The following is a 576,716-nucleotide window of genomic DNA, read 5'->3' on the forward strand; positions in this document are numbered from 1 at the left end:
TATTGTTGTCCACCATCAGAGTAAAATATTTTTGGTATTCCATGACGAGCAAATATCGATTTTAAATGTGTAATTATAGTTGAACTGGTTGTATCGTTCAACAGACAAATTTCTGGATATTTACTGTAATAATCTACCACCATTAAATAACTTTTTTGACCTATGTAAAATATATCAGAGCCAACTTCCTCCCAGGGGAGTTCTGGGATATTGTGTGGAGTCAAAGGTTCTCTCTTTGCATTTTCAAATTGTGGGCAAATTGGACAACCTTTAACTTCATTCTCAATGTCAACTGTCATGGAAGGCCAATATAATGATTGTCTAGCTAACATTTTACATTTATTTATTCCTTGATGGCCATAGTGAATTCTTTTTAACATTTCTTTTCTCATTACATGAGGAATTATAATTTGACTATTCCTCATCAACAAACTATCAAAGAAGGTTATTTCATCTTTAATCTTAAAAAATGCTTTTAAATCTTTATGTACATTATTTAATTCTTTTGGCCAACCTTTTTTTATGAAAGTCTTTAGATCAATTAAAGTTTTGTCTTTGCTAGTCTCTTCTTTGATTTTTTGCAGTTGATTGTTTGAAACATTAATGTTTAATCTTACTAAACAAATTTGTGATTCTAGTTCAATATCTAAATCATTCTTTATTACAGGCAATTCCGAACAACATCTCGATAGCGTATCAGCTATATATAGTTCTTTACCTTTTTTATACATCAGATTATAGTCATACCTCTGCAATTTAAATAACATTCTTTGAAGTCGTGGTGGCGCATTCATTAAGGGTTTCTTTACTATGGATATCAATGGTTTGTGATCAGTTTCTATATCAAACTTGGAAGCATATATATAATTATGAAATTTCTCACATGCCACCAGAACTCCAAGAAGTTCTTTTTCAATTTGTGCATAATTTTGTTGTGTTAAAGTTAAAGCCTTTGATATGTAAGCTACTGGTTGACCTTTTTGTAAGAGTACAGCTCCTATTGAGTCTTTTGAACAGTCAACCGATATTAAACACTTTTCATTTATATCAAAATGTCTTAATTATTTCCTTAATTTTACTAAAACATTCATCATGTTTATGTGACCAATGCCATTCTACATTTTCTTTAATTAATTCCCTAAGAGGTGCGGTTAAGTCTGACAAATTTTTTATGTGTTTAGACAAATACGTTATCATTCCTAATAATCTCTGTATGTCTTTTTTATTTTCTGGCTTTTTCATATCTTGAATGGCTTTAATTTTATCACTATCAACACTTTGACCATCTTTATTGTAATTAAATCCTAAAAATTTTACATTTTTTACACCAAAACTACATTTTTCATAATTAAATTTGACATTATTTATCCTAGCTCTTTCTAAAACTTGATATAAACATTTATCATGTTGTTGTTTTGATGAGCCATAAACAATTAAATCATCAATATATGTTTCTACACCCTCCATATTAAATATTTTACTGAATCTTTTGTGAAACACCTCACTTGCTGAACTAATGCCATAAGGCAGTCTTAAAAATTTATATCTACCATAGCAAGTGTTAAAAGTACATAATTTACTACTTTCATCATCAAGCTTTATGCTCCAAAATGCTTTTGAGGCATCAAGCTTGCTGAAATAAACGTTACCTTTTAAATTTGCAGCTATTTCATCAATCGTAGGGAGTTGACAGTGCTCTCTTTTGATAGCTTTATTCAAGTCTCTAGGATCTATTTAAACTCTTATGGAATTACTTTTTGGTTTTCTTACCAAGACTATCGAGTTGACCCAATCTGTAGGTTCATCAACCTTCTCAATTATTCCATTTTTCTCCATTTCAGCTAATTCAAGTTTTAGTTTCTCCTTTAATTGTAGTGGAATCTTTCTTGGAGGATGTATAACTGGTTGTGCAGTTTCATTTAGCATGATTTTATATGGCTCATCCAAGCAGCCTATACCTGAAAAAACTTCTTTAAATATTTTTTTCACATCAGAGTAATCATTTTAAAATGTAACTTCTCTAGAATTCAAATTATTTTCAATTTTTTCTATAGTATTGATTCTTTTTAAAATATTTAAAGCTTTACATGTAGGAAGACCTAATACCGTTGGTGAATTAATTTCTACCACATAAAACATTATGTTGTACATGTTATCTTTATACTTGCATTCTAAACTACATTTTCCAATGACCCTAAGTGTTTCATCCGAAAATGTCGTTAACCTGCAGTTTGTTTTCTGTAGTTCAACATTAACTTCTAGAGAATTTAACTTATTTATTGATATTACGTTTGCCATTGCCCCTGTATCTAATCTACAGCTTAATTTACGCTTGTTAACTTCAAAATTTATCATGAAATCATCATCAAAACTGCTATTTTTAGTATTTACCAAGCCTATAAACAAATCATCTGATTCTGAATCATCTACATCTACATACTTAATTTGTTTTTGAAAACATTTTTTTTGCATAATGCCCTATTTTATTACATAAATTACACTTAGCTTTATATGCTTTGCATGGTTGGCCTCTGTGCTCCATTCCGCACCTACTGCACCCTGAACTGCTTCCAGATTTACCATTGAACTGGCCGTCTTGGGACTTTGAATGAGTTGGATTCACTCTTCTGTCTTCCCACTGTTCTCTATTTACATATTTCTTATTGAAGTTTCTTTTCTTTATGTAGTGCACCTCCTCTGACTTCATTTTTTCAGACTGGATTTTCGAACTTTCTATACTTTTACACAGATTGATTGCTTTTTCCAAGCTCATCTCATCTTCTTCTAATAGTCTCTGTCTCATCGTTTCATCTGCTACCCCACAAGTTATGCAAGTCTTAATCAGACTGTCCTCCAAATTCTCTAGCTCACAATTTTTTGCCTTGTTTATAATATCTGTTATAAATTTGTCTACTGACTCACCTTCTTCTTGTTTTCTGGTGAACAGGCAATACCTTGCATTTGACACGTTGCTTTTTGGCTTGAAATGTGCTTCAAATTTTTTTATTAACAGTTCTAACTTGTCTTTTTCTTCTGTTGAGAACTTAAACGTGTTATATATTTTGAACCCTTCGTCCCCTATTAACTGTAATAGCTGTGCACACTGGGTTATTTCAGGTTTCTTTGTTAATTCTGTAGCTTGTAAATAGTTTTTGAATCTTTGTATGAAGAATTTCCAATTTTCATACAAGTTACCTGACATTTGCATCGAGTTTATAGCTGCCTTGAATTCCATTGCACTTATATCTTTTCTTAACGTATTCGATCTTGTTCGGCACCATGTAATGTTATAATGTAACACGTGGTAGGGTTCCTAGGTTAACTTTGGAGGATAGGTTATAATGAAACAACTTGTATCTATCGTGTCTAGATTCAGAATGGTTTTATTTCCGTTTCACTGTCCTTGTCACTGTCACGTCACTCTTACAATATTACCAACTTGAGTGCATTCCGAATACTACCTATTTACATACATCACAAGGTCTTATGTCACAAAATTACCACAATAAAACGTTAAATATAAAATTGCTCAATTTAATGTCATTCAAGTTCGATGTGATGTATAGGGTTTTTCATCAACAGTCATTTGTTTCGAGCTTCTGTCAGATTTCATATAATCCGTGTATAATATTAATATACACAGATTATACGAAATGTGACAGAAGCCCGAAACAAGTACAATCGATGAAAAGCCCAATAGGGCTTTTCATTCACAGTCATTTGTTTCGAGCTTCTGTCATGTGTCACATAATATTAATATATCTACGACATGTTATTGGTATATACAATAATACAAACCAAAGACGTATGACGTAGATATATTAATATTATGTGACACATGACAGAAGCTCGAAACAAATGACAATCGATGAAAAGCCCTATTGATGGCAAATTGGTTATTAAACCTGACATTTCGGTCATGTTTATGTCACCGATCAATTAAGACTAAAAAAACACCTCATTTAGACGTTACTCTGTTTGCTGGTCAGTTAGATGATTTGAAATACATGGATTACTGAATTTTAAAAAAGTTAATAAAAGGTAAACTATGGAAGCACTGGGTAAAGAAGAAAGATGCATTAAATATAATAAAAAAAGACAACCTATGACAATAAAACATTAACATCAAAATTGTTAGCCTTTATTCTGCTCATACTTAACATAATCTTCCTAGTTGAAGTCCACATACTGTGTAATAAAACTTAAAGCCACTTTGTGGGCGTTTTTGGCATATTTTAATAATTGTCTTTAATAGTAAAATGTATTAACAAAATAGATATAAAATTATTATTATTAACACATTCATGAACACGCTTCACCTGTAGCCACGTCTTCTTATACTGCTACCTATATCTTCTTATTCTTACTTGCTTTGGCTTTCAATATAAACCACAATAATACCACCATTAATTTTTAAGTATATTATATATGTACCTATATTATGTAAGAAAATAGAATTTACCTAATAACTCACCTCGTCCCCAGGTAAAGTAAAGGTGCTACACCACTTAAATGTTTTTTCATTTTTATTTATTTTGTAACTTTAGCCAGAAGATATATGATGGGAATTATTCATACAATACATATTAATACTATTAAAACTAATACCTATTAATATTCTAAATAATTATTTAATACTAAAATAAAGAAAAATGTCTATCTATACTACATTAATTGAGAAAACATTTTCACTTTTCTTTTCGCAGGATCCTTGGGATTTTAAAGCTCTTCTCTAATCTTGTTTTGTACAATAATTGTTTGAGAATGGCATACATACATAATAAGATGTTTCATGTTCTTGTACTCCTGTGACTGAATATTATTTTGTTTCTCTTCCTGTGACATCCACACAGTAAAATCTACAAAAACATAACAGGTGATTACATGGGAAGTTATACCAGTCTATATTCATTGGTTATACTACTTATAGCTTACATTTATCTAGTATCTACCTACATAAAACTACCTTTGATAAATAATAATGTGGAAGTTGTTCCATACCTACCTAAAGAGTTTTTGAATTGAAATTTTACCAACTGGGTAGGTTGCCCATGTTTTTCCTGCAAATTAAATCGTAAATCCCTATTATTGCCATTAATTTGCACTGTAAACAAGTATATCTCTTTTGAGTTTAATTTTTTTCAAAAGACTAACATAACGAGTTTTAAATTATAACATAGCATATTTTAGTACATTACTTGGTTCAATTTATTTACATTGTACATTTTTTGTACATAATCAAATCATCTGTAAAGTAAGGTTAAGATTCGGAATCAAAAAAATACAACTGTCAAATTTTAAACCAACTGACATTAGATATTTTAAAATTCCCGCTAAAAGAAAAGAAGTAAATCTGGCAACAGTGCGGTTGCGTGCTGGATATTTAAGGTTCGTTCCAAGACGACACATTTGTACGATCCCTTGAACCGCCACGAAATCGATTGGACTGTTTTAATGCGCAGAATCGCCCTTGAACGGTTTTCTTTCGATCTCGATCCGATTACCGGTACATAACCCTCTTGGAACGAATTCGTGTACCATTTCAAGTTCGAGTTGCGCCTGAGCCATTTTCAGTGCGAGTACCACTGTACCACTATTCGCGGTGTGCAAGTACTTGGAAGGGGAAACGAGAAACGACCCTGCGCGAGTCGCGGAGAAATATTGCAACCACAAACCATACATACTCATAGACGTTTCACGTAAATTGTCAAGGTCAAGACAGCAAATTAGTTACCATTCCAATCCAGAGATGTCGCTGTCAGTCAATTCTCTTGTCATATTTTTAACAACTGACAGTTGACAATTAAATTAATTTGTTATTTACTTTTTATTTTACAGTTTGTGGCGGCTTAATTATTCTATTTTAGTGGTGTTACCAGTGGCGTAGCTAACATGGGTGACACCCGGGGCGGTAATCGATGGTGTCACCCCAAATGCAAAAAATAAGGATTAGTAAAATCAACGAAAATCCGATAAACATAGATATATTTTGAATAATGAAAAAATTAATGTTGTTCTGAAGCTATTTTCTTGTTGCATTTTTATAATTGACTATTTAGATGGGAAATAAGCCACAATTAAATTGAAAAAATAATATTTTGAATGAACTATCTTTCAGTAAAGTCGTTCCAGGAACGCAATTCATAAATATTGGCAATATCATTTTAAAGTCTTCTACTTTAAAATATATAACATATGTCTGAATTGCCGATATAAATGAGTCAGATTAAATACATTATTAGAAGAATTTTTTACTAAGCAACAACATTTTTGTTTAATTTAGTAGTATTTTGTATTTTTACAACGACACCCGATTTGGGCCTCGAAACGTTAATAAAATTATTTTTTCAATTTAATTGTGGCTTATTTCCCATCTAAATAGTCAATTATGAAAAAATTAAGAATCATAGTTAGTAAGCTGACGTTATTTAGCCTTGTTGGCGCCATTACTACCCGCAAGTAATTATTATTGTTTAATTTTAGCCTACTAAAACTTCTCTCACATGAAGCAACCGATATAAAAATGGTCATATACAATTTTAATGCGACATGCGACCATTAAGTTTGGGAGGGATTCCATGAAATCCCATTCCACAATGAATTTTTTTAAAATCTACAGCTAACCATTTATATTTAGAGGCTGTAATATTGGCCGCTTGTAAATGTCTTTTGAGCGTTGGTATTTCTAGCAGAAGGTCTGCTTCTGATACCTCTTCATGGTAAAAGTTACAATATGTTGAAACAGCTAATTTCAACTGTTCACTGTTCGTGAAAAGCAAAGTGTGTGTCTGCACAACCTCAAACAATGAAGCCAGATCATGAATTGGCTTTGAACCGGTTTCAAGTTCAAAATTGAATAGGTCAAAATATTCCATCATATCCTTTTGAAGTTCGGCTCGAAATGCGAGTCCTGAATTCGTTTTTCGGTAGGAAGGCCGTCGTCCTCATATTTTCGTGGAGATATCTATTGTTTCAGCTATACTATGACCACGTTTTTCTTCAATATAAAGTGCACCTATTTAGGTCGCTGATTGATCAACAGTTATGCCTTTACTTTGCAATTTAATCTGACAAAAATTTATATCTCTTAGTACATCATTCCAAAAGAAAATATAACAAATAAATGTAGAATTACACACATCGGGCATATGGTTATGTGCAGCACCTCTGGTGTCTAAATTTTCTAATTGATGATATAATTCTTCAATTGCAACAACAAAACTATCAAAATGTTCTGCCCATACTTTAACTGCAGCATAGTGAGCTCTTCAACGCATTGTAGAAAGTCGTTTAACATATGCTTTGCTGTGTTTAATAAGCACTTTCCATCAGCTAGTGGTAGCAGAAAAAAAATTGCATCTACAGTTCCAAAAAATGTTACACAAAATGTATTTTGTGCAAAATTTGTGCATTATATCCCCCGCTCATACCAGCTGCATTATCGTATCCCTGTGAACGGCACTTCATAATTATCTAAACTCTAAACCATGAATTTCAAGCTTCTTGAGAATTTGGTTACTAAGGGCTTGTTCAGATAGGGCGGTTGGCCAACGTAAACGCCGCAATTTACCAGTTTAAACGCTGGTAAACTCGCGGTTGCATGTGTACGATGATGAACGGTTGCATTTGTTTCTAAGTTAACTTGAATCGCGGCGGTTAGGTTTTTCACGTAATCGCGGCGTCGACGTTGGCAAACCGCCTGCATATGAACAAGCGGTTAGATCAGCTGCTTTTTCCTTTTTAATGGGAAAAATCCAAGAAATGCCTCTTTGACCTTGACTTTTCTCGGTTTCGTGTGTTCACAAATTAATATCGAATCTTATTTTGAGTGTAAAGATACAAATTAACGATTCATTCTCTTGTGATCGGGTCTCTCGGGTGTCACCCCAGAACGGGTGACACCCGGGGCGGACCGCCCCCTCCGCCCCACCCTAGCTACGCCACTGGGTGTTACGTTTTTAATTAGATTTAATCACAATTTTAATCAAGTGTATTAACCTCCTCTCCATTTTTATGAGTAGAATTTTTAGTTTACATTGATCATCCCGTGTTGTGTTTCTCCACATTAAAAAAAACAATATATGAAACAGTTTATTCCAATAGACAAGTGTGTCATCAACATTTCGGACCTATGTATTTTTGGAAGTTTGTAAAAGATTATAAGGTAATATTTATCTAAACAATCATCCTACAAGATTCTTTCAAAAATTTTCATTCAACTCGATACACATCAGTGCTTTCACGTGACACATAGTAGTAGTGTTTAGCATTTTGAAAACAAATTGGAATATTTGAAGTTTTCAGTAAAATATGGAATAAAACATTGAATTGTCTTTCTGTTGTTTTAATTTCCTGGGAAATTTCATCAAAAATCCCGCAAAATTTATAATTTGAAATTCTCACCTAACTAAAATTTGTCAATTTAGTTCCCATTCCAATCAAGAGATGGCGTTAATTCGATCCGAAAGATTAACATGGTCGTGAAACGTCTATGAGTATGTATGGTTTGTGATTGCAACTATCTTAAATAATTCATATTGTCATTGTCAATTGAAATTGTCAAATTGACGTATATTTCATACCTTCTGTCAATGAAGCAGAAAAATTATATATTGCTCCACAATATTGATATGATATGCAATTATTATATAAAGGTAAATTTAATTAAATGTATTTTGCTTGCAGTACTGCATTTTAATAACTAATTTTATTTACTACATACAATTGTTGATGTTTTCATAACATAACCTGAATCTTATTTTTTCTTCTTATGATTTTTTTGGACTATGGCCTTGACAATTATCCAGTAACCAGGACTAATATAATTGGCCAATATAATTAAAAGTGCGAATAATAGTACAGAGCGTAGAAATAGGGGTCGCTTTGCCGAACTTGCACGGTCCCAATAATAGTAGTTTGCTAGATGGTTAGAAATTAATATTTCTAATGTCCACTTTACATCAACAATAAATTGAATAAGAAATTGACAAAGTTATTCAATACCAAATTTGACGAGTACAAAATGTATGGTTTGTAAAAGAAAGTGAAATAATTTTATGAAATAGAACAATTGGATATGTTTTATTTTGTCAATTTTCTTTTTATTCACGGCAAAATTGGATGTAGAATTGTGTTTTGTATAAGCCAAATTTGACCTTAAATAACTTTGTCAATTTCTTGTTCAATTTATTGTTGATGTAAAGTGGACTTAACATGTTCATTAAACATCACTTCAGCTTCAAAACCTTCCCCAGAATCGATATCTGACATTAAATCGTTGTCTTCTATGAAAAAAGAAAATAATAAATTATCCATTTTTATAAGATTAATTTGAAAAAAAAAAGAATTAATAATTATTTAAACGGAAATCAAGATTCACAGGTACTAATAGCGTAAATTGTGGATTATTCTATTATTGAATCATCAGCTGATCTCATAGCAGTGACCAGTAAAAATGAAAACAATCCTAACTGCGCAAGTCAGTACAAATAGTTTCTGCTTGAAGGCATGTATCAAAAGGGCCGTTCAGTTACCGATTTCGAAGCGGTACATGGATCGCTTGGAACAACACGGTGTACGATACCAATCATCGTTCATGTTCGCTTGGAACGCATTTTTTATAATGCGCATGACGAGGGCAGTACGAAGGACGGTTTTCATGTCACTTGGAACGCGCCTTTAATCTCTCCCTGCTAGATGGGGTTCAAGGTCCCTATACGCTGTGAGCTCGTACGTAGAAGGGATATTTACAAATTCGCGAGCGCCAGTAGTGGCAAGTCTGTAAACGATTACTGGAAATTTGACATAAATGTCAAAGTGATTAATTTAAAATTAAAATTAAAAACATTAATTATAAAAAGTATTAGTTTGTCAAAGCTGTGTTATATATTTTTACCTTAAATATACAATACGTTTTAAATACTGAATTTAAGTTTTTTTAATGTTCCGTAATATCTAATTATAAATTAATATATTAATCTTACCGCCATCTACACGATAATTGTGAAAGTATCCGAAGTACGAAATTCATATTTTATCAATAGAAAGTCAAAATGATTAGCAAAATCTTAAAAAAATCGATTATAATTTAATTACTTTTTTGCGTTGTAAATATTAAGCGATAATAATTAAATAATAAATTTAAAAATTACCAGTGAAAGTTGATTAGTAATCCGCCAGGAGCGACACCAGCGAAGCTCACAGCGTATACGCTCCGAGCTTCGCTGGTGGCGCTCCTAGCGGATTACTAATTCAACTTTCACTGGTAATTTTTAAATTTATTATTTAATTGTTATCAGTTAATATTTACAACGCAAAAAAGTAATTAAATTGTAATCGATTTTTTTAAGATTTTGCTAATCATTTTGACGTTCTATTGATAAAATATGAATTTCTTACTTCGGATACTTTCACAGTCATCGTGTAGATGGCGCCAAGATTAATATATTAATTTATAAATACATATTACGGAACATTAAAAAAACTTAAATTCAGTATTTAAAACGTAAGTATATTTAAGGTAAAAATATATACCACAGCTTTGACCAACTAATATTTTTTATAATTAATGTTTTTAATTTTAATTTTAAATTAATCACTTTGACATTTATGTCAAATTTCCGGTAAACGTTTACAGACTTGCCACTACTGGCGCTCGCGAATTTGTAAATATCCCCTCTACGTACGAGCTCACAGCGTATACCATAGGTTGTATGGTAACTTTGACATTGACAAATGAAATATTGTCATCGTGACGTCACCCAGACGATCAATTTTACGAACTGTTTGTAAACATAATAGGATACGTGGTTTGGAGGCTATATTTTGTTATTAAATATCGTTAGTGTTTTAATTTGTGTTTATATCTTAAGATATAATGTATCTATAGATATTATTAAGTGTTTTTAGTATAATAACTTTAACCGAAAACTCTTTTACAAGTGTTAAGATACATTTTTAATGAATGTGGTTGTATTAAGTACCTACTTACTTTACTGGATTTTCTTTCTGCTGTATAGGCCATTTCAAGACTTTGACGTTTATGACACTAAATTGAAAGCTGGAGGGCAAACATTGAAATTCTTATATTTGTACCGCATTGAATTTCATGCCCCGCTAACTCTAATAAAAAACATGTAATCGTATTTATTTTCCTTCCGTTTAGTAAGAGGCGCTGATGTCGGCATTGTGATTGGTGGAACATGACTTTTGACAAATCCTGCTCTATCTGTGAATCTGTAATCTGTGTTCGTGTTCGTTCGTTCGTTGTCGTTCACTTATTTTATATGATTATATGATCGGTTATGTGATGTGTTTGGTGTTTGTGTTTAGTTTGTGTCACCATAAAAAGCTGATATTCAGTCGTGTTTTTTGATATTTTTGTTATTTCATAATCGAGTACCTTTTTAAAGGTAAGTTTTTCTGATTGTAGGTACTGTTTATCCAACAGTTTTAAAATACACATTTTATTTCGCGTTTTGTTGTTGGGTCTAATGGCCGATCAGCTGTTGTGTGCAGCCGATAAATTCAACAAGTAAACATATATTTAATCGAAATTAAATACTCATATTTCTATGTAAAATGTCACATTATTGTATAAATAAATAATTAAGAAACAAAAGTTGTTTGTGTTTTACCTTTATTGTCCACTTGAATAAAATAATATTAAATATTGGAAGTACCGTATGGAGGCTATGGTGTACCTAGCGTGGAGGCTAGATAACGCTACCCTTCCTATCCAATCAACAGCAAGAACGTTTAAAATTTCACACCTATCATGTCGAAGCTACAGACCACTTATGTGGAGGCCAGCATAGGGATTACGTACACTCGATACGCATCGTATCCGCCATGTTTTCCCGTAAGGCGCTATGGGAAAACATGGCGGATACGATGCGTATCGAGTGTACGTAATCCGGGCCCAGATTTGTAGTATCCTTCCACTTTTCCAGGTGCTGAAATACGTGACATATTTTTTGAAGGGTAAGATCGCATTCTACCAAATCACACAACACTTTTTTCTATGTTGAATTTTTTGAGTTTTTTACGTTAAATAGTTTTTTTATAAAATAGTTATCGTTGTTATAAAATAGTGGTTTATATAATTGTTTTTATATAATAGTTTAATCGTTGTATAATAGTTTTTTATAGTTGTATTTTCCGAACATTTTGCTGTTGACTTCCTATAGCTTCTAGCTGTAGAAGTACTTTAACGACTGTATTTAGTTGTAAGCAGTGAATAAATAAACATAAGTAAATATTTTCAAAAGCTGTTGGTATATAGATCCATTTTCCCTCAAGGAGTATGAGTTAACCTACAGTAGAAAAAGTTTTTCAAGGGTAACAACTTGGACATAGTTACTTACATGGACATACCTAGTTTTTTTTTGTATTTAGAGCTTAGTAATAGTTTTTACACAGGTCAACAAATGAAGGCATTCAAGAATTTAAATTCTTACAAATATTTTGAGGTAGGATTTGTATATAATTGTGGAGCTATAAAAATAAATAATTTCATCATAGTGGTTCACCCCAGATATCTTAAAAAATTGACCTTTTAAAGAATTTGTACAGTCGGAAAAATGAAAGAATACCCATGAACGGTCACGTCAATCTTTTTCCGACTGTACCTGCAGTGAAAAAATTTCAAGAGAAGAAACTGAGAATCTGCCGGAAGAGGTGAAATGTTTTTTGATTAGACAACACTCCTGCTCATCCCTCTGAAAATATTCTATGATCAAAACATGGCAACTTTAGTTGTATGTTTTTGCCAAAAAATACAACATCGCTTATTCAACCCATGGATCAGGAAATAATTTTAGCAACAAAACGAATATATCACAGAAAGTTTTTAGATGAAGATAACGCAGAAGATACAAGAGGGCAGCATACTTAGCAAAACTTAACTGTTACAATTTGAAATCAACAATTTGTTAAGTTTGCTACAGCATGGAAAGGCAATTATTAAGGGGTTACATAGGTCTTGCGGGTAAAAAAGTGACTTTTTAAAAAAATTATATCTTGGAAACTAAAAATTATTTTTATTTATAATTGGAACATGTAAAAGTATAGTACTCTCAAAAAAATTTCAGCCAAAAATATTCATTTTTGTAGAGTTGACTGCAATTTTTCGACAACAGCCCTTTTTTGTGGTGAGCAGCATAACAAGTCCAGTCTCATCTGAAATCATAGATTCTTGTAGTTTATACCACTGGCTAGTGAATGAACGAAGGATTTTTTATTAGATGAGGTCATTTTTGTTTTATAAAAAAGAACTACTTTAAAAATGAGAAAAATTGGGGTCGAAAATGTGTTTAAACTTATGTAAAATCTTCAAATTTCATTTTTTTAATTCCTTCGTTCATTTACTAGCCAGAGGTATAAACTACAAGAAACTTTTTGATTTCAGATGAGACTGGACTTAGTTATGCTGCCCACCGCAAAAAAACTTATCTACAAAAATGAATATTTTTGGATGAAACTTTTTTTGAGACTACCTTAAGTACTATACTTTTACATGTTCCAATTATAAATAAAAATAAATTTTAGTTTTCGAGATATAATTTTTTTAAAAAGTCACTTTTTTACCCACAAGACCTATGTAACCCCTTAAAAAAATGTTTGGAAGAATTTGTTTGATGGCCAAGATGCATACATATATTTAGAAGGAAAGTTCCTGATTTCTGTAGTATAATACATAATCGAAGAGGAAGTAGCCCTAAGCGCCGGACTCCACTTGCGATTTGTAGTCGTGAAGATTGAACACATTCTTTCAAATAGAAGTCAATCCATGATTATTTAGTCACAAATGGATTGACTTGTATTTGAAACAATGTGTTCAATCTTCCTGATTACAAATCGCAAGTGGAGTGCGGCGCTAATAACACCAAAATATTCCATATATGTCCATAGAAGGTACACAGACATTGAAAAATTCCTGGAATATCCCCAAAAACACGTTCCCTGAACATCCCAGGAAAATCCTGTGTCAGCATTTTAAACATTACCTGAATGTCTTATTAGAACATTCCATGAATGTCCATGAATGTTCTTTGGACATTCAAAATATATTTTTAGACATTCCCTGGATATACCAGAAATACAGTGATGAGCGCTCTAATAACCCGCAAAATAGCACAAAAGATGTATTAAGTAGTGAGATAAAAAGACATGAAAATAGTCGAGCTGGGAAATTTAGCGATATTAACTTATACATTTAGATTATATTGATTGTGTCCCACCTTCAGACGTATCAGATGAGTTTGGAAACTACCACTGTCACAGTGACAATTTTAGTTGACTTACTCCTCTGATATGTGTAAAGGTGGGAAACAATCAATATAACGTAAATTTAAAGGTTAATTTCGCTAAATTTCCCAGCTCGACTAGTTTCATTTCTTTTTATCTCACAATTAAATATGTTGCCCATCTTTTGCGCTATTTTGCCGGTTATTATGGCGCTCATCACTGTATATCCTTGCTGATGTGACAATACCTCCTATCTGTTTTTTCATGAGTTTTGTAGGAGAGATGGAAAAACATGTTTTAAGGTCACCTCCTGTGTTCATATGTAAGTTTTGACTTGTTTTGTAGTTCATAGATAGTTTAATTTACTACAAAACAAGTCAAAAAATATCATATGAAAACAGGAGGTGACCCTAAGACAAGTTTTTAGTCTCTCTTACAAAACTCATGAAAAAACAGTTAGGATGTATTATTACATCACTGACGATATGTGACCATACCAAATAATACATCCGTGATAAATATAAACATTTTTATTGCACAAAATCTTTTCATACATTTTTAATGTAGTTTACTGATATTCCTACATATTTTTAAAAAAATGTGTCACATTTGCTTTGTATTCATTTCTTTTGCCTTTCGTAGCCACATATTCCATTCCCTTCCTAGTTTTTTTGTACACCACTTCTCTCAGCTGATTCTAAAAAAAAATTAAAATGGTAATTTTTCTATCCTTTACAATTAACAATCAGAAGAAATATTAGTTACAGATAATGATATGCATAATAATAATAGGTTTGTTCTAGCATCAGTTTCAAACAGTTTAAAACCATCAGCAAATAGTGGACCAGCGTGAGTAGAGGGGATAGCACTGGTGAGTGTATTATGTTCTCTCACTGACCAACTGTTTGCTGACGGTTTTTGACTAGTTTGACTGTTTGCTAGAACAAACCTAATAATAATGAATATTTTGTATTTTGACAATGACATCTGATGTGGAAGTCAAAACATTAATAAAATTATTTTTTCAAGTTAACTTTCACATGCGTGTCTTAAAATTGTACTTTTAATACTTATATCATAAATAACTATTAAAACTATCTTAAGAGGAAACAGTATCGATCAACAGGTAGCAAAAACGTGTTCCAAGATTGCGGCTGTAATTTTGAATATTTTTTCGAGATATTTGGCACACGTATTCGTAATACTAAAAATTTTTATTTCATTAGTAGTTCCAAAATGACACAAAATCTAGGCATCGGATAACAAAGTTTATTTGAAGAAAGTGTATTTTTTTGTTCTTCTTAATGGCGGTATAGGCTCGTTTTTTAAATATTGTATAATTACAGAGTAATTTCCACATATTAATATATTTTTCAAATTGGGCTCTGTACCGCCATTCTTTATTATATTACGAATACATGTGCCAAATATCTCGAAAAAATATTCAAAATTACAGCGGCAATCTTGGAACGCATTTTGGCTACCTTTTGATCGCTACTGTATCACCTTAAAACATTGTAATTTGCTAAACCAGTATATTTTACTCTACTACTACTCTACTAGCTACCTCATTTTCCACTGTTTCTACAGACTTGTTTACATGGGTAGAGTTTTGAGGAGAGTAGAATAGCAGTAGTACTCTACCAAAAATGGCTTGATACCATTCACATGAGGAGAGTACAAGTATAGTACTGATGCTAGTATAGTGAAACCGATTTTTGTATTTTTAAACACTCTTGATTATAAGTGCACCTTAAATTCTTAATTTTTTGCTTGAGCTCGTTTACTCCAAAGCCCCCTTTGCCATTCTTTCGATGATTTCATCCTCCGCAGCTTGCTGCATACTTTTATTTCTGTAGTATACACTACCTAAATTCCATAAACACTGGTATTCGCCGTATTATAGCTCTACAAGTTTTAAAGTTTCATCTTCGGTGAACTTCATTTTCACTATTTACACAAAACACAATTCCAGCCAGAATGACAGCGGCCCCATGTACTCTCCTACCTACTCTACTCTGCCATAATTGAGCGTGTTCCATGGGTAGAGTGCGCAGCCGAGTAGACATTTTGGCAGTGGTGGTGGCCATAGAGTAGTTACTTTGCCATATGTTGCTAGTCACTCTACTTTAACTCCTACTATACACTCTACTAGCTATTCTACTGTGCTGAGCATTTTTACAGGTAGAGTTACTCTACTCTATCAAGTACTTGCATCATTACTCTACCCCTGTAAACAAATCTACTGAAGTAACAGTAACCTACAACAATTAATGAAAAATGTCTAAAATCATTTACCCACCTAGTATTTGTAGAATTTAAGACAGTCCAGTGCCTTATAAATAATTTCGATATGAATATTTTTTCTTTTAATTCTCCTTTGATACCACTTCATTTTAGATTTTGGGGAACTTATTTCATTGTGTTTATAGCCCATATTTATTGAAGGAACCCAATCTGGATTGTTATTATCGATTAAGTCGGCTGGTTTTCCTATAAGATTAAAATGTTAACATCTTCAAAAATCGTTACTGTTGTAATTGTAACTTACCAGATATAAAATGATTACAGCAGACAGGACAGGAGAATTTTCATTTCGCTAGTAAAACCTTACATTGTATTGCATTTAACCATTGTTGTCTCTCAGCTGATACCGTATTTAGTTCAGTTTAAAAGTGAACTTTATCTTGACTTTATCAGGATTACTTTGTATTTCACACTTCAAAACACAACACCAATGAAGCATATTATCTTTCTAAATTAATACTTCCAGAGAAAATGTTAAATTAATCTTTGTACAACACAAAATTACAAAGAAACACAACAAAAATGATCTAAAACCATCTAAAACACATTAAGAACCTATAGAATAACATTTATGTTTTACTTCCAGCAGCCATATCAGTGTTGCCAGGTCAAATTTATAAAAGTTACTAGATTTCACTGAAAAAAATCACTAGAATTTCACTAGATTATGCGCATGCGCAATAACGTATAATTATGCGCAGTAACACATTTTTCGTTACTGCGCATACTCGTAACCATAGGGCTTTCATAAAATTTTCAGGGGATTTCCCTATTTTTGACTTATCCAGGTTCGTTAAAACGCAAAAAGACCTTACAATTTTATGCTGAAGTAATTATTCCGAACAACCATAATTTAAAATTAATTTATAAATAAAGAGCTAAGTGATTTTTACAAAGGTAGTCATTATGATGAAACATTTTATTTTAGGGAATAGCGGGAATCGGTAACTAGGACATGGATGGAGATCATAATACTTATTAAAAGTTTATTTATTCATCTCCTTGAAATAGATAAGACAAACGTGATTTTCTTATTAGTTGGGCTAATGGATTGTCAAAGAAAACCGCACAACTATTATCTTTTATTTATGTCCTTCTCTTGACACTTGAAACTCTTGAGTTGAGGAGAGTGTGGTCATCCTGAATTGACTCATCACAGTCATCACTTTTTAAGGATTGCCATGTTTATGTTAATTGTTATGGTATGTTATGACTAGGTATTAAATTGCCATCACAAATTTCTGGGGATTTTTCTTTCTTTGCAAAGAAATTTTTAAACAATACAGGGAAGTATTAAATGAATTTTAATACAAACGTATTAAAAATACTACTGAAAATATTTTTTTGGTATAATGTAGTAAAAATATTCAATATAATGGAAATTTCCAAAAATCACTAGAATTGTGCCTATTTTGAAAAGTTATCACTATTTCACTAGATTCTTAAAAAATCACTAGATCTAGTGAAATTTCACTAGACCTGGTAACACTGAGCCATATTGATTAAATTTTGACAGCATGTTGGAACGGCCTATTGCCTATTGTATTGGCTCCGTGCGTCTCCCCTCTACGTACAGTCACGTGATACGCTGTCAGATTTTGTAAGGACGTTTTAACATTGAGTCTTATGGGATTATTTTGTTAAACTTGAATATTTTATTTTGTAGTGATAATAACCGAATACAATTGTTAGAATTCATTAGTTATTAATTTATACTGTAATTTATAGTGCAACAAAATATTTTCTTTTTCGTTAATAAATATTTATTGACATAAACTGCGATAGTGAGGTTATGCATACAAAATCAAACTGATAATCAATATTGGAAAGTGAAGAATTTATAGTGCGTTTTTATTTTCTGTTTATATTAATACATAATATCACTAGCGTGACACGACATTTTTTAAATGTCATTTAAACATATACAAAGCGTCCTTATAAAATTTCAAAAAACCGCCACCATGAGCAGGTCGGTCGATTTTGCTTTGACACTTTGTTAACGCTCGGAGCGAATAGTAAAGGACATTCGTGTATAGAGACATTGGCTGCGTTCACCAGAAATAATCGGTTTAAGTTTCAACTAAACAGCTATGTTGCAGCGCTGTAAAACTACGTTTAGTCTGGTGAATGGTATTTTTCCGTTTGACACTTTCATAGTTGGTTTTTTTGTGTTCCCACCTGTTCTATGTATGAACCTAACCTAAAACGAGATTCGTTGCTTTTGTTGATTTATTATACTTATCGTTCAACGATAAATTGGACGTATCTTAAACAAATTTAATTCAAAAATGGATAATATACTACCTTTATTGATGTTTGAGAATGAAATGAACAAGAAATAATTTTTGGTGCTGCTGGCTGTGCTGGACTTGGCAGAGCAGAACCATTGGATGAACCACCATAAATAAATAATAATTATCACGTAAATATGAATTATGTTGAAAATATTGTTCATTAATACACAAATTTACAATTTCGTGAGCATATACAATTATGTATCTCCTAAGTTTCAATTACTTTATAATTAAAACCATTGTAAAATAAATATTTTCAAATAATCGCGCCATTACAATATATTTCTTAAACACGTTCAATATTGAAGCGATACAAATACTACGTTCAATAAAATGGCGACCGCTTCGTCAATACGTTGAAGTTTAGCCTAAATTGACGTGACGTTCACCCGAAAAATCTTAAACAGTTTCAGAGCGCTGACGTAGCGCACTGGGCCCTGATTCTAAATCAAATTTCGACCAAAAATAAGTCGCTTTCAATATGGCGACTGTCGAAATTATTTGACACGGAGATGAATGAATGGCCAAAAGCGAGGTTAGGTTTAGTTTAGATGTGTTTTGTTTATTTCTTGCAAGGAAAACTAAATCAAAAGGTATTATAATATAGCTGGGTTTAATTGAAATTTGCTTGTTTTGAGGAATTAGATAGAATAGTATTAAATTAGAAATATAATAATTGAGAATGTCCACAACATGAATCATCAACTCAATGAAAGATGTGAGGTAATAATCTGGGAAAATTAGTAAAAAACAAGGAAAATTAATTACCAGCTATTTTATTGCTGGACATGCTGAAATCAAATCTTAAGATTTCCTATATTAGTAATATAGCTGTGCAAAGTCCACAGCAAGTGTGCTATTTTGTTTATAAACAAATTAGCGCTCTGAAATCTTTTTTTTTTATTATTGCTCTATAACTCCGAAAATTTTAACTTTAAACCAAAACACTCACATAAAAATTGACAGTAATTTAATTCTGCACATTGATAATTTATTCCAATTTCCTTCGACGGAAATTTTCTTCGGAAAATTCGGGTTTTCCAAACAAAATCTTTAATTTTCAACTAAAATTTGAGGGAAGTAATTATTTATCAATAATTAAATAATTTGGTGACAGTGACATAAATCTTTTTTGTTATGAGTGTCTTGAAGATATGAAAATTTGTATGTACAGAGAGGACCGGAATTAAAAGGTATCTAATGGTTCAAAGATTAAAATCCTGTTGTTTATAACTCTGTCGCAAATGCCGGTCAAATTTGACCGGTTATACCTGGAATCACTCCTCGCAATTCAATTTGTTTTTCTTCGAAAAGGACACAGAAGCCGTGCTCTTTTGAACAGCGTTAACTTAATTTAATTTAATCTAATATTTTCTGAGGGGTTCTATTTGTTTATAAGCCAAAAAATTGTTTCTTTATAACATTCCTGAGACCGCTCAAATGGTCCAATTTCAATCCTGTATAGGTATAGTGCTTTTTTATATGAAAATCATAGTTATTCTGGTGTATCATAATCTTTCTGGTTATTATTTCGACCGAAATTTTTTAATTAACATTTTAATTATTGCTAAACTATTGGTTAGATTGTCGCCGGTCTCCTGATATACAGAGAGGGGCTAAATTATGGAATAAATTCATTTTCTCTAAAATGGACGATTTTAGAGAAAAATCCCGAAACAGGTCGATTTTTATTTTTAAATTAAATTTCTTGGCATATATTTCAAACTAGTAACGTCATCCATCCGAGCGTGATGACGTAATTATTTTTTTAAATAGGAATATGGGTTCGTGTTGTAGCTCATTTACAAAGGCGTTCAATTCTCTATTCAGTATTATAAACATTAATATCAATATTTATACAGGGAGGCCAAAAAAATTTTTGAATTAAATTAATTGACGCAAGAAGAAGAATGCATGTAATTTATTTAACTCAAAATACATTCTATTGCTGTCAGAAAATAGAAAAAAATGTTTATTTTGCAAATAAACATTGCTTTTAGCTTAAATTAAAAGTTCAAACTGCCAATAGGTAGGAGGGAGGCTGTTTGTGATTTAATTTAAGCGAAAAGAAATGTTTATTTGTGAAATAAACCTTTTTTTCTATTTTCTGACAGCAGTACAATGTATTTTGAGTTAAATAAATTACATACATTCTTCTTTTTGCGCCAATTAATTTAATTCAAAATTTTTTTTTGGCAACCCTGTATAAATACCTAATGATATTAATGTTTATATTACTGAATAGAGAATTAAACGCCCTTTCAAATGACCTACCACACGACCCCTATTCCCATTAACAAAATTATCGATTACGTCATCACGCTCAGATGGATGACGTCACTAGTATGAAATATATGCCAAAAAATTGTAATTTAAAAATAAAAATCGACCTCTTTCGGGATTTTGCTCCAAAATCGTCCGTTTTAAAGAAATGAATTTATTCCATAATTTAGCCCCTCTGTATAATCTACTATAATAAATCTTTCATGTCTTCAATTATTTAATTATTGATAAATAATTAGGTACTTCCCTAAAATTTTAATTGAAAATGGCAGATTTTTTGGGAAAACTCGGATTTTCTGAGTAAATTTTTTGTTGAAGGAAATCGGAAAAAAAATAACTTTGTGCAGAACTAAATTACGGTGAATTTTTATTTGAGTGTTTTTGGCTCAAAGGAAAAATTATAGGAGTTACAGACCACTAATTGAAAAAAAAAAGAAGATTTAGGAGTGCTAATTTGTTTATAAATAAAATAACACACTTTCTGCGGACTTGTCATACCCCATATTACTAATATATGCAATCTTAAGATTCGATTTTAGCAATAAAATAGCTGGTAAATAATTTTTCCCAAAAATGGTATTATTTCGATAATTTTCCCAGACTATCAACAAAATCCAAGAAACCGAAGCGCCAACCCAAATTCTGAGCAGTCTCAACATGATAAGGTTAATATCCCCAGTTGCTGTCATGGCGGTGTCGAAATGAAATTGCGACTGTCGAAATGAATTAGAATCAGGCCCCTGGTCTGGTGAACGCACCCACAAACCATACATACTTATAGACGTTTCACGACCATGTTAATCTTTCGGATCGAATTAACGCCATCTCTTGATTGGAATGGGAACTAAATTGACCAATTTTAGTTACGTGAGAATTTCAAATTATAAATTTTGCGGGATTTTTGATGAAATTTCGCAGGAAATTAAAACAACAGAAAGACAATTCAATGTTTTATTCCATATTTTACTGAAAACTTCAAATATTCCAATTTGTTTTCAAAATGCTAAACACTACTGCTATGTGTCACGTGAAAGCACTGATGTGTATCGAGTTGAATGAAAATTTTTGAAAGAATCTTGTACATAGGATGATTGTTTAGATAAATATTACCTTATAATCTTTTACAAACTTCCAAAAATATATAGGTCCGAAATGTTGATGACACACTTGCCTATTGGAATAAACTGTTTCAGGATCTATTATATTGTTTTTTTTAATGTGGAGAAACACAACACGGGATGATCAATGTAAACTAAAAATTCTACTCATAAAAATGGAGAGGAGGTTAATACACTTATTAAAATTGTGATTAAATCTAATTAAAAACGTAACACCACTATAATAAAATAAGCCACAAACTGTAAAATAAAAAGTAAATAACAAATTAATTTAATTCTCAACTGTCAGTTGTTAAATATGACAAGAGAATTGACTGACAGCGACATCTCTGGATTGGAATGGTAACTAATTTGCTGTCTTGACCTTGACAATTTACGTGAAACGTCTATGAGTATGTATGGTTTGTGAACGCACCCATTACAGTTCTGTAATGTCTCTTGCGGTTCTTCACATCAAGTTTACAACAGGTTTGTTCCAACACGACCGAGAACCGTCACGAAACGGTAACGCTTCTGCGCAATAAACAAAATCCGTTCCAACAAAAATATGATCGTCATCGGATCGTCCTTCCCACTGTTCCAACAAGAATTGTGATCTTTCGGTGACGGTTTCGTGATGATCATTTCAGTAATCGGGCAAATGCATAATGTGCTGGTTGGACTGACTTGCGCACTAGGATTTAATTCTTTAAAGTTTTTGAGCCTTTGATCGACTAAAAGCACACAAGCTGGCACCAACAAAAATGACAAATATATGATTACCGTCATGGGACGATAACTGGGCGATACAATTACGAACATGCGCACAACAAACGGTACAAGTAGTTTCGTGACGGTTTCTGGACCGTCCAAAAGTTCATGTTGGAACAAACCTATCATCTGTGTGGGTTACAATCTGCTTAGACTTATTGAACAATATATCTAATTAAGGCCCGGTCTTTTCACCTCCGAATAAATATTTATTAGGAAGTTTATCCGGAAGATTACATGTAAATCTGTCAAATAAACCTCAGAATAACTTTTATTCGAAGGTGAAAAGACCGGACCTCAGTCTATTCGCTCCGAGCGTTAACAAAGTGTCAAAGCATAATCGACCGACCTGCTCATGGTGGCGGTTTTTTGAAATTTTATAAGGACGCTTTGTGTATGTTTAAATGAGATATTTAAAAAAAATGCCGTGTCACGCTAGTGATACTATAGGTTTGTTCCAACATGAACTTTTGGACGGTCCAGAAACCGTCACGAAACTACTTGTACCGTTTGTTGTGCGCATGTTCGTAATTGTATCGCCCAGTTATCGTCCCATGACGGTAATCATAGGTTTGTTCCAACACGAACTTTTGGACGGCCCAAAAACCGTCACGAAACTACTTGTACCGTTTGTTGTGCGCATGTTCGTAATTGTATCGCCCAGTTATCGTCCCATGACGGTAATCATAGGTTTGTTCCAACATGAACTTTTGGACGGTCCAGAAACCGTCACGAAACTACTTGTACCGTTTGTTGTGCGCATGTTCGTAATTGTATCGCCCAGTTATCGTCCCATGACGGTAATCATAAGGTTTGTTCCAACATGAACTTTTGGACGGCCCAGAAACCGTCACGAAACTACTTGTACCGTTTGTTGTGCGCATGTTCGTAATTGTATCGCCCAGTTATCGTCCCATGACGGTAATCATATATTTGTCATTTTTGTTGGTGACAGCTTGTGTGCTTTTAGTCGATCAAAGGCTCAAAAAATTTAAAGAATTAAATCCTAGTGCTCAAGTCAGTCCAACCAGCACATTATGCATTTGCCCGATTACTGAAATGATCATCACGAAACCGTCACCGAAAGATCACAATTCTTGTTGGAACAGTGGGAAGGACGATCCGATGACGATCATATTTTTGTTGGAACGGATTTTCTTTACTGCGCAGGAGCGTTACCGTTTCCTGACGGTTCTCGGTCGTGTTGGAACAAACCTATTTATTTGTCATTTTTGTTGGTGACAGCTTGTGTGCTTTTAGTCGATCAAAGGCTCAAAAACTTTAAAGAATTAAATCCTAGTGCGCAAGTCAGTCCAACCAGCACATTATGCATTTGCCCGATTACTGAAATCATCATCACGAAACCGTCACCGAAAGATCACAATTCTTGTTGGAACAGTGGGAAGGACGATCCGATGACGATTATATTTTTGTTGGAACGGATTTTGTTTACTGCGCAGAAGCGTTACCGTTTCGTGACGGTTCTCGGTCGTGTTGGAACAAACCCCATATATTTGTCATTTTTGTTGGTGACAGCTTGTGTGCTTTTAGTCGATCAAAGGCTCAAAAAATTTAAAGAATTAAATCCTAGTGCTCAAGTCAGTCCAACCAGCACATTATGCATTTGCCCGATTACTGAAATGATCATCACGAAACCGTCACCGAAAGATCACAATTCTTGTTGGAACAGTGGGAAGGACGATCCGATGACGATCATATTTGTGTTGGAACGGATTTTCTTTACTGCGCAGGAGCGTTACCGTTTCCTGACGGTTCTCGGTCGTGTTGGAACAAACCTCATATATTTGTCATTTTTGTTGGTGACAGCTTGTGTGCTTTTAGTCGATCAAAAGCTCAAAAACTTTAAAGAATTAAATCCTAGTGCGCAAGTCAGTCCAACCAGCACATTATGCATTTGCCCGATTACTGAAATGATCATCACGAAACGGTCACCGAAAGATCACAATTCTTGTTGGAACAGTGGGAAGGACGATCCGATGACGATCATATTTTTGTTGGAACGGATTTTGTTTACTGCGCAGAAGCGTTACCGTTTCGTGACGGTTCTCGGTCGTGTTGGAACAAACCTTATGTATTAATATTGGCTCCGTGCGTCTCCCCTCTACTTACAGTCACGTGACACGCTGTCAGATTTTGTAAGGACGTTTTAACATTGAGTCTTATGGGATTATTTTGTTAAACTTGAATATTTTATTTTGTAGTGATAATAACCGAATACAATTGTTAGAATTCATTAGTTATTAATTTATACTGTAATTTATAGTGCAACAAAAATATTTTCTTTTTCGTTAATAAAAATTTATTGACATAAACTGCGATAGTGAGGTTATGTATACAAAATCAAACTGATAATCAATATTGGAAAGTGAAGAATTTATATCAGATTAAGTGCGTTTTTATTTTCTGTTTATATTAATACATAGTATCACTAGCGTGACACGGCATTTTTTTTAAACATCTCATTTAAACATACACAAAGCGTCCTTATAAAATTTCAAAAAACCGCCACCATGAGCAGGTCGGTCGATTTTGCTTTGACACTTTGTTAACGCTCGGAGCGAATAAACAGAAAATAAAAACGCACTTAATCTGATATAAATTCTTCACTTTCCAATATTGATTATCAGTTTGATTTTGTATACATAACCTCACTATCGCAGTTTATGTCAATAAATCTTTATTAACGAAAAAGAAAATATTTTTGTTGCACTATAAATTACAGTATAAATTAATAACTAATGAATTCTAACAATTGTATTCGGTTATTATCACTACAAAATAAAATATTCAAGTTTAACAAAATAATCCCATAAGACTCAATGTTAAAACGTCCTTACAAAATCTGACAGCGTGTCATGTGACTGTAAGTAGAGGGGAGACACACGGAGCCAATAGATAATAGATCTATTATATGTAATTGTTTCATATAAAATTATAACCAATATTGCAGCCATCTGAAGATCGTTTGAATAAACAATTATAAACTAAATGAATATATAAAATGGGCAAAATTCCCTTTATTGCGCTGAAATTGTATTTTTTTTATAATTTACTGTTAATGTAAAATTTCACAGGTACCTATTGAATGGAATCATAATGTTTTAATAGTTTTAGATATTATAATCCAGTACCTAACGTTGCTCTTATGTTAAACTTAAGGGAAAAACTACTAATTTTGATACATAAATCTTTAGTTGAATCTCTTTTTCACCATGGTTTACATGTTAGGAGGAATTTACAATAATGTACTACATGCAGTATCCCCAATTCAAAATTATTATATACCTACTCAAAATCATTTAAAAAAGTAAATTGTATTCAACCCATTATTAATATACCTAGGATATTTGAATGATTTAGTCCCATATATACACAAGAAAGAATCTCCTTCTGCTTTAATTAAGTAGTAATGCTATTCTACTGCATATATTTAATTGCAATTATATTCTATGATTTTTGTAACTCTACAGGTATCTACCACATTTTTTAACGAATATATGAAATAAATAGTTATTAAAAATCCAAACGTATTTTTTTTAAATATACACATTTTCAATACATTCCTACTTTCCGAGTTCATTTCAATGAGTGAAGTGAATGAATTTGAATGCAGCATTCTGGGTGACGTCACTCCCGCCATTAGATTCTCGACGCTGATTGGTGGAAAGTTACCATGCAACCTGTCTATTTATGAACCTTGGATGGGGTTGCCTGCTAGACGGGGTTGCCAGGTCAGTTTTTACTCTTTCAGTAGTTTTGCTTTCACAAAATCAGTAGATTCTTTTTAGGCCATGTAAATACAGTATACTTATACAGTAATCTGCATATCCGTCTTAACTGTCCAAGAGGAATTCCAAAAAATTGGAAACCTAATTATTCCAAAACAACAACTGGTAATTACCATTTTTTAGCTAAAATCTACTAAATCAAAAACTAAAATATACTTAAGGATTTTTGGGATATATTTGGGATTTTTGATAATAAAAACAACAGCTAACTTAAGGGGATAGGCGCAAAATGTCGCCCGTTAAAATGTTCAATGTATTTTAAATGTTTTCATATTTTGCGAATCCTGAGAAAACTAATAAGTATTTTGAAAAATTTAAACGCAGAAAGAAAGATTACGTTATTATTGAGGACCGAAAGTCCCTGAAAACTTCTATAATGTTTATTTTAATAAGTTACAGGGGTGAAAAAAAGACAAAATGTAGTGTCATTTTAATTCCAAATATCTCATTTAAAAGAAACGTTTTGGTTTTTCTAAATAATGCAGTCTTTCATTCTGCGTTTAAATTTTTCAAAAATACTTATTATAGTTTCCTCATGATTCGAAAAAAATGAATAGATACATTTAACAACTAGAATATTTTGTCATCCACTAATTTTAACAGCTGCATGTCTGGATCAAATTCTTCAAACAATTGTTTCGCATTTAACATTAGAAACACGTGAACACAACATTTTGTGTTTTGCAAAGTTACATATGTTTAGATATTTTAGTTTTCCATCGTTACCTTCTAATAGGCTCACCGAATGCCAGAACTCTTCAATAACACCTGAAATACTGCTTGCACTGTTACTTGAAATCTGCAAGTTTGTTACACAAGAATCCAGTTTCCAGTTTCATTTCTCTGTAATATTCATCATCTACGTCCTGAATCTTATTTTCGGTAATGACCTAATTATTCTGAATCTTATTTTCGGTCTTATTTTCGGATTGGGAAATTGTAACCAAATGTGTGAAAATTAATTTAGAAATGGGGTAAATACTATTAAAAAGCAAATTTTATTTTAGTCATAACAAAATGTTGAAATATAACAAAAATCTACTAAACAATATTACCTACTAGAATATTTTAAAAAATATCAAAAATCTACCAAAAAAGTAGAAATCTCCAAAATGTGGCAACGCTGTTAAGGAGAATGCTACACTTTTGACACTGGTCACATGACCTCTTTGTCACCCAATAAGAGGGTGCGTTCTAAAATGGTTGGGATAGTCAGCGCGGCCGGGCTTGGTTGGCGATTGGACTTCTAAGTTGTCTTATCGGTCTAGGGTTGGTAATAAGGTATTTTTTTAGTAATAAGGTAATATTGTTTAATGCACCATTTTGGTTTTACTTGAGATTTTTGGGATGTAAAGAGAATGAAAATACAGAATATAAAAAATGATACCTTTTTCTGATACTTTTAAAAGCACCATCAATACATTAAATTTATACAGAACATCTTTAACATAAATTTTAACTTTTATATTAAAATTTGATTTTTTTAAATTTGCATATTTTTTGTCAAAAATGTCGTAAAAAAGTAGCGCGTGTGTTTTTTAAAGGTGAAATATCCATATTTGACGGTAATCTGAGATGCGTTTATAAATTTTCAGATCAGGTAATTTTGTTTAAGTCCTTTATGTATTTATATAAATTTAAATACCTAATACGATGTCAAAATAGTTACCATTTTGGTTTTCGCATTCACCATACAGGTGTTAAAAATATAGGTAAAAAAACATAACTAGTCTGACTCCTTGAGCAACCATTGCACGCGCAGGTTCTTTTTATAGTCGCTTCAGTTGTCTTATGCAACGCTTACGAAACGATGTTGCTTCATAGGAGGTTGCCTAGGCAACGTCAAGACAACTCAAAAATCGTCCACCAAATTAGTGCAGAATAGGGTCGTCTTCTAGGCAATAACAACGTTGTAACAAAACGTTGCCACGCGGTAGACAACGTTGTCGCGTCGACAAATTGCTACTTGGGTGGGGGCCATGGCCCCCTCCGAGAATGTAAAAAATAGAAATTTAAATATTTGCCGTTCAAATGTTTTTAGTTTCAAACACATATTATATAATATTATGTAAAAAAACAGGGGATAAATATGTCTTCTGAACTAGAATTGAACAAAAGCACTAACGGAAGCTTCAAGAATGACATAGGATTGTACAAGAATTCATCTGTACTTATTAGATATCTTTTAAAACACCCTTTAATTATCTACGTTAATTTCTTTCAATTATTTAAATGTTATCATAAACAAATATCTTTCGTTACATAAATATTATTGACCTAGATTGTGAGGAGTAGTTATACATACAGTCACGGTCGGTGTTTACTATAAACACCTTTCAGGGTCGCCGCTGACTCGGCACTTTCAAATATACTTATACAATCAAAACATAGTAAGGGATTCCACATTCCACATTCGTCATTATACTTTCTTAGACGTAAGATTATTCATATTAAAATAGTATCATCTCCACTCCGCGAGACGACGTCGCGTAGCTTGCTACCAGCTTATACTCATGCAAGTATAATAAAACAACTTAAGCAGTGATACGACTACAGTCGAACCCGCTTATTAGAATATCTGTTAAAAGAATATCCCGCTTTAAGGAATAGAAATTTGAGGTACCGAGAAGTTTCTGCTAGCCACTAATGATCGTTTATTAGAATATCCCTCTTATAGGAATACTTTTGCTTGGCATGAAAGCTATTCCAATAAGCGGGTTCGACTGTAATAATCATTCCACCCCTCGGATAAGGGTTAACCACCCTTACCGGGAGAAGATGGTCCTAGTAACCCTGGACTATTATATGGCGATCTAGACCAGACGAGAGCTGATGGATCAAGGATGGGAGGAAAGTCATCCAAAGACGAAGTCCAAGAGAATGGAGTGGTGAACAGCAACTTCATCGTCAAAAACAAGGACATTAAGCTAGACACAGAGGTAAAGGTACTTCTTTATATCATCACGACGGTTCTGATCATGAGACTGGCATGGTCACTATGGAAGACACATCGCAGGAACCTCAAGAGGAACATTCATCGAGGATTGGCGAGATCTACAGCGAACATTGACGTTTAAAAGTGGTGAGTCTATATTTTGTTCTTATGGTATTTCCACGATATTTCATAACAAATGAATAGTATAGCAGTAATGTAAGGTATATTTCTAGTATTTTTATCTATTTATTTTTAATTATCTTTATGGGTATTATTGGAATTTTTTTTATCACAAATATTAAAGTTATTCACATGGCATATTACCATTATTATTTGAGGTATATATTATTTATATTATTCATTACGAGGGTACATTTTTGCAATTTTTTTTATGATTTTAATATTTGCTATCGTAAATATACACTATAAATATAAATATACGATATAAATATATAACAAATATACGCTATATGCATAATACATTTACATTATTATTCCAACTAATTATTTACAAGGGTTAATATAACGTTATTTATTATTGAACTTTTATTTATTATTATTGCAATTTTTTTACATATTTTTTACCATATATTGACGTATTATTTTATTTCGTTATTTTTTTTACTATATATCTATATACTACATATCTATATACACCGTAAGACTATCGAATTTATATTTTCGCTAAGAAGTGCAGGAACTGAGGATAGAAAAATTATGTATAAATGAGTAGCAACAAAGTTACTTGGGAAGATTTTGTCAAAATAGTTGAGGAAATTGCGCAAGAAGTAGGAAGACAAAGCAGAAGGGTCTTAAAGAAAAAAGTACCGAAATCTAAGGACATACAGGAAGAAGTAACGACACAGCTAATTAAATCTTATAACAAGTTCACGCACTTACCTAAGAAAAACTGGGAAGCACTTTCGGACAAACAGAGGGAAGCGTGCAACAAATATTTTGGAAAAATCAGAGACAAAGTTATACGCTCATTTCAAGCAGTAAATGTAAGAACAGTGGTTCCAAATTCAATACATCAACCAATCGACAAGGAAGTTGAAGAGGAACAAAGCGACGAGGAAGTAGAAGAAGGAAAAAGCGACGAGGAAGTAGAAGAAGAAATAATTAACGACGAAATAGAAAAGGAAAAAGGTGACATAAAACAAGATATAACAATATTAAACATGGCTCTGACAATCAATGAATTTTTGAATATCGCAAGCAAGATATTGCCCAACGAGTTCGATGGAAGCGCAGGGAAATTACAACCATTTTTGGACGCATTAGAACTACTTGGAAAATTGGCAGAAGGTCATGAAGACACAGCTGTAACGCTAATAAAAACACGACTTACCAATAAGGCTAGGAACCTAATAACCACGGAAGATACGATTCCACGGATAGCTGAAGCACTGAAGAAAGAACTAAGAGGTGATAATCCGAAGAATTTAATAGCCAAATTAGCCAAGAAAAGGCAAGGGCATAGAGATGCAGCAGTGTACGCATCTGAAGTGGAAGAGTTAGCAGAACAATTAAAAGTAGCATACACAGCGGAAGGAATGCCACTGGAGTTAGCGAAGAAATATACGACAGAAACAGTAGTAACAACAATGAAACGAAACGTTAATGCAGAGAAAGCTAAGCTAATACTGGAAGCAGGTAACTTTACATCACCGCAGGAAGTAGTATCTAAATTTTTATCGATCGATACGACTGAAGAAAATGCACAAGGAAGAGTCTTAAATTATAGGACAAACTACGAGAATAGGAGAGGACAGCAGCAATACACAAGAGGATACCATAACAAATATGACAGAGGAAGAAGAAATAACTTCGGACAACGGAACGAAGGAGAAGCAACGGACAATCAACGAAATTATTCGAACAGAGGATACAGACAATTTAACAATCAAACATACAGAGGGAATCGGAGAGGAGGATGTAACAGGAACTTAAGGTTACTAGAGATAGAGGACAGTCAAGAAGAACAAGAAAACCAGCAGTTGGGGTTTTGAATGAACAAGAAGTTGGAAGTACACAGTCAGAAATAAAATATAACATTTACAACTTCGACCTAAACCTAACGAACTTTGTACGAATGAAAACAGGAATCCTTGAAAACACAAGCACCTTTATCATAGACACAGGAGCTGATATTTCAATACTAAAATGTTCACAAGATTTTATGAAGGAACAGGTGAAACCAAACACAAAGGCGAAAATAAAAGGAGTCACTAAAGGAGAGTTGCAAACAATGGGAGAAGTTGAGACAACACTAGAAGTAAAAGGAACTCGATTCGAACACATCTTTCAATTGGTAGAACCTAACTTTCCAATTCCAACAGACGGAATCATTGGGAGAGACTTTATTTCTAACTTTCAATGTATACTGGACTACGCAAACCTTAAAATGCACATTAAAGAGGACAACGATTGTTACATTAGTACGAAAATTCTGGATAATATAGATAATGACACCATAATAATACCACCCCGATGTGAAATTTACAGAATAGTCAAAATTTTTCAAACGCTAAAGAACGACAAGATAGTGGAGCAACAAGAAATACAACCAGGAAAATTCATAGCAAGAGCAATTATTTCAAGTAATAATCCATACATCAAAATTTTGAATACAACGTACGAAACAGTAAATGTAGAGGCAAGCACAATCAGGACGTTGGACATTAAACTATTCAACATATATAAACTAGTCAACGACAGCAAGGATAGAAAAAAAGAATTACGAGAATCACTGAAATTAGACATACCAGAATACATACGAGATAACTTAGTATCGTTATGCGAAGAATATTCAGACATATTCGCCCTAAGGCATGATATGTTAACCTGTAACAATTTCTACGAACAGAAACTAAGAGTTAAAGACCAAACTCCGGTATATATCAAGAATTATAGGACACCTCATGCGCAAACAGAGGAATTAAATCGACAAGTACAAAAACTAAGAGACCAAGGAATCATAGAACCATCTACATCCGAGTACAACAGCCCAGTAGTACTGGTACCGAAAAAAGCTATAGATGGAGGAAAAGCATGGAGATTATGCATAGATTTTAGACAATTGAACAAGAAGATAGTTACAGACAAATTCCCATTACCAAGAATAGATTCGATATTAGATCAACTAGGAAGAGCAAAATGGTTTTCAGTTATAGACTTAATGTCAGGTTTTCATCAAATACCATTAGAAAAGTCATCGAGAAAATACACATCGTTTAGCACGGAAAACGGAGCATTTCAATTTACCAGATTACCTTTTGGATTAAATGTAAGCCCGAATAGCTTTTCAAGAATGATGTCAATAGCATTTTCAGGATTAACACCAGACAAAGCATTTCTTTACATGGATGACATAGTAGTGATAGGAATATCTGAAAAACATCACCTAGACAACCTGAAAAAGACATTTGAGACATGTCGAAAATTCAATTTGAAACTTAACCCAGGAAAATGTCAATTTTTTAGAAGGGAAGTAACATATTTAGGACATGATCTTTCTCAAGAGGGAGTATCACCCGACAAAGCGAAGTATGCAGCAATTGAACAATACCCGACACCTAAGACAGCGGAAGAAACAAAGAGATTTGTAGCATTTTGCAACTATTATAGACGTTGTATTAAAAATTTTGCGGAAATATGCAGACCACTCAACAGATTATCGAGGAAAGGAGTAGAATTTTTTTGGTCTGAGGAGTGTGAAAAAGCATTCAAAAAGCTTAAAGCATCTCTGACGAAACCACCAATCTTAAAATATCCTGATTTCAACAAACAGTTTATCCTAACAACAGACGCATCCAATGAGAGTTGTTCAGCAATCCTAAGTCAAGATTACAACGGAATAGACCTACCTATAGCATATGCATCAAGAAGTTTTAGTAAAGGAGAAGGCAATAAACCTATAATCGTTAAGGAATTATTAGCGATCCATTGGGGAATTAATTATTTTAAATGTTATCTATATGGAGCACCAACATTCAAAGTAAAAACAGACCATAAACCTTTGACACACCTATTTGCAATGAAAGAACCAACCTCAAAACTCACGAGGATCAGATTAGACCTAGAAGAATATGACTTCGAGATAGAATATATAACAGGGAAAAGTAACTACGCAGACAGCCTTTCAAGAATAACATTGCATCAACTAAAGAACCTATACATAGACAACACCCATATACTAGCTATAACAAGAGCTCAAGCAAGAGAAAAGGAGAAAGAAGCAAGACAAACAAAGGCTGAAAGTGAACTCGCACTACAGCCAGAAGCCACCAAACAGACAGTAAGGAAGGTACTAAATAATTTAGAGGCGCATAGACTACCAATTTTGTCCTTTGGAGCAGAACTAATCTCACCAAGACTGAGCATTAGGGCCAAAAACAAAATAAAATGCAGCAAAAGCATAGCCACAGGATTGGATCATTTCGATTTAAAACAAGCGTTGGCACTGCTTGATAAGCTGGCGGTAGAGAATGCAGTACGTAAAGTAAAGATATACGTAAATGATATTATTTTTAAATTGTGCACAATTGATGAATTTATTAAAGAAGGAAATAAAAAATTGAAGAATATAGAAATATACATATGTGAAGTACCAGAAACAATAAAAGATGACAAAGAAAAACACAGATTAATAGAATAATACCATAATCACCCGATGTTCGGAGGACACGTAGGGAATAATAGACTAATAAAGAAGCTAAAGGCAAGATTCCGATGGAAAAATTTGGAAAAAGACGTAAGAAAATACGTTAAACAATGCCACAAATGTCAAATTAACAAACCGAAAAGAACACATGTCGAAGAGTTCGTGATATCGGCCACATCTTCCAAACCATGGGACATAGTATACATAGATACAATAGGTCCATTCACTAGAAGTAATGAAGGTAATAGATACTGTATCACAATGTTGTGTGAACTGACAAAATACGCGGTCAGCATACCAGTGTGCAATAAAGAAGCAGAGACAATAGCACAAGGAATCTTTGATCATTTCATACCAACATACGGACTCATGAAGCAAATAAGAACAGACCAAGGCACAGAGTATAAGAACGAAGTAATGCAGGAATTAACAAAGCTATTAAAAATAGAGCACAACTTTTCAACGGCATACCACCCACAGTCCATTGGAAGTTGCGAAAAACTACACAGAACGTTGAACGAGTATGTAAGAGCATTCATAGACGAAGACAGAGAAAATTAGGATGTGTGTTGCAGAATGTTCACATACTGCTACAATACAACCCCTAACGCGTATCATGGATACACACCGTTCGAACTGTTATATGGCAGGAAGGTTAACCTACCGGAAGACCTTACACAGGAGATTCAACCATGTTACAATATAGATGCCTACTACAATGAGTTATGATACAAACTACAAAGCGCACACGAGAGAGCTAGAACCTTCTTATTAAAAAACAAAAAAGAGCGGCAAGAAAAGAATAAGCTCAAAGCAACACCTCAACACTTTAAAGTAGGAGACCTGGTCCTGGTAAAAAGGGAAGATAATGGTAAGTTTGATAGTCTTTATGTAGGCCCCTTCACAATAACAGAAGTAAATAACGTTAATTGTAAAATCAGAATAGAAAACAATAAAATCAAGGAAATACATAAGAATAGATTATATCCCAGGCAACCAACTGACGTCATATAACGTCGAGGAAACGTCAGTTTTGGTTGAATATATACACGTGTTTGAAAATTACGTCATATAGACGTCTTTTGTAGGTGATTTTAAATACGTAAGATTAATGACGTTAAAATAACGTTTAAAAAACGTTTTGATTTCAGACAGTTTAAGTCTGACGTCACAAAATTGGGAGGAGCTTGTTTGTATTACTCCAAACAATTTCGTTAAATAATTTTCATAAGAAGTTTCTCATTTATTGTTAACGTGGTTTGTGTCTTGTGTGATAAAATAAGACTTTTCATTTGGATATTTAGTTGAAGAAACGTGTTAATTAAGAGATTTGTATTCGTTTTTGCTCAGTGAGTTAGTTTAATGCAGTATTCTTCTTGACAACTGTTTGAGGTTATGTTTATTTTCTGTTAATGAACTAATTATGTGTTATCGAGTTTTATCGAGTAATTTGTTAATAAATTATTTATTAGTTTGTATGTTTTTTCAGTTTTGACACAGTAAGTAGGTATACTTATATAAATAGTGAAAATTCTATAATGCGAGGGCTGGTCAATGTAATGTAATGTTTTCTGCTTCTAATGCACAAGCGATTTTAAACAAATGGTAGTATATCTTCATCGACACATGGGACGTAGACCTATAAGTTTCATATTACCTATTTTTTATACTACCTATTTTGAAACATCTGAAAGAGGTCACTTTTTGAAAGTATTAAAGACGTGATTTTACCGACGTATAAAAGTCGTCACAATTATGACGTCGAATCGATGAGACAAATACACGTGATTTTCAACGTCGGTACTACGTCATAGAAAAACGTCAATTGGTCATTTTTATGACGTGTTATCTACGTTATAAAAACGTCGTTTGGTTGCCTGGGATGCTTACAATCCGAAAACACAGTGAGTGACAAGTGTAATGAAACAATGTTGTTAAACGAACATTTTTATTTTTATTTATGTATTTACGTAGTTTTAGGAAAGTTTTTATATAAAATAAAATGTTTTGTATTGATTACAACACAGTATTGGTTGGTAGCACTACTTGCAAAATTTTCTTCCCCGTAGTCAGAAAATTCTTAGGAGGGAAAGGTGTACAAGAATTCATCTGTACTTATTAGATATCTTTTAAAACACCCTTTAATTATCTACGTTAATTTCTTTCAATTATTTAAATGTTATCATAAACAAATATCTTTCGTTACATAAATATTATTGACCTAGATTGTGAGGAGTAGTTATACATACAGTCACGGTCGGTGTTTACTATAAACACCTTTCAGGGTCGCCGCTGACTCGGCACTTTCAAATATACTTATACAATCAAAACATAGTAAGGGATTCCACATTCCACATTCGTCATTATACTTTCTTAGACGTAAGATTATTCATATTAAAATAGTATCATCTCCACTCCGCGAGACGACGTCGCGTAGCTTGCTACCAGCTTATACTCATGCAAGTATAATAAAACAACTTAAGCAGTGATACGACTATTAATCATTCCACCCCTCGGATAAGGGTTAACCACCCTTACCGGTAGAAGATGGTCCTAGTAACCCTGGACTATTATAGGATGTTTTGTAAATCAAAATGTTGATAATTTTACAAAGTGCCAATTGTTAGAGCGACCTTGGCAGCCATCAAAATCGTATGAATTTGCATATTCTGTACACAAAAATAATAAAAAAGAAATAAAGAGTTACACTTGGGTCACCAGCACTTAGAATAAAGTTGGTTAGTACTTTCGCACATTCAAATGGGATTGTTTTGCAAGTATTGCGTTTTATTTTTCTAATGAAAAATATGGTCACAATAAAGGGATGACAGGCCACAGCCTTGTCACAAAACCTTTAACATTTTTCGCCAAACTCATGGGCAAAGACGGAGCCATACAAACCCATGAAAAAACATCATACCACAAGGAGTGCGTTCAGGTTGGGCTGGATTTTCTACAAAGTTATCTCAACTCGCAAAAGTCAGTCATTAACCGGATAGACTCTCACAAGTCTACACAGATACTAGAAAATAGAGAAAGACTACGACCAATAGTAGAGTCTATAGTATAGTGTTCTTAGGTCGACAAAATATTCCTCTAAAGGCCATCGTGATGATGGCCTTCTACTTCTGGACGAAGATGCTGGACCTAGCAATGAGGGGAGGTTGAGGGGAGATTTAAAATCGTATCAGGAGATAAGACTGCTAAACAACACCTATTCACAGCATCTTCATATATATCCACAGCAACATAATATATTAATAGTACCAGTCAAAATCAATTGATAACATGTTGTGGGGAAGAAATAATTGAATGAATGAATGAAATAGAGTCAAAGTGCAAATTATCACTCTGCCATATTTGATGAAACGACCGACGTATCCCACGTGGAATAGCTTTTTCTAAATTTGAGATACATACACAATAACAACATTCATGAAGAGTTTGTCAAGTTCATTGACGCTTATGAGAATAAAAAAATAATTAGTGAAAATCAATAAAGAGGGAAACCATGGCTGACAGGAGAAGCATTGGGAAAAATAGTATTAAATGTGTTGAAAGAACTGCACTTGGATCCGAAGGAATGTGTAGGAATCGGTACTGACTTTAATAGCGATAAGTTTTAAATGTCTTTATGGCATTCAAAAGTATGTGAAAAGTACCTTAAAACTCACTATTGTAACCCTAATTTTTAAAAATTACCCCCAGACCCCCTGGTACCCCTCCCCAAAAAAAGTTCATGGCCCCTCCCGAAAATCGGTCCTGGATCCGCCCTTGGCTGAACGGAGCCATTAGACCTAACAAAACGTGAAATAAAATGTGTATTTTAAAACTGTTGGATAAACAGTACCTACAATCAGAAAAACTTACCTTTAAAAAGGTACTCGATTATGAAATAACAAAATTATCAAAAAACACGACTGAATATCAGCTTTTTATGGTGACACAAACACATCACATAACCGACCATATAAAATAAGTGAACGACAACGAACGAATGAACACGAACACTGAACACAGATTCACAGATAGCGCAGGATTTGTCAAAAGTCATGTTCCACCAATCACAAGGCCGACATCAGCGCCTCTGACTAAATGGAAGGAAAATAAATACGATTACATGTTTTTTATTAGAGTGAGCGGGACATGGTCAACACTGATGGAATCGCCATAAAACGAAGTTAATGGCGTCAGGATGAGATAGAAGATAATCAGGTAAAGGAGGGAAGATAATCGGACAGTGCTAGTCAGGTACGTTGTAGCAAATTTTACCTGAAAATTCTCTGTCTCTCTCATGTCCCTCTAGAAGTGCTAGAACCTCTCTCTTGTATGTTGGCGCCTATCTCGCTTCACTGTTGGAATGGGACGGGGCCATTCTATCAGTGTTGACAGTTCATTGGACGTGACTCGTGCGTGAGGAAATTTTATAGAATTTCTAGAAGTAGTTCAAATTGAAAAAAAAATTAAAATTTATTAGAAAAATCATCGCGTTAAAATTGTTATAAATTAAGTAATTATACTGTAGATATAGTTAGTTAGTGTTTGAACATTAATTTAGTAGTTAAGTTAAAAGTTAAAACGGGATAATACGTTAGTAGTGAATAAGAAATACTAAGGACTTTTCTGTAAGTTTTGCCTTTATATAATCATAGTAGCAGTAGTATAGTAGAGTAGAGGCTGGCTTAGGAGATGGACACAAACTCTCCCGGTCCCCCTGACAAAGGGGGCGGGATCTATGCTTTGCTTTCATTGAACTCGCAAATTTTTTTAAATTCCATACACATGCTAGCCCCGAGACATAAAAATAACATTAATTTAATAGAAAAAGAACTCTGTGCTTTAAAAAATAAATTTCAAAACGATCAGATCATGCTAACAGAAGTTAATAACTTATCATCTAGGATTGAAAATATTAGTAGAAGAAAAGTTGAATACAAGGACACTGACTTCGGCCCATTCCTTATTATGATAGAGAGTGACAAGGGAAAAGCAGGTAATATCCATCCTATGGATATTGGGAAAGTATTTCATACAATGGGTACGACTGGAATTAAAGAAATTAGTAGAAAAGGCATGAATAGAATTGGAGTAATTTTTAACACCTCCAAACAGGCAAATATGTTACTAAATAGCACAGAAATTCTTGAGAAAGGATTTCTCGCTTATATACCTCAAAAAATGCTAACATCAAGGGGTATTATTAGAGATGTAAGTATAAATATTTCAATGGAAAACATAGTTAACGACAGTAAATTACAAAAAAACGCGAAAATTATATCGGCCAGAAGACTTAACAGAAGAGTTTTAGATAGCAATGGGACCGTTACATACATTCCAACAGGAACTGTACAACTACTCTTTGACGTAAGAACTCCCCCTAAAGAAATAATTATCTATTCAAACTTGGTAGCAGTAGATCCATACATCCCTCCTGTACAGCAATGTTTCAAATGCCTAAGATTTGGGCACTCACAAAGACAGTGCAGGGGAAAAGCAAGATGCCCGAAATGTTCCGATGAACATACATTTCAAAACTGCACAGTTTCTGTACCAAAATGCCTATACTGCGATCTCGAACACCTTGCCACAAATAAAATGTGCAAAGAATTCGAAAGACAAAAAAAGATAAATGAAGTAATGGTCTTCCAAGATCTCACCTTTTTTGAAGCTGCCAAGCTGTTTCCCCCAATTAAGGAAAAGCCAGAAAATTCGAGAATGTTTCAGAGGAGAAGTAGGGATTTTCCTTCTTTACTATCCAGTTCACCTAGAGCATTTACTCAAGCACTTCAAAAATCCCCATCCTCCACTTCCCATTTCCAGAGTCAAAGTCATGTGGTCCCAGTTAAAAGGAAAAATAAAGTAATTCTTAAAGACATTAGTTATGACAAAGAGGCGCATAAAGCTTTATTAAATGAGGATCTAAGCAGAAATTTACCTAGATTACCTATTTTAAACAAATTCAATGATTCACAAAAGTATATGGGATCACAAGGCCCAAGTTTTGCACTCTCATTAACGAGCAATCCTGTACATTCTTAGGATAGTGTATTTTCAAAAAACGTTGATTTAACCTCTGATAATAATATGGATTTTGCAGGTTTTGATGAGTCACATAATACATCTAATTTTAGTAAAAGTAGTGTTGACTGAATTGTCATTTATTTCTTACAGATAATATAATATATTATTTTTTATATTAAAAAGAAAAAATAATAATAATAGTAACAAATTGTATATATAATTATGATATTTAATATTTTGCATTTGAATATTAATGGTTTCTTTAACAATAAGCAAGATCTAATGGTGTTTCTTAACGAATATGATGTTAATATCATTCTTCTAAATGAAACACATCTGAAATTTTCACAGCACTTGCATATTCCCAATTTTTACTGCTATAGGGATGATAGGATTGATGGATGGGGTGGAATAGCGGTACTTATTCATCAGTCTCTGGCAGCTGATAGGATAGACATTTCACATATTCACTTGCCTGAAAAATGGCAGGCTATCATTGTCAAATTTGAAACATTTTTTATTATAGGATCGTATAAGACACCAGATGTTCGTTTTCGTAAGGAGATCTTTAGAGAATTGGTTCAAATGTGTGGTAAACCGTTTTTCTTCATAGGTGACTTGAATTGCCAACATTCTTTATGGGGTTCATCATCTAATAATCCGAACGGCAATCGTCTTGCAGATCTTTTGGAGGAGGATAACTTGTATTTTCTCAATACAGGTGAAGCGACAAGAATTTCACCGCCTGACTCAAACAGTGTCCCTGACGTAGGTAGCTATATCATCTCCAGGTTTGGCTGTGGACTGCCTTTGGGAAGTTTTTCCAGAGATAGGAGCAAGTGATCACTTTCCTTTTGTAGTGTGTTACGGGCAGGATAGAAATAGTCCCCAAAGAAATGACCCTCTTCAAGATCGCAGTATCTTTAATGTGAAAAAAGCCAATTGGGAACAATTCAACCAATATATTGAGTCTAACATTAACAACATTCCTAATGAGTCTTACACAGATTTTCAAAACCTAATATTAGACGCAGCAAACAGATTCATCCCTAAGAAAAAGCGTGTTAGATTCCATAAACCACAATTACCTTGGTGGGATGAAGAGTGTTCAGTTTTAATTAAATCAAAGAGGGAGGCAGTCAAGAAGTTCAAACAGGTACCTTCTTTAGAAAACTTCATTAATTTTAAAAAAAATAGGGCACATTGTAAAAAAGAACTTAAATCCAAAAAGAAAAAATCATTTGTTGTGTTTTGTTCCACAATTTCCCCTGATACTCCAATATCAGTAATGTGGAGAAAAGTGAGAAGTTTCCATAAGGCTTTCACTAAAGTCTCAGTTAGAACTCCTAGTAATTCATCGTTAGGGGAGGAAATGCTTTGTTCATTTTACTCCACCTGTATTTGAGGACATTGCGTCTCACCCAGTGAAATCTAATACTATCGAGTGTGAACTCTTCACTTTAAACGAACTTTCATTGGTTTTGGTTGAACGAAAGGATACTGTGCCGGGCCAGGATGGTATAACATTTTCTATGTTGCAACATCTTCCAGAGTCAGCAATCAAGTTCCTGTTAAAATTTTTCAATTTATGTTTAAAGGAGGGAATGCATATTCCCACTCAATGGAAATCACAAACAGTGTGTTTAATTCCCAAACCCAATAAAAATATAAATTGTCTTTCGGGCTGGAGACCAATCGTTTTATCATCGTGTGTTAGTAAACTTTTAGAGAACACCCAGGCAACCAAGTGACGTCAATAACATCGAGGAAACGTCAGTTTTTGGTTGAATATATACACGTGTTTGAATATTACGTCATATAGACGTCTTTTGTAGGTGATTTTAAATACGTAAGATTAATGACGTTTAAACAAACGTTTTCTTCAGACAGCCTAAGTCTGACGTCACAAAATTGGGAGGAGCTTATTGACTGACTCCAAACGATTTCGTTTATAACATAAAGTGGCATATAAGTGGCCATAAGAAATTTTTCATTTATTGTTTACGTGCTTTGTTTGGTAAAATAAGACGTTTCATTTAGATATTTAGTTGAAGAAACGTCTTGATTAAGAGATTTTTATTCGTTTTGCTCAGGTGAGTTTGTTTAATGCATTAATTCTTCTTGCAAACTTTTGAGGTTATATTTTTAGTGCTTATTTTCTGTTACGCCCGGTTTCATAATCAGTTAAAGTGGACATTAAGTTTTAGGTTGGTACCCTTGTCAATGCAATTCATATGGGTAAATGTCAACGTTAAAGTGGACTTTAGTTAATGTTCACTTTAAGTTGATTATGAAACCGGGCGTTAATGAACTAATTATGTGTTACCGAGACTAATTAAATTAATTTTTAGCTCTCTAAGATTGCTTTGAAGTGAAGTGAAGAAAAATTATGCTCATGTACTACTGTATACAGGTATTCCCAACAATGAGTTGTTCATGATTCTTTTTGATTTAATGTATAACGTTAAATTAAGATATTATGCTGGATAATTTGTTAATAAATTATTTATTTATGGTGTTTCAGTTTTGATACAGTAAGTAGGTATATAAAAAAAGTAAAACTTCTATATAGGTATGTTGCATTGAGGTTACTGTAATTCTATGTATTTTAAAGAGTCTTCCATTTGGTTTTACTTTTAGCCTGTGAACTAAATTTAAAACAGTTCAATGGAAAAATTGCAATACCAACCGTGCCTATACGAATAATTATTGTGTATTTTTAAAACTATAAAATGAAAAATAAATCTAAAAAACGACCTAAAAACTACGTTTTTGATATCACGTATTTAAAACGTGATAAAAATGACGTCAATTGTGGTGGGACAAATTCACGTGACTTTCGACGTCGAAAAAACGTGATAAACTGACGTGGTTTGGTGATAATTACGACGTCTTTTCAACGTTTTGTAAACGTTATTTGGTTGCCTGGGCATGACAAAAATAATGTTAGATTGGTATGTAGAACATTTTATGATACTATCGCCTTTCCAGACTGGCTTTCGTAAAGGTAGAGGGGTGTCTGAAAACTTAATTCATCTGGTCAATGAAATCTCAATGAATATCTCAAAAAGGAAACCAGCAGCTGCTGTTATGTTAGACATTTCTTCTGCATATGATAAAGTGTCAATCATCCAATTATTGGACGCTTTGGGAGATCTCAATTTGCCATGGTTACTTATTGAATTGGTTAAACATTTATTGACTAATCGTTTGGTGTCTGTTCGTGATCCTATTTCCTTAAATCTGCTAGGACCAAGAACTACCAATGTGGGCCTTCCTCAGGGTTCCCCTTTGAGTCCAGTACTATTTAATATTGTCATCAATATAATCTCATTTTGTGTGCCAGAGGATGTTCTAATTACTCAGTATGCAGACGATGTTGCCCTCTACTGCTCCGGCAACAGCTGGGTGGGTGTTGTGGAAAAATTAAATGGTACAGTAGAAAGTATTTCTAATAAACTTCATGATATGGGAATGTGTCTGTCATCTAGCAAAAGTCAAGCAACTTTTTTTGATAGAAATAGGAATAATATTCCGAGTTCACTAATATCAGTGAATAACACACGTTTAGATTGGAAACAAGAAGTTTCTCATTTGGGAGTTATTCTAGATAGTTCCCTTTCTTGGAGAAGTCAAATTGAAAAGATGGCATTGAGGGCTTCCAGTGGAGTCAATATTATTCGTTGTTTGTGTCGAACTTGGTGGGGAGCACATCCTGCAACTTTACTGACTCTATATAAGGCATACATTAGATCACATCTTGACTATGGATCCATTTTTCTGGGAGGTTGTGCACGTTCTCTACTTGCAAAATTGGATAAGGTTCAGTATAGAGCTCTTAGAGTGGTGGGGGGATTTATGAGGTCTTCTCCAGTTCATATAATTTTGTCAGAGTGTGGAGAAACACCGTTAGATCTCAGAAGAATATGGCTAGCATCTAAATTCATTTTAAAAGTAGTAGCCTATGACAACCCAATATATGCCTCAATTGAGCAATTTCACAATGTCTTTCTGGGTTACTTTAGTTTTTGGAGAAGAAAATATTTCCCACCAATACTGGCTGCTTTCCAGAATACTTTACATGAAATTCATGAGGTAGCACATAGCTCCTTATTTCCTTGTCACTCCTTTCCATTTAATATTCAGATTTCTCCTATGGCTTATGAAACTATCAATATGGGCAAAGAGGCAAATAACCAAACCAAGTTTATGGAATGGTAACTCAATAACTGGTCGGAATATAAACTTATTTTCACAGATGGATCCAAAGATAAACAAGGTAATGTAGGTATTGGGATATACCTTAACGAGAGAACACAGTTAACAGCAAGATTACCATCCGCTAATTCAATTTGCTCAGCAGAAGTATTTGCCATTAAAAAAGCATTGGAGTTAATCCAACAGAATAATTTTACAAAGTGCCTCACCTGTAGTGATTCTAAGAGTGCTCTAGAAAAAATCACAAGACCAAGCTACAAGGCGGCAATAGACTCACAAACTCTCCAACTAAAACAAAAACTATGTGAATTTGATGAACAACATAGAGAAATTAAATGTGCATGGATTCCAAGTCACACTGGAATTATTGGGAATGATAGAGCTGACCATCTTGCGAATCTGGGAAGAAAGCTGCCTATTAGTGAAGAACAAAAGGCCCCCTGTAAAGATTTTCAAATTAAATATAAAGAAAACTTATGGATTGGTTGGGAAAATCGATTCCAACAAATAGGACAGGCAAACGGCTCACAAGTTACAGTTCCATATAAAAAGGCATGGTTTACAAAATTTCCCAACCTGGGGAGAGGTATAATCACACAAATGTGTCGTACGAGAACTGGACATTGTAGTGTTCCTGCACATTTATTTAGATTGAAGGTAGTGAATTCAAACCAGTGTTTATGTGGCAGTGAAGGAACTTTACATCATGTTTTATTGGAATGTACTAGGTTCCAAAGAGAGTCCCAGTTGCTTAGAAGGGAACTAGAAGGTGATCCGACATTAACTGATGTGTTGTTTAAAAATTTAAACTCAAGACATTAATCGCAGTGCAAAAGTTTTTAACATCAACAATGACTCGTGTGTAGCTTGCTTAAAAACTTTATGACTTTATGCTTGCTTGCAATGCATGTGCTTAGTGCGGTTTTGCGTGGTAGTACTAGAACTAGACCATTAATAGTAGAACTTTAGTTATGGATAAACAATTACAAAGTTTTTTTTATCTCTTAATTATTTCAGATTCAGGAGCTATGAGCTTAAGCCCAGATGTACTTCAGGTACGGCTCTTGAATATGTAAGTCTATATTCACGGATCCTGGCCGGATAGCCCTAGCAGCTAAGGCCATTTAAATGAAGAGAAGAAGACTCGTGCGTGACGTGACGTTCTTTTATATTCTAGATCACAGCATAATAAACGAAACCAGCAAGGACACTCCCTGATGCCGCCTTTGAAGTTGAAAAGTACAGGGTCGCCATTTTTCGCGTAGTACATCTCAGTGGTGATGTGATGTGTTGGTTCATCAGTGTTGCCGATGTCACCAACTTTATTACCCGTAAGAGATTCTTTTTGAATAATTTCTGGAATTTATGCAAAAGATTAACAATACAATCGCCATTCATCGTCAATATTTTTGTTATGTCCCAATTATTGACATAATTCCCACAGGCATACGTATAAAATTATGTTAAAAAATATGAATGTCATAAAAGTTAAGTAAATCTGATAATTATGTACAAATCGGCAACACTGTCGATTTTCTACATTGTCTGTACTACGCATAAAATGGCCGACGATCTGCGCAGTAATAAGGCGCGAACTTTTCCCGCCTACTAGTGTGTCACTGCTGTTGCGTTTTCTATGCACTAGAGTCTGTAGCACCCAACAAAAAGAAATTTCGCAAGGCTATGATTGGCTACAAAATCCCGGCTTGCGATTGGTTAGAAAGCTCAGTGTGATCATAACATAATATAACCTAAAATTTAAATTTTAGTTGACAGTTGTTTGTTGTTTTAATGTCTGTGCAATATCCACTAAAAATAAACAAAATATAGAACAATAATAATAATAATTATAATGATTTTCTAAAGAAATATATGCTTTAGAAAGATGTGTTATAACCACAGCACACAAACAGTAATTACTAACACAGAATGAAATGATGTCTGAACCTAGCATGGATAATTGAAAAGCACAAATAATCCGAACATAGATTATTAAGGAAGCCGACCCGCATAGGGATAAGGCAAAGAGAATGATGAATGGTGAATTTGATAAATTTTTTAACTGCAGATCATACAGGTCTCTATGCAGATGATTCAACAATTATTGTTCAACTGAAGTCAGAACTCATATCCAAAATTAACTTGGTAGCACAGGAATTTACAACCTGGTGTAAAATGAACTCTTTAATGGTATATGTATATGCAAAGAAAACTATTTGTATGCAGTGCTACTCGTGCAGTAAGCCATCCCATGATTATAAGATCACAGTTAGTTCTGAGGAAATACCTTTTAGTGATACAACAGTATTTCTTGGTAGCATTCTAGAAAGTAATATGACATGGGATGAAAACATTACTAAAGTCTGCAAAAAAATGAATAAGGGTTAGTATGCGATCCTTCAGTTGAAAACTCTATTTAATACCAATCAATTGATAAGTGTGTACTATGCATTGGTTTACTCATATAATATATGAGTCATATTATAGCCTATAATGTTGTCTTGTAGGGAAACTCTTCTAGAGTTTTTGTAACTAAAAAGAGAATTCTTAGATTGATATTTAATATCTATCGATAATAGACAATCATGTCGTAAATATTTTATTGAACAAAGACTGACTTTCCATGCTTTATACATTTATAAGTGCATTATTCATGTTAAAACTAAATTTCAAAATTTTACTCTCAACTCTGTCTATCATAATTACACGACAAGGCACGGGAGGTTGATAAGCGTGTGTGTAAACATTTCACAACTCTTTTTGATACTAGTCCTGATTTTACAGGATCTAAATTTTACAATTGTTTGCCACTTGATATGAGAAATGAAAATAATATTCAAAAATAAATTAAAATCATGCTTGATCAAATTATGTGTTTACAACCTAAATGATTACTTTGACTTAATAAAAGACTACAAGGAATGAGGACCGACGGGTTCAGAGACGCTCTATATTGCATAATATCTTTTTTTATTAATTTATAGTTTGTTGATTATGTTTTATATAATTGTCCTGTATGACTTGTTGATTATGTTCTATGTAACTACATATATGGCTTGTCCTATACTACTGTGCTTAGAGAAAACACTGTATCTGCAAAAATTAAATTTTTACTTCTTTCTAACCCAAATGTGCATATATATCTTATTTGCTTACTAAAAATGACGTAAGTTAAACCAAAACACATTAAACACACTGCATCTTATGCTGTATCTTGTGTAAATGTATACAAATACTTAAACAAAAATCGATTTTACTCAAATGTGATGTCTATGCAGATATGGTGTTTTCGCTAATTATGGCAGTAGGTATATCACACTGTCATCTAAATGAATTAATAAAGATATTCTATTCTATAAACAGTATTACATTTGCTTTTGTTCATTGTACACAAATTTATTTTGTAGGAACCAATCTTTAGTTTTCGTAAACAAATATTTAAAATTTTCTATTGCTTTCTAGTTACGTTTCTTTATGAGTGTTTCCATGTTTTCTGTATGTATCTGGTCTTATAGCATCTTCAAAGTATTTTAATTGTTGGACCTGGTGGTTTGTTAAATTTGAGTTTGATCACCAGTCTGACTTAATTTTCAAGTATATCAGGTTGTTTTCTGTTTTGTTAGGGGTTTAGTGAATGAGTTCCTAGAGTTGATCATCTTTATATAGATCCCTGCTTCTCTATTTGTTCTCAGTATTCCTGTGTATTCTCCAATATATATGCTCTTTCATTCTCTACTCATTCTATGTAATATTTCAAAATATACTTGAGATGTACTTTTTGTAAATTTTGTAAAATAAAATAAATTTCTTTTAGATAAGTATGTGCTTTTATTTCATAAAACTTTACATAAAATAATATTTTTAACTATGGAAAATAGTGCTTTAATACCTACACATATTATTATAATCTACAAGCTACAGAAAACCCCTGGTGATATTATATTATTTTAATATGTTATTAGTTGGAAATTATAATATTTATTCAAAACATGAGAACAGCTAGTACTGCCACGATTATTGCAATTCTGTATGTATGAAATACATTAATAGCTGCCAAATATACAAAATGAAGTATGTACTGCGACAAATCTACATGAAGCTTTTAATTTAATAAAGTTTATGTAGTGGAAGATAGCTGTCAACCCTGACAAACCTCAATTCGTTTGGTTCAAGAAAAGAATAAACAAATTGGAAGAACAACCTGTCCTTAATCTTTAACTCATAAATAGAGTGGAAAAATAGCTACGGGTCACTCTAGATCTAGACAAAGTGTGTGTATGTGTGTGCAGAACACTAAGAATTTGACTAAATATTACATTTGGCATTTTTCAAATTAAAAGAGATACATCAGATAGTAGTCATGTCTTGAAAAAATTGTGTCTTCTATGAAAATAATTGAATCCCATGCTGGAACAATGTTTGCGTAACCACAATAGTTGTATGTTGGTTTTCCAGGAACAAAGTTCTACATGTGCAAAATAATGTACTGCCGAGCATTGGGAATATTAAAAGACTTTACTTGATGCATCCTATAGTCTATCATGTTATCCTCATAAAGATCCTTTTTTCAAATCATTACTACTTGCATATTTTTCTCAAGTTGTCGACAAAATCTGATTTGGCATTTACAACATTGTTCCTGCATAGGATTCAATAATAAAATAAAAATTTGAAATTGAACTATTTTGGTAACACTTGTTATATTCAATGTTTTGTCTTACTATATTATACAAGAGGAAATATCTGCATCTAATAATAACAATAAAGGTCTGCATTTTTTGTTCAAATTCAAACAATACACAAAATATAACATGATAAAATATATTCATATATCGTCGGCCTCAGTGCCAAATCTTGTACATATGTGCATGTTGTGAGATTTTTCAGGAAATGAAAAAACTCATATATTTTTTATCTTTATCAGAATTAATATCATTTTGCTGAAATGTGTTAAAAAGTACTATACTCTTTAAATTTAGAAATAATATTAAGAAGATTATATCAGTACAGTAGAACCTCGATTATCCGTCAGGGCACCGGACCAATGGTATGACGGATAATCGAAAAGACGGTTAACAGAATATTAAAAAAAATTAAAAATTCACAGTACAACTCTCAAATTTCATTTGTATGGTTTGTTTGACAATATAAGACGGATTTGTGTTCGTACAATCGAATCGATTTAAGATATTCTGAAATTTTTGTTTGTTTTACTGTTGCTTCACATTTTGCGACGGCTGAATTTCTTAATCGGCATAAGATCATGGAATCTACTTTATTGGCTTCTTGTTGAGAATACCACTTGATGAATTATTGCATATTCGATGCAGCTTCTCTAGATTATTTATGCAAATCTTTGTCAGTTACAATAAGTTCATCAACATAGCTACAGTCAAATTCCAAGTCTGTGTCAGCTTCTGAATCTGTTTGGTCCGCCTTTGTTGCCATTTCAACGATTTCTTTATCTGTCAGCAATGGATAGCCGTTTGTGTCCTCATCACAAATCAAATTAATTTTTTTTTGTTTTTTTCCATTAAAAGTTTTGCTTATGTAGTCGATACAACTTCTGTATGTACCCTGACGGTTAACAGAGGTGACGGTTAATGGAGAGACAGATAATCGAGGTTCGACTGTATTATGTTTTAATTATAAATAAAAAAAATAGTGGATTTTGTCAATAATGTACATATGAGGTTTGGCTCTGACGATGACGATATACCTCTATGCACAAAATACTAAGAAAAAAATGCTGAAGATCAGTTGGTACCGATTTCAAGAAATCAGAACCTAGACTTTTCATCTTAAGCAAGAGAAAAAAAGCACAAATTGAGCATTTTTAGATTAATACATCAATAAAAGTAGCAACATTAACGCCCGGTTTCATAATCAGTTAAAGTGGACTTTAAGTTTTAAGTTGGTACCCCTGTCAATGCAATTCATATGGGTAAATGTCAACGTTAAAGTGAACTTTAGTTAATGTTCACTTTAAGTTGATTATGAAACCGGGCGTAAATCTTCAGATTAACAAGGGCCTACACAACCTACCTGTATATTTGGATAAATATCGTTACATAATTTGTAGCATCATCCCATAAGCACAATGTAAATATGAATGAAAAGATTGCATTTATCTCAAAACTTCGTTTTTTTGGTGTTAGGCCACTGTTGCTCTGTGCCTCTTATGTCAGTTCTATAAACAGTGATGAGTGTAATAAATTAAGTTGTGAGATAAAAAGAAATAAAACTAGTGTAGGTGGAGAACTTAGCGATACAAACCTATACATTTATATTATATTTATTGTTTTCCACCTTTAGATGTATCGGACGAGTTTGGCAACTGCCACTGTGACAGTTTTAGTTGAAATACTCATCTGATACGTCTGAAGGTGGGAAACAATAAGTAAAATGTAAACTTATAAGTTTTTATCGCTAAATCTCCCACCTCCACTAGTTTCATTTCTGTTATCTCACAACTTAATGTTTCCTAACTTTGCGTTATTTTGCCGGTTATTAGGGCGCTCATCACTGTATAACTTTTTTAAAAAGATATGTTGGTAGTGAGTTTTTGATAATTTTGTGGAACAGACAAGCAGCAAGTAGAAATCTTCTCTTTTCCATGCTCAACCATTTTACATGTTTTAAATTTGTGACAAATAGGCTGGTGTCTTTTGAACCCCCCGAATTCTTCCTCTGTCATCTGATCGAATACAATGTCCATTCCACGAATATACGTCTGTTCCAGACCATCGCGACAACGAATGTTAGTGTGCAACATAAGAAGTACGAAACTAAATTTCAAATTACATTCTTGTTTATTGTAATAATTTTTAGAGCCATTTACTTTCGTACTTCTTATGTTGCACACTAAAATATTTGTTGTCGCGATGGTCTGGAACACGTATATTTGTGGAATGGCCCATACACAACATCACCATAGTTAAATTTTGATAGGACTAAACTTTCGCAGTTTACTTTTTACTTTGTATGACTGACAGCAGCGATTATGATTGTTCGATGCAGCAAAATTCTTCTTAAACATCCCCAACTTTTGATGAACTATCTTCTCATATTCAGTGATATTTTATTCATTGTCTTTCTAAAAATAGTATATCTGATTAGAAAATTAACATTTCTGTAGCAATTTCTGTATTTCAAGCAATTATTTTTTAATGTGACAGGCTTTATAAATTCTTTATACCTCTAAAATATTTCATTACTTACCAGTAAAATGTTATCTATCTATGCCCTCAGTTTCATTTATTTTGCTTTCAGACATATGCAGCTCTTGGGTTCTCAAGATTTTACATCTCATTTTCTATTTAAATATGTTACATCTTTCTAAAGCATATATTTCTTTAGGAAATCATAAATCATTATAATTATTATTATTATTCTATATTTTGTTTATTTTGTTGAATATTGCACAGACATTAAAACAACAAACAACTGTCAAATAAAATTTAAATTCTAGGTTATATTATCTTATGATCACAGTCAGCTTTCTAACCAATCGCAAGCCGGGATTTTGTGGCCAATCATAGCCTTGCGAAATTTCTTTTTGTTTGGTGCTACAGACTCTAGTTTTTCTATGCTGTGTCTAGATTCTAAAGACGTGACACGTGACAGTCGTGGTAGTGAGTGGAGAGTCGTGGCTATTTATGTGACGGGACGGTGACGAATTGACGAATGTAAAATCAATAACAGAAACAAACAATTTTCGTTTCATAGTTATTGAATATAGGAGTTTACAAAAACTTAGAAATATAAGGAGGTAAATATGAAAATTCATTCTGTTAAGGTTCCTCGTTTGTATAAAGTAGCTGCTGAGGTAGCTAAAGAAGTGGGCGAAGGAATAGGAAGTATAAAAACACTTGTATATGAGAAGAAAAAAAAGCATCCTGTGAGTATTGAGATTATCGCACCCCGACTTCACTAGTGCCATAACCCTTACCCTGAAATTACAAACTTTTCAGGAAAGCAAAAACAAGGTGTTATGTAAACTCTTTATTTTTTTCTCTGTAACTTCCTTTTCTTAAGTTAACCAAATTCTTCACTCATGTTGATTATGTTTATGCGTAGCTATCTAAGGCTAGTATTTATTTTTAGTTATTGACAGTCCTTTACCTTGAAATTCTCCCTTAAATGTGATTATTATTAGGCGTTATTGCTAAGGCACCCATATTCAAAATTCGAGGATTAGGTAGTATCACCTGCCTCATCACAGATTATGGCACTAACACAGGTTTTACTTGAGTAATTTTTCTTGGCTAACAAGTACATTATCACATGTTTATTATGGGCAAATTTAAAAATGAACTGTACCTATCATACATCCACTTTCAACCACAGTGTAACGCAACCTGACTTGTGGTGTTCTTGCGAATGTTGAGAGAGCCAAAATCGGAAATGGTAATAACAACACAGGCACACTATGCAGATTCTAAGGGCAGATCGACATCAATAAAAATTTGTTTGTGTGTTGTATTTTAAAATACAGAAAAATTGTTTGCAGCACAAATTTAAATCTGGTCAAGTATTTTTATGACGTAAATATTTATTTTGTGTGTTGTACCGCCGAATCCACTTAGAGACAAGTGGATAATCAAGTCCACATTAACAGTGCTGTGTGGCGAAAATTTCTTTGAAGTCAAAAACTGATAGCACGACAAAATACGTGGGTTGTTCGTCATGAAAATTTTTTACATTAATCCATGTGGCACACAGTCCACATCAACAAAAAGTTCAACGCACACGAGCAAATTTGTCTCAAATACAATGCACAACATAAATTTTTATTGATGTGGATCTGCCTCAAGATAACTAAATTATATTATTTATTTATTTATTAAACAGCAAAACCTTTTTTTACAATCATACATAAAATATTGAAATAGAACACACAAAAATAGTTAAATTAGATTGTATAGAAATATTTGATATTTACAAATAATGTCAAAAGTAATAAAAATTACACAAATAGAAGTTATAAATTATATCGCATTATTCCATAATGAAGGCAATACCTAAAGGAACATGTGTAAAGGAAGCCAAAAAACAGATTTTCCATTTTTTTAGGGTTATGGCACTATAGAAGTGGGGGTGCGTTGTGTACTTCACTTCATTTTACAAATTATAATATCCAACCTTTTTAGAATATCAAAGCTATATATGCACTTGTATCAACACTTTTTCAAAAACTTAGGGAAATTGAAACTCTATTAAAGAGGTCACAGCTTTTAATTAAAGAAACTAAGTTTAACCCATGGCTGGCAAAAGTTTTAATAGTGGAATTATTATGGGGTAAAACTTACCTTCCAGGACAGAGCAAGCCCGAAAATACAATTCGTGCATATGAGCAAATATTTAAAGCACATTTAAGTGACTCTACAGTTACAGAAATTGAACACAAAGGTAATATATTTTGCTTTCTTTTTCAGAAATATGGCTGATCAGAGTGAACTAAGATCAAATGAACTCCTTTTGCCCCTACAAACAAAACAAGCAGCAATAGCGCTAGGAAAACTTATGTTTTTCAGTGTTTTGATGTTTACATTGCCTTTTGTGGCATTTTTTGGAACTAAGTACATACTGCAAGAGCATTTTGATGTTATAGGTTTTACTAATACTGTTTGGTCAGTTCTCTTCAGCGTTGTAACTGTAAACTTGATTATTGTAGCCTATGCATATATTGCTTACTTAGAGCCAGATTATGATGAAAAAGGAAATGTAAAAGAAGAAAGTCGAAATAAAAAACAAATGTAATCTTATTTAGTAGAAACAGCATCATACCTTTTGAAATAATGTGGCAAATATTGTTAGGTGGTAATTATATCATTATGAATAAATGTTATCAAATGTAGTTCTTTACGGAATTACAACAGCATTACAATCATTGGTTTAAATAAATCAAAATGTGATGTAGTTTATATTAACAGTTAATTTACCATATATGTTTACGTCACATTTATCTGACTATCAGATTTAATATTAATGTATTAATTTTCACCACTTCTAAGAGTTAAACAAAAAATTTGTAACTTTTCTTTTTTGTAAATTAAAAAACAAGTTTACAAACAAACAAACTTTTCCTTAGACTCTTTTATTTAATTCCTTATTAATTTATGTCTTCTCTGTATTTATCTGGGTTTTTGTTTCTATATTTTCTTCTTTTTCCATGATTTTCAGTATTTCTTGAGTCATCCAAGGCTTTCTTCTTTCTTTTTTAGAGTTTCTTTATGTGTCTTTATAACATAATCTTTGATTTTGCTCCATATAATGTTCACATTCTGTGTTTTTCATTTCTAATGGTAATTTTTTGATTTATACAAGTTGAAGCCTGTGCATATTTCGCTTATTTAGAACTTGTGGATTTTCTTATCTTTTTTACCATCAGTTTCATTTTGGAGACAAGGACATCTGATGTGATGGGACATCTGCTCCAGAAAGTCTTAATACTTACAATGGAATTTCTGAATCTTAGATTGGTTAGTATAAAGTCGGATCTGATTTCTAATGCAATTTTGTTCATTATCTTGTGGTGACTTCCAGGTATACATACAATCTACGGGGTGGTAATCGAAACTAAGTGTTCATAATCGCCAGGTTTTTTTCTTTACAAAATTGTCAAGAATGTCTGAGATAATAGTCTAATTTAATGAATTAAACTTAAACCAATACATAAAATGAACAAGACTGATAAGATAATTCTACTGATCTTTATGGCATTCATTATTTTACATTACATTGCCATTTTTGGGAAATATGGTAATTGCAATACATTTTATTTTACTAGAATGATGTCTGATTGAAAAAATTTTAGTGAATACGTTAAAGTGAACAAGAGTCAGTAGTAACGAAATTGTAAGGTGAAAAGGTACAATTAATGTTGAGAGAAATTAGAAAGGACCAGTCGTATGTTAAATTGATCTTTAAAATTTAATTTTTAATGTAGTTAATATAACATACCTACTTCTAAAAATATCAAAATCCCAGTCAAAAACTAGGTTGAAGAAAATAGAATTTCAAAGTTCAAAATTGGTATACAGTAGAACCCCGCAAATCCGAACCCCGCTAATCCGAACCAACGGAAAGTGAAAAAAATTAAAAAATTCAAGACAAAAACTTAAACAGTTATTTTCCTAACTAGTGTGGAAAGTGATACTTTCACGCAGGAGACTGCCGTTGACCTGAACGACGCGATAGCGGAGTTCGGGCAAGCAGTTGAGTGCAGGGAAGACACTTTCCACATGAGTTAGGAACAATATTTTTTCTAGGACAGCACGTTTGGAAAAAAGCCACAAAAAATAGAGTTATATCATTTTTTATTTAGAAGTGAAAATACACAAATTAATTCTTTGACAAGGTTGTCAAAACCAAACTTTCAATATAATGGGTTACCACGATGACGATATTGGTTTCCATGATGACGATTCAAAACCAATGTAACTGACTTTTAACTGTGTCTGACTTTTAAATACATATTATGTCAAAATAATTTTATTTCATCGAATTATCAGTAGTAATTGCACAAGAGCTCTGAAATTATTGAATTTTTCCCGAGTGACACTTTGACAGTTTTCACGAGAAAACGAGAGCAAAAATTCTATATTAATTTCAGAGGTCGAGTGCAATTTGTTGCGATTATTTCATGAATAAAACTGTTCAAAACCAAAATTTTATTGTAATTTATTTATATATATATATATATATATATATATATATATATATATATATATATATATATATATAGTCTTTTAAGTCCCTTTTACTTTTCAGTGTCGGGACTAATGTCTATTCACGTGTGCACAAACTTTGACCATTGTTTTCTATCCTGCGCCAGTCTGCTTGCTTCTGCTACGGTTTTCCCTTTCTTTTGGATAATCTTCGCAATGGTTGTATCCCAGTTTTCTGATGGTCTTCCTCTGTTTCTTTTTTTCTGAATTCTTGCTTCCCATACTTTCCTTACTGGTATGTTTCTTCTCATTCTTTTCATGTGGCCCCACCAACTCAGCTGTTTTTCTTCGATGTATTCTAGGAGTGGTTTAGTTTTGAGCTCCGCTCGTATATCTATATTTCTTAGTCTGTCTCTTTTTGATACTCCTTTTACTCGTCTTAGGTATTTCATTTCCAGTGCCTGGATCTTACTCTTCATACTTCTTGTTAATACCCAAGACTCGCACCCGTATGTAAGTACTGGTCTGTATATCGTGTTGAAGACAGTTATTTTGGTTTTTCTGGATATTTCTTTTTTGTTTAAAAATTTGTTGTTAATTGCGTGGAATATTTTAGACGTTTTGTTAATCCTTTCTTCTATATCTTTGTGTTGTTTTCCGTTGTTTTCCACTGTTACTCCCAGGTATTGAAAGTAGTTTACCTGTTCTATTGTTTCTCCATTGATTTGTATGCTTAATACGGGTTGTTCTTGTGCTACTACCATAATCTTTGTTTTGCATGTGTTTATTTTCATCCCATGCCTATTTAATACCTCATTCCATGTTTGTAGATTATTTCTTAGATCTTCCTCTTTATCTGCCATGACAATTACATCATCAGCAAATGCACATTCTGATATTCCTATTCTTTCTAGGTTTCGGTAACCTACATGTAGCTTTTTTAATTGTGGTATACATTCTTTGATTATTTCGTCCATGAAGATGTTAAAGAGTGTAGGGCTCATGACTCCTCCTTGTCTTAAGCCTTCAGATGTTTTAAATTGTTGCGATTTCATATTTTTATGCATTATGTAATTCGTGTTTCTTTTATATAGACTTTTGATGACTTCTATTAGTTTTCTATCAACTCCTCTTCTAATTAGACTGTTCCATATTGTTTCTCTTTTAGCTCTGTCGAATGCTTTTTCTAGGTCGATGAAGGCCATGTACGCTTTGGTTTTAGTCAGTAGTGTTTTTTCTGTTATTTGCTTCACTGTGAATATGTGATCTTGCACCCCTCGTCCTTTCCGGAAACCACTCTGGGCTTCTTCTAGTGTCGTTTCTATTATATTCTTCAGCTTTTGTTCTAATACTGTTTCATATACTTTCAGTGCCGTACATAATAGTGTAATTCCTCTATAATTGTTACATTCTTTGATATCTCCTTTCTTATGTATGGGCAGTATTACTCCCATCTCCCAGTCCGACGGTATTTCTTCTTTCTTCCATGCCTCATTGCATATTTCTCTGAGCAATTTCCTACCTTCCAGTCCCATATACTTCAGCATTTCTGGTGTTATTCTATCATGTCCAGGAGATTTCCCATTTTTAAGTTTCTTTATTGCTGTTTCTATTTCTTCGTTTGTTATTTCATCTGTGTTTTCTTCCTGTTCTGTTCTTTCTTCATTTTCTTCGTTGTTATCTTCTCTGTTTACTTCATTACTAGTTAGTAGTTCTTGAAAGTGTTGCTTCCATCGTTCCATTATTTCTTGATCGTCTGTTATTATTGTTCCATCTGTGTTTTTTATTCTTGTATCTCTTGTTGGTTTGTCTATTCTTATATTTTTCATTGTTCGATAGAAAAGTTTCTGATTTTCTTTACTGTTGTATTCCATCTGTTGTCCGAATTGTATCCAGGTCTTTTCTTTTTCTATTTTTATCATGTCTCTTACTTTCTTTCTTTCTTCTTTGTATCTATCGTAATTTTCCTCGGTTTTGTTCCCTAAGTACTTTTCCCACATTTTCTTCTTCATTTTTACATGGTTTTTGATTTCATCATTCCACCAGCTCGTTTGTTTAGTTTTGTTGTTTTTCCTGTACACCCCACACTCTTCTTTTGCCGTTTCAATTAATATATCTTTTGCCATTTTTGTTCCAAATTGCTTACCTGTATTGATCTCATCAAGTTTGTTATTTTTAAGTTTGTCAGTTCTTCGTATTTTTGAGCTATTTGTTTGTCTCTAAGCTTATAGTTTTTAATTGTTTCGAACTCAATCTTTTTCCTATTTTCTGCTGCTCTAGTTTGGGGTTCTATCCTATGTTTTATTTTAGCTTCTAATAAGTAGTGGTCACTGCTTATTTCCGGTCCTCTTCTAACTCTTATGTCTTGGAGTGCCCTTCTATTATTGCGTTCTATCAGTATGTAGTCGATTATTGATTTTTCCGTTTCTCTTGGTCCTTGTCTTGTAAATTTATGAATATTTTTATGCTCATAATGTGTGTTTGTTACTATTAGGCTATTTAATTCACAAAATTCTATTAATCTTCTTCCATTGTTATTTCTCACCTCCTCACCATATTTTCCAATTACATCAGATGTCGACATATCTTTGGTTCCTACTCTACCATTAAAATCTCCAATAATAAATATATTTCCTTTACTGTTTTCTACGGCTATGTTGAGGTCTTCCCAGAATTTGTCCTTTATTTCCTTTTTCTCATTTTCATCTGGGCCATACACCGTGATTATGGTTAGGTTTTCTTCCCCTTCATCCTTCATCTCTACTGTAAGTATTCTTTCTGTCCAACTTTCCCATGTTTGTATGTGCTTTATTCTGTCTTTATGTATTACACATCCCACTCCCGCTGCTGCTCTTTTTTCGTTTGGCACACCGCTGTATATGAGAATATGTCCACCTTCCAAATACATTTCTCCATTGCCTTTCTTTTTGGTTTCTGTTATTCCTAGTATTTCTATTCTGTTTCTATCAAACTCATAGCTTAATTCTGCCTCTTTTCCATTTAATCCTCTCACATTCCACGTTGCTAGTCTCCAAATTGTTTGTTTATTACTATTACCATTTTCATTTCCTGTTCTTTGCCTCGTCGTTTCCGTTGATGTCTTGCCATCTCTTTTCCATGTAGTTATTGTAGCCAGTTTTTTGTTTGCGTGTTATTGCTTCTTTGTTCTTGTATCAATTCATTATTTTTTGTACTCCATATCCATTTTTCTCCATTGATTATTAATTTTTGATATCCTATTTTTACTTTCTTGTTTTCTTCTCTCTTTTTTTCTGCAATTATTTTGAGTTTATTTTGGATTGCTCTTTCTTTTACAGTCAGATCATTATTTATATAAACCTGTTTGTGTTCTCCTCTCATTAGTAGTGTTTTATTTTTCATTATTTCCAATTTTTTTGGGAAGTTATCTACTTTGACCAAGTATGTTTTGTTCTGGATTTTTCTTACTTTTGCATTATTTATTGCAACTTTTAATTCCTTATCGACGAAGTTTTTGACATGGTCTTCTATTTCTTTTTCGTTAATATTTGGTATATCCAATCCGTTTATGATTATATTGTTTTTCCTGTTTTCCCTATCATTCGTTTCTATTCTATTTTCTACTTCCTCTATGTAGTTCATTTTAGCTCGTATTTCCTTTATTTCGTTTTTCATCTGCAAATTTTCTTCTATTAGTCTTTTTATTTCATCCTTATACATCTGATTCATTTCTTTCATTTCTCTGATTAGATCTCTTGTTTCTTTCATCATTTCCTCTCCATTTTCGGCCATCAGTTCCTTTATGAATTCTTTAATTTCTATTATTTGTTCTTTTTGAAAACTCATATTTAATTGATAATGTTTTATTCAATAATTTACTATTGCTGAGTTTGTGTTGCATACGCTATCGGCGTACTTCACTCTTGTTTTGTAAGTATTATGTGTTGCCTACTCTATCGGCGTAATATATGTAACTATGTAATAATGTGTTCTGTGGTTACCGTTCAGTTTGTTTGCTCTATGCACACCAGGCGTAAGACATTTGACACACCTCAAAAGTGCGGATGTCAAAATATCTATTCCGTGCAAAAAAAATACAAAACGTCAGACCGCGTATTTTAAATTTAAGAAATATTTTCCAAAAATTTAATATTTCTAAACTAGACATTACGCTTGCGAGGTGTGAACAGTTTCTGTTTTGCAACAGTTAAAGTTTGCCACTAGTTTAGGGTCTTAACCTAGCTAACAACCGCCGGTGTTGTTGCTTAAGTGTTTGCATATAGGTAAGTTGAGCATTTTTGCTTATATTTTTTTTTTCAAGCGGCTTTCTTTTATGCTATTTTGCTTGCTCTTTTTATTTCTTTTTGCTTTCTAGTTATTAATACTTCATTGACTGGTTTTTTCTTACAATGAGTGAGGAAAAGGGGGGCTCAGTCCCCCCTTATCCTGATACTTCTTCTCCGGCTAAAATTGCAATGACTAATAATTCCGAAAAAAATCAAAATCAGACTTCCGACAATAATTCTCAGGAAGAAAAAAAGGTTAATACATACTCCGAAAAAGATCATGGACCTTTTGTAGTATATCTTGAATCTACAAATATACCGAATATAAAAATTGGCACATTCAATACAATTAAAATAGCTCGAGATATATTCAACCTCAAACTTAATGACGTTAAAAAAATAGATAGTAAAGGGCTCAATAGAGTTTCAGTTGAATTTGCCAATTTTCACTCGGCTAACATGCTACTTAAGAACACTCAACTTCTAAATCAGGGATACAAGATATATATACCTTTTAACTTCGTAACCTGCAAAGGTATCGTCAGACAGATTGATACAGATATTGATGAAAAAGAACTTCTTCGGTGTTGCGATACAGGAAATGACATTGAAATTTTACATATAAAAAGATTAAATAGAAGAGTAATTAAAGATGGAGTAACTTCTTATGAACCCACAGGTACGACACTATTTACATTTCGAGGCGTTCTTATGCCCAAAACTGTGTTTTTTTATGGCATACCAAGACTAGTGGACACATATATTGCCCCAGTGACACAGTGCTATAACTGTCTTAGATTTGGCCACACAAAAACAAACTGTAAAGGGAAAGAAAGATGTTTTAATTGCGGGGAAAACAAACATGAAGACGTATGCATGACAAAATGTTTTTACTGCAAGGACTCTCACAAATCTATTGACAAAAGCTGCCCAGAATATACAAGACAAAAGAATATTAAAGAACTGATGGCGTATGAAAATTTGACATTTTTTGAGGCAAGTGAAGCTATTCCAAAATCATACATCTCAAATAATAAATTTATTTATAACCCGAGAGATTTTCCAAATTTTAAAAATAACAGCAGGCCATTAGAAAATACTCCAAGTACCAGTACAAATAATTCTAACACCATAGAACCATCGCAACGAAGAACAAACAATTTTAGATCATCTACAGTAAAACGTTCCTTTCAACAGGTGGTTCTGAATTCCGACAACAAACGGAGAGTCGTGCAAAAACGTCAAGATAAGCAACCAAATGGAAAGAGTATATATACACAGCAATTAAGACCAGAAAAGCCAACCTCTTCCCCCACTAGCTCATTTTCTCGTTCAGAACCTTTCAAATCAAGAACCTCAGCTAATTTATCACAAAACTCCAATCAAGCCTGGCAATCCAGTGCATCGCAAAACTTTCAAAATATTGATACCTTTTCTTCAAATGACTTTTTAAACTCATGCCTAAATTTTATTAGTAATACATCATCAGAAAACTTAAATTTACTTAAAAACCATTTATTTTCCCGATTAAACGTAGAGTCCTATATGGACCAAGAGGATAAATCTGATTCTGATTTTAATTAATTAAACATATATCAAATCACATAATCATGAATTCAAAAAAGAAATTAAAAATTATTCAGTGGAATATTAGAAGTATTAAATCAAACAGGGAAAACATAACGAACTTAATTTTCAAAGAAGACCCTGACATAATTGCTATTAATGAAACTTGGCTTAAACAAGATTTTAATTTTTCTTTGAAGTATTATAATGTTGTCAGACAGGACAGAGATGACGGATATGGTGGAGTAGCTACTTGTATCAAGAAATCTATTATTTTTTCTACAATTCAGAAATACAACTCAGACCAAATCCAATACATAACAACAAAAATTGGTAACTTATACATAATAAACATTTACTCCAATACAAATAATGCCATAACTCTTCCTTTCTTGAGCTCAACAATAGAAAACATACCTACAGAAAACTTAATTATACTAGGTGATCTAAACTCTCACCATCCCCTATGGGATAAATGTCCTACCAATAAGGGAGGAAAAAATATTTATGATTTTATTTTTGATAAAGAATTAATTATCCTAAATGATGGGTCAGCAACATTGTTTCAACCTCCTAATAATAATCGTAGCGCTGTAGATCTAGCCATAGCAAGTAATAATATGGCTCTATGTTCTACTTGGGGTGTCATACAAGATTGTGGAAATAGCAACCATTTCCCCACCTTTGTCATAATAAACAACTGTGAGTTTAACAAAAATGATAGCATCTATACACAAACATACAAAATGAGAAATATTAAAAGAGCAGACTGGTATACATTCCACACTGGGATGATAACAGGAATGCTTGATTTACCGGTAAACTCTAATTACAATGAGTTTTTGGAGGTAGTTAATCAAGTAGCAGATAACTCAATTCCCTATAAAAACTGTAGAACACAGGGTAAACCTTCAAATCCGTGGTGGGATGAAGAATGTTCACTTTGGATTAAAAGCCGCAAACAGGCAATTCAAAACTTTAAACAATCTGTTTCCTTAGAGAACTATATAAACGCCAAACGTATAATCGCCCAAACTAAACGAAACCTCAGAATTAAAAAAAGAAATAAATTCATAAACTTCTGTGAATCATTAAATAAGGAATCTAACACTACCTATGTCTGGAATAAAGTTAAAAAATTCTCAAATAACAAAAATTACGGCCAGACATTTCATAACCCAGCAGATAACATTAAAACAGAAATTCTACAGAACATGTCTACAGTTTTTATTGATCCAAATTTTGAGCTTGACGATATAAACGAGCAAGTTTCCCCTTTTACAATCTGGGAACTTAACAATGCTGTAAATAATAAAAAAAATTCGGCACCAGGTATGGACGACATTCCTTACCTTATGATAAAACATCTACCACTACAAGCTAAACATTTTCTGTTGAATATCTACAATAATTGTCTAAATGGTGACAACCTTCCTGAAGATTGGAAAAACCATAATGTTATAAATATCTTAAAGCCACACAAAAATCCACTCTTGGCCAGTAGTTTCAGACCAATAGTTTTATCCTCTTGTGTGCTTAAAACATTAGAAATATTAATCAAGAATCGCCTAGATTGGTCCTTAGAACATAACTGTTCATTCACCAACCATCAGACAGGTTTTAGAAAAGGAAGAGGCACTGCTGACAACTTGACCCTCCTTCATTCCACAATTGTGGAAGCCTTTGAATCCTCCCAATCGGTTTTGGCCATCTTTCTTGATATCAAAGCAGCATATGATAATGTCAATATATACAAACTTTCTAGTAAACTAAAACTTCGAAATATTCCATCTGCAATAAATAATATTGTGTTCAAAATTTTACAGAACAGACTTTTATATTCAAGATCTAATGATGGTGACTTTTTGGGACCTTTCATGGCAACTAAGGGGCTACCTCAAGGTTCTCCCTTAAGTACCATTTTGTTTAATATTTATATAGCAGAATTGTTTTGTATTAGCAATAATGAAGTTAAAATATGTGGATATGCAGACGACTTGGTTTTGTATATTAAGGGATATGATATCCAAAGCATGGTAAGTAAAATAAACAAAGAATTGGAAAACACATTACACTGGCTTGCAGAACATGACTTGTCCTTATCCAAAGACAAATGTGAAGCTGTATGGTTCACAAAGGGTAGGCGAAGAGATAATCTAACAGAAATCAAAATCAACAACACAGCCATTCCTCTAAAAAATGAAGTGAAATTTCTAGGCATAATTTTTCATAAGCATCTATCATGGGACTTACATGTTGACAATATTATACTCAAGGCAAAGAAAAATATTAACATCCTACGTGCAATATGTAGAGTCTGGTGGGGAGCTGACCCACGAACACTCCTAATGGTTTTTAATGCCTTGATCAGATCTCATCTCGATTATGGTTCCTTCCTATTCAACCCAATATCACAAAAATGCAACAACAAACTCAATGCAGTATTTTTTGAGGGACTTAAGATATGTTTGGGGTGCATGAAGTCTACACCAAATTTGGCAATCTTGGCAGAGTCTGCCCAAATGGACCTAGAACATAGAAGATTATTGTTAGCCTCTAAATTTTTAAGTAAAATCATCATTATTGAGAATCATCCCATAATATTACTCCTAATTGAAATACGTAAAAGACTTATAAACAAACCTAATTTTTATACAAGGCATAATGTACCATACTTGGTTTCGGCATTAGAATATTTTTTTCCATATTTTAAAAAAATATACAAAAGCCCAAATTTTCCATGCTATGAATTAGACTATGATACACTAATGAATCCACTTCCAATTCTAAATTGTAATATCAAAAAATATGACCCGATGATTAAAGAAAAATTCCTTATGACTACTGAACAATATGGAAAAGACCATACCTTTATATATACTGATGCCTCAAAAAACAAAGAAAGGGTAGGTTTTGGGATATGCATCCCGAGTATTGAATATAATTTCTCCTCAAGACTTCCTGGAGCTCTAAGCATAAGCAAAGCAGAGAGTATAGCAATACATCAAGCGGTGGAAGTCGCAACTACAAAACATCTAAAGAAAGCTATAATATTTTCTGATTCGCTCAATGCAATAACCAATATTAAAACATGTAATATATCTGCTTCAGCAGATATAAGGGCCCTAAAAACAAAGAAACTTATATCTTCAGCCAATGAGAATGGTACCAAAATTCTCCTTTCCTGGATACCTGGACACTCTAATATATTTGGTAACACCCAGGCTGATATACTGGCAAAAATAGGAAGAGACCTGAATGTACCCATGGAAGTACAACTGAATTCCCAGGATGCCCTATCAGTCATCAGAGGAAAAATTACAAAAGAGTACCAAGAAAAATGGAAATCTTTAGTCCAGAAGAAGACTTCGCAATACAAAACAATTCAAGACTTCTTTCCTACAAAACCTTGGTATTCAAATTTTCCATATAGAAATAGAAGACACACTACCACCATCATTAGAATGCGCACAGGCCATTGTTTAACAAAACAACATCTGTATAAAATGAATATAAAAGATAATCCTTTTTGTGAATGTGGTCGTCTCGAGGATCTAAACCACATCTTTTTTGAATGCCCGATTAATGTGATTCCTAATTTTGATATATACACAAAATTTATTTCCATGAACTTCAAAACACCGCTCTCTATATACAATATTCTAAGTTCCTTAACGGAAGAATCAGTCAATGTAATTATGCGTTTTCTTGCAATTAACCAAATAAGCTTATAAACTGCAATGCGTTTTCTAGCAATTAACAAAATAAGCTTACAAATTGCAAGGCTCAACTGTTTATATGTATCCGTGTTATATTATGTTGCTATTTGTCATTTAATTTATGTTTTAATTTTTAATCATACTTAACATGACCCAATTAATCTCATTTAATTATAATCATCACACCTCATCAAAAGCTTCCTTACAAGAACATAGTCAGCGATTTTGGTATGGCTTAGAACCAGACTACGTCAAGATCGCTAATAAATCGTGCTGGTAATCGCCTTGCAGCGAAACCAAAAACAAAAAAGAAGAAGAAGATCTATTCCGTGTGCAAGTTTCAAGGTTATTTCTATTTTTATTATAAACGATTTTGACTTACTAAATCTTGTTTTTGGCTTCGTATTTCACTCACATTCACTGCTAAGTGTTCCAATTTTCCAATGGTCACAATTTCGCAATTTTCTACTTGTAAGTTTCCGTTATTTCGAAGTTTTCTTAAGGCGCAGTCTCTCTTATGCGATTGTCGCATGCGTTTGACGCAAGCAGCAGTCGCAAGCAATTAACGCAGTGGTTGGGGTGGTCTCTCTTGTGCGTTTAGACTCATCCGACGCATCAGATATAACAGCTGATGAAAAGCGGGAATTTTAAAAATAATATGTTATATCTAACGTGCTATGTACTAAGAGTATAAGTCATAAAAAAGATTTTTCGGGATGCTTCTATATTTTGAATTATATAATTAATAAGGTATTACCAAAGTAGAAAGTAAAATCGTTAATTACTAATTTATTAATCATATTTCGTCACCATTTTCATATTCAGTTGTAATAGTTATTTCATCAGTGGTAAAAAAGACTTTGAAAAGTCCTAATAAAATATTTTCATTTTTGACTTATACTCTTAATACATAGCACTCTAGATATATTATCTAATAGCACCAATAACAGTAACATTGCTTCAGAGTAATTTATAATAATATTGATATTGCTTCATAGTAATTTATAATAATATTGATATTTAGTAATTTATAATTATAGTAATACTTATTAATTAATAATAATAGGAATATTTAGTAATTTATAATAATGGTAATAACTTAGTAATTAATAATATTCATTAGTCATTTATAATAATATGTAGTAATATTTAGTAATTTATAATTAGTAGGTAGTAGTAATAGTAGTAAGTAGTAATTAATTTAGTGATAATAATAATATAATTGGTGCATCTACAGAGACAGGTTTATCTTCACATATTAAAAGAGCAAGAATTGGAGGAGAACATTTTAAAAATGATGCTCTCAGATGAAGGTAAACCAAAAAAGAGTAAAACTGATGAAATGTATGTGAATAGGGTTGAAGAAGGATACCAAACCAATTTAATAAGTAAATATATGGTTGATAATGAGACCAAGTTTCATAGTTTCTTTCGCGTGACGAAGAACCAGCTCCATTTCTTGTTATGTGCTATTAAGGAAGACATAACGAAATCTCCTACAAGAATGGTAAAGAGAATGATAACACTATATATAACACCAGAAGAAAAACTTGGTGTCACATTAAGGTTAGTACAAAATGTTTATTTCCTGTGCAATTATGAAAACAACAGAATTGCTTATTTATATCTGGAAATTACGTATTATTAAAATATTAATTAATAAAGCTTTTTAACCTCGAACCTCGTTATCATAATTTGATAAACAATAAACAACAAACTTTTAAATTCTATGTCAAATTTTTTGTTGTTTTATGAAATGGACGCATGCAGTCACTGCAAAGCACTGCTATTGGCTGTGAGTTTCGACGGTAGCGCTATCTCGCGGTTTGAAACTTATACTTTTCTGATAAAATTTATGTATGTGAAATATACAAAACGAGAAAAATAGATACTTATCTAGAAAGACACAAATTATGAACTGAAATATTATTGTTACCTGATTACTAAACGAATACACAGAATTAATAGTAAAATTAATTATGTTTTTTTATTTTATTCATTATAATTTTAATATTTAATATATAAGTTCGTGAGACTGGATGACTGCTTACGCAAGAGACCATTGAGAAAAAGAATAAGTTTATATGAATTATTTAACATTTTAAAGGTTACCTCTGTTTATTTTTGTGTGCTTACTGCTTTGATTATTAAAATTTGCAATTTGTATGAATTGTAATTTGTTTGAATTCTATCAAAATGGATATTAAACATTATACTGGATTCAGTCTTATTTCCCATGATATCCAATTTCAATCAGCAACACCAAAAAAGGAAAGGATTTAGTTGATACAGGACATGTACGCAATGTTTCCGAATATAATAACTGCATCCAGTACTGTTATATTCAATATTTTTACATGAATCAATACAACAGCTGCAATATCTTGTTTTCTTTTTTGAAAAATCCATATTACCCGCCATTTCAGTTTGTGAAGTTTATCTATCAAATGCACAAAACAAAACTGCCAACTGCCACTAACACAGCGTTGCCACATTTTATTTAGAAAATCTACTGTAAGGTCCGCTTGCCACTATGCTAAATTTAGTACTGAAATTAGTACTAAAAATATTGTATCTACAAATTAGATGCGCGCGCCGATTTAGTACTAAAAATTAAAACATGTTCTAATTTCTTGTACTGAAATTGACACAATATTAAAAAGTGAGGTTGTATTGTATATTAGGTACATAATAATAATAGTGATTTCAACTTTCAACATGTGGAGAAAAAGGCAGATTGAAACATTAATAGAGTTTTACAAATCGAATCAATGATCAATGTTTGTATGTGCCAAAGCACCCTCTCTATAGAATAGGAACGCACGAATTAAAGTTTTGGAAGAAATAAAGGCAGAATTAGCCAAACTAGGTGTGGATATATCTCTAATAGCAGAAATAAAAGCCAAGTTTGCCAGTTTTGCAAAAATACTTCTTCCCATCTTTTATTGTTAATAAGTTAATGGCTTGCAACTTGCAATCTCAATTAGTAAAGCTCCTATCTATGAACCTTGAGTAAAGCTCATGTAAATTTAGTAGGTAGAGCGCATGCCTATATGCTGATTACAATTCGGATAGTTGCAAACACAAACTTGGCACAAACTGACTTTTTCATACTAAATCGACTCGCGCAACTAACCAATATTTTTAGTACTGAAATCAGTACTGAAATTAGTATAATGGCAAACGGGTCTAAGTTTAGCTTACTAAAATCTACTTATCAAAAACTAAAATATACTATAAAACTTTATTAATATATTTGTATATAATTTATGACTTTTTATAATAAAAATAACAGCTGACTAACTAGAAATTTTTTTTATTTAGCTAATGCCTCGACAACTAATGGGCATTTGCATGGTGATGGTACAGTGGATTTTACCAATTAGGTAGCTAGTGTTAAGTCGACTTTACATTACATGATTTATCATGTGATTTGTCATATGATTTGGTCATGGAGTAAAATTTACATGTTTACACTGTGTGATTTGTCATATGATTTTGCCATAAGCATTGTGTTTTATCATAAGCATTGTCATGCGGCTCGTCATGGGCAAAATCATATGATAAATCACGTGATAAATCATGTAGTGTAAAGTAGACTTTATGTGTAGTGTGTGTGTTGAGTAAGTGTCTTGTTACTTTGGAAAGTCGATGTCATTGTCTTTGCAGAGACGCTAATTGTATCCGAACGTCTGCGGTCCCTCGTCTGCGGTACCGATCCCCCAAGGATAGAAACTATTTTCATTTATTAATTTATAATAAACGAAAAATTCTCTACCCTGGTGAAATTCAAACTCACGACCATTCGGACCTTTCGATCCAAAAGTAGGCGCTCTTACTACTGAGCCACAGAGGGAGTTTAACGAGAAATTAATATGACTGTTTGTAAACAAAAACCAAACTTTTTTATATTTTAACTGGGGAACAAAATGACCAACTATAATTAATTTTTATCAGTTTCATATTTAATATTTATACAGTATGTCCCTGTAAGTTGTATCCACATGGAAAACTTTTTTATTATTAATTTTACGAAAAAAAGTTATTCTTCATAAAAAGCTCTGCATGGTCCAAAACCTAAAATTCAACCATCAGATATAACATTTTATGAATGTTATACGAGGTATGTCAAAAAATTTGAATTTCACTCAAGAGTAAAGTAGCTTTATTTTTCACAATATTGAAAATTGCTATTATGAAAAGTTGTTTGGAATTAAAAACTATATTCTAATATGAATTTACATCCTTCTAATTGAAAAAAACAATTTTTTTGAAAAATTACGTTATTTTCAGTTACTCAATTCTGATAACTCTTTTATTATTAATTTTACGAAAAAAAGTGATTCTTAATAAAAAGTTCTGGATAGTCTAAAACCTAAAATACAACCATCTTATATCAAATTTTATCAATTTTATACGAGGTATGTCAAAAAAGATAAATTTAGATCAAAAGTGAAGTACCTTTATAGTTCAGAATATTTCAATTAGAAGGATGTAATTACATACTGAAACATAGTTTTTAATTCTAAATAACTTTTCATAATAACAATTTTCGGTATTGTGAAAAATAAACGTATTTTACTCTTGAGCGAAATTCATATTTTTTGACATACCTCGTATAAAATTGATAAAATTTGACATATAATGGTTGTATTTTAGGGTTTAGACCATGCAGAACTTTTCATTAAGAATAACTTTTTTTCGTAAAATTAATAATAAAAGAGTTATCTGAATTGAAATAACTGAAAATAATGTTAGTTATCCATAATTTTTCAAAAAAATAATTTTTCAATTAGAAGGATGTAATTGCATACTAGAACATATTTTTTAATTACAAACAACTTTTCATAATAGCAAATTTCAATATTGTGAGAAATAAAGCTACTTTACTCTTGAGTGAAATTCAAACTTTTTGACATACCTCGTATAATATTCAAAAAAATTTGATATTTGATAGTTAAATCTTAGGTTTTGGACCATGCAGAGCTTTTTATGAAGAATAACTTTTTTTCGTAAAACTAATAATAAAAAAGTTTTCCATATGGATACAACTTACAGGGACATACTGTATATAATATTTTGTCATCCACTGATTTTAACATCTGCATATCTGGATCACATTCTTCAAACAATTATTTCGCATTTTACATTAGAAACACGCAAACACAACATTTGTTAGTTACATATATTATAATTAGGCCCGGTCTTTTCACCTCCAAATAAATATTTATCAGGAAGTTTATCCGGCAGATTACATGTAAATCTGTCAAATAACCTCCGAATAACTTTTATTCGGAGGTGAAAAGACCGGGCCTTAGATATTTTAGTTTTCCATCGTTAGCTTCTAACAGGCTCACCGACCACCGAATACCAGAACTCTTCAATAACACCTGAAATAGGTACTGATTGCACTGCTACTTGAAATCTGCAAGTTTGTTACACCAGAATCCAGTTTCATTTCTGTTTAATATTCATCATCTACGTCCTGGGGCTAGATTCCGTGCACTGTAGATATCTACACTTCGCTTTCTATCGATGTCAATTGTCGTGAAAATATTTGAATTTTTAGTTTTAATTGAATTATTTTCTAGTTTTGCTAGTTGATGCTGAAGTGACACTTGTAAAACAAGAAAATATTTGAATTAAAACTAAAAATTCAAATATATTGACATTGATAGAAAGCGGTCGGCGAGCGATTGTACACAGAATCCCACCCCTGAATCTTATTTTCGGTAATGACATTGGGAAATTGTAACAAAATGTCTAAAAATTAATTTAGAAATGGGGTAAATACTATTAAAAAGCAAATTTTATTTTAGTCATAAGAAAATGTTGAAATATACCAAAAATCTACTAAAAAATATTGCCTACTAGAATTTTTTAAAAAATATCAAAAATCTACCAAAAAAGTAGAAATCTACTAAATGTGGCAACGTTGCACTAACAGCTGTGGCGAAAACTGTCAAATCCCCTCTCCTCTACCCATGGCGCGCCATTTAAATTTATCAGATAAATGCACAAAACTGCCACTAACAGCGCTGGAGAAAGCTGTCAAATCCCCTCTACCCATCGGCTCATGGCCAATCATTACCAGTCGATGCAGCAGGCGCATGCGATTCCTCGCGTCGGACGCACAAGACAGACCGGCCGTATAAAGTTTACATTTGAGGAGTGCACTGAACATCGCTTGCGACTGCTGCTTGCGTCAAACGCATGCGACAATCGCATAAGAGAGACTGCGGATTTATCACGTGTTTACTATCACCAGTGGCGTAACTATCCTCTTATTTATTTATGTAAGTACCATTAAACACACAGTTTTTATAAATATTTGACGATTGAAAGTCATCACTTTTATAATTTTTACAACATTAATTGTCATTAATGTCACTGAATGTATTTTTTCATAGCAACGAAGGGCATCTGACGTAATATACTTAACGACGGGAGATTATCAAAAATTATCGATTTAATTCAGATTTCTGTAGCTTTCTATTGGTCAGAATCTCCTATGAATGAAATAATCCCGCTAATTTCATTAAAACATGAACACAATAAGATAAATTTGAAATAAATTAGTAAATAATATCTAAATATTAGTTTATTGCATGTATTATAATATATTATAATGCCATATTACAAGGTATTTTACTTTCCCGCACGCCGTGCAGGAAAATTTACTTTCACGCACGTCGTGCGAGAAAGTGCAACTTTCGGAAACGAAATGCTCTTGCTCTTTCAGCACGGCCGTAGAAAAAACATGTTTATTATACAGAGTAAAACCAGAAAATTGAACAATGTAGGATTAATAGGACTTTGACATTTAAAATTTCTTAAAAATAAACACGTACTTTAATATGTAGTGCTTATACAGATTAAACATAAACTTACTTTTGTTCTCTCGTAGTCAACTTGAGTCCAAAATTATTGTCCACTTTCTTGCGAGAACGTTTTGCAGCTCAAAATCAATGACAATGAAAGCTTTGCATTACTACACACACCGGCAAAATTAGCCGAACATCTTAAAAATGGGACATGTTTGATGTCTTGAATTTCCTAAACCACTGGTCCGATTTGAGTGATTCTTTTAGTATGTTATAGCCTTATTATTTAAGAATATAATTGTAATAATATACCGGGTGTACCAATCATACTGTTTTTTTCTTAAAGTTTGGAACACCCTGTGGAATATTCTAGCATATGTAAAATATTAAAATTAATACTCTATTGTTAATACTCTATTGCAGTGGTTTTCAATGTTTTTGAGCCATGTACCACCAAAATTCTTATAATTATTTTTGGTACCATCTAACTGAAGATCTATGAAGGTAGATAATCTAATTAACTACAAATATGCTGAATTTTGGCAGTGGTTTTGCGTTTTGTGTACCACCGCACCTAATGAAATGTACCACCAGTGGTACATGTACCACAGATTGAGAACCCCTGCTCTATTGTATACTTAGGCTTTCTTAACATTTTGTTTTTTGATTCATTTACTTATGTGAGATAATAAAAAAGTTATGTGCGTTAACAACTTTCCATGTTTTTCATCAATAAATCCTCATAGTAGGGGAGGAAAGTATACTAAATTTGCAGTTACTCGAGCGTTATGGGAACCTATTGGATTGTGAAGAGTAATCAGAAAAAGGTTAAGTTTCCCATAAAGTGGGGGACTTTTCGTTTTTTAATTTAGTTTTCCATTTGAAATAATCATTTTTCTCCGATTATAGCGCTATCTATCCATAATTCGAAAAAATTTGTCGAATAAAAGTTGCTTATTTTAACGTACAGAATCCAAATCTGCAATAAAAATTGGGGGCTCCTATTTAAGATTTTAAATTAAATCCCCCACCCCACCTCCGTGGGGGCTCGTGACACCCCACGGAGAGGGGTGGGGGTAAATTAAAAATTTTAAATACGAACCCTGCGATATTTCGCGAAATGAACATCAGATCGTAAAACTGCAAAATACACCTATTCAATATTTTTAAAAAATCTACCGAATGGCACCAAACACGACCCCCCACGGAGGTGGGGTGGGGAGTTACTTTAAAATCTTAAATAGGAGCCCCCAATTTTTATTGCAGATTTGGATCCTTGACGTAAAAAAGCAACTTTTATTCGCAACATTTTTTCCAATTATGGATATATGGCGCTATAATCGGAAAAAACGATTGGTGGAAATGGAAAATTAAATTAAAAAATGGAAAGTCCATACCAAAATGGAAAATTTTACTTAACTTGTTTTTTTATTTAGGACCTAATACTCACAACCCAATAGGTCCCCATAAAGCTCGAGTAACTGCAAATTTAGCATACTTAGCTCCCCTACCATTATCTAAAACTTAACTTAACTTTTTTTGGTTTTAGCACCCACTCTTCACAATCCAATAGGTCCCCATAACGCTCGAGTAACTGCAAATTTAGCATACTTTCCTCCCCTACTATGAGGATTTATTGATAAAAAGCATGGCTAGTTGTTAAAGCACATAACTTTTTTATTTTCCAACATAAGTAAACGAACTAAAAAAGAAAATGTTAAGAAAGCCTAAGTCTACAATCGAGTTTTAATTTTAATATTTTTATATATGCTAGAATATTCCACAGGGTGTTCCGAACTTTAAGAAAAAAACACAGTACGATTGTAACACCCGGTATAAAATGACATTTACCTGTCTAGCAACAATATTATTACACCGATATTCTTAACTAATAAGGCTATAACATACTAAAAGAATCACTCAAATCGGACAACAGGTTTAGGAAATTCAAGACATCAAACATGTCCCATTTTTAAGGTGTTCGGCTAATTTTGCCGGTGTGTGTAGTTACGCTAACTGTCGGATAATCCGAAGTTTTCAGAATCCGAACAGGCTGTCCCCCCAATTAGTTCGGATTTTCGGGGTTCTACTGTACTTTTAAAAAATGTATTTTCTCGGCTTTCCATGGAGCAATTTTCTTCTTTTTTTTTTAAATCCGAAGTACCTCGAGTAGAGCCGTCTATCTAATGCATTACTTAATGCCAAATATGCTTTAGTGATGATAATAAATAAATTTATTTATAAGAAAATAAAACTACACATGTACTTTTTCCTATGGTGTAGACTTTTTTTTAGAAAAATTTACCACATGTATACCTTCAAACGTTCAAAATACAAAGAATCTTTGTTTAAACAAATTTAAAAAATTTTATCGCTCGGCGGACTGAACGGTTTCAGACCCTATGATTTCGCTCCAGAACAATATGGCATTTGTGTTTGTTTTCTTGATGAAATAAAGACTATTTAATTAAAGAAAGATTGTTCTGGAGCGAAATTTGAGCCGCCGAAACCGTTCAGTCCGCCGTCCGGAAAAAAAAATAGTAAGCAATTTTAATTTGTTTAAACAAAGATTGTTTAAATAATTATACAGCTAATAATGAGAATATTTGTATTTTGAACGTTAAAGGGTACACGTGTGGTAAGTTTTTCTAAAAAAGTCTACAACATAGGAAAAAGTATGTAGTTTTATTTTGTTATAAATAAATTAATTTATTGTAACAAAACTAAAGCATATTTGGCACTTAGTAATGCGTTAATGAGGTGGCTCTTCTCGAGTTACTTCAAATGAAGAAAATTGCTCTATGGGAAGCCGAGAAAATACATTTTTTAACGTATACTGATTTTGAACTTTAAAATTCTATTGTCTTCAACCTAGTTTTAGATTGGCATTTTTGCTATTTTTCACACGTAATACCGATAGTTTTTATTATTATAATTTATGTTAGGAGTCTCTTGACGATATGAAAATTTGTATTGAGAAAGAGGACCGAAATAAAAAGGTAATGGTGCTAAGACTACCACCCTATTGTTGATAACTTCGTCGGAGATGCCGCTGAATTTTGAACGGCTGTATCTCAGAAACCACTCCTGGAATTCAACTTTTTTTTCTTTTCAAAGAAGCGTCCTGCCGTGACCTTTTTAATACAATTTTCTTTACTTAATTTAAATCTAATAGTTGCCGAGATATTCTATTTGTTTATAAACCAAAAAATTGTTTGTAACTTTAAAACATTCCTGAGGCTGCTATATATTATAGGTATAGTGAAGCAGTACATTAGATAGTACTCGAAAACTATCGATTTTTGGGAAAAATGAATGGACACCTTTTTTGTTTAAAATAACCCAAAAACATATTTTCCGGGAAAAAGGTGATCTTTCGAAATTGTTTAAAAAAATTATTTATAAAAACTGCCCAAAATTTCTCCCGGCACCATTGTGATTTGTTTAATGGGTGTATTTTTGAACAGGAATCTGTAAAAGAAATCTAATCAGAATTTTTTTCATATGGGAGCGGCTTCACAACATGTACTAGTTGCGCGGATCCTACTGCCGAGTAAGTAGCTCACAGTGTGACAGAGGACACGTGGAAAGCCATGGCTCGGTCCTCCTGTTTGACTGAGCGCGGGATGAACTTCCTACGCAGTACCTTCAAAGAGTTGTACTCTTAGTACTGACTCCATTGCTGTTGTTACTGTTCGGCTTTAGCTGATTTTATGACAGGGCCCGCCCCCTCAGCATCCTGCCACTGACCTCTCGTATGCTGCCACGCTCAGTGCTGGCTCAAGACGAACGTTGGCGATCTTCAGGCAGCGACTTTAAACTGCTTGAACTACCATCATTCACCATTTGCACCTGCAGGCATAAGGTGGTTCCAAATGCTGTAAACGTAAACGTGGTCAAGAGGTAAAAAAACTCTCTATCTAAGGATTTTCATATTTACAGTTGTTTTCTCATACTATCGTAGAGTACTAATACGCAGGCATAAGGATCAGACCGGATGTATTCTTATTCATAGCTTAGGGACGTGGGCCATGTACGAAGTACTTTTGACGAAAGTGAAAAGGAACGCGTACATTGAAAACGCTGTAAAACGTTGTGTTGTTTATCAATTTTATCGCTGTAAAGAATAAATATTCTATATCAAGTAGGTATGTATTATACAGGGTGTCCAGAAACTCTCCTGACAAACGAAAACCGGAGATTCCTCAGATAATCTTAAGACAATTTGACCTAATTTACCGTCCGAAAATGCTTCCTAAGGGAGCTAGAGCTCTTTAAAGATGGCGTCTTGTAATTAGTTTTTTTAAAATACCTCCAGCACGCCTCTATTTAGGAAAACGAAATACGTTTATTTACATTTCAAAGATGAATCGATTTCATTAAATGCAAATGTCTAGTACCGGTCATAGGCGTTCGTTTTGGGTAGGTCAACGGTTATTTTATCGCATAACTTTTTTATCTTTAATTTTTAAGCATTTTGACACTAGATTAATAAATTATGAGGTTCTAGTACTAAAAGTTACTTTAGCATTAAACTGGCAAAAAACACGGTTTTATTTAAAAAAAATTTCAAATTCACAAAACACAATTTTCAAACCGATTTTTCTAGAAAGTGGTGCATCCAACCGACTTAAATCAACAGTACCTTTTAATACTAGAATGCCTCACAATTTAATAATCCTGTGTCAAAATGGTTAAAAGTTAAAGACAAAAAAGTTATGCGATAAAATAACTGTTGCCCTATCCAAAACGGACGCCTATGACCGGTACTAGAAATTTGCAATTAATGGAATCGATTTATGTCTAGAACAGCGGTCCGCAACCTTTTTGATATTGCGACCCCAAAATTAAAAAAAGAGTTATGAGCGACCCCAGAAAAAAAATCACTAAATTTACAAGTGCAAAGGTTGGTTCAGGACGAAATTAAGGTAAACTTCAATAATTATCCTCCATGTTGTACTTAGGTTTTTATTTCGTAAATTATGTTGAAGAGTTTATTTATTTTGGAAAGTAATATTAGAGCAAACTATGCATTTAACATAATATTTATGATGGCATTAAATGAGACAAGAAATTATTTTAACATTTTATTTAAAAAAAAAATAGGTACATATACGTAAGTTTACAAACTAATGTGAACCTTGTGCTTGTACACTTGCAGTCAGTATATTAATTCTTGATGATATATCATCAGAAAGAGACACCCTCAAATCAGGTTCTACGTTAAGTCTGGAGCGATATTTTGTTTTTATATCAGTCAATGTGGAGAAAGCTGTCTCGCACAAGTATGTAGATGCGAATGGCAGCAATTTCAGCACAGATGTTTTGTATAACAGTGGATATTCCTTTTCCATCATTATCCAGAACTTGGATAGATCCGTGGTTTTGAAAATAGATCGAAGGCTTTCATCGGACAATAAATCGATCAGCTGCTCCTTTTCTTTTAAGTTCATCTTCACAGTGTTAAGATCACAAGTGAATGGATTAATTATCCATTGGTCGCCGTGTGACGTATCTGGGAATCGTATTACCAAGTCTTGCTTAAGGCTTGTAAGAGGCATGATGATTTTGGTTTTAATTTCTTCTTCGAGCTTTATATTGTTTTCTTCTTCAGAAAATTTCTCCAAACATGCAAACATCTCGTAGTTTTCTGCACTGATTTCGTCTATCCACAAACTTATTTTCCTACAAAAAGCTTTTATTTTGTTAGCCAAAATCAATACATTTTTACTCTTCCCTTGCAACGATTGATTTAAATCATTAAGTTTTTCAAAAATGTCCGAATGATAACCAACTGTTGCCAGCCAATTTTCATTCAAAAAATATTCCGTTTGGTTCCTTGATTCCTTTGGTTCCCGTTCAAGTAGAAATATTTTGATTTCATCTTTGAGATCAAATACACGTTGGAGTATTTTTCCTCACGATAACCACCTGACCTCCGTATGTAACAGTAGATTTTCGTATTCTGATCCCAATTCGTGACACATTATTTTGAAAAGGCGACTGTTCAATGCGCGAGCTTTAATAAAATTTATTATTGTCACGACTTGTTCCAACACTTTATTTACATCTGGTTGCAAATGTTTTGCTGCAAGGGCTTCACGATGAATCATACAGTGAACAAAGCCTACGTGAGGAGGTAAGTAAAGAGAGGTTATATTTTACGCATAAACCTTAATAAAATTTGATAAGTACAGCCAGGCGCGGATACAGAGGGGGTCAACGGGTCCGTGGACCCCCTGTTGTATTTAGTCTATAAGTATTTTTTTATTTAAATGATAAACACGCTGCTGATATGAGCACATTGTAGAAATGTTAGGGTATAGAAAGTCTAATGCTCACAATCTTATTGAAGGTTTTTATTAAAACAGTTTTCGGGCGACCGGTCATCAGGCCCTTTAAGAAACTGAATAACATTGGGACCCAAGTGTCTTCCTTACAATCCTGTTACAATCAAACATCAGATTGTACACTGCAATTTTCTTGTACTGATATGTAAGTACCAATAATATCATTGTTAATACTTTATATATCAATAATTGACTAAAACAGTTAACATCAGAGTAGTACTGGTCTGTTGGAACACCATTGTGAAACTTTCTATTAACTTGTTACCTGTTGTTAGACTTAAACCTAAAACTGAAACTAGGGCAACTGTATTTATAACAGTTTATTTATTTTAGCTTATTCAGTTTCTTAAAGGGCCTGATGATGGCGTATAAACTATAAACGCCGAAACCGGTCGCCCGAAAACTGTTTTAATAAAAACCTTCAATAAGATTGTGAGTGTTTACGATTTAAATTAATTTGTTATATTTTATTTAATATTTATTTAAATCCCGCTGCGACGGGCCTGGACTGTTTTTGTCACAACATATAGATCCAAAATCTAGTGCCGAACCAGCCGGTTTTCATATATATTTTTTTTATGTATAATGACTTGGCCTCGAGACTGTGGAGAATAAACACGTTCTTTGTCACGCATTTTTGTAAAATTGTACAGTAGTCAGTTCTTAAATAAATTCGTAAAACTGTTATCTACGTTATTGTCACTCTACTGAAGTGAAAGAGATGTATTCTCATCAACCAAATGGTCCTTTGTTCGCCGTATAGTGCATAAGATTATTGAAATTCAGCGTCAATAATAAATTACCAGTTTAAATTTTATTATTACCAGTAAATTCAGTCAGCCAGTTCAAGACGGCTATCATCACGGTAAAAAGTTAGTGAAATCTTCCATCAACAACGAGCAGGTTTTGGAAGAACTTTGTTTGCCGCTGTACAAATGTGAGTTTTTCCTTTTTATTGATTTATTCCTATTCTAACCAATATTTTTAAATATTTCGTTATCTTTCGCTTTGTGCGAGCCAGTTTTTATTCAAATTTATATTTAATGATATTTGAACTTTATATTTTTAAATGAGATTGCCAATTATATTTGTAATAAACTGAAACCTGAATTATTTTAAAATTAGAATCGGTTTTTTTGGTATAAATTGCTTTCATTTAATTAATAGTATTTGAATTATTTCGGAATAGGATTGATATTAAGAATAAATTTCATTCATTTAATTAAAATAAAATGCCGGAATCAAAAGAAACGAAAGAATCCGAAAAGTTGCGTAAAAGTAGGGAATCTGTTAGAAATCGTCTCGATACCTTCGCAAAATACATTGATAAAATAGCTATACCGGGGTCGTCGGATAATTTGCCGGTCACCGAACTTTCAGTCAGATTAGATCGGGCTGAAACAATAATAGAGGAATTTGAAGTTGTTCAGGGTAAAATAGACGCGTTAGTAGATGATGTATCAGTTGAAATAAAATATCGTGAAGATTTTGAAAATGTTTATTTTTCTACTATAGCAAAGGCAAAAGAGCTTCTGCAGCCTAAGCCTATTATATCTAGCAACGAAAATGCAAATCAAAGTTCAGTTTCTGATCGTAATAGCTCATTCAATTCAGGGATAAAGCTCCCAACCCTTCATTTGCGTCAATTTAGCGGGAACTATTCAACCTGGTTAGATTATCATGATTGCTTCGATACAATAATCGTTAAAAATAATGATATAAGTGACATTCAGAAATTTCATTATTTAAAATCATCCCTATCGGGGACAGCTGAAAAGATAATAAATTCTATTAAGGTTTCTGCAGCTAATTTTACAGTAGCGTGGAAGCTTCTTTGTGACAGGTATTCTAATGAGCCTTTACTAATCCATAATCACATCAAGTCCATTTTTAATCTAAAGGTAGTTAATCGTGACAGTTCTAAGTGTCTCCAACATCTAATTGATGGATTAACTAGTAATCTGCGATCTCTAGAATCCTTAGGGGAGCCAGTAAGCACTTGGGACTCAATAATAATTTTTATAATTCTTGAAAAACTTGATCCTGAAACTGTCAAAGATTGGGACAAGGAGAGTCGAGGTAATGCCCCTACGTCGGTAAAGCCTACTCTCGACGATCTTCTAAAATTCTTGCAGCATCGAGCTGATATTAGAAAAGTTCGAAGCAAGATCTATCAAGGGAGGTTCTAGTTCCAAAGATCATTCTCATTCTTCATCTCATAGGTCCAAAACTCATACAAGTCAATCATTCATCAATAATGGAGCTTTTTCAGATCTGTGTCCACATTGTAATGGTCCTCATAAAATGTCAACTTGTACTTCTTTTCAAAATTTAGATGTGCATGCGCGCATGCGTGAGGTCAAAAGGGTACGAGCGTGTTTTAATTGTTTATTTATAGGACATAAAAATACCAGTTGCAAGTATGGTAAGTGCAAGAAATGTGGGAAGAAGCATCATACGCTTCTCCACGTTAATGCAGAAAATAGCAATTCTCCAAATGATACTCAATCCGTTTCTTCGGATAATCAAACTCCACAAACATTGTCATTTCATGCAGTTCAGAATTCGTTTGCACTGCTGTCAACTGTCACAGTCCAAATTCCAGATAGGTCTGGAGTTAAGCATAATTGTAGAGCCCTTCTAGACAGTGGTTCTCAGTCACATTTTGTCACGTATAGTCTGATTTCCAAATTGGGTCTCTCCAAGGAACCTGCCGACATTTCAGTGGTCGGTGTCACTCAAATATCTTCAAGGATAAAGCACAAGAGTAAGTTGTCAGTATATTCGTTATATTCTTCTTTTTCGACAACCTTAAACTGTCTTGTTACTTCTTCAATTTGTGGTCATGTTCCAAGTATTCCGATCGACGTAGACTCTGTCTCTATTCCATCGAATATTCGCTTGTCTGATCCAAATTTCAATATTCCTTCCGGCATAGATCTTCTTATAGGTGTAGAGCTTTTCTGGGATCTTCTGTGCGTTGGACAAATCAAATTGGGTCCTCAGAAACCCATTTTACAAAAAACCAAATTTGGCTGGGTAATTTCTGGCCCACTGCCCAAAAGGTACGATCATCAAATCGTCACATGATCGTCACTTGCAATTTCGCACAGCAGAATGAATGTCATCATCTATCAAGATTCTGGGAAATAGAAGAGTGTCCACTTCTCCCACCTCTTTCAAAGGAGGAAATAGAGTGCGAGGAACACTTTAAATCGACTCATAAAAGAAATTCGGATGGTCGTTTTGTAGTCAGTCTTCCATTAAAGAATTCGACTGATACTCTGGGTGAATCTAGGAGCAGAGCTGGAAAAAGATTCTTTAATCTAGAACGAAAACTTCAGAATAATCCTATCATGAAGGATATGTATGTTTTATTTATGGACGAATATATTTCAATGGGTCATATGTCTAAGGTTGAGGAGCCTACAGACCCAGCTCACTTCTATCTTCCACACCATGGAGTCCTTAAGGAGAATAGTCTCACTACTCAGCTGCGTGTAGTGTTCGATGGTTCTTGCCCTACCACTTCAGGTGTTTCAGTTAACGATCTTCAAATGGTCGGACCAGTCGTCCAAAATGATCTTATATCAATTCTATTTCGATTTAGGCAACACACTTATGTGGCTTCTGCTGACATCGCCAAAATGTATCGGCAAATTCTCGTTTGTCCTTCTGAACGAAACCTCCAGCTAATTCTGTGGAGACGGGATCCTCAGGAGCCTTTGCAAACTTATTCTCTGAACACGGTAACTTACGGCACTGCCTCTGCCAGCTTTCTTGCTACAAGATGCCTGCTTCAATTATCTTATGAAAATTCTGAGCAGTATCCTCAAGCTGCAAAGATTATTAAAAATGATTTCTACGTGGATGACCTCCTGACGGGGTCTGATTCAGCCTCAGAGCTTCTTCAACATTGTCAAGAAATTAATCATATATTATCAAAAGGTTGTTTCCCTCTTCGAAAGTGGGTTTCGAACGACCCTTCACTTCTTACAGATATTCAGGATTCTTTGGTCCCTTCAGATCTTCCTTTCTCGCTAGGTTCTTTTGAAATTACAAGAACTCTGGGACTGCAGTGGTGTCCAAAATCCGACCTTCTTCAGTATCATATATCCTCTGACGTTCTTCCTAGAACGGTTACTAAAAGGTCTATACTTTCTGGGATAGCCCATATATTCGATCCTCTTGGTCTTCTTAGCGCCACAATTATCATTGTAAAAATTTTAATGCAACGGCTGTGGTTGGAAGGCTTGGAGTGGGATCAAGCTGTACCTCTAGACATCCACACGAAGTGGCTTTCATTTCGGGATCAGCTCTGCCATTTAAACAATGTAAGAATTCCTAGACATGCTATCATTGCAAATGCTTCAACTATTGAACTGCATGGCTTCTCTGACGCTAGCGAAGCTGCATATGGTGGCGTTATTTATATTCGAAGTATTGATCACCGAGGTAATATATCGGTGCGTCTCTTTTGTGCCAAGACAAGAGTATCTCCTTTAAAAAAAATTAGCCTTCCTCGATTGGAACTTTGTGGAGCCTTGATATTGTCACGGCTCGTGAAGAAAGTCACAGAATCGCTCAGTCTTCAATTTCATGATATTGTTCTTTGGACAGATTCCACTATCGTCTTAGGGTGGATCAGAACCTCGCCACATATTCTTAAAACATTCGTGGCTAATAGAGTGTCTGAAATTCAATCCAGCACTTCGTCTAGCGCTTGGAGACATGTCGGTACCAAGGATAATCCTGCGGATTTATTGTCCCGAGGTGTGGAACCCAGTCGACTTGCGTCATCAAAAATCTGGTGGCACGGTCCTCCCTTCCTCATGGAATCTCCTAGTAGTTGGCCGGTCCTAATCATTCAGCCTGAGCAAGATCTTCCGGAGACTAAGAAAGTTACTCATTCTTTGGTCACAAGCTTCGTGCAATTCTTTCCATTCCAGAATTACAGCAATTTCTCGTTTCTCACAAGAGTCATTGCTCGTTGTTTGCGTCTCTTCCGAAATAGTTCAGGGTCAAGATGCAGAGTTTCCGATCCTCTCACCACCATACAGCTTCAAGCCTCTGTCATATGTATTGCAAAGATGGTTCAAGCAGAGATATTTCCAAAGGAACTTCATAACCTTTCCAAGGGAAAATCGCTGTCTTCTAAAAGTAAAATTCTTTCTTTAAATCCATTTCTGGATAGTGATGGAGTAATCAGAGTTGGTGGTAGATTACGCAACTCTAAATATGATTTTAATAAAAGACATCCAATACTTCTTCCTGCAAATCATCCTGTTACGACTATGATCTTTCGGTCGGAGCATCTAAGGTTGTTGCATGCCGGTCCTCAGCACTTATTGTCCGTCGTTCGTGAACGTTTTTGGCCTATTTCAGGTAGATCTATTGCGAAACAGGTTGTTCGTCAATGTATACGTTGTTTTCGTGCCAATCCTCCTCAATGTACACCCATGATGGGAGATCTTCCTGCATCTAGAGTAAATCCATCGTTTCCGTTTGCAATCACGGGAGTGGACTATGCAGGCCCGTTCACTCTCAAAACAAGACAAGGCAGAAACCCAGGTACTTACAAGGCTTATGTTAGTCTTTTTATTTGTCTAGCTACTAAAGCGATACACTTGGAACTGGTCACAGACTTAACTACATCTTGCTTCCTCGCTGCTTTAAGACGATTTATAGCTAGAAGAGGCAAGCCAGTTCAAATTATGTCCGATAATGGCACGAACTTCGTAGGTTGTCGTAACGAGCTTAAGCATCTCGGTAAGTTTATCAAATCTAATGAAAAACAAATCGCGGAATCATGCTGCAATGATGAAATCAATTGGCAATTTATTCCTTCGCATTCCCCTCATTTCGGCGGAATATGGGAGGCGGGAGTAAAATCTATGAAATCGCATTTGAAAAGGATCGTTACGGGATCTCATTTAACTTATAAAGACTTTTTAACTGTGCTCACTCAGGTGGAAGGTATACTAAATTCACGCCCTTTAAGTCCTATGTCCTCCGATACTTCAGACCTTTTACCTATAACCCCGGCTCACTTTCTGATTGGGATGTCCATGAATTCCACACCAGAAGTAGACGTTTCTAATGTCAACCTCTTCGGTTATCAAGATTTGAACATCTTCAGCAACTCCGTCAACATTTTTAGCGAAGATGGTCTTTGGAGTACGTTTCGGAGATGCAGCAGAGACAAAAGTGGAAAGTGAATCAATTCCAAATCAAGGTTGGTGCTCTTGTCCTAATCAAAAGTAAGGACGCACCTCCTCTCCAGTGGTCCCTGGGACGTGTGGAACAGTTGCATCCAGGGGCTGACAACATTTCTAGGGTTGTCACACTTAAAACAGCTAAAGGACTCGTTCGTGTAGCAGTTGTGAACATTTGTCCACTTCCAAGTGAATAGAAGTCGCCAGGTGACAGTGATTATTTATTGACTGTAATATATTGCGGTTAATTTCATTTTTAATTGATTGAAAGCTTTCCCTTTCAAGGTGGGGGGCATGTTTACGATTTAAATTAATTTGTTATATTTTATTTAATATTTATTTAAATCCCGCTGCGACGGGCCTGGACTGTTTTTGTCACAACATATAGATCCAAAATCTAGTGCCGAACCAGCCGGTTTTCATATATATATATTTTTTTTTTACAGTCCACTTTCTAGTAGACTTTCTATACCCTAACATTTTTTTTTATTATTTATTATTTTTTTCTGTCAACCAGAGCTCAATTCTTTTGATACCGTAGGTATCTGAGATGACTGAATTTTATCCTTAGAGTAACCGTGAGTCGTATGGCTAAATCTGGACAATAGAATATTTGCGGTACGTCTGACCCCCCTATTTTGAATTTCTAAATCCGCGCCTGAGTACAGGACCTTGTTGACTTTTTTACTTTTTTGACGACCCCATAAAGACCTTTCGCGACCCCAGGGTTGCGGAAGGCTGGTCTAGAAGATAAATAAGCGTACCAGTTTTCGTTTTTCTAAATAGAACCGTTCTTGAGGTATTTTAAAAAAACTAATTACAAGACGCAATCTTTAACCTTTCAGAAATAACGTGGCATGATCGTACATAAAGTGTAACGTGCGGACTTACAGTCCGCACATCCAGAAAAGGTCCAAAAAACAAATATTTTCGGGAAAACGTTCTGAGAACTTGTCAACTGTTTAAATATAAAGACAAAAAAACATTTGCAAACAAAGGACATCGCACACATCTTATGGAAAATATAATGTCACTCAAATTCAATAAAATTTATACGAATAGATTCGTTTTAAATCAACGGTCAAATCTTATCATTGCGCCAACTCTATATTTTCAATAATAAGAGCAGAAATTGATATAAATAAATCTGAAATCAAATGGATACGTACATAAGTTAGAGAGAGAAAAAATATTTTAAAACACCCAAATTGTCGGTACTCCATAAATCAGAGGATTAGTTTCACTAATTCGCTTAGGCCCAGCGGGGGGTTTAAGCTCTTTTGAATAGCACCCAGAGCAATAATGATGGTAACTGACACTTTTACTGACTCAAAAAATGTGATTTCGATAAACTTTAATTGCAATTTGCGCCGTAATTAATCATAATTAAGAGTTGGCGCAATGATAAGATTTGACCGTTAATTTAAAACGAATCTATTCGTATAAATTCTATTGAATTTGAGTGACATTATATTTTCCATAAGATGTGCGCGATGTCCTTTATTATAACTTGCACTTAAACTCATGCTTCAAAAATAAAAGTGAACGGATATATCCTTTTCACATTTTGAGTCCTATAAATCGCAAAAACCTGAATTAAAAAAATACAAAACAATTATTTCTAAGAAACTAAACAATGACTAAATAAAAAAACAAATGTTTGAGCTGCGGAAAGTAGATACATGAATGAACGGAAATAAGTCAATCTTCGCTGCTGTCTTCCGAGATTCTAAGATTCTCTCCTCAATGTCTTCTTCCATGTCGGTATCGTGGTCCTTTACTTCTTCATAATCTCCTTCCAAACTAGCATCATCGTCAGGTTCAGCTTCTGGCTCAGAATCAGAGAGAAATTCCGCATGCAGCTTTTCAAGATATGCTAGTTGCTTTTCGAAACTCATCTTAAAAAATCTGTAACAAAAATAAGTTTATATCAATCAAATATACAGAAAACGTAATCAGTAGATCACTCCCAATTATAAATTACATAAATATTTTTATATTTACCCTAAAAACAAAATATTTTAAAATTGAATCTTACCTGAAGATTTGTGACAACTTGTATAACGTGCGGACTCACGTTCCGCAAGTCAATATAGCAGCAGAACTAAACGCACTAAGACAATTCTCACAACAGTACTGAATAGAGGGGTCTACGGTCTACCTCAAAATCCCGACGGCCAAAATCCCGACAAGCCCAGAATCCCGTCAGGCCAGAATCCCGGTTTGATAAGTTTGTTTTTAACATATTTTACATTTATTTCTTGTTTTTTGTTTATGGCCATCTGTTTTTTATTTTTTGTTACCAAACAAAAGTATTTACCATTTAATATGAACTAATTTTCTAAATAAAATTTCTAACATTTTTTTTTCTCTGATTCTGGCTTTGGTTTAGAACTAGAACCTTTAGCCACGTAATTGTATAACTTATCACTAAGTTAGGGGAGTAATGTGTAGTGTGTGTGTTGAGTAAGTGTCTTGTTACTTTGCAAAGTCGACGTCATTGTCTTTGCAAAGAGACGCTAATTGTTTCCGAACGTCTGCGGTCCCTCCGGTGAGTACCGATCCCACAAGGACAGAAACTATTTTTCATTTAATAATTTATAATAAATGAAAAATTTCTGACCCTGGTAGGATTCGAACTCCCGAAATTTCTAACATGGGTATATGAATTAAATTATTTTTTTTTGCCAATATATAGTCCAATAATATATGTATAATCAAATCCTGAATTCAAGTTTACTTTCATATAATAGATATTATCATGTAACTTACAACCTTTTATTTCAGTATGTATAGCTTTTATATTATAAAATGAAGTGAATAATTTTTTCTTTTAAAATACATAATAATTTACATGTCGGGATTTTGGCCTGTCGGGATTCTGGCGTGTCGGGATTCTAGCGTGTCGGGATTTTGGTATCGGGATTTTGGGCGGCACCGGAATAGAGTATCCCCTCACTTGAAGCTAGCGAGCACGCCACGACCGAGATCGTAATTAATCGTCAGAAATCGACAAATATTTAGACAAGCGGAATCATAGTCCGCACGTTAACTCTGAAAGGTTAAAGAGCTCTAGTTCGCTTAGGAAGCATTTTCGGACTAGGTGAAATGGGTTAAATTGTCTTAAAATTATCTAAGGAATCTCAGAAATCTTCTTTGTCGGGAAAGTTTCTGGACACCCTGTATAGTATAATTAGTGTGACCAACTAGCCCGAAAAATCCGGGACATGGCCCGAATTACGAAGTTGTGTCCCGGCGTCCCGGACAAGGCTTCCGGGCCATCCGAATTTTCAACTTTTTGGTAAAAATCTATATTTTCGTTTTTATTCTAAGAATTTACATCAAATTAAATTGTTGAGACGAAAAAAAAAATCGTGGTATAAATTTTAATAGTTCTATGAAAGAAAACGAAAACTGTGTAATTTTTTTTATTTGTGTGTTTTAATTATCGTCTTCCGAAAAGACCATTCAAAAACAATAATAATTCATGTCACAATGAATCATGCCTAGGCACGCATGCCGCATCGAACGATGTAATGTAATGATTGCTGATGCATCTTTTTTTTCGGTTTTATCAACCACTCTAGATAAACCTCTTGAGTTCGTTCGCGAAATATGATTAATTTCCAAACCGTTGCATGCTTTGAGCCAAATTCAAATCTGCTGCGTTGCAATATGATTTTTTTATCTAAACATTTATTTTATTGTCAGTACAGTAATCAGTTTGAATCCGAAAATCGATTAGTGACCATCTCGGAATTATTGTTTTTACCTGACTTTTTCATTCCAATATATTCATATTCACATTCAATATATTCACATATCCACTATTGTTAATATGAATATGGAACCAACACAAGAAAGTAAAAACAGAAAACGATATTGCACTTTTAATAAAATATTGGAAGAAGAATTTCTATTTTTGAAAAAAAATGTAACTCTAACAATGACATGAAGTGTGATACTTGTGGATCGGAATTTTCGATCGCCCACAGTGGTAGAGCGGATATACTAAGTCACATCAAAAGTGAAAAACACCGAAGAGGTATCTGCTCCGCGTCCAGCAGCAAAAAAATTGACTCAATTTTTCAAGCCAACAGCTTCATCGAGCATTGATTTAGAGACAGCAGCTCGGGAAGGTGTTTGGGCGTATCATTTGATTAAGCCCATCAAAAATATCATTGTCAACATAAAAATGTTAAATAACCAATAAAATGATGATATTAGGGTCCTATATTTAAAAAAATAACAAATGGCCCGATTTCAATTCAAAAGTCCCGGATTTTAGGTATTTTTTTCAGCATTGTCCCGGATGCATATTTACAGATGCTTGCGTGTGTAGACACCAGGGTGTTGAAATCAGTTAGGGTTTGGAGAAACGGTACATTTACAGATGCTAGCGCGTGATGACACCACGGTGTTGAAACCAGTTAGGGTTTGGAAAAACAGTACGTTTACAGACGCTAGCGTGTGTTGACACTAGGGTGTTGAAATCAGTTAGGGTTTGTAAAAACAGTACATTTACAAATACTAACAGATTTGGACACCAGAGTGTTGAAACCAGCTAGCTTTTTTAGTGGTTATACATGCATAGATGCTAACGGCTATTGACTTTGATTTTATATACCGACTGTTGTGGAAAAATATTTAAGTGATTTAGGTATTAATAAATAATTAAACGTTGTTGGGATATAAACAATAATATATTAACACAAAAAACAACATAAAAAATAATGTTGATCTGAAGCTATGTGCTTGTGGCATTTTTATAATTAACTATTTAGATGGGAAATAAGCCACAATTAAATTTAAAAAAAATAATTTTATTAACGGTTCGACGCCCAAATCGAGTGTCGTTGTCAAAATACAAAATACGTACTACTAAATTAAACAAAAATGTTGTTGTTTAGTAAAAAATACTTTAAAATGTAAAAGAATATATGTATGAATTGCCAATATAAATGAGTCAGATTAAAAAAATTATTAGTAGAATTTTTTACTAAGCAACAACATTTTTGTTTAATATACAGGGTGTTTGGTAAAGAATGGGCCATAGCTTAACCTCAGGTTCCCGAGGTTAAAATAGGCCGATTTAAGCTAACTTACCTTAGTACAAAGTTTATAATAATCGAGATACAGGGTGTCAAAGTTAAACTTTCTTTTTATTTATTATTGAATATTTCCTGACAGATATGAGATAACAACATGAAATTTGGTATGCGGGGTTTTTTTAGGTCGAGAAAACTAAATTCCCTACCAAAAATTATATATTGCCCAGAGGGCGCCACATACGCCTTTCAGAACTTATTTATTACGTTAATTTTTTTTATCCCTCACTCTGTATAATTTTGACATTAAAATTTTTATTCTCCTATTAGTTTTACTTAAAAAAGCTATACTTCTTTCATCTCTCTAAACTCAACGGTTTTAGAGATAAACGCATTTTAAATCTGCGATACACCATCATTTTTAGCATAATATCATTGTAGTTACACCCGAAAAATAACTTAAAACCATAATAATTGTGCCAGTTCTCAAATTTATGGGATTGCATCGCAAATTTCATTTGAAGAAATTTGCGATACATTTTTGGATAATTTTAAGGTTTTAAGTTATTTTTTTTTTGATGTAACTACAATGATAATATTATGCTAAAAATTATGTTGCACCGCAGAATTAAAATGCGTTTATCTCGTAAACGGTTGAGTTTAGGGAGATGAAAGAGGTATACCTTTTTAAGTAAAACTAATAGGGAAATACAAATTTTAATGTCAAAATTATACGGAGTGACGGATAAAAAAAATTGAACGTATTAAATGAGTGCTGAAAGGCGTATGTGGCGCCCTCTGGGCAACACATAACTTTTGGTAGGGAGTTTAGTTTTCTCGTCCCGAAAAACCCCCACCTGTAACCTGTATCTGGGTTATTATAAACTTTGTACTAAGGTAAGATTGCTTAAATCGGCCTATTTTAACCTCAGGAACCTGAGGTTAAGCTATGGCCCATTCTTTACCAAACACCCTGTAGTAGTATTTTTTATTTTGACAACGACACCCGATTTGGGCATCGAAACGTTAATAAAATTATTTTTTTCAATTTAATTGTGGCTTATTTCCCATCTAAATAGTTAATTATACAAATTCCACAAGCAAATAGCTTCAGAGCAATATTATTTTTTATGTTGTTCTTTTGTGTTAATATATTATTGTTTATATCCCAACAACGTTTAATTATTTACTAATACCTAAATCACTTAAATATTTTTCCACAACAGTAGGTATATAAAATCAAAGTCAATAGCCGTTAGAATTTATGCATGTATATTAATTACTAAAAAAGCTAGCTGGATTCAATACTCTGGTGTCCAAATCTGCTAGTATTTGTAACTGTACTGTTTTTCCAAACCCTTACTGATTTCAACACCCTAGTGTCAACACACGCTAGCGTCTGTAAACGTACTGTTTTTCCAAACCCTAACTGATTTCAACACCGTGGTGTCAACACGCGCTAGCATGTGTAAATGTACTGTTTTTCCAAACCCTAACTGATTTCAACACCCTGGTGTCTACACACGCAAGCATCTGTAAATTGCGTCCCGGATTCGACTGAATTGGAGTTGGTCACACTAAGTATAATGTAAGATATAACTTAAGATTTTATAAGAATCAATGCATACAATTTGTTAATGCATAAACAGTAAAAATATAGGTACTTGAAATAATCAAAATTTTGTAAAAATACATTTAAAAGTATACAGTGTTAGTCAAAAGTCCGGTCCGTCCTCGTATCTTTTAAACGGTTATTAGTGAAATTTGGAGGGAAGAAATATTTAAACGGACGTAGGCTTTTCAACTAGTCATAGCAGGTGACGAAATAGTGACAGATGACGTTACAGCGCCACTGTAACAGATAATTTTAAATGGGATCTTCTGGCAAGTGATACCTTGTTTGAAATATATTGAAAATATCTATTCAATCATACTAGTTTTGTTTGGGTTTAGATTGATTTTGATGAATAAAATAAATATAAAATTGTAGTTTCGCATTTAATAATAAAAATTCAAACGTCCGCCTATGGTTATTTATCAAATAAGATGAAGTTGACATAAATAGGTACTACATACAAGAAAAAGTAAACTTTGACAAATAACCATAGGCGGACGTTTGAATTATTTTAAATAAATGCAATACTCCAATTTTTGTATTTATTTAATTTATTGATCAAAATCAGCTTAAACCCAAACAAAATTAGTATGATTGAACAGGTATATTAAAATTGTAGTTTCGCATTTAATTAATAATGTATTTAAACATACGCCTATGGTTATTTGTCAAAAAAGTTAACGTTGCCGTAAAAATAATTATTATAGAATTGAAAAACGTCAACGTTTATACCAATAATCAACCAGAGGCGGACGTTTAAATATTTATTAATTAAATGCACACTACAATTTTAATATTTATTCATCAAAATGAGCTTAAACTCAAATAAAATTAGTATGATTGAGTAGGTATTTTCAATAACTTTCAAACGAGGTATCACTTGCCATAAGGTCGCGTTTAAAATTATCAGTCACAGTGGCGCTGTTACGTTATCCGTCACTATTACGTCATCTGTTATGACTAGTTAAGAAGTCTATGTTCGCTTATTTCCTCCCTTCAAATTTCGCTATTAGGTATAAGAATAACCGTTCAAAAGATACGAGGCGGGACCGGACTTTTATAAGCACTGTATAATTCTGCAATTAACGTTTATTAATCTCAAAATGTACAGTACGAAGATACATACCTAATCACATTGGTAGTACGGTTGTACATTAGGGTGGAACGAAAGGATAGAAAAAAAAATTTTAAAGAACTTTCTAATAGCACTCGAAAGTTGCCTTATCATCTCTACAATAAAACTACAAAATATTTTTGTTCTAGGTTTATATCTTGAGCTGCCGCAGGAGCTTTGAAAAGTTAGGTTTTTAACAAAAAAAAAAAAATACAGAAAACTTAAAATATTTTATGTATTTAACCTGCTGCCGTAGCTAACATTTTAGTCAAATATTGTTTCTAATAACAGTTAACATTGCTATCATTGCTATATACTATATGTACACATTGCTATAAGATTTCTTTAGTTACAGTATTCATCTTGATACTTAAATAAATTGTTTTTTTGTCCCAAACTTGGGCATAATCTTTTGGGAAGCAATCTTTGCTCTAACAAACCCATTTTGCTTCAAGACCACAGACACTAAGAGATGACTCAGTCACGAGCTTTATGATTCTTTTCACTGCCTGTGTATGACAGGGAAAATACGCTAGATCCACACATTGCACCTGACAACTAGGGTCTCTTGCTTCACGTATATACTTTTTTAAGAACACGTCAATTATATGTTTTGTCATAGGAGGCTCAGTAATTTCTTCCTCCCTCCAGTTAATTATATCAATGTAGTCATTGGAATTAAAGTTAAGATTCGGGACAACAAACTTCCTTACACATTTATGAGTTCCGATCTTGCCTTCAAAAATCGCCGCAGACCTAGCTCCCTTATGTGATTTCTCTTCTCACATAACATGGAGAGAAGCACATTTTTTGGGTGAGAGAAGTAACCATTACTTTGAATTACTAGATCAATTATTTGGAGATGTTCCTCACAAACATAACGTGAAAATTTTATGAGTCTCCATAGATGTTTTGATCCATTTACACAAAATGGTTTCAGTTTGATATGAAACCAGACTGAGGCATACACCTTCATCATATAGGTACCTACATAGTTAAAGTTTTCGGATTATTTGAAGGATTCTCTGTTGCAACATATAACCGAAGAAGGCGATTGGCCAACGTAAGCTATCGTGAATGAGCTAATTTCCCAGGGATTTTTAAAGAAATATCAGAAGGACATACACCACTGGAGATTGCTTTGCACATTTCAAGTAAATTGAAATCACTCTTATAATACAAGATTTAAAAAAAATTGCGTTTAAAAATAAAATTTTCGAATTTCTTTCCGCTATATTGGATCCACCATTTTGCTTTTCAAAAAAATAATGTCAGATTTGTAATCAACGACCATAAAGTTACCAAATTTGGAAAAACATTTGAGTTTTGATCGATATTTTTAATTTCTTTCCGGAATATTGGATCCGCTATTTAAAAAAAATGTCCACATTCGTAATCAGCGATGCCAAAAATCCGTAAGTAGGAAAGTAATTCCGAAGTATGTGAACAATTTACGCTTTTAAACATTCATGACGACGTTTTCGGCATTTGGAACCACAGTGCAGCTGTATCTGGTTCCCCATTCGCATTGAATGCGCCCGATAGAATAACTGTCACATTTCGCACAGGAAGATTTATCAGTTCTTCAGAGTAATATTATTAACACTTATGCATTGTGTTATTAAAATTTCATGCAATTTTTATTTCTTATTTGTATTGGTAGGGGAGCAAAGTATGCTAAATTTGCAGTCACGCGTTATGGGGACCTATTGGGGTGTGATTATTAGGTCCTTAAACCAAAAAAAAATTAAGTAAAATTTTCCATTTTAGTGGGGACTTTCCATTTTTTAATTTAATTTTCCATTTCCAACAATCGTTTTTTCCGATTATAGCGCCATCTATCCATAATTCGAAAGAATGTCTCGAATAAAAGTTGATTATTTTTATGTAAAGAATCCAAATCTGCAATAAATATTTGGGGTCCCATTTAAGATTTTAAAGTAACCCACCACCCCACCGCTGCTGTGGGGTGTCATGTTTGGTAACTTTCGATCGATTTTTCAAAAACATTTTGAAAGTGTATTTTGCAGTTTTTCGATCTGATGTTCATTTTGCAAAATATCGTGGAGTTTGTATTTAAAATTTTAAATTTACCCCCCACCCTCTCCGTGGGTGGTTATGTTTAGTACCATTCGATAGATTTTTGAAAAATATTAAAGATGTATTTTTTAGTTTTTCGATCTGACGTCCATTTCGCGAAATATTCGCTTTTTTTTTGTGAAACTTTTTGACTCGCCCATTTCCTTACGCCCCACTCAAATCGTCAGATTTTTGAAATATACACTCTTTTGCATGTAACTTAACTTACCTTATCTTAATCTGACAATTTCGAGTATTTTTAAGGATATTTTTTTTTTCGGGCCCCCCTTAACGAACTTCCCTGTGTTAAGAGCCAATATATGGTAAAGGTACATCAGCAGGGTACCAGGTTTCTCCCTATATGATAATCTGACGCGCTCCAGTAATAGTCTAGGGCGCATCTGTTTTGAGATGGACGTTGAGAGGTGACTCAAATTTTTTTGCAGAAATTGCTTGAAAGTAACTCAAATAATATTATTTGAGTTATCTTCCCACTCAAAATGTTCCGGAACATTGTTTAAATAATCAAAATGTCAAAATATGAAGGAAAAATTCGATTTTTTTATTAGTTTTTTTATTATAACTTTAAAATAATGCATTTCTGAGAAAAGTTGTACTGACATAAAAGTTGCGTAATTAAATTTCCTACAATACAGAATTGGTTAGAAATTTTAAAAAATAGTCACACTTTAAGGGTGACTATTTTTTAAATTTTTAACCAATTCTATGTTGTAGGAAATTGAATGACGCAACTTTTATGTCAGTAAAACTTTTCTCGGAAATGAATACTTTTAAAGTTATAATCAAAAGACCAAGAAAAACATCAAATTTTTCCTTCATTTTTTGACATTTTAATTATTTAAACAATATTCCGGACCTTTTTGAGAGGGAGGATAACTCAAATATTATTATTTGAATTATTTTCAAGCAATTTCTGCAAAAAAATTTGAGTCACCTCTCAACGTCCAAATGTACTAATATTTTTACAGATGCGCCCTGGTCTATAACTGCAAAAATCCCCGCTTGGCTTCCCTACCATATATTTATTTTACATTATCTTATTTTGTAGATAAGGGCAATAAACCACGGTATGTTCGGATAAATACCTTATTTTCCAATTTAGATGAAGCAGTAGAATCATTTCGTGAAGATGGATGGGTACTCAATAGATTCTTAAATAAAAATGATTACAATGGATTTTTAGAAATAATTTCATCTTTAAAAGAGGGAGAATTTATGATAGACATTCATGTTCCCAACCTGCTAGTTTTTCCTCCCAAAACTGAATTTTATCGACACCCAGCTTATAAGAATGGATCAATTATTTTACAAGATAAAGTATGTGTTTTTTGGTGAATTGTTTATCATATTGGAAATAAGAGATTTTGAAGACAAATCGCGAAACAGGTCGATTTTTATTTTTAAATTATGTTTTTGGTATATATATCACACTACTGACAAAGTAGTGAAATAAAAATAAGGATAGAGGTTGTGTGCAAGCTCATTTAAAAAGGTTATAATTATTTATGCAGGGTTGCCAAAATTAATTTTTGAATTAAATTAATTGACAATAATAAGTAGGTATGTAATTTATTTAGTTCAAAATACAGTTTACTGCTATTAGAAAGCTATAAAAACATACGAAAAATGTTTATTTGGCAAATAAACATTGCTTTTCGTTTAAATACGCTTAAATTCAATGTTCAAACTACTACCTACCTGCCTCTTGGCAGTAATTGAAAAGATGAAGAAAATCTTCTTTAATATTGCTCTGTTTATTTATTAAGAAATTGCTGATTTTATTATTATTATTCATATTTTTTAACAACACATTTAAATAAAAACCGTGAATTTATGTTATTTTACTTAAATACACTAACTTTACAAAAACTTTACAAAACAATAAACACTTGAACATTTAATTTATTAGAAATACTACAATGTCAATCAAAAATACACGACCACGGTTGTATTATAAGTAAACTGTTCCAATAAAGATAAAAACGGGTTCAAGGCAGGTTTTGTTTATATTCGATTCAGAGTTGGACTACCATCTCCATATAGTAACTATTTCAGCATCCTTATGCATCATCAGTGAAGATTATGCAGTCACAACTCTGAAGGGAATACAAACATTCTGCCTCTTTTAAAGCAAACCATCGCGATGCGATGAACCCGCCTTTTGAGACGCAATACAGCGACATCTCTCGTATTACGAGGAAAACGAAAAGCCCTAGATACAAAGTTTAGTACTTTTTAGACAATTAGAATAATTGAAATAAAAATATAATAAACAATATTTTAAATCCAAGACTTTTCGTTAATAAACTGCTTTCTGGCTGCATCCCATATCTCCGGATTTTACAATATATAATCACATAGAGACGACGAAATAGGAGAAAGCAAATAGAGGACACTTAGGCCACGCATTTACCTTCTCTTCGTCTAGGAAAAGTCTTCGTCTTTTATTTTTTACCTTTTTCATTTTTACTCAATTTGTGAGTATTTAGAAACTGTCTTTCGGTCCTTTTCCTAGACGAAGAGAAGGTAAATGCGTGGCCTAAGTGTCCTCTATTTGCTTTCTCCTATTTCGTCGTCTCTATGTTATTATATATTGTAAAATCCGGAGATATGGGATGCAGCCAGAAAGCAGTTTATTAACGAAAAGTCTTGGATTTAAAATATTGTTTATTATACTTTTATTTTAATTATTCTAATTGTTTAAAAAGTAGTAAACTTTGTATCTAGGGCTTTTCGTTTTCCTCGTAATACGAGAGATGTCGCTGTATTGCGTCTCAAAAGGCGGGTTCATCGCATCGCGATGGTTTGCTTTAAAAGAGGCAGAATGTTTGTATTCCCTTCAGAGTTGTGACTGCATAATCTTCACTGATGATGCATAAGGATGCTGAAATAGTTACTATATGGAGATGGTAGTCCAACTCTGAATCGAATATAAACAAAACCTGCCTTGAACCCTTTTTTATCTTTTTCATTTTTACTCAATTTGTGAGTATTTAGAAACTGTCTTTCGGTCCTTTTCCTAGACGAAGAGAAGGTAAATGCGTGGCCTAAGTGTCCTCTATTTGCTTTCTCCTATTTCGTCGTCTCTATGTGATTATATATTGTAAAATCCGGAGATATGGGATGCAGCCAGAAAGCAGTTTATTAACGAAAAGTCTTGGATTTAAAATATTGTTTATTATATTTTTATTTCAATTATTCTAATTGTTTAAAAAGTAGTAAACTTTGTATCTAGGGCTTTTCGTTTGTTCCAATAAAATTGTCTAAATTTATACAGTCCTATCGTGTTACTAGAATTTTCTGGGCTGGACCTGGAACAAAAAGAATTATGCCGAAGTAAATGGAACTGGACCCTCTGGCGTCTTGCATCTAAAAATGGATTGAAACTCATTCTCCTCTCATTCGGTCCTTTTCTCGAAAGTTCGGCGACAAGTAATACATTTTCGGTCGCTGCATTTGGGTCATTGAATGGGCAGGTACACAACATTGCCCCCTCCTTAAGAGATAGTTCCTCCTGGAACCTTTTCGAGGCTGGAACTGCTTGCTGTTATCGGCAACTGGACCTCCTTTTACAGCTCCCAGTTGTATAAAAATGGCAAAGGACGGTTTTTGCTCCGCACCAGTTACTATGCAGATTGCAACAGACTATACTTTGTTTTTAAACCAGGAGAAGTAAACTAAAAAGACAGATTCATACCCAAGAAAGTCATTAAAAAAGTCACCAAATACATATTTTTTGGTTGATCATGTCAGCCTTCGATGGTAATCCATAAAAATTATATTATACTAATATGTCGCTAAAGAGTTCTAAAAACAACTGTTTTTTATATAAAAGCAGACTAAAAATCTACAGAACATTGATTAGACCCGTAGTAACTTCTGATTGTGAAACCTGGGTAATGTCGAAAAAAGATGAAGCCTAACTTAGAACATTCGAGAGAAAGATACTGAGAAAAGTATAATATAGCCCGGTGCAAGAGGAAGACGGCACATATAGAATCAGGAGAAACGACTAGGTTAATGAACTGAATGAAGGGTATGTTAATTGTAAGATTTGTGAAAAGTCCAAGACTGTCATGGCTGGGACATGTTCAGCGACAAGAAGAAGGGAAGGCCCAGAACGAGATAGTTGGATTACGTGGAAGACGACCTGAATACCATGAATATAAGACAATGGATGAGAAGGGCACAAGAGAGATCTGAATGGAAAACCAGACAGGCAAAGACCCATCCAGGGTTATGATGCCAAAAGAAGAAGACTAAAAATCTAAAAATTAAGGGAGTAACGCAGAAAACACAAAAAATCGTCGATATAAATGATTAACCTATGAAATGCCAATAGTGTTAAAATTTCATAACAGTGGAGTAAACTTGCCTACGGTTGGACCAATTACAAACAAGCATTACGGTGCGGTAAATTTGAATTACTCCTCCTGGTTTAAAAACGGCATATTACCTGGACATCAGTGTTTTTAGATTTCTTCACCCTCCAATCTAATTGGCGATATTCTAACTTTGGCATGGCTAACTTTTGCACGTCGGACACCAACACGTGCTCTCTCAATTGGATTAATGCATCCCATACATCTTGGAAGGTAAGATGGTCATGGACAGTGTCATTTGTTACTAGATAGAAAAGGTAACGTGATGCATTTTGGAATTTCAACGCTTTGCCAGGAGCTAGCAATTTCATGTACAACACTCATAGTCGAACTAGATGATCTATAAATGTTTTGGGGTGGTATTGTTGGCGATTATGTGATTGGCCCACATTTTTTACAAGGATCTACAGACCGAGCGAGTCCTATAAATTCCACGGCTTCGCGCCATGCTTCACGCAACCGTACTTGCATACTTGTGTTTCGAGTTGTGTGATCGTGGACTGGTCGAGTGGAGTTAGAATTTGTCAAATTTAAATATAAATCGTTTCTACTGATACAATTAGGTAATATAATTATTAATAAAAAAATATATTAAAAAACAATATTAAAAACTTTGATAATAATTATATTATGTTATAATAATTATTATATTATAATATAATATATTACAGTTTTTAATATTGCTAATATTATTAAAGTTTTTAACATTGTTTTTTATTTACATAAGTATGTACATACCAAGTCACCTAGGGCTCGATAACATGGAAAGAGTCCCACCAGAGCTCAATCCTTTTGATACCTTAGGTATCTGGGATGAGTCAATTTTCCCCTTAGAGGGAGTGTGAGCCGTATGGCTAAATCTGGATTAGCAATATTAAAAACTTTAATATATTATACATTTTACATTATATTATATTATACATATTACATTATATTATATTATATTATATTATATTATATTATATTATATTATATTATATTATATTATATTATATTATATTATATTATATTATATTATATTATATTATATTATATTATATTATATTATATTATATTATATTATATTATATTATATTACATTATATTATATTATATTATATTATATTATATTACATTATATTATAATATAATCATTATACCGCGGTTTTTTGTATGAAAATGCAAAGCAAAATAGGTATATACAATTTGCAGAGTAAATGTTTGTTTTTTTTTTTAAATAATACAAATTGTATGCAGAGTAGCTAAGCGTTGGGTAGTAGCAGTAGCAAAAGTAGCTACTCCACATGAGACTCGAAAATGATGAAATTAATTCTTTTTTTTTCATGGAGAGTTTTTTAAAACAGGTAACATCATTACAAAATATTTTGTTATTAATACAAGTAATTGTTTGTTATTAGTTACTGAGCCTTTATAATTTTGCCTAAGCCATTTTATAAACTATCTGGAACATAGCATTTCAAAAAAAAATACTTTAGTTTATTTATACAAAATATTATTATTTATTTTCTACTTAAGTACAGCAAAAAAACTTTGAAAATAAAACAAGAGTTTAAATTATAAACTCAAAACTGAATAAATAATTTCCCACAACGGTCAAAAACCACACTTAAAAGTTTTAAAAATTCACACCACAGAATCATTACCAATCATGTACCAATATTCAAACAGAATCAACAACCAAACACCTGACGCAGTCTCAAGTACGATTGCGCGAAGCCGTGGAATTTACGAAGCCTGCTCGGTCTGTAGATCTAAGTACATTTTTTGACGGCTGTGTGAATGTTACCATATATCTGGATTTTCTAAATAAACTGCAAAATGTACCACTTAATATTCGACTACGAATGTGGTTTTACACGGTGGTGCTCCAGTTCACCACACTGCTCTTATCCACAATCATCTAAATAATAAATTTCCTGAGAGGTGGATAAGCAGAGGAGGACCAACTGTTTGGCACCGCGATCGCCGGAATTTTACAAAATTGATTTTTTCATGTAGGGCTATAAAAACCTTGTATACCAGAAGCCTCCAATAACGCCAAATGATATGAAAAATAGAATAAGAGAAGTTTTTAATGATATTTACTTACAAAAGAAATGTGGCTCGGTAATTTGAATGTCGGTTACAAACTTGCATAGACGTTGAAGGTGGACATTTTGAACATTTACTTTGGACCTATTTCCTTAATTTATTCTTCTTAACTTTCAAAATATAAAGGTTTGGTATGTTATACAGGGTATTTACAAAGTTACAACCAATTTTATATGAAAATCATAATAAGTTCAACTCCCTGTATAAATAAAAATAAGCACAACGGCAATGGTTTATTGATGCCATATTTTTTATTTATTGTCAAAATTTTCATAAATGATATTGCTAATTTTCTTTATATTGATTACAGGGTAAGTCAAAACGCAAGTACATTATTTTCTCAGTAATTTTAAATGGAACACCCTGTATTTTATATCACTATCTAAAAGTACCATTACCGTACTTTAATTTGTATACAACATTCCCTGTCTAAATTTATTAGTTTTCGAGATATTTTCATTTTTCCATAGACCAGTAGCGTGGCCACCCAGATTACCAGAATTTAATAAACTGGACCGATTTTTTGGGGTTACTTTAAGAATGAAGGTTATAAAATGCCTCCAACAACAAGAGATGAGATGAAAAGTAGAATACAAAGTGTATTTTGAAGTGTTAATTTACAAATGCTTCGTAGTGTAAGTAATTCATTCAATGACCGTTTTTAGGCATGCATAAATGTGTTAAGAGGTCATTTTGAACAACTTATGTAATTAAATATTTAAAATATTTATTTAAAGTAGCTTTTAATTTTTTCAAAAATGTTGTATTTTGTTTTCATGTTTTTTTTTGTAAAATTTTTTACTGATAAATTATTTTTTGTTCTTTATTTGTTACATTGTTACATTTAGGTACATACAAAAGTAGTTTTTAATTGTTTTCACAAAATGTTGTATTTTGTGTTTGTGTTTTTTTTTTTTTGGTAAAATTTATGACTACTAAATTATTTTACTTTCTTTATTTGTTACATTTACATACAAAAGTAGTTTTTAATTGTTTCAAAAATTATGCTGTGGTTGTGTTTTTATATGTGTTTGTGTTTTTATATTTTTTTCTTTATTTGCTACATTGTTACGTTTATTACCAGATTGATAATCAGTAATCGTAAATTGTCAGTTTTAGACAATTCAGTCATGGCTTACTTAAAATTTGGAAAGCTTTAGACCCGTAATTAATAATTTGCTCTGAAAAATGGAAATATCTCGAAAACTAATAAATTTAGACATAGGGAATGTTATATAAAAATTAAAGTACGGTAATGGTACTTTTCGATAGTGATATAAAATTAGTGATTTCTATTTAAAATTACTGAGAAAATAATGTACTTGCGTTTTGACTCACCCTGTATTCAATATAAATAAAATTAGCAATGTCAATCATTTATGAAAATTTTTACAATAAATAAAAAAATGTGGCATCAATAATCCATTGCTTTTGTGCTTATTTTTATATATACAGTGAGTTGAACTTGTTACGATTTGCATATAAAATTGGTTATAACTTTGTAAATACCATCTATAACATAACAAACCTTTATATTTTTGTAATGGAGAAGTTAAGAAGATTTCGAATATAAAATAAAATACAGTGTGTTCCATTTAAAAAAATATAAGTTTGGTCTTCTTCTTCTTCTTCTTCAAGTGCCGTCTCCTAATCGGAGGTTGGATATCATCATCACTATCTTTACTCTATCCACCGCTGCTCTAAAGAGTTCTATAGAACTGCATCTAAACCAGTCCCTTAAATTCTTTAACCATGACACTCTCCTTCTTCCTATACTCCTTCCGCCTCTTATCTTTCCCTGTATTTGCTACATTGGCCAAGTTTGGTCTGCCACTATGTTATGTAACATTCTAATTAATTTTGAAATGCGGAGCTCAAATTTGGCTACAATTTTTGTTACCCATTAACTTTTATTGCTATCTATTACTGTAACGGATCTACGGAGCTTTACCCCACTAACCAATACCTTCTGTTATGGTTTATATTTTTTGTTAGTTAATTATTGAATACAAATAATAATTATTATTTTAAATGAGTGAAAAGAATTTCGACAACGAATCACGTAATCTGTTAACCGAGGTACACAGTACCAAACGGCGTCGCCAGGAAAATATTCCAATAATGCGTCGCAGAATACTTATATGAAACGTGACATTTTGTACTCTAATACAGAGTATGGTAGGACAAAAAAATAATCGTTTCGTTTTGATTCAATTCGAGTCTCTTTAAGCCTCATGTAAGTCTCAAATTAAATTTAAATTTTAATTTTTATAAATGTACAATTTGGCAAATATTTTAAATACGGTCCTTAACGGACGTCAATTTGAATTCTGCCATATGGTCTCAAGAGTCAAGCTCGCATTCCACAACAAAACGCCAAGCCAACAAGTGCAATGTAAATTTTAGTCTTTTGTTTTGTTTTATGTAATGTTTATAATTATTAATTAAAGTGCTTATTGAAAATGGCAATTAGCCGAAACGTTTAAGCCATAACAAAGTGTTTTATTTTTATCAGACCGAAAACCCAGGAATTAAAAAGTTTCTATTTAAAAATTTACGGTCAGGAAATAACAAAACTATATATATATACAGTCCTGTTTTTGTGACGGTACGCGCCGGTACGCCGTACCGGCACCTTTTGGGACAAAAAAATAAAAAAAAAACAACAAAATTATAAACAAACTCCCGAATTTTTCCCTTGCTCCCAAATAGCTTTAAAACGCCCTTATTGAGGGTAAATTTTAAAAGGTTTCCCCGGGCGGACCCCCCTTATGAACACTTCCTAGGCCCCCTGAACATTGCGTACCGGCACCTATATTGTTACATAAACAGCACTGTATATATATATATATATATATATATATATATATATATATATATATACAGTGGAACCTCGATAACTCGGATTAATCGGGACCGCGGCCGATCCGGGTTAGCCGGAGAGCATTGTAAAAATTAATAAAATACGGTATCCTTATAGATAAAGTCCGTTATAATTAAAATAACATCAAATATAATATATGCACAGTACACATATCTAACTTACCTATTTATAGTTGTATATTGTATAGAGTATAGTATAGACAATATAGAAAGAGTATTGTTCATTTCTAGGTAAAAAAAAACTCGGTCAGTTTCGGCTGTGTCAATTTCGTCTGCCATCGGAAGGATGTTATGTTATTTAAGAACAGTGGCTCTTTCATTGTTTAAACTTTAAAAGACCATTGTTCTAAAAATAATTTTTTAAAAGACAGTTGAAAATAAATAAAGGAATAAAAGGTGCCTGTTGTTTGCGATAGCCCGATAATGGATAATCTGCTGCCGCCGTGTGCCATGAGTCATCTTTACCGTATAGTTCGAATTACAATACACAAATACCCATTATCTCTCAAATATTATATTATGGTCAAAGCCAAGTTTTATCAATGAAACTCGATATTTTTAAGACATTCCAGAAGCGGCTACAGATAAAATGTTTTTAACATAATACATACATTTTTATTGTTGAAATGTTTGTCTGATGAAAATCGGTCCGGGTTATCGGGAGCCGACTTATCGAGGTTCCACTGTATATATATATATATATATATATATATATATATATATATATATATATATATATATATATATATATATATATATATAAAATGAATAATTTTGGGGAATGCAGTCAATGTGTTTTGGGCTGATTAAAAGTGAAACACTTTGAACTTTTGTCGAGCTTTCGGACAATTTATTTCCTTTATCAAGACAATTGCTCGTGGTTTACAAAATAACTAACATACTTATAAAAAACATAAAAATTCTTTCTAAAAAATATAAATTGTAAACGTAAATTAATTTTGAAATGTTAAATAATAAATTAATTTTATAATAATATAAAATAAAATAATATAATAATAAAAAAAAATAAAATAAATTAATTTCAAAATTAATTTACGTTTACAATTTATATTTTTTAGAAAGAATTTTTATGTTTTTTATAAGTATGTTAGTTATTTTGTAAACCACGAGCAATTGTCTTGATAAAGGAAATAAATTGTCCGAAAGCTCGACAAAAGTTCAAAGTGTTTCACTTTTAATCAGCCCAAAACACATTGACTGCATTCCCCAAAATTATTCATTTTGTATTATTAACAGTCACTACATATTAATAATCATATATATAGATTATAGTTTTGTTTTGGGGTTGCAGTCATTTATTTTTTAGGGGCAGGATAAGTAAAACTCTGTGTTATTACCTAGCTTTCGCAAAATATATTTGCTTCTTCAGGGTAAGCTGAAATGAGTATATTATAAATACAATGAAATTAAGTTAAAATACATTGTATAAAAAATAACAAAAAAGACTTACAACTTGAGGTTATTCCTAAACATTTTCACAAAACATAGTATATATATAATTCTTATTCTAATGTTATCCAAATAGCAATGTTTTAATTTTCAAAAATTCGATTTAATAATTTAGTTTTTAATTTTGATTAATGCCAGAAAGACACTCGAATAATGTCAAAAAGACACAAAAATCTGTTTATTTTATTTTAAGTTGAAAAGTTAGTATTAGATTATTTAATTAGTAATCAAAATATCAAAAACTACTACATATTTTAAATTATAGAGGATATAACTAGATATTTATATGCATTAGTAGTTTATTTTATTTTAAGTTGAAAAGTTAGTATTAGATTATTTAGTGAGTAATTAAAAACTATTATATATTTTAAATTATAGAGGATATAACATATATTTAGTTTGCCAATTATGGTTTTGTTAATAAATTAAAGTGTTGCCAAATTTGAAGATTAAATTTATAAAATTTAGTCGAGGAATTTAATGTTCTTGATTTAAAACATCATTTATCATAAGATAAAATATAATTATAGATGTTGCTTAGTTTATTTATATCAGTTCTTTTATTCACACATTGATATTTATTTATGCATACCATTTCTAGGAATTCCCTTTTATTTAGTTGGTTTTCATGTTTTAATACCGTTGTTTCATTGAAATTGAAAGAATGATTTTTACTTATGGCATGATCCACTAATGCACATGTATTTTTGTTGTTTCTGAGATCGCTTTTATGTGATGTTAGTCTACCTATTAAATTCCTGGATGTGTGTCCGATGTATGATTTATCACAATTTTGGCATGGTATCTTGTATACTACATTTGAGTTTTCCATGATACCAATAGGTGTTTTAGTTTTTGTATATAATGTTGCTAATGATTTTATATTTTTAGTTGCAACTTTAATTTGTGGGTAGTTAGCAAATACTTTAGTTAATTTGGGTGTTAATATTGGTATGTATGGTAGTGATGTGTAAGTAAATTGGGATTGTGAAATTTGGTGATTAGGTTCTGTTGTTTTATTCATATCAATTATTCTATTATTAGGGTTGTTAAATAGAAATTTGTTTATTAGTTTAATTGGGTAAGAATTCTCCAATACAATTTCTTTGAGTTCCATTAATCCTTTAAAACTCAAAGAAATTTTATTGGAGAATTCTTACCCAATTAAACTAATAAACAAATTTTTATTTAACAACCCTAATAATAGAATAATTGATATGAATAAAACAACAGAACCTAATCACCAAATTTCACAATCCCAATTTACTTACACATCACTACCATACATACCAATATTAACACCCAAATTAACTAAAGTATTTGCTAACTACCCACAAATTAAAGTTGCAACTAAAAATATAAAATCATTAGCAACATTATATACAAAAACTAAAACACCTATTGGTATCATGGAAAACTCAAATGTAGTATACAAGATACCATGCCAAAATTGTGATAAATCATACATCGGACACACATCCAGGAATTTAATAGGTAGACTAACATCACATAAAAGCGATCTCAGAAACAACAAAAATACATGTGCATTAGTGGATATATATATATATATTTCTTTTATATATATATATATATATATATATATATATATATATATATATATATATATATATATATATATATATATATATATATATTGATAAGGGGTACCTTGTCGCCTCAGAAACGGTGAATCGGTAGACGTTGTCGCCTCATATATGACGTTGTCGCCTCACTTTGGTGAGGCGACAACGTTTTGGGCTGAAAATTTCAGGACAGCTTCCCAACCACCTTATGAGTCGATGTGCAAAAAATAGTTTTGAGGTGATAACGTACCCCTTTTCACTATTTTTTTGTTCGTTAGTTCGGCAGTATATCACTGGCGCTAGTATCGGCATTGCAGCAGTGACTGGCTGTATGTTATCGCCTCAGCATATAAATTCTACTTTTTGGTTAACAACCGGTACCTTGTCGCCTCAGATTTTGGCAACGTCGCTTTCAGTTTGCATTGGGTATTAGGTCGTGAAATATAAAAATATGCGCCGTCGGTACCGTAAAAAGGCAGCTAAAAAGTTTTTGATATAAGTTGCAGCTTACGATTTAAAACTGTTGCCTTATACAGGGTGTCCAGAAACTCTACCGACAAACGAAAAAGGAGATTTCTCAGATAATTTTAAGATAATTTAACCCAATTCACTTAGTCTGAAAATGCTTCCTAAGGGAGCTAGAGCTCTTTGAAGATGGCGTCTTGTAATTAGTTTTTCTTTAAATACCGCCAGAACGCTTCTATTTAGAAAAACGAAAATTATTACGCATATTTATCATCCAGATATAAATCGATTCCATTCATTGTGAATTCCCAGTACCGGTCATAGCCGCCCGTTTTGGGTACGGCAACGGTTATTTGTTATTTTATCCCATACCTTTTTTATATTTAATTTTTAAGCATTTTTGACTATGGATTATTAAATTGTGAATTATTCTAGTACTAAAAGGTGCCCTTGCTTTAAGTCCATAGAATATACCATTTTCTAGAAAAATCGATTTGAAAATTATTCGTTTCTTGAATTAAAAAAGAATTTAAAAAAAACTATTTAGAAAACAAAAACTGGTACGTTTGTTTATATTCCAGAGTTGAATCGGTTTCATTAATTGCAAATTTTTAGTACCGGTCATATGCGTCCATTTTGGGTAGGTCAACGGTTATTTTATCGCATAACTTTTTGTCTTTAATTTTTAAGCATTTTTGACACTAGATTATTAAATTATGAGGTATTCTGGTACTAAAAGTTACTCTTGCTTCAAGTTGGTAAAATACACCGTTTTTTTTAAATTCTTTTCAAATTCAAAAAACGAAAAGTTTTCAAATAAATTTTTCTAGAAATCGATGTGTACTACCGACTTAAAGCCAGAGTACCTTTTAATTCTAGAATACCTCACAATTTAAAAATCCAGAGTCAAAAATACTTAAACGCCAAAGACAGAAAAGTTATGCTATAAAATAACCGTTGCCCTACCCAAAATGGACGCCTATGACCGGTACTTAAAATTCACAATGGATGGAATCGATTTATCCCTGGAAGATGAATAGGCTTACCAAATTTCGTTTTTCTGAATAGAAGCGTTCTGGAGGTATTTAAGAAAAACTAATTACTAGATGCCATCTTCCAAGAGCTCTAGCTCCCTTAGGAAGCATTTTCGGACTAGGTGAATTGGGTTAAATTGTCTTAGGAAAATATCTGAGAAATCGCCTGTCTTCGTTTGTAGGTAGAGTTTCTGGACACCCTGTATAAACAAATTCTATAAGAGAGAGAGCATGCCGGAATAAAAATATGTTAGCTGGTCGCATAGGAATTAATAAAAATTACAAACAGAATATTAGTAATCATGGAGCGTATGTCATACTTAAGTAGTTATTATAATATGGAACTGAACAAGTCTATGCCCCAAAGGATCATGAAGATGAAAGGATAGGAAAATTCTAACCAATCATTAATTTAATGCTAAAAATAAAAAATTCATTATATTATGTGACTTTATTACAAAAGTAAGAACATAAATGATTTTTTCTGTAACCGCAGTAGGAAAAGAAAAATAACAGTTATGACAGAGGATAAACACTGATATACTATCGAAATTACAGAAAGTTGAAAAACACAAAAATGAACCTGAATGGCTTAACTCAAATAAAAAAAACTAAAACCAAAATAAATATCTTTATGTGAGTGACATGCAAAGTGCATGTGAGTGAACAGTTTCAAAAATCTCAAAAATGAAACAACAAAACACTATCCAACATCAGAAGTTTACTACTTCTGCTCTGAAAGAAAAACCCGTATTCTGACATTAAAATGTTTGAATAGAAATGACAACAGTAATATTTCAAGCAAAAAAATATAGGACGATAAAATGAGAAACTAACAAAAATAAATTGACAAGACATCCAAAAAACGTTGTCCCCAAATTAAATGTCAAGGAACAAGAGTCTTCGACAAAACGAAAGATGTATATCATTTACATTTACGTTAATTTTGGTAATTCTTACTTAAAAAACCATAAGAGAGAGGGTATAAACTATGCATGTAGTGGAAGAATGCGAACCCTCTCTATATTTCTTATTAAGTATAGAACGATGGTAAATAATAATACGATTGCTTTAAAGCATATTTTAAGACCCAAAAATTTTGACGATCTCAAGTGTTCCAAGAGTTTTATATGTCAAAAATGAATAACCATTTTCAATTTCGTTGCAACGTGAAACTACAGGCGCATCATATTCTAGTCCAATCAGAGAGCGCTGCAAGCGCCTCTACAGGTTTCGAAACTTATTAGTCTCTCATCAGGAGGCGCATATGCTGCTCTCTCTGACCCAACTAGGACAAACCCCGGCGTGCAGTCACGAATTGCAACGAACGAAATGGCAGGGATGCCTTTGCGGCAACTGCTAGCAAAAGACTAAGTTTTCAACCTAATAGCACATAAAACAACACCAAAAATGTTGCTCCACATCCTACCAGATTGAAAACAATGGGCACCTTCTCTGGTTACACCTTTGAGGCTTCTAAAATTTCCAAGCCATAACGGATGCTGAGACTAAGGAAGATGAGGGAATTTTACAATTTATAATTCAGTCTCATCTGCTCAGCGCGGTAAAGTTCCAACGAGAATGGTTTCCTTCGTACTCCAATCAGAGTAAACATGTAAATCAAAAATGAATAACCATTTTCAATTTCGTTGCAACACGAAACTACTTAGTCTTTAGTTTTATATGTATATAATAGTTTTAAAAAGACCTTCAGTTCTCCTACTCGTATTATCGCGTTGCACTTGGGTACGTATCTAAAACTATGTTGCTATGAACACCTCCATTTAATACTAAAAGGATCAGCTGATTTTACGTTTTCAACAGAAAGACAAATACAGGAATTGGCCAAGGGCTATAAATACATAATTTGAAAACGTTGCTGACAAATCGTTGGAGTTTGGAAATTGCTTCTCTCGCTAACAAAGATATTCAAGAACAAAAATTGCCAAAGCTAGTACCATTTGTAAGTGATATTAAAATATTCTGAGAAGAAAGTATTAAAATTGGTGTGAAGTGTCAGAAGACGTTTGAGAGCAATATTGATAATTTTGAAACATAAAAATTTAGTTAACTATGCTCTAGCATTAGCCATTATTTTTAACAGAAGACGAATAGGTAATGTTCAGTATTTAAAAATTCAGCACTAGTAACGAAAGGTAAACGGACTTCAGTGATTTTGAAAATGTTTTAACTGAAGGAGAAAAGGCACTTACGAGAGGACAAAAAATTCCAGTGTGTTCTGGTAAAGGTTCTTGAGCTGTTGTTATTTTACTTTCAAAAATGTTGCAAGGTTTCATAGAAACTTTAATAAAACATAGACATAAATACATGTCTGACGTCGTCCGACGTTAATACCTATATGTTTGCAGTTCCAGGCAGTAAGCTAAAATGGGACAAAGGGGATGTTTCGATCCGTAAATCGACAAGCAAAATGAATTTAACAAACCCTGAAGCTACATCAAGCAACAAATTACGCAAAAATATTGCAACAGTAGCACAAATTTTAAGTATGTCCAAAAATTAAACTAAAGAATTTGTCAAGTTTATGGGGCATGACGAAAAAATGCATGATGAATGATATGAATTACATGCTGACATTTATCACACCGTAAAATTGTCAAAATTTTTAATAATAATGGAAAGGGATTCTCTTCCTTTAGGATATAAAGGAAAATCGCTTGAAGAACTAGATTTTCACCACGATTTAGAAATGCGGAAGAAAATAAAAAAAGCAATCTTCAAAATACGAATATTAATTTTCCAAGTATTGCAGGTATGCAAGAAGTTAAAAAAAGTAAAGCGTTGGTTGCAAAAGATAACGTTCTGGCTCAAACAAATAATAATTTAAAACGGACAGTGACGATAAGTACTATGCAAATAAAAAACTACTCAAAGCATCAAAAAACCAAGCAAGGGAAGATTCCGAATGAGATTCATATGTGCCTTATTCATGTGTGCCAACACTTTTCAAATTATATTCAATATGGCGTATATCCATCTAGATAAAAAGGTGAATTCCAATATTATAAAATCAAAAATTCAACATCTTATAAAAATAAAATATTTATGGCATATGTAAGTTTTTTATATGATGCTTAAGTGAAAATATAGAAATATTTTATTTTATAAAGAGATATAATAAACATCTAACCAACGCCTCAATTAAAGGTTTTGACATTTAAACAAAACATAATGAAATCATTTTTGTAGAAGAAAAAAATTAAATAGGTACCTAAAAACCTACCTTTGAGTTTGTCTCAAGATTTTTTGAGATTAGGATAAAAAGACCACTACACAAATTGTAGATTTTTTTATCGCCCACAGCTTTTGCGTTGAATTTTTTAAACGATGCAATGTTTAGCCAGAAATTTCAGAAAACCATTTTCGCCCTTAAAACCACCCCACCTTCACCACCTTATGGATTATTTTCGTACACTTTGCTGTAAGAATACGTTTTGTTGGAACATTTTTACAGCTATGTATACTAGTTCACTGGTTTTTAATTAAAATTTTTAAATAAACCGTTGACACTTTTTTCTGTGAGATAGGTAATAATATGTTTACTGCAAATAATAAATTATATAAAAAACCATACTGAAGTAAAAACTTCTTTTGTATATTGGTATAAAAAGTTTTATTAAAAAACATAAAAGTCCTCCAAAAGGATTTGCAAAACGTTTTCAATCTGAATCAGATCATCCTCAGTGCGTTCTGCTTCACAAAAGAAACTAGCAACTTATTTAAAAAGGTTACATCGATATAAATGGTTTACATAACAATTAAGTGATATTTGTAGCGACTCCAAGTCGATGTTACAAGATGAAATGTGCTAGGAGTGCTCAAAGGGCAACATGGTTCCCTGCTCGTTAAGAACTCGTGGTTCTTAACGAGCAGGGTTCCAACTGGTCTGTGTCCATTGAACTGGCAAGAACCACGAGTTCTTAACGAGCAGGGAACCATGTTGCCCTTTGAGCACTCCTAGCACATTTCATCTTGTAACATCGACTTGGAGTCGCTACAAATATCACTTAATTGTTATGTAAACCATTTATATCGATGTAACCTTTTTAAATAAGTTGCTAGTTTCTTTTGTGAAGCAGAACGCACTGAGGATGATCTGATTCAGATTGAAAACGTTTTGCAAATCCTTTTGGAGGACTTTTATGTTTTTTAATAAAACTTTTTATACCAATATACAAAAGAAGTTTTTACTTCAGTATGGTTTTTTAACTATGGTATACAGCCAGCTACGGGGACTTTCCCATTGATTTTGATTTAATAAATTATATCGTAAAGAGCCTTTATAATTTTACTGTATAAGAGCAATAATTCACACAAAATAATTTGGCTTAGCTTAATTTATTGCAAAATACTAGCTTTGGAATATCTACTAATAAAAAAATTTTAAACATATAATCCAAACAAGCCATGTTCATATCTTAAGCTTATTTAACCTTCCGATGACCAACCTTTTTCTGTTACACGGATGACCAAGGGGGGGGAAAATTACCCCAGGTTAAAAAGTGACAATTAACAAAAAAATAAAGTTTTTTTTTCTTGAGTTTTTTTTGGCATATACTTTATGTCATTCAGCCAGTCACAACATGAGTATTAGTGTCATGTGTAGTGTGTATGTTGAGTAAGTGTCTTGTTACTTTGCAAAGTCGACGTCATTAGCGTAAAACTACTTGTAATTTCACATAATAGACGCCATTTTACTAAACATCAACTTCAGAATATATTTTCTATTCGTAAAATATAGGGATTTTTTTTTTATTTCACAATATGAGGATATCTAGAATGATATTAAAGTCAAATAATAAAATAATGAGTTAAAAATTGAAAATACTTTTGAATTTATTAAAGAAAAACATACGCTGGGGTCACAATTTCCTCCGCTTGGTCAGCCGAAGGTTAAAATATCAAAAATAACAATCCTTTATTTTTAATGTAAACAACAATGGAACATGTGAACAAATTCCCACTATTTCTTTACCTATATCCGTAATAAATACCTATACTACCTCTCGCTGTGCACCAAAGTTCGACCCACTCAATCCTTTATTCATTTTCGAATATTTGGCAACGCCGTCTGAGGCAACAACGTACCGGCTTTCATTCTTAGTCATATATAGTTGTGAGGCGACAGCGCATTGGATTTAATCGTAAATTTATATATAAAAAAAACATTTAAAATCGTTTCCCCTCTTCAGAGATTCCTAATTAGAAAGTTCCCCTCATTGTATATATGCATATATTTTTTGAAAAAAGGAACTACAAAAGGGTGAGGCGAGGTCGTCATAGTTTTCACCGCGAGGCGACAACGTACCTTTTATCGATATATATATATATATATATATATATATATATATATATATAAAAAAAAGAATAATATATATATATATATATATATATATATATATATATATATATATATATATATATATATATATATCGTTCTATATGCTGAAGAAAACATGGGAGTCCAATAGATTAAGAACCAAAACCAAAATCAGGATATTTAATACAAATGTAAAGAGTATTTTGCTATATGCAGCAGAAACTTGGAAAATAGAGAAAAAGATAAAAGGTTCAAACATTTGTAAATAGATGCCTTAGACGAATATTGCAAATATATTGGCCAAATCGGATAAGTAACAAGGAACTTTGGAGAAAAACTAATCAAGAGCCGATAGCCAAAACGATAAACAGACGCAAATGGAAGTTTATTGGACACACATTAAGGAAAAATGAAGATGATATAACCAAACAAGCCCTGGATTACCAACCAACTGGAAAAAGAAAACAAGGCAGACCAATGACATCCTGGAAAAGAAATATTACCAGAGAGCTAGAAGACAATGGGTTAACATGGAAAGAAGTGAAAGCCCTGGCCAGAAACAGAGATGAATGGAGGGGGACTGTAGAGGCCCTATGTTCCAAATGGAATCAAGAGGAGTAAAGTAAAGTAAGTATATATATATATATATATATATATATATATATATATATATATATATATATATATATATGAAATATTTGCAAACAATCTACCTACTTGTTTTGGTAATGAAACCTGTATGGCCTTCCACTTTGAAGGCACTAGATGGCGCCCGGTATTTAAAATAAAATAAACAGTGCCTTCAAAGTGGAAGGCCATACAGGTTTCATTACCAAACCAAGTAGGTAGATTGTTTGCAAATAATTCAGATTGCACCAGTCTTTGAATGACCTTTTTGCTGCATCGCGGCCTCAGATATACGAAAGGAATATTATCATCTTCGTCTTTCCTATAAAATCGTACTGATGACGCAATAATGCAGAAACCGGTCTACGAATGGTAGGAGAGACGGAGGTGTGAATATTAATTTCGTATATTATTTACATATATATATATATATATATATATATATATATATTGATGCACGTTAAGTTGTGACTTCCGGTATACAGAAGAGGCTGTCCGACTTCCACCTTTTCTACTAGGAATTATTTTTTAAAAATTGTGTATTTGGTAAAAGGGGGGCTTATAAAATGGGTCTACCTATTGAGGGGAAAGGATTTACCAAAATAAATTTTGTATATATATACGTATATACCGAAGCGTACAGCATACGTTATGGCTTCCATATATAGGGTAGTTCAAGGCGCGTTGTCACTTCCAGCGGTGTTGTCATATTTTGGAAGTCACAACGACTCGTCTGCTAGATTTACCTCCTATTTTGAGCGTAATGTGTGATCTTTTGAAACTTTTACTGTGAATACAGTTGTCTGTGTTTTAAAGTTGTCTATTTAAATTAAAATATTGATATTCTTTTGATTATACAGGTTTACAAAAAAATACATTTCGGACTATTTGACGAAACCATATGACTAGGGGGGTTTTTGGGGTCGCTGGTTACGAATCCGGGGTTCGCTAACCTCTATCACGTCAGGTAAAGGTTATTTCAAGGACAAATCAAGATAAATCGACAGTCGCTCTGAAAAAGTATATTAGGAGGGTTTTGGGGTCGCTTATAATGAATCCAGGATCCGCTGACCTCTATCACGTGTAGCTGAAGGTCATTTCGAGGTCAAATCAAGATAAATCAACACAATCGCTGTGAAAAAGTATATTAGGGTGTTTTTGGGGTCCCTGATCACAAAACTGGGGCCCGTCAGGTAAAGGCCATTTCAAGGTCAAATCAATTTTGTTAACTCCTCCTGATTTGAACTTGAAATGACCTTTACATGACGTAGTAGAGCTCAACGGACCGCAGATTTCATGATCAGCGACCCCAAAACTCCCTATACTTTCAGAGCAATTGTGTCAATTTATGTTGATTTGACCTTAAAATGACGTTGAACTAGACGAGATAGAGGTCAGCGGACTCCGGATTCATCTTCAGCGACCCCAAGAACCCCCTAATATACTTTTTCAGAGCGACTGTCGATTTATCTTGATTTGACCTTGAAATGACCTTTACCTGACGCGATAGAGGTGAGCAGACCCCGGATTTGTGATCAGCCACTCCAAAAACCCCCTTGTCATATGGTTTCGTCAAATTGTCCGAAATTTAGTTTTTTTTGTAAACCTGTGTTATTTATGATAATATGATTGATATTTATTTTAACAAAAATACTAATATATTATTATTGCTGTAAAATGGATTTATTGGAATTAATTAAAAAAGTGTTAATAGTAAGTCATTTATTTATGAAAATTATATCAAAAATGTTAATAAATAAATTTGAACTTCTAGAAAATTTTAATATTTTAGATTTTATTACAGGCACCGTCCTTTTAATTTTTGATGTACCAATAATAATATGTAATAAAAAATTAAATGGCTAAACCCTCCAGGTGGGGATTACCCGCTAAAAAGCTATCTAGATCCATCTTTTTCGAGCAGATTTTTCCCAATCTGCTACTCGATACTATTGACTATGCTTCTCCATTTCTTTCTATCCTCTTTTGTTTTTCTGCTAGTCTCTAATTCCTGCCCTATATAAATCTTCCTTTAATTCCTGTAACCATTTATTCTAGTTCCTCCGCGTCTCCTTCTAACTCCGGGTCTCCATTGTAAAATTGAGTTTATAGTTGTTGCGCTACCTGCTCTCCATATATGCCCCAACAATCCAACTCTGTGCCCAAATCTGAAAATCTGGAATAATATCTACCCGGGTCGAAACATTTTTTTTTTAATATATGAAAATAGTTATTTATGAAACGGAGTGAGTGCTATACATCGCGTAAGTTCGCAAAAAGTACTTCACGCACAATTTCATACAATATTTTATCTACGATAAACAAATAAAAATACTGTAACTCTTCGTCACTGGAATTCATTTCTATTCTACAATTCTTAGAACTGTGACATATAAAAATTCTAATTTCTTTCAAACCACAAAACTGTCAAATTTTTTTTTTGTAATTTATTGCTCATTATGTCATCACCTCTCTTGTGCTCTGCACAAGAGATCTAAGGTTAGAGCTAAGAATAAGGTTGGCTAGGTGCTACGTTTTCTCGACTCTGTTTTACGGAATGGAAGCTTGGACCTTGAATGCGGCATCAATGAAAAAACTGGAATCATTCGAGATGTGGGTATATAGAAGAATTCTAAAAATATCATGGACAGAACACGTCACAAAGAGGTTCTGAGAAAGGTGAATAAAGAAATGGAAGTCTTAAATACAATTAAAACCAGAAAATTGGAATATCTCGGACATATTACACGTGGAGAGAGATACAACTTGCTCCAACTCATTATGCAGGGAAAGATCAAGGAAAAAGAAGCATAGGGAGACGCAGAATATCGTGGTTGCGCAACCTGAGAGAATGGTACGGATGTACATCAAACGAACTTTTCAGAGCAGCCGTCTCCAAGGTCCGAATAGCTATGATGATTGCCGACCTCCTTCGCGGAGATGGCACTTGAAGAAAAAGAAGATGTCATCACCATGAAACGCGAAAGTTAAGAAAGAATATTTAATTATATGAAAGTGTGTCAAAAACAGTGAGAAAAAGTAAATCCCATTTAAAATACATTATTACTTCATGCTTACTTTAAAGCACTGCTATCTATAATGACAGTTTTCACAAACTAAAAATTTATATATTATAATATGACATAGAGTAGATAAAAGTCATTTATTAATTATTAATTGATTATAGTCAGAAGAAAATTAGATCATGCACCCCTTGTTTTTTATAATTGTTAACATACTAAATTACATATCCAATAATTATTGTTATCCATTAAATATATCGATGCAGATCGGCCTTATATCGGATCCTCTTCTATTAGTCCGTTCGCTGACGGTAAAATATTGCAAAACCCATAAATTTTAAAAAAACCACTTAAGATTGACATGAAATTTGGCATACACATAGGTAACATATCAAAGAAGAAAATTGATATTGTGCCGATGTTTTCTTTTGCCAAGCAGACATTCTGTTAACATTTTTAGTCACAACATAATATCAATGTTAAAGTATTATTAGAGCAACGCGTTATGGTGTCACATTTCTTTTAATGACCGACACACAAAATATTTTAATGACGGATCCCACACTAGAACCTGATTTTTATTACCTACTGCTGATAAGGTAAAGAGTTATTAAATATCACTCGTTGTCATCTCTGTGTTAATTTGAAATAATAAAATATAAATATTGTAGTTTTGTATTCTAAAATATTTGGAAAAAATATCTATGTATTTTTTTTTCATTTAGGTACACATCATTTTAAGGGATTGTCCGGAAGAGTACAGGCTCAGTATATCGGCAAATGAATTTTGTTTTAAATACCGTCCGTATAGAGGAGGTGCTCGTTGGGGATAGGCGCAAAATCTTAGTCCAGTGCTAATTAAATGCATTAATTTTTTTCGAATTCTGAGAAAACTAATAAGTATTTTTGAAAAATTTAAACGCAGAATGGAAGCTTACATTATTACCGAGGGCAGAAAGTCCCTGAAAACTTATATAATGTTTATTTTAATAACTTATATACCTAATATATGTTTATTTTAATAAAGATAATGGGATGAAAAAACAAGAGAAAAGTTAGTGTGATTTTTAATTTCGAATATTTCATTCAAAAGAAACTTTTTTTTATTCTAAGGGACTTTCGGTCCCCCGTAATAATGTTATCTTTCATTCTGGGTGTATGTTTTAAAAGATATTTATTAGTTTTCTCAGGATTCGAAAAAAATAAATGTATTTAAATAGCATTGGACAGAGATTTTGCGCCTACCCCCTTAAGAGAGAGTTTACTGTATTTTATATTATTACTAGAATTTATTACTTTAAACTTTTTATCGCTCTTGATTCATTTTATCGTGTATTTAATTCCATTCAATTGTAATTGTACATTCAATTTTTTTGTAATTTTTACACGTTTTATTACTTTCGAAATAACAATAACTATAAAATCGATTTTTCAGCCTACTTGGGTCAAAAAAATACACAATTTTCGGAAATTTCGTTAAATGAGAACATTTACCTACATTTCTTGTATTTAAGCTTTTAATAAGATTTTTAAAAATAATTTAGATTATTTAATAGATACATTCACCGGCACGAAAAACGGGCACCCCAAAAAATGGGTCATTTTTGATGGCTCGTATCTCCTAAACCTATTCTGCGATTTAAGTATTTCTTTAATATGTTATAGCCTTATTCTTTAACTATATCGCTGTAATAATATTGTTTCTAGACAGGTAAATTATCATTGTATACTGGGCGTACCAATCAAACTGGTTTTTTTTTTCAATTTTCACAACACTCTGTGGAATATTCTAGCCTTTATACAATATTGAAATTAAAACCCAACTATAGCCCCAGGTTTTCTTAATGTTCTGTTTGTTATTCATTCGCTTATGTTGGATAATAAAAAAGTTAGGGACTTTAACAATTAAACATGTTCTTTATCAATACATGGTGTTTCTAAATAAGTGCGACAAACTTTAAGGGGTAATTCTGCATGAAAAAATAATGATCGTTTACTTGATAAAGCTATGTCCGCAAATGCTTGCAAATATAAAATTATTTTGCCAAACGATCATTATTTTTTCATGCAGAAATTACCCCTTAAAATTTGTCGCACTTATATTTAGAAACACCTGTATCGATAAAGAACATGGCTAGTTGTTAAAGTCCTTAACTTTTTTATTATCCAACGTAAGCGAATGAATAAAAAAACAGAATGTTAATAAAACCTGGAGCTACAGTTAGGCTTTAATTTAAATATTTTATAAAGGCTAGAATATTCCACAGGGTGTTGTGAAAATTGAGAAAAAAACCCAGTTTGATTGGTACTCCCGGTATACAATGAAAATTTACCTGTCTATCAACAATGTTATCATAGCTATATTGTTAAATAATAAGGCATATTAAAAACATTACTTAAATCGGACCAAAGGTTTGGGAGATACGAGACATCAAAAATTACCCATTTTTTTAGGGTGCCCGTTTTTCGTGCCGGTGAGTGTAGATTAAATTAGAAGTTCATTGTAAAAAAGGAAGTAAACAAAAACACGAGAAAAATGAATTTATATAAGTAAATAGGTAAGTAAATATTATAGATTGAAATAAGTACAGAAAATATATAATTATAGAGATATACAATCACTTATTGTACCTTCATTTAAGGCTAACTTTAAAAGTAAAGCAGATCTGCTATTATTCATCTTTAAAAACAAAAGGCACACAAAACACTAAGTACGATTAGGACCGCGAATCTACAACACATAAATGTCTGGAAACCGTTACACAGGGTTGCCAAAAAACGGAAGTCACACCGAGCGGTGTGGTATACGGAAGACGCTACGCGTTGTGTACATAACCTGTATAGTAGCACGGGAGCGACACTAGCGCTGGTGATATACCGTCGAACTAAAATCTGATCTTATGAGTATGTTAGATACGATATGACTTCCAGCGAAATTTTTAATATAAGCCTTCTGATACCATCTAGTAGCCAAATTCGTAAAAATATAGGCAAAACGTTGTGACTTCCGAAATCGGAAGTCATAACGGTATATATGAAGTAACAACGTATTACGAGAATCTACTTTGGAAGTCACATGGATACATGTATCAATATATATATATATATATATATATATATATATATATATATATATATATATATATATATATATATATATATATATATATATATATATATATATATATATATATATATATATATATATATGTCTTCATATCAAGGCGAGATCCGTTTGTATCATAAGCTATACAAGATGAGATCCGTTTTGCAAGGCGAGATCCGATTTTGGATCTCACCTTGTATTCACGTGTATATAGTGACATCTCGATGTAACAATGGTTGGGGTACAAGGAAATCGATTTTTGTCTGGACCTCATTTTGCACCCCATTTGGTGAATTTTATATTGCAGTGGTTCCACTAAATCCGCTGTAGAGGGCAGAGCGCGCGATCTGTTGTGTATATGCTAAATATATATTTTGCAGACAACCCGAGATCCGGTAAATTTGGAAACATCGCAAATGAATTTCACGGTCAGCTCTCTCACTCGGCTTATGTCTAGCTTGAATAAGAATATTTACATTATTTAAGGGCTCTGTCCAGAAAGGTGATTGTCAAATATCTCGAGAACTAGACGTCATATCGAAAAAACTTTGGAATGCTTTTTTAATGGTTTTTCAAAATCTATATACTTATGCAATAGCGGGGTTCTTATTCTGCCTGCGAAAGCGGTGGGTGTAGCAACTTTGAATTTTCAACTGAAACCCTTTATTTTTAATTAAATAGTTGAAATTTAGAATTAAAAATACACAACTTTTGTTTGAATCGATAATAGCTTCTTTAATCCAGTCGGAAGAGCTTCAAAATAGTCGTTTTGATGACATTTTTAGGGTTTAGGGGTACCTCAGATAGTTAGCTTAAAACGTAAGAAATAAATTTGAACAGTAACGGATTAAGCCAACACAGAGCCTATCGCAAATGTATACTTTTCATTAATGTTTATTGATAAACAAAGCTCCAATTATATTTTACTTCAACTCATTTTAGGGCTATTTCAATAAACTAATCGGTTCTTTTTTCAGTTTTTTTGGAAAATATTGTAACTTATAGACGAAAATTCTTAAAATCGGCTATTTTTCATTTAAATTGTCAATAAATAATTAAATTGGTCAGATTTACATAAATTTTGTTAATCCGTCCATATAGAAACTAAAACCATTGTTACGCAGTTACACTGAGTGTCATAAAAACCGTGTATTTTTACTTATTTCTTTGAGCTATTTCACCTAATATCGAGATATAAGTTGTATTTTGACATAAGTTATATTAACGTTAAACTGACTTAATTTATAGTTTTATAAGCAACAATTAAGTATAGCGAAATTTATAAAACCTTGTTTAAATTGTTTTACATGCTCTATAATGCGGTTATCTTAAATTTTGTTTTGAATGTTTTTCTTCTTACTGGTAGACAAAAAAATGGCAAAATGTGCATTTTTGACATCAAATTGTTGATAACCAACATAGTTACTACTCAATATATTAAAAAAAAACTAACCGTCGGTATAACAGGTTGCCTGGCAACCAGATGCAGAACAGTACCATACATGTTTTCCACTTTTTAGAACTTTCTTTGAGTGAAATTTAAAATCACTTACCACCAATAACTTACACCCATGTTCACTCATTACGAAATCTGTTACAAGAATTTCAGCGATTTCAGCCATTTTTTCAAAATTTATTTGGATTTTCTCTAGTAATCCTTCCAAAAGACAATACATAAATGATAAGTACCTTTTACACCACCTTCAAGGAGGGTAATTTATACAGGTACGTACCTGGAATTATTATATGGACCGTTCACTCTTGTTAGAGTATAGTTCCCTCAAATATGAGCTCTTTTCATCCATTTCACGCGGTAAATTAGTCCGCTTTTCCTTTAGGTCGTAGTTCATAGGTTGTGATGTTTTTTGCCTTCTCTACTATCTTCTTCCACTCTCTCCGGTCCTGAATCTTTTCTCTCCAGTTTGCAATTTCCATCTTTGATATATCGTCTAGCAGTTGATCTTCCCATCTTATTTTTGGTCATACTCTTGGTCTATTTTTTACTGGTTTCCAGTTCATTATCTTCCTGATCAGTTCTTCTATCCCTCTTCTTTGTGTGTGCCCAAACCATCTGAGCCTTTGTGCTTTAATGAATTTTACTATATCTTCTCCTTTATTTATATTTATTATTTCATGGTTCATCAGCTTTCTATATTCCCCTGTTTCTGTCTTTACTGGGCCATGTATCCTTCTCATAATTTTTCTCTCAATTATTCTTAACTTTTCTTCGTCTTTTTTCGTAAGGCACATTACTTCTGCTCCATAGGCTATCACTGATCTGATTGCTGCTGTCTATATTTTTGATTTTATTTTTTTTTGCTCAGGTTTTTGTCCTTGAGTAGTCGGTGATATTTCCAATATACTCTATTACCTGCTTTAATTCTTTCGTTTATCTCTATACTCCTTCCGTTTTTGCCGTCCACCATCACCCCCAGGTATTTGAAGCAGTCTACTCTCTGGAATGTATTTTCACCTATCTTTATTTCTGTTATTCTGTTGACATTGTCTCGTGTGCTTATAAGATATTTTGTTTTATTCTGATTGATTATTAATCCTCTCGTCTTTGCTTCTCTTACCAGGGTTAAAAGTGCCTCTTCTAGTCTTTTTTTTATCTCGTGCTATCAGTCCCAGGTCATCTGCATATTTTATGATCTGTGTTGAGCTTTGAATAATTGTCTTTTTCAGCCCTGTGTCCCTAATTACTTCTTCTAGAGCGATATTAAATAGTGTCTTTGACAGACTGTCTCCTTGTCTTACTTCAAGTTCTATTTTGATGTCATTTGTATCGCCCTCATTTGTTTTAACTTTTGCTGTTGAGTCTTTTAGTGTCATTCTAGTTAGTCTTATTAATTTTGCCGGTATCTCCATTTTTTTCATTTCTTTTAATAATTGTTGTCTGTATATGCTGTCGAAGGCCTGTTGGAAGTCGATGAATAGTATGTGTAATTCTATGTCATGTTCATAGCTTTTTTCAATTGTTTGTGTCAGTACGTATATTGCATCTATTGTTGATCTTCCTTTTCTAAAACCCTGTTGGTATGGTCCTATAATTTTTTCTGTGTATTGATTTAGTCGGTTTCTTATAATTGTGGTCAATATCTTATACGTTGTATTTAGTAGCATAATTGGTCTGTAGTTGCAGCACTTAGTTGGATCACCTTTCTTAAAGATTGGTGCGATGTGTCCGTTTTTCCATTCTATGGGCATGCTTTCGTCCTTCCAAATTGTAACCATTAACTTCTGCATTCGCTTCGTGAGCTCCTCTCCTCCGTTGATGATCAGTTCGTTGTTGATTTCATCTGGCCCTGGCGTTTTGTTTACTTTTAGTTGTTTTAATACCTCCATGAATTCCTGATAAGTAGGTGCGCCTTCCTCTTCATCTCTGTTATCTCTTATATCCTCATCCTCTGAATATGCCTTGTTGTCGTTTTTGTATAGGTTGGTGAAATGTTTTTCCCAATCTTTTTTGTTTATTTTTGTGGCAGATTTTTTAGTACTGTATTGTTGTTTTATCTATTCGAACAATGTCTTGTTGTCTTTATTATTCGTTTCTAATTCTTGCATTTGTTCAGAGATCCATGTGTTCTTCTTTCTTCTATAGAGTTTTAATGCTTCTTGTTTTTCTTTTCTATATTAATCCAGTTGTTCCTGTTCGGTACTTTGTAGCCATTTGTTTCTTGCGAGGTGCTTCAGTTGACTTTTTTGGTGACATTTCTCATCAAACCATTCTTTCGATTCTTTGTTTTTTTTTTTGGAATCCTATTATCTGTTCTGCTGTCTCTATTATGCTGTTCTTTATGTTTTTCCATTCTCCTTCTATTTCTATGTGCTCGTACTGACCCAATTTATGTTCCAGTTGTTCTGTATATTGTTGCTTTGTTTCTTGCGTTTTCAGATGGGCTATATTCCATTTCCCCCTTTTTCCTTCCTTATGATTATTTGCTTTGATTATTTTCATCTTAAGTTTTGCTATCAACAATATGTGGTCAGTGCCTCCATTTGCCCCTCTATATGACCTTACGTCTTGTACTATTTGTGTCAACTTTTTCGAAATTAGAGTATGATCTATTTGGTTTTCATCCATTCTTCCTGGTATCATCCATGTTATTTTGTGTTCTTTTTTATGTTTATGCCCAGTACTAACTATATATGTGTTTGTTGCTGCTGCTAGGTTTCAGATTTCTCCTCCATTATCATTCGTAGTTTCATGAATGGTTTCTTTGCCAGCTACATTACGATTATAGTCCTCCTTTCCGATCTTTGCATTGAAATCACCCAATATTATTAATATGTCATTCCTCGGAATATTTTCACAGGTTTCTTCCAGGATGTCGTAGAATTCTGCCTTATCTTCTTGGGTTGCTTCTTCGGTGGGTGCATAGCAATTGACTATCGAGATGTTGGCTTGTTTATTTTCTTATGTAAGATATCCTTTCATTAACTGCTTTGAATTGTATCACTTTTTCCCTCATTTTTTTGGTCACCATAAATGCCGTACCATTCGTTCCCTGTTTGTTTTCTCCCGAATAATACATGCTAACGTTTTTCTTCCCAATTTTTCCTTCTTTCTTCCATCGTATTTCCTGTAGGGCTAGGATTTCTAGTTGGTATTTTTTCATTTCAAGAGCTATTTCTTGCATCTTACCTACTGCCAGCATGGTTCTAATATTCCAAGATCTCATTCTAATGGGTTTTGTTCTTTTCTTCTTATCGAGATTCTTTCTTTATTTTGTGTGCGTTATTTTGTTTTCGTTAACCGTTTGCATTGCCGAGTCTTTTTTTGCCACATCAATATCATATTTCAGCCGCTGTTCTTCGTTTATTAGTTCTTTGAATTTTCTATCAGCTGTTCTCTCTCTTCGTCTCATATCCAGATTTTGTCATTCACTATTAATTTCTTGTAGCCGATTTTCGTTTGCTTACCTTTGCTTCTTTTATCCTTTGCTATTTTAGTTATTTCCTTTTGTATTTCTTTTTCTTTCGATGTCCAATCGTTGTTTATATAGACACGATCTTTATGCTGTTTTAGTTTACGTTGCTTGTTTAGGATTTCCATTTTATCCGTGAGGGTTTCTGTTTCTATTGCGCATACTGTTTCTCCTATTTTTGTTGCACTTCTTAGTTTTATTTGTGTTTGTAACTCTTGGGCTATGAAATTTTCTATTTCTTCTTTTAATGTCGTATAATCATTTGTTTCTACTTTCAACCCAGTTACGATCAAGCTTTTCTTTTTGCTAAATTTCTCCAGTTGCTCCATTCTTTCATGTAGCTGTTTTACTTCTTTTTTTAGTTTTTGATTCTCTGCTTTTACATCCATGAACTCTTTATTGGTTTGTTGTTGTTCTTTCTTTATTTGTTTTATTTCCTGAAGCATTTCATCGTTTTTATTCATTAGCTCTTTCATCATTGTAATCATAGCATTTTCCATGTCTTCCATGTTTTCGTTGCCTGCTTTGCTTGGTGACCGTTTTGTAATTTTACTTCTATTAAAACAATCATCCAAGTTTTCTCTTTTGCGTTTCGTTTCGTCATCGGTTTCACTTCCTGTGCCATTTTTTCCATTTTCTATGAGTGCAGCGCTAAATACCTGGAATACCGATATTAGATTATCAACAATACTTAAAAAATGAAAGTTACCAATTCACCGGTAGTTAATGGGTTATTTAAAAATTACCTGAGCACCAGAGTTGCCAGTTGGCCTGTAATTAGGATGGGGGATTAAAATAGATACGAATTCACCGGGACCCGGAAATATGCACACCTTGATATTCTAGTTACGTAAGCTCGTCCGATTGGCGCATGACGTCAGCAACAGAGTAAAGCATAATCCCGTCTATGCATTCGTAATACGAACGCGAATGAAATTTGAGAATAGTACAAATGAATGAATTATGACTAAAAGAAACTAAGTGATTTGTATAGTTTAGAGGAAAATTATTAAACTATTTACTTTTATTTAAATTGATTTTCAGTTATTTGTAAAGTTTCCAGTTTCTTGATTATATTGGTATCCGGAAAATAAAAATATTCATATAATCGATATCTAATAAAATTATTATATTTCGTTAGTTGGCAAAAATTGATTAGTGGCCTACACATTAGTAAATATAATTTTTACCAAGGGGAAGAAAAGCCCCAAATTTTTTTTTTTATTTATTTATTTATTGCTTATTTACAATCTACTTCAATACAGTAATAAGTAAATATAATGTATGTTGTTGGCTTGTGGCAGGTGTCGTCCATTGACGACTCTCTGGAATTTACCTAGCAGCTAGGTCTTCTGGCCAAAGTCTTTTCAGACGTCTGTCAACCAGTGGGGGGTTGAATAATTCATCTATGAGATGGTTTGGATGGTCTGCGCTGCGTTTCATGTACCTTCTGGAGTGGTCAGCAATCACATCATTGATGAAGGGGATGTTGAGGTCTGCATGAAGGGTTTGGTTTGACACATACCATGGGGCTTTAGCTAACATACGAATAGTTTTTGACTGGAATGTCTGTAGTATTTTGGTGTTGGATGGTTTGCTACAGCCCCACAGCTCGATTCCGTATGTCCACACTGGTTTGAGTATTGTTTTATAGATGGTCAGTTTGTTTTCTAATGAAAGTTGCGATCTTCTGTTGATTAGCCAGCTCATATTTTTAACTTTTAGGTCGAGGTGTCGTCGTTTGGCTGCAATATGTGATTTCCAAGTAAGTTTTTCGTCTAGATGAAGGCCCAGGTACTTTACTTCTGTTTTTATTGGTATAGGTGAATTATTTAGGTGTAGTTGTGGACATCTAATTCTTCGATTTGTGAAATTTACTTGACAAGACTTGTTTGTGTTGACGTTTATTTTCCAGCATTTAAGCCAGTCTTCTAGTTCATTGAGATGATTTTGCAATTTGTTAAATGCTAATATTTCGTTGATGTCTGATGCTAGTATACCAGTGTCATCCGCAAATGTTGCCATTAGTGTATTTTCGCTAATAGGAATATCAGCAGTGAAGATTTGGTAAAGGAATGGGCCAAGTACACTGCCTTGAGGTACTCCGGATTTTATTTGGTGGTAGTTGGATAGAGTACCTTCGTATTTAACTTGGAAGTATCTGTCGGACAAGTATGATTTAAGGAGGAGGTAGATTTGGTCAGTTAGCTGAGTTTTTATTTTAAAGAGAAGACCCTCGTGCCACACTCTATCAAATGCTTGCTGTATATCGAGAAATGCTGATAGACATATTTGTTTCCCTTCTAGGCTCTCTTTTATTTTGTTGACTAATCTATGGCACTGTTGTATGGTTGAGTGATTTGAGCGAAAACCAAACTGATGATCTGGGATAAGGTTTTCTATAGGTATTATTGTTTCTATTCTGTTAAGGATTAACCTTTCTAATACTTTTGATAAAGTCGGAAGGAGACTTATTGGTCTGTACGAACTGGCTTCAGTTAGAGGTTTACCAGGTTTAGGTATCATTATAATTTGTGCATACTTCCATTGCACTGGAAAATAACATAGTCTCAGGAGGCTATTAAAAATAATGGTTATTAAGACGACACCTTTTCTTGGGAGTTTTTTTAAGATTTCGCCAGTTATGAGGTCAAATCCTGGAGCTTTATGAGGGTTAAGCAGGTTGATTTCGTTACGGACTTCATTTGGTGAGAAGTATTTTAGTGGTAATGATAGCTGACAGGGTGCATTGAGGAAGTCTCTAATTTTCTCGTCGTTAATATCGTTGGCCTCTGGGGTGTAGAAGACGGTTGATAGATGTTCTGCAAATCTGTTGGATTTTTCTATATCTGATCGAGCCCAGGCTCCATCATTTTTTCTAATTGGTGATTTCATTACTACCGGCTTTTTGAATTTCTTTGTGGCTTTCCAAAGAGAGTTGTCGTCAAGAGAAAGGTTTGTGACATATCTTTCAAAGGATTCGTTTTTGGCTGTTTGGATAGCGGAATGAAGTCTGTGTGTGAGTCTGTTAAGATTTGTTTTATCTATCGCGATTCTTGTTCTTTGCCATTTGTGACGGGCTCTTCTTCTCTCTTCTACTAGTGTTCTAATATGGAGGGGTATACTATACCTTTCATCGATGGTTTTTTCCTTTACAGGAGTAGCTTTCCAAGCGGCCTGTTGTATTTGTTCCGTTAAATATTTTACAGCTTCTTCAATATCGTTTTTGTGCTTGAGTCGAATGTCAAGAGATATTTTATCATTTATTTCTTCTTTGAATTGAACCCAATTCGTGTTACTGGAACATAGCCTTGGTGCAGGAGTTTTCCAAATTATTTTGGTACTTAAGGTAATCAAGATGGGACTGTGGTCCGAATGGAGATCAAAACTGGGGGTGATGTCGCTGTGTATTTCAGGTATTCCCTTAGTTATAGCAAAGTCTAACAGATCAGGAATTTTGTTGTTATCAGTGGGCCAGTATGTGGGGGTACCAGTTGTTAGGTATTTCAGGTTATTATCTTGTATGATCTTTAATAGACTTCTGCCTTTTGGAGATATCAGTCTTGCTCCCCAGGTTGTATGTTTTGCATTCCAGTCCCCTGCCACTAGGAAATGTGAGCCAAGTTGTTCAAAAAACTCTCTGTATTCCTCCAGATTGATGGTGTGGCGTGGTGGGCTGTAGATAGAAGCTATTGTTAGTGGAAAGGTGAGCGCATGTACTTTTATGATAGTACTCTGAATTTTGTTGGTGATATATGGAGCAAGTTCGTAGTGTTTTATAGCTGTACGAATTATTACAACTGAACCAGCATGGGCTGTTCCATCTGGATGGTTTGCGTAATAGACAGAGTAGTGTGGAATTTTTATAAAAGACCTCTCAGTTGTGTGACTCTCGGATATAAGTAGGATGTCTATTTTGTTTAATTTTAGAAATAGTATAATTTCTTGCACATGGTTTGTTAGACCATTTGCGTTCCACTCTGCTATTCTAAGTGAGTTAGCCATTACGACGTTCTATTTATCACTGTTGTAAGCATGCTTAGTATCATGCTGTTTTGGTTTATCAATTGTGCAAACATATTTTTAAATTCGTTGAGGAACTCTGTAAGTTTATTTGAAAGGTCTGAATTATTGTTGTTGTCTTGTGAAGAAGTATTAGTTGCTGCAACTTGAGCATATGTTACATGTGATTGGTGTATGTGGTGAGCATTAGTGTTATTATTATTTAGGCTTGCAACTCTAGGTATAGGAATGCTGCTTGTTATATTTTTGTTTTTCGAATTGACTAGGTCTTTATATATAGCACATCCTTTATAGTTTGCTGGATGATTGCCATTACATAAGGCACATGTTGCTGGTGTGTCGCGTGCTTTTTTGCAGGTTTTTGTGTCATGTGATCCTCCGCATTTAACACAGGCGAATGGCCTTAGGCAGTAACTTTTTGAATGCCCGTATTTTTGACACCTTGTGCATTGAACTATTGTATTTTTTATTCTAGGTGGTTCTACTGTTATTATGCAGTTTCGTAGGACTTGTAGGTTAAATATGTTTTTGTTGTTTTCGTTTGGCTCTATATCGACAAAGAATAAGGGCAATGGTTCTTTGGTAACTCTATGTCTAACATTAATTATGTTGCGAACTTTAAAACCCTTATTATTTAATTCATGCGAGATATCTGCTGTGGGTATTGAATGGTGTAATCCTCTTATGACAACTCTATAGGCCCTCTCTTGTTTCGGTTGGTAAGTGTGATGTACAATGTTTTCTTTTCTAAGGTGCTGTATGAGTGTCCTGTAGGTGTCTGAGTTTGTAGGGTTAATTTTTACTGTATTATTTGAAATGGTTTTGGTGTAATAGGTTTCTGCCGCAGTTGCAGTTGAAAGGTTTGCTATCATAGCACTATAGTCAGTAACTCCATAAATATAGATTGGTGGCGGTGAGGGATCTTTTTTGGTGATATTTGTGTTTTGTGTATTTGATAAATTGTCTGTTTGTTCATCTAGATTTTCTTTTGAGAGGGAATCAAATCTGTTTTGTGTTTGGATTTGGTTGGACTTTTCTGAAGTTGTTTGTCTTTTCATCCTTTTTCTCTTATTGGCAACTTCTTGCCAAGGATGTTTATTTTGGTTTTCTGTTTCGTTAAGTTCTATGTCGCTATCGCTATCTGTGTAGTTATTGGTGTTTTGTGTTGATGAGAGTGAGCATTGAGGGTTTGTGGATAATGTTGTGTATTGTGACTGAATAGGGTTTTGAGTGTTTTGAATATTTTGTGCAGTTGATTGACTAGGAAATTGTACTTGGTTTGGTATAGCTATTTGGGTTGGAATAGGTATTTGGTTTGAGCATGACATTTTATTTGTTATCTGGTTAGATGGTGTTTGATTAAAATACAAAAATGGTACTTGCGGTTTTACTGCTGTTTGGTTTGACTGGTTCTGGTTATTTATTGTTGGGACATCCTGTATAGTATTCATTTGTTGATAAATTGGTTGGCCATTATTATCAAATCCTAATAAGTTCCCCGAAGGGAACATATTTCTTTTGTTTGTTTCACTAATCACTTGGTTTTTGTTACTTTTCACTTTAACAATTTTTTGATGCTGATAAGATAATTACTAGTTAATTAGGTAGTTTTACGATAAGGAAGTTCTCTAGCGCTTTTAATGACGGTACATGTTCACGCTTCGAGAATCAGATTGCTACTAAGCCCCAAAATAAAACCATAAATTTAATGGATTGATACAAAAACAAAATTTTTTACTTTTTAAATAATGTATTTCATCAGATTTAAGTAAGAGGCTTGGAAAAGACAAAAATAAGTTTTACAGTTTTCATGCCATGCACTATATTCAAATTTTGTGCATGTGAAATAGACGTACATACAGCAACTATGTAGCAGTTTTCATAATTTTTCTTTTACGCAATGTTAGGTTGTTAAGAGACTTGTTCAATTCTTTAATTCGGAAGTACATCCGAGACCTAAAAAATAACTTGTTCGCTTTGTTAGAACAGTCTACAGTTACACTTTTGGACATAAGGTTTTCTAAATAATTTTTAGTTACCAAAATGGAATCACCATTCATGTGGAAGGAAAAACTGTCTCCAGTTACTTAATATATGACAAGAGAGTGTCTGATGGTTTACATAAACCACACTTACTCAAATGATCAACCCACGTGTACGTTGAAACATCTTCGGATTGAATACTGGAGTCCTTCAATTTATGGCAGATATAACCAGCCAAATTCTCCAAACCATCATACTCGAGGTCACTAATGTTTTTTCATTCTGACTCTCATTGAAAACTTGAAAATCCACAACTGTTTCGTTGTTAGAATCCAGCCTTTGGATCAATTGTCCAGAAATTGGTAAATCTGGAATGTAGTCTGTTTAAACGTTCGAAAATTCGTTCGGTTTTCTTTCCTACCCGTATATAACTTTTATAAAATATAATCAAGCTTTGTGTAAACAGTTTAAAAAATTTTTAATGGGTTTTTCCCCGAAAAGAGCTTCCTTTTTTGGTACTATGTATCACGTTAAAATATTTGATTTGGAATTTGAAGGATAAGATCGTCTTTTTTATGAGCTACACATTTACTTTTACTGGTTCTATAGACTAAGAATATACTATTTTTTCGTTTTTTTATATGCTACATTTTTTCCAAGAATATTTTTTCAATAAAATACTTACTTTTTGATAATTTGCGAAAAACCGCCGAAAAACGTGTTTTTTTTTGTTGAAAAGTAAACATTTTTAGTCGCAAGTGACTCTAGTACCTACTACTGAATTAACCTAGTATGTAAGTTAAAAAAAAAACTATAGAACAAAAGTTGCTTAAAGTTAGTCAGATCTGTTTCCGGACTTATTATGAACGTATATTTTTTCACCCTCCAAGTAAAAGCAATCAACGGCACAATTTCAACTTTGAAGTGGGGGATGGGTAAAACCTAAATCCAATTTTTCATGCAATTAGGAGTTGACCCTGAAAATTATGTGTGTTTCTTTTTATCTTTTAAATCATTTTACTTAAAATCATTTTTTAACTATCAAATAATAATTACATATTGAGGTATTTTATTTTTTAAATTTTAATAATAATTATAAAAATTTTTTACTTTTTTGTAATGTATTTTTAAAACAAGCAATCATTTAAATAATTATTTTGTAACAATTTGTATTCTTTAAGAATATAATAATTACATTTTGGTTTGGTAGTAAGTGTTTTTTAAGAATATTAATGTATAGTTTTAAAATATTGTATTGCAAATAATTATCATTATTAAATGGTTATTATTTGTAAAGTCTTTTTTTTCTTTTTTCACACCCTTATGTATGTAACAAAACTAAGGGACTTTCTGAAAGGTAAATCTAAATAGTTATAGTTAAAGTGGGTAGTAGATATGGTTGAAACACAATAAATTCAAAATATTTAAAGAAAACCACGGTAGACGTTAAAGACACAAAAGAAGTGATACCTAAAAGTTACATAAAGAATTCGAGACAACGCTATCTGTATATCGTGGGAAATATACAATACAACACGAGCTCCAATCGCTCGACTAATACTCTTTAGAGCTGGCATCAGTGTGTGATCTCGCGTTGACCGGTAAATATCTAAAATTTCGTATATAAGTCCTCCCCTTCTCTTTTCAGCTACGGATCTCGTTTAGCTGTAAATTTATCAGAAAAATTAAAGTACAAAAATCTTTTCCCCTCTAAGTGTGCCATGATTAATATGTTAATTATAAAGATAGTTATGAACAATATACTCCAATAATTAATTTCCTATTGGTGGATCTCGGGTTGTCCTCGATTTAGTCGGATCTCGCCTTGATATGAAGACGTATATATATATATATATATATATATATATATATATATATATATCCTACTATCAATTTGGCATCGATACATTATGCATTTACCATCGATTTGGCATCGTCTTGCAAAGTGGCATCTGTATATCGATGCCACTTTACACTACCTTAATAACTTTTTTTCTGCACTTGTTACCAGAAGTATAATCAACTCGATAGTTAGAGATTTGATTTCTTGATGTTACTTTAATATATCAGCTTTCTTTGTTTATCCCTTACTAAGTTATATAAGTTTATTCCATAAAATGTTTGAGTCCAAAATGATGGTACAGTGAAAATATTATATACATTTAGTTCAGTGTTTTACCGTTTTGTCGCTGCCGATATATACATGAAAACGTATATCCCACTTTCATTATCAATCATTTTGGCATCAGAAATTTGGCATCACTGTTGAATATAATATTATCCACACCGAAAAATAGGCAATTTGAGAATGTATATATTATTTTCATCAACAAATCATTCTGGCATCATGTTGTTTTCACCCAATTTTGAAAAAATGTGAAAACTTTGTATTATCCACGTCCGTCTGTCCGTCCGTCTGTCTGTAATCACAACTTCTCCGTCAACATACCAGCTAGAATGACAAATGAGGTGTCAACTGAAAGCTGATAATCCAAGGATGGTACTAAAGGTGAGATATTTGACCTTGGCGGTCTGTTTGTCGGTCTGTCCGACCGCGAATATAACTCCTCCATCAGTATACCAGGTAGAATGACAAATGAGGTGTCAAATGAAAGCTTATAATCCAAGGATGGTACTAAAGGTGAGATATTTTACCTAGGCTGTCTTTCCGTCGGTCCGTACGACCGCGAATATAACTTCTCCGTCATTATACCAGGTAGAATGACAAATGAGGTGTCAAATGAAAGCTGATAATCCAACGATGGTACTAAAGGTGAGATATTTGACCCAGGCTGTCCTTCCGTCGGTCCGTACGACCGGGAATATAACTCCTCCGTCATTATACCAGGTAGAATGACAAATGAGGTGTCAAATAAAAGCTGATAATCCAAGGATGGTACTAAAGGTGAGATATTTGACCTAGGCTGTCTTTCCGTCGGTCCGTACGACCGCGAATATAACTCCTCCATTATTATACCAGCTTGAATGATAAATGAGGTGTCAAATAAAAGATTATAATCCAAGGATTGTACTAAAGGTGAGATATTTGACCTAGGCTGTCTTTTCGTCGGTCCGTACGACCGCGAATATAACTTCTCCGTCATTATACCAGGTAGAATGACAAATGAGTTGTCAAATGAAAGCTGATAATCCAACGATGGTACTAAAGGTGAGATATTTGACCCAGGCTGTCCTTCCGTCGGTACGTACGACCGGGAATATAACTCCTTCGTCATTATGCCAAGTAGAATGACAAATAAGGTGTCAAATGAAAGCTTATAATCCAAGGGTGGTACTAAAGTTGACATATTTGACTTAGGCGGTCTGTGCGTCGGTCCCTCCGACCGCGAATATAACTCCTCCATTATTATACCAGCTTGAATGATAAATGAGGTGTCAAATAAAAGCTTATAATCCAAGGATGGTACTAAAGGTGAGATATTTGACCTAGGCTGTCTTTCCGTCGGTCCGTACGACCGCGAATATAACTTCTCCGTCATTATAACAGGTAGAATGACAAATGAGGTGTCAAATGAAAGCTTAAAATCCAAGGATGGTACTAAAGGTGAGATATTTGACCTAGGCTGTCTTTCCGTCGGTCCGTACGACCGCGAATATAACTCCTCCGTCATTATGCCAGGTAGAATGACAAATGAGGTGTCAAATGAAAGCGTATAATCCAAGGATGGTACTAAAGTTGACATATTTGACTTAGGCGGTCTGTGCGTCGGCTCCTCCGACCGCGAATATAACTCCTCCATTATTATACCAGCTTGAATGATAAATGAGGTGTCAAATAAAACATTATAATCCAATGATGGTACTAAAGGTGAGATATTTGACCTAGGCTGTCTTTCCGTCGGTCCGTACGACCGCGAATATAACTTCTCCGTCATTATACCAGGTAGAATGACAAATGAGGTGTCAAATGAAAGCTGATAATCCAACGATGGTACTAAACGTGAGATATTTGACCTAGGCTGTCTTTCCGTCGGTCCGTACGACCGCGAATATAACTTCTCCGTCATTATACCAGGTAGAATGACAAATGAGGTGTCAAATGAAAGCTGATAATCCAACGATGGTACTAAAGGTGAGATATTTGACCCAGGCTGTCCTTCCGTCGGTCCGTACGACCGGGAATATAACTCCTCCGTCATTATAACAGGTACAATGACAAATGAGGTGTCAAATGAAAGCTCATAATCCAAGGATGGTACTAAAGGTGAGATATTTGACCTAGGCTGTCTTTCCGTCGGTTCGTACGACCGCGAATATAACTCCTCCATCATTATACCAGCTTGAATGACAAATGAGGTGTCAAATGAAAGCTCATAATCCAAGGATGGTACAAAAGGTGAGATATTTGACCTAGGCGGTCTGTCCGTCGGTCCGTACGACCGGGAATATAACTCCTCCGTCATTATACCAGGTAGAATGACAAATGAGGTGTCAAATGAAAGCTGATAATCCAAGGATGGTACTAAAGGTGAGATATTTGACCTTGGCGGTCTGTCCGTCGGTCTGTCCGACCGCGAATATAACTCCTCGATCATTATACCAGGTAGAATGACAAATGAGGTGTCAAATGAAAGCTTATAATCCAAGGATGGTACTAAGGGTGACATATTTGACTTAGGCGGTCTGTGCGTCGGCCCCTCCGACCGCGAATATAACTCCTCCATTATTATACCAGCTTGAATGATAAATGAGGTGTCAAATAAAAGATTATAATCCAACGATGGTACTAAAGGTGAGATATTTGACCCAGGCTGTCCTTCCGTCGGTCCGTACGACCGCGAATATAACTCCTCGATCATTATACCAGGTAGAATGACAAATAAGGTGTCAAATGAAAGCTTATAATCCAAGGATGGTACTAAAGGTAAGATATTTGACCTAGGCTGTCTTTCCGTCGGTTCGTACGACCGCGAATATAACTCCTCCATCATTATACCAGCTAGAATGATAAATGAGGTGTCAAATGAAAGCTTATAATCCAAGGATGGTACTAAAGGTGAGATATTTGACCTAGGCAATCTTTCTGTCGGTTCGTACGACCGCCAATATAACTCCTCCGCCATTATACCGGGTAGAATTACAAATGAGGTGACAAATGTCAAAGTTTAGTAAAAATGACTCAAAATTAGTAAATTCGTATATCAATCCACGCAAAGTTACACGTAAAATTCAAATATCGTCTTTCAGTTCTACTTTCGATTACTTTGGGTGAAAACCTAGGACTTACGAAGTCCAATTACTTGTTTTGTTTAAAAATAAGGCATATCATAGACATGCCTTAGGCATCATAGAAGACAATGACACAGAAAAATCAAAACACAGCAGCATGTCAAAAGGCCTTAGTTATGTATCTTCGGTCCTGTTAGTCCAATCGTGATGTATAGCACCTCAAATGATATGATTTGACAAACAGAATACAATGACATAGATAAATCAAATACAACAGCATTTTAAAAGGGCCTTAGTAGCGTATCTTCGGTCCTATTAGTCCAATCGTGACCTACAGCATCTTAAATAATAGGACTTGACCAATAGAATCAAATTTGACACAAACAAATCAAATACAGCAACAAGTCAAAAGGGCCTTTGTTATGTATCTTCGGTCCTATTGGTCCAATCGTGACATACAACAACTCAAATGATAGGGTTTAACGAACAGAATACAATGACACAGAATAATCAAATACAGCAACATGCCAAAAGGGCCTTATTTACGTATCTTGGCTCCTATTGGTCCAATCGTGGAGTACAGCACCTCAAATAACTGGATTTGTCAAATAGAATACAATGACATAGAAAAATCAAATACAGCAGCATGTCAAAAGGGCCTTAGTCTTGTATCTACGGTCCTATTGGTCCAATCGTGATGTACAGCACCTCAAATAATAGTATGTGACAAATAATATAAAATGACACAGAAAAATCAAATACAGCAACATGTTAAAAGGGCCTTAGTCATGCAGCTTCGCTACAATTGATCCAATCGTGACGTACAGCGCCTCAAACGATGGGATTTAACGGGCAGAATGCGACTGTAGACAAATCAAAATGGCGGCATGTAATAGCACCTTAAAATTGTAGAAATAAAATGGATTAACGCACAGAGGTGTATGACATATTATGTGACAGTATTTAACAAATTGAATACGATTACATACGTCCAGTTTTTGACAAGTGACTTCTCTACATGATAAACGCGAAAAGGCTCCGTTCGTTCACTGTTCGACATAGGCCTCCCGTTCACTGCATATATCCACTGCTTCCTGAAGCCGTGACATAAGAGGATAGAATTTAACGAATTAAACGACAAAGAAGACTAAACAAGGCAGCGTGCGGGAAAAACAGGACCATCCTTTGTATACTCCACAGGAAAGCATTATATATTCAACGTTAGAATTATGTTATAGTATAAGGGTATATATTTTTAAATGATAAATATATTTTTTTATTTAGTACATTCCGTACGTTTTTTAAACATGATCAGGAGAATTTGTTGCCTGAAGTCTATAAAAGAATTTCCTAACAATCCTTGTGTTATGGATTATTTTTGAGAATGTGTTTAAAAGGTAGCTTACATGCTTATTGTTCAATGGTCTTATCACTTTCAAGCGCTTGTCTTTTTGTAGGGCTAATAATTGTGATTTCAACCATTCTTGCGGGACAATGCCTTTTCAGTAAACGAAGTGAATATTGTTACACATTTAATTTTTTTCCTCAATTAATTGGATGCCCCCTACTGGTGTTTGGTCTAAGCTTACAGCTTTTCCCCATTGAAGCTATTTTATAACTAATTATAATTAGGGGTACGGAATTTTCGCAAATAAAAAACATGAATTTCGCATTTACTTTTTTTATAATTACAAAATTTCGCATTTATTTTTAACTACGAGTAAAACAACAGAAAACATTAATTAAAAGCTAACATCGTTGTAATTTCGACATTCGACTCTTTAAGAGCTGTTTTTCGATCTGTCACTACAATACTATATGTTCTGAAGAATCGTTCTGCGTTTACGCTGTTCGTTGGACTCCAAATGCTCTGTAATGCTGCTTTAGCAAATGACGGAAAACTGCACCGTGTAGCAATTGTGTCTTGTGTCACACAGATATAGGTCATCTGTTGCAAATTCTTTGACTCGATCACTCAAAATTGTTTTAGGGCGTCCCATTTTAGGGGATACTTTAAGTAACTTTATGTTACTATGAAAACTTTTGTGATAGACCATGTTCTTAATAAAAATTGACGAAATGAGCACTGATTGTCCTGTTTGACTAATTTATATGTTTAGAAAATAAGAATTAGCCGACTTTTATTCCTACTTAGATTTTTACCAATACAAAAGACCGAAATGCAGATAACAACAGTGGGATTATTTATATTTCTCATAGAATCAAAATTGAAAAATATCAATTCCTTATCTTATCTTTATCTATTTAATGATGAACAATGAAAGTTCCTTCTGTTTCAACACGTGTTAGAAAAATAAACAACCTTTCAAAAATTATGTACAATAGAAAACTTTCCGTAAAATCTTTCCATGCCTTATTTACTACGTAACTACCTACTTATTTACGGGCGAGTTGGGCACCTGCAGGTATTTCGCGGAAATAAACAAAAACTCCATATTTCACATTTATCGCATTTATGTTCAAAATTTCGCCGAAATTCGCATCTATTTCGTAAAAACGAAAATTCCGTACCCCTAATTATAATAGAACAGTTGGTCCAGAATCATTATCTCGTTGACTTTTTCTTGTTTATCGTTGATAATTCTGCCGTTTGAACCTTCTGATAATCCATATATTTTCTCTATCTGCTCTTAAAGTGTGTTTATTATATTATTTTCTTTCTCATTTAATTTACACCGATCCAGACTAGTATAGCTCCATATAACAGTTCTAGTTCTGCAGTAACGAATCAATACTTTTATTTAGCACATTAATTTTTGTTTTGTCTTCGAGTCTATTAAATAATTTTCTTGTACTGTTTCTCGCAATTTTTTGAATATACGACTTGAATAATGACTTTAATGTTTTGCCAGTCGTTATTGTTTAGTAGACCGGAATATTGAGATATTAATTCTTTACATTACATATTTGTCTTTCGGTGATTTTCTATTATTAATATGAAGCTGGAAGTGTTAGGTTACACTGGTTTTTGATATTTGGTCCAGAGTTCCCTCTCAATTCTTTTGTCGGATTTCTCTTTAATATTATCGCAGCTGCATGCACTGGTACTAGGTTCTGAGTGCTCAGGTGACCTTTGAAGGACTCCCAATTACTCTATTTCGTCCACTTCTTCTGAGGTGGGTTCAGAAGTGGATATCAACTTCTATTCCATTATTCCATATCTATTTATATGCCATCTAATGATTTTACTTTAAATTTAGCTGCTTGATCTTCTTCATGAGTAATAAAATTTTTGTTATTTTTGCTATTTAGCAAACAGCATTAGAAAGTCTGTAAGCTTTTTTTATGAACTGCTGAAGTGCGTCCTATAAAAGTAGACATATTTTCATGAAAAACATGTTTTCATGAAAATTCTTTAATTTTATTCAATATGTTCAATACAGCGATTTTAACGGATTTACAAATTTTTTATGTCGATGCCGTGCGCATAATACGATTCTGAAAGCTCTGAAAAATAGTTATTTTTTTCTTCAATTATCTCAGCTGATTTTTTTATTTACGAGGCATTTCTTCAGATTTGGGAACACTTAATAATCGGAGGGGGCCAAGTCAGGAGAGTAAGCCGCATGAGAAAGTAATTCGAACCCCAACTCGAATTTTTGCTACTGTCACAACGGTCTTGTGAGTCGATGTATTGTCTTAGGTCTTGAGAACACTTTAAAGAACACTTTTTTCTTCTGCTTATAGAGTCGTTTTTCATTCATCACATACCGGAACTCACCACATAAATTTTGAAGACCCTGACATCAAAACTGTATTAAATTATATGTGATCTAAGTAAGTTATAGAAAAAGTCAGAATAGATAGAGTAGAACACTTATAAAAAAATTGTAACAAGCAATTGGACATCGTAAGTTCTAATTTTTCACCCAAAGTGACCGGAAGTTGAACCGGCAGTCGATATTTGAACTCTTCGTGTAACTTTTTGTCAGTTGATATGACGGATGAATTTTGTTCACCGACAGACATGGACGAACAGACAGGCATGAAACCGGAAGTATGTATTTGTGTAATTCAAAATTCAAGGAAGTCTATACTTTATAGAAAATCAAAAAGATTGGCTAGAATACAAATATGTACTTATACAGAGTGTTTGGTAAAGAATAGGCCATAGATTAACCTTAGATTTCGGAGGGTAAAATAGGTCGATTTAAGTTAACTTACGTTAGTACTAAAGTTGATAATAACCGAAATACAAGGTGTCAAATTTAAACTTTTATTTTATTTATTCTTGAATATTTCCTAACAAGCATGGGATAATATCACGAAATTTGGTAAGCGGGGTTTTTTTGGGACAAGAAATCTAAATTCAACACCAAAAATGATGTATTGCCCAGGAAATAATCAAGAATAAAATAAAAGTTTAAATTTGACACCCTGTATTTCGGTTATCATCTTTCGTACTAAAGTAAGTTAGCTTAAATCGACCTATTTTAAGCTCAGTAATCCAAGGTTAAGCTATGGCCTATTTTTTACCAAACACCCATAAGATTGAAAAATGTATGAAAAATATACCAGAAAGAATAAGAAATATATATCAAAGAGCATGAAAAAATATGTAAATGTAATAAAAAACGTAAATAATACCAATGTTTGGATACCAGTTGTCCTGGCTGGTGGTTTTGTCCATCATTCTCGGTGAGTTTGTCCTCTAGGCCATCAGGGATCGATAGGCTATGTCCAGACGGTGGTAGCAGCAGAGTCTGAATGCTTCCTCTTTGGCGTTCACTTACCAAGAAGTGACTGGCTGCAACGTGGAGCTCCAGTAGCTGTCTGGGGTTGATGGCTCCGAAAACTCCTCATCTGATCGAGGAATCAGGAACATAGACTGTTTCGGCACTTCAGAAAAACTCCAGGAGCAGGAATCCTCAGGGTGGTAGATTAAAATGTTGTGCGCCTATGTCAAAGGGGCACATAATAATCCATTGGATGGGCTTATGCATTGATGCTCTAAATGGCCCGATGAGGCGGTCGGACTCTGTGTTATGGTGTGAAACAGCATCTTCATAGTTTTACGTAATATATAGTATATGTATAAGTATATTATACTTTAATTCGTATATAATATAATTTCTTACATTATGAAAATCAGTGGTTAATGAATAAAACTCTACGCGGGAGCCCTAACGACGACAACGACTGAGAGATCAACTCTCCAACTTCGAACTGATATCGGTGGGTGAATCGAAAATCTATCGCCTATCGTTATAGTTTTGTGAACAGAGGAACCAAGTAGGGGGGGTGATTTTCAGACGTCCACAAAAAGTCCGTATTTCGTCCAGTACGGACGTCCAAAGGACGTTCGTATTTATTCCACCATCGGACGTCCACCATCGGAAGTCCGAAGGACGTACATATTTAGTCCACCGTATTCATATTTATTCCACCCGAAGTACGTCCAACGTCGGACGTCCAAAGGACATCCATTTATAGTCCATAGACATTAGGACTAAGACTGGACCTATTTTGGGCACGGCCACGTATATTCAACTTCAAAAAGATGCTCTTAAGATTCATTTTTAGTACAGATACATTGATAAAAATTATATTTTTGCTTACTAGAATTAATTAGCAAACTTATGTCATCTTGGTAACTAGAATAATAAAACATTGTAACAAATAATTTACAAATAAGATTTTCACACTTTACAAAAAAAAACATGTTTAGAATATTAAACTGTGCAATTTTGAATTAAATATAATTATCTTTTCGATGTAAACTATTTTATTAACATAATTAAGTTAATATTTTATTGAATTATTTTGCTATTTTATCCCGTAATTCGTATAATATGTCCAATATGGACGATCAGCAAACGTCCGTATTTCGTCCAGTACGGACGTCCAAAGGACGTTCATAATTATTCCACCCGAAGGACGTCCAACATCGGACGTCCGAATGACGTACATATTTAGTCCACCGAAGGACGTCCAACGTCGGACGTCCGAAGGACGTACATATTTAGTCCACCGAAGGACGTCCAAAGGACGTCCATTTATAGTCCATGGACGTTAGGACCAAAAGTGGACCTATTTTGAACGTCCAGAGGACGTCGTGTGCTATTAGGGTTAGTTTACTTTCTCCTCTTGGTTTTAAAACAAAGCTTAGCAGTAACTCTGCTTCTACTGGGTCTACAGACCTGACACATATACCATTTTTTCACTTTTCTATAAGCTATATTTGCTATTTGCTAATTTTTTTTCAATAAAGTAGGTACCTACTTTTTGAGTTATTTGCGAAAAACCGTCTAAAAACGTGTTTTTTTTTTTTGTTGAAAAATGAACATATTCACTAGCAAATATCTCTAAAAGTATTGACTTAGTGAAAAAACTCTATAAAATAGAAGTTGCTTAGAATTAGTCAGTTTATCCAATTCCGGACTTATTTGAACGTATTTGTTTTCATCCCCGATAACGGACGAAACTCACCTCCAGATCAAAAGCACATATCGGCACAATATCACTTTTTTTCTTTAACATATTAGCTATGCGTATCCCAAATTTTATGTCAAACCAAGCGTTTCTTCAAAATTCTGAACAAAAACCGTAAGTAAATTAAACGAAAATGTAAAAGGTACATTCCATGTCAAATCACTCAGGCAAAAAAATTTGGATCTCCGATTTGTCTGAAAATTGGTATATAGCTTCTGCGGGACGTAAAAAGAAGATATTTAAGGTCAAAAAATCTTCTTCTTTTTTTCTCAAAATGTTATTTTATGCGATTTTACAGTGATTTGGTGTTTATTTAAACAAATTTGCATTTTCTGTCGTAAAGTATCAATGAATAACATAATATTTTAATAGAAATGACTCAAAAATGTCATTATATGGCATTATAACAAGTTATTTTGAATCAAAACAAGTTTTTGATCAAATTTTATAGTGTAAAAAACGTTAAAATACCGTTTTTTACATTTTCCTCCATTCTCAATATACATATCATCATCGATTTGGCTAAAAATTTGCCCGCAGATAGCTAAAAGATAGGACTTTAAGTGGTTAGAAGGATTTGAATTATATTACAATACCAAAAAAGTTACATGCAGTAATATCATACTCAAAAGTATATATTAGTCCAGTCGGGATAGCATTTGACCTTGAATGCCAAGCTGCACAAAAATTTATTTTTCTGATCTTTAGGGGAGTCAATAGTAGCCTAGATTTAAAATCGCGAATGAATTCCTCCGTTACGTTAGCGGCCATCTTCATTTTAAAGGAGAACCTGTTTTGCTCAATATCTCCGCCATTTTTAACTTTTCGACAAAAATGGAAGGAACTGAAATTGTTCCAAATAAATCGTATTTACAATTATTACAATTTCTTTTTAACAATTTTTGTCGTGAGGTCGATATTTTCGAGTTAATTTTACTTACAGTAGACGCCTATATTTTTGACTATAATATTGCATGTAACTTTTTGGGTATTGTAATATAATTCAAATCCTTATGATCACTTAAAGTCCTATGTTTTGTCTATCTGTGGGCAAATTTTCAGCCAAATCGATTATGATGCATTTTGGGAATGGAGAAAAATGTAAAAAAAACGGTATTTTAACGTTTTCTACACTATAAAATTTGATCAAAAGCTTGTTTTGAATCAAAGTAACTTGTTATAATGCCATATAATGACATTTTTGAGTCCCTTCTATTAAAATATTATGTTTTCCATTGATACTTTACGAGAGAAAATGGAAATTTGTATAAATAAACACCAAATCACTGTAAAATCGAATAAAATAACATTTTGAGAAAAAAAGAAGAAGAAGATTTTTTGACCTTAAATATCTTATTTTTACGTCCCGCAGAAGCTATATACCAATTTTCAGTGTTTTTCAAAATTGAGTGATTTGAAATGGAATGACCCAAAATTAATTTTTCAAACAAATATTTTAAGTCGTTATGAGAAAATTATAATTTAACAGATGAAATAAAATAAACACAATTCAACTCGTAAAATATTTGGACCCTTACCAGCCGAACAGGTAAATAACCCACCTTTTATATAGTTTATAATATACCTTTTCTACCTGGCCTCAAACGCTCGATATTTTTAACTCGTGGCAACATCGATTGATGGCAAATAGACCGCAAATACACATTTTTATGTGGTGGAAGTCAAAATGGCTGTGAAGTGTAAAAATTTTTGTATATAATTTAAATTTTTAAAATCAAAATTTTAGAAAACTGAGAACGATACAGGGCATTAAAAAATGCGCTCAACAAACATACACGAATTAAAATTCGAAAATGATAGTATTTCTTAGTGATGCCAAATGACTGCAACATGAAAAGATGGCATAATGATAGCGGGATGTCTATATATATACAGGGTGTTTGGTAAAGAATGGGCCATAGCTTAACCTCAGGTTCCTGAGGTTAAAATAGACCGGTAAGCTAACTTACCTTAGTACAAAGTTTATAATAACCGAGATACAGGGTGTCAAATTTAAACTTTTTTTTTATTTATTATTGAATATTTCCTGACAGGTATGAGATAACAACATGAAATTTGGTATGTGGGGGTTTTTTGGGTCGAGAAAACTAAATTCCCTACCAAAAATTATGTATTGCCCAGAGGGCGCCACATACGCCTTTCAGTCAGCACTTATTTATTACGTTCATTTTTTTTATCCCTCACTCTGTATAATTTTGACATTAAAATTTTTATTCTCCTATTAGTTTTACTTAAAATAGGTATACTTTCTTTATCTCCCTAAGCTCAACCGTTTTCGAGATAAACGCATTTTAAATCTGCGATACACCATCATTTTTAGCATATCATTGTAGCTACACCCGAAAAATAACTTAAAACCATAATAATTGTGCCAGTTCTCAAATTTATGTCATTGCATCGCAAATTCCATTTGAAGAAATTTGCGATACATTTTTGGATAATTTTATGGTTTTAAGTTATTTTTCGCGTGTAACTACAATGATATTATGCTAAAAATGATGGTGTATCGCAGATTTAAAATGCGTTTATCTCGAAAACGGTTGAGTTCAGTGAGATGAAAGAGGTATACCTTTTTTAAGTAAAACTAATAGGAGAATAAAAATTTTAATGTCAAAATTATACAGAGTGAGGGATAAAAAAATTGAACGTAATAAATGAGTGCTGAAAGGCGTATGTGGCGCCCTCTGGGCAATACATAATTTTTGGTAGGGAATTTAGTTTTCTCGACCCAAAAAACCCCCACATACCAAATTTCATGTTATCTCATACAGGTCAGAAAATATTCAATAATAAATAAAAAAAAGTTTAACTTTGACACCCTGTATCTCGGTTATTATAAACTTTGTACTAAGGTAAGTTAGCTTAAATCGGCCTATTTTAACCTCAGGCACCTGAGGTTAAGCTATGGCCCATTCTTTACCAAACACCCTGTATATACAGGGTGTCTGCGTAACTTTGCACCATATAGGAAACTTTTTTAATATCAATTTTACGAAAAAAATCAATTTTACGTCATTCTTTATAAAGTGCTCTGCATAGTCTAAAACCTAAGATGCAATCATCAGATATCAAATTTTGTCAACAGTATACGAGGTATGCCAAAATAGTATATTGTGCAACAAGTGCAGAAAGGTACTAATTTCTCACGAGTTTGAAAAGTTGCGGTACGAGCGCAAGCGAGTGCCGCAATTCAAACGAGTGAGAAATTACCTTTCTGCACGTGTTTCACACTATACTTTTTCTACAAGCACAGTTTTTCCTAAAAATAAAAATCACAATTTCCAAACGACGGTTAATTATAATAGGTACCTATGTGATAAATTTTAAACTGTATTTAATTAATACCTACTAATCAATTTAAATTCCTTATACCTAAATAAATTGCACAGAAATCAGTTAAAAAATTAATGCACTGCCTTAATTTGTTTAAATTTAAACAATTATTACACATTATTGACATTATATTTATACAGTCACGGATTTACACAAAACCTACTTCATTCGACGTCTCTTGCACAGGTTGCTAAATCCTTATTGGTTATTTGATAATTATAAAATGTTTAATAAGAATAAAATTGTAAAATAAAACAGTTGTAACATCCATAATTTAGTTTCTATGCTATTCGAGGTGTGCAAGTACTTGGAAGGGGAAACGAGAAACGACCCTGCGCGAGTCGCGGAGAAATATTGCAACTATCTTAAATAATTCATATTGTCAATTGAAATTGTCAAATTGACGTATATTTCATACCTTCTGTCAATGAAGCAGAAAAATTATATATTGCTCCACAATATTGATATGATATGCAATTATTATATAAAGGTAAAATTAATTTATTTTATTTTGCTTGCAGTACTGCATTTTAATAACTAATTTTATTTACTACATACAATTGTTGACGTTTTCATAACATAACCTGAATTTTATTTTTCCTTCTTATTATTTTTTTGGACTATGGCCTTGACAATTATCCAGTAACCAGGACTAATATAATTGGCTAACATAATTAAAAGTGCGAATTTTAGTATAGAGCGTAGAAATAGGGGTCGCTTTGCCGAACTTGCACGGTCCCAATAGTTAAATATAATAATTGTCTTATAGGTTATATATTTGTCTAAAGTTTAACCACGGATGTAAACAGAATATAACGTTACTCAGAATGCGGTAGTCCACGGATGTAAACAGAATATAACGTTACTCAGAATGAGGTAGTCAACTGTGCAGAAAAGAACTTTGCGGCACAGAAACGTCACTTTGAGGCACAGAAACGTCACTTTTCTGCACACTAATGTCAAATATCTTATACTGTGAGAAAATATCAAGTTTGCTAACATAAAACCGTGCAGAAAAGTGCACTTTGAATAGTGGTTGTAGAAAAAATATTAATTTCGCTCAAGAGCAAACTACCTTTATACTTCAAAATATCAAAAAATTTTATTATGAAAAGTTATTTGTAATTAAAAACCATATTCAAATATGCAATAACAGTCTTCTGCGTGAAAAAAAATTTCTGAGATTTTCCTAAATTACCGATTCCGAACATCATTTTTATTTATTAGACATGTAATAACTCTTTTATTAATAATTTTAGGAAAGAAACTTATTCTTCATAAAAATCTCTGCATAGTCTAAACCTCAAGATGCAACCATCAGTTATCCAAGTTTGTTAATTTTATACGGGGTGTGTCAAATAATATAAATTTAGAAAGAATTTAGAAATTCATATTATTTGACACACCTCGTATAAAATTAACAAACTTGGATAACTGATGGTTGCATCTTGAGGTTTAGACCATGCAGAGATTTTTATGAAGAATAAGTTTTTTTCCTAAAATTATTAATAAAAGAGTTATTACATGTCTAATAAATAAAAATGATGTTCGGAATCGGTAATTTAGGAAAATCTCAGAAATTTTTTTTCGCGTAGAAGGCTGTTATTGCATATTTGAATATGGTTTTTAGTTACAAATAACTTTTCATAATAAAATTTTTTGATATTTTGAAGTATAAAGGTTGTTTGCTCTTGAGCGAAATTAATATTTTTTGACATACCTCGTATACTGTTGACAAAATTTGATATTTGATGATTGCATCTTAGGTTTTAGACTATGCAGAGCACTTTATAAAGAATGACTTTTTTTCGTAAAATTGATATTAAAAAAGTTTCCCATATGGTGCAAAGTTACGCAGACACCCTGTATATATATATATATATATATATATATATATATATATATATATATATATATATATATATATATATATATATATATATATAAATATAAATAAGCAAAATAATTAGCTAATACTCGTAAAGTGAATGTGAATTTAGTTGGAAATACATAAAATGATGAAGGGTCATCATTCCATACATTTCTGTGCAACTATATACACCGGTGTTTCGGTGTATATAGTTTATTTAAAATATTTGCCAAATTGTACATTTATAAAAATTTAAATTTAAATTTAAATTGAGACTTAAATGAGGCTTAAAGAGACTCGAATTGAATCAAAACGAAACGATTATTTTTTATTATTTATATATATATATATATATATATATATATATATATATATATATATATATATATATATATATAAAATGATGTTGGATAATCGAGTACAAATATAAAAATAAATAAGCAAAATCATTGGCTAATACTCGTAAAGTGAATGTGAATTTAGTTGGAAATATATAAAATGATGAAGGGTCATCATTCCATACATTTCTGTGCAACTATATACACCGGTGTTTCGGCCTATTTGGGCTTCGTCAGTATAGTGTAGCAAGTTAAAAAAGTTGTTTGTTAACTTGTAAAAGGATTACTACAGGAGCGAGGTTACCAATTTTGGTCAGGTTGTTAGAAGACCCGCAGTCGCAAGGCTACAACTAACATTGCCAAGGAGGTAAAGCTACCTGAGGAAATGAAAAGCCATAACATTATTAAATAAAATGATGTTGGATAATCGAGTACAAATATAAAAATAAATAAGCAAAATCATTGGCTAATACTCGTAAAGTGAATGTGAATTTAGTTGGAAATATATAAAATGATGAAGGGTCATCATTCCATACATTTCTGTGCAACTATATACACCGGTGTTTCGGCCTATTTGGGCTTCGTCAGTATAGTGTAGCAAGTTAAAAAAGTTGTTTGTTAACTTGTAAAAGGATTACTACAGGAGCAAGGTTACCAATTTTGGTCAGGTTGTTAGAAGACCCGCAGTCGCAAGGTTACAACTAACATTGCCAAGGAGGTAAAGCTACCTGAGGAAATGAAAAGCCATAACATTATTAAATAAAATGATGTTGGATAATCGAGTACAAATATAAAAATAAATAAGCAAAATCATTGGCTAATACTCGTAAAGTGAATGTGAATTTAGTTGGAAATATATAAAATGATGAAGGGTCATCATTCCATACATTTCTGTGCAACTATATACACCGGTGTTTCGGCCTATTTGGGCTTCGTCAGTATAGTGTAGCAAGTTAAAAAAGTTGTTTGTTAACTTGTAAAAGGATTACTACAGGAGCAAGGTTACCAATTTTGGTCAGGTTGTTAGAAGACCCGCAGTCGCAAGGCTACAACTAACATTGCCAAGGAGGTAAAGCTACCTGAGGAAATGAAAAGCCATAACATTATTAAATAAAATGATGTTGGATAATCGAGTACAAATATAAAAATAAATAAGCAAAATCATTGGCTAATACTCGTAAAGTGAATGTGAATTTAGTTGGAAATATATAAAATGATGAAGGGTCATCATTCCATACATTTCTGTGCAACTATATACACCGGTGTTTCGGCCTATTTGGGCTTCGTCAGTATAGTGTAGCAAGTTAAAAAAGTTGTTTGTTAACTTGTAAAAGGATTACTACAGGAGCAAGGTTACCAATTTTGGTCAGGTTGTTAGAAGACCCGCAGTCGCAAGGCTACAACTAACATTGCCAAGGAGGTAAAGCTACCTGAGGAAATGAAAAGCCATAACATTATTAAATAAAATGATGTTGGATAATCGAGTACAAATATAAAAATAAATAAGCAAAATCATTGGCTAATACTCGTAAAGTGAATGTGAATTTAGTTGGAAATATATAAAATGATGAAGGGTCATCATTCCATACATTTCTGTGCAACTATATACACCGGTGTTTCGGCCTATTTGGGCTTCGTCAGTATAGTGTAGCAAGTTAAAAAAGTTGTTTGTTAACTTGTAAAAGGATTACTACAGGAGCAAGGTTACCAATTTTGGTCAGGTTGTTAGAAGACCCGCAGTCGCAAGGCTACAACTAACATTGCCAAGGAGGTAAAGCTACCTGAGGAAATGAAAAGCCATAACATTATTAAATAAAATGATGTTGGATAATCGAGTACAAATATAAAAATAAATAAGCAAAATCATTGGCTAATACTCGTAAAGTGAATGTGAATTTAGTTGGATATATAATAATTTTATATAATAAATAAATAATAATGTTATGGCTTTTCATTTCCTCAGGTAGCTTTACCTCCTTGGCAATGTTAGTTGTAGCCTTGCGACTGCGGGTCTTCTAACAACCTGACCAAAATTGGTAACCTTGCTCCTGTAGTAATCGTTTTACAAGTTAACAAACAACTTTTTTAACTTGCTACACTATACTGACGAAGCCCAAATAGGCCGAAACACCGGTGTATATAGTTGCACAGAAATGTATGGAATGATGACCCTTCATCATTTTATATATTTCCAACTAAATTCACATTCACTTTACGAGTATTAGCCAATGATTTTGCTTATTTATTTTTATATTTGTACTCGATTATCCAACATCATTTTATTTAATAATGTTATGGCTTTTCATTTCCTCAGGTAGCTTTACCTCCTTGGCAATGTTAGTTGTAGCCTTGCGACTGCGGGTCTTCTAACAACCTGACCAAAATTGGTAACCTTGCTCCTGTAGTAATCCTTTTACAAGTTAACAAACAACTTTTTTAACTTGCTACACTATACTGACGAAGCCCAAATAGGCCGAAACACCGGTGTATATAGTTGCACAGAAATGTATGGAATGATGACCCTTCATCATTTTATATATTTCCAACTAAATTCACATTCACTTTACGAGTATTAGCCAATGATTTTGCTTATTTATTTATATATATATATATATATATATATATATATATATATTGATATGATCTTGATTATTGATATGAGATAATATTCTTATATGTCATTTAATTTAATCAATGTATTAATAATAATCTAATTAATTTACCAGATCACATATCAATATGTTTTCAATCTCAGGGCGAATTATAAAATTAATTACTTACTCTCGTGGCTTCTAAGTATTTCTCAATGGTTCCTAATCGGGATAGGAAAGAAAAGAGTAAAATAATACACACATATGGGTTACAATTATAATCAAAATATTGTTTATTTTATTTAAATGGCAATCACTGCTTAATATGCGCTAGATCTTATTATTCTTAAACACAACATTTACAAATGGGAATCTTATTTCCTTTTGGTTTCCAATTGAAAGTTTTTATTAACATTTAACTATTAGGATTTATTAGCAACAATTCTATTTAAGTTTGATGAAGCTTTTCTGATATTATTGATTATGTTCTTCAATTTATAATGTGGTATTTAATACGAAAAACCCATACATTCATGTCCAAACAAATGAGACTGACCTTTTTCTGGTGAACTGAGAATGTCTTCACACAAGACCCGTTTCCTGCTATCCTTGGCTGCGATCAAAACCTCGTCCTGGCTTTCAGTAATGTTCTCCTTTGAAAACTAGCTCGTATAGCTCTCGTACCTGCTTCTGTCGTGATGCTGTATTCTACCTTTTTCGAAACTGCAATCAGCTACCGGGACACTCTTGGCTCAAGGAGGTTCTTTTACTCTCAACCTGGCCTACCTCTCGTTCCACGATAGATACTCCACACTCACGGAACTACACCGGCTTTCTCACTCTCCGTACACTACCGTCTACTACTGGACTTCACTTCTCGACAGCTCAAAACATTCTGATCTCTGTTTGTCATTCATTCCCCTACTTTCTAAATATCCCTTCCAGATTCACAAATCAACCTTCCACCACCAACTCTCATTCGCAGTCTTCCTCAAAACCAATTTTTAATCTTTCTAAATATGCTTAATGGATTTCAAAGAAAATAGTTAATTCCCATTCTAAAATTACTTTCTACTATTTACAAAATTTAATGACCTATTCTCTATTTCCACTAAGTCTTATTTAGCATCGGCTAATGATCGAACCTTCCGCGAACAACGATAATGACCTATTATCGATTTCACTTGAGTTTTATTTAGCATAGTCTAATGATCGAACCTTCCGCGAACAACGATAATGGTACGCGCCATTCACTTTGTTTTTTCTAAGCGCATTGTACCGAGTTCCGTAAGCTTTTTCTAATCACTTCTTAAAATTAAATATAACAATTTGTTGTATACAGGTTGTTCTAAATTTATATGCCCGTGGTTGAGAAAATTGAAAATATTTTATATTAAATTGAATTTTGTCTATAATTATCAAAATTTAATTTTCATATCAAATAGAAATATAACAAATCCCCGCCTTGATTTGATAAAATTTATCTGCATTTTTAAATAAATTTTCTCGAGGCAAAACCAACTCCCTGTATATTTCCTTACTTTAATCTACGTCTTATACCCCTTCTTCTTGTATTACTCTAATTAGTCCCACCTGTAGAGTAATTGTTTCCTTATTTTCAGTGTCCGCATCCTGTGTTAGAGTGTCGGCTATTATGTTGTCTTTCCCTTTTTCCCATATCAATCTTCTGTCTTTTTCCTCAGATTTTTCACATACTTTTACCGTGTATTCTGCATCCTCGTTTTCATATGCCTCCTCTTCAAATGCCACTGTTTCGATCATATCTTTTTCGCTTTCATTTGTTAGCTTTATTTCTTCTTCTCCTGAACTCATCTCTTCTTTTGAGGAATCCCAGGTTTCCTTTGTTTCTGATACTCTCAAATTTTCTTCTTCTGGGCTCAACTCTTTTTTTGAGGGGCCACAGGTTTCATTTTCTTTTATCTTTTTCTTACCTTTTCTCCTTTTTTTTCTTTGTCCTTGCTTCGCTGCCAAATTCATTTCCACTGTTTGTTCTTTACCTGATTCGTCCGTATTTTGTTTCTCATGTTCCTTGTCCTGTTCTTTTTCTTTTTCTTCTGTTATTTTCATCGTATTATTTTTAAAATCTATCACTACATGTTTTTCTGCCAATTCGTCAACTCCTACTATCATGTCATGTGACATGTTTGGCATTATTACACATTGTAGTGCATACATATTCTTACCCAGTCGTACCATTACTCGTATGCCTTCATTTATAGTTGCCAATGTCCGTTTGTTTGCGCCCACTAAATTCACCCTAGTATTTTGTAAATTAAATTTGTTAAGTTAACTTCTTCCATTAGTTTTCTGTTGACCAATGTTATTTCAGATCCAGTGTCTATCATAATTTTAATTGGTCTCTCGTTGATAAATCCATCCACAAATTTTAAATTAACTCCATTTTTCTTTTCGTTGTTTCCTGCCAATTTAATAAACTCCTTGGGGTGACAAAAGATTCCTGTTTGATTTTTGGTTTTTAGTGAGCGCCGTCGTGAAAAGACGCCGGTTGCTCATCGTTGTTTATATTTTCGTCATAATGTCTCTCTCCGTCATATTCATCTGTCTGGGTATTATTTACTTCTCTTCTATTTTCTCTTGGTCTGTCGGATCTGTTTCGGTTTTCTCGATATCCCTGTTCATTTTGTCTACCATTATTTCTGTTTTCTTGATTTGAGCGTGTGGTGTTTCTATTCTGGTATTCTCGATTTCTGTCCTCATTCCATTGCCTATTTCTTTGTTCATAATTTCCTCTTCCGTTGTCTCTATTTTCGTTTTCCCTTCTGGGATTAAAATCTCGTCTTGTATAGTCCCTCCTATCTTGATTTCTATCTCTGTAATCTTGTGTTTCTCGGGGCCTGTAATCTTCTCGCGACCTTCTTGATTTTCTTTCTCTTAAACGTGATTCTCTTATTTGTAGGAATTGGCATAAACTATCTATGTCTTTGTAGTTTTGCAATGTGATATGGTCTTCCAGCGTTTCTTCGAAATGTCTTGCAATCAGTTCGACTAATTGTTCCGATGAGTAATTATATTGTAAATGTTTTGCGTTATAGTAAATTTGTAATGCATATGTCCTTTCTGATATACCCATCCTATCATTGTATTTCCCATTTTGCAATTCCTTGTTAATTTCCAATTGTTGGACTTTTCCCCAGAAATAATTCAAAATTTTTTGTTCAAATTGTTGCCAACTGTCAAATTCTTCTTCTTTGCAATCGAACCATAGGCTTGCTTAATATTTTAGATGGTTTCTGATAGTTTCTTTTGCTGTTTCGAAATTTCCGATGTGCTGTATTTTCTTTTTCAGGCTATTTATGAACGGCACTGGGTGTAATCTTTTTACATCCCCGCCAAACCTTATCTTCACGTCATCTGTGCTATGTATAACCATTTCTCTTCTTTCTCCTACATTTTGTTGAATATTGATTTCCGCAATCTTTCTTTCCACTTCTTCTCTGTCTGCTTTAATAGCGTTCTCAAACTTGTTTTCCAAATTTTCTATTTCCTTTTTCTGGCAATTCGTTAACTCCTTCATTTTATTTTGAATTTTCATTTCTTGTTCTTGCATGTGATCTTTAATTTTCACTTCATACTTTTCTATGCGTTCCTCCATTTTCTTGTTGTTCTCTTCTATTGCTTGTTTCATTTTTTGTTGTGTTTCATCCATTTTTTGTTGTGTTTCATCCATTTTTTGTTGTGTTTTATCCATTTTTTGTTGTGTTTCATCCATTTTTTGATCCACTTTATCCATTTTCTTTGATGCTTCATCCATTGCTAGTTTTGTTTCCTCCTGATTTTTATCCATTGTCCTTTTTGCTTCATCCATTTTTTGTGACTGGAGTTGCATCAGTTGTAATAGTTTATCTATTCCTGATAATTCTTGCTGTTCTGATGCCATGATTGTCGTGTCTAAAATATCTTCTTGGTCTGAATGTTCTTTTTGTTTTTTGTTGTCTTTGCTTTGGCTTCTTGTCACAGACATTTGTTTTCAAGAAGTACTGTCCCCGCCAAATATGAAATTTTACTAGTATGTTACCAAGACGACTTTTTCTCACCCAAATATTATAAATTGTAAATAAATATATCAAATGTAAATATCGTAAAAATAAAATATTAAATTAGTTATGTAAAATTTGTACCTAAAGAGATCTAAAATTTTATGTTATCAAATGTAAGTATCTCACTTTTTTCCACAGGCATATAAATTTTCAAATACCGGCTTTACTCTTTCTATCCTTCAAATTTGCCACTAGAAATACTTTACAATGCTTTCCACGTTGGACGACAGTTGATGTGATCTTGATTATTGATATGAGATAATATTCTTATATGTCATTTAATTTAATCAATGTATTAATAATAATCTAATTAATTTACCAGATCACATATCAATATGTTTTCAGTCTCAGGGCGAATTATAAAATTAATTACTTACTCTCGTGGCTTCTAAGTATTTCTCAATGGTTCCTAATCGGGATAGGAAAGAAAAGAGTAAAATAATACACACATATGGGTTACAATTATAATCAAAATATTGTTTATTTTATTTAAATGGCAATCACTGCTTAATATGTGCTAGATCTTATTATTCTTAAACATAACATTTACAAATGGGAATCTTATTTCCTTTTGGTTTCCAATTGAAAGTTTTTATTAACATTTAACTATTAGGATTTATTAGCAACAATTCTATTTAAGTTTGATGAAGCTTTTCTGATATTATTGATTATGTTCTTCAATTTATAATGTGGTATTTAATACGAAAAACCCATACATTCATGTCCAAACAAATGAGACTGACCTTTTTCTGGTGAACTGAGAATGTCTTCACACAAGACCCGTTTCCTGCTATCCTTGGCTGCGATCAAAACCTCGTCCTGGCTTTCAGTAATGTTCTCCTTTGAAAACTAGCTCGTATAGCTCTCGTACCTGCTTCTGTCGTGATGCTGTATTCTACCTTTTTCGAAACTGCAATCAGCTACCGGGACACTCTTGGCTCAAGGAGGTTCTTTTACTCTCAACCTGGCCTACCTCTCGTTCCACGATAGATACTCCACACTCACGGAACTACACCGGCTTTCTCACTCTCCGTACACTACCGTCTACTACTGGACTTCACTTCTCGACAGCTCAAAACATTCTGATCTCTATTTGTCATTCATTCCCCTACTTTCTAAATATCCCTTCCAGATTCACAAATCAACCTTCCACCACCAACTCTCATTCGCAGTCTTCCTCAAAACCAATTTTTAATCTTTCTAAATATGCTTAATGGATTTCAAAGAAAATAGTTAATTCCCATTCTAAAATTACTTTCTACTATTTACAAAATTTAATGACCTATTCTCTATTTCCACTAAGTCTTATTTAGCATCGGCTAATGATCGAACCTTCCGCGAACAACGATAATGACCTATTATCGATTTCACTTGAGTTTTATTTAGCATAGGCTAATGATCGAACCTTCCGCGAACAACGATAATGGTACGCGCCATTCACTTTGTTTTTTCTAAGCGCATTGTCCCGAGTTCCGTAAGCTTTTTCTAATCACTTCTTAAAATTAAATATAACAATTTGTTGTATACAGGTTGTTCTAAATTTATATGCCCGTGGTTGAGAAAATTGAAAATATTTTATATTAAATTGAATTTTGTCTATAATTATCAAAATTTAATTTTCGTATCAAATAGAAATATAACAATATATATATATATATATATATATATATATATATATATATATATATATATATATATATGATTGTTAATATGTAATGACTGTTGGAATTGTAATAAAAATTTTTTTGGGGAATGCAGTCAAAAAATTTTTGGGCTATTCAGTGAAACACTTTGAACTTATTTAGTCGAGCTTTCGAAAATTTTATTTTCTTTATCAAGACTATCTACAAATAAAAATGTTTAAATTTAGATAAAACTCAAAAAATAAAACTTAACTTACTGCTCGTGGTTACAAATTAATAATTATACAACTAATATAAAAACATGAAAATTTCTTAAAAGTAATATGTAAACGTAAAAGTTTTGATAGTATGTCAATTCGACATCACTCAAAAAAATGTCGTTTAACTACTATAATAAAATTTTTATTAAAAATTTTTATTATATATATATATATATATATATATATATACAGGACGAAATAATAAAGAGGGCGAAACACATTTCTAAGAACTGGTGTTTGGATCTTTGATTCTATTCAAAAAAAATTTTCCCAGCCCGAAATGGTGGATGTGTGAATTGTTCGTAAGGGGATTTTTCCACATTCTCTATTTCATTTGTTTGATTTTATATATATATATATATATATATATATATATATATATATATAAATATATATATATATATATATATATATATATATATATATATATATATATATATATATATATATATATATATATATATATATATATATATATATATATATATATATATATATATATATATTAGGGTTGCAGTCAGAATAAACCTAAAGTTCACAAACCCACTATTTCAATGAGGCCTATTGTCTCTTCAATTGATGCTCCCAATAGTAAACTTGCTAAACACCTCACAGATATTCTCACAATTTCCTACAACGAATCCAATGAATTCTATATTAGAGATTCCTTCACGTTTAGTAACTTCATCAACAATGTTAAAGTTCCGAATAATTATATATTGATTAGTTTAGATGTTGTGTCACTGTTTACAAACTTACCACTAGATGCTATCCTTAACAGCATCAAAAACAACTGGAACAGCATTTCTCTGCATACCAAGATCAGTTTAGAGGATTTCATAAGAATCTTAACGTTCATATTTGACTCCAACATCTTTTTGTTCAATGGTAATTTTTTTAAACAAATCTTTGGCACTCCAATGGGTAGCAAAATATCCCCCATCCTATGTAACTTTGTTTTGGATGAACTTATAACAACTTGTAAAGAAAAGATACCGTTTCACATACCTTTTATTAAGCGATATGTAGATGATTTGATTTTGTCGGTCCCTGAAAACAAAGTATCTGATGTTTTAAACACCTTCAATGCCCAATGTGAACACCTAAAGTTTACAGTTGAGAGGGAGGCTGATAATATGATTCCTTTTTTGGACATGCTTATTCATCGTGGCAGTGATGGCATTCTGAGGACGGAGTGGTATCGTAAGCCTTGTTTTAGTAACCGTTTCATAAATTTTCATTCTCAACATCCATCTAGGATGAAAACAAACTTGGTTTTGGCCTTAAAAAGTAGGGTTACAAACTTGTCGCACATTGATTTCAGGGACAAGGGACTAAAAAAGTTGAGATCTATACTACTAGAGAACTCATATCCCATAGGGCTTTTAAATAAACTCATTTTCGGTTCTCCTTTTCCTTCTCAATTTTCTGGTAAACAAAATTTTCATAATAATGAGGTCCGACAATTGACATTGACAGACAGCGACAACACATCAGTAATACCACCTAAAATAACTTTTGGTTCCTTGCCCTACATTCCAGTTCTGACACCTAAGCTAATTAACATTTTCAGAAATGTTAATGGCTTAAAAATTTCAACTAGGAACGTGAAAACGGTATCTAAGTTATACTCAAAAACAAAGGATCCCTTCACAAGACAAGAGTCTTCGAATGTTGTTTATTCCATACCGTGTTCCAATTGTAACAACGTATACATCGGGGAAACATCTCGCAATTTCCACAGTAGGGTGATCTCACATCGTAGTGATATAAAAACCAATAAAATAAATGCATGTGCACTTACAGAACATGCATTAACTTTGAAACATGAGTTTAATTTCGAAGATTCATGTATTTTGGCCAAAGAAACAAACCATTCAAAACGTGTTTTCTTGGAAATGTGTTTGATAAAATCCAGTAAGTCTTGCATAAATAAAAAGTCTGACATAGATAAACTGAGCAATATTTATTGTTACTTACTGGAAAAACATCAAAAATAAAATAAATATTTCTTATACATATGCACTACACAATACATCTGTGTGCATAACAGGTTGCATACCATTAAGACAGATTTAAAAATAAAAATTACCCAGTATGGGCCTATTGGTTTTTTGAAAATAAATACAATATTAAAAACACCTAATTACATTTTAATCTGACTGTTTTTTCTTTCTGTTCTCTATGTATCAGAGTTAAAACACACCATCAAAAGATGTCATAGAATAAATATAAAAATTTACCATCCTTACCAAATTTTAGAATGTATTTTGTCCATTATTTTCTGTATTCTATGTTTGTGTTAGTATTGTTGAGGGTCATAAAGCTTTTAAATAATCTCAACGACTAGTAAGTTGAACTGACGAATTGTGATATTTTATAAAAAATTTACATATTTCTTTTTATCTATATTACAGAGTCTTGAAAAAGGAATAAAACCATTCCGAAAGCTAGACAAAAAGTCAAAAGAGTGTTTCTTTAACATCCTGGCCAACCTTCTGACTGCAACCCTAATAAACTAGTTGTTTGTATATATATATATATATATATATATATATATATATATATATAAAGTTTTTGGTTATTGGGTTATGCAGCAATTGCTGCATAACCCAATAACCAAAAACTTTACATTTACTGTCAGCAAAGACTCATTGTCTTCTTATATATATATATATATATATATATATATATATATATATATATATATATATATATATATAAATGTAAAGAAAAAAGAAGTACTTTGTTGACTTGTTTATAAAAAACACTTTTCGAGTTTCGGTGGGTTGGAGTCAATAAAAAGGGGCTGTTAGAATACTATTTTTTATTACTCGAGCTTTCGAATGTGTTTACATTCATTTTCAAGAGCTAAAAAGTAACTGATAAAGTGGAAACAAAGATCATGTAAAAATATAACTCACCAGATAAATCTAGATTGGTTATTAAAACTTGCTAACATTAATACATATAAATAAGAGGAAAACTATTAATATCCATAAAATGAATTCTTCCCAGACTGCATAATATAAATTAATGGTCAAAAGATTTAAATTTTTGAAATGAATTTTGAATTTGAATGATCGGTAAATTGGAAAAAAAATTTAATACAAAAAGTCAATGTCAGTGAAAAAATCAGCCTACATCGACAAGTAGCTAAAAGTAATTTATTTAAATATATGAAAATGAATGTAAACACATTCGAAAGCTCGAGTAATAAAAAATAGTATTCTAACAGCCCCTTTTTATTGACTCCAACCCACCGAAACTCGAAAAGTATATATATATATATAAAAACGTCCAAGGAGTAATTGGGTTACTAGTAAATAAAAAAGTACTGAGATAACAGCTGGGAAAACCCTGGTACTGAGGAAGCAATGAAAGACTGGTGCTTCAAAGTGAGTGCCTTTTATTTTGGTCAAGCTTTCGCCTATTGTTTTTAGGCTTCTTCAGGACTTGCTACAAAGAAGAACATTCTTTACAAATATGCTTAAAGATAGAACAAGCAATTCTTACCGAAATAGGTGCACTAGTGCTCAGTGAAAATAAGAATACATCTTTTACCTTGCCTTTTTTGTGTATACATAAGTAATACAGATATTTTTGTTGTTATTATTTAGCTAATAAAACCAGATATCGAAACAGAGTCAGATCCTCTCTATTCAACCTAATCCATTGTAAGAAAATTTGGACAAGTGTCGTTAGAAGTTGATTTTTTTATTTACAAAATGACACCTATCGATCCATCATTGGGTGGGAGGTTCTTAATCAGAAGCTCACCACAATTACATCATGAAAAAGAGAAGAAGTGATTTCAGACAGCTGTTCGAATAGTGACAGTCGAATGGTTGTTTGATGTTACGAGTCTCTTCTCTCGAAATCTCTAAACAAATCTTCTATGTGTCAGTCAGACGTAAAAAAAACGGAAGAGGACGTTGACAATCGATGGATCGATAGGTGTCATTTTGTAAATAAAAAAATCAACTTCTAACGACACTTGTCCAAATTTTCTTACAATGGATTAGGTTGAATAGAGAGGATCTGACTCAGTTTCGATATCTGGTTTTATTAGCTAAATAATAACAACAAAAATATCTGTATTACTTATGTATACACAAAAAAGGCAAGGTAAAAGATGTATTCTTATTTTCACTGAGCACTAGTGCACCTATTTCGGTAAGAATTGCTTGTTCTATCTTTAAGCATATTTGTAAAGAATGTTCTTCTTTGTAGCAAGTCCTGAAGAAGCCTAAAAACAATAGGCGAAAGCTTGACCAAAATAAAAGGCACTCACTTTGAAGCACCAGTCTTTCATTGCTTCCTCAGTACCAGGGTTCTGAGGAAGCAATGAAAGACTGGTGCTTCAAAGTGAGTGCCTTTTATTTTGGTCAAGCTTTCGCCTATTGTTTTTAGGCTTCTTCAGGACTTGCTACAAAGAAGAACATTCTTTACAAATATGCTTAAAGATAGAACAAGCAATTCTTACCGAAATAGGTGCACTAGTGCTCAGTGAAAATAAGAATACATCTTTTACCTTGCCTTTTTTGTGTATACATAAGTAATACAGATATTTTTGTTGTTATTATTTAGCTAATAAAACCAGATATCGAAACTGAGTCAGATCCTCTCTATTCAACCTAATCCATTGTAAGAAAATTTGGACAAGTGTCGTTAGAAGTTGATTTTTTTATTTACAAAATGACACCTATCGATCCATCGATTGTCAACGTCCTCTTCCGTTTTTTTTACGTCTGACTGACACATAGAAGATTTGTTTAGAGATTTCGAGAGAAGAGACTCGTAACATCAAACAACCATTCGACTGTCACTATTCGAACAGCTGTCTGAAATCACTTCTTCTCTTTTTCATGATGTAATTGTGGTGAGCTTCTGATTAAGAACCTCCCACCCAACCAATTGCAAAGGATGGATCAAAGGTGAAAGAATGCAATGAAAATCGTTAGAATGGTATATATATATATATATATATATATATATATATATATATATATATATATATATATATATATATAAGATTATGGTATTCTTGACTGTATATTCAAATATCAAGCAGTGATTCTTGAGGATGCAGTCTATTTTGGCCCACAAGACAAAGAAAACTCTTTGACTTACTGTCAAGCTTTCGAATTTATTTTAATTCTTTTTCAAGACATCTGTTGACAAAAATATACAATTATAAAAATTATGTAGGTACTTACAATTTTCTTAATTACTTACTAGTCATGAGATTACATTGAAAAAATTTGAAACTTTACTAAAAGGACAATTATGCACATAGGTATGAAAAATTATTTTTAAAAACTTCAGTTATGTTGTCATGTTTGAAATATGTCATGAAATATGTAAAGTGTATACACTTTATATAGGAGGAAAGTAAAACTAGTAACAACATATTTTTTATTTTTTTTATTAGATTTTCAGTTATGTTGTCATGTTTGAAATATGTCATGAAATATGTAAAGTGTATACACTTTATATAGGAGGAAAGTAAAACTAGTAATAACATATTTTTTATTTTTTTATTAGATTTTATTAGATTGATCTATGAAAAAAAAAATTAATAACATCAAACCCAATTAGTCCAGTTATTTTTTAAAGCATGTTGGATTTTAATGTTGGATTATATGATAGAAAATCAGATTATGATGTACTAATTTTTTGTTGATATGCTAATATGTAACAATAAATGTTACTTAATTTGTCTATATCTGATTTTCTATTTATACATTTTTTATTTTTCTGTATATGTGTCATTTCTATAAATAACCTTTTCTGTTCATTTTTTACCCTCTGTAGGATTGACGCTTGTGAAAAATTAAATGTATGATTTAAATTAATCGAGTGGTCGGCTAACGCACAAGCTTGTGATTTATTTGTGTTAATATCACTTCTGTGAGATATTATTCTACTGTGCAATGTACGAGAAGTTTCTCCTATATAAACTTTATCACAGTCTGAGCAAGGAATTTGATAAACAACTTTTGAACTTTCTTTGGTCGTTAGAGGATCCTTAGTTTTAGTGTATAAATTTGCTATAGTTTTAACATTTCTAGTAGCAATTTGTATGTTTTCTAATCCTTTAAATAATTTTAGAAGTTTTGGTGTTAAAAATGGAATATAAGGTAAAGATCCAAATGTTTGTGATGTTGCTGGTACTAAGGTGTCAACTGGAGGGTTATTGTTTTGGCTATTATTTATTTCTTGGCTTGCCGTGATAGAAGGTGGAGAGGTTGCAGTACTAAAAATTAATTTATTAAGTAGGCCTACCGGATAAGAGTTTTCCATTAATATGGTTTTTAGTCTCTTCAAACTCTGTTCTCTATATGTTGGATGAGATATTTTTATTACTCTACTTTTTAGTCCCAAAATTAAGTTTATTTTCATTCTTGTAGGATGTTCTGAATAATAATTTATGAATCTATTGCTAGAAATCGGTTTTCGATACCATTCTGTTTTGAGACTATTATCTTCAGTGCGATGGACTATCATATCCAGAAAAGGGAGACTGTTATTTTGTTCTCTTTCAGCAGTGAACTGTAATTGGTTACATTGGTTGTTAAAAATATTTAAAACCTCATTCATTTTGTCATTAGGTACTGCTAGGATTAAATCATCTACAAAACGTTTAACAAACGGAATATGAAAAGGTATTATTTTTAAACAATCTTCAATAAGATCGTCAAGAGCGTAGTTGCAGATGATTGGCGATAATGAGCTTCCCATAGGAGTGCCTGATGTTTGTTTGTAATAACTATTATTAAATTTGCAGATGTTGGTATCAAAGATGAAATGTAATATTTCTTTTAGTGTATTTAAATTTAATGTACAATGTGATTGGATCTCATTCCAGTGTTTTTCTATGCTGTTTAGAATTAAATATGATGGGATATTGGTAAATAGAGATACCACATCAAAACTTACTAAAATGTATGTATCTGGGATTTTTTATTATTTATGAAATTACTAAAAACAAAAGAATCTCTAATTACTAAGATACATACATTTTAGTAAGTTTTGATGTGGTATCTCTATTTACCAATATCCCATCATATTTAATTCTAAACAGCATAGAAAAACACTGGAATGAGATCCAATCACATTGTACATTAAATTTAAATACACTAAAAGAAATATTACATTTCATCTTAAGGAGAAGTTAACGCGAGTTAATAAATATCGGCATGGCTCGCAACAATGAAAATACAAAATATGCATAAGATGGAATGCAACCACAGACACGTGTTTCTGACTTATTAGTCGTCATCAGTATGGTATAGCCAAACAGGAGCAATGCAACCAATTTGTGGCTGTAATGTTAGAAGACCCTCAGGATTCGAGAGCAACAAGTAACACATCCACGGAGGAAGCTACAGCTACCTGAGGAAAGTACTGCCAAACGTTTAAAACGTTTTAAAATCAAACAAGGAGAAGTTAACGCGAGTTAATAAATATCGGCATGGCTCGCAACAATGAAAATACAAAATATGCATAAGATGGAATGCAACCACAGACACCAATGTGCAACCACAGAATGCAAGACCAATTTTCATTGTTGCGAGCCATGCCGATATTTATTAACTCGCGTTAACTTCTCCTTGTTTGATTTTAAAACGTTTTAAACGTTTGGCAGTACTTTCCTCAGGTAGCTGTAGCTTCCTCCGTGGATGTGTTACTTGTTGCTCTCGAATCCTGAGGGTCTTCTAACATTACAGCCACAAATTGGTTGCATTGCTCCTGTTTGGCTATACCATACTGATGACGACTAATAAGTCAGAAACACGTGTCTGTGGTTGCATTCCATCTTATGCATATTTTGTATTTTCATTGTTGCGAGCCATGCCGATATTTATTAACTCGCGTTAACTTCTTGTTTGATTTTAAAACGTTTTAAACGTTTGGCAGTACTTTCCTCAGGTAGCTGTAGCTTCCTCCGTGGATGTGTTACTTGTTGCTCTCGAATCCTGAGGGTCTTCTAACATTACAGCCACAAATTGGTTGCATTGCTCCTGCTTGGCTATACCATACTGATGACGACTAATAAGTCAGAAACACGTGTCTGTGGTTGCATTCCATCTTATGCATATTTTGTATTTTCATTGTTGCGAGCCATGCCGATATTTATTAACTCGCGTTAACTTCTCCTTGTTTGATTTTAAAACGTTTTAAACGTTTGGCAGTACTTTCCTCAGGTAGCTGTAGCTTCCTCCGTGGATGTGTTACTTGTTGCTCTCGAATCCTGAGGGTCTTCTAACATTACAGCCACAAATTGGTTGCATTGCTCCTGTTTGGCTATACCATACTGATGACGACTAATAAGTCAGAAACACGTGTCTGTGGTTACATAACCTTCGAAACACGTCGTGTAGAATACCGGTGGTGGTCGAAGTGTAATAAAATGCAATCGCCGTTCCTTCATATTATCACGGTTTCTCCGTTATTGAGGAATGCGTAGCGAATAACGTGGCTTTGTAGACAAATCTGTGATACAAAGAGGTATCTTTTGTCGTTTCATAGTCTTTTATCAAGACTTTGAATTCACATGGTCACGGCCGCTACGGAAAAGATTTCTTCTGTACACCAGAGAAATCTTTTCGATTATTTCATATATATACAGCGTGTCTACTTGAGTTGGAAACATATGGGAAACTTTTTTATTATTAATTTTACTAAAAAAAGTTATTCTTTATCAAAAGTTCTGCATGCCCCAAAACCTAAGATTCAATTATCAGATATCAAATTTTCTCAATATTATACGAGGTATGTCAAAAAATATGAATTTCGGCTAAGGGTAAAGTACCTTTATTTCTCTCAATATCGAAAATTCTTATTATGAAAAGTTGTTTGGAAATAAAAACCAAGCTCAAATATGTAATTACATGCTTCTAATTGGAAAAAAATATTTTCCAAATTTTTCTCAAATTTATTGATAACTTCGTTTTTATTCATTACACATACGATAACTCTTTTATTATTACTTTTACGAAAAAAAGGTATTCTTTATAAAAATCTCTGTATGTCCTAAGACCGAAGATTCAACCAACAGATATGACATTTTATTAATTTTATACGAGTTATGTCAAAAAATATGAATTTCACTCAAGAGTAAAGTACCTCTTTATTTTTCACAATATTGAAAACGGTTATTAAAAAAGTTATTTAGAATTAAAAACTATGTGTCAATATGCAATTACATCCTTCTAATTGAAATACTGTGAAATATAAAGGTGCTATAATATTGAGCGAATTTCATATTTTTTGACACACCTCGTATAAAATTAATAAAAGTTGATATATCATGGTTGTGTCTTAGATTTTAGACCATGCAAAGTTTTTTATGAAGAATAACTTTTTTTCGTAAAATGAATAATAAACGAGTTATGATATTTGTAATAAATAAAAACGATGTTGGGTATCCATAAATTTGAGAAAAATATTTTTTTTTTCAATAAGAAGCATGTAATTGCATATTTCATCTTAGTTTTTAATTCCAAACAACTTTTTATCATAAGAATTTTCGATATTGAGAGAAATAAAGGTACTTTACCCTTAGCCGAAATTCATATTTTTTGACATACCTCGTATAATATTGAGAAAATTTGATATCTGATAATTGAATCTTAGGTTTTGGGGCATGCAGAACTTTTTATAAAGAATAACTTTTTTTCGTAAAATTAATAATAAAAAAGTTTCCCATATGTTTCCAACTCAAGTAGACACGCTGTATATAATATACACCTACAGTGTGACAACGCCAAATGACATAAATTCATTATTACGTAAACTGGCGACTTTAAAAAAAATCCCGAAACAGGTCGATTTTTATTTTTAAATTATGACTTTTGGGCATGTATATCATACTAGGGACGTCATCCATCTCGGCGTGATGACATAATCGATAATTTTTTAAATAAGAATAGGAGTCGTGTGCTAGCTTATTTGAAAGGTTATGCAATTGTAATTGTTGTGTGTGCAAAAGAAAAATCTCGAAACATATTTTTATTTTTAAATTACGATTTTTTGCCATATACAGGGTGATTCATTAAGAATGTCCAATCTCTGAATTGTAGATTCTACACCTCAAAATATTAAGATTTAACATAAATCACTTGAATCAAATGTGCCTCGTTACTGAGTTTTATGCATTTATAAATTTAATACTTATTTTTACCCAGTACTTTAAAACTATTTGACACATCGTTGTCATACTTGGCAGAGAGTGTAGGTACTGTACATACTACTAAATTATGATAAACAAACGTTTCCGGCTACTACCAGTGGCGTATGCCAGGAAACTATGAATGGTTAATCCTTCCATAATTCTACGCTACTGGCGAAATTGCTATTTTAGCGCAATATTTCGATTCTCCAATACTTTCTATAGTCCAAGTAATGAAGCTTAAAATAGGACAAAACCTCGCAATTTTTACAGCATGGATCAATTTGCTTTAAAATTTGGAATTAAGTTTACCTTACCCTCTACTTCAAAATCTATATTGTGCTGACGGGCGCTTTTATTTCTTAAGAGTGAAAACTACCCCTTAGTGCTAAAACCTATAAAAAAGCTTTAAAAGGGTGAAATTTGTTCAGATGCATTACATAATGATTGTCTAAACTATATTTAGCAAATCATTTAAGGCTATCCGTACTTTTTTGTCTTAACACGACAAATTATGTGTAGTAAAATTCTCACTGGTATGGAAACTGCAGATGTAAACATTAGGTTGACAGTGAGATTGTCATTAGAAAGGTAGAGCAACTTGGTGTCTGTGGTTGCATTCCATCGTATGCATATTTTGTATTTTCATTGTTGCGAGCCATGCCGATATTTATTAACTCGCGTTAACTTCTCCTTGTTTGATTTTAAAACGTTTTAAACGTTTGGCAGTACTTTCCTCAGGTAGCTGTAGCTTCCTCCGTGGATGTGTTACTTGTTGCTCTCGAATCCTGAGGGTCTTCTAACATTACAGCCACAAATTGGTTGCATTGCTCCTGTTTGGCTATACCATACTGATGACGACTAATAAGTCAGAAACACGTGTCTGTGGTTGCATTCCATCTTATGCATATTTTGTATTTTCATTGTTGCGAGCCATGCCGATATTTATTAACTCGGTTAACTTCTCCTTGTTTGATTTTAAAACGTTTTAAACGTTTGGCAGTACTTTCCTCAGGTAGCTGTAGCTTCCTCCGTGGATGTGTTACTTGTTGCTCTCGAATCCTGAGGGTCTTCTAACATTACAGCCACAAATTGGTTGCATTGCTCCTGTTTGGCTATACCATACTGATGACGACTAATAAGTCAGAAACACGTGTCTGTGGTTGCATTCCATCTTATGTATATTTTGTATTTTCATTGTTGCGAGCCATGCCGATATTTATTAACTCGCGTTAACTTCTCCTTGTTTGATTTTAAAACGTTTTAAACGTTTGGCAGTACTTTCCTCAGGTAGCTGTAGCTTCCTCCGTGGATGTGTTACTTGTTGCTCTCGAATCCTGAGGGTCTTCTAACATTACAGCCACAAATTGGTTGCATTGCTCCTGTTTGGCTATACCATACTGATGACGACTAATAAGTCAGAAACACGTGTCTGTGGTTGCATTCCATCTTATGCATATTTTGTATTTTCATTGTTGCGAGCCATGCCGATATTTATTAACTCGCGTTAACTTCTCCTTGTTATATATATATATATATATATATATATATATATATATATATATATATATATATATATATATATATATATATACACGACGTGTTTCGAGCTCATGTCAAGCTCTCGTCAGGAACATCTAGGTGGATGGTCGAGGTGTAACAAAATGCTTTTGGCCTTTCTGGTAATAATAAAATAACCAGACTTCAGTACACTTGGTACGACATCTATATGAATTAAACGAAAAGATTTCTCTGGTATACAGAAGAAATCTTTTCCGTAGCGGACGCGAAAATGTAAATTTCAAAGTCTTCATAAAAGACGATGAACGACAAAAGACACCTCTTTGTGTCACAGATTTGTCTACAAAGCCACGTTATTCGGTACACATTCGTCAATAACGGAGAAAAACCGTGATATGAAAGGAAACGGCGATTGCATTTTATTTCACTTCGACCATCACCGATATTCTACACGACGTGTTTCGAGCTCATGTCAAGCTCTCGTCAGGAACATCTAGGTGGATGGTCGAGGTGTAACAAAATGCTTTTGGCCTTTCTGGTAATAATAAAATAACCAGACTTCAGTACACTTGGTACGACATCTATATGAATTAAACGAAAAGATTTCTCTGGTATACAGAAGAAATCTTTTCCGTAGCGGACGCGAAAATGTAAATTTCAAAGTCTTCATAAAAGACGATGAACGACAAAAGACACCTCTTTGTGTCAAAGATTTGTCTACAAAGCAACGTTATTCGCTACACATTCGTCAATAACGGAGAAAAACCGTGATATGAAAGGAAACGGCGATTGCATTTTATTTCACTTCGACCACCACCGATATTCTACACGACGTGTTTCGAGCTCATGTCAAGCTCTCGTCAGGAACATCTAGGTGGATGGTCGAGGTGTAACAAAATGCTTTTGGCCTTTCTGGTAATAATAAAATAACCGACTTCAGTACACTTGGTACGACATCTATATGAAATAAACGAAAGGATTTCTCTGGTGTACAGAAGAAATCCTTTCCGTAGCGGCCGTGACCATGTGAATTCAAAGTCTTGATAAAAGACTATGAAACGACAAAAGATACCTCTTTGTATCACAGATTTGTCTACAAAGCCACTTTATTCGCTACGCATTCCTCAATAACGGAGAAACCGTGATAATATGAAAGAACGGCGATTGCATTTTATTACACTTCGACCACCACCGGTATTCTACACGACGTGTTTCGCAGGTTATGTCAACCGCTCGTCAGGAACACCTAGGTGAAGTGGTCGAAGAGGAATAAAATACATGGGGCCTTTCTGGTAATAATAAAATACCAGACTTCAGTACACTAGGTACGACATCTATATGAAATAAACGAAAGGATTTCTCTGGTGTACAGAAGAAATCCTTTCCGTAGCGGCCGTGACCATGTGAATTCAAAGTCTTGATAAAAGACTATGAAACGACAAAAGATACCTCTTTGTATCACAGATTTGTCTACAAAGCCACGTTATTCGCTACGCATTCCTCAATAACGGAGAAACCGTGATAATATGAAAGAACGGCGATTGCATTTTATTACACTTCGACCACCACCGGTATTCTACACGACGTGTTTCGCAGGTTATGTCAACCGCTCGTCAGGAACACCTAGGTGAAGTGGTCGAAGAGGAATAAAATACATGGGGCCTTTCTGGTAATAATAAAATACCAGACTTCAGTACACTAGGTACGACATCTATATGAAATAAACGAAAGGATTTCTCTGGTGTACAGAAGAAATCCTTTCCGTAGCGGCCGTGACCATGTGAATTCAAAGTCTTGATAAAAGACTATGAAACGACAAAAGATACCTCTTTGTATCACAGATTTGTCTACAAAGCCACGTTATTCGCTACGCATTCCTCAATAACGGAGAAACCGTGATAATATGAAAGAACGGCGATTGCATTTTATTACACTTCGACCACCACCGGTATTCTACACGACGTGTTTCGCAGGTTATGTCAACCGCTCGTCAGGAACACCTAGGTGAAGTGGTCGAAGAGGAATAAAATGCATGGGGCCTTCCTGGTAATAATAAAATACCAGACTTCAGTACACTATGTACGACATCTATATGAAATAAACGAAAGGATTTCTCTGGTGTACAGAAGAAATCCTTTCCGTAGCGGCCGTGACCATGTGAATTCAAAGTCTTGATAAAAGACTATGAAACGACAAAAGATACCTCTTTGTATCACAGATTTGTCTACAAAGCCACGTTATTCGCTACGCATTCCTCAATAACGGAGAAACCGTGATAATATGAAAGAACGGCGATTGCATTTTATTACACTTCGACCACCACCGGTATTCTACACGACGTGTTTCGCAGGTTATGTCAACCGCTCGTCAGGAACACCTAGGTGAAGTGGTCGAAGAGGAATAAAATGCATGGGGCCTTCCTGGTAATAATAAAATACCAGACTTCAGTACACTAGGTACGACATCTATATGAAATAAACGAAAGGATTTCTCTGGTGTACAGAAGAAATCCTTTCCGTAGCGGCCGTGACCATGTGAATTCAAAGTCATTCCTCTTCGACCACTCACCTAGGTGTTCCTGACGAGCGGTTGACATAACCTTCGAAACACGTCGTGTAGAATACCGGTGGTGGTCGAAGTGTAATAAAATGCAATCGCCGTTCCTTCATATTATCACGGTTTCTCCGTTATTGAGGAATGCGTAGCGAATAACGTGGCTTTGTAGACAAATCTGTGATACAAAGAGGTATCTTTTGTCGTTTCATAGTCTTTTATCAAGACTTTGAATTCACATGGTCACGGCCGCTACGGAAAAGATTTCTTCTGTACACCAGAGAAATCTTTTCGATTATTTCATATATATACAGCGTGTCTACTTGAGTTGGAAACATATGGGAAACTTTTTTATTATTAATTTTACTAAAAAAAGTTATTCTTTATCAAAAGTTCTGCATGCCCCAAAACCTAAGATTCAATTATCAGATATCAAATTTTCTCAATATTATACGAGGTATGTCAAAAAATATGAATTTCGGCTAAGGGTAAAGTACCTTTATTTCTCTCAATATCGAAAATTCTTATTATGAAAAGTTGTTTGGAAATAAAAACCAAGCTCAAATATGTAATTACATGCTTCTAATTGGAAAAAAATATTTTCCAAATTTTTCTCAAATTTATTGATAACTTCGTTTTTATTCATTACACATACGATAACTCTTTTATTATTACTTTTACGAAAAAAAGGTATTCTTTATAAAAATCTCTGTATGTCCTAAGACCGAAGATTCAACCAACAGATATGACATTTTATTAATTTTATACGAGTTATGTCAAAAAATATGAATTTCACTCAAGAGTAAAGTACCTCTTTATTTTTCACAATATTGAAAACGGTTATTAAAAAAGTTATTTAGAATTAAAAACTATGTGTCAATATGCAATTACATCCTTCTAATTGAAATACTGTGAAATATAAAGGTGCTATAATATTGAGCGAATTTCATATTTTTTGACACACCTCGTATAAAATTAATAAAAGTTGATATATCATGGTTGTGTCTTAGATTTTAGACCATGCAAAGTTTTTTATGAAGAATAACTTTTTTTCGTAAAATGAATAATAAACGGATTATGATATTTGTAATAAATAAAAACGATGTTGGGTATCCATAAATTTGAGAAAAATATTTTTTTTTTCAATAAGAAGCATGTAATTGCATATTTCATCTTAGTTTTTAATTCCAAACAACTTTTTATCATAAGAATTTTCGATATTGAGAGAAATAAAGGTACTTTACCCTTAGCCGAAATTCATATTTTTTGACATACCTCGTATAATATTGAGAAAATTTGATATCTGATAATTGAATCTTAGGTTTTGGGGCATGCAGAACTTTTTATAAAGAATAACTTTTTTTCGTAAAATTAATAATAAAAAAGTTTCCCATATGTTTCCAACTCAAGTAGACACGCTGTATATAATATACACCTACAGTGTGACAACGCCAAATGACATAAATTCATTATTACGTAAACTGGCGACTTTAAAAAAAATCCCGAAACAGGTCGATTTTTATTTTTAAATTATGACTTTTGGGCATGTATATCATACTAGGGACGTCATCCATCTCGGCGTGATGACATAATCGATAATTTTTTAAATAAGAATAGGAGTCGTGTGCTAGCTTATTTGAAAGGTTATGCAATTGTAATTGTTGTGTGTGCAAAAGAAAAATCTCGAAACATATTTTTATTTTTAAATTACGATTTTTTGCCATATACAGGGTGATTCATTAAGAATGTCCAATCTCTGAATTGTAGATTCTACACCTCAAAATATTAAGATTTAACATAAATCACTTGAATCAAATGTGCCTCGTTACTGAGTTTTATGCATTTATAAATTTAATACTTATTTTTACCCAGTACTTTAAAACTATTTGACACATCGTTGTCATACTTGGCAGAGAGTGTAGGTACTGTACATACTACTAAATTATGATAAACAAACGTTTCCGGCTACTACCAGTGGCGTATGCCAGGAAACTATGAATGGTTAATCCTTCCATAATTCTACGCTACTGGCGAAATTGCTATTTTAGCGCAATATTTCGATTCTCCAATACTTTCTATAGTCCAAGTAATGAAGCTTAAAATAGGACAAAACCTCGCAATTTTTACAGCATGGATCAATTTGCTTTAAAATTTGGAATTAAGTTTACCTTACCCTCTACTTCAAAATCTATATTGTGCTGACGGGCGCTTTTATTTCTTAAGAGTGAAAACTACCCCTTAGTGCTAAAACCTATAAAAAAGCTTTAAAAGGGTGAAATTTGTTCAGATGCATTACATAATGATTGTCTAAACTATATTTAGCAAATCATTTAAGGCTATCCGTACTTTTTTGTCTTAACACGACAAATTATGTGTAGTAAAATTCTCACTGGTATGGAAACTGCAGATGTAAACATTAGGTTGACAGTGAGATTGTCATTAGAAAGGTAGAGCAACTTGGTGTCTGTGGTTGCATTCCATCGTATGCATATTTTGTATTTTCATTGTTGCGAGCCATGCCGATATTTATTAACTCGCGTTAACTTCTCCTTGTTTGATTTTAAAACGTTTTAAACGTTTGGCAGTACTTTCCTCAGGTAGCTGTAGCTTCCTCCGTGGATGTGTTACTTGTTGCTCTCGAATCCTGAGGGTCTTCTAACATTACAGCCACAAATTGGTTGCATTGCTCCTGTTTGGCTATACCATACTGATGACGACTAATAAGTCAGAAACACGTGTCTGTGGTTGCATTCCATCTTATGCATATTTTGTATTTTCATTGTTGCGAGCCATGCCGATATTTATTAACTCGCGTTAACTTCTCCTTGTTATATATATATATATATATATATATATATATATATATATATATATATATATATATATATACACGACGTGTTTCGAGCTCATGTCAAGCTCTCGTCAGGAACATCTAGGTGGATGGTCGAGGTGTAACAAAATGCTTTTGGCCTTTCTGGTAATAATAAAATAACCAGACTTCAGTACACTTGGTACGACATCTATATGAATTAAACGAAAAGATTTCTCTGGTATACAGAAGAAATCTTTTCCGTAGCGGACGCGAAAATGTAAATTTCAAAGTCTTCATAAAAGACGATGAACGACAAAAGACACCTCTTTGTGTCACAGATTTGTCTACAAAGCCACGTTATTCGGTACACATTCGTCAATAACGGAGAAAAACCGTGATATGAAAGGAAACGGCGATTGCATTTTATTTCACTTCGACCATCACCGATATTCTACACGACGTGTTTCGAGCTCATGTCAAGCTCTCGTCAGGAACATCTAGGTGGATGGTCGAGGTGTAACAAAATGCTTTTGGCCTTTCTGGTAATAATAAAATAACCAGACTTCAGTACACTTGGTACGACATCTATATGAATTAAACGAAAAGATTTCTCTGGTATACAGAAGAAATCTTTTCCGTAGCGGACGCGAAAATGTAAATTTCAAAGTCTTCATAAAAGACGATGAACGACAAAAGACACCTCTTTGTGTCAAAGATTTGTCTACAAAGCAACGTTATTCGCTACACATTCGTCAATAACGGAGAAAAACCGTGATATGAAAGGAAACGGCGATTGCATTTTATTTCACTTCGACCACCACCGATATTCTACACGACGTGTTTCGAGCTCATGTCAAGCTCTCGTCAGGAACATCTAGGTGGATGGTCGAGGTGTAACAAAATGCTTTTGGCCTTTCTGGTAATAATAAAATAACCGACTTCAGTACACTTGGTACGACATCTATATGAAATAAACGAAAGGATTTCTCTGGTGTACAGAAGAAATCCTTTCCGTAGCGGCCGTGACCATGTGAATTCAAAGTCTTGATAAAAGACTATGAAACGACAAAAGATACCTCTTTGTATCACAGATTTGTCTACAAAGCCACTTTATTCGCTACGCATTCCTCAATAACGGAGAAACCGTGATAATATGAAAGAACGGCGATTGCATTTTATTACACTTCGACCACCACCGGTATTCTACACGACGTGTTTCGCAGGTTATGTCAACCGCTCGTCAGGAACACCTAGGTGAAGTGGTCGAAGAGGAATAAAATGCATGGGGCCTTCCTGGTAATAATAAAATACCAGACTTCAGTACACTAGGTACGACATCTATATGAAATAAACGAAAGGATTTCTCTGGTGTACAGAAGAAATCCTTTCCGTAGCGGCCGTGACCATGTGAATTCAAAGTCTTGATAAAAGACTATGAAACGACAAAAGATACCTCTTTTTATCACAGATTTGTCTACAAAGCCACGTTATTCGCTACGCATTCCTCAATAACGGAGAAACCGTGATAATATGAAAGAACGGCGATTGCATTTTATTACACTTCGACCACCACCGGTATTCTACACGACGTGTTTCGCAGGTTATGTCAACCGCTCGTCAGGAACACCTAGGTGAAGTGGTCGAAGAGGAATAAAATACATGGGGCCTTTCTGGTAATAATAAAATACCAGACTTCAGTACACTAGGTACGACATCTATATGAAATAAACGAAAGGATTTCTCTGGTGTACAGAAGAAATCCTTTCCGTAGCGGCCGTGACCATGTGAATTCAAAGTCTTGATAAAAGACTATGAAACGACAAAAGATACCTCTTTGTATCACAGATTTGTCTACAAAGCCACGTTATTCGCTACGCATTCCTCAATAACGGAGAAACCGTGATAATATGAAAGAACGGCGATTGCATTTTATTACACTTCGACCACCACCGGTATTCTACACGACGTGTTTCGCAGGTTATGTCAACCGCTCGTCAGGAACACCTAGGTGAAGTGGTCGAAGAGGAATAAAATGCATGGGGCCTTCCTGGTAATAATAAAATACCAGACTTCAGTACACTATGTACGACATCTATATGAAATAAACGAAAGGATTTCTCTGGTGTACAGAAGAAATCCTTTCCGTAGCGGCCGTGACCATGTGAATTCAAAGTCTTGATAAAAGACTATGAAACGACAAAAGATACCTCTTTGTATCACAGATTTGTCTACAAAGCCACGTTATTCGCTACGCATTCCTCAATAACGGAGAAACCGTGATAATATGAAAGAACGGCGATTGCATTTTATTACACTTCGACCACCACCGGTATTCTACACGACGTGTTTCGCAGGTTATGTCAACCGCTCGTCAGGAACACCTAGGTGAAGTGGTCGAAGAGGAATAAAATGCATGGGGCCTTCCTGGTAATAATAAAATACCAGACTTCAGTACACTAGGTACGACATCTATATGAAATAAACGAAAGGATTTCTCTGGTGTACAGAAGAAATCCTTTCCGTAGCGGCCGTGACCATGTGAATTCAAAGTCATTCCTCTTCGACCACTCACCTAGGTGTTCCTGACGAGCGGTTGACATAACCTTCGAAACACGTCGTGTAGAATACCGGTGGTGGTCGAAGTGTAATAAAATGCAATCGCCGTTCCTTCATATTATCACGGTTTCTCCGTTATTGAGGAATGCGTAGCGAATAACGTGGCTTTGTAGACAAATCTGTGATACAAAGAGGTATCTTTTGTCGTTTCATAGTCTTTTATCAAGACTTTGAATTCACATGGTCACGGCCGCTACGGAAAAGATTTCTTCTGTACACCAGAGAAATCTTTTCGATTATTTCATATATATACAGCGTGTCTACTTGAGTTGGAAACATATGGGAAACTTTTTTATTATTAATTTTACTAAAAAAAGTTATTCTTTATCAAAAGTTCTGCATGCCCCAAAACCTAAGATTCAATTATCAGATATCAAATTTTCTCAATATTATACGAGGTATGTCAAAAAATATGAATTTCGGCTAAGGGTAAAGTACCTTTATTTCTCTCAATATCGAAAATTCTTATTATGAAAAGTTGTTTGGAAATAAAAACCAAGCTCAAATATGTAATTACATGCTTCTAATTGGAAAAAAATATTTTCCAAATTTTTCTCAAATTTATTGATAACTTCGTTTTTATTCATTACACATACGATAACTCTTTTATTATTACTTTTACGAAAAAAAGGTATTCTTTATAAAAATCTCTGTATGTCCTAAGACCGAAGATTCAACCAACAGATATGACATTTTATTAATTTTATACGAGTTATGTCAAAAAATATGAATTTCACTCAAGAGTAAAGTACCTCTTTATTTTTCACAATATTGAAAACGGTTATTAAAAAAGTTATTTAGAATTAAAAACTATGTGTCAATATGCAATTACATCCTTCTAATTGAAATACTGTGAAATATAAAGGTGCTATAATATTGAGCGAATTTCATATTTTTTGACACACCTCGTATAAAATTAATAAAAGTTGATATATCATGGTTGTGTCTTAGATTTTAGACCATGCAAAGTTTTTTATGAAGAATAACTTTTTTTCGTAAAATGAATAATAAACGAGTTATGATATTTGTAATAAATAAAAACGATGTTGGGTATCCATAAATTTGAGAAAAATATTTTTTTTTTTCAATAAGAAGCATGTAATTGCATATTTCATCTTAGTTTTTAATTCCAAACAACTTTTTATCATAAGAATTTTCGATATTGAGAGAAATAAAGGTACTTTACCCTTAGCCGAAATTCATATTTTTTGACATACCTCGTATAATATTGAGAAAATTTGATATCTGATAATTGAATCTTAGGTTTTGGGGCATGCAGAACTTTTTATAAAGAATAACTTTTTTTCGTAAAATTAATAATAAAAAAGTTTCCCATATGTTTCCAACTCAAGTAGACACGCTGTATATAATATACACCTACAGTGTGACAACGCCAAATGACATAAATTCATTATTACGTAAACTGGCGACTTTAAAAAAAATCCCGAAACAGGTCGATTTTTATTTTTAAATTATGACTTTTGGGCATGTATATCATACTAGGGACGTCATCCATCTCGGCGTGATGACATAATCGATAATTTTTTAAATAAGAATAGGAGTCGTGTGCTAGCTTATTTGAAAGGTTATGCAATTGTAATTGTTGTGTGTGCAAAAGAAAAATCTCGAAACATATTTTTATTTTTAAATTACGATTTTTTGCCATATACAGGGTGATTCATTAAGAATGTCCAATCTCTGAATTGTAGATTCTACACCTCAAAATATTAAGATTTAACATAAATCACTTGAATCAAATGTGCCTCGTTACTGAGTTTTATGCATTTATAAATTTAATACTTATTTTTACCCAGTACTTTAAAACTATTTGACACATCGTTGTCATACTTGGCAGAGAGTGTAGGTACTGTACATACTACTAAATTATGATAAACAAACGTTTCCGGCTACTACCAGTGGCGTATGCCAGGAAACTATGAATGGTTAATCCTTCCATAATTCTACGCTACTGGCGAAATTGCTATTTTAGCGCAATATTTCGATTCTCCAATACTTTCTATAGTCCAAGTAATGAAGCTTAAAATAGGACAAAACCTCGCAATTTTTACAGCATGGATCAATTTGCTTTAAAATTTGGAATTAAGTTTACCTTACCCTCTACTTCAAAATCTATATTGTGCTGACGGGCGCTTTTATTTCTTAAGAGTGAAAACTACCCCTTAGTGCTAAAACCTATAAAAAAGCTTTAAAAGGGTGAAATTTGTTCAGATGCATTACATAATGATTGTCTAAACTATATTTAGCAAATCATTTAAGGCTATCCGTACTTTTTTGTCTTAACACGACAAATTATGTGTAGTAAAATTCTCACTGGTATGGAAACTGCAGATGTAAACATTAGGTTGACAGTGAGATTGTCATTAGAAAGGTAGAGATGGCTATTTCGGTTTCGTTCAGTTTTTGAGTGTTCTTGGATAACCTTTACTTGTATAAACGGTAGGATTATTTTTTCACTAATTATGTATTCAGTGGTTACCATTATTTATATACTAGGGGAGTGCATATAGATTTTCACTTCGGAAAAAATCAAACAAGATAGAACTTTTTGTAATTTCATTAAAAAATGTTTAATAAAAGTTCTACTCGAGAAGTGGGTGCTTCATTTTTTATTAAACAAATGAATGAAATGAACTACGAAATTAGATGTTTTTTTAAATAACTCCGAAAATATAAATTTTAGAAAAAACTGACTTGACCATTGAAAAATTCAGAAAATTTTACAAAAAAAACCTTATATAAAGAATTTTCTAAAATTAAATCTGTATCTTCTATAATTTTTTATTTATAACGCTAAAGTCACCTTTCTCACAAACATTGGCGCACTGTAAACTAGCGTACGGCGAAGTGCACGGTTGAGTTATTTTAATGTAATTCTTTAACTAATCGATAAAATGAAATTTTACAAATTGGACATGAAAGAAGAATAATTAAGCTATCTTATGGTTATAATAAAAAGAAATAAAATGTATGGGCATACGTACGGTGGGAGCGGAAAGTGAGCCTTACATGAATTTTGTTTAAAAATTATTTAAAAATGTGTAACTAATACAATTTTTCTTATAAAACCCCTTAATTTTGCACAACTTACCTTTCAAGCATCTTACTAAATGATGTTTTATTCAAAAAAAAAATCTCAAAAATTTAATTCAAATGATATGACGTCTCAAAAAATGTAATTTTTGAAATCTTTATAGTTTTATAGAATTACCACCACTTTAATTTTGGAGAAGGAAGCTTGCCGAGTACTTATTAATTAGGTATATTTACTGGGAGATATAATTCATATGCAACACTTCGTGACAACCATTTTATTAGACTACTTCTACTGTCAATATTGCCAACCTGATTTACATGTTTTTGGGGATCAGGATAGCCAACATTTCAATACCCCCTCTCAATTTATACAACATTTACATAAATAGTAAATTTGGATGAATTGTCAACTAAACAACAATCTTGACTCTAACCAAGTCTTGACAATAATTGAATAAAACGAAATCATACAAACATACTTATACATCCTACATTACTCAGGTTACAACTCCTACCTATATAGAAAAATATTCAAAAAAAAACTTTCATTAACTCAAAAAATATTAACATGAGAATATGATAAAAAATAAAAAAGCAAATAGATAATTCACATGAGTATGTGCCTAAAGTATAAAAGTGCTAATCTATAAAAACTTTCAACATTCTTGAATTTGATCAAAGTTCTGAGACGTGAGAATATTTCATTTGAAGGAGCTTTAGTGAAAATATCAGCACAGTTTGATTTTGTATTTATATACTGTAAAGTAATTACATTGTTTTCAATTAAATTTCGAATGAAATGATATTTTGTGTCTATATGCTTAGACCTTTTACCTTTAAATGAATTTGTTGCAATACACATAGCTCCCTGGTTATCTATGTCTATATATAATATACTACCAGTTATTTTCTCGTTCAATAATTCTTCTGCTAAGTTTTTTGTGAACAATAACTCACAACATGTAACAGTTGATGAAATATATTCGACCTCAGTACTGCTCAATGAAACAGTGCTCTGTTTCCTTGAATACCATGAAACTGGATTGTCTAGAAAATATACTATACCTCCTGACCTGCTTTTTCTATCATTGACATTTGCGGCCCAATCTGAATCTGAATATGCAAATGTTAAAGGTTTTCTTTTTATATTTTTACTGTATATAAGACAGAACTTAATTGTATTTTTTAAATATCTAATAATACGTTTAGCAGCTTTCCATAATATATCATCAGGACAATCGAGAAATTGACTTAATAAGAGATTGAAAACATTATGTCAGGGCGACTACCCAATGCAATATACATTAAGCTTCCAATTAATTGCCTATAAGGCACATTGACAGAGATTTGATTATTAGTATTAGTTTTGTCAACCTGAAAACCTGTTTCCATTGGTGTTTTGCTAACATTGCAATTCGTCATATTAAATTTCTCAATTATCTTATTGATTAAGGGTTTTTGAGAAATATACATTTTTATTTACAGAATATTCAAAATCAATACCCAAAAAGTTGTTTACACAACCGAGATTTTTTGCGTTAAACTCACTTTTTAAACTTTCAATAATTTTTTGAATCGAATCGCTATCTTCACCGCACAATAGGATATCATCGACCCATATACACATACACACATTTTTCTTTGTATAAACGCAACAGTCACTTTCCGCACTTTTAAAACCAATTTTGATTGCCCATTTGTTGAATCGTTGGTTCCAGCATTTGGGTGATTCTTTCAGTCCATATAAAGCCTTTTGTAGTTTGAGAACTTTGCTTTGTCGTTTATAACCCTTAGGACAATGAATATAAACATCATCTTGTAGCACTCCGTTGATGAACGCTGAAGGAATGTCTAATTGGTATACCTTCCAGTCGTTATTGAGAGCCAGTGATAATAAAATTCTTACACTTGCCATCTTAGCTACCGGTGAATATATATCTAAAAACACTTCTTCTTCATAACCCTTGGCGACTAAGCGAGCTTTTTTCGTGCCATCACTTTTTGTTTTAAATACCTATTTTGTATTTATGATTTGTTGATCATGAGGTATTTTTGTGGCTTCACTCCACGTGTTCATTTTTTCAAGACATTCTAGTTCTGTTTCTATTGCCTACTTCCATTCATCTTCCTCTACTGCTTCTTCATAAGTTACTGTTGTTGATGTAACTAAGCAATATGCATAATAAAGTTCATAGTCTTTGAACTTCGAAGGTTGTTTTATTTCTCTATTGGAGGAAGTAATTTTGGTATTTTGTAAGTTTACTGGTTCTTCATCTTGTGAATTAATTTCAGTAGTGTTTCTTAATGTTTGGACTGTACTTTCTTCATAATTTGTTTCAAATGTTTCCAATTCATTTTGGCTTGGTAAAATTTCCTCAATATTTTGATTATTCGACGATATTTCTGGAGAATATTTATACTGTGTTTCATCGAAAACAACATCTCTTGAAATTTTGATTTGCTTGGTCAGTGGATTCCAAATTCTATAACCAGCACCACTGTATCCAACCATTACACCTTTACTTGCTCTTGGTTCTAATTTACTTTGCTTTGGTAGGTTGTAGTACCACACTTTTGAACCAAAAACTCTAAAATAGTACGATTAACTCGTTCGGCTATACTATTCTGTTGAGGTGTGTACCCTACAGTAAATTCTTGTACTATACCATGTCGTATACAATAGTTTTTAAAATATTTAGAAGACATCTCTCCACCTTTATCCATTCTTATTCTAGATACTCTCCTGCCTTCTGCAGCTAATTTTTCAATATGATTAATAAGATGTGATTCGCATTCGCTTTTTCTTGTCATTAAATATACAACACTAAAATGTGAGAAATCATCAATAATTGATAAGTAATACTTTTCACCAGAAAATGTGGGATCTTTTGATGGTCCCCAAGTATCAACATGTAAAAGTTCCCCAACTCTAGAGGATTTTTTGTATATAACTTCTTTAAAAGGTTGCCTTTCTATTTACGTGTCCTAAACGTAAATGCCATAAGTCTTTATCGCTATGCTTTGCTACTAAACTAGATTGAAAATTATTTAATTGAAAATTTGCAGCAAATAAGTTACTCTTATGTTTATAGAAAATAAGTTTAAAGTTCTTTTTTCTTATTTCAGCCTTATTTTTTTTTAAATACTACTGTGAAACCTAAACTGTTTAGTTTACTGACTGATAATAAATTATATTCTAATTCATTTAAAATGAGAACATCAATGTTAATAGGAGTTTCATTGTAATAAACTTTTAATTTACCTTTTGTACGAGCGGTCATCACTTTTCCATCTGCTATTTTAATGCCAACAGGCTCAATTTCAATAATATTACTTATAAATTGTTCATATTTATTGCTGCACATATTCTGTGATGCTCCAGAATCTATTATAAACGAAATTTGGCTGTCATCATTCTTGAGATTTTCAGCTGGTAGGGCTGTGATAAAACCTTCTTCGTCTTCGGCTACATGTATATTCTGTTTACCTTGTGTATCATTATTGGCTCTTCTGCCACGGGAATAGTTATTTCCTCGAAAAAATCTCCCTCGATTATTGTTACCTCTATAATTATTATTGTTTTTTTCTGAAACAATTGGACACTAGATGGCCTTCAAGTCCACAAAATGAGCATCGGGGTTTTTTATTGTGTTGCTTCGCATAAAAATAGGATTCTTCACTTACTTGTACATTATTTTTCAGCTTCAATTCTGCATCTAGTAATTTTGCTTTAACGAAATCAACAGTTAGTTTATCATTTGAAGTTTCCAAGACAGTAATAACAGTGTCAAACGTATCTGTCATTGTCAACAAAAGGTGACGTACCTTGTCATCTTCTTCGATTGTAGTTCCAGTCGATTCAAGCTCTCGGATTAAAGAATCGAATTCAACGAAAAATTTTTGTAAATCGATACCTTGTTTATATTTCAACGTTAACAACTTTTTTAGCACATATAAACGAGAAAGAATACTTTTTCTTTCAAACACTTTTCTAAACTTTTTATCATTTCGAATGCTGAGTCACAGTCACGAATATATTCTAAATGTTCATCTGTAATGCATGTGACAATGATTGACCTTGCTGTTGCATCGTGCTTTTTATGTTGAGATTGCTCGTCTCTTGACAATTGTGTGAGTTGCGTTGCAGTTACTTCAGTGGTAATAAAATCTTTGACACCTTTGGCATCTAGAAGATTGCCTAATCTAAATTTCCATGACGAAAAGTTCGTAGATGTTAATTGCGGATACAAACTCACGGTTGAATTCGCGCCATTTAAACTTTGGGCTGCCATTTTTTTTGCGGTCACTCACAACACTGCCGGTCGGTATAAACAGCAACACTAAAAAACTTTACTTCTTATTGAATGTACTCTTGGCATGTAAAACTGGGCCCATAACCTTTTGGAGAAGGAAGCTTGCCGAGTATTTATTAATTAGGTATATTTACTTATTAATTAGGTATATTTCAATATTTAAGACGGTATTACTCAAATTTGAAAAGATCTATTACAGTTTTATAAGTGCTTTTTTAAAGCTTAGGATGTAATCTTTAAAATACACTAAATTCTTTTGCTTTAGAAATGAAATAGATTATTTCTTTTTGAGAAAATTAAGAAAGATAACAAACATGTAATACAAAAACCGAAAATTACCAGCTAAAAAAATGTTTATACAAAGTGATCAACACTTTTTTCTGTAAAACTTACCTAAAATACATTTAATAATAAGCTGCAACAATAATAAATGTTCAGCAAAAAAAATTTTTTTTAGCTCTTACACAGTATGCCTGCGTATTTTGGAACCTATTGATAACTTTTTTATTATCAGTTTTACGAAAAAAAGTTATTCTTTATAAAATACTCTGCATCGTATATAATCTAAGACGCAATTATCAAATTTAATTAATTTTATACGAGATATGTCAAAAAATATGAATTTCACTCAAGAATAAAGTACCGTTACATATCACAATATCGAAAATTGTTTGGAAGTCGTTTGGAATTAAAAAATTTGTTTTAATGTTCAATTACATCCTTCTAATTAAAATATTGTGAATAATAAAGGCACTTCTTAAGAAAAATTCATATTTTTTACATACCTCGTATAAAATTAAAAAAGTTTGATATCTGATGGTTGTATCTTAGATTTTAGACCAGGGAGAGCATTTTATGAAGAATAACTTTTTTTCCTAAAAGTAATAATAAAATTGTTATCATAATTGTAATAAAATGATGATGAGTATCCGTAATTTGAGAAGAAATTGAAAACATTTTTTCGATTAGAATGATGTAATTGTATATTTAATCATAGTTTTTAATTTCAAACAACTTTTCAGAATAGCATTTTTTGATATTCTGGAATATAAAGGTACTTTGCTCTTTAATGAAATTCATATTTTTGACATAACTCGTATAAAATTGATAAAATTTGATACCTGATGGTTGAGTTTTAGATTTTTGACTATCCAGGGCATTTTATGAAGAATAACTTTTTTTTGTAAAATTGATAATAAAAAAGTTTTCCATGTGGTTCCTAGCTACGCAGACATACTGTATAAGAGCCGCAGACATACTGTATAAGAGCATCCGTATAAGAATTTTCAAATTGCAATGCCATATTCGGATTCAGCATAATCAAAAACTAAATAGAAACATATTTGATCAAAGTAAAATGATGAATTTAACGATATTTTTAAAATTCTTTATACAAAAAAATTGTTATTGTTTAAACAATTAATAAACAATTAGCGGCCAAATCGGCGAGTAGAACTTTTTACTTTAGCATGTTTAGCAAAACATTGCATGTTTTCGTTCTAATTGCACTCCCCTATACAAATCCCTACTATACAAATAGTCGAAAAAGAAAAAAAGTTATTTTAATAATATACTGTTACCATGGAAAGCTTAGATAAGGTTTGAACATGTGAAGGACTGCGTTGTATAGAATGTAGTATTACTCAATTAATTTATAAAGACTTTATTTATTTCTTTATTTGCGTAAATTACAATATGGGACGTTGTTACAAGGAATGTGTTACTGAAAAGCAAAGAAATAGACGGTTAGCTCAATTGAAGTAAGTACTTTTTTACATAAATCAAATTAATTACTTTTGTATTTTTCAAATTAATTTTAAATTTATAGTGAAAATATGATCTATAAAATCTATCGGTAAACCAAGAATTTTCGCTTTAAATTTTATTCTCGTTTAAAGGAATAAACTTATTTGTTGGATTGTTGGAAGTTTTTGCCGATTGTAGATATGTTTGCGTTCACATCAAATGATTTATTACATTTGTCACAGATGTCAATTAAAGTACCTCGATAATAAAACTGGACTGATCAAAGTCCACCAATTACAAATCTACTCTCTCTTACTGAGAGCCTCTGTCGTTTTCTTCCCGCCATTTTCGTAATTTTCTACGTTACAATTGAAATTGAAATGTAGAAGCGTAATGTGCCCATTAATCAGATAATTTAAGCGCAGGTTTTTTTCTTTACGGTTTTTAAATGCTTATTGATAAGTGCCGAACAATTTTGGACACAATGTTGTTGTTTGCAAAACGAACAGTCAATCGTCTTTCCTGCTAGAAAAGATTTTTGTCAATAAATCATCTACATGATTTTAAAGGTTTTGCTTTCACCGAACCTTTTTCTTTACGAGTATATCAATCCATATAATAAGAAAACCAATAATAGATATTAACTAAGTAGATAAGTCATCCTTGATACCGCTTATTTATGTAACTATTTAATTTTACTGTTGCAGACGATCCACTAGTTATCCAGAAATGAGTGAAGAGTTAGTAGAAGCGGAAACTGTAGATACTAAGTAAGTAACACATTAATTTTTTTTAATATTTAATTTTGAATTTTATAGACGAGCCCGGTATTCTGGAGATGCAGCTGAAGAAGTATCAGAGACAATTACTATGTAAGCCATCCTTTAAATTTTTTAACATTAAATTAATACGATTTTTCTATAACAGTCAATCCCGTAATTTCAAAGAATCTGGCGAGGAGAACATAATACAGAAATATTCAGCTACTACGTAAGTTTTTTTTTACAAATTTATAATATATTTAAAGTGCAGTTAACTGTTCTTCTTCTTTAGGTGCCGTGTCTGTATTCAGACGTTGGCCGTCATCATGTTTACAATTTCCTGAAACCTCTCTCTATCGGCTGCTGCGCGAAATAATTCTTCTACTGTGCAGCCACACCATTGTCTAATATTACGCAGCCATGAAAGTTTCTTTCGACCAATCCATCTCTTTCCCTCCACTTTTCCTTGTATTATAAGGCGAAGCAGATGGTATTTAGGTCCTCGAATTATATGGCCGAAATATTCTATTTTTCTCCTCTTTATGATGCTTATGAGCGGACGTTCTGAATTCATCATTTGAAAAACATCTTCATTGGAAGTGTGCCAAACCCACGATATCTTTAGGATTCGTCGATAGCACCACAATTCGAATGCTTCTATTTTGTAGCATTGTGGTTTTTAACGTCCATGTCTCACAGCCATACAATAGGATAGACCACACATAACATTTCAGGACCTTCTTTCGAATATTTATCGACAGGTTTCTGTTACATAAAACTGGTTTCCAGGTCATAAAAGCTTTCCGTAATATTTCGATCCTAGTTATTATCTCTTCATCGGAGTCACAATTTACATTTAACCAGCTGCCAAGGTACTTGAAATTATTCACCCGTTCTAACTCCTCTCCATCAAGAGAAAGCTGACATTGATCTATATTAATCTTTCCAACTACCATCCACTTTGTTTTTGAAATGTTGATTTTAAGGCCTCTCCGATAACTTGCTCCACTGACTAGATTTAGTAGTGTTTCAAGATCTTGTAAATTTTCAGCAAGAATGGCTGTATAGTCAGCGTATCTAATATTGTTGATTACTTCTCCGCCTAGCCTTACTCCCTCTTGTCTGTCATCCAAAGCCTCCCTAAAGATTTCTTCAGAGTACAGATTAAAAAGGGTGGGTGATAAAACACAACCTTGTCGTACTCCACGTTTTATCGGTAGTTTTTCAGTACGACTGTCTCCAATTTGGATAGAGGCTACTTGATTGTAATATAAGTATTTCAGCAGTCTTATAACGTAGTAGTCAAGTCCTGCTGCCTGCAGACAATCGAAAAGTGTATCATGTTGTACTCAGTCGAATGCCTTCTCGAAGTCGATGAAACAAACATAAACGTTCTTTCGGAATTCACAACTTTTTTGTAAGAGAACGCGCATACAAAATAGTGCTTCTCTAGTTCCTAGACCATTTCTAAATCCAAATTGTTTATTACCCATTCCAGTTTCGCACAGAAGGAATACTCGGTTTTGTATAATACGTAAAAGTTAACTGTTAAACATAAATAAATAATTTATATATCTTTTAGACAAACTACTTCAGATTTCATTTTACAAGGAAGAAGAATTGTAGATGTTGAATATTTTATTAGGCAAATACTGCAATTCCCTCACAGCGTATTGATTAACAATTGTAAAACAGAAGATATTACGGTGACTGGTGAAAAGCGAAAAGGATTTTTCCACCTACCTCTACCGAAAGTATACTTTTCCGGACCTGATTGTAGGGAACAAAGTTGTACTTTTCCTCCCTAGGGAGGAAAAGTAAAAGTGACGTCATGGTATTTCATTCATGAAATATAACTTATTGACGCCCTGTACAATATCTATTTTCTATTACGTAAGTATCTATACATTTTAACGTTTATTTATAACACACCCTGTATTTTGCAGAATGGTAAAAAACAGTAAATTGTTATTTTGATTTAACAATGTTTACATTAATAATTTGACTTATATTTGACAGTTGACAGTTATATTGATCCTACTTGTTAGTTTTAGTTTTAATAAATTTTGTTGGTTAGTTACATAAATAAATTAAGTAAAAATGAAAAAATGACTTGTTATTAATTTGAGGAAGGTGAAAAAACCATATGTGTAACATGGGAGTAAAGTACCTTTTCCTCCCTTGAATGATTACTGCCCTCCGCTACGCGTCGGGCAGTAAACTTCATTCTCGGGAGGAAAAGCACTTCCCTCCCTTGTTATACAAATAGCTATTATTCTAAATTCACTCTCTTTTGCCCAATGTGTCGCGTTAAACATGAAGTAGAAACTGAAAAATATAAACAACCAACCCTTAACGTCAATTCTGCAGCAGTAATTGGAATAGTTAGAATTTTTGGAGGATACACGCAACTAACTGAATTAACGTCGAGTTTAAATATCCCACCACTCCCAAAAAGATATTATTTATCAATTCAAAATTATCTATATGACTTGTACCATGAGATTTATTGGAAATCAATGCTTGAGGCTGGACAAGAAGAAATCAAATTAGCAAAAGAGCATGGAGATATTAATGAAGATGGCTATCCTTTTATAACTTGTTGCGGACTGCTCTTGGTCAAAGAGATCATATAAAACAAATTATAACGCCAATTCTGGAGCTGCCGCCTTTATTGGTTACAGAACCCAAAAGATTCTGTATCTTGGTGTTAGGAACAAATACTGTTCCTACTGTAAATTATACGGAGAAGATAAAGAACACGAATGTTATAAAAATTGGACAAAAGCTTCGACTGCAATGGAAAGTGATATAATTCTAGATGGATTTAAATGTAGTAGGTACATGCGTGGAATTATGCTTCTTTTCGTGAGCATTTTTCAGTGCGTCACAAATGATAGAAAAAAAGGTAAGTCCGTGATAATATACATTTTAGTGACATTTTAGTTAAATCTGACAGTTGTCAAATTTTATTTGCAATTTGGCATAAAAACAAATCGATTCTGTTTATTGCATTTATAAAATGGTATTTTCTTTGATTTGTATAGTCTTATAAATTGTACAGATTATATTCGTAGATATAGTATATAATTCGAAAATAATTTTTATTTCGATTATAGCGCCATCTATTGACAACTAGAATAAATGTTATAAATGTCACCGACGAAATGTAACCACCGACGTGCGTTTTTTCTGTCACATGCAATTTAACGCGTTAGAAAGAAATCGAAAAACTGTGACGCACTGAAAGATCCTCATGAGAAAAAGCATACTTACAAATTTTTAATAGCCGATGGAGATAGTAGTGTTCATCAAAAAATTTTACAAAATAGACCATATGGTAATAATGTTGTTGAAAAAATTGAATGTCGTAACCACCTCCTAAGAAACTATTGCACACGATTAAAAGAGTTATCAATAAAACAATATAGTTCCAATGGAAAACTGGTACCAATTTTCTTACGAAATATTTAAAAAAAATAAACATATTAAGATTAAGAACTGCTGTTACAAAAGCAACTGAATACCATCGACAGTCAGATAAACCAAATTACCTAAAAATAAAGTCTGTGAAAAATGATATATCTAATAGCCATCTTCATGTATTTGGAAACCATTCGAATGGGGAACTTGCACATTTTTTTTATTACATAATAATGTTCAGTTTTGTATAAAAATGAGATTTCCAAAATTTCCCGCTTCAAAAACTCATAATAACTTAGAAATACAAATTTAAAGTCTTCTTTATTTTAAAGTAGTTCAGACGGCCCGTGACGTCACATAGTTTTACATTAGTTTTTTATATGGTTATATCAGTGATGTGGGAGGGTTATATGTAAGTATATTCTTCTTCTTCTTCTTTAGTTTATTGGCCTCCACCTACTTGGGTATTTGGCCACAGCATCGTCGCGAAATATGGGAAAATATTTATATTGTAATGACATTTTTTGATCACTATACTTAATAGGAAATGTGTACCTACTAAGTTTTATCGTTAAATACTTATGAAAATAATAATCAGAATAAAATCACAGTATAAAATTAGTAGGTATAATGGGAGTATAATATACATAATATATGTACTTACTTATCTGCTTTAACTCCCCGAACTTCTCCGACGGAAAAATTTTCACTCTTTTGAAAATATGTAGCCACCATACACATATCACCTATAGGTAAGTTATCAGACTGCCCTTTACAAAAACCCTCTTCGGTCATTTTAAAAAATATATCTTAAAAACACTCAAATATATCAGAAATAGAAATTATCAAATATATTTATAAAACTTAGTGTCAGTGTCAAAACGAATGCCAAACCTATGAGGGAACTTACACATTTTTTTATTACGTAATATTATTCAGTTTCCTTTAAAAATAATATTTCCAAACTTTCACGCGGTAAAACCTCATAATAACTTAGAAGATAATTTAAAATCTATATATTTTTTTCTGTTTTCTGGCCTTGGTTTAGAAGAACCCTTAGCCAATGTAAAATAGTTTAAACGATCAAAAACGCTTGTGACGTTACATAACTGTATTTTCTACTGACGTTTATAGTGTCTAATTTAAAATTATATACAATTTTGTTTACTTTGTTGGTGCAGAATGTACATGCACAACTATATGACGTCACTATGCGTTTTGGACCACCTGTTTTAATTTGAATTTTTAATCGTCTTTAGGGGCCAAACGAAAGACAAACAAAACTTTTTTTATCTTTGATACATGTTTTAAATTATGTTCTGTTGTGATTTATAACATTTTTTTCGAATTTAAAAATTTATGCAAGTTCCCTATTGCGCAGATTATTTTTGTCACAGAAAATCATCAGAAACAGATTATACAATACCAATGAAAGAATGCAGCCTCTTGAAAGATATTAGTTCATGTCCAGCAAGATTAAAGTTCCATGCAAACATTATAATAATGTAAAAGCAAAGTTTCTAGGAGGTAAAAGGATACATTATAGCTCTCGGGGGCCCTATGAAATGAGATGCCACGCTGCTGCTTTCTCGTACAACTCTAAAGGTGATTATCACCAAGCCCTTCACAAAAGCATCACAGGAAGAAGTCCTGGTGTATATACAAAAAAATGTATTTCTAAATGCACCAAAAACACATTGCGAAGAAAATTATATTACAAAAAGTTGCAAAAATCGAAAAAAAAATATAACAAAAAACCATGCTCCAGATGAAGATTATGGGCCACAAGCACAAAAAACTTAAGAAATTGATCATGAAGAATTAGAGAAAATTAAAGAAAAATTTCTATCGGAACTTTGTAAGAATAATGAGGAATGTATTAAATTATTCAATAACACAATAACTCAACGCAATTCAAGTGAATGGTATATGGTGAAAGAAGGAAACGTCTACCAGTCTCCAATTTTGGCCGAATTTGTAAATTAAAGGTAACAACCGGCAAAAGAAAGGTTGCTAAAGACATTATTTTAAATGCTTTTAAAGGAAATAAATTTACCGCCTATGGAATAGAAAAAGAATCCATTGCAGCACAAGAATTAAGCAAAATGCTTGCTTTAGTTAGATATTTGCCCATCAGGAATGTATGTTCATCAGGAATATCCTTTTTTATCTGCAACACCTGATGGACTCATAGGTAATAATATTATTGTCGAAATTAAATGTCCAATTTCAGCAAAAGATTTATGTCCTAAAGATGCAATAGAGAGGAAGATAAAGTATATGGAAGTGAGAGATAATAGATATATTTTAAAGAGAAATCATCCATATTACTATCAAATTCAAGGGCAGTTATTTGTAGCAAATAAGAACTTTTGTTACTTTTGCATGTGGACCCCGAAAGGATTGATATTCGAGCTTATTGAAAAATATGAGCAATTATGGGAGCAAATGGTCAAAAAACTAAGGGAGTTTTATTTTAACAATTATCTTCCTCTATTAATACACGAAATAATTGACGAAAAGTAAAGTTGAGTGTTTATATTTTTTGTTTTCTCTTTCTTTTTACATTTTCTATCTATAACAATACTAATATTTTATTCGTATGTGATTACATAGTTGTATAATGCCGGCTCATTGGGTATAAAATCTTTTTTTATTTATTTATTTTAAAACATTATTAAGTACTGTATAATAGGAATCCGGGTTTCTGTGCCTACATTTCTCCAGCAAGTGAACAATTTTAAGAACATTCCCCGATTATTAAAATCATATCTACCTACTCTGCCTTTCACCGAAGATTTTATTTTTTATGTTACGAGAATTCACTTAGATATACAATCAAGAAGATGACGATTTAATGAAATATTAATTAGCAATTGTATTATTTGACAAAAGCCCTACTCAGAATTTCGTGAAAATATGATAAAGTTTAGAAAAAATTGGAGCATTTCAAAATAATAATTGTCAATAACGTTGAAATTTAAACACGTTGGCATACTTAAGATAATATCCTAAATATTGTTTAAACGGCAAAATAATTAAACTATAGTTATACGTTAATATACAAAGTGTTCTAATTAAGGAAAACTATTAAAAAATTAAATATAATTAAAAAAACAACATTTAAGTGTCAATAACTGAACAATTATGTTTATATTTTTGTACAATTTAGAATTTAACTTAAGTGTTAAACGTGGCAACAATGCGTTCCATATTATTGACAGCGCCAATGCGGGGTGGCAACTCTGTCTCTCGCGAATAGGGAACTTGCATAAAATTTTAAATTCGAAAAAAATGTTATAAATCACAACAGAACATAATTTAAAACATGTATCAAAGATAAAAAGTTTTGTTTGACTTTCGTTTGGCCCCTAAAGACGATTAAAAATTCAAATTATACCAGACAGCTCAAACCGCGCCGTGACGTCATCCGTTTATATGTTTTCATTCTTCCAATAAAGTAAACAGCATTTTAAATTAGACGTTATAAACGTCAGTAGAAAATACAGTTATGTGACGTTACAAGCGATTTTGATCGTTTGAACTATTCATGGAAAACTTGTACTTTTACAAAATGGTTTTATTTTCCGTATTAAACCTTCTTTCCGTTCCTTCAATAACTATATTATCAAACCCCAATGTCAACAAACTGGTATATATTATTACAATGACATTACGATAAATGTTAATAGAATATAAATATTTTTCCTTTATTCCGCGACGAGGTATACCCAAGTAGGTGGAGGCCAACAAACTAAAGAAGAAGAAGAATATACCTAATTATAACCATAAACGGAACCATATAGTTAAACCTTAGACAAGGAAAAAAGAGAGGACGGGTAACACTCATTTAACACACACGTTCCAAAAGTGAAGCCAGTTTTTGGTTTGTTTGTCACCAAAAACATGGCGGTCACGTCAAAAATAACAATGGGTTGCCAGTGGTGGGTGTTCGTTGAAGGTTAAAATTTCATAAAAAATAAAGTAAATCATCATCTAAAATTCGTAATAAAAACATATGTATGTATTGAAACATATGTACGTAATATGAGCAACTTAATAAAACATTTACCGTACACAAATTCTTCATTTTAAATACATTTCATGTTTTTATTTTAAATACTCAATGCATAACAATACCCCAAAGATACGTCGATGATCAAAATCTCTGGTGTCGGTTTGGCTTCACTTTTGGTCATAGGATTACTCGTCCTCTCTCTTTCCTTGTCTAAGAGTTAAACTGTGTGACGTCACGGGTCGTTTGAACTATTTTTAAATACAGAAGACTTTAAATTTGTACTTCTAAGTTATTATGAGTTTTTGAAGCGTAAAATTTTGGAAATCTCATTTTTATACAAAACTGAACATTATTATGTAATAAAAAAAAATGTGCAAGTTCCCTATTGACAGCGACGTGCAGTGCAACGAAAAAGAAGATTCACTAATTCACTCTCTGATTTAACCTTCACCAAAGAAAAGGCGAAGTCATGTGCATTGTAAAAACTAAATGTTTGATTTTATGTATTCAAGTAAATTTGATTAAATAAAGTATTATTTTTGCGATTACTACAGTCCATTAAATCGAAGTAACCATTTTTGGACCTTCGACCGAATGTATTAAAAACCTATAAGCGGTATTCAAGAATAGACTTGTTGGATTTGCACATGGTGAGTGGTGATGGTTCGTGATTGTAGCCAAGAAGCAGTACAGAGATAGCATTGATTTGAGGAGAAATAAATGTGAGTCTTTTTCCTATTTTTGAAGTGAAAACTTCTTTAGGGACGTTGTGCACTTTTTGGATAGGGAAAAAACATTGAATTCGCGACCGTCATCGCACTTTTTGGATGGGGTAAAAGCGTTGAATTCGCGACCGTCATTACGACCCTCATTGCGACCGTCATTACGACCCTCATTGCGACCGTCATCGCTTCGGCGAAATAAATATTGTACGTATATATTACAAATATGTATATATATAAATTGTGTAGAAGTATTTAAATTTAAAATAAATGTAAAATCTATTTTAGTATGGGGAAAAAAGATATATTTAGCGACCGTCATCTCTTCGGCGAAATAAATTTTGTACGTACATAAATATATATTAAGTGTATGTATATATAAATGGTGTAGAAGTATTTAAATTTGAAATAAATGTTAAACCTAATGTTGAATGGGAAAAAACGATTTATTTCGCGACCGTCATCTCTTCGCCGAAATAAATTTTGTACGTACATATATATATTTTATGTGTATGTATGTATAAATTGTGTAGAAGTATTTAAATTTAAAATAAATGTAAAACCTATTTTTGGATGGTGAAAAGGGATTTATTTCGCGACCGTCATCTCTTCGGCGAAATAAATTTTGTACGTTTATTGAAGGGAAAACTTCTTTAGGGACGTTGTGCGATTTTTGGATAGGGGAAAAGCATTTAATTCGCGACCGTCATCACTTATGCTATATATATTATTTGTATGTATATATAAATTGTGTAGAAGTATTTAAATTTAAAATAAATGTAAAACCTATTTTAGGTTGGGGAAAAAAGATTTATTTCGCGACCGTCATCTCTTCGACGAAATAAATTTTGTACGTATCTATATTATGTGTATCTATACATAAATTGTATAGAAGTATTTAAATTTAAAATAAATGTAAAACCTATTTTTCGATAGGGAAAAAGGATTTATTTCGCGACCGTCATCTCTTCGGCGAAATAAATTTTGTACGTATATGTATTGAAGTGAAAACTTCTTTAGGGACGTTGTGCACTTTTTGGATGGGAAAAAGTATTAAATTGGCGACCGTCATCGCCTCGAAGAAATAAACTTTTGAAGTGAAAACTTCTTGAGGGTCGTTGTGCACTTTTTGGATGGGGAAAAAGTAGTAAATTAGCGACCGTCATCGTTTCGACGAAATAGATTTTTGAAGTGAAAATTTCTTTAGGGACGTTGTGCACTTTTTAGATAGGGAAAAAGTATTGAATTAGCGAACGTCATCGCGACCGTCATCGCTTCGATGAAATAAATTTGTAAAGTGAAAACTTCTTGAGGGACGTTGAGCACTTTTAAGATGGGGAAGAAGTATTGAATTAGCGACCGTCATCGCTTCGGCGAAATACATTTTTGAAGTGAAAACTTCTTTAGAGACGTTGTGCACTTTTTGGATGGGGAAAATTATTAAATTAGCGACCGTTATCGCTTCGACGAAATAAATTTTTGAATTGAAAATTTCTTTAGGGACGTTGTGCACTTCTTGGATGGGGAAAAAGTATTGAATTTGCAACGGTCATCACTTCGCTGAAATAAATTTTGTACATATATAAATTATGTGTATGTATACATAAATAGCATAGGGCATACGCATCGCGTATATCTTATATGATATAGGTATAGCACTTCTTTTAGGCTGGGATAAAAGCATTGAGCTCGTAATTTATATACTATAAGAAGTTTTCACTTCTGTCGGCACTCCCACGAGTGCCTTCAATTTTTTTTACAATTCCTGATTATCTTGGTGTAGTTTTGACTTGCACAAGTATACAGTATACCGGTGTTTAGATTTATGAATTTAATTCATGTGACTATTTGATTTGCTGATTAAGTATTTCATTAATTGGAATTTGATTTATTTACGGCATAATTAATTAATTATTGTCGTGTGAATAAGTATATTTTTTGGGATTTGTTGATTTATAGATGTATTTTTATGACTGGGCTTTTATGTAAGGTATTTTTTAGTTAATACTAGATTATAACAAAGATTACAAGGTAAACTTAACCTGCAATTGTTCTGGAATTTGTCTATTGTAATTGATTGCCAGTAAATACAGTTTGAGGTGCATAATTGCTCTTTATGTTCGTACAAATTTAAATATTTAATTGATATTGGGTTTTGATTTATATAAAAAGTATTTAAAAAATGAATAACCATTTTCAATTTCGTTGCAAAACGAAAAAACACAGCCGAACCATATTCTAGTCCAATCAGAGAGTGCTGCAAGCACCCCTACCGGTTTCGAAACTTATTAGTCTCTCATCAGGAGGCACATATGCTGCTCTCCCTGATCCAACCAAAACAGACCCCAGCGTGCAGTCCCGGATTGCAACGAACGAAATGGCATAGATGCCCTAGCGGCAACTGCTAGCAAAAAGACTAAGTTTTCACTCTAATGGCATGTAAAACAACATAATGCTATTCTACATCCCACCAGAATGAAAACAATGGGAACCTTCTCTGGTTACACCTCCGAGGCTTCTACAATTTGCAAGCCATACGGATGCTGAGACTAAGGAAGATGAGGGAATTCTACAATTTACAATTCACGTCCCATCTGCTCAGCGCGGTAAAGTTCCAACGAGAATGGTTCCCTTCATACTCCACACAGAGTAAATGTAAATAAAAAATGAATAACCATTTCAATTTCAATTTCAAAATTTTTATTTACATTTACTCTGTGTGGAGTATGAAGGGAACCATTCTCGTTGGAACTTTACCGCGCTGAGCAGATGGGACGTGAATTGTAAATTGTAGAATTCCCTCATCTTCCTTAGTCTCAGCATCCGTATGGCTTGCAAATTGTAGAAGCCTCGGAGGTGTAACCAGAGAAGGTTCCCATTGTTTTCATTCTGGTGGGATGTAGAATAGCATTATGTTGTTTTATATGCCATTAGAGTGAAAACTTAGTCTTTTTAAAAAGTATTTAATTCATTCTTCATTGAAAATATGAGGACTTTAAAAGCAGCAGAAGTTAAACTATTGTACAAAAAACGAGCATTGATTTTAAAAAGATTAGATAGCTTTGTAGAATTTATAGAACCACTGGAATCTATTAGTGATTTAACTGAACAGAAGATTTCTGGACTAGAAATCAATGTTCAAGATATTGAAGATAGTAGAAAAGAGTTTAACTCTGTTCAGGAATCAATAGAATTAAATTGTGCTGACGATGTAATCGATGATGAGTTTGAAAAAAGAAAGAATTTTGATGATAGTTACCGTAGATATATGTCAATTGCTAAATGTATCTTAAAAAAGTGGTATTTTAGTCAGGAGTCAGGTGATTTTAGTTCTACGGCCAGGGTGGAACAAAGGGAAACTGTACAAGGTGCTTGTGGACTGGAAGGGATTAGATTACCTCCAATAAGACTCCCTTCGTTCAATTCAGACTATTTAAGATGGTTAGAGTATAAAAATACTTATGAGGCTTTAATTCATAATAATAAAACTCTTTCAGATATTCAAAAATACCATTACTTACGGTCAAGTTTAACGGATGAAGCTATAAGTATTATTCAGTATTTAGATTTTTCTCCACAGAATTATATGTATGCATGGGAAACTTTGTGTAACAGATACAATAATAAAGGAATGTTAGTGGATAATCATATTAAAGCTCTGTTTAATATTCAAAATTTAGCAAAGGAATCGGCAAGTGGTATACGAACTTTAATTAATACGGTAAAGAAACATTTACATGCACTTAAAAGTCTTGAATTGCCCACAGAACATTGGGATGCAATAATTATTCATATAATTTCATCAAAATTGGACAAAGTTACTTCTCGTGAATGGGAATTGATTAAGGGTGATAATAATATGCTCCGATTAGATGAACTCTTTGAATGGCTAATATTAAGGTTGTTGACCATTTGGGTAACTGTCATATAGCTAGAGCAATTTTGGACTCTGGGAGCCAATCTTGTTTCATTAGCGAAGAATTTTGCAAAAAATTAAATTTAAAAACAGAAAGCACTAGGATTTGTGTGACAGGCATTAACAATTCTTCAACCTCCTTAAATAAAAAATGTAGGGTTCAGATTAAATCAAGATTTAATGATTTTTCGTCAATTGTTGACTGTTTAGTAGTTCCCAAGATAACAGATAATTTACCTGCATATACTTTTGATATTTCGAAGTGGAACATACCATCTAATCTTGTGCTTGCTGATGAATCATTTAATGTTTATGATAAGATTGATATTTTAATAGATGCTAGTTTATTCTGGGATGTTATTTTAGATGGGCAGATTAAGCTTGGAAAAAATTTACCTATGCTTCAGAACACAGTATTTGGATATATTGTGACTGCAAAGATTTCAAATCCCTCACAAAATGTTAAATGTCATTTCTCAGTACAATTATCTGAAAACGAGTTAGATAAACAATTACAAAGATTTTGGTCTCTTGAAGAGCCAATGGATGTAACTATAGAATCTGAAGAAGATAATTTTTGCGAAGAGCATTTTCAGAAAAATGTGTCTAGAGCAGATAATGGGCAATTTATAGTGAAGGTTCCTTGGAAGAAAGGTCCTTTAGATGATTTAATTACAGGATTTTCAAACGAAATTGATGCTATGGAAGTTTGTGATCAGATAGTTCAAATTTTGAGATCAGCTCATTTTGATTTACGAAAATGGACATCCAACAATGAAACTATTTTAAATCATTTTCAAGATCATTCTCATTCACTTCGTGTATTAAGTCTAGGAAATTATGATTCAGTTAAAACATTAGGAGTTCAATGGTCTAGTGAATTGGATGTTTTCAGTTTTTAAGTAGATATTGTCAAGAGTGATTCAATTACTAAACGTTCAATACTTTCCGTAATTTCAAAGATTTATGATCCTATGGGACTCGCCAGTTGTTGTGTAATCGTGGTTAAAATTATTATTCAGACACTTTGGTCTCTAAAGATTGATTGGGATTCAGAGGTTCCTCCAGAGGTGTGTTCTAAATGGAAACAATTCCATTCAAAACTTCCGTCATTGAACGATCTGCAGGTTCCTAGATTTGTTTTAGTTGATAACCCGATTCTAATAGAGCTTCACGGTTTTAGTGATACCTCTAAGAATGCTTATTGTGCTGTTATTTATGTCAATGTATTGATTCAAATGGTAATATAAGTGTCAAGTTACTATGTGCTAAAACTAAGGTAGCTCCACTAAAGATTTTAACTATTCCCCGATTAGAACTGTGCGCTAGTGTGCTGCTGGTTCGATTAATGAAAACTGTTACGAAATCAGTTACATTTAAACATGATATATTTTATTGGTGTGATTCGCAGATTGTGCTGCATTGGTTACATACACCTCCAGCAAGACTGCAGGTGTTTGTCGGAAATAGAATAGCAGAGATTCAAAATGAGTCTAATATAGAGCATTGGAATTATATAGCATCTGCGCAAAATCCTGCAGACGTTGGTAGTCGAGGAATTTTACCGGATCAATTACAGCATTGTCAGATGTGGTTTAATGGTCCATCATTTTTGTCGACAGATTTTGTCAAACCAAAATTTCGTGATTTGCCTACCATTAAGGAGGTTCCAGAAATAAGAAACAATGTAAAAGTTTTTACTTCTGTAAAAAATAATTTATGTTTTCCATTATTTTTCCAATCTTTTGCCATTATTGTTTGAGGTTTATTTCTAATTTGAAACAGGCTTCTAGAGGTAAGAAATGTGTGGGTGTAATCTCCGCAAGTGAATATTACAACAGTAAGATGTTATTAGTAAAATTAGCCCAAGAAGAGTGTTTTTCCAATGAGATTAACTTATTGAAAAATAATAAGTCTATTCCTTCAACAAGTAGATTGTTATCATTGACCCCATTTGTAGACCATTAAGGGTTGGGGAACGTCTTAAAAATTCTTTTTTAAATTATTAGGGAAAACATATTATTTTGCTTAGTAAGAGTCATAGATTAAGTAGATTAATTTTCAATCAAGAACATTTAAATTTACAACATGCTGGTCCACAACTTTTGTTAGCTAGTGTGCGTCAACAATTTTGGATTATTGCAGGAATGTCCTTAGCAAAATTTACAGTTAAAAATTGCATTCGTTATTATATAGATTAAAACCAAAGGCAATAATGCCATTAATGGGACATTTACCTGAACAACGTGTTATCAGTTCAAGACCATTCTCGATTACAGGCGTCGATTATGCCGGTCCTTTTCTTTTGAAAGGCAGAAAGGGGCGGGGCTGTAAAACATACAAGGCCTACATTTGTTTGTTTATATGCTTTTCGACAAAGGCAGTTCATTTAGAATTAATTAATTCGTTAAGTACTGAGGCTTTTTTAGCTGGCCTTCGCAGATTTGTTTCAAGACGGGGAAAGCCATCACATATTTACTCAGACAATGGCTCTAATTTTGTAGGAGCAAAAAGAGAATTAAACCACTATTTAATTATTTACAACAGGTTCATGATGACATTTTGAGTGATTGTGCAGGTCAAAATATTAAGAAGACTAAGTTTTCACTCTAATGGCATATAAAACAACATAATGCTATTCTACATCCCACCAGAATGAAAACAATGGGAACCTTCTCTGGTTACACCTCCGAGGCTTCTACAATTTGCAAGCCATACGGATGCTGAGACTAAGGAAGATGAGGGAATTCTACAATTTGCAATTCACGTCCCATCTGCTCAGCGCGATAAAGTTCCAACGAGAATGGTTCCGTTCATACTCCACACAGAGTAAATGTAAATCAAAAATTAATAACCATTTTCAATTTCGTTGCAAAACGAAAATACAGCCGAACCATATTCTAGTCCAATCAGAGAGTGCTGCAAGCACCTCTACCGGTTTCGAAACTTATTAGTCTCTCATCAGGAGGCACATATGCTGCTCTCCCTGATCCAACCAAAACAAACCCCAGCGTGCAGTCCCGGATTGCAACGAACGAAATGGCATAGATGCCCTAGCGGCAACTGCTACAAAAAGACTAAGTTTTCACTCTAATGGCATATAAAACAACATAATGCTATTCTACATCCCACCAGAATGAAAACAATGGGAACCTTCTCTGGTTACACCTCCGAGGCTTCTACAATTTGCAAGCCATACGGATGCTGAGACTAAGGAAGATGAGGGAATTCTACAATTTGCAATTCACGTCCCATCTGCTCAGCGCGATAAAGTTCCAACGAGAATGGTTCCCTTCATACTCCACACAGAGTAAATGTAAATCAAAAATTAATAACCATTTTCAATTTCGTTGCAAAACGAAAATACAGCCGAACCATATTCTAGTCCAATCAGAGAGTGCTGCAAGCACCCCTACCGGTTTCGAAACTTATTAGTCTCTCATCAGGAGGCACATATGCTGCTCTCCCTGATCCAACCAAAACAAACCCCAGCGTGCAGTCCCGGATTGCAACGAACGAAATGGCATAGATGCCCTAGCGGCAACTGCTACAAAAAGACTAAGTTTTCACTCTAATGGCATATAAAACAACATAATGCTATTCTACATCCCACCAGAATGAAAACAATGGGAACCTTCTCTGGTTACACCTCCGAGGCTTCTACAATTTGCAAGCCATACGGATGCTGAGACTAAGGGAGATGAGGGAATTCTACAATTTGCAATTCACGTCCCATCTGCTCAGCGCGATAAAGTTCCAACGAGAATGGTTCCCTTCATACTCCACACAGAGTAAATGTAAATCAAAAATACAGAGTAAATTTTTGATTTACATTTACTCTGTGTGGAGTATGAAGGGAACCATTCTCGTTGGAACTTTATCGCGCTGAGCAGATGGGACGTGAATTGCAAATTGTAGAATTCCCTCATCTTCCTTAGTCTCAGCATCCGTATGGCTTGCAAATTGTAGAAGCCTCGGAGGTGTAACCAGAGAAGGTTCCCATTGTTTTCATTCTGGTGGGATGTAGAATAGCATTATGTTGTTTTATATGCCATTAGAGTGAAAACTTAGTCTTTTTGTAGCAGTTGCCGCTAGGGCATCTATGCCATTTCGTTCGTTGCAATCCGGGACTGCACGCTGGGGTTTGTTTTGGTTGGATCAGGGAGAGCAGCATATGTGCCTCCTGATGAGAGACTAATAAGTTTCGAAACCGGTAGAGGTGCTTGCAGCACTCTCTGATTGGACTAGAATATGGTTCGGCTGTATTTTCGTTTTGCAACGAAATTGAAAATGGTTATTAATTTTTGATTTACATTTACTCTGTGTGGAGTATGAAGGGAACCATTCTCGTTGGAACTTTATCGCGCTGAGCAGATGGGACGTGAATTGCAAATTGTAGAATTCCCTCATCTTCCTTAGTCTCAGCATCCGTATGGCTTGCAAATTGTAGAAGCCTCGGAGGTGTAACCAGAGAAGGTTCCCATTGTTTTCATTCTGGTGGGATGTAGAATAGCATTATGTTGTTTTATATGCCATTAGAGTGAAAACTTAGTCTTTTTGTAGCAGTTGCCGCTAGGGCATCTATGCCATTTCGTTCGTTGCAATCCGGGACTGCACGCTGGGGTTTGTTTTGGTTGGATCAGGGAGAGCAGCATATGTGCCTCCTGATGAGAGACTAATAAGTTTCGAAACCGGTAGAGGTGCTTGCAGCACTCTCTGATTTGACTAGAATATGGTTCGGCTGTATTTTCGTTTTGCAACGAAATTGAAAATGGTTATTAATTTTTGTCAAAATATTACTTGGCATTTTATTCCGCCTAATACACCACATTTTGGTGGACTATGGCACTGGCGGATACAGGGGGGGTGTCATGGGGGTCATGACCCCCCCCATAATTGTAAACCCACGTATCCTAAGGTTGGTAAGACTAAGTCACTTTGCATCAGAGATAGGTAATTAAATCACCCTCAAGACCCATGACCCCCTCCAAACAAAATTTCTAGATCCGCCACTGGACTATGGGAAAGAAACATAAAGGGTGTTAAGTTTAATTTATATCGTGTGATTAAAGATACCATTTTAACTTATGATGAATTTCTAACATTTCTTGTGCAAGTTGAAGCTACATTAAACTCCCGCCCACTTTATGCACTTTCATCCGATCCTAATGATTATAATCCTTTGACCCGTTCACATTTTTTGATTGGAACTGCATTAAATACTGTACCAGACCCACTCTTTGATCATGATGTGAAGATCAACCAATTATCAAGGTTCCAATTGATTCAACAATTACTACAATGATTTTGGAAGCAATGGTATAAACTATATTTAACTCAACTTCAGCAACACATAAAATGGAAAACCACTGAGGCTCAACTTAAGATTGGCGATTTAGTATTACTGAAGCAGGACAATATTCCACCTTGTAAATGGCAGTTAGGCAGAGTTCATGAAATTCATCCAGGTGAAGACAATGTAGTGCGAGTTGCAACGATTAAAACTGCTCATGGAACTTTTAAAAGAGGTGTTTCAAAACTATGTCCACTACCTTTAGCAGAAACTGTGTACTAAACTGTAAGACGGTATAATTTAAATTGACTATTATTTAATTTTTGTTGGAACGCTTGTTACCGTTTAAAGGCGGGCAGGATGAACAATTATGTTTATATTTTTGTACAATTTAGAATTTAACTTAAGTGTTAAACGTGGCAACAATGCGTTCCATATTATTGACAGCGCCAGTGCGGGGTGGCAACTCTGTCTCTCGCGAATTGACAGCGACGTGCAGTGCAACGAAAAAGAAGATTCACTAATTCACTCTCTGATTTAACCTTCACCAAAGAAAAGGCGAAGTCATGTGCATTGTAAAAACTAAATGTTTGATTTTATGTATTCAAGTAAATTTGATTTAATAAAGTATTATTTTTGCGATTACTACAGTCCATTAAATCGAAGTAACCAATAACTAATTGCCTCAATTCGGGCACCCTGTGTATTTTCAGAAAACTTTAAATAACTACATTGGTATTTTCTATTATTAAGCTAGTACCTAGTACCCACAATTAAAATATTTTTTGGCTAAATTCATTAGTTTCAGAGTTATTAATTTTTTTAACTCCCTATAATTTACGAAAAATCGAAATATTTTCGGAATTATAATATAAAATGCAATAAAATACTAAGAGTTCCATAAAAACAAATATAAGTTTGATACGTTACACTTTATTTTGCTCCCCGGTATATTTCAAAATAATTTTAAATTGTAAAATTGACTTTACATTCCTATTCACTTATATCCGCAAATTTGTTGTACCTACTATTTGGTTTCGAAAACTTTCGGTAATAAAGCTGCTTTGAGAGTCACAACAAATTGACACGTTTTACAGGGTCCGGAACGGCATCGACCGACCCAAACCATTCAAGCACAGATGTTTTTCTTTACCTTTTGTATGTACATAATTTATTAGTAATAAAAGTTATTTATAAAACGGGAAACACATTTTTAAAATAATCCAATAATGTGATGTTATTATTATAGTTATGATTAAAAGCCGGATTTATGTTAATACGGGGACGTGGACGACACGGCTGTCTTACAGGGCACGTTGAAGAATGTCTGATATGAAAAGCATTGGCTGGTCATACAAGGGAACGGAGCGACACCGGGGACGTGAGCTTTCTATTGTTCTACGGCACATGTCGTGCACGCCCCATCCTAACGTAAATCCGGCTTAATAGGATCTTATTGCAGAGAATCTTTATTAAAATTAACATAAAATCTTATAATTTAGTTTTTATTTTACTTTCCAATACCCTACTATTTTTAAGACGGCAGCTCCTGTCAATGTATGCTATTCAAATCAGCAATCTTTTATGATCTTATTTGATAATCTAGATAAAAATGACTCATATAGTCTAGTTAGAAGCATCTAGAGACGATGAGTCATGTACTTTCTAGAGGCCTATGTAGAGATTTAACATATCGGAAAAACAGGTTTTTCCGTTTTTTCCCAAACTATTGGAAAAAAAGGTGAAAATTTAAATATTTCTTAGTTGAAACGTGAAAAAATACCAATTTTAAAGTCTTTTAAACATATTTTACTCCCCTCTGTGCCTCAGTGGTAAGAGAGCCTACCTACCTTCTGTGCCTCAGTGGTAAGAGAGCCTACCTACCTTTGGATTCAGGGGTCGTGAGTCCGAATCTTAGCTCGGTGCGAAATTTTTCATTTATTAAAAAATTAATAAATGAAAATAGTTTATATCCTTGTGGGATCGGTACTCACTGGAAGGACTGCAGACGTTCGGATACAATTAGAGTCTCTTTGTAAAGAAAATGAAGTCGCCTTTTCAAAGTAACACGACATTTACTCAATCCATACACTACACACAACACTAGGTATCTGATTGCAAAATCAACTGTACCATGCCGATGGCCATTAGTTGCAGGGCCGCCGCTGCCATGTGTGCAAAGTGTGCATCGCACACGGGCGGCCAAAAGCAGGCCACTGATGATAATACTTTTTTTTAAAACGAAAACCAATTCAAATAATTAAATAGTAATGATACAAAAATAATTCTACTTCTAAACTCTAATAATCCAAACAATAATTATTATTACCTGATAATACTAAAATGCGTTTCATTTATCATTTATAGTTTTTTTTTTTTTTTCTGTTCTGCGCATAGTTTAAATCTGGCGGTGAATGATGCAGTAATAAGAATAAGTTTTGAGTCGGTGGATTTTTTTAGTACTTTACAGGAACTATATGTATTTTTTCTTCTTCGAATATTTGATGGAACATTTTATTAAAGCACATTCCAAAGTTGACATTGAAGCATTGTCGGACACGTGATGGGAGAGTGGGATAGATGCAACCGCGCCATTAAAAACCCAGATAATAAGTGAAATATATTATGATGCTATAGAAAAATTGCAAAATAATAACAAAATGAATGTGAATACAAGAACTTTAGCAAAATCCCTTAAAAATAAAATTTGGAAATTCAAATTCATATGTTCTGTTGTGGTGTGGCAAGATATTTTAAGTAAGTAAAATAAACGTGGTTATCAAAATCCTTCAAAATCCAAAATTTGACATAAAATCTTCACTTGATGTATTTATGTTATAAAAAGACTAAGTTTTCACTCTAATGGCATATAAAACAACATAATGCTATTCTACACCCCACCAGAATGAAAACAATGGGAACCTTCTCTGGTTACACCTCCGAGGCTTCTACAATTTGCAAGCCATACGGATGCTGAGACTAAGGAAGATGAGGGAATTCTACAATTTACAATTCACGTCCCATCTGCTCAGCGCGGTAAAGTTCCAACGAGAATGGTTCCCTTCATACTCCACACAGAGTAAATGTAAATCAAAAATGAATAACCATTTTCAATTTCGTTGCAAAACGAAAACACAGCCGAACCATATTCTAGTCCAATCAGAGAGTGCTACAAGCACCCCTACCGGTTTCGAAACTTATTAGTCTCTCATCAGGAGGCACATATGCTGCTCTCCCTGATCCAACCAAAACAAACCCCAGCGTGCAGTCCCGGATTGCAACGAACGAAATGGCATAGATGCCCTAGCGGCAACTGCTAGCAAAAATACTAAGTTTTCACTCTAATGGCATATAAAACAACATAATGCTATTCTACACCCCACCAGAATGAAAACAATGGGAACCTTCTCTGGTTACACCTCCGAGGCTTCTACAATTTGCAAGCCATACGGATGCTGAGACTAAGGAAGATGAGGGAATTTTACAATTCACGTCCCATCTGCTCAGCGCGGTAAAGTTCCAACGAGAATGGTTCCCTTCATACTCCACACAGAGTAAATGTAAATCAAAAATGAATAACCTTTACCGCGCTGAGCAGATGGGACGTGAATTGTAAATTGTAGAATTCCCTCATCTTCCTTAGTCTCAGCATCCGTATGGCTTGCAAATTGTAGAAGCCTCGGAGGTGTAACCAGAGAAGGTTCCCATTGTTTTCATTCTGGTGGGGTGTAGAATAGCATTATGTTGTTTTATATGCCATTAGAGTGAAAACTTAGTCTTTTTGATAGCAGTTGCCGCTAGGGCATCTATGCCATTTCGTTCGTTGCAATCCGGGACTGCACGCTGGGGTTTGTTTTGGTTGGATCAGGGAGAGCAGCATATGTGCCTCCTGATGAGAGACTAATAAGTTTCGAAACCGGTAGGGGTGCTTGCAGCACTCTCTGATTGGACTAGAATATGGTTCGGCTGTGTTTTCGTTTTGCAACGAAATTGAAAATGGTTATTCATTTTTTATTTATGTTATATATTTACGGTTTATTTTAATTAAATGGACGTTTAAATTATAGGATATTCGGATATCTATAATGGACCTTGAATCATGGATATTAGTCTAAATGTTCAAGTATTTACCTATTTACAAATGATTATTGTTATGCATCTTCTGCACATTTCTTTAAATAGGTACTAATATTTATAGACATATTTCTAAAGTTTTGAAAGGAGGCGGCCAATATTAAGTTGCACACGGGCGGCCAACACCTTGGCGGCGGCCCTGATTAGTTGTCGAGGCATTAAACTCAATAAAAAAATTATATTTGTAAAAATAAATACAGGAACATACCTACTATCAATATCTAAGCTATTAATATATATTAATATCGAAAATATACATAAGTACATACATGTCAGGGTCTTATATAGTCCGTCCACTATAACTTTTCCCATGCGGTACGATTCATTTTCAATCAAATTAAGTCAAAACAGAAAGTGAAACGTACGCCGATGTGTGTAGTATATAGTATACAGTATACAAAATGTATATACATATCGACGTTCGTTTCAATTTATGTTTTGACTTAATTTGATTGAAAATGAATCGTACCGCATGGGAAAAGTTATATCGGACGGACTATATACATGTTTATGTATAGGGTTATATACAAAATTATAATTATTATTATCTAATAATTAAAAGTATCAAAACTGAAACTTCTTAGGTAGAAAACACATTATTTAACCAAAGCGCTCAGTGGTATATTTTCATCTGAGACCCAGACCCATTTCTTCAGACCCAGTATTTGATCCAGACTTGATCTCCGCTTCATCATTCTGCTCTTCTTCCCGCTGAGACTCTTATAAAAGTCTAGTCTAGCATCGTAAATAAATGTCTGTTTTTCGTTTATAACCAAATTTTAATGAACAGCAACCAGCTTTTGAATTTTATATTGTGATAATCTATTTCTTTTGCTTGTGTATGTATGAGGCCGTAAAAAAACCAGTTTCTTTCTGAAGAGGCGAAAGATGGAGGTCCATTTAAAATTCGGGAGGCAATTGGCTGTGGCAGTGATGTACACAAACCTTGCCACCATATAACGGAATGAGTAGTATTCGCACTATCCCATAAAGAATTTCGATTAAAAAAATTAAGTTTTTGTTATAAATTGGGCTAGATTTGCCACGACCTTCCCTACATCTAGATTTAGTGAACGAGCCATGTCAGAAATGAAGTCTATACCTTCCATTAGTTGGTCTTAATTCAATTGTTATCCTTTAAAGAGAGCATCAAAAAGATTGGCTGGAAAGTGAATCGGCTTAGAACAAAATTCGTAGCGTTCTCAAAATATTGTAGCAAACTTTCGAGAAGAGAACTAGTCTGGTCACCTTGTTGGGGAATATTTTTAATATTGGTTTTTTGTATACTTAAGACAAAATACACTTTTCCGATTAAAGATCTATCCGATTCTACAAAATTTATCGATTTTGATACGGGATGCAGAATTTTTTTAATGCATTGTAAGTTTTGTCAGAACGCATCATGCAATACAATTTTTTTAATATTTTGTTTTACATTCAGGTTTTCCACTACTAGGGTAAATTGCAGAGCTTCCTTATTTCTTAAAAGCGAATCCACAGTTTTTCAGTTATATTAAAAAAAATTCAGTAACCAAAGCAGGTTTATCGTGTATATAACAAATTTAAATTTTTCCGTATTATGTCTGTTTTTTCCGGAAAAAACAAATATTTTCCGGCTCTCAGTTTTTCCGAAAATTTTAAATACGCCGATGTAACAACTCCCTTCTGTATAAATAGACAAACATTGTATATAAGTTTAGTGTTAAGTCTTAAATGTATCATTGATATAGTCCAAGATAAATATTGTAAATAAATAATGAACGTACATTGAACTCAGTGTTTTAACCCTTACAATCTAGAAAAATAAACAAAAAATATGTAGATGTGTAGCCGAAAGGGTACAGGCACCAGAGAAACAAGTATGGTATTGACACTGATGACAGAAAGGTATCTTGAGGTTCAAAAACGGCTGTATATGTGCTTTGTTGATTTTTGAAAGGCCTTCGATCGCATAAAACACGGAACATTGATTGCGGTGCTAAAAGCAGTAGGGATTGATAGACATGACACAGCTGTCATAAGTAATACATACTGGAACCACACAGAATGTGTTAGAACAGAGAACGGAAACACCAATTACATAAATATAGAACGATGAGTGCGTCAATGATGCATTTTGTCCCTCCTATTATTTAATGTATATGCCGAACATATAATGAGATAAAAATGTATACCAAAAATTTTTCGACATATTAGTCCCCCATTGCAACTGATGTGAAGGTAGTAGGTGCGTAGCGGCATCTGCTAAATGAAAGACTAAGTTTATGCATTCTCTGAAGAGCCTCTAACAAGAGGTGAAATCGTCGATAAGAGTGCTGGCTGCACTCTCTAATCTAAGTAAAAGTTAAGACGGTTTTGGCTTCGCATTGCAACTGAATAAAAATGGTATACATTTTTATTTTATATTAGTATTACTCCTATAGAGTAACTAGGTCCATTTTCTGTTGGAACTTTACCAAGCTGCAGACGGGGGTTGTGAATTGCATAGTGCAGAATTCCTTCCCTTTTGTCTTCACTGCAGCATCCATCTGGCTTGCATATTGTAGAAGCCTTGGAGGTGTCACCAGGAAAATGGGCCAATAAGTTTTTCAATTAAAAATCTTTTAAAAATATTTTATTTTACAAATATTTTTATTAGGTTGAAAAACTTAGTCTTTCGTTTAGCAGATGCCGCTACGCACCTACTACCTTCACGTCAGTTGCAATGGGGGACTAATATGTCGAAAAATTTTTACCTGGAGTAGAGAAAGCAGCCTATGCATTCTCTGAATAGCCTCTAACAAGAGGTGAAATCGTCGATAAGAGTGCTGGCTGCACTCTCTAATCTAAGTAAAAGTTAAGACGGATTTTGCTTCGCATTGCAACTGAATAAAAATGGTATACATTTTTATTTTATATTAGTATTACTCCTATAGAGTAACTAGACGGGGGTTGTGAATTGCATAGTGTAGAATTCCTTCCCTTTTGTCTTCACTGCAGCATCCATCTGGCTTGCATATTGTAGAAGCCTTGGAGGTGTCACCAGTGCCGGACTTACCACTAGACCGCGGCCTAGGGCCGCAAGCAAAAGGGGGCCGCAGCGTTTTGTAAAAAAAAACTTTTTTAGGAGGATGCATTTAGTCTGAGAGACAACTTTGATTCCTATGAAAAATAAAGGAAAAGAGTTGTCTAAAAATGAAATCTATATTCTTGAAATAAAAAGGCCCGAAAAGAAAAGCTCTCCCTGGCGAAGACAAAGAAGATGAACCCACTGAACCCCACTTTAACGGCAAAGAAGACTTAAAGATTAATACATTCAATGTTGTAATTGACAGGCTTTATTCAGAATTTAATGAAAGCTCCGAAATTTATTTCAGTCTTAATGAAGAATTTGGATTTTTAAACAACTTATCGTCAATTTCCATAGATGGTGGCTTTGGAGAAGAATGCATACAGTTCAAAGGCTTCGTTGAAGGTATATTTGATGAAGAAAGAGAACCTCACGATAGCAAGATTACCAAGCCTCCGAGGAATACACTTTTGGAGTATCTGAAACTCATTCATGAAAAACAGTTAACAACATTATTTCCGAATATGGACACGGTTTTGCTCATTCTACTATGCATGATGATATCTAATGCATCTGGAGAAAGATCATTCAGCATGTTGAAAAGAATCAAAAACTACTTGCGGAACTCGATTCTAGATTGCCTAGTTTGGTTAGTTTTGTTTCAAATGTTGAGCTTTAGACTTAACGATTTGATTAAAGATTTTGCAGCCAAAAAAGCTAGGAAAGTGAGTGTTTAGATACGAGATTTATTATGAGTATGAAGTGGAGTGAGTGTTAATGTTAATCACTAATCCAACTGTATCCAAATTAAGAACATGATATTGACCTTTTTCGGTATAAGAGAATAATGTGAAAATTGAACGATTCAGAAGTTTATTTGTTGTATTCTTAATATTTTTATTTTTCAGTACCGTAGCCTATTACTAGTACAGTTCACATTATTTTGCTTGTTCTTTTACTTATAATGTCTTTTCAACTCGGCTTTTTTTAGTCTTTTGTTGTCATCTGTTCTTTTTCCTCCGAATGAAACAAAAAATGATATTTAATTTTAGCAATATTAATAATTTTACAAATAACTGCTGTGTGCTAACATTTTGAATTATATAATATTTTCTATCTTCTTCTTAAGGTGCCTCCTCCATTACGGAAGGTTGGCTGTAACTACAGCAAATTGCACTCCATCTTGAGCGGTTCTTAGTATTGAATGTGTGTCCATGCATGTCCAGTCTCTTACGTTCTTCAGCCAGGAGCATTTTTTTCTTCCTGGACCTCTTCTTCCTTCCACTTTCCCTTCCATTATGAGTCGTAAAAAGTTATATCTTTCTCATCTGTAAATATGTCCTAGATAACTCGTTTTTCTGTTTTTTACAATATTTAGGAGTTCTCTCTTACCCCCATTCTTCTCAGCACCTCGACCTCGTTGTTGGTCACATGCTTTGTCCAAGAGATCTTCAGCAACCTTCGAAAAACCCACATCTCAAAGGCTTCTATAAATATATAAATCTTTCTATACATTTTCTGTTTAGAAATTTCTATAGATATAGAAATTGTTGTTAGAGCTGTTTTGGGGTTTTAGTTAGCCAAATTTGCAAACCAAGATTATTTAATTAGTGAATACATTTCAACCTATTTATGTACCGTATTCAAATAGAACATTAGTGGCATTCTTATTCATTTATGTTATGCCTTGTATGTTGTACCAGTTTTAAAAAGTAAAATTAAAATAAACCTTATATATTAATGTGAAATGTGCTTTATGCTTTAATTACATAATCGTGAAGTTCTCGGGGGCCGCTCGGGATAATTTGGCCTAGGGCCACAAGTACCCTAAACCCGGCACTGGGTGTCACCAGGAAAATGGGCCAATAAGTTTTTCAATTAAAAATCTTTTAAAAATATTTTATTAAGGTGCCAGAGTTAATGGAATCATCGTTAACAATAATGTAAGATATGCCGATGGCACTGTATTATTAGCGGAAACAGAAGACCAACTTAAGATATGGATGAACATATTATCAGAAGAAAGTCACAGGCTGTTAAAGTCACTCTTCAGAGTTCCCAAAGCTTCATATACCTGGACAGAGAGCTAAATACTCAACTAGACCACTGAAAAGAAATCATAAGACGCATTGAAATAGCAAGGTCTGGTTTCATGAACATGCGTAAAATGCTCTGTAACCCCAAGCTATCAGTCACAATAAGATTGAGAACACTTAAGTGTTATGTGTGGTATCTATTACTCTATGGCTGCGAGACCTGAACATTAAAACAGTATGATGTTAACAAATTGAATTTATTCAAAATGTGGATGAACCGCCGAATGTTAAGAATAAGCTGGACCAGCAGAACCACGAATGAAAAATTACTGAAAATAATAAACACACGTCCTCATCTGGTCAATACTGTCAAAATTAGATAGACGTCATATCTAGGACACATAATGCGCCATAGGGAATTTGAGCCGCTCCAGGTAATATTAGAAGGCAAGATCGAAGTTAAAAGGGGTTAAAGAACAACAGGAAATGACTTAATTCATCAAGCCCATAATAGAGAGAAATTTGCCATATTGACCGCCAACCTCAATATAGAAGTTACTTAGGAAATAGAGCCGAAAATATCATTTTATTATTTTTCTTCGAGAAAAAAAAGCGGTAAAACTCTCCGTAAAAAGCGAAGCCTTTAATTATAAAATTTTAAAATCATCTTTATTAAAATATGAAGTCAACATTTAATAATTCACTCAAGAAAATGGGTGTAATGCATAAACCGTAGTAGATGCTATTACTTCAGCAAATAATCACTACTTTGTAGCATTTTCTTTTACATAAAAGTAGGTGCTTTTGTTGAGAAGAACTTACTACACAACAGAACTACCTACTACTGACCTGAAGTATCTACTACAAAGCGTAGCGCCAGTCGTGTCTGCATTACACCAATCGTGATGGAATTAGTTTTCCATGTGCTTGTGATTTGTGAATTCACATTTTTACGTACCAAATTATTAGAATTGTACATGAGTAAAAACGAGTGACTCAGATTCCGAAGCGACAAACGAGTTACGCGAGGATAAAAATGAACAATTGTTATTTGTTAATCTTTGTCACAATTATTAAATTTTATTTGATAAAAGAATGACCCCAAAAATTAAGAATCTTCTTCTTAGTTTGTAAATTTTTCTATGACACACATTCATAAACGCTGCCATATTGTAACAAGAAAGTACCTACGCCGAAGCCATCCACCAACTTCACTTAAACTGAAGCAAAATACATACTACTAAACAAGCACATACTTCAAAAGCGTAGTACATTCTTCTATGTATCTGGTAAATAGTAGCAAATACTACGGAGAAAAGCAAATGCTTTGGTGTAGTGAAGTCTTCAAAAGTGTAGTACGTACTTGAAGCATTAGCATTTACTACGTTTTATGCCACTATGGGCACTTTACTTTATAGCTAAACTCGTACCTATTTACGGTTATCGAAACAAACTCTTATAAAATAATACTTTTATTTGAACTTTAATGACTTGAAATACTTATTTATGGATTTTCCATAAATAATATATAAACAATAAATAACTTTTTATTAATTGTACGCCTTAAATCAATTATTATTTTTTAAATACACTATCAATACTATTTAATAAACAACTCTTTGATTGATTTTATTATCCTCGTAAAAGCGTTAAAAAGCAGTAGCAGAATCAACTGCTATATCAAGATAGCGGGTCGGACACATATCTACTTGTCACTGTCTTGAGTCTTGTCATAACATATTCGACTGAGTGCGTTGTATGACAAAGATAGCGAATGTTCGATTTGGAAAATATCACCACGGATATGGTGTCCATTTTTTTCGAATCCTGAAAAAACTAATAAATATTTTTAAAAAATTTAAACACAAAATGAAAGACTAAATTATTATCGAGGGCCGAAAGTCCCTTAGAATATACAGTATGTCCCTGTAAGTTGTATCCATATGGAAAACTTTTTTATTATTAATTTTACGAAAAAAGTTATTCTGGATAAAAAGCTCTGCATGGTCCAAAACCTAAGATTTAACCATCAAATATCAAATTTTTTGAATGTTATACGAGGTATGTCAAAAAGTTTGAATTTCACTCAAGAGTAAAGTAGCTTTATTTTTCACAATATTGAAAATTGCTATTATGAAAAGTTGTTTGGAATTAAAAACTATATTCTAGTATGCAATTACATCCTTCTAATCGAAATTTTTTTTTTTGAAAAATTATGGAAACTAACATTATTTTCAGTTATTTCAATTCAGATAACTCTTCTATTATTAATTTTACGAAAAAAAGTGATTCCTAATAAAAAGTTCTGCATGGTCTAAGACCTAAAATACAACCAACCTATGTCAAATTTGATCAATTTTATACGAGGTATGTCAAAAAATATGAATTTCGCTCAAGAGTAAAATACGTTTATTTTTCACAATATCGAAAATTGTTATTATGAAAAGTTATTTAGAATTAAAAACTATGTTTCAGTATGTTATTACATCCTTCTAAATGAAATATTCTGAACTATAAAGGTACTTTACTTTTGATCTAAATTTATCTTTTTTAACATACCTCGTATAAAATTGATCAAATTTGATATAAGACGGTTGAATGTTAGGTTTTAGACCATCCAGAACTTTTTATTAAGAATCACTTTTTTTCATAAAATTAATAATAAAAAAGTTATCAGAATTGAAATAACTTAAAATAATCTTAGTTAAGTATCCAAAATTTCTCAAAAAAAATTTTTAATTAGAAGGATGTAATTGCATATTAGAATATAGTTTTTAATTCCAAACAACTTTTCATAATAGCAATTTTCAATATTGTGAAAAATAATGCTACTTTACTCTTGAGTGAAATTCAAACTTTTTGACATACCTCGTATAATATTAAAAAAATTTGATATTTGATGGTTAAATCTTAGGTTTTGGACCATGCAGAGCTTTTTATGAAGAATAACTTTTTTTCGTAAAACTAATAATAAAAAAGTTTTCCATATGGATACAACTTACAGGGACATACTGTATAAGAAGTTTCTTTCGAATGAGATATTTGAAATTAAAAATCACTCTACATTTTCTATTAGTTTTTCACCCCTGTAACTTATTAAAATAAACATTATAGAAGTTCTCAGGGACTTTCGGCCCTCGCTAATAACGTAATCTTTCATTCTGCGTTTAAATTTTTCAAAAATATTTATTAGTTTTCTCAGGATTCGAAAAAAATGAATCCCCATTTGAATGGCATTACAGCCGAAAATACGTACCCATCCTCTTAAGGAGGATAACATTTGATTCGGATGATTTATGCAATAATTATATTCATTTACGTTCGTCCTGCCTAAAATTTACGGATACACACATTCACAAATATGTATACGTATTCGTATATGTTGTATAGTTCAATGTGTCTAGTATGAATCAATGTATGCGTATAATATACATATTAATTTCTAACGTACACCATACAAAAAAACACCGCTAACTTACATTATTATGCTTCCAACTGCTTTTCTCCATTTTTTGTTTTTCAAAAAAAATATATTGGTTTTTAAGCGTAACTTTTTTATTTTTTATCTCAGAAAGTTTGGTAAAATAGTTTTTGTAGGTTTTTGTAAGATCTATAACGCTATTAATATTAAATCCTAGTAAAATCCTCAGTTGCAAAAATAGGTGACTTTGAAAGGGTTGGTAAAGGTGGTTTTTGCATGTTAGTACAAGTTTTTTTTACTCAATTTTTGCCATAGAAAAAATTTTCGCAAACCAAGTTCTTTGGAATTAAATAAGCTACAATTTTATACCTAAATATTTTTTTTTCGTATCTCTTATGCTAATCTTTCTATTCTGAAGAAAACATTTTTTACCAATCTACAAAAATTCGTTATTCGCTTTGAACTCCATTTTTTTTAACTAATCATTCTAAGCCGCTCAAACTTTTAGAATCTATTAATAATATATAAATAAAGAAGACCAAATAAGGTCAATGACTAATTTTAATTAGGGTGGTAAGTAGGGGGTTGTTTGCGATCACTTTTTCGCTGAAAAAAATAGGGACTGACATTCTTTTCATTATAAGTCACTTAATTTTCGAGCTAGAGACTTTTTTTTATTTTTTTGGGATAGATCCTTTTAAGTACCTGGTTTAAATTAGTTTGCCAGTTTCTATAAGTTATCCTCGAAAATGCATAGTTTTGCCATCTTTTGACTTTGAAACTACAATATTTAGCATTTGACGAAAAAGAGCTAACATAAAGTATAGCTCGATTACTATTGGTCTTAAAGAAAATTAAAAAAAAAACCGTTTTATTATTTTTCAAAAGGTACATTTTTGTTAAGGGGATTCAAATGGGATTCATGTTTTTTCGAATCTTGAGAAAACTAGTATTTTTGAATTTAAACGCAGAATGAAAGATTACGTTATTAGCGAGGGGCGAAAGTCCCTGAGAACTTCTATAATGTTTATTTTAATAAGTTACAGGGGTGAAAAACGAAGAAAAAATTTAGTGTGCTTTTAATTTCAAATATCTCATTCAAAATACACTTTTTATTTATACTAAGGGACTTTCGGCCCTCGGTAATAATTTAGTCTTTCATTCTGCGTTTAAATTTTTCAAAAGTCATTATTGGTTTTTTCGGGATTTGAAAAAATGAACACAATGTCCGTGGTAATATTTTCCAAATCTATCTTTGTCATACAACGCACTCAGTCGAATAGAATATTGTCAGTCAATTGTGACAGTGACAATTTTAAATATTTGACATGGCATCGGGAATATTTTGAGTTATTGATTAAATAATATTGATAGTGTATTTGATAAATAATTGATTTAAGACGTGAATCCACGTCCAGGATATATTCAGTGATCCAAGTATTTTGTTGTTAATGATGTTCAAAATTGTAAGCGTTTCATAGTAACAATATATTATTAAAAAATAACTTTATCACTTCTCCTCTTTTCTCGATTGATTATTAGTTTTTGTTGTACGGTAGATAAATTATTACAATCACTGAATACATAGTTAGTGAAAAAATTATCGTATTAATTAACTGAATTAATAATTAAGGCAATTAATTATACAAGTAACAGTTATCCAAGAACATTCAAAAGCCATCTTTAAAGTTAATGATGACATTGTCAAGTAAAGTTTACATATCCATACCAGTGAGAATTTTACTCACGTAATTTGCCGTGTAAAAACATAAAAAGTGGGGATAGTCGTAAAATATTTGCGAATTATGTATCGATGGCCTTAAATAAAGTTGTTTTGATAAAACGACAACTTTTTGAGTTATTAGCAGAAAACTGATTAAAAACATTGATTTTTTCGATATAAAATTAACATTTTCGATAGCGAATAAATCAAAAACTATTAATTTTATCAAAAAAATGTATAGAACATTTTTTGCTTAGAAGCAATGTTTTTACCAACTTTTGCGGTCAAAATATAATTTATTATATTAAATATATTATATTAAATTATAAATTATATATTATATTAAATAAAAAAATTTCCGCCCCCGAGATGGGGTGGCAACCACCCCCATGGTAAAAGCGCCTTTCAGCATCATATAGATTTTGATCCTTGGACTATCCACTACTTATTCTCAAATTTTCAAGCAAATCGATCCATTCTGTAAAAATTGCGAGGTGAAAAGCTTCGGTTCCTGGACTACATACTATGTAAATTATATACCCTTTATTCGTGAGGATAAAGTCATTCGTTTTCGAGATATTTGAAGTTGAACATCAAACGACACAGCTATTTTGAATAATATATTGTGCACCTTCATTTTTAACTTCAAATATCTCGAAAACTAATTATTTTATCGTTGCGAATAAAGAGTATATTATGTACATAGAACGTATTGGAGAATCTAAAAATTATGCTAAAATAGCAATTGTATCAGTGGCGTAGAATTTGGGAAGGGTCAACCATTCACTTCCCCTGTACGCCTCTGGTAGTAGTCAGAAACGCTTATTTAAGATAAATTAGTAGGGTGTACAGTACCTACACTTTTTGACAAGTATGATAAGGATATTTAAAATACTGGGTACAAATTTTTTTAAACTTTTCAATCAAACATCCCTATTACATAAATTATTATTAACTATTTATATCCAGTACTTTAAAAGTATTTGAGGGAAGACAAGAAGAGATAGAATACGAAACAACATCATCAGGGAACAATGTGGTGTGCAAGATGTAGTCAGATGGGGCAGGCAAAGACGAAGAGAATGGTTCAGTCATGTAAACAGAATGGAGGAGCACAGACTACCAAGAATTGCTCTAGAAGGAAAACCAGCAGGCAAGCGTCCACCGGGGAGACCACCAAAAAGATGGAGAGATAGCTGGCAGTCTACCTCCCAAGAAGTACTTCAACGTCGGAATTAACAGATCGACAGATCTACAAGTATAAGAAGAAGAAGAAGACTTTAAAAGTATTTGACATATCCTTATCATACTTGGCAGAAAGTGTAGGTACTGTACACCCTACTAAAATATGTTAAATAAACCTTTCTGGCTGCTACCAAAGGCGTACGATAGGGGAAAGTGAATGGTTGACCCTTCCCACATTCTACGCCACTGACGGAATTGCTATTTTAGCATAATTTTTAGATTCTCCAATATTTTCCATGTAAATAATATCGTGATGAGTGCGCTAATAAACGGCAAAATAACTCAAAAGATGGAAAACATAAGACATCGTGAATAAAAGAGGTAAAACTAATAGAGGTGGAAATTATCGATATAAACGTATAAATTAACATTATATTACATATTTTCCCATCTTTAGACGTCTGTGACAGGATTATTTTATAAAATTCTCCTATCACAGTGATAGTTATCATACTCCGCTACGTCTGAAGGTGGAAAACTATGTAAGGTAATGTTAATTTATACGTTTATATCGATAATTTCCACCTCTACTAGTTGCATCTCTTTTTACTTCATAATGTACAGTATACTCTCTCTATAACGAACACGGATATTACGAGGTTTTGCTTATAACGAGGTACATTAGGTGTCCCATAAAATTTCTATTAAACTATAACATGTATAACGAGGCATATTTGTTGATAACGAGGGAAAATCAGATCGAAGAGGCTGTTTCTTTATCTAACAATAGCATGTTTTTTACCTGTTTTTTCGCGCTGATGGCTATAAATTAATACCGCAGCTACCTGTATACAGAAATGCCTAAAATCTGTGTGCTTATCGAGGCCAGTGATGTAAACTCCATCGCCTGTCAACTTCTTCCTGATTATCCACCTACTCTTTTTTCAAAAGGGTAGGTGGATGCACTCTTTTTCTTTTTTTCAAACAATATTTAGCATTTTATATTGCTCTCAATGACTTCACTATAGGAAGAATGTCTTAGAAAACTACATATTCATATGTACCTATGCACAATATTATTGTTGTTTGATACAACGAGATCGGCTTATAACGAGCTAATTAGTCTGCCATTTCAGTTCTCGTTATCGAGGGAGTCTACTATATTATGTTTTCCATCTTTTGCATTATTTTGCCGATTATTAACGCGCTCATCACTGTATACTCTTCATTCGTAACGATAACATCCTTAATTTTCGAGATATTTGAAGTTAAAAATGAAGGACCACAACACATTAAATCAAAATAGCTAGGCTGTTTCATTTTCAACTTTAAATATCTCGAAAACTAATGACTTTATCGTTACTAATGAAGAGTATATTATTTACATAGAAGTAATGGAGAATCTATATATTGCGCTCAAATAAACAATTCCGCCAGTGGCGTAGAATTTGGGAAGGGTCAACCATTCACTATCCCCTGTCGTATGCCTCTGGTAATAGCCAGCAACGTTTGTTTATCATAATTTCGTAGGGTGTACAGAACCTACACTTTCTGCCAAGTTTCACAAGGATATTTTAAATATTTTTAAAGTAATGGGTAAAAATAGTAGTTATTAAATTTTTAAATATAACACCCTGTAACTCAGTAACTAGCCAAATTTTATTTAAGCTATTTGGGTTAAATCTTAATACTTTGAAGTCTAGAATCTACAACTCAGAGATTGGTCATTCTTAATTAACCATCCTGTATATCATCCATCTATGCTTGATGACAATCGTGTGCTAGCTTATTTGAAAGGTTATTCAATTCTCTATTCAGTACCTACTATAAATATTAACATAATTATTTATGTTAATGTTTATATTATTTTTGAAGTAATTTAATTTACACACAAAGAGGAATGTATAAGTATAACGTATAGTCTTTTTACTACAAAAGCAAGATTACGTAGGTCAAAATTTCTGACGTAAGAGCACTGTCAAAACATTAGAATGTGACTGTTCATCATGGCAACGTTTATGTCATTACTTGTCAGAGATATTTTTCTTTTTTTTGTTTCTATAAAAATAATATCTATAAATTATTTATTCTAATTAATGATGTCAATTGGTTTTCATTACTTGCCGAAATATATTAATTAACAACAATATTATCATACTGTAGGTATAATCATTAAAATAGATTATTTAATATTTTTAAAACTAAGTACTGCAAACGCTAAAATTCATAAGAAAACTTTCTGATCTTTAAATCTAATCTTATCTCTAATAAACCTAATCTTAGAAATCTAAATTCTTTAACTTACTTCTCTGCAGTTAATGGTAAATGGGAATCCCATTATTTCGTTCTTGTTCAAAATAATCTATTAAAGAATCATTTTGATTTAGCATATGTTTCTCAATACAAACACAATATACAGGGTGTTTCAAAAAGGTATGTCATAAATTAAATCACGCATTCCGGGGACAAAAATAAATTGATTGAATCCAACTTACCTTAGTACAAAAGTGTATACAAAAAAGTTACAGCCCTTTGAAGTTACAAAATGAAAATCGATTTTTTTCAATATATCGAAAACTATTGGAGATTTTTTATTGAAAATGGACATGTATGATTCTTATGGCAAGAACATCTTAAAACAAAATTATAGTGAAATTTGTCCACCCCATAAAAATTTTATGGGGCTTTTGTTCCCTCAAACCCCCCCAAACTTTTGTGTACGTTCCAATTAATTCATTGTTGTGGTACCATTAGTTAAACACAACGTTTTTAAAACTTTTTTTGCCTCTTAGTATTTTTTCGATAAGCCAATTTTTATCGAGATGCGGCTTCTTTGTTAATATGTTTACATAAAATTTCTATGGGGGTTTTGTTCCTTTAAACCCCCCAAATGTTCGTGTACTTTCCAATTAAACTATTATTGTGGTACCATTAGGTAAACACAGTGTTTTTAAAACTTTTTTGCCTCTTAGTATTTTTTTGATAAGCCACCTTTTATCGAGATGTGGCTTCTTCTTCAAAATATACCTAAAAATGTAAATTATAAATAAATTTTCAGATTATTAACAGGTATATCTTAGGTACTTACCCATATATCAATAAGTGGTGGATTCTACAAATATTCAAAATATCTCGATAAACACTGGCTTATCGAAAAAGTACTAAGAGGCAAAAAAGTTTTAAAAACATTGTGTTTAACTAATGTGCCACAATAATAATTTAATTGGAGCGTACACAAAAGTTTGGGGGGGTGTTTAAGGGAGCAAAACCCCCATAAAATTTTTATGGGGTGCACAAATTTCACTTTAATTTTTTTTAAGATGTTGCTGCCATAAGAATGCCACATGTCCATTTTCAATGAAAAGAGATTTCGATATATGAAAAAAAATCGATTTTCATTTTGTAACTTCAAAGGGCTGTAACTTTTTTGTGTACACTTTTGTACTAAGGTAAGTTGGATTCAACCAATTTATTTTTGTCCCCGGAATGCGTGATTTAATTTATGACATACCTTTTTGAAACACCCTGTATAGTATAGGTACACAACAATAATTACAATAGTTTTTAAATTAAGCTATATTTAATTTGTAGGTATTTATAAAAACAGTGCAGTGTTTTCCAACTCGATACAAAACCGTTCTTGAATCTTTACGCGCATGCGCATTAACGAATAATTATGCGCAGTATCTTTTTATGCTTTCGGAATGACTCCAGTAGTCAGTGTTCCCAGACCTACTGAAAAATCAGTAGACCTACTAATCTCGATCCTCGTCTACTGATCTACTGATGGCATCCTTAAACCTACTGAAATACTAAAAATTACTAAAATACTCAAAATCATCGTATTTTAATAGAGGGATTCGGTAAATTTAACGAAACATCGGTTGAATCCACCGATTTTTTTAGCCATATGGTTGCCTTCCCCCCTAATTCTACCGAATTCTACTGATTTTTCGGGGCGACATCTAGTTTCTATGTATAAACTAAATTACTCCACCAGCTGAATTTACCGAATTCTACCGATTTTTGAGGCGACTTGATACTACTGAAATCTACTGATCTTTCGAAGCCACACCTACTGATCATCAAAAAAGTCATCTGGGAACACTGCCAATAGTACACATAATAATCGGTATTGTCTGGCTGGGTACTTTGCATTCTCCATTGTCTCCGTATTTGAATTTCCAGATCTCTGTACTTGGCGATCTTTTCAGTAAATTTAGTACGTAGATTATTGTTGTTAGGAATCGCCACATCAATGAGTGTTTGTCTCGTAAATTGATTGGCTAATACGAGATCTGGTCTATTATTAGTGCGGCAGATTCGTGCAAATATTATAAGAATTGTGCATTTAATGATAGAAGCATATAATTTGGACCACATATACTACACATATAAAGGTTCAAATTTAGATAGGAGGCCATCTCAGATTTTGCCTTTTACAAAAATGGCGGGATTCAAAATGGCGACTATACATATGTGACTAATAGCACGATAACTTTGGAACGAGACTTTAGATTTCAACCAAATTTGATATATAGGTTCTTTTTTTGATGTATAAGGTCGAGGTCTTGAACCGGAAGAATCGGTTTACTAGAAGTTGTGTTTTTCCTGGTTTTTATGTAAAAATATGTTGTTTTTTTTTTCAATTATTTCACCCTGTATGTATTAATTTCTCAAATAGTTAATACTGCCATTAAAAAGAGCGTAAAAATATTTTTTAAGAAATTTTTTTTAACTTTTTAGTTATGTTATATTACCATTTATTAAGTGCAAAACGTATCTTCACATTTACCTATATGCCGCAGATTCGTACAAATATTATAATAATTATTGTGCATTTAATGGTAGAATCATATAATTTGGATCACATATACTACACATATAGAGGTTCAAATTTAGATACGAAGCCATCTCAGTTTTTGTTCCTTTTACAAAAATGGCGGGCATTCAAAATGGCGACTATAACTTTTGAACGAGATGTCAGATTTCAACCAAATTTGGTACATAGGTTTTTTTTGATGAATAATATCGAGGTCTTGAACCAGAAGAATCGGTTACCAGAATTTGTGTTTTTACTGTTTTTTTTTTTATGTAAAAATATGTTGTTTCTTTTTCAATTCTTTCGTATATATTAATTTTTCAAATAGGTGATACCGGCGTTGAAAAGAGCGTAAAAATATTTTTTAGGAAATATTTTGAACTCTTTAGCTATATTAATTACCATTTAATACGTGCATAACGTATCTTCACTTGTAGGTACCTATGTGCGGCAGATTAGTGCAAATAATAACATATGAATTATTGTGCATTTAATGGTAAAAGCATATAATTTGGACCACACATACTACACATACAAAGATTCAAATTTAGATATGAGGCCATCTCAAATTTAGTCTTTTACAAAAATGGCGGGCATTCAAAATGAATCTGCCGCCCATAGGTACATGTGAACATACGTTATGCATTTATTAAATGGTAATTAACACATCTGAAAAGTTCAAAATATTTCCTAAAAAATATATTTACACTCTTTTCAATGGCGTTATTACCTTTTTGAAAAATTTATATATACTGGGTGAAAGAATTGAAAAAGAAACAACATATTATTACATAAAAAAACAGTAAAAACACCAATTCTGGTAAACCGATTCTTTCGGTTGGTTCAAGACCTCGATATTATTCATCAAAAAAAGAACCTATATACCAAATTTGGTTGAAATCTGACGTTTCGTTCAAAAGTTATCGTGTTATTAGTCACATATGTATAGTCGCCATTTTGAATGCCCGCCATTTTTGTAAAAGGAACAAAAACTGAGATGGCCTCGTATCTAAATTTGAACCTTTATATGTGTAGTATATGTGGTCCAAATTATATGCTTCTACCATTAAATGCACAATAATTCTTATAATATTTGCACGAATCTGCCGCATATAGGTACATGTGAAGATACATTTTGCATTTATTAAATGGTAATTAACATAACTAAAAAGTTAAAAATATTTCCTAAAAAATATTTTTACGCTATTTTCAATGGCGGTTTTAACTTTTTGAAAAGTTAATACATACAGGGTGAAAGAATTGAAAGAAAACAGCATATTTTTACATAAAAACCAGGAAAAACACAACTTTTGGTAAACCGATTCTTCCGGTTCAAGACCTCGATCTTATACATCAAAAAAAGAACCTATATACCAAATTTGGTTGAAATCTGAAGTCTCGTTCAAAAATTATCGTGCTATTAGTCACATATGTATAGTCGCCATTTTGAATCCCCGCCATTTTTGTAAAAGGCCAAATCTGACATGGCCTCCTATCTAAATTTGAACCTTTATATGTGTAGCATATGTGGTCCAAATTATATGCTTCTATCATTAAATGCACAATTGTTTCACATATCGGCTGCACTATATGTGCCACTGTTTGGTCTGTGAGCACAGTGCGGTCCCAGTATAGCTTATATGTGTCATTTTCAAGCATACTCTCAGGAACGTATTGATAATATGGGAGATGGTCCGTTTGGAGAAGTCCCAGTTTGATAGCTATTTCTTGATGAAGGATCTTTCCAACTGGGTCATGACGTTCCTTGTATTCAGTTGCAGCAAATGCCTGGCAGCCCCCGGTAATATGTTGGATGGTTTCTTGGGCTTGACATCCATATCGGCATCTGTCACTTTGAACCTGAGGGTCTTTAACGATATATTTCAGGTAATTTCTGGTTGGTATAACCTGATCCTGAATGGCCAGTAATGAACCTTCCGTTTTGGGGAACATTGGGACCGTGCAAGTTCGGCAAAGCGACACCTGGTTTCTACGCTCAGTAACTTTCTTCGCACTTTTAATTATATTGGCCAATTATATTAGTCCTGGTTACTGGACAATTGTCAAGGCCATAGTCCAAAAAAAATATAAGAAGACAAAGTAAGATTCAGGTTGTGTTATTAAAAAGTAAACAATTGTATGTAGTAAATAAAATTAGTTATTAAAATGCAAGCAAAATACAATTAATTAAATTTACCTTTATATAATAATTGCATATCATATCAATATTGTGGAGCAATATAGAATTTTTCTTCTTCAATGACAGTAGGTATGAAATGTACGTCAATTTGACAATTTCAATTGACAATATGGATTATTTAAGAAAGTTGAAATATTTATCCGCTATTCCCGCACGATCGTTTCTCGTATCCCCTCCAAGAACTTGCACACCGCGAATATTGTTGACATAATCTTGGCTGACCTCATTGGGATGCCGCCCGTGCACAGGTTTACCCATCCAGGTGCGCATTTTTTCGTCCTTAGTGAGGTGGTTTATGCGCATTTCTAGTTCCCTCAGTTTGATCGGTGTTGTGTCATCTACTGCGCAGATAGCACGATGTAGAGTAGATGTCTCAGCCTGCATCTGAAAATAAGTTCTTAAATTAGCAATTTGTTTATCTGATTGCTCACCTATATCCATGTCTTCTTCCTCCTAAATTCCGTGGCAATGTCGTTCTTTCTACTGCACTTTTAGGATGGTGCTTTGTGTCTTACTTTTCGCTGAAGATTTTCTATGTCCGTTTTTGTCCACTTAACAATGCCAAATGAATAGCTAAACGCGGAACAAGCGTAGGTGTTTAGTGCCGTAAACAAATTTTTACTGTTAAGCTGTGAGCGAAGCAGTTGTTTTATCCTTCGTATAAACTCAGTAGGTAGTTATCTCAGTTTTCATTTGCTTATGGTCAATTTTCCGCGCCTGCTTTACTCCAAGATATGTGTACATATCGTTTTCACCCATGGCCTCGGTGTTCTGGCCATTTTGCATATCGAATCCACCGGGCTGTACCTTTCCTCTGACTATATTTAAAACACGGCACTTGTCTAGCCAGAAGTGCATATTAATATCATTAGAGAATGTTTCTACTGTTTTTAGCATCTGTTCTAGATTGTCTCGAGTAGAAGCCATTAATTTCAAATCATCCATATACAACAGATGATTAATCTTCGCTACTACAGTATTGTTGTTTTTAATGCTAAAACCTGAGTCGGTGGAGTTTAATAGCTTGGATAGGGGGTTCATAGCTAAACAGAACCACAATGGACTCAGCGAGTCTCCCTGAAACAGGCCCCGGTTGATTGCGATATTTTCCGTTTCGATATTGTTTTTACCAGGTATTTGGAGGTGAATTTTAGTCTTCCAACTTGTCATTATATGCCTTAAAAAGGTCACTATGTTATCATCGACTTTGTATATTCTTAATATATCTATAAGCCATTCATGCGGCACTGAATCAAAGGCATTTTTGTAGTCAATAAGGGCAGTAAAGAGGTTCCTTTTTTTGGTGAATGCCTGGTTAGAAATGAGAGTCGATGATAAGTTGTTCTTTGCAACCCATGGAACCCTTAGCGCATCCTTTCTGTTGAGGCTCTATGATATTGTTTATAGCACAGTGTTGGTTATACAGGATGTGACTAATTTATACAAAGTTGGAAGACAAGTAATTGGGCGGTACTTGGCTGGATCTTGGGTGTTATTTTGATCCTTCGGTATTAAATAGGTGGTTCCCTGAGTTAGAAATGATGGTATTTCCTGCGGGTTAGAAATAACATGATTAATTAATGTTGATAAGCACTCATGAATACTCAAAAACTTCTCAAGCCAGAAGTTTTGAACTCCGTCTGGTCCAGGAGATTTCCAGTTATCCTCTTTGATGATATTTGAGGCCTCTTCAGTCGTGAGTGGTTCGTAGTTAGCTGTGACGTAGTGGTGACAGTTGTGCGTCGTATCTTCTATCCAACCAGCATTGTTGTTACGAGCAGCTGGTGTGGAAAGTTGATTTCCCCAAAACTCATGAATCTCTTCTTGGCTTGGGTAAGACTTTTCGACACTTTCTACGGTGAAATTGAGTTTTCGGTAGAACGCCTTCTCAGATTTATCAAAATCATTGTCACATTTTCGGTTGTTACTAACTTTATACCTTATCAGTCGTCCTGAATAGACGGAGAGTTTTTGTTTTAATGTATCCAGACACTGTTGGGCTGTGTTATTTTCTGGATCGTATCTCAAGTGTCTTGCAGTGCTCCGCATTATTTCTTCAGCTCTCTTAATGACTTTTCTACTTGTTACACCTCTTATATATTCTGTGACTTGACTAATATCTCTACGCAGTAATTCAATTTTTCCGAGCAGTATTTTTCCCAGGGTGCAATTCTGTTACCAGTCCTTCCGTTATTAGTACCCCGTCGTGTTTTGATTTTAATGCCCATTACATTAGCAATTGCTGTTGCTGCACAGTAGATTAGTATATGCAGATATTCCAATGTGTGGGCTTCTACGACATAATAGGGTAGGACTTCAGGGTTCACAATTTGTAACAGACCTAGTTTCTTACAAGAGTTTATTCGTGGTAGCGGTGGTCTGCTAAGTGGATTTGCTCCATTAAACTCTTGTACGGCACGAGCCATTTCGTTTGCTAGACTATCCCGCAACTCGTTGTTTTCCTGCTGTGTATTATCAAGTTGAGTTTCTGGTATGGGAAGCTCAGGAATCTGCTCATCGAGGATTTCATTAGGGACTTGATCTAAAACCACCTCTTGGTTATTAATCTCCCGTTCGACTTCGCTTTTGATTTTTGATCGTATCGAGTCTAGTCTCTGGGATAAGGTTGTTTCTTATAATTACCCGGTATTGATCTGATACTCTTTGCTCCGATACTTGAATATCTGGGTACATCCTGCAAAATTCGACATACAGCTGTTGTCTGTAGCCGATCGTTTCTTGACCGAGGTTTGTCACCTTATAATAGAAGCGCAAAATACTTTCGTTAATGGACACAGTCCATTTCATGCGCTGCCTCGGTCGTCCCGCTTGAGTGAGCGCCGGCTGATGTTCCAGCGCAGCACCTTCCGCGGGTGGAGCTCTTGTTGTTGTTTGGCTCGCTTGTGGTTGTGGTTGTGGTTGGGCTGTATCTGAATGTATGACAGGGGCCCGCCTCCTCAACCGACGTCCCGCATGCTGTCACGTCCAGCGCCAGCTCCAGACGTGTCCTGGCGATCCCCAGGCAGCGATCCTAAACATAAGTTATTAATCTCCATTCTCATGGGTGTGCATTTTATACCTACTATCAGGTGCCAGTTTTTGTTTAACGGCAAGTATCCCTGCTAATCTCTGGGTATTGGCGCTACGAATACCCAGAAAGCATCCCCCATTCGCAGGGGGCCGCGCCTGATAAAAGAACTGACAAAAAACTCCCACGGGAAAAACAAATGATTATTATTATAATGATTATTAATATATTTTTAGGCAAGCTGTTTACCTGTTCACGTTTTGAATCCTCCGCCTGGTAGCACAGTCTTAGATATGTGTGCCGCTCCTGGTATGAAAACTACACACTTGGCTGCTGTCCTAAATAATCAAGGTACTGTGTATGCTACAGAAAGAAATCCAAGACGTTTTGAAGTTCTCAATAATATTGTTGATGCATCTGGAGCGACATGTATAAAAACTTTTAATAAGGATGTGCTGGATTGTACAAAAGCTGATTTTCCTGACGTTGAATACATTTTAGTAGATCCTAGTTGTTCTGGAACAGGTAAATAAGAGTTAAAAATTGTATTTATTTATGGCTCTATCTCTCATTATTCCTCTGATCCCTTCTCTCCATTCCAGTGCTGGTCTTCCTCTCCTTCTTCTATTCCATGGAACTTAGTTTTGGCCATCGTTCATGATTCATTCGCATTACATGCCCGTACCATAAAAGCTGTTTGGATTCTATTGTATCTACGGTATTGTAGATCCTTCCTGTTCTTCTTCTTATTTCTTCATTTGAGATGCGATCAAGTCTAGATATCCGACACGCTCTTCTTAGATAGTCCATTTCTTCTACTTCTAGTTTTTATCTTTTCATTCATTGTTATTTGCCAACATTCAGATCCGTACGTCAAAAATGGTTCTACAACCGACTTGCAGATTGTCATTTTGGTTTGTAAACTAATTTTAGGAGATTTGTATTTTCTGCTGGATGTCCCGTTTCGATGTTCCTTCTTTCGCTGTGACTGTCCCTAGGTATTTAAATTCTTCGCATTTTTTATATCTTTAATCGAGAGTTGTGGGTCTCTTTCTTCGTCTTTTATTCTAAGATATTCTGTTTTGTTTATATTGATTGTGAGTCCCCAATTTTCGTATTCTTCGGTTAACTTTCGAATCATATTTATAATCCATGTCTTCCTCATCATTTGTCATAATCACTTGATCGTCTGCGAAGAAAAGATTTGTTAAGTACTTGTTTCCAAGTTCCCTAACGTGGATTTGTAGGCATATATGTGAGAAAAAATGGTCTCTTATGCCGTTTCATCGTCTTTATGAAGACTTTGAATTCACATTTTCACGTCCGCTACTTAGGAGATTTCTTTGTATACCAGAGAAATCTTTTCCTTTATTTCATATAGATGTCGTACCTAGTGTACTGAAGTTGTGTTAGTTTATTAAACTACGAAGGCACACGGCATTCTATTTCGCACTGAACATCCATCTAGATGTCCTTGACGAGTCCTTGATATGAGGACGAAACACGTGTAGGGCTTCGATGGTGTTCAGAGTGAAATATAATGCAATCGCCGATTTTCTCATATCACGGTTTCTCCGTATTTGACGAATGTGTGGCGAATAATGTGGATTTGTAGTCATGCATATATATATATATATATATATATATATATATATATATATATATATATATATATATATATATATATATATATATAAGATTATGGTATTCTTGACTGTATATTCAAATATCAAGCAGTGATTCTTGAGGATGCAGTCTATTTTGGCCCACAAGACAAAGAAAACTCTTTGACTTACTGTCAAGCTTTCGAATTTATTTTAATTCTTTTTCAAGACATCTGTTGACAAAAATATACAATTATAAAAATTATGTAGGTACTTACAATTTTCTTAATTACTTACTAGTCATGAGATTACATTGAAAAAATTTGAAACTTTACTAAAAGGACAATTATGCACATAGGTATGAAAAATTATTTTTAAAAACTTCAGTTATGTTGTCATGTTTGAAATATGTCATGAAATATGTAAAGTGTATACACTTTATATAGGAGGAAAGTAAAACTAGTAACAACATATTTTTTATTTTTTTATAAGATTTTATTAGATTGATCTATGAAAAAAAAAATATTAACACAAATAAATCACAAGCTTGTGCGTTAGCCGACCACTCGATTAATTTAAATCATACATTTAATTTTTCACAAGCGTCAATCCTACAGAGGGTAAAAAATGAACAGAAAAGGTTATTTATAGAAATGACACATATACAGAAAAATAAAAAATGTATAAATAGAAAATCAGATATAGACAAATTAAGTAACATTTATTGTTACATATTAGCATATCAACAAAAAATTAGTACATCATAATCTGATTTTCTATCATATAATCCAACATTAAAATCCAACATGCTTTAAAAAATGACTGGACTAATTGGGTTTGATGTTATTAATTTTTTTTCATAGATCAATCTAATAAAATCTAATAAAAAAATAAAAAATATGTTGTTACTAGTTTTACTTTCCTCCTATATAAAGTGTATACACTTTACATATTTCATGACATATTTCAAACATGACAACATAACTGAAGTTTTTAAAAATAATTTTTCATACCTATGTGCATAATTGTCCTTTTAGTAAAGTTTCAAATTTTTTCAATGTAATCTCATGACTAGTAAGTAATTAAGAAAATTGTAAGTACCTACATAATTTTTATAATTGTATATTTTTGTCAACAGATGTCTTGAAAAAGAATTAAAATAAATTCGAAAGCTTGACAGTAAGTCAAAGAGTTTTCTTTGTCTTGTGGGCCAAAATAGACTGCATCCTCAAGAATCACTGCTTGATATATATATATATATATATATATATATATATATATATATATATATATATATATATATATATATATATATATATATATATATATATATAGGGTGAGTTTTTAGTGCGGGATCGGTCTATAACTCCATTATGGTATAAAATATCGAAAAAAGTTATTTAGAAAAAATGTAGGTAATGATATTCTCCAGGCTTGGAAAATATGTAAAATTCTACAGGGTGATCAGTAAGTGCGTGGTATAGCAAACATATAATTTTTTAAATGGAACACCCTATATATTTTTTCATATTTATATTCCTCCGATAATTCTTGTTCTTTTAACATAGGGTTTAACATTACTATACAGAGTATTTAAAAAGTTATGACCAATTTCATTTCGAAATCCCTATGAGATTAACACCTTGTATATAAAAAAGTACTTTATAAACAATTATTTGTTTTATACAGTAAGATAAATAATATACTGTAGTTTCTAAATTAAGTTTAATTTAAATCATTGACGAATATTTGTATACAGGGTGAACTATTAAACAACTTTAAGATTTTCTCAATTTTTTTAAATGGATCACCCTGTATTTTATTTTTTTGAAATATTGCATTTATTATACTCTTTCTTTTTTATATAGCATTCCCTATACCTAAACTGATTATTTTCCGAGATATTTTTAGTTATCTTCAAATTTCTCGAATTCATTCAATTTTTGTAAGTAGAAATAATAAAGTATTGTGATAATATAAATAATATAACAAAATTATTTTTATTTTATAAATAACTAACAAAAAATATAAACTATAGCAATATGTAAGGAATGTAAAAATTAATATGATAAGTATTAAGGAAATAAGTCTAGAGTAAATGTTCAAAATGTATATCTTCAACGTCTATGCAAGTTTGTAACCGATTTTCAAATGACCGAGACACATTTCTTAACATTAGGAAATTAGTATTAGGGAATAATATAATTAGTATTAAAATATGAAGAAAAAAAATTAAAAATTTGTGTAGTTAATCTGACGTTATTTATTTACTTCTACGAATCATCAAGGGAAAAGCAATAAAAAATGACGTTATTTTTAATATTTGTTATAATTTTAAGTATTAAAATTACTTTAATGTTTAAATAAAAATACAATTAATTAATTTTTAGTAAAACATTCCTAGTTGCCGATTGTGACGTGCAATTATTAAATCATTTGTGTCAGTTACAAAGGTGAAACAGTAGGCTTTGAAAAAATGACAGTTTTCACATTATTAAATCCTAAACCGTAGGCTTTGAAAATGACAGCTTGCATATTATAAACTTTTTAATCGGACTGTGTGGCTTGTCTGTGTGCTTTATTATTAAAAATGAATTTTTCTGTAGAAGAGTTAACAGATATGATCTGGATATTAGGTGAAAGTTTTAGAAATTGCCTACTTGCGTCTAGATTATATCATGAGCGATATCCAGAACGGAGGAAGCCAACCGCAAATGCATTTGAAAAATTAATGGATCGTTTTACTCGCACTGGGTCAGTTGCATATGAAAAAAATGAGAGAACCAAAACTATTCTGAGTGAAGAAAAAGAATATGATGTCCTTATAGCCACTACTGAAGATCCCCACATCAGTACTCGTGAAATTTCACGTCAACATGACATTAGTCAAACTTCGGCGGCAAAAATTCTGCGTAAACACAAACTGCATCCTTACCGCATACAGTTACATCAAGAATTGACGGCAGATGATTATCAACGCAGATTAGCTTTTTGTGAATGGTCTCAGCAGCAAGTGCAACGAGACCGATTTTTTTTCGATTATGTGCTTTTTGGAGATGAGGCTACATTTCACAAAAATGGAACGGTAAATCGGCATAATTTTCATTATTATGCATCAAGCAATCCATACCTTGTTAAGACTCATAGTCAAACTAGGTGGTCCATAAATGTTTGGGGTGGTATTGTTGGCGATCATGTAATTGGCCCACATTTTTTTGACGGCCGTGTGAATGGTGCCATATATCTGGACTTTCTAAACAATCACTTGCCAATATTACTGGAAAATGTACCTCTTAATATTCGACAACGAATGTGGTTTTTACACGATGGTGCTCCAGTTCATCACACTGCTCCTATTCACAATCATTTAAATAATAACTTTCCTGCGAGGTGGATAGGAAGAGGAGGACCAACTGTTTGGCCACCGCGATCACCGGAATTCTCCAAAATAGATTTTTTCATGTGGGGTTATATAAAAGACCTTGTATACCAGAAGCCTCCAACAACGCCAGATGATATGAAACATAGAATCAGAGAAGCTTTTAATAACATTGACGTGCAAATGTTATGAAATGTAGCTCGGTCATTTGAAAATCGCTTACAAGCTTGTATAGACGTTGAAGGTGGAAATTTTGAACATTTGCTTTAGACTTATTTTCTTAATACTTATTACATTAATTGTTAAATTCATTACATATTGCTATGGTTTATATTTTTTGTTAGCTACTTATTAAATAAAAATAATTTTGTTATATTGTCTACATTATCGCACAACTTATTTCTACTTACAAAAATTGAATGTATTCCCGAAATTTGAAGAAAACTAAAAATATCTCGGAAAATAATCAGTTTAGGTATAGGAAATGCTATATAAAAAAGAAAGAGTATTATAAATTCAATATTTATAAAAAATAAAATACAGGGTGATCCATTTAAAAAAATTGAGAAAATCGTAATATTGTTTAATAGTTCACCCTGTATACAAATATTCGTCAATGATTTAAATTAAACTTAATTTAGAAACTACAGTATATTATTTATCTTACTATATAAAAAAATAATTGTTTATGAAGTACTTTTTTATATACAAGGTGTTAATCTCATAGGGATTTCGAAATTAAATTGGTCATAACTTTTTAAATACTCTGTATAGTAATGTAAAACCCTATATTAAAAGAACAAGAATTATCAGAGAAATATAAATATAGAAAAATATATAGGGTGTTCCATTTAAAAAATTATATGTTTGCTATACCACGCACTTACTGATCACCCTGTAGAATTTTACATATTTTCCAAGCCTGAAGAATATCATTACCTACATTTTTTCTAAATAACTTTTTTCGATATTTTATACCATAATGGAGTTATCGACCGATCCCGCACTAAAAACTCACCCTGTATATATATATATATATATATATATATATATATATATATATATATATATATATATATATATATATATATATATATATATATATAGTTTGTTATTTCCTGACCGTGAATTTTTAAGAAGAATTTTATTCCTGGGTCTATCGGTCTGATAAAATAAAACACTTTATTTTTGCTTAAACGTTTCGGCTACATTGCCATTTTCAATAAGCACTTTAAACTTTAATGACTAAAACATTACACTTTTAATATTATATTTTCATATACACGTTATATTTTAACATTCATAAAATGCATGCTCCATTCTCGATGTTTTAAGTGAGAATGAAAAATTTTTTTGGCCTGTCTCGCACCATATGTAGACACTTCAAAACGGTTTCAGGTCATAAACTAAAAATTATGTATACAAGAGATCGAATTACACATAAGAAAAATCCGATTACCATTCACTAATAAGAGAAAAGAAAAATATTTTTTAAGGATGATGTGAATTTGCGAAACTCAAAATATGAATACTGAAATGTTACGTATTTTCTGTATTATTAAGAAATATAGGCCTGGACGCTAAAAAGGGAATATAAGTAGATATTGTAATATTATAATAGAAGCATTTGACAAGTTGGAGTAGTATAGAAGAAGCTTATTGAAAATGGCAATGTAGCCGAAACGTTTAAGCAAAAATAAAGTGTTTTATTTTATCAGACCGATAGACCCAGGAATAAAATTCTTCTTAAAAATTCACGGTCAGGAAATAAACTATATATATATATATATATATATATATATATATATATATATATATATATATATATATATATATATATATATATATATATATATATATATATATATACAGGGTGTCCCGAAAAATAGTGCGTTCCTTAAAGGTATAGGTAGAAGGCACCATGTAGAACAAAAAACTCATAACATTTTTTTCTAAATTCAACCGTTTGACCAAAAAACTATAAAACATTTTGGAAGGCGAATTCAAATCTGGCAACTCTGTGAAGTACAAAAATCTAAACGTAAATAGTCGCATGTTTAGTAAACAGATAATTTAGAAGAATCCTGTTTAGTGTCAACGCCGAAAATGTTTTTGAATCATGTGTTCATGAGTAATATTATGATACTATGTTGTTTATTTATGGCAGATCAATAAATGGAGAGGCATAATACCTACTAAAATTCTTTCAAAATGTTTTGCTGGAATTTCTTGTCGTATAAGTGAATGTTACCCTATGAATTCATGTGTTCGCAAAAGTGGTGGTTCAGTTAAAATATGTGTTTTCATCTTAAAATATGTAAGTATAATTCGTTTAAAATGATGCCACATTTCAACTGCATTTTAAAAAAAATTATAGTAAACAAAAATAGTATTAGGTTGGATTATTTTAAATACTGTAAGACACAAACAAGTTCTTATTCACCAGTGCGTAACATGTTGCCAGATTATTTAATTTTCTGAAGATTAAAATTCAGGTATATGGAAACCAATGTAATCTTTTTTTGGAAACGGTTAACTTTAGAAAAAAATGGTATAGGACTTTTTTGTTCTAAATTGTGTATTCTATCCATACCTTAAAGGAACGCACTATTTTCCGGGACACCCTGTATATATATATATATATATATATATATATATATATATATATATATATATATATATATATATATATATATATGAAACTTAAAGCTAAAATCAATATCAACAAAAGAATTAATATTAAAATTAAACTCACCAGGCTTCCGGGTTGAACCGCGTCGTTGGTTTCTAGGCCGAGCTTTCGACGTCCTCTCTGACGTCATCTTCAGGGCTTCCGGGGTCTCAGTCTCCTGAGGCTCCAGACACTACACTCACTACTCACTACTTCACTACTCACTGCAATACTGTTGTTGCTGACGCTGGGGCGGTTAGCCAAGCTCTCAGAACTACATCTTCGTCTGTTCTGAGAGCTTGGCTGATGAGCTGTAGACAGCGAAAACGTTCCCAAGATGGCAGCACAGACGAAGGTAGAATATTTATTTCCCGTATAATATTTTACATATTATTTTCATACTTTTTAAAAAGTAGAAAGTTGCGATTATTTCCTGCTTGTTTGACGCCGTAGGTATTTTTCAATAAATACCAGGTGACATCTCGTGGCCTCAAAGTAGAGGCACAGATCGGTTTCGTACCGAAACGAGCAAGGTAGGTTGCTTCTAACTAACTCAGATTGCGCTAGTCCCATAAGGACTGCATGGCTGTCTTACGGCCTCGGGTATACGGAGGAAATATTCTACATCTTCGTCTGTTCTGAGAGCTTGGCTGATGAGCTGTTGACAGCGAAAACGTTCCCAAGATGGCAGCACAGACGAAGGTAGAATATTTATTTCCCGTATAATATTTTACATATTATTTTCATACTTTTTAAAAAGTAGAAAGTTGCGATTATTTCCTGCTTGTTTGACGCCGTAGGTATTTTTCAATAAATACCAGGTGACATCTCGTGACCTCAAAGTAGAGGCACAGATCGGTTTCGTACCGAAACGAGCAAGGTAGGTTGCTTCTAACTAACTTATATATATATATATATATATATATATATATATATATATATATATTAATTCATATATATATATATATATTTTTTTTTTTTTTTTTTAAGATAACGGCTGACCTGGTAGATAAAAATGGGGTTGAGGTTTATTGGGTATAAATATATATATATATATATATATATATATATATATATATATATATATATATATATATATATATATATATATGAATTAAAACGCCATAATACATGGCATTGGAGCACAAATTCGTCAAAACTTCCGTGATTTAACTGGTACCAATAGACTGATATATCGATATTTCAAGGTCTCCCTCTCATCAGTCAGTCGAGCTGGTACTACAAATTAAATCACGGAAGTTTCTCTGAACGTCTCCAAAAATTTCGCCACTCTAGTGGCAGCTTACAGAGGCGCCATCTCTTTTGATGGCAGAGAACGAAGACGATTTAATAATACCGTCTCCTATCCTCTGAGCTATCGGAATGTGCAAAAAGAATAAAGCTTCTAGCAAAGCTTGCTATTGCTTTTATGAATTAAAACGCCATAATACATGGCATTGGAGCACAAATTCGTCAAAACTTCCGTGATTTAACTGGTACCAATAGACTGATATATCGATATTTCAAGGTCTCCCTCTCATCAGTCAGTCGAGCTGGTACTACAAATTAAATCACGGAAGTTTCTCTGAACGTCTCTGAAGCTTTATTCTTTTTGCACATTCCGATAGCTCAGAGGATAGGAGACGGTATTATTAAATCGTCTTCGTTCCCTGCCATCAAAAGAGATGGCGCCTCTGTAAGCTGCCACTAGAGTGGCGGAATTTTTGGAGACGTTCAGAGAAACTTCCGTGATTTAATTTGTAGTACCAGCTCGACTGACTGATGAGAGGGAGACCTTGAAATATCGATATATCAGTCTATTGGTACCAGTTAAATCACGGAAGTTTTGACGAATTTGTGCTCCAATGCCATGTATTATGGCGTTTTAATTCATAAAAGCAATAGCAAGTTTTGCTAGAAGCTTTATTCTTTTTGCATATATATATATATATATATATATATATATATATATATATATATATATATATATATATATATATATATATATAGTATATATATATATATTGTATTTGCGTCCCTCGTGGCTTCTGTATAGTTTTGACTCTTCGTGACTTCCGATCAATATACAGCGTGTATATTAACAAGAATAATTTCATACAGTTAGCGCTCGCTTTGGCATCCGTTATACTGGCAACAACGTACTTGTAATAATACCAACTGTCATTGATATTATCACAACTTGTGATAATATCAAGTGAAATATTTAACCTTGGTCGTGTTTAAGTGCAAATTTAGTTGTAGAACCCAGACAAATTCTATTTATAACTTTTGCCAATTAGGTGGTTTTGCTCGGATATACGATAAGGATTTGCTGTAAATTGTTTGTTTTCGTTTTTTATACTCTTAAATCAGGTTAGAAAAACTTATTTCTTGGGTGTAGTTATGAATGATGTATTTTCTAAACTTTTAGATTTTCTATTTTATTTCGATGGAAGAAGATTATGGATTTCGGAAGATTTCGATGGAATAAGTTATATTCTAATATACTTAACAATACCACTATATACCCTTGACAAATTTTTATTTTTTAAAGTTAATAATTGTTTGATGAGCCTTTCGATAAGTTAGGTTAGGTATATTATTAAATTTTATTTTGATAATAATCGGTACTGTTTCTCTCTCTCTCTCTCTCTCTCTCTCTCTCTCTCTCTCTCTCTCTCTCTCTCTCTCTCTCTCTCTCTCTCTCTCTCTCTTCCTGTAATCCCTTCCCAGCGCATCCTTATCTGTTTTATTCTTTCGAAATTTGCTATACAAGTATTTTCCATTGCTCTCTGTTTGACTTCTCTCCATCTCAGGCCAATTCTTTCATGATCTCTTATTACAGTTCTTCTCCAGCTATTATCAGGTCTTCCTCTTCTTCTTCTTTCATCTGGTTGGTATTCGAGTGCTTGTTTGGTTATATTATTTCGATCCTTCCTCAGAGTCCGTGTAATTCATTTCCATTTCCTATTTTTAATCGTGACTGTTATTTTCTCTTGTTTTGTTCTTCTCCGTAGATCTATGTTTTTTATTTTATCTGGCCAGTATATTTTTAGGATTTTCCTCAACGATTTATTTATAAAGGTTTTTAATTTTTTGCTAGTTGTTTCTTCCTGTCTCTTCCTGTAAATATTTTGATTTTGGTTAATTCTGATATATCGCGTGTGTTCAAGATTTTCCTTAATGCATTATGAATATATAATGAGTGCATATTGTGCCTTTACTATCCTTTTTTCTACATCTGATCTACTAGCGCCTTTTTTTCCATGGTTGATCCCAGATAATATGTAAAGTTATCTACCTCCTGTATTTGTCTTCCTTGTATTTTAATTTTAGTTTCTTGGTTGCTGTTTTTTAAGTTTTGTTTTTTTTTTGTCTTTATCTTCAGGCCCATTACCCTGGAGTATTTTGCAAGCTTCTTTTGCTTATGGCTGCTATGTTCGGTTAGGGGAAAAATGTCATCTAGGAACTACTAATCCTCCAACTAGTCATGCAATTTCAATCTAATACCTGTTTTATTATTGCTTACTTTCTGCATGATCCAGTCCGTTATTATTAGAAATAATGTCGGGGATAGCACACATCCTTGCTTAACTCCGCTTTGTATAACTACATCTACTACCATTTTTCCCGCATGTTCTAGTCTGGCTGTATATTTCTTGTCAAATAGTCTTATTAAGTTGATGTATTTTATCGGTAGTCCATACAGTTTTAGAATCTTCCACATTTGTTCTCTGTTTATACTATCGAATGCCTTTTCAAAGTCAAAGTCAAAGTAAACATTATGTTTATATTTTTTTGCCATTCACTAGCTTGTTCCAAGATAATTATAGAGTACAGGAGATACAGCGGTACAGGTACAAGATACAGAGGTGCTGATAGAGTACAAATGTGGTCGATAGTGGAGCGTTTTGCGCGAAAGCCTTCTTGGTTGCTTCTTAGTCTTAGTTGCTTGTCTATTTCTGGCTTCAGTCTATTCAATATGATATTTGACATTATTTTGAATGTGGCACTTAGCAGTGTTATTGCTCGCCAATTCTCGCATTTATTTAAATCGCCCTTTTTTGGTGTCTTAATGGTTACACCCTCGTTCCATTTCTGTGGGAGCTCCTGGTCGGCCCATATCTTGAGTTTGTGTAACATTTCTACTAATTTGTTTGCGCCCGCCTTTATTAAATTTATCGGTAGGTTGTCGCTTTCAGCGGCTTTGCCATTTTTTTAGTTGATTCAGTGTGTTTTGTATTTCTTCTTTCGTAATTTCAATTGTTCTAATGTTTATTTCCTGTATTACGTTATCTTCGTCTATATCTGGTGTTTGGAGTATATTTCCTCGCAGTGTTGTTTTCATCTTTGTATTATTTTATGTTCTGATTTAATTATATTTCCTTGTTTATCTTTGATTTGTTTATTACTGTTTAGTGTTTTCCCTGTCAAATTTCGGATGATATTGTACTGTATCTTCAGGTCGTTTTCTTGCGCAGCTTTTTCTGACATTTTTACCATATCATATACATAGTATCTTTTGTCTTTCCTGGCTTGCTTTTTAACCGCTATATTTTTTCTTTGTATTTCCTTTCTACTGCTTTTTCCTTCTTCGGTTGCTTCTTTTTGTAACATTTTTTTTTAAGTTTCTTTCTTTCTTCTCTTAGTTGCAATAGTCCAGAAAAATAAGGTTTTTGTCGGGACACTTGACCAGCCAGGTTGCAAATGGGTTTTTTGGAGTTATACCTATTACATTATAAATACAACAATGCCCGTCACAGTTCGGACGAGAATTTTAGTAATTAACAAATAAGGGTCAAATATGACAGTTTTTCGTTTAAATCGCTACAGGTAAAAATAAGGTAATTAAATATCTTATTTAGATTATTCACCTTTTAGTAGATAAGCAAAGGTTTAAATTTTTTTAAATTTTGATCCGATTATTTGTTACTTCGGAAATTGCAAAATAAAACTAAATTTCGAAAATAAAAAAATTGTTATAACTTATAAAAAAATTGTTATAAAAATGAAATTAAGACTTTGATATTGCATGAAATGTTGAGTCAAACAGTCCATAATGCACAATAAATTTGAAGACGATTTGTCAATTAGTTTAAATTTTATTCGATTTGTTTATCACAAAGAGCTTTTTTTGCAATGTTATTGTTCAGAAAATTATAATAATACAGCAATTCTGTGGAAACCACAGGAAAGAAGAATACTTATATTTTTAACTTATTTAAAAAATCAATAAGAAGTCATTTTTAGCATTCTGAAAACATTTTACGAAAGTAGAATCATTTTTGGCTTCTAAACAATTTTAATAACCATATTAACATATTGACTAAATCTGCGTTGGGATTTGAAAAGCTGATATTTTTACACGAATTTTCAAAAAAAAACTTTTCGCCTAGGTTAATTACGAGCAAAGTTAGCCACTTTTATTACTTATTTAATTCACAGTTACTTCTATGTACATAAAATTATCCTGTAACAGTGTTAGTTATCATATTCCTCCGAAACGGCTTGACCGATTTTTATGAAATTTTACACGTATATTCTGTAGGACTGAAAATAGGTGGTAATCTATTATTTGCACCCATACGTTATAAGGGGGGTTGCCCCCTGCCACTTTTTTATTGTTTTGGAGAAAATTGTCTACCTTCATTTTATATTATGTACCATTAAAAATATATACAAAATATTTTTATTAAATATTACCGGTAAAACCGGTTGTTTCGAATTAAAAAAACTGGGTTTAGGTTATAACCGGTAGGTTTTTTCCATCCCTTAGTCGATTAATTTAGTTTGCAGTCAATACTAACAAAGTTATTCAAATTGTTTATAAGCCAAAAATGACTACTTTACTAAAATATTTTCGGAATGATAAAAATGAGTTTTTATTATTTTTTTAAAAACCTTGAAAACATAAGTATTCTTCTTTCATGTAGTTTCCACAAAATTGCTGTATCATTATTATTTTATGAAGAAAAGCATGCTTTATCATTGCAAAGAAAAGGATTTTTTATTAAACAAATTGAATAAAATGTAAACTAATTGACGAATCACCTTGAAATTTGTTGTTATCTCTGGACTGAACATGGACTGTTTGACCCAATTTTTCATGTAATATCAGTCTTAAGTTTATTTTTGCAAAAGTTTATTTTTTGCAACTTCCGAAGCAACAAATAATCGTACCAAAATTCAAAAACTGACATTTTAAACCTTTGTTCATCTACTAAAAATGAATACTCTATCTGATATAAGATATTTAATTACTTATTTTTACCTGTAGCGACTTAAACGAAAAGACTGTAATTTTCAGGGCCGTGCCGTTCTATGATGCGGTGAGGCAGCCGCATCAGGCGGCATCACAAGGGGGCGGCATAATCAGTAAAATCTAATATCTTCTTCTTCTTCAAGTGCCGTCTCCTAATCGGAGGTTGGATATCATCATCACTATCTTTAATCTATCCACCTCTGCTCTAAAGAGTTCTATAGAACTGCATCTAAACCAGTCCCTTAAATTCTTTAACCGTGACATTCTCCTTCTTCCAATGGACACGCGCCAACTCGTAACTCTTAATGACAAACTTTTTCAAATCAAAATGTACACCGGCCAATTCGTAACTTTTTTTTTTTACTACCTGACCCTCCCAACTTGCAACTTATACAGGTGAATTCGAAACCATTGTTTAATTCTAATTCTATTTACACATAAACATTACATCTACTGGTAATGCAGCAGAGTTATGCTCCACGTAACGTAGAGCCACACCCAGAGCTTTAGTGGCATCTGCGTGTGACACTCAATATGACAGGGAAACTTCTTCCTCGCTTTCTTCATCTTCATTAGTCATTAGGGTTGCCTTGAGGTTGAACCAAGTCTACAATGTATTCATCCGTAAATTCTTCGCTCCCTTTGTCGTCAGCTTCAATCTATTCTGTAATTACACTTTCTTCTTAGTTTTCTGATCCATCTTGTATAGGGGAACGGGGAAAAATGGAGCTTATTCAAATTAGAAATCAAGCCATGGAGTTAACGACTAAGCACAAATGATGACACTGGCTCTGCATCAGTGACATCAATCTGAGATGGGTGGAAGAGGGAGAGAGACAGGCACAGCGACTCAAAATCAACGACAAAGTAAACTTTCAATTATTAGTTAGGCTAACTTTCGGATAATCCGACCTTTTCGGAATCCGAACAGGCTGTCCCCCCAATTAGTTAGGATTTGCGGGGTTTTACTGTATATAGGTACCTACTATAATATCTGCGTTCCAATCGGCTGGTAGTCTGTTTTGTTCATATTTTTTGTTGTATTAGCTGGTTTATTTCCTTATGTAATTCTCTTCCTCTGTATTTTTTTCCACTGTTATTTCATTTTCTTCTGCTGCTTTTCCGTTTTCTATGTTTTTAATATTTGTTTTTGTACGTTTTCTTCTGTGAAAATTTCTACTTCGTTGTTATCTTGTTCTTCTTCATCTGTTTCCTTCATACCGAATAGCATTTTTTCGTAATATTCTTCTCATATTCTGCTGATCTGTTTGTCTTCAAACAGGGTTTCTCTTTTTTTTTGTTTTTTAGTACTCTTGTTTTAATGCTGGACATATTTTTTTATCTGACTTTTTTGTAAAATTGTTATATTTGATGGTTTTCTGTCTTTTTTAATGTCCTCCAGCGAAACCCGTCACTTTTCTTCTTTTTATTTGTTAAGTTTGCTGTGTTTCTCGCTATTTTTTATTCTTCCCTGTTTTGTTTTGACGGATTGGTTGTTTATCCACGTCATTCTAGCGTAGTTTTTTAGTTTTCTGCGTTTCGCAGTCTTGATCGTACGTAAATTACACATTTAAAATTGAAAAGGATTTATAGGTTCCAAATTAGCTAAAAGACGGTGTTTCAATCCCTGTTTGTGTATTATCGCTCCAAACGCTTCTTGGCAGTAGCGCACCCAGGGGGGGTTTGGGAGTTAAACCCCCTTTCCCCCAGGGCATATGAAAAATATATAAATAATAGCAGGAAAATGTAACTTGTCTTTCACAAAATATAGAAAAAAATTTCGACGCCCAAGCCAACCCCCTTCCCCCCAGAGAAAAATTATAGGTGCGCTACTGCTGCTTGGATTGTCCCGTTTTTTTCAAATTTATGATATGGTCACCCTACAGTAGAAACGCTTCTTAATTCACGAGAGTATTCTACACACTTCTTCTTAATCCAGGATACAGTTTTTTGTGTCAAATTAGAATTTCATAATGGTAGATAAGTTTATTTTAATTTTCTAATCTATTTCAACAGTAGGGCCCCCGCATACTGCAGACTTTTTACCTGCCGATAGTTTAGTCGGGTTGGGCAAAATTAAAGATTTTTCTTTTTAAAATATGTAAGAATGTAGTTCGTTTGGTATGGCATGAGTGCTTTAATTTTTTTTAAGTATGTATTCTATTTGTTTTTAATTTTGTAGACTAGCAGACTTAACTACTTTATATAATGTGAAATTTAAGACTTACTACTATATTTTAAATATTTTTCAAAATATTATTTTCTATATCCTTACATAAAAAAATACATTGAGTGTATGAAATAAGTAAGCAATGTTTTAAACATTTTTATTATTTTCCAGACACCTTTGCACCTATTAGTTGAACAAATTATATTATTAAAAATTTTTTACTTACTTTACTTAAGCCGTCCTCTTGTACCCTACGCTGTCGAGGTAAAAGTTTTGTAATAAAAAATTAAGAATTCAATTTTAACACTTCTATAATATGTTACAATTGAGCAATTAGACCAGCAGATTCGGCAACTGGTTATGATAAATTCATCAATTTTAATGAACATACTTTTTAATTTTTTATTTTTGCAGTGAAAAAAAATACATTGTTAATTATACAAAAAAATGTCATTAAAATATCACAACAATATTTTTTTCAACATACTACAATAATCAATTATAAAAATATCCGAAGTCTAAATTCCAACATTTGAGGTGACAACAGCGCAGTGGAAGCCATGAGGACATAAACTCAAATATACGGAGACCACTACAACCGCAAACTGAATAAATATATATTTGGATGCCATCAAAACCGTTAAAGTGATTTTAGATATACAGCAAGCGAACATGGCGCGCCTGACGGCAATTGCTCCAAGTAATGTGTATATTATTATACAGATAACGTGACTGAGGACGTCCGGCCAATATTTTGTGTAAGCATTGTAGGAAGTGGTACCTTTCATTTGCGATACATTTTAGGGAAAGTCCTCGTGGCAACCATATATCGGAGTTCACGAAGACCTGGAAGCCACGAGAGACTACGGTTTAACATGGGGGGACGTCATAAGATGCTAAAAATAAATAAATATATATATATATATATATATATATATATATATGATTGTTAATATGTAATGACTGTTGGAATGTAATAAAAATTTTATTGGTTTATATATAAATTTTATAAATAAATTATAATAAAAAAAAAATTTGTATTATAAAAAATTTTTTTATTATATATATATATATATATATATATATATATATATATATATATATATATATATATATATATATATATATATATATATATATATATATATATATATATATATATATATTCAAAGTGATTATTTCGACCAAAAACAATAAATAAATCTGTAGGAAATATCAGGTATGTGGTCTATAATAAAAAATCTTTATTTTTTCTAAAAACTCAATATTTCGCACATTTTTTTGATGGCTTCTTCAGGAGTATACTGTAACAACAATTTTAACAACTTACAAAGACGTACAAACTAGATTTTAAAATACTTACAGAAAGTTAAAAGATTTCACAAATAAATAACACTGACATTAAAATAAAAATTGTTACTGTCATATATTAAAATGCATCTTAAAATTAATATAAGGAAAGGTCTGAAGCACGTTCGTTACAGTAATAAGACAAAACACATAAAATGACTCAAACGCAAAAAATAACAACAAAAGAACAATTAGAGGAATACTATTACTTTAATTATTAAGGTTAGTTGTTTATTAAGGCGAGTGTTAACTTAATGATTACTGTAAATTTTATTCAATATATTACAATATATGTTACTTAACTGTCCAGTGTCTGTTTTGTAATTTAAAGTTTTTTTATTTTTGTTAATGTGATACATCTCCAGAAATAATCTACTTTTATAGTTATCAGACTGTGCCAAAATACGAGTATTATTATAGTCCAGCATATGACCGGTGTTTTCATAATGCTTAACTACTGCACACGTATTTTTTCTTAAGCGGCAATCACTTTTATGTTGTGTGATTCTTTGCTTTAACCATTGTGATGTTTGGCCAATGTAACTATTCTGACATCCTAGACATGGTATTTCATAAACAACATTACTTCTATACAAGGTTGGTACTGGGTCTTTAATTTTTGAGAATAATTGTTTGCTGTTCATAGTATTGTATTTGGCTATATTGATATTGGGAACATCTTTAAATATGGATATGACTGAATGTGTTAGACCATTAATAAAGGGGAGTTTTTTATATATAATTGACTTATTGTTGGAATCATGGACGGGACCATCGTAGAAATTACTGCTGTAAATAAGTTTTTTTAAAATATGTTTAGGATATCCATTGTTGCGAAAGATTTTGTATAATATGTCTAGATTTTTTTGTAAAAAAGTGTCATCAACAATGGACGTTATTCTGTTTTTCATGCCTAATACGGTATTGTATTTTTGGCGAGTGGTATGATTTGAAAAATAATTAATATACCTGCCTGATGCTGTCGGCTTTTGGTACCAATCCAATATTAAAATATTATTCTCAGTTCTTATTACCCTTGTATCTAAAAATGGTACACCAAGATCTGTCTCAGTTTCTATTGTAAACTGAAGATGTTTATTAAATGAATTAAAAATATTTAATGTAGTGTTGATGTGATACGATGGAACTGCACATATGATGTCATCGACATATTTATATAAAAACGGTAACTCAAACGGTAACTGTGTAATCACATTGTCTAAGAGATGATCAGTTACAATAGTCGCAAGGATTGGACTAATGGGGGAACCCATCGGTGTTCCAAAAATTTGGGAGTAAAATTTTCCATTAAAACTGAAGTAAGTGTTATTAAAAATAAATCTAAGAATCTTTAAAAAATTATCTTTCGATAATGTCGTGTGGTCTTTTATAAGGTTCCAATTTGATTCTATGATGTCCGTGACCATATTTAGTGGAATGTTTGTAAATAATGACACCACATCCAAAGAAATCAACACATAATCCTTTGGTAACTGCATTCCCCTAACAGCATTGACAAAAGTAAATGTGTCTTTAGAATTATAATTATTGTGATATTCAAAGGCATCATTTAATGTATCAGCACGCAATTTTGAAATGTTGTAGGTAGTGGACTTTAAAGAACTTACAATAGGCCTTAGAGGAACATCCAATTTATGGATTTTAGGCAGACAATAAAGTTTAGGAGAATATGAATCATAAATTGACAGTTTTTTTGCAACCTGTTCAGTAAGTTGATGTTGGTTTTTTAAGGTTTTTATTAGGTCATTATAGTTCTTCTGTATTACTGTAGTAGGATCTTTGTCTAAACTAATATATGTAGATTTGTCGTTTAACAACGTTAATGTTTTTTCGATATAATCCTGTTTTATAGATAGATTTATATATATATATATATATATATATATATATATATATATATATATATATATATTGATACATGTATCCATGTGACTTCCAAAGTAGATTCTCGTAATACGTTGTTACTTCATATATACCGTTATGACTTCCGATTTCGGAAGTCACAACGTTTTGCCTATATTTTTACGAATTTGGCTACTAGATGGTATCAGAAGGCTTATATTAAAAATTTCGCTGGAAGTCATATCGTATCTAACATACTCATAAGATCAGATTTTAGTTCGACGGTATATCACCAGCGCTAGTGTCGCTCCCGTGCTACTATACAGGCTATGTACACAACGCGTAGCGTCTTCCGTATACCACACCGCTCGGTGTGACTTCCGTTTTTTGGCAACCCTGTGTAACGGTTTCCAGACATTTATCTGTTGTAGATTCGCGGTCCTAATCGTACTTAGTGTTTTGTGTGCCTTTTGTTTTTAAACATGAATAATAGCAGATCTGCTTTACTTTTAAAGTTAGCCTTAAATGAAGGAACAATAAATGATAATATATCTCTATAATTATATATTTTCTGTACTTATTTTAATCTATAATATTTACTTACCTATTTACTTATATAAATTCATTTTTCTCGTGTTTTTGTTTACTTCCTTTTTTACAATGAACTTCTTATTTAATCTACACTCACCGGCACGAAAAACGGGCACCCCAAAAAAATGGGTAATTTTTGATGTCTCGTATCTCCCAAACCTGTTGTCCGATTTAAGTAATTTTTTTTAATATGTTATAGCCTTATTCTTTAACAAAATAGCTATGATAATATTGTTGATAGACAGGTAAATTTTCATTGTATACCGGGTGTACCAATCAAACTGGGTTTTTTTTCTCAATTTTCACAACACCCTGTGGAATATTCTAGCCTTTATAAAATATTTAAATCAAAGCCTAACTATAGCTCCAGGTTTTATTAACATTCTGTTTTTTTATTCATTCGCTTACGTTGGATAATAAAAAGTTAAGGACTTTAACAACTAGCCATGTTCTTTATCGATACAGGTGTTTCTAAATATAAGTGCGACAAACTTTAAGGGGTAATTTCTGCATGAAAAAATAATGATCGTTTGGCAAAAGAATTTTATATTTGCAAGCATTTGCGGACATAGCTTTATCAAGTAAACGATCATTATTTTTTCATGCAGAATTACCCCTTAAAGTTTGTCGCACTTATTTAGAAACACCATGTATTGATAAAGAACATGTTTAGTTGTTAAAGTCCCTAACTTTTTTATTATCCAACATAAGCGAATGAATAACAAACAGAACGTTAAGAAAACCTGGGGCTATAGTTGGGTTTTAATTTCAATATTGTATAAAGGCTAGAATATTCCACAGGGTGTTGTGAAAATTGAAAAAAAAACCAGATTGATTGGTACGCCCAGTATACAATGATAATTTACCTGTCTAGAAACAATGTTATTACAGCGATATAGTTAAAGAATAAGGCTATAGCACAGGGGTGGGCAAAAGCCGGCCCGCGGGCCGGGTCCGGCCCTTTCGCTTACTTTGTCCGGCCCGTTGAAAAACCCCGCAAGTACCTAATCTTTTTAATCCCTTTTATGTGATTTTGTTGAAATCAACAGTAATAGTTTGCATAGTGTTCACATAAATTATTAAATATATAAATAATAGAGAGTATTATAATTACGAACAGCCTTAGCTAACTATATTTTTAAAAACTGTTTAATTGTAACTATTTACTTTAAATTTCTTTTAAAATATAGGGAAATCCCCGGAGATTCATAATTGTTTATTCGGTATTAATAATCGTATTTAACTCTCAAGGTCTCAAGACAAGCACTCGGTGTTTGGGTATCTATTTCAACCATATCACTGACAGTTTATGATCTAAATACCTCAGCACTTTGGTCCCAATAATATGATTCTTTATTTATTAAATCTGAATTAAGTATGGTTGTTTGGAATACCTACTTCAGCATAAAATTCATTGTTACCGATTTTTGCCGAAGTTTTACAACTACTTCGAAAGACGCGTATAAGTTTATTTTGATTTAGCACTGGTCGTATTTCCTATTACTCCTCATATTTCTTTTGATAGTGTGTGTTATTTTGCAAATATATAATAAATTGAAAAAGTGGAGGACATTTTGTAAGTAAAATTTGAAAACATTGTTTTTATTTTATTGTATTAAAATATTTATTTGTAAGCATTTGCAAAATGATACAATCTAAAAAAGAAAAGTTGATTTGAAATGCAGAAATTTTAATGAAGCATGGACAGAAAAATACCTTTTTACGAACATTGGTAAGAAAGCAATTTGTTTAGTTTGCCATTAAACCACTGCTGTTTTCAAGGAATATAATTTAAAGAGGCATTTTACATCAAAACATCCAAAATATGCATCGTTTTCTTTAGAAGAACTTAAAAATGCTGCAGACAACTTAGCAAAAAACTTAAATAAACAACAAAATATTTTTAGCAAACAAAGTAACATCGAGAAATCTACCACACAAGCAAGTTATGTTATTGCACACAAAATTGCTAAGTTATGTAAACCTTTTTCTGAAGCAGAATTTGTTAAACAGTGCATGGTAGAAGTGTCGGAGATATATTGTCCTGAAAAAAAACAGATTTTTGAAAATTTAAGCCTGTCAAGGAGAACAATAGTACGACGGATCGAAAATATTTCAGGAAATTTACTCGACCAGCTAAAAACAATAATTGCTGATTTTACATATTGTTCTCTGGCGTTGGATGAGTCCTGCGATATTACTGACACAAGTCAATTATTAATATTTATTCGGGGCATTAACAAAAAATGTGAAATTCGCGAGGAACTTCTTAGTGTGCATCCAATGAAAGATACAACTACCGGTGAAGACTTCTTTAACGCTGTTGAAGAGTGTTTAGTTAAAGTAAATTTACCTTGGAACAAAATAGTAAGCATCACTACGGATGGCTGTCCTAGTTTAACAGGGAAAAATGTGGGCTTACTAAAACGAATCAGCGACAAAGTAAAACAGTTGCAGCCAGAACAAGACATATTATTTTTACACTGCATTATTCATCAAGAAGTGTTATGTAGAAAAGTTTTAAAATTGAATCACGTCGTTACTGTTGTGACAAAAGTTGTAAATTTTATCCAGGAACGTGCCTTAAATCATCGACAGTTTGTTGAATTTTTGAAAGAAATTGAAAGTGACTTTTACGAAATTCCTTACTACACTGAGGTGAGATGGCTTAGCATCGGTAAAGTTTTGGACAGATTTCAATATTTGCTTGATGAAATAGTATCCTTCTTGTCGATAAAAGAAAAACTACATGATTTTCCTGAATTGCAAAATGAGGCATGGCTAAACGATTTGTCGTTTTCTGTAGATATTGTAAAATATTTAAATGAACTTAATGTAAATTTACAAGGGAAAAACCAGTTCGCTTTCAATATGCACTCAAATGTCAAAGCATTTATGATAAAACTAAACTTATTTGCTGAGAACTTTAATAAAAAAATATTAAACCACTTCCCATCATTACAAACACGACGAGAATTATTGAAAAATTCTGATTTTCTTAAATATAGTTCAGTAACACAAGACCTGCATACTGAATTCCAAAGAAGATTTCAAGATTTCAAAGCTATTGAAAAACCTTTGTCATTAATTAGTCAACCTTTCAATTTCGATGTGCAAGAAGCTCCTGTTGAAATTCAGCTAGAATTAATTGACTTACAGGCAAATAATTTATTAAAAGAAAATGTTCAATCAAACGAATTGAGTGCTTTCTACGGTGCTTTGAATACAGAACATTTTAAACATTTTTTAAACTATGTTCAAAAATACCTAGTTTTATTTGGTTCGACATATATTTGTGAAAGAACTTTTTCGTTGATGGTTTCCACGAAAAATAAATATCGATCACAAATTACTGACGAAAATCTACACTCGGTATTAAGGATTGCTACAAGTGATTTGGATCCCAATTTTGAAGAAATAATATCACATGAACATTCGCGATTTCACGTTTCGCATTAACTATTATAGAAGTTATACTTATAATGAGTATTCTATTAATTTTAACGTTTAATGTTTGTCTTTTTTTTATAATTTTATTTAATATTAGGTATATTTACAAAATATGTATCAATATAAATTAATTTGTATCGTTAAAATATAAATAAATAAGAAAATAAAATCTTTCAATAACTGATTTATTTAATTACCATTAATTTATTATTATTCTTCTAACGCCGACTCCACTAATGAAGGTTGGCTAAAACACCATTGCAAATTCGTCTCTATTTTCTGCTTTTCTTAAAAGCGTCTGTGTGTTTAACCCGGTCCAGTCTCAAATGTTTTCAGTCAGAATATTTGTCGTCTACCAGGACCCCTTTTTCCTTCGAACAACTCGTACATATCATTTCTGAGCATGTGCCGTAAATATGCTGTCTGTCTCCTTTTAATGGAGGTCAAAAGTTCTCTGTCTCTTTCCATTTCGTGCAACATCATTTTGTTCGTATATGATCGGTCCATGGTATTTTCTAAATTCTCCCAAAAAGCCACATCTCAAAAGCTTCCGGCTTTCTCATTAAGTCAACATTAACAATCCAAGCTTCGGCACCATAAAAAAGAATAGAGTGGATATACAACATTTTATCAACTAATATCAGATTTGCAGATTGAGTCTTTGGTGACTCAGAAATGTCCTCATCTTCAAAAAGTCTACCCTCAATTGCTCTATTCTTGATCGAATTTATGATTTCGAATTTAAATCTTCCGTAATCCAGACTCCTAAGTAAGTATTTCATTTTGTCCACTTGCTCAATATCTTCATTTTTTATCTGGTTCTTTTTCTGGATCTTCTTATGATTTAATATAATGACCATTTTTTTTTCAATTACGTGACATATTTTACTGGGCACAAATTTTTCGCATGTATTCCCAAGTAGGACAATTTATTATTACCATTTTCTAATTATTAACAGTCAAATTTCTTTGTCCAAATGCTTTAAAATAATACTTATAGTATTTATTTCTTGGGCAGGGAATAAACTACACCAAAAAAATTCGCGTGGGCACAGCGTACATATCCGGTATAGTCCTCCGGCCCGAGAGACATTTTGAAACTTTCATTTTGGCCCGCGCTTAAAAGTAATTGCCCACCCCTGATCTAAGCGGTTTTTTAAAATTTATGGGTTTTGCAATATTTTACCGTCAGCGAACGGACTAATAGTAGAGGATCCGATATAAGGCCGATCTGCATCGATCTATTTAATGGATAACGTGTGCGTGAAGTAACAATGTATTTTAAACGGGATTTACTTTTTCGCACTGTTTTTGACACACTTTCATATAATCAAATATCCTTAACTTTCGCGTTGTCATGGTGATGACATAATGAGCAATAAATTACAACAAAAAATTTGACAGTTTTGTGGTTTGAAAGAAATTAGAATGTTTAAATAATTTCTAAAAATTGTAGAATAGGAATGAATTCCAGTGATGAAGAGTTACAGTTTTTTTATTTGTTTATCGTAGATAAAATATTGTATGAAACTGTGCGTGAAGTACTTTTTGCGAACTTAAGCGATGTATAGCACTCGCTCCGTTGTCGCTTGTGCTCTAAACATCACGTGCATTCGTAAAAAGCATACTTCACGAACTGTTTCATAAATAACTATTTTCATATATTAAAAAAAATGTTTCGACCCGGGTAGATATTATTCCAGATTTTCAGATTTCAGCACAGTGTTAGATGGTTGGGGCATATATGGAGAGCAGGTAGCGTAACAACTATAAACTCAATTTTACAATGGAAACCCGGAGTTAGAAGGAGACGCGGAGGAACTAGAATAAATGGTTACAGGAAGTAAAGGAAAATTTATATAGGGCAGGAATTAGAGACTAGCAGAAAAAGACAGAGGATAGAAAGAACTGGAGAAGCACAGTCAATAGTATCGAGTAGCAGACTGGGACTAATCTGCTCTAAAAAGATGGATCTAGATAGCTTTTTAGCAGCTCAACCCCACCTGGTGTATTTAGCCATTTAATTTTCTTATTACACATTATTATTGGTACATCAAAAATTAAAAGGACGGTGCCTGTAATAAAATCTAAAATTCAAAATTTAATCAAGAAAAATAATAAATATTAAAATTTCCTATAAGTTCAAATTTATTTATTAAAATTTTTGATATAATTTTCATAAATAAATTACTTACTAATAACACTTTTTTAATTAATTCCAAAAAATCCATTTTGCAGCAATAATAAAATATTAGTATTTGTAAAATAAATATCAATCATATCATAAATACTACAGGTTTACAAAAAAAAACTAAATTTCGGACTATTTGACGAAACCATGTTACAAGGGGGTTTTTGGGGTGGCTGATCACGAATCCGGGGTCCGCTCACCTCTTTCACGCCAGGTAAAGGTCATTTCAAGGTCAAATCAAGATAAATCGACAGTCGCTCTGAGAAAGTATATTAGGGCGTTTTTGGTGTCGCTGATGACGAATCATTAGTCCGCTGACCTCTATCACGTCTAGTTCAAGGTCAAATCAACATAAATCGACACAATCGCTCTGAAAATATAGGGGTTTTGGAGTCACTGATCATGAAAACTGCGGTCCGTTGAGCTCTACCACGTAAGGTAATGGTCATTTCAAGGCCAAATCAGGACAAGTCCACAAAACTGATTTGACCTTGAAATGACCTTTACCTGTCGCGGTTGAGCTCAACGGACCCCAGTTTTGTGATCAGCGACCCCAAAAACCCCCTAATATACTTTTTCAGAGCGATCGTGTCCATTTATCTTGATTTGACCTCGAAATGACCTTGAGCTAGACGTGATAGAGGTCAGCGGACACAAATTCGTCATCAGCGACCACAAAAACCCCCTAATATACTTTTTCAGAGCGACTGTCGGTTTATCTTGATTTGACCTTGAGATGACCATTACCTGACGTGATAGAGGTCAGCGGACCCCGGATTCGTGACCAGCGAACCCAAAAACCCCCTAGTCATATGGTTTCGTCAAATATTCCGAAATGTATTTTTTTTGTAAACCTGTTTAATCAAAAGAATATCAATCTTTTAATTTAAATAGACAACTGTAAAACATAGAACTGCATTCACAACTGTATTCACAGTAAAAGTTTCAAAAGATCACACATTACGCTTAAAGTAAGAGGTAAATCAGCAGACGAGTCGTTGTGACTTCCAAAATATGACAACACCGCTGGAAGTGACAACGCACCTTGAACTACCCTATATATGGAAGCCATAACGTATGCTGTACGCTTCGGTATATACGTATATATATACAAAATTTATTTTGGTAAATCCTTTCCCCTCAATAGGTAGACCCATTTTATAAGCCCCCCTTTTACCAAATACACAATTTTTAAAAAATAATTCCTAGTAGAAAAGGTGGAAGTCGGACAGCCTCTTCTGTATACCGGAAGTCACAACTTAACGTGCATCAATATATATATATATATATATATATATATATATATATATATATATATATATTGATGCACGTTAAGTTGTGACTTCCGGTATACAGAAGAGGCTGTCCGACTTCCACCTTTTCTACTAGGAATTATTTTTTAAAAATTGTGTATTTGGTAAAAGGGGGGCTTATAAAATGGGTCTACCTATTGAGGGGAAAGGATTTACCAAAATAAATTTTGTATATATATACGTATATACCGAAGCGTACAGCATACGTTATGGCTTCCATATATAGGGTAGTTCAAGGTGCGTTGTCACTTCCAGCGGTGTTGTCATATTTTGGAAGTCACAACGACTCGTCTGCTGATTTACCTCTTACTTTAAGCGTAATGTGTGATCTTTTGAAACTTTTACTGTGAATACAGTTGTGAATGCAGTTCTATGTTTTAAAGTTGTCTATTTAAATTAAAAGATTGATATTCTTTTGATTAAACAGGTTTACAAAAAAAATACATTTCGGAATATTTGACGAAACCATATGACTAGGGGGTTTTTGGGTTCGCTGGTCACGAATCCGGGGTCCGCTGACCTCTATCACGTCAGGTAATGGTCATCTCAAGGTCAAATCAAGATAAACCGACAGTCGCTCTGAAAAAGTATATTAGGGGGTTTTTGTGGTCGCTGATGACGAATTTTGTGTCCGCTGACCTCTATCACGTCTAGCTCAAGGTCATTTCGAGGTCAAATCAAGATAAATCGACACGATCGCTCTGAAAAAGTATATTAGGGGGTTTTTGGGGTCGCTGATCACAAAACTGGGGTCCGTTGAGCTCAACCGCGACAGGTAAAGGTCATTTCAAGGTCAAATCAGTTTTGTTGGCTTGTCCTGATTTGGCCTTGAAATGACCTTTACCTTACGTGGTAGAGCTCAACGGACCGCAGTTTTCATGATCAGTGACTCCAAAACCCCTATATTTTCAGAGCGATTGTGTCGATTTATGTTGATTTGACCTTGAACTAGACGTGATAGAGGTCAGCGGACTCCTGATTCGTCATCAGCGACACCAAAAACGCCCTAATATACTTTCTCAGAGCGACTGTCGATTTATCTTGATTTTACCTTGAAATGACCTTTACCTGGCGTGAAAGGGGTGAGCGGACCCCGGATTCGTGATCAGCCACCCCAAAAACCCCCTTGTAATATGGTTTCTTCAAATAGTCCGAAATTTAGTTTTTTTTTGTAAACCTGTGTTATTTATGATATGATTGATATTTATTTTACAAATATTAATATTTTATTATTGTTGCAAAATGGATTTTTTGGAATTAATTAAAAAAGTGTTATTAGTAAGTAATTTATTTATGAAAATTATATCAAAAATTTTAATAAATAAATTTGAACTTATAGGAAATTTTAATATTTATTATTTTTCTTGATTAAATTTTGAATTTTAGATTTTATTACAGGCACCGTCCTTTTAATTTTTGATGGACCAATAATAATGTGTAATAAGAAAATTAAATGGCTAAATACACCAGGTGGGGTTGAGCTTCTAAAAAGCTATCTAGATCCATCTTTTTAGAGCAGATTAGTCCCAGTCTGCTACTCGATACTATTGACTGTGCTTCTCCATTTCTTTCTATCCTCTATCTTTTTCTGCTAGTCTCTAATTCCTGCCCTATATAAATTTTCCTTTACTTCCTGTAACCATTTATTCTAGTTCCTCCGCGTCTCCTTCTAACTCCGGGTTTCCATTGTAAAATTGAGTTTATAGTTGTTACGCTACCTGCTCTCCATATATGCCCCAACCATCTAACACTGTGCTGAAATCTGAAAATCTGGAATAATATCTACCCGGGTCGAAACATTTTTTTAATATATGAAAATAGTTATTTATGAAACAGTTCGTGAAGTATGCTTTTTACGAATGCACGTGATGTTTAGAGCACGAGAGACAACGGAGCGAGTGCTATACGGAGCGAGTGTTATACATCGCGTAAGTTCGCAAAAAGTACTTCACGCACAGTTTCATACAATATTTTATCTACGATAAACAAATAAAATAACTGTAACTCTCCATCACTGGAATTCATTCCTATTCTACAATTTTTAGAACTTATTTAAACATTCTAATTTCTTTCAAACCACAAAACTGTCAAATTTTTTTTTGTAATTTATTGCTCATTATGTCATCACCATGACAACGCTAAAGTTAAGGATATTTGATTATATGAAAGTGTGTAAAAAACAGTCCGAAAAAGTAAATCCCGTTTAAAATACATTGTTACTTCACGCACACGTTATCCATTAAATAGATCGATGCAGATCGGCCTTATATCGGATCCTCTACTATTAGTCCGTTCGCTGACGGTAAAATATTGCAAAACCCATAAATTTTAAGAAACCGCTTAGATTGACATGAAATTTGGCATACACATGGGTAACATGTCAAAGAAGCACATTGATATTGTGCCGATGTGTGCTTTTGCCATGGGGGTGACTTTTACCTCGTCTCGGGATGAAAAACTATACGTTCAAAATAAGTCCGGAAATGGATTAACTGACTAATTCTAGGCAACTTTTGTTCTATAGCATTTTTTCACTTAGTTACTTTTCGAGTTATTTGCGAGTAAATATGTTTATTTTTCAACAACAAAAAAAAACATTTTTTAACGGTTTTTTTGGCAATTAACTCAAAAAGTAAGTATTTTATCGAAAAAACCATTCTTAGGAAAAATATAGCCCATAAAAAAGTAAAAAAAATGGTGTGCTTATGAATGAGATCCCTAGACCCAGTAAGAGAAGAGTTGTAACTAATGAAAAATAGGTTCATACACGCCAAATTCCAAATTGAATATTTCAACGTGAACTGTCAAAAACTAAAGCACTTTTTGGGGAACACTCATTACAACTTTTTTGTAGTGTTTAAAAAAAGGTTAAAACAGTTTTAGCATTAAATTAAGGAAGTTACGCTCAAAATGAAGATCCTTTTTTTTTGTAAAAAATTATAAAATTCACCCCCTAATTAGCATCCGAAATGAAATTAATAGTCACCACTTCAGAAGTTGATTTGCTCGTGTATGTATTGTTTATAAATATGATCTGTAAGCTTCATCGGTTCAAAATGCTTATTTTAAGGGGATGTAATTGAAAGGGATTGAACTAGTCACTAACCAACTGTGTAAGCCAATTTTGAACAGCCATATCTTAACCAATATTTGTCTCAAAGAAAAACACATAATCCTAAATATTTAGAAAAGCAAAACCTACATTTTTTACTATTCGTAATTTTTAGTATCACTAATAAATTTTATGTCATTTTGAAACAGCATTTTTTTCTGCAAAAAATTTTACTTTAAAACCAATTTTTTTCAAAAATTAGCCCTTTGAGCCGATCATATAAGATATACAGATCATATAAATATTATATAAGTTAAGTAACTTGTGAAGCGGTAAGTATTAATTTCATATGAGATTCCAATTAAGGGGTGCTTTTTCGAATTTTTTTAACAAAAATAGGACCTACTTTATTTTGAGCGTATCTTGCTTAATTTTGATGCTAGAAAGTTTTTTAGAAAACATAAAAAATATTTTTTTAAAACTTTAAAAAAGTTGTAATAAGTTGTCTCAGAACAGTGCATCATTTTTTGGTTGCTATCATTTTTTGGTTATTTCACGTGAAATTATTCGTTTTTAAATTTGACGAATATGAACCTGTTTCCTGTTTTACATTAGCTACAACTTTGCTTCTACTGATTCTAAAAAGTTCATACATACATCAATTTTGTTACTTTATAAGCTATATTTTTAATGTCTTTCCCGATAACATACTTACTTTTTGAGTTATTGGCAAAAAAACCGTATAAAAGTGTTTTTTTGATGATAAATTACCATATTGACTCGCAAATAACTCAAAAAGTATTAACTTAGTGAAAAAATTCTATATAACAAAAGTTGCTTAGAATTAGTCAGTTGATCCATTTCCGAACTTATTTTGAACGTATATTTTTCACCTCCGAGAAGAGGAGAAACTCGCCCCCCAGGGCAAAGTTTTCTTTTCACTTTTTTCTTTGACATGTTACCTATGTGTATGCTAAATTTCACGTCAATCCGTTCTTTAAAATTTGGAGCAAAAACCGTTAATGAACTATACTGCAGTCAAACCCGCTTATTAGAATACCTCTTAAAGGAATATCCCGGTTTAAGGAATAGAAATTTGCGGTCCGGAAACGTTTCTACTAGCGACCAATGATCGGTTATTAAAATATCCCGGTTATAGGAATACTTTTGATTGGCACGAAGGCTATTCCAATAAGATAAGCGGGTTCGAATGTATTTCGGTAAGATCGTAAAAAACGAATCAGAATATTTTTCCTATCGACTAAGATACAACCTGGACTAGGTAAAATAAAATACCTACTTTCAATACACCAATAATCATTGCGTTTTTTATAAATGTATAAAAGCATAATATTTTAGTGCATATTTCAATTATTCAACTGTTTTTTTTGCATAATTTAAGGTTTTTTTTAAGTATTTGATGTATTTCTCCACGAGTTTACAGCAAAAATCTTGATAATTACAAGTTTTGTTTGTATAATTATTATTTTATCATACAGTCAAGTCGCCCTTGAATCCCAAACATTTTTAAAAGAAAATAAAATTTTTATTGGATATGTTCAAGCAGACATTTCCGTTCAAGCAGAATTTTTAGTCACAACATATCAATGTTACGGTGTCACGTTTCTTTTAATGACCGACACACATATTATATTTTAATTACGGATCCCACATTTTGCTAAACAGTTGAGAATGTATTAGAAACATCAAACTTAAGAAACATATTTTAATTACCTACTGCTGATAAATTAAACAGTATCAAATATCACTCGTTGACATCTCTGTATTAATTTTAAATAATAAAATATATGTAGTTCTGTATTCTAAAATATTTGGAAAAAATACCTATGTATTTTTTTTCATGTACACATCATTTTAAGGGAGTGTCCGTTGAAGAGTACAGGTTCAATATTATCGGCAAATGAGTTTTGTCTTAAATACCGTCCGTATAGAGGAGGTGTCCGTTAAGGAGATAGGCGCAAAATCTTGGTAAAATGCTAATTAAATGCACTAATTTTTTTCGAATTCTGAGAAAACTAATAAGTATTTTTGAAAAATTTAAACGCAGAATGGAATATTACATTATTACCGAGGGCCGAAAGTCCCTGAAAACTTATATAATGTTTATTTTAATAAGATAACGGGATAAAAAAACAAGAGAAAAGTTAGTGTGATTTTTAATTTCGAATATTTCATTATCAAGAAACTTTTTGTTTATTCTAAGGGACTTTCGGTCCTCCGGAATAATAATCTTTCATTCTGGGTGTAAGTTTTAAAAAGTATTTATTAGTTTTCTCAGAATTTGTAAAAAATGAATGCATTTAAATAGCATTGGACCGAGATTTTGCGCCTACCCCCTTAAGAGAGAGTTTACTATATTTCATATTATTACTAGAATTTATTACTTTAAACTTTTTATCGCTCTTTTTTCGTGTATTTAATTCCATTCAATTGTAATTGTACATTCAATTTTTTTGTATATTTTTACACGTTTTATTACTTTCGAAATAACAATAACTATAAAATCGATTTTTCAGCCTACTTGGGTCAAAAAAATACGCAATTTTCGGAAATTTCGTTAAATGAGAATATTTACCTACATTTCTTGTATTTAAGCTTTTAATAAGATTTTTAAAAATAATTTAGATTATTTAATAGATACATTCACCGGCACGAAAAACGGGCACCCCAAAAAATGGGTCATTTTTGATGGCTCGTATCTCCTAAACCTATTCTCCGATTTAAGTATTTCTTTAATATGAGCGGCCGTGGGTAACGGCATAAACGCTGGCCTCATACGCCAGTAGACGTGGGTTCGATCCCTGCCAAAGACAAACCATTTTCATTTCCAATAATGACACGAGCCTTCTCACCGTGCCTCGGAGAGTACGTTAAGCCGTCGGTCCCCCTGGGCTAGTGTACATCGACACTAGTTACTTGAAACAGGGTTAAAGATGTAATTGGCGCTGGAACTATCCGAAAGGATCTCCCCGGCAAAAATGCCATACGATATTATTATTATTTATTTCTTTAATATGTTATAGCCTTATTCTTTAACTATATCGCTGTAATAATATTGTTTCTAGACAGGTAAATTATCATTGTATACTGGGCGTACCAATCAAACTGGTTTTTTTTCAATTTTCACAACACCCTGTGGAATATTCTATCCTTTATACAATATTGAAATTAAAACCCAACTATAGCCCCAGGTTTTCTTAACGTTCTGTTTGTTATTCATTCGCTTATGTTGGATAATAAAAAAGTTAGGGACTTTAACAACTAAACATGTTCTTTATCTGTTCTTTATCAATACATGGTGTTTCTAAATAAGTGCGACAAACTTTAAGGGGTAATTCTGCATGAAAAAATAATGATCGTTTACATGATAAAGCTATGTCCGCAAATGCTTGCAAATATAAAATTCTTTTGCCAAACGATCATTATTTTTTCATGCAGAAATTACCCCTTAAAGTTTGTCGCACTTATATTTAGAAACACCTATATCGATAAAGAACATGGCTAGTTGTTAAAGTCCTTAACTTTTTTATTATCCAACGTAAGCGAATGAATAAAAAAACAGAATGTTAATAAAACCTGGAGCTATAGTTAGGCTTTAATTTAAATATTTTATAAAGGCTAGAATATTCCACAGGGTGTTGTGAAAATTGAGAAAAAAACCCAGTTTGATTGGTACACCCGGTATACAATGAAAATTTACCTGTCTATCAACAATATTATCATAGCTATATTGTTAAAGAATAAGGCTATAACATATTAAAAAAAATACTTAAATCGGACAACAGGTTTGGGAGATACGAGCCATCAAAAATTACCCATTTTTTTGGGGTGCCCGTTTTTCGTGCCGGTGAGTGTAGATTAAATTAGAAGTTCATTGTAAAAAAGGAAGTAAACAAAAACACGAGAAAAATGAATTTATATAAGTAAATAGGTAAGTAAATATTATAGATTAAAATAAGTACAGAAAATATATAATTATAGAGATATATAATCACTTATTGTACCTTCATTTAAGGCTAACTTTAAAAGTAAAGCAGATCTGCTATTATTCATGTTTAAAAACAAAAGGCACACAAAACACTAAGTACGATTAGGACCGCGAATCTACAACAGATAAATGTCTGGAAACCGTTACACAGAGTTGCCAATAAACGGAAGTCACACCGAGCGGTGTGGTATACGGAAGACGCTACGCGTTGTGTACATAACCTGTATAGTAGCACGGGAGCGACACTAGCGCTGGTGATATACCGTCGAACTAAAATCTGATCTTATGAGTATGTTAGATACGATATGACTTCCAGCGAAATTTTTAATATAAGCCTTCTGATACCATCTAGTAGCCAAATTCGTAAAAATATTGGCAAAACGTTGTGACTTCCGAAATCGGAAGTCATAACGGTATATATGAAGTAACAACGTATTACGAGAATCTACTTTGGAAGTCACATGGATACATGTATCAATATATATATATATATATATATATATATATATATATATATATATATATTAGTGATTGATTAGTGTGATAAAGCTCAGTAGATCCGCTATAGTAATAGACAGCAATAAAAGTTAATAACAAAAATTGTAGCCAACTTTAAGCTTGATATTACAAAATTGGTTAGAATGTTACAGGGTGTTCGATAAAATAGTGGCATACCAAACTTATGTTTTTTTAATCGGAACACCCTGTATTTTATTTTATATTTGAAATCTGCTTAACTTCCTTATCACCATATAAACGTTTGTTATGTTATACAGGGTATTTACAAAGTTATAACCAATTTTCTATGAAAATCGTAACAAGTTCAACTTCCTGTATAAGTAAATAAAAAATAAGCATAGCAGCAATGGTTTATTGATGCCATAGTTATTTATTTATTGTTAAAATTTGCAAAAATTATTGATATTGCTAATTTTCTTTATATCGAATACAGGGTGAGTCAAGACGTACATTATTTTGGGTGAGTACATGATTTTCTCAGTAATTTTAAATGGAACACCCTATAATAATAATAGAATTAGAGCAAGAGCTCCATTCGCTGAATGTGCTGCGCTGGAACATCAGCCGGCACTCACTCAAGCGGGACGACCGAGGCAGCGCATGAAATGGACAGTGTCCATTAATGAAAACATTTTGCGCTTCTATTGCAAGGTGACCAACCTCGGTCAAGAAACGATCGGCTTACCGACAACAGCTGTATGCCGAATTTTGCAGGGAGTAACCAGATATTCACGTAACTGAACAAGGAGTAGCAGATCAATATCGGGTAATCATTAGAAATAATCTTATCCCGGAGACTAGACGCGATACCATCAAAAGCGAAGTCGCACGGGAGATAGATCATAACCAAGGGCCAGTTTTAGATCAAGCCCCTAATGAAATCCGTGATCAGCAGATTCCTGAGCTTCCCATACCAGAAACTCAACCTGATGATACACAGCAGGAAAACAACGAGTTACGCGGCAGTCTAGTAAACGAAATGGCTCGTGCCGTACAAGAGTTTAATGGAACAAATCCACTTAGCAGACCACCGCTACCAAGAATAAACTCTTGTAAGAAACTAGGTGCGCTGTTACAAATTGTGAACACCGAAGTCCTATCTAATTATGTCGTAGAAGCTCACACATTGGAACATTTGCATATGTTCATCTACTCTGCAGCAACAGCAATTGCTAATGTAATGAGCATTAATATCAGAACAATAACGGAAGAACTGGTAACAGAATTGCACCCCGGAAAAAAATAATGATCGGGAAGATTTAAATATTGCGTAGAGTTATTGGACAAATTACGGAATATATTCGAGGAATAACCAGTAGAAAAGTAATTAGAAGAGCTGAACAAATAATGTTGAACACCGCAAGACATTCACAATATGATCCAGAAAACTGCACAGCCCAACAGTGCCTGGATACATTAAAACAAAAACTTTCCGTTTATTCAGAACGACTACGGAGATACAAAGTTAGTAATAACCGGAAATCTGACAATACACTTTTTGAGCATTCAGAGAAGGCCTTCTATAGGAAACTTAATTCCACTGGAAGAAGAAAATAAATCATACCCAAGCGAAGAAGAAATTCATGAGTTTTGGGGAAATCAACTTTCAACACCAGCTACTCATAACAACAATGCTGGATGGATTGAAAACACGACGAACAACTGTCAACATTACAATAATATTCCTTACGAACCCTGCACCACTGAAGAAGTCTCGAATACTATCAAAGAGCTTCATACCTGGAAAGCTCCTGGACCGGACGGAGTTCAAAACTTCTGGATAAAGAAGTTCAGGAGTGTTCATGAGTGTTTGTCAACATTGATTAATCACATTATTTCTAATCTACAGGAAATACCATCATTTCTTACTCAGGGAAGCACTTATCTAATCGAAGGATCAAAATAACACCCAAGATCCAGCAAAATACCTCCCAATTACTTGTCTTCCAACATTGTACAAATTGGTCACATCCTGTGTAGCCCGGCGTATCTACCAACACTGTGCTCTAAATAGCATCATAGAGCATCAACAAAAAAAATGCGCTAAGGGTTCCATGGGTTGCAATGAACAACTTATCATCGACTCAGTCATTTCTAACCAAGCATATCAAAAAACGGAATCTCTTTACTGCTTTCAGCGATTACAAGAAAGCGTTTGATTCAGTGTCGCCTAAATGGTTTATAAATATACTGAAAATATGTAAAGTAAATGATAACATCATCATCATGGCATTTACACCCCTAGCGGAGTGCTTGCCGCCCTCTATGGGCTCTTCCGATTCGTTTGTCGCGGTGAATCAATCCGCTTTAACATTTTGGTTTTACAATTGGTTGTGTGACTTGGCATCTTCTACAATTTTTCTCCATTCGTTCCTGTTTTTACTTCTTGTTACCCATTCTCTGACTACCATCTTCTTAAGGTCCTACACTATCTGGTTCTCCCATCTAGTTTTGGGTCTTCCTCGTGGTCTGCCTGATACAGGTCTCCATTTGGAAATTTTCTTGATAACGGCTTCTGGATTCCTCCTTTCTATATGTCCCATCCATCTGAGTCTCTGTGCCTTGGTAAATCTGACGATGTCTTCTCCTTTCAGAAGTTCTCTTACTTCGTGGTTCATGAGTTTTCTAAATTCATTATTATCTAAGTTTAGTGGTCCTACTATCCTACGAATTATTTTTCTTTCTAGGATCCTCAATATTTCTTCCTCTTTCTGTGTCAGACACATTACTTCAGCACCATATGTGATTACTGGTCTAATTGCTGTTTTGTACATTTTCAGTTTTGTATTCTGAGTAAGCTTCTTACTTTGAGGAAGTTACTGTATTTCCAGTAGGTTCTGTTTCCTGTCTGGATTCTTTCATTAATTTCGATACTTCTATTATTAGTTCCATTAACTGAGACTCCAAGATATTTAAAATGTTCTACCTTTTCAAATTTATATTCCCCAATATTTAAGCTTATATTAACTGGATTTTTCTTGAGCATATCAGGTATATTGTTTTGTTTTGAATTATTTCTAAACCCCTTTTGGATGCTTCTTTGCATAACTTCATAAATTCTTCCTTTAAACTGTTTAGGTTTCTGCTAATTAATGCTATGTCGTCAGCATACGCCACAAGTTGCGACGTCGATGTTATAATCGTACCTTTTGATTCTGTAGCTCTTATTGTTCCTTCTATAGCGACATTAAATAGTGACGTTGATAGAGAGTCGCCTTGTCGTACTCCACTTGCTATTTCTATATTTTTGGTGATTCCGTTATCTGTAATTATTGCTGCAGTCGATCCTTTCATTGTCATGTTCGTAAGCTTTATAAGTTTCATTGGTATATCTAGGTTTTTTATGTCTTCTATTAGGTCGGGTCTTGTTAAGCTGTCAAAGGCTTGCTTGAAGTCTATGAAAAGGATGTGTAAGTCGATATCATGTTCGTAACATTTCTCAATTGACTGTGTGATTATGTGAACTGCGTCTATTGTTGACCTTCCGTCTCTAAATCTGTGCTGGTAGTCTCCTATTTTAGTTTCAATGTGTTTTGAGAGTTTTTGTCTGATTAATGATGTTAATATTTTGTAGCAGCTGTTTAACAGTATTACTCCTCTATAATTGTTGCATTTTGTGGTGTCCCCTTTCTTAAGAATCGGAAATATCCATCCAGTTTTCCATTCTTCGGGCATTCTTTCTTCTTCCCAAATCCTTATTATTAGGTCGTATATTTTCCGTTGTAGTTCTTCTTCGCCTCGTTTTATTAGCTCATTTGGGATTTCATCTGGGCCTGCTGCTCTCTTTTGTTTTAGATTTCTTATCACACGTAAAAAGTCCTCATATGACGGCTTTTCGATTTCATCATCAAGGTCTGTTTCTTCTGTATATTCGAGAGAACTTTCTCTCGCCTTAAGGCCGGCCATTGGTAATGTTATAAGTATAGGCGATCCCATCACCTTTATAAAGTACACCACTCATAATCTAGAGCATATATGTATACCGAAAAATGCTTAACCTACTAACAATATATCTCGCTAATTACAGCCATATTTTTGCTATCCTACCTGTTGTGTACTGTTTATAAAAAAATGTGAAAGTTTTGCTTTTTTCTCAATAAATATAAGAGCGTTTATATCTAAATTACTCAAGTATTTAAATGAATTTCATGATAAAATTTCGTGTAGCACTAATATACAGTGCTAGTCAAAAGTCCGTACCCCCCTCAAATCTTTTGAACGGGTATACCTATAATAGTGAAATTTGGAGGGAGGAAATAAACGGACGTAGACTTCGTAACTAGTCATGACAGGTGACGTAATAGTGACAGATGACGTTACAGAGCCACTGTGATCGATAATTTTAAATGGGACCCTATAGCAAGTGATACCTCGTTTGAAAGGTATTCAAAATACCTATTTAGTCATACAAATTTTTTTGGGTTTTAGTTGATTTTGATTTTGGTGAATAAATTAAATGAATATAATATTTTAGTTTCGCATTTAATTAATAAAAATTCAAATGTCCGCCTATGGTTTTTTTGTCAAAAAGGTTGACGTTTTTCAATTCTCTAGTAGTTTTTACGTCAATGTCAACCTTTTTGACAAGTAATTATATGCGGAATTTTGAATTTTTATTAATTAAATGCGAAACTACAATTTTATATTTATTTCATTTATTCATCAAAATGAGCTTAAACTCAAACAAAATTAGTACGACTAAATAGGTATTTTGAATACCTTTCAAACGAGGTATCACTTGCCATAAGGTCCCATTTAAAATTATCGGTCACAGTGGCCCTGTAACGTCATCTGTCACTATTACGTCACCTGTCATGACTAGTTAAGAAGCTTACGTCCGTTTATTTCCTCCCTCCAAATTTCACTATTATAGGTATAACCGTTCAAAAGATACGAGGGGGGGTACGGACTTTTGACTAGCACTGTATATGTAATGGAAGGAAGTAACGTTAAAAAAATGTGAAGTAATAAAGTACTTTTTGCGTGGTGTACTTTTAAAATAAATTTCTTCAATTAATAGAAATTGGCATGTGAAACGTAAATCTTGGACATATAATACGAAAAGAGTATAGGAATCTGTAAGAATCTAAGCTCTGTTAATGTAGCCATTATGTATAAGATGGCGCTACGAAAAAAATTATAAAAACCTAAAAAATTCAGGAGCGTAATGGCCCGTTTGAAACTTTCCTTTGGAAATTTCGGTATTTGACGAATATGAGTTTACTAGGGGTCCGGACAAAAAATCCCCACAAATTATACCGGAAAAAAAATCCCACAAAAAATCCCCACAAATAATCCCCGGACAAATAATCCCCACAAAAAATCCCGGACACATAATCCCCACAATTTTTTTGGCAAAATATCCCCGCAAAAAATCCCGGACAAAAAATCCCCAAGAAATATTTTTGCCGAATAAAGTTGTCAAATGAATGCTTATAATCCAATAATGCTACTAAAGATGAGAAATTTATACTGTCTGGCCGTCGGTACGTCCGACCGCGCATATAACTACTCGTCATTATGCCAGGTAGAATGGCAAATGAGGTGTCGAATGAACGGTTATAATCCAACGATAGTACTAAAGATGAGCAATTTGGTCCGTCGATCTGCCTGACCGCGAATATAACTCCTCCGTCACTGTACCAGGTAGAATGACCAATAAGGTGTCGAATGAAAGCTTATAACCAAGGATGGTACTAAAGATGAGAAATTTGACCAATGCTGTCTGTTCATCTGTCCGTCCGACCGCGAATGTAACCACTCCGTCATTATGCCAGGTAGAATGACAAATGAGGTGTCGAATGAACGGTTATAATCCAACGATGGTACTAAAGATGAGCAATTTGGTCCGTCGGTCTGCCTAACCGCGAATATAACTCCTCCGCCACTGTACCAGGTAGAATGACAAATGAGGTGTCGAATGAAAGCTTATAATCGAAGGATGGTACTAAAGATGAGAAATTAGACGAAGGCTGTCTGTCCATCGGTCCGTCCGACCGCGAATGTAACTACTCCGTCATTATGCAAGGTAGAATGACAAATGGGGTGTCGAATGAACGGTTATAATCCAACGATGGTACTAAAGATGAGCAATTTGGTACGTCGGTCTGCTTGACCTCGAATATAACTCCTCCGTCACTGTACCAGGTAGAATGAGAAATAAGGTGTCGAATGAAAGCTTATAACTCGGGATGGTACTAAAGATGAGAAATTTAACCAAGGCTGCCTATCTATCTGTCCGTCCGACCGCGAATGTAACTACTCCGTCAATATGCCAGGTAGAATGACAAATGAGGTGTCTAATGAACGGTTATAATCCAACGATGCTACTAAAGATGAGCAATTTGGTCCTTCGGTCTGCCTGAGCGCGAATATAACTCTTCCGTCACTGTACCAGGTAGAATGACAAATGAAGTGTCGAATGAAAGCTTATAATCCAAGGATGGTACTAACGATGAGAAATTAGACCAAGGCTGTCTGTCCATCGGTCCGTCCGACCGCGAATGTAACTACTCCGTCATTATGCCAGGCAGAATGACAGATGAGGTGACGAGTGTACAGTGAACGGTTATAATCCAATGATGGTACTAAAGATTCACGCACGCATTTCGTTTCCGAAAGTTGCACTTTCACGCACGGCGTGCGGGAAAGTAAAATACCTTGTCATATGGCATTATAATATATTATAATACATGCAATAAACTAATATTTAGATATTATTTACTAATTTATTTCAAATTAGCTTATTGTGCTCATGTTTTAATGAAATTAGCGCGATAATTCGATAAAATAAAATTATTTTGACATAATATTGCTCATCTTTAGTACCATCGTTGGATTATAACCGTTCATTCCACACCTCATTTGTCATTTTACCTGGAATAATGACGGAGTAGTTACATTCGCGGTCGGACGAACAGATGGACAGACAGCCTTGGTCAAATTTCTCATCTTTACTACCATCCTTGGTTATAAGCTTTCATTCGACACCTTATTGGTCATTCTACCTGGTACAGTGACGGAGGAGTTATATTCGCGGTCAGGCAGACCGACGGACCAAATTGCTGATCTTTAGTACCATCGTTGGATTATAATCGTTCATTCGAAACCTCATTTGTCATTTTCCCTGGCATAATCACGGAGTAGTTACGATCGCGGTCGGACGGACAGATGGACAGACAGCCTTGGTCAAATTTTTCATCTTTAGTACCATCCTCGGTTATAAACTTGCATTCGACACCTTATTTGCCATTCTACCTGGTACAGTGACGGAGGAGTTATATTCGCGGTCAGGCAGACCGATGGACCAAATTGCTTATCTTTAGTACCATCGTTGGATTATAACCATTCATTCGACACCTCATTTGTCATTCTACCTGGCATAATAACGGAGTAGTTGCATTCGCGGTTGGGCGGACAGATGGACAGACAGCCTTGGTCAAATTTCTCATCTTTAGTACCGTCCTTGGTTATAAGCTTTCATTAAAATACAGAGACATTTTCATTCTAAAATAGACAATTAGACATATTTGAGTGATATAATTGTTCTTCCCTGGTATAATTTTATAATATTGGGACATGAGAAGTAGGTAACAAACTATGATGAACCAATATGCGAAATAGATTTCTCCAATACTTTTGGTTTAGATTTTACCACGAGATACGAGCACAGTATTTATCCGAGTAAAATTTTCAGCGAGACCACCTAGAAAATTAAAAGTTCGCACCCGATATATAAAACTATTTCGAGTCGTCTTAGCGAGGCCGCACCTGCATACCTCTCTGTACTGATTAAGAACCAAACTAAACTATATATCGGCCGGCTATGCGGCCTCACTTAGATATCTATTGCGTTATTTCTCCGATAGAGTGTAACAAAAAGAAGATGAAAACTTCTGTTGGAGTGAAAGTAAAAAGATAGATATACTCCAACAGAAGTAAGGAAAAAATAAAGAAAAGACTAGATAACTAAATAGTTAAATGTAAGCTATGGGACAAATATATGAGACATAATATGTAGAGATATGGGCTGTAAAGAAAAGGGTGAAGTGGCTTCTACGTTGAGAAGCCGCAGTAAGAAAAATAAAAAATACTACTTTGCAGTAGTACTGAAGAAAGGGGGATTAGAAGGGATAGAAGTGGAAGTGGGAAGAGACAGAGGCACTGAATAGAGTTGGCTAGCTATAGATGCAAGAGAGCAACTTGACACTCAAGGATGGATACGGCTCATTTGCATGCCTGTCGAAGAACAGTAGCTCTATATAGGTAGTAATGATGACTAAAAGATGAACTAATAAAATAATAATAATGTACTGAAGAGGAATGAAGATGAATAATTTCTAAAGACGAACAAGATAAATAAATCTAACAAATCATGGGCGCCATGAAAATGATCTTCGATCGTTTTCACAGGTATCTTACACTGCTGTCAAATATCGAATATATTAAACCTGTAAAATAATGAACATAAAGGAATAATAAAAATAAATGATATACAAAATAAATAAACATTTATTAAAAATAACTACTAGATCTTGGACAATCTCTGAGTTACACAAAGTGCATATCATGTGACTCTAAAATGACAAGTTATACAAAAAGTTATATTTGAGATAATAATAATGTTACCTGTTACAAAACTTAAAGGTATAAGTACCTCTTACTAACATATAGGGTACAACTCACATGAGTCTTCTACCAAATGGTTATAGTACGCCTGCTACGTACAACTAAATGAAACTGACAAAGATGAAAATACTACAAATAAATAGGCCCAAGCCTCACTAAGAGAAAATACCATAATGAATAAATAAAGTTAAATATACAAATGAATAAAGTGATAGTAATGAAGTAATTAATACCGAAACGATGACCTAAATTAACCGAGAAAATGCAATGAACTAAAGTAACGACGAATTAACCGAACAATCGAAATAAAGCGAATAACAAGAAAATATTTGGGAAACAAGCAAGTAATATTACAAAATAAATTTACCCGAATTACATAAACCAGTATCAAAGCAATAATAAAGTATTAAAAACCTAATTTTCTCTAGGCTTATTCCTGTGCACAAGAAGTTACCGTAGATACAAAGTTTGGGAACCAAATACAATAATATACAAATATGTCATATTAAAAAAAAACCAGAGGTAAACTAAATCTGGAAAAAAATTTAATTAACATGGTGCATTAAATCAAATGTCTAAAATATAAAAACCAAAAGTTACTTAATGCACAACACTAAATGTTCCCAAACGACTCCTAAAGAGGCTGCTGCTGCATCCTCAGAAATGAGCATCAGGATGATGCGCCCCATGCCCTCCGTAGGCCCAGGTGGCAGGACGAAAAGGAGCTGGAATGCTCCCAAAAAGCTTGTTCCCAAAAAGATGTATTCCCTGGCGACTTATGGTTGGAGATTGGCCTCACGGTGTTTCGAGGTGTTTTAAGTTCTTACATGGGTGGCTACAAAAAACATAACTCCCGTTTATTTCAATTTCCCAAGTATACAATAAATCAAAGAAAAGGAAGAAAAACTAGGAAAGTGTTTTTTTTTTAATAGATAGTAATGAAAAAAAAACTCATTAGTTAGGCACAAGAAATTACTGAATACTTAACCTTGACAACTTTATGTGAGAATTTCTAATTACAGCCACGTGGATTTGGAATAAATATGATTTCTTTAAAGTAACTATTATAGGGTACTTATAAATGATATTGGAAGTTACTTTAGTATAACCAAAAAAAAATTAAAACTATTAGAATTTTCTCTGGATGAATATTATCTATAGATATGGGAATAATTAAAAGATATTACTTATAGATAGTAGAATAATTAAAAGAACAATTCACTGATTAAATTTACACATCACACACATCAGAAAGAATATATATTTTGTCACCTGGAACAAGAATGACAACAGGTGGTTATAAAAACTATTTATAAAAAACTGATATTGCTATTTACCGTGTGATACGATGATGTTGTGCAGAAATCCCATTGGATTAATTACTTATTCCGTCCCCAAATAAGTTTTTGGTGATCCAAACTCCAGAATTCACATATTGGAGGTCTAACCTCTAAATTTGACCTAATATTTGCACACGCCACCCATCCATGCTCGTTGAATCCCCAACCACAAGTGCCACGTGCCACGGAACTTCTCTCTCCCCTTCCAAGAGGAGCATCTCAAACGACCACAGAACATGAATTAAATGTCACGGAACGATTCGACAATTGTTCCGTCGGCCCCGACTTGTGACGTCACGTAAGAAGTCCTTTACGAGAAATTAAAGAATTTAAATGAGAGACCGAGGGAAAATAATTATAAAAATAATTAAAGAGCTAATTTTTAGAGCAAATAAGAAAAGAGCACGTAACGTGACCGTTACAAGAGGCAGCATCTCTAGGAAAAGAATCTTTTCTCTCTGTTGCACCGAAAGTAGGGGACCTCTCTTTCATACAACGGCCGGCCTTAAATAACTCTTCGTAGTATTTCTCCCATATTTTTTCATCAATCTTAACTGTTGGTTTCTTCTTGTTTTGTGATTTTATATATTTGTAAAGCTTTACATTATTCTTGCTATTTACTTCCAACTCTTCTATAACTTCATCAATCCATATCTTTTTTTTATTTGTACAGCATTTGTCTGAGTCTTTCTTTTCCTCCTATACTCTTCCAGATCTTCTTCTCTACCTGTCTTCAGCCATTTCTTTCGAGCTAGGTTTTTCCCCTGGTTGCTGTTTCGCAGTCTTCGTCATACCATTCTTTTTGCCTTTTTATTTCTTTGTATCCTATTACTTTTTCTGCTGCTATCGAAATGTGACCTTTTATTTCTTTCCACGTTTCTTCTATGTTAATAGGGTTCGAAACTTTTAAATTTGCTTCAAACTCTTTAGAATAATCTTTCTGAACAGTATCCGAATCTAGTTTCCTTACGTTCCAATTTTTTCTTTTCGTGAATTTCTTTGTGTCTTTAATTATTTTCAACTATTTATAATGGGAAATAAGCCACAATTTTACCAAAAAAAGATTTTATTAACGTTTCGAAGCCCAAATCGGGTTTCGTTGTCAAAATACAAAATACTACTAAAATAAACAAAAATGTTGTTGCTAAGTAAAAAAATTCTTCTAATAATTTATTTAATCTGACTCATTTATATTGGCAATTCAGACGTATATTATACATTTTAAAGTAGAAGACTTTAAAATGATATCGTCAATATTTATGAGTTGCGTTCCTGGGACGACTTTACTAAAAGATAGTTCATTCGATTACATGAAATCAATCCCAACTCAAGAATATCTGTCACAAAGAATATCATAGCATGTGATCTGTCTTTAAAAAGACAACCAAATGCAACGATGACAGTAAAATTCTCGCGTTAGAGATTCCATAGTAAATCACGAGGGAAAACCAGGAAAAAACTTAAAACATTAGAATGGAACAGAACAGCTTAGAACCGGATCCTACAACATTCACAAGAAATAATACGAGGAAAATATCAATACCATATATAAAAGGACTATCCGAGAAACTTAAAACAATAGGAAATAAATTCAACATTTCAACAGCATTCAAAACAACAAACACATTGAGATCTATTCTATCTAAAACTAAACCTAACAATGAACAAGAAAGAACAAAGAATTGCATTTATAAAATACCTTGTGAATGCGAACAATTTTATTTAGGTGAAACATCAAGACCATTAAACGTTAGAATAAGTGAACATCAGTCTTATATTAAAAATAGAGAATTCGATAGATCTCAAATATGTCAACACGCATGGGATAATGGACATAGAGTTCAATGGAGAGATTCAAGTATAGTCCTGAAAGAATCAGATAGTAAAAAGAGAAAATCAAAGAAGCGGCTCTAATTATGCTAAATGAAACCAATTGTGTCGCAAATTCATCGGTAGAATGCAGTAGGGTGTGGTTACCCATACTGAAAGAGGAAGTCAATAGAAAGAAAATACCACGATTAGTAAGTCAGTAACATATCGAGAGAGTACAAATTTTATATTTTAGTATTACTTATTGTATATCTATGTATTATTAATATTATTTATAATTTAAACATGTTAAAGTCAGAATTTGGTACTAGTTTTTTGAAAGTAAATTAAATGTAAGACCAAATACTTACGATGTCGGGATAGTATCACGAGGTTTTTTCCTGGTTTTCCCTCGTGATTTACTATGGAATTTCTAACGCGAGAATTTTACTGTCATCGTTGCATTTGGTTGTCTTTTTAAAGACAGATCACATGCTATGATATTTTTTGTGACAGATATTCTTGAGTTGGGATTGATTTCATGTAATCGAATGAACTATCTTTTAGTAAAGTCGTCCCAGGAACGCAACTCATAAATATTGACGATGTCATTTTAAAGTCTTCTACTTTAAAATGTATAAATATACGTCTAAATTGCCAATATAAATGAGTCAGATTAAATAGTTAGAAGAATTTTTTTACTTAGCAACAACATTTTTGTTTATTTTAGTAGTATTTTGTATTTTGACAACGAAACCCGATTTTGGCTTCGAAACGTTAATAAAATCTTTTTTTGGTAAATTGTGGCTTATTTCCCATTATAAATAGTTGATTATAAAAATGCCACAAGGAAATAGCTTCAGAACAACATTAATTATTTTCATTTCCATATGTCCTATTACTAGGAAGTGGTCAGAATCTGCATTTGCACCACGATACGACCTGACATCTTGAATTGTTCTCCTCCACTTTTTTGAAATCAAAATATGATCGATTTGATTACCCTCCGTTGATCCTGGTATTAGCCATGTTACCTTATGTTCTTTTTTGTGTGTTGAAGTGTGTGCTCATTATAAATGTGTCTGTTACAAAGCATTCTCCCATTAGTATTCGTAATTGTGCGGAGAGTTTCCTTACCAGCTACGACCTTGTTTATATCTTCCTTTCCTATCATTGCGTTGAAATCACCTAGTAAAATTAATGTCATTCTTGGGTATATTTTCATATATCTCTTCGAGTTTCTCGTAAAAATCGTTTTTGTCTTCCTCATTCGCATTATCGGTGGGAGCATATGCATTAATGAATGTTAAATTATATTGCTTGTTCTTTATTCTGATATAAGATAAGCACATATTGCTTTGAAATCTATCACCTTGTCCCTTAATTTGCTGCTAATTAGGAAGGCTGTACCATTATGTCCTTGTTTGGTATCTCCGGAATAAAACATTGTATATTTCTTTTTTACTATTGCTCCTTGATATTTCCATCGAATTTCTTGTAGCGCTAAGATTTCGATCTTGTACTTTTCCAACTCATTCTCCATCTCTTCCATTTTCCCTGCTCTTAATAAAGTCCTAATATTCCATGTTCCTATTCTGATCCTGTTAGTTTTCCGTTTACTTGGATTTTTTTGTTTTTTGTTTTTTATTATACTCTTTACAACCGTTTCCTTATTCATAGCCAATTTTCGTTCCTGATTTTTATCGTTTGCTAAATAGTCCAGGGTAATCAGGATTTTCTCGGGACACTCGAAGATCCAGGTAGCTGACTACTTTTTTAGTTATTGTAGACCTATAGGAAAAAAAACCTACCTGTTTCCTGCCTAGACTTCGCGTCCGTTTTTTAATTAACAATTTAGTGCAAAAATCGTGATTTTTTCGATTTTTACACTCCATTCAAAAACTAAATAGTTGACATAAAATTACAAAATTCAGTTTTTTAGAACATTTAGAACCTTCAAAATGCCGATTTTTGAAAGTTAAAAAGTTAAGTTGTTGCTACGCAAACTGCAAAATAAGTGAAAATCGTTATTTGTTAATAACTTTTACTAAAACTACCTTAGAACTTTAGTGTTTCACCCAAAGTTGGATATTGGGGTACTTAACAAACCCTCAAAATTTGAGACCGATCCATTAATTAGTTTAAGAGTTATTCTATTTGTTTATCCCAGAGACCTTTATTTTGCAATAAGATAAGACAGAAAATAATGAAGATAGAGCAATTCTGAGTATGCCAAATGAAAGTAGAAGAGTGATAGTATCAAGATGTATTAAAAAAAGATAAAAAATAATTAACATAGTCAAAAATCCTAATGCCAAATTTTTAAAATCTTGTAGTATTAATGCCATTTTAAAGAATGGGATTTGTATTTTTTCTTAAAAAAATTGCACAAACATTATACCTTCACAGCACCCTCTACGATTTTTCAAAAATGTAGTGCAAACGATTACTAGGAGGAACCTACAAATCCAGTGAGTTAAAATACCGAAAAAGCAATTTCAAACGAATATAATTTGCTGTATCTCCGGATCATCTCAATGGATTTTGATCTTTCTTTTTTTAATTGGTATAACAGTCTAATTTTTTAAATAATTCTTGAAAAAATATTTTTTTTACAAAAATCTATTTTTTAATCATAGTATCATTAATGATCACAGAAAAAGTTAAAGTACACTTTAATAAATAAATGATTGTTATTAGATATTTATTTATTGAAGATAATTTATTTATTAAAGTATACCTTTTTCTATGATTAATAGGGATAGTAGTATGATTAAAATCATGGATTTTTGGGAAAAAATTATTTTTTCAAAAATTGTTTAAACAAATTAGACTGTTTATTAATTAATAAATGTCTAGACAAATTGCATATTTGTAATGTACAGAAAAATTACATACCCATTAAAAAAAGAACGATCAAAATATATTCAGTAGATCCCGAGACCTAGAAAATGATAGTAGTTTTAAGTTGCCTTTTTTAGTTTTTGAACTCGTGCATTTGCCAGCTCCCCCTTCACTTACCACGACTAGTCACCAATTGAAGTACATTTTTAAAAATTCGTATAAAATACCAGCTTTTCTAATATGTAAAATGACTTTTTCTACGGACAATATTTTTAAAGTTATTCTAAATGTTTTTAAACTACAAAATTTCACAAATTTGGCATTGGGATTTTTGACTATATTAGATAAATTTTTTACCGTTTTTTAGTACATTTTGATAGTATCAGTTTTCTACTTTCTTGAGGGTTTGTTAAGTACCCCAATACCCAACTTTGGGTGAAACACTAACGTTCTAAGGTAGTTTTAGTAAAAGTTATTAACAAATAACGATTTTCATTTATTTTGCAGTTTGCGTAGCAACAAATTAACTTTTTAACTTTAAAAAATTGGCATTTTGAAATTTTTGTAATTTTATGTCAACTATTTAGCTTTTGAATGGGGTGCAAAAAATCGAAAAAATCGCGATTTTTGCACTAAATTGTTAATAATTAAAAAACGGACGCGAACTCTAGACAGGAAACAGGTAGGCTTTCATCCTATAGGTATACAATAACTAAAAAAGTAGTCAGCTACCTGGATCTTTGAGTGTCCTGAACATGGTCTATTTCTAGCTTATTACCCTAGAGTAGAATTATTTTTTAGTTTTTTGGAGTAGTGTTTAGCTTTGTTATCTTTGCTATATTATCTTCTGTGCTTGGGCTTCCCATGGGAGATCTTAGACAAACTTTCCTAGCATTATTTTTGTTTTCCTGTGATCTACTGTCTTCTCCAATTGTTTTTCCCAGTGGGCACATTTCTTTTGCCGGTTCGTTTATATCTTCGCTCTGAAGTTGGCCGAGTGAATACCTTTCTCCATTTATCCATAATGTATTGTATCTTAAATGTACCAGGTATCCTTCCTCTCTTGGTTTTTTTCATATGCTCCGTGAGTTGTTTTCTTTCGGCGATTACTTGCTTTGGTAAGTCTTCACTTATATATTTTTGTTCCTTTAAGATATTTGGACCCTTTCAGTACTTCTGTTCTCTTAGTTTCCCTCCTCATTTCGATCAGTATAGGTCTGTTTTTTATTTTTTGTCCATCTTGCCATCCATTCTTTTTATATCCGTTATTTCTTGTTCGGGGTCTATCTCAATTCTTAGTGTTTGGATTAATCTTTGTATTTTACTTTTAAGGTCTGCATAATCTTCTCCTTGTTCTTCCTCTATTCCGTGTACTATTACGTTCTTCCTTCTGATGTTTCTTTCTTACATTTCTATTCCTTCCGTTTGCACTTTAATTGTTTCTTTCTTTAACTTGTTTTCCATCTTCAGCTGTTCATTAATTGTGGATATGTTCCTTAGGTCCGACTGTATACTATTCTAACTTTCCTTCCACTAGTTTATTGTGTTCATCCAATCTTTCAAGTTTCTTCAGGATCTTATCTAATATCGTGTTCTCCATTTTAGCCTCCGGTGGTAGCGTAAGAGAGTTCACCCTCCTCAACGGATCAAAGGTTATTCTCTATCCGTCCCCAGGAGAATAAAAATGAAGATCGAAATTAGTCTTCTTTTTCTATATCTTTTGTACAGTCTGGCAACACTGTTCGAATATTTGTTAATTTGATAGCTGCTAGTTTTATGACTTTGCGGAATTTGACGATAATAATTAGGTTATAGATTGATTCTAAATTTTCTATATACTTTAATACTCTGAAATTTTCTTGATGACGTTAAGATATTTTATTTCTACTTACAGTTTTGTCACTTTTTAAATTAAATATGCGCTATACCCACTAAATTTGTTAAATTTTCACTGTTAAATTCACAGCTGTTGTTACGTTTCAACACCACGTTGCGCGTTGAAGAAGTTCAGGAGTGTTCATGAGTGTTTGTCAACATTGATTAATCACATTATTTCTTATCCACAGGAAATACCATCATTTCTTACTCAGGGAAGCACTTATCTAATACCGAAGGATCAAATTAACACCCAAGATCCAGCAAAATACCGCCCAATTGCTTGTCTTCCAACTTTGTACAAATTGGTCACATCCTGTGTAGCCCGGCGTATCTACCAACACTGTGCTCTAAACAGCATCATAGAGCCTCAACAAAAAAAATGCGCTAAGGGTTCCATGGGTTGCAAAGAACAACTTATCATCGACTCGGTCATTTCTAACCAAGCATATCAAAAAACGGAAACTCTTTACTGCTTTCATCGATTACAAGAAAGCGTTTGATTCAGTGTCGCATAAATGGTTTATAAATATACTGAAAATATATAAAGTAGATGATAACATACTGACTTTTTTAAAGCATATTATGTCGGAGTGGAAGAGTAAAATTCACGTTCAAACATCTGGTGAAAATATTATCGAAACTGAAGATATCCCAATTAACCGGGGGCTTTCCAGGGGGACTCGTTGAATCCACTTTGATTCTGCCTAGCGATGAACCCACTATCTCAGCTACTGAACTCCAGTGACTCAGGTTTTAGCATTAAAAATAACAATACTTTTGTGGCGAAGCTTAATCATCTGATGTATATGGATGATTTGAAACTAATGGCTTCCAGTTGAAACCACCTAGATCAGATGCTAAAGACTGTAGAAACTTTTTCAAATGACATCAGTATGCACTTTAGATTAGTCAAGTGCCATATTCTAAAAATAGTCAGGGGAAAGGTTCAGCCCGGAGGTTTCGATATGCAGGATAACCAAAACATCGAGGCCATGGGTGAAAATGACATGTATAAATATCTCGGAGTAAAGCAAGAACGGAAAATTTATCATAAACAAATGAAAACCGAACCAATTTCCGAGTTTGTACGTAAAGTGAGACAGCCAAATCGGTCATATCTGAATAGTAAAAATTTGTTTAAGGCATTGAATACGTACAGGGTTATTCACTATATTTTGACCCCCCTGTAAACTGCTTTATTTACAGAATTTTTTTTTTATTATTTGCTAAGTGCTACAATCTGGTCTTTGACCAATGAGTAACTTTTTATCTATCCTATCTTACTAACTACTTAATATCTAAGAGTCACCCTTTGATGTCTTCTTAGTTGTCTTTATTATTACTGGCGCACTATCACACAAAGCGCTGCTTTTCACTTTATCACGCACTACACCAACACGTTGCTTGCACACTAGTCGCGCAATGCTCCGCTATTAGCTTTGTCGCACACTACACCAACTCGTGAGGTTTGGTCCTCTTCAGTCTTCTTTTCTGGTTTGAGTTGTCCAGGAGCTGGATGGCCTCAATATTTTCGTGGAGAAGAAGTCTTTTTTCATGACTTTCTGCGTGTTTTCGGATTTCTTTGTCGACGGGCTCCATTCGTAGATCCTTGTGGATATCGTCATTACGGATGTACCAGGGTGCGTTAACTATGCCCCTTAATACTTTGTTTTGAAAAGTTTGTATTATTTTCAAGTTTGTCTTTTTTGTACATCCCCACAGTTGGATACCATACGTCCATACTGGTTTTATAACTTGTTTGTAGATTAGCATCTTGTTATACGTTGACAACCCTGAGTATCTTCCCAGTAGCCAGTACAATTTTTTATATTTAATATTTAATTCTTCCTTCTTTTTCTTTACATGGGCTTTCCAGCGAAGCTTCGTGTCTAGGGTTAAGCCCAGGTATTTGGCTGTGTTGGCATACGGAATGTCTTGTCCATTAATTTTTATTGGTGCTTACAGAATTTTTTTATTAGTGAAATCAACATGTACTGATTTGCTTTCGTTCAATGTAATCTTCCACGTCTTAGTCCATTTTTGGAATTTGCTTATCGCATTTTGTAGTTTATTGGCTGTTTCTACGTTATCTTTACCTACTGTTAATATGGCGGTGTCGTCGGCAAAGGTAGCTAAACAGTAGTTATCGAATTCTGGTAGATCACATGTATAAAGGAGATATAGGACCGGGCCCAATACGCTACCCTGGGGGACTCCGGCTTTTATTTCTTTAAGTTCAGAATAAGCATCATCTTGCTTGATTCTGAAATATCTATCAGTTAAGTACGATTTAATTATGTCTGTGTATGATTTTGGAAGAATAGTCCCTAATTTATGAAATAGTCCTTCATGCCAAACTCTGTCAAATGTCTGGGCAACATCTAAGAATAAAGCTGAACAAACTTTTCTTTCCTCTAGTGCATTTTCTATAATATCGGTGACTCTGTGGAGTTGGTCTATAGTTGAGTGTTTTTGCCTAAAACCAAACTGGTGATTTGGAATTAATTTTGTGTTTACTATAATTGGTTGCAATCTTCTGAGGAGAAGTTTTTCAAATAATTTAGACTTTGTGGGTAGCAGTGATATTGGTCTATAGGAAGAGGTTATATGTGGTGGTTTGCCTGGTTTTGGTATCATTACTATTTCCGCCACTTTCCACAATGAAGGAATATATTTTAATCTGATCGCAGCATTAATTAAATAGGTCAACTTGACAATTGCTTTTCTTGGGAGCTGTTTTAATATTTGTCCTGTTATTAAATCAAAGCCAGGAGCTTTTCTCGGGTTTAAATTATACTTGATTTCTTTTATTATTTCTTCTACAGTTACTGGCATTATGTTCTCTTCTTCTTGCAAATGGTTGCTCTGTAATGCTTCTTCTTCTTGTTGTTGTTGATGCGGTTGAAATATTTTTTCTAGATGTGTAGCAAAGCATTCTGCTTTTTGTTCGCTGCTTCTAGCCCAAGTGCCGTCTTCTTTTTTTATGGGTGGTATTTGCATCATTGGTCTTTTTAATCCATTGGTTGCCTTCCATAGTGAGTATTCTGTGGATCTTTCATTCGTTAGGTTGTTTAAGTATGTCCTAATGGATTCTTCTTTAAATTCTTTTATCTCTCTTTTTAGTTGTTGGGTGAGATTATTTACAATTGTTTTATCTTGAGGAGCTCTACTTTGGAACCATTTTCGTCTTGCTTTCCGTTTTTCGTATACCAGCGTTCTAATTTCTGCCGGGTAGTTGCATCCTTTTAGGCGTCTTTTGATGTCTGGAGTACATTCCCAAGATATTCTTTGGATGTCTTTATTGAATTGGTCAACTTCTTTTTCAATGTCTTTTACGGCTCTAAGAGAAACGTTTAAATTAATTGTTTCTTCTAGCATTTGTCTGAAGCTTATCCAGTCGGTGTACTTATTAGTTAGCGAAGGGTTATTTTCTTTATATATTATGTTTTCGCTTAGTGTAAAGGTAGACTTCCGCACCAAGCGACCGAGACAGGAGACCGCGACAGGCGACAGATAGGCGAGGTCTCCCCACGACTGCTCTCAATGTAATTATATCAGGGTAGTTCTGCAGCCCGCGACAGAGACCAGCGACCAACTATCGTCTAATCGCGACCTATCTGTCGCCTGTCGCGGTCTCCTGTCTCGGTCGCTTGGTGCGGAAGTCTACCTTTAGTGTTATTGCTGTATGGTCAAAACATAACTTATGACATTCATCTATTTTCAGGTAGTTCTGCGATATATTTTTGGTTATGAAAAAATCAATTAGGTCAGGTATCTTGTTGGGGTCAGTAGGCCAATAAGTTGGCTTCCCTGTTGACAAGGTTATGGCTCCGTATTCATTCACAGCTTTTAAAAGTTCTCTGCCTTTTGTTGTGGTTAACCTTGAGCCCCAGTGGGTATTTTTAGCATTATAATCGCCTCCTACTATAAATCTATTTCCCAGCTCGGTAAAGAGGTCAATATATTCCTCCTTACTTATTGCATGTTTCGGAGGACTATAGATTGCTGCCACTATCAGTGGGTATCTAAGAGTTCTAAGTGTTACTGCAGTTAACTGCACTTTTTCTGTTACGTAGTTGGCTTCTTCGTAATGTTGTAAATTTTCTTTAATTATCACTGCACTTCCTCCTTTTGCATTATTATCAGGATGAATCGCATGATAGACTCTATAACCGTAAAATTTGATAAATGAGTGTTTAGTAAAATGTGTCTCTGAGATGAGGCATACATCTATATTTTCTGTCTGTAGAACTAATTGAAGCTCCTGCTGGTGGTTCAGGAGTCCGTTTGCGTTCCACACTAGTACCTTAATTGAATTAATTTGTTTCGATTTAGGTATCCTTTGGCACTATATTCTAATCTTTTTAGCCTCTCATCCAGTGTTGTTATGATTTGTTCTTGATTTTCTAGCTTCGCTAATATGAGTTGCAGACTTTGTTCGATATTATTAGTTCGTTCTTCCTTTTTGCCACTTTCCTTTTCGTTGTTTACTGCATTGGCAAATGTTAGATTTTCGTTAACTTGCCTGCTTACTGAAGGATGTTTATTAACCCCCCTTTTTTTATCTATTGCTCTATTCCTCATGTTTTGTAATTCAATAGCCACTTTACAGCCACGATAGTTAGCTGGATGCTCTTGTCCACAGTGTACGCATTTAGGTTTGACATCTTTTGATTTGGTACACTCCTTAGTATGATGCTTCCCTGTGCATTTGACACATCTCGCTTGTCTGGCGCAAAATTTTTGGGTATGCCCATATGCCTGGCAATTTTTGCGTTGAGATATTAATTTGGAGGATTTAAATGGTTGGATTTCGACTTTACATTGTAGTATATGCTGTATACTATGTATTTTATTTATATCTTCGCTATTGTCAAAAGTCACTATGAACATGTCAAGTGGTTACTTGGTACGCCACTTAATTTTATTTATAGCATTCACTGCTTTAAGACCTCTCCTTACCAATTCTTCAATTATGCTGTCTGGTTTGCACGAATGCGGGAGATATTTGACTATTACCTTAATTGGTCGGATTCTTTTATCTTCGTATGTGAACCAACTGTGTGGTGTTTGCTCTCGTAGTATTTTTGTCACGCCACGATACGTATCGTCATCGTTGGCTTTAATTTTGAAGTTCTCTTTATTTACCATTTGGATTATAAATTTATTTATACCTATTTCCTTTGTGAGCAGTTCGATAAATTTATTATATTCTTTAATTCCTTCCACTATTATTGGTGGTGGAGGTTGGACTTTTTTTTGTTTGGGTTCAAGCCTATTGGTTATTTCTTCATTTTTTGTAGGAGTAGGTGGAGAAAATGAGGTATTCATTATTTTCCTTTTTTTTGCCTGTTTCTTACCCTTACCCATTCTGTTTCTTTAGCCAGTTCCTCTTCATCAGTCTCGTATTCTTGCCTGGGAGGAGGCGTTGCCTCAGTATTTTTAGCGTTATTATTTGATTGATTGCAAATCTGTTTGATTTGATTTTCTAGCATACTTATATGTGTTTGCATTTGCGTGATCATACTATGTAGTTGATCTTTTTCATTGCTGACTTTTACCCATTCTGTATATAATAATTGTTCGTTTTGGGAACGTTGACAATTTTCTTGAAATATATTATTATTTTGTTGCATTAAAAACGCTTCGTTTATTGTAGTCGGTTGCATTCCTCCTGCAGCCATATTTATATTTTATTCTTTATCCAAACACGGTTAACCTGTATTTGTTTTGAATTTAACTTTAATCAACATTTTCGATAAATGTAATTCTTAAATTATATTATTTAAAATAACCACTTACCGACCTGAATCGAGTGGTCCACAAAAAGAAGTTTCTGTCCAAGTAGTAGTTAAGCACTTAATGAGTTTTTAATTTACCGCACTTAAACTACAATAGTTTGTAAATTTCGCGTATGAAGAAATTTTGCCCACTTCGACAAAAGGCGCAGATTTCTTCTTAAAAACACTATTATTTAGTTTGTTTTATTATAATTAATAACTTTAATTTAAAGTCTAAATAACTGTTTCATATCACAACAGATTTATTTTAACACTTCATGACTTTGCGGAATTTGACGATAATAATTAGGTTATAGATTGATTCTAAATTTTCTATATACTTTAATACTCTGAAATTTTCTTGATGATGTTAAGATATTTTATTTCTACTTACAGTTTTGTCACTTTTTAAATTAAATATGCACTATACCCACTAAATTTGTTAAATTTTCACTGTTAAATTCACAGCTGTTGTTACGTTTCAACACCACGTTGCCGTTGCGCGTTGAAGAAGTTCAGGAGTGTTCATGAGTGTTTGTCAACATTGATTAATCACATTATTTCTAATCCACAGGAAATACCATCGTTTCTTACTCAGGGAAGCACTTCTCTAATACCGAAGGATCAAAATAACACCCAAGATCCAGCAAAATACCGCCCAATTGCTTGTCTTCCAACTTTGTACAAATTGGTCACATCCTGTGTAGCCCGGCGTATCTACCAACACTGTGCTCTAAACAGCATCATAGAGCCTCAACAAAAAAATGCGCTAAGGGTTCCATGGGTTGCAAACAACAACTTATCATCGACTCAGTCATTTCTAACCAAGCATATCAAAAAACGGAAACTCTTTACTGCTTTCATCGATTACAAGAAAGCGTTTGATTCAGTGTCGCATAAATGGTTTATAAATATACTGAAAATATATAAAGTAGATGATAACATACTGACTTTTTTAAAGCATATTATGTCGGAGTGGAAGACTAAAATTCACGTTCAAACATCTGGTGAAAACATTATCGAAACTGAAGATATCCCAATTAACCGGGGGCTTTCCAGGGGGACTCGTTGAATCCACTTTGATTCTGCCTAGCGATGAACCCACTATCTCAGCTACTGAACTCCAGTGACTCAGGTTTTAGCATTAAAAATAACAATACTTTTGTGGCGAAGCTTAATCATCTGTTGTATATGGATGATTTGAAACTAATGGCTTCCAGTTGAAACCACCTAGATCAGATGCTAAAGACTGTAGGAACTTTTTCAAATGACATCAGTATGCACTTTAGATTAGTCAAGTGCCATATTCTAAAAATAGTCAGGGGAAAGGTTCAGCCCGGAGGTTTCGATATGCAGGATAACCAAAACATCGAGGCCATGGGTGAAAATGACATGTATAAATATCTCGGAGTAAAGCAAGAACGGAAAATTTATCATAAACAAATGAAAACCGAACCAATTTCCGAGTTTGTACGTAAAGTGAGACAGCCAAATCGGTCATATCTGAATAGTAAAAATTTGTTTAAGGCATTGAATACGTACAGGGTTATTCACTATATATTGACCCCCCTGTAAACTGCTTTATTTACAGAATTAGAAAAAAATATTAAATGCAAAAGTTATTCGATTTTTAAATTATGATTTTTTTACATATATATCATACTAGTGACGTCATCCATCTGGGCGTGATGACGTAATCGACTATTTTTTTAAATGAGAATAGGGGTTGTGTGATAGCTCATTTGAAAGGGTATTCAATTCTCTATTCAGTAATATAAACATTAAGATAATTATTTATTAAACCACCAGTCTTATTGTTCGTCCGCTATAACTTTTCCCATGCATCACGATTCATTTTCAAACAAATTAAGTCAAAACATAAAGTGAAACGAACGTCGATGTGTATATACATTTTGTATACTATATACTACACACATCGGCGTGCGTTTCACTTTATGTTTTGACTTAATTTGTTTGAAAATGAATCGTGACGCATGGGAAAAGTTATAGCGGACGAACTATATCAAGAAAAAATGCGCAGCTGGATGGGTAAGCCTCTGTATGTAGGCATCTAAATGAGGTTAACCAAGAACATGTCGACAATTCAGCGTTATTCCAACTAGAAATTACCTGAAAAGTATATTGTCAAAGATCCTTATGTCGAAAACGACAAATGCCGATATGGATGTCAAGCCCAAGAAGCCATCCAACATCTTACCGAGGGCTGCCAGGCGTTTGTTGGAACTGATTATAAAGAACGCCATGACTCAATAGAAAAGATTCTTCACCAGGACCTAGCTAAAAAACTTGGACTTCTACAGGCAGACCATCTCCCTTATTATCAATACGTCCCTGATAGAATGCTTAAAAACGACAACTTTTTTTTTGGGAGGTGGGAATCTTCTCAAAATCGTCTGGGAAGGTGTCCCAGGTATATCGGATTCGGCCCGTCCTATCTGTATCACGAGCGCCTACAGACTAAACCCATCCCTCTTTCTCCAGCCGACGTGTCTGAATCTGCTCATAGCGAGCATATCTGACCCGTCGACCTTACTCATAGCTCCCCTCTGGCACTTCTAGCGTGCATTCCATGGATTGGTTGGCCGCTCGGCCGTCCCCCCCGCCCACGCCTCCGCACCAGACAGGTCGGTAAAGCGACCGTCTAGCTCAACCCATGCGTGGGTAGGTCGACCGGGGTGCTCCCCAATCCAGGATGGAACTAACCAGAGAAGTCAGTTGGCAGTTACGAGCCAGTCATTAACTCCAGTCATTCATACTTTCATCTATGCACGCTTTCTCATCCACCCATTCATACTTTGTTTCATTCAACTCCAAACATTCCTTACTTTCATCTATACACACTTACTCATCCACCCATTCATTCGGACATTTAGATGGGACAGTCTGTGTAGGTCGGATGTAGAAGGTACTTCCCTACTGACTGTCCCAAAACGATACAAAACATGCTATAACATACAAGGAAAGAACTAGAGTAAAAGGAGATGAAAAGAAAAAGCAGAGATAGAATTAGGGAAGAGATAAGGAAGAGAAAAGATGAAAAGAAAGAATAGGAAAGAAGAAGAAAAGAAAAAGAAAAAAGAGAAGATAGAGAACATAAACAGGAAATAGAAAGATAAAATTGTTCAAAGAACGATGACTTGTATAGATAAAATTAAATAAATAAATAAATAAACTACGATAAAATAAATAAATAAGTAAAACCATGTAAAAATAAAATAGGCAGTCATTGTGGTTTGGATGTAAAAGATCCTCCCCCGCTGACTGCCCGCCACGATACAAACACATTTTAAAGAAATAACTATAGTGGTCATCCCGTCTGCAGACGCCTATCCTTCTCTTCCTTGTGTTTCATTGTCTTGGTGACGAAAGCAATGACCAGGTCGAAGTATCTCTTGCTATTAATGGCTTTGTCCATTAGCTTGTATGGCTCGCCTACAGTGGATCCCAGACCCAGCTGCAGCTCGGCACGCCCCGCATGGTACACGAACACGACATGCCGCGCGTCATCAAACACCCCACACTCGGATGTAAACGACAACTACAAGTGTTGTTCTGAAGCTATTTCCTTGTGGCATTTTTGTAATCAAATATTCTAAATGGGAAATAAGCCACAATTTAACAAACAAAAATGATTTTATTAACGTTTCGATATCCAAATCGGATGTCGTTTTTAAAATACAAAATATAAATTAATATTTTGTATTTTGACAACGACATCCGATTTGGACGTCGAAACGTTAATATGTGTGTGTGTGTCATCGAATTTCCTGACTGTGGACTTAATCCATTAGCAGAACTTATTTTTGCTCTACAGATATTTATCTCACATATTACTATTAAAATAAGATTTTATATTTTAAAGATATACCTAGATTCTATATAATTTAATGAAAACCATAAATGGATAATTTAATCTTTAGCTACAATCATACAATATTACACATTTATATAGATATATCTATATCATAAATATATTCAAGTATTATTCAACATTATTCTTTATTGTATGTTTTTTTATTATTATTTTCTTTTTTTATATATATTATATATTTTTTTCTTTCTTTTTTTTTCTTTTTTTTTAAATTATATAAGGAATGTCAACAAGGAGTACTTCTGCTCAGGGGTCTTTCAAAGCAATGCACACACACAAGACTAGACCACGGAAAGATAGGTAGACAAATGGGATAAACAGGTATTAATAGTTTACAATTTTAATTTTATACTAAGTATGTGTTTAATTAGGATCTCATATACACGTTCGTCTAAACTAGATAATATTGTTATTAGATTAAAAGGTCTTGTAATATTGGTTTCTCTATATACTTGATTCATGAATTGATTTATTTCTATTATCTTTGGTCTACAGTTTAGTATCATGTGTTCTGCAGATCCTAACTCACCACATTCACAAAGATTCTATCACTAAGACCTATTTTAAATTTGTGTTCTGGAAATAGGCAGCATCCAATAAGTCTGCATATGTATAAAACAACGATTTTTTCGCCGTGATAATGAATAAACCAGGATTTAGCTGGAATATTTAATTGTATGTTTTTGTAGAATAGCCCTTTTGTTGAGTTGTTATACCATTGTTGCCAGGTTTTGGTTTTATTGCTGGTAATATTAGCGTAAACATCACTTAATGTTAATTTATATTCACTTTCAATTTCTTGTTCGGTAGCCTTTTTAGCTAAAGTATCTACTATTTCATTGTATTTAAGATTAGAGTAGGCTTTTACCCAACAAAATGATATTTGTTTGCCCTTAGCCTTAAGTGCGATATATGCTTTAATAATATCAATATATATGTAGTTTGATATGTCCTTCAAACTTTCCAGTTTAAGTAAAGCACTTTTGCTGTCTGTAAGGATTAGAAATTTCTCTTCGTTATTGTTTATGCTGCTTATATACTGCATTGCTCTCAGTATTGCAATAAGTTCTGCTGAAAATGTTGTAAAATTTTCATTAAGTCGTATACCCTCTTTATACCTTGTCCTGGGGTCCCACACGGCAGCGGACACTCTCGAATTCATTTTTGAGGCATCGGTATAAATTTGGTAATGTTCCGGAAATAAAGTTTCTATATCCACATTAAACATGGCATTCCTTAAGTAAACTGGAAATTTCGAGTAATCTCTCATGTAGGTTGGTTGTATGTTTGGTATTAGATTTATCTGAAACATGGATGGCAGAGTTGATGTGTGTAGTTTATTTTTAAATTGTCTTCGTCTATTGTAACTTTCGGCAAGTAGTAATGTTGGCTTTTTCCTCCAGTATTCAGTGGTTAGGTCATTTATACAAAGTTTGTGGCAGTTGTTACATATTATGCTCTCTTTAGTTATCATTTTATATATAAATTTTTCACACATAGTTTTCCTTCTTAACCATAGTGGTGGTTCATTACATTCTCCTATACATAATCTGAGGCATTTATTTGAAAGGATGTCTATTTTTTTAAGATGGGTTTTGGCGGCTTGATTGTAAAAGTAACATCCGTAATCTAATATTAATCTTATAATATGATTTATACATTAGTAATGCTATGTTGGGATCTGCTCCCCAGGTTGTATAGTTTACTGCTCGTAACGCATTGTACCCTTTGTCAGCTCTTGCTACGATGTACTCAATATGATCTTTCCAAATCATTTTCCTATCCAGTATAATACCCAAATATTTAACTTTAGGTTGAACTTTAAACGAGACATTTTGCAACTCCACTACTTCTGGAATGTTTCGTTTTCGGGAGAATATGCAAGCTTGTGTTTTTTTGGTTGATATGTTTAATGCTATTTGATCTAGGTCTTCTTGTAGATGTTTAAATACTGTATTTATTTTTCTACTGCCTTGTTCTATTTCCAATTGATTTACATATACGCACATATCATCTGCGAATTGTAATATTTTACCTCGTTTGCTAGTAATTATGCTTTGACCTATATGTGCTGTATAAATAGTGTATAATATTGGACTTAAGATGCTCCCTTGAGGTAACCCTATGTTTGAAACTCTGGGTCCTATTAGTTGGTTATTGATTTGAAGATAAAGAGTTCTATTGATGTAAAGTTGATGAAGTTTCCAGCAGAGTGTATCTGGCAGTCCTATTTCCTTCATTTTGTGGTATAGAAGTTGTAGGTTCACATTGTCATATGCATTTTCTATGTCTATGAATGTAGCAAATACCGACTTGTTGGCGGAAAATGAGTTATATATATCCAGTATTAAGTGCGTTAAATTTTCCATCGTAGAACATGATTTTCTAAAGCCGAATTGTGTTGCAGGTATTTTAGAATTTTTTTTCTAACCATAATTCTAGTCAACATTTAATCATTCTTTCCATTGTTTTTAACACACATGATGATAATGAAATGCCTCTATACGAATCCGGACAGTTTGGTGATTTGTGTGGCTTAAGAATTGGAACTATGATGTACTCTTTCCATGCACGTGGTATATCCATACTCATCCAGATATTGTTTCTTATGTATGGGTAAATTATACAACATACTATAGTGTATACCATCTAATCCTGGAGCTGAATTATTATGTCTTTTTAGGCAGTTCTTTTATTCTTCCAGACTAAATGCTTATGTGAGAAATATGTTGTCTTCGTTTGCTTCGTCATTGTAATGTCTATTATCCGTTGGGTTCCTGTGATTTATTTCTCCTTCTATAACCCTAGGTCTAGCAATTTTATTAAAAAATATATCTGTCCACTCATTTTCAACTATCGGATTATTAGGAGGATTATAAACGTTTTTTAATTTTCTTATTTCATTCCATATTTTGCTAATAGGTGTACTTTTATTTAAACTACTACAAAAGTTTTTCCAAGAAGCTCTTTTGCTGCCTAAAATAATTCTTTTTTTATAAGCTTCTGCTTGTTGATATTTTAAGTAATTATCGTAATTAGATAGTCTTTTAAACTGCAAAAAAGCTTCTTTTTGTTGTCTTATAGCGTCCCTACAACCATCATTCCACCATGATTTATTAAATTTTGCATTGGACGGCCCTCTTTTGCTCTCTGGAATAGAGCTTTTACTAGCTAAATTGAGTCACAAAATGTGGAATATTCTTGCTCTGAACCATCTGATATATTATTATTCTTTTCATTGTTTAAGAGATAGGTAAAGAAAGCCCAGTCTGCCTTTTTAATATCTTATGTAATTCTAGATCTAGATATATCATTAGTTTCAATGATAGCATTACTATTAGTAACGTTACTATCAGTATTATGGTTAAATTCTATTACTATTGGGTAGTGATCAGAACCCAGACTCAAAGTTTCTGTGTGCCAATTAAATTTGTAATAAATATCAATAGAGCAAATTGTTAAGTCTATAGCAGATCTATTTAAATTCATAGGTCTACGAATTAATGTTTCTGACCCATCATTTACGAAATTAAGTCCACATTCCTCCATAGCCTCAAAAAGATAAATACCTTCTTGATCGGTGACATCACACCCCCACATTTTATTATGGCAGTTGAAATCTCCCCATATTAAAAAAGGTTTGTGTAAACTATTAAAAAATTTAACCTATTCGTTTTTTGACACACATAATTTGGGTTTTGCATAAATGGAATATAAGTAAGTTTTTATTATTTATCTCAATCTGTACTGCAACGCACATGACATTATTTATTTTATAAAAATTTAAATTGTTCTGAAAATTGATATTTTTTTTTAATAATATCGCTACTCCTGCATAACCATCTGATCTATCTTCACGGAAGATGTTATATTGGGAAAAGCTTATCTTTGAATTCGGTTTTAACCAAGTTTCATTTAAAAGAATAGCTAAGAATTTATTTTCAAAAATGTATTTTTCAAAATGGCCTTTATTGTTCACTATTGATCGTGAATTCCATTGTAAAATCTTATTATTTACTAGGGCCATTTAAAACTTTTTCTATGTTACTTTTAATGTAGTCTAAAATTTGTTTGTTTGCTATTGGAATTAAGTTTTTGTCTAAGAAATTTTTAAATATTGTTACTATATTATCAGTAATTTGCTTACTAGTTAGTGAGTTTTGTTGGACTATTTTTGTTTGATTTTGCAGTGTGCAGTATATTTTCGTGTTCTTTTGAATAAGGATAAACTGATTTATTTTGAGCTCCTTCGCTTCATTTTCTTTTGGTTGTCACTGTGCACCTATTTCCTGTTTTTGTTGAATTCAGGACTGTCCTATAGCTACTGCTGTATTTTAATTTCGCTTCTTCAAAAGGTAAAGTTTCATTTGCCATTATATATTTAATACCCTTTTGTTTTTCAAACTCAGCGCATTTGTTTCGATCTAATGCTGAATGGTTTCCAAAACATAATATACAAGTGGGATCTGTTAAATCGCATACATCTGAAACATGTTCCTGTCCGCACTTGCTGCATCTTTTCTTACCACGACATTGTGACGTAACATCACCGTATCTAATGCAATTAAGGCATTGTATTACTCTTGGAACATAAGGTTCCACTTGGTATATCATTCGTTCAATGATTACCTATTTTGGAATCATTTGGCCTCTGAAAGACACCACTATCGTACCCGTCTCCACCAGTTGATCATTTTCTTTTCGCTTTATTCTTTTAACGTTTATTACTTTAAAATTGCCGTATCTTGGAACAATAATACCTTTTAATTCGTTTTCTGAAATATTTTTGTCTATCCCTTTAATTACCCCACTCTTTTGAGTAAAAAAATTTGGAATATATAAATCGTAATTTCTTTCTATTAACTTTTTACATTCCACTAAAATATTAGCGCTTTTATATGTGTTACATTCAATTTTAATTTTATTTTTTCCTATAATATTAAGAGTAAACAGTAGCGATCAACAGGTAGCAACAAAATATAACTTCGGGAGATAGTATCATAAACTTTGGCAACAGTGGTAATCTTTGACATTATCTAAGATTAATATTTTGACAATATCGTTGTCGCGCTAAATGGAAGTAATAGAAAACGATTTTATTATTAATAAATAGATATATATAAAAATAAACCAAAATGGGTGAAAATTTTATGTTAAGATAGGTATTTATGTGTATATAGGTATTTGCATGAAATATCTAATAATAAAACAATAATAAATAATCATTTTTTGTTGTGAAGCGAAACAAATTTCGATTTTCGCATAATTTTGGAACGGTTTTTGATGGACTTTTTCTTGGAAGGTTTCACTTTATTTTTCGTTTGATTTACTTTTTCCATTTTGTTAAACTATTGATAATATTTTTAGAATAAAAAATCCTCCTAAAACTTTATATCTATACTCGCATTAGAATTCGAAATATTTGTACGTAAAATATACTTACCTACCTACATAATATAACTAAAACTCACAATTAACAACAATCTATTCTTTCAAAGAGGCCAACAACTTATACAACAACAACAAATATATAATAAATTAACTATCAATAAACACTACTTTCCTATGAAACAACAAAACCAATTCTTAAATTAACACACTACTGCACTGAACAGATATCGATAAAGATGACAGAACAGATTAGAGAAAATCTGACGCAGGTTTGTCAAAATGACAGTGATAATTTCTCTATGTTGCCTTATTAGTTATTTAGTTATAATATGTTCGATTTATTGTTAGAAATAAAAAATTTTAATAGTTCCAAGATTACACAAAATCTAGTCATGGGATAAAAAAGTTTATTTAAATAAAGTTTTTTTTCTTAATGGCGGTACAGGCTCCTTTTTTCAATATTTTATTTAGTTATAGAGTAATTTCCACGTACTAACATATTTCTGAAATTGGGCTCTGTACCGCCATTCTTTATTATATTACGAATATGTGTGCCAAATATCTCGACAAAATATTCAAAATTAGAGCCGCAATCTTGGAACGCATTTGTTGCTACCTGTTGATCGGTACTGTAGCCTCTTAATATTAACAATATTATCTTTAATTGCAGGTACTGCACATAAAATTAATCGTGCTGTCGCGATACGATGCAATCGGCCGATGTTTGCTTTCTTATTCTGCATAAAAACAAAATAAGGATCTTGGTCACCTTGACTGTGTTTATTTTTCACCTCTGACATTATGGACTGGCCTATATTAATATTTTTTTTATTGCTTACCTGATAATCTGGTAAAAAGTTTTTTGGATTTGTTATCGGTACCTGTTTTGATTGTGTATTAATATTAATATTTATAATTTCCTCAGACTGCTTTTGATTTTCATTAACTTCATAATCCATATTACTAGCAACATCGTCAATCCTTCCTCTGTCAGGTGGATTTCCTCTGCCATCTGAATTTAATTCCATTTTTCGGTAAAAACAACAACAACTCTATTAATTAGCACTTCGATCACACAGACAACTATTCGCTTCCGCTGCTACAATATAACTGAAACGTTAATAAAATCATTTTTAAACGCTTTTCTTTAGTTCAATCGTTTGGGTCAAATCTTTAGACGTTCATTTGACTGCCTTTTCTTCAATGCAAATGAATGAAAATTTGCAGACATATGAATTCGCGGGAACAATACACGAATAGTCAATAAAACATTTTTATGTTTATTAATTGTTTAAATAAAAAAAAGATGTTAATGGAAAATGCTTAAATTCTCTTGTTTTTTACAATGTAGAAACTTGAAACTTTTATAGGTTGTAGCTAATTATATGAACTATACATAATTTCACTTTTTTTACGTTATGCTTCATAAATAAACAATAAAGTTTCAAATTTTTTGCCGATTCCGACTTACAAACATGACGATATATTTTAATGTTTGAAAAGTGTAAGACTAAAAAGTAAAAAATAAAAAAAAAATAAAAAAATATGAAAATTGTTTTTAAAAAACGCTTTTCTTCAGTTAAAAATATTATAAAAAAATCAACTAAAAAGCACAAAATAAAAAAAAATCAAACTCTAAGGATTATTCGAAAAAAACTGTTTAAACTGTTTAACAGATTAAATATACAAAAATCTCACACATTCGTTAAAAAAATTGAAAAAATCTAACACATTCGTTAAAGAAAAGCGTGGGGCGCTTTTCTAGCGTGGGGCGCTTTTCTTTAACGAATGACCTCAAACCGTTTATTCGATGAAGACGCGCCCTATGCTTTTCTTTAACGAATATGTTAGATTTTTTCAATTTTTTAACGAATGTGTGAGATTTTTGTATATTTAATCTCTCAACAGTTTTTTTCGAATAATCCTTCGAATTTGATTTTTTTTTATTTTTTGCTTTTTGGTTGATTTTTTTATAATATTTTAAATTTTAGTCACACGTAACTAAAGGAAAGCGTTTCTTAAAAATATTTTTTTTTGTATTTTTTATTTTTATTTAAATTGTAGCTTATTTCCCATTTAGAATAGTTGATGACAACTACAAGCTGTACTGGGATCGGACTGTGCTCACAGACCAACGAGTGGCACATAATAGACCGGATCTCATACTACTTATAGTATGGTATAGTTAGACCCAAACCCAGACATCCAAAGTGAAAGTTAACCTCCAACACCAAATTGTTCTACAGTATTTCTCATGATCATTTTTCAGTGCGTAACAAATGATAGGAAAAAGGGTAAGTCCGTGATAATACACATTTATGACATTTATTCTAACATGACATTTTAGTTAAATCTGACAGTTGTCACATTTTATTTTCAATTTGGAATAAAAACAAATCAAAAGTGTTTCTTGCATCTATAAAATGGTATTTTCTTTGATTTGTATAGTCATACAGATTATATTTGTAATATTATGATCTAATTAAAAAAAATAATTTTTTTATTATGGCGCCATCTATCGACAACTAGAATAACTAGAATAAATGTTATAAAAATGTCACCGACGAAATGTAATCACCGACGTGCCTTTTTTTCTGTCACATACAATTTAATGCGTTAGAAAGAAATCGAAAAACTGTGACGCACTGAAAGAGGATCATGAGAAATACTGTATATGGTCCACATAATGTTCAGAAAAAAGTCACACCATTTTGAGCGTCGGGTTTGGGGGGGAGAGGGGGAGAAATCTGCAAATTCGTAGTTTTTTACGTTTTTCGTCAATATTTTTAAAACTAAGTGGTTTAGCATGAACAACCCTCTACACAAAATTGTTCTACAATTAATTTGAAATAAAAAAGGCCCAATGCATAACCCTTCTAAAATGAACGGTTCCAAAGTTACGGAGGTAGTATAGTATAATTGATCCAAAAAAAGGCCTAACCCAGACATCCAAAGTAAAAGTTTTCCTTCAACACCAAATTGTTCTATATGGTCCACATATTGTTCAGTAAAAAGTTACACCATTTTGAGCGTCCGGTTTGGAGGGGAGATGGGGGAAAAGTCGGTAAATTAGTAGTTTTTTTACGTTTTTCGTCAACATTTCTGAAATTATGCTTTAGCGTAAGGAATGTTCTATAGAAAAATGTTCTACATAAAATTTAAAACAAAAAAGGTTCTATACATAATTGTTATAAAATCAACGGTTCCAGAGTTACGGAGGGTGAAAAGTGGAGGTTTTCGATACTTTTATATTTACCGATTTCTCCCCCCTCTCCCCCCCAAACCCGACGCTCAAAATGGTGTGACTTTTTTCTGAACATTAGGTGGACCATATAGAATAATTTGGTGTTGGAGGATAACTTTCACTTTGGATGTCTGGGTTTTTGGTATAGTTATATCATAAATATTGCCCAAAAAATATAAAAAGTATCGAAAACCTCGACTTTTCACCCTCCGTAACTCTGAAACGCTTGATTTTATAACAATTATGTATAGAACATTTTTTGTTTTAAATTTTATGTAGAACATTTTTGTACATAACATTGTTTACGCTAAAGCATAGTTTTAGAAATATTGACGAAAAACGTAAAAAAACTACTAATTTAGCGGCTTTTCTCCCATCTCCCTCCCAAACCGGACGCTCAAAATGGTGTAACTTTTTACTGAACAATATGTGGACCATATAGAACATTTTGGTGTTGGAGGAAAACTTTTACTTTGGATGTTTGGGTTAGACCTTTTTTTGGACCAGTTATACTATACTACCTCCGTAACTTTGGAACCATTCATTTTAGAAAGATTATACATAGAGCTTTTTTTATTTCAAATTTAATGTAGAACAATTTTGTATAGAGGGTTGTTCATGCTAAACCGCATAGTTTTAGAAATATTGGCGAAAAACTTAAAAAACTACGAATTTACCGATTTCTCCCCCCTTTCCCCCCAAACCCGATGCTCAAAATGGTGTGACTTTTTGCTGGACACTGTAGGGGCCATATAGAACAATTTGGTGTTGAAGGATAACTTTCACTTTGGATGTCTGGGTTATGCCATCTTTTGGATCAACTATACTATACTATTAATAAACTTATTAGACCAGAGAACTAAGGATTTTCCCGTGACATCCGTTGATACAGGTATCTAAGAACTGCTTTGGGTAAATTTAGTTACAACATTATCCAATATAAAAATTATGCAAAAGATCAAACGTACTTTTTAACTTATAAACAATAAATCAACAATTAAAAATCGTTATTTGATTTTAAATATTAAAGGTGGAGACCGGTAAGCTATATGGAAAGGTGATACAATTTTGCTAAAGAATCATAGAAAATTCTTTAAAATGAGTGTTTGAAAAGTTATTTTTGTTAATTTGTTGCTTAGTTATTGGGAAAATAGCTTGAAAAGTGGATTTTTTGAAAATAATTAATAACTTTTCTAAAAATACACAAAAAACTTTAATGTAGCGTGAGTTTAGCAACAATATCACAAGTATTCAGCTATTAAAATTTCAAGAAGTTTCACTTAATAGTTATTGCAAAATTGAAATTGTTTTTCCCAAAAAGCTTGTATCTATGGCGTTATTATGCGTAAACTATTAGGTCTACATAAATTCTCAAGACATCAAATCAAAGAAAAAGGCACATTTTATCAAATTAGATCAGTTTTTGATTAAAAAGTGTATAATAAATGTAAAATAATTTTGAAAAAGTGTTATTTTAAGCTTATAAACAGTTAAAATAACTCAGACGCATTAACATGTAGGAAGTTAATTTTTTTTATTTGGTATGTTGGTATTCTTATACATACTGAAACAAAAATATAATGCCCTACGACCCTTAAAACTCGCGTTAGCTTTTTTTCAAAAATTTACCGGGGCTTTGTTTATAAACATTAGAAGATTTAATACAACATTTAAACGACTAAAAGATCATATTTACACAAAAAAAAATAAAAATTATTATTGTAAAAATGAACCGTCCATGATGCGCCAAAGTGAAGGGTTCAAAAGTAAAGCGATTCTTTCCCTCTTGATTTTATTATCAAAAACTTAATTCACAACTACCATTTATAAAAGTCGCAATACCTCCGGTTCTAATGAACGAAAATTGATGTTCTTTTTGAAGTGAATACTTCTCATCGCTTGATATGGAAATTTGTCGCCTGTAATCTGTAAAAAAAAATCGTGAGACGAGTGGTAAGCTTGCGGTATACCGTAATATACATATTACAGTGCGTTCATAAAGTGACGCATAAATTCATTATTTCGTAAACCAGCGACTTTAAGGAAAAATCTCGAAACAGGTCGATTTTTATTTTTAAATTTCGATTTTCTGGCATATATATCATACTAGTGACGTCATCCACCTGGGCTTGATGAATAATCGATGATTTTTTTAAATGAGAATATGGGTCATGTAATAGCTCATTTTAAAGGGTATTTAATTCTCTATTCAATAATATAAACATTAACATAATTATTTATACAGAGTGTTGAAAAAAAATTTAAATTAAATTAATTGAGACAAAAAGAAGAATGTACGTAATTTATTTAATTCAAAATACGTTTTACTGTTATCAAAAAACAGAAAAAAATAGTTTATTTGACAAATAAATATTGTTTTTTGCTTAAATTCAATGTTAAAGCTGCCACTCACCTGCCTCTTGCCCTCTTGGTAGTTTGAACATTTCTTTTAAGCGAAAATCAATGTTTATTTTTTAAACAATTTTTTTTCTGTTTTCTGACAGCAGTACAATGTATTTAGAATTAAACAAATTGCATACATTATTCTTTTTGTGTCAATTGATTTAATTAAAAAAAATTTGGACGCCCTTTATAAATAATTATTATGTTAATGTTTATATTCGTGAATAGAAAATTGAATAGCTTTTCAAATGAGCTATTACATGACCCCTATTCTCATTTAAAAAATCATCGATTATGTCATCAACCTGTGTAGTTTAAAAACCACAATTAAGCCAGTGAAGAATTAAAAATTCGGAATCTATTTAGTTTTAGTATAAAAGAATTTGTCGCACAATATTTTTTGAAAAAACTGACCAAATCAACCCCAAAGGGTTGAAACCACCTCGACCTGAACCAATGATATAAAATTCGGAATATATACTTAGTTTTACCATAAAATACGTATCGCAATTTATTTTTTGGAAAAACTAAATAAATCTACCCCTAGAGGATTGAAAATGACCCCAAACCCAGCAAATACCGCCAAACCACCCCACTAATTTAAAATTCGGAACCTACATGTTTTAGTTTTAGTATAAACATATGTTTCGCACTAGATTAAAAAACACAGAACAAATCAACCATTAAGGGTTGAAACCACCCCGAACCGAACCAATGATATGAAATTCGGAATCTATACTTAGTTTTACCATAAAAATACGTATCGCACTTTATTATTTGAAAAAATTGGATATATCGACACCCTATAGGGTTGAAATTACCCCAAACCCAGCAAATACCGCCAAACCACCCCACTAATTTAAAATTCGGAATCTACATGATTTAGTTTTAGTATAAAAACATGTTTTGCACAAGATTAAAAAAATCAGAACAAATCAACCCTTAAGGGTTGAAACCACCCCGAACCGAACCAATGATATAAAACTCGGGATCTATACGTAGTTTTCCATAAAAATACGTATCGCATTTTATTTTTTGGAAAAACTAGATAAATCTACCCCTATAGGGTTTAAATGACTCCAAACCCAGCAAATACCGCCAAACCATCCCACTAATTTAAAATTCGGAATCTAAATTATTTACAATCTATAAGGAAAAATGTTTTTCCTGTAGCTGGCTGTATACCATTAATTACAAAAATTGAAGAAAAAGATCTTCTGTGTAAAAGGTATATTAGTTTAAAAACCCCAATAAAGGGCTACATTAAAATACAGAACGTTTTCGCTCTAAAGAGAGCATCATCAGTGTTCTAAGCAAGCTCTATATCAGGGGTGGGCAAAGTGCGGCCCGCGGGCCGCATGCGGCCCTTTAGACTTTTTTTGCGGCCCGAGGAGAAAAAGTGAATTATTTTCATTTCAAGATTTTTTCTAATTATTGCTAATATTGGTAATTAAATACAGATGCAGCTATTAATATTATCACTTTCGCAGCGGGTGATTTTTCCGAAAATTTTCAACATAACGCGGGTAATGATTTGGGTTTTTGGCACAGAGATTTATCGGCTCCCTCAATGAAAACCATGAAATTTCAACAAATGACAATGATATTTTCGAAGTAGTCAGGAACTGTGTGGAAAATTTTAAATTAACCCGTAACCACCTAGGAAAAGTAACAACTGACGGAGCACCAAATTTAAGAGGAGCAAATATTGTAACGTTGAGAAAACTTAAAGATTACGTTCAAAAGTTTCCAGAACATGATTTATTATTCTTCACTGCATAATCCATCATCAGATATTGTGCAAAAATGTTTTGCAAGTGGACAACGTCATTTCAATTATAACTAATATTGTTAACTGTTGTTCTGAAGCTATTTTCTTGTGGCATTTTTATAATCAAGTATATTCAAACGGGAAATAAGCCACAATTTTACCTAAAAATGATTTTATTAACGTTTCATTAACATTTTATTAACGACACCCGACTTGGGCGTCGAAACGTTAATAAAATCATTTTTAGGTAAAATTGTGGCTTATTTCCCATTTGAATATACTTGATTATTGTTAACTGTATTAGTATATATAGTTCAATAGGATTAAATCATCGTGGATTCAAAGCTTTTGGAAGAGTTAGAGACAGAACATACTGCTGTCTTATACCACAATCAACAATCATATTCAATAATTAAGTTTAGAAAAGGTTCTTAAAAGATGCTGTGAATTAAGGGAGGAAATTATTTAGAAATTAAACACTGCTACTTTTCTAAATTTATAAGTGTTGATCGCAAAATGACACTTTTGTAATGAAATTCAAACTATTCATTGATCATACAAAAAAGAAAGAATTAGTCCAATTATTTCCCAATAATTTTGTTTTGTCCGGATCTGGATTATTCTTGTGATTAGAAGTTGGGTGGTTTGGATTTTAAATGAGAGATATCTATGTCAAATATCAAAAAATATACAAGGTGGTTCTAAAGTTATGCTTCCAGAAAGACATGGGCAAAATCGATAAAACACCCTATAACTCAGTTATAAAAATCATTGAGACAATAAATGTAGTATATCTAGAACCGCCTTAGTGACCTCTATTCACAATTTAAGTATTCCCGTTTCTCAATGAAACACCCTGTATATTTGCGTCAAATACCGTGCTTAAATAAGTGCGAATGTGGTATAGGGGGTAGGGATATGGTTTGAAAATTTTGATACTTTCGATTTTTTTTATTATTTTGTATGAAAATACTTAATTTCAAAAATATTCTCTGAAAATTTCAGTTTGACCGTAGGAAAACTACCAGAAATAAAGCATGTTTAATATCCCTACCTTCGACTCGCTTTGCAGCAGCTTGTTGAGCGTAGTGAGGAACGTTCAACAGCTGTTCAATTTTCTTTTGTAAATTACTCTGCGATTTAAAAATATATTCCGGTGTGCATCAATTTACGATTTGACAGACAGAGGAAATTGAAAATAAAAGTTGTCAAAACTAAACGTGTTTTTCTCAAATCTGCTCAACTGCTTTTTATAGGCGGTGGACATTGTAATTCAAAGGCTACTTGACAGATCCACCTGAAATTTTTCATATATTTTCTTTAGACATTTCGTGAGGTAACAATAACAAATGTGTTGATTTTCACTATTTCGGTATTTTCACTTCTGAGAGATATCAAAAACGCAAAAATCGTCAAAACTAAAAAAAAACTCGACAGTGTTACCTCGAGAAACTCATAAGCTAATAAAATATTTTTGAATTTTTTGCTTCATATGATCCAATAACGAGTTCTGATGTCTACTGAAAAATTCATTTTGTTTAGGTGACGGTAAAAATTTGGCACCGTTGGCTTATTTTTCAATAGTTGGTCTTGAAACATTTTTTTCGGATATTCTTTGAATTGTACTGAATATGTTTATTTAATTTAGCAATGTCTACACCATAGTTTCAAACAAATTAAAAAATTTCCTTAACATACCCCCCCACCCCAAAGTTAAAAATTCGAAAACATTGCGGCCCTTGGTAATAGACCAAAAACCATTTGTGACACTTATTAAAAAAAGTTTGCCCACCCCTGCTCTACATGCTAAGCCACCAAAAATATGTGGGTTAAAACCCTTAAAATGCCGGCCAAAGTTCTTACATTGGCATATTATTTATTAAACCATGGCGATGGGTGAACTTTAAAACGCATACCTCAAGGCACCATATGACTATACTACAAGCATGTGGGTGGTTGAGTTGATTTCTCTGTCTTCACAAAGAGAAAGTTGGCTTTGGATTTCACCTTTCTCTTTGTGAAGACAGAGAAATCAACTCAACCACCCACATGCTTGTGGTATAGTCATATGGTGCCTTGAGGTATTCCTTTTAAATTTCACCCATCGCCAGGGTTTAATAAATAATATGCCAATGTAAGCCCTTTGGTCGGCATTTTAAGGGTTTTAACTCATGTATTTTTGGTGGCTTAGCATGTAGAGCTTGCTTAGAACACTGATGATGCTCTCTTTAGAGCGAAAACGTTCTGTATTTTAATGTAGCCCTTTATTGGGGTTTTTAAATTAATATACCTTTTACACATAAGATCTTTTTCTTCAATTTTTTTTAAATGATTTAGTTTTACTATTAAAACATGTTTCGCTATGGATTAAAAAAACAACAGAACAAATCAACCCCAAAGGGATGAAACCACCCCGAGCCCAACCAATAATATAAAATTTTGAATCTATACTCAGTTTTTCCATAAAAGCATGTGACGCACTCTACTTTTTTAAACTGAACAAATCAACCCCAAAGGGTTGAAACCACCCCCATCCCAACCAATAATATAAAATTCGGAATCTATACTTAGTTTTATTATAAAAACATACATGTCTTATGTATCATAATTTTTGAAAAAAATTTAAAAATCACCCCTATTGTGTTGAAACCACCCCGAAGCTAGCCAATGATAGAAAATTTGGAATCTATATTTTAGTTCTACCATAAAAGCATGTGTCGCACTTTATTTTTAAGAAAAACTTAATAAATCACCCCTCTAGGGTTGAAACAACCTAAACCCAGTTAATTATTTAAAATTCGATAGTTGAAATCACCCTGAAACCAGTCAAACAGTAGAGAATTCAGGATCAAGTTTACTATGAACGTATAATAATATGTGTATACGGTATAACACCGATGACACAGGGGAAATGTCACCTGGTGATTTGCCGCCTTCCTGGAAATGGCAGGATGGATAATGAACTAAGGACGACAACCCCCTTGGAGGATGCACAATGGATCAATTGTGGCCTAAGTGCTGTGGGACTTGACTCACCCTCCCTACTCTACAGATACAAATGTATACGGTATACCACAAGTTTACCACTCGCGTCACGATTTTTGAATGACGCCAAATATGAATTTAGTATTTGGCGTTAAATTTCCATACCAACCGATAAGAAGTATTCACTGCAAAAAGAACATCAATTTTCGTTGGTAAGAACCGGAGGTATTGCGTCTTTTATAAACGTGTAGTTGTGAATTAAGTTTTCGATAATAAAATCAAGAGGGTAAGAATCGCTTTACTTTTAATCCCTTCACTTTTGGCGCATCATGGATGGCTCATTTTTACAAGAATCGTTGTGAATTCTTTTTTGTATAAACGTGATCTTTCAGTCGTTTCAACGTTTCTTTTCAAATTTTCTAACGTTTATAAACAAAGCACCTGCGAATTTTTGAAAAAAAGTGGCTAACTCGGGCTTTAAGGGTCGTAGGGTATTATATTTTTGTTTCAGTTTGTATAAGAATAGCAACATGTCGGATAAAAAAAAATTAACTTCCTACATGTTAATGCGTCTGAGTTATTTTAATTGTTTATAAGAGTAAAATAACACTACTTTTTCAAAATTATTTTACAACATTTATTATAAACTTTTTAGTTAAGAAATGATCTAATTTAATAAAATGACCTTTTCCCTTTGATATGATGTCTTCAGAATTTATGTGGACCTAACAGTTTACGCATAATAACGCCATACATAAAAGCTTTTTGGGATAAACAATTTCAATTTTGCAATAACTATTAAGTGAAACTTCTTGAAATTTTAATAGCTAAATACTTGTGATATTGTTGCTAAACTCACGCGACATTAAAGTTTTTTGTGTATTTCTAGAAAAGTTATTAATTATTTTAAAAGAATCGACTTTTCAAGCTATTTTTCCAATAACTAAGCAACAAATTAACAAAAATAACGTTTCAAACACTCATTTTAAAGACTTTTCTATGCTTCTTCAGCAAAATTGTATCACCTTTCCGTATAGCATACCGGTCTCCACCTTTAATATTTAAAATCAAATAGCGATCTTTAATGGTTTATATATTGTTTATAAGGTAAAAAGTACGTTTGATCTTTTGCATAATTTTTATATTGGATATTGTTGTAACCAAATTTACCCAAAGCAGTTCTTATATACCTGTATCAACGGATGTCACGAAAGAGCCCATTTAATTGCTAATTTCTCTGGTCTATATACCTAAATACCTAACAACAATAATCTGCTTGGTAAGCACAACGAAAAAATCGCCAAGTATAGAGATCTCGAAATACAGATGAGACAGTGGAGAATGGAAAGTACCCAGACAATACCTATTGTTCTTTTTACTACTGGAGTCATTCCGAAGAACCTCATAGAAAACATCAACAAGCTGGTTCTAAATGAACATCTTTACAAGACTATGCAGAAGGCTGTGCTACTCTCGACGTCTAGATGAGTACGAAAATTTTTGAGAGATACTTCGGCGTTTCACTTAGGGCTCGATAACACGGAAGTAGTCCCCACCAGAGCTCAATCCTTTTGATACCTTAGGTATCTGGGATGAGTCAATTTTCCCCTTAGAGGAAGTGTGAGCCGTATGGCTAAATCTGGATAATAGAGTTTATTTGTATCAAATAATTGTACATAATAAATAAACCCAGTTTCTCACAGAAGCTGTTTGTCACATGGACTACAACTTGTAGGTACGTGAGGGTTAGATTTTGATTATATTAAACATTAATTTTATCTTAAAGTTTACAAAAAGAAAACAAATATATTTTTCGCTCGTCTGTCTTCAAATTTGGGCTCATCTTCTCACTAATTCAGTTACTGTTAAATTTTGTTTATCGGACCTACAAAAATCTCTCATAAAATTCAAGAAAGGATTGCGAAAAATTTCCGATGGAGTTCTTCTGGCGGGACTTACAACAAAGTTGGATATACTTACAAGAACATGCTGAGCCACCCAAAAATACTAAGGTTCAAACCTTATAAAAATAGACTAAATGTCTTATAAAAGTGTATATGTTACAGTTCAAGTTGATTCTCAGTTAGAGTTGACCCCAACTGAAACGAACAGTAAAAGTTGATTTTAAAAATTTAAATCGACTTTTACTAGTTGGAGTTGACTCTTCCTGGATCGATTCAGTAAATGTTGATTATACGAGAATCTCAAGTGCATTTTTGATGAGTGTGCGTTTCTTTGTTTTGACCGTTTCAACTACTTATTAGTATAGTCTGTAACGTCGCCCCCGTTAGGTAAATTATTCTGATTCGATTTTTTGCACAAACTTACTCAAAGAAATATATCCGTATAACAATCCTTATAACAAATACATAGGGTGTCACGCGGTACCGCGGTCGAAAAATTGTTTAACCAATTTTTGTTAACCAAATTCACAAAAATAATTTTTATCTACTCTATCTCATATTATGTAAAGCAGCGGCTCTCAATCTGTGGTACATGTACCACTGGTGGTACATATCATTATTTGCGGTGGTACACAAAACACACAAAAACTTAAAATAGTAGTACATAGCAAGTCTTGATTATACAATCTAAAAATATAGAAATACAATAAAAGAAACTTTAGATGGTACATGACTCAAAAATATTGAGAACCGCTATGTAAAGGTTTTATTGTGTGAAAATTGTAAATATAGATAGCAGTACATGAAGGGTTTAAAGTGTGTCTGAAGTAACAATGTATTTTAAATCGGTTTTACTTTTTCGCACTGTTTTTTAGCACACTTTCATATAATTAAATATCCTTAACTTTCGCCTTCAGGAGGAAATCAGACACGCCCTTGCAAGGGCAACTGAAATGCTCACAAAACAGCGACCACGAAAGCAAAGATGGATGACAGAGGAAATATTGGATTTAATGGACGTCAACTAAAAAAAACAAATCTGTAGGAAAAGATGAAATACCAGCTGAGCTATTGAAGTTAATCAACGAGGAAAACTTAGACCTTCTTCTTGGACTATTTAATAATGTTTACAATACAGGGACTATCTATAAAATATGGCTTGAATCTGTTTTCATACCACTGCCTAAAAAGAAGAACGCCAAATTATGCCAGGATTTCCGCCTTATAAGTCTATTAAATAACATTCTGAAGCTTTTCTTGCGTATCATACAGAACAGAATATATTATAAAAAATGTGATGAGGTCACCGGTCAAGAACAATTTGGCTTCAGGAAAGGTATGGGGACACGAGAAGCAATATTCTTTCTTCAAACTCTGGCACAAAGATACAAAGATCAGCAAGCAGACCTTTTTATCTGTTTCATAGATTTTGTGAAAGCGTTCAATAGGGTGAAGCACAAGACCTTGATAGAAAAATTGAACGACATCGGAGTCGACAAAAGAGATTCTAAAATTATAGAGGCTATTTATTGGCATAAAGACCAATGGTAATACGTCAAGGCCAATTGAAATACAACGAGGTGTTAGACAGGGTTGTGTGCTATCACCCATACTTTTAACGTCTACTCTGAGGTAATATTTGCGAATTCTTTATCGCACTCTTTAGAAGGAATCGGGATAAACGGGCAGAGAGTAAATAATATCCGGTATGCAGATGACACAGTATTAATGACTGATTCGGACCACAGTCTGCAGATACTGTTGGATAGGGTTACTGAGAGTTGTGAAAAAATGGGGATGAAGATCAATACTGCGAAAACCAAAGTTATAAGAATATCAAGGAACAAAAATTTACCTCTTCCAATAAATATGTACACCAATAAATAAATACACATTCCAATAAATAGAATACACCACCAAGATTAAAGTCGAAAGCTTACAGGACGACTCCACAAGATACCTATTCCAAAAAAGACTAACGGAAAAAAGCAGCAACACGTATATCACAGAAAGTGACGGAGTCGAAGAAAGCTGGGCAAAAATTAAGTCTAATATCTTAGCCTCAGCCAAGGAAGTTCTTGGTGAAAGAAACATTAATAAAAATAAATCGCTTCCAAGACGAAGAACTCCATGGTTTTGTACAGAAGTGAAGGAAAAATGTAAAGAGAAGAAAAAAGCTTACCTAAAATACATGTCAACTAAAACACAAGAGGCATACGATTATTATAAGACTATAAGAAACGAAACACATTCATTAGTAAGAAGAATAAAAAATGATCACTGGGAACGTTTTTCGAAAGAAATGGAACATGATTTTTATGGTCTCCAAAAGGAAATATTGCGCTTTATAAGAGGTCAAAGAACGGAGGTAAAGGAACTAATAGAACCAAAACACATAGAAAAGGATACATGGATTGACTACCTAAAAAAGCTCTATGCAGAGGAAGAACAAATGATGCTAGAACCGGACACACCAGAAATTACCACAAATGAAGATGTTATATAAGTGCACAGGAAGTACGAAAAACACTCGAAAAGCTGAAGAACAGAAAAGCTGCAGGTAAGGATGGAATACCAAACGAATTACTGAAATATTGTGGAGCAGCAATGACAGAACAATTAACAACATTAATTAACAAAATCATAAAACACAATAAAATACCGGAAGAGTGAAGAACGAGCGAACTAATTCTACTATTCAAAAAAGGAGATAAAAAGCAGCCAGAAAACTACAGAGGTATCAACTTGTTAAATACTACCCTAAAACTTACAACTAAAATCTTACAAGACGTAATGAATCAGAGGATAAGTTAAGCAGATGAACAACAGGGTTTTCGTACTGGAAGATCGTGTACAGATGCAATATTCGTCATAAAGCAAATTACTGAGAAATCACTAGAGTATAATAGACCAGCATTTCTATGTCTGATTGACTTAAAGAAAGCATTTGACAGAGTACGATTCAAAGATGTAATCCATCTTCTGTATAATAGAGAAGTCCCTCTAGATATCATAAAAACTATTGAGAACATCTACCAAAATAACAAAGTGGAAGTCAGAATAGATGGACAACTTACAGAACCTATAGATATAGGCAGCGGAATAAGACAGGGAGACTCATTGAGTCCTATGCTTTTCAATTTAATCTTGGATGAAATCATTAAAAACGTCAACAAAGGAAGAGGTTATAGAATGGGAAACAAAGAAGTAAAAATACTCTGCTACGCAGACGACGCAATATTGATAGCCCAAGATGAAGATAGTCTGCAAAGATTATAGTTCACAGATTTAACATAAGGGCATTCAAGAATTCAATATGACAATTTCATCTCAGAAAACCAAAACAATAGTAATCAATAAAGAACCAATCAGATGCAAAATAGAAATTGATGGCATCAGTATTGAACAAGTAATGGAAGTAAAATACCTTGGAATTACATTGTCAAGTTACGGAGACCTAGACAAAGAAGTGAGAAATCAAGTACAAAAAGCAAATAGATTGGCAGGATGCCTTAATAACACTATATGGCGAAACTGACATATTAACACTGAGATGAAGTCAAGAATTTATAAAGCCAGTGTAAGACCAATAATGACATATGCATCAGAAACAAGACCTGATACAGCCACAACACAAAGACTATTGGAAACGGCAGAGATGAGAGTACTGAGAAAAATTACAGGAAATACACTGAGAGATCGAAAGAGGAGCGAAGATATTAGAAGACAATGTAACGTACAGTGTATAAACGAATGGACACTAAATAGAAAAAAGAATGGAACAACCACATAACCAGAATGGGGGAGACACGTGTGGTCAAAATAGCACGAGATAAATCACCAATCGGCAGAAGAAGTATCGGCCGACCGCGCAAAAGATGGAGTGACAACCTTCCATAGAGGTATCAATCCGCCAATGAACAAGCAGAATTGCTTATAAAGAGGAAGAAGAAGAAGAAGAATAAATATGTGAAACACCAACAGCTTGAATACGTAAGCCAGTACAAATATCTTGGTTGCTGGTTCAACCATCAACTTGATTATAAACAAGAAGTCAAGAGCGAGAATAGAGGTAGCCCGACAGGGGTTTATCAAACTGAAAAGCTTATTTTGTAACAGTAGCATTAATATCAACCTTAGATGTCGTTTTCTGCATTGCTATGTGTGGTCAATACTTTTGTATGGAACGGAGGCCTGGACACAACAAAGCACTGATGAACAAATTGGACGCCTTTGAACTCTGGCTTTATAGAAGAGACTTGAAAATACCTTGGACAACCCACACCACCAACGAATATGTTCTGAGGAGAATAGGTACAGATAGGGAACTGCTAAAAATCATTAAAGTCAGAAAAGTTAGCTACCTGGGACACATAATGAGAAAAAAATGTACCGCCTCACGCAACTGATCATCCAGGGTAAGATTGAAGGAAAACGGGGTCCCGGTAGGCGCCAGATTTCATGGCTTAGAAATATCAGAGACTGGACCGGCCTTGATTCAACATCTTTGTTTAGAGCCGTATTGGACAGACAGATTTGCCAGTGTAGTCGCTAACCTCCACTAAAGGAGAAAGCACCACAAGAAGAACTTTCGCCTTGTCATGGTGATGACATGTGAGCAATAAATTACAAAAAAAGTTTTGACAGTTTTGTGGTTTGACAGAAGTTTGAATTTTTAAATGTCAAAATGGTGCAATGGTGCATCTCACTCACACTCACATTGATAGCTGCGTCAATACGCTCCTAGCGCTCATTGTTAATAATTAAAAATAACCGCTTAGTAATAAAATAATAACAAAAATTTCTTCAGTATCTTGTAGGGGGTCGTTAAAATTCGTATGACAGTAATGACAGATGACTTTTGCATATTGTATACCTACCTAATTACTAAATCTGTAAAGTTTTGATTTATTTTGTATGAATATAATTGCGAAACACTACAGAATTTTACTTTTTGACATAAATTTTATTAATAATAAGATAAATTTTGTACAATATTTTTAATAATTAAAGTAAATAAATTTTAATTTCACTCAAATAAATAATCGATTGCTGCCATTGACCACTTACATTCAATCTCGGTTAATTTGATTAATAATCGCGGCAGGTAAAGTAACATTCTTCTTTCAATACAACAAAGTGTTACTTTACTGCCGAAAATGAGGGCAAATGAGTACAATAATGGATGATTTTAGTGACGTTTGGCGATAAACAATGATTTTAAACAAATTCGCAAAAATAATTTTTTCACTTCGTACAATTTTTTTTACATCTTATGGGCCTTTTTTCTTTAAAATTGACTGTTGTCGAGTTATTAGCGACTTAAATTTTGAAAAACGCCAAAATAACCATTTTTAAGGTTTAATAACTCGGTTAAAGATAATTTTTGTGAAAGTCGAGCGAGCGGCCGTGGAGTAACGGCATAATCGCTGGCCTCATACGCCAGTGCACGTGGGTTCGAGCCCTGCCAAAGACAAACCATTTTCATTTCCAATAATGACACGAGCCGTCTCACCATGCCTCGGAGAGCACGTTAAGCCGTCGGTCCCCCTGGGCTAGTGTACATCGACACTAGTTACTTGAAACAGGGTTAAAGATGTAATTGGCGCCGGAACTGCCCGAAAGGCAAAAATGCCATACGATATTATATATTATCAAAGTCAGAAACTAAAAAAATCAAAGATTAAAGCTACCTCTATAAGATCCTGAAGAAATTTTTGTCATTATTTCATTAATAAGATATTATTTTTAATTATCAACAATGAGCGCTAAGCGTGTATCAATGTGAGTGCGAGTGAGATTCACCATTGGACGGCCGGAATGGTGCATCTCTTTAGCACTCACCATTGACGGCCGCCTAATACGCACTTAGCGCTCATTGTTAATAATTAAAGATAAAGCTTAGTAATAAAATAGTGACAAAAATTTCTGCTGGATCTTGTAGAGGGGGCTATAATCTTTGATTTGGTCACTTTCTGACTTTCATAATAATGGATTTTAACCGAGTTATTAAGCCTTGAAAATGGCCATTTTCGCATTTTTCAAATTTTAAATCGCGTATAACTCGACAACAATCAATTTTAGAGAAAAATCACAAAATACATTTTTTTGCTCAGAATAACACAAATGATCTAAAAAAAATTGTTCGAAGTGAAAAAATTATTTTTGTGAATTTGTCTAAAAAAAATTGTTTAAACAATTTATCAATCAAGGTACTGCCCGGCACCCAGTAGATTTGTTATAAGGACCTTTTTTTGAGTAAGTTTGTGCAAAAAATTCGAATCGGAGTAATTTACCTAACGGGGGCGACGATACAGCCTAGACTAATTTGAACATATTCAGTAACATTTAATTTCTAGAATCGGCTGTTTGTGTGAATCAGAATCAACTTTTACTAAATGGCATTGGGAAGAGTATACCTTTCCTAGTTGGAGTCTACTTTTACTAGTAAATGTTGAATATAAATCTTCATTTTATATTTATAATCAACTTTTACTGAAACCAACCGTTAGAGTTGACTCCAACTAGTTGGAGTCAACTCCAACTGGATAATCAACTTGAACTGTAACATATACATAATTAAATCCAAAGGATGGATATAATTCCTATGGATATGGCCTGAGGGCAACATATGACTCCCACACGTGGTACGTGGGTTGCTAGGTAATAATTAATTAGGTCATTACGTTTAAGAGTAAACAGTAGCGATCAACAGGTAGCAATAAAATATAACTTCGGGAGATAGTATCATAAACTTTGGCAATATTGGTAATCTTTGACATTATGTAAGATTAATATTATTGACAATTTAACTCATAGGCGCGCTAAATGGAAGTAACCGAAAACAATTTTGTTATTAGTAAATAAATATTTATAAAAATAAACCCAAATGGGTGAAAATTTTATGTTAACATAGGTATTTGTACGAAAAAATAATAATAAATAATAATTGCATTGTGAAGCGAAACGAGAGCAGTCTTATTTTATTTAGTTCATAGAGCGGCAAAGGCACTCTAGAACACCCTTTAACCCTTCTTAGGGTCCCATCAGAGGTGCATATTTCATTCTCTTTGAACTACTAAAATTCGGGCTACCGTTATCGGTTCACAACGAAATGATGACATGAATGCCGTGGCGGTATCTGCTAAAGACGAACGAAAGTTTTACTTCTAATATTAACAATATCAAAAATAAAATAAAACTTAGAACTAGTCTTCTGGTTAAACCAATCGTGGCTTGTGGCTTCTAAAATTTGCAAACCAACGAATTGCCGGAGCTAAGAAGGCCGAGGGAAATCTACCAGGTTAAGTCGTACTTCATGGAATGATTATTTATTATTTTGATTAGTTCTACTCGTAATCTGAGTATTCGGAACTAAGCTTTGTTGGAATTTTACCGTGCTGGACAGGCGGGAAGTGAGATGCAGCCTGATAGATCTTCCTCGGCATTGTTAGCTCCTGCACTTTTTATAAAAATACACTTTCTTCAATTTTTTTATCCGATGCCTAGATTTTGTGTCATTTTGGAACTACTAATGAAATAAAAAATTTTAGTAGTTCCAAAATTACACAAAATCTAGGCATCGGATAAAAAAGTTTATTTGAAGAAATTGTATTTTTTTGTTCTTCTTAATGGCGGTACAGGCTCTTTTTTTTAATATTGTATTTAATTACAGAGTAATTTCCACATATTAATATATTTTTCAAATTGGGCCCTGTACCGCCATTCTTTGTTTTATTACGAATACGTGTGCCAAATATCTCGAAAAAATATTCAAAATTACAGCCGCAATCTTGGAACGCGTTTTTGCTACCTGTTGATCGCTACTGTATCACCTTTAGCAAAAATAAATTTTTTCGGGTTCAAAAATTGCAATTTTTCGATTTTAAGTTCAACCGCGTTTATCTCGAAAACTATGCATCCTACGAAAAAACTTGACAGAACAGTTTTTGCTTAGAATGATCCAAAAAATACAAAAAAAAAATGTTTTGTTTTGCGAGAAATCGCTGTTATGTAATTCCTCAAGTTCTTTGTTTATAACAATCTTATCGACATCCGGATCAACTGTTACCCAACAAATTCGTGTTCTACGGGTCAAGATACATAAAAAAATCTTGGGTAAGACCATCTGAATAAAGGAGACCGTTGTACCCCCTTGGCGACAGGACTATGAATATCTACCTAAAAAAAATTGGCATTTGTACTGTAGTCAGGATTTCTGTACCTAAACATAGATTTATTACGAATTTCATTTTCATGGGAAACAACTTTTCACACTTTTTTTATGTATGACAACAGTAGATTACTTCTCATAGGTACTTACATTGTTAAAATTTGTGGTGGCTCCAATTTCGATGTTCTCATAAATTTGGCACGGCTTTTAATGGACTTTTTCTTGGAATTATTCGCTTTATTTGTCGTTTGATTAACTTTTCCCATTTCGTTAAACTATTGATAATATGTTAAAAATAAAATATCCTCCTAAATCTTTATACTCGCATTAGAATTCGAAATGTTTTTACGTAAAATATACTTACCTACCTACATAGAACTCAACTAAAACACAATTAACAACAATCTATTATTTCAAACAGGCCAACAACTTATACAACAACAACAAAAATATAATAAATAACTATCAATAAACACTATTTTCCTATGAAACAACTATAACGAATTCTTAAATTAACACACTACTGCACTGGACTGATATCAATAAAGATGACAGAACAAATTAGAGAAAATCTGACGCAGGTTTGTCAAAATGACACTGATAATTTCTCTATGTTGCCTAATTAGTTATTTAGTTATAATATGTTCGATTTCTTGTTAGAAATAAAAAATTTTAGTAGTTCCAAGATTACACAAAATCTAGGCATGAGATAAAAAAGTTTATTTGAAGAAAGTTTATTATTTTTTTCTTCTTAATGGCGGTACAGGCTCCTTTTTTCAATATTTTATTTAGTTATAGAGTAATTTCCACGTACTAACATATTTCTAAAATTGGGCTCTGTACCGCCATTCTTTATTATATTACGAATATGTGTGCCAAATATCTCGACAAAATATTCAAAATTAGAGCCGCAATATTGGAACGCGTTTGCTGCTACCTGTTGCTCGCTACTGTAGCCTCTTAAAGAGGTAAAGGCAACTAATAGGTGAGAGTTTGAAAGCAAATCTGTCTGATGTCAGAACAACAACTGTCAATGAAACTTAAAGTTTTATGAAATGTTGGTAACGCTAGCCACTAAATTTTAAAGTTGTTAATGGTACAAGCAATAATAACAGCAGACATCAGTGCGTTGGGATTATAAAAATACAAAAAGTTAGTGAGAATAAATTATCTAAGATGTAAAATAAGCGAATTTGAAAATTTACAATTATCAATGAGGTGTACATGAATAGATAAAGTATAGATAGGCAAACCAAAGTACAACTTCTAAATTTAGACTTGAAAGGTATTATATTCTTGTAGCTGTATAAAAATAATAATATGTCCATCTATGCTGGAATGCATCAGGGACAAGGAAATTAAATGTGAATTTTTCTAAACTATTAAGTTTTAATAGAAGCAAATTGTAGGTTATCAAATTATGTAAGTGCAGGTTGTCAAATAAGCGAATTTGAAAATTTACAATTATCAATAAGGTGTACATGAATTGACAAAGTATAGGCAGGCAAACTAAAATACTGCTTATAAATTCAGGATTATAAATATAAATTAATATTAATATAAATTAATTAATTAATAATAATTATTTAATTAATTAATAATAATATTAATATAAAATAATTAATATAAATATAATTAAAATCAATGGGAAAATCCCAATAGTTGGCTGTATACCATAGTTTCAAAAAACCTATACAGAAGTAAAAACTTCAAATTGTATTTTGGTATAAAATCGTTTATTTAAAAACTATCTAAAAGTCATCCACATGGATTGCAAAACGTTTTCGTTCTGAACAGAACATCTTCAGTGCATGGAATGAAGTATTTCCACGTTAGATTAAGGCAAAAAGGTTCAAATTGTGACTGTTAATGAGAAAAATATGTGGAGAATACTTACATTCCGCAAAGTAGTTGTAACTAGCACACCAATGAAGGTGGTAACTTCATAATATATGGCTTACAATATAAATTTTGATAAAATATTGTGACTACAAGTCGATGTTAAAAGATTAAATTATATATGTGCCTAAAGAGCAACATGCTTCCCTGCTCGAAAAAACTAGGTACAGTGGAACCTCGATAACGCGGATTAATCGGGACCGCGGCCGATCCGGGTTATCGAAAATCCGGGTTAGCCGGAGAGCATGGTAAAAATTAATAAAATACGGTATACTTATAGATAAAGTCCCTTATAAGCAAAATAATATGAAATATAGATGCACAGTTACCTATAGTTGTATAGAGTTTAGTATAGACAATATAGAGTAGTATTCATTTCTAGATAAAAAAAACTCAGTTTGGTTGTGTCAATTTCGTCTCGTCTGCCATCGGAATGATGCTATGTAATTTAAGAACAGTGACTCTTTCATTGTTTAAAAGACCATTGTTTAAAAAACAATTTTTTAAAAGACAGTCGAAAATAAATAAAGGAATAACAGGTGCCTGTTGTTTGCGATAATGAAAGTCGCTCTGCCGCCGCCGTGTGCATGAGTCATTTTTACTATCATAATATAGTTCAAATTACACAGATACCATTATCTCTTAAATATTATATTATGATTGAAGGGAAGTTTTATCAATGAAATTCGATATTTTTAAGACATTCCAGAAGCGGCTGCAGATAAAATTTTTAACATAATATGTACATACATTTTTATTCTTGAAATGTTTGTCCGATGAAAATCGGTCCGGGTTAGCCGGACTTCCGGTTTATCGGGGGCCGACTTATCGAGGTTCAACTGTACTTGCCATTTTAATTAGCACAGACCAACTGATGTAAAAGGAAAAGGAATGACAAAGAGTGACATGACAAGACAAGGTAAAGTCAATTTTTGGTTACGAACTTCAAAAAGTGTAGTTTTAATTTTTGGATTTTAATTAAAATGTAAAGGTAGGTAATAGCTGATTGAAAATATAATTAAAACTGTTTAAAAAATATGTTGAGAATCTATTGTAAAGTCTAAAATAGCAACTCTCTAATCCAGAAAAAACTTTTGGTTTGTTGGAAATAAGATTGGTATATTTCACGGTTAGAAGCGTGACGTCATCGATTGTAAAATTTAAAGGTGAAAGTTTAATTTAGTATAATAGAATGAGATATATACTATATGTAAACAATAAATGACCTGAAGTGGAGAGATTGGATGGTAAATAAAGCAGATTTTAATTTTAAATGTTATAGATATATGTACTGTTGGTTGCCTAACATGGTGAGGAATGTTTAAATTTGGCTGTATACTGTTGTAATGATGGTTCTGTCTGTTAAAATTGTAAAGGAAATTGTGGAAAAATTAAAGTTAAAATAACTAAAAGAATACAGATCAAGAGTAGATTACAATATTAAAGAAATAATTGTAAACAATGGAATTAATAAAATAGTAATGAATTAGTAACGAAGAGGAAAATAAAATATGTGACAGCAAAATCTAATTACACTTTATGTTGTTTAGGATGGAATAAAATCATTCAAGGAAAAATACCATGAAGGCTTCCAGCAGCAGCGGTTAATGTGTGGGTGAATAATGGAATTATATCTAACTAATATAGGATAAATTATGTGTTAGTGTCAATATGTAATGGAGAATCTAGAATGACTGAGTATCTGAGATAGCGAACTATGAGTTTGATGTGGTATATGGTAGGGGAGTGAACAAACTGAACCAAGTTTGATGTAATTTTAGTGCAAGTTTATAATCTTAAATGACAGAGATGTTAACCAGAATTAAGAATGATGTAAAAGAACTAATATGAAATTAAATTAAAATAGCTGAGTATTGTGGGTTGCCTGATATGTAGGTGGAAAAATGAAAAAGGTAACAGACTGAATTTAAGCTAATGGATTTATGTTTGCAGTACCCTATTGTTTAGTATAGTCTAATAAAATTATTTTGAAAGAGAAAAAGGTAACATGAAAATAATAAGAAAAGATAGTAAAATGTGTAGCAGACCAAAGGAATTGACTGTAGGAGTTATTAAATGAGATGAATGAAGCGAAGGTGACATAACAGGCAACAAAACAAAGTGATTGTGTGGTAAGAGAGAGAACATTCCAAAGAGAGACAAGTAAACCAGATCAAGATTTAAGGGCTATTATCAGTAAGAAAATGAGAGTCTAAATAAATTAAGATAAAAATTTGTGATATAAGAGCTGTAGGACCTGAAATGACAGAAACATGAGGTAAGACAAGAAAAACACACAACTAAAGGAATAGAAAATAAATGTGAAAGAAGATGGGAAATAAAAGAAAAAGGAAAGTAAGAAAATGTAAAGAAGAAGAAATGAAAAAGAGGAAAAGAAAAAAGAAAAGAAGAGAAGAAAGAGGAAAAGAAAAATAGAAAAGAAGAATCGAAACTATGGTAGGAATCGGATAAAGTAGGAGAAAAGAGTGAAGGTAAAGAGAAGGTGCAAGTCTAGATGTGTGTTAATGGGTGATTAGTAAGGAAATAGAAGAATGTTAGAAACTAGTGGGGTGTTGGGAAAGAACGAATTTTTCTTTCCCAACACCCCACTACCCAAGTAGCAATTTTTCGACGCATTGGTTGTCAGTACAAACAAATGCACTGTCTACAACGTTGCCCGAGAGCATTTTCAGTTGTTTCGGCCAACGTCCCCTACCCCGACTGACATTACGATGTTACAACCTGTAGTTATACGGGCAACTAATTTATTACCATTTTGACAACTACATATCACACTTCAGTTTTTTCAACAATCGCAACGACTTAAAAATGTTAGATATAATGCTAAAGTAATTATTATATATTTTATTTTGATGGAAATTTTCGATTTATTTAACAACCTGTTTATTTGTTTTTTTAATAGCTGGTTTCCATTCCATTGTTTTATCAGTAGATTTGAGATTTGATAACCATCTTTGTATCTGCTTTGGTAGACAGGGTTGCCAGGTCAGTTTTAACTCTTTCAGTAGTTTTGTTTTCACAAAATCAGTAGATTCTTTTTAGGCCATGTAAATATACAGTAATACAGTGATATGCACATCCGTCCTAAATGTCCCAAGAGCAATTCCACAAAATTGGAAACCTAATTATTCCAAACCACCAACTGGTAATTATCATTTTTTAGCTAAAATCTACTAAATCAAAAACTAAAATATACTTAAGTATTTTTGGGATATATTTGGGATTTTTTATAATAAAAACAACAGCTAACTTAAGGAGATAGGCGCAAAATGTCGTCTGTTAAAATGTTCAATGTATTTTAAATGGTTCCTTTTTTTGCGAATCCTTAGAAAACTAATAAGTATTTTTGAAAAATTTAAACGCACAAAGGAAGATTACTTTATTACCGAGGACCGAAAGTCCCTGAAAACTTCTATAATGTTTATTTTAATACGTTACAGGGGTGAAAAAAAGAAAAAATTTAGTGACTTTTAATTCCAAATATCTCGTTCAAAAGAAACGTTTTGGTTTTTCTAAATAATGCAGTCTTTCATTCTGCGTTTAAATTTTTCAAAAAGACTTATTATAGTTTCCTCATGATTCGAAAAAAATGGATTAAATTCTGTTGAAATATACCAAAAATCTACTAAAAAATATTGCCTATTAGAATTTTTTTAAAAATATCAAAAATCTACCAAAAAAGTAGAAATCTACTAAATGTGGCAACGCTGTTAATGAGAATGATATCTACATTTTTGACACTGGTCACATGACCTCTGTCACCCAATAAGAGGGTCCGTTCTAAAATGGTTTTGATAGTCGGCGCGGCCGGGTTTGGTTGGCGATTGGACTTCTAAGTTGTCTTATCCGTCTAAGGTTGGTAATTAGGTATTTTTTTAGTAATATTGGTAATATTGTTTAATGCGCCATTTTGGTTTTACTTGAGATTTTTGGGATGTAAAGAAAATGAAAACACAGAATATAAAAAATGCAGGCATTTTCTGATAACTTTAAAAGCACCATCAATACATTAAATTTATACAGAACATCTTTAACATAAATTTTGACTTTTATATTAAAATTTGATTTTTTAAATTTGCATATTTTTTGTCAAAAATGTTATAAATAGCGCGTGTGTTTTTTAAAGGTGAAATATCCATATTTGACGGTAATCTGAGATGCGTTTATAAATTTCACATCAGGTAATAAGTCCTTTATGTATTTATATCATATAAATTTAAATACCCAATACGATGTCAAAACAGTTTACTTTTTGGTTTTCGCATTCACCATACAGGTGTTAAAAATATAAGTAGGTAAAAAAACATAACTAGTCTGACTCCTTGAGCAACCATTGCACGCGCAGGTGCTTTTTAATTATAGTCGCTTCATTTGTCTTCTGCAACGGTTACGAAACGATGTTGCTTAAACAGGAGGTTGCCTAGGCAACGTCAAGACAACTAAAAAATCGTCCACCAAATCAGTGCAGAATAGGGTCGTCTTTTAGGCAATAACAACGTTGTAAGAAAACGTTGCCACGCAGTAGACAACGTTGTAGCGTCGACAAATTGCTACTTGGGTAGTTTCTAACATTCTTCTATTTCCTTACTAATCACCCATTAACACATCTAGACTTGCACCTTCTCTTTACCTTCACTATTTTCTCCTACTTTATCCAATTCCTACCATAGTTTCGATTCTTCTTTTCTGTTTTTCTTTTTCTTTTCCTCTTTTTCATTTCTTCTTCTTTACATTTTCTTACTTTCCTTTTTCTTTTATTTCCCATCTTCTTTCACATTTATTTTCTATTCCTTTAGTTGTGTGTTTTTCTTGTCTTACCTCATGTTTCTGTCATTTCAGGTCCTACAGCTCTTATATTACAAATTTTTATCTTAATTTATTTAGACTCTCATTTTCTTACTGATAATAGCCCTTAAATCTTGATCTGGTTTACTTGTCTCTCTTTGGAATGTTCTCTCTCTTACCACACAATCACTTTGTTTTGTTGCCTGTTATGTCACCTTCGCTTCATTCATCTCATTTAATAACTCCTACAGTAAATTCCTTTGGTCTGCTACACATTTTACTATCTTTTCTTATTATTTTCATGTTACCTTTTTCTCTTTCAAAATAATTTTATTAGACTATACTAAACAATAGGGTACTGCAAACATAAATCCATTAGCTTAAATTCAGTCCGTTACCTTTTTCATTTTTCCACCTACATATCAGGCAACCCACAATACTCAGCTATTTTAATTTAATTTCATATTAGTTCTTTTACATCATTCTTAATTCTGGTTAACATCTCTGTCATTTAAGATTATAAACTTGCACTAAAATTACATCAAACTTGGTTCAGTTTGTTCACTCCCCTACCATATACCACATCAAACTCATAGTTCGCTATCTCAGATACTCAGTCATTCTAGATTCTCCATTACATATTGACACTAACACATAATTTATCCTATATTAGTTAGATATAATTCCATTATTCACCCACACATTAACCGCTGCTGCTGGAAGCCTTCATGGTATTTTTCCTTGAATGATTTTATTCCATCCTAAACAACATAAAGTGTAATTAGATTTTGCTGTCACATATTTTATTTTCCTTTTCGTTACTAATTCATTACTATTTTATTAATTCCATTGTTTACAATTATTTCTTTAATATTGTCATCTACTCTTGATGTGTATTCTTTTAGTTATTTTAACTTTAATTTTTCCACGATTTCCTTTACAATTTTAACAGACAGAATCATCATTACAACAGTATACAGCCAAATTTAAACATTCCTCACCATGTTAGGCAACCAACAGTACATATATCTATAACATTTAAAATTAAAATCTACTTTATTTATCATCCAATCTCTCCACTTTAGGTCATTTATTGTTTACATATAGTATATATCTCATTCTATTATACTAAATTAAACTTTCACCTTTAAATTTTACAATCGATGACGTCACGCTTCTAACCGTGAAATATACCAATCTTATTTCCAACAAACCAAAAGTTTTTTCTGGATTAGAGAGTTGCTATTTTAGACTTTACAATAGATTCTCAACACATTTTTTAAACAGTTTTAATTATATTTCAATCAGCTATTACCTACCTTTACATTTTAATTAAAATCCAAAAATTAAAACTACACTTTTTGAAGTTCGTAACCAAAAATTGACTTTACCTTGTCTTGTCATGTCACTCTTTGTCATTCCTTTTCCTTTTACATCAGTTGGTCTGTGCTAATTGAAATGGCAAGTACCTAGTTTTTTCGAGCAGGGAAGCATGTTGCTCTTTAGGCACATACATAATTTAATCTTGTAACATCGACTTGTAGTCACAATATTTTATCAAAATTTATATTGTAAGCCATATATTATGAAGTTACCACCTTCATTGGTGTGCTAGTTACAACTACTTTGCGGAATGTAAGTATTCTCCACATATTTTTCTCATTAACAGTCACAATTTTAACCTTTTTGCCTTAATCTAACGTGGAAATACTTCATTCCAGGCACTGAAGATGTTCTGTTCAGAACGAAAACGTTTTGCAATCCATGTGGATGACTTTTAGATAGTTTTTAAATAAACGATTTTATACCAAAATACAATTTGAAGTTTTTACTTCTGTATAGGTTTTTTTTATAAATATAAATTCAGTATTATACTCTTATAGTTATAGAAACATAATAATATGTCCATCTATGCTGGAATGCATCAGAGACAGGAAAAATAAATGTGAATTTTTCTAATCTATTAAGTTTCTATAGAAGCAAAGTGTAGGTTGTGTTGAAAATAAATAATTATTTGTGACCCAACACAAATGATGACTGATAAAACTGGCTAAAAAAAGGTAAGACAAATAAAAAGGGAGTCCGATATCAAGTACCTACTAAGAAATGTAAATGCAATTTTTTTTTATAAATTAATAGGATATAGATGGATTCCTCAACACAAATTTGTTCTTTTATAAAAGATTAGTCCAATTTTTTTTAATCTGTCCTTTTACGTTAAGTAGCATCTAGGACAAGGAAAAATAAATAAAATTGAATAAAAGTATCTAAGCTATGTCTAAAGTGAGGTAAGATGGAGATAAGTGAAATTCTTAAGTAATTAAAAAACATTTTTTAATTAAATTAGAAAGTAAATACGGCATAACTGAAAGGTGGATAAATAAATGAAGTTGTGGAATAGAATAATATTTGATATCAAAATTGAGACTAATGATGAATATTGAGAGACTGAGAACTCCAGAGACCCGACAACCAAACAAACTAGATGATGAGAGTAAAAGGTGGACTGAATAGAATAACTTGGTGTGTGAGAAAATTGATTGAACTAGTGGAAAGTATTGTTGGATGAATGAGTTAAGATTGATTGGACACTAAACGAAGACCAGGTAGAAAAAGATGACGTGTAGAAAATGATGAGAGATATTGACTAAGATATTGTTGTGTAAAAGTTGTGACAAATGGATGTTATAGATATCGCTAAAAAAAGTGAATTATTTTGGGGTAATTTTGAAGAAAGGACTAGATGATTATCGTAAATTGGGTGGAAGTGTGAATGTGGATAAGAAAGAAATAAAAGAAATAAATAGGAACGGTATTAATGTAGATGAAATTAATTAGGGAAAGCAAAGAAAATATGAGAACAGATTTATAATGTAATTTATGAAAAAAGTTGACGATGTAAGGGTTGAAAGTCCACGATTGAAAGACACATGGCGATTAACACAATTCGGATTTCTCTGTGTCTCTTTGACTATTTCAAGGTCCTCTTAGAGGTCCAATCTTAAAAAGTTTTTTCCGGGATGTTATGTATTAGAGATACGTTATCCGGGATATTCAGAGTATGGTTATTTTGTTTAAGATGTTGAGAAAAGGTTGATTTATTCTCTCTTTTAGTATGTTCAAGGGAACGAGAGGCAAGTGATCTACAAGTTCTCCCTATATATGTAGCATCACAATCAGAACATTGTAGTTTATAGACACCGCTACTATTCATGTAGTTAATAGAGTCTTTAGAGTTGGAGAGGCACTGTCCTAAATTGTTGATACTTTAAATGAAATTTGAATGTTATCAACTGATCTTTTAATAATATCTCCAGACAGACGTTCATGCTAATATGGTAAAAAAGTGTAAATGGGTTTGGTGGTCAAATCCCTGGGGAACGCAGCTTCTCTCAAGACTCTTATACTCCGTCTACCGAACAGACGGAGTAATCAAGTGAATAAATCATAATATTTCTTGTGTGTGTGTTTATGTTTTATTGGCACTGGTTTAAGCAACCAACTGGCCAGTCAATGTGTTTTGAATTCTCTCTTTTACAAAATATATGCTTAGTATCTAAATTTAAAACTATTAGTACTACTGTTTTTTTTTTACTCTGTTTTTTTTATTATTTTTTTTATTATATTTTTTAACATTTTTTTTATTACATTTTTTATTTTTTTTTTTTTTTTTTAGTTTTTTTTTTTTTTAGTTTTTTTTTTAGTTTTTTTTTTTATCGCGCTAAGACCTAAACCCGATTCAACCTCGCGGAGGTTTAGATCTTAGTAACTTTTTATTTTATTTAATTATTATTTTTTTTTTTTTAATTTTTTTTTCTTTTTTTCTCAGAGCTTTAATTTTAAACAATTAACATGGTTGTACAAAATTTTATAAACATCTAGATTGTTTGATTGTAAAAGGTATATAAGATTAAAAGGAAATTGTACATTAATTTGAACTAGATTGGCAAAAAAGTTTGATATTTCAATAAAATGTAAAGGACATTCTAATAGCATATGTTGTAGATCAGCTAGCTCTCCACATAAACATTCATCATTATCTACAAGTCCTATTTCTCTTTTGTAGACTGGAGTCAGACAGTGATTACTTCTTATTCTACAAATAGTTTTGATAAAGCCTTTATTGGAAACTTGATTAAACCATGTCTTGATGGGAAGTGTAGGCTGGATTTTTTTGTAATAATTTCCTTTGTCTGAATTATTGTATTGTTCCTGCCATTTCGTCCGTTTGATAGATCTCATAATAGAAATTATGTCTCCCATAGGAAGTTGATAAGTATGCAGAGTGGATTCCTTCGTTGTTGCTTTTTTAGCCAGATCATCTACTATTTCGTTGTTTTTTATACCAATGTGTGCTTTTATCCAACACAATATTATATTTTTGCCCGATTTCAAAGCTTCACTGTTCATTGCTATGATGTCACTGATGATATAATTTTCTGCAAAATTATGTACATTGTATTTCAATGTCTTTACAATGCTTTGGCAGTCTGTAAATATAACATAATTGAGTTCTTTTTGATTAATACATATTTTGTATGCTTCTTTGATTGCAATGAGTTCAGCTGTGAAAATTGTCATTTTATCAGGTAATCTGTTGTTTATTTTTATACTTTTTTGTGGGTAATATATAGCATATCCAACTTTTCCTTCCATTTTTGAACCATCCGTATATAATTTCTGATAACTCCCCCAGTTTTTTTGTACACACTGAAGGTGGTCTATTTTAGTAAGGAAGTCTGTCGCACGAATATTACTTAAATGACAGTTAACTGGAGATAAATAATCTTCATAATTTAGCTTTCGAGACGAGCTTTGTTCAATTTGGTGTATGTCGCCAATGGAATTAGAAACGTTGAGGAAGCTTTCCACAACTAAAAGCAGTTTCTTTTTTTCCCAGTAATAATGAGTTAGGTATGAGGTGGTTAAATGAACAATTTTATTTAATAGCAGTTTATCGTTAACCGCTGTTTTAACTATAAATTTCTCACTTAGGTATTCCCTGCGTAATGAAAGTGGAGGTTCATTAAGCTCACATTCCATGACCAATATAGGTGTGCTACGAAGATAACCAGTGCATAACCTAAGTGCCTTATTTTTGATCCTCTCGATTTTTTGGAGTACAGAGTTTGATGCTGAGCCATAAAAAATAGATCCATAGTCTAAGATTGATCTTATCAAATTTCTGTATAGTAATATTGATATGTTTGGATCAGCTCCCCAGTTACTGACACTTACAGTCTTCATGATATTCATTGCATTTTCCATTCTTCGTAATATGTAATTTGTGTGTTCTTTCCAATTTAATTTGGAGTCTAAAAATACGCCAAGAAATTTTATTGAAGTTTTATAAGGAATACTAGTATTATCAAATTGTAGATGGCTTTGAGGAACATATCGTTTTTTAGTGAAGGTAACAATGGTTGATTTACTCTCTGATATTGTTAAGTTATTATCGGTAGCCCATTTTTTTATAATATTCAATGTCGATTTAAGGTAGTTATTACATCTATCTATTGACTTATTTTCTGCATATATCGCAACATCATCAGCGTACTGTAGGATTTTTATGTGTTGAGGAAGTTTAGTTTCTAAGTCAGCAGTATACAGTATATATAATATAGGACTTAGGATGCTACCCTGAGGTAGTCCCAAAGATGTGTATCGGGAGTTAGATTGATCTCCATTTAATCTAACGTGAACTGCTCGATTAATGTATAAGTTAATGATGTTCCATGTTACTATCTCGGGTATTCCTATTTCCAACATTTTCGCGTATAGTATGTGAAGATTAACGTTGTCGTAAGCCCCTTTTCCAAGTGATCAGGTGGTTTAAGTCAGGAGTACAAATGGTCAGGTCTATTGCCGATTTCGAGAAGTTCCTAAAGAAAGTAGGAGAGCCATCATTTTTGAATATTAAATTATTATCGTCTATACAGTCCATCAAGATTTTACCTTTCATATCTGTTTGGTTGTCTAGGCCCCAGGCAATGTGGTGAGCATTAAGGTCACCTCCTATTATAAATGGTCTTTCTATAGATGTTATGAAATTGTTCCATTGTTGTAACAATAACTTGGTTCCTGGGGGAACATACATAGATATAAATGTGACAGTATATGACTTAAACTTTATTTTTATTGCTACTTTATTGACGTTTATTAAATCTACTTTCATGGTGACTTCCTCGTAATATAGGTTTGAATTTATTAAAATTGCTGAGCCACCGCCAACAGTTACTGAAAAGCGGTCGTCTCTGACAATATTGTACCCGTGAAAGTTATAATACTTTTCTGGTTTAAATCTAGTTTCTGATAATAATGCGATATCAACTTTCTGGTCTTCTAATAGGTGGATAAGGTTTTCTCTATTAGAGTTAGCCGATCTACAATTCCATTGACAAATTAACAATCTATTCATTATTATATAAGAGAGAACTTAAAACTGATTGAATTGAATTTACTAGAACTGATTTTTCTGGAATTTCAAAATTTTTGTGATTTATATTAGAGATAATACTTGTAACTATATTTGATATTAATTCTGTTAATTCTTTTGATGGTTCATGTATTTTAGATCCTTGTTCTGGATTAAATGTAGATTGATACGAAGAAGAGGTGATAATACCACCAGGTCTGTTGGACATGGGGTTTAACTTTATTATTTTTTGATGTTCCATTGTTACTTGGTCTGGTGAGGAAGAGATAGGTCGTTTGTATTTTGGTGGTTTTATTATTGTATATCTATTTGAAACTGAAGGTAGAGCGAACTGATTGGAAGATGTTTGAGACGTGGACAATTGAGTAAAGGAATATGAAGAGGATGGTGCATTCATATTTGGAGTTTGATGAGAATTTATTGAGGAATTATTGGCTGCTATAGATGCATAAGTTATCTTAGGAAAGAGTTTAATTGTTTCCTTAAAAGATAAGCTGTTTTCAGACATATAATGTTTTATTTTCTTTTGGCGATCAAATTCTGGGCATATCTCCCATTCATTAGTGAAGTGTTCACCTTCACAGGATAGACATTTTTTGTTAAACGATGATAAAGAACAAGAATCGGAAAGGTGAGATTCATGACACTTAAAACAGCGAGGATTACTTTTACACTGCTTACTTATGTGCCCATACCTATAGCAGTGGTAACAGATAATTACCTTTTGCTGGTATTTTTCAACAGTGTGTAAGACATGATTAATTACTACATACTTTGGTATATTCTGGCATTTAAAAGACACAATAACTGATTTTGTTGGATTAAATATTACTTTGTCATCTGCTACTATTTTTCTTGTTATTCGTTTCACATACTCAACCGAGAATTTGCAATGGTGATCAAATTCCTTTATTCTATTTTTAAGATATTCTTCCGATATATCTGAATCTATATCCCTTACTACACCTAGTTTAAACAATTGAAATTTTGGAATGTATGCGGTCAGATTTTTTTGAATAAGGAATTTGGAAGTAACTAAAGCATTTGCGCTACTATAATTTTTAAATGAGACCCTAACTCGGTTGCGTCCGATTGAGTCAATTTTTTTTATATAATTGTCAATTTCTGGATGTAACGTAAATAGGATCTCGCCTATTTTAACAGCGTTTAATTTTCCTGTAAAATTTAAACTGGAGTTTTCAATGAAAATGTAAAAAGGTCCTAAATCAATTTTTTCGTATAAATAAACAGGCCTGGTTTTTTCTGGTTGATCTGAGTTTACTAAAGTATTTTGTTTTTCATTAATATTGTTAAGATTAATACTACTACTTATCTTATTTTGAGGCTGGTTGGGTAGAAATCCATTTAAATCTTGTAAATCACAGCTACTATCCATCGAATTCTCAATATCAGGCGGTTCGCCTCCACTAGATGACTCCATAGAGGAGTTTTCAAGTAACGTTTAACTTATGAACACTTTCAAAATGTAAACTAAATAAGGAAAAGTTTAACAAAACTAAACAAACTAAATTAGAACGGTATAAATCAAATAATCCGCCAAAAATTAATATTTTTCGGAGAGATTTCCAAATTTAAATTAACTTTGACAATTATTTTGACGTATTGATAATATTTCTTAAAAATACCTTAACGCACGGCCTTGTACACAATGCTGATAATACCAGTTACCGAATACTTTGTTATAGGTATTGTGTAGAAGGTCGTGCGTTAAGGTATTTTGAAGAAATATTGTGATTTATTCAGGTAATTACTCCGTCTGTTGGGTAGACGGAGTATAGTTGTCTCTTATGGATAAGCTTGTCTATGATGTTAGGTTCGTAACCATTGTTGAATGCTATTTGTTTAAGAATGTTCTCTTAAGAGATGTACTCTGCTTAAGAATGTACTCCTTATTATAAAATATCAAGTAACTCATTATAAAATACCAAGTAACCCGTTGACACCCAGACTGTATGGTTTATCCAAGATACATAAAGAGGGCGTTCCTATTCGTCCAGTTGTGAGCTTCATAAACACTCCAGTCTCTATTCTTTCCAAATTTATATTAAACCTCATTAACACTTTGACGAATTTCACCCCTCGTTTTTCAGTCAAAAACACTATACTCCGTCTACCGAACAGACGGAGTAATCAAGTGAATAAATCATAATATTTCTTAAAAATACCTTAACGCACGGCCTTGTACACAATGCTGATAATACCAGTTACCGAATACTTTGTTATAGGTATTGTGTAGAAGGTCGTGCGTTAAGGTATTTTGAAGAAATATTGTGATTTATTCAGGTAATTACTCCGTCTGTTGGGTAGACGGAGTATAGTCATCTAGTCGATAAACTCCAACAAATAAATCTTCGTCCCAATATCACTATGCTTTCATTTCAATCACTATGTCTACTACAGATTCTATCATCCACTTATTACAATTTTGTCTAGCTCAAGACTTCTTTGTTTTCAATAACAAATTTTATAGACAACCTGATGGCTTAGCCATGGGTAGCTGTCTATCCCTTCTCTTAGCTGATATTTTTATGAATCATCTATAATCCACACAGATTATGAAAAATCCGGAGATTCTACACTGGTTTCGTTATGTGGATGACTGTTTGTTATTCATATCCGCGAATTCTAATTCAGCTGATTCACTTCTTTCTAAAATCAATCAAATCCACCCTAATATTAAGTTCACCATGGGACTAGAATCATCCCAATCCATTAATTTTCTTGATCTCACTATCACCAGATTAAATGACCATTTCGATTTCAGTATCTATAGGAAACCAACACAGACTGATCATGTCATACCCCTCTCATCTAATCACCCTATTTCACACAAATATTCAGCATTCCACAGTTACATACACCGTTTAGAAACTACTCTATCACAATCCAATTACAATAAAGAATTAATAGAACATTCTTAAACAAATAGCATTCAACAATGGTTACGAACCTAACATCATAGACAAGCTTATCCATAAGAAATAACTAATTGTCTTGAGACAGACTGCGTTCCCCAGGGATTTGACCACCAAACCCATTTACACTTCTTTACCATATCACAATGAACGTCTGTCTGGAGATATTAGAGATATTATTAAAAAATCAGTTGATAACATTCAAATTTCATTCAAAGTATCAAGCAATTTAGGACAGTGTCTCTCCAACTCTAAAGACCCTCTTAACTACATGAATCGTAGCGGTGTCTATAAACTACAATGTTCTGATTGTGATGCTACATATATAGGGAGAACTTGTAGATCACTTGCCTCTCGTTCCCTTAAACATACTAAAAGAGAGAATACATCAACCTTTTCTCAACATCTTAAACAAAATAACCATACTCTTAATATACCGGATAACGTACGTATCTCTTATACGTAACATCCCGGAAAAAAACTTTAAGATTGGACCTCTACGAGGACCTTGAAATAGTCAAAGAGAAACAGAGAAGTCGAATTGTTTTAATCGCCATGTGTCTTTCAATCGTGACTTTCAACCCTTACATCGTGAACTTTTTTCATAAATTACATTATAAATCTGTTTCTCGTATTTTTTTCCTTCCTTTAATTAATTTCATCTACATTAATATCGTTCCTATTTCTTTCTTTTATTTCCTTCTTATCCACATTCCCACTTCCACCCAATTTTCGACAATCATCTAGTCCTTTCTTCAAAATTTCCCCAAAATAATTCACTTTCTTTAACGATATCTATAACATCCATTTGTCACAACTTTTACACAGCAATATCTTAGTCAATATCTCTCATTATTTTCTACACGTCATCTTTTTCTACTTAGTCTTTGTTTAGTGTCCAGTCATAACCATTTCATAATCTCAACTCATTCATCCAACAATACTTTCCACTAGTTCAATCAATTTTCTCACACACCAAGTTATTCTATTCAGTCCACCTTTTACTCTCATCATCTAGTTTGTTTGGTTGTCGGGTCTCTGGAGTTCTCAGTCTCTCAATATTCATCATTAGTCTCAATTTTGATATCAAATATTATTTTATTCCACAGCTTCATTTATTTATCCACCTTTCATTTATTCTGTTTTTACTTTCAAATTTAATAAAAAAATTTTTCTAATTACTTAACTATTTCACTCAACACTTATCTCCATCTTACCTCACTTTAGACATAGCTTAGATACTTTTATTCAATTTTATTTATTTTTCCTTGTCCTAGATGCTACTTAACATAAAAGGGCAGATTAAAAAAATTTGGACTAAGCTTTTATAAACAACCTTTTCATTCGTTTAAATTTGTGTTGAGGAATCCATCTATATCCTATTAATTTATAAACAAAAAAAAAATTTTGCATTTACATTTCTTAGTAATTAGTAGTTGATATCAGACTCCCTTTTTATTTGTCTCACCTTTATTTTAGCCAGTTTTATCAGCTATCATTTGTGTTGGTCACAAATAATTATCTATTTTCAACAAGACAGACTCCATAAGCATCCCAACCATGAAGCACTTCAGCTTCTTGTCAACGAACCCCAGATGCGAAGGCTCAAGAGGACTAAACCGTTCGAGCTCGTGTAATGTGTGAAGTTGTGCCGGGCTTGTTAGTGTTGTGCATTGTATTGTAGCCACAACAAATACGTGAGCAATTAGTGAAAAGCAGAGTTAGTGCTGTGCTGTGTAGCCACAACAAAGAAGTGGACATTTCATGTAAAAAAAAGCTAGGATGGACCAGGTGACATCTAGTTTACAAACATTTTTAGGGAAATTAGGTTAAAGAAAAAATACTGATTAATCTTATAGATTAGGTGTATTTATATTGTTTAAATAATAAAAAAAAAAATTCAACACAACCTACACTTTGCTTCTATCGAAACTTAATAGTATAGAAAAATTCACATTTATTGTTCCTGTCCCTAATGCATTCCAGCATATATGGACATAATATTATTTTTCTATAACTATAAGGATAACTTCTAGGATTTTTCTATAACTATAACTGGCCATGTAGCCAGAATGAAGGACGGGAGGTGGACCCAAAAAATTACAGTGTGGAGACCAAGAGAAGACAGAAGAAGTAGAGGTAGACCACCTACGCGATGGACAGACGACGTCAAAAGGATTGCTGGGAATTGGTTGCAAAAATCCCAAGATCGACAAAACTGGAAGAAATTAGGGGAGGCCTTTGTTCAACTTTGGATGCAGAAGGCTGGATGATGATGGTGATGATAAGAATATAATACCTTTCAATTCTGAATTTATAAGCAGTATTTTGGTTTGCCTGTCTTTACTTTGTCAATTCATGTACACCTTATTGATAATTATAAATTTTCAAATTCGCTAATTAGACAACCTGCACTTACCTTTGATAACCTACACTTTGCTTCTATCAAAACTTAATAGTTTAGAAAAATTCACATTTAATTTTATTTTCCCTGATGCATTCCAGCATAGATGGACATAATTATTATTTTTCTACAACTACAAGAATATAATTCCTTTCAAGTCTAAATTTAGAAGCTGTATTTTGGTTTGCTTATCTATACTTTATCTATTAATGTACACCTCATTGATAATTGTAGATTTTCAAATTCGCTTATTTTACATCTTAGATAATTTATTCCCACTAACTTTTTGTATTTTTATAATCCCAACGCACTGATGTCTGCTGTTATTATTGCTTGTACCATAAACAACTTTAAAATTTAGTGGCTAGCGTAACCAACATTTCATAAAACTTTTTCATTGACAGTTGTTGTTCTGACATCAGACAAATTTGCTTTCAAACTCTCACCTATTAGTTGTCTTTCACCTCTTTAAACGTAATGACCTAATTAATTATTACCTAGAAACCCACTTACCACGTGTGGGAGTCATAATATGTTGCCCTTAAGGCCATATCCATAGGAAATATATCCATCCTTTGGATTTAATCATGTATACATTTTTATAAGACATTTAGTCTATTTTTATAAGGTTTTAACCTTAGTATTTTTGGGTGGCTCAGCATGTTCTTATAAGTATAACCAACTTTGTTTTTACCTTGGTCATCATTTTAACTTGAAAATTTTTGTCTTAATTAATACGGTTATACTTATTTTAGGTAACACTGATGATGCTCTTGTTACAGAGCGAAAACGTTTTATTTTTATAATTGTAGCCCTTTTAGGGGCTTTTTAAATTAATATACCTTTTACCAAGACGAATTTTTTATTAAATTTACTTATAATAAACTTCATTATGATTCAGATTTGAAGGGCTGAGAAACATAGTGGTGTAAGTCAAATTAACTACTTTTTCAATTACGAAGGTTTTGTTTATGACACTCTAGAAAAATCAGTGAACCATTCAGAGAAACTGAATTAAAAGTTTTTACTAGTCAACATACTAAATTTACTTGTTAAACTCAGTAACATAATTTTTTTGCAATGTTTGTATTTTTTTATGTATTTTATTATGACAGTACAGACTTACACCACAATGCATACCAAAAAGTGACTTACACCATAATCAGTTTTGGGTATTAAGTAAAAATATTGTTTAATTTACTATTAATATAATAACTAAGGTTTAAATTTCTTCTTCGTTCTCCTCAGAGATCGCATCAAGAAATGGACCTACGTCTTCTTCATTCTGATTACTCCTTATGTTTCTAAAAATAGCGTGATTCACAGGGGTAATGTATTTTAACAAATACAGCATGTCTTTTTTCTTAAGACAGGACATAGTTCGGGGACCATTGTAAAGTTTATCTTGTTCAATAAGAGCAAGGCTACGAGGTCGACCATGTTTGGCAGGATTTACATCAAGCTCTTCAAATAGCATAAAGTCGTTCAGTGTGTTCTTGTACAGGATAGAATATTCCTTGTCCTTTTGGAAACGAAGCCACTGTATTTTCAACCAGTTCACTTTGTCCCCGTCTATATTTTTCTGTCGTCTTGTTACTGCTTTTGTCAAGTTTTCAACACTCAGGATATCGTCATCTGCCATTCTTACTAACAAGAACTTGTTTGTTTTCCGTGCGGTTGTTATTATTCTGTACCAGTCATCCCGGGTGAAGATAGTTTGATTTCGTGCTGCTTGTTCTAAGTATGTGACCAAAGTCCGCATCATTAGGTAGATACGAGTGTCCTGAAACCATGAACTTTAGATCAATGACGTCTACATTTTTTATTTCTTGTGTCAGTTTCGTTAAAGTTAAAGCTACGTTAATATTCCGGTTTTGTCCGCCACAAGTGTCACTGAAAATTATTATGTGTTTACAGGGATTGTGTTTTATGTGCTTGGTAAGACAAGCAGAAATTTCTTGTGATCCCCTGCTTGCCATCGTCTCATCCCATACGTACATGTACCCTAATTTTTTCCCCATATCATGTACCCCCAGGTTGTAACAGTACATGTTTCTCCGGTAGTACGCCTCAGACACTGCTGGTTTTGGAAACGGGAGGGCTTTCTGCAAATCAATAGTTAAGGTGCATAAATCTTCATTTTCTTTTGCCAATATGCTATCTGTCTTCAAAGTAGCACGTGCTTTTTCAGCTCTTGCCAAGTGGAGCTTATGTTCCCTTTCCAGCTCTGCTCTTGTTTCTGGATTTTGCTCCATATCTACCATTTGCTTTTACCTATGGCAGTGTTTACATGTATCTTTTCTAGGCAAGTGAAACTGTAAATTAAATTTTGAGTTGAAAGTAGATCGGTAGTAATAAATACTCTTTCACAGGATCAATTTCAGTTTCGACACACCACTGTGTATAAAGATTGTACAGTTACGGTCACTGAATAGTTTACACCTTACTTTTTATATTGTAATACTGTAAAATTGCAGTGTCGTACGGATTTGACAAATGTCAAAGTCAAAAAATTTCAAAAAGTCAATGCTTGTCAAAACTTTCGCGAGTGTTCAAAAATAAAATAAAAGTATATCAAACTCCTCCAAAATGGTTAGAATACATTTGAATGATGCGCAAAAAGCAAGAGCAATTGCCAAACTCGAAGAAGGTTGGTCACTAAGGCAAGTTGCTGCTGATTTGAACGTGAGCCATATGTGCATAAGGAAGATCAAACAAAGATGGGATAATTTTCACTCTACAGCACGGTTGGGCGGTTCAAGAGGGCAGAAGATCTCCACAGATCAACAGGATGAGATGTTAGTAGATTATTTGAGAGAATCTCCTTTTGCCACAGCTCAAAAAGCAAGAGAAGAGACAGCGTTTCCAGGCAGTATTCGCACTGCACGTAGAAGAATTAAAGCAAGTGGACTGCTAAATTGTGCAGCTGCAAGGAAACCTTTTTTGACTGAGGATCACAAGAGGAGACGAGTTGAATTTTGTAATGAATTTATAAACCGTGATGAGAATTTTTGGTCTAGGGTTGCATTTTCCGATGAAAAAGTATTTCAGTCATATAGCAATGGTCGGGTAAGAGTTTATAGGCCGAGAAATCAAAGGTATGATGAACAATATACGCATCATTTAAGAAATAGTGGAGAATTCTCGGTCAATGTATGGGGATGGATAAGTGCTGAAGGCCCGGGCGTTTGTTATCATGTAGAAGAGAAGTTAACAGGATTACATTACAAACATATTCTTGAGCATACAATGTTGCCATCGGTGATCCAGAGATTCCCCAACAACGACTTCATCTTCCAACATGACAATTGCCCGGTGCATACGAGTAGAATTGATCGAGAATGGCTAGAAGAAACTGATGTTAATGTTCTTCCGTGGCCGTCCCGTAGTGCAGACTTTAACCCCGTCGAAAATGTGTGGGCAGAGTTAACAAAGAAACAAAATGAAAGAAACCTTAGACCACGGAAGAGAATTGAATTATGGGAAGCAATTGAGCAGGCATGGGAAGAGCTTGTTAACTATAACATGAGGGGAACTATATCTATGAACAGAAGACTGCAAAGTTGTATTGACAAGAATGGGGCTTCTACCAAATATTAATTATTTTTTTATTATTTATCATTGTTTATCATTATTTAATATAAAATAGATTTAAAATAAAATGCATATTTTAAAACCAGACTTCTTTATTTTCATTATTAAGACCATAATCCATTTTATTCAAAAAACTTCTTTCTATACTTTCCATTTTGTTAAATTTTGTAAAATATTTAAATTTTTTAATTTTAATCAACCTATTCTAGCTAGGTACACCACTGGCAACGTCACTTTGACGTAAAAGGTGCGTTTAAACGAGGTAAAAATTTAAAAAATCGGCTCTTAGATACGTAAGCCTGTAAACTATTCAATGACCGTAACTGTACCGGGTGTCCCAATAAGAATGGCTCTCGGCCATATCTCAGGAACCGTTTATAGTAGAGCTTTGAAATAAAAAATTTTGTAACAAAAGTTGCCTCAGGAAAAGCCTGGAAATTATTTTCATAATTGTGGGACCACCGCTAGAGGGCGTAATTGAATATCAAAAATTTAAAAATCTAAATTTTACAAAATTTTCCTAATGAAGGGGCACTGGAAATCCTATCGTCGTATTCTTCATAAAATTCTACGCATATTTGATTTGACAAGTTTAGGTCTACCTTTGGAAATAAGAGGTGGGGGTGAGTGGGAACCTTGTTATGAAAAACTGGCTGTGAGTCCGGTTCTGCTTAATCAAATTTTGCAAATTTGGTCTTGTTGAAGACAAATCTTTTTCGTCAATGTAAAAGTTATGATTTCCAACCAACTTACTGAGTAATATGCCAGCTAGAAGGCGTTATTTAATTTTTTTCAGAAATCTAGTGTTCCTTGGAAAATATTAAATACAAACATGCATTTTTAATACCATATTACAAAATTAGACAAAATTAGCAACAGAATAGCGAAAACCGCATGTTAATACCTTTTTTCTATCTCGAGATATCTTACAAAACGTGTAAATTTGAAAACATAACTGTTACTGTCACCGGTAAACGAAATAATTCATTAAAAGTAGTGTGCTATGGAAACAACAAAGAAACATTTTCCAGCTGTCAACGTATATTAAGTCTTTTCAACGCTTCTCATTTGTTTCGAGCCTCGTTCATATCTCGTATATTAATATTATACACGGATTATACGGCATATGACAGAGGCTCGAAACAAATGAGAAGCGTTGAAAAGCCCTATTACAAAGAAATAAAAACAACTATTTAGTGATGATATAAACGTTCAAATTTTTGCCCATCATTTTCATTGCAAACATTTACTCTTTCAAGAGTAGATTGAACAGCAGTCTCAATTTCTGCTCTCGATATGCTTTGAATGGCGTTTAGTATTCTCTGGATAATGTATTCTAGAGTAGTGTATGATGGGCAACAATTTGAATATTTAGGTCGTCACTAAGTAGTTCTTTTTGTTCTGTGTTATATTTAATTTTAGTAGTATTGTTTCTCTTTATATTGTTGTTTTAATTAATTATATTTTTATACGTTGACATCTGGAAAATGTTATTTTGTTTTTTTCCACAGCACACTACTTTTCATTAACTTAGTTTACCGGTGATAGTAACAGTTATGTATAAAATTTACACGTTTCTCGAGATATCTTGAGATAGACAAAAGGTATCGACATGCGGTTTTCGCTATTCTATTGCTAATTTAATCTAATTTTATAAAGTATGATTAAAAATGCATACTTGTATTTAATATTTTCCAAAGAAAACTAGATTTCTGAAAAAAAATAAATAACGCCTCCCAGCTGGCTTATTACTTATTAGGATGGTTCAAAATTACCACGCTTACATTGAAGAAAAAGATCTGTCTTCAACAAGATCCAGTTTTCAAAATTTGATTTAGCAGAACCGGACTTACAGCCATTTTTTCATAACAAGGTTCCCACTCACCCCCACCTCTTATTTGCAAAGGTAGAGTTAAACTTGTTAAATCAAATATGCGCAGAATTTGATGAAGAATACAATAATCGGATTTCCAGTGCCCCTTCATTAGGAAAATTTTGTAAAATTTAGATTTTTTTATTTTTGATATTCAATTACGCCCTCTAGCGGTGGACGCACAATTATGAAAATAATTTCCAGGCTTTTCCTGAGGCAACTTTTGTTATAAAATTTTTTATTTCAAAGCTCTACTATAAACCGTTCCTGAGATATGGCCGAGAGCCATTCTTATTGGGACACCCGGTACATCTTTGTAATATTAAGATCTGGGCTCGAAGTATCTTCTAGTCCTTATCGGCGTCGCTATCATCGCTATTAGAAATTATATTAAACATTTTATCACTGCTGTAATCCATGTTACTACATGTAGCTTATCTGATTTTTGACAGAAGCTTAGGCACATAGTGGTGTAAGTGAGACTTACTTCACTATGCTGCTCAAGGTATTTGATATTTTAATAAGTGCGCTAAAGATATGCTGCTATCTAGTAGCTAAAAGTTTAAGTTTGACTTACGCTACGGTGCGCCGTAACAGATTACTTATTTTAGATGCCAGGCAACGGGATATCTTAAAACTGCAAATAAGTGACTTACACCCAATGAACTGTCAAGACGGATGGAATAGGCAGGAAGACAATTAATGCAGCCACGATACAAGAGAGAGGTCCTAGAGAGAGACAGACAAGGTGCTGGAAACTTTGACAGGCCGTGTAATTTGAGTTGCCTATATCAACTTAAATCGGGGAAATATAAAAGTAAAATTCTAAAGTAACATAAAAACATAATCAAGGACTTCTTCACTTTATATAAAACAGTCACTAATTTAGTATTTAAATAGTTTTAAAATTATTTAACTCCCAAATAGTTTAGGAAAGTAGGTATTTGTTTTGATAAATACAAATAACAATTCTGAAAAGTATTTAAACTGATTTAAACACCAAGTATGGTACTCTGTACTCTATTTACTCTGTAAATACAAAAAAAGTATTTAAATTTTGAAATATGTGCTGCCAATCAGCCCTGAAAGTTAAAATATGAGGTCCATTCAACGAACTGTCAATACTGATTCAATCGGGTCCATTTATATAGGCACCTCAAATTACACGGCCTGTCAAATTCTCCAGCACCTTGTCTGTCTCTCTCTAGAACCTCTCTCTTGTATGTTGGTGGCAATATCGCTTCACTATTTGAATGGGACAGGGCCATTCCATCCGTATTGACAGTTCATTGCTTACACCACTATGTTTCTCAGCCCTCCATTTCATTACAATACAGATTTTTAACCAATAGAATCACGAAATGGCATTCGTGATGAAGGTGGCACACACGGTTATTAGACTTTATTACGGTTGTCTTGTCCGACGGTGGTGGGGAGACTTATATTTTTGACTTTACGTCACAAGAGTTTACATTCCCATATTTTTAAATTATTTTCGATCATTGAATGTGTGTTATTGTGTATATATGTTTATTATTTGTGTTATTATGAAATAATAAGACAAATAGTACACATTTTATCTTATACCGGGTGGCGAATCGTAAAAAGGGCCATAAGAAACTCAATGTAAAGTTCTGAATTGTTGAATTCCTGCTTCCCTAATTATTCTACATCAAAAGTCATGAGAGAATACTTGTAGAGGATTAAAATCTGTATTAAAATCAAAAGTTAAAATTGTTCTACGATTTAAATGCATTCCAAAATTTTGAAAAATATGATACATTTGCCACAATAGGTATGCGTGTAAAAGTAAGGCCACACGTTACTATTTAACTGACAGTGCTCACACCACTGACTGAATAAAAAAATCTTTATTATTAATCCTTTCTCCGCAACTGAGGGTATCTTATCAACTGTATTGTTTTTAAACAATAGATGATAAAATAAAAATATTGACAGTTCAAAAATGTGAACATTATTGCATTGTGTGTGGCCTAAGTTTGGGCTGAAAACTAAAATGTATTACATTTTTACAAAATTTTGGAATATGTTTAATTACGTAGACCAATTTTAACAGTTATTTCCAATACAGAATTCAATCCTCTTCAAATAGTTTCTAATGTCTTTTGATGTAAAATAATATATTATTAGGGAAGCTGGAATTCAACAGTTCAGAATTTTACATTGAGTTTATGCAAAACTTTGACGCATGTCAAAATTTTCAATGTGTTTTAATTGTATTAATTTTTTTCGAATCCTGAGAAAACTAATAAATATTTTTGAAAAATTTAAACTCAGAATGAAAGACTACATTATTACCGAGGACTGAAAGTCCCTGAAAACTTCTATAATGTTTATTTTAATAAGTTACAGGGCTGAAAATAAAAGAGAAGTGTGATATTTAATTTCAAATATTTCATTCAATAGAATCTGCTTGTTTATTCTAAGGGGCTTTCCGCCCTCGGTAATAATGTAATCTTGCATCCTGCGTTTAAATTTTTCTAAAATACTTGGTTTTCTCAGGATTCGAAAAAAATCATATTACGATTCAAATGATAGTAAACTCTCGTGACGTAATCTCACCCTTAATGTTCATTGGTTAGTCGATTTAGGCAACCGTAGTAATGTTTAAGAACCGTGGGTGGCACACGCGCAGTGACCAATGGCGAGTCAAATACATACGCTTTGACAGTTCTCAATATTCAAACAAACTGACATACTACTTAATTTGCGTTACAAAATTAATAAATTTGAATATATTTTTTGTTGTGAATGATCATAGAAAAAAATCGTGTGTACAACTTGCATTTACATTATTGCGTGATAGTCATTAAATGCTCGTTGCATAATATACTATGATGTCACTATCGAAAAGTACTATTCTTCTTCTTCTTTAGTTTATTGGCCTCCACCTACTTGGGTATTTGGCCAGCTCATCGTCGCGGATTAAGGGAAAAATCCCTTATTCACTTACAATTTGGAGTTAGTACATTGTACAATTTGATTCTTCTTCTTCTTCTTTAGTTAACTGGCAATTTTGGTTGGTGTGGGAAACACATGACAAGATAAAAAAAATTTCACGCTAGGAGTAACTGTCTATCAATAAACAATCTGCTTCTTCTTCTTTGATTTAGTAGAAATTTTTGAGTTGGCATGGGACAAATACAACAACTAAACTTTTTTTCAACGACATTAAACTTTTTTCTCTCAGAGGCAACTGCCGACTACTACACAATCTTATTCTTCTACTTCTTTTTAAGTTTACTGGCAATTTTGAGTTGGCATGGGATAAATACAACAAAGACACAAACTTTTTGCTCTCAGGGGCAACTGCCGTCCATTACACAATCTTATTCTTCTAATTTTTTTGAGTTTACTGGCAATTTTGAGTTGGCATGGGACAAATACAACAAAGACACAAACTTTTTTCTTCAGGGGTAACTGCCGACCATTACACAATCATATTCTTCTATGTCTTTTTTAGTTTACAGACATTTTTGAGTTGGCATGGGATAAATACAACAAAGGCACAAACTTCTCTTATACAGGGGCAACACCTGACCATTACACAATCCCATGTTTTTGCCACATATAGGTATAGTGAAAGACCCAGGTGATTACAGAATGTTTATAAAGAAACAAAATATTATATTATCAGTTTACTTAAATCTGAATTATATTTTCGCGTGTACTTTTGACATATTTTTCAAATTATTTATTATTATATATATATATATTTATATTCATTTATTTTATCTATTTATTTTCAATATTTTACTTTCCTCATAACTTAATTTTGTGTATATTCAAAAAATGTAATAAAAGATTAATAAGAACCAACTGCGGTTTATAAAGAAGGGTTGTAAGGGATATGGGTGTTGGGCACCCATTTTTAGCTAATTCAGTATATAAATCAAAATTTTGCACAGTGTTGATAGGGCATTCAACAATCACATGTTGTAAATCTGCTAATTGACCACGTTCACAATAAGAATGTTCTAGTATCCCCATTTTGAATAGATGATTTGGAACTAAACAGTGACCTGTACGCATTCTGATAATAGTTGTTATATGTCTTCTATCTATGTAAGGGACATTGAGATACCAAGGACTATTTGTGAAAACTGGTTGTAGCTGTTGATACCAAATACCTTTATATTTAAAAGATTCCTTCCACTCTTTTTTAAATTTATCCCAGTACATTTAAAAAAAAAAAAGGAAAATAGTCATCTTTCTCCACCTTTATGTTTACTGGACAATTGAGACAACGACCTACATTAGCAAGTGAATCAGCTTTAATATTTCCTAATACCCCGGAATGCCCTGGGACCCATGCAATGATAATATCTAAATTAATATTTTTTTCTTCTAGTATAAGTCTTTTTTGTCATTCCTGAACAACCATTTACTACCTTTAAAGTTTTATTATTTATTTTCTGGATAGCACTTTGAGAGTCTGTAAATATGATAGCTTTGTTAATATTTTTTTCTATGCAAATTGATACTGCTTTATTTATTGCGATTATTTCAGCATTGCAAATTTGAGTATGGTTGAATAACTTGGCGGAAAAATTATACTCTAAAGATGGGATATGTACACCCGTACCTGAAGTATTTAATATGGGATCCACTGAACCATCAGTGTAAATCCATGTATATGTATGATATTTTTCACAAAATTCATTATAAAACTTTTGTTGACTATAAATCTCTGTTTTGGTAACTTTAGATGATATAATATTGACTGGTCCTACAAGATATTTTAATTCTATTTCATAAATAGGATTTATTTCTGATTGTTTAATATTTATAATTTCATTTTGGGAATTAATGTTAGCTTCTACTAAATATGGATATTGCCTATTGTGCTGTTAGGAGTTTATGAAATAGGTGCCAGAGTTAGGCAACACATGGGTCAGGGCGAATATGACCAAATATGACAGGTCATGTGATGTTGGGCTAGGGGGCAAAAAAAATGTACATTGGAAAGTAATAAACTGATGTTTATCCGAAGTAATAACCAGGGTATTATTTATAACGCCTCTCTGATAACACGACATGGTGGCAGCTGGTGCTTTGTTTTGTTAACATTAAACAAGCAAAGAGTGACGAACAATCAATGAACTGTCAATACGGATGGAATGGCCCTGTCCCATTCAAATAGTGAAGCGAGATTGCCACCAACATACAAGAGAGAGGTTCTAGTGAGAAACAGACAAGGTGCTGGAGAATTTGACAGGCCGTGTAATTTGAGTTGCCTATATAAATGGACCCGATTGAATCAGTATTGACAGTTCGTTGAATGGACCTCATATTTTAATTTTCAGGGCTGATTGGTAGTACATATTTCAAAATTTAAATACTTTTTTGTATTTACAGAGTAAACAAAGTACAGAGTACCATACTTGGTGTTTAAATCAGTTTAAATACTTTTCAGAATTGTTATTTGTATTTATCAAAACAAATACCTACTTTCCTAAGGTATTTGGGAGTTAAATAATTTTAAAACTATTTAAATACTAAATTAGTGACTGTTTTATATAAAGTGAAGAAGTAGTCCTTGATTATGTTTTTATGTTACTTTTATATTTCCCAGATTTAAGTTGATATAGGCAACTCAAATTACACGGCCTGTCAAAGTTTCCAGCACCTTGTCTGTCTCTCTCTAGGACCTCTCTCTTGTATCGTGGCTGCATTAATTGTCTTCCTGCCTATTCCATCCGTATTGACAGTTCATTGCGAACAATACAGCAGTTCAGACATAACCTATAAATCAGAGGTGAACGAAAATGAATACACCTACTCCAAATAAAGAAGTGTTTGCGAACATTTCGCCTCCAAGCGAATTTGATTTTACACAGCCCCAGACATGGCCCCAATGGAAAAAAAGAGTTTAGAGATATTTAACGATAAGCGGATTTGGAAACAAATGTGACAAGGACAAACTAGACCTATTGTTGTATTTAATGGGAAATGGAGCAGAAGATATTTTAGTTCAAAATCAACCAGAGGAGAATGCATCCTTCCAAGATGTAATGCAGATTTTCGACAATCATTTTATTCCCCGACGAAATACAATCTTTGAGAGGTTTCAATTTAATTCGAGGGTACAAAGGCCAGGAGAACCTGTGGGAAACTTTATTTCAAGTTTACATACTCTTGCAGAGCACTGCAGCTACTCAACTCTTAAAGATGAGTTAATTCGTGACAGGATTGTTATCGGAATAGCTGATAAAAAGGTGAGCGAAAGAATGCAACTAAATGATGGTTTGACACTAGAGAAGGCAATACAAATAGCACGCCAAGCTGAACTTCAAGATAGTCAAAATAGAATTATGAGGCAGGAGCAGTCAGTTAGTGCAGTTAAACAGGACTACAGGGAACGTGGTGATAAAAGACATCAAGGTAAGAGGTTTTCTAAACAAGAAACAACTCGCGAGAAAGTTAAAGAAGAGTACAGATGTGGATACTGTGGCATACCTACATGTAAAAATAGGGAGAAATGTCCAGCCAAGTTCTCTGAATGCAGATCTTGTTCACGTAGAGGTCACTGGAGTGTGATGTGCAGGAAGAAAGCTGTCAGAGCTGTTGAGGGCTCAAGGTCCACCAGTAGCAGTAGTACAGAGGACGAAGGAAGTGATTCAGTAAACCAAGTGGTACACACAGATTCCTTTATTGGCCAAGTGTACCTAGACAAGAAGGATCGTTGGTATGTAGACATCTTATTGGATGGCAAATTCAAGGTACCTTTCTTTGTGGATACAGGAGCAGATGTTAACTGTTTTCCCTATGAAAAATTACCTCCAGAATATGTGGGTAAAATTGTGGCATGTGATGCAATTGGTGCAGCGGACGATCATAAATTGGACACAGTGGGTAAGCTACATATAAAATTTTCTTATGACAGTTTTACAAATTATGAAACAATATATTGTATTAGGAAGTTAAGACAACCTATATTGAGCAGAGAGTCAATCATTAGGTTTAATGTTCTAAATTTTTCTAAATGTAAGCTTAAACAGGTAAATCAAATCAGTTGCAGTGTTGTTCATTGTAATCAATCTAAGAGTACTAGTATGTTTTCAAAATTTAATTTAGAGTCAGTTGCTAAAACATTTCCTGGTATTTTTAGTGATATAGGTGAATTTAAAATGGAAATGTCCATTAGAGTTAAGCTAGATGCTAAACCTTATGTACAGAGCGTTCCCAGAACCGTTCCTTTACCTTTATTACCAAAATTAAGAATTGAAATTGATAGATTGCTTAAATTAGGGATAATTGAACCCATTGAAGAGCCTACTTCTTGGGTCAGCCCAATTGTTTGTGTGGACAAGGGAGATTGTGTACGGCTTTGTGGTGACTATACTAAACTTAATGAAAACGTATTACGGTCACATTTTCCCCTGGGGAAAATATCTCATACATTAGCACAGTTGAAAGGGTCTAAATTCTTCTCAAAATTGGATACTACTAGTGGGTTTTACCAAATAAAATTGAATAAAGAAAGTCAGTTGTTAACAACTTTTATAACACCGTTTGGCAGATTTTTCTTTAAAAGGCTTCCATTCGGCATATCTTGTGCCCCAGAGTATTTTACGATGAGATTTTCAAAAATTTTATCTGGCATTGAAGGCTGTGTTGCTCATATAGATGACATTCTTATTCATGCAAGGACAATAGAGGAACATGACAATATTTTGAACACAGTCCTAACAAAACTTCATGAGGAAGGTATTACACTAAATAAAAACAAATGCTCTATAGCAACAAAAACAGTTAAATACTTGGGTCATATGGTCTCTGAGCAAGGGATATTAATTGATCCAGATAAGGTTAAAGCTATACGTGATTTTCCTCAACCCAAAAATAAGACCGAGCTGTCAAGATGGCTAGGTATGATTAATTTTGCTGCAAAATACATTCATAATAAATCTGAGATTCTTGAACCATTAACACACTTACTAAAAAAAGATATTAACTTTTTGTGGGGTCCAGCACAAGATAAAGCTTTCAGCACTTTAAAACAAACGTTAGAAAATCCTCCAAATCTAGCTTTTTTGATGCTAATAAAACCATAATTGTTAGTGCAGACTCAAGTTGTTTTGGTATGGGTGCATGTCTGTTTCAGGAAAATGTAGATCATACACGTGAAATAGTGGCTTTTACATCTAGGCTTCTGAGCTCAGCTGAAACACGGTATGCTCAGATTGAGAAAGAAGCTCTTGCGCTTACCTGGGCAGCAGAATATTTTTACGATTTTATTTCAGGAGTTCCTAACCTAGTTTTTGAAACAGATCATAAACCTTTATTACAAATTCTGCAAACTAAAAATTTAGATGAGTTAACACCACGTTTGCAAAGATTTCGAATGCGCTTAATGCGATACAAGTATACGGTAATATATACGCCGGGAAAAAATTTAATTGTAGCAGATACTTTAAGTCGGGGCCCTCTACAAACAGATACTTTAGCTAATACAGAACTAACTGCAGAAGTAAATGCCTATGTGCAGTCAATTATTCATAATTTACCAATTAAAGATTATTTTTTGAACTTAATAAAAACAGAACAAGAAAATGAATATATTTGTAAAAAACTAAAAGAATATTCTTTGTCTTCTTGGCCTGAAAAATGTAAATTGCCCTTTGAATTGTTGCCATACTATCAATATAGATATGAAATTTCCTATTCGGAACAATTACTTTTAAAAGGGTCCCGTATAATAGTTCCTAAGAGTCTTCAACTAAAGGTGTTGGAATTTATTCATACAGGCCACATGGGAATTGTAAAATATCGAGATCGTGCCAAACAGAGCGTTTGGTGGCTGGGTTTGTCATCTCAGATTAATAACCTTGTCACACATTGTCCCCAATGTGTCGAACACAGAGTAAATCGTAGAGAAACATTTCATACAGATAACACTGTACAAAGGCCGTGGCAAAAACTGGGGGTTGATTTGTTTAAATGTTATGATAAGTGGTACTTGATTGCCACTGACTACTTTTCACATTGGTTCGAAATATTTACTTTGACCAATATGACAGAAGGTGCCATTATTCCTAAACTTAAAGATATTTTCTCGCGTTATGGTATCCCAGAGGAAGTTAGATCCGACTGTGGTACTCAATTTTCATCAACATTTATAAAATTTTCAAAAGATTACAATTTTGTTCATAAGACGAGCAGTCCGCACTGGCCACAGAGCAACGGTGGGGTGGAACGCACTGTACAAATTGCAAAAAGGTTAATTCAGAAAAATAAAAAAGAGGACCTAAGTTTGGCATTGTTAGCATACAGATGTACGCCCCTGGAATGTGGTTTTTCACCTTCTGAACTATTAATGAATAGAAAATTAAGATCAAACTTGCCCCAACTTCCAAGCTTATTAAACTTTTCAAAAGAACCAAGCATTGAAAATTAAAATAAAGAAATAAAGCATAAACAAGAAAAAAACTACAATAAGCGACACAATGCCAAGGATTTAGATCCTCTTAAGGTTGGTGATTCTGTGTGGGTGGTTGATATCAGGAAATATGGTCAAGTTGTTGCGATCTGTCAGGAGCCCTGGTCCTATATAATTGAAACTGAAACTGGAAAATTTAGAAGAAATAGATGGCATTTGATTTATGCACCCTACTGTTTTCCTGGATTCGGCACCCAACCAGAATCCTCAAATGATTATGTTCCACCAATTTCTAGTAATAAAAATCTAATGCCTTGTTCTAATCAAAGCAATGGGGACATGCAGGGTAAAATAATGGAGGAATGTAGTAGGGGGGAACCCAGTATAATTCCGGACGACATTGTACAAAGTGAAAATCATGTTTTACCTCCTAAAAGTGATAGTGACACTAAGCATAATGTATCAGACTTTGAATGTGTAAAGCCTAGTAGGCCAAAAAGACTTGCAAAGAAACCTGTTCATTTAACAGATTATGTTTGTAGTAGTTTAAGTTAGGTTAGGTATAAGATCATTAATGATGCAGGGATCTCTTGTAAAAAAGGGGAGATGTGCTGTTAGGAGTTTATGAAATAGGTGCCAGAGTTAGGCAACACATGGGTCAGGGCGAATATGACCAAATATGACAGGTCATGTGATGTTGGGCTAGGGGGCATAAAAGATGTACATTGGAAAGTAATAAACTGATGTTTATCCGAAGTAATAACCGGGGTATTATTTATAACGCCTCTCTGATAACACGACACCTATATTTCCAATAGCCAATATTTGATTTACAATAATTTGTAATATTATTAATTATTTCCTCTAATGGATTACCCTTTAGTTCTTTAATTTTAAGAAACATTTTCATAGAAAGAATTTTTCTTCCATATTCTAGAGACATTTCACCATATTCAGATAATAATGCATTTGTAGGAGTTGAACGCATACAACCAGTAACAATTCTTAAAGCTTGAAATTGTATGGAATCCAATTTTTTTAAAACCGTTTTGTTTCCAGGTGTTAAGATACTACCAGCATAGTCTAGATGTGATCTCACTAAACCTTTATAAATGGTTATTAGGGTCTTAGGATCCGATCCCCACCAGGTTCCACATAATGCTCTCATTATATTAAGCACCTTCCCAGATTTATTAAAAATATTCTGAATGAACTCTGACCAGTTTAAAGACCCAGTTATATTAGCCCCTAAGTATTTAACGGGTTCCGACCAGTGAATTATATTATTATTATACATAATATGAGGAATATATTTGTAACTTTTCCTTTTTCTGAACAATACAGCTGATGATTTGTTAATAGAAATTTGTAAATTATGCTCAGTTACCCAAGCATGAATATTTTTTAAATTATCATTTATCTCTGTTATTAGTTTAATTGGATCTTCACCTACTATTGTCATAACTATATCATCTGCATATTGAATTAATTGAGCCCTACCTAATGGAATTTGGTGAATATTTTTAGTATAAATGTTAAATAATGTGGGGCTTAGTGGGGATCCCTGCGCTAAACCTAAATTGGATACCTTTGGGCCAATTATATTATTCTTACAATCTTTAATAAAAATTTCCCTATTATTTAAAAATGCAAAAATAAGATTTACTAAATCGATCGGAATATTCATCTATATTAGTTTTTCATACATCAAATATATATTAACATTATCCTAAGCGGCTTTGATATCCAAAAATACTGCAATTAACTTTTTATTCTCACTAAAGGCTTCCAGAACTTTATGTGTTAAGATATTTACTGCCTCCATACTTCCTTTTCGTCTTCTAAAACCTATCTGTAATTTGGGCAGTAATCTATTGCCCTCTATAAACCACTCTAACCTATTTTTTATAAGATTTTCTATTATTTTTCCCACACATGATGACAATGTAATAGGTCTATAATTCTCCCACATTCCTATATTTTTCAGTGGTTTTAATATAGGTATTATTAATATTTGTTTCCACCGATGTGGAATAGTCGCAGTTAAGAAAAGTTTATTATAAAATTTTAAAAGCAATAACAAAGCAATATTAGGAAGATTTTTAATCATTGAGTAGGAAATTTTATCTAAACCAGAGGCTTTATCCTTTTTTATGTTTAAAATGTTTTGTATCTCTGCCATAGAGAATGGTTCAGTACCTAATTACTGTTGAAGGGAGAATATTAAAGCTGGTATCTATATTAGTGATTGACATATTATCTAATATTTGTAATGCTACAGTTGGATTTGGTAATTTATTTGTATTACTCGAATTTTGATTATTTTTAAATTTTTTAACGGTTTTCCAAACTTTACTAGTAGGAGTATCCCTGTTAATAGAAGAGCAGAATTCTCTAAAACTATCCTTTTTCTTGCGTTTTAAATGCCTTTTGACATATGCTTTTATTTTTTTATACTCTATATAATTCTCTATGGTTGAATTACTTTGATTATTCTTGATAGCATTCCTTCTTAAGCATATTAATTCATCACACTCTGCATCCCACCAGGGATTACTTTTTGTAGTGGATGTTCTAGTTTTATAAAAAGGAATAGTTTTAGAAGCCGCATCATTAATATTAATTAAATCTTTATAATCTACCTCATCCCTACAATTACTTCCTAATGAGTTTTCTATATACTGATAATATTGACCCCAGTTAGCCCTTTTATAATTTCTTTCATTAGAGATTTTTAGTTCGCTAACATTATTTAAATTTTGTTGATTTATATTAATTTTGCAAATCGTTGGAAAATGATCGCTACCTCCTGTATCCTCATATACTTCCCATACACTATTCATAGCCAATACAGCAGACGAAATGGTCAGATCCACTGCGGATGGATTTTGACCTGGTTGCCCCAATCTCGTAGGTGTACCATCATTCAGCACTACTAAATTTTCCTCTTCAATAATTTTCATTAAAATTTTACCATTTATATCAGAATGGTTACCTCCCCACAGTGGATGATGACCATTCAGATCTCCCATGACTATGAATGGATGGTGAAGAGAATTTAGTACATCTTTAAAACCATTTTCCTGTATCTTAATGCCAGATGGGTTATATACATTCAGAATTTGTATATCATATTCTTCTAAGAGAATACCTATGGCTTGAAAATTTTTATGGGATCTTGAATTATCCATGTTAATTATGCTATGTATAATTTTTGATTTTATTAAAGTTGCAATCCCCCCATAATTATCATTACGATCATCTCTATGTATTATGTAGTTATTAATGGTAAAATAAAAATCTGGTTTGAGCCAAGTTTCTTTTAATATAATTATGTCCGGGTCAATTTCTTTGATAAAAATTGACAAGCTATCTCTATTACTATTAACACTGTGCAAATTCCATTGTAAAATTGATAATTTACAATTACTAATATTCTGAGTCATCGTCATCATTTATTTTATTTGAGGTATTTAAATTTGTAACATTATTTAGCCGGGTCATAAAATTTAAAACATGAGATCTATCAGAATCTTCTAGCTTTCTTGCTAGATTTATTATTGTTGTTCTGAAGCTATTTCCTTGTGGCATTTTTATAATTACGTATTTTTTATGGGAAATAAGCCACAATTTTATTAAAAAATTAATTTATTAACGTTTCGAAGCCCAAATCGGGTTTCGTTGTCAAAATACAAAATACTATTAAAATAAAACAAACATGTTGTTGCTAAGTAAAAAAATTCTTCTAATAATTTATTTAATCTGACTCATTTATATTGGCAATTCAGACGTATATTATACATTTTAAAGTAGAAGACTTTAAAATGATATCGCCAATATTTATGAGTTGCGTTCCTGATTATGCTAAAATTATTCTCTAATTATGCTAAATGAAACCAATTGTGTCGCAAATTCCTCGGTAGAATGCAGTAGGATGTGTTTACCCATACTGAAAGAGGAAGTCAATAGAAAGAAAATACCACGATTAGTAAGTCAATAACATATCGAGTTAGTACAAATTTTATATTTTGGTATTACTTATTTATTGTATATCTATGTAATATTAATATTATTTATAATTTAAACATATTAAAGTCACAATTTGGTATTAGTTTTTTGAAGGTAGATTAAATGTAAGACCAAATACTTACGATGTCGGGATAGTATCACGAGGTTTTTCCTGGTTTTCCCTCGTGATTTACTATGGAATCTCTAACGCGAGAATTTTACTGTCATCGTTGCATTTGGTTGTCTTTTTAAAGACAGATCACATGCTATGATTTTTTTGCGACGGAAATTCTTGAGTTGGGATTGATTTCATGTAATCGAATGAACTATCTTTTAGTAAAGTCGTCCCAGGAACGCAACTCATAAATATTGGCGATATCATTTTAAAGTCTTCTACTTTAAAATGTATAATATACGTCTGAATTGCCAATATAAATGAGTCAGATTAAATAAATTATTAGAAGAATTTTTTTACTTAGCAACAACATGTTTGTTTTATTTTAATAGTATTTTGTATTTTGACAACGAAACCCGATTTGGGCTTCGAAACGTTAATAAATTCATTTTTTAATAAAATTGTGGCTTATTTCCCATAAAAAATAAGTAATTGTAGATTTATTATATCGTCTAACATATTAGAGTGGTCCCTATCAATCCGATATGAGTCCAGTCGCTGAGAAGTCATTCCCCTAGTAGATCCTTCTATAGAATCAGAAACGTGATATGTATTATGTGTACTTGTTCCTATTATTGGAGATGTATTATATACTCTGCCATTTGGACTTATTAAACATTCTTGATAGGATTTTTTATCATATGTTTGTTTTATATCTGTATTTTTTCTTTTTTTGTTATTACTTACTGCCTCCCTGTATGTACTTTTCTTACGGCTCTCGTCAATGTTATGTATGCTCCTTCTTTGATTAATAGCTACCTCATTATCTTCAGATCTAATATTTTTTAATGCAGGAAAATCCTGTTTATATTTTACAAATTCTTGGTTTTTATTTATTTTTGGAAAGAATTCTGATGCTTCACAGAATGATAAATTATCTAGTGACATATATTCCCTAATATGTTTTTGTCTTTTATACTCTGGACAGCTCCTGTTTGTGCTATTATGCTCATTACTATCACAATGTATACATTTAGTGAAACAAATTATGGACCCCCTCTCATGTTCTGAAGAACCGCAATTTAAGCATTTACTTTTGTTACTTTTACATATTTTTTTAACGTGACCAAAATTTAAACAATTATAACACTGAACTACCGGTAATATATAAGGAAGAACCCTATGTTCTATGCCACAAATATATACATTTTTCGGTAATGTAGTTTCCGAGAAAGTGATACTTATGGTACCTGTAGGCAGGGCCGGATTTAAGGGAGGGCAGGCCCCCACAAAATCCCAAACATAAAAAAGTCAGCACATTATTCACATAAAATAATTTTTGTTTTATGCAAACATAATTATGTACATCAAAAATAATTTCTTATTTATCGTTATCTTGAGTTGGCACTACGCCACTGAGTTTAATAACATTGATCAAATCATTGCTTACTCCACATTTACAAAGTTTGAACTTAAATTTGAGCCAAACTTGTCTCCTAGGCCTACAATAATTTATTTGTCTTCTAAATCATATTCTATATCATGCATATTTTTTAAATACCCTTTTTGCATGGATTGCAAAATACTCAGAACATAATCAAGTGGAATTCAGCCTTTTTTGTTGAGTCATAATTTGGTTACGAGTTTGACCTTAAATTATCCCGTTGACAAAAATTGTGGCATAAGCAAATCTGAAAATCTGGCACTAAACCACTCATTTGTTTTGTGACTTTGTGCTACTTGCAGAAATAATAATAATTGTCAGCTGTAATGCTATTTACGATAATCTAGTAAAACAGCAATATTACTCACCACTCACCTGTTTGTATTATTTCGTACTGTTACCCCTGTTGAAAAAGGTAAGTTTTTTTGGAGGGTTGGGGACTTTTAAAATATAAAAATTTAAATAAAGTCATGTTACTCATACAAACATGGTCAGGCCAGGCCGGAAAATATTTAAGTTGTACATTGGATTGTTAACTGTTAAATAATTGGGATACAAGTTTAAATGCTAATTTCTAAAATCATTCAAAAGGTGCGTATTAAATAAAATTGTGCTGTGTGCTCTCATTGTTACTGGTACCTATAATAGTACATTAACTCACGGTTTTTTCTGAAACATTTAAAGAACCGCTTGAATTGACATGAAATTTGGCATACACATAAATAATAACATTTCAAAGAAGAAAAGTGAATTTTGCCGATTTGTGCTTTTGCTCTGGAGGTGAGTTTCACCCCTCCTCGGGTGTGAAAAAATAAGTTCAAAATAAGTCCGGAAATGGATAAACTGACGAATTCTAAGCAACTTTTGTTCTATAGCATTTTTTCACTAAGTTAATATTTATGTAGTGTTATTATTTTAGTTATTCATCATCATCAGTAGCTCGACAATCATTTTCGGTCCTGGCTTGTTCTAGGATTTTCCGTCATTCTGTTTTGTTCCTTGCTTTGTTTTTTCAGTGGGTAATCTTAAGTGTTTTCAGATCTTGTTCCACTTGTTCCATGTACCTAAGTTTGGGTCTTCCCTTTGACCTTCTCCCTACTGGTGTCTGCCTCATTATATGTTTTGGTGTTTCCGTCTTCAACATCCGTTCAACATGGCCCATCCAGTGCAGACGTCTGATCTTTATGGATGTTATGACGTCGGGTTCGTTGTATGCTGCGTAAGGGGATTGTTTTTCTGGTATCCGTTTGATGCAGTATAATTCCATCATATAGTGGATCTTTGTTTTTTTTAAATTTTCTTTGAAGAAGTCTGTTATTATTTAAGTTATTTTCAGTAAATTTGCGAGTAAATATGTTCATCTGTCAACAAAAAAAAAACACGTTTTTAGACGGTTTTTTGCAAATGACTAAAAAAGTAAATATTTTATCAAAAAAACATTCTTATCAAAAATATAAGTGTAGCATATGAATAAGTGAAAAAAATGGTGTATGTATGAATTCTAGAGAGCAAGTCCAGCCTTGCTGTCTCTAACTACAGTGGAGAGTGATCATTCTCAAAACTAAAGTTAATTAAAAATCGCCTTCGGTCTATGATGGGCCAAGAGCGTTTCATCTTTCTATAATGAGCATTAAACACGATGTCTTAAAAGAACTAAATAGATATGTCAGACATAATTAAGGAATTTTCAATTCAAAAATCTAAATAATACCCAGATTTTAACCATACATTTTACAATATTTGTTTTTAATATTTTACGGTAACAAGTTACACCTCTTGTATTTTTTATTATTTAAAAATATATTTATAAATGTAGATCAACATTTTTTTTTTAATTTTTAAAAGGGAAAACTCTATACTTGGCTGTATACCATAGTTATAACAACAATTTTTTAATGGTAGGCGCTAGGGTCCCACACCAATTCTGTCCAGGGGCCCCCACACCAATTCTGCCCAGGGGCCCCCACTGCCTTAAATCCGGCTCTGCCTGTAGGTATATATTCAGCCTCTATATTTTTATTAGTGATCGCATTATTTTCTAATGAACTTTCCTGATTAGTTGTAGTGATTCTATTAGGGTTCTTTTTTTTTGTACTTAATCTCCTAACTTCAATAATTTTGCAATTATCAATTTTCGTCTCACAATATTTGACAATCATTTCACCTGTAAAACTCTTATCAACAAATCTTACTACCCCCTTACAGGTAACATTTTTATATGGAATAAACAAGTCAAAACCCTTCTTTATAACCGCTTCATTCTTTAAAAATTTATTGGCTTCTGAACTAGTTATAAATTCAACACTAATTCGATTCTTACCTTTTTTGTTAATTTTTTTAATAGAATTTAATTAAAGATCAAAAATTTCGCGTGCAATAGCCAAGTAATTATAATTTCCTATATTTTTATTAGTATTGCTCGAAATGTACACTTCATACGGACCTTTATCTTTATAACTACATTCAGAAACCTTTTGTAAAGGTTTTTTCAATGATTTTTCGGTATTTATATCACAACTGGAGGATAAATTTTCAGATTCCATCTTTTCATCTTGATTATTAGATATTTTTTTAATCTGATGTTCAAGTTTGTCTAACGGGGGAGGTCCCCCGCTAGTTTCTGCCATAATGTAAACCCCCTTAAACCCCTGTTTTAGTAGAAACTTTTACTTTTACGTACTCCAAATTCAATTGAATAATCTATAATTTATTAAAAAGAAAGAATAAGTTAAATTTAGGATGTACTAGTACTTAATTTACCGTTTATACACTCTGTAATCACTTAACCTTCCAACTATCTTTTTTTTCCTGTCTCTGCTAGATGGACGTTGCACAACTCCAAAACTGACCTCCAAATAACTTCAGAAGTGTTAATATTACTGAAAAAGTATAATAATTTTTTTCCGATAATGAAAATTTGGCAGTTCGATTTGAATTTTTTTGACAATGAAAAGTACTATTACCGTACTTTAATTGTTATACAGGGTGTCCCGAAAAGTTGGTCATTAATTATACCACAGATACTGGGGTCAAAAATAGGTTGATTGAACTTCACTTACTTAAGTAGTGCACATACAATAAGTAGTACATACAATAAGTAGTGCACACAAAAAAAATTACAGCCATTTGAAGTTACAAAATTAAAGTCAATTTTTTTTTCATATATCGAAAACTATTAGAGAATGTTTATTGAAAATGGGCATGTGGCATTCTTATGGCAGGAACATCTTAAATAAAAACAACAGTGAAATTTGTATACCCCGTTTGTACACCCCATAAAAATTTTATGGGCTTTGTTCCCTTAAAGCCCCCCAAACTTTTGTGTACGTTCCAATTAAATTATTATTGTGGTACCATTAGTTAAACACAGTATTTTTAAAACTTTTTGCCTCTTAGTATTTTTTCGATAAACCAGTTTTTATCGAGATGCGGTTTCTTTTTAAATATGTTTACATAAAAAATTTACTGGGGTTTCGTTCCTTTAAACCCCCCAAATATTTGTGTACCTTCCAATTAAACCATTATTGCGGTACCATTAGTTAAACAGTGTTTTTAAAACTTATTTGCCTCTTAGTATTTTTTCGATAAGGCACCTTTTATCGAGATGTGGCTTCTTTAATATTGTTCAAAATATACCTAAAAATGTAAATTACAAATAAATTTTGATATTATTAGCAGATCTCTATAATAGTACTTATTTGATGTACGAGTATATAGTACACCCCATATACAAATATGTGGTGGATTTGACAAATACTCAAAATATCTCAATAAAAACTGGCTTTTCAAGAAAGTACTATGAGGCAAAAAAGTTTTAAAAACACTGTATTTAGCCAATAGTACTACAATAACAATTTAATAGGAACATACACAACAGTTTAGGGGGGTTTAAGGGAACGAAACCTTCATAAAATTTTTATGGGGTGCACAAATTTCACTATAATTTTTTTTAAGATGTTCGTGCCATAAGAATGCATTTTGAATACAAAATCTCTAAAAGTTTTCGATATATTGGAAAAAATTTATTTTCATTTTATAACTTCAAAGGGCTGTAACTTTTTTTATGTGCACATTTGTACTAAGGTAAGTTAGGTTCAATCAACCTATTTTTGACCCCAGAATCTGTGGTATAATTTATGACCAATCTTTTCGGGACACCAATATTCCCTATGTCTAAATTTATTAGTTTTCGAGATATTATCGTTTTTTAGAGCAAATAATTAATTATGTAGGTGTCTAATTTTTTTCAAATTTTAAGTAAGCCTTGGCTGAATTGTCTAAATCTGACAGTTCACCATAATAAAATTGTTTGTATATTGTAAGCTAACAGTTCACCCTAATTGTTTATGTATTGTGTTATTTAATAGTTAAGATTAATTTTACTGTTGATGAAATGGTAGATCTGATCTGGATATTGGGGAGTGCAATAAAAATGCGTTATTATAAGAGAATTTATTATAAACTGTTCCCTGAAAGACGACAACCTACAACAGCAAGCTTTGAAACATTGAAGGATGGTTTTAACCGCACTGGTTTAGTTATGTATGAAAACCACGAACGAACAAAATGTACTGCAACAGAGGAAAACTAAATAAGTGTGTTGCCGGCAGTTACTGAAAATTCACATACAAGTAGACAAAATATTTCGAAATAAAAAGAACTAACCTACTACTCTGTGCAAAGAATTTTTGCAAAAAACAGAATGCACCTTTACCGCATTCAATTGCACCAAGAATTAATTCAGGAAGATTTTGAAAAGAGAATATTATTTTGTAAATGGGTGTTAGATAAAATTTGGAGGTGAAGCTACGTTTCATAAAAACGGTTCAGTTGATGGGCATAACTTTCATTATTATGCCACAACTAATCCATACCACATTGTTGCACATAGTCAAATTAGATGGTCGTATTGTTGGTAACTATGACGTGGGACCATATTTTTTTGAAGAAAATCAAAATGGTGAAATGTATTTAGATTTTTTGGTGAATCAATTGCCCATTTTGTTGGAGGACGTTCCACTTCGTACACGTGAAAAAATGTGGTTTTAGCATGACGGTGCTCCTGTTTACCATAATGCATTGAGTCAAGGTGAACTTGACGACCTGTTTCCTGGTAGAAGGATTGGAAGAAATGGAGCAGCAGCGTAGCCACCCAGATCACCAGAATTTAATAAAATGGACATTTTTTTCGGGGTTGCGTTAAGAATGAACTTTATAAGATACCTCCAACGACAAGGGATGAGATGAAAAATAAAATACAAAGTGTATTTCGAAGTGTTATTGTACAAATGCTTCGTAGGGTAACTAACTCATTCACTGTCCGTTTTCAGGTATCAAATTTGTTAGGAGGTCATTTTGAACATCATATGTACCTAATTAAATAGGTATTTTAAATATTTTATTAAAAGTAACGTTTAATTTTTTCAAAAATGTTGTATTTTGTATTTGTATTTTTTTTAAAATTTATTAGTGATAAATTATTTTTCATTCTTTATTTGTTACATTGTTACATTTAGATTCAAAAGTAGTAATTAAATGTTTTAAAAATGTTGTATTTTGTGTTTGTGTTTTTTTTTGTGTTATTACTAATAAATTTTTCTTTCTTTATTTGCTACATTGTTACATTGATTACCGAACTGATAATCAGTTGGTAATCGTAAACTGTCAGTTTTAGCACTGTGTAGATACTGTGGTTTTACACAATTCATTCATGGCTTACTTACAATTTGGAAAAATTTAGACACAATTAATAATTTGCTCTAAAAAATGAAAATATCTCAAAAACTATTAGATTTAGACATAGGGAATATTATATAAAAATTTGTAATGCCTACTTGTCGATAGTGACATAAAATAGAGGGTTTTCCATTTAAAATTACTGAGAAAATAATGTACTTGCATTTTCACTCACCCTGTATTCGATATAAAGAAAATTAGCAATATCAATTATTTTTGAAAATTTGACCATAAATAAAAAAATTTGGCATTAATAAACCATTGCTGTTGTGCTTACTTTTAATTATGATAAGTACACACACCGGCAAAATTAGCCAAACACCTTAAAAATGGGACATGTTTGATGTCTCGAATTTCCTAAACGTGTTGTCCGATTTGAGTGATTCTTTTAGCATGTTATAGCCTTATTAGTTAAGAATATCGGTGTAATAATATTGTTGCTAGACATGTACAGGTCATTTTATACCGGGTGTTACAATCATACTGTGTTTTTTTCTTAAAGTTCGGAACACCCTGTGGAATATTCTAGCATATCTAAAATATTAAAAATAAACCTCGCTTGTAGACTTAGGCTTTCTTAACATTTTCTTTTTTGATTCATTTGCTTATGTGGGAAAATAAAAAAGTTATGGGCTTTAACAACTAGCCATGTTTTTTATCAATAAATCCTCATAGTAGGGGAGGAAAGTATGCTAAATTTGCAGTTACTCGAGCGTTATGGGGACCTATTGGATTGTGGAGAGTGGGTGCTAAAACCAAAAAAAGTTAAGTTTTCCATAAAGTGTGGGACTACCCATTTTTTAATTTAATTTTCCATCTCCACAATAATTGGAAAAAATGTTGCGAATAAAAGTTGCTTATTTTTACGTCAAGGATCCAAATCTGCAATAAAAATTGGGGGCTCCTATTTAAGATTTTATAGTACCCCCCCCACCTCCGTGGGGGGTCGTGTTTGACGTCATTCGGTAGATTTTTGAAACATATTGAATAGGTGTATTTTGCAGTTGTACGATCTGATGTTAATTTCGCGAAATATCGCATGTTCGTATTTAAAATTTTTAATTTACCCCCCATCCCTCTCCGTGGGGTGTCACGAGCCAACACGGAGGTGGGGTGGGGGATTTAATTTAAAATCTTAAATAGGAGCCCCCAATTTTTATTGCAGATTTGGATTCTTTACGTAAAAATAAGCAACTTTTATTCGACACATTTTTTCGAATTATGGATAGATGGCGCTATAATCGGAGAAAAATGATTGTTTCAAATGGAAAATTAAATTAAAAAAATGGAAAGTCCCCCACTTTATGGACAACTTAACTTAACCTTTTTCTGATTTTAGCACATACTCTTCACAATCCAATAGGTCCCCATAACGCTCGAGTAACTGCAAATTTAGTATACTTTCCTCCCCTACTATGAGGATTTATTGATGAAAAACATGGATAGTTGTTAACGCACATAACTTTTTTATTATCTCACATAAGTAAATGAATCAAAAAAGAAAATCTGAAGAAAGCCTAAGTCTACAATCGAGTATTAATTTTAATATTTTACATATGCTAGAATATTCCACAGGGCGTTCCAAATTTTAAGAAAAAAACACAGTATGATTGGTACACCCGGTATGAAATGATATTTACCTGTCTTGCAACAATATTATTACAACGATATTCTTAAATAATAAGGCTATAACATGCTGAAAGAATTACTCAAATCGGACCAGGGGTTTAGGAAATTCGAGACATCGAACATGTCCCATTTTTAAGGTGTTCGGCTAATTTTGCCGGTGTGTGTACATAATAAATGAACTTGTTATGATTTTCATAGAAAATTGGTTATAACTTTGTAAATACCCTGTATAACATAAAAAAACCTTTATATTTTTGTGATGGGAAAGTTAAGAAGATTTTGAATATAAAATATAGGGTGTTCCGTTTAAAAAAACATGTTTGGTCTGCCACTATATTATCGAACACCCTGTAACATTCTAAGTAATTTTCTAATATGAAGCTCAAAGTTGGCTACAATTTTTGTTATTAAGTTTTATTGCTATCTATTACTATAGCGGATCTACTGAGCATTTTCACACTAGTCAATCACCCTGTATGTATACAGAGAGGTTCAAAATTATTGAATAAATTCGTGGACAAACGATAATTTAGGAGTTAGTTTATTGAACTATCCACCAAATTCACCAGCTTTACATATGGTAAATTGCTATAGTCTCTACAACCTTTTTCAAAATAATTTTGTGTCCAATAGTAGAAATGTAATTTTAGACTTAATCTTTTCTAATTGTAACGAGTTGAGTGTTGTAAATGCTGCTGATTTAATTTTTCCTAACTCCCTTATCCACAATGGTGTAATGTTTGATGTTAATATAATAAATAACAATAACGGTGATTCTTTAAAGTACGCAGAGTCATATTATGATTTTAAAAACGGTGATTACATCGGTATAAACTTTTCTTATCGAAAATAAATTGGGAGTCACTAAAGGCTTTGAATATTGAGGACGCTGTGTCTAAATTTTACGATATTATCAATCATGCAATAAATTCTTATATTCCTCAAAAAGTATGTAAGACAAGTACACTTCCAGTTTGGTTTAGCCAGTTAAAACGATTAATAATAGAAAAGAAAAAATATCATATAGTCCATGTGGTGAGACCGCTCCCGTCTGAAAAACATTTCTAATTCGGTTTCTCTGCGGATTCATATTCAAAAATGTTCCCTTTTAGTCCATGTGGTGAGACCGCTCCCGTCTGAAAAAAAATCTGATTCGGTTTCTTTTGTGGATTCCTATTCATAAATGTCCCCTTTAAACAAATCTGAAGGGTGCCGGGCGGAATTTTTGGGCAGAAATAGTTAAAACAATTTTTTTTAACAAATACAAAAGATCACGTTTTTTTGCTCTGAAATATATATTTCTAGATTTTTTGGGCCATTCTAAACACGAAAGGTATCTTGTATTTTTTCTCAAAAATTGACAGTTTTCGAGTTATAAGCGATTTAAAATCTGAAAAATGCGAAAATCGCATTTTCGAGGCTTAAAAACTCATATTTAAATTAGTCCTTTTGAGGTTACCAGATACTTAATTTGAAAGCTAAACATTCAGCTTCAAGATTCTGAAGAGTGATCGCGTCTAACTTTAATTTATACCGTTGTTTTTTAATTGTTAAATATGCATGTTTATGCGACTTTTTTGCCGGTGCGGCGCGCTCTATTTCAAAAATCTCCTATTTTCCCCCGAAAAATATTTTTTCTAGATTCTTTGGGATATTCCAAATAAAATAAGTTTCTTGACATTTTTCTCAAAAGTTAATAGTTTTAAAGTTATAAGCGATTTAAAATCCGAAAAATGACAAAAAAACGTATTTTCGGTTTTTAAATCGGTTATAACTTTAAAACTATTAACTTTTGAGAAAAATGTCAAGAAACTTTTTTATTTAGAATGTCCCAAAGAATCTATAAAAAAATTTTTTTCGGAGGAAAATAGGAGATTTTTGGAATAGAGCGCGCCGCACCGGCAAAAAAATCGGATGGACATGCATATTTAACAATTAAAAAACAACGGTATAAATTAAAGTTAGACGCGATCACTCTTCAGAATCTTGAAGCTGAATGTTTAACCTTCAAATTAAGTATCTGACAACCTCAAAAATACTAATTTAAATATGAGTTTTTAAGCCTCGAAAATGCGTATTTTCGCATTTTTCAGATTTTAAATCACTTATAACTCGAAAACTGTAAATTTTTGAAAAAAATTACAAGATAGCTTTCTTGTTTAGAATGACCCAGAAAAATTGTTTAAACAATTTCTGCCCAAAAATTCGGCCCGGTACCCTTCAGATTTGTTTAAAGGGGACATTTTTGAATAGGAATCCACAAAGAAACCGAATCAGAAATTTTTCCAGACAGGAGCGGTCTCACCACATGGACTATTTAAACAAATCCGAAGGGTGCCTGGAGGAATTTTTGGGCAGAAATTGTTTAAACAATTTTTTTAAACAAATACATAGAATCACCTTTTACTGCTCCAAAAAATATATTTTTAGGTTTTTTGGGTCATTTTAAACAAGAAAGGTATCTTGTGATTTTTCTCAAAAATTGACAGTTTTCGAGTTCACGCATTTTCGAGGATTAAAAAACTCATATTTAAATTAGTATTTTTAAGGGTGCCAATAACTTGGATTAAAGTTTAAACATTCCTTTTCAAGATTCCGAAGAGTGATCGGGTCTAACTTGAATTTAGACCGTAGTTTTTTAATTGTTTATTATGCATGTCCATCTGATTTTTTGGCCGGTGCAGCGCGCTCTATTTCAAAAATCTCCTATTTTCCTCCGAAAAATATTTTTTCTAGATTCTTTGGGATATTCTAAATAAAATAAGTTTCTTGACATTTTCTCAAAAGTTATTAGTTTTAAAGTTATAAGCGATTTAAAATGCGAAAATGTGTTTTTTTTGTAATTTTTCGGATTTTAAATCGCTTATAACTTTAAAACTATTAACTTTTGAGAAAAATGTCAAGAAACTTATTTTATTTAGAAGGTCCCAAAGAATTTAGAAAAAATATTTTTTGGAGGAAAATAGGAGATTTTTGAAAATAGTGCGCGCCGAACTCGAAAACTGTCAATTTTTGAGAAAAATCACAAGATACCTTTCTTGTTTAGCCAATGACCAAAAGACCTAAAAATATATTTTTTGGAGCAATAAAAGGTGATCTTATGTATTTTTTTAAAAAAATTGTTTAAACAATTTCTGCCCAAAAATTCCGTCCGGCACCCTTCATATTTGTTTAAAGGGGACATTTTTGAATATGAATCCGCAGAGAAAGTACAATTAGAAATGTTTTTCAGACGGGAGCGGTCTCACCACATGGACTTATAAAAAGTATAAGATGTTCAACATTTATGATGATTTTATTATTTTTCATAACTTAAGATCTGAATGTCGTAGACTAAGTAAATATTGTTATATGTTAGAGATTCTGAATTTAGAATTAATAGTGACTCACGCACTTTTTGGAAATTTATAAACAGTCGCAAGAAAAATTATGATGTACCTTGCCATTTATATTTAGGAAATGATCAAAGCAGTTCTGGGGAGGAAGCTGTGAATTTATTCGCCAAATTTTTTTCTACAGTGTACATTATCAATTTGAAAATGCTGGTAACATGAGCTCATGCTCTTTTAACATTAATACTATTTTTGAGAGTATTTACAATTTGTCTCCTAAACTAAATTTTGGCCCTGATGGCATTCCTAACTATCTATTAAGACAATGTGTTTGTACTATATCTAAGCCATTGTATATACTCTTCAATAAATCTTTGCAAGAAGGGGTTTTCCCTGATTGTTGGAAACGTAGTTACGTAAAACCTATATTTAAATCTGGTTCAAAGTCAAATGTTGAAAACTACAGCACAGTTTGTACTTTATCAGCAGTTCCAAAATTATTAGATTATTTAGTTACTAAGCAGCTTACTTGTGAATTCAGTAGTATTCTGGACCTGGTGAATGAACAACACGGTTTTGTACAGGGTAAATCTACAGTAACTAATTTACTTCTTTATCAGAATGACATTTTTATTGCTTTGGAAAACAAGTTACAAGTAGATTCCATCTATACTGACTTTTCTAAAGCATTCGATAGGGCCAATCATAATATCTTACTTGCGAAACTTACAGCATATGGTATTTCTGGAAGTCTCTTTGATTGGATGCAAAGTTACCTGACTAATCGAAGTTTAAGTGTAAAAATAGGATGTTTTCTTTCTAGTGCTTTTACAGCTACATCTGTAGTACGGCAAGGTTCCCACTGTGGCCCCCTTTTATTTAATTTGTTCTTGAATGATGTTCACTATATTTTTAAGTAAGTTAACTTTTTAATGTTTGCTGATGATGTTAAAATATATAAGACTGTCAAAAATGAGGATAACATTTCTCAGCTTCAGTCACAAGTAAATGATTTTTATGAGTGGTGTGGTAGAAATGATATGGAACTTAATATTAATAAATGCTTTTTAATAACTTTTGCTAGATCCCATTCGCCTATTCACCATCAATATTTTATTAATAATACTCCTGTCACACGTGTGAACAAATTTCGGGATTTAGGTATAATATTTGACTGTAAATTAACATTTTACTTTCACATTGACCATACTGTTTCGAATGCATTTAAGTTGGGTTTTGTATTACGTTCATCAAAAGATTTAGTCCTGTCGCCAGGGGGGGTACAACGGCCTCCTTAATTCAGATGGACTTACCCAAGTTTTTTTTATATATTTTGACCCGTAGAATACGAATTTTTTGGGTAACAGTTGATCCGAATGTCGATAAGATTGTTATAGACAAAGAACTTGAGGAATTACATAACAGCGATTTCTCGCAAAACAAAACATCTTTTTGTATTTTTTGGGTCATTTTAAGCAAAAAATATTCCTACAAGTTTTTTCGTAGAATGTATAGTTTTCGAGATAACCGCAGTTGAACTTTCAAAAAATCGAAAAATTGCAATTTTTGAACCCGAATAACTTTTGATTAAAAAATAAAGTAGCAATGCTGCTTACCGCATTTGAAAGTTTAAGTCAAATTATATCGGTTTTGATTATTTGAATTGCTAAAAATTAATTTTTTTATTGTTAAACAAATCTATAAATACATAGTGTTTCCCGTACCTAATACATGCGTTTTAACGCATGCTACGTAGAAATTGCCTCGCTTGCACTTGTAGCTACTCTACCTACTCGTTCGATTTTAAATGAGAAATCATTGAAAACATCACTCGCATACTAGGTGTTTATAACTTTGTTTAACAATAAAATAATAAATTTTTAGCAATGCAAATAATCAAAACCGATATAATTTGACTTAAACTTTCAAATGCGGTAAGCAGAATTGCTACTTTATTTTTTAATCAAAAGTTATTCGGGTTCAAAAATTACAATTTTTCGATTATTTGAAAGTTCAACCGCGGTTATCTCGAAAACTATGCATTCTACGAAAAAACTTGTAGGAATATTTTTTGCTTAAAATGACCCAAAAAATACAAAAATATATTTTGTTTTGCGAGAAATCGCTGTTATGTAATTCCTCAAGTTCTTTGTCTATAACAATCTTATCGACATCCGGATCAACTGTTACCCAAAAAATTCGTATTCTGCGGGTCAAAGTATATAAAAAAAGCTTGGGTAAGTCCATCTGAATTAAGGAGGCCGTTGTACCCCCCCTGGCGACAGGACTAATTTGTCAATTCACACAATAAAAATCATATATTGCAGTATCGTGAGATCAATTATTGAATATGGTTCTATTGTCTGGTCACCTAGTTATGCATATCGAGTCCTGAATATCGAAAAGGTTCAAAACAAATTTTACGTTTTGCAGATTTTAAGATGGGTTTAACAGTTAGAAATTATACTTATGACAATATATTAATGAGATTAAATTTACAAACTCTTGAACGCAGAAGAGCCATGTTGGATATTTGTTATCTTCGCAAAATTATCTCTGGTGTTATTAACTCCGAAGAATTGATATCTTGTGTGCTTTAATATACCTGCTAGATTGACACGAAATCCACAAATATTCAAGGAACAACGGCATGCTACAAATTATGGTCAATATGCACCAATTAGTAGATTGGCCCTGTATGGAAACAAGTTTAGTCATCTAATAGATCTGTTTGGTTCTTCAATTCACAAGAACTCTGAAGTCTTGAATTTTGAATTTGAAAAAAAAAATAGATTTAACTGTTGTAATTGAATCAGTTGTTTTCATCATTTGAAAATAATTTATATTCTTTTTTATTTTTTGTTTGTGTTTTATAGTTGTAGTTTTACGTATATCTGATTTTTATATTTTCAATATTATGACGAAAGCTCTGTTTTACTGTATTTTGTATGTATTGGGTTTATCCCATCAATAAATAAATAAATTAATTTTTTCGAGAATGGGCCACTTTGGAGAAAAATGCTGAGACAGGTCGATTTTTATTTTTAAATTATGATTTTTTGACATATATGCCATAATCGTAACTTCACCCATTTGGGCGTGATGACGTAATCTATGCTTTTTTTTAAATGGGAATAGGGGTCGTGTGGTAGCTCATTTGAAAGGTTATTCACTTCCCTATTCAGTAATATAAACATTAACATCAATATTTATCCAGGATGGTCAAAAGAATAATTTTTTAATTAAATTAATGGACGAAGAATTTATATACTTTATTTAACTCAAAATACATTTTACAGCTCTCAGAAAATAGAAAATAATGTTTTTTTGACAAATAAACATTGCTTTTTGCTTAAATTAAATGTACTGCCAAAAGTAAGGTGGGTTGCTGTTTGACATTTAATTTAAGCAAAAAGCAATGTTCATTTATCAAATAAGTTTTTTTATATTGTCTGACAGCAGTAAAATGTAATTTAAGTTAAATAAATTAGAGTGGAACGTCGATAAGTCTGATTAATCGGGACCGCGGCCGATCCGGGTTAACAAAAATCCGGGTTAGCCCGAGAATATGGTAAAACTTGATAAAATACGGTATACTTACAGATTAGTCCTGTCGCCAGGGGGGGTACAACGGCCTCGTTAATTCAGATGGACTTACCCAAGTTTTTTTTATGTATTTTGACCCGTAGAACACGAATTTTTTGGGTAACAGTTGATCCGGATGTCGATAAGATTGTTATAGACCAAGAACTTGAGGAATCAAATAACAGCGATTTTTGGCAAAACAAAACAATATTTTGTATTTTTTGGGTCATTTTAAGCAAAAAATATTTCTACAAGTTTTTTAGTAGGATGCACAGTTTTCGAGATAAACGCGGTTGAACTTTCAAAAAATCGAAAAACTGCAATTTTTAAACCCGAATAACTTTTGATTAAAAAGTAAAACAGCAATTCTGCTTAGCGCCTTTGAAAGTTCAAGTCAAATTATGTCGGTTTTGATTATTTGCATTGCTAAAAATTTATTGTGTTATTGTTAAACAAAGCTACAAACAACTAGTGCGTGAGTGATGTTTCTATGATTTCTCATTTAAAATCGAACGAGTAGGTAGAATAGGTACTAGTGCAATCAAGACTATTTCTACGTTACATGCGTTAAAACGCATGTAAAAGCACGGGAAACCCTACGTGTTTATAGCTTTGTTAAACAATAAAAAAATAAATTTTTACCAATGCAAATAATCAAAACCGATATAATTTGACTTAAACTTTCAAATGCGGTAAGCAGACTTGCTATTTTATTTTTTAATCAAAAGTTATTCGGGTTCAAAAATTGCAATTTTTCGATTTTTTTAAAGTTCAACCGCGTTTATCTCGAAAACTGTGCATCCTACGAAAAAACTTGTAGAAATATTTTTTACTTAAAATGGCCCAAAAAATACAAAATATTGTTTTGTTTTGCCAAAAATCGCTGTTATTTGATTCCTCAAGTTCTTGGTCTATAACAATCTTATCGACATCCGGATCAACTGTTACCCAAAAAATTCGTGTTCTACGGGTCAAAATACATAAAAAAAAACTTGAGTAAGTCCATCTGAATTAACGAGGCCGTTGTACCCCCCCTGGCGACAGGACTAGATAAACTCCATTATAATTGCAAAAACATGAAATACATAATATGCACAGTACATCTAAATTACGTACAGTTGTATACAGTATTGTTTATTTCTTGGTAAAAAAGTCAGTCAAAGTGAAAAAATGTTTGTTTTGTCTGATGCAAATCGGTCCTGGTTAGCCGGACTTCCGAGTTATCGGAAGCCGACTTATCGGGGTTACACTGTACATACATTCTTCTTTTTGTATTAATTAATTTAATTAAAAAAAAAATTTTGCCACCCTGTAGAAATAACGATGTTAATCTTTATATCACTGAATAGAGAATTAATAGTATATTATGCAACGAGCATTTAATGATAGTCATTATGAAACGAGTATGAGGGTTATGCCTCGCCGCATACGAGCCGTATGCGGCGAGTTTCGTGTAGAGTACGAGCTTCATAATGATAATGCAAGTTGTATACACTATTTTTTCTATGATCTTTCACAACAAAAAATATATTCAAATTTATTAATTTTGTAACAAATAATTTCAGTAGTTTGTCGGTTTGACGGTTTGTTTACATATTGAGAACTGAGAAAGCGTATGTATTTGACTCGCCATTGGTCACTGCGCTTGTGCCACCTTTATCGCGAATGCCATATCGCGATTTTATTGGTTAAAAATCTGTATCTTAATGAAAATCTGTATCATAATGACGTTCATTATGATACAGGTAGTGACATAATAATTGATATATTATAGTATGAGAATAGAAAAATAACATTTCAAATAAGACACGACCCTTACTTCCATAAAAATAATCATGTATTACCTCATTACTCCTAAACGGATGACGGCACTAATATGGCATATACACTCGGGTGCAAAAAAATCGATCCTAAACCTCTCGTCCGATTTAAATGATTTTTTACCGTGTTATAGCCTTATTCATTAACAATATCGCTGTAATAATATTGTTGCTGGACAGGTAAACTGTCATTGTATACCGGGTATGTACGAATCAAACTGTGTTTTTTTTTCTCAAAGTTCGCATCACCCTGTGGACTATTCTAGCGTTTATAAAATACTGAAATTAAAAACCAATTATAGCCTCATGTTTTCTTAACATTCTGTTTTTAGATTCATTCGCTTATGTTGGATAATAAAAAAGTTAAGTATTTTAACAACTGGCCATGTTTATCATCAGTACAGAGTGTTTCGAAATAAGTGCGGCAAACTTTAAGGGGTAATTTTACACATGAAAATAATGACAGTTTGCTTTATAATCATATGTCCGCAAACGCTTCGTGTCCGAGGTACGGGATGTTCAATTACAAACTGACGATTTATTTATTGCTTTAAAACCAGTTGAGATACGCAAATCAAATTTGGTGGGTTTTAAGACGTAGTTATTGCACATTTTTTGACATACAATTAAAAATTTAATAGTCACCATTAGCGCACAAACGGGTATTATGACCGATCATATTACCCGTATGCACGCCAATGGTGAATATAAAATTCTTAATTGTATGTCAAAAAATGTGCAATAACTACGTCTTAAAACCCACCAAATTTGATTTGCATATATTAACTGGTTTTAAAGATAAATAAATTTTGTAAATAAATCGTCAGTTTGTAAAAAAAATTGAACATCCCGTATCTCGGAAACGAAGCGTTTGCGGACGTATGATTATCAAGCAAACTGTCATTATTTTCTCATGTAAAATTACCCCTTAAAGTTTGTCGCACTTATTTAGAAACACCCTGTACTGATGACGAACATGGCCAGTTGTTAAGGTACCTAAATTTCTTATTATCCAACATAAGCGAATGAATCTAAAAACAGAATGTTAAGAAAACCTGAGGCTATAGATGGGTTTTAATTTCAGTATTTTATAAATGCTAAAATAGTCCACAGGGTGATGCGAACTTTGAGAAAAAAACACAGTTTGATTCGTACACCTGGTATACAATGAAAGTTTACCTGTCTAGCAACAATATTATTACAGCGATATTCTTAATGGATAAGGCTATAACATGTTAAAAAAAAAACACTTAAATCGGACAACAGGTTTAGGAAATTCGAGCCATCAAAAATGACCAAATTTTCAGTGGATCGATTTTTTTGCACCTGAATGTATGTCAAAAAATGTAATGTAATGTAATAATAAAAATCGACCTGTCTCGGTGTTGTTCTCCAAGGTGGCATATTTTGAACACCCCCCTCTCTTTTTCTCTCTCTATCATAATTTAAAAATAAACATCGACCTGTCTCGGGTCTCCCTCTCTCATAATATTAATATATCTACGTCATACGTCTTTGGTTTGTATCATATTTGGTATATACCAATAACGTGTGACGTAGATATATTAATATTAGACGACACATGACAGAAGCTCGAAACAAATGACAATCGATGAAAAGCCCTATAGGCTCTGAGCTTCGCTGGTGGCGCTCCTGGCGGATTACTAATTCAACTTTCACCGGTAATTTTTAAATTTATTATTTAATTGTTATCGCTTAACATTTACAACGCAAAAAAATAATTAAATTGTACTCGATTTTTTTTAAATTTTGCTAATCACTTTGACGTTCTATTAATAAAATATGAATTTCTTACTTCGGATACTTTCACAATTATCGTGTAGATGGCGCTAAGATTACCGTTTATTTCAATCAACGATATTACGGAACATTAAAAAAACTTAAATTCAGTATTTAAAACGTAAGTATATTTAAGGTAAAAATATATACCACAGCTTTGACCAACTAATATTTTTTATAATTAATGTTTTTACTTTTAATTTTAAATTAATCACTTTGACATTTATGTCAAATTTCCGGTAAACGTTTACAGACTTGCCACTACTGGCGCTCGCGAATTTGTAAATATCCCCTCTACGTACGAGCTCACAGCGTATAGGGCTTTTCATTCACAGTCATTTGTTTCGAGCTTCTGTCATGTGTCACATAATATTAATATATCTACCTCATACGTTATTGGTATATAACATTGATACAAACCAGAGACGTATGACGTAGATATATTAATATTATGTGACACATGACAGAAGCTCGAAACAAATGACAATCGATGAAAAGCCCTATTACCCATGAACGATCACATCAATCACTTATTTTGTAATTGCTGTTTAAAACAAAAGTTTGTTATTTATGGAAAAAGACAGCAAATACAAAGTAAGTGATTGATGTGATCGTTTATGGGTAATCTTTCATTTTTCCGACTGTATACGCTGTGAGCTCGTACGTAGAGGGGATATTTACAAATTCGCGAACGCCAGTAGTGACAAGTTTGTAAACGTTTACCGGAAATTTGACATAAATGTCAAAGTGATTAATTTAAAATTAAAATTAAAAACATTAATTATAAACAATATTAATTGGTCAAAGCTGTGGTATATATTTTTACCTTAAATATACTTACGTTTTAAATACTGAATTTAAGTTTTTTTAATGTTCCGTAATATCTAATTATAAATAATCTATTATAATCTTAGCGCCATCTATACGATTATTGTCAAAGTATCCGAAGTAAGAAATTGATATTTTATCAATAGAACGTCAAAATGATTAGAAAAATCTTAAAAAAATCGATTACAATTTAATTACTTTTTTGCGTTGTAAATATTAAGCGATAACAATTAAATAATAAATTTAAAAATTACCAGTAAAAGTTGAATTAGTAACCGCTAGGAGCGACACCAGCGAAGCTCACAGCGTATAGGGCTTTTCATCGATTGTCATTTGTTTCGAGCTTCTGTCATGTGTCGTCTAATATTAATATATCTACGTCACACGTTATTGGTGTATACCAAATATGATACAAACCAAAGACGTATGACGTAGATATCTTAATATTGTACGACAGATGGCAGAAGCTCGAAACAAATGACTGTGAATGAAAAGCCCTATATATCCCATATTATTTCCTTATTTTTTTTATTTCATCTATTCCGTCATGTTAATGTCACTGTAGCGGACTTTTTTTGTTTTTAGGAATGACAGATCGTGCGCAAGAAAACGAAATCACGCCCTCGAGGTTGGCAAGCCTGACTGGTTTTCAAGTAAAAATTCTTCGACATGCCCTTACTAAATTTCCAAGTGCAAAAAGAGTTGTTTATTCTACATGTTCAATAATGGCTGAAGAAAACGAAGATGTTGTGCGCCAAGTATTAGAAACAAATTACAATTTTAAGCTAATTTCAGCTAGTCAATTTGTAGGTGAAACATGGCATAGTTTCGGTTCATCCGATTATGGAGATATAGGAAAATTCTGTCTCTATGCAAAGCCTGACTCTGATTATACCAATGGATTTTTCGTAGCGATCTTTGAGAGGTTACAGGAAGCTGAAGAAAATCAATTTTTCAACACCAGAATCTTTAATTTTAAAAAACATGTGCAAGAAAACGAAAAATGGAAGTTAAAGAAACAAAAAAAATATAATCAAAATTTAACCAATATAGAGTTTGGTGAAAACCACGCCCATCAAACAGGAAATAGGAAAGAAAACAAGAAAATGCAAAATGTTCATATAAATAAAGATGGCAAACAAAACGATAAATGCAGTAATAATTCCAAAAAACATAATCAGAATGAAGTTATTCCGAAATATAAACAAAATAAGACGAAAAATTATACAGATGATGCTTCAACTGAATTGGAGAAATATGAGAATATAAATATATTGGAAAAAGAAGAAAATCTGAAAATAAAAAGAAAAGTAGCAAAAGCAGATCATGATAATTTGGAAAGTAAGCAACTAAAAAAATCGAAGAACAAGAAGACCAAATCGTTTGACTTGCAAATTGACTGCGAAAGATTAGAAAATCGAACACCAGAATGTATTGGTAAAACATCAATTATTTCGAACAATAAAAAGAGTAAAAAGTTCAAACAAGTCGATATTGGTCTAGGATCAGATATTATCGCAAGTAAGCATGTAGGAGTTACGAATGAATCAAAAATCAATACAAAAAAAATCAAAAGACAAAACATTGCCGAAACAATAGATGTAGATAAAGAAACAGAAATAATTTCGAAAAAAAGAAAAAAGAAATCAAAGAAAGTATTTGTGAATTAGCAACTAAATGCGCAAATAAATAAATCAAGTTCTTAAATGGACCTTGTTTTATCCATGTTTTTTTTATAAAAAAAAATTTATTTTGTAAATTTTGCTCTGAGTTGAATTAATTTTTATAATATAACTGTAAAGTTAACTAACAATAAAGTAAAATAAAAAATTCTTTAGTAATTTAATTTTTTAATGATAAATTTCTGAAATTATTTTCTTATGACATTTTTATATTAACGCTACAAAAACGTATACATAAATAATGTTCAAAAGATACATACTTATCCTTAATATAAATAATAGTAAATCTGAGACAGTTAAAACAAATTATTTAAAAAAGGTACAAAAATAATATAATTTTCTACATAATAAATCTTTCTCCTATTTTGAATTTAGTCGAGACATTTTTTGCTGATCATTTGGATCCAGTAAGAACTTTTCTTATATTCTTTGCTTTGATTCTGTTGGACTTCCAAATGTTTTCGCCATCTTTGGCAATGTAGAATAAATAATCAGGCATGTATTTCCTTAGAATACGGATTTTGGAAACGTCTCCGGATTGTTCTCTGAGTCGCTGTTATATTGTCTTCTGCTATAATTTTTTAACCTTACCTTCTTTTTCATCGCTAAAGTTCACTATACCTATACTCGATATCTGACAAATTTTCAGCCAATTCCTTTCACTGTGTGGCTGTCAAAATTATTTTAGAATTTTTATCCCTCAAATGAAAAAATGGTAGTATAATAACAGACTAATACAACAATTTCTTACAATTATTTCTTTATTTTAACTACCTCAAGATCTTAGGTTTATTATCACAAAAAACAGTTATATTAAATAAAAATCAAATAAAATTCAAGACTAATTTTACTCGCATCATCGGGCGCGTCATACTGACATCTAAACAAATCATAAATCGACGCGATATGTGCGTCGTCGTAAGTTTTCTAATATAGTCATTTGAGAATTCTTCTTCTTATGCAATCCACTAATGGATGTTCGCGATCACGTTTGACCATTTTTCTCTATCCCTTGCAGTATGTATTAGGTCTCCTATGTTTTTTAGGCCTGTCTATTGTTTGACTTTACGGAGCCATGACATTTTCTTCCTGCCCACTCCACTTTTTCCTTCGATCTTTCCTTCAATTAAGGTTTGCAGAAACTGGTATCTTTCATTTCTAATTAGGTGCCCCAGGTATGCCGTTTTTCTCTGTTTAATTGTGCACATCAGTTGTCGATCTGTGCCAATTCTTCCCAGGATTTCTTCATTTGTTATTCTTGCGGTCGAGGGCACTTTAAGGATTCGTCGATAGATCCACATCTCAAATACCTCTAGCTTATTCATTGTGTTTATTTTTAAGTCCATCCTTCCGTGCCGTATAGGAGCACCGACCATATATAGCATTTTGTGAATCTTAGTCTTAGGTTTAGGTCAAAGTCAGAGTTCGTAAAGACGTTTCTGAATTTCATGAATGCACTTTTGGCTCTTTCTATCCGACATTTAATTTCCATATCCGACATCCAGTCTTCGCATAGCCAGGTTCCCAGGTACTTAAACTTTCTTACGCGCTCTACATCTTGGTTGTTATATGCTAGTCTTGAATTTTGATGTTGACATAATTGACGGCTGATTATAAGGAACTTCGTCTTTTTTATGTTGATGCTAAGTCCCATGTTCTCGCTATGCTCTCCAATTTTATTAAGAAGGTTTTGGAGGTCTTCTATATTGTCTGCTCAATCAATAATATACGGTTTGCCGACGACACTATTTTATTAGCCGAATGTCTTGAGGATTTACAACAAATGGTTGACAGAGTGGTAGAAGTCAGCCAAGAAAACGGACTGTCCCTAAACACAAAAAAGACACAATTTATGGTAATCACAAAAGTTCAACAGCGCCAAGAAAGCATAACAATACATGGAGAACAAATTAAAAAGGTTGAAAAATATAAATATTTGGGTACAATAATTAATGAAACTAATGAGTACACAGAAGAGATTAAAGCAAGAATAGGACAGGCAAGAAATGCTTTCAACAAACTAAAAAAAGTACTCTGTAGCAGGGACATTACAATTTCTTTAAAGATAAGACTTCTGAGATGCTACGTGTTCTCCGTATTATTCTATGGGTTGGAGGCTTGGACATTAAAGAAGGATGTTTCGGACAGATTAGAAGCCTTCGAGTTATGGGCCTACAGAAGAATATTAAGAATAAGTTGGGTGGATAGAGTCACGAATATCGAGGTGTTGAGAAGAATGGGAAAAGATAAAGAGGTTTTAAATACAATTAAAGTCAGAAAACTGCAATATCTGGGACATGTTATGAGGGGCGAGCGTTATAACTTGTTACAATTGATAATGCAAGGAAGAATACAGGGTAGAAGGAGTCGCGGAAGAAGACGCATCTCCTGGTTAAACAATTTGAGAGCTTGGTTTAATTGCACTTCTGCTGATCTCTTTAGAGCAGCGGTATCGAAAGTGCGAATTGCCGTGATGGTTGCCAACCTTCTTAGAGGAGATGGCACATGAAGAAGAAGAAGATATTGTCTGCTATTAAGACAGAGTCATCCGCATATCGTATATTATTGACCCAGGTACCATTTACTTTGATGCCGCTTTCGCATTCCTCAAGAGCTTCCTGGAAGATACTTTCTGAATATAGATTGAAGAGTAGTGGGGAGAGAATGCATCCCTGTCTTACACCTCTGAGAATTTTTTGAGCTTGCGTTGTTTCATTATCCACCTTGACGACAGCTGTTTGATTCCAGTAAAGAGCCTCTATGCAACGAATGTCTTTTTGATATATGTCGAGTTGTTTTAGTATATGTACCAGTTTATGATGTTGTACTCGATCGAAGGCTTTTTCATAATCTATAAAGCACATCATTACATCTTTCCTTTGATCGTAGCAGTTCTGAGCTAGCACTTGGGTTGCAACTAGTGCTTCCCTGGTACCCAGGCCTTTTCGAAATCCAAATTGTGAGCAACCAATAACCTTATCGCATTTTGTGGAGATTCTGTAGTGAAGAACTTTGAGGAATATTTTTAAAGAATGGCTCATCAGACTTATCAGTCGGTGCTCTTGACACTTCGTTGCGTTGTTCTTTTTTGGCAAAGGGATAAAGGTCGATACAAGCCATTGGACAGGGAATTTTCCTTTTTTATAGATTTTGTTGAAAAATCTTTGGGAGTATCATAATTCCCTTTTCATCTAACAATCTGAGTAACTCAACAGGAATTTGATCAGGTCCAACTGCTTTCCCGTCTTTCGAGGTATTTATTGCTCTAGTAATTTCTTCAGTTGTGATCTCGGGACCAGATAGGTTGTTAATATCTATCACTTGTTCCTGAACGATTTCTATCTCAGGCCTCTCGTCTGCAAAGAGATTTTTGATGTATTTTTCCCATATGAGTTTCCTCTCTCTATCATCTTGTGCCATTTTTCCTTGTTCATTTTCTAAGTTAGAAAACTTCTTTTTTCTGTATATTCCAGCTACTTTTTTTAGTTTCTTATGTAGATTGTGGTCATCATGTTGTTTTTGTAACTGTTCCATTTCCTCACACTGTTTCTTTAGCCACTTATTTTTTGCCGTTCTTATCTCTCTTCTTATGCGTTGTTGTTGTTCTCGATATTTGTCTCGGTCCCCTTGGTTTTTATTTTTTCTTCTTTCTTCGAACATTGCCAGGATTTCGTCAGTCATCCAACTTTTCTTTTGTATTTTTTGTTTATAACCTAATACTTTTTTAACTGTATCCGTCATTGTTTCCTCTATGGCTCTCCATGTGTTATCCAAATTAACTTCTCTTTCTGTTCTACTTTTGTATTCTTTGTTAGTTCTTTGTTTAATTTCATACTTAATTCTCTTCTGGTATTCTCATCTTTAAGTTTAGCATAGTCTATTGTTGGTTCTGGTTTGCGTCTCCTCATATTAGTGATTTTTATTTTTATTTCTGCTAAGAGAAGGACATGGTCTGATGGAACATCGGCGCCAGGGTATGTACAAATTCTAGTTATTGATGATCCAAATCTTTTGTTAACTATTATGTAATCGATCTGGTTTCGAACTATACTCTCGGGGCGGTCCGCTGTGGCTTTCCATGTATATAAGCTTCTAGGTGGTAGCTTGAACCAGGTATTAGATATTTTCATATCTTCCTCTTGGCAAAATTGATATTAAATCGTCGTCTCTACCTCTTCCTATCTTGGCATTAAAGTCGCCCATTATGAGGTTTACTTCATGTCTCTTAACGTTACTAAGCAGTTGTTTAAGTTCTGCGTAGAACATTTCTATATCTTCTTCTGTTGAGTCCGATGTTGGGGCATAAACCTGAATTATGTTGATATTGACTGGACTGGCTTTCAGTTTGAGTAAGGCCACACGGTCTGAGAGTGGGAAGAACTGCATTACCGATGCAGATAATTTGCTCGTGATTATTATACCTACTCCCTTTCTGTGGTTTTATCCTGGTTTCCAGAATAGTACATAACTGCCCCTTTGACAGCACACCTTCCTACATCTGGCCACCATGTTTCTGCTATCCCCAAGACATCTATCTTCACTCTCTTTACTTCTTGGATTACGTTAGTCAGCTTCCCAGCTTCATACAAACTTTGCACGTTCCATGTTCCGATCTTCATTTTACTTCGTAAGTTCAATTGGGTTAGGCTTTTATCATTTAACTGTGTTCCCCCCGGAGATCCGATTGGGAACTGTTTATAACTCCGGAAATTTTATAATTAAATGACGTCATTGTGATTCTCTTGGGATAATAAGTAATGAAGGTGGTATCCCGTTGCCTTCCTTCATGCCATTTCTTGGCTTGAGTTTCGGCCGCCCACTCTGGGTCAGACGCCGTTTGTAACCGCCCACTCTGGGTACAGACGTTACAGTTTAACCATATCTGGTTACCCTCACTTAGTTTAGCCTGCGGACCAATGCAGTTGCCCGGGGTGTGGCACGTGGAGCCATAAGTGAGAGTTAGGTGTCTTGCGAGGACCAGTTATCAAGAACCATCTCATGTCTATGACATTCAATGTGGTCGTTCCGATAAAAGGTACTACCTCTGCAACACAACCCTACACCCCATTTGAGAATACCGAGACGAATAAGTTGAAGTAACTAATATTTTATCTTCTTCTTCATATGCCTTGTCCGTTGCGGACGTTGGCTATCATCATAGCAATTTTAACTTTGCGGCGTTTCTGAATAACTCGATCGATGTTAGTCCAAACCATTGACGTAAGTTTTGAAGCCATGAGTGTATTCTTCTTCCAGGTCCGCGCTTGCTTTCTATTTTACCTTGTATTATCAGTTGGAGTATATGATATTTATCATGTCTCATAATATGACCGAGGTATTCAAGTTTCCGTTTCTTAATTGTGAAAGAAATTTCTCTTTGTTTTCCCATTCGGCGCAATACCTCTACGTTGGTGGTGTGAGTCGTCCATGATATTTTGAGGATATGTAGATACACCTACATTTCGAATGCCTCCAGCTTCCTCATTAATGTTTCCGTTAGTATCCATGCCTCTGCGTCATACAGCAAGACTGGAAATACATAGCATTTTAGCATATATATATATATTTCTCATGTTGTTAAATGTTGCTCTGGCCTTTTCAATTCTAGATTGTATTTCGGTTGTTTGATCCCATTTTGAGTTGACGAATGTTCCAAGGTATATATACGAGTCAACGTGTTCAATTAATTGGTTTTTTTTATTTTCAATTGTCTGGCAGGTTTTTGAGTTTTGCTGACCAGCATCCATTTTGTTTTATTTATGTTGAGATTAAGTCCTCTTTCTTCACTCGCTCTTTGTACCCTGTCCATAAGATACTGAAGTTCATCGATACTACTGGGAAGTACGACTGTATCGTCCGCATATCGGATGTTATTTGTCAGTTCTCCCTTGATTTTTATGCCCTCGTTTGCTTCATCCAGTGCTTTGTTAACAATTTGTTCGGAGTAAATATTAAAAAGAAGAGGGGAGAGAGCACATCCCTGTCGCACACCTTTTCTGAAATCAATGCTCCACTTTTACCCTGGCTGTCTGATTCCAGTAGAGACTTGTCACAATTCGGATGTCCTTATCATCAATTCCTATGTTTTGTAGAATTTCAATTAAAATTTTTAGTTATTAATATTTTATGAAATCTTGAAACTAGTAAAAAGACGGTATAGAGAACCGGTAGAGCTCCCGCCGGAGGGTTAAATAGGTACTACACATCGTTTCAAAAGTATGCATCATCTAAAAAGTATGGTCATTTTCATACTTGATTTTTTTCTGAACGGATTAACGCATTCCGCTCATTTTTTTATTATTTTAGATTTTTCTTTGGTATTTACACAGTTGGGCAAAGGTTGGGCACTCGTGGGTGTGTCGACAGAAGTGAAAACTTCTTACGACGCAACCCCCTTCGGGTACACACTCTATCCCTCCTCCAACCATTATAACTTCGGTCGAACTTATACGCAATTTAACCTATAGTATATCAATTACTAATATCTCGCCGTGTCGATAACGATCGCGAGATCAATGCTTTTTCCCCATCCAAAGAGAAGTCTATACCTACATTATATACCCATTGGGTGCGTTCTATACTATTTATACATACGTACACATAATACATAAACGTACAGAATTTATTTTGGCGAAGCGATGACAGTGCACAACATCGTTACAGAAGTTTTTACTTCAAAAATACTTTGAACACTAATCATTTATAGTGATTGGAGTAGGGACAGTGTGACCCATCATGCGCTTGCTTCGCAAGTTCATTCGGGCTCACACTCTATCCCTTCTCCAAACATTATAACTTTATTCGAACTTATACATACGCAGTTCAACCTTTCTTCTTCTTCTTTTTGTATAGACATGACTCTGTCTGTTTTTTCAATGTGCCTCTAGTAAGTTGTCGGTCCATCGTTTTTGTGGTCTTCCCACTGATCGTCTTCCTATTGGGAACCGTCTCTCGCTGTCCTGACTACCCTATTTGTTGTCATTCGGCTTATGTGGTCATTCCATTCTATTCATCTGTTTCTTACCCAGTTCTTAGTGTTATCCACCTTGCATCTCCGTCGTATATCTGTACTTTTAGCTCTGTCCCATAGAGTTTTACCATCGATTTTTTCGAAGGGTTTTCATCTCCGCTGTGCAATTCAACCTATAGTATATAAATTACTAATATCTCGCCGTAGCGATGACGGTCCCGAATTCTATGCTTTTGCACCATCCAAAAATTACTTAAAATGCTAATCAGTTATAATGATTGGAGAAGGGATAGTGTGGCCCCTCATGCACTTGCTTAACAAGCTCCTTCGGGTACACACTCTATTCCTCCTCCAACCATTATAACTTCGTTCGAATTTATGCGCAATTCAACCTATAGTATATAAATTACTAATAGCTTGCTGTAGCAATGATGGTCGCAAATGCAATGCTTTTTCCCATCCAAAAAGTGCACAACGTTGCTAAATAAGTTTTCACTTCTAAAATACTTTAAACACTAATCAGTTATAAGTTATAATGATTGGAGTAGGGATAGTGTGGCCCCTCAGCCCCCTCATGCACTTGCTTCGCAAGCTGCTTCGGGTAGGTACACACTCTATCCTTCCTCCAACCGTTATAACTTCGTTCGAACTTATACGTAATTCAACCTATAGTATATAAATTACTAATATCTTGCCGTAGCGATGACGGTCGCGAATTCGATGCTTTTTCTCAATCCAAAAATAAGTACCTATATTATACACGAGTTGCGGGCGTCCTATACTATTTATATATTATACATACACCATATACATAATATATATCATAAACGCGAAAATTTCAAACCAATAGGCCTGTTGCCACATTCGTACAAACTGCTTACCAAAATAATTACTAACAGACTATCAAACAAGAATAAAAAACCGCTAAACGCCGTAAAAATGAGTGGCGCATAAAATATTCCAGCTACAAAAGATCTAATATGAATGTTACGTGGCGCGAAAATGGATTTTCATTTGATGCAAAACAAAATTTTAGTTTTATTTTAAAATATTTTTCCATAATATTTGTTAAATTTGAAGTAAACGCGCCACAAAAGAGTAACTTTGATACAGTTTGAATTTTGAAACTCTTTTGTGGCGCGTTTACTTAAATTTAGCAAATATTATGGAAAAATATTTTAAAATAAAACTAAAATTTTGTTTTGCATCAAATGAAAATCCATTTTCGCGCCACGTAACATTCATATCAGATCTTTTGTAGCTGGAATATTTTATGCGCCACTCATTTTTACGGCGTTTAGCGGTTTTTTATTCTTGTATCAGGAGTTTTTCAAAGGTATTTATAAATTAAATGTATGAAGTTGAATGCAATGTTCCTCTATTACACGTCAAGCTTTATAAATTGTCACCTTTGTTGCATTATCTCCCAAATGATCTTAATCTAGTGTCCATCGAATGTACACTAGATTTTTTTCTATTCGAAATAGATTGAAAAAAAATATATTGAGATGGCCGGTAAATGAAGTCGGATTGCCCGTTGCCAGATCAAATTTAGCGTCGTAACCACTACAACTACATAAACCATTTGGGGAATAATCGTTAATTGGATTATACTTTTGTATCTTAATAACTTCTAAACGGCTTAACCGATTTTGATCAGTAAACATGAGTTTGAAACGTATTAACCAGTAGTATCCCACATAACAATGATGTTCGCATCATATTCAAAGCATATACTACCAACATTCGTCGGAGTATATTCTTTTTAGTATATGCGTAGTACGCGTAGCATGTACCATAAAAAACATTCTAAATTTCATATTCTTTGCATATACTTTAAGGAATATCCTCGTACCGAATATACCCCTAATAACACAAAACATTCCATGAATGTTCCTAGAATGTACACACAGGTCATTGAAAACATTCCTGGAATGTCCCCAAATGCACACGAATGTCCCTGGAAAGTACCAGGAAAGTGCTGTGTCAGCATTTTAAATATTCTTAGAATGTTCTGTTGGAACATTCCATGAATGTCTACGAATGTTCTTTGGACATTCACAGTCTATTTTTTAGACTGAATGTCTTGTTGGAACATTCCATGAATGTTCTTTGGACATTCACAGTATATTTTTAGACTGAATGTCTTGTTAGAACATTCCATGAATGTCTACGAACGTTCTTTGAACATTCACAGTATATTTTTTAGACATTCACTGAAATATATCGTCAGTAATGTGACAATACCTCCTATATGTTTTTTCATGAGGTTTGCAGGAGACGAAAAACATTTTTTAAGGTCACTTTCTGGTTTCGTACGTATTCTGACTTTTTTTGTAGTAAATAGATAGTTGAATTTACTGCAAAACAAGTCAAAAAATATATGAAAACAGGAGGTGGCCGAAACAAGTTTTTAGTCTATCTTACAAATCTCTTGAAAAAAACAGATAGGAGGTACTGTCACATCACTGACGATATATGGCCATACCAAATAATACATCCTTGATAAATATAAACATTTTTATTGCAAAAAATCTTTACATACATTTTTTAATGTAATTTGCTGACATTCCTAAATATTATAAAAAAATGTGTCACATTTGCTTTGTAAACCTTTCTTTTGCTTTTCGTTGCCACATATTTCGTTTCCTTTCTGGTTTTTTGTAGACCACTTCTCTCAGCTGATTCTAAAAGAAAATAAAATAAAAGGTAATTTTTCTATCCTTTACAATTAACAATCAGAAGAAATATTATTTACAGGTAATAATATGCATAAATAATAATAATAAAAAAATTTTTTTTTTTTTTTTTTTTTTATTTAACGTCCTAATTTATTTACAATCTGTAAAACAAGTTACAATAAGTAAATGTTGTGACCACTAGTGTAGGTGACTTGGAGAAAATGATTCAATAATCATTTTCTTTACAAATATTTTACATAGATATAAAATTGTTTGTCTCTGGGAATTACGGCACATATAACTAAAATCGCGATGGTAAATCACTAGGTGTATTTCGTCTAAGTCTCCGTCTGACTGGTTGGCTCATCAGGTTTCTGGCTAGTACATTTGGATGTTGTGCCAGTCTGTCTTCGTATTTCTGTGCAAAGTTGGTAATTTCTTCTTTTACTGTTGAAATTTCTAGATCGCGTCTAATAATAATATTTGCAACATACCATGGGGCATTTGTGATTATTCGAAGAACCTTCGACTGGAACCTCTCCAAGATTTCGATATTGGAGTTTGATGCAGTACCCCAAAGTTGGATCCCGTAAGTCCATATTGGCTTCAAAATTGCTTTGTAGACAAGTACTTTATTTTTCATCGAAAGTGATGATTTGTGACTGTCAAGTCCTTTGTACTTAAAGGACGTAAGTATTTGTAATGAAATAATACTCGATGTAAAATACTTTATTTTAAAGAATTATGCACATGGTTTCCATTTTCTATCGCAGTATTAAGTATGTGACAGCTGTCGTTCAGATGACAGTAGTACCAACCTACATTCATGGTTAAGGGAGTTTTACACGAACATAACACCTCCTCCCTTGACCATGAATTACAAAAGTTAACTAGAAGTAAAAGTACTTACAAATTCAGTCTGGTAACAGGTTTCCTTACTCTAGTGGAACGCCTTAAAATGGGTTCCTCAGTTTCAGTTTGAGCCCCAGGTACACTATTCGAACTTTCCATATTGTTTGAAATTTCGGATTCATCAGTAATCACTTCGGTAGGTGGTGGTGAGACACTGTGCTCTGGAATTGATGCCTCCCTCGGAATCAAATTGTGAGTAATGGTATCCGGAATGTAACATGTTGGATTATTTTGAGATGGAGTATATTCCCCAATTTGCCGTATTTGGTCTACATGACGTTTCCATGTTCTACCATCATCTAACTGAATTAAATAATGCAATAACCCTAATCTGAGTACAATAATGCCAAATTGCCATTTAGAATGAAAATAATCCCTCACGGAAACCCTAGTTCCTATATCAAAGTTTCTTAGACTCATATCAGTATAGGTAACTCTATCACTACATGAAGGTTTAAGTAAATCTAATCTATTCCTTATTTGTCTTCCTAACATAAGTTCTGAGGGACTTTTACCTGTAACTGTATGTGGGCTTCTGCGGTATTGCATAAGTAGCTTACATAATTCAAACTCCCTGTCATTTCCCTCACTTCGCATAGCCCTTAAACATTTTTTTAGTATTTGGACATATCTCTCTCCCTGTCCATTAGTTGCAGGATGGTAGGGTGCAGTAAATTTTTGTGTAATTCCATTATCTTTCATAAAAGTTCTAAACTCATGAGAGTCAAATTGTCTACCATTGTCTGTAACAAAAACTTTAGGAATACCAAAAGTTGTAAAAATTTTTCGGCAAATTTCAATAGTAGTTTTTGTAGTAGTATTTTTTGTAAAATGAATTTCAGGCCATTTACTGAAGGAATCTACCAATATAAAATAATAACCTCCATTGAAAGGTCCAGCGTAATCAGCATGCACTCGTTCAAAACAAAATTTTGGTGGCTCCCATATATGAGAATTATCTTTAATTGGGTTGTTCTTGTGCTTATTGCACTCTAAACAATTTTTACAAAGTGACTCAATATCCTGGTCTATGTGAGGCCACCAGCAATAACTACGAGCTAAAGATTTCATTCTAACTATTCCAAAATGTGCAGTATGTAATTCTGTCAAAATTTTATTTCTCAATTTAGTAGGTATAACTACTCTTTGTCCTCTCATAATAACATCAGATTGTAATGAAAATTCAGCTTGATTTATATTGAAGCTAAATCGTTTATCAACAGGTTTTCCTGTTTTTAACCCAACAAGTAATTTTTTTAAGGTATGATCATTTTTTGTATGAAAAGCTAGATCTCTAATATTTGTAGGCAAAGTTTCAATTTGATTTATTTCAAAAATATCTGGCTCATCATGTGTGAAATTTTGTTCTGATTTTATAGGTAGACGTGAAAGTGCGTCAGCATTGAGATGAGAATCTGTATTTTTGTAACGAATGTCATAATTCAAACCTTGTAAGAAAATTGCATAATGTTGCATTCTTGTTGCACTTAAAACTGGTAGGCTTTTATCAGGTGCAAAAATTTGAACTAACGGTTTATGATCAGTGAGCAAAGTAAATTTCCTAGCACATAAATAATTGTAAAATTTTTTTACTCCAAAAATTATGCTGTAAGCTTCTTTGTCTATTTGTGAGTACCTTTGCTGTGTAGTAGTAAGAGTTTGAGAAGCAAACTGTAAGGGTCTCTCTGTACCATCTGAAAAGATATGTGAAAGTACTGCACCTACCCCATAGGGTGATGCATCAGTTGCTAGTACTAATGGTAAATTTGGGTCATAGTGACATAAAACATTTCTAGAACAAATGAGTTTTTTTGCTTTGTCAAACGCAGTTTGACAAGTATTCGACCATTTAAAATTGACATTCTTTTTAAGTAAATTATTTAATGGTTGTAAAATTGTAGAAGTATCTTTTAAAAAACGTCTGTAATAATTAATTAGGCCACAGAAACTCCGAACTTGAGTTCTGTTTGTAGGTATTGGAGCATTTGCAATTGCAGTTACCTTATCTGCACTAGTAGACACACCCATTTTACTCATCTTATATCCACAGTAGTCAATCTCGTCTTTGAAAAATTCGCTTTTATCCAAATTTATATGTAAATTATGTTCAGATAATTTCTTTAAAACTTGTTCAAGTCTTTGTAAATGTAAGGTATTATTTGGAGCTGTAATTCTTATATCATCCTGAAATATTGAAATACCATCTATTCCTTGTAGCATTTGCTCCATTAAACGTTGCCATTTGGCAGGAGCACTAGCAATTCCAAACATTAATCGATTTGGTTGAAATAAACCTTTATGGGTGTTTAATGTAAGTAAATGTTTCATTTCATCTTTTATTGGCAAGTGTAAGTAAGCTTTCGTAATATCTATTTTTGTATATTTGTCCCCACCTGCTAATTGGGAAAGTAGGTCATCTGGTGTAGGTAAAGGGTATTCATCCACTTCAATGCAAGGGTTTAATGTGATTTTAAAATCACCACAAATGCGTATGTCCCCATTTTGTTTAACTACAGGAACAATAGGAGTTGCCCAGTCCGAAAATGCTACTTTCTTTAAGACTCCCTGATTTACTAAGGACTCTAATTCTGCCTCAACTTTAGGGCGTAATGCAAAAGCTACAGGACGGGCCTTACAAAATTTTGCTTTAGTACCAGGTTTTAGATAAATTTCAGCCTCTAACCCTTTTATTTCACCAACTGACTTTTCAAATAAATGTTTATATTTATCTAACAAAGTTGCAATTTCAAAATTTTCATGTAGAATTGTATTTACCTGATGTAAATTGATTTCCAGAGCATGTATCCACTCTCGACCAACCAGTGAGTAGCCATCACCATCCACCACATACAACTTTAGAGTGTGCTTTAATTCCTGGTGCTCAACCTCCACTGAAACTAAACCTAAAACATTCAAATTATTTTTGCAGTATGTAGTTAATTTAACATCCGATTTTTGTAATTGTAATGCAGGAAAATATTTTTCAAATATATTTTTATTTATGATTGTAACAGCAGCGCCAGAATCAATTTCAAAATTTAAAATATTACCATTCACTTTTAAATTTATAAAAAATTTATCTTTGCAATTTCCAGCATTTACTTCTAAGACCTCTTGAGCAGAGTTTACTGAATTTACTTGCCTGTGTGAATTTTGTTGTGCCTTTAAACAAACTTTTTGAATGTGTCCGACGTTTTTACAAAAGTTACAGATTAAATGCTTTTTATTACATTTATCGGCTAAATGCGAGGTGTCTCCGCATCTATAACAAGCCCTATTACGGTTATTTGACATTGTAAAAGTATTATTAGGAGAGCTACTATGATTATTTACTGTATTATTATCATTAAATTTACTAGTGTTTGTATTTTTATGAAAACTTTTTGCTTTCGCATTTAAAACATTTATACTAGCCTGATTGTAATTATTGTTGTGAGAAAATTGATTACTATCCTTTTCTGAAGTTTCCATGCTTGCTGCAATTTCTACGGCTCGGTCCAAGTCCAATCCCTTTGTTTCTAATAGTCTGGCTTGAATCCTCTTTGACTGTAAACCAAAAACAAACTGATTTCGTATAGCACTTTTTAAATATGTGGAAAAGTTGCAGTTTATGGCAAGTTTCTGTAGAGAATGTAGGTATTCTTGTATACTTTCGCCTTCTGCTTGTCTTTTTGATTGAAACCTAAATATTTCAGCAATTTCAAGTGGTGCAGGGTTGTAAAAATTATCCATTAACTTAACTGTATCCTCATATGACTTGTCTTCAGGGACCTCTGGAGCTAGTTTATCGCACAGTGTATCGTATGCTTCCGACCCCATGTAATGTAGTAAATAGGGCAATTTCATTTCCTCTGGAATTTTAAAAACTTTGTATGCTCCTTCCAGCCGTTTTACCCACCTGGACCATTTTGTAGCTGTCTGGTTAAAAGGTTCAACGGAAAACTGGAATGTAGAAACTTGTGTAGACATTACTGGAGCTGTAGCAGGTGCAACTATCGCAGTTGTAGTCGAGGAACTCGTGTTTGTACCGGCTGTAGTTGGAACGTTGTAGTTGATGTAGTGTCTGTAATATTTGTATCCATTATCCTCGTCGCCAAATGTCAAGTCCTTTGTACTTAAAGGACGTAAGTATTTGTAATGAAATAATACTCGATGTAAAATACTTTATTTTAAAGAATTATGCACATGGTTTCCATTTTCTATCGCAGTATTAAGTATGTGACAGCTGTCGTTCAGATGACAGTAGTACCAACCTACATTCATGGTTAAGGGAGTTTTACACGAACATAACAGTGACCAATCAGCCAGTAAAGATTGTGTAATTTGAGACCAAGTTGTTTACGCTTCATAAAAATGTGTGTTCTCCAGTTTAATCTTTGGTCTAGATGCATTCCAAGGTATTTGACTGTTGCTTGCTGTTTTAGTTGGTGGTTGTTGATATATACAGGCGGGCAGTGACCTTTACGGTTTGTGAAGGTAATATGAACCGACTTTGTTTCATTTGTTTGAAAACGCCACCGTTTTAACCAAGTTTGCATTTTGTTGAGGCTGGTTTGCAGAAGTTGAGAAGCTATCCGTGGGTCCTGATGTACTGACATCACTGCTGTGTCGTCTGCATATGTAGCTGTAGTGGTTTGAAAGTTTGTTGGTAAGTCTGCTGTGTACAATAGGTATAACACTGGCCCCAGAACACTGCCCTGTGGAACTCCAGATCCAACTGGAAATAGAGACGTGCACTCATCTCTATGTTGTACAAAAAAGTAACGGTTATGGAGGTAGGATTTTAAAATTAGGAAGTGAGTGAGAGGAAGCATATTTTTTAATTTGTATAGAAGGCCTGTGTGCCAGACTTTATCGAATGCTTGCGAGATGTCTAGAAAAGCGGCAGTGCAGTACATTTTGTCTTCCAATGCTTGATTAACAGTTCTGCATATCCGATGAACCTGTTCTATGGTTGCGTGTTGGGATCTGAATCCAAACTGGTGTGCAGGGATTAGTTCTCGATCTGATAGGAGTGGTTGAATTCTTGAGAGTATCAGTTTTTCTAGGATCTTTGACACTATCGGCAGTAAGCTTATGGGTCGATATGATTTGACATTTTCCAGCGGCTTTCCTGGTTTGGGAATTAGTATAATTTTTGCGACTTTCCAGAGGAGAGGGAAATATGCGGTTCTTAATACTGCATTGAATAATTGAGTGAGGTACACAATTCCTTTCCTGGGTAGTTGTTTAATAATTTTACTGGATATAAGATCGAAGCCTGGGGACTTTTTCGATTTAAGATTTTGTATTATTTTGATCACTTCATTTACCTTAAACTTTTCCGGTGGAAGTTCTAACTGGTATGGAAATTCTAAAAATTGTTGGATGGATGCTTCAAAGTTTTGATTATTCTCAGCAGGGAAAGGTTGAAAGACGTCTGTGAGATATTTTGCAAACACTTCTGATTTTTCTTTATTGCTTTTGGCCCATTCGCCGTTTTCTGCGCGAATAGGAGGGTTGCTTGATTGAGGTCGTTTAAATTTTTTCGTAGCCTTCCATAGAGAATAGTCTGTAATTTCTGTTGCTGATAGGTTGCTAAGATATTCTTTAATCCCATCGTTTTTGTAGTTATTTAGGAGAGTTTTAAGTTGAAGTGTAGCCTGGTTGAGTCTGGTTTTGTCCTGAGGCGCGTGCGTTCTTTGCCATGTTTTTCTTAAATATCGTTTTTCTTTGATTTTTTGTCTGATTATGTTTGGTAGCTCTTGTTTCATGAGCGTCGTGTTTTTTAGGGGTGTTGTTTGCCAGATTGCTTCCTGTATAATTACGTTAAAATTTTGTATGGCTTCATCTATTTCATAGTTTGTTTTTAAAGGTATGTTTAGGTTTAGGTTGTCCTCAATCACCCGCCTAAACCTTTCCCAATCCGTATATTTGTTGTCCAGTTTCGGTGGTAGCTGTACCTCAACAAGTTCAGTACTTATCGTGATTAATACAGGCGAGTGATCCGAGGAAAGGTCAAAGCAAGATTCAATTCTTTGCGATCTTTTTGGAATTCCCTTTGTTATGCAGAAGTCAAGTAGATCGGGTATTTTGTTCACGTCGGTTGGCCAATAAGTAGGTTCACCACTGGAAATATACGAGTAGTTGTTACTATTCATAGCCGCTAGAAGCTGTCGTCCTTTTGGGGTGATTAATCTTGATCCCCAATGTGTATGTTTAGAGTTGTAATCTCCTCCAGCCAGGAATCTGTTACCCAATGTTTTAAAAAATTCTTCAAATTGTTCTTTTTTTATCTTGTGTATTGGTGGGCAATAGACTGCAGAGATTGTTAGTGAGCCATGCCAATCTTCAATAACTATGTTAGTAGCCTGCAAGTAGTCTTTTTTAAAGTCATTAGTCTCATAGTGTTTGATATTGTTTTTGATTATAATAGCAGTTCCACCATGGGCTGTACCATCTGGGTGTCTAGTATTGTAAGTTGTGTAGTTAGGTATTTTAAAGTAGCTTCTACTTGTGAAGTGAGTTTCTGATATTAACATTATATCAATTTCGTGACTAATGATGAAAGTTTTTACCTCAAGACAATGTTTGGCAAGCCCGTTGGCGTTCCAAAGTGCAATTTTTAGTAACTTATTCATTTTGTTAAATTATTGACGACTATCGTTAGGAGGTTTAGCAGTGTGGACAGTTGTTCCGCAAATCCTTTAAACATCGATTTTAGTTCAGACAGGTCGTTAGCAGGAGTAGGATGCGTTAAATTTGGTGCTTGCAAAGTATTCTGAGATGTGCTTGCTTGAGGTAGTTGGTTTGTTACTGCTTGTGAGTAGCTAATGCCTGGATTGATGGTTCTTCCAATATTACTCGTTAGTGGGGTTGTAGGTTGTTTTTGCCGTAGGGTTGGATATGTTTTTTTCTGCAGTTCCTTATATATAGTACATCCTTTATAATTTGCCGGGTGGTTTCCTTCGCAAAGAATGCACTGAACATCGTCAGATCTTTCTTTTCTTGTACAGTGTTCAGTAGCATGATCTCCGGTGCATTTTACACATCTGGGCCTATGTTGACAGTATTTTTTTGTATGCGCATATCTTTGACATCTACTGCACTGTGGAATTTCCCTCCTTGTGTATGGTGGTTCAAATTTAATTTTGTAGTTTAGCAAGTGTTCAACGTCGTAAATTGTTTTATTATTTTCTGCTGATTTTAAGTCAATGAAGAACATTGATAAAGGTTGCTTAGTTTTGTAATTTTTAATGTTCCACATATTTACTACCGAGTGCCCCAGCTTTTCGATTTCTTCTTTTAATTCTGTCAGATTGGCTGAGTAATGCATGTTTTTTAATACTACTCTGAAGCTGCGTTCGTCACGAGGCCTAAATGTATGGAATTCTGTTTTTTTCTCAGTTAAAGCTTTAGTTATTGTACTATAATTTTCTTTTTCTTTAGGTTGTATTTTAACTTGATCGTGATTTAAAACTTTGATTTCGTATCCATTTTTGGCTATATTATTTAATAGTGTGGTGAGTGGGGTCACATTTTTCACTCCATTTACAAATATGGGAGGTGGTTTTGAGGTTTTTTCAATTTGAATCTCAGTTCTTTCAGTTTGAACTTCTTCATTTTTTGCTTCGTTATCTGCGTCGTTAGACAACTCCTCAAATCGATTTGATGTATGAACAGGTGAATTTAGCCAGTAGTCATTAATTTTGGTCTGTTTAGTTACTCTGTGTTCAGGGCTAAGTCTGACTCTTTTCCTAGTGTTTTCTACAGTTTTCCATTCTTCGTCTTGGCTAATTTCTTGGCTATTTTTGTTTGGCAAGGCTGGGATATTGCTAAAGTATAGGGGTTGTTGTGTTGTTTGGTAATATGGTGTGGGTAAAACCTGAGGAAATGAAACGTTACCTTGTACTAGTTGGTCGTTGTTGATCTGAACTTGCGGAGCGTACGCCACTGGCTGAGTTGTAAATTGGCCTGGCTGAATCATCGCTGGTGTTGGAACTCCGTATAAATTCTGCTGTGGCTGTGGCTGCATCGGTTGAAACGGCGAAGTAATATTGTAATCCATTTCGCTGAGAGTTTTTTCCGTTTTGTCATTGGAATCACTTTCAATTTATCAATAATAAAAACTGAGTTTATTATTTTTAAAACAAGTACCGGGTCATTCGAATATATGATATTAAAAACACATTAAAATAATTAAAATCACATTAACGGTTACAGTATAAAATATTTTAAAATTTGCTGGACGAAATGCGACCGCTTTGGTCTAAGGTTTGTGGTCGACTGAATAAAAAAATAAATATTAAATAATATTTAAATAAATAATAAATAATATTTAATAAATAAAATAATAATAATGAACATTTTGTATTTTGACAACGACATCCGATGTGGAAGTAGAAACCTTAATAAAATTATTTTTTCAAGTAAATTGTGGCTTATTTCCCCATTAGAATAATTAATTACAAAAAAGCCACAAAGAAATAGATTTTTCACAAACAAATAAGTATTTAGTATTCATTATATTTATTGTTTTTATTATTTACTTTAATGTCCTACTGGTACATTATTTGACAAATAATGACATTTCGAAGTCTGTTAAGTACGATATAACGCCCTTGGGCATTAAATTTAAATAACGACTTAGATACTGTCAAGTTGACAAATATCAACCTAAGTAAAACTATGGTTACCACAATTACGTTACTACTGTTACTGGTAAATGTACTTATTTAAAAACTAATCAATTCAAAATTCATTCAAATTTTTCGCATATAAAGAATAATTTAGTCGGGCATTAAACGTTGAAGGCACCACAGGTATTATAATAATAACGCTTTCGGTCAACATATATCCCTATAATACCCTTGGTACCTTAATAACTGTAACATAAGATTATACCTTAATTCTTGTTTTCGATTTCTGATGTTTTTATTTATTTACATTGAATATTAATCTGTTTTGTTGTATAATCTACTTCGCAATAATTATGTGATATATTTGACTTAAAATGAATTCAAAAATTTTTTGTAGTTGGGCAACAATGTCAACTTAGATCTCCGATGTAGATAATGAATTACAACAGTATCTATATTGTACGGACTGTATTATTAATTAGGTTATGCATATACCTGTGTGACATAAGCTATTGGAACAGCACAGTCTCTCAAACGAACAGATGAAAGTGAAGTTCTGTCAATATCTTTTTCTAAAAAGTGTTTTGAACATACTCCTCTATTAACAAATCTGATCTATACTTCATGTCTTCTTCGCAGGATCTTCTGGAAAGCTAAAAATACAAAATATATGCATTACTAAGCATTATTAACAAATTTTAGTTTTAAATAAAAAATATGATTAATGAACTCACAAAATTATTATAAAACAGCTTAGAAATTGTTTATTAGTATAGTCGGTTCCCCAAACTCAGACACAACTGGCTAGTGATTTTAGTAGGTAATTTTTTTTTGTTTTTGGCCAATTTTGCCAAAATTACAGTAATTAGTAATGAGACTGAGTTTAGCAAATCGACTATAATATTGTGTGTATTCATTAGTTGGTACTGCATATTATAGTGTGTGGTCTACCATCCTATTTATAAACGCATACACTAGCAAAAAGGCAAAAAGAATTATTTTAGTTTTACAAATCCTTTTGTTATTACCTATCTCTATTTACTATTTTAGTTAGGAATAAGCGAAGTTTGTGGCTTATTCACAATTATTATTAAAATAATAAATGGATATGACCAATTATTAACTTATAAAATAAAATAATAATTCTTCTGATTTATGCCTTTTATTCACTTTGTTATATCTACGTTACTTAAAAGGTTTTTTATGAATAGTATTATTAGGGTATTAATAGTATTAATTTATTTTCTGAAATACAGGGCATGCTTTCGTTTACATATTTGCATACTAACCTTTTAATAGGGCTTTTCATTCACAGTCATTTGTTTTGAGCTTCTGTCATAATTGAAACGTTATTCCTGCAGATTTTTTTATCTACATTTGTTTCTGCTACTCCAACTGCGTTAAAAACAGGACACCATTTTATGCACTATGTTAATACTATTAAAGCTATTATAAAAGTATCCGAATTAAAAAAATATTCTTAAAAAGCACAAATAATACAAACAACTAAAAACAATCCACGGCAAGGCAAGGCCGCCAAGATGAAGATGCCAAGATGGCCGAAGCGAGGTCGTTGGTTGGTCGTTTTTAGTCACGTGATGCCCTCTCAAGCGCCATGCACAAAAATATATGCACGGCGAATTTGAAAATGAACGCAAAAGAAATAAATATAAATGCCTCTCTTGGGTTTTGCATAAGTTATAAGTATTTTTTTTATTAACAAAATCGCATTCCAAATTGAATATTCGCGAACAATAATTTTTATTACATTTGTATGTTTATAATCTTGGGAAACTCTTTAAATTTGACATATTATTGCACTGTAGGCCTAAAATGTCACTTAGTTTGTCTGGTATGTTATAAGTAATGTTGTATCTCTTACACGTATGTATTATTTCGCAACTTAAAATATAGGAACATTGGTAGTATGTTCACAGAATGTCTTATGGTAACATTCCAGGAATAATTTAAACAGATGTTCACCGAATGTTCCCTAAATGTCCAGGACATTCAAATATTGATAGAACTTTGGTAGTACATTCCTGGAATGTTGTGTGTTGTTAGGGACTGAGTACATTCGTGTAAGTAGTATCTCGGAATATTCAAAAAAGTTTATTCTTAGAATATACTTTTATCGAATATTACATAAAAGTATATACTTGACACATACTTATAAGTACTTTTAAAATATCTTAAAAGAAATATGTGTATGGATAGGAAGAATAATGTTAGCCTATATACAGGGTGTCCCCGAAAATAGTGCGTTCCTTTAAAGTATGGATATATTACACAATTTAGAACAAAAAAGTCCTATAACATTTTTCTCTAAAGTTAAGGGTTTCCAAAAAAAATTACATTGATCCCCATATAGGCAAATTTTCATTTTCAGACAATTGAACAATCTGGCAACACCTACAATTATGACTTACGAAGTTTAACATAATGGAACCCCATGCACAACCACATCTTTATTTACTCTGTTTGGGAGGTTGTTGACATCTGAAGTACGGCTTACCTTGTTACCTACTTTCACTTTCAACATAATTGTTGGGTTAATAATGGTTCATTAGCTATTATCTGAATTAATTGAGGTTTTGGATTAAGGCTCGAAATTCTAATTTTTCGAAAATTATTACTTTTTTTTAATCGCATAAGCGCAAAATATCGCTTATAATGCATTTTAAATGCATTCATTGTTTCGAATCCTGAGAAAATGAAGAAATATTTTTGAAAAATTTAAACGCAGAATGAAATATTACGTTATTAGGGACCGTTCAAGTATTACGTAACGCAGGTTGGAGGGGGGGGGGGTCAAAAATCTTCTTAAAAAATCGCGTTACGTAATACTTGAACGCTCCCTTACCGGGGGTCGAAGGTCCCTGAAAACTTTTATAATGTTTATTTCAATAATCAACTGTTTTCAGTGGGAAATATGCCACACTTTTATCAAAAAAAAAATGATTTTATTAACGTTTCGACGCTTAAGTCGGGTGTCGTTGTTAAAATTCAAAATAATACTAAATTAAACAAAAATGTTGTTGCTTAGTAAAACATTCTTCTAATAATTCATCTAATCTGACTCATTTATATTGGAAATTAAGACATGTAACTATTGTATTGTATTAAAATGATATTGCCAGCACTGATGAGTTGCGTTCCTGGGACGACTTCACTAAATGATAGTTCATTCTATTACATGAAACCCCAACTCAAGAATATCCGCCACAAAAGATTTTAATTGTGGAACAGGTTAAAAATTTGGAACGTCAGACCACGAAAACGTCACATGTATTTTGGCCGACAGAACTTCCAATTGATAATTGATTCCCTTTCATTAAACTCTCATGCAAAAATCAGACTGCTATTTATTACCTGTCATAATTCTTGCCATAGGACATGTTCTACGTGTTCCACTCATTAAAATACCCATTTGGTGATAAATAGCAGTCTGATTTTTGCATGAGAGTTTAATGAAAGGGTAACAAATAAATTCGAAGTTCTGTCGGACAAAATACATGTGACGTTTTCGTGATCTGACCGTTTAAAATTTTTAACCTATTCCACAGTTAAAACTTCCCCTGTTCCAGTGTTCCCATATATCAAAGTTTGTCCGAGTAGACACCCTTAAGCTATTAACAAATTTTCAGCTTGTTATTAATCAACTTTTTTTTCATACGCGGGATCCAGACCTAAATTATTAATGCAACTAAGAAAAATTATTTGTAATGTTTTTCTGAAATGTAGTGGAATATGGAATAATTTTAAATAAACTGATAAAATGTTAATTATTGACAATAAGAAACACTTTATCTTTTAACTCAACTACATTGTATTATGTATTTATTAAGCTCTAAAGGTGTTTAAGGCTTTAACTGAATTACATAGTTTCCAGTGGAAATTAAATACAACAAGCAACCTTTAATAATTCTAAATTAGTTTTTTACTCTCGGACTATCAGTGATTTGTTTACTTGTGAACTAATATTAAATTAGATGTTTATACTTACTTGACAATCTTTTTTATAATAGATGTTCAAAGTGTGCTCCACCTGCACGAACACATGTATCGATACGACGGATCCAGTTGTTGGTAATGCCATAGTTATCTAAATTATGTCGAATGGTTTCTGCAGCATCAAAAATTCGTTCCCGTAATTCAGCTTCTGATTGGATTTCATCTTGGTTATCATAAACTAACGATTTCAGATGTCCCCAAAAATAAAAATCCATTACAGTGAATTCGGGACTTCGGGGAGGCCAAAGAATGGGTCCATTTCTACCAATCCAACGACGAGGATACGTGGTATCCAAAAGATTTTTCACAACTCTGGTAAAATGTGCTGGGGCTCCGTCATGAAGAAACCACATTTCACGGCGTGTTTGCAATGGTAGGTCTTCAAGCAGAATCGGCAAAACATTTTGCAAGAAATTATGATAGGCTTCTCCATTTAGAGTTCTGGGTAATTCATACGGTCCTATCAAACGATTGTTGATTATTCCTGCCCATAAATTTATGCTAAATTTTCGTTGAAAATTTGTCCTACGTATTAAACTAGGGTTTTCGTCACTCCATATGTGGCAATTATGAAAATTATACACACCATTTCTCGTGAAACAAGCCTCATCCGCGCATAACACTTTAGATGGAAATTCAGGTTCTCCGACGAGTTTATCTTGAAACCACCTGCAAAATGTTAATCGTCGAGGAAGATCACCTTGGTGTAAATCTTGTACTCTCTGATAGTGATATGGATGTAGAAGTTGTTCCCGAAATGTTCTATGAACAACGTTTTTCGATATGCCAACCATTTTAGCCACATCTCGTGTGCTTACATTTGGATTATTCTCCACAGCATCTAAAATGTAGTCTTCTACATTCAATCGATGGATATTTCTTGTTCTTCCGCTATTTTTTTTCGGCACAACAGAACCCGTTTCTAATAATCTTTGAGAAACATTCACAAAAGTTCGAGGATTAGGAGCTCGCCTTTCGGGATACCGATGCACATAAATTTGGACAGCTAAATTACTGTTGCATTGCGCTTCTCCATAAACAATCAACATATCATGATATTCTCGGATGGAAAACATTTTCACGGTGACACTAAACACAATCGCGTTTACACTAAACACAAAAAAATGTATCTCGTAACGATGAAAAGAGTACCTACCCTGTACAAAGTAATGGATATACTGTTTGAATTACCTACCGATTCTTCGTTGTTTTGATAATCACTTGTTCCTCGAAAAAGACTGGTTCTTTTGGTACAGAATAAAACTAATAAATTAAGGGAAATATCCAGATGTCGGTTTAATATCAAGGAAACAAATTCTTCTTTTGTTTGACGTTGAGGCGCCCCGACAGGTTGAAATGTAAACACTTATATTCCGAAATGGACAAGGGTTTCATTGTTAAATATCTACATTTTATTACTTTATAGATAACAGTAATAAACAGGAACCAACTATTTTCTCTAATTGTGACCATGTACCTATAACGTTTTGTATTGCAGCGTTGCCATATTGAAATTGGCATGCCAAAATGTATTTTCGTTTTTTGGCCAAACGGGTGAATTTAGAAAAAAATGTTATAAGACTTTTTTGATCTACATGGTGCCTTCTACCTACACCTTTAAGGAACGCACTATTTTCGGGGACACCCTGTATATAGGCTAACAGATTATCAACTTCGTTATGAATAATTAATAAAATTTAAAAATATATGTATGTAGGCAGTACTATTGAACTGCCGAATTCATTATTTAAAATTGTTTTAATTGTATGGTAAAAATGTTTAAAAATTAATTGTTATTATTTAAAATGAATTCATTATTTAAAATTGTTTTAATTGTATGGTAAAAATGTTTAAAAATTAATTGTATTAACGAAAAAGGAGAAATTCTGGGCGTTATCGAAATGCCTCCCACTTTTTCAGGTAAATATTTTCATACATGAAATGCCTCCCAGGTACAATCGAAATGCCTCCGTTTCGTTAATCATTTAGGCTGATATTTTGTCTATTTAATCTCTGTATAATGACACAATGTTGCCAAATCATAGTTTAAATAGGTAGTATCTATCTATTTTGATTTTTCTAATAGTGCAGTCACTGAAGGTGGATATGAACTATTACCTCCGATTTCGTTGAACATCCATCGATTTGCATCAAAATTGGTGAGTGGTTACAGGATATATCAAGGAACAAAGGTGACATGGTGCTAACTTGCGCTTTTACCCTGGGGGTGGGTGCCACCCCTTCTCGAGGGTGAAAATTATTTTATTAAAAATAATCCCATAATTCGATAGAGGGACAAATTCTAAGCAAAATTTGTAATATAAAGTTATTAAAATAAATCAAAACTTTTTGAGTTATTAAAGATCAAATATTTTAATTTTTCGTGAGCAATATGCATGTTTTTAACCGATTTTTCATAAATAACTCAAAAACTATGAGTTTTTACAAAAAAGTTATTATTACCAAAATTGAAGCTAATAAAAAGTTAAATAAACCCTTTACTGAAAAAATCTTTTAATGTTAACTGAAAGTGAGTTATAGGTAATTGAGTGTATATTTTTTTCGGCGAGTACCCAAATCTAAGTATTCAAGCTTAAATAAAGGGAAAATTATGCATTTTATAACATAAACTTATTAAACATTTGTCAAAGTACTTAAAAATATCTATCAAATGAGTCCTCGAACAAGTTGATAGCATTAAAATTTATGCTCCAAAATTTTTTCAAAATTTATCTTTTAAAATTTTTTCCAAAAAATGTTGGTTTTTTTTTAAATAACTCCGTTAATGTTTACGATATTAGGTTCGTCTAAAAACAGTTTAAAAGTTAATTCCAAGGGAAACTATATGACGTTAAATTTAATCTTTAAAACCCCCTACTTTTTTAAAAATAAAAAGTTAAATGGCTCCGGTTACATGGTTCTCGTAGCAAAATTTAAGCTCTAACTAAACGTTTCTATCTTGGTTAATCTTTACCCTACAGAAATAATAAAAAACGTGAAATATTTTACACAGGAAAAAACTAAAATTTGGTTATATGTCATTTTTTATGTATGTTGAGTATTTTTCGAGTTATTATCAAAAGAAATGAAAATTACGATCATTTTAAGAATTCTGATTTTTTTAAATTATACCTTTTTTCAAAAATTGTCATTCTAAACCGGTCAAAATTTTTGATATCATTACTTATGCTAATATAAAGAAATTATTGTAAGGATTACTATAAATTTTAATTTTTGTGGAAATAACGTATGTTTTATATTTGACTTTTTCCTAAAACATCCGAAAGGGTTGTCTTATTTTCATCATAACTTGCTTAATTTTAATGCTATTAACTTCTTCTGAAGCTCAATTGATAGGTAATCTGAAGTTTTTCGAATAGTGTTTAATAGGTATATTTTATAAAATGCGTCGTTTTCTCGTTATTTAAGCTTGAATACTTAGATTTGAGTACTCGTCGAAAAAAATTTACATTCAATTACACATAACTCACTTTAACTTAACATTAGTTTAGTTTTTTAAGTGAGTGATGTGTTAATTTTTTTATTATCTTCAATTTTGGTAATAATAACTTTTACAAAAGCTTATAGTTTTTGAGTTATACGTGAAAAACAGCTTTAAAGCATGCATTTTTTTACGAAAAAATAAAATCTTTGATCTTCAATAACTCAAAAAGCATTAATTTATATTAATACCTTTATATAACAAATTTTGGTTAGAATTTGTCCTTATATCGATTTATGGTATTATTTTTGATAAAATAATTTTCAGCCCCGAGAAGGGGTGGCTTCCACCCCCAAGATAAAAGCGCAAGTTTGCATCATGTCACCTTTGTTGCTTGAGGTATCCTCTTACCACTCACTAATTTTCATGAAAATCGATGGAGGTTTAACGAAATCGGAGGTGAAAACCTTCAGTGACTCCACTATAATTCTTAATGCAGTGTACATGAAATTTGTTTCACATAAATATTTGACAGTACGACATATTTCGTTTTAGAAAAGAAAGTTGTTACCCGACAATCTAATATCCAGCTATTCTGGGTAATTGCAATTCTGATTCTAATCTCTCCCATATTTATAATTCCATGAATAGGTACTTTTACCTTAATCTTTTTGTTTGTTTATATTCTCTTTTGTAAATTGTGCTAATGGGCTAAATGTTGTGTAAATACTTGAAAGTTTATTAGTTCCTGCATCAGTCAGTTTGTCTATTTCAAGCTTGTCAGTTCGTCGATTTCAAGATCAAATTGTGTTTAAGTCATAACATCCGAAATAATGGAATCAACTATAAAAATGTCAGTCAAAAGGGCAAACCTTTACTATCAATTGATTGTTTTTCATTCGGTTTTCAAAAAATGTTGCTGCAAATCATTTGTGAAAACACAAGGATGTGAAAATACGATAATTGAATCAATATTAGATCATAACCACGAGAATGCTTCAAAACAAAGTGATGGTCTGGGCTGTGCTTTTTATATACCATCACTAGATGTCAAAGAAAAATTTAAACTGAATTCCAATACATCAATATTTTCAGCAGAAAATATTTCTGCTGAAAACCATAGCTATCATAAAAGCATGCCAATACGCCGAAAATAAAAATCTAAACCAAATAAACATATTATCCGACTTATTATCAGTTTTAAAAAGTTTCTCTAGTCAACTAGACGAAAATTCTGTTAACGTAAATCCCTACATCAAAGAATTAAAGATACTATTATCTAATCTAACAACTATGCAAAGTAATATAGTATTCACGTGGATTAAAGCTCATATTGGACTCGAAAATAATGAAAAAGTAGATCAGTTGGCAAAAGACAGCATTTTCAGTGGCGAGGAAACATTGCATGATATTGGACTTCAAGAATGTATAACCATAAGTAAAACCAGATTACATGACATAGGCGTAACCAGGGGGGGTTTTGGGGGTTGTAACCCCCCCCATTGGGATGTACTTTGAGCTCTATACGCTTAACACCATAGCCCTCAGAGACCTTCCAGTAGTTGTAACCCCCCCCTTTTAGGTAGTTGTAACCCCCCCTTAGGATCATCCTGGTTACGCCTATGTTACATGATAACTGGAAACTTCAATGGAATTAATACTGTATAAATTGTTCGACAAGGTATACTCTTTTACATCCGAAAATCCCGACAGATTATTGGCATAAAAATTTAGATTTTTCAAGACACGATATTGTTACTATATTACTGTTATCCCGCACATCTATATAAAATCAATATAATACATTCGGATTTGTGCGAAAATTGCAATACAATAAGTGACTTGGATCATATATTTTTTGCATGTGACAAATATGTGACAAAAAGAAATTTGTTGAATATGTAGCTATTGCGTTTATCCCCCATATAATCTGATGAACTTACTAGCTTTGAACAAACCGTCAATCTTTAGGATTCTTCTAAATTATGTTAAGTAGTGTAAATTGAAACTTTGGATTATAAAATTTGTCGTGTAAATTAATAATACCCCGTATCCCTACTTAGTATGTGGTTAGCACTGGCGAAGCGTCCATGTAACTATTGTTACCATTGGTAACAGTTAAAATTTGTAAATAAATATTTTATGACTACTATGAAATAATTCCACTTATATTTTTTAAAAATAGAAATATTTGTTAATAGTATCTACCTAATTCAGTAAAATAGCCAACTAGACGCACGAAAATATCAGCGAGTTTATGTAAAATCGGTTGCACGTTATTATAATACGCCCTTACCACAGTATAAAGAGGTTCCATATACTGTGCCCTTACCGTGCGCCGCGCCGTTATTTACCACTTCTGTGAGTGGCAACGATGGTAGTATCGGTCAGGACTGGATCGTCTCTGAAAATTTTGCGGGCACGATGGCTCTGAAGCCGCTGTGGATTAGTATTCGTGTTACCAAATTTTAATTTGGTGACGCTAGGTAGGGCCGGTGTCTATCGGGACAGAAAATACCGATCGTAAGAATATCAGACTTATTAAATGCAATTTTAATTATTATTATAATTATAGGTAATAATTATAATTCCATTTATGAAGTCTGTTATTCTTAGGGCCGGTATTTTCTCGATTAAACTCCGGTTAGTTAACCGTACTTGCCCTTTGGATTCGATTATTGCATAATATGCATTATTAATTATTAGTTTATAACTTGTAACTGTACTTGCTTATTATACGGATAATGTATGCTTATTATACAGATATATGACATATAATAATATTGATTATATAGTACATTGTAGTGTATAATCAATAAAATAAAAATTATTTAATATTTTAGGCTAAAAATGACAAATGAATGTACTGATTAGTATACTAATTATACAATTTGGATTTTTTAATAAAGTATAAAGGTGATATAATACATATTTTACCTAAAAACAACAAATCTGTTTTTAGTTTGTAGATACTTTATATAACGCACCCTCAGTGCAAGACTGCAGTAACTCAAAATTTTATGAAAATGAAGTAGTCATGGAATTCGATTGTAAACATGCATATCTATCCCCTGTAAAACTTTAGTAACTTTCAAATGCTTAATGGGCTAAATATTACAACAACAACAGTTTAACTATTTTGCGTTTTTGAACATAAGTTCCGTGCAAAACTGTTGTAACTCTAATGTAACAGAGTTACAACAGTTTTGCACGGAACATTGCAACGGATTCGATAACAAGCAATGAAAAAAGTAAGATATTTGTTATTTTAATATCTACATCTGTGGTGTTTAATTTTAATATACAGAGCGTCTACGTAATCCACTAACGGCTGAGACAATAAACAAAGATTTTCGAGACCAATCTATTCATGTAAATTTTATGTCCTTTGTGTAATATTATATTTATTTTCCATAAGCTTTTAAAAGGAAAACAGTTATCTTAAAACTTGTGTATTGACAATACTGAGAGGTCAAAAATATCTATTCTCAGAAAACTTGCCAAAGAACAGCCAAAAATTCAAATGGCCAAAAAAAAAAGATTTGGTATACTTATGCCATTCGGGTATGATACCAGAAGCCCACCATAGTTTTTATAAAAATATTTTGGCACAAGATGATGTACGAGAAGAGGACAACAACTACGGTAAAACCTGTCAGCAACGGCCACTAAAAATGAAAGAACTATTGGCTGATATAGAAAGGTGGCCGGTAATGCCAGTTTTTGTAGTCTAGATATACAGTAAAACCTGTCAATAACGGTCACTAAAAATGACATAACTATTGGCCGTTATAAAAAGGTGGCCGCTAATACCACGTTTTGTAGTCCAAAAATTTTGGTTTGGGGAACTTTGAAGTTGGCCGGCTAGTTCAGGTGGCCGGTTTTGACAGGTGGCCGTTAACACAGGTTTTACTGTACCGGGTGTCCCAATAAGAATGGCTCTCGGCCATATCTTAGGAACCGTTTATAGTAGAGCTTTGAAATAAAAAATTTTATAACAAAAGTTGCCCCAGGAAAAGCCTGGAAATTATTTTCATAATTGTGGGTCCACCGCTAGAGGGCGTAATTGAATATCAAAAATTAAAAAATCTAAATTTTACAAAATTTTCCTAATGAAGGGGCACTGGAAATCCGATTATTGTATTCTTCATCAAATTCTGCGCGTATTTGATTTAACAAGTTTAACTCTACCTTTGCAAATAAGAGGTGGGGGTGAGTGGGAACCTTGTTATGAAAAAATGGCTGTAAGTCCGGTTCTGCTAAATCAAATTTTGAAAACTGGGTCTTGTTGAAGACAGATCTTTTTCTTCAATGTAAGCGTGATAATTTTGAACCATCCTAATAAGTAATAAGCCAGCTGGGAGGCGTTATTTAATTTTTTTCAGAAATCTAGTTTTTTTTGGAAAATATTAAATACAAGTATGCATTTTTAATCATACTTTATAAAATTAGATTAAATTAGCAATAGAATAGCGAAAACCGCATGTCGATACCTTTTTTCTATCTCAAGATATCTCGAGAAACGTGTAAATTTTATACATAACTGTTACTATCACCGGTAAACTAAGTTAATGAAAAGTAGTGTGCTGTGGAAAAAAAAAACAAAATAACATTTTCCAGATGTCAACGTATAAAAATATAATTAATTAAAACAACAATATAAAGAGAAACAATACTATTAAAATTAAATATAACATAGAACAAAAAGAACTACTTAGTGACGACCTAAATATTCAAATTATTGCCCATCATACACTACTCTAGAATACATTATCCAGAGAATACTAAACGCCATTCAAAGTATATCGAGAGCAGAAATTGAGACTGCTGTTCAATCTACTCTTGAAAGAGTAAATGTTTGCAACGAAAATGATGGGCAAAAATTTGAACGTTTATGTCATCACTAAATAGTTGTTTTTATTTCTTTGTAATAGGGCTTTTCAACGCTTCTCATTTGTTTCGAGCCTCTGTCATATGCCGTATAATCCGTGTATAATATTAATATACGAGATATCAACGAGGCTCGAAACAAATGAGAAGCGTTGAAAAGACCTAATATACGTTGACAGCTGGAAAATGTTTCTTTGTTGTTTCCATAGCACACTACTTTTAATGAATTATTTCGTTTACCGGTGACAGTAACAGTTACGTTTTTAAATTTGCACGTTTTGTAAGATATCTCGAGATAGAAAAAAGGTATTAACATGCGGTTTTCGCTATTTTGTTGCTAATTTTGTCTAATTTTGTAATATGGTATTAAAAATGCATATTTGTATTTAGTATTTTCCAAGGAACACTAGATTTCTGAAAAAAATTAAATAACGCCTTCTAGCTGGCATATTACTCAGTAAGTTGGTTCGAAATTATAACTTTTACATTGACGAAAAAGATCTGTCTTCAACAACACTAAGTTTGCAAAATTTGATTAAGCAGAACCGGACTCACAGCCAGTTTTTCATAACAAGGTTCCCACTCACCCCCACCTTTTATTTCCAAAGGTAGACCTAAACTTGTCAAATCAAATATGCGTAGAATTTTATGAAGAATACGACGATCGGATTTCCAGTGCCCCTTCATTAGGACAATTTTGTTAAATTTAGATTTTTTAATTTTTGATATTCAATTACGCCCTCTAGTGGTGGTCCCACAATTATGAAAATAATTTCCAGGCTTTTCCTGAGGCAACTTTTGTTATAAAATTTTTTATTTCAAAGCTCTACTATAAACGGTTCCTGAGATATGGCCGAGAGCCATTCTTATTGGGACACCCGGTACATAATTGGTTTGGGTAATTTTTAAACTGGCCGTTAGTACAGGTGGCCGTTGTTGGCAGGTGGCCGGTAACACAGGTTTTACTGTAAAAGTAAATGTGTCTACGCTTTTTACAATTTTCTCCGTGCAAAACTGTTGTAACTTTGAAATTCTAATACATAGGGCCGGTTGTTCGAAAGCTAATCAACAATGATCAATATCAAATATTTAATTACTGTCATTAACTGTCAATGTCAACTTTGTTTGGGTTGCTGAAAACATAATATGAAATTACTTAATCAATTATGTTAATAATTGTTATGTTAATTGATTAACTAATCTCATAATTTTAATCAATTATGTTTTCAGCAACCCAATAAAAGTTGACATTGACAGTTTTGGTGACAGTAATTAAATATTTGATAGTGATCATTGTTGAGTAGCGTTCGAACAACCGGCCCTAAATGTGTAGTGATTAACAATTTTTTCCGTGCAAAAGTGTTGTAACTTTGAAATTCCTAATTTTTTTGCGTTAATATTATTTTATTTAAATTTCCATTTTTGGTTAATGTAATATAGGCTGAAAAGCATGCAAAATCATAATTAAATGTTAATTTTTCTTAAAATTTGTGTCTTATTTCACCGATATTAGCACGAAAATAAACAAAATCGTCTTTATCTCAAAACTTACTTATTTTGACAGTCTTGCACTGTAGTCCTGTCGCCAGGGGGGGTACAACGGCCTCCTTAATTCAGATGGACTTACCCAAGTTTTTTTTATATATTTTGACCCGTAGAATACGAATTTTTTGGGTAACAGTTGATCCGGATGTCGATAAGATTGTTATAGACAAAGAACTTGAGGAATTACATAACAGCGATTTCTCGCCAAACAAAACATCTTTTTGTATTTTTTGGATCATTTTAAGCAAAAAATATTCCTACAAGTTTTTTCGTAGAATGCATAGTTTTCGAGATAACCGCGGTTGAACTTTAAAAAAATCGAAAAATTGCAATATTTGAACCCGAATAACTTTTGATTAAAAAATAAAGTAGCAATTCTGCTTACCGCATTTGAAAGTTTAAGTCAAATTATATCGGTTTTGATTATTTGCATTGCTAAATATTAATTTTTTTATTGTTAAACTAATCTATAAACACATAGTGTTTCCCGTGCCTAATACATGCGTTTTAACGCATGCTACGTAGAAATTGCCTCGCTTGCACTCGTAGCTACTCTACCTACTCGTTCGATTTTAAATGAGAAATCATTGAAAACATCACTCACATACTAGGTGTTTATAGCTTTGTTTAACAATAAAATAATAAATTTCTAGCAATGCAAATAATCAAAACCGTTATAATTTGACTTAAACTTTCAAATGCGGTAAGCAGAATTGCTACTTTATTTTTTAATCAAAAGTTATTCGGGTTCAAAAATTACAATTTTTCGATTTTTTGAAGGTTCAACCGCGGTTATCTCGAAAACTATGCATTCTACGAAAAAACTTGTAGGAGTATTTTTTGCTTAAAATGATCCAAGAAATACAAAAAGATGTTTTGTTTTGCGAGAAATCGCTGTTATGTAATTCCTCAAGTTCTTTGTCTATAACAATCTTATCGACATCCGGATCAACTGTTACCCAAAAAATTCGTATTCTGCTGGTCAAAATATATAAAAAAAACTTGGGTAAGTCCATCTGAATTAAGGAGGCCGTTGTACCCCCCTGGCGACAGGACTACTGAGGGTGCGATAATTTCATAAATTTTTAATTTTATTTCTGTATTTCATCTATTTTTATAATAGACCTGGATCGCGCGTACCAAAAAAAAGTTGATTAATAGCAAGCTGAAAATTCACGGTGTCTAGTCGGACAAACTTTGATGTATGGGAACAGTGTATATATAAAAATATTTATAAAATACATTATATATATAATATATCTGGTACAGTCGAACCCGCTTATTGGAATAGCCTTTGTGCAAGGCAAAAATATTCTTATAACCGGGATATTCTAATAACCGATCATTGGTGGCTAGTCGAAATAAGTGTTACCGAATATACGTAATAATATTATTTACATACTGTGCCAATGTGTAGTTTTACATACTATACCAATATGTAGTTTTATTACATACTATGCCAATATGTATATCATATTATATGTACCTACATATTCAGTGTATGTAAATGGTTTTAGGTCTTTTTACGTCAATAATACAGTAGTGTAACTAGTACTTATCTATGTATGTGTTAAATACCAAATTACATTACATGTATGTGAATGAATACATTATATAATTAATATGAAATGTATGCAATATGTAGATATGTAAATATTTTCTTATTAAAATGCATACCTATATAACAAAATTACTTTTTTTTTTCTTGAGAAATTATTGGTAATTATAGCTTTTTCGTTGTTAATCCGTGTGGTCATCCTTAATCCATTGGTTGAATAGAAGTTTTATTGGCGTCAAGAAATGGATTGTTACATTCTTGTTCTTTTCTCTTCTTTTCGAATTTAACAAAGCCATAATTCCATCTTGCAAACAAGTAGGTACTCTCTGAGTGAATTCTAACTAAACTGCTTCTAACAATTTTATAACAGGCAACAGTGCCTTTGTGTAGACAAATAAAAATTATTTTATGACCCATGCATTTGTCGGCTATGCTAAAGATCGAATTGGTATTCCTAACAAAGTAATAAATATTTATTACCCTAATAATATCTAATCCAGCACTACCGGCCGTTGACGACAAACCATAATACCAAACATAATTTAAATTTTTAGTAAATTGTAAAAAAAATATTCTTTGACCTGCAAAATATGCTAATAAGCGGTATTATCTAGTTAGATCCTATTCCAATAAACAGATAAATTTATTAAGGAGTAAATGGAAATGTTTCGGGAACTTGAATTTATATTCCATAAACCGGGATATTCCTATAACAGGGATTCTAATAAGCGGGTTCGACTGTATATATTTAATATCTGGTTTTCGTAACACTTTAGAAAAAGTCACGCGTCGCCACTGGTGGTTAGTCACCCTGAACGATCTGGGTGCGAAAAGTTTTTTTTCCCCTTACCTACCCTGGATTGTTTTTGTAATGGATTCGGAGATGGATTCGTAATGGTCTTGGTGTATGGTGAGGCGTCGATTTCAAGAAGTGTTGCTGGCTAAATGGGCGCAGTTCCCAAAGGCCATAAAAAAATCACGAGAAGTTGTCTGCCGAAGTTTAGAATAGAAAAGTCGTAAGCAATTCAATAAAAAGCGCAGCCGTGGAAGATCTCAGCGAAAAACCAATGAAGCTCATCTGTAAAGAACTTAAGAAGACAAATATAGAGACATTTACTATCAATGATATCAATAGGGTGAGACAAAATTTATATTATGCTAGAACCACAAATTCTTTAATTAAACTTCCCAAAAATATATCTGAATTTCATAAAGCTCTTGATTCATCTTCTATTATTACAAATAGAAATGAAAATTTTATAATTAAAAATGACAAAGATAATCATATTGTTATATTAACATGTTTTTTAAATCTTCGTTTTTTTCGACTGTTTCCAATTGGTATGTTGTTGACGGAACTTTTGAATACTGTCCTCGTTTTTTCACTCAATTGTTTTTAGTATACATGGCTTGAAAAATGGACATTATATCCCTCTTGTCTTTTGTTTACTTCAAGATAAAAAGTCATCTTCATATTACCTCGCTTTTAAATATATCGCACCCTCAGTAATATAAGGGCCTAACTCAAAATTTGTGTAAACTGTGATTTTAAATGATATGGGCACAAAATGAAATTCTCTACCGGTTAGCGCTGACCGAGAGATAAAAAGAACATTAAATGGTTCAGTAACTATATTTGTGCCTCTCTCTTACTCTCCCGCCCACCTCTTGTTTTTACTGCTACAGCTACAAGGTAGCAATCGGTAACATGTCTTTCTATGAGGAATATCCTGGTGAGTTTGTGTTTTAACATTTTGTATTACATAGAACAGTTTTTAGTTGAGCCGTTATGGAAACCAAAATCTTTAAACGCGATTTCCCAACAGTCTGCTTTTTTGAATTGTGTCTCTATATTACTGAGGGTGCGATATCATAGAAGAATGTTTTAAAATTAATTGTCCTGTATTCCCTAAAGTAATAACTTCAGACTTTGAAATTTCCATTCCTAATGGTATTCGTATGGCATTTCCTGAAGCAGATCTTCATGGATGTCGTTTTCATTTGGGTCAGGCATGATATAGAAAGGTTCAAGCACTGGGATTGGCTCCAGAATACCAGAAAAAAGGTGTTGACTCAACCGAAATTACGCATTTTCTTATTTATATTTTTGGTCTTTCATTCTTATATCCTGAAGATGCTAGGGATTTTTTTGCTATATATTTGGCAGAAATTAAACCAGTCGATGAAAGAGTCGCCCAGTTTTGTGATTATCTTGTTGATAATTAATTACATATCTGAAAATTCGACATTTCCTCCACATCTTTGGGCTGAACACTCTTCCATCCTTACAAAGAACCACAAACCCATGCGAAATTTTCATTCCAAGTATAATTCTTCTTTGTACTGCCCTCATCCTAACAATAATAATTTTATTGATATACATAATTTTACAATTTCAAATACATACCTACATTAAAATGAATTCTGTTTCGACACCAAAAAAAATTGTTGCGGAAAGTCAGCAAAAATAAATTTTCTAAATGAAAAAATTTTAGAATTAAGAGAATGTAAAATAAATAGATTAGAATTTGTCAAAGTAGTATCATATAAATTTAGGAAAAATATTTTGTAATTTTATATTACAAAATACACATTTTGTAATATTTTCCAAATAAGTTTTTTGTGATGTTATTTTTAATAAATCTATAAAATACTTATTGTTTTTGCATTTTTTGTTAAATTTATTAATAACAAAAAATAATGGTTATTATAAAATATATTATAATGGTTATAAAACTAATTACATATGTATAAGTTATATAGTTGAAATTTATAAATACCGCCTAGTGTCAATAATGTTTAATACAATAAAGGTTGAAAATAAAATAAATTAAATAACAAAATACCAATTTTGCCAAAAATTTACAAAGGGACGAAAATGTGGCAACGTCTCCGCTTCACATAAAGATTAGAAGCATGTAATTTATTTAAAGCTTGGGAGGCAATTCGTATGTGACCATTTTAGCGACAGGTAAGAAACCCTTTTTCGGGAGGCATTTCATATGCGGCCGAAATTCTCGTTTCGCTTTCATCATTGAAATGCATTTACTATTTTGGTTTAATAAGTTTATCATGAGTATTCTTAGAATTCTATTTTTACATGGAATTGACATTCAGATAAGCTGAGCCAAAACCCACAAACAAAGAGGAAACGACCGCTTCATACCTGCATAAGGGGTAAAGGGTTGGGAACAAAGGCAAAATACAAAATATGAAAAACAGTTAGGCAAGGCATTTGGCATTTGTATTTGTATCTACACTCAACACTATCACTGTCTATGCAGGATGTGTATTTTGGTCTGTGCTGTGTTATGAGGAAGACCGAGTATTTCTACAAGGAATAGGAACATGCATAATTAACCTATTTATTTTGTTTGCGGTCAACTTACAAATAAAAAATTCATTTTGGTACTTCAATATTACTTAAATAGTAAGTATGTATATAGGTACATATAAACAACATATAAATTTTAGTTATTTACATACATATTTTACATAATATATATTTGGTACTATAGGTATATTCAGCATTTTTATTTTTATATGCAAATAAACTAAATATAATATATACCTAAATATATATACCTACTTACCTATATAATATTTATATAACTAACAAAAATTTATATATTTCATATTTACTTTTAAAGTAATATTGTAGAATGTACAAACTACATTCTCATATATAATATGTAAATTTAGTAGAAAGTAGAACCTAGGATGAGATTCGGTGATGCTGAAAACATACTTCTGAGCAATCTATAGCACTTCCTTGGAATATTCTTCCCATATACTAAAAAGTGCATTCTTCCTATATACTAAAAAGATGTGCGGTAGTACATTCTAAGTAGATAAATAGAAGGTTTACAGCACCTCCTTAGAATGTTCTAAAACGGATATTCTTGGTATATACTGAAAAGAAGTGCGGTAGTACATTCTAAGTATATACATAGAACGTTTAAGTACTGTAATGTAGTATATACTCAGCATCTGCTCTGCACATTCCCAATGGTAATTACGCATATTCTCGGCATATACTTTTTCTGAAAAGTATGTTCTATGAATATACTAAGAACATGAAATTGTTATGTGGGATCTGATGGATCTAAGGTCAAGTATGATAACTGAAGCTATTACAGGAATTATTGAGCTTTCGAAGCTATTACAGGAATTTTTCGGGTAATACTGCACTTTGGTTGCATTGGTGGTGTATTGGCTAAACGTGCAGGGCAGGGTATGGTGCTGATAGAAAAGGCATTCAGGCATCAAATATCCAAAAATCTTTTCAGGCCATAATAATGAAAAGACCTTCTCCAAACGCAGTAAAAACTTATACTGAAATGATGGCATCTCCTGAGGTAAAATGTTCCGGAAGTAAAATGAGCCTCCGTTCGGATCTCCGGGTGAGGACTATCTCAGGGGGAACACCATTGCAGGTTAGAAAAATCAGGATAGGGTCTTGGAATCTTGGTAGTCTTACAGGTAAGAGTCTGGAGTTAGTGGATGCGCTCAAACGAAGAAGAGTTCAAATTGCTTGTATTCAAGAAACTAGGTGGAAAGGACAAAGGGCGAAAGAACTAGGTGAAGGATACAAATTGTGGTATGTAGGGAGTAGTAACACTAGAAATGGAGTTGGTATAATTGCTGATAGTGAAATGAAAGATAACGTAGTAGAAGTTGTAAGAACTAGTGATAGAATGATGTCAGTGAAATTTGTAATTGATAAAGAGGTATTGAATGTTGTTTGTGTGTATGCTCCCCAAACAGGTCTGGGTGAGAATGAAAGAAGAGCTTTCTATGATCAATTAGGAGACGTACTGAGTGATATTCCAGCAGAGGAGAAAGTTATAATAGGAGGTGATTTCAATGCACATGTGGGCCAAACCAAGACAGGATATGAAACAATACATGGGGGATTAGGCTTTGGAACTAGAAATGAAGCTGGAGATGACATGCTTGAATTAGCAACAGCATTGTATATGGCGATTGTTAACACATTCTTTAAAAAGAGAGAAACTCAACTTATTACCTACAAAAGTGGACAACATCAATCCCAAATAGACTACTTCATGATAAGGAAAGAAGACATACGTGAATGCAAGGACTGCAAGGTAATAGTGAGTGAGACAGTAAGCCAACAACATAAGCTGCTTGTTCTGGACATCGAAGTAAAAAGCGAAACTAAACAAAAATATCGGAGAGGACCACAAAAAATCAAATGGTGGCTGCTGAAAGATGAGAAAGAAGGTCTATTCAGGAGAAGAATAGTAGAAAAAATATGTTGGAACATGAAAGGAAGCCCTAATACAATTTGGAGAAAAATGGCCAGTAGTATTAGAGAGACTGCTATTGAAATACTTGGGAAAACGTCAGGAAAAAAGTTTGAGGATAAAGAGACTTGGTGGTGGTCAAACGAAGTACAAGGAAAAATAAAAGAGAAGAGAAAATTATATAAAAAGTGGCAAGAAACCAGATCCGACACAGATCTTCAAAACTATATGGTGGCGAAAAAGGAAGCGAAAGTAGCAGTAGCAAAAGCCAAAGCAGAAGCGTATTCAAACCTATATGATCAACTTGATACCAGGGAAGGCGAAACGAAGATATATAAAATAGCCAAACAGAGAGCAAGGAAAGCAAAAGATTTTAATCAGATTAGATGTATCCGAGATGAAAATAATAAAATACTAGTTCACGAAAGGGAAGTCAAAAAGAGATGGAGAAAGTACTTTGACAGCTTATTAAATGAAGAATTTGACAGACAGCCTGTAGAGTCAACGGAGATAGTAGCAGCAATGGTCACCAAAATAACCAACGAGGAAGTGGCTCAAGCGCTTCAAAAAATAAAGAAAGGAAAAGCGGTAGGACCAGATGATATTCCTGGGGAAGTATGAAGAGCATTGGGAGAGACAGGAACAAGGTGGCTAGCAGGTCTATTTAATAGAATTATGGAAGTCGGACAAATGCCAGACGAATGGAGAAGCAGTATACTGGTACCTGTTTACAAAAACAAGGGAGATATACAACAATGTACAAACTACAGGGCTATAAAACTGCTTAGCCACACCATGAAAATATGGGAAAGAGTAATTGACAGACGGATACGTGAAGAGACCGAAATATCCGAGAATCAATTTGGCTTTATGCAGGGTAGATCAACAACAGATGCAATTTTCATTATAAGGCAGTTGATGGAAAAATACAGGAGTAAAGAAACAAACGCTCATATGGTATTCATTGATCTTGAGAAAGCATATGATACAGTTCCTCGAGAGATTCTGTGGTGGGCACTCAATAAGAAAAGAGTCCCTGGTGAATATGTAAAGATTGTGAGGGATATGTATGAGGGAGTAACGACTAGTGTTAGGACAGGTGTGGGAGAGACATAAATTTCATGTGAAAGTAGGATTGCACCAAGGCTCTGTGCTTAGTCCGTATTTATTCTCATTAGTTTTGGACCAGATAACAGCGAAACTACAGGGTAACATTCCATGGTGCTTAATGTATGCTGATGATGTCGTGTTAGTAGGAAATAGTGAAAGAGACTTAGAACAAAAACTGGAACAGTGGAGACAAGCTCTGGAGGAAAAAGGTTTAAAACTTAGTAGGACAAAAACAGAGTATTTGGAATGTTCATTTAAAGATGGAGCTACTACAAATAAAATGGTATCTTTGGATGGTGAAATGATTGTGAAAAGCAATAGTTTTAAGTACCTAGGATCGGTATTACAGAGTAATGGAGAAATAGATGGAGATGCATGCAGTAGAATTAGGGCTGGATGGATGAAGTGGAAAGAAGCGAGTGGTGTGTTGTGTGACAGAAAAATTCCAATGAAGCTGAAGGGAAAATTCTATAAAACAGCCATAAGACCGGCTATGATGTACGGGACTGAATGTTGGGCAGTGAAAAAGAAAGAGGAACAACGAATGCATGTGGCGGAAATGAGAATGCTTAGATGGATGAGTGGAGTGACAAAGAAGGATAAAATTAGAAATGAGTATATTAGGGGAAGTCTAGGTGTGGCACCAATTGATGCCAAAATGAGAGAGCATAGGTTAAGATGGTTCGGTCATGTTCAACGTCGAGACGTTAATCACCCAATACGAAGAATAGCTGAAGTGCAGATTCCTGGAAGGAGTAGGAGAGGAAGACCAAAGAAGACCTGGGGGGAGGCGATAAGGCAGGACATGTTGGTAAAGGGGATTAACATTGATATGACCCAAGACAGAATTGTGTGGAGAAATGCAATTAGGGAAGCCGACCCCGCATAGGGATAAGGCAAAGAGAATGATGATGATGATTGAGCTTTCGAAACCGTTTTTCCCACAGGAAATAGATTTTATCATATTTATGAAGCCTATAACCTAAAAATTCGAATTTTCCCGGATATGAGGTATACATCGTTAGATTCGTCTTGAGTCCTTCTACAAACGCTAAGTTATTGGCGCAATTCGTACGTTGAAATGTTGAGTAATTGTCGAAAAACCAAAATTTTCAAAGTTTAGTTTTTCAGTTTTTCGGCTATACTGAGCCGTGTATATGTCTGATCCTGACGGCTTAGACACCATTTGAAAGCTTAAGTCAACACTATTGATTTGATGTATTTGCGGTTCTCCTGCCTCTTCGTGATCCGAATATATATACCCCCAAAAATATGCCGTTTTGTACTTACCAAGTCCTATAGCTGGCTTATGCGTCGTCAAAAGTAACAAACTACACCGGCTCTAAATCGGCCCTGACCCCCTTTTTAAACACAGAGAAAAATATCAAATCGGTTTAACTTTCAAACACACATACATACATATCCACAAACATTTTCCCTTTTTCTAAGCTCTATAACTTTTGAATGGTATAACCGATTTTCAAAATTAGACATGCGTTGGAAAGGTAATGATCAGTTCTATTAGAAGCCGCAAAGGTTGGACAAATTTTTAAACCTTTTGGGAGTTTTGGTGACGAGAACGAAAAAGAGGCCCTAAATAGGAAGGGCCGTAAAATCTACACCCTTGGACCAAAATCGATGGTTGACATATAAATGGGTGAGTCTTTTCTGAACTGTAAGATGGGAGTTGGCCCAATTTTCAATTCAGTCAGATTTAGAAAATCGAAAATTTTGTGTATATATAGTGTCGCGTGTAGGGTGGTGTGGGTGTGCGCCACTGGCGAGAACTGCCGTTCTCTGGTAATGTTCAAAATTAGACATGCGTTGGAAAGGTAATGATCAGTACTGTTAGAAGCCGCAAAAGTCTTTCGAAGTTTTTGGGAGTTTTGGGGACCAGAACGAAAAACAGACCCTAAATAGGAAGGGCCGTAAAATCGACACCCTTGGACCAAAATGGATGAGTATATATACTATACAGGAACGGGCGCAATTTGACCCTTTTTTACATGTAAATCTCCATAAGAAAATCTAAGGTCCAACGTGCTCATTTTTGACGCGTATAGTGGTGGAGGCGCGACTGCTCGCTGTTTGCCGACAGTTTGCACACTATAAATTATTTATGCGCATCACAATCAGTGCGATCTACTATGCAGCTTATTATTGACCTAGTAAGAAGTTAATTGATATGTTCTGAAGAATATAATAAATGCATGAGATAAAATAAGTTCTACAATATTTTTAATTCAATAAACTTACTTAACAACATCGGAAATTAGTGTGCATTTAATATACCAGTTTTGAATGGGCTCACGCTATTTTTATATTCAAGACGATGGACATAAATTAAAACATACTATGTTTCATTGATGTAGTTTTACAACAATTTATGATAACCTATTATGTAGAGGTTTAGTAAAATGATTCCAATTTTTTAAATATAAGACTGTAAATTTTATTAGCAATTACAAACGGATTTAATATTGTTTTCCGCAAATCGCCAGGAAATTTTGACATTCCTGTCAAAATTTCTTGAAGAAAAAGTCAGGACTTCCTTACTGTAAGGAAATGTCATTTCCTTACTGTAAGGAAATGATATTTTCGTACAGTTGTTAGTGTTTGATTGCATTTAAATATTGATAATATTTAACACCAGCAATTAAATTTATAAGCGTCAAGTTTGACAATTCAACCTCAATACGTTTCCATAGTAACCCAAGTAATTTTATTAGGAATTTCAAAGCACCATTTATTTGGGAATAAAATTATCGCGTTTTTTTTTAAATCAATCAATATCTGTCGAATTTTAAACGATTTGTGGAAAAATAGTATGTTTACCTCGTAGGAAAAGCCACATTCCTGGACTCTGTGTTGCTAAGTCTCGGCTTGCGCCTCGACTTAGCAATCTTCACAGTCGTCCAGGAATGTTAAGCTTTTCCTACCCGGTAAACAGTGTACTATTACTTTAACTGTTTCTTTACTCTTATTCTAATTCACACTAAAGGGGAGATATAAAGCAAAAAAATTAATGTGTTAAACGTAATGATCATCACATTAATCTCATGTGTTAGAAATCGGAATAGAATGAATAAAATATATGATAATACGAAGATAATATACATTTAAAAATAGCTAGATCTATTAAAAGAAAAGAGGAAAATTAATGATGTGAAAAATAGCTAATTTGAACCCATCACGAAGGTAAACGTTGGTGAATTGTCAAAAAAATTAGAAACTCTGCAAAAATAAAAAAGTCGACACCATTGAATATTAGACATTGACAAATCTAAAATATCACGAAAATTTTAGTTCAAATATCAAAGGAAATCGAAAAAAAGTTTAGACAAAAGTCATGAATTTAAAAAATACTGAATAAAACGATAAGGGAAAGCTCATATAAAGTATAAGAGCACATTATTCTATACTCACCGGAGGGACCGCAGACGTTCGGAAACAATTAGCGTCTCTTTGCAAAGACAATGACGTCGACTTTGCAAAGTAACAAGACACTTACTCAACACACACACTACACATTACTCCCCTGACTTAGTGATAAGTTATACAATTACGTGGCTAAAGGTTCTAGTTCTAAACCAAAGCCAGAATCAGAAAAAAAAAACATTATTCTAAGACAGCGGTTTGTATGCTTGCTAAAATTGTATTTACTGAACCTACTGTAACTAAGCTAGACAAATACAGCAAAATTAATTCTATAGAAGGTTTTATTAAATAATGTAAAAATCATAAATTCAATCATACATCGAAGATTAGTGAAAAATTGCATAGTGACAATTCCTAATACGATCAATCGATAGCAAATCTAAAATTTCAACTATAATCTAAAATATCCTTAATAAAAATCAAAATAAATAACATTTTATTAAATTATGAAGCAAGAAGTGTAGTCTGTTTTGTCTTGATGGGATAATTTAAAGAGCCGGCTTGATTAAGTTTGAGACAAGTCCTCATCTTGCCGGTTACATGTATTATAAATAAACATTCTACTAACTGTTCATCATACACTAACAATCGTTTGGCCATCCTCACTCGTAACAGAATGCATCGAGGAACTAGAGAAACCAACAAATTTATCGACCACCTGATGAGGGTTTAGCCGAGTGTTTGCTGAAGACAGCAGCCAAGCAGAGAAGTAGATACTGAGTTAAAAATTATACCTACAGAAACAGACGTCCTGGACGCTAGCTGCATAAAAATTCTGGTACATGAAGATGCTGTCGTCTGGTACACGAGAGGTACATTGGAAGAATAAGCGGAATTAAATAAAATAAATGAATTATATATATATTATTAGGGCAATAAACGTTTTTATTTTTATTTTTTGTTTTTTGATTTTTATTTCCCCCTGGTAAACATGCATGTCTGACGTTATGAATAATTTGTAACATCTTACGATTTATAAATATGATAGAACATTTTAGAGTGATCATAGGGGAGAAGTTGATTAAGAACAACTGCTGGGCAGACAAAACAGACTACACTTCTTGCTTCATAATTTAATAAAATGTTATTTATTTTGATTTTTATTAAGGATATTTTAGATTATAGTTGAAATTTTAGATTTGCTATCGATTGATCGTATTAGGAATTGTCACTATGCAATTTTTCACTAATCTTCGATGTATGATTGAATTTATGATTTTTACGTTATTTAATAAAACCTTCTATAGAATTAATTTTGCTGTATTTGTCTAGCTTAGTTACAGTAGGTTCAGTAAATACAATTTTAGCAAGCATACAAACCGCTGTCTTAGAATAAAGTTTTTTTTTTCTGATTCTGGCTTTGGTTTAGAACTAGAACCTTTAGCCACGTAATTGTATAACTTATCACTAAGTCAGGGAAGTAATGTGTAGTGTGTGTGTTGAGTAAGTGTCTTGTTACTTTGCAAAGTCGACGTCATTGTCTTTGCAAAGAGACGCTAATTGTTTCCGAACGTCTGCGGTCCCTCCGGTGAGTATAGAATAATGTGCTCTTATATTTTATATGAGCTTTCCCTTATCGTTTTATTCAGTATTTTTTAAATTCATGACTTTTGTCTAAACTTTTTTTCGATTTCCTTTGATATTTGAACTAAAATTTTCGTGATATTTTAGATTTGTCAATGTCTAATATTCAATGGTGTCGACTTTTTTATTTTTGCAGAGTTTCTAATTTTTTTGACAATTCACCAACGTTTACCTTTGTGATGGGTTCAAATTAGCTATTTTTCATATCATTAATTTTCCTCTTTTCTTTTAATAGATCTAGCTATTTTTAAATGTATATTATCTTCGTATTATCATATATTTTATTCATTCTATTCCGATTTCTAACACATGAGATTAATGTGATGATCATTACGTTTAACACATTAATTTTTTTGCTTTATATCTCCCCTTTAGTGTGAATTAGAATAAGAGTAAAGAAACAGTTAAAGTAAACAATATTAAATCCGTTTGTAATCGCTAATAAAATTTACAGTCTTATATTTAAAAAATTGGTATCATTTTACTAAACCTCTACATAATAGGCTATCATAAATTGTTGAAAAACTACATCAATGAAACATAGTATGTTTTAATTTATGTCCATCGTCTTGAATATAAAAATAGCGTGAGCCCATTCAAAACCGGTATATTAAATGCACACTGAATTTCCGATGTTGTTAAGTAAGTTTATTGAATTAAAAATATTGTAGAACTTATTTTATCTCATGCATTTATTATATTCTTCAGAACATATCAATTAACTTCTTACTAGGTCAATAATAAGCTGCATAGTAGATCGCACTGATTGTGATGCGTATAAATAATTTATTCTCATCCGTCGGCAAACAGCGAGCAGTCGCGCCTCCACCACTATACGCGTCAAAAATGAGCACGTTGGACCTTAGATTTTCTTATGGAGATTTACATGTAAAAAAGGGTCAAATTGCGCCCGTTCCTGTATAGTATATATACTTGGATGGTTGACATATAAATGGGTGAGTCTTTTTTTGAACTTGAAGATGGGAGTTGGCAAAATTTTCAATTCAGTCAGATTTAGAAAATTGAAAATTTCGTATATATAATAGTGTCGCGTGTAGGGGGGTGTATTTCTGCGCCACTGGCGAGAACTGCCGTTATCTGGTAATCTTTCCGATATAAAACTAACAGCTTCGATAACTAATAAATTGAAAACTATTAATTTTATCAAAAAAATGTATAATGAACATTTTTTGCTTATAATTAATATTTTTACCAGCATTTGCGGTCAAAATATAAAAAAAAATTCCACCCTCGATATGAGGTGGCAACCACCCCATGGTAAAAGCGTCTTTCGGCAGCATATAGATTTTGATCCTTGGACTATCCACTACTTATTGTCAAATTTTTAAGCAAATCGATCCATTCTGTAAAAATTGCGAAGTGAAAAATTTCAATTCCTTGACTAATTCTACTTTTGGAGCTCTATAACTTCTGAACGGCTTACCTGATGTTGATCACTAAACATGAATTTGAAACGTATTGACAAGTAGTATCTGATGCATCCAAGATCGAGTATGATAAATGAACGTATTACAGGAATTATTGAGCTTGAAAAACCGTTTTTTCCCATAAGAAATAGATTTGATCATACTTATGAAGCCTATAACTTAAAAATTCGAATTTTCCCAGATATAAGGTATACACCGTTAGACGCGTCCTGAGTCCTTCTACAAACGCTCAGTTATTGGCGAAATTCGTAGGTTGAAATTTTGAGTAATTGTCGAAAAACCAAAATTTTCAAAGTTTAATTTTTCAGTTTTTTTAGCTATGGTGAGTACTGCGTATGTCTCAGCTTGATCGCTTAGGCGCCATTTGAAAACTTAACTCAACCCTATTAACTTGGTGTATTTGCGGTTTTCCTGTCTTTCCTTGAACCTAAGATATATACGCCCAAAAAATATGCTATTTTGTATTTACCTAGTCCTCTAGCTAACTTACGGGTAGTCAGAAGTCAAAAATTAGACCGGTTCTGAATCGGCCCTCACACCCTCTTGAAACACAGAAAAAAAAATTCAGATCGGTTTAACTTTTCCACACACATACATACAAACATACATACATATCCACAAACATTTTCCATTTTTTAAATAAAAATTGAGTCATATTTCTGAGCTCGATAACTTTTGAATGGTATAACCGATTTTCAAAATTAAACATGCGTTGGAAAGGTAATGATCTATGCTATTAGAAGCCGCAAAGGTCGGGCTTAAATTTTTGAAATTTTTGGGAGTTTTGGGGACGAGAACGAAAAACAGGCTTTAAATGGGAAGGGCCGTAAAATCCACACCCTTGGACCAAAATGGAGAAGTAATATATGGATGGACGAGTCTTTTCCTAAACTTTAAGATGGATTAAACTGCCCAATTTTCAATTCAGTCAGGTTTAGAAAATCGAAAATTTCGTGTATATATATTGTCGCTTGTAGGGGTGTTGTGCGCCACTGGTGAGAACTGCCGTTCTCTGTGGATAAATTCGATAGTTACCAGCCTGTTGACATAGTACCATAGAACACCTACAGACAATAACGACACATATGGAAAAGTGCAACGAATACAATGAACCTCCTTTGGCATTTGTGGATTACAATAACGCATTCGATTCCATAGAACTCTGGACCGTATTAGGACTGAATAACGCAACGATTGATTCTAGATATATAGTACTCCTCAAATACATATACGACAATGCAACTATGCAAATAAATGTATCAGAAGGTCTAACAACAAGCAAAATAAGAACGGAAAGAGGAGTTAGACAGGGAGACAGTATCTCTCCAAAATTATTTACTCTTTCATTAGAAGATGTGTTCAAGAAGTTAAATTTGGAACAAACTTGGAATTAAGATCGATGGCAGATTTTTAAGTCATCTAAGATTTGCCGATGACATAGTACTCATAAGCAACAATACAGAAGAATCAATGTACACTTCGCGTCAAAAAAAACTGGTACACTTTTTTTCCCAATGTAAACCTGTGTTCAGACTGGACACAATGTGTTGTATTACCTACCTTAAACAAGATTATAAAAAAGAAGAAGAGTTCCTTTTGACTATTGACTTTTATAAGATGTTATTACGTTTTGAATGACGGATAAGTTTGTAACAATACATTTGTATTTTAATTAAAATAAAACTATTAAAATTAGTCTTAACTTCTATAAAGAGTTAATCCAGAGAACGAATAAAACATGGTGGCAGCTGATTTGTAAAAATACGGATGAGAAAACTCGAAAAATTTAGAGGTTGGTTAGTACAAAAATACAAAGTACGAAAACAGCACAGTTAAGCATCAATTGGAAAAAAAAATGCCTGATAACGCTCCAGTTCAAGAATCACCGTCGATAAACCTCACTTTATCACCTCCCGAATCATTTAATTTCCATCCAAGTGATTGGGCACAATGGAAAAACCGTTTTCAACGTTTTAGACGAGGGTTGTGGCCTTGATAAAGCATCTGATGGAAAACAAATTGATGTGTTAATTTATAATATGGGGGTAAGAGCTGAAGAAATATTCTCATCATTTTCACCAGTTCCAACTACATATGATGAGACATTAAAACAATTTGAAGATTATTTTATACCCCGTAGAAATATTATCTATGAAAGGGCCAAATTCCTAAATCATAAGCAAGGGAGTGATACTGCAGAGAAATTTATTACTGACTTACATAGTCTATCAAAAACATGTGATTGGGGGACTTTAAACAATGATATGGTTTTATTAGTGTTGATTATCGGAATGAGAGATACAAGCATAAGTGACAAACTGCAACTTGATGCTGCACTTACTCTCGAAAAAGCTGTAACCTGTCTAAGACAACATGAAGAGCTGATCCGTCAAAAACAAAACCTAAATGAACCAAATGTTTCTGCTGTAAGAGAACAATCAACTTACAAAAAATCACAGAAGCCCCAAAATTGCCAACAGTCAAGTAAAGGTGAGAAAACGAAAAAATGCCCTAGATGTGGATATGATTGGCATGATAAATTAGCAAACTGTCCTGCAAAAAATGCTAAATGTGGTACATGCAAAAATGAAGGACACTACAGCAAGATGTGTTATAAAAATAAAAAGTCCAAAAACAAAAATTTACATGCCATTCAGCAAGATTCAGAGCCTGATAGTGACGAAAACTCTTATGTACATGAAATTAAAGCGAGTGATGACAGGAATGTGTGGACACAAAAACTACAAGTAAGCTGCAAAGAGAGAATGCTTGAACCTATCACATTCAAACTGGATACTGCTGCTGATGTAACAATGGTACCTGTCCAAGTGCTGAGTAATGTAATAAATGAACTACCTCTAAATGAATCTTCGAATAAAGTATTTAGTGCAAAAAAGCAAGAAAGATTCAAAATACTAGGTACAGTAAAATTAAAACTAAAATATAAAAATAGGGAAATTACAGAAAATGTATTTATCTCTGAAGAGATTGATGTCCCATTGTTGAGTAGGAAAGCATGCCAAGGCTTATATTTAGTAAAAAGAATTTATTCTATAAGCACTGAGACAAATTGGGTCGCAGAATACTCCTCATTATTCCAAGGACTAGGCAATATGGAGGGTGAATACAAAATGAAATAAAGGAAAATGCTGAACCATATGCTATTTCTGTACCAAGAACTGTTCCAGTTCGATTGAGAGACCAAGTAAAGGAAGCTTTGCAAGAAATGCAGAGAAATGGTGTCATTGTTCCTGTAGATCATGCGACCGACTGGTGTGCCCCAATGGTAGTAAACATAAAGAAAGGAGGAAATGGGGTCCGTATCTGCGTCGATCTGTCAAGATTAAATAAAAGTGTCAAACGTCAGTTTCACCCAATGGACCATGATAGTGTGACGTCAAAACGTCAAAATTTTTCCAAACACGTTGTGTCTAGGGTATACGCTACCGTGTACGCAAATAAAAAAGTTAGGTAAAATTAAACGTCATAACAAATATTTTTCTATCAAACAAACACTAAACATATCAAAATAGCGTGTATCAAAATATACAGTCACTGCCCATGCTAAATAGTCACTAGCTTGATGAAGTTTAACTTTTTATTTGCGTACATTTTAGCGTGTACCTAGACACAACGTGTTTGGAAAACTTTTTTTGACGTTTTGACGTCACGACTATCACGGTCTATTCCCGTAGTAGAGCTACAACTTGCAGAGATTAGAGGGGCTAAATACTTTAGCAAACTTGATGCAAATCATGGATTCTGGCAACTTAATTTAGCCGAAGAATCAAGAGACTACACAACCTTTTTAACCCCATTTGGAAGATTTAAATTCCAGAAATTACCTTTCGGCATTACATCGGCACCAGAGGAATTCCAGAAAAGAATGTCACGAGTCCTTGAAGGAGCAAAAAATACTCTAGTCCATATGGATGATGTGCTGGTTTGGGGAAACACAAAAGAGGAACACGATGACCGCCTAAGAGAAGTGCTCGAGAGAATAAAAAAAGCACGTATAACCTTGAATAAGGGCAAAACTGAATTCTGTAAGCAGAAAATCGATTTCTTGGGATTTGTGTTGTCGAAGGATGGGGTAGCACCAGATCCAGGCAAGGTGAAAGCAATAATTGTAGACATGGAAGCACCAAAAAATGTCAAGGAAGTTCAACGCCTTATGGGTACTGTAACATTCCAAGCGAAATTTATCCCTAATAGGAGTGAGATTATGCAACCAATTACAAGTTTAGTTAGTCCAAGCAATGCATTTCTATGGGGCCCGGCACAAAAAGAGGCGTTCCAGAAAATAAAAGAATTGCTTATATCAGCACCTTGTTTAACAATGTATGATGCAAATAAACCTACAATCCTATCCAGTGACGCTTCTACCAAAGGACTGGGAGCTGTATTACTTCAAGTTGAAGGTGGTCATAAGAAACCTGTAGCATACATCTCGAGGACTTTGACTTCAGCTGAACAAAATTATGCAAACATAGAAAGAGAAGCACTAGCTCTGACCTGGGCAAGCGATCGACTAAAGAGTTTTCTGATAGGAAAACAATATACCATAGAGACCGATCACAAGCCACTTATACAAATATTTAAAACTAAGCATCTCGATGATCTGTCCCCAAGACTTCAAAGGTTTAGAATGCGCATGATGCGTTATGACTACAATATTATATATACCCCAGGGAAAAATTTATATATTGCTGATACTTTATCTCGTAAACCCATACCTTCAGAAGATGACAAAGAATTAGAAGAAGAAATCGATGCCTTCATTCATGGAGTCACTCTTGCAGGTATTCACACATCTGACGAGAATGTAACACCAGTTGCTAACTCACAAAGCAATGATCAAACCTGTAATCAACTGAAGAACTACATAATGGGAGACTGGCCTCACAAGTCTGCATTATCAGGTGATGTTAAACCATACTACCCAGTACGTCATGAACTATCAGTTGTGGATGGTATCCTTCTTAGAGGAAACCGTATGATCATTCCATGTGAGCTCAGGGCAATGATGTTGGAAAAATTGCACGCTGGCCACTTTGGAATAACTAAAACTCGTCGTCGTGCTCTGGGAACGATGTGGTGGCCAGGAATTTCTCAAGAGATAGAAGCCAAAGTAAGATCTTGTCCTATCTGTATTCAAAACTCGACAAACCATCATGAACCTTTATTGCCAGCTAAATTTCCAGATTATCCATGGCAAGTGATATCAATGGACCTTTTTAAAACTGAAGGAAAATGGTATATCGTCGTAACTGATAACTATTTCAGATTTTTTGAAGTACTTCCTGTTCAGAACATGAGATCACAGGAAGTAATAAACATCTGCAAAACAATATTTGCAAGATATGGTATACCACAGTTGGTTTGTTCCGACACTGGAACACACTTTCATGCTGTTGAAACATCAGAGTTCCAACAGTTCGCAAGAGAATGGGGGTTCTCTACATCGAGAAGTAGCCCACAATTCCACCAAGCAAATGGCGCAGCAGAAGCTGCTGTAAAAGTCGCAAAAACCTTAATAAAGAAGAATAAGAACAACATAGAGATAGCACTTCTGTCCTATCGAAACACACCACTAGAGAACGGATTCAGTCCATCCGAAATGATGTTTGGAAGAAAATTGAGAGATAATCTACCATCAATCGCATTAGCTGAATTTAAATCATCAAAAAAGCTAGTAAGCGCGGAGAGGAAGTACCGCTCGAAATATAAAAAATTATATGATGGAAAACATGGACCGAAGAATTTGAGTCGACTTCAAATTGGTGATTTTGTATGGCTCACAGACCTGAAACGACATGGTGAAATCATTAACGAAGTTAATCCAAGATCATACATAGTTAAGACCGCCATAAGCACCATAAGGAGAAACTGTTTTCATCTGATCCCTGCTCCATATCTAAGCAGTATCCCCGATGGAGTATTGAAACAACTGCCAGGGATTCAACAAACAAATTCGACTCCAGAAACTACACCGACTACTCAACAACTAACATCCCAAAGACCAACAAACATTGAGAAAGGTAGTCGGGAAGTGGAAAGTCACCCAACTCAACCCAAAACGCCTGTACGACTTCCAACGCCAACGAAAACTGATGGACCATTTAATATTGAGCAGAGTAAGAATACAACGCGCTCTGGGAGAGCGGTTGTCAGACCTTTACGCTATCGTGAAGATTAGTCAGTAGTTATGTTGAAGATGTATCATCTTGAGGGGGGATGTTGTATTACCTACCTTAAACAAGATTATAAAAAAGAAGAAGAGTTCCTTTTGACTATTGACTTTTATAAGATGTTATTACGTTTTGAATGACGGATAAGTTTGTAACAATACATTTGTATTTTAATTAAAATAAAACTATTAAAATTGGTCTTAACTTCTATAAAGAGTTAATCCAGAGAAAGAATAAAACACAATGGCTCGTAAATCACGGCGTTGTTGTCAGCACAGATAATGGAATTGCACTAAATCTAAATACAAAAAATAACGTTCAAAAATCATGGTGGTGAATCGTAAAACGGGCCATAGGTAACTCAATGTAAAATTCTAAACTGTTAAATTAAACAAAAGTCATGAGAAGCTATTTGTAGAGGATTAAAATCTGTATTAAAAACAAAAGCTAAAATTGTTCTAGGATTTAAACACATTCCAACATTTTGAAAAATACCTACATTTGCCACAGTAGGTATGTGTGTAAAAGTTAGGCCCACGTTATTATTTACCTGATGGTTCGCACACTATTGACTGAATAAAACATCTTTATTATTATTACTTTCTCCTTAACTGATGCTATCTTATCAATTTTATTATTTTTTAAACAAGAAATGATAAAATAAAAATTTGGCAGTTCAAATTGTCAATATTTAAAATAACTTCACTGTGACCGAACGCAACCGATACACATTATGGTAATGTCTGTGGCCTAACTTTGGCGTATTTCTGTGAAAAATTATTATATTTTTACAAAATTTTGGAATATGTTTAATTCGTAGAACAATTTTAACAGTTGTTTTCAATACAGATTTCAATCCTCTAGAAATAGTTGTTTATGTGTTTTGATATAAAATAATTAGGGAAGCAGGAATTTTACAGTTTAAAATTTTACATTGGATATGGCCCGTTTTCCAATTCACCATCCGGTATAAAATTTTTAGACAGGTATTATTTTTATCATTAACAACAAAAAACCGTATCTAATAAATTTAATATCCAGAGAGATGGTTGAGTTAATATTAAAAAATCCACATAACTGAAAAATTAAACGATTAAACACATTATATAAAAACGACTAGGTCCAGTCCTCGATGACTTATTTAATTACTTGACATCAGTCAAATTTGACAAATTCGTCAAAGTAAATTTTTAACAATGCTAAGTCAATTAATGATTCAATAAAATTGTGTTTTGACTAGGAAAGTTTTGGGGTAGTTCTGATTTCTTTCATTATATATGGATTTTGGGCTGCTGAATCCAAATATGAGGTTTGCGGACAAAATTTCTTGCCGGAACATTGAAAAAATCGCGAAAAATTTTTTATTAGAATGCTGTCATTTGATAAATTTTTCCTAGTTTTCTGTACAAATAATTAATGTTAGTTCATAGGTATGGTATGTCTCTTGTGACAGCTTCTATGAGTCCATTTCGTCCTAAGAGGCTGTGAATGTCTCTGCTTTTCCCTTAAGAGCCACAGAAGATCAGGCACAGATGGAGTCACAGTTTCAGTTGTGTGAACATTTCTTTCGGATCTGTTATCTTGATTTATGATAAACCTTGAGGTTTTGTTCTTTTAAAATGAATTATTTGAACAGCCCCCTGACTTCCATAAACCTCAGGCGCGGGTTTCTTTCTTATCCGAGGAATGGATTGCTTAGGAGCTACTTCATGCTTTGGTGCAATACAAGAAAAGCCACATATGACGTGAAAAGTGTGGTATTCGTCGATTGTATGTACGTTCAAATCAGCGTTATCGTACACCTGGTGTGTAAAGCACGGCAGTTCAATTTTGACTGACACTTCCCAGCGAACAGCTTCTGTATAGGATGAACAAAACCCCAAAGAGAAAACTACATCAACCTATTTTATTGATCCGTACTTTTTGCAGAGAAAACGGCCAACCCTGCAAGGAATGGTGAGACCAACTATCTGGGCCTTACTGCCGCTACAAGACTTTGAGCAGGCGCGTTGCTTATCTGGAAGTGTTAGCAATCGCAGGCGATCCGTAGAAAATTGACCAGCCGTGCTTTACACAAAAGGTGTACGAAAACGCTTATTTTAACCCTTTCTATGCCAGGCCTTAATTTGCATGTTGGACCCTCAATCCCAAAGGTGTTTTCATGCTTAGAGTTCCATTGCCTTATGTATACGTTGCATATAAATAAACAAATAAATGACCAAAACATGTTTTTAATGATTTTTTTAACCAACTTACACGTTTTCTTTTCAAAAGTACTCATCAGAGAGCAAAACCAACTTGAAAAAATGTAACTAACTTAAAAAAATAATGTAATGTAAATAAGCATTAAAAGTTTTCTTTTGTGTGGTACTCCTCAAAACATGAAACTACGCAAAGGCCGACTCCGCATCTTGCACACATGTATCTGGATTCGCTTCTTTCTGGTCTTTTCTGTGGCTACAAACGCTTCATCTTCTAGCAGCTACCTATAAGCGTTGCCACCAGTGCTACAATATAGCATATATCTAAAATATGTAAACAAATATATACGGCAATGGGTCCGCATGACCTGTCTTAGGTGCCAACATTTTGAGGCTTTGGGAACAATAATCTAACATTATCGGACATATTTCTATGGCATTGGGACACCAATGAGTTTAAAATTTTATAAGCAACGCATATTTTTGGCTTTGATAAATTGAGACCATAACACCTTGAACGTATATATACGGCAGAGGGGAATACAGACCCACTTTTTCAAAAACATATATATGCAGCGTTGGGACAGAAAGGGTTAACGTACATACAATCGACGGATAGGTAGGTACCACACTTTTTACGTAATGGGTGGCATTTATTGTATTGCACCAAAACATGCAACAATAGCTCCTAACCAATCCATTCCTCGGCTAAAAACTAAACTCGCGCCTGAGGTTTATGGAAGTCAGAGAGCTGTTCAACTAGTACATTTTGAAAGGACAAAACCTCAAGGTTTATCAGAAATCAAGATCCGAAGGGAATGTTCACACCAACTGAAACTGTGACTCCATCTGTGCCTGATCTTCTGTGGCTTTAAGGAAAAAGCAGATACATTCTCGGTATTTTAGGATGGAATGGATTCATGAAAGCTATAAGAAGAGACATACCATATTTATATTATGAACTAACATTTATTATTTGTACAGAAAACTAGGAGAAATTTATCAAATGACAGCCTTCTAATAAAAACTAAAGTTTTGGAATGTAAAAAGTGAGTTTTACCGAAACCGTTAAAAATTGGCAATTTTCAACTTGCACTTTATTCCGAACGGTTCGTCTGAAAAAAAAGTAAATAGTGATATTTGTAGATAATTTTAAGTACTTTAATTTCTGTTAACAGACCATTTACTAAAAGTTAATAGTTTTCGTGATTTGAACAAAAAACGGAAAAAGCTGAAATTTTTCGATTTTCTCGCGATTTTTTCAATGTTCCGGCAAGAAAATTTGTCCGCAAACCTCATATTCGGATTCAGCAGCCCAAAATCCATATATAATGAAAGAAATCAGAACTATTCCAAAACTTTCCCACTAGGGAGCTCGTAGAGTACAAATTCACTGAATCATAAGTAAGTGTGATAAAACTAGAATAATTTCGAAAATAGAAGATGGTTGTTCGAAGTCCGACAACTGGCTCAAGAGTTCAATAGAAGCAAAACCACAATTCTCAACACTAAAAAAAGATGGGAAAACGAGCAGACTTTGGATAGAAGGAGAGGGAGCGGGAGACCAGCTATTACTACAGTCCAACAAGATCAAACATTATCTAATTATTTAAGAGTGAATCCCTTCCATACGGCAAGGCAAGCAAAAGTGAATACAAACTTTAATGGATCTATAACTACAGCATTAAGGAGGATTAAAACAACTGGTTTAAAAAATTTTGCAGCCGCCCGAAAATACAAGTATAGCGAGGAACATAAGCAAAGTAGACTCATATTTGCTCTAAATTATGTCTTAAATGATCAGTAGTAATTGCACAAGAGCTCTAAAATTCTATATTAATTTTAGAGATCGAGTGCAATTTGTTGCGATTATTTCATGAATAAAACTGTTCAAAACCAAAATTTTACTGTAATTTATTTTATGCAAGTACAAGTTAGTACAATTAATCACACAGTTGTTATAAATATGTATTTGACGGTTGAAAGTCATCACTTTTATAATTTTTAAAACATTTGTCATTAATGTCACTGAATGTATTTTTTCGTAGCAACGAAGGGCATCTGACGTAATATGCTCGACGACGGGCAATTATCAGTAGTAATTGTACAAGAGCTCTGAAATTATTGAATTTTTCCCGAGTGACACTTTGACAGTTTTAATTTCACGAGCCGAAGACGAGTGAAATTATGTCAAAGTGTCACGAGAGCAAAAATTCTATATTAATTTCAGAGTTCGAGTGCAATTTGTTGCGATTATTTCATGAATAAAACTGTTTAAAACCAAAATTTTATTGCAATTTATTTATGTAAGTACAAATTAGTACCATTAAACACACAGTTTTTATAAATATTTGACGATTGAAAGTCATCACTTTTATAATTTTTAAAACATTAATTGTCATGAATGTCACTGAATGTATTTTTTCGTAGCAACGAAGGGCATCTGACGTAATATACTTAACGACGGGATATTATCAAAAATTATCACCTTAATTTGCATTTCTGTAGCTTTCTATTGGTCAGAATCTCCTATGAATGAAATAATCAGTAGTAATTGCACAAGAGCTCTAAAATTATTGAATTTTTCCCGAGTGACACTTTGACAGTTTTAATTTAGCGAGCCGAAGGCGAGTGAAATTATGTCAAAGTGTCACGAGAGCAAAAAATCTATATTAATTTCAGAGGTCGAGTGCAATTTGTTGCGATTATTTCATGAATAAAACTGTTCAAAACCAAAATTTTATTGTAATTTATTTATGTAAGTACCATTAAACACACAGTTTTTATAAATATTTGACGATTGAAAGTCATCACTTTTGTAATTTTTAAAACAATAATTGTCATTAATGTCACTGAATGTATTTTTTCGTAGCAACGAAGGGAATCTGACGTAATATACTTAACGACGGGAGATTATCAAAAATTATCGATTTAATTCAGATTTCTGTAGCTTTCTATTGGTCAGAATCTCCTATGAATGAAATAATCAGTAGTAATTGCACAAGAGCTCTAAAATTATTGAATTTTTCCCGAGTGACACTTTGACAGTTTTAATTTCGCTTTTAATCCCGAGTGACGAGCCAAAGGCGAGTGCAATTATGTCAAAGTGTCACGAGGGCAAAAATTCTATATTAATTTTAGAGTTCGAGTGCAATTTGTTGCGATTATTTCATGAATAAAACTGTTTAAAACCAAAATTTTATTGTAATTTATTTATGTAAGTACAAATTAGTACAATTAAACACAAAGTTTTTATAAATATTTGACGATTGAAAGTCATCACTTTTATAATTTTTAAAATATTAATTGTCATTAATGTCACTGAATGTATTTTTTCGTAGCAACGAAGGGCATCTGACTTAATATACTTAACGACGGGCAATTATCAAAAATTATCGATTTAATTCAGATTTTTGTAGCTTTCTATTGGTCAGAATCTCCTATGAATGAAATAATCAAAAAAGTTATCAGTTTAATTTAGATTTCTGTAGCTTTCTATTGGTCAGAATCTCCTATGAATGAAATAATCCTGTTAATTTTTGGGACCGTGTAATTTTTTCTGATGAAAAAGTATTCCAGTCTCGTTATGATGGCCGCATTAGGGTTTATAGACCGCCTGGAAATAGGTTTAACGAAAACTATATTTCGTCAAGTGATAAATCCGGGCGGTTCCATATAAATGTTTGGGCTTGGATGTATAGAGGAGGTTTAGGAATGGACGAAAAGTATTATTTATTATTGGATAGACAGTTCCGTCCTTGCTCAATGACGGGAAAAAACAAGCATAAAAAAATACACAACATATTTGTCAGATTGTCATAAAAATTATTAGATTGATTGTCATAATTATAAATTACATTTTTAGCAATTGTAATTATTTTTTTAAGCTGAATACAAGAAGTTTTTAATATATTACAGTCCATTCTATCAGAAGTTTGTCCATAAAATTTGGTGCCTTCGAGCCCGAGAAGCATAAAATTTGGTCCGATCGAACCCCATGAGTGAGACATAGATCCAGATGGGTATGAAGATTATTGGTTTTTGAAGAATTTATGATTCAGCGAGATTGGATCCGCTCTGCCGATTGAATTAAATGTGAGGTTTTTCCATTTATTATCTTGATTGTTCTTTGTTTATCCTTCATATTTATTTCCTTTCAACAAAGTGCCAATAAATTATTAGATTTTTGAGGATTTTTGGGGTTCAATTAAAAATTTTGATTTTGCGCATTGAATAGTTGATTTATAACCTATAATTTTATTATTATAGGTTATTAATAGGCATTATATATAATTACTTATTAGATTGATTTGTACACCTTTGTGTGTATGTAAATATGTATTTGAGTTGATTTGGAGTATTAGTTTGTGGAATGCTATACGATTTCTGATTATTATTAGTAGATATTGCTATTGTTATCGGATTTCTTTAAATATAAATGATTATAGGACCATAGCCAATATTCGGCTAAGTTTGATTATTAGATAAAATACAGATTTAGATTTGACTTTTATTACTTGAGTGATTAGCGTTGATTTTTGAGTTCGTACAATTAAATAATATTATTTGCTACGTATTTTGATTAATATAAAGCTAAGAATGCCTATGAAAGCTTCTGATTTTCGTCAATTATATCGCAAAAGAGATATAATTGAACAAAGATTAAACAATTTTATTGAATTTATAGAGTCGATGACAAATATCGCGATTAATGATTTAAGCGAAGACCATTTTTCGCAGATAGAATTGAATACAGAAAGAACTGAAAGTTTGTTTACTGAATTTGATGAAATCCAAATGTCAATTGAATTAAATTGTCAGGATCAAGATATTCAACAAGAGTATGCAAAAAGACAACGATTAGATACTATATTTTCAAAAACTTTGTCTAGAGCAAGAACGATGTTGATAAGAAAATGTTCCGATTTATCCAGTTCACAGTCGAAAAAGTTAGATATAAACCATGAATATGGTGGATTAGGTGACAAATTACCTCCTATTCAGTTACCTCTCTTTCATGGAGACTATTTGAAGTGGATTGAGTTTAAAGATACTTTTAAAGTGTTAATGCATAATAATAAAGTATTGGCAGATATTCAAAAATATCATTATTTACGTGCGAGTTTAAAAGATGATGCATTGAAAATTATACAAAGTTTAGATTTTTCTGCACAAAATTACAATTCTGCATGGCAGACTCTATGCAACAGATTTGACAACTCTCAGATGTTAGTAAACAATCATTTAAAAGCTCTTTTTGAGATTGAAAATTTAAATAAAGCTGAAGAATTCTTGAAGAATCGTGCTGATTTTTGGAAACTATAGAGTTAAGCAATGTGACAAAACCGGATTATAAATCTAAATACCAAGATAAACACTCTAGATCTCTGCTAACTAGTAAAAGCAGAAGTTGTAATTCTTGTAAACAAAATCATTTGATTTACCTATGTGAAGAATTTCTTAAACTTTCAGTAGCCCAAAGATGGGATAAAATAAAACAATTAAATTTATGCCGAAATTGTTTATGTACCGGACATTCCTACAAACAATGTAAATCGTTCGGTTGTAAGATATGTAAAGCCAAACACAGTTCTCTTTTACATGAAAATAAACCATCTGATATTCATGTTAAAGACAACAGTTCAATTAATTTCAACCCGAACAATGATTCAGAGAATGAACCAAATAAAGTTAAGTTGTCAACTAATACTTCAGAAAATAATGTTAATAGAAATGAGATTGTTTTAAAAAATAATTGTTCAAATAATGATTATGTACTGTTGAGTACTGCTAAAGTTAGAGTATATGATAGATACGGAAATACTCATATAGCACGAGTAATCCTAGATTCAGGGAGCCAATCATGTTTTATTACAGAGGATTTTCTAAGTAAACTCGATTTAGACACAAATAGAGCAAATATTTGTGTTTCAGGAATTAATAATTCCGTTTCATCTTTAAATAGAAAATGTCAATTAAAAATTGGTTCTATATTAAACAATTTTAAGTCAAATTTACATTGCATAGTGGTGCAACAGATTACTGAGAATTTGCCAACTTATACTTTTATTGTGAGTCGTCAATTAGCAGCCGAAGCGGACGGTTCTACGAAAAAGTTGTGATAAACAAACCTGTTAACAAGCTATCCGAGAAAAACATTTATTTATTTTATTTGAATGCGTTCGAAAACGTGAGTTTTATTATTAATATTATCAATTTTACGAAAATGGGACGTTTATGAAAGTGCAAGGGTTGCTGTTACCGTCCTAAGAAAGATCTATGTATTTTTAATAGTGTTTTTGTTCGGCGAAAAACATTACACACAATTAGTAATTAGTGAATAGTGATAAAACTTAGTACTTTTGTGTCAAAACATTCTACCTTTACCTTGTAAGTGTTGGCGGAGATATAAAGGTGGGATTCAACGCTCCAAAGGAACGGTTAGTAAAATTTCAATCATTATTAGAACTTTTTTGTAAGAATACATGAGAAATATAAACAAAAAAAATAGAGAATAGATAATACAAAAAAAAAATAAATAAAAACATACTGAGAACCGATAGGGGTTAATTTTCCGCTGAGATAGTCCGAAATTAACCCTTTTCGCGGTTGTTTGGTAAACTAGTAGTTCTAAAATCTGTATATATTTAAGAAATAGTACGTAATTTAAACTAGGCATATTATGTTACATAGGTAAAAAAAATTAATAAAGCTGGAGCTGGAAAGGGACGAGCCTCTGATCGAATATCGCAAGAGAAAAGACAGAGAATCAGTATCTCCCCCAAACCCAACAAAAAAGCTGCAAATCGCAAAGGGAAAAACGGAAGACATGGAGAAAACAATGGACACAGAACAAGAAACAACAAATAACTTACTGAAACAAGTTTCGAATGAAATTAGACAAACGAGGGAAGAAAACAAGGTTTTTAGAGATGAAATACTAGAATTAAAGAAAGAAAACAATAAGGTAAAGACAGAACTCGAGGAAACAAAGAAAAAGCTAAATATTTTGGAAATTAGGGTAGAACGGTGTGAAAAAGAAATGAAGCAAAACAACCTAGTAATAACGGGTCTCAAAATAGATGCGAATGATGAAGCTGAACTAAAAGAAAAAATGACAAACTTCATCAAACGGCACTTGGAAGAGAACACAAAAATAGAGAAAGCAGTTAAACTGGGAGACAGAACTTGTCTATTGAAAATGGGAAGTATAGAAGAAAAAAATAAGGTAATGAAGAAGAAAAGTAAATTGAGACATATCAAAGGGGAGAAGATTTTCATAAGCCAAGATATGACAGTCTTAGAAAGAAATATTCAGAAAGAAATAGGAGCAAAGTGTAAGGAATTAAGAGACATGGGGAGAAATGTTAAAAGGGACTACAATGGATTAACCAGGGATGGTAATGAAAAATGGAGATGGAGAAAAGACGGTAAAGTAGAAACATTCCCAAAAAACTAGCTGATGAAAATCAAAAGATAGTACCACTGGAAACAGACTCGGCAATGCAAACGGTTAACGAAAACAAAATAACGCATACAAAAGAAAGAAAGAATCTCAATAAGAAGAAAAGAACGAAACCTATTAGAATGGGATCTTGGAATATTAGAACCATGTTAGCAGTAAGTAAGATGCAAGAAATAGCCCTTGAAATGAAAAAATATGAACTAGAAATCCTAGCCCTACAAAAAATACGATGGAAGAAAGAAGGAAAAATTGAGAAGAAAAACTTTAGCATATACTATGCGGGAGAAAACAAACAGGGAACCAATGGTACGGCATTTATGGTGAACAAAAAAATGAGGGAAAAAGTGATACAATTCAAAGCAGTTAATGGAAGGATATCTTACATAAGAATAGAAAATAAACAAGCCAACATCTCGATAGTCAATTGCTATGCACCCACGGAAGAAGCAAGCCAAGAAGATAAAGCAGAATTCTACGACATCCTGGAAGAAACCTGTGAAAATATTCCGAGGAATGATATATTAATAATATTGGGTGACTTCAATGCAAAGATCGGAAAGGAGGACTATAATAGTAATGTAGCGGGCAAAGAAACCATTCATGACACTACGAACGACAATGGAGGAAAAATCTGCAACTTAGCAGCAGCAACAAACACATATATAGTTAGTACTAGGCATAAACATAAAAAAGAACACAAAATAACATGGATGATACCAGGAAGAATGGATGGAAACCAAATAGATCATATTCTAATTTCGAAAAAGTGGACACAAATAGTACAAGACGTAAGGTCATATAGAGGGGCAAATGCGGACACTGATCACATATTGTTGATAGCAAAACTTAAGATGAAAATCAAAGCAAATAATCATAAGGAAAGAAAAATGAGGAAATGGAATATAGCCAAACTGAAAACGCAAGAAAAAAAGCAACAATATACAGAACAACTGGAACAGAAACTAGGCAGGTACGAGAACATAGAAATAGAAGAGGAATGGAAAAACATTAAGAACAGCATAATAGAGACAGCAGAACAAATAATAGGATTCCAAAAAAACAAAGAATCGAAAGAATGGTTTGATGACGAATGTCACCAAAAAAGTCAATTGAAGCACCTCGCAAGAAACAAATGGCTACAGAGTGCCGAACAGGAACAATTGGACCAATATAGAAAAGAAAAACAAGAAGCATTGAAACTCTACAGAAGAAAGAAGAACATATGGATCATTGAACAAATGCAAGAATTAGAATCGAATAATAAAGACAACAAGAAATTGTTCGAATACATAAAACAACAATACAACACCAAAAAAACTGTCACAAAAATAAACAAAAAAGATTGGGAAAAACATTTTACGAACCTATACAAAAACAACAACAAGGCAGATTCAGAGGATGAGGATATAAGAGATAACAGAGATGAAAAGGAAGGTGCACCTACTTATCAGGAATTCATGGAGGTACTAAAACAACTAAAAGTAAACAAAACGCCAGGGCCAGATGAAATCAACAACGAACTGATCATCAACGGAGGAGAGGAGCTCACGAAGCGAATGCACAAGTTAATGGTTACAATTTGGAAGGACGAAAGCATGCCCATAGAATGGAAAAATGGGCATATCACACCAATCTTTAAGAAAGGAGATCCAACTAAGTGCTGCAACTACAGAGCAATTATGTTATTAAATACAACGTATAAGATATTGACCACAATTATAAGAAACCGACTAAATCAATACACAGAAAAAATTATAGGACCATACCAACAGGGCTTTAGAAAAGGAAGATCAACAATAGATGCAATACACGTCCTAACACAAACAATTGAAAAAAGCTATGAACATGACGCAGAATTACACATAATATTCATCGATTTCCAACAGGCCCTCGACAGCATATACAGACAACAATTACTAAAAGAAATGAAAAAAATGGAGATACCGGCAAAATAAATAAGACTAACTAGAATGACAATGAAAGACTCAACAGCAAAAGTTAAAACAAATGAGGGAGATACAAACGACATCAAAATAGAACTTGGGGTAAGACAAGGAGACATTCTGTCAACGACACTATTCAATATCGCTCTAGAAGGAGTAATTAGGGACACAGGCCTGAAAAAGACAATTATTTAAAGCTCAACACAGATCATAGGATATGCGGATGACCTAGGACTGATAGCACGAGATAAAAAAAGACTAGAAGAGGCACTTTTAACCGTTGTAAGAGAAGCAAAGACGAGAGGATTAATAATCAATCAGAATAAAACAAAATACCTTATAAGCACAAGAGACAATGTAAACAGAATAACAGAAATAAAGATAGGTGAAAATACATTCCAGAGAGTAGATTGCTTCAAATACCTGGGGGTGATGGTGGACGTCAAAAACGGAAGGAGTAAAGAGATCAACGAAAGAATTAAAGCAGGTAATAGAGTATATTGGAAATACCACCGACTACTCAAGGACAAAAACCTGAGCAAAAAAACAAAATCAAAAATATATACAGCAGCAATTAGACCAGTGATAGCCTACGGAGCAGAAGTAATGTGCCTTACGAAAAAAGACGAAGAAAAGTTAAGAATAATTGAGAGAAAAATTTTGAGAAGAATACATAGCCCAGTGATGACAGAAACAGGGGAATATAGAAGGCTCATGAACCATGAAATAATAAATATAACTGAAGGAGAAGATATAGTAAAATTCATTAAAGCACAAAGACTCAGATGGTTTGGACACACACAAAGAAGAGGGATAGAAGAACTGATCAGGAAGATAGTGAACTGGAGACCAGTAACAAATAGACCAAGAGGAAGACCAAAAATAAGATGGGAAGATCAACTGCTAGACGATATATCAAAGATGGAAATTGCAAACTGGAGAGAAAAGATTCAGGACCGGAGTGAGTGGAAGAAGATAGTAGAGAAGGCAAAAAAACATCACAACCTATGAACGATGACCTAAAGGACACTGCGGACTAATTCACCGCGTGAAATGGATTAAAAGAGCTCATAGTATTTGAGCGACCTATACTCTAACAAGAGTGAACGGTCCATATATATATATATATATATATATATATATATATATATATATATATATATATATATATATATATATATATATATATAAAACAAAATATGCACAAGATGGAATGCAACCATAGACACGTGTTTCTGACTTATTAGTCGTCATCAGTATGATATAGCTAAACCTATAACCTATAACCTAACCTCTTCTTGTATATATATATATATATATATATATACTTTTAATGTCTCAAATTTCTCAATACCCCCTAATATAACTTTGGCAGATGATTCATTTAATGTAAGCAGTAAGGTAGATATGTTACTTGATGCTAGTTTGTTTTGGGATATAATGTTAGATGGTCGCATAGATCTTGGAAAGAATTTACCCTCCCTCCAAAATACTGTTTTTGGTTATATTGTGGTTGGTAAAGTTCCATATCCAACAAAAAATCATATTAGATGTCATTTTTCACAAAGATTTAGTAGTGATGATTTACAATTAGAGAAAAATTGGTCTGTTGAAGAGCCAAAGTCTCATATTTCTTATTCAAAGGATGATGTTTATGTTGAAAATCATTTTAAAAATTCATTTTCTCGATCAGAAACTGGTCAATTTATTGTTAAAATTCCCTGGAAGGAACATCCTTCTGTCCTAGGCGATTCTAAACAATTAGCCGTTAAAAGATTATTGTATTTAGAGGATATATTTAATAAATGTCCCGAATTTAAAAATGGTTATTTAAATTTCATGAAAGAATATTTAGATTTAGATCACATGTCAATTGATTATAATTTAGATGCGGAAGGCACCACAGAACCTAATTATTTTTTACCACATCATGGTGTTATCAAAAATGAAAGCCTGACAACCAAACTCCGTGTTGTTTTTAATGGTTTTGCCCCATCGACTAATGGGAAGTCATTGAATGATATCCAATATTCAGGACCAGCAATTCAAAATAATATTTTGAGTATTTTGATTAGATTTAGACAACATGCAGTTGTTGTTGTTTCCAACATCAGCAAAATGTATAGGATGATACTTGTTCATCCTGATGACAGAAGAATGCAAAAAATTGTCTGGAGGAATAGTCCTTCTCGGCCAATTTCGATTTATAATTTAAAAACCGTAACATATGGCACTGCCAGTGCGCCATATCTAGCCATTAGGTGTATCGAGCAATTGTCATTTGATAATAAAATCAAGTTTCCTGAAGCAAGTGAAATTATTCTGAGAGATTTTTATGTTGACGATCTCATTACTGGATTTTCAAGTGAGGCTGAAGCTATTAAAAGATGTGATGAAGTGGTCAAAATATTGAAGTCAGCTTGTTTTAATTTAAGGAAATGGTCTTCAAACAGCCAATTGGTATTAGATCACTTTAAAGATTATTCCGATCCTTTAAAAGTACTTAATTTAGGAGATCACGAGTGTATTAAAACTCTTGGTATTCAATGGTCTAGTAAGTTAGATATTTTCAGTTTTCATGTTGAAAACCCTGATCTTTTATCAAAAATAACGAAGCGCATAATGCTTTCTGCAATCGCAAAAATTTATGATCCCTTAGGTTTAGCCAGTTGTTGTATAATCCTAGTAAAAATTATGATTCAATCTCTTTGGTCGTTAAAACTTGATTGGGATTCCGAAGTCCCCTCTGATTTTTGTGATAAATGGAAAAAGTTCCAGTCTAAATTATGTCACTTAAATGATTTAAGAATTCCACGGTGCGTTCTGAGTAACAAACCTAAAATAATTGAATTACATGGATTTAGTGATGCTTCACAATACGCATATTGTGCAACAATTTATGCTCGATGCATTGATTCACAAGGTTCTATAAATGTTCATTTGTTATGTGCTAAGACTAAAGTCGCCCCAGTCAAAATATTGACTATTCCTCGATTAGAATTGTGTGGTAGCTTATTATTGGTCCAACTTATGAAAGCTGTTTCAGATTCTGTTACTTTTCAGTACACTCCATATTATTGGTGTGATTCACAAATTGTCTTACATTGGCTCAATAATGACCCAGCAAACCTTCAAGTTTTTGTTGGAAACCGTGTTGCAGAAATTCAAAGATGTACTACAATTGAAAATTGGAATTATGTTAGCTCGTCTGAGAATCCTGCAGATATTGGAAGTAGAGGAATTTTGCCAGACCAATTAGCTCACTGTAAGCTCTGGTTTAGTGGCCCTCAATTTTTATCAACAGATTTTGATAAAACTAAGTTCTATGATATACTTGATATATCAATCCTTCCTGAAATGAGAAAGAAATCTAAGGCATTAGTTTCTATAAAAAATGATTTTAATTCACTTTTTTATAAATACTCGAATCTGAACAAATTAATTAGAATTATGGCTTATTGTAGAAGATTTGTTAATAATTCAAAGTCAAAGTCTAATAGTAAAAGGTATGGCCCGATTTCAGCAATCGAATTTACTGATTCAGAGGTTTTTCTTGTTAGATTAGCTCAGACAGAAAGTTTTGTTGAAGAAATTTCATTATTAAATAACGGTAAAGACCTTCCGTCAAAGAGTAGATTATTACCTTTAACGCCTTTTCTAGATGAAACTGGATTATTGAGAGTAGGAGGACGTCTTAGAAAATCTTCTAGGAATTATGATGGGAAACATCCCTTACTATTAGATAAGATTCATGTTTTAAGCAAACTAATATTGAGACATGAGCATGTTCAACTTCAGCATGCAGGTCCACAACTCTTATTAGCGACAGTTCGTCAAAAATTTTGGATAATTGCGGGGATGTCCCTAGCTAAAACAGTTGTAAGGCATTGCATTAGATGCTATCGGTTTAAACCCAAACCTGGTTCTACGATTATGGCTGATTTGCCAGAACATCGTGTTAATATATCACAACCTTTTTTCATAACTGGATTAGATTACGCAGGGCCAGTTACATTAAAGGATAGAAAAGGTCGCGGATGTAAAACGTATAAAGCGTACATATGTTTATTTATTTGCTTCGCCACGAAAGCAGTACATTTAGAATTAATTAGTTCTTTGACATCTGAAGCTTTCATGGCAGGCCTTAGAAGATTTGTTTTTAGACGCGGTAAACCCGGGCATCTGTATTTAGATAACGGTACAAGTTTTGTAGGTGCCAAAAATGAACTAAAAATTTTGTATGATTTCATTAGAAAATCAGAGGATGAAATTGTCACCTCTTGCACAGCTCAGAATATTATATGGCATTTCATTCCTCCTAGTACTCCAAATTTCGGGGGATTATGGGAAAGTAATATAAAAGGGGTAAAATATCATTTATCTCGTATTATTGGTCAAACCCTTCTAACTTATGAAGAATTCTGTACATTTTTAATTCAGATTGAAGGCACTTTGAATTCACGTCCTTTATATGCTCTATCATCTGATCCTAACGATTACACTCCTTTAACTCCCTCACATTTTTTAATCGGAAGACCGATGACCGCTGTCCCTGATCATACGTTTCAAGGAGAGATAAAAATAAACCAATTGTCCAGATTCCAACTGATTCAGAAATTGTTGCAAGACTTTTGGAAGCAATGGTCAAAGATTTACCTGAATGATCTCCAACAACGTCATAAATGGAGAAGTAGTACCTACTTCCACCATTCAAGTCGGATCTTTAGTGCTCTTAAAATCTGACAATTTGCCCAATTGTCAGTGACAGTTAGGAAGAATAGTGTCTGTTCACCCTGGTGATGATGGTGAAATTCGAGTGGTAACTGTTAAAACCGCTCATGGACTTTATAAACGTGGAATAACTAAAATTTGTCCATTACCATTAGCTGAGACTTGTTTCTAGTGTTCCTCAATAACTTAGGTGATTTGTGTTTGAACGGTCTTGGAGCTGTTCAAGGCGAAGAGTATGGACGAAAAGTATTATTTATTATTGGATAGACAGTTCCGCCCTTGCTCAATGACGGGAAAAAACAAGCATCAAAACATACACAACATATTTGTCAGATTGTCATAAAAATTATTAGATTGATTGTCATAATTATAAATCACATTTTTAGCAATTGTAATTATTTTTTTAAGCTGAATACAAGAAGTTTTTAATATATTACAGTCCATTCTATCAGAAGTTTGTCCAAGGAATGTGTTGGAAAATTAAAGAACGATTCAATGCTGGAAATTATTTACATATGTTAGATAATGTGATGTTGCCATCGGTTAGGCAAATTTTCGCAAACAATAATTTTATTTTCCAGCATGACAACTGTTCAATCCACACAGCTCACCGTGTACGGGATTACCTTATGGAAAATAACATTGAAACTCTTTTATGGCCCTCTAAAAGTCCAGATATAAATCCAATAGAGAACGTTTGGGGACTTATGGTCAAAATACAAAAATTGAATGTAATTCCCCAAAACAGAGATCATTTGTGGACCATCATTGAAAAAACCTGGGAAAGCTTGGCTGAAGATGAAAATTTAGCAGTAAATTTAATTAACTCAGTGCCCAGAAGATTACAGGCAGTTATTAATAATAATGGAGCTATGACAAAATATTAAGGGGAAAGGAGCAAAATGACGCCTGTCAAAATTTTCTATGTGTTTTAAATGTATTTATTTTTTTCGAATCCTGAGAAAACTAATAAGTATTTTTTTAAAATTTAAACGCAAAATAAAATATATTATATTACCGAGGGCCGAAAGTCCCTTAGAATAAATAAAAAAATTTTTGAATGAAATATTTGCAATTAAACATCACTAAATTTTCTCTTTATTTTTCCCCTGTAACTTATTAAAATAAACATAGAAGTTTTCAGGGACTTTCGGCCCTCAGAAATAATGCAATCTTTCATTCTGCGTTTAAATTTTTCAAAAATATTCATTATATTTCTCATGATTCGAAAAAAATCAATACATTTAATAAAACACATTGAACATTTTGACAGGCGACATTTTCCACCTATGTCCTTAATATTTCAGCAGTTTCGAATTTTATTGTAATACATAATATTTAAGTTCCACACTTGTTCACTGTAAAAGTTATTCATTTTGTATTAATTTCAAATTTTAATTTTTCCAGTGTGTTTTATTTATTAGCATCCCACAACTCTAAAAGAGTTTTGTGCTACACTTTACGAGAAACCCTTCACACTTCTCAGAGTTATTATCTGTCATTCATGTCATATCTGTCATAAATTATAATAGAACACGAATTAATTTATGGGTACTTAATCGAGATGATGGAACATTACAAAATTAATAAGAGAATTTTTTAGGATGCATGTTTAAATAAATGCGACTGACTAATTGAGAATGCTCGATGTTGTTTTAATTTTTAGTAAACCTACTAAAAACTTGCGGTCTGCCGCACAGCCCTGCTTTTAGCTGGTTTGATATTATAATATTTTAGTTGAACTGGCAACGTTGCCTAGAAATAAGAATGACATACTAGGTTTGTTCCAACATGAACTTTTGGACGGTCCAGAAACCGTCACGAAACTACTTGTACCGTTTGTTGTGCGCATGTTCGTAATTGTATCGCCCAGTTATCGTCCTATGACGGTAATCATATATTTGTCATTTTTGTTGGTGACAGCTTGTGTGCTTTTAGTCGATCAAAGGCTCAAAAACTTTAAAGAATTAAATCCTAGTACGCAAGTCAGTCCAACCAGCACATTATGCATTTGCCCGATTACTGAAATGATCATCACGAAACCGTCACCGAAAGATCACAATTCTTGTTGGAACAGTGGGAAGGACGATCCGATGACGATCATATTTTTGTTGGAACGGATTTTGTTTACTGCGCAGAAGCGTTACCGTTTCGTGACGGTTCTCGGTCGTGTTGGAACAAACCTACTATGTGACAAGACCAATTTACACAACTAGAAAAACACGATTTTCGGTTATAAGACTTCATAGATTAGGACTAAGACTTGTACCAGTTTTTTTTGAGGCGAAGTGTACATGCTAAAGGAGTTTAAACAAGAATTTGAAAAAGTGGGTTTAAAAATGATCTTTTGTAAGGGAGATTTGTTTCCTTGGGTTCGAATTTACCAAAACTGTGAAAATTAGACCACATTTAAACTATTTATTCGAGAAAACGTAAAAGAAATACAACGTGTTCAAGAGTAGGTTAAAATCATATAGTTCAACTGTCCAAAAGTCCACTGTCACCTGTCACTCTTCTCTCAGGCTGGCCTCTGGTAGTAATCCGGTCAACTTAGACATCAAAATAGTTGGCAAATAACAAAAATTGCCGGAGAGCCAAATTTTGGTGGAGAACTAGAGTTTACCATAACAAATAAAGTTTTAAAAGTCCCCATCGATCCCATGTGTGCAACAAAAGTTATTCGGGGTCAAAGGTCAAAATTTGAGATTTTTTGGATTTTTCTCGAAAACGGTAAGTTTTATAAAAAAAAACATTAAACCAAAGTTGTAGATCTTAACATTCTCTACAAAAATAGTCCTTAAAATTTTTTTCCTAAGAGTTACCATTCCCGAGATATCGCGATTTTAAAAGTTACTTTATACATTATATGCACATATAAGCCACGTATATGCATAATGTGGCACATAAGACAAGTATAAATGCATATTTGTGTCTCTTTTATTTAATACTAATATATTATACTATTCTGAAAATATTTCTTCAAAAGATAATCAGTCCCAAACTGAATTTCCTCTATCCACGTGGGTAGGTCTTGTTCATATTATCTGTTTCTTTTACAGTGACAGTGGTATTTGACGGCTACAGTGACTCGACAAAGAATATTAAAGCTGGAGAACAACGTCGTCGAACTACAAAAACATTATCGGGTTCCGAGATTATCTTTGATGAAAATATAACAGTTCCAGCGAATCAACAACAATTTTTCGCTAAAATTAATAATAAATCTCGTTTCATTTCCATGTTAACTGACAAATTAACAGCTGCGAATATTGAAGTGAAGCTAAAAATGACGCAGATGTCCTTATAATTAAGACAGCAATTGAAAAATTTAAGGCAACAAACACAACAATTGTAGTTGGTGAAGATGTTGATTTGTTAGTACTGCTTACTGCAAGGACTCCAGTAGATAAAGTTATTTATTTTCTGAAATCTGGAAGGGCTCAACAGCGAACAGAGATATATTCTTCGAAAAGTTTATCGGCTTATCCCAAATGCCAAAAGTACATTTTATTTTTACATGCGATAACCGGCTAAGACACTACGTCAGCAATGTACTCTTTTTCCAAAGTCAGTTTGCCAAGTGGCGGCTTTCGAGTTTCTTTGATGCCAGTGCCGACCATTGGCGTGGAAATTAAGAAAAAGGATCAGTTCATCAAACGCATATTTCAAGAAAAATCATATAATTTTTATTAATTTTTGCATAATTATATTCATAAAAATCTCTCAATTTTTGGGCAGAAATTGTTTGAACAATTTTTTAAACAAATTCAAAATATCACCTTTTGTGCTCCAAAAAATATTTTTTTAGGTTTTTGGGTAACTCTAAATAAGAAAGGTACTTTGTCATTTTTCTCAAAAGTTAATAGTTTTCGAGATATAGGCGATTTAATATGCATTTTCCAGGCTTGAAATAGTTATTTTCCTAACAAGTGCAGAAAGTCATACTTTTCCGCACGCGACTGCAGTTTGCTGAACGACGCGAAGCGGGAGTTCGGCAAGCAGTCGAGTGCGGAAAAGAGACTTTCTGCAAGCGTTAGGAACAATATTTTTTCTACGAATCTTTAAAAAATGACCAAATCTTAGGGCCGGTTGTTCGAACGCTAATCAACAATGACAACTATCAAATATTTAATTACTGTCACCAAAACTGTCAATGTCAACTTTTATTGGGTTGCTGAAAACATAATTGATTAAAATTATGAGATTAGTTAATCAATTAACATAACAATTATTAACATAATTGATTAAGTAATTTCATATTATGTTTTCAGCAACCCAAACAAAGTTGACATTGACAGTTGGTGACAGTAATTAAATATTTGATAATGATAATTGTTGATTAGCGTTCGAACAACCGGCCCTAAATCAATTAATTTAATTAATATGAAAATACATACACAAATTAATTCTTTGACAAGGTTGTCAAAACCAAACTTTCAGCATAATTGGTTAGCATGACGACGATCTTGGTTTCCATGACGACGATTCAAAACCACTGTGATTGTCCACTGATTTGACCTTCGAATAATATGTCAAATTTATTTTATTTCATCGAATTCTCGCGTTAATTTCATTAAAACATGAACACAATAAGATATATTTGAAATAAATTAGTAAATAACATCTAAATATTAGTTTATTGCATTTATTATAATTACTTTAAGGCCATATTAACATACCTAAATTAACACGCGTGCGGAAAAGTAAAACGCGTGTGGAAAAGTAAAACGCGTGCGGAAAAGTAACACGCGTGCGGAAAAGTAAAACTTTTTAAACTAAAACGCGTGCGCGAAAGTAGACATTTTTGCACGTTCGTAGAAAAAATATGTAAATGATTATTTTTGAGATTCAAGAGTAACTGAAGTCTAAACATTGAGTGTTAAGATTTTGGTGAGAAATCTTTTGAATTTGAATTGTTTCAACAATATCTGCCCAAAATGTCGCCCGGCACCCTTCGATTTGTTTAAACGGGGCATTTTCGAATAGGAATCTTCAAAGGAACAGAATCAGAATTTTTTCAAATGTGAGCGGGCTCACAACATCGAATGAATAACAAATTAATTCTTTCAAATTAAAACTTGTTAATTTTAGTGATTTATAAGAATATTGGACTCATTATTTAGTCATGCGTACAACATCATGCGTATCGAACCAGGTTTCGTCTAAATATATTATGTTTTTCCTTGTGGATTTTTAGATTATGTTTCTGTTTGAATTACGATATTGTTTTATTTTACTCAAATACTCTCGTCCAAGTTCAACGATACGCCGAGATTCCATTATTACCATTCGATTATCTAATTTCTTATATTTAATTCCACAACTTATCAAAATCTCGCGCAGTGTTTCCAAAGATGTATAATTATATTCAGGGAAATTTCTCAATTTGTCACGAATCAGTTCTAAAGTAGGCACTCTATTTTCTTTGTAAAAATTGTAAACTGTTCGTTGAATAACATCTTTTGCAGCAATGTCAATCCTACCTAATTTTTTATTTGGTCGCTTTCGTTTTAAGGAATGATCTGTAACAGTGCTTAATTTAATAATTGTGTATATCGTCTTATACCCGATTTTTGTTAATACATGAATTCGCGAAACAATTGCATTATCAGTCATCCCAATATTTTCTTTTTTTAAACAATCGTACATATTTAGAACGATTCTTTGGGATTGTACGTGCAAATCTTTATTTTTTAATTCGGGGCTGTCATTAACGTAATTATCATTATTTATTGATACCACAGAAGATGATGCATCTTGATCATTCCTATCAAATGGTCGCCAATATGCCATCTGCCATCGTAGCAAAAATATATTACTTACTTTAAAATAATCCTCCGCCTCTGTTTAGCTGGTGCTTAAATTTCAAGATTTTAGGGGGTCGGATAACCAGCCAAACACGTGTTCATTTTGATTTATAGCTTTTCAGTTCGGTGTTGCCATAATGCACGATGTAATATAATTATTATTTGCTTCCGTCTAGGTCATTTATTAAAAACTACTCAAACTGTGTATTAGGCGGTAATATATTTTTTCTACGAGCGTGCAAAAATGTCTACTTTCGCGCACGCATTTTAGTTTAGAAACTTTTACTTTTCCGCACGCGTGTTACTTTTCTTCACGCGTTTTACATTTCCGCACGCGTTTTAATTTTTCGCACGCGTGTTAGTTTAGATATGTTAATATGGCCTTGAAGTAATTATAATACATGCAATAATAGTATATTGTGCAACAAGTGCAGAAAGGTACTAATTTCTCACGAGTTTGAAAAGTTGCGGTACGAGCGCAAGCGAGTGCCGCAATTCAAACGAGTGAGAAATTACCTTTCTGCACGTGTTACACACTATATTTTTTCTACAAGCACAGTTTCTCCTAAAAATAAAAATCACAATTTTCAAACGAAGATTAATTATAATAGGTACCTATGTGATAAATTTTAAACTGTATTTAATTAATACTAATCAATTTAAATTCCTTATACCCAAATAAATTGCACAGAAATCAGTTAAAAAATTAATGCACTGCCTTAATTTGTTTAAATTTAAACTATTTTAAAAAATTATTAGGTACACATTATTGACGTTGTATTTATGCAGTCACGGATTTACACAAAACTTACTTCATTCGACGTCTCTTGCAGATGTTGCTAAATCCTTATTGGTTATTTGATAATTATAAAATGTTTAATAAGAATAAAATTGTAAAATAAAACAGTTGTAACATCCATAATTTAGTTTCTATGCTATAGTTAAATATAATAATTGTCTTATAGGTTATATATTTGTCTAAAGTTTAACCACGGGTGTAAACAGAATATAACGTTACTCAGAATGAGGTAGTCAACTGTGCAGAAAAGAACTTTGCGGCACAGAAACGTCACTTTGCGGCACAGAAACGTCACTTTTCTGCACACTAATGTCAAATATCTTATACTGTGAGTAAATATCAAGTTTGCTAACATAAAACTGTGCAGAAAAGTGCATTTTGTATAGTGGTTGTAGAAAAATAACTATTTCTATTTACACGTTATACAATGTATGTCCATACTTAAAAAAAAGGTCTTCTTTAATTTTTTTGTTAGGAAAGGTATTAATTTTTATTACTCATTTCAATGACGTACTTATCATAAAAAGAATTATGTGGAGTTTAAAATTGAATGTAACGCTGTGCTATACATGGTGTCCAGAAACTCTCCCGACAAACGAAGACTGGAGATGCTTCAGATAATTTGAAGACAATTTAACCCAATTCACCTAGTTCGAAAATGCTTCCTAAGGCCGATGTCAGATTATGCGTTTTAACCGGATGCGTTTCCGCCGCATCCGGTGAAAACGCATAGTGTGACAGATCGGTCCGGTTGCGTTGGAAACGGATGCGTTTTCACCGCATCCGGTCAAAACGCATAATGTGGCATCGGCCTAAGGGAGATAGAGCCCTTTGAAGACAGCGTCATGATATTAGTTTTGCTTAAATATCTCCAGAACGCTTCTACTTAGAAAAACGAAAACTGGTACACGTATTTATCTTGCTGACATAAATCAATTACATCAATTACGAATTTGTAGTACCAGTCATAGGCGCCCGTTCTGGGTAGGGTAACGGTTATTTTATCATATAACTTTTTTATCTTTAACTTCTAAGCATTTTTATGCTAGATTAGTAAATTGTAAGGTATTGTAGTACTAAAAGGTACTCTTTCTTTAAGTCGGTAGGATGCACCGTTTTCGATAAAAATCAATTTGAAAATTTTTCGTTTGTTGAATTTGAAAAAAAAATAAAAAAAAACTATTTAGAAAAACGAAAAGTGGTACGTTCATTTATCTTCCAGAGATAAATCGATTTCCTTAGTTGCGAAATTCTAGTACCGGTCATATTCGTCCGTTTTGGGTAGGTCAATGGTTATTCTATCGCATAACTTCTTTGTCTTTAATTTTTAAGCATGCTTGACACTTGATGATTAAATTATGAGGTATTCTAGTAGTAAAAGTTACTATTACTTTAAATCAGTAAAATACACCATCTTTTTGACAAAAATTTTCAAATTTTTTTCAAATTTAATCAACGAAAAATTTTCAAATCGATTTTTCTAGAAAACGGTGCATCCTATCGCATTAAATAAAGGGTACTTTTTAGTACTAGAATACCTCACAATTTAATAATCCATTGTCAAGAATGTTTGGAAGTTAAAGACAAAAGAGTTATGCGATAAAATACCAGTTGCCCTACCCAAAACGGGCGCCTATGACCGGTACTAGAAATTCGCAATTGATCGAATCGATTTATCTCTGGAAGGTAAATAAGCGTACCAGTTTTTGTTTTCCTCAATAACAGTGTTCTGGAGATATTTAAGAAAAACTAATTCCCAGACGCCATCTTCAAAGAGCTCTAGCTCCCTCAGAAAGCATTTTCGGAGAGGTGAATTGGATTAAATTGTCTTAAAATTACCTGAAGAATCTCTTATCTTCGTTTGTCGGGAGAGTTTCTGGACACCCTTTATAAAAGAGCTTGAACATTCAAAATCGATTTTCTCCAAAAGTACATGCACGGACATACAATAAGTGTTATTTCATCACATAATGTGAAAAATAAGTTTTAAAACAATATAATAATAGTGGTGTTCTTCTTTTATTCTTGAAATGAAACGAAATATACTGCATCTGACCATCACATCTAGTGATGATCTTTGGATCTATTTGGTTTTTTATTAGTTAAAATTTCGTATCTACTTTCAATCTTTAAAGTTCATTAAAGCTAATTCTTATCATATTTTCATAATGAAAAAGATTAAATTATCTGAACTGCCTTATTATGTAGATATTACAGTATGTAGCCACTTTAATACCATATCAATATATCTTAAATTTTTCATGTTTCCAGGTAAGGTATAAAATCAGTGAAATTTGGAAAAAAATAATAAAATTCTTGAAACCGTTTTTGAGAACTTGGATTCTTAAAAGTTGTTTATGTTTGATTTTTTAAAAGTAGATCATTATCTAAAATTCTATAAGAGTACTACCGCTAAAATCATCAACATGGCAACGTCGATATAGATCGAACGACCAAATCGTCTCCAGACTACAATGTTGCCGATATTCGAAAATTTCTTGAGAGCATACGTAAATATACAAAGTTCACAGTTGCATTAATTCATTAGTGAAGAGTTCATTGAAATAATAAGTACCTAGTTAATTAATTTATAGATATATTTTTTGAGAATATTTTCATATTATTTTTTTAAGAGTGTCGTTGACTAGCAATTGAATAATAACGAATAGAGAATAGAGAATATTTTTTTAATATAAACTTAGGAATTTTAGGAAATATATCTGACAACCTTGATTCGGAAGCGGGTCTCTTTGATACCTAAATGAGGCATGTTTATGATGGAAAATTATTAGTGGATGTACTGTACAGAAGAGGCAAAACGTCAGTAAGTACTTAAATTATTCGAAAAAAAAAAAAAAAGATTTGACTGACTGCTGTAAAGTTTTTACAGAACTTGATTACACACCGCAAACAATAATTACGGAAGGAATTCGCTTTCTTCTTGCGGTTTATGGAGCTCAAAAAAAAATTAGTTGTCTTGATAAATACCGATCCTTAACTTTTGTAAAAAATACGCGAAACAAGAAACAAGTACAAGTATCACGTCTTCCTCCAACATCAGCATCTGCTTTTCAACATTTGTATCGAGTATATTATCAAGTTCAAACATGGCTAGGCAATGAACTGAATCCAGAAGACTGGGGTTGGAAATTAATAGATAAACTCTGGAACCGATTAAAACGTTACTCCCACCTGCTCCAGAAAAACTCTTTAACACTATTTTTTGCAATTTGTGAAGTTGGGGGTTGCTGGACGAAGACACTACCCCAAACAAACAAACTTAAACTTTTTTCATAAACTTTATTCTTATAAGGTTAAAGGTACAATTACAATTACGTCGACCGACATTATCGTTATGATAGATCAAGGTGACCCATATCTCGGTAACTATATCCCCTGACTACGCGCGACAGAGTGCAACGAACACAAAAGATGTCTCAGGTACTGGAACTTCCTATTTATATCTATTATATTAAAAACAATGCCCATACGTATCACCATATATGGTTATACTATACGTATTTCAATAATGACGTGTGCTTTATTTGCAGTCTTTTGAATGAGTTCAATACTTTGAACTTTGCTACTGTCGTAATAAATTATACAAATTGTAACTATAATATTGACCTTATTTTTATAACAAATAAATTAGGAAAATTCCGTGAGGGTTGTCGTGTACCATCACATCTCTCTGGGCGGGGAAAAGATGAAAGGGAATTTCAGCAACAATTTCCTTTCATCTCTATTTTATATTATTTATGTTGACTGACGTCTCTCCTTTATAAGAAAATTAAACAAACATATTAAAAAAAATGAGATATATAAATATTTACACGGAATCTTAAGTACTAGTAAAAGTCTTATGGTGGACTATTATTACACTTTTACACTATAACACTTTTCAGTACTTATTCTTTTTAAATATTATACAGCTTAACGTTATTCTTATGTATGACTACTTGTTTACCCTTTTTCTCAATAATTACGTTAGGCATTTCATCTTTAATTACGGTATATGGACCCGAAAACAAAGAGTTAAGTTTTGAGTTTGGCTCATTTTTTATTAATACCTTATCTCCTGGTTTATAAGTTATTTTACTCGTTTTGGCATCATATACTTTTTTTCTGCTGTGTTTTGTCTGTGTTAGTGTTTCTCTGGCCTCCTTTGCAGCTACTTGTAGTCTGTATTTCAGTTCCATGGGATAGTCGTCAAAATTATACAAAGGTTCTATTTCGTTTTGAACATTTGTCGGCCGTCTACATATTTTTCCGAACACTAATTCGAACGGTGTATAACCCGTTGCTGAGTGTACTGAAATGTTATACGAAAAACAGAAATATTGCACCCATGTACTCCAATTTGTAGGGAATTTTGATAGTTGTATCCTAAGGTACGCATTTAAATGTTTATGAGTATTTTCTAAAGCTCCTATTGTTTCGTGGTGATATGCTGTTGAGTTTAGTTTCTCTATTTGCAATAATGAGCATGTTTCCTTAAATACTCTTGCCATAAACTCTGAGCCTTGGTTTGTGACTATTCTTCTGGGTACTCCATACCTCAGAATAAAATTTTCTACCAATGCCTTGGCTACTGTTTCGGCTTCTTTGTTCTTTATTACATATCCTTCTATGTATTTACTTAGCTCACATTGCAGTGTCAATATATATCTATTCCCACTGTCATCCATCTCAAATGGTCCTATTAGATCTATAAATATTGTGTCGAATGCGCAGATGGCAGTCGATGTGATAGTTAGAGGTTGTTTGGTTATGATAGAATGCTTATGCCTTTGACAATCGTCGCATCTCTTCACAAATTCCTCGATATCTTTTCGTAAACTATTCCAAAAATAATATTTCCTTATATTTTTGTACATTCTATTTATTCCAGCATGCCCTCCTGTTGGTAACATGTGAAAATCATTAATTATAATTCTTCTTAATTTTTCATCTGCTATATTCTGTTTGTCTTGTACTATACATATTTTGATATCTTTTTCTTTAAATATTTTAGGATCCTTTCTTATCTCTTCAATAATTGGCTGATTCTTATTATTCATTACTAGTACTAGTTCCTTTATATTCTTTTGTACGCACATTTGAATCAAGGCTCTCAACGATGCTCGTAGCGCAGACGTTGATCGAGGTTCTTGATATGTCGAGTTTCTCAACGACGCTCGTAGTGCAGACGTTGATCGAAAATCTCGAATCAGATAAATAATATCGTCTTCTTCGTTATACAATATACTACTATCTGTATTTTCTTCAGCAGAATCTAGCATCATTGCTTTGCAATCGTCCTTGTCTATCAGTTTTACCTCTACCGCACTTTTCGGCAATTTCAACAATTCGACTACGTCTGGTTGATCAGTCCATTCGTTCTTCGAATTAGCGATTTCCTCCTGATTTTTTTTTGTGCTCTCGTCATCACTAATACACTTTTCTGTGTCCTTATTTAGTTGCTTTAGTTCTTCTGATGTAACTTCTATTCGTGATAAGGCGTCCTCTGTTACATTTTCAGCTCCTTTCACGTATCTAATTGTAAAGTCGTATTCTTCTAACTTCAATCTAAATTTGGTTAATCTGCTGGAAGGGTTTGTCATACCAAATAGGTACACCAATGGTCGGTGGTCTGTCAAAATAATAAATTCTTTCTGTAGAAGGTAATGTCTCCATTTAGCAATGCTCCATACTATTGCCAGTAATTCTTTTTCTATCGTAGGATAATTTATTTCCGCTTTATTAAGTGTTCTACTGGCATATGCTACCGGTTTGTCATTCCCGTTTGACAAAGTTGCTCCTAGTGCGATGCCAGATGCATCTGTCCGCAGAATAAACGTATTCTCCTCCGATAAATCTGGGAATTCCATTACGGGGGGGGTTTGATAATGACGTCTTGAGGCTTTCAAAAGCTTTTTGGCATTCTGTTGTCCACTCAAATTTTACATTTTTCCTTGATAGCCTATTTAGCGGTGCGGCTATTTCTGCAAAATGATTGATATGTTTTCTGTAATAATTTGCAAAGGCAAATTATTACAGAAAACATATCAATCCTCCACGAATCTTCTTGCTTCTTTTGCATTTTGTGGTATTGGATATTGTTCCAATGCGGTGATCTTTTCCGGATCTGGTGCTATACCTTTATTCGAAATCTTGTGTCCTAAATATAATAGTTCTTTTTTCATAAACTCGCATTTAATTGGATTTAATTTCAGATTTACTTTCCTTAGTCTCTCTAATACCTTCACTAAATTCTGATTATGCTGTTGTAGACTGTTGCCAAAGACTATCAAATCATCAAGATATATAAACATGTTTTCATAATTTAAACCTGACATTGCCATAGTCATGGCTCGTGAGAAACATCCAGGGCTTGTCTTTAACCCCATCGGAAGTCGTGTCATTTGATATTGACCTCTATCGGTTGCGAATGCTGTGTACGGTCTGGACTTAGAATCGAGTTCTATTTGGTAATATCCTTGGTATAAATCTAAATGTGAAAAATATGTTGCTCCTGATAAAGCGTCTAGGATTTCTTCTATGCATGGTAATGGAAATCTGTCATTCTCAATTTTGTTGTTTAGTTGTCTGTAATCTATCACAACTCTCCATTTCTTGTTTCCATTTTCATCGTTTTTCTTTGGCACTATAAGTAGTGGAGATGAGAATTCTGATACTGCATTTTCAATAATCCCGTCTTTTAACATTTTGTCTACTTGTCTATTAATTTCCGTTTTTTGTCTATGTGGTAATCTATACGGTTTTGTATAAGCAGGTGATACTCCTTTTTGCAATTTTATTTTTGCTTTGTATACGTCCGTCGTTGTGCATGGATCGTTTTCTAAGAAAAACACATCGGAATATTTTACACATATTTTTTCTATTGCTCTTTTTTCCTCTAGCGATAAATTTGTTGTATTTATTATATTCAAAAGTCTTTTGGCACGACTCACCGATTGTTTTGATTCTCCCATGTGGAAAACGTCGAACTTGTCTAATCTTTCGACCTTCGATCTAAAATTCTTAACAATTATTTCTCTATCATTGATATTTAATATCCTTATTGGTATTTTTCCGTCGACTGGTTTTGAGACTGTTCCTGCCGAGAAAATTCCTTCGGCTATCTCCTGTGGTATAATTATAAAATCTCCGTAGTGTATCCCTATTTCGAAAAAAAATAATTTTTCACATCTCCTAGGTATTATTATCGTATAAATTTCTCCCATAGATAGCATTTCCAAATCTCTTCTCATTCCTTCTACATGTAACGATAATTTTAAGGTTTCGTAATTTATTGTAGCAAAATATTGGTATAAAAAATCGCTGCCAATGACTCCATCGACTTTATTTGTGAAACTCTTCATAACTGCAAATTCCTGTGTCAACGTTATCTTCTCTGAGTTATATAATATTTCTAGGTCACACAATAAGTTTCCCCTTGTATATACAGTTTTTCCGGTAACGCCTCGCAAGCTAATACGTCGGGTTTTGTTTATGTCGGTGTAGTTATTATCTAAACATTCTTCAAATAAAACGCTGACTGTTGCGCCAGTGTCAATTAATAGTTTTTTGCGTTTTCCTCTGTAATAAACATTAATATAATTTAATCCACTTGCTGTGGAATTATCTGCCTCCATTCGATGGGCCACGAAAAAAATCTACTTCTTGTATTGTGCTTGTGTGTGGCTGCTCTTGGTGGGGCTGCTCCTCTGTTGCGAAATATGCTCCTGGTGAATTTCTGTTGCTGGGGTTTCTACCTTGCGACCAATTATTATTTCTCCCTCGTTGACCATGTCCTGCTCCTCTGTTTCTTTGAGACCTACCTCTGTTATGATATTGTCTTACTTTGTTTCCATTTATATTTCTATTATTATATGTCTTGTTACCTTCTTTTCTCCTGTCAAAACTATTTTTGTATCCGTTTGTTGTATTTCTTCTTCCGCCTCTATATGTTTTATTCATGTGGTACATTCCTGCAGTTTCCGTTCGAGTTAGCGATTCTTCGTTATTTGCGCTTGTGATCGCTTCCGCTAAGGTGCTAAAGTTCTTGGCTTTCAAAATTGTCTTTATCTCGTCATTTTTTAAACCGTTAGTAAACACGCTTATTGCAATTTTTTCGTTTACTTTGGCCAGCACTTCTTCTGCATCTCTGTTTCCCTCTGCTTGTGCTATTGTTAATTTTGCCATGAGCTCCTCTAAACTTCTTCCAAATTTTTCTATTGACCTATTCGCTTGTTTCGCTGAGTTGATCTCCGCTGACAGAACAGGGATAGATTGTTTTACTAGAAACTTTTCTTTAATATCGGTTATTAGTGCCGCGTTTGAGTTGTAAGTAGTTTTTAGTCGTAATTTTGCTGCTTGCGTTAGTTTCACCTTCAACAGGTACTTTGTTAGTTGCGGTTTTCCCTCATTATCTAAAAATTCATCGTACAGTTCAATTGCGTCTATGAATGCTCTAATTGATTCTTCGGTGTTTCCTATGTGAGGGATCAGGTTCCCTGCTGTTTTCAGTTCGAATTTCTCTCCCATCTTGTCATTGTTATGTTCAACTTGTCTTTTCCGTAGTTCTGTTTGGACTTTTCGATTTTTTCTCCAATTTTTGCAATAATATCTGCAATGAATTTGTCTTCTGCTGCCTTACAACTGTCAACTTTGTATATTTTATGCACCGTCCTAAACTGTTCCGTGATAGTCCTGAGTTTTTCCACCCATTTATCTGTGATTAGCTTATTTTTCCTTCGTTCTATAGTGTCTTTTGTGAGATTCCTATTTAATATAGTTATATCTTCCAGAATACGTTGAAATCTTTCCTCAAGCATAAATTCGGCTTGGCCTGACTACGTTACTCAATAGTATATGGCCTAGTATCTCTAAGTCTCAATTACTTCGTAAAGCTTATCATTGCCGTTAAGTTTATCAAATTTAACAAAATATAACATATAAAATATTATAATAAAACATAAATGTAAGTAAAATAAAAGGATCAATAATATTGGATAACCGTCAATATTTAAAGTGTCAGTAAATTAGTAAGCGAGTAATTATATAATAAAAAAAAATCAAAATTTCAATATGAAAATTAAAAAAAATAGTCATCAAACTAACTTCATAAGCAGTTAAACTGTATTGTATTAAAAAGAAAAATTACTCACGAATATGGTTACATGTGTCTATGCGTTTGGTCCTGGATTCTGGGCGTCTAACCTCAGCATCTCCATTGATTTAAATATTTCCTGTCGGATGTGGCGTCGAAGCTGCTTCTTCCATCGTCGATACAGTATCCATCCCACGATGATTATGGCCAGGCTGAACGATACAATTCCCAAAACTCCAGGGATTGATAGCTTCTCGTTTTCGCCGGTTTCAGCTGTCACACCTCCGCTGTTGCCTGCTTGGTTTATGAAGATCTGTTCCTCTTTTTCTTTGTTCTTGTTGTTTCCCATCTTACGTGTAGAGCTGCATACCTCAATCTATATGCGAACCAGAAAACTCCATTCTTTAACTTAAGGCAGGGTCGCCATGTGAAGTTGGGGGTTGCTGGACGAAGACACTACCCCGAACAAACAAATTTAAACTTTTTTCATAAACTTTATTCTTATAAGGTTAAAGGTACAATTACAATTACGTCGACCGACATTATCGTTATGATAGGTCAAGGTGACCCATATCTCGGTAACTATATCCCCTGACTACGCGCGACAGAGTGCAACGAACACAAAAGATGTCTCAGGTACTCGAACTTCCTATTTATATCTATTATATTAAAAACAATGCCCATATGTATCACCATATATGGTTATACTATACGTATTTCAATAATGACGTGTGCTTTATTTGCAGTCTTTTGAATGAGTTCAATACTTTGAACTTTGCTACTGTCGTAATAAATTATACAAATTGCAACTATAATATTGACCTTATTTTTATAACAAATAAATTAGGAAAATTCCGTGAGGGTTGTCGTGTACCATCACAAATTGCAAAAAAGGTTGTAGCGCCAAATGTGGATGTAAAAAAGTCGGGTTGCTGTGTTCTCTAGCGTGTACCAACTGCCAAGGTCAGTCTTGCTCAAATGTCCAGTTTAGTACAATAGAGGAAGACTCCTGTGATTTTAATGAAGAGATCAATGACTCAGTCACATTTGAACAATTTTTGAACATCCAGCAAGAGGAAGAGGAAGAAGATGAAATCTAAGAAGACTTGACTGTTGAAGTAGAGTTTCAAGAATATGAATCTGTTTAAAATATCTAAAGAAATGAAAACAATAGTTAACCTAATAATCAATAGCAATATCAATAATCAATATCAATAATAAGGTAATATCTAGAACTTGACCGGTTATGTTTCCTTAAATTATCCTAAAATTGTCAAAACAGTTAGTGGAGTAGGCCTACAGGGGAAACCAAGGTAAAAAAACGCGCCGAGTACACTACCTCACAGGTGGTGTGGAAACGTGTGCATATAATGTATAATATGACTCTTAGAATCGCGACATCTCAGGAACAGCAACTTTTAGGAAAAAAATAGCAAGGACTATTTTTGTAGAGAATTTTAAGATCTACAACTTTGGTTTAAGGTTCTTTTTTATAAAACTTACCGTTTTCGAAAAAAATCCAAAAATCTCAAATTTTGACCTTTGACCCCGAATAACTTTTGTTGCACACATGGGATCGATGGGGACTTTTAATACTTTATTTGTTATGGTATACCCTAGCTCTCCACCAAAATTTGGCTCTCCGGCAATTTTTGTTATTTCAAATGTCTATATAGACCGGGTTATAGTCAGAGCTATGCAGCTCAATATGTTGGTATTAGGTGGGTGTTACATCCTTCCCCTTTGCATCGCACTGGCGTCTCGCGTGAGGGGCAAGAGTGGTGATGGAATCTGAACAACAAGAACACGACTTCTTGATTCGTCTTCGTTGACGTCTGCTAGCAGCATCTGGAGGCGGTAGGTCAGCAGCTAAGCTAACAGATGGAGGTTCCTCTTGTTCCCTAGGGTGTCCGGTTGGTCCAGAAATGGCCGTACCGGTCTCCTGAGACTCCTTCCGTTCCTGCGAAGGTGAACGAGATGAATTTCTGGTGTCTACCATTTTATTTATGGGGGCTTCTCGTGTTAAAAGAGGTACTTTCTTGTGAAATGTTTCTTACACGAGAAGATAATAGACAGTGCGTGATTCCTTAAGGAAAATACCACTAGTCTCAGTATATGTAAGGTCCAAAGTGTTTAATCTACGTTAGCAGAAGTGTCACTCCGACCTTAGAGTAAACAGAAATAAAATGAGAATATTTTGCATTTTGCACACGCAAAATGATATAAAGAGAAAAAATATAACTAAGTGTTATCTTACAAGAAGAAAAACTTAGAAAAGGCAGAGAAACAAAATATAATAATAAAGGCAAAGCAAGTAAATGCGTAAGTGTCCCTTAACTTACGAAAGCAACACGTAGAAAAAGGAGAAAAATCATATGCAACTATGAAATGGCAAAATCTTTAAGTTTTTCCTTAACTTACGGAAGGAAACCGACTTAGAACAAAACATAAAAACAAATATCAAATACGATACAAGTAAATGGGAAAATATCTCGAATGCTTGACCTACAAGAGGAATACCCATAAGAAACTATTTTCAGACAATAAAATTGCAACAATAAAATGGCAAAATTTCTAAGTTTTTCCTTAACTTACGGAAGGAAACCGACTTAGAACAAAACATAAAAACAAATATCAAATATGATACAAGTAAATGGAAAAATATCTCGAATGCTTTACCTACAAGAGGAATACCATAAGAGACTATTTTCAGACAATAAAATTGCAACAATAAAATGGCAAAATTCTAAGTTTTTCCTTAACTTACGGAAGGAACCGACTTAGCACAAAATAAACATAAAATAATATGCAAAGGTAAATGGGAAAATATCTCAGGCGCTTGACCCACGAAAGGAATCCCACTAGAGAATATTCTCAACAGTAAAAACGAAAATAAAATGCAACTATCAAATGGCATAAAAATATGTGCCTTCTCAGCGCTTGGTCTACGAACGCTGGAATAACACAGACAAAATATAGCAAAAATATCAACAATTTCAATTCTATACACATAGACGAATAGGCAAGAAATAAAAGGCAGATTCTAGGTGTATTACTACACTGAACCCAAGAGTCTTTGATCTACGAGAGTACGAGAGCAAATCTCTGACTGACTGACGAGCAAGCAAGCATATTGATTAAACCCGACCCGTGAGACTTGTTCACCCTTTATAAATTACGTTCGTGTGTAACAATTCATTGGAGCGAAGTGTTTTGACCCGTGCCTATGGCAGGAGTCACTCCACCCCGCTCCAATGCTCCAGGCCATCCCTTCCCCCCCCCCCCCATAGCACGCTGATGCGCGATGGGGGCACAACTATCAGCCAAATGCTCTTCACATGGGAATCCTGGGTAATAAGATTCCAATGTGGTGTCCTAATCGGTATTGAAAATTAGGCCAGCGTGAAGCGCTTTTAGCCTGTGACTACTTGTGATTTGTCCGCGGTACCGTATTATGCTTGCTTGGGTTCCAGGCTGAACGCCTGGTCCTAATTGGATATTATTATTGAAATGTATCTTATCTTACCTTTGTGTTTGTCTCTTTTAGCACTGTCGTTGTTGTGTAGAGCTACGAACTGTCCGCTTTTCTCATTATTCCCTTGCTGTGTTGTTTTTATTTCTGTTTCTTCTTTGTATACTTTTTTATTCCACTATTTGTTGCTTTGGTCGTTTGTGTTTCCATCGGTGGAAAGCATCGTACCCTAGCATCTCACGCAGTATGGGGCTCGGATGATTTTCTAATTCTGGGAATTTTATCCTGACTCTTTCTTTCATGGTGTCAATGGCTCTTATTTGTTTCAGGTCTCTGAAGAGGTGTCTCTCTGCTACGTATTTTGGTACGATTACTGCTTCCCTTAGGCTGTTGTTGTGTGCCGCTTGGATTTTCTTTTTTGTTGTGTTGAATACTTGCCCCCATGCGAGAGATGCATATGTCAGTATTGGGATTATTATTCTGTTTATGAGTCTTATCTTTGTTTTTATTTTTAATTTACTTTTTCTGCCCATTAGTCCTCTTATTGACGCTTTTGCAGCGTTAACTTTTTGTACTGTGGCCTCTGCGTACTGACTGACGATAGAAAATCCACCTCCTTTTATATCCGAAATTCCTTTGTCTTTGCGGATTATGACATAGGAGATGGATTTTCCTGAGTGCTTGGACCAATCACATTTTGCAAAAGTGGTCAGAGATGCTCTCAGCGTGCTGATTGGCTAGCGACTGACTAGCGCTCGACGACACTCTTCGGGACACTCATCGACGGTGATTTCCACAGGAGCCATCTTAGGTGGACGACCTCTCTTACGGATCGCATGCACTGGTTGTGGTGTGGGGTCACTGACCTCCGAACGGTAAGGAATCAGGGCTGACGCGTGATATTTTCCAACAGAAGTCTCTAAGTTGTCAGTAGGAGATACTTGGTAAGTAGTAGGTGAGATAACCTTCGTAATCACATAAGGCCCGTAGCGTCGGGGCGCGAACTTTGAAGTAACCGACTTGGCCGAATCGCTAAGGGTGTGGCTGTCTATTAGCACTTTATCTCCGACGATGAAAGTTTCACAGCGGCGATGAAAGTCTTTATAGATATTTCGCCTATCCTGGCATAGTTCATGTCATTCGCGGGCCTGCACTTAAAAGTGTCGTTTCGCTATGAATATCGCGATGTGCGATTCGACTAGTTTTACCCCCTCATATCTTACGTTCGGACGAGAACTGCGAACTCCAGACGATGTTAACAGAGACTTTCGAGCAATAATAACAAACGAAAACTTCGTAACTCAAATCACGCCTTACTTACACACTATGTATAAGTGACGTTTTTGTCCGCCCACGACGTATGATCAGACTTCGTGAGAATAGCTAACTGAGTCTTAGGGCCGGTTGTTCGAACGCTAATTAACAATGATAACTATCAAATATTTAATTACTGTCACAACTGTCAATGTCAACTTTGGTTGGGTTGCTGAAAACGTACTTACTTACTTTCCGTGTCCGGAACACCAACAACTTTAAATTCTGTATTTCCAATGGTTGGCCACATAGATGGCCCTGTCATTTGCTATAATTAAGTCTTGTTCTGTGCAGGTCTCTCTCATCTCTGTGCATGATAGTAGATGCCGGCTGGTCTGAACCGCGCCACAGTCGCAGGTATCGTCCTCCTGGTATCCCCATTTTTTCAGGTTACTAGCACAACGTGAAACGCCGGTTCTTAGTCTGTTTAGCGCTTTCCAAGTCGGATACGGTAAATTGTGTCCAGCAGCCATTTCCTCCGAAGGAGGAAAATGTGTCGCAGTAGTTGACGCTTGCCATAGGTGTATTCGGCGCGTCTCTGGCGCTTCGGGGATGGATCTTGATGTTTTCAGGAAGCTTTTCCGAGATCTTAGTCTGCTTGGCTGAGTTTGGTGGTCATATAAGGGGTGTCTTCGGTCCGTCTCCTGCTTTTTCCGTTCTACCTCTGACGTGACCTTTCTCCTGATTGGTGGTGGAGCAATTCCAGCAATGGGGTATACCTCTTCGATAGGTGTCGGTTTCAGGCAACCCGATATTATACGGACCGTTTCATTTAGAGCCACGTCGACGTTCTTTGCGTGAGCAGAGTTTGCCCATACTGGTGCTCCAAACTCCGCGGCCGAAAAACATAATGCCAAGGCAGAAGTGCGGAGAGTGTGTGGTTGTGCTCCCCATTTTGTATTAGTTAGCTTGCGGATGATATTATTTCTGGCACTTACTTTCTTCTTAACATCTTGACAGTGGTATCGGTAAGACAGAGTTCTATCCAGACGGACGCCAAGGTATTTTGGCGTCTTGTTGTGTTCCAGCATCTGACCACGCCATTCCACCTCCAGCGACCTTCGGGCATGCTTGTTTCTCAGGTGGAAAGCACATACCTGGGTTTTTGTGGGATTGGGTTTCAGATGGTTTTTATCATAGTATAGAGCTAAGTCTCCCAGGGCATCTGTCAGCTTCACTTCGACTTCATTGAAGGTTCTTCCCTGAGCTGCCACCGCTGTATCATCAGCGTAAATAAATTGCCTTGTTTGTTGGTGTATGGGTTGGTCGTTGGTGTATATGTTGTATAGAAACGGCGCGAGGACACTTCCCTGTGGTAGCCCATTTTTTTGGTCCCTCCACCGACTGTTCTTGGACTGGAGCGTTACGTAGAAGCGTCTATTCTGGAGGAGACATTTCACTAACCTTGTTAGTCGGAAGTCCTTTGTAGTTTCGTAGAGTTTTGCGAGTAGCCGTTGATGGTTAACTGTATCATAGGCGGCAGTTAGGTCTATGAACGCTACTCCTGTTATTTCCTTCCGTTCAAAACCATCTTCAATATGTTGGGTGAGATTAAGAATTTGACTGCAGCAGCACTTTCCGGGTCTGAATCCTGCTTGTTCTGGAATAATTTTAGTCTCCACATATTCTGCGATCCGGTTCAGTATCATTCTTTCAAAGGCCTTGAAAAGGTGGCACAAGAGAGATACAGGTCTAAAACTCTTTGTATCCGCCGGATCCTTCCCTGGTTTTAAGAGGGCTACCACTCTAGCTTTTCTCCAGATTTTGGGGATTTGTAATGTACGGATGCAGCAATTCATCATTTTTACGAGCCACTCTACGGTTTTTAGTCCAAAGTTCTTTATTTGCTCTGTTCGTATGTCGTCCAGGCCAGCCGCTTTATTATCTTTCATTTGATGGATCGCGCCTCTCATCTCCTCTAGACAAAAAGAGGTACCTAGAACATCTCTTTCTTCGTCGATATTCCGTTGAGCTCTCACCTTGTTCTTTCTTGATGTCGTCTTACCGTTCATTAGAAGATGATGGGCTATCTGATCGGGTGTGACTTCTGTCATGTTGACTGCCGGAGCAGCGGGATCGTTGCCAAGATTCCGAATCAGCTTCCAGGCACGTCTGCTGTTTTGTTTCATGTCCAGACTCGTGACCAGCTTGCACCACCTTTCCGTTCTGTTGGCGGATATCGCATGTAACATTTCCTCCCCAGCCTGTATTGTCGCTTCCGAGAAAGGGTCTTCTTCATATAGCTGTTCGTATCTTTTAAGTAGGGGTTTAGATTCTTCATTGAGCCCCGCTATGTACTCAGTTCGACAACCTCTAGGGATAAATTTCCGTGATACTTGCTTTACGATTTCTACAAATTTATCGTATGAATCAGGGCAAGGTTCTAGCTGGGAAACTTCTTGATCCAATGTTTCAGAGAATTTTTCCCATTTTGCTTTAGTAAAGTTGAACCTTCTCTTGAAAGGAACAATTTCGTATCTGATTGCCGCGTTGGAAAGACAAATTATTGGTCTGTGCTGTGTCTTTGGGAGAGCGCTTCCAACGATTTTTGTCACCTGGTCTCCAATTCTGTCGCTGACAAATATATTGTCTGGGTTGTAACCTCTGCGCCATCTTCCGCTGTTGAACGACGCAGGCTGCTTTGGATCGTGAATAAGTTTTAGGTTCATGCTTTCAGCCCATTTTTCTAGTTCTTCGCCATTGGAATCTGTTTCGTTGTAACCCCACGCGACACTGTGACAGTTGAAGTCACCCAGTACGAATTTGATTTGCTGTGATTGAAAGTTATTCGGTTCCTCAAAAGCAAAGTCAGCGTTTGGTGGTTTGTACATTGACGTTACTGTACAGGAGTTTATCTCCACTGTGAGGATCTCGATGTCATTTTGATCTGTTAGAGATGTGGATGCTACGTCGATATCTGGTCTGACGAAGACTGCGCTACCATATTGGTCGTGTGGTCTCTCCAGTATGAGCTTCATACCCCGAATCCTTGGTCTGCGGCTTGCAGTACCTCTATGGGTTTCTTGAACCAGTAGAACATCGACACCATGTTCTCTGCACATATTAGACAATAGGTCTTCTTTATCTGCTGATAGTCCTTCAATATTAATTGAGGTCGTCATCAAAAATGGCCTTGATAAAGACCGTTTTGATTTTGATTGCATCTGTGTTGTTGGTGCACCGGTGTTGAAAGGATTAGCCGACATTACTCGTTTCCAGGGGACGCCCGATTGTATTCACAAGTGATCACAATCTACGTGGAGGCTCCTTTCATGTCCCCCGCTGAAAACGTAATTGATTATAATTATGAGATTAGTTAATCAATTAATTAGTTAATCAATTAGCTGAAAACGTAATTGATTATAATTATGAGATTAGTTAATCAATTAACATAACAATCATTAACATAATTGATTAACTAATTTCATAATTGTAATAAATAATTATGTTTTCAGCAACCAAATCAAAGTTGACATTGACAGTTGTGACAGTAATTAAATATTTGATAATGATCATTGTTGATTAGCGTTCGAACAACCGGCCCTAAATGTCTCTGTTTTTCCTTTCGACCGGTTGGATTCCGGGTGATACACAGGGATCAGGTTTTCTTGAAAACCCACGCAATGTGCTACCTGTTGCATAACTGCACTTACGAATTGGGTTCCGTTATCGCTAACAACTCGGCGGGAACTCCATAGCGTAAAAGTACTTCATCAATTAAATGCTTTGCGCAGGCAAGAGCAGTGGCAGACTCTAAGGGAAACAGCTCTACCCAACGAGTGGCTGTGTCTTATATGACAAAAATCCATGTATAACCCTGAGGAGTGGGGGGCAAAGGCCCAAACAAATCAATGGAGAGGACTTCAAATCTTTGAGATTATGCAGGGGTTTGAAGACAACCTGCGGGCTTCAGATTTGAGACTTTTTACCTTTGACATTCAATACAATTGCGTGTATGATCGGTGATGGTCTGTCTCATACCAACCCAAAAATAGCGTCGGGCTATTCGTTGGTAGGTTTTCTCAATACCATAATGTCCTGCCGTTTCCGAATCATGGTATTTATGCAAGATATGTGGTATCCGAGAACTGGCTACAACTAACTGAGGTTCGTCCTCATCGATTTCAGGAGCGTAGGTACCTATATAAAATGCCATTTACCATCAGAAAACCTCTTCCAGTCCATTTCTTAAAATCTACACTTGCATCTGAGGGATTTTCTAGACTGTTTATGATCTTCGGCATCAGTGAAATGAGATGGCCACACTCGGGAAAATGTGCAACCGCGAAAGGAAACTTATTTTACTCCGGAAACAATGACAAAGACCACAGAAACGGAGTAGGAATAGTATTAACTAAGAAACTCGCTGAAAAAGTAATAAATTTTGTCCCTCATTCTCACCGCATAATACTGATACAACTACAGGGAAAACCCATGAATATAAATATAATCCAGACTTACGCACCAACTGCTGATAAATCAAATTCTGAAATTGAGCGCTGGTACACAGAATTGGAAACCATCATTAAATTAGTTCGAAAAACTGTATAAGTCTGATGGAAGGTGTAATAAAGAAAACAAATACAATACTATATTAAATAATTATTGTATGATTAACAAGTTCACATTTGACATGCCGGTAATGCTAACCTAACAACCATGAACCTGACTCGCTGACTCCTGTCGTCCTGTCACCGTCACCTCTCTGTCATGTCATCTTGTTACCAACATGAATAATATGAATGTCACTTAACTCTGTATCATACATCCTCTTTTCTTTTTCTTTATAGGTTGAGCTTACAAGGTTTTTTAATTTGTTTCCCTGACCTTGTACAGTAAGTATTAGTAGGATTTAACATTTCAGGTGTATGATTGTCAAGGATTAATATTTCTCTTGATTGAGGGTCCCTACTTTCAATACCCTCATTGTCTGGCAATTCATGACCCACACTAACATCACCACCCAAATGATGCTGGTTACTCTTTATTTGATCATCCCCAAGGTCTACAACATGTTTATTTGCTGATGGTCTTAAGTGACATCTGTTCCTTCTGATAGAGTTTCCAGTGTCATCTTCCAGGATGTATGATCTAGGTGATTCATATTGATTCAAGATTTTTGCAGACTTCCAGGTGTTATTACGGTGATCAAGGACTGTTACATCCATGTCTCTGTCCAACGGCTTCAATATTGTTGCATTTTTATTAAAAGTTGTCTCATTTAATTCTTTTTTAGCTTTCATTTTCATTTCAACATTTTCACACAAACATGGATGTAACAATTCAACTGAAATTGGAACCTTTGTCTTACATCTCCTACTACTAAGAAGTTGTGATAGGGAGTATCCCATGCCTTTTAATGGATAATTTCTATAATTTATTAATGCTCACTGAAGGTCTGCATGCTTTCTTTCATCTATGGTTTTCCTTAACATGTTTTTTTGCAATTGAGACTGCTTTTTCTGCTAATCCATTTGAACGTGGATAGTTAGGACTACGAAAGATCAAGGTAAAGTTCCAATTTCTGCTAAACTTTCTAAATTTTGCACTATTATAAGGTATGTTGTCAGTTACAAAAAATCAGGTGATCCAAATCGTGCAAAAACTGTCTTAATTTCATCAATTACTGCCTCAGCACTTTTGTCTCTAATGGGTAATACCTCTAACTAGTTAGAATATGCGTCAAATAAAACTACGTAACTTTTTCCTGCATAATATGTGAAAATATCAGACCCTACTCTTTCCCATGGCCTTTTAGGTAGTGGATATGACAATAGGGTTTGTTTTGGGTTTTTTCTAGCAAATTTTTCGCAACTCTTACATGCCCTTATATATGATTCAATATTCATAGCCATACTAGGCCAATAATAAATTTGGCGTGCATGCGCTTTTGTTTTTTCTATGCCTAAATGTCCCTCATGAAGTAATCCTAGAACTTCCTTTCGTAACGAAAAAGGGACAACTAATTTATTGTCTAGAAAAAGAAGATCATTAGTTATAAATAGATTCTCTTTTATTTTGGCGAAGTGTCTGACATTCTCTGGAATTTTATATTTTTGCTCTGGCCAGCCACTGATGATAAAGTCAAAAACAACTTTGCGGGTCTGCTATTGTCTCTTGTCGAAACTGATTTTTTCGTTCCTCAGATAACGGTAAATCATTGACAATTGAATGAACCGCAAACTCTATCTCTGTATCAACAGATCTTTTATTGTTTTTTAGAAATGCCCTCGACAGTGTGTCAGATATGTACATGATTTTTCCTGGTTTGTATGGCACAACTAAATCATAATCTAATAATTTTAACCTCATTCTCAGGATTCTTAGGGAAATCGACTGTAAATCTTTTTTAAAAATCGATTCCAGTGGTTTATGATCACTATGAACTTTTACACAAGCTCCATAAACAAAGTAGTGAAACCGCTTTACTGCAAATAAAATAGCCAGGGTTTCCTTTTCTATTTGAGCATACTGCTGCTCAGTTTTTGTAAGGCTTCTAGATGCAAAGGCCACAGGTCTACCTTCTTGCAACAAGCATGCCCCCAGTCCGTCTTTTGATGCATCTGTTTCAATTTCTATTGGTTTCTTTGGGTCAAATACTGCCAAGATTGGTGAGTTAGTCAACAGATGCTTTAGTTGATCCAGTGAATCTTGATGCTCACTTGACCACTGCCAATCTACATCCAATCTTGTCAAGTTTCTTAACGAGGCAGATATTTTTGATAGGCTTGGCACGAACTTGGCTACATATTTTACCATTTCTAAAAATCTTGCAACATCTTGTTTGCACTCTGGTATGGGCATGTCTAATATTGCTTTGATATATTTATCACTTGTTTTCACTCTATCCTTTGAAAATATCTGACCCATGTACTTAACACTGGTTTGTTTGAACTGTACTTTCGGCTTATTGAACTTTATGTTGTATTTGGTAGCACAGTCAAGAACCCTTTTTAAGTTCCTGTCATGTTCTGCTTCTGAGGCACCAGTGACTATTAAATCATCAAAGTAAAGGCCTACGCCTTCAAGATCTCCAAATATTTCAAAATATTCTTTTTTTGGAATACTTCTGGGGCTGAGCATATACCGAAAGCCAGTCTATTAAATTGGTACCTACCAAATGGTTTACCAAAGGTCATTAAATCTGCACTTTCATCATCCAGCTCCACTTGCCAATATCCATCCTTCATGTCTAAAACGGTGAAGAATTGCCCCCTACCAAGTAAAGTTACAATTTCATCAACAGAAGGAATTTGAAAGTGTTCCCTCTTGATGGCCCCATTAAGTTCTTTTGGATCAAGACATAATCGTAAGTCACCATTTGGCTTTTCCACAATGACAAGTGGGTGAACCCACTCTGTTGGTTTATCTACCTTTGTTATGACTCCTTTTGCCTCAAGATCACACAGTTTATTTTTTAAACGTTTTCGTAAAGCATGTGGAACCCGTCTGATGGTGCTTCCCACATAACAATGATGTTCGTATCATGTTCTAAGCATATACTACCAACATTCGTCGGAGTATATTCTTTTTAGTATATGCGTAGTACAATCATAGCATGTACCTTAAAAAACATTCTGAATTTCATGTTCTTTGCATATACTTTAAAGTATATTCTCGTACCGAATATACTGAGTACATTCGTGTACGTAGTAACTCGGAATATTCGTAAAAGTTTATTCTTAGAATATACCTTTATGGAATATTCTTAGCACATACTTATAAGTACATTCTTAACACATACTTATAAGTAGATACTTTTAAAATATCTTAAAAATAATATGTATGTATGGGAAGTATAATATTAGCCTTATAGATTATCAACTTCGTTATATTTTGGAATAATTAATAAAATTTATGTATGTAGGTAGTATTGGACGAATTTCATTTCAAAATTGTTGTATGGTAAAAAAGTTTAAATATTAATTGTATTAACGTTTATTATTAAAAATTCGTTTTCATAATTGAAATAACTTTACCATTTCGAGTTTATCACGAGTATTTTTACATCGTTGGAATTTGAATTTAGGTACATTCACGGGAGGCTGTGATACGGGCCATTCCAGAATCAAAGCATGCCAAAACCCACAACCAAAGGCTTTGGTGTTGCCAACCATCGAGTAAGCTTCTTCCGTCAACCTTAAAAATTCCCACTTTTATAAAAAATTCCCTCCTCTTTACAAAATCTGAGAAGATATGTTTAATTATTTTCAAATATTTTGATTTTTTTTAATATATTACAATTTGGACTGGAACAAAAATTCCCCTTTGAGTTAACTTTTACCTTTATCACCTTTTATGTTGAAAATTCCCGCAAAAAGTAAAATTTCCCTCCGTTTGGCAACACTCACCGGTGCACCGATGTTGTTATTCCACTTCCACAATACATATTCCCCTAACCCCGTCTTGTCATATTCTGACTATTTCTTACCTGAATGGATCAGGGTAGGAAACAACGGTAAAATATGAAATCGAAAATATATATCTACGCAGTGTGGCAGTGTTAAGGATGAAGATGAAGACGAATGATAATACGTACTAGGACTAAAGAACATAGGTACATATAATCTCTTTATTTTGTTTGCAGTGCTTCAAAATAGGTATAATCTATTTTGGTAACTCAATATTATTTAATAAATACATATAAGTAAGTACATATAAGCATATCAATTTTAGTTACTCATACATAGTTTAGTTTAGCTAAATATTATAATATAATAGTTTATATAGATAACTAAAATTTATAAATATGTACTTACTTTTTAAGTAATATTGCAGAATGTAGGTACTAACTACATTCTCATTTGCCATTAAAATATGTAAATATAATAGGTATTTGGTAGAACCAGTAGAACCTAAGATGAGATTAGGTGATGCTGAAAACATACTTCTGAGCAATATTTATAGCACTTTCTTAGAATATCCTTAAAAATATATTCTTCTAATACAAAGATGTGCAGTAGTACGTTCCAAGTATATAAATAGAAGGTTTATAGCACTTTCTTGGAATATTCTAAAAAGTACGTTCTTAGTATAAACTAAAAAGATGTGCGGTAGTACGTTCTAAGTATATAAATAGAAGGTTTATAGCACGTCCTTGGAATGTTCTAAAAAGTATATTCTTAATATATACTGAAAAGAAGTACGGTAGTACATTCTAAGTATATACATAGAAGGTTTAAGTACTGTAATATAGTATATACTCAGTATGTGCTCTGCACATTCGCAATGGTAATTACGCATAGTCTTAGTATATACTTTTACTGAAAAGTATGTTCTATGAATCTACTAAGAACTTGAAATTGTTATGTGGGTTATTCGAGGTGTGGTATCTTCCCTCAAGGTTATATGGTATTTTGTTGGAAATTTTCCTAGACCTTCTAACACATGTGAATATTTTGTTACTAGATCATTGAAACTGTTAAATTTAGAACTTACCAATGAATCTACCCGTTTGACCAACTTTAATTCTAGACATTCCTTAAACCCTAGCAAAGGAACCTGATTTTTTGTATCTACAACTACAAAAGATATATCTTTTTTATCATTTTTAATAACACAAGTTAATGTAACTTTCCCTACTGTTTTAATTTTGAAATTTGAATCCCCATATGATATTAATGATATATTAGATTTACAGATATGTGCTGTTGGGGCTATTTCTTTGAGAATACATAAATGCAAAGTGCTTACCTCAGCTCCAGTATCTAATTTAAATGACACAGGCTTATCATTAACATAAATATCAGCTGACCACATATCTGGTCCAAGTTTGTGTTTACATTTAGAGTTTACTGACCTGACAAAATACTGATGTTCACTGCCATCACTTTCACTACCCGAACTGTGCACATCACTTACACTGGCTTCTGTTACTTGATGCACTTTCTTCTTCTGCTCTTTCATTCTCTTTCTTGGACTTTCTGGTTTGCTTGTCACACTGCTCCCACTAGGTTTATGGTCTTCTCTGCAATCTTTTGCAAAATGGTTATACCCTTGACACTTGGCACATGTTTTACCCCAAGCTGGGCATCGATCATCTCTCAAATGATTGTATCCACATCTGGTACACACACGAACACGTCTTGGTTTTCTTCGTTGAACTGCGTTTATTAATGACTCATTTTGTAACATTTTAGACTGGTCCCCACATAACAATGATGTTCGCATCATGTTCTAAGCATATACTACCAACATTCGTCGGAGTGTATTCTTTTTAGTATATGCGTAGTACAAGCATAGCATGTACCTTAAAAAACATTCTAAATTTCATGTTCTTTGCATATACTTTAAAGTATATTCTCGTACCGAATATACTGAGTACATTAGTGTACGTATTATCTCGGAATATTCGTAAAAGTTTATTCTTAGAATATACCTTTATCGAATATTCTTAGCACATACGTATAAGTACATTCTTAACACATACTTATAAGTAGATACTTTTAAAATATCTTAAAAATAATATGTATTTATCTTATAGATTATCAAATTCGTTATACAGGGTGTCCCGAAAAGATTGGTCATAAATTATACCACACATTCTGGGGTCAAAAATAGTTCGATTGAACCTAACTTACCTTAGTACAAATGTGCTCATAAAAAAAGTTACAGCCCTTTGAATTTACAAAATGAAAATCGATTTTTTTCAATATATCGAAAACTATTAAAGATTTTTTATTGAAAATAGACATGTATCATTCATATGGCAGGAACATCTTAAAACAAAATTATAGTGAAGTTTGTCCACCCCATAAAAATTTTATGAGGGTTTTGTTCCCTTAAACCCCCCCAAACTGTTGTATACGTTTAAATTAATTCATTATTGTGGTACCATTAGTTAAACACAACGTTTTTAAAACTTTTTTGCCTCTTAGTATTTTTTCGATAAGCCAGTTTTTATCGAGATGCGGCTTCTTTTTTAATATATTTACATAAAAATTTTATGGGGGTTTTGTTCCTTTAAAACCCCCAAATGTTTGTGTACGTTCCAATTAAACTATTATTGTGGTACCATTAGTTAAACACAGTGTTTTTAAAACTTTTTTGCCTCTTAGTCTTTATTTGACAAGTCACCGTTTATCGAGATGTGGCTTCTTTTTCAAAATATACCTAAAAATGTAAATTATAAATAAATTTTCAGATTATTAACAGGTCTCTATAATAATCGTACTTAACCATACAAACGTGTGATGATTCGACAAATATTCAAAATATGTCGATAAACACTGGCTTATCAAAAAAGCACTAAGAGGCAAAAAAATTTTAAAAACACTGTGTTTAACTAATAGTGCCACAATAATAACTTAATTGTAACTTACAAAAAAGTTTGGGGGGGTTTAAAGGAACAAAACCCCCATAAAATTTTTATGGGGTGCACAAATTTCACTTTAATTTTTTTTAAGATGTTGCTGCCATAAGAATGCCACATGTCCATTTTCAATAACAAATCTCTAAGAGTTTTCGATATATGAAAAAATCGATTTTCAATTTGTAACTTCAAAGAGCTGTAACTTTTTTTGTGTGCACGATTGTATATAGGTAAGTGAGGTTCAATCAACCTATTTTTTACTCCAAAATCTATGGTATCATTTATGACCAATCTTTTCGGGACACCCTGTATTTTAGAATAATTAATAAAATTTATGTATGTAGGTAGTATTGGACGAATTTCATTACAAAATTGTTGTATGGTAAAAAAGTTTAAACATTAATTGTATTAACGTTTATTATTAAAAATTCGTTTTCATAATTGAAATAACTTTACCATTTCGAGTTTATCATGAGAATTTTTACATCGTTGGAATTTGAATTTAGGTACATTCAATTCGATATGGGCCATTCCAGAACCAAAGCATGCCAATAAAACCCACAACCAAAGGCTTTGGTGTTGCCAACCGTCGAGTAAGCTTTTTCCGTCAACTTGCCTTAAAAATTCCCACTTTTATAAAAAAATTCCCTCCTGTTTACAAAATCTGAGAAGATATGTTTAATTATTTTCAAATATTTTGATTTTTTTTAATATTTTACAATTTGAACTGGAACAAAAATTCCCTTTTGAGTTAACTTTTCCCTTTATCACCTTTTATGTTAAAAATTCCCGCAAAAAGGGAAATTTCCCTTCGTTTGGCAACACTAACCATCGGTGCACCGATGTTATTATTCCACAATACATAATATCTCCGTCTTATTCTGACCATTTCTTACCTGAACGGATCAAGGATAGGAAACAACGGTAAAATATGAAATCGAAAATAAGCATTATTTGAATCTATGCAGTGTTAAGGATGAAGCCGAATGATAAGGTACTAGTACTAAAGAACATACATAATCTCTTTATTTTGTTTGCGGTGCTTCAAAATAGGTATAATCTATTTTGGTAACTCAATATTATTTAATAAATACATATAAGTAAGTACATATAAGTATATAAATTTTAGTTACTCATACATAGGTAGTTTAGTTTAGCTAAATATTATAATATAATAGTTTATATAAATAACTAAAATTTATAAATATGTACTTACTTTTTAAGTAATATTGCAGAATGTAGGTACTAATTACATTCTCATTTGCCATTAAAATATGTAAATATAATAGGTATTTGGTAGAACCAGTAGAACCTAAGATGAGATTAGGTGATGCTGAAAACATACTTCTGAGCAATATTTATATCACTTGATAGTACTTTCTTAGAATATCCTTAAAAATATATTCTTCTAATACAAAGATGAGCAGTAGTACGTTCTAAGTATATAAATAGAAGGTTTATAGCACTTCCTTGGAATATTCTAAAAAGCACGTTCTTAGTATAAACTAAAAAGATGTGCGGTAGTACTTTCTAAGTATATAAATGGAAGGTTTGTAGCACGTCTTTGGAATGTTCTAAAAAGTATATTCTTAGTATATACTGAAAAGAAGTGCGGTAGTACATTCTAAGTATATACATAGAACGTTTAAGTTTTAAGTACTGTAATGTAGTATATACTCAGTATTTGCTCTGCACATTTGCAATGGTAATTACGCATATTCTCAGTATATACTTATAAGAGTAGTTTCATACTCTTATTCTTGTAAGAGATAGCTGTATGAATTCATCTAAAAAAGAGTTTATTTACAATATGTACAAGATAGATTAAAAACATTAATATAACTAAAATAACTTAAAAATACAAACCTAAAAAAGAGAATCAAGAACAATGCTATTTCTTATGAGTTTTTGACAACTATCAAATAATTTACAAAACGTCAGTCAAACTACAAACTACAATTATAGAGTCATGCCGCCTAAAACTACAAATACCCTAAATTATCGAAATGTTGTTTTATTAAAAATAAGCATAGTTTCATTTTTACATCCCCCCACCAACAGGTATGACAAACCACTAAAGTCTATGGTTGGTCACAAGGCATCAATTTTGAGATGTGAAAATAATTCATATCGTTCCTTTTGTATCCAATATCTATTTCATATAACGTATTTGAAATTCGTTTCTTTATTTGAAACGGGCCTAGTCTTATTTCATCAAGCTTTTTTCTATTTAGCTTGGATTTATTTTCCACATATGCCCAATCTCCTTCTTTAAATTCATAGAATTTTCTATTTTTGTCATACAGTTTTTTGTTATATTCATGATGTCGTACTGAATTTTTATAAGCTATTTGCTTATCTTTTGACAAATTTCTTGTTTCACAAAGTTCCTCGGGAACAATCGGATCCGCTTTTCCAAAAAGCAAATATTCTGGGCTGTATCCGGTTACGGAATGATCTGTTCTATTATATTCATCTATACATTCTTCAGCTATTTTTGTCCATGCTCTACTTCTAGTTTCATTTAATTTGCATCTTATCCTATTAACTAATGTTTGATTAAGTCTTTCATTTAAACCATTTGAAAATGGGCAGTCCACTGCTGTAAAAACCAGTTGAATATTTAACTGTTTCATATTATTTCTAAATATTTTGGAATTAATTCCCGGATACTGATCTGTTAATGTTTTTATGGGGTGTTTATCTTGAATTTTAGAGATTAGTTTAATGAAATCATCTGTCGTCTGATTTTTGGAAGTAACTGCAAATGCATATCTGGTAAAATGATCTACAAGTAAGTGGAGGTATTTTTTTGTTGAACGATTGCCAGCAAATCCTCCTATTGTATCTAGGGACATAATCTCGAAAGGTTCTTTTGCCGGACCTAATTGTGACAAGAGACCATATTTTGGACCTTCTCTTGTTTTATTTTTCCAGCAGATCTCGCATTTCTGGCAGATATCCTTTGCCAGTAAATCCAAATTCTTAATGTAGTAAAAATTCCTAATTTTGTTAATTACTTTACCAGCACAAATATGACCATAAAATTTGTGAATTTCTGTTACTAACTCCACTCCAAAATCCTTGGATAATATTATTTTTTTCTGGTTCTTCCTCAATTTATAGAATACATCTTGGTTGAAAATTGTTCCTATCATTTTATCTATAGCTTGTCGATTATTATTCTGGTCTTGTTTTATCTCAGTTAATGTCACTAGGTTCACTGTTTTTATAAATGTTTCTGCATTTTCTATATTTTCCAAAACTGGGTTTCTAGAAAGGCAGTCTGCTTCTACGTTTCCTTTTCCGGGTTCATATTTAATGTCGAAGTCAAATTGTGAAAGAAAATGAGTCATATCTCCTAATTCTTCATCTGGTCTTGTACGAAGTTCTCTTCCCTCAAGGGGCTTATGATCAGTAATAACTACAAATTTGCTTCCCATTAGCCAGTATTGCCAAAATTTTAATGCTTCTTTAATTGCCAGGCACTCTAAAAAAATTTCTTTTTTGTTTTTCTGATATTTGTTCAATTTTTTTGAAAAGTAAGCCACAGGTTTCATTTCTCCATCTTCTTGTTTTTGTTTGAGAACTTGTATTAAAGGTTTGAGAACTCTTATTAAAGGCTGCTTGGCAGTTTAAAGACCAGTGGAATTTAATATCTTTTCTAAGTAAATTATGTAATGGTTCTAATAATCTGGCTGAATCTTTTATATATTTGTGATAAAAATTGACTCCCAAAAACTGTCGTATTTTTTTCCTGGTATCTGGTGCTGGAAAATTTCTGATCGATATTAAATTATCATGTAAAGAACGAACTAAATTGTTTCCCACAATGTGTCCTAAATATTTTACCTCTTTTCTTGCAAAATTACACTTTAGAAGTTTGAGCCTAAATCCCTCTTCTAAAATGGCTTCCATGAGTCTTTCAATGTGCTCTAAGTGTTCTTCAAATGATAATGAAAATATTAAAATATCGTCTATGTAATTTATACAAAATGAGTTTAAATTATGTTTTCTGATAATATTACTTAAAATTCTTTGAAATATTGCTGGTGATGTTTTAAGCCCAAAAGGTAAGCATTTCCATTGCCAATGACCATCTTGTGTAACGAAGGCTGTCTTATATTTATCTTTATTCCGAACTGGAATACACCAAAAAGCAGAATTTATATCTAAAGTAGTAAGGAATTTAGCATTCCGTGTTTTGGTCAAAATCTCGTCAATTAATGGAAAAGGTTGTGGTTCGGGAACAATTAATTTGTTTAATTCACGAAAATCAATGCATAATCTTGTTTTAGATCCTTCATCTTTTTTAAGAGCCAATATAACAGGTGCTGCAAAGGGCGAAGATGATTCTTCTATTAAATTTGCTTTTAACAATTGTCCTATTTGAAATTCTATCTCTTTTTGATCCTCTATTGAGCATCTATATGGTTTCTTTGCGACAAATTTATGTTCTAAAAGTTTAATTTGAGCTTCATTATTTTGAACTTGCCCAATATCAAATTTATGTCTTGCAAAAATATTGTCATATTTATTTAGTAATATTTCTATTTTACTTTTCTGATCTGGCTGTAAATGTTCTAATTTTGCTTCAAAAAGCTCTGTGGGAATTCCTTCATTAAAGTTTATTGTATATTCAGTCATATTAATATTGTGAATAAATTTTTCAATCTTCTCTTCAATATTTTCATCTAATCTTTGATAAATTTCTAAATCAAAATCTTGTTTCATTTGAAAATTAAAAATAGAATCTAATCCAAGTAGAATATCATACTCGAAATACTCATCATTAATTACAAAAAGATTAACATTTTTCTCGATCTTATTAATTTTCATTTTTGCAATTAGTTTTCCTGTAAAATTTGTTCTGCCATTTACCGTTTTAAACATATTCCTATCTTCATGAATAACTAATCCCAACTTACCTGCTACCTTCGAATTCAGAAGAGTAACATTTGAACCTGGGTCATAGATTCCACATAATTCTCTATTATTTAGGAATACTTTTAATTTGATCAATGGCAGCAAATTCAGTTTTTTTGGTCGGTTATCGTTTCATTTAATGTCTCCTGTATAGCAATATTAGTAACATATTAAATATCATTTGATTTGTTTTTTTGTATTGTTTTCATATCTTTTTGCTTTAAACGGCACATTGCCTCTGGGTGAAACCTCCCAGAGAATCCTTTTTTATTACAATATTGACAACTTTTTTTTTCTTCTGAAATTTGTTGAAAATTTGGTTTTGTCTGTGATTTATCTTTCTTTCTTATAACTGAACTTTCCAATTTTCGTAATTCACCTATCAATTTTTCCATTGTTGTAACGTCAGCTCTATTAATATTATTTTGTATATGAATTGGCAAATTTGTCACAGTTAAATCGATTAGTATATCACTAGGAAAATCATTTTTGACATTTAGCAATACATTTTCTTTACGAAATTCATAATCAACAAGACTACCATCTATATACTTAAAAGAATACGCTTTCCTATGGTTATGCCAACCTGTTTCACAAAAACTATCTAAAAAATTAATTTTCCATACCTCAAAACTGTTATCTAAGCCTAATGTTATTATTTTTGATTCAAACCATTCCTTTGCTATTCCATCAAGAAACAGACGTAGAATCAAAATCTTGTCTTTATCAGCATCCACTTCACATCGCGAACATTCTGATTCGAAGGTATTAAGCCATGAATTCATTGGAACATTTTTCCCATTAAAATTTCGAAGTACAAAATCATCTTTTATTTTTTTATAGTTTTTCTTTTCAACTTTAAGTATACCTGTTTTACTATTTTGGAGCAACTGGACTAATGCTGGAGATTGTTCAATCGCTTCTGTCTTCTCATAGTCTGGTAATAAGGTCTGATTTAGGTACTCATTTTGATAAAACACATCACCATCTGAATCAAAATAAATCAGTTTCAAATTATCATCTAATGCAATGGTACAGATTCGAAAGCATCCACTTGATTTCATAGACGCTAAAATGTTTTTAACTTTTTTCAAACGGAATAGTTCAGAATGATCATCTTGAAGTTGATTTTCAGCAGGCAGTTTATAATAAAAAGGGGACCCTGTTGGCTGCAGCCACTTAAATTTATACACATTCTTCTCACTATCACTACAGCTTGCTTCTACAGCAATACAAATTTTCATCGATGTAATATTCATCCTTAATTTGTCCATATAACGGCTTGAAAATCTATTGTTATCACTATTTTCGCTTGGTAAGCTTAAGTTCTTGATTTATAAAAGTAGTTTCATACTCTTATTCTTGTAAGAGATAGCTGTATGAATTCATCAAAAAAAGAGTTTATTTACAATATGTACAAGATAGATTAAAAACATTAATATAACTAAAATAACTTAAAAATACGAACCTAAAAAAGAGAATCAAGAACAATGCTATTTCTTATGAGTTTTTGACAACTATCAAATAATTTACAAAACGTCAGTTAAACTACAAACTACAATTATAGAGTCATGCCGCCTAAAACTACAAATACCCTAAATTATCGAAATGTTGTTTTATTAAAAATAAGCATAGTTTTATTTTTACATACTTTTTCTGAAAAATATGTTCTATGAATCTACTAAGAACATGAAATTGTTACGTGGGTCTTTACTTATTTCTATCGCTCGTCATATGTCAACTGCTTTCATTAGCGTTAAGTCTGACTCTCTAAGCAGTTTTTCTTGTGTTGCTTTGTTGTGTATGCCCATTACTATTCTATCTCTGATCATCTGGTCTTGTTGGTCATACTCTGTTGTTTTAATGGCTTTCCGTAGTTCTGTAACAAATGAGTCAAAGGGTTGCCCTTCTTGTTGGCTAATACTGTTAAACTTAAATCTTTCAAACATAACATTTTTCTTTGGTGAACAATACTCTTCAAACTTCTTTTTAACACAAGTTACTGTTCTGTCTTCATCTTCGGCAAATGTGAAGGTGTTGTACAGCTCTAATGCCTCATCACCCACCAGACTTAAGAGAACTGCCAGCTTTTTACTTTCTGGTTTGGAGGTTAGGTCCGTAGCTATCATAAATAGATCAAACTTTTGGCTAAATTTGCGCCAGTTTTCAGATATATTCCCGTCTAATATTAGAGATTCAGGTGGCTTAAACGTGGATTCCATGATGATACCAAAAAAATAATACTCACGTTTTACAAGCTTACAGTTGAGTATCTATCCACACAAGAAATGGTTTCACCATGCTAAGATTATCACACCTGACACCATGTATAAGCCTGATGGAAGGTGTAATAAATAAAACAAATACAATACTATATTAAATAATTATTGTATGATCAACAAGTATCTCTCCAACCATATCTCGGATGAAATTTGGACATGCTTGCTATCCGGCACATTTATACAAAATAAAAATAACTGATAACAATCTTTGTGATATTTGCAATGAAACGGCGGACTTGGATCATATATTTTTTAATTGTAAGAAGTACACACATCAGTCGGACATTCTTACAAAAAATTTAAGAAGTTTAAACGTTTACGGTCCCTATAATGTTATGTATCTTTTGGCACTGAGTGATAAACGTATTTTTGATTTTATTTTGTTTTTCCTATATGACTGTAAAATTAAGTTATAGAATGATTAGATTAGGCTTGTAATCTTAAATGTCTTTCCTTTTGATTGCCTACATGCCTGCCTTACCGTGTGGGGTGGGTATATAGGTAATCAATAATTATTAAGAAAAAAGAAAAACCCTTGAATGAGAAAAGTGTGACCCTTATCCTTATCCCATAATTTTTATTAAGATTAATTTAGCAAAAATTCACTTTGAAAATAAAATGTTTATTATATCTATTCTTAACAAAAAGGTCGGTCAGACTTAGATAACCTTAACTTAGATTAGTAATTAGATATAGTTTAGATAAGATATATATTATGTCTATGTATGTACTATTTACTTTGTTTCTGGCCGCATGGTCTAATCCTAAAGCCAATAAAAAAAAACAAGTATCTTAGTTCACATTTTACATGTCGGTAACGCTAACCTAACAACCATGAACCTGACGACTCGCTGACTCCTGTCGTCCTGTCACCGTCACCTCGCTGTAATATCATCTTGTTACCAACATGAATAATATGAATGTCACTTAACTCTGTATCATACAAAAAACTGAAATAACCATTATAATGGGAGACTTTAACGCTAAAGTTGGGGATGAACCAGTGCCAGAAGTGGCTGGGGACTAGGTAAGAAAAATGACAGAGGCGACAGATTGATAGAATTCTGTCAGCAACATGAATATGTAATTACGAGTACTAACACCTGGTTTAAACTACCACCAAGAAGGTTATATACCTGGAAGTCCCCACAGGATAGAGAACATAACATCGTCCTCAACCAAATTGACTTTATTCTTGTCAATAAAAGGTACCGAAACTCTTTCAAAAGCGTAAAAACTTTCCCTAGTGCTGACATTGATTCCGATCATAATCCAGTAGTGGCGCAGATGGAAGTGCGATTAAAAATATGTAAACCACCACAATATAGATGTTAAATATTTAAATGGTTATTAAAAAATAACGGTTAAAGATAAAAAAGTTAAAATTTAGGTTTTTATGTAAATTTTGCTTCTTCATCATATAAAATTAAGAAAAATCGGTTTGTCGAAAAATAAAAAAAAATATTAGGGGGCAAAGCCCCCTTATAACGTACGGGCATGAAATATAGATAACAACCTACTCCCTCTCCGGTCGAGTCCACCTGCCAAATTTCATGAAAATCGGTTAAGTGGTTTCGGAGGAGTATGGCCACAAAGCCTGCGAAAGAGAATTTTATATATATAGATGTTAAATATTTAAATATTTATTAAAAAAAAAATAACGGTTGAAGATAGAAAAGTGAAAATTTAGGATTGTATGTATCTTTGCTTCTTCATCATATAAAATTAAGAAAAATCGGTTTGTCGAAAAATAAAAAAAATTATTAGGGGGGTGCAAAGCCCCCTTATGACGTACGGGCATGAAATATAGATAACAACCTACTCCATGTCCGGTCGAGTCTACCTGCCAAATTTCATGAAAATCAGTCAAGTGGTTTCGGAGGAGTACGGTAACAAAGCCTGCGAAAGAGAATTTTATATATGTTATATGAGAAAATATTAACTTTGAACTAGCTTAAGTTCGCCGACTTCATATTTCATCATCCCATTCCCATAGAAACCGCTGAGCACGCAGTAGATGAACTTTGTACGAACCGTTGGCCAATTCTCATGGGAACAGCGATTCAGCACTTCATACCAAACCTATAAATTGCCATTTTCAGATGCCGGGACCACTCTTAGCTGCAACTTCGACCAGTCCAGTTATTGTAGTCACTTTAAATTAATTTATTTTGTACTATTGTTTGAATATTTAATGTGTAACAAATAAAGTTCTTTTTTAAAAAGTCAAATACGTGATTAGTGATTTAACAATTGGCGCAGTCAGTAGGATCCGTTTAACATTGCTAGAAGACGTGTATACTCACTGGCAGCGGCGGATTCTTATCCCTTAACGGATCAAAGAATCTACGGAAGTCCTCACTCCTGTGAACTACGGAAGAAACACCTAGTGAAGCCCCTGGTAGCCGATCAGAGAGAACAAGACGACCCTTAAAGAAGAAAGAATCTCCGAACAACCTCACTCCTGTGATCTACGGAAGGAACACCTAGTGAAGCCCCTGGTAGCTGAGCAGAGAGAACAAGGCGTCCTGATGTTCTTCTTTATGTAAGTGAATTTTGAATCATCTCGTTAATAATTTTGTTATAATAATTTACAAAATTGACTATACTGCAAGTCAATTAATCAAGATACAAAAAAAATACAAGTTGATTATCTAATATTTGAAAATATTAATATTGACATTTTTCTTTATACTATTTTATACTGATATCTTATTGACATATTTTTTATTACTTGATATATTTTTACCATATTTTATTGATATATTATTTGATATTTTTATTGATACATTTTTGCCCTTTATATACCACTACATATTTTTTCCTCCCTTACATACAGATATTTTATATTTCTCCGTACTTCTATTTTACATATCCCATTTGTTTTAAAAATATCTCGCAAAATGCCCGAGACACGTTCCCAAACTCAACAAGAAATCGAACCATATAAACTATCTGAAATATTCTCCAATATCCCAGAATTTGAAGGCGATCCGATTTCTCTTTCAACATTTTTAGATGCGTGCGACTGTGCTATTAAGATGGCCACAGGCGATCAGCGCGTTCTTTTAACGATTCACATAAAAAATAAACTCAAAGGTAAAGCTGCACAGCTTATTAATTCTAGAAAACCACTTTCTTATAAAGAAATAACACAATTACTTAATCTACATTTCGGAGACAATAGAGACCTGACCTCCTTAATACAAGACTTACAAAGACTAAGACAACTATCTAATGAATCCCCTCTAACTTTCTTTAACCGCTTACAAGTTCTGAATGCAAAAATGCACGCCTCGATCCAAATAGCAGATTTATCCGCAGAACAAAAAACTGCCCAATGTGACTTAATCGATACAATGGCCCTAAACACACTTTTAACCGGTTTAGAACCTCGTCTAGGACAAATTATTAGGGCTAGTAACCCTAAAGATCTCATTGAAGCAAGCAATCGTATCCGACGCGAACTTCAATTGTCATATTTTGAAGAACAAAAATCCAATTCTAAGTCAACTATTCCTAAACCCTCTCAGCCAATGAGAAGACCCTCGTCTCAATTTACAAAATGCACAAATTGTGGCCGAATGGGTCATCAAAATTTTGAATGCCGCTCTTCCCGTTTCGTACAACCAAATCAATCTTTTTCTAGGCCTAACGGCTATCAAAACCAATATAATAATGGACCTAACAACTATCAAAACAATCAAAACCCTAATAGGAATCAATATTTCTCCAACAATCCAAATTTCAACCAACAGAGACCTTCCTTTTCATCTCAAAATCAAAATCGTCCATCCGTTATTCAAAGAAACCCAAATTTTCAAAGGACACATGTTTTAAATGAATACCCTGATGAAATGACGACTAATAGTATAAGAGCTGTGAGACATTTTTGAGTAGGTATTTTAGGCAACCTGAAAATTTTTCAGGTCACTCTTCTATGATAGCCTAATACAAAAATGCCGGTCTGGCTGGAGGGTAGCGGTTATTTTCCCCAAAAATCACCCCCAAAGTTAAAAAAGGGTAAAAATTGTTATTACAAAAAATATCATTGATATGACTTGAAAGTAAATTTAAGTATTCAAATATAAAGAGAATAAACAGGCCAGGCGATTTGAGGGCGATTTTAACTCTGCAAGATACTTGCATGGGCGCCCCAGGATTATTTTCAGGGGGTGCATCTGAACTTCAGAAGATTTCATCTGAATCTGTACATACTATTAACGAGTATACAATATACAACTATATACGCATAGCTATGTACATTCCTTCCGGACAGGGAGGTGCAATTGTTATTTTGACAGGGTATTTTTTAATTTTAAAAATAAATATTCTACGAAAGACAGGTTTTTTTTTTTGGTGACATTTTCCAATTGCCATGTGATCAAACAAATTACGCGTGCATATAAATGAAAACCGCTATAAGTAAGCAGCAGTGTGAGAAAGAGCGTATACCGATAGCTATTTGCGTCCTCTGTTGTAGTTGAGTGAGTCCGTTCGCTCGAGAAAATCACGTGACCTGGCGATATCCATGTTGTTGTGCCTCGAAACGTTAGAGTAATTATTATATATTATAATTTTTTAAGTAATTTTTTCTTAATTAAAGTAAAATAATACGTACTATACAATAGATTTTGCAAATATGATAGAAAATGACAAATTTATTATTATAAATATATAATATAGGTAGAAAATATAAAACTATATACTAAATTAATTCGGTGTCCGAATCTTGTACTGCTTCTTCAAACTCCTTATCTGAGCTTAAATGTTCATTATGTTCTTCTTCGTTAGACTCCCCTCGAGACTCAGATTCCTCTTCTACATGATCTGTAAATAGTTGTAATATGTGTTTAGAATTAATTAAAAATTAATCAGTGATTAATTAATTGAGTTATAATTGAGCTACGTATTCTCTGTCCTTTTATACTGTTAAGTGTTTCTTTCCTTCATAGTGTTGAGTATTTCTTTTGCCTTTTTCATCTTTATTAATGTTTCCGTGTTTGTTATGTGTGTCCATGATATATTTAATATTATTCGATAACTCCACATCTCAACAACGGCAAGTCTTTCTTCAGATGCGCCCGTGATTGTCCAGGCTTCGACTCCGTATAAGAGGACGGAGAATACGTAGCAACTCAATTAGTTAATCACTAATTAATTTTTAACTATTTCTAAATACATATTACAACTATTTACAGATCATGTAGAAGAGGAATCTGAGTCTCGAGGGGAGTCTGACGAGGAAGAAGAGAATGAATATTTAAGCTCAGCTGAGGAGTTTGAAGACGAAGTACAAGATTCGGACACAGAATTAATTTAGTTTATAGTTTTATACTTTTCTACCTATATATTTATAATAATAAACTTGTCTTTTTCTATCATATTTGCAAAATCTATTGTATAGTACGTATTATTTTTCTTTAATTAAGAAAAAGTTACTTAAAAAACCATAATATATTACAATAAATACTCAAACGTTTCGAGGAACAACAACATGGATATCGCCAGGTCACGTGATTTTTTTTTCGAGCGAACGGACTCTCTCAGCTACAACAGAGGACGCAAACAGCAATCGGTATACGCTCTTTCTCACACTGCTGCTTACCTATAGCGCATTTCATTTATATGCACGCGTAATTTGTTTGATCACCTGGCAGTTGAAAAATTTCACCAAAAAAAACTGTCTTTTTTAGAATGTTTATTTTTAATATTAAAAAATACCCTGTCAAAATAACAATTGCACCTCCCTGTCCGGAAGGAATGTACATAGTTATGCATGTATAGTTGTGTATTTTAAATTCGTTAATAGTATGTACAGATTCAGATGAAATCTTCTGAAGTTCAGATGCATCCCCTGAAAATAATTCTGGGGCGCCCATGCCAGTATCTTTCAGAGTTAAAATCGCCCTCAAATCGCCTGGTGTGTTTATTTTCTTTATATTTGAATATCTAAATTTACTTTAAAGTCACGTCAATGATATTTTTTGTAATAACAATTTTTACCCTTTTGTTTAAATTTGGGGGGATTTTTGGGGAAAATAACCGCTGCCCTCCAGCCAGACCGGCATTTTTGTATTAGGCTATCATGGAAGAGTCACCCGAAAAATTTTCAGGTTGCCTAAAATACCTACTCAAAAATGTCTCACAGCTCTTGGACCATAACTATTATACAGACGATTACTATAGAGATAATTATTATAATACCGATAACTATGAAACAGATTATTATACAGAAAATAATCTACAAACAGATAACTTTTACGAAACCAATAACACACTGGACACAGAAAATTATCAGGATTTAAAAAAAAAATCAATGGGAAAATCCCAATAGTTGGCTGTATACCATAGTTTAAAAAACCAATACAGAAGTAAAAACTTCGAGATGTATTCTGGTATAAAATCGTTTATTTAAAAACTATAAAATGTCATCGATTGCAGAACGTTTTCGTTCTAAACAGAACATCTTCAGTGCATCCTGCCGAGTATTTTGAAACTAGCACACCGTAAATAGTGTTAACATCGTCATATATGGTTTACATAATGTAATATGTTAAAATGTTATGACTACAAGTCGATGTTAATGGATAAAGTGGAACACATGCTAAAAGGGTGCCATGGTTCCCTGCTCGAAGATACTAGGTACTTGCCAATTCAATGGGCACAGACCAACCTGTGCCCATTGGTCTGTGCCCATTGAATTGGCAAGTACCTAGTATCTTCGAGCAGGGAACCATGGCACCCTTTTAGCATGTGTTCCACTTTATCCATTAACATCGACTTGTAGTCATAACATTTTAACATATTACATTATGTAAACCATATATGACGATGTTAACACTATTTACGGTGTGCTAGTTTCAAAATACTCGGCAGGATGCACTGAAGATGTTCTGTTTAGAACGAAAACGTTCTGCAATCGATGACATTTTATAGTTTTTAAATAAACGATTTTATACCAGAATACATCTCGAAGTTTTTACTTCTGTATTGGTTTTTTATCAGGATTTTCTTTCACTTCAAAATCAAAATCATCCTCCGAACCATACGAATCATTCAACGGATATTACGAATATCCAAGAACAAATCCAAGCACTCAACTTAGACAACTTTCATCCGGATCTCAATTTTCCCGAACAGAAGTTCCCGTAACACCATTTCATACCATATATTACATTACGATGCTACCAATACTTTTAAACTTTTAATCGACACAGGTGCTGGAATCACTGTATTCAAAGAAAACACAGCACGCAATTATCATAATAGATTTCCTGAAAACGTTACTATCCAAGGCATAACCGATCAAAAATTGTTAATAACAGAATCTGTCCTTATTCCCTTCACTGACGATAATCCTCACAAAGTATTTATTTTCAATTTAGACATTGACTTCGATGGTATAATACGCCTAGACTTTCTAGATCATTATGAATGCGTAATAGATCTCAAATCCCGACAGTTGCATACAAATTTTAAAACTATCACCCTTCACAAAGTAGGACACGATACAAACACACCTCCTAAAGACAAACCACCGAAACACCCTACAGAAACAATACAAAACGAACCTAAAATACAAATTAGATCAGATTCTAAACAGGAATCAAATTTAAAATACCAAAACCCTATGAATGAAAAATACACTATCATAAAAAACTGAGATCAAGACAAAAATCTTGAAAGACCAGAGAGAAAACGAATAAAAGGAAAAAACAGAATTACGATTGACAGCCGGACCGAACAAATATACAGACTAAAATGCAACTTATCAAATACAGATGCCATATTATCAGCTCAAGAAATAGAAAAAGTTAGATTACCTCATGTATTAGTCCATGTAGACAAAAATGGAGAATTCTTAACTTCCGTCCTAAATGCTAATGCTATGCCGAAGACAATCGAATTTTCAGACATTTCAATCGAACCTTTCAAAAATTCGGAGACAATCCTAGCCTACAACGGAAATGATTTTGGAGAACCCGTAGTAGATAGAACAAGAATAATTAAAGAACAACTAAGAATTGATCACCTAAATTGCGAAGAACAAGAACTGATTTTAGATATCTGTACTGAATATGCAGATATATTTTATGTCGAAGGCGACAAAATGACTTTCACAAACGAAATCAAGCACAAAATCGATACAAACAACGCTAAACCTATCTTCACTAAATCCTATAGATATCCTCAAATACATAAGGAAGAGGTAAAGACGCAAATTAATAAAATGTTAGAAGAAGGAATAATCCAGAAAAGCGTCCCGCCATATTCGAGTCCAGTCTGGGTCGTACCGAAGAAATTGGATGCCTCAGGAAAACAAAAATGGCGAGTTGTTATTGATTATCGCAAGCTTAGCGAACTGACAGTACAAGACCGTTATCCTCTACCACAAATGTCAGAACTATTAGACCAATTAGGAAGATGCCAATACGTCACAACACTAGATTTAGCGTCTGGATTTCACCAGATTGAAATCGAGCCACAAGACATCCAGAAAACGGCCTTTTCCGTCGAAAATGGACATTACGAATTTGTCCGCATGCCATTCGGACTAATGAATGCTCCATCTACCTTCCAAAGAGTAATGGACAACATCCTCTTGGGAATACAAAACTAAAGATGCCTAGTATACATGGATGACATAATTATCTACTCACCCACTATCCATGATCACATGTCACGACTAACAGAAGTTTTTAAAAGGTTACGAAAAGCAAATTTAAAAATGCAGCCAGACAAATGCGAATTTTTAAGAAAAGAAGTGGCATATTTGGGCAACCTTGTAACAGAAAATGGTGTAAAAACAAATCCAGCTAAAATATCTTGCATCAAAAACTTCCCGGAACCAAAGAACACCAAAGAAATAAAATCATTTTTAAGCTTAGCCGGTTACTACTGAAGATTTATTCCAAATTTTGCCAAAATTTCTAAACCACTTACGAAACTACTTCAGAAAGACGTATCTTTTATTTTTAATTCTGAATGCAAAGAAGCATTTAACGAACTCAAAAATATTGATCGAACCCAATGGGTGCGTTCGGACGACCACAGCGGCTGGACAGCTGAGCCAGCAGTAGCTGTGAGACGTCACCGCTGGAAGCCAGCCGCTGAGAGATTTACTAAGCTTTCCCTATCACGGCTGGATACAACCACTCAGCCGATTTCTGCTGACCGCCAGCCGCTATGGTCGTCCGAACGCACCCATTTTAACATCAGATCCAATATATCCGAATATATATCCGATATATCTGAATATATCCGAATTTTGAGGAACCATTTTTTCTAACAACTGATGCCAGTGCATCCGCGATTGGAGCCGTTCTATCACAAGGCCCTATAGGAAAAGATTTACCCATAGCTTATGCCTCCAGGACATTATGCGGTGCAGAAACGAAATATTCAACCATAGAGAGAGAATTACTAGCTATCGTATGGGCAGTCAAACATTTTAGACCATATCTTTTTGGCCGTAAATTCACTCTTATTACCGATCATCGTCCCCTTACATGGCTTTTCTCGATAAAAGATCCCGGAAGCCGATTAGCGCGTTGGCGCCTAAAACTCGAAGAATACAATTATAAAATAGAACATCGTGCAGGAAAAATAAACAGAAACGCTGATGCCCTCTCAAGGATTAAGATTAACCATTTTAAGGATTGTGCAAACTTTCAATCGAAAATCACATTACATGCATCGAATGAAGACGACACGGACACACAAGAAAACGAGGAAGACAACGATGAAGAAGATATAGAAAAAATGTCCGAAGAACTTGACAAGTTTATCAAACTTTATAGAAATAAGTCGATAATCGATTATTCTAAAGTTGAAATATCGAATACGGACTTATTAGACAAATCTAACAAAAATATTATTACCTTCTTCTGGCAAAATAAACTTGAAGAACTTCACGAGAAAATAATGAATGACATATTCGAAGAAAGCATGGAATATACAGTAGAAAAAATGAAAGAATACCCATGAACGAACATATAAAACACGCTGTATTTTCCTGTCACCGTGTCATACAAAAAATTGGCCAGCGCTAGTACATGTAATAATTATTATTACATGTACTTGAGCTGGGCAATTTTCTTTGTGACAAGGTGACAGGAAAATACACCGTATTTTATAAGTTCGTTCATGGGTATTCTTTCATTTTTCCGACTGTAGTAACAGAAGAATTAATATTGTACACAGCAAAACTGTAAAAGATCGAAAATGTTTTATTATACCATTACCTTTTGATCCCGAACGAGTAATATCACACCTGTTTCTTGTACTTTTTACAAATAAAGATCAATTAGATGAATCAAAAATATATTGTGTCGAAAATAATCTCGAACTACCTATTCTAGAGATATTTTCTTATATTTTTGCTGACAAAGAATTGAAATTAAGAATCTGTCAAAATATAATTAAAACATCCAGCGAAGACGAAATCCCTCAAATTTTAGATCATTACCATTGTGGCAAAAATAATTTACACCGTGGAATAAACGAAATTGTCAGAAGAATAAAACAAAAATATAATTGGAAAAATTTAACAAAAGATGTAGAGAAATTTGTAAAAGCATATGAAATTTGCCAAAAAGTTAAAATTTGTAGGAAAAACTTAAGTGGACCACTAGTCATAACAGAAACTCCAAAAACACCATTCGAAAGAATCAATATGGACATATTCGAATACCCCACTAGAAATTATGCATTAACTATTCGTGACGTACTGACAAAATTCACAGAAGCATATCCTTTAGAAGACAAAAGAGCAGTAACAGTAGCCAATACACTTTTACTCTTCTTTCAACACTATGGAACACCACTAAGAATTCATTGCGACTGCGGTCGAGAATTCGAGAATGCTATAAATAAAGATCTATGCGAATTATACGACATCAAACTAACATTTTCGAGTGTTAACCATCCGCAATCTAATGGATCTGTAGAGAGATTTCATGCCACACTCAGAAATGATTAGAGCAAATCAAGCCGAAAACCCGAATGATCATCCCTTCAATACTCCCTTATGCAGTAATATGTTATAACAACACGAAAAATAAAACCCACGGTTTTACACCATACGAACTTATATTTGGGCACACTGCAGGCCGACCACCAGAAACTCTATACAATCAAAAAACACTAATGAGTAAATATATTCGAGACTTGAATAATCGCATGGCATATTTTTACAAAGTAGGGAGAGCAAAAACAGAGAGACAGAAAGAAAAGGCGAAAGTAAGATTTGACGAAAATATTTCAGCACAAAGACCTGATTTTAAAATTGGTGACAAAGTTTACGTAAAAGAATCCCAAATTAAATCAAAATCGGAGAATCTTTTTAACGGACCTTTCGAAATTCAAGAAATTTTTACAAATTCCGCAATTATCCTTAATCCCAAAACTAATCAAACCTCTAAAGTAAATTTTGACAGACTAAAACCTTATTTTGAATAATTTTCCTTTACAGATTCTATGGACTCCTTTCTATCGTCCAATCCTAAATTCTCCTCACTCCCATTAATAACACAATTGGAATATTTTTTCATGAAAAAGGAACTATACGAATATCTAACGACAAATGGACTTTGCTTGTTTACAAAGAATTATTGCCTATCAATACTACAATATCCAACAATGACAAAATTTTGGAAAACCTATTAGAAAAATTTATTAACGTGGATACACCGAGAAAACTTGCTTTTCAAGCCGAAGTACAGACACATGTTAGTCTGCTAAAACAAATCTCACTCCGGTAACTTAAAATATAAAGAAATAAGCTCTGACACAGTACCTTACAATAAACGTCTAAAACGCGGTTTAGTAAATGGTATTGGAACAATATGGAAATCCATTACTGGAAACTTGGACGCTTCTGACGGCGAATACTTTAATAAATGTATAAATAAAATAAATTCCGATGAAACCCAAATTGAAAATCTCGGAAAAAATCAAATCTCTGTTACCACTTCAGTTATAAAAACTTCCAACACTACTATTCAAAAATTGCAATTAGACGAAGAAACTTTTAACCAAGACTTAAAAACTATCGAGACTACACTTCTGGACATTAATAATGTGGACAGCTCCTTTTACCAAGCACAATTACAAATACTAGATTTATGTGAGTCCTTAATGGAAAGTGACATTCTCTCCTAATTTTACATAGTTCTATTATTTCGCCCATAGACTTAATGGACGCATTAAAGGAAATCTCACAGTCATTACAGAATAACGTATTGCCTCTACCCACTTATATGTCAAATATAGCTCAGTATATTGACATAATAAAACTACAAGCCTATCAGCTTGATTCAAAAATTGTTTTCGTTCTCGAAATCCCGTTAGTTGATCCCGAAATCTTCACCTTGTATCAATTATATTCAATACTAATATTAGATAATCAAACTGGTTTTCATCATATACTTTCAACTGTTCATAAATACATAGCGCGAGATGATGATTCAATTTCATATGTCTTACCCATGGACACCGAAAAATGCAAACAAATCAGTCAAAACCAAAGAATGTGTACAGACATTCTTCCGTACCCCATAGACACCGATGCTATATGCGAAGCCCAGCTTTTGAAACCTCTCAGCAACTTGCCAAAAACTTGCCAGATGTCCATGCTCTTGGCACAAGGTTACACTGTACAAGAAATTGACCGAAATTTATGGTTGCTAACCATTTCCGATCCATTACCAGTAGCAATCAAATGTGCAAGAAAAGATGTCACTACACAAATAATCAAAACAAATTCAATCTTAAGATTAATTCCCGAATGTATTGCATTCATTGGCAGTACCAGAATTCATGCCAAAGACCAAATCGAGAAATATACAAATATTACGTATAGAAGTCACCCAGTTAACGTACCCTACAGATGCTGTGACCATTTGGAGACAAACAGTCACCTATCAAAATTGAAACCACTAAAACTCAGTAAGATCAACGTAGATGACTTAAATATTGCACAACACAAATTGGACCAATATTCAAAAGAACTGGACCATATCATGAGCCAATCATTCATCGAGGAACATTTACCCTTATTCACCATATCAACCTTATCCCTGATTATCATCCTAGTTATCTTATACCTTCGCTGTAAATATCGAACCAAAATATTCTCAAAAATGGCAATCTCCTTGTCCCAGGATCAGCCTCCAACTTCAGCACCACGCAGAAATTCCATTAGACAAAAACTTCAAGACTTTACCTCCTTCAGAAGAAGACCCAATGTCCAACAAGAAACTGAAGAAGAAGCAGAAACACCAATTACTCTGTAAAAGTCAAAGCAATGGCATTGACTTTTCACTAATAAGGGGAGCTGTTATATGAGAAAATATTAACCTTGAACTAGCTTAAGTTCGCCGACTTCATATTTCATCATCCCATTCCCATAGAAACCGTTGAGCACGCAGTAGATGAACTTTGTACGAACCCTTGGCCAATTCTCATGGGAACAGCGATTCAGCACTTCATACCAAACCTATAAATTGCCATTTTCAGATGCCGGGACCACTCTTAGCTGCAACTTCGACCAGTCCAGTTATTGTAGTCATTTTAAATTAATTTATTTTGTACTATTGTTTGAATATTTAATGTGTAACAAATAAAGTTCTTTTTTAAAAAGTTAAATACGTCATTAGTGATCTAACATATATATAGACTAGCTGACCCGGTAAACTTCGTTGCACCTTAGATAATGTGTTATAATTAGATAATATGTCATCATTTTAGTTTCTAGATCAATTGGTCGAACGCAATTGCTAGAAATCAATTACTCAAAATCAACTGCTCGAAAATGAATTGCTCGACATAAAAATTGATCGAAATACAAATTGCTCGAATAAAGAAGAAAATTATATGTCCAAATATTTATTCACAATAATGCAAAATTTGTAGGTATATAAGAAAGGTACATTTAGTAGGACAAATTATGTGATATTTGGAAATTAGAAAGAAACGTACATTTAATAGGACAAATTATGCGAAATTCATCTTTTGTTCAATTTGAGTTCAAAAGTTAAACTGTTGCCCTTTTCTTTTATAAAATTTCCCGCTCGTTCTTCTTCTGTGCTTAGAATTTTTCTACGGCTTACGGTTCGCTATTTCGGAAACGGACGGCGCTAGAGACAAAAAAATAGTACCATTCTGTTCGGAATTCAGCAGGGAGTATGCGCTAACACAGACGGAACGGCGTACGTCGACTGAACCCCCGCTGAGATGTCGAAAGTGGCGCATCTCTTACTATACTTTGATTCAGTGACACACACCAGGCGCTCTTAAAATTTTCGTTGCAGCGGCATTACCGCGACCCATCCTAGAAACCATATGTTCGCCCTAATGTCGCCAATCGGTTTTACGACTTCGACGGCATATCATAAATGCTTGTATCGTGGTACAACACAGACGTTTGAGCTGTTTTCTAGCGAATTTTGTTGTGAGTGTTGCCAAAGCTTGTTTAATGATGGAAATTACAGACTTGAACTATATTTTGACTTGAATTTTTTACTCCCATATCAAATTATTTTTATATGGGACTCATTGTATTTTTAATTTTTTTATCTTATAGCTTAAAGAGCAACTTAATTAGGTACATTATTTCTATCTGGAAAAAAGTAATCTACTAAAAATAAATTATTTTCCAAATTTTACACAATACAGTTTATACTAATAACTTATATATAATTTTATTTGATGTCTAGGTATGTAGAAATTGCTGAACTATGGTTCTCCACTATATCCTATTTTTTGCTTTCCCTTTCCAGTGTGTAATTTCCATCGATACTATTATATTCCTGAAACTTTCTTGCAGTCTTTTTTCATCGCATCTGTGGCCTTCCCCTTTTTCGTTTGTGGTTCCACGGTCTCCAATGTATAATCATCTTAGTCCATCTTTCATCCTTCTGCCGTAGGGTGTGTCCGACGAACTTCCATTTAAGCTTTGCAACTTGGGTAGAGACATATTTCACTTTTGTTTTGTTACGGATCCATTCGTTTCCTTTCCTGTGTGATAGTTTAATGTTCAGCATTTGTCTTTCCATGGATCTTTCTGTCATTGCTATTTTTTTCCATATTTTCTTTTTTAAACGTCCATATCCGAGAACTATATATTAGAAGAGGGAGTATACATTGATTGAATACTCTTGTTTTTAGGTACTGCGGGTATTTCCTGTTCTTTAGAATATAAGATAGTTTTCCGAATGATGCCCATGCCGTATTCTTCTCTTTATTTCTTCGGTTTGATTTTCTTTATTTAATTTAGTGATTTGTCCTAGATATATATATATATATATATATATATATATATATATATATATATATATATATATATATAAAATCTTATTAATTTTGAGGTTGCAGTCATAAATTTCAGGGGGCAGGATAAGTAAAACTCTTAGTTATTATCAAGCTTTCGCAAAATTTATTTGCTTCTTCAAGATATGCTAAAAAAGTTTTAGTAAATACAATGAAATTAAGATGATAAAAAATATTGTACATAAAAAGCATAAAAAACTTACAACGTGAGTTTTACTTATCCTGCCCCCTGAAATTTATGACTGCAACCTCAAAATTAACAAGATTTTACATAGTGTCAGTCAATATTACCTAACTGCTTTATATATATATATATATATATATATATATATATATATATATTTGTACAAATATTTTCGACCGTACTATGTTAAATAGTGATTTTTTGAATAACGGCAATTCGGTCAATGTTCAATATAATATGTTAAACGAATTTAAATTATCACTCTTATAGTTGTAAGTAGTGAAATGTTTTGTCTTTTGTTCATATCTAATCTTAATAAATTTACAGTTTTCTCCTGAAGAAGTCACCAAATAGTGACGAAATATTGAGACCTAGAACAAATAGAGTTTTATTTCATCTGACCGAATTGCCGTTATTCAAAAAATCACTTTATATATATATATATATATATATATATATATATATATATATATATATAAATAATCACTTTGAATATATATATACGAATTTCACTATTTTTGGGTATAGAAGTCAAACTGGGGCCTTAAAGTACACTATTATCCAATATTCAAGCTTTCGGAAATGTTTATTTCCTTTCTCAAGAATTTCTACAATGCAATAAGATAAAATTTAGAAAATATGTATGAAAGAATAAAAAATATTAATGAGTAACTTACCAGAATTTAGATTATAAAAGAATGTTGATTACAATACATAATTAAAAATACTATTACTAAAACGGCTGTTAAACATTTAAATAAAAAAAACATAGAAATAATAAAAATTCTTCAGAAAACATTTTAGAAAAGATTAAAAAATTGATTAATTTTGAAGTTTTGATCTAATTTTGATTGACTTTTTAAAATTTATTTATAAATTCTAAATACATGGCTGACAAAGATTAAATGTAACTATGGTCATAGCATATCGGTGTCTACATCTACAAGGAATTGAAAACATTTTTTGATAATAAAAATAAGGAAATGTTTAAAGTAATTTTTAGTAATAGTATTTTTAATTATGTATTGTAATCAACATTCTTTTATAATCTAAATTCTGGTAAGTTACTCATTAATATTTTTTATTCTTTCATACATATTTTCTAAATTTTATCTTATTGCATTGTAGAAATTCTTGAGAAAGGAAATAAACATTTCCGAAAGCTTGAATATTGGATAATAGTGTACTTTAAGGCCCCAGTTTGACTTCTATACCCAAAAATAGTGAAATTCGTATTTCCTAATAAGTCAATTAAGATACTATTTGTATATATATATATATATATATATATATATATATATATATATATATATATATATATATATATATTTGTACAAATATTTTCGACCGTATTTTCAAAAAAATCACTATATATATATATATATATATGAAAAAACAAAATTTTTTTTATATATATATATATATATATACAGTGCTAGTCAAAAGTCCGTACCCCCCTCTTATCTTTTGAACGGTTTTACCTATAATAGTGAAATTTGGATGGAGGAAATTAACTGACGTAAGCTTCTTAACTAGTTATGACAGGTGACGTAATAGTGACAGATGACGTTACAGAGCCACTGTGACCGATAATTTTAAATGGGACCTTATAGCAAGTGATACCTCGTTTGAAAGGTATTCAAAATACCTACTCAGCCATACTAATTTTTTTGTGTTTTAGTTGATTTTGATTTTGGTGAATAAATTAAATAAATATAATATGTATTGTAGCTTCGCATTTAATTATTAATAAAAATTCAAATGTACGCCTATGGTTTTTTTGTCAAAAAAGTTGACGTTTTTCGATTCTCTAGTAGTTTTTACGTCAACGTCAACCTTTTTGACAAGTAATCATAGGCGGAATTTTGAATTTTGAATTAATTAAATGAAACTACAATTTTATATTTATTTCATTAATTCGTCAAAATTAGCTTAAACTTAAACAATATTAGTATGACTGAATAGGTATTTTCAATACCTTTCAAACGAGGTGTCACTTGCCATAAGGTCCCATTTAAAATTATCTGTCACAGTGGCGCTGTAAAGTCATCTGTCACTATTACGTCACCTGGCATGACTAGTTAAGAAGCTTACGTCCGTTTATTTCCTATCTCCAAATTTCACTATTATAGGTATAACCGTTCAAAAGATACGAGGGGGGGTACGGACTTTTGACTAGCACTGTATATATATATATATATATATATATATATATATATATATATATATATATATATATATATATATATATATATATACGTCTTCATATCAAGGCGAGATCCGACTAAATCGAGGACAACCCGAGATCCACCATTAGGAAATTAATTATTGGAGTATATTGTTCATAACTATCTTTATAATTAACATATTAATCATGGCACACTTAGAGGGGAAAAGATTTTTGTACTTAAATTTTTCTGATAAATTTACAGCGAAACGAGATCCGTAGCTGAAAAGTAAAGGGGAGGACTTATATACGAGATTTTAGATATTTACCGATCAACGCGAGATCACACACTGATGCCAGCTCTAAAGAGTATTAGTCAAGCGATTGGAGCTCGTGTTGTATTGTATATTTCCCACGATATACAGATATATAGTGGGCGTGGGCGGAGTCAATGACGGCAGCAACAGCTTTGTCTCGAATTCTTTATGTAACTTTTAAGTATCTCTTCTTTTGTGTCTTTAACGTCTACCGTGGTTTTCTTTAAATATTTTGAATTTATTGTTTATAAACCATATCTGCTACCCTCTTTAACTATAACTATTTAGATTTACCTTTCAGAAAGTCCCTTAGATTTGTTACATACATAAGGGTGTGAAAAAAGAAAAAGAATACTTCACAAATAATAACCATTTAATAATGATAATTATTTGCAATACAATATTTTAAAACTATACATTAATATTCTTAAAAAACACTTATAGTCCGTTCTTTAACGGTAAAATATTGCAAAACCTCTAAATTTTAAAGAACCGCTTGGATTGACATGAAATTTGGCATACACATAGCTAACAAGTCAAAGAAAAAAAGTGATATTGTGCCGATATATGCTTTGCCCTGGTGGTGGTTTTCACCCCCTCTTGGGGGTGAAAAAATATTCGTCCAAAGAAAGTCAGGAAATGGATAAACTGGCTAATTTTAAGTAACTTTTGTTCTATTCGCGGTGTGCAAGTACTTGGAAGGGGAAACGAGAAACGACCCTGCGCGAGTCGCGGAGAAATATTGCAACTATCTTAAATAATTCATATTGTCAATTGAAATTGTCAAATTGACGTATATTTCATACCTTCTGTCAATGAAGCAGAAAAATTATATATTGCACCACAATATTGATATGATATGCAATTATTATATAAAGGTAAATTTAATTAATTTTATTTTGCTTGCAGTACTGCATTTTAATAACTAATTTTATTTACTACATACAATTGTTGATGTTTTCATAACATAACCTGAATCTTATTTTTTCTTCTTATTATTTTTTTGGACTATGGCCTTGACAATTATCCAGTAACCAGGACTAATATAATTGGCCAATATAATTAAAAGTGCGAATTTTAGTATAGAGCGTAGAAATAGGGGTCGCTTTGCCGAACTTGCACGGTCCCAATAGAGTTTTTTCACTAAGTCAATACTTTTCGAATTATTTGGCAGTGAATTTGTTCATTTTTTCAACAAAATAACCACGCTTTTAGACGGTTTTTTGCAAACAACTGAAATAGTAAGTATTTTGTCGAAAAAATATTCTTAGGAAAAATATAGCCTATAAAATATTAAAAAAAAAAGGTGTATATATCACGTCTCTACACTTAGTAGAAGCAGAGTTATAGCTAATCAAAAGTAGGTTCATATTCGTCAAATTCCAAATGGGATACTTCCAAACGTGAAATATCCAAAAATGAAGCACATTTCGGGGAAAACTCATTACAACTTATTTAAAGTTTTTAAAAAAAGCTTCATTTTTGTTTTATAAAAAAAAATTCTAGCATCAAAATTAAACAAGTTACGCTCAAAATAAAGTTAGTCCCTTTTGGTTTTGGTAAAAAAATCGAGAAAATCACCTCCTAATTAGTATCTTAAATGAACTTAATCGTTACGACTTCACAAGTTTCTTGACTCCTGTATATATTGTTTATATGATCTGTAAGTTTAATCGGTTCAAAGTCCTGATTATTGAAAGGGCTGTAGTTAAAACGGGTTGAACGAGTCACTGATCACGAATGTATGCAAATTTAGAAACACCAAATCTCAATCAATTTTTGTCTAACAGAAAAACAAAAAAATACATGATATTCAGAAAAGCAAATCTGACTTTTTGTTTTTCGAGATTTTTGGTATCTCTAACAATTTTTAAGTTATTTTGAAAAAAAGCATATTTTTCAAAATTTAAATTTTTAAAAATTTTACTTTGAAACCAATTTTTTTCAAAAATAAGCCCTTTAAATCGATAAAACATACAGATCATATAAACATAACATAAGTAAAATAATTTGTGGAGCGCTAACGATTAATTTCATTTAAGTTGCTAATTAGGGGGTGGTCTTCTCGATTTTTTTTTTGCAAAAACAAAAGGGACCTACTTTATTTTGAGCGTAACTTGCTTAAATTTAATGCTAGAAACTTTTTGTAAAAATAGAAATAAAGATTTTTTTAAACACTTTAAAAAAGTTATAATGGATTTTTCCCAAAAACTGCTAAATTTCTTGGATATTTCACGTCGGAATATTCTATTTGAAATTTGGTGAATATTAATCTATTTTTCATTGGCTATAACTCTGGTTCTACGAGATCCACAGACCTAACGTGTACACCATTTTGTTTAATTTTTTATAGGCTATATTTTTGTTAAGAACGTTTTTTCGACAAAATACTTACTTTTTGAGTTATTTGCGAAAAACCGTCTAAAAATGTGGTTATTTTGTTGAAAAAATGAACATATTCACTCGCAAATAACTCGAAAAGTGTTGACTTGGCGAAAAAGCTCTATAGAACAAAAGTTACTTAAAATTAGTCAGTTTATCCATTTCCGGACTTATTTTGGATATATATTTTTTCACCCCCAAAAGGGGGTGAAAGTCACCCCCAGGGCAAAAGCACACATTAGCACAATATCACTTTTTTTCTTTGACATGTGAGCTATACGTATGCCAAATTTCATGTCAATTTCTTTAAAATTTAGAGCAAAAACCGTGAAAGAATGGACTATTACTACAAAACCAAAATGTAATTATTATATTCTTAAATAATAAAAATTGTTACAAAATAATTATTTAAATGATTGCTTGTTTTAAAAATACATTACAAAAAAGTAAAAAATTTTATAATTATTATTAAAATTTAAAAAATAAAATAACTCAATATGTAATTATTATTTGATAGTTAAAAAATGATTTTAAGTAAAATGATTTAAAAGATAAAAAGAAACACACATAATTTTCAGGGTCAACTCCTAATTGCATGAAAATTTGGATTTAGGTTCTACCCATCCCCCACTTCAAAGTTGAATTTGTGCCGTTGATTGCTTTTACTTAGAGGTGAAAAAATATACGATTAAAATAAGTCCGGAAACAGATCTGACTAACTTTAAGCAACTTTTGTTCTATAGAGTTTTTTTAACTTAGGTACTAGGTTAATTCAGTAGTAGGTACTAGAGTAACTTGCGACTAAAAATGTTTACTTTTCAACAAAAAAAGCACGTTTTTCGGTGGTTTTTCGCAAATACTCAAAAAGTAAGTATTTTATCGAAAAAATATTCTTGGAAAAAATGTAGCATATAAAAAAAACGAAAAAAAGGTATATTCTTAGTCTATAGAACCAGTAAAAGTAAATTTGTAGCTCATAAAAAAGACGATCTTATCCTTCAAATTCCAAATCCAATATTTTAACTTGATACATAGTACCAAAAAATGAAGCTCTTTTCGGGGAAAAACCCATTAAAATTTTTTTAAAGTGTTTACAAAAAGCTTGGTTATATTTTATAAAAGTTATATACGCGTAGGAAAGACAACGGAACGAATTTTCGAACGTTTAAACAGATGAAATCCCAGATTTACCAATTTCTGGACAATTGATCCAAAGGCTGGATTCTAACAACGAAACAGTTGTGGATTTTCAAGTTTTCAATGAGAGTCAGAATGAAAAAACATTAGTGACCTCGAGTATGATGGTTTGGAGAATTTGGCTGGTTATATCTGCCATAAATCGAAGGACTACATTATTCAATCCGAAGATGTTTCAACGTACACGTGGGTTGATCATTTGAGTAAGTGTGGTTTATGTAAACCATCAGACACTCTCTTGTCATATATTAAGTAACTGGAGACAATTTTTCCTTCCACATGAATGGTGACTCCATTTTGGTAACTAAAAATTATTTAGAAAACCTTATCTCCAAAAGTGTAACTGTAGACTGTTCTAACAAATCGAACAAGTTATTTTTTAGGTCTCGGATGTACTTCCGAATTGAAGAATTAAACAAGTGTCTTAACAACCTCACATTGTGTAAAAGAAAAAATTATAAAAACTGCTACATAGTTGCTGTATGCACGTCTATTTCACATGCACAAAATTTGAATAAAGTGCATGGCATGGAAACTGTAAAACTTATTTTTGTCTTTTCCAAGCCTCTTACTTAAATCTGATGAAATACATTATTTAAAAAGTAAAAAATTTTGTTTTTTTATCAATCCATTAAATTTGTGGTTTTATTTTGGGGCTTTTCTTCCCCTTGGTAAAAATTATATTTACTAATGTGTAGGCCACTAATCAATTTTTGCCAACTAACGAAATATAATAATTTTATTAGATAACGATTATATGAATATTTTTATTTTCCGGATACCAATATAATCACGAAACTGGGAACTTTACAAATAACTGAAAATCAATTTAAATAAAAGTAAATAGTTTAATAATTTTCTAATTCTCTAAACTATAAAAATCACTTAGTTTCTGTTAGTCATAATTCATTCATTTTTACTATTCTCAAATTTCATTCGCGTTCGTATTACGAACGCATAGACGGGATTATGCTTTACTCTGTTGCTGACGTCATGCGCCAATCGGAAGAGCTTACGTAACTAGAATATCAGGGTGTGAACATTTCCGGGTCCCGGTGAATTTGTATCTATTTTAATCCCCCATCCTAATTACAGGCCAACTGGTAACTCTGGTGCGCAGTTAATTTTTAGATAACCCATTAACTACAGGTGAATTGGTAACTTTCATTTTTTAAGTATTGCTGATAATCTAATATCGTTATTCCAGGTATTTCGCGCTGCACTCCTAGAAAATGGAAAAAATGGCACAGGAAGTGAAACCGATGACGAAACGAAACGTAAAAGAGAAAACTTGGATGACTGTTTTAATAGAAGTAAAATTACAAAACGGTCACCAAGCAAAGCAGGCAACGAAAACAAGGAAGACATGGAAAATGTTATGATTACAATGATGAAAGAGCTAATGAATAAAAACGATGAAATGCTTTGGGAAATAAAACAAATAAGGAAAGAACAACAACAAATCAATAAAGAGTTAATGGATGTAAAATCAGAGAATCAAAAACTAACCAAAGACGTAAAACAGCTACATGAAAGAATGGAGCAACTGGAGAAATTTAGCAAAAAGAAAAGCTTGATCGTAACTGGGTTGAAAGTAGAAACAAATGATTATAAGAAATTAAAAGAAGAAATGGAAAATTTCATAGCCCAAGAGTTGCAAACACAAATAAAACTAAGAAGTGCAACAAAAATAGGAGAAACAGTATGCACAATAGAAACAGAAACCCTCACGGATAAAATGGAAATCCTAAACAAGAAACATAAACTACAACAGCATAAAGATCGTGTCTATATAAACAACGATTGGACATCGAAAGAAAAAGAAATACAAAAGGAAATAACTAAAATAGCAAAGGACAAAAGAAGCAAAGGTAAGCAAACGAAAATCGGCTACAAGAAATTAATAGTGAATGGCAAAATCTGGATATCGGACGAAGAGAGAGAACAGCTGATAGAAAATTCTTTCTTTCTCCCCTTCCTTATACCCTTTCAGGTGTCGGATGATAGAAAATTCAAAAAACTAATAAACGAAGAACGTCTGCTGAAATTGACATGGCAAAAAAAGACTCGGCAATGCAAACGGTTAACGAAAACAAAATAACGCACACAAAATAAAGAAAGAATCTCAATAAGAAGAAAAGAACAAAACCCATTAGAATGGGATCTTGGAATATTAGAACCATGCTGGCAGTAGGTAAGATGCAAGAAATAGCTCTTGAAATGAAAAAATACCAACTAGAAATCCTATCCCTACAGGAAATACGATGGAAGAAAGAAAGAAAAATTGAGAAGAAAAACTTAAGCATGTATTATTCGCGAGAAAACAAAGAGGGAACGAATGGTACGGCATTTATGGTGAACAAAAAAATGAGGGAAAAAGTGATACAATTCAAAGCAGTTAATGGAAGGATATCTTACATAAGAATAGAAAATAAATAAGCCAACATCTCGATAGTCAATTGCTATGCACCCACCGAAGAAGCAAACCAAAAAGATAAAGCAGAATTCTACGACATCCTGGAAGAAACCTGTGAAAATATTTCGAGGAATGACATATTAATAATATTGGGTGATTTCAATGCAAAGATCGGAAAGAAGGACTATAATCGTAATGTAGCTGGCAAAGAAACCATTCATGAAACTACGAATGATAAAGGAGGAGAAATCTGCAACCTAGCAGCAGCAACAAACACATATATAGTTAGTACTGTGCATAAACATAAAAAAGAACACAAAATAAAATGGATGATACCAGGAAGAATGGATGGAAACCAAATAGATCATACTCTAATTTCGAAAAAGTGGACACAAATAGTACAAGACGTAAGGTCTAATAGAGGGGCAAATGGAGGCACTGACCACATATTGTTGATAGCAAAACTTAAGATGAAAATAATCAAAGCAAATAATCATAAGGAAGGAAAAAGGAGGAAATGGAATATAGCCAATCTGAAAACGCAAGAAACAAAGCAACAATATACAGAACAACTGGAACAGAAATTGGGTCAGTACGAGCACATAGAAATAGAAGGAGAATGGAAAAACATAAAGAACAGCATAATAGAGACAGCAGAACAAATAATAGGATTCCAATAAACAAAGAATCGAAAGAATGGTTTGATGAGGAATGTCACCAAAAAATTCAACTGAAGCACCTCGCAAGAAACAAATGGCTACAAAGTGCCGAACAGGAACAACTGGACCAATATAGAAAAGAAAAACAAGAAGCATTGAAACTCTATAGAAGAAAGAAGAACCCATGGATCTCTGAACAAAGGTAAGAATTAGAAACGAATAATAAAGACAACAAGAAATTGTTCGTATTGATAAAACAACAATACATTACCAAAAAATCTGTCACAAAAATAAACAAAAAATATTGGGAAAACATTTCACGGACCTATACAAAAACGACAACAAGGCATATAATGGTTACAATTTGGAAGGACGAAAGCATGCCCATAGAATGGAAAAACGGACACATCGCACCAACCTTTAAGAAAGGAGATCCAACTAAGTGCTGCAACTACAGACCAATTATGCTACTAAATACAACGTATAAGATATTGACCACAATTATAAGAAACCGACTAAATCAATACACAGAAAAATTTATAGGACCATACCAACAGGGTTTTAGAAAAGGAAGATCAACAATAGATGCAATACACGTACTGACACAAACAATTGAAAAAAGCTATGAACATGACATAGAATTACACATACTATTCATCGATTTCTAACAGGCCTTCGACAGCATATACAGACAACAATTAAAAAAAATTAAAAAGATGGAGATACCGGCAAAATTAATAAGACTAACTAGAATGACAATAAGACTCAACAGCAAAAGTTAAAACAAATGAGGGCGATACAGATGACACCAAAATAGAACTTGAAGTAAGACAAGGAGACAGTCTGTCAACGACACTATTTAATATCGCTCTAGAAGGAGCAATTAGGGACACAGGGCTGAATAAGACAATTGTTCAAAGCTCAACACAGATCATAGGATATGCAAATGACCTGGGACTGGTATCACGAGATAAAAAAAGACTAGAAGAGGCACTTTTAACCCTGGTAACAGAAGCAAAGACGAGAGGATTAATAATCCAGGATAATCAATCAGAATAAAACAAAAGATCTTATAAGCAGACGAGACAATGTAAACAGAATAACAGAAATAAAGATAGGTGAAAATACATGCAAATGACCTGGGACTGGTATCACGAGATAAAAAAAGACTAGAAGAGGCACTTTTAACCCTGGTAACAGAAGCAAAGACGAGAGGATTAATAATCCAGGATAATCAATCAGAATAAAACAAAAGATCTTATAAGCAGACGAGACAATGTAAACAGAATAACAGAAATAAAGATAGGTGAAAATACATTCCAGAGAGTAGATTGCTTCAAATACCTGGGGGTGATAGTGTACGGCAAAAACGGAAGGAGTATAGAGATAAACGAAAGAATTAAAGCAGGTAATAGAGTATATTGGAAATATCACCGACTACTCAAGGACAAAAACCTGAGCAAAAAAACAAAATCAAAAATATACACAGCAGCAATCAGATCAGTGATAGCCTATGGAGCAGAAGTAATGTGTCTTACGAAAAAAGACGAAGAAAAGTTAAGAATAATTGAGAGAAAAATTATGAGAAGAATACATGGCCCAGTAAAGACAGAAACAGGGGAATATAGAAAGCTGATGAACCATGAAATAATAAATATAAATAAAGGAGAAGATATAGTAAAATTCATTAAAGCACAAAGGCTCAGATGGTTTGGGCACACACAAAGAAGAGGGGTAGAATAACTGATCAGGAAGATAATGAACTGGAAACCAGTAAAAAATAGACCAAGAGGAAGACCAAAAATAAGATGGGAAGATCAACTGCTAGACGATATATCAAAGATGGAAACTGCAAACTGGAGAGAAAAGATTCAGGACCTGAGAGAGTGGAACAAGTTAGTAGAGAAGGCAAAAAACCGTCACAACCTATGAACTACGACCTAAAAGAAAAGCGGACTAATTTACCGCGTGAAATGGATTAAAAGAGCTCATATTTGAGCGAACTATACTCTAACAAAAGTGAACGGTCCATATAATAATTCCAGGTATGTACCTGTATAAATTACCCTCCTTGAAGGTGGTGTAAAAGGTACTCATCATTTATGTATTGTCTTTTGAAAGGATTACTAGAGAAAATCCAAATAAATTTTGAAAAATGGCTGAAATCGCTGAAATTCTTGTAACAGATTTCGTAATGAGTGAACATGGGTGTAAGTTATTGGTGGTAAATGATTTTAAATTTCACTTAAAGAAAGTGCTAAAAAGTGGAAAACATTTATGGTACTGTTCTGCATCTGGTATCCAGGCAACCTGTTATACCGACGGTTAGTTTTTTTAATATTTTGAGTAGTAACTATGTTGGTTATCAACAATTTGATGTCAAAAATGCACATTTTGCCATTTTTTGTCTACCAGTAAGAAGAAAAATATTCAAAACAAAATTTAAGATAACCTAAGATAACCGCATTATAGAGTATGTAAAACAATTTAAACAAGGTTTTATAAATTTCGCTATACTTAATTGTTGCTTATAAAACTATAAATTAAGTCAGTTTAACGTTAATATAACTTATGTAAAAATACAACTTATATCTCGATATTACGTGAAATAGCTCGAAGGAATGAGTAAAAATACACGGTTTTTATGACACTCAGTGTAACTACGTAACAATTGTCTTAGTTTCTATATGGACGGAATAACAAAATTTATGTAAATCTCACCAATTTTTTCTCAATTTAATTATATATTGACAATTTAAATGAAAAATAGCCGATTTTAAGAATTTTCGTCTATAAGTTATAATATTTTACCAAAAAACTGAAAAAAGAACCGATTAGTTTATTGAAATAGCATTAAAATGAGTTGAAGTAAAATAGAATTGGAGCTTTGTTTATCAATAAACATTAATGAAAAGTATACATTTACGATAAGCTCTGTGTTGGCTTAATCCGTTACTGTTCAAATTTATTTCTTACGTTTTAACCCGGGAGTAGTCGCGCTCACTTCTGTAACGTCGATAGTCGCGTGTGAGATTCTATCTCAAAATACGAATTTAAAACAAATTTATATTTTGTACTATTTTTATCTACTTTTTATATTGAAAATATATATTTCTAATAATTTTATTAAAAAAACCTGTGTTAACGGCCACCTGCCAACATCTGCCACCTGTCCTAACGGCCAGTTTAAAAATTTCCCAAACCAATTATATGTTGACTACAAAAACTGGAAATACCGTCCACCTTTCTATATCGGCCAATAGTTCTTTCATTTTTAGTGGCCGTTACTGACAAATTTTACTGTACAGTAAAACCTGTGTTAACGGCCACCTGCCAACATCGGCCACCTGTCCTAACGGCCAGTTTAAAAATTTTCCAAACCAATTATATGTAGACTACAAAAACTGGCAATAGCGGCCACGTTTCTATATCGGCCAATAGTTCTTTCATTTTTAGTGGCTGTTACTGACAGGTTTTACTGTATTACGAAAAGGATGAAATGTGAGATTCTATCTAACAGCGCGAATACTCGCGGGTTAAAGCTAATTGGCTCTCCCCAAAGCCATAAATTCCAGAAAAAGAAGAAGAAAAAAATTCCTACGCATTACTACACCCTTCCTCGAGGCACTTACGAAATTTTTTCAAAATTGCAAAATTTTTCATCAAGTTATCGCGAAAAAGGATAAAAATTGAGATTCTATCTCACCGCGCGACTACTCGCGGGTTTTAAGCTAACTACCTGAGGTATCCCTAACTAAACCCTAAAAATGTCATCAAAACGACGATTTTAAAGCTCTTACGACTGGATTAAAGAAGCTATTATCGATTCAAACAAAAGTTGTGTATTTTTAATTCTAAATTTCAAATATTTAATTAAAAATAAAGTGTTTCAGTTGAAAATTTAAAGTTGCTACACCCAGCGCTTTCGCAAACAGAATGAGAACCCTGCTATTGCATAAGTATATAGATTTTGAAAAACCATTAAAAAAGCATTCCAAAGTTTTTTCGATATGACGTCTAGTTCTCGAGATACCTATTTGACAATCGCCTTTCTGGACAGAGCCCTTAAATAATGTAAATATTCTTATTCAAGCTAGACATAAGCCGAGTGAGAGAGCTGACCGTGAAATTCATTTGCGATGTTTCCAAATTTACCGGATCTCGGATTGTCTGCAAAATATATATTTAGCATATACACAACGGATCGCGCGCGCTGCCCTCTACAGCGGATTTAGTGGAACCACTGCAATATAAAATTCACCAAAAGGGGTGCAAAATGAGGTCCAGACAAAAATCGATTTCCTTGTACCCCAACCATTGTTACATCGAGATGTCACTATATACACGTGAATACAAGGTGAGATCCAAAGTCGGATCTCGCCTTGCAAAACGGATCTCATATTGTATAGCTTATGATACAAACGGACCTCGCCTTGATATGAAGACATATATATATATATATATATATATATATATATATATATATATATATATATATATATATATATATATATATATATATATATACAAGTTTTTATTGAGGTTGCAGTCAGTGTAAGGAGCAGGATGAGAGAAACTCTTTGTTACAATCGAGCTTTCGCAAAATTTATTTGCTTCGTCAAGATTAGCTAAAATGAGTATATAATTATAAATACAATGAAATTAAAGATAAAAGAACATTGTATAAAAAAGCACAAAAACTTACAACGTGAGGTTAGTTCATTAATTTAACTTTCCACAAAACATAATTATATAAAAATATCCTTATTTTAATCGTTTCCAAATTTCAATGTTTTAATTTTTACAATTTCTAATGAAAAATTTTGATTTATTATTTGATTATTTATTATTTATTCAAAAACATTGAAATTTGGAAACGATTAAAATAAGGATATTTTTATATAATTATGTTTTGTGGAAATGTTAAATTAATGAACTAACCTCACGTTGTAAGTTTTTGTGCTTTTTTATACAATGTTCTTTTATCTTTAATTTCATTGTATTTATAATTATATACTCATTTTAGCTAATCTTGACGAAGCAAATAAATTTTGCGAAAGCTCGATTGTAACAAAGAGTTTCTCTCATCCTGCTCCTTACACTGACTGCAACCTCAATAAAAACTTGTATCTACATATTGTCAGTCAATAATACCAAACTACTTTATATATATATATATATATATATATATATATATATATATATATATATATATATATATATATATTGTACAAATAGTGATTTTTTTGAATAACGGCATATATATATATATATATATATATATATATATATATATATATATATATATATGTACAAATATTTTCGACCGTACTGTGTTATAGTGGTTTGAAGTTTCAGCAATTCGGTCATGTGAAATAAAAGTCTATTTGTTATTTCTCAATATTTCGTCACACTTTTGTGACTTCTTCAGGAGAAAACTGTAAATTTATTAAGATTAGAAATTAACAAAAGCTAAATATTTAATTACTTACAACTATAAGAGCCGGTTGTTCGAACGCTAATCAACAATGATCACTATCAAATATTTAATTACTGTCACTAAAACTGTCAATGTCAACTGTTCTTGGGTTGCTGAAAACATAATTGATTAAAATTATGAGATTATTTAATCAATTAACATAACAATTATTAACATAATTGATTAAGTAATTTCATATTATGTTTTCAGCAACCCAAACAAAGTTGACATTGACAGTTGGGGCCAGTAATTAAATATTTGATAATGATCATTGTTGATTAGCGTTCGAACAACCGGCCCTTAGAGTATTAATTTAGATTTTTTTAACATATCGTAAGGGACATTGACTTAATTTTGATTTTGACATTTATTATTTCGGAGTTATGGTAACTGCAATAAATTTTATATTCATAGAATATTGTCTGATATTTAAAATTCTTTTTTTAATAATAAATAGGTCAAAGTAAACCAAAGAAAATATTAACGGAATTTTAAGGTGGAAAGGTATGATTAATAGTAGAAAAATTTTAGAAAGAGACTAGAGTATATTAAATTGATCTATAAAATGTAAGTGATGGTACATAGTGAGTTAGTATAAGGCTGATATTTTTCGAAATTAAATAAAAATTAAGATGGATTAATTATTAGGTGAATAATTGAGTAATTTGTTTGAATTTTTACACTTTTTGAAAATATTTTAAAGGTTATTTATTATTTAGAATGTTACAGTAGATATTACTCAAATGGTTAGTATCAGTCTTATAATTAATAGATTCTGGAGTTTTGATAATATGTACCATCTCAAGGAAGAGTCGTTTTTTATAATTGTCAACTTTTCCAAGATTTTTACATTGTTAAAGTCAAATTTATGTCCCGTCTTTAAATGGTGTTCTACCAAGGCACAACAGTTTTTTCTGATATTACAGTCACTTTTATGTTGAGTGACACGTTGCTTAAGCCACTGTTTACTTTGACCTATATAACAACCTTGACATTCAATGCAATTTATTTTGTAAATTATGTTGCTCATTAATCCCTTTGGAGTATTAGCTTTAGTTTTCGAGAACAACTTTGAATTTAGAAGTGGATTGTACTTGACTAATTTGATGTTTGGAAATGGTTTAAAAAGTGGGACAATTTGGTCTGTTAAATTTTTTACGTAAGGTATTTTTTTGTAAATAACTGGTTGAGGATTATTTATCAAAGTGTGACGAAATATTGAGAAATAACAAATAGACTTTTATTTCACATGACCGAATTGCTGAAACTTCAAACCACTATATATATATATATATATATATATATATATATATATATATATATATATATATATATATTTTAAAATCTAGTTTGTACGTCTTTGTAAGTTGTTAAAATTGTTGTTACAGTATACTCCTGAAGAAGCCATCAAAAAAATGTGCGAAATATTGAGTTTTTAGAAAAAAATAAAGATTTTTTATTATAGACCACATACCTGATATTTCCTACAGATTTATATATATATATATAGTGGTTTGAAGTTTCAGCAATTCGGTCATGTGAAATAAAAGTCTATTTGTTATTTCTCAATATTTCATGACCGAATTGCTGAAACTTCAAACCACTATAACACAGTACTGTCGAAAATATTTGTACAAATATATATATATATATATATATATATATATATATATATATATATATATATATATATATATATATATATATATACGTCTTCATATCAAGGCGAGATCCGACTAAATCGAGGACAACCCGAGATCCACCAATAGGAAATTAATTATTGGAGTATATTGTTCATAAGTATCTTTATAATTAACATATTAATCATGGCACACTTAGAGGGGAAAATATTTTTGTACTTAAATTTTTCTGATAAATTTACAGCGAAACGAGATCCGTCGCTGAAAAGTAAAGGGGAGGACTTATATACGAAATTTTAGATATTTACCGTTCAACGCGAGATCACACACTGATGCCAGCTCTAAAGAGTATTAGTCGAGCGTATGGAGCTCGTGTTGTATTGTATATTTCCCACGATATAAAGATATATAATGGGCGTAACTTTTAAGTATCGCTTCTTTTGTGTCTTTAACGTCTACGATTGACCTTTCAGAAAGTCCCTTAATTTTATTACATACATAAGGGTGTGAAAAAAGAAAAAGAATACTTGACAAATAATAACCATTTAATAATGATAATTATTTGCAATACAATATTTTAAAACTATACATTAATATTCTTAAAAAACACTTACTACGAAACCAAAATATAATTATTATATTCTTAAATAATACAAATTGTTACAAAATAATTATTTAAATGATTGCTTGTTTTAAAAATACATTACAAGAAAGTAAAATTTTTTATAAATATTATTAAAGTTTAAAAAATAAAATAACTCAATATGTAATTATTATTTGATAGTTAAAAAATGATTTTAAGTAAAATGATTTAAAAGATAAAAAGAAACACACATAATTTTCAGGGTCAACTCCTAATTGCATGAAAATTTGGATTTAGATTCTACCCATCCCCCACTTCAAAGTTGAATTTGTGCCGTTGATTGCTTTTACTTGGAGGGTGAAAAAATATACGTTTAAAATAAGTCCGGAAACAGATCTGACTAAGTTTAAGCCACTTTTGTTCTATAGAGTTTTTTAACTTAGGTACTAGGTTAATTTAGTAGTAGGTACTAGAGTCACTTGCGACTAAAAATATTTACTTTTCAACAAAAAAAAACACGTTTTTCGGCGGTTTTTCGCAAATACTCAAAAAGTAAGTATTATATCGAAAAAATATTCTTGGAAAAAATGTAGCATATAAAAAAAAACGAAAAAATGGTATATTCTTAGTCTTTAGAACCAGTAAAAGTAAATTTGTAGCTCATAAAAAAGACGATCTTATCCTTCAAATTCCAAATCAAATATTTTAACGTGATACATAGTGCCAAAAAATGAAGCTCTTTTCGGGGAAAACCCATTAAAATTTTTTTAAAGTGTTAACAAAAAGCTTTATTTTATTTTATAAAAGTTATATACGGGTACCACATCAGGCTACCGTAAAGATCAGGCTACCACAAAGAACGACAAATGCATATCACCTCATACAATGTTAGAACCCTTATATCGGACCAGAAGATGATGGAACTGGAGGAAGAGCTGAAAACAATAAAATGGGACATCATCGGCCTCAGCGAAATCAGACGAAGAGGAGAAGCCCAAATTACTCTTAAATCGGGACATTTATTTCATTTTAGAGGAGAAGAAGACACTTCACACGGTGGAGTAGGATGTATTATACATAGAAAACACACCCAAAATATAACTAAAATTAACAGCATAAGTCCCAGGATTGTATACCTCATCTTCAAACTAAATGCAAGATATACCCTTAAGATAATCCAGGCATATGCTCCAACGACAAGCCACTCCGATGAAGAAATTGAAAAATTTTATGATGACCTAGAAACAGCATTACATACTACACCAGCATATTATATAATAATTATGGGCGACTTTAATACGAAAATTGGCTTCAAATAAGATGATGCAGAAGTAGCAATGGGCAAGTATGGGTATGGCGACAGAAATGAACGAGGACAAAGACTGCTTAATTTCTTACACCAGGAAAATTTATCCATGATGAACTCTTTTTTCGATAAAAAGCCTCAGCGTAAATGGACATGGATAAGCCCAGATGGCAGTGTCAAAAATGAGATAGATTTTATCATAACAAACAGAAAAGAAATAATTAAAGACATTGAAATACTTAACAAATTTTCGGTAGGAAGCGACCACAGATTAATCCGAGCAAAGATACGATTAAATGTCAATTTCGAAAGAACCAAGATGATCTTCAAAACACGAAAGACGAAATGGATTCCCCCAGGAAACAACAACCTCTATGAAGATGTACTAACCAGACGTATACAAGACCTTGAAAACGACATAGAAGACATTGAACAAGCAAATAATGTCATAACGAAAGCACTAAAAGAAACAGAAAGGGAGTGCTGCCCGACTGTCGTGACCAATAAAGAAAAATTAAGCCAAAATACCAAAGAGTTAATAAGTAAAAGAAGACAATTGACGGAAAAATACGACTCCAACTACACAACACTGAAGAAATTAAATAAAGATATCCACCGATCAATCCGAAAAGACATAAGAGAAAACAACACAAGAGAAATAACTCACATAATTCAAGAAAACAAAGGTTTAAAAGTTTTGAGGCGTAATACGAATAACATCGATAACAAAAATATGTACAAAATCAGAAACAAAGATGGCAACATTGCCACGGATAAAGCCGAAATCCTCAAGGTTGTCGAATCGTTTTATCGCGAAATGTATGAGAGCACCAACGAAAGGCAAGATCAGCCCCTGCCCAAAATCACAAACCAGGGATCAGAATTAATGCCAGAAGTAACACCACATGAAGTTAAAAAGGCACTTTCAGAAATGAAAAATAATAAATCCCCTGGCGATGACGGAATAGTAATCGAAGCAATCAAACAAGGTGGAAATAAAATTATCCAGGCTTTGGCCAAACTTTTCACCCAATGCATTTACCAAGGAAAAACTCCTTCTCAATGGAACAATGCAGTCATTGTTTTATTACACAAAAAGGGTGACATAACAGATCTGAAAAACTACCGTCCTATCAGTTTGCTATCACACATATATAAACTTTTCACAAAAATTATCAAAAAAAGACTGGAGGCTAAGTTAGACTTCTATCAACCTAGAGAACAAGCTGGATTTAGATCTGGATATAGCACTAACAACCACTTACTGGTAATAAAAAACCTAATAGAGAAGTCTGCGGAATACAACAAACCATTGGCACTGATATTCGTGGACTACGAGAAAGCATTTGATACCATAAGCCAGCAGAAAATGTTAAAAGCATTGACAGAATGCCGAATAGACCATCGCTACATTAACATGATCAAATATATCTACCAAACGGCAACGGCTAGCGTAAGACTGTCTGAACAACAAACAAATACATTCTGTATACAGCGAGGAGTACGGCAGGGAGACACCATCTCACCAAAGCTGTTCACAACCCTTTTAGAACACACATTTAAGAAGGCAGATCTAAACGAATATGGTATCAATATAAATGGAGAGAAGCTCAGTCATTTGAGATTCGCAGATGACATCGTCCTTATAGCCGATCGTATGGATGATGCAATAATAATGTTAAACAAATTATATTACGCTTCCTTAGAGGTCGGACTAAAGATTAATATCAACAAGACGCAAATAATGACTAATCTGGTGCTAAATCGTAATATTGTTGTTGATGGAATGGATATTGAGCAGACTGCATCTTATAAGTACTTAGGACATGAAATTCGGTTGGGACGAGATAACCAGATGTGCGAACTCCCACGTCGCATAGGATTAGCCTGGGCAGCGTTTGGTAAACTTAACTATGTATTTAAATCGGACTTGCCCATATGCCTCAAAAGGAAAATCTTTGACCAATGTGTGTTGCCTGTACTCACTTATGGAGCCGAAACATTAACACTAACAAAAAAGGTAATGAACAAGATTCGCGTAACTCAGAGGGCTATGGAGCGCCAGATGTTGGGTGTCTCCCTGAGAGACCGAATCCCCAACGACGAAATACGCCGTAGAACAAAAACAACAGACGCTGTCGAAAAAATCGCGTCGCTTAAGTGGAATTGGGCAGGACACGTCGCCAGATTGCCAGACAACCGATGGACAAAACGTATTGTCGAGTGGAGGCCGCGAGAAGAAGCACTACGGAGCAGAGGACGCCCACTAACCAGATGGGCCGATGATTTGAAACATGTTGTCGGTAACTGGATGCAAGCCGCACAAAATAGAGATGAATGGAAAGAGCTGAGGGAGACCTATGTCCAGCAGTGGACGCGTACGGGTTGATGATGATGATGATATACGGGTAGGAGAGACAACGGAACGAATTTTCGAACGTTTAAACAGACGACATCCCAGATTTACCAATTTCTGGACAATTGATCCAAAGGCTGGATTCTAACAACGAAACAGTTGTGGATTTTCAAGTTTTCAATGAGAGTTAGAATGAAAAAACATTAGTGACCTCGAGTATGATGGTTTGGAGAATTTGGCTGGTTATATCTGCCATAAATTGAAGGACTGCAGTATTCAATCCGAAGATGTTTCAACGTACACGTGGGTTGATCATTTGAGTAAGTGTGGTTTATGTAAACCATCAGACACTCTCTTGTCATATATTAAGTAACTGGAGACAATTTTTCCTTCCACATGAATGGTGATTCCATTTTGGTAACTAAAAATTATTTAGAAAACCTTATGTCCAAAAGTGTAATTGTAGACTGTTCTAACAAAGCGAACAAGTTATTTTTTAGGTCTCGGATGTACTTCCGAATTAAAGAATTAAACAAGTCTCTTAACAACCTGACATTGCGTAAAAGAAAAATTATGAAAACTGCTACATAGTTGCTGTATGTACGTCTATTTCACATGCACAAAATTTAAATAAAGTGCATGGCATGAAAACTGTAAAACTTATTTTTGTCTTTTCCAAGCCTCTTACTTAAATCTGATGAAATACATTATTTAAAAAGTAAAAAATTTTGTTTTTTTATCAATCCATTAAATTTATGGTTTTATTTTGGGGCTTTTCTTCCCCTTGGTAAAAATTATATTTACTAATGTGTAGGCCACTAATCAATTTTTGCCAACTAACGAAATATAATAATTTTAGTAGATATCGATTATATGAATATTTTTATTTTCCGGATACCAATATAATCAAGAAACTGGGAACTTTACAAATAACTGAAAATCAATTTAAATAAAAGTAAATAGTTTAATAATTTTCCTCTAAACTATAAAAATCACTTAGTTTCTTTTAGTCATAATTCATTCATTTGTACTATTCTCAAATTTCATTCGCGTTCGTATTACGAACGCATAGACGGGACTATGCTTTACTCTGTTGTTAACGTCATGCGCCAATCGGACCAGCTTACGTAACTAGAATATCAGGGTGTGCATATTTCCGGGTCCCGGTGAATTCGTATCTATTTTAATCCCCATCCTAATTACAGACCAACTGGCAACTCTGGTGCGCAGGTAATTTTTAAATAACCCATTAACTACCGGTGAATTGGTAACTTTCATTTTTTAAGTATTGTTGATAATCTAATATCGGTATTCCAGGTATTTAGCGCTGCACTCCTAGAAAATGGAAAAAATGTCACAAGAAGTGAAACCGATGATGAAACGAAACGCAAAAGAGAACACTTGGATGATTGTTTTAATAGAAGTAAAATTAAAAAACGGTCACCAAGCAAAGCAGGCAACGAAAACAAGGAAGACATGGAAAATGTTATGATTACAATAATGAATAAAAACGATGAAATGCTTCAGGAAATAAAACAAATAAGGAAAGAATAACAACAAACCAATAAAGAGTTAATGGGTGTAAAAGCAGAGAAACAAAAACTAAAAAAAGAAGTAAAACAGCTACATGAATGAATGGAGTAACTGGAGAAATTTAGCAAAAAGAAAAGCTTGATCGTAACTGGGTTGAAAGTAGAAACAAATGATTATAAGAAATTAAAAGAAGAAATGGAAAATTTCAGAGCCCAAGAGTTGCAAATACAAATAAAACTAAGAAGTGCAAAAAAAAAATAGGAGAAACAGTATGCGCAATAGAAACAGAAGCCCTCACGGATAAAATGGAAATCCTAAACAAGAAACGTAAACTAAAACAGCATAAAGATCGTATCTATATAAACAACGATTGGACATCGAAAGAAAAAGAAATACAAAAGGAAATAACTAAAATAGCAAAGGACGAAAGAAGCAAAGGTAAGCACACGAAAATCGGCTACAAGAAATTAATAGTGAATGGCAAAATCTAGATATGGGACGAAGAGAGAGAACAGCTGATAGAAAATTCAAAAAACTAATAAACGAAGAACAGCGGCTGAAATATGATATTGACATGGCAAAAAAAGACTCGGAAATGCAAACGGTTAACGAAAACAAAATAACGCACACAAAATAAAGAAAGAATCTCAATAAGAAGAAAAGAACAAAACCCATTAGAATGGGCTCTTGGAATATTAGAACCATGCTGGCAGCAGGTAAGATGCAAGAAATAGCTCTTGAAATGAAAAAATACCAACTAGAAATCCTAGCCGTACAGGAAATACGATGGAAGAAAGAAGGAAAAATTGAGAAGAAAAACTTTAGCATGTATTATTCGGGAGAAAACAAACAGGGAACGAATGGTACGGCATTTATGGTGAACAAAAAAATGAGGGAAAAACTGATACAATTCAAAGCAGTTAATGAAAGGATATCTTACATAAGAAAATAAACAAGCCAACATCTCGATAGTCAATTGCTATGCACCCACCGAAGAAGCAAACCAAGAAGATAAAACAGAATTCTAAGACATCCTGGAAGAAACCTGTGAAAATATTCCGAGGAATGACATATTAATAATATTGGGTGATTTCAATGCAAAGATCGGAAAGGAGGACTATAATCGTAATGTAGCTGGCAAAGAAACCATTGATGAAACTACGAATGATAATGGAGGAGAAATCTGCAACCTAGCAGCAGCAACAAATACATATATAGTTAGTACTGGGCATAAACATAAAAAAAGAAAACAAAATAACATGGATGATACCAGGAAGAATGGATGGAAACCAAATAAATCATACTCTAATTTCGAAAAAGTGGACACAAATAGTACAAGACGTAAGGTCATATAGAGGGGCAAATGGAGGCACTGACCACATATTGTTGATAGCAAAACTTAAGATGAAAATAATCAAAGCAAATAATCATAAGGGAGGAAAAAGGAGGAAATGGAATATAGCCAATCTGAAAACGCAAGAAACAAAGCAACAATATACAGAACAACTGGAACAGAAATTGGGTCAGTACGAGCACATAGAAATAGAAGGAGAATGGAAAAACATAAAGAACAGCATAATAGAGACAGCAGAACAAATAATAGGATTCCAAAAAAACAAAGAATCGAAAGAATGGTTTGATGAGGAATGTCACCAAAAAAGTCAACTGAAGCACCTCGCAAGAAACAAATGGCTACAAAGTGCCGAACAGGAACAACTGGACCAATATAGAAAAGAAAAACAAGAAGCATTGAAACTCTATAGAAGAAAGAAGAACACATGGATCTCTGAACAAATGCAAGAATTAGAAACGAATAATAAAGACAACAAGAAATTGTTCGAATAGATAAAACAACAACACAGTACCAAAAAATCTGTCACAAAAATAAACAAAAAAGATTGGGAAAAACATTTCACGGACCTATACAAAAACGACAATAAGGCATATTCAGAGGATGAGGATATAAGAGATAACAGAGATGAAGAGGAAGTCGCACCTACTTATCAGGAATTCATGGAGGTATTAAAACAACTAAAAGTAAACAAAACGCCAGGGCCAGATGAAATCAACAACGAACTGATCATCAACGGCGGAGAGGAGCTCACGAAGCGAATGCACAAGTTAATGGTTACAATTTGGAAGGACGAAAGCATGCCCATAGAATGGAAAAACGGACACATCGCACCAATCTTTAAGAAAGGAGATCCAACTAAGTGCTGCAACTACAGACCAATTATGCTACTAATTACAACGTATAAGATATTGACCACAATTATAAGAAACCGACTAAATCAATACACAGAAAAAATTATAGGACCATATCAACAGGGTTTTAGAACAATAGATCAAAGGAAGATCAACAATAGATGCAATACACGTACTGACACAAACAATTGAAAAAAGCTATGAACATGACATAGAATTACACATACTATTCATCGACTTCCAACAGGCCTTCAACAGCATATACAGACAACAATTATTAAAAGAAATGAAAAAAATTGAGATACCGGCAAAATTAATAAGACTAACTAGAATGACAATAAAATACTCAACAGCAAAAGTTAAAACAAATGAGGGCGATACAAATGACATCAAAATAGAACTTGAAGTAAGACAAGGAGACAGTCTGTCAACGACAAACGACACTATTTAATATCGCTCTAGAAGGAGTAATTAGGGACACAGGGCTGAAAAAGACAATTATTCAAAGCTCAACACAGATCATAGGATTTGCAGATGAACTGGGACTGGTAGCACGAGATAAAAAAAGACTAGAAGAGGCACTTTTAACCCTGGTAAGAGAAGCAAAGACGAGAGGACTAATAATCAATCAGAATAAAACAAAATATCTTATAAGCACACGAGACAATGTAAACAGAATAGCAGAAATAAAGATAGGTGAAAATACATTCCAGAGAGTAGATTGCTTCAAATACCTGGGGGTGATGGTGGACGGCACAAACGGAAGGAGTATAGAGATAAACGACAGAATTAAAGCAGGTAATAGAGTATATTAGAAATATCACCAACTACTCAAGGACAAAAACCTGAGCAAAAAAACAAAATCAAAAATATACACAGCAGCAATCAGATCAGTGATAGCCTATGAAGCAGAAGTAATGTGTCTTACGAAAAAAGACGAAGAAAAGTTAAAAATAATTGAGAGAAAAATTATAAGGATACATGGCCCAGTAAAGACAGAAACAGGGGAATATAGAAAGCTGATGAACCATGAAATAATAAATATAAATAAAGGAGAAGATATAGTAAAATTCATTAAAGCACAAAGCCTCAGATGGTTTGGGCACACACAAAGAAGAGGGGTAGAAGAACTGATCAGGAAGATAATGAACTGGAAACCAGTAAAAAATAGACCAAGAGGAAGACCAAAAATTAGATGGGAAGATCAACTGCTAGACGATATATCAAAGATGGAAATTGCAAACTGGAGAGAAAAGATTCAGGACCGGAGAGAGTGGAAGAAGATAGTAGAGAGGGCAAAAAAACATCACAACCTATGAACTAAGACCTAAAGGAAAAGCGGTCTAATTTACCGCGTGAAATGGATTAAAAGAGCTCATATTTGAGCGAACTATACTCTAACAAGAGTGAACGGTCCATATAATAATTCCAGGTATGTACCTGTATAAATTACCCTCCTTGAAGTTGGTGTAAAAGGTATTCACCATTTATGTATTGTCTTTTGGAAGGATTACTAGAGAAAATCCAAATGAATTTTGAAAAAATGGCTGAAATCGCTGAAATTCTTGTAACAGATTCCGTAATGAGTGTACATGGGTGGTAAATGATGTTAAATTTCACTTAAAGAAAGTGCTAAAAAGTCTAAAACATTTATGGTACTGTTCTGCATCTGGTTTCCAGGCAACCTGTTATACCGACGGTTAGTTTTTTTAATATTTTGAGTAGTAACTATGTTGGCTATCAACAATTTGATGTCAAAAATGCACATTTTGCCATTTTTTGTCTACCAGTAAGAAGAAAAACATTCAAAAGAAAATTTAAGATAACCGCATTATAGAGCATGTAAAACAATTTAAACAAGGTTTTATAAATTTCGCTATACTTAATTGTTGCTTATAAAACTATAAATTAAGTCAGTTTAACGTTAATATAACTTATGTAAAAAATACAACTTATATCTCGATATTACGTGAAATAGCTCAAAGAAATGAGTAAAAATACACGGTTTTTATGACACTCAGTGTAACTACGTAACAATTGTTTTAGTTTCTATATGGACGGAATAACAAAATTTATGTAAATCTGACCAATTTTTTCTCAATTTAATTATTTATTGACAATTTAAATGAAAAATAGCCGATTTTAAGAATTTTCGTCTATAAGTTACAATGTTTTACCAAAAAACTGAAAAAAGAACCGATTAGTTTATTGAAATAGCCTTAAAATGAGTTGAAGTAAAATAGAATTGGAGCTTTGTTTATCAATAAACATTAATTATTCAAATTTATTTCTTACGTTTTAAGCTAACTACCTGAGGTACCCCTAAACCCTAAAAATGTCATCAAAACGACGATTTTGAAGCTCTTCCGACTGGATTAAAGAAGCTATTATCGATTCAAACAAAAGTTGTGTATTTTTAATTCTAAATTTCAACTATTTAATTAAAAATAAAGTGTTTCAGTTGAAAATTCAAAGTTGCTACACCCACCGCTTTCGCAGGCAGAATAAGAACCCTGCTATTGCATAAGTATATAGATTTTGAAAAACCATTCAAAAAGCATTCCAAAGTTTTTTCGATATGCCGTCTAGTTCTCGAGATATTTGACAATCGCCTTTCTGGACAGAGCCCTTAAATAATGTAAACATTCTTATTCAAGCTAGACATAAGCCGAGTGAGAGAGCTGACCGTGAAATTCATTTGCGATGTTTCCAAATTTACCGGATCTCGGGTTGTCTGCAAAATATATATTTACCATATACACAACGGATCGCGCGCGCTGCCCTCTACAGCGGATTTAGTGGAACCACTACAATATAAAATTCACCAAAAGGGGTGCAAAATGAGGTCCAGACAAAAATCGATTTCCTTGTACCCTAACCATTGTTACATCGAGATGTCACTATATACACGTGAATACAAGGTGAGATCCAAAATGGGATCTCGCCTTGCAAAACGGATCTCATCTTGTATAGCTTATGATACAAACGGATCTCGCCTTGATATGAAGACATATATATATATATATATATATATATATATATATATATATATATATATATATATATATATATATATATATATATATATATATATATATATATATATAGGGTGTCCAGAAACTCTACCGACAAACGAAGACAGGAGATTCCTCAGGTAAATTTAAGATAATTTAACCCAATTCACTTAGTCCGAAAATGCTTCTTAAGGGAGCTAGAGCTCTTTGAAGATGGCGTCTTGTAATTAATTTTTCTTAAATACCTCCAGAACGCTTCTATTTAGAAAAACAAAAATTGGTACGCGTATTTATCTTCAAGATATAAATCTAATCCATACATTGCAAATTTCTAGTACCGATCATAGGCTTCCGTTTTGGGTAGGGCAACGGCTATTTTATCGCATAACTTTTTTATCTTTAACTTTTATGCATTTCTGACACTGGATTATTAAATTGTGAAGTATTCTAGTACTAAAAGGTACTCTTGTTTTAAATCGGTAGGACACACCGTTCTCTAGAAAAATCGATTTGAAAATTTTTCAATTTCTGAATTACAAAAAAAAATTTCAAAAAAAAAACTGTTTAGAAAGACGAAAACTGGTACATTTATTTATATTCCAGAGATAAATCGATTTCATTAATTGCGAATTTCTAGTACTGGTCATAGGCGTCCGTTTTGGGTAGGTCAACAGTTATTTTATAGCATAATGGTTTTGTCTTGAATTTTCGAGCGTTTTTGACACTAGATTATTAAATTATGAGGTATTCGAGTACTAAAAGTTACTCTTACTTTATGTTGGTAAAATACTTCGTTTTTTGTTGAAAAGTTCTTTCAATTTTTTTTTCAAATTCCAAAAACGAAAAACTTTCAAATCGATTTTTATAGAAAACGGTGCATCCTACCGACTTAAAGCAAGAGTACCTTTTAGTACTATAATACCTCACAATTTAATAATCCGGTGTCAAAAATGCATAAAAGTTAAGGACAAAAAAGTTATACGATAAAATACCCGTTGCTCTACCCAAAACGGACGCCTATGACCGGTACTAGAAATTTGCAATCGATGGAATCGATTCATCTCTGAAAAGTAAATACGGATACCAATTTTCGTTTTTCTATATAGAAGCCTTCTGGAGGTATTTAAGAAAAACTAATTTCATGACGCCATCTTCAAAGAGCTCTAGCTCCCTTCAGAAGCATTTTCGAACTAGGTGAATTGGGTTAAATTGTCTTAAAATTATCTGAGGAATCTCCTGTCTTCGTTTGTCGGTAGAGTTTCTGGACACCCTGGATATATATATATATATATATACATATATATATATATATATATATATATATATATATATATATATATATATATATATATATATGTATATATATATATATATATATATATATATATATATATATATATATAAATACTTTTTTCTTTTTGGGGGTGGTAGTCAAAATAAAATAGGGCTGTGCTAAGGCTTACTATTTATTTTATTCCAAGCTTTCGGAGGCAATTTCCTCCTTTTTCAAGGTTCTACAAAGAAATTACTTGCTAAGTACTCAAAAAGAAATACAAAGTTTTAACTTACCAAGAATGCTAGATTAAGCAAAAAACCGACATACGTTGAAAACGAACTTATTAAATAAAACATTTAAAGTAGTTAAAAAGTAAAAAAACACTGATTTTATAATTAAAAAATATGAAAACGGCATGATGCATGTCGTCTTAAGTCTGGATCAAACCATTTCACGAACAGAAAGAAAGTCAAAAAGCGAGATTTACTGTTTAAATAAGTAGAAAGTTATGAAAAAACTTTTAAAAAGTATTATCTATGAAAGACAGTTGTAACGGACTACTGCAAATACTACCAATCGTAATACCAACTTAAATTTAGCGGCAAATTTGAAAAAAGTTTTTATTATTCATCAAAAAGAAAACAGTATTTAGCAAATATGTTCAGAAAAAATATACTGAATTAATAATTAACTTGATCAAATAAATAAGAAAATTAAAAGAGATTACTAAGATGCAGAATCAGACTAGTCGAAAGTCAATATATAGTTATAAATTTTACTAAGATTCTGGATCTCAGATCTCTTATTAAGATTATTGTCATCACTCTTGCTGATATGTACCATCTCCAGGAACGTTCTTTTGAATTTATTACTTTCTCTGGCTAATATTGTAGCATTGTTGAAATCGATCTTATGGTCTAGATTGATTGTATGCTCTGCCAAAGCACACGTAGGTTTATTTAATCTACAGTCGCTTTTATGTGAGATTATTCGACTAGACAAGTTTCTTCCGGTGTCACCTATATATGATGCTGGACATTCAGTACATTCAATGCGGTAAATCACATATGTGCATTCTAATGTAGTTAAAGGTTGTTTGATTTTACTGTACAACTGACGTATAGTTTTGATGTTTTTGTTAGCTATTTTGATGTTTTTAAATTCCTTGAAAATTTTACTAAGTTCAATAGTTAACTATTGAATTCTAACTAAGTTATTGAATTCTAACTAAGTTCAATAACTATTAAACTTAGTAAAATTTTCAAGGAATTTAAAAACATCAAAATAGCTAACAAAAACATCAAAACTATACGTCAGTTGTACAGTAAAATCAAACAACCTTTAACTACATTAGAATGCACAGATGTGGTTTACCGCATTGAATGTACTGAATGTCCAGCATCATATATAGGTGAAACCGGAAGAAACTTGTCTAGTCGAATAATCTCACATAAAAGCGACTGTAGATTAAATAAACCTACGTGTGCTTTGGCAGAGCATACAATCAATCTAGACCATAAGATCGATTTCAACAATGCTAAAATATTAGCCAGAGAAAGTAATAAATTCAAAAGAACGTTCCTGGAGATGGTACATATCAGCAAGAGTGATGACAACAATCTTAATAAGAGATCTGAGATCCAGAATCTTAGTAAAATTAATAACTATATATTGACTTTCGACTAGTCTGATTCTGCATCTTAGTAATCTCTTTTAATTTTCTTATTTATTTGATCAAGTTAATTATTAATGCAGTATATTTTTTCTGAACATATTTGCTAAATACTGTTTTCTTTTTGATGAATAATAAAAACTTTTTTCAAATTTCCCGCTAAATTTAAGTTGGTATTACGATTGGTAGTATTTGCAGTCCGTTACAACTGTCTTTCATAGATAATACGTTTTCCGGGTTTGACTCCGCGTTGAATAATTTTGGTTTTGAGAAAAACCATTATTTTGACGACGTTTCGGCAAGATCTCACTTGCCATTGTCAAGTCAGGTAGTTCCGCTTCTTGCTGCTGCTTGAAGTAAACTGAAAACTAGTTCAGCTTGCCGAAACGTCGTCAAAATAATGGTTTTTCTCAAAACCAAAATTATTCAACGCGGAGTCAAACCCGGAAAACAACAGAAAGCACATATAACTCCCGCGGAAACTTCAAGTGTAACATATATATATATATATATATATATATATATATATATATATATAATGATGTTGGATAATCGAGTACAAATATAAAAATAAATAAGCAAAATCATTGGCTAATACTCGTAAAGTGAATGCGAATTTAGTTGGAAATATATAAAATGATGAAGGGTCATCATTCCATACATTTCTGTGCAACTATATACACCGGTGTTTCGGCCTATTTGGGCTTCGTCAGTATAGTGTAGCAAGTTAAAAAAGTTGTTTGTTAACTTGTAAAAGGATTACTACAGGAGCAAGGTTAACAAAAAAAGTCCTGTAGTAATCCTTTTACAAGTTAACAAACAACATATTTAACTTGCTACACTATACTGACGAAGCCCAAATAGGCCGAAACACCGGTGTATATAGTTGCACAGAAATGTATGGAATGATGACCCTTCATCATTTTATATATTTCCAACTAAATTCGCATTCACTTTACGAGTATTAGCCAATGATTTTGCTTATTTATTTATATATATATATATATATATATATATATATATATATATATATATATATATATATATAGTGGTTTCAAGTTTCAGCAATTCGGTCATGTGAAATAAAATTCTATTTGTTATTTCTCAATATTTCGTCACATTTTTGTGACTTCTTCAGGAGAAAACTATAAATTTTTTAAGATTAGAAATTAACAAAAGCTAAATATTTAGTTACTTACAACTATAAGAGTATTAATTTAGATTTTTTTTGAACATATCGTAAGGGACATGACTTAATTTTGATTTTGACATTTATTATTTCGGAGTTATGGTAACTGCAATACATTTTATTTTCATAGAATATTGTCTGATATTTAAAATTCTTTTTTTAATAATGAATAGGTCAAAGTAAACCAAAGAAAATATTAACGGAATTTTAAGGTGGAAAAGTATGATTAATAGTAGAAAAATTTTAGAAAGGGACTAGAGTATATTAAATTGATCTATAAAATGTAAGTGATGGTACATAGTGAGTTAGTATAAGGCTGATATTTTTAGAAATTAAATAAAAATTAAGATGGATTAATTATTAGATGAATAATTGAGTAATTTGTTTGAATTTTTACACTTTTTGAAAATATTTTAAAGGTTATTTATTATTTAGAATGTTACAGTAGATATTACTCAAATGGTTAGTATCAGTCTTATAATTAATAGATTCTGGAGTTTTGATAATATGTACCATCTCAAGGAAGAGTCGTTTTTTATAATTGTCAACTTGTTCCAAGATTTTTACATTGTTAAAGTCAAATTTATGTCCCGTCTTTAAATGGTGTTCTACCAAGGCACAACAGTTTTTTCTGATATTACAGTCACTTTTATGTTGAGTGACACGTTGCTTAAGCCACTGTTTACTTTGACCTATATAACAACCTTGACATTCAATGCAATTTATTTTGTAAATTATGTTGCTCATTAATCCCTTTGGAGTATTAGCTTTAGTTTTCGAGAACAACTTTGAATTTAGAAGTGGATTGTACTTGACTAATTTGATGTTTGGAAATGGTTTAAAAAGTGGGACAATTTGGTCTGTTAAATTTTTTACGTAAGGTATTTTTTTGTAAATAATTGGTTGAGGATTATTTATCAAAGCTCTATCACAGGAGTTAGTGTTGTAAATAAGTTTTTTTAAATGTGTTTTGGGTAGCCATTGTTTAAAAACATCTCAAAAAGTTTATTCAGATTGACATCTAAGAATCTTCGATCACAAATTGTCGTCACTCGATTTTTCATGGATATAATTGTGTTAAATTTTTGATTTCTAGGATGATTTGAATAATAATTTATAAAACTGTATGGCCTATCAAAGATACATAAAGCGAATATACCATTACGTCCAATTGTCAGTACTTTAAACTCCACAACTTACAACCTGTCCAAATTCTTGGGAGACATACTTAAACAAACATTTGAACATGAGCCAAGTTTTAATACAAAAGATACATTTTCTTTTGTAAATTCTATAAATGGACTTCAGCTACCAGGTAATTATGTTCTGATATCATTAGATGTAGTGTCATTGTTTACTAACATCCCTGTTAAGTTGATCATTGAAATCATACAAGAAAAATGGTCTAAAATAGAACAATTTACATCTTTATCCAGAAAAGACTTCCTCTCATTGATAACATTTCTATTTGATAATACATATTTTTGTTTTTATGACAAATTCTATAAACAAATATTTGGAACTCCAATGGGCAGTCCTATAAGCCCAATCCTAGCCACAATTATTCTAGACCATTTAATAGACATTGGAATCTCAAAATTGCCGTTTTCACTACCATTTATTTATAAATTTATTGATGATATAATATGCAGTGTACCTATTAACCACATCCAGACTGTACAAGCAATATTTAATTCACTTAATCAAAATATTCAATTCACTGTCGAAAATGAAAATGAAAATAGTATACCTTTTTTAGATACCAAAGTTATAAGGTACAAATGATAACAAAATTATATTAGATTGGTATCAAAAAGATACTGCATCAGGCAGATTTATAAATTATTATTCAAATCATCCTAGAAATCAAAAATTTAACACAATTATATCCATGAAAAATCGAGTGACGACAATTTGTGATCGAAGATTCTTAGATGTCAATCTGAATAAACTTTTTGAGATGTTTTTAAACAATGGCTACCCAAAACACATTTTAAAAAAACTTATTTACAACACTAACTCCTGTGATAGAGCTTTGATAAATAATCCTCAACCAGTTATTTACAAAAAAATACCTTACGTAAAAAATTTAACAGACCAAATTGTCCCACTTTTTAAACCATTTCCAAACATCAAATTAGTCAAGTACAATCCACTTCTAAATTCAAAGTTGTTCTCGAAAACTAAAGCTAATACTGCAAACGGATTAATGAGCAACATAATTTACAAAATAAATTGCATTGAATGTCAAGGTTGTTATATAGGTCAAAGTAAACAGTGGCTTAAACAACGTGTCACTCAACATAAAAGTGACTGTAATATCAGAAAAAACTGTTGTGCCTTGGTAGAACATCATTTAAAGACGGGACATAAATTTGATTTTAACAATGTAAAAATCTTGGAACAAGTTGACAATTATAAAAAACGACTCTTCCTTGAGATGGTACATATTATCAAAACTCCAGAATCTATTAATTATAAGACTGATACTAACCATTTGAGTAATATCTACTGTAACATTCTAAGTAATAAATAACCTTTAAAATATTTTCAAAAAGTGTAAAAATTCAAACAAATTACTCAATTATTCATCTAATAATTAATCCATCTTAATTTTTATTTAATTTCTAAAAATATCAGCCTTATACTAACTCACTATGTACCATCACTTACATTTTATAGATCAATTTAATATACTCTAGTCCCTTTCTAAAATTTTTCTACTATTAATCATACTTTTCCACCTTAAAATTCCGTTAATATTTTCTTTGGTTTACTTTGACCTATTCATTATTAAAAAAAGAATTTTAAATATCAGACAATATTCTATGAAAATAAAATGTATTGCAGTTACCATAACTCCGAAATAATAAATGTCAAAATCAAAATTAAGTCAATGTCCCTTACGATATGTTCAAAAAAATCTAAATTAATACTCTTATAGTTGTAAGTAACTAAATATTTAGCTTTTGTTAATTTCTAATCTTAATAAATTTACAGTTTTCTCCTGAAGAAGTCACAAAAGTGTGACGAAATATTGAGAAATAACAAATAGAATTTTATTTCACATGACCGAATTGCTGAAACTTCAAACCACTATAACACAGTACGGTCGAAAATATTTGTACAAATATATATATATATATATATATATATATATATATATATATATATATATATATATTGTTATATTTCTATTTGATATAAAAATTAAATTTTGATAATTATAAACAGAATTCAATTTAATATAAAATATTTTCAATTTTCTCAACCACGGGCATATAAATTTAGAACAACCTGTATACAACAAATTGTTATATTTAATTTTAAGAAGTGATTAAACGAAACTCGGGACAATGCGCTTAGAACAGACAAAGTGAATGGCGCGTACCATTATCGTTGTTCGCGGAAGGTTCGATCATTAGCCTATGCTAAATAAAACTCAAATGAAATCGATAATAGGTCATTATCGTTGTTCGCGGAAGGTTCGATCATTAGCTTATGCTAAATAAGACTCAGTTGAAGTAGATAATAGATCATTAAATTTTGTAATTAGTAGAAAGTAATTTTAGAATGGGAATTAACTATTTTTCTTTTGAAATCCATTAAGCATATTTAGAAAGATTAAAAATTGGTTTTGAGGAATACTGCGAATGAGAGTTGGTGGTGGAAGTTTGATTTGTGAATCTGGAAGGGATATTTAGAAAGTAGGGGAATGAATGACAAATAGAGAGCAGAATGTTTTGAGCTGTCGAGAAGTGAAGTCCAGTAGTAGACGGTAGTGTACGGAGAGTGAGAAAGCCGGTGTAGTTCCGTGAGTGTGGAGTATCTATCGTGGAACGAGAGGTAGGCCAGGTTGAGAGTAAAAGAACCTCCTTGAGCCAAGAGTTCCCGGTAGCTGATTGCAGTTTCGAAAAAGGTAGAACACAGCATCACGACAGAAGCAGGAAACGAGAGCTATACGAGCTAGTTTCAAAGGAGAACATTACTGGAAGCCAGGACGAGGTTTTGATCGCAGCCAAGGATAGCAGGAAACGGGTTTTGTGTGAAGACATTCTCAGTTCACCAGAAAAAGGTCAGTCTCATTTGTTTGGACATGAATGTATGGGTTTTTCGTATTAAATACCACATTTAAAATTGAAGAAACATAATCAATAATATCAGAAAAGCTTCATCAAACTTAAATAGAATTGTTGCTAATAAATCAAAATAGTTAAATGTTAATAAAAACTTTCAATTGGAAACCAAAAGGAAATAAGATTCCCATGTGTAAATGTTATGTTTAAGAATAATAAGATATAGCAAATATTAAGCAGTGATTGCCATTTAAATAAAATAAACAATATTTTGATTATAATTGTAACCCATGTCTGTGTATTATTTTACTCTTTTCTTTCCTATCCCGATTAGGAACCATTAAGAAATACTTGGAAGCCACGAGAGTAAGTAATTAATTTTATAATTCGCCCTGAGATTGAAAACATATTGATATGTGATCTGGTAAATTAATTAGATTATTATTAATGCATTGATTAAATTAAATGACAAATAAGAATATTAGCTCATATCAATAATTAAGATCACAACAACTGTCGTCCAACGTGGAAAGCATTTTGAAAGTATTTCTAGTGGCAAATTTGAAGGATAGAAAGAGTAAAGCCGGTATTTGAAAATTTATATGCCTGTGGTAAAAAGTGAGATACTTACATTTGATAACATAAAATTTTAGATCTCTTTAGGTACAAATTTTACATGACTGATTTAATATTTTATTTTTACGATATTTACATTTGATATATTTATTGACAATTTATAATATTTGGGTGAGAAAAAGTCGTCTTGGTAACATACTAGTAAAATTTCACATTTGGCGGGGATAGTACTTCTTGAAAACAAATGTCTGTGACAAGAAGCCAAAGCAAAGACAACAAAAAACAAAAAGAACATTCAGATCAAGAGGAAAATTCAGACCAAGAAGATATTTTAAACACAACAATCATGGAAACAGAAAAAAAAGAATTATCAGGAATAGATAAATTATTACAAATGATGCAACTCCAGTCACAAAGAATGGAACAAAAACTGGATGACAATCAAAGAGAAACAAAACAAGCAATGGATGAAGCAAAAAGGACAATGGATAAAAATCAGGAAGAAACATCAAAGAAAATGGATGAAACACAACAAAAATTGGATCAAAAAATGGATGAAACACAATAGAAAATGGATGAAACAAAAAGAATAATGCAAGAAAATCAGAAGGAAACAAAACAAGCCATAGAAGAGAACAACAAGAAAATGGAGGAACGCATAGAAAAGTATGAAATGAAAATTAAGGATCACATGAAAGAACAAGAAATGAAAATTCAAAATAAAATAAAGGAGATAACGAATTGCCAGAAAAAAGAAATGGAAAGTTTGGAAAACAAGTTGCAAAACGCTATTCAAGCAGACATAGAAGAAGTGGAAAGAAAGATTGCGGAAATCAATACTCAACAAAATGTCGGAGAAAGAAGAGAAATGGTTATACATAGCACAGATGACGTGAAGATAAGGTTTGGCGGGGACGTAAGAAGATTACACCCAGTGCCGTTCATAAATAGCCTGAAAAAGAAAATACAGCACATCGGAAATTTCGAAACAGCAAAAGAAACTATCAGAAACCATCTCAAATACGAAGCAAGCCTATGGTTCGATAGCAAAGAAGAAGAATTCGGCAATTGGCAACAATTTGAACAAAAATTTTTGAATTATTTCTGGGGAAAGGTACAATTGGAAATTAACAAGGAATTGCAAAATGGGAAATACAATGATAGGATGGGTGTATCAGAAAGGACATATGCTTTGCAAATTTACAATAATGCAAAACATTTACAATATAATTACTCATCGGAACAATTAGTCGAACTGATTGCAAGACATTTCGAGGAAACGCTGGAAGACCATATCACATTGCAAAATTACAAAGACATAGATAGTTTATGCCAATTCCTACAAATAAGAGAATCACGTCTAAGAGAAAGAAAATCAAGAAGGTCGCGAGAAGATTACAGGCCCCGAGAAACACAAGATTACAGAGATAGAAATCAAAATAGGAGGGACTATACAAGACGAGATTTTAATCCCAGAAGGGAAAACGAAAATAGAGACAACGGAAGAGGAAATTATGAACAAAGAAATAGGCAATGGAATGAGGACAGAAATCGAGAATACCAGAGTAGAAACATCACACGCTCAAATCAAGAAAACAGAAATAAAGGTAGACAAAATGAACAGGGATATCGAGAAAACCGAAACAGATCCGACAGACCAAGAGAAAATAGAAGAGAAGTAAATAATACCCAGACAGATGAATATGACGGAGAGAGACATTATGACGAAAATATAAACAACGATGAGCAACCGGCGTCTTTTCACGACGGCGCTCACTAAAAACCAAAAATCAAACAGGAATCTTTTGTCACCCCAAGGAGTTTATTAAATTGGCAGGAAACAACGAAAAGAAAAATGGAGTTAATTTAAAATTTGTGGATGGATTTATCAACGAGAAACCAATTAAAATTATGATAGACACTGGATCTGAAATAACATTGGTCAACAGAAAACTAATAGAAGAAGTTAACTTAACAAATTTAATTTACAAAATACCTAGGGTAAATTTAGTGGGCGCAAACAAACGGACATTGGCAACTATAAATGAAGGCATACGAGTAATGGTACGACTGGGTAAGAATATGTATGCACTACAATGTGTAATAATGCCAAACATGTCACATGACATGATAGGAGTTGACGAATTGGCAGAAAAACATGTAGTGATAGATTTTAAAAATAATACGATGAAACTAACAGAAGAAGAAGAAAAAGAACAGGACAAGGAACATGAGAAACAAAATACGGACGAATCAGGTAAAGAACAAACAGTGGAAATGAATTTGGCAGCGAAGCAAGGACAAAGAAAAAAAAGGAGAAAAGGTCAGAAAAAGATAAAAGAAAATGAAACCTGTGGCTCCTCAAAAGAAGAGTTGAGCTCAGAAGAAGAAAATTTAAGAGTATCAGAAACAAAGGAAACCTGGGATTCCTCAAAAGAAGAGACGAGCTCAGGAGAAGAAGAAATAAAGCTAAAAAATGAAAGTGAAAAGAATATGTTTGAAACAGTAGTATTTGAAGAGGAGGTATATGCAAACGAGGATGCAGAATGCACGGTAAACATGTGTGAAGAATCTGAAAAAAAAGACAGAAAATTGATATGTGGAGAAGGGAAAGAAAAAGAATTGCGGTTGATGTTAAGAAACTACGAAAATTTGATCAATGAGGAAAACAGAGTGGCTAAAAAGTACGAACATTCATTTGAGGTGAAAAACTTGGGAAATTTTCGATCAAAGACTTACCCGATTCCATACAAGTATCGACAAGAGGTGAAAGAAGAAATAAATAAAATGTTGGAAGATCAAATCATCGAAAGATGTGATTCACCGTATGTTAACCCGATTGTGATAGTAAAGAAAAGCAATGGAGAATTGAGATTATGTTTAGATGCCAGGAATATCAACCAGCACACTGTATCACAATATGAATCACCTCTAAACATCGAGGCCATTTTTGGAAGAATCACCGGGTCACACATATTTTCAAAAATTGACTTAAAACACAGTTTTTGGTTGATACCGTTAGCTGAAAAGTGTAGAAACTACACCGCTTTTTCTATTGATGGTATTGTCTACCGGTTAAAGGTAGTGCCATTTGGATTGCAGAGTGCTTGTGCTGCACTCGTCCGAGCTCTACATACCATTTTGAATCGCCATGAAGATTTCATAGTTCATTATATCGATGATTTATTAATTTTTTCACAAGATACTCAGAGTCATCTGGAACACATAGAAATAATTCTGAAAGAATTGGACACAGCGGGATTGAAATTAAACATTGAAAAATGTCAATTTTTTCAAAAAGAAGTCATGTATTTGGGTTTTCAATTGGACACCAAAACAGTAAGATTAGCCGAAGACAGAGTCAAGCTCATAGATGAATACCCAAGACCAACGAATTTGAAAACATTGAGAGGTTTTCTTGGCACGATAAATTATTTTAAAAAGCTGATTCCCGATTTGAGCCAAAAGGAAATCCCTCTGATAAAATTGCTTAAAAAAGGAATAAAATGGAATTGGAAAGAAGAACAGGAGGAAGCTTTCGAAACATTAAAACGAGAATTCGCAAAAGGAACGAAAATATACCACCCTATTTACAATTTACCTTTTATACTCCGAACTGATGCGTCCATACAAAAATTTGCAGGAGTTCTGTCTCAAATACAAAACGACCAAGAAGTGCCGATATGTTTTATATCTCGAGTGACTAAAACACATGAGAGAAAATATAGTGTTACAGAATTGGAGTTTGCCAGTGTACTATATTGCGTAAACAAATTGAGGTTTTACTTATTGGGAGCAAAATTCACAATCGAAACAGACCATGCAGCTTTAGTACATATCATGAAGAATAGATTAGTAAATAATAGAATACATAGAGGCATTCTATTATTACAGGAGTATGATTTTGAGTTCCGATATATAAAAGGAAAAGACAACATAATAGCCGACGCTCTAACACGGGATGAGGACACCGGAAAAAAGGAAACAATTACTCTACAGGTGGGACTAAATAGATTAATACAAGAAGAAGGGATATATTCGTTAAATGAGATAAGGACAAACCAGGAAGACCTAGAGGAAAGAGAGAAAAGAAGAGCGGAAGTAGAAAATAACATATATTTTAAGAGAATAGACGGAAAGGAACTATATTTGGTGACACAGACATTGGCCGAAAAGATAATAAAGAAATTACATGAGGACAATGGGCATATCGGTAGCAGAAAAGTTTGGCTCGTTTTTGGGGAAAATTACATCAGCCGACAGGATTACCGCATTGCAAAGGAAATTACCCGGAAGTGCGATGTATGTCAAAAATATAAGAGTCGGAATTTCAAAAACGAAAATGTTGCCAAAAATATTGAAGCCCGAAACAAACTAGACATTGTAGCAATAGATATGTTAAGCGACCTAATTATGACCACTAAAAGGAACAAACATATTTTGGTAATGGTGGATGTGTTTTCAAAATACGTAAAATTATATAGTTGCCGCACCACAAAGGGGGAAGAAATATTAAGAAAAATCGACAATTTTATAGCCATAGTAGGAACACCAAAAAAGATTCTACTGGACAATGCAACGTATTTCCGAAATGATCGTTTCAAGGGACAACTTCGAGAACGAGGAATAGAGACAAATTTTGTCAGCATCAGGCATCCACAGAGTAATCCTTCGGAACGATTCATACAGGAAGTGACGAAATTTCTTCGCATTGCAACAGATGGTCAACATCGCCACTGGGACAGGAAAATGGCGGAAATAGAAAGGTATCTAAATACAATTCCGAGCACAGTAACAAAAGAGACCCCAGAATACATCATGAAGGGTGTACTGCCGATAAGGCCATGGGAAGACCAAGAGCCAAAAGAATATCAACAGGTGATTGAAACCGTACAGAGAAGATTACGGCGAAGCAACGAAAAATATATCCAAAGACAGGAACACAATAGAAAAAGAAGACCAGTGACTTTCCAAAAGGGTGAAAAAGTACTCGTGAGGGCATTACGAGTATCAAATCTTCCTGGGGGCATTTGCGCAAAGTTGATGCCTGTTTTCGAAGGCCCGTACATCGTGAATAATGAAAATGGGATAAATAGTTATGAGTTGAGGCACAGGAACTCGGAAAAGATCCGAGGAATTTATAATATTCACGATGTATACAAATATCACGAATAAAAGACAGAATTACATGAAGTAGATAGTAAGTTAGGATATAAGACGTAGATTAAAAAGGAAATATACAGGGAGTTGGTTTGCCTCGAGAAAATTTATTTAAAAATGCAGATAAATTTTATCGAATACAAGGCGGGGATTTGTTATATTTCTATTTGATATGAAAATTAAATTTTGATAATTATAAACAGAACTCAATTTAATATAAAATATTTTCAATTTTCTCAACCACGGGCATATAAATTTAGAACAACCTGTATACAACAAATTGTTATATTTAATTTTAAGAAGTGATTAAACGAAACTCGGGACAATGCGCTTAGAACAAACAAAGTGAATGGCGCGTACCATTATCGTTGTTCGCGGAAGGTTCGATCATTAGCCTATGCTAAATAAAACTCAAGTGAAATCGATAATAGGTCATTATCGTTGTTCGCGGAAGGTTCGATCATTAGCTTATGCTAAATAAGACTCAGTTGAAGTAGATAATAGATCATTAAATTTTGTAATTAGTAGAAAGTAATTTTAGAATGGGAATTAACTATTTTTCTTTTGAAATCCATTAAGCATATTTAGAAAGATTAAAAATTGGTTTTGAGGAATACTGCGAATGAGAGTTGGTGGTGGAAGTTTGATTTGTGAATCTGGAAGGGATATTTAGAAAGGAGGGGAATGAATGACAAATAGAGAGCAGAATGTTTTGAGCTGTCGAGAAGTGAAGTCCAGTAGTAGACGGTAGTGTACGGAGAGTGAGAAAGCCGGTATAGTTCCGTGAGTGTGGATATCTATCGTGGAACGAGAGGTAGGCCAGGTTGAGAGTAAAAGAACCTCCTTGAGCCAAGAGTTCCCAGTAGCTGATTGCAGTTTCGAAAAAGGTAGAACACAGCATCACGACAGAAGCAGGAAACGAGAGCTATACGAGCTAGTTTCAAAGGAGAACATTACTGGAAGCCAGGACGAGGTTTTGATCGCAGCCAAGGATAGCAGGAAACGGGTTTGGTGTGAAGACATTCTCAGTTCACCAGAAAAAGGTCAGTCTCATTTGTTTGGACATGAATGTATGGGTTTTTCGTATTAAATACCACATTTAAAATTGAAGAAACATAATCAATAATATCAGAAAAGCTTCATCAAACTTAAATAGAATTGTTGCTAATAAATCAAAATAGTTAAATGTTAATAAAAACTTTCAATTGGTAACCAAAAGGAAATAAGATTCCCATGTGTAAATGTTATGTTTAAGAATAATAAGATATAGCAAATATTAAGCAGTGATTGCCATTTAAATAAAATAAACAATATTTTGATTATAATTGTAACCCATGTCTGTGTATTATTTTACTCTTTTCTTTCCTATCCCGATTAGGAACCATTAAGAAATACTTAGAAGCCACGAGAGTAAGTAATTAATTTTATAATTCGCCCTGAGATTGAAAACATATTGATATGTGATCTGGTAAATTAATTAGATTATTATTAATGCATTGATTAAATTAAATGACAAATAAGAATATTAGCTCATATCAATAATCAAGATCACAACAATATATATATATATATATTATATATATATATATATATATATATATATATATATATATATATATATATATATATATATATATATATATATATATATATATATATATCAAATAGATGAAATAGAGAATGTGGAAAAATCCCCTTACGAACAATTCACACATCCACCATTTCGGGCTGAGAAAAATTTTTCGAATAGAATCAAAGATCCAAACACCAGTTCTTAGAAATGTGTTTCGCCCTCTTCAACCTCTCTGGGCTCGTCGGTAAAGACCATGTAATGGACTTTGACAACATTCAAATTTTGTGCAATGAAGATAATAAATTCAAAAGGGCTTTCTTAGAAATGGTATCTATAAGCAGAAGTGATCATAGTTTAAATAAAAGATCAGAAATTCAGAATTTAAGTAAAATTTATAACTACATAATTTCTTTATAATAATTTATTCATAGCACCATAACATGTAAAAATTTTTTTTCGTATCCTGTTACATTCGTTTGTGCTTCTGTAAACTACGAAAATAATTTTTAATTTTTTTTCTTTTCTTCTACTTATTTACATCTTCTTTTTTTTTAATAAATTATCATGTCAGTAATATAGTTAAATATATCCCAATTTTAGCTACTTGTCGATGTTTGACATACTTTTTCGCTGACATTGACTTAAAAAATTTTGAAAATTCATTTTAATATCTATATTTCAAATTCAAAATTCAAAAAATTTAAATCTTTTGGCAGTTATTTTGTAATATTCAGTCTGGGAAGAATTCATTTGATGATTATTAACATTTTTTCTCTTATTTGTATTTATTTATGTAAGCAAGTTTAATTACCAATCTAGATTTATCTGGTAAGTTGTATTTTTACATGATCTTTGTTCCACTTTATCAGTTACTTTTTAGCTCTTGAAAATGAATGTAAACACATTCGAAAGCTTGAGTAATTAAAAAATAGTCTTCTAGTAGCCCTTTTATTGACTCCAACCCACCGAAAATCAAAATTGTTTTATCCAAACAAGTCAACAAAGTACTTCTTTTTTTTTTTCCACATTCTCTATTTCATCTATTTGATTTCGTACGAGTGGTCGTTAAACCAATAACCTTGGATCTTTGGTTCACTGAGTGTGTTTCAAAGATCTACATCTTATGTTTTTAAACATATATTTTACTTACTTTTAGTAATTAGGGAATTAAAACTTGAGACTGTCATTGTCGGATTTGCCGTAGACTTACGCACCTTCTATGTCTAGGTCTCGAATGTTGTTTTTTGATTAGAATGTGTCTAAAGATATTCAACCTCTTGTCTTTACCGACGAGCCCAGAGAGGTTGAAGAGGGCGAAACACATTTCTAAGAACTGGTGTTTGGATCTTTGATTCTATTCGAGAAATTTTTCTCAGCCCGAAATGGTGGATGTGTGAATTGTTCGTAAGGGGATTTTTCCACATTCTCTATTTCATCTATTTGATTTCGTACGAGTGGTCGTTAAACCAATAACCTTGGATCTTTGGTTCACTGAGTGTGTTTCAAAGATATACATCTTATGTTTTTAAACATATATTTTACTTACTTTTAGTAATTAGGGAATTAAAACTTGAGACTGTCATTGTCGGATTTGCCGTAGACTTACGCACCTTCTATGTCTAGGTCTCGAATGTTGTTTTTTGATTAGAATGTGTCTAAAGATATTCAACCTCTTGTCTTTACCGACGAGCCCAGAGAGGTTGAAGAGGGCGAAACACATTTCTAAGAACTGGTGTTTGGATCTTTGATTCTATTCGAAAAATTTTTCTCAGCCCGAAATGGTGGATGTGTGAATTGTTCGTAAGGGGATTTTTCCACATTCTCTATTTCATCTATTTGATTTCGTACGAGTGGTCGTTAAACCAATAACCTTGGATCTTTGGTTCACTGAGTGTGTTTCAAAGATCTACATTTTATATATATATATATATATATATATATATATACACTAGAAATGATCACAGCTGATTAGTAATTATCAATTTACAAATTATTGGGTTAACAGCTGAAATGGAAGACTCAGTGTACTCTTTTCTACGATTCCAATATTTCGTTAACAGTCGTTAACATCATCAGGGACGCTGAAATAATATTAAAGGTATAATAGTGAAACTGGGTATTAAAAAATAACTCACCAGTTTGAGATTTTAGTCAACGATGTTATAAATGTGTAAAAAAGCGGCATTAACAAAAAGAATTGCAGTGAATGTTATTAAAAATTAAAAATATAACAATAAAAAAGATAAAAAATGGAACTATAATATAAATAACTATGCTAAAAACCACTAATTATTAAAATCTTTTAAATTCGTCGCACAGAAAGGTATTAGAGACAATTAATTGTCTCTAATACCTTTCTGTGCGACGATTTTAAAAGATTTTAATAATTAGTGGTTTTTAGCATAGTTATTTATATTATAGTTCCATTTTTTATCTTTTTTATTGTTATATTTTTAATTTTTAATAACATTCACTGCAATTCTTTTTGTTAATGCCGCTTTTTTACACATTTATAACATCGTTGACTAAAATCTCAAACTGGTGAGTTATTTTTTAATACCCAGTTTCACTATTATACCTTTAATATTATTTCAGCGTCCCTGATGATGTTAACGACTGTTAACGAAATATTGGAATCGTAGAAAAGAGTACACTGAGTCTTCCATTTCAGCTGTTAACCCAATAATTTGTAAATTGATATATATATATATATATATATATATATATATATATAGACTAGATGACCCGGTGAACTTCGTTGCACCTTAGATAGTGTGTCATAATTTTGATTCTAGATCAGTTGCTTGAACGGAATTGCTAGAGATCAATTACTCAAAATCAACTGCTCGAAAATGAATTGCTCGACATAAAAATTGATTGAAATACAAATTGCTCGAATAAAAAAGAAAATTATATGTCCAAATATTCATTCAAAATAATGCAAAATTTGTAGGTACATAATAAAGATACATTTAATATGACAAATTATATGATATTCCACGTATACAGTACGAAATCGTTTAGCTGGACATAGGGAACATACAATATAATATATATTTAGATACGTAAATAGATACATTGTATTATTTTGAGATAATTGTGGCAACTGAGCTGTCTCAATGACAATATTGTCGGCCTCATATGAAAAGTGCCTAAGTCCCAAAATAAGCAAAAATGAGATTTTTGCGCCATCTGATTAATATTTATGGTACGCATGCATAGCAAGATAAAAAAGTTCAAAAAAGTCAATAGATGTCGCTAGAACCACAAAAAAGAATTCTACCCAACTCCATGGCGTTGATGACATTTGAAAACATGAATTAAATGTTCGAATTGTCTTCAGGAACAGATTAGAATCCGGATCTGTACCAGTTAGTATACCGTTTAATGGTTCAGGCGGTGTTTCAATTTCAGGAAGTTTCACCTTTCCTGACGCGCAACATATTCCGGCTGGCTCATTTTCAAATTTGAGGGCTTGGCAATGCGGGCATTCTTTATCCATAGCACCAATTGTCACTTTTGAATGAGTATAATATTCAATATTTGGCTCATACTTGAATGCTAAACGCAGGAATGAATCAGACGTAAATGCTCTATTTATCTGTTGGTGTTGTTGGTTATTGGCGGCTCTGGTTCTGTCGGCTGTGAAATGGTGTGTTTGTCTTTGTTGTAATGTTCTGAGTTGACTTTGATCAGCTTGTCTGTCTTCCGCTTCTTCATCACGCAATTGCGTCATGCTCATCTGCGTATCAGAATCTTGGACTCTTCTATTCCTCGTGCCTGCAGCTCTGCTTGTTTGGCGGTCCAAATTAGATCCTTTGCGTTTTCTTGGCATTGCTCACTCTATAAAATACAGATAAATAGAACTAACTGCATTATTTACTAATGTTTAATAAAAACGGTGCGTGGCACTGGCAAATGCTGACTTCGCCGTCGCGGTATTGTTATGTGGGTTAATGAAATTTTATTATGTCTGTTTATTACAGAATTGTTAATATTGTTATAATAACATCTAGTCCAGAAAGCCACTGCGCATCCGCTAGGAAAAATATTCTAATTCGGATTTTTTGCACAATCTTACTCAAAAAGGACTCCTTTTAACAAATTTGCATGTTGCCAGGGCCAAAAGGTGGTCAAAAATTTTTTAAACGTTTTTTTTTTGTTTTTTTTTCTAAAATTATTTTTTTTGCATGGAAAAAAGTTTTTTTATGTTTTTTGGATCATTCCAAACAGAAAAGGTCTTCTTCTTCTTGTAGTTTCATGGCCTCCACCTCTTAGGTACTTGGCCAGTCCTCGTTCTTTAGACTAACTGGAAGGGAATCCTCTTTTCAAAGGGTCTGGATTATTCCATATTCCCTTCTTTAAATTTATTGTGAGATGAATTTAAACAGAAAAGGTCTTTAGTGACTTTTCCCTAAAAATGATAGTTTTTGACATATAAGCGATTAAAAATTGAAAAATTGCGAAATCGGCCATTTTTAACCCTCAAAAACTATGTGAAAAACTGAAAATTTGAATGTTGCCAAGGTAGGTAGATATTCTTTAAACATCGATTGATGAAATCCCGAAGAGTTTTTTGCAATAAAATATTCAAAACTCCTTTGTTTTTTAATTGCTAATCAAGCGTGCGCGACACTATTTTTTACCAACAGTATGGTGCAAATGAAACGAATAAATTCGTTATTTCGTAAACCGGCGACTTTAAGGAAAAATGCCGAAACAGGTCGATTTTTATTTTTAACTTATGATATTGTGGCATATATGGTATACTAGTGACGTCATCCGTCTGGGCGTGATGACGTAATCGATGATTTTTTTAAATAAGAATAGGGGTCGTGTGGTAGCTCATTTGAGAGGTTCTTTAATTCTCTATTCAGTAAAGTAAACATTTACATAATTATTTATACAGGGTGTCTTTCTACCTCTTTTTTTGTCAAATAATTTAATTTAATAAAAATTGTTTGGACATCCTGTATAAATAATTATGTAAATTTTTATATTACTGAATAGAGAATTGAAGAACCTTTCAAATGAGCTAGCACACGACCCCCATTCTCATTAAAAAATTCATCGATTACGTCATCACGTCCAGATGGATGACGTCACTAGTATACCATATATGCCACAATATCATAACTTAAAAATAAAAATCGACCTGTTTCGGGATTTTTCCTTAAAGTCGCCGGTTTACGAAATAACGAATTTATTCCTTTCATTTGCACCATACTGTCGGTGGAAAATAGTGTCGCGCATGCTTGATTAGCAATTAAAAAACAAAAGAGTTTTGAATATTGTATTGCAAAATACTCTTCGGGATTTCATCAATCGATGTTTAAAGAATATCTACCTACCTTGGCAACGTTCAAATTTTTAGTTTTTCATATAGTTTTTGAGGGTTAAAAATGGCCGATTTCGCAATTTTTCAATTTTTAATCGCTTATATGTCAAAAACTATCATGTTTAGGGAAAAGTCACTAAAGACCTTTTCTGTTTGCAATGATCCAAAAAACCTAAAAAAACTTTTTTCCATGCAAAAAAATTAATTTTAGGAAAAAAACAAAAAAAAAAACGTTTAAAAAATTTTTGACCACCTTTTGGTCCTGGCAACATGCAAATTTGTTAAAAGGAGTCCTTTTTGAGTAAGATTGTGCAAAAAATCCTAATTAGAATATTTTTCCTAGCGAATGCGCAGTGGCTTTCTGGACTAATCTTACATTTACGTTCTTTAAAATTTAAAAAATTTTGAATTTTTTTTTATAAATTGTATTGAATACCTTTAGTAATTTTTAGAATTTGTCTAATTTAATACCTATAGATTTTTTTTCCAACATTTACACTTCTGATTATTATTAAGTATATTATAAATATGTTTAATTAGTTTATTTTGATAATCATTTTATGTTTTATTTTTATTACAGTAATTTGCATTAAGAAATATCAATCATATATGTATAACATTATTTTGATATATCCAAACCATCTCTCTTATAAAATAAAACACATATTCTTCCTCTTTTAAGTGGGCAAAACAGTGAGTAGCATTGAGAAATATTGAACATATATAACATTTTTTTGATATGACCAAACCATCTCTCTCATGAATTACAAACACATATTCTTCTATTTTGAAGTCGACAAAACAGTAATTAGCATTGAGACCTATTAAAAATATAACATTCTATTGATATGACCAAACAATCTCTCATATGAATTCAAATACGTCATACTCTTTCACGCATGAATTGAAACACATTCTTCAACTTTTAAGTCGGCAAAACAGTGAGTAGTATTGAGAAATAATAAACATATATACTTAATTTTCTTTTGATATGACCAAACCATCTTCCTCATAAATTACAAACACATATTTTTCCACTTTTAAGTCGGTAAAACAGTAATTTGCATTGAGAAATATTAAACATAATATATAACATTCTTTTGATATGTCCAAACTATCTCCCTCAAGAATTCAAACACATATCCTTCCACTTTTAAGTCGGCAAAACACTGATTTGCATTGAGAATTATTAAACATAATATGTTATGTATTAGAAAACAATGTTATATGGTATATAACATTCTTTTGATATGACCAAACCATCTCGCTCATGAACAAACAAACTCATATTCTTCCATTTTTGTCAGCAAAACAGTAACTTGCATTGAGAAATATTAAACGTATATGTATAACATTATTTTGATATGTCCAAACCATCTCTCTTATAAATTAAAACACATATTTTTTAACTTTTAAATAGGCAAAACAGTGAGTAGCATTGAGAGATATAAAACCTATATAACATTCTTTTGATATGACCACACCATCTCTCTCAGGAATTCAAACACATACTGTTGCACTTTTAACATAATGCGTGTTACGTATTGTGTTAAAAGTGCAACAACTGTAAGCTGTGGTTGACACTTGTACTTACATTATAATTAAGTGTGTTTAAAATTTTTATACTGATTGTGATTCGTGGAAAAAACTTCGTTTGTTGATGCCGATTTTTTGAAAATTTCGTATAATTAAAAAAATCATATTTTATGAAATTTGAGCTCAAAAGTTAAACTGATGCACTTTTCTTTAAACTAAAATGACTATATAAACCTTCCCTGAACTTCTACAAATAATTCAATATCAAAATTAGCCAAATCGGTCCAGCCATTCTCGAGTTTTAGCGAGATACAGGAACAGCAATTGATTTTTATATATAAGATTACTGACGTCTAATAATATAATTCGGTAGAAGTGGTTGCATATAATATATTTATACAGCCTTTCTTACATAAAATATGCCGCTCGTTCTTCTGCGCGCTTAAGAGCCGTAAAAATTTTTTATTGATTTGAAAATTCCGTAAATTTAAAAAAATCCAATTTGAGTCCAAATTTTTGATGAAATGTGGCCTTTCCGCAGTTGCTTTTCTCTGGAATAATTGTATAAACTCTAAAAAACGTAGATGTTCTACAAAATATTTATAGAAAAATTTTTTGATGGACAATAGCCTTTGATTTTATGCTTCTGCATTAAAAAACATAATAATAATAACCACATAATTTTATTTAACATGATATGTTTATATAGAACGGGACCTATTATTCTAATGTTATTTTGTGTGAAATTAAAAAAGTCTAATTTTGTGACTTAATAATGTTAGTGTCTATGCTGACAAAAAGAAGAAGTGATTAAGACAGGTGGCGTTTTGATAAGTGACAGTCGAAACGACACATGACTTAATTAACAATTGCTTGTCAAAAATGCCGGCCACATGGTTAATTTAAAAATGAATTTAAATAATTAATAAAGGCTTTGATTGCCATTTTTCCTCCAGTTGGGAGATGTGATTGGTTTGTTTTTGTGACAATGTGGGTTTTCATATCGATTTTACTATGCACTAAGAAATAGTGTCAACATTTAGGTAAGATTAAAAATAACATATTTAATTATCATGATTGTAAAGAATGTTTTTCCGTTACAGCAAGTTCTGATGAAGCCCAAAATTATGTGGCGAAAGCTTGACTTTTAATAAAAGACACTCACTATATATATATATATATATATATATATATATATATATATATATACGTCTTCATATCAAGGCGAGATCCGACTAAATCGAGGACAACCCGAGATCCACCAATAGGAAATTAATTATTGGAGTATATTGTTCATAAGTATCTTTATAATTAACATATTAATCATGGCACACTTAGAGGGGAAAAGATTTTTGTACTTAAATTTTTCTGATAAATTTACAGCGAAACGAGATCCGTCGCTGAAAAGTAAAGGGGAGGACTTATATACGAAATTTTAGATATTTACCGTTCAACGCGAGATCACACACTGATGCCAGCTCTAAAGAGTATTAGTCGAGCGGTTGGAGCTCGTGTTGTATTGTATATTTCCCACGATATAAAGATATATAATGGGCGTAACTTTTAAGTATCGCTTCTTTTGTGTCTTTAAAGTCTACGATTGACCTTTCAGAAAGTCCCTTAGTTTTATTACATACTAAGGGTGTGAAAAAAGAAAAAGAATACTTGACAAATAATAACCATTTAATAATGATAATTATTTGCAATACAATATTTTAAAACTGTACATTAATATTCTTAAAAAACACTTACTACGAAACCAAAATGTAATTATTATATTCTTAAATAATACAAATTGTTACAAAATAATTATTTAAATGATTGCTTGTTTTAAAAATACATTACAAGAAAGTAAAATTTTTTATAAATATTATTAAAGTTTAAAAAATAAAATAACTCAATATGTAATTATTATTTGATAGTTAAAAAATGATTTTAAGTAAAATGATTTAAAAGATAAAAAGAAACACACATAATTTTCAGGGTCAACTCCTAATTGCATGAAAATTTGGATTTAGATTCTACCCATCCCCCACTTCAAAGTTAAATTTGTGCCGTTGATTGCTTTTACTTGGAGGGTGAAAAAATATACGTTTAAAATAAGTCCGGAAACAGATCTGACTAAGTTTAAGCAACTTTTGTTCTATAGAGTTTTTTTAACTTAGGTACTAGGTTAATTTAGTAGTAGGTACTAGAGTCACTTGCGACTAAAAATATTTACTTTTCAACAAAAAAAAAAACACGTTTTTCGGCGGTTTTTCGCAAATACTCAAAAAGTAAGTATTATATCGAAAAAATATTCTTGGAAAAAATGTAGCATATAAAAAAACGAAAAAATGGTATATTCTTAGTCTATAGAACCAGTAAAAGTAAATTTGTAGCTCATAAAAAAGACGATCTTACCCTTCAAATTCCAAATCAAATATTTTAACGTGATACATAGTACCAAAAAATGAAGCTCTTTTCGGGGAAACCCATTAAAATTTTTTTAAAGTGTTAACAAAAAGCTTTATTTTATTTTATAAAAGTTATATACGGGTAGGAGAGACAACGGAACGAATTTTCGAACGTTTAAACAGACGACATCCCAGATTTACCAATTTCTGGACAATTGATCCAAAGGCTGGATTCTAACAACGAAACAGTTGTGGATTTTCAAGTTTTCAATGAGAGTTAGAATGAAAAAACATTAGTGACCTCGAGTATGATGGTTTGGAGAATTTGGCTGGTTATATCTGCCATAAATTGAAGGACTCCAGTATTCAATCCGAAGATGTTTCAACGTACACGTGGGTTGATCATTTGAGTAAGTGTGGTTTATGTAAACCATCTGACACTCTCTTGTCATATATTAAGTAACTGGAGACAATTTTTCCTTCCACATGAATGGTGATTCCATTTTGGTAACTAAAAATTATTTAGAAAACCTTATGTCCAAAAGTGTAACTGTAGACTGTTCTAACAAAGCGAACAAGTTATTTTCTAGGTCTCAGATGTACTTCCGAATTAAAGAATTAAACAAGTCTCTTAACAACCTGACATTGCGTAAAAGAAAAATTATGAAAACTGCTACATAGTTGCTGTATGTACGTCTATTTCACATGCACAAAATTTAAATAAAGTGCATGGCATGAAAACTGTAAAACTTATTTTTGTCTTTTCCAAGCCTCTTACTTAAATCAGATGAAATACATTATTTAAAAAGTAAAAAATTTTGTTTTTTTATCAATCCATTAAATTTATGGTTTTATTTTGGGGCTTTTCTTCCCCTTGGTAAAAATTATATTTACTAATGTGTAGGCCACTAATCAATTTTTGCCAACTAACGAAATATAATAATTTTAGTAGATATCGATTATATGAATATTTTTATTTTCCGGATACCAATATAATCAAGAAACTGGGAACTTTACAAATAACTGAAAATCAATTTAAATAAAAGTAAATAGTTTAATGATTTTCCTCTAAACTATAAAAATCACTTAGTTTCTTTTGTACTATTCTCAAATTTCATTCGCGTTCGTATTACGAACGCATAGACGGGACTATGCTTTACTCTGTTGTTAACGTCATGCGCCAATCGGACGAGCTTACGTAACTAGAATATCAGGGTGTGCATATTTCCGGGTCCCGGTGAATTCGTATCTATTTTAATCCCCGTCCTAATTACAGACCAACTGGCAACTCTGGTGCGCAGTTAATTTTTAAATAACGCATTAACTACCGGTGAATTGGTAACTTTCATTTTTTATGTATTGTTGATAATCTAATATCGGTATTCCAGGTATTTAGCGCTGCACTCCTAGAAAATGGAAAAAATGTCACAGGAAGTGAAACCGATGATGAAACGAAACGCAAAAGAGAAAACTTGGATGATTGTTTTAATAGAAGTAAAATTAAAAAACGGTCACCAAGCAAAGCAGGCAACGAAAACAAGGAAGACATGAAAAATGTTATGATTACAATAATGAAAGAGCTAATGAATAAAAACGATGAAATGCTTCAGGAAATAAAACAAATAAGGAAAGAATAACAACAAACCAATAAAGAGTTAATGGGTGTAAAAGCAGAGAAACAAAAACTAAAAAAAGAAGTAAAACTGCTACATGAATGAATGGAGCAACTGGAGAAATTTAGCAAAAAGAAAAGCTTGATCGTAACTGGGTTGAAAGTAAAAACAAATGATTATAAGAAATTAAAAGAAGAAATGGAAAATTTCAGAGCCCAAGAGTTGCAAATACAAATAAAACTAAGAAGTGCAAAAAAAATAGGAGAAACAGTATGCGCAATAGAAACAGAAGCCCTCACGGATAAAATGGAAATCCTAAACAAGGAACGTAAACTAAAACAGCATAAAGATCGTATCTATATAAACAACGATTGGACATCGAAAGAAAAATAAATACAAAAGGAAATAACTAAAATAGCAAAGGACGAAAGAAGCAAAGGTAAGCAAACGAAAATCGGCTACAAGAAATTAATAGTGAATGGCAAAATCTAGATATGGGACGAAGAGAGAGAGCAGCTGATAGAAAATTCAAAAAACTAATAAACGAAGAACAGCGGCTGAAATATGATATTGACATGGCAAAAAAAGACTCGGAAATGCAAACGGTTAACGAAAACAAAATAACGCACACAAAATAAAGAAAGAATCTCAATAAGAAGAAAAGAACAAAACCCATTAGAATGGGCTCTTGGAATATTAGAACCATGCTGGCAGCAGGTAAGATGCAAGAAATAGCTCTTGAAATGAAAAAATACCAACTAGAAATCCTAGCCGTACAGGAAATACGATGGAAGAAAGAAGGAAAAATTGAGAAGAAAAACTTTAGCATGTATTATTCGGGAGAAAACAAACAGGGAACGAATGGTACGGTATTTATGGTGAACAAAAAAATGAGGGAAAAACTGATACAATTCAAAGCAGTTAATGAAAGGATATCTTACATAAGAAAATAAACAAGCCCACATCTCGATAGTCAATTGCTATGCACCCACCGAACAAGCAAACCGAGAAGATAAAACAGAATTCTAAGACATCCTGGAAGAAACCTGTGAAAATATTCCGAGGAATGACATATTAATAATATTGGGTGATTTCAATGCAAAGATCGGAAAGGAGGACTATAATCGTAATGTAGCTGGCAAAGAAACCATTCATGAAACTACGAATGATAATGGAGGAGAAATCTGCAACCTAGCAGCAGCAACAAATACATATATAGTTAGTACTGGGCATAAACATAAAAAGAAAACAAAATAACATGGATGATACCAGGAAGAATGGATGGAAACCAAATAAATCATACTCTAATTTCGAAAAAGTGGACACAAATAGTACCAAACGTAAGGTCATATAGAGGGGCAAATGGAGGCACTGGCCACATATTGTTGATAGCAAAACTTAAGATGAAAATAATCACAGCAAATAATCATAAGGAAGGAAAAAGGAGGAAATGGAATATAGCCAATCTGAAAACGCAAGAAACAAAGCAACAATATACAGAACAACTGGAACAGAAATTGGGTCAGTACGAGCACATAGAAATAGAAGGAGAATGGAAAAACATAAAGAACAGCATAATAGAGACAGCAGAACAAATAATAGGATTCCAAAAAAACAAAGAATCGAAAGAATGGTTTGATGAGGAATGTCACCAAAAAAGTCAACTGAAGCACCTCGCAAGAAACAAATGGCTACAAAGTGCCGAACAGGAACAACTGGACCAATATAGAAAAGAAAAACAAGAAGCATTAAAACTCTATAGAAGAAAGAAGAACACATGGATCTCTGAACAAATGCAAGAATTAGAAACGAATAATAAAGACAACAAGAAATTGTTCGAATAGGTAAAACAACAACACAGTACCAAAAAATCTGTCACAAAAATAAACAAAAAAGATTGGGAAAAACATTTCACGGACCTAGACAAAAACGACAATAAGGCATATTCAGAGGATGAGGATATAAGAGATAACAGAGATGAAGAGGAAGTCGCACCTACTTATTAGGAATTCATGGAGGTATTAAAACAACTAAAAGTAAACAAAACGCCAGGGCCAGATGAAATCAACAACGAACTGATCATCAACGGCGGAGAGGAGCTCACGAAGCGAATGCACAAGTTAATGGTTACAATTTGGAAGGACGAAAGCATGCCCATAGAATGGAAAAACGGACACATCGCACCAATCTTTAAGAAAGGAGATCCAACTAAGTGCTGCAACTACAGACCAATTATGCTACTAAATACAACGTATAAGATATTGACCACAATTATAAGAAACCGATTAAATCAATACACAGAAAAAATTATAGGACCATATCAACAGGGTTTTAGAACAATAGATCAAAGGAAGATCAACAATAGATGCAATACACGTACTGACACGAACAATTGAAAAAAGCTATGAACATGACATAGAATTACACATACTATTCATCGACTTCCAACAGGCCTTCAACAGCATATACCGACAACAATTATTAAAAGAAATGAAAAAAAGTGGAGATACCGGCAAAATTAATAAGACTAACTAGAATGACAATAAAAGACTCAACAGCAAAAGTTAAAACAAATGAGGGCGATACAAATGACATCAAAATAGAACTTGAAGTAAGACAAGGAGACAGTCTGTCAACGACAAACGACACTATTTAATATCGCTCTAGAAGGAGTAATTAGGGACACAGGGCTGAAAAAGACAATTATTCAAAGCTCAACACAGATCATAGGATATGCAGATGAACTGGGACTGGTAGCACGAGATAAAAAAAGACTAGAAGAGGCACTTTTAACCCTGGTAAGAGAAGCAAAGACGAGAGAACTAATAATCAATCAGAATAAAACAAAATATCTTATAAGCACACGAGACAATGTAAACAGAATAGCAGAAATAAAGATAGGTGAAAATACATTCCAGAGAGTAGATTGCTTCAAATACCTGGGGGTGATGGTGGACGGCAAAAACGGAAGGAGTATAGAGATAAACGACAGAATTAAAGCAGGTAATAGAGTATATTGGAAATATCACCAACTACTCAAGGACAAAAACCTGAGCAAAAAAAACAAAATCAAAAATATACACAGCAGCAATCAGATCAGTGATAGCCTATGGAGCAGAAGTAATGTGCCTTACGAAAAAAGACGAAGAAAAGTTAAAAATAATTGAGAGAAAAATTATAAGGATACATGGCCCAGTAAAGACAGAAACAGGGGAATATTGAAAGCTGATGAACCATGAAATAATAAATATTAATAAAGGAGAAGATATAGTAAAATTCATTAAAGCACAAAGCCTCAGATGGTTTGGGCACACACAAAGAAGAGGGGTAGAAGAACTGATCAGGAAGATAATGAACTGGAAACCAGTAAAAAATAGACCAAGAGGAAGACCAAAAATTAGATGGGAAGATCAACTGCTAGACGATATATCAAAGATGGAAATTGCAAACTGGAGAGAAAAGATTCAGGACCGGAGAGAGTGGAAGAAAATAGTAGAGAATTTACCGCGTGAAATGGATTAAAAGAGCTCATATTTGAGCGAACTATACTCTAACAAGAGTGAACGGTCCATATAATAATTCCAGGTATGTACCTGTATAAATTACCCTCCTTGAAGTTGGTGTAAAAGGTATTAACCATTTATGTATTGTGTTTTGGAAGGATTACTAGAGAAAATCCAAATAAATTTTGAAAAAATGGCTGAAATCGCTGAAATTCTTGTAACAGATTCCGTAATGAGTGTACATGGGTGGTAAATGATTTTAAATTTCACTTAAAGAAAGTGCTAAAAGGTCTAAAACATTTATGGTACTGTTCTGCATCTGGTTTCCAGGCAACCTGTTATACCGACGGTTAGTTTTTTTAATATTTTGAGTAGTAACTAGGTTGGTTATCAACAATTTGATGTCAAAAATGCACATTTTGCCATTTTTTGTCTACCAGTAAGAATAAAAACATTCAAAACAAAATTTAAGATAACCGCATTATAGAGCATGTAAAACAATTTAAACAAGGTTTTATAAATTTCGCTATACTTAATTGTTGCTTATAAAACTATAAATTAAGTCAGTTTAACGTTAATATAACTTATGTAAAAAATACTACTTATATCTCGATATTACGTGAAATAGCTCAAAGAAATGAGTAAAAATACACGGTTTTTATGACACTCAGTGTAACTACGTAACAATTGTTTTAGTTTCTATATGGACGGAATAACAAAATTTATGTAAATCTGACCAATTTTTCTCAATTTAATTATTTATTGACAATTTAAATGAAAAATAGCCGATTTTAAGAATTTTCGTCTATAAGTTACAATGTTTTACCAAAAAACTGAAAAAAGAACCGATTAGTTTATTGAAATAGCCTTAAAATGAGTTGAAGTAAAATAGAATTGGAGCTTTGTTTATCAATAAACATTAACTATTCAAATTTATTTCTTACGTTTTAAGCTAACTACCTGAGGTACCCCTAAACCCTAAAAATGTCATCAAAACGACGATTTTGAAGCTCTTCCGACTGGATTAAAGAAGCTATTATCGATTCAAACAAAAGTTGTGTATTTTTAATTCTAAATTTCAACTATTTAATTAAAAATAAAGTGTTTCAGTTGAAAATTCAAAGTTGCTACACCCACCGCTTTCGCAGGCAGAATAAGAACCCTGCTATTCCATAAGTATATAGATTTTGAAAAACCATTCAAAAAGCATTCCAAAATTTTTTCGACATGCTGTCTAGTTCTCGAGATATTTGACAATCGCCTTTCTGGACAGAGCCCTTAAATAATGTAAACATTCTTATTCAAGCTAGACATAAGCCGAGTGAGAGAGCTGACCGTGAAATTCATTTGCGATGTTTCCAAATTTACCGGATCTCGGGTTGTCTGCAAAATATATATTTACCATATACACAACGGATCGCGCGCGCTGCCCTCTACAGCGGATTTAGTGGAACCACTGCAATATAAAATTCACCAAAAGGGGTGCAAAATGAGGTCCAGACAAAAATCGATTTCCTTGTACCCTAACCATTGTTACATCGAGATGTCACTATATACACGTGAACACAAGGTGAGATCCAAAATCGGATCTCGCCTTGCAAAACGGATCTCATCTTGTATAGCTTATGATACAAACGGATCTCGCCTTGATATGAAGACATATATATATATATATATATATATATATATATATATATATATATATATATATATATATATATATATATATATATATATATATAAATAAATAATCAAAATCATTGGCTAATACTCGTAAAGTGAATGTGAATTTAGTTGGAAATATATAAAATGATGAAAGGGTCATCATTCCATACATTTCTGTGCAACTATATACACCGGTGTTTCGGCCTATTTGGGCTTCGTCAGTATAGTGTAGCAAGTTAAAAAAGTTGTTTGTAAACTTGTAAAAGGATTACTACAGGAGCAAGGTTATGTATGGAATGATGACCTTTTAATAAAAAATGACCCTTTCATCATTTTATATATTTCCAACTAAATTCACATTCACTTTACGAGTATTAGCCAATGATTTTGATTATTTATTTTTATATTTGTACTCGATTATCCAACATCATTTTATATATATATATATATATATATATATATATATATATATATATATATATATATATATATATGATTTCCTATATGTATAGACAAACCTTCATTCGAATATACAACGTTCTTTCAGACTCCAAAATCCAATTAAACGGCATTCCTCATTGGTCTACTCTTAGTGTTGCACTTTTCCTTATAATCCGGTCAACTTAGACATCAAAATGCTTGGCAAATAACAAAAATTGCCGGAGAGCCAAATTTTGGTGGAGAGCTAGGGTATACCATAACAAATAAAGTTTAAAAAGTCCCCATCGATCCCATGTGTGCGTCAAAAGTTATTCGGGGTCATAGGTCAAAATTTGAGATTTTTTGGATTTTTTTCGAAAACGGTAAGTTTTATCAAAAAAAAACCTCAAACCAAAGTTGTAGATCTTGACATTCTCTACAAAAATTATCCTTACAATTTTTTTCCTAAGAGTTACCATTCCTGAGATATCGCGATTTTAAAAGTTACTTTATACATTATATGCACATATAAGCCACGTATATACATATGTGGCCCTTAAGACAAGTATAAATGCCTATTTGTGTCTCTTTTATATAGCATATTATACTATCCTGAAAATATTTCTTCAAAAGGTAATCATTCCCAAACTGAATTTCCTCTATCCGCGTGGCCTTGAAAAACATTTGGCTATACCATTGTTTAAAAAAGAACAGATTATCTATTATAGGCAATGGCTACAGTATTGTCCGTAGGTCTGGTTCATAATATTATCTGTTTCTTTTAGTGCTAAAGGTTCAGTTCAAGTGAATATAAGTACTTATTACAAGCGTCTACCATTTAGTACCGTTACCGTTATTTGTACAATTTTATAATTTTAAAAATGTCTCAGTTTTGCTTTATTTGCAATAAACTTTTACATATTGAATATTGAAGTGAAACAAGCTAAAAATGACGCAGATGTCCTTATAATTGAGACAGCAATTGAAAAATTTAAGGCAACAAACACAACAATTGTAGTTGGTGAAGATGTTGATTTGTTGGTACTGATTACTGCAAGGACTCCAGTAGATAAAGTTATTTATTTTCTGAAACCTGGAAGGGCTCAACAGTGAACAGAGATATATTCTTCGAATAGTTTATTGGCTTATCCCAAATGCCAAAAGTACATTTTATTTTTACATGCGATAACCGGCTGCGACACTACGTCCGCAATGTACAGAAGGGGCAAAACGTCAGTACTTAAATTATTCGAAAAAAAAGATTTGACTGACTGCTGTAAAGTTTTTACAGAACTTGATTCTACACCGCAAACAATAATTACGGAAGGAATTCGCTTTCTTCTTGCGGTTTATGGAGCTCCAAAAAAATTATTTGTCTTGATAAATACCGATACTTAACTTTTGTAAAAAATACGCGAAACAAGAAGCAAGTACAACTATCATGTCTTCTTCCAACATCAGCATCTGCTTTTCAACATTTTTATCGAGTATATTATCAAGTTCAAACATGGCTAGGCAACGAACTGAATCCAGAAGACTGGCGTTGGAAATTAATAAATAATACTCTGGAACCGATTAAAACCTTACTCCCACCTGCTCTAGAAAAACTCCTTAACACTATTTTTTGCAATTGCAAAAAAGGTTGTAGTGCCAAATGTGGATGTAAAAAAGTCGGGTTGCTGTGTTCTCTAGTGTGTACCAACTGCCAAGGTCAGTCTTGCTCAAATGTCCAGTTTAGTACAACAGAGGAAGACTCCTGTGATTTTAATGAAGAGACCAATGACTCAGTCACATTTGAACAATTTTTGAACATCCAGCAAGAGGAAGAGGAAGAAGATGAAATCGAAGAAGACTTGACTGTTGAAGTAGACTTTCAAGAATATGAATCTGATTAAAATATCTAAAGAAATCAAAACAATAGTTAACCTAATAATCAATAGCAATATCAATAATCAATATCAATAATAAGGTAATATCTAGAACTTGACCGGTATTGTTTCCTTAAATTATCCTAAAATTGTCAAAACAGTTAGTGGAGTAGGCCTACAGGGGAAACCACGGTAAAAAAAACGCGCCGAGTACACTACCTCACAGGTGGTGTGGAAACGTGTGCATATCATGTATAATGTGACTCTTTGAATCGCGATATCTCAGGAATGGCAACTCTTAGGAAAAAAATAGTAAGGACTATTTTTGTAGAGAATTTTAAGATCTACAACTTTGGTTTAAGGTTTTTTTTGATAAAACTTACCGTTTTCGAAAAAAATCCAAAAAATCTCCGAATAACTTTTGACTCCGAAACCCCGAATAACTTTTGACGCACACATGGGATCGATGGGGACTTTTTAAACTTTATTTGTTATGGTATACCCTAGCTCTCCACCAAAATTTGGCTCTCCGGCAATTTTTGTTATTTGAAATGTCTATATAGACCGGGTTATTATTGCCATCAATAATATCGCTAAATCATTGGTCGAATACTACTGGCCTAGAATTTTCTCCCACTAAACGAAAACAATAATCTTCGGTGAAACTCCAAAGAAACGCATTATACTAGCGAAACTCTACCTAAAGAATTTACAATAAATTATTCAGAATCGATTACCTTCTTGGGAATAAAACTGGATAATCATCTACTCATCTAGATCTAACAATATCACGAGAAAAACCAAATGCAAAATATTGTAGCAAAATAATGAATCACCGGCCGCAAGTAGCGATTCCAAAGGGTTCCATCTCCAGAACATTCTGGCGGAAGCACGATATACTTGGAAACGGCGAAGAAAGACAACGTTATTTGCTATTTAAGCGGAGCGCGCTTTTATTTGAGTTTAGTTTAAGCTAGAGATTTGTAAAGAAAACTTGTATAAATAAATTAATAAAGTCGTATATAAATATGAACGCTGGTTTGAATATTACAGTGGTGTCCGGTGTTCGGTAAACTTAGTGCGATATAAATAAGTGAATTAAAGAAAGACTTTAAAAGACTTTTGAACTTTATTCGCCGGGGAAAAAGTCGGAGTGCGTTAAATGTTCGGTATTCGGAAAGACTTTTAAAAGACATTTTGAAAAGTACGTGTGTGCCGACCAAATTTGTTGCTAGAAGAACTTTCTGTAAAACAGCTCACTTAGCTAAATCACTTAGCCCATTCCCTCCCCGGGACTGCAATTTTTCCTCGACGTCGGTGGGAGGGCCGAGTAACTGGTCTTGGTCCTTGAAATTGTGAGGGGAGCACGACCAGTGAAACTAAACGCAGTCCCTAAGCGTCCAGCGCCTGTGCACCGGGTGGCCTCCGGACACCGCCGCTGGACGCAAAAAGGCGTGGCAATTGAGGCGAACAGTTGCGGCGCCTTCGCCTTCAGCTTTTAGTTTACCCTTCCAACTTCCCTACGGCTACTCCAAATCACCCTAATCTGAGTCGCCAAGCTCCAAAACCAAGCCGCCGGGAGCGGCGGTGGGGTCCCGCGCATTGGCCGCATCTGTCAGTGCGCGGGCCCCCGCCCTCGCCCCCGACACACACTTTTTCGAGTCTTTCTCGACGCACTATCTAGGAGTAGCCGACATGTCTCACCCAACCCAACTTCACCCCCCCCAGACCCCACAGGAAGCTCGTAGCTCGGAAATTGTCGGCGGGGCACTGGTGGGATCACTGACGCCAAATAAGTGACCCCGATAAATACCAGTAGAAGAGAAGACCAGCCCAACTGCATATCAGCATGCATCACCGACTAGTCCTTACCCTCAGGGGGGATGAATGGCGAATTCCCGGCGCCAAAAAACGGGGACCTTTTGGCTATGGAATGGTAACCCAGACAGAACAGTCCAGATGGAGAAAATCAGCTTTAAAAAAATCCGCAATCTAAGCTGGAAGACATCGCGGCGAAGGATGAATGGCCATGCGTAGTTGGTCGAGAGCGATTCCTGCGAGGAACCAGGCGACACCTCACAGTAATTAGCCTTACTCCGGCATGCGGGGCTCTGGTGGAGTGGACTGCAATTCCCTAGCTACTCGTGGGAACAATATGGACAAAAATATGGAAACCAATATTCACGAACAACCCGTAGTAGAAAGCCCTGAAGGCACTACTACGCAGATAGCGAAGCCGACCACAAGGAAGACAGTCAGAGTCACCTCCTTAGAGGAGGTGGATCTGATGACAGACGAGGAGGTCATTCAGGCCAGGCTGGCTGGGGCCTTCAAGAAGAAGGTAAAGGAGCTGGTGGGAAAAGGCTAGGATTACATTGAAGTCAAACGCTCGGTGATCAAGGCCGATTTCACCAAGGTCTTTGGACGACAGGAGGACAGTGCCCCTAAGCCTAAAGAGAAGGCGGAGCAAAAGCTGGAAATGGAAATGGCTACGCAAAAGCCTACAAAGAAACGACAAAGGTCGGACCACAGTACGCCGCCAGCGGAAGTCAAAAAAGGCCGAGAAAGTCAGAAATAACTTTTACACAAGCCCTTTGCTCGGCAAAGGTGGCGGTAGTATGTAATGGCTTCCCCGAAGTCGAGATGGAACCCACAAAGCTTAAGGCAGTGCAAACATCCATCTTGGAGGCTTTGGAGAGAACGCCAGAAGGAGGGCCGCAAATCAGGCTGCTAAAGAGCACGTTCAAACCCGGTTACCTGGTAATGACGTGCGCGGATAGTGCAAGCGCACAATGGCTCATCGACACTACTCCCGCTCTAAAGCCTTGGGAAGGTGCAAATCTCCAGGCTAAGGACGAGAGTGAAGTCGAGAGGCCGTGTTCTTGCACTGTCTACATCCCAGACGAGGACGGAAAGAGGTTGGAGGCGCAAAGTGTGCTGACTCGATTAAGGGTCAGCAACCGAAAGCTCAACACTCTTTTATGGACCGTTTTGGGCAAAACACCTGCAGAAAAAGGGTAGTTAGGGGTCCTCTCAATGGACAAAGAGTCCTTTGAGGAACTCAAAAAACTTCAAATGTGTCCTTACTTTGGCATAGGAAGAATTAAATTCCGTGTCAAGGATGATGGGCACATTGAGAAGGTTGCAGAGGCCGGACCAAAGGGGTTGCAAGGCGTAACTGCCACAACCTCGGCAGTTAAGTCTAAGCAAAAAAGAAAAGAAGTCAAACCTTCAGAGGCGCAAAGCTCTAAAGTAGCGCCAAAGAAGGTTAAGACTTCGACCAAAAGCAAGGCTCCCCCTAAGGATGATAAGTCAAGGGAAGGAGTAAAAGAAGGAAAAATCCCGGAAGAAGTCCGCACCGACTTGCAGGGGAGTGCTACAGACCCGCCCAGAAGGCTAGAAGCCACTGAGCGTGTGGTCTCTCCCATGGAAGGGGTAGAGGACACGGGAAAACCCGAAAGATAGCCTTCAATTTAGAGGAAGGCAGAATAAAGATCCTGCAAGTCAACCTACATCATGCCAAATCTGCGTCGGCGGTTTTGTGCAGAAGGTTTGATACGGAAGGCCTGGACTTGGCCCTACTGCAGGAACCATGGTTCCACGGAGGAAGAGTTGCAGGCTTGAAGCCGCAACAAGGTAAGTTACTATACGATGCGAAAGGAGAGACACCTCGAGCATGCATTGTATATGGCAACGAAGTAAACTGTACACTGATTCCGGATCTTTGCTGCGGAGACTTTGTTACAGGTATTCTAACCGCTTCCACCGAGGAAGGTAGTAAAAGTTGGTTGGTCTGTTCTGCCTACTTCGCTGGAGAGAAGGTCTTCCGCCCAGGCATAGTAGAGGACGTTATAACCTACAGTCGAAGGGAGAACCTTCATCTAATACTGGAATGTGATGCCAATGCCCACCATCTGGCATGGGGGAGTACGAACATCAATAGTCGAGGAGAGTCTTTACTACAGTTCATCTTAAGCATGGGTTTAGAAATAGCCAATATAGGAAATAAACCTACCTTCGTTAGGGCCACGCGCAGAGAAGTCTTAGATGTAACATCTTGCACTGGAAAAACGTACGATACTAAAAAGAATTGGCATGTGTCAGAGGAACCTTCATGTTCCGATCATAGGCACATTCGATTCGATTTAGCTACTTCGATTCGAATGGTGGCAAGATTCAGGAACCCGAGAGAGATGGATTGGGAAGGCTATAGAGGCTCACTCGAGAAGCCTCTCGAGGGAGGAATCGGCACCATAAGAGATAGGGAGGATCTCGAGCTGGCAGTTGAAACGGTGAGCGGAGCTGTTCTGGCCTCTTATCAGGAGAATTGTCCAGAGAGAGAAAAGAAAGGAAAGAAAAACACACCCTGGTGGAATGAACACTTACAAAAGCTTAGAGCAGATGTAAGAAGGCTATTAAATAAAGCCAAATTCAACCAGGAGTGGTCCATATATAGAGAAAAACTGACGCAATATAATAAGGAGATCCGAAAAGCCAAAAGAGACTCGTGGCGAAAGTTCTGCGAGGAAGTCGAACAGGCTCCCGCATGCTCCAGAATCCACAAGGTCCTGGCTAAGGATGGTATTGTGAATCAGATCGGCCTCTTGAAGAAAGAGGACGAAACGTATGTGGAAACCCTGGAGGAAAGCTTAATAATGCTCACCAAGGCACATTTCCCCGGCTCATCTATTGACAGTAATCCTCCGGTAGGTGTAGCTTATCTCAGAAGGCCTACTAAGGCGGACTGGAAATTAGTTACCGACATCACGAGACCGGAAAAAGTCAGGTGGGCGATCAATAAATTCCAGCCATATAAATCACCTGGAATGGACGGGATCTATCCAGCCTTCCTACAGAAGGGATAGGATGTGATTATCCCGCATCTAACAAAAATCTTTAAAGCTAATTTGGCATGGAGATATATTCCAACTGCATGGAGAAGGGAGAAAGTCACATATATCCCCAAGGTTGGTAGGGTAATGGACCAGACCCCCAAGTCATACAGACCAATAAGTCTATCCTCTTTCCTAGCAAAAACGCTGGAAAGATTGATAGACAGGTATATTAGGGACGATGTGCTGATGGAAAAACCACTTAGCGATCGTCAATACGCATACCAGCCAGGAAAGTCAACTGACTTGGCACTGGATGATCTTAACAGACTGCTCTCAAAGTCGCTAGATGACAAAGATATAGCGGTGGCGACGTTTCTGGACGTGGAGGGAGCGTTTAATAACGTCTCCTTCGAGTCTGTAACGGAAGCGCTTAAAAGGAGAGGAGTTCCTGCCTTCATATGCGAGTGGACAAAGGCGACCTTAGCAAACAGGATCATGGTGTCCTCGTTAGGTGAAGCCACCATTGAAGCGAAGGCAGTAAGCGGCTGCCCACAAGGAGAAGTTCTATCCCCATTACTGTGGGCTACGCTTATGGACGACCTACTTAACACGCTGTCCAGGGAGGGTTTTTACTGTCTGGGATATGCGGACGACTTGGTAATTGTAGTTCGAAGACGCTTTACCAAAGTAATTTCAGAGAGACTTCAAGTCGCTCTGAGGTTGGTGGACAGCTGGTGTGAGGAAGAAGGCCTGAAGGTTAACCCTCAAAAAACATCCGTTGTTCCCTTCACCAGGAAAAGAGCACTGCAAGACTTACAGCCACTAGCGCTCAAGGAAGTAGAAATCCCATTCACAAGTTAGGCCAAGTACTTAGGGGTAATATTCGACCAGAGGCTGACATGGAATGCACACATTCAAAAAGTCACACAGAAGGCCATTATGACCCTGAACAGATGTAGACGAATGTGTGGTAAGAATAGGGGGTTAAATCCTAAAATGAACCTCTGGTTATACACAAGGGTTATAAGGCCCATGCTAACTTACGGTTCAGTGGCGTGGTGGAACAAAACGCAACAGTCCGGGGCGATTCGATTGCTCAGTAGCACACAAAGACTTGCATGCTGGAGTGTTACAGGAGCCATGAGAACAGCCCCAACGGACGCGCTAAAAGTTCTACTAAACCTACCACCTCTACATATATACATACAGAGTGAAGCCAGATCAACAGTACATCGGTTGATCCAGGGCCAAGCTCCAATAAATATGATGCAGGGAACTGATAACTTAAGGCTATTCCAGGACATAAAGGCAGACCCCGTTCTAGGAATGCCTGTAGACCGAATGGTTACGAGGTATAGCTTTTACAAAAATTTTCAAGTCACAATACCAAAAAGAGAGGACTGGGAAACTGGTCCGCCGATAACGGCAAACTCAATATGGTATACGGACGGCTCCAAAACCGATATAGGTACAGGGGCTGGAATATATGGCTTAAAACCAAGGACGGAAGTCCGGGTATGTCTAGGGACATATGCGACCGTATTTCAAGCCGAAGTAGCTGCTATACAAGGGTGCTTCTTCTTCTTCTTTAAGTACCGTGCCCAAATTTTTAGGTGTGGGTAGAATGTAGAATGTAGAATGTAGAAAATGGGGCGGCCAATAGAGCCTGATACACTGCGACCTTAGTAGATCTATTGTGTTTCCCCTTTCTTTTAAAGCACTTCATCTAGCTTAGTCCTCTTAATGAGACTTAACAGCCTTGATAGTGGCCTTTTCATGTAGCCTGGTGCTTCCGGTTTTTCCTCACCGAGTTCTAGAAACCGCACTCGTGCGAGACCTTCGCAATGACACAGAACGTGTAGAGCGGTTTCCTCTTCTTCCAGACAGAACCGACAGGTGTCCTCTTCTGTCAGGCCTATGAGACTCAAGTGTCTATTGAGTCTACAGTGTCCAGTCAGCAGACCCACTATCATTCTGACAGTGCTTCGACTGCGCGAAAGTAAGTCTGTTGTAAATTTAGCCGAATGTCCTTTGATGAACTGTTTGGCCTGCCTCTGTCCTGGGGAGTTGTTCCACCATTCAAGAGACCTCTGTTGCGCCCATTTTTGTATAGCTGCTCTTTTTATCGTATTTGCGATTCCAAAGACGGGTTCCGGACCAACCAGTGGCGTAGATGCGCCTTCTCGGGCCAATTCATCGGCCTTCTCGTTGCCACGATAACCCTTATGTCCCGGCACCCAGGCAAGTGTCAATCTGTTTCGACTTCCCACCTGAGAGAGGACACTCAAACAGTTCCATACCAGCCATGAATCGACCTGTACCGAACTGAGAGCCTTCAGAGCCGCTTGACTATCCGAATAGATAACGATGGAGTCGTTATCTAGATTCCGACTGATTAGTTCCATAGCGCACCTTTGTATAGCAGCTACTTCGGCTTGAAATACGGTCGCATATGTCCCTAGACATACCCGGACTTCCGTCCTTGGTTTTAAGCCATATATTCCAGCCCCTGTACCTATATCGGTTTTGGAGCCGTCCGTATACCATATTGAGTTTGCCGTTATCGGCGGACCAGCTTCCCAGTCCTCTCTTTTTGGTATTGTGACTTGAAAATTTTTGTTAAAGCTATACCTCGTAACCATTCGGTCTACAGGCATTCCTAGAACGGGGTCTGCCTTTATGTCCTGGTATAGCCTTAAATTATCAGTTCCCTGCATCATACTTATTGGAGCTTGGCCCTGGATCAACCGATGTACTGTTGATCTGGCTTCACTCTGTATGTATATATGTAGAGGTGGTAGGTTTAGTATAACTCCTAGCGCGTCCGTTGGGACTGTTCTCATGGCTCCCGTAACACTCAAGCATGCAAGTCTTTGTGTGCTACTGAGCAATCGAATCGCCCCGGACTGTTGCGTTTTGTTCCACCACGCCACTGAACCGTAAGTTAGCATGGGCCTTATAACCCTTGTGTATAGCCAGAGGTTCATTTTAGGATTTAACCCCCAATTCTTGCCACACATTCGTCTACATCTGTTCAGGGCCATAATGGCCTTCTGTGTGACTTTTTGAATGTGTGCATTCCATGTCAGCCTCTGGTCGAATATTACACCTAAGTACTTGGCCTGACTTGTGAATGGGATTTCTACTCCCTTGAGCGCTAGTGGCTGTAAGCCTTGCAGTGCTCTTTTCCTGGTGAAGGGAACAACGGATGTTTTTTGAGGGTTAACCTTCAGGCCTTCTTTCTCACACCAGCTGTCCACCATCCTCAGAGCGACTTGAAGTCTCTCTGAAATTACTTTGGTAAAGCGTCCTCGAACTACAATTACCAAGTCGTCCGCATATCCCAGACAGTAAAAACCCTCCCTGGACAGCGTGTTAAGTAGGTCGTCCATAAGCGTTGCCCACAGTAATGGGGATAGAACTCCTCCTTGTGGGCAGCCGCTTACTGCCTTCGCTTCAATGGTGGCTTCACCTAACGAGGACACCATGATCCTATTTGCTAAGGTCGTCTTTGTCCACTCGCATATGAAGGCAGGAACTCCTCTCCTTTTAAGCGCTTCCGTTACAGACTCGAAGGAGACGTTATTAAATGCTCCCTCCACGTCCAGAAACGTCGCCACCGCTATCTCTTTGTCATCTAGCGACTTTGAGAGCAGTCTGTTAAGATCATCCAGTGCCAAGTCAGTTGACTTTCCTGGCTGGTATGCATATTGACGATCGCTAAGTGGTTTTTCCATCAGCACATCGTCCCTAATATACCTGTCTATCAATCTTTCCAGCGTTTTTGCTAGGAAAGAGGATAGACTTATTGGTCTGTATGACTTGGGGGTCTGGTCCATTACCCTACCAACCTTGGGGATATATGTGACTTTCACCCTTCGCCATGCAGTTGGAATATATCTCCATGCCAAACTAGCTTTAAAGATCTTTGTTAGATGCGGGATAATCACATCCTGTCCCTTCTGTAGGAAGGCTGGATAGATCCCGTCCATTCCAGGTGATTTATATGGCTGGAATTTATTGATCGCCCACCTGACTTTTTCCGGTCTCGTGATGTCGGTAGCTAATTTCCAGTCCGCCTTAGTAGGCCTTCTGGGATAAGCTAGCTCTACCGGAGGATTATTGTCAATAGATGAGCCGGGGAAATGTGCCTTGGTGAGCATTATTAAGCTTTCCTCCAGGGTTTCCACATACGTTTCGTCCTCTTTCTTCAAGAGGCCGACCTGATTCACAATACCATCCTTAGCCAGGACCTTGTAGATTCTGGAGCATGCGGGAGCCTGTTCGACTTCCTCGCAGAACTTTCGCCACGAGTCTCTTTTGGCTTTTCGGATCTCCTTATTGTATTGCGTCAGTTTTTCTCTATATATGGACCACTCCTGGTTGAATTTGGCTTTATTGAATAGCCTTCTTACATCTGCCCTAAGCTTTTGTAAGTGTTCATTCCACCAGGGTGTGTTTTTCTTTCCTTTCTTTTCTCTCTCTGGACAATTCTCCTGGTAAGAGGCCAGAACAGCTCCGCTCACCGTTTCAATTGCCAGCTCGAGATCTTCCCTATCTCTTATGGTGCCGATTCCTCCCTCGAGAGACTTCTCGAGTGAGCCTCTATAGCCTTCCCAATCCGTCTCTCTCGGGTTCCTGAATCTTGCCACCATTCGAATCGAAGTAGCTAAATCGAATCGAATGTGCCTATGATCGGAACATGAAGGTTCCTCTGACACATGCCAATTCTTTATAGTATCATACGTTTTTTCACTGCAAAGTGTTACATCTAAGACTTCTCTGCGCGTGGCCGTAACGAAGGTAGGTTTATTTCCTATATTGGCTATTTCTAAACCCATGCTTAAGATGAACTGTAGTAAAGACTCACCTCGACTATTGATGTTCGTACTCCCCCATGCCAGATGGTGGGCATTGGCATCACATCCCAGTATTAGATGAAGGTTCTCCCTTCGACTGTAGGTTATAACGTCCTCTACTATGTCTGGGCGGAAGACCTTCTCTCCAGCGAAGTAGGCAGAACAGACCAACCATCTTTTACTACCTTCCTCGGTGGAAGCGGTTAGAATACCTGTAACAAAGTCTCCGCAGCAAAGATCCGGAATCAGTGTACAGTTTACTTCGTTGCCATATACAATGCATGCTCGAGGTGTCTCTCCTTTCGCATCGTATAGTAACTTACCTTGTTGCGGCTTTAAGCCTGCAACTCTCCCTCCGTGGAGCCATGGTTCCTGCAGTAGGGCCAAGTCCAGGCCTTCCATATCAAACCTTCTGCACAAAACCGCCGACGCAGATTTGGCATGATGTAGGTTGACTTGCAGGATCTTTATTCTGCCTTCCTCTAAATTGAAGGCTATCTTTCGGGTTTTCCCGTGTCCTCTACCCCTTCCATGGGAGAGACCACACGCTCAGTGGCTTCTAGCCTTCTGGGCGGGTCTGTAGCACTCCCCTGCAAGTCGGTGCGGACTTCTTCCGGGATTTTTCCTTCTTTTGCTCCTTCCCTTGACTTATCATCCTTAGGGGGAGCCTTGCTTTTGCTCGAAGTCTTAACCTTCTTTGACGCTACTTTAGAGCTTTGCGCCTCTGAAGGTTTGACTTCTTTTCTTTTTTGCTTAGACTTAACTGCCGAGGTTGTGGCAGTTACGCCTTGCAACCCCCTTGGTCCGGCCTCTGCAACCTTCTCAATGTGCTCATCATCCTTGACACGAAATTTAATTCTTCCTATGCCAAAGTAAGGACACATTTGAAGTTTTTTGAGTTCCTCAAAGGACTCTTTGTCCATTGAGAGGACCCATACCTGCCCTTTTCCTGCAGGCGTTTTGCCCAAAACGGTCCATAAAAGAGTGTTGAGCTTTCGGTTGCTGACCCTTAATCGAGTCAGCACACTTTCCGCCTCCAACCTCTTTCCGTCCTCGTCTGGGATGTAGACAGTGCAAGAACACGGCCTCTCGACTTCACTCTCGTCCTTAGCCTGGAGGTTTGCACCTTCCCAAGGCTTTAGAGCGGGAGTAGTGTCGATGAGCCATTGTGCGCTTGCACTATCCGCGCACGTCATTACCAGGTAACCGGGTTTGAACGTGCTCTTTAGCAGCCTGATTTGCGGCCCTCCTTCTGGCGTTCTCTCCAAAGCCTCCAAGATGGATGTTTGCACTGCCTTAAGCTTTGTGGGTTCCATCTTGACTTCGGGGAAGCCATCACATACTACCGCCACCTTTGCCGAGCAAAGGGCTTGTGTAAAAGTCATTTCTGACTTTCTCGGCCTCTTTTTGACTTCCGCTGGCGGCGTGCTGTGGTCCGACCTTTGCCGTTTCTTTGTAGGCTTTTGCGTAGCCATTTCCATTTCCAGCTTTTGCTCCGCCTTCTCTTTAGACTTAGCGGCACTGCCCTCCTGTCGTCCAAAGACCTTGGTAAAATTGGCCTTGATCACCGAGCGTTTGGCTTCAATGTAATCCTGGCCTTTTCCCACCAGATCTTTTACCTTCTTCTTGGAGGCCCCAGCCAGCCTGGCCTGAATGACCTCCTCGTCTGTCATCAGATCCACCTCCTCTAAGGAGGTGACTCTGACTGCCTTCCTTGTGGTCGGTTTCGCTATCTGCGTAGTAGTGCCTTCGGGGCTTTCTACTACGGGTTGTTCGTGAATATTGGTTTCCATATTTTTGTCCATATTGTTCCCACGAGTAGCTAGGGAATTGCAGTCCACTCCACCAGAGCCCCGCATGCCGGAGTAAGGCTAATTACTGTGAGGTGTCGCCTGGTTCCTCGCAGGAATCGCTCTCGACCAACTACGCATGGCCATTCATCCTTCGCCGCGATGTCTTCCAGCTTAGATTGCGGATTTTTTTAAAGCTGATTTTCTCCATCTAGGTGTGGGTAGCTTCCATAACAATTTGCCGATATCGTTCTCGATCTTGTGCGGCATGTAACAATTGATCTGCTGATAAGCCAGTCCATTGACGAAGGTTTCGGAGCCATGAATATTTCTTTCGACCAGTTCCTCTTTTTCCGTCGATCTTTCCATTGAGTATTAACTGCAGCATCCTGTATCTGCTACCTCTCATTATATGCCCCAGATATTCAAGTTTTCTCTTTTTTATCATCTTCATTAAGTCACCTTCGCCTTGACCTACTCTGTTTAAGACTTCTCTGTTTGAAATGCGTTGAACCCAAGATATTCTGAGCATTCTACGATACGACCACATCTCAAAGGCATCTAATTTGTTCATCATGTTAACCTTCATGATCCAGGTTTCACATCCATATAGTAATACAGGATACACATAACATTTTAGGAACTTGATTCATCACTAAGTTTCATAAATGCTCCTCTTGCAATTTCTATACGAGTTTTAATTTCTTCATCCGGATTTAGTGTCTCGTTTATCCAACATCCTAGGTATTTAAAATGGTTAACTTTTGTTATTGATTCATCACTGACAATTAGTTGCATAGGGCCGACGTCTTGTTTACTAACCACAAGTAACTTTGTCTTTGTTGCATTTATGTTAAGTCCGTTATTGGAGCATTCTCTAGTGACTCGATCAATAAGGAATTGAAGATCTTCGATATTTTCAGCCATGATCGCGGTGTCGTCTGCATATCTGATGCTGTTAATAGTTTCTCCCCCGATTCGAACTCCACATTGTCCTTCCAAGGCTTCATTAAAAATAAATTATTTCTGAGTATACGTTAAACAAAGTTGGGGATAACACACAACCCTGTCTGACACCTCTTTGAATGCAAATTTTGTCTGTTTCTTTGCCGTCTACCAGAATAGAAGCTTCTTGATTCCAATATAGATGTTGTAAAAGTCTCAGATCTTTATCATCTATTCCAATCATTTCTAGATATTCAAACAACCTATCATGTTGAACTCTATCAAACGCCTTCTCAAAATCTATAAAGCAGACGTAAATTGGTTTCTGTACTTCCCATGATCGTTGAAGTAATGTTAACATTGAGAACAAAGCTTCCCTTGTTCCCAATCCTTCTCTGAAACCGAATTGTTTGTTTCCCATTGTCTCTTCACATTTCTGCTTGATTCTATTAAGAATTATCTTAAGAAGTAGCTTGAGAGAGTGGCTCATGAGACTAATTAGTCTAAAGTCTTTACATGATGATGTATTAGGTTTTTTGGGAGTGGGATAAATCCCAGGAGAGTGGAATAAAGACTCCAACCATATCTGTGGCATCATTCCAGTCTCGTATATATGGTTATAAATGTTTGTTAATTGTGAGACATTATCGTCATCCAGAAGTTTGAGCCAGTCTGATGGTATTTGGTCAGGGCCTGGAGATTTCCCATTTTTGCTCTGTTTGATGGCTTTCTTTACTTCCGCTTTTAAAATACTAGGACCAGTATTCGTATACTTTGTGGTGTTAAGTGGTGGCCTCGTATCCAGGAAGAGCTCTTTTATATAGTTAGTCCATTCTTCCTTTTTTTCATCCAAGTCGAGAATTATGTTACCTTTGGAGTTTCTCATAAAGTGAGGAGTTCTTTTTCTCTGAGTGTAGGTAATTTCTTTAAGCTTTTTATGTATATTAAACTCGTCATGTTTTCTTTGTAGTTCTTCCATTTCACGACATCTTTGTTCCATCCAGTCCTCTTTTGCTCGCTTAACCTCGTATCTTATTTGTCGATATATCTCTCTATACCGAATCTCGTCTTTGTTTTTCCAATTTCTTCTTTGTTGAATAAGGTCTAGTATTTTATCGGTCATCCAATCCTTTTTCTTTATTGAGTCTTTTTCTGGTTTCAAAACTTCGTTTGCTATGGTGACCATGGCGGAATTCATGATATCTAGATTTTGACCGATATTTTCTTGTTCAGATCTTTCTAACTGTTTTTTAATCTCACGATTTATCTTATTTCCGAACTCTACTGCTATTACGGCATTTCTTAGGAGTCGAGTATTAGGTTTCTTCTGCGTTGTGGGGGCTTTTATTCTTTTTAGTTTTAGTTTGAATCCAGCACAGAGCAGATTATGGTTAGTTGCTGCGTCTGCACTTGGGTATGTTTTTGCAGATGTAATACTGTTTCTAAATCTTCTATTAATGATAATGTAGTCAATTTGATTTCTGACTATCTTTCCCTCTTGATCAGCTGGAGATTTCCAGGTATATAGTCGTCTTTTAGGTTGCTGAAACAAAGTATTTGCTATAATGCATTTCTCTTCTTGGCAGAACTGTATTAGTCTTTGCCCTCTTTCGTTCCTTTCTCCAAGTCCATACTTTCCGGTTATATCTTGTGTGATTTCGGCACCAACTTTTGAGTTGAAGTCTCCCATAATAATTGTAGCTTCATGTTTTTTGTGCTCCGGAGAATTTGTTTAATTTCGCTGTAGAATTGCTCAATTTCTTCATCTGGTTTGTCAGCTGTTGGTGCATAGACTTGTATTATATTAATATTCAGCAGTTTATTTTGCAGCTGAATCATCATGATACGATCATTGAAGGGGACGAAATTTCGGATACAGTTACGAATTTCTTCTTTGAAAATGATTGCGACTCCGTTACGTCTGGGTCCTTCTGCCTTTCCCGAGTGGTATACAATGTATCCATTACTCTCAAATATGTTTGACCCTAGCCATTTCGTCTCGCATATACCTAGGATAGGAATGTCTAGTCTGGCCATTTCTAGCTGAATATTTTGTAATTTTGCACCTTCAGACATAGTTGTTACGTTCCATGTAGCTATCTTGTGGATTTCCACGACACGGGGTTTTCGTGTGTTGACGACCTGAGAGGCCCCGTGGTCTCGTTGTGATCTTCCTCCCCTGCCGGATCTTGGATTCCGAAGTCCATGATCATTAAATGTATGTATAGTTTCCTTATCTGTCATGGGAAGCTGTACTAGAGATATCCACAAGGATCTTTAATGCAGTGGTTTCTCCTGGCCTTCTACATCCTGATGCCGTTGACCATTTCCTGGTTCCTCCGCCTTTGAGACCGATTTCTCGGTCTCAGGACAACAGAGTGCCCTACCACTCACCAACTCATCCGCCCGAAGCCGTTGGTCAGTAAGTGGGGGATTGCTTATACCGGCAATCATTCGGTGAGAAGTA

General features: G+C 33.3%; 3 protein-coding genes and 3 long non-coding RNA genes across 7 annotated transcripts; 3 read left to right on the top strand and 3 right to left on the bottom strand.

Moving 5' to 3' along the window:
- Positions 1 to 4,125: 4,125 nt before the first annotated feature.
- LOC126880244 (uncharacterized) lies at positions 4,126 to 5,240 on the bottom strand. The gene is made up of 2 exons (XR_007696517.1): positions 5,006 to 5,240; positions 4,126 to 4,859 (listed from the first exon to the last, which is right to left on the bottom strand). It is a non-coding gene; the product is annotated as an uncharacterized LOC126880244 (long non-coding RNA).
- Positions 5,241 to 14,762: 9,522 nt separating this feature from the next.
- LOC126880245 (uncharacterized) lies at positions 14,763 to 18,025 on the bottom strand. Its single transcript, XR_007696518.1, has 3 exons — positions 16,799 to 18,025; positions 16,550 to 16,740; positions 14,763 to 14,944 (listed from the first exon to the last, which is right to left on the bottom strand). It is a non-coding gene; the product is annotated as an uncharacterized LOC126880245 (long non-coding RNA).
- A 21,253-nt stretch (positions 18,026 to 39,278) lies between these two features.
- On the top strand, positions 39,279 to 40,448 carry LOC126880814 (uncharacterized). Its single transcript, XM_050644878.1, has one exon. It carries the CDS (start codon positions 39,279 to 39,281, stop codon positions 40,446 to 40,448), a length of 1,170 nt encoding a protein of 389 aa, XP_050500835.1.
- Positions 40,449 to 47,625: 7,177 nt separating this feature from the next.
- Positions 47,626 to 52,085, bottom strand: LOC126880247 (uncharacterized). Its single transcript, XR_007696520.1, has 2 exons — positions 51,870 to 52,085; positions 47,626 to 51,744 (listed from the first exon to the last, which is right to left on the bottom strand). It is a non-coding gene; the product is annotated as an uncharacterized LOC126880247 (long non-coding RNA).
- Positions 52,086 to 52,222: 137 nt separating this feature from the next.
- LOC126880239 (28S rRNA (cytosine-C(5))-methyltransferase) lies at positions 52,223 to 376,322 on the top strand. Of its 2 annotated transcripts, XM_050644009.1 has the most exons (5): positions 52,223 to 52,548; positions 53,801 to 54,059; positions 96,185 to 96,453; positions 230,613 to 230,901; positions 375,076 to 376,322. In XM_050644009.1, exons 1-5 carry the CDS (start codon positions 52,426 to 52,428, stop codon positions 376,158 to 376,160), a joined length of 2,025 nt encoding a protein of 674 aa, XP_050499966.1. In that variant the 5' UTR covers positions 52,223 to 52,425; the 3' UTR covers positions 376,161 to 376,322. The 2 variants fall into 2 exon arrangements, with proteins under 2 accessions (XP_050499966.1, XP_050499967.1); XM_050644010.1 differs by lacking the exons at positions 52,223 to 52,548; positions 53,801 to 54,059; positions 96,185 to 96,453; positions 230,613 to 230,901 and adding an exon at positions 346,542 to 347,666.
- On the top strand, positions 52,592 to 54,730 carry LOC126880241 (uncharacterized). The gene is made up of 2 exons (XM_050644014.1): positions 52,592 to 52,736; positions 54,086 to 54,730. Exons 1-2 carry the CDS (start codon positions 52,705 to 52,707, stop codon positions 54,408 to 54,410), a joined length of 357 nt encoding a protein of 118 aa, XP_050499971.1. The 5' UTR covers positions 52,592 to 52,704; the 3' UTR covers positions 54,411 to 54,730.
- Positions 376,323 to 576,716: the final 200,394 nt, after the last annotated feature.

This window comes from Diabrotica virgifera, chromosome 2 (assembly GCF_917563875.1).
Source record: "Diabrotica virgifera virgifera chromosome 2, PGI_DIABVI_V3a".
Taxonomy (NCBI): domain Eukaryota; kingdom Metazoa; phylum Arthropoda; class Insecta; order Coleoptera; family Chrysomelidae; genus Diabrotica; species Diabrotica virgifera.

Coding starts and splice junctions, on each gene's coding strand:
- LOC126880241 (XM_050644014.1), top strand. CDS start 52,705: ATGTTGATTATGTTTATGCGTAGCTATCTAAG. Junction 52,737..54,085: donor TTTATGCGTAGCTATCTAAG/GCTAGTATTTAT, acceptor TTTCTTTTTCAG/AAATATGGCTGATCAGAGTG.
- LOC126880814 (XM_050644878.1), top strand. CDS start 39,279: ATGCTAACAGAAGTTAATAACTTATCATCTAGGATTGAAAATATTAGT.
- LOC126880239 (XM_050644009.1), top strand. CDS start 52,426: ATGAAAATTCATTCTGTTAAGGTTCCTCGTTTGTATAAAGTAGCTGCT. Junction 52,549..53,800: donor AGAAGAAAAAAAAGCATCCT/GTGAGTATTGAG, acceptor CAACCTTTTTAG/AATATCAAAGCTATATATGC. Junction 230,902..375,075: donor TCCTAGTTGTTCTGGAACAG/GTAAATAAGAGT, acceptor TTTTGTTTTTAG/GAATGACAGATCGTGCGCAA.